At 45.8% G+C, this 576,716-nt stretch overlaps 9 protein-coding genes, 3 non-coding genes and 6 pseudogenes across 40 annotated transcripts in view; 11 read left to right on the plus strand and 7 right to left on the minus strand.

The window, feature by feature from the left end:
- Positions 1-3,786: 3,786 nt before the first annotated feature.
- Positions 3,787-8,231, plus strand: EIF4E1B (eukaryotic translation initiation factor 4E family member 1B). Its single transcript, XM_024995366.2, is given in 7 exon segments — positions 3,787-5,562; positions 5,863-5,958; positions 6,566-6,629; positions 7,333-7,446; positions 7,590-7,707; positions 7,710-7,728; positions 8,084-8,231. Coding segments are annotated over 7 exon segments (594 nt in total). The 5' UTR covers positions 3,787-5,494; the 3' UTR covers positions 8,199-8,231.
- Positions 8,232-10,038: 1,807 nt separating this feature from the next.
- Positions 10,039-20,308, plus strand: TSPAN17 (tetraspanin 17). 7 transcript variants are annotated; one of them, XM_005209133.5, is made up of 9 exons: positions 10,039-10,261; positions 13,568-13,618; positions 13,710-13,856; positions 14,865-15,035; positions 17,119-17,244; positions 17,514-17,570; positions 18,075-18,191; positions 18,280-18,341; positions 18,790-20,308. In XM_005209133.5, exons 1-9 carry the CDS (start codon positions 10,175-10,177, stop codon positions 18,824-18,826), a joined length of 855 nt encoding a protein of 284 aa, XP_005209190.1. In that variant the 5' UTR covers positions 10,039-10,174; the 3' UTR covers positions 18,827-20,308. The 7 variants fall into 7 exon arrangements, with proteins under 7 accessions (XP_005209190.1, XP_010805427.1, XP_005209191.1 ...); XM_010807125.4 differs by having other exon boundaries at positions 18,997-20,308; XM_005209134.5 differs by having other exon boundaries at positions 17,514-17,561.
- A 142,105-nt stretch (positions 20,309-162,413) lies between these two features.
- UNC5A (unc-5 netrin receptor A) lies at positions 162,414-226,864 on the plus strand. Of its 2 annotated transcripts, XM_005209161.5 has the most exons (16): positions 162,568-162,744; positions 210,941-211,174; positions 216,866-217,009; positions 217,259-217,362; positions 217,541-217,721; positions 218,371-218,538; positions 219,120-219,284; positions 220,357-220,545; positions 220,667-220,969; positions 223,268-223,355; positions 223,594-223,762; positions 223,944-224,177; positions 224,287-224,436; positions 224,522-224,686; positions 225,277-225,455; positions 225,696-226,864. In XM_005209161.5, exons 1-16 carry the CDS (start codon positions 162,675-162,677, stop codon positions 225,859-225,861), a joined length of 2,709 nt encoding a protein of 902 aa, XP_005209218.1. In that variant the 5' UTR covers positions 162,568-162,674; the 3' UTR covers positions 225,862-226,864. The 2 variants fall into 2 exon arrangements, with proteins under 2 accessions (XP_002689058.2, XP_005209218.1); XM_002689012.6 differs by lacking the exon at positions 218,371-218,538 and having other exon boundaries at positions 162,414-162,744.
- On the minus strand, positions 226,835-246,297 carry HK3 (hexokinase 3). The gene is made up of 19 exons (NM_001372117.1): positions 245,942-246,297; positions 242,603-242,727; positions 238,847-239,009; positions 238,479-238,633; positions 238,273-238,392; positions 238,090-238,185; positions 236,771-236,870; positions 236,505-236,688; positions 235,883-236,038; positions 235,494-235,727; positions 234,848-235,143; positions 234,597-234,736; positions 234,398-234,517; positions 230,337-230,432; positions 230,069-230,168; positions 227,915-228,098; positions 227,639-227,794; positions 227,252-227,485; positions 226,835-227,163 (listed from the first exon to the last, which is right to left on the minus strand). Exons 2-19 carry the CDS (start codon positions 242,696-242,698, stop codon positions 227,019-227,021), a joined length of 2,775 nt encoding a protein of 924 aa, NP_001359046.1. The 5' UTR covers positions 242,699-242,727; positions 245,942-246,297; the 3' UTR covers positions 226,835-227,018.
- A 6,003-nt stretch (positions 246,298-252,300) lies between these two features.
- On the minus strand, positions 252,301-390,113 carry UIMC1 (ubiquitin interaction motif containing 1). 8 transcript variants are annotated; one of them, NM_001113222.2, is given in 15 exon segments: positions 252,301-252,774; positions 253,292-253,334; positions 254,347-254,410; positions 256,823-256,994; positions 259,091-259,169; positions 294,284-294,446; positions 302,850-302,950; positions 311,092-311,168; positions 315,181-315,245; positions 321,333-322,069; positions 322,381-322,486; positions 323,211-323,335; positions 354,214-354,298; positions 361,841-361,995; positions 389,982-390,113. In NM_001113222.2, coding segments are annotated over 14 exon segments (2,175 nt in total). In that variant the 5' UTR covers positions 361,988-361,995; positions 389,982-390,113; the 3' UTR covers positions 252,301-252,563.
- LOC510252 (lactamase beta pseudogene) lies at positions 299,003-301,008 on the minus strand (annotated as a pseudogene).
- On the minus strand, positions 323,343-351,355 carry LOC132345729 (selenide, water dikinase 1-like; annotated as a pseudogene).
- Positions 365,814-368,540, minus strand: LOC101905975 (tubulin--tyrosine ligase-like; annotated as a pseudogene).
- Positions 390,114-400,096: 9,983 nt separating the features above from the next.
- Positions 400,097-402,602, plus strand: LOC784341 (small ribosomal subunit protein uS17-like; annotated as a pseudogene).
- A 5,962-nt stretch (positions 402,603-408,564) lies between these two features.
- Positions 408,565-409,810, minus strand: LOC533921 (SWI/SNF-related matrix-associated actin-dependent regulator of chromatin subfamily E member 1-related). The gene has a single exon (XM_010807139.4). It carries the CDS (start codon positions 409,738-409,740, stop codon positions 408,799-408,801), a length of 942 nt encoding a protein of 313 aa, XP_010805441.1. The 5' UTR covers positions 409,741-409,810; the 3' UTR covers positions 408,565-408,798.
- A 15,764-nt stretch (positions 409,811-425,574) lies between these two features.
- Positions 425,575-426,130, plus strand: LOC782447 (peptidyl-prolyl cis-trans isomerase H-like; annotated as a pseudogene).
- An 827-nt stretch (positions 426,131-426,957) lies between these two features.
- TRNAR-CCU (transfer RNA arginine (anticodon CCU)) lies at positions 426,958-427,030 on the minus strand. Its single transcript has one exon. It is a non-coding gene; the product is annotated as a tRNA-Arg (tRNA).
- Positions 427,031-428,227: 1,197 nt separating this feature from the next.
- On the plus strand, positions 428,228-453,216 carry ZNF346 (zinc finger protein 346). Of its 4 annotated transcripts, none has more exons than XM_005209150.5 (7): positions 428,228-428,446; positions 435,857-435,960; positions 436,534-436,626; positions 438,391-438,535; positions 442,635-442,817; positions 449,285-449,378; positions 451,721-453,216. In XM_005209150.5, the coding sequence occupies exons 1-7, from the start codon at positions 428,272-428,274 to the stop codon at positions 451,806-451,808; spliced, it is 882 nt and encodes a 293-aa protein (XP_005209207.1). In that variant the 5' UTR covers positions 428,228-428,271; the 3' UTR covers positions 451,809-453,216.
- LOC112447660 (U6 spliceosomal RNA) lies at positions 431,530-431,636 on the plus strand. Its single transcript, XR_003035839.1, has one exon. It is a non-coding gene; the product is annotated as a U6 spliceosomal RNA (small nuclear RNA).
- Positions 453,217-469,525: 16,309 nt separating the features above from the next.
- Positions 469,526-480,274, plus strand: FGFR4 (fibroblast growth factor receptor 4). 2 transcript variants are annotated; one of them, NM_001192584.2, is made up of 18 exons: positions 469,528-469,638; positions 472,217-472,359; positions 473,015-473,275; positions 473,363-473,443; positions 473,554-473,720; positions 474,234-474,357; positions 474,882-475,072; positions 475,199-475,337; positions 475,883-476,076; positions 476,186-476,331; positions 476,417-476,538; positions 477,736-477,846; positions 477,935-478,125; positions 478,468-478,590; positions 478,673-478,743; positions 478,955-479,092; positions 479,343-479,448; positions 479,555-480,274. In NM_001192584.2, the coding sequence occupies exons 2-18, from the start codon at positions 472,269-472,271 to the stop codon at positions 479,699-479,701; spliced, it is 2,403 nt and encodes an 800-aa protein (NP_001179513.1). In that variant the 5' UTR covers positions 469,528-469,638; positions 472,217-472,268; the 3' UTR covers positions 479,702-480,274. The 2 variants fall into 2 exon arrangements, with proteins under 2 accessions (XP_059743924.1, NP_001179513.1); XM_059887941.1 differs by lacking the exons at positions 478,468-478,590; positions 478,673-478,743; positions 479,343-479,448; positions 479,555-480,274 and having other exon boundaries at positions 469,526-469,638; positions 478,955-479,336.
- Positions 480,275-498,837: 18,563 nt separating this feature from the next.
- LOC112447545 (methyltransferase N6AMT1-like) lies at positions 498,838-499,535 on the plus strand (annotated as a pseudogene).
- A 7,047-nt stretch (positions 499,536-506,582) lies between these two features.
- Positions 506,583-506,689, plus strand: LOC112447586 (U6 spliceosomal RNA). The gene has a single exon (XR_003035786.1). It is a non-coding gene; the product is annotated as a U6 spliceosomal RNA (small nuclear RNA).
- Positions 506,690-512,694: 6,005 nt separating this feature from the next.
- NSD1 (nuclear receptor binding SET domain protein 1) overlaps positions 512,695-576,716 on the plus strand; it is a 153,508-nt gene continuing 89,486 nt past the window's right edge. Inside the window, exons 1-3 of one of the 11 annotated variants that reach the window (XM_024995070.2) lie at positions 513,042-513,310; positions 515,229-515,342; positions 516,083-516,172. In XM_024995070.2, coding sequence (XP_024850838.1) covers positions 515,313-515,342; positions 516,083-516,172 — 120 coding nt within the window. In that variant the 5' untranslated portion in view covers positions 513,042-513,310; positions 515,229-515,312. The other 10 variants (XM_024995069.2, XM_059888707.1, XM_024995067.2 and 7 more) reach the window with 10 other exon arrangements.

Here is a 576,716-nt window from a genome sequence, read left to right on the forward strand (position 1 = left end):
AAGACGCATGAAGTTCTTGCTCTCCTAGAGCTTACCATTCAAGAAGGAGAAGGCAGATAATTAACAAATGACTAGTGACCAAATGAGATCCCTTAGACTGTGTTGTTGCTGCTGCTGCTGCTGCTAAGTCACTTTAGTCGTGTCCGACTCTGTGTGACCCCATAGACGGCAGCCCACCAGGCTCCCCCGTCCCTGGGATTCTCCAGGCAAGAACACTGGAGTGGGTTGCCATTTCCTTCTCCAATGCATGAAAGTGAAAAGTGAAAGTGAAGTCGCTTAGTTAGACTGTGTTACTTTTGTCAAAATCAGTGACACTTACCTCGCTAAGTCTAGTGTTAGTTCTCCCTTGTTGCTCTGACTTCTGAGTACTTGCCATGAGCCAGGCCCTGCCCTAGGAACTGCAGAACAGAGTCGTGAGTAAAAGAGGCCCTGGGGACCTGATGTTCTAGCACCAGAAGGCAGATGATGAGTAAAATAAATAAGTAAAATATAGGGTGTGTCAGGAGGTGGAAGTGCTTGGAGAGAAAGCAAAGAAGATAAAGAGCATGGGAGTGCTGCAGTGGGGGATGAGCGCTTGACCAGTTATATGCATTGGGCAGGGAAGGACTGGCTTGAGGTAGGAATTGAGAAAGCAGCCAGTGTAAAGTCCTAGGGCAGGTGTGGGTCTGGCATGTTTGAAGACCTGCAAGGCAGCCAGTGTGGCTGTAGGGGTGGAGAGTCATGGGGAGGGGGTGCTGAGAGCTGGTGGGGCCTTACAGACCTTTGGACTGTGAGCACAGGAGTGATGTAATTTCACTTTCCTTTTTAAGGTTTGCTGTGTAGACAGTCGCTCAGTCATGTCTGACTCTTTGCAACCCCATGGACATCTCCAGGCCAGAATACTGAAGTGGGCAGTCTTTTCCTTCTCCAGGGGATCTTCCCAACCCAGGGATCGAACTCAGGTCTCCTGCATTGCAGGCAGATTCTTTACCAGCTGAACCACAGGGGAAGCCCAGGAATACTGGAGTGGGTAGCCTATCCCTTCTCCAGCGGATCTTCCCAACCCAGGACTTGAACCAGGGTCTCCTGTATTGCAGGTGGATTCTTTACCAACTGAACTATCAGGGAAGCTGGGAGAAATATCAATAACCCCAGGTATGCAGATGACACCACCCTTATGGCAGAAAGCGAAGAAGAACTAAAGAGCCTCTTGATGAAAGTAAAAGAGGAGAGTGAAGAAGCTGGCTTAAAATTCAACATTCATAAAACTAAGATCATGGCATCTGGTCCCATCACTTCATGGCAAATAGATGGGGAAACAGTGAAACAGTGAGAGACTTTATTTTTCTGGGCTCCAAAATCACTGCAGATGGTGACTGCAGCCATGAAATTAAAAGACGCTTGCTCCTTGGAAGAAAAGCTATGACCAACCTAGACAGCATATTAAAAAGCAGAGACATTGCCAACAAAGGTCCATCTAGTCAAAGCTATGGTATTTCCAGTAGTCATGTATGGATGTGAGAGTTGGACTATAAAGAAAGCTGAGCGCCGAAGAATTGATACTTTTGAACTGTGGAGTTGGAGAAGACTCTTGAGAGTCCCTTGGACAGCAGAGAGATCCAACCAGTCAATCCTAAAGGAAATCAGTCCTGAATATTCATTGGAAGGACTGATGCTGAAACTGAAACTCCAATACTTTGGCCACCTGATGCGAAGAACTGACTCATTGGAAAAGAACCTGATGCTGGGAAAAATTGAAGGCAGGAGAAGAAGGGGATGATAGAGGATGAGGTGGTTGGATGGCATCACTGACTCAATGGACATGAGTTTGAGTAAACTCCGGTGATGGTCAGGGAGGCCTGGTGTGCTATAGTCCATGGTGTCGCAGAGTCGGACACAACTGAGTGACTGAACTGAACTGAACTGTGTAGACAGTAGATTGTTCTTGGGCCACGGTGGAAGCTGGGGCCAGTATGCATACCATTGCCATAGTACAGGGAAGATGACAGTCCATTTGGACTAGGGTGTGGCAATGGAGATGGAGAGAAGTGGCTGGATCCTGGATATTTTGTAGGTAGAGCTGAATATGGAATGTGCTGATGGGTTAGAAAGAGACGAGTCAGGACCAATCCAGGATTTTTGGCTGAGCATGTGGAAGGATGAAGATTATGGGAGGAGAAGTTTGGGGGACAGGGGAAAGCCAGGAATTCAGCTTTGAATGCCATAGGTGTGAGACAGGTGCATGTAAGATATCCAGGTGGAGCTGTGAGCAGGCAGTTGGATGCGCTCTTCAGGATTTCATGCCAGGCCACAGGTGTTCTGTACATGTGACATTCATGCCCATGACTGAATGGGATCATGAAATGGCAAGCGTTGACAGAGCAGAGCTGAGGTCCAAGGGCTCAGTCCTGGGAACTTCCAAGGCAAAGAGAAATTTTGTTCACACCTGTGTTCTTCAGTGCCTAAAACAGTGCCTTGGACATGGACCCTGGGACGCTAACAGATTACAGTGGTGGTGAAGCTGTGCCAGGTTTCAGGCTGGTGCCTTAAGAAACAGGCAGCTTCTGCCTCTCATCTCTTGGGACACTCATCCTGGGAACCCAGCCATTGTGCCACGAGGAAGCCAAGTGGTCACGTGGAGAGGCCACAGAGAGCTATCCCGGTTGACACCCCAGCTGAGGTTCCATCTGAGAGCCAGCGAAGACTGCCCCGCTAGAGTGAGCAGACAGCCCCAGTCCCACCTGTGAGCCACTCCAGTTGACAGGGCTTTGGAGTAGAGATGGACCATCCCTATCAAGTGCCACCCAAATTGCAGATCTGTGAGCAAAATAAGTGATTATTGTGGTTTTAAGTCACTGGATTTGGGGTAGTTTATTATACAGCAACAGGAAGCCGGGCTCCATGCCCACCTCTCCAGAGCCTGTGTGTTTGTGTGTGTTAGTTGCTCAGTCATGTCTGACTCTTTGTGACACATGGACTGTAGCCTGCCGGGCCCCTCTATCCATGGAGCTCTCCAGACAAGAAAACTGGAGTGGGTTGCCATGCCCTCCTTCAGGGGATCTTCCCTACCCAGGGATCAAACCTGGATCTCCTGCACTGCAGGCATATTCTTTACCATCTGAGCCACCAGGGAAGGCCCTCCTGAGCCTATCAACCACCAAACACCACTGAGTCTTCCTTCTAAATACCTCTGAAATCCATATTCCCTCATCTTCCCAGCTGCCTCATTTGTCACCTGGACAACCGTGTTTGCATCCAGATAGATCTCCTTCCATTCACTCTTAATTGAGCAAGGTCTGTTTCCTACACAGCAGCCAGAGAACTTGCTAGAAAGCCCATCTGATTACCTCCCCAGACCTTGAAGCACCTGATGGCTCTCCACTCTCCTAACATCAAGACTCACCATCTTTTCCCCTTTAGGGGTCAGCTGCAGTGGTCTTTATTCTCTTCCTCCAGTACCTCATGTTCCCTTTGCCCCAGAGCCTCTGCACATGCCACTTCCACTCCCAGAGATACCCTTCTCCACCAGGCTCATTAACTCTTGCTCAAACATCACCTCTTCTGTGAACTGCCTCTGAGTTGGTAGTTCTCAAAATGAGGTTCCTGACCAGCTCATCCAGGAACTTGTTAGAAATGCCAGTTCTCAAGCCAAGCCAGGTATTCATTTGTTTGTGCTAAGTCACTTCAGTCCTGTCTGACTCTTTGCGACCCCATGGACTGTAGCCCATCAGGCTCCTCTGTCCATGGGATTCTCCACGCAAGAATGCTGGAGTTGCCATGCCCTCCTCCAGATCTTCCTGACCCAGGGATCGAACTCACATCTCTTACATATCCTGCATTGGCAGGCAGGTTCTTTACCACTAGCGCCACCTCAGAGGCAGAGTGCAGCGGTCACTATTTAGCAAGCCTTGCAGGTGATTCTGATCCATGCTCTTGAGAAGTGCTGCTCTAAGCCCCCAGTTCAGGTCATGGACTTGGTCTTCTCCCATCTGTGAATCCGTTTCCTTCAGAGGCTTGCGTTTGCTGTGACACAGGTCTTTGTGAGATGACCTGGTGTCTGCCCCCCGATAGACCAGAGCACAAGGGCCACTCATCTTCTGCTCCTCAGTGCCTCCCAGCACCCAGCCCCTCACAGGCCTGGCAGAACCAGCTGGAGCTTAGAGATGTGGGTTGAACAGATATTAACTGTCACCCATGGCTCTCCTGTGTGTGGCAGAGGGGAAGACACTGGTCTCTTACAGAGCTGGGCCAAGGGGAGTGTGAGAAACCTTGAGAAACTTGGGGAGGTTTCAGCCCCTGCAGAAAAGGCTGCTGTTCAGAAGGCGGGGAAACGATATCCAGCTTTCCCTCCTTCACTTCCCCGGTCCCTCCTCCACCCTGGGGAGGCCCTCAGCTGACTGCTATTGACCACTGAGCAGGCCTTGTTTTGTGGACTTGTTTTATATCACTTAATACAGTAAGCTTCTGAGTTGTGTTTCATTAATGTTCCAATTTTACAGAGAGGAAGACTGAGACTCAATGAGGTTCGTGTACTTGGCTGAGGTGGGGGCAAGGAGGACTTGACTCCAGCTGTGGACAGGTGCACTGGCCCTTGCCAACCATGGCCAGGTGGAGAATGCTCAGGTGGACGGGAGGGAAGGAACATGAGTGCAGTGGGTACAGGGGCCATGTGGATCTGCATTTGCTCTTCCAAAAGGCAGCACTGGCTGCAACAGATTGGGAGAAGGAGGCCCCGGTGTTGCCAAACCTAAATGTGGATTTCTAATATACAAGCTTCTTGTTTCTAAATAATCACATAAAAAAGAAAACCCACAGATGTTTCCAGAGACTAGATACATGCCTGTGTCAAATGACATTGCTGGCAAAAATTGAGGGGTGAATGACAGCAGAGCCCAAAGGGAGACCACAATGTCTGTATTGTCTCTGACCTGGCCCAGCCCTGCTCCCCTCCACCTTCTGCCATTTCTGGGTCAATCTGCTTTAAATTCAGGGTCTACCCTTGGTGGGATGTGGTTTCACTAAGGGCAAACCCCTAATACTGACCCTTGCCATCCTGTCTCAGCCCCCAAATGACCAGTGCCATATGGGCTGAGGCTAGGTCTGCCTGGTCACAGCTGTGTCCCCAGACCCCAGCCTGCATGCAAAAGGTGCTCACTAAATGCTTGCTGATGGAAATAATAGTATAAGCCCTTCCTCCTCGGAACACCCCACGCCCCACCCCCACGCTGGCTCCTCCCAGTCGCCTGCCCTGGGTGAGCGGGGCGGGGCGATGGTGGGTTTAAGGCTGGCAGCTGGAGGCCCCCTCGGATGGCTGGGTGCCCGTGGAGCCCAGGCTACAGCATGGCTGCCGCCCGCCCTGTAAGTCCACCCATCTGCCCCCTTGGGCAGCGAGGGCCGGGGCTCACCGCCCAGCTTGACTCCTCTCCTTGGTCAGGCTGAAGAGGCTGAGGATGGGATCCAAAAGTGGAAGAAAGAGGATGAGAAAGAGGAGGAGGAGGCAGGCGCGGGGCCGTGCATGGGAGAGGAGGCTCTGAGGAAGACCCCGGAGGAGGGCAAGCCGGACTTACACCCGCTGCTCAACAGGTAGGGCAGGCCCTACCTTTGGCTTTGACCTCACTTCCTCGTCTGGGAAAGGCCAGAGCTGCCCTAAGACTTGGGCCCTGCTGGCCCTTTCAGCCTTAATCCAGCTGAGATTCCGAGTTAAAGGCTCCACCAGCAGGATCACTGTCCCCATCACCTTGTGGGGCAGGTGCTACAAACCCTACCTCCCTGTTGGCTCGGGAAGGAGCAGGACTTCCGGGCCAACCTACTGCTGTGGAGGTAGGGTGTGGCGGACAGATGGATGCACTCTTGCTTCCTCCTGCCCCCTCCCCAACTCTCCAGGTGGGCTCTGTGGTTCTTCAAGAATGACCGCAGCCGAGCCTGGCAGAACAACCTGCATCGGGTCACCAAGTTCAACACCGTGGAGGACTTCTGGGCGTGAGTGTTTGTCCCTCATGGAGGAGGCTGAGGTCAGGGGGCCTTAGCTGCGGATCCTTCCCAGACCCCACCCCTCCAGGGAGCTGCTGCCTACATCACTTTCCCAGCCCTTCCTGGGGTCTTGCAGCATCTCCTGAGGGCTGGAGCTTGGTGGGCTCTGCAGGGAAGTGGCGGGGAGTTTGGGCTGGGTCACAGCCCCTGCCCCCAAGCCTTCCTGGGACTCAGGGAGAAAACCTGGGAAGTGGGAGAAGCAAGAAGTTGACCATGACTCTGCTGCCTTATGCCTTATGACCCTAGGCGAGTTCCTTCCCCTCTCTGAGCTTGTCTCAGCTACTGAATGAGTTTCAGACTGTTTCATCTGTGGTGATGCAGTGAGGGGGTCTGCAAGGTGCTTCACAAACCCTAGGGGTGGGTGAGAAGGTGGGATTTGAGTGTCTGGGTAGATGGGGATGGAAGTTTTTGGCAAGGGGCACCAGTATGAACTAAGGCTTGGAGGCTGGAAGGTGGGTGGAAAGCAGTGGGGTAAGAAGTTGAGGGATCTGAGGCCAGTTGAAACCAGGCCCTAAAAAGCTTGGCCTTTCAGCCTGGGGTGGGGATCTCTCTCCAGGATATATAATAATATCCAGCTGGCCAGTAAGCTCTCTTCCGGCTGTGACTACGCCCTGTTCAAGGTAAGCTCGGCTTCCCCCACTCCCTGGGACACAGTGGGGCTGATTTCTTCCAAGCTTCCTCCCTCACAGAGGGTTTGACAGTGCGGTACTGAGGACAGCCTTCCTTGGAGCCAAATATAACTTCCAGTTGGAGGACTGTTGTCCAAAAGCTGGGGCAGAGTGTCAGACCTGAGTCCCATCTTGAAGAACAGGGGAGGGGGGAACAAGGGGGAGCAACGAAGAGGGTCTAGGTTTCTGGCCTGGCTCTTTAACTTGGGGACTGCATCAGGATTGCCTGAGGACACTCGTCAATGTCCAGGCCTGTCCTTGGAGGGGCTGGGCAGTGGGGCCCTGACATCCACGTTTGCAGATTTTCCTAGGTGACTCATGCCCAGCGAGCCTGGGATGTCTGTCCCTGGCCACACTGGGGTTGCCCCAGACACTCCCTTTAATCACCCCCATCTGAACTCTCATCTCAAGGATCTTGGTTCAGCAAAGGAGACAAACACACATCTATGCAAGGCTATGTGAGGTGACCTATATTGAGGCTTAGGGGCCCATGGGAGCTCACAGGAGGGTCTGCAGGGCTGACCCTGCTTGTACTGAAGGGTGAAGACAGAAGATCTAGTCTGTGGAGGGGCTGGAGCAGGGCCTGGGGAGGTGGCCAGGCACTCCCTTCCCTTCGAACAAAGGGAGGTTGTTGATTCACCAACCTGCCTCCCAGGATGGCATTAAGCCCATGTGGGAAGACAGCAGGAATAAGCGGGGTGGCCGCTGGCTGGTCAGCCTCACAAAGCAGCAGCGCCACATTGAGCTGGACCACCTGTGGCTGGAGACAGTGAGTGGGGGGTTGGGCGGGAGGCTGGGTGGGGAGGGTTCCCAAGGGAAGAGGCTGGGCTGGTGTGGTAGCAGTGGTCTCAAGGATGGTGGGGGCAGTCTGTGCCCACCAGGAGGCCTCATCCCCCTCCTTCTTGGGTCCAGCTGCTGTGTCTCATCGGGGAGAGCTTTGGGGAGCACAGCCAGGAAGTATGTGGGGCCGTCATCAACATCCGAGCCAAGGGGGACAAGATTGCTGTGTGGACACGGGAGGCAGAGAACCAGAAGGCGTGCTACACATTGGGTGAGGGGTATCTCTGGCACAGGGTGGGGGCTGAGCCTCTTCTAGGGGAGAAGGTGGAAGGGGAATGGCTTGGCCTGCAAGGGAGACCTCTAGAAAACTCCATGCTGTCTCTCCCTTCTTTCTTCCACAACTTGTGCAAAGGGTGTGGAGTCTAGATTTCCAACTATTTCTTGCAGATATCTTTTCTTTTGCATTAGTCACATTTCGTGTTTCCACTCAGGTAAGACACATACAACAGGAGTTACTGTGGCTGGAACCAGGGTAGGGGCTCTGGGCACAGGACCCATGGTCCCATGTTAACTGCAGGACCCGCTGCTGACTGCCTGTCTCCTTTCCTCTCCCACTTACCTCCCAGGCGTGTCTACAAAGAGCGCCTGGGCCTCTCCACAAAGACCATCATTGGGTACCAGGCCCACGCAGACACAGCCACCAAGAGCAACTCCTTAGCCAAGAACAAATTTGTGGTGTGAGAGGACCCTGAGCCTCCCATTGCTGTGTGTATTTATTTCTCAAGGGGGCTGGGCTGGGCTGAGGGCAGGTGGCATGTTTCTCCCCTATCCTGGGGCTCAGGCCTAGGGGTGAGTAACCAACTTGAGGGCCCAGGGCAGTGGAAAGGTGGAGAAAACCTGGGCTTTTTAACCCTGGGGGGCTGGGTTGGGTACAGTGTGGTGAGGTGAGTCATTGGTAGAGGAGGTGGGATGGCAAGTGAAAAGAGAACAGGAGAGAATCCTAGGATTCAGGACTAACTCCACGCCCCCCACCTTGGGGAAAGAAGTTAGGTGTTCTGAAGGCCAGTCTCTTCCATTTGGGGGGGTGGGTTCAAGGCTGCTGACAGAGCTGGAGCTCAGGGACAGGAGTGGGGGCTCTGAGTGATCACTCTGCTTTAAAAACTTTTATGGGTTGCCTCTCACTAGATTTGTAGCCGTGGAGCCTATGTTTATCAGTCAGCTGTGTGTGGGTCCCTAGAGTAGAGGGGTGGGGTTGATGAGGGCCTGGCCCAGGAGAGGTGATCAGGCCTTACTGTGGCTCTGCCAGAGGTGGATTAACCAGAAGGTGAAGCTTAAGCCCTTTTCTCTTCCTGTTCTAAACAAATACTTTAAACAAGATTTTTTTAAAATTCAGTTTTTGTTTAAAGTAATTTATTTTGGCTGTGCTGGATCTTTGTTGCTGTGTGGGTTTTTCTCTGAGAGTAGAGGGGGCTACTCTCTGGTTGCAGGGTACAGGCTTCTCACTGTGGTGGCTTCCTTGTGGAGTATGGGCTCCAGGCGCGCCAGCCTCAGCAGTTGCAGCTCTGGGGCTCTAGAGCACAGGCTCAATAGTTGTGGTGCGCAAACTTAGTTGCTCCGTGGCATGTAGGATCTTCCCAGATCAGGGATCGAACCTGGGTCTCCTGAATTGGCAGGAGGATTCTTTATCACTGAGCCAGCAAGGAAGCCCAAAATTGGAATTATTTTTAAAGAGGACTCTAAAACTCGACCCCCTAAACCTTGGTCTGCTCCAGTCTTGCCTTGAGAGGGCTCATGTGAGACCCCTTCGGTAACAAGGAGCCTGATCAAGGCAGACGCTGGTATGGGGAAGAGAGGTTAGACGGTGCGGGGCGGTGTTTCAACCACCAAAGGGGTTTGAACTGGGGGCTGCGATATATGGCCTCCCGGCAAAACTGAAGGGGCAGGGAGCAGCAGGCGCAGCCCTCACAAGACCCAGGTGTCATCCAGTCAGAGTTTGAACCAGTAGAGACAGAACTGAATTTCCGAGTGAGAAGCACTTCTGATTCGACTCCCCTGTAATAAAACGTCCTGCACGTGTATATGCACCATCCATATAACTATTCTCTGTTCGCTCACCAACACGGTCGTTACTCCTCTTCAGGGATGGGCACCGACTGCAAGGCCGGGGGTTGGGGTGGCGCTGGTACTGATCCTTGTGGTGTGGGGGGAACTAGGGGTCTCCCGTGCCTGCGACTTGCGGAGCTTTCCGCAAGCATCTGAGGTGGGTCCGAGGGACGCTGCAGCAGCAAGTGTAAGGGGCGGAGTCAGGCCTAGAGGCGGGGCTCCGAGGGGGCTGAGTCGGGCAGTGGGGAGGGGCCTGGACTTGGGGTGGTGTGCCTCTATGGGGGCGAGGCCCAGAGGGGAACAGTCGGGAGGGGGCGGAGACAGACCCAGAGGCGGGGCTCCAAAGGGGACTGAGCGGGGGCTAGGGGCGGAGCCTCGGGCGGGGCGGAATCAGGCATAGAGGAGGGGCTCTGAGTGGACGGAGCGGGGGCTGTTCGGGAGCCGGGGGCGGTCCCTGCGGGGCGGGGCGGGGCCCGACGGGCTCTCTGTGTGGCCGCGGCCATGAAGCCGCAGCCGCCGGGCTAGGCCCCGGGCGGCTCTAGCCCAGGGCGGCCCGCTGAGGGCTGGGCCCAGCCTCCGGGCCCGGTTCCCGGGCCGGCGTGCGGCCACTCACCATGCCCGGCAAGCACCAGCACTTCCAGGAACCCGAGGTCGGCTGCTGCGGGAAATACTTCCTGTTTGGCTTCAACATCGTCTTCTGGGTGAGCGCGGGGTGGGTTCTGGGCCCTGTGCAGGGGCTGGCGAAAGGAGGAGGCTCAGTCTCCTACTAGGGGGAGACACTCTGCTACAAGGCCTTGGGACTGTCCCCTAACTTCTTCCTCCGCTTCCCACCTCCACGCCCACCCTCTGGAGCACCTGAGGGAATTAGAGAGGCCCGGATTCCAGGGGGCGGGTCCGAGCCACTGCGGTTGTAGGATGGGGAGGGGTAGTCTTCCGGGGTCTTTTCAGGGGTCAGCGGAGAAATGGGAGATGTTTCGGTGAAGACCCCGCGGCCCTGCTTGGTGCGGGTCGCCCTCTCTGCCTCCCTTACCCTGCGGTGTAAGGGGTCCGCGGAGCCCCACCTCTGGTTTTGCCGATGTCCCTATGGAAAGCCTCCGCGAAGGGCTGGATTCCCTCTCCAGCCCTTTTACCGCTCCAGTACCTGGGCCTACCGCTTCGCCTTAAGCCCCTATAAAGAGGTGGGGGGCGAGGCGGGGGGGCGGGAATAGGTCAAACTCCCACCCCCAAACTAAGAGGCCTGCAGGCAAGGAGGGCCAGTCGCCCTAGTTCTCGGCCAAGGACAGGGGGATATTCCCTAATGAAAGGCCGGGAGAACTGGCCTTGGGGAACAGAATTCAGCATTCCACAGCTGAGCAAATCGAGGTGTCAGGGCCAGGCTGTCTCTGTGTGGAGAAGGGAACTGCTGGTGCCCCTCCCAGGGTGGAATCCTTATCCCTGGGGTTGCCAAGTCATCTTTCCCTTCTCCCTCCCCCATCCTCTCTCTCCAAGGCTACTTGCTGACTCTTCAGTCTCTACTCCTGACGCCTTGGTCAGAATGTCAGGCCCACTCAGTTTTGTTTAGCAGGAATCAGTGGCACTGCCCTCTGCCCACAAGCTGCTCCGGCAGTGTGGGTGTCCTTTGGCCCCTGCAGTGCCACAGCCTCAAGAGTGTGGGCCATGTGCAGAGAGCTGGTCTGGTGGGAAAGTCTGGGGCTCTGGTTGTCTCCAGCCCATCTGTGAGACAGTGGGCAAGTCACTTCTCTCTGGGCTTCAGCTTCCCTAACAGGGAGTGGGGGATGATGAAGCCTGCTCCTCAGGGCTGTTAGGCAGATGACATGAATTATAACTTACTGTATTCTCACAGTTACTTTAATTATAATCTACATTTTATAGGTGAAGGAACAGGCACAGAGAGGTTAAGTCATTTAACCCAGAGTCACACAGCCAGTAAGTGCAGAGCCAAGGTGACAGCTCAGTGGGCAGTAGGTGGAAGTGAGGCAGAGCACTGAGCAGAGGGAGCTGCCAAATGTCAGCGGGGGAGAAGCATGAGAGATCCAGGCTTGTTCCAGGGTTCCCCAGGATGGGACTCCAAGTGTGAAAGGCCCCAGGGTGGGGCAGTTTGAGTTTCATGTTGAGGGCAGTGGGGATGGATTTGTTTTGGCTTCTGTATTAGAGGCAGATCTGCCTGACTGCCATGGGCAAGGAGACCAGGGAGGCGGGCTAGGGCAAAGGAGGGGTGATGGCGGGTGGACAAGGTGAGGAAGGTTTCAGGGGAAGTTATCAGGCTGAATTGACAGGACTGGCCCAGAGCACCCTGCGGTGTCTGGCTTCATGTCTTCAGTTTGTCCCTTGCCCCACCAACCATGATCTTACCACTAGGCCTTTGCCAGTACTTCCGCCTGGAATTCAGTACTTCCGCCTGGAATTCAGTACTTCCGCCTGGAATTCAGTACTTCCGCCTGGAATTCAGTACTTCCGCCTGGAATTCAGTACTTCTACCTGGAATTCAGTACTGCCTGGAATTGTTTTCTCTTCAATGCCCCGTTTCATCATTCAGGCCTCAGCTAAAATGTCACCATGCTCCCTAACTGAAACATGCTCCCATCACTTCCCGTCACATCACTTCCCATCACATCACCCTGTTTGATTTTCTGTAAAGGCTCTGTTGGTATCTGAAACTACCTTGTTTGCTCACTATGGGTTTCCCCCACTGGAGTGTAAACTCCATGAAGGCTGAGAGCTCATGTGCCCTTTTCACTGATGTATTTTCAGTGCATGAGATGGAGCCTGGAACTCGGAGGCTTTTGCAGCAGGCAGGTGGGCTAAGGGCTCTAGAGCCAGCGAGAGGTTTGGGTGGAGATTGGGAGATTGCCAGTGTCATGATGAGGTGAAAGATGAGTTTGAGAAGAAGAAGGGTAGGTTGGAGGTTGAGGTTGGAACCTGGTGGAGGAGGGGGTGGCCTTGTGCATGGCACCAGTGAAGCAAAGACTTGTAGGAGGGAGGCTGAGAAAGGGCTGGAGGAGGAATGGCATTGCGTTAACCATGGGGAGGTTTAAAAAAGAGAAAGTAGTAATCATTCACCTGTCTAAAGGCCATGGGCAGGTCAGATGGGATGAGGCAGGAGAAGTGAGGTTTGGTTTCACATCCCAGATCTAGTGTAGGGGAGGGAAGGAAAAATATTTCTAGAAAAAGAGTACAGCAGTGAGAGGAGCCTGGGGTCAGAAAGGGGTGGGTGCTAAAGGTGGCTGGCCAGGGGTGGAGTTGACTGAGGCTCTGCGCTGAGGCAGGGAGGGAGCCTGTAGAGAAAGCAGGTGGGAGACAGAGGTCTGAAGAGGTAGGGTCATGGCCTCGCTTGGGCAGGAGGGGCGCTCTCCTTCTGAGACTAGATGTCCTGCTCGGGTTCAGGCAGCTGCCCTGAACATCCCGGGCTCATCCTAGCATGGAGATGAGGTGGGATGGTGGGTGGTGGTTAGGAGGCCTAGCCCAGGGCCCCTCTGCTGATCTAGCTCTTCACTGGGATTCCTGCTCATTCAGAGATCTTTGGCTATGAGCTGCCAAGATGTACTCTGGCAGATGGAGGTGGGAAAGGTGGGACGGGAGTAGAGTGGCAGTCACAGAATTGCAGGGAAGCAGGAGGACCAGACTTGGGAGGATACTGGAGAGGATGCCAGGAGCCTGGAATCCTACCATAGGCCTGAGGTGAGGGAAGAGGCTCAGGAACCAGTCGCTGCTGCTTGGTGGGACTGTTTTGGCCCTCCTCTGCTCCAATTCTGAAGTTCCAAGAAGGGATCCCTTCTTAGGGCTGGGGAGGGTTCAGTGTTCAAGCTGTGCCCTGTGGGAAGAAACACTGAGATGCAGTCTTAGAAAGATGGAGAAGACCCTGGATCCCATTTACAGCACTTTCCCCTCTTTCTCTCTTTCCCTGTGGCTTCCTGAAGAGCCTGAGCACCAGCAGGGAGGGGGCTCTGCTGGGGATGGGAAAGAATGTTGGTGCCTCAGCCTTCAGCTTTTTGCTGCTGCTCTTGCAGGTGCTGGGGGCCCTGTTCCTGGCCATCGGTCTCTGGGCCTGGAGTGAGAAGGTAAGGCAGTGGGATATGGTGCAGGGCTGCTATGGGCTGAGATGGTGGGAGGGCCAGTCCCCCTCTACTTGCCTCTGCTCCCCCTGCACAGGGCGTTCTCTCCAACATCTCGGCACTGACAGATCTGGGAGGCCTTGACCCTGTGTGGCTGTTTGTGGTGGTTGGAGGCGTCATGTCCGTGCTGGGCTTTGCCGGCTGCATTGGGGCCCTCCGGGAGAACACCTTCCTGCTCAAATTTGTGAGTGCCCACCCACCTAGATTCACTGGGGACCCCAACCTCCTTCCATGCACTTCTTACATATAGTTCATGCTTAATAATGGTAGTTTTATTATTGTGTAATTTTAACAGTGGTCACCAGATTTGTATTATTAATACATTTATAGGATCCTCTGTTGTAAGTGGGGCTTCCCTGGTGGCTCAGCGGTAAAGAAGCCCTGGGTTCAATCCCTGGGTAGGGAAGATCCCCTGGAGGAGGGCATGGCAACCCACTCCAGTATTCTTGCCTGGAGAATCCCATGGACAGAGGAGCCTGGAAGGCTACAGTCCCTAAGGGTTGCAGAGTCGAACATGACTGAAGTGACTAAGCAGCAGCAGCAGCTGTTTTAAGTGACCGAAACCTAGTGGCCTGGGCCCTAAGTGAAAATGGGCATTAAGAAAACCCAGGGATGTGTTAGCTGCCAGTGCCTTTGGATCCAGGGGCCACCACAGTGTCACTTGGCCTAGCCTCTCTGTTTCTCAGCTCTGTGCCTCTGAGTTGGCTCCGACCCCTTGGGGTGGAAAATGTCCAGGAATCGGGCGCGGGGGCGGGCGGAGGTATTGGCTTCAAGCCGCCCTCCCAGGAACTCTGCTGGAGGCTGAGTGAGTCTCTCCTTTCCCAGCCATTCTGCCAAAGTTCTTTAATTGCATCTCCTTAATCCTAATTGGCCGCCTCTGGACCAATCCCTGTGGCCCCAGGGGAGGTAGTGCTCTGATTGGTGGGCTCTTGATGCGTGCCTAGTGCTCAATATGGAAGTGGCTCCTCCTGAACCAAAGAAACTGGAGTTGTGTGTAGACGGTGGCTTCTCAAAGACAATAGAGCAGTTAAGAACAGCGGTATCTTTTTTCATCATAAATCAATACTAATATGGTAGAAGGTGGAGACTCTGGGCTGCCTTGAGTCAGGATGAGGGAGGTTGAAACCCCACTCAGTGGCAACCCCAGGCCCTGTATCTCTGACCCCCTCTGTCTGTCTGCCCCCCATGCCAGTTCTCTGTGTTCCTTGGCCTCATCTTCTTCCTGGAGCTGGCAACAGGGATCCTGGCCTTCGTCTTCAAGGACTGGATTCGAGACCAGCTCAACCTCTTCATCAACAACAATGTCAAGGCCTATCGGGATGACATTGACCTCCAGAACCTCATTGACTTTGCTCAGGAATACGTAAGTCCGGCATCCAGCTCCAGTTACATAAAGGAGGCACCTGCCAGGCAGATGAACGAAGGAGCAAGTTCCCTGTGTGCTGGGACCATTCTCTTGCCTACCAGGCCAGGCAGGCCCCAAGGAAGAGAGCCAGGTGTCCCCCTATCTGAAAGGAAGCCAGCCCTTGGTGATCTCCATGTGCCTAACCCTGCATGGACGCAGGGTTGGGGAGCAGAGGCCGGAGGCTTCAAACTGGCAGCTCCTAGGCCAGGCTTAGGACACGCTTAAAGGAAGAAATGTGGCATGAAAATACAGATTTCTTCTCCCACTAAGCTGGGCCCACAGTATCGGCCGGGGCTACATTGCCACTGCCCCTTTGCTGGTATAGAGGCTCTCTGCTACCATCCCCATCACTCTATTTTATTATACCTGTTGGCCCTCTTCTCTCATTTATATTATTTGTTTGGCCTCTGAACTTAGTCAGGTTTGAGACCTGCCCCACCGCCCAGAAGCTCTGCTCTTAAGCTTGCATACCTAACCCCTGTGAAGAAGCAGTCAGTGAACAGTTCAAGAAATCCTAGACACCTTCTGCCTGCACATTCTCACCCACTCACGCACTTAGTCACACACACTCATAGTTGCACCCACTTAAACAGTCATGCTCTTTTGATGCCATCCATCCCAAGAACTGCTCTGGGATCCAGAGGTGAACCAGAGCTGGTGCCTGTTTTGAGGAGCTCTCAACCCAGGGCAGAAGTAAACGAAGAGCCAGGTGGTTAGGATGTGATTTATTTGTTCATTTAACGCAGAATCGTGATGGACCAACTATGTGCTGGGTCGTGAGCTAGGTGCTGGGGATTCAGGGGTGAAAAAGAGCTGCTGCTGCTGCTAAGTCGCTTCAGTTGTGTCCAACTCTGCGCGACCCCATAGACGGCAGCCCACCAGGCTCCGCCGTGCCTGGGATTCTCCAGGCAAGAACACTGAAGTGGGTTGCCATTTCCTGCTCCAGTGCATGAAAGTAAAAAGTGAAAGTGAAGTCACTCAGTTGTGTCTGACTCTTCGCGACCCCATGGACTGCAGCCTACCAGGCTTCTCCATCCATGGGGTTTTCCAGGCAAGAGTACTAGAATGGGTTGCCATTGCCTTCTCCAAAAAAAGAGCTAGGACCTGACTTTGTGCAGATGGAGATTTGGGGGAAGAGACAGATGATAAACAAGCAAAAGAAACGTGTGTGTGTGTGTAGCATTATAAATTGTGGTAAAGGCTGAAATGGGGAAGCACGGAGAAGGAGAAGGCCTCTAGGGGCTGGCCCTGGGGGAGGAGAAGGAGCAGGCATGTGATGAGAGGAACCAGTGGTTTCCAGCGGGAGCAGGGGTGCTGAGCAGAGAGGAGGGAGGCAGAGCTGCGTGGCTGTGCCTCACTCCCTCTGTTCAGTCCACAGGACCTACCTGTGTCTGCCACCGAGCTGGTCCCTCGAGGGCCAGCTATTTGGCAGCCTGTGCTGTGTCAGTGAGTTAAGGCTGCCTGTCTCCCCACTGGATTGTGAGCTGCTTGCTTCACAGCCCCACCTAAGGAAGCAGCCCACTGTCTTGGGTAGCAGTCATGAGGATACAGATGCCCACGGCAGCATCCATGAAGTGGGATGGGGCATGGTCATGAGGGTGGCAGGATTGCTCTCCTGGCCCTGGAAAGAGGAAAAGAGATGATCTTTCGTAAAAATTGTTGGACAAGTATGGGGAGACCAGGCACAGATAGGGGCCTTCAGCCTCTCTGCAGGGTTTATTGAAACTCCCAACCCTCAAGGTGGCCTAGAGGAAGCCACAGTCCTTGGGCCACCATCCTCGCCCACTCCCTTTGCTCAGCCTCTCTTGGGTTAGGGGGACAAGCTCAGGAGCCCCTTCCCACTATCCCTAGCCTCCATCAACCTGGTCAGGAGCCTCGAGCTGCTCTGATGGCCCTGGGCCCAGGCTCGACCTGTCTGTGGGGAGGTTCCCACTTGACTGGCTGTCTCCAGGCCACTGCCAGCCAGCCTGGGCCTGTCCCCAAACAGGATGGGGCTCCTGGGGTGGGCCTGGCTCACCCGGGCTCTCCTCCCACCCCCTAGTGGTCTTGCTGCGGAGCCCGAGGGCCCAACGACTGGAACCTCAATATCTACTTCAACTGCACTGACTTGAACCCCAGCCGGGAGCGCTGCGGGGTGCCCTTCTCCTGCTGTGTCAGGGACCCAGCGGTGAGTGTGCCTTGGTGAGGGGCGGGGCCTCGTGAGGAGGGGTTAGGTGTCTTCCCATTCTTACAACACATGGGCAGGCAGGGCTCCTAAAAAGGAAGCAGTTCAAGCTGGCGTTGGGCCATGCGCCTTGGCAACAGGGAGAGGCGCTGGGGTCCTAGCCGGCTTCCCTTGAGGAGCGGTGGCCGCGGCGGAATCCATGGTTCCATCCGATTCCCCTGAGGCCTCATGGGTGCCCCTACCGAGTTGCTCCCTGGCGTGTTTCTCCTCAGGAGGATGTCCTCAACACTCAGTGTGGCTACGACGTCCGGCTCAAACTGGTGAGAGAGGTGGGGACAGGGCTGGGGGCAACGAGGGGCACTAGAATAAGAAGGGGGGCCCTCATAAGAAGGCGCCTCATAAGAAGGCGCCAAAACGCCTCAAGGATTCCTGGGGCGGGGGTGGGGGGGTGGTGGGGAGGGAGTGCTGAGTCCCAGGAGGCGCAGAGGTCTTGATACTGCTGAACCCAAGGTGGTGGGCTCCTGTAGAGAAAGAAAACAGGAAGACAGGGATAATGAAATATGAGCAGCAGTGTGACAATTTCACCTAAGTACTAGGAAGAAGCTAAAAGCAGGGAGGTAATGGGGTTGGGGCAGGGCAGTCAGGGAAGGCCTCACAGGAGAAGCCGTCTGTGCTGAGACCCCAGGGAGGAGAAGGCCCTTTGGTGGGGCTCCAGGTGGCAGGCGCTAAGGTATAAGGCCCTGGGCCTGGCTGAGCTTGATATGCTGGACTGAGGTGGGGCCCCTGGTGGCTGTGGGTGGGCCGAGCTGAGCCTGGTGCCCATTTGTCCCCAGGAGCTGGAGCAGCAGGGCTTCATCCACACCAAAGGCTGCGTGGGCCAGTTTGAAAAGTGGCTGCAGGACAACCTGATTGTTGTGGCAGGGGTCTTCGTGGGCATCGCCCTTCTCCAGGTACCACTATGGCCCTGCACAGCCTCACTCTGTCCCGGGCAGTCTGCCCTCCCAGTGGCCCCTCCCTCACCTGCCCTCTGTCTTCCAGATCTTTGGCATCTGCCTGGCCCAGAACCTCGTCAGCGACATCAAGGCAGTGAAGGCCAACTGGTGAGGCTGCCACGCTGGCCATGGCCATTCGCCTGGCTGACCCAGGGACCCTCCACTCTGCCCATAATGGGCAAGGCTGCAGGAGGTGTTTCTGCTTGGACCTGAAGCCCACATGGGGCTCGCAGGCCACTGCACTGTGCGCCCATGGAGAGCCGCATGGCTCTGTCCGGCTGCCTGTCCTGGAGCTGTGTGTACGGAGGGTGGGTGTCACAGGGAGCCGCCGTCTGGGCTGCTGTTGGGTGGTTGGCTCTCCAGGGGACTAGGAAGGGCCCAGCTAGGAGGGAGCAGGCCAGGTGGGGTGGGCTTGGGGACTGCTGTTGCCTGGGACTCAGTCTCACGTATCTCAGAATTCTCTTCACTAGTGATCCCTCCAGGAGCCCACTTCAGCCTCAGTGTCTCAGACTCTAAAATGGGTCCAAGAATCTTCTCTCCCTTGCTTGCCTCTCAGGATCAAATATGATGACGGCTACAAACTACTCAAATAAACAAATCCTTGAAAACCCGTGGCTTCAGCCCAGCGTCCTGAAGGTTCTGTCAGCTGCAGAGCTCTCCACCTTGGGCCCTGGCCAGACCCACTCCGCCAGTGCATTTTCTTGGTCTGGGTAGTATATACATTTGAACCAACCTTTAAAACGTGGTATGTTTCATGTAAAAGTCCAGATCCCAAGCTTCTCGTGAAGATTGGCCATCCGGCCCCCGCTGCTCTTGGGACGTCATCATCTCCCGCGTGCTTCCTGTTCTCTGAGAGACCCACCTGGCCGGTGCTGCTCACCCTGTAGGCTGGGGTTGACCTCCCCTCTGCTGTAGGGTTTTCCCCTGAAAACACCTGGAGGCTGCCATGGGCCAAGCCTGGAGTGAGGCACAGGGATGTGAAAAATGAAGAGGCCACACAACTTGGGTGGGGTCCAACCCCACTGGAGACTGAGATGGGTGCCCAGGAGAGTGGCTGAGGTGTGGAATGGAGATCAGGAAAGTTTGGGGAAGGAAATAATTGGAAGTCAAAAACTTGGCACCCATAGGGTTGGCGGGGAGCCTGCTTTGGGGCCCATGGTGGTTGATGCCGGGTCTCACTTGAAATCAAATGGTGGCCCGCAGAGCTGCCTCATGACCACCAGAGGGCGCTCCAGCACAGCTTTGCTTGGGTCTGGCGACTTAACACTGCAACCTCTTGTACAGCCAAGTGGCTGGTGTGTCCACCCTGCTTACCAGTGCTTCTGATTCAGGGAACTTGAGATCTTTGAAAAGAGTTCAGACTTGGGAAGTCTGACTGTTGCTCTCAGCTCTGCCTCTTAGCTGCATGAAGGGGTGTGTGGCAAGTAAATGGTGCACCCATCCACCCAGGGGGTGCTCTTTGTGGATCAAAGGGATTTGTGGGTAGTTCATAGATCTCCAACTCAGATGCTCTTAAGGTCACGTAGGTCATATAAATGAATGAAGTAGGCCTTTGACTTGTGAGGCCTTTGCAGTGCAACTGACTTTCCTACTGTCCCTGAAGACCACACAAAGAGACATTGCTTTGTGACCAGAGAAATATTTGGGCCATTGAGTTGATGATGTACCTTGAGATACAATAGAGTATGGTGGGGACTGACAGAGCATAGATCCCCATCTGAACTTTGTGACTGTCATTTAGTTGTGGCTAATTGCTATAAAGTGGGAATGCAGGTCTAATGTCAGAAATCCAGAGAAGCCAGGAATTCAGGATTTTATGTGAAATAGACCTATTTTTAAGTTGTTAACTAATGAAAAAAATTTAAATGCTGCAAGCCCAATGAAAGGTACAGCTTTGGTGCCTGTGACACTGCAGATCCCTCTGGGATAGTCGTCTGCTGGAGTCCTGGCTGCTCTGCCATCCAGGGATGCTGAGAGCTGCTGCTGGGAGGGCAGGGTATCGGGTATGCAGCCAGCATTGTGGCTCCCAGATGCCAGCTGGACAGTGTGTACCACAATAAATGCAACTCACAGTATTGTGCGTGTCTTGTTTTTTGTTTTTTGTTTTTTTTTAATTTCAAAAGCTTTCACTTTTCATTTTCCCCTTAAACCTCAACAGTGCCCCTTGTGAGGTAGAGAGTCTTTTCCTGATGAAGAAACTGGGGCTGGGTGGGGGGGAGTCACCCAGCCCTGAGCCCTCTCACGGGAGGTCTGCACCAGACTGTCCTGCTTTTCTGATGCACACGAGTGACACCTGCGCTCATAGGAGGGGCAGCAAGGCATCATTCCCCAAGCTTGAGTTAAGCTTCCGTGCACGTGCTGGGGATGCAGAGGAGAAAGAAGGGTGAAGCCCTAGCCCTTGGGCTCCATTCTTGTGGGGGAGACACGAATAAGCATTTTCTTCATACAAGCTATGAAGAAAATAAGAGTGATGGTCAGACAGGAGTAGCTAGAGGGCCTGGGAGAAGGGACCTTCTGATGAGGTGGTGGAAGGGATCCCATCTCTGGGAAGCTCCAGGGGAACAGTTGCCCTAGGGGCCCTGAAGCTGGTGGGTTTGGCATAAGGGAGCTTGGTGTGCTAGAGAGGGGAGTGTGGGTGAAGGTCAGAGGGCACAGACAGAGGGAAATGGTGGGACCAGGATGTATTTGGAAATAGGACCAATGAGATGCACAGGAGTGACTGGAAGGGGTGGGCGTGACCTTGGCTGGGGACCCAGAGTTCCCCAAAGCTCAGTTCTGCTACAGGACATCCATCCATCCACTCAGGCTGGAGGCCAGAGTCACTGGAGCATCTTGCCCTTGCCCTCCTGGAGCCCACGGTCTCTTGGCAGGGACAGATGGAACAGTTGCTAGTGGGGTACCATGTATGTGATGATGAGCACATGAGGATCACTCCACATGGCATTTCAGGCTCACGAGAGATGAATTTCCTGTCCCCAAAATAGAACTTGGAACAGTTCTTTTCCTTGTACTAAGGAGCCCTTACCCAGATGGGACCTCTCTTGGTGTGTAGAAAACACAAGGAAGCTTTATAAGCAGCCCAGTTCCCATCACTTTAGATGGGTCCCTGAGACATGACCAAGGTCACCCTCTCCCTATCAGGGACACTCGTGGTGACAGGGTTGGGCGTTGACTGGCAACCTGGGAGTCCCTCAGGAGCCCTTGGCCTGCCTGGTCTAACCAGAGGAGAGGCTGCCAGCAGCTCATCCAGCAACTCAGCAGGAGGACGTCCTGTGATATCAGGCTACCTTGTCTGTGGAGAAAGGGGGAGTACTGGAAGGGACAGATTGAGCCCAGACCAATGAGACCTTGAATCTGTACAAGGAGGTCAGATGGGCTAGGAAGTCCGGGAACAGGGTTCCCTTCCAGAGGGCGGCCGGCGCTTGCTTTGGAAGGATACACTCCAGTCAACCACCAGAAGGCGCCAAAGTGCAGCCCACGCAGGCAGCCGAGTCTGCTGCGGGTCACTGGAGGGAGGTCTGCGTGTCTAAGCAAACCCAAGCCCCGTTCCAGACACCCGGCAGCCCACCCTGCAGGTGCCAAGTCCGGACCTTGTCACCCTCTGTCCTTTCTTCTCCGAGGACTTAGAGCCAGAGACACCTCCTTCTCCACAGATGCCTCTCGCAGTGCAGTGGTCGCTCAGGGAGACCTTAGCCCACCTTCCGGTCTCCACAGGCGGTGATGTCCGCTAGGCAGGGCTGGGAAGAGGGTCACTTTCTCCAGGACATCGAAGTGACATGCTCCAATACATATACCTCCATTATTCATTCAGCCAGATTTACTGAGCACTTACTGTGTGCCAGACACTGTGGTGGGTGCACCTTGGGATCAACAGTGTTTGTCTGCAAAGGGCCAAATGGTAAATATTTTAGGTTTCCAGGTCATACAATAACTCAACTCTGCCTTTATAGCAGAAAGCAGCTTTTGCCAAGACAAACAAATGAGCAAGGGCATGTTCAAATAACATATTCTGGACACTGAAATTTGAATTTCATATAATTTTCATGTGTCACAAAATACTATCCCTCTTTTGATTTTCAACAATTAAAAACCATAAAACTATTCTTTTATATATAACTCTGGAGCTATGTAAAAACAGGCAGTGGACTGGATTGGCTGCACGCACAGGCTGGTGTGTCCCCCCTCCCCGCCCCAAGGGAGACCCTGCCCAGGAAGGGAGAGCCCACCCAGGAAGAGAGAAGACCACAGAGCATGAGCCTGGTGGTGAGTCCCTCACTCAGGAGAGGATGTAAGTGTTGAAGGAAATATGAGTGAGCAAGGGGCCCTGAGAGTGTGGGGGTGGGTCAGGACTCGGCAATAAATGGGATGGTCAGAGGGAGCCTCAATGAGACAGGAAGTTGGAGCAATGACTTTTTATATTACTTTTAAATCATTTTGATAGGACAGGTAAATTAGGAACCCATCCTACTTAAAACTCATTAGAAAAGACCCTGATGCTGGGAAAGATTGAAGGCAGGAGGAGAGGGGACAACAGAGAATGAGATGGTTGGATGGCATCACTGACTCAATGGACATGAGTTTGAGCAAGCTCCGGGAGATGGTGAAGCACAGGGAAACCTGATGTGCTGCAGTCCACAGGGTCGAAAAGAGTCGGACACGACTGAGTGACTGAACAACTACTTAAAATGTGGATAACACTAAGGTCTTCTTAGTGCCCCATCCTGTTCCCCACTCCTCTTCCAGTGACATTGAAGCTGTGAGCTATAGATCTCTCTGGATCACTTGCCTTTTAAAAATTTTGTCCTCATATTATGTATTTGTAGAAAATGTTCAGCATGGTTGTGAGTGTGTGTAAGTGGCAGGATACTGTCCCCATCTTGCTGGGTTACCCGCACCGTGATGTGTTTTGAACACAGAGTCACATTTTGTGCATGTAAAGCTGCTACCTTTCTCAACTGCAGGGATGTCCCCTGCAGGAATAAGTCATGTATTGCCTCTCCCTCCCTTTCCGTGACTGTCCATGGATAGTGGACAGTCAAGCTGTTGCTGCTCTGGGGTGCTTTGCACCTCGAGGCTCTGGCTGCTGGGCCCTCTCCGCCTGAGTTTCCAGCTGGAGCAGCCGCCATTCGCTAAACAGGAGGATGAGGGCAACAGCAGAGGGTGGCCCTAAGTCAGGTCTGATTGCAGAGGTGGCCCCAGCAAGTCCCTTCCTGTGCCCAGGGGCCTCATTCTTCCTGTTGGCCCAGGCACTGGCTGGGCAGGCTGCATTACCACAGATCTAGGGCCTGGAACTTGGCCCATCAGAGGTGTGAAAGGCCCACAGCTAGCCCCTTGGCTCTGTGAAGGCTGTTACCACCGTAATGCCTTCCTGGTCCCCTGTGCAGCCACGCAGACAGATGGGAGTATCAGCCTCCTGCAGACAAAGGGGCCTGCTCTGTGGCCCAAGAAAGAGCGCAGTCCTTGATGAAGGCTGCTGCTTTAGGCTCCTGGAGGCCTGGCCACGCACCTGCCCACTTGGATCCTGCTTCCAGAAATGATCTACTGGGAATTAGCTCTTCAGCCCTGACTCCTGCTGAGGCCAGACCCTCCCCAGGCCCCAATCTGTTGGTGTCTCCTGGGAATCATACCTTGTGGTGGTGGTGGAGGAGTGGTTCCCAGCAGATGGGCTATGTGGAATTACAGCCAGCTCACCCACCAGCCAACACTGGCCAAGCTCACCCATCAGCCAATGTTAGCCAGGCCAGGAATTCTGCAGCGGCTCCAACACAGTTTTTGCCCTCAGGGGGCTCATGGTCTGGTGGGAGACACAGACAGGTGAATCACCAGTCTTTACGGGTGGTTTATTTGTTTGAATAGGTGGTGCAGGCATGTGGTTAGAAACTGCAAACTGCGTGGAAGGCTCTGTGCAAATCTCTTTCTTGTCCCTGTCTCCTGCTCTCCTGCCCCTCCCTGGAGAGCAGCACTGTCAGCCCGGACCACTCCTCCGGAGACGGTCTATGCATTAAAAAGCAGATCTCCTCTAGAAACAAAGCAGAACTTAAGCTGTGTCCTGCACCGCCAGCAGCCTCTGTCTGCATTTTTCACTGACCAGCATTTCTGGGAGATAATTACATAGCAGTATGTACAGATCCACCCAATGCTTTTCAACAACAGCAAACCCATAATAATAGCAAGAACTTATACTTACTCTGTGCTGGACGCTCCTCTAAGCACTTTATTTATATTAACTGATTGACTCCCCCGAATATTGGAGATGGACGCTCTGCTTATCTCCCTCCGCAGGCAGACCAGGGATGCCTATTGTGTGGTATGGCCTGAGTGACTCTCACCACCCCTCCTGATGGACACGGAGGACATTTCCGGGCAGTGAGCACTTTTATCTTTGGGCACTTGTGTGTCAGAGGATGAATGCTTGGAAGTGAAAGGCTAGGTCAAAGGGCAGGTACATTTGGAATTTACATAACTATTGTCCAATTACCCTTGAAGAGGTCACACTCCATGGGTTGCTAAGGTGGGACCTGCCCCTCCCACTGCAGTAGTCAGAGCCTGCGCTGCCTTTATCCGCCTTTGCTACCTTCGCCAATCTGATAGAAGAGAACCATTTCCTTTCATGGTTTTCCTTCAAGTTACTCTTAGGACCGAGGTTGAATGTCTTTTCACACAAATCAGAACAATCTGATGTGCTGTGTGCTCGATCGTTTCAGTCGTGTCCGACTCTTCGAGACCCCATGGACTGCAGCCTTCCAGGCTCCTCTGTCTGTGGGATTCTCCAGGCAAGGACACTGGAGGGGGAGTTGCCACGCCCTTCTCCAGGGGATCTTCCCCGGCCAGGGGTCAAACCTGCGTCTTTTATGTCTCCTGCATTGGCGGGTTCTTTACCACTAATGCCACCTGGGAAGCCCAGATTCTGGTAGAGTCAGAATTACACAGAGCGAGGTCCAGAGGGACCGGGGGCCATGAGGCTGGAGTGGTTTTTCAGTCAGCGGTGAGGGTAGAGGTGCTCCAGGAGCATTGCCAGGGTCATGTGAGCTGGCCCCTGGGCTATGGGGCAGACACAGGGAGGGTATTCTTGGTAGAGGGGAGGGTCTGAGCAAAGGCTCTAAAGAATGGGAGGCCAAGCCCGAGGAGCCCCTCTTCTCATCAATGTCACCTCTACTCCCCGAGGCCCGAATCTCCAGCCAGGCTGTTTGCTATGCTCCCACACACAGCTTGAGCTAAGCCTTGGTCCCTGGGGTCTCTGCCCAAGCATCTCCCAGGGTCCTTAGAGGGGAACCCCTGCTCAAGACCTTAGTGGGTAGCCTCCCTTGTCCCTCTCTGCCCCTGCCTTCTCTGCCCCTCCCACCCATCCCCGCCACCAGCCGAGTGAGTGTACATCCTCATTAACACGGTTCAGTGGCCAGCACTGGTAATTGATCTCCCACCAGCCCAGTATGGACAGCGGCTAATGGGGATGGATGGCGCAGGAGGTGCCTCTGAGGGACGCTCACCAGGAGGCCCCGGCGGGGCGCAGAGGCGGGCAGGAGATGGAGATGCACTGAGGAGGCCTTCGAGTCAGCTGGGCAGTCTACGGTTGCCTCTGCCTACTCCTCCGGACTGCCATCCAGCCCTCAATCTGACCCTGGGTCCAGATGAGCACACCGGTGGGCAGAGGGGCTCTGGAATTCAGCTGCCTGCTGGTGTGGAGGCAGAGGCCAGTCTCAGAGGAGGGACTGGAGTTCTGGGATGGCATCCCAGGAAGGATATGAATGCTGGGGCCCAAGTAAGGCAGGTCCCCAGTTAGTCTTGTGTGGAGGAGGGACCAAGACACCCCAAAGCCAAATCTGCCAGCCACGGATTCCATCGCCCAGTCAGTCAACAAGTATTTATTAAGTGGTTACCATGAGCCAGGCACTGGGTAGTTGCTAGGTGACCCAAATAGTCAAGATCTTCTTTATGGTCAGGGGGATGAACAGTAACTAGGAAAATACATACTTAATATGGTAATAAATGGTGATAAATGCTCAGATGAAAATAAACGGGGTTACGTGGTCGGAATGCCTGAATGGAGTGCTGCCTTAGGAAGAGACTGGGGGAGGTAACATGAGAGTTGAAACCTGAATGGTGACAAGGAAAAAGTACTCTGGGAAAGGGAATGTGCAGAGCAAAGGTCCTGAGGCCGACATGAGCTTTGGGTGTTGGAGAAAGAAGAAGGGACCAGTGTGGCTGGAGCATGGCCTGTGAGGAGGAGATGAGCTGAGAAATTGGCGGCAATAAGGTAAGGATGATCATGGTCACGGCCAGAAGCCCAGTCGCCAGGCTTGTGGGGTCATGGTGGATGGGTCCCCTTTCCAGGTGGTGTTAGCCACATGCAAAGTCAAAGAGAAAGGTCTGACCTGGGTCAGCTGGGCCAGAGTCAGGCTTGGAAAGATCCCTGTCACTCTCTGGTCATATGCCTACAGATTAGGGAGGGGCAGACTTTCGGGGTGTCAGGCCGACCTCAACCTGGCTGAGAGGAAACACAGAGGCCTTGCTAGTCATTCTGGGGGAAGGTATCCAGTCTCTGCTCTGAGTACAGCGCAATGACATCCTGCATCATCTAGCTTCTGGTTGACCTGAGATGCATTTCAAGTACCCTCCCAGCAACTAACAAATATACTGGGGCTTCCCCAGTGGTCCAGTGGCTAAGACTCTTTGCTCCCAATGCGGGAGGACTAGGTTTGATCCCTGGCCAGGAAATCCTACAGGCTGCAGCTGAGAGTTTGCATGCCACAGCTAAAGGATCCTGCATGCTGCAACAAAGATCAAAGATCTTGAATGCCACAGCTAAGACTCAGCACAGCCAAATAAATAAATATTTTAAAAAGAACCAAATATATTAATGAGCATAAACATTGAAGGGTAAAGCTTAATACAGCTCCCAGAAGGAGGTTGGAGTGAGCCTGGCAGGCAAGCAGGAGCACTCCAGAATTCTTATAGAGTTTTAGACATAAAACCCATATATGTTTTTTATGGGCAGTTTAAGTAATTTTCTTGGAAAATCTCGACTGTTCTTTTGATTTTTGCCGTATGTGCAGACTTCACTGTAGAATGTCCAAGTTACTGTTACTGTGGGCAGATATCTGCAAACCAGAGGAGGGACTCTCATTTGAAAGAACCACTCAGATGAGAAGCCATTCTCTGAAGGTGTGTTCACACTCACATCACCTTGCCAGATTGTCCTCCCAGTGCACAGTGTCATTCCCCTCACTGAGGCTGGTGAGTTTGTCACATCCTTGAAGGACCTACTCAAATGTTTCTTTATCCCCTGCCTCCCCTCTACTAGAGCTCAGTGTAGTATACCTTTTTAATTACAGATTCCAGAAAATATGATATAGAAAAAGCATCTGATAAATTTAAACATTGATTTATCATTGTTTTTTAAAATCACAACTTCTTAGCAACTAGAAATAAAAGGGAATTTCTTTAACTTGTTAAAGAGCATCTACCAGTTATACTTAATGTTGAAACAATAGTAACAGGAATCTGACAAGGATACCAAGTATTGACATCATAGTGGAGTCCTATCCAATGCAATAACACAAGAAAATCAATAAGTGTAAAGATTAAAAAAGAAGAAACAAGGGCAGAGACCATCTCATTCATCTTGCTTCCAATTAAACAGATACTTAATACATGTTTGTTAAACTGAAGAAAACTCAGTATGTCCTCAAAGAAATTTCTTGAAGAAGGTGGAGGCAAAACTGATCTGCGAATAGCAAGAGTCTGAGAAAATTCACCGATGCTCGAGAAGTTCCATCGTTACGTGTGTGTCAGTCACTCAGCCATGTCCGACTCTTTGCGACCCCATGGACTGCAGCCCACCAGGCTCATCTGTCCTTGGGATTCTCCAGGCAAGAATACTGGAGTGGGTTGCCATTCTCTTCTCCACGGTCCATCATCATGGTCCTGCCAAAAAGATAGACGTATGATATTTCCCTGAGATCAGAACCGAGCGAGCAAGCTCTTGCTGTGCCAGGAAGAGAGATTTCAAAAATGATTCATGTCGACCCCAAAACACGGGCAAGATACTTGAGTCAGTGGAATCTCTGTAGCAAGAGGAGTAAGTGGCACCTGGATTCTGCATTTAAGGCAAACAGCTGGGAAGCAGAGTCAGACTGTGTCTTCTGGCCTGTGAGAACTGTGGGATTAGAGGCATAGGCCCCAGGAAATCTCTCTGCTGTTTCTTGAGACACATAGTCAGAATAATCCACTGTTTTCTGTGGGGTTCTAGAATACTGATTTTAATTCCCACGTGCCATTCATTCCCTGCCAGGTTCAGTTCTTGATGTGTCCATATGTTCAGGAAAGGCAGCTCTGGCTCAAGGCAATTTGCTTGTTGGGTACCTACTGTCTCTGCCTGGTCACCTTCTCTTCTCCCATATTCTGGGAACAGCACCTGAGTTATCTTTTAGAGAGAAATCTCCCCCACCTTTAGTCCACGTTCTTTAAGGGGAGTAGGAACAGGACCCAGGCCTAACCCGTCAATGTGCTCTACCCTCCTTGGCTGTGGAGGGCTGGGCAAAGGACGCCTACTCCCAGGTGTTTGATAACAGAGAAGCTCCCTCTCTTTGGCATTCTGGGGCAACTGGCGACCACCTTCCTGCCAATGGTCCCAGAGTGAAGCTCACACAGAGGAATGAAGTCAGGAGAGCCTGGTGACCAAACTTGAACCCTAGATCTAGTCATGTCTGATGGCAAAGCTTTCCTGCTCTTCCCAATGACATGAGCAAATAACATCTCTTTTTTATTTTCCAGTCTTTAAAACAGTTTTATTGTGGTAATATTGACTTGCAATTAAGTACATATTTAAAGTGTACAATGTGACCAATTTTAACAAGTATACACTTATGAAATCATCATCATGATCAATCAATGAAAACCCCAAAATCATCATCCCTAAACTTTTCTCAGGATTATTTGGAGTTATTTTCCTCTGCCACTCTTTTTACCTCATTGATCTACTTTCCTCATTATAGATTTTACATATTCTAAAACTTCATAGTCAAGGCTATGGTTTTTCCAGTGGTCATGTATGGATGTGAGAGTTGGACTGTGAAGAAGGCTGAGCGCCAAAGAATTGATGCTTTTGAACTGTGGTGTTGGAGAAGACTCTTGAGAGTCCCTTGGACTGCAAGGAGATCCAACCAGTCCATTCTGAAGGAGATCAGCCCTGGGATTTCTTTGGAAGGAATGATGCTAAAGCTGAAACTCCAGTACTTTGGCCACCTCATGAGAAGAGTTGACTCATTGGAAAAGACTCTGATGTTGGGAGGGATTGGGGGCAGGAGGAGAAGGGGATGACAGAGGATGAGATGGCTGGATGGCATCACTGACTCGATGGATGTGAGTCTGAGTGAACTCCGGGAGTTTGTGATGGACAGGGAGGCCTGGCGTGCTGCGATTCATGGGGTTGCAGAGAGTTGGACACAACTGAGAGACTGAACTGAACTGAAAACTTCATATAAATAAAATCACTATGTACTTTTTTGGTCTGGCTTCTTTCATCTAGACTAATTATTTTGAAATTTATCCATATTGTTACGTGTATCAAAAATTTATTCACTTTATTGCTAAATAATATTTCATAGTATGGATATACTATAATTTGCTGTTCATTCACCAGTTTCCAGTTTTTTATTTGAGGGCTACCTCATATAAAGCTGCTACAAAAATTTGTATATAAGTCTGTTTTTATTGAAGTATAGTTGTTTTATAATGTTTTAGGTGTACAGCAAAGTGATTCAGTTATATATATGTACCTACATATGTATATTTTGGAGAAGGCAATGGCAACCCACTCCAGTGTTCTTGCCTGGAGAATCCCAGGGACGGGGGAGCCTCATGGGCTGCCGTCTATGGGGTTGCACAGAGTCGGACATGACTGAAGTGACTTAGCACATATGTATATTAATATCTTCTTTTTCAGATTCTTTGCCATATAGGTTGTTACAAGATGTTGGGTATAGCTCCCTGTGCTGTCCTTGTTGCTTATCTACTTTATATATTATATGCATATCTGTTAAACCCAAATTCATCATCCATCCCCCTCCTCCTTCTCCTCTTTGGTAACTGAAGTTTGTTTTCTATGTCCCACTCACCGCCCTCTCCGCCCCACTTTCTTTTTCTAAGCTGATTTGAGTTGAGTTTCTGTCTACCTGCGACCAAACAAGTTCTGATAGACCTAGTGGAAATGAGAGTGTCTGAGTTAGAGAAGCTGAAGTTCTGAGTCATACATGCTCTCTCTCATACAGGGCCAGGGCTGGGAGGGCAGTGCAAACAGCTTCCAAATGGAGCCTGAGTCAGCACTCCCTGCCTCTTTCTTTATTCTGTGCTGACTCTTTCAAGGGGGCTGGCCGCTGAGATCCCAAGAGGCATGGAAAAACAATCTGATATCCCTTTTCTAAATCATTTTTGTAAACTCAACTTCCTGGAGGTATAATTTACAAACAATAGAATGTACCCATTTTTAGTGTATATTTCAATGAGTTTTACAAATATATTTCCCTGTGTAACCTCCACCACGATCAAGATAAAGAACATTGCCATCACCAGAAGGTGCCCCGTGGTCCTTCCTGGCTAGTCTCTGCTCACACCCTCCCCCACCTCCAGTCCAATCACTGCCTTGCAGCTTAGATTTTTTCTTACGCAATCAGTCCTCAGTATTTGCAGATCCCATGTTTGAGAACTCACCTATTTGCTAAAATTTCTTTGTAACCTTGAAATTAACTCTCACAGTGCTTTTGTGGTCATTTTGTGGACACATTAAGAGCAGTAAAAAATTTAATTCCCCAGCTGAGACTGAACAAGGCAAGGCTCTCCTTTTTGCTTCAGTTCCTATTGTAAACAAGTTTTCTCTTTGCAGTCTTTCTAGTGCTGCATTTTTTGCATTTAATCTTTTTTTTTTTTGGTCGGTGGTGGTTTTGCTGAACCCAAAGTGTAGGGCTTCCCTGGTGGTTCAGGTGGTAAAGAAGCTACCTGCAATGTAGGAGACCCAGGTTTGATCCCTGGGTCAGGAAGATTCCCCTGGAGAAGAACTGGCAACCCGCTCCAATATTCTTGCCTGGAGAATCCCACGGACAGAGGAGACTGGCAGCTACAGTCCATGGGGTCACAAAGAGTCAGACAGCACTGAGTGACTAACACACACAGAGTGTAGTGCCGAAGTGCTGTCTAACATTCCTCAGCGCGAGAAGGCTGTGATGTGCCCGGCGCAGAGAATACTCGAATTAGAACAGCTTTGCTCAGACAGGAGTTAGCGCCGCTGGCTGTGAGTTCAATGTTAATGACTCAACTACATATATATTAAAGTGTCTTTCTTTAAACAGAAACACACACACAACAAAGTTCTGTATTGATTGGCTGACACAGATGTGACCAAAGGCTTGCTGTAACCTAACCCTGTGCGTATTCCCCGAGGAGCGATGGTTCAGATTCACAAATTCAGTGTCTGCAGTGACTTTATAGGAGGATGATCCTCTGTGTATGAGATCACAGGGTAGCCGCCTGCCTTCAGAGTCTGGCTCTGCCTCTTAACATAATATTCCTGAGATGCATCAGTGTTGCCATGCCCATACGAGGCTGGGCCCTTTTACTGCTGAGTAGTATTCCATCCTGCGGACACTCACTTGTCAGTTGATGGGGCATCTGAATTGTGTCCAGTTTTTGGCAATTATCAATAAATCTGCTAGGAACTTTCATGTACGAGTGTTTGTGTGGACTTGTGTTTTTACTTGCATTCCAAGTATTTTCATAGGAGCACATAAACTTCATATTTGTCTAATCCTGACAAAAATCCTGAGAAGCAGCCTCCTTTTATACATGAGGAGATGGGAACTCAGATCTCAGTGGCCTGCCATGGGTCACACAGCTCACCTGTCCTGCCCTCATACATGCTGCCTCATCCCTGGTGGAGCGTGGAGGGTCCTTAGTCAGGGTTGGCCCCGTGCTGGAGTGGGAAGGATCTGGGCTCTGTCACTGTCTCTCCACAGGTCTTGGGTTCCTTGGTACAGAACGTACAGTGTCAGTCCCCTCCAAGGAGCCCTCGATCTCCAAGTCTGTGACCTTAACCCTGTGGGGATTCTGAACAACTGGGTGGGTCCCGAAACAGCCCTTGGGAGGCTAAGCCAGGCAGAAACCAGAAATTCAGTCTGGAGAGAGATGCCAAGGACTACGCCGACTCCATCCATGCAGTCTTTGTAGAGACAAGTGCAAAGAATACGATAAACATAAATGAACTCTTTATAGAAATTAGTCGAAGAATTCCATCCACTGACGCTAGCCCACCTTCTGGCGGAAAGGGCTTCAAACTCCGCAGACAGCCTTCGGAGCCAAAGCGGAGCTGCTGCTGACCGGGCCTCGGCCCCCCGGGCTTCCCGATGAAGTAGGTGGTCCTGACAGGTCTCGGGAGGGCTGGGCCCCGCCTCCGGGGGTCACCTGCCAGTCTTGGATCTTCTTCAGGCAACAAGGATTCACAGGAATTGACCGGTTTTGTCTCCTCTTTGGAGACTGCAGCAATAATACGTCAGTCTGTGGACTTCCGTCCTGTAAAGAATCTCTGTGTACACAGGGACCGCATCGTTGGCTCCTGATCTTGCTGAGAAGGAATGTACAGTTGTGTGGATGGTAGGATAAGATCATTGAGTAGCTTTGTAGTCAAGATTCTATGTCACATTTGTAAAGGGAAAATTAGCACTTTCGTGGTTCTTGAGGAAAAAAAAAATAGCCTTGTGGAGACATTCCTTCCCTTGGTTTCCCGTTGCCACTGTTAGAGGGAATGGTAGCATTTAGAATGTGTGCACTTACCACCGTGGAGAGATGGCAGTTACGATCGTCTGAAGCTGACGTGGGTTGTTTCTGGGGCTGATGGAGAAGCACCCACCCCTGCCGTCTCTGACGCACTTTCCATTGGGTGCAGCAGCCCAGGACCCTGTCGCATGCGTGTCCCCAGGCACGTCACTGGCACCTTTTAAGGTAAGCTCTGATGATTGAGATGGTGGTGGTAGAGAGGCTGCCTGGAACATGTTGAATTGCAGATTCAGTTTAAACGGACTAGCCATGTTTTCCAAAAGAAGAGAGGAAGCCCAGAAAGTGGAGTAAATGCTGTCCGTTTACAGGGCAGCCTGGCTTATGGGCTGTGGGACTTAGGTTGCCTGAGTTCACTCCTCTTGTTGGGGAATAACAGCTCTCTTTTCCTCTTGGGGCTTCTCCTTCAACACAAGTAGCCCAGTGGGGACTGTCCATCAGAGCCTTACCTTGGCCATAGGAGGATCATCTGCCTGTCTCTGCCAGGGCTTTGAAACCCGAGCAGAGAGAGGCCTGACACAGGGACTGAGAGGTGGCCTGAGCGGGCTCCGCGCTGCTGTGGCTTCAGGAAGCTGTCTGGCAACCTCCCAGGGCAACCCTGGAGCTTCCTGATTCTTGCAATCAGTTAACCCTGCATACCACGCTTGCTCTTCCCTCCCCTTTGTGGGCCCATGGCTTCAGTGCGGGGTTGGATTCCCCTTGGCTTGAGGAAACCCAGGAGAGGGAATATCTGGTATTTGGGAGAAACCAGAAGAGGGAGGGGTCCCAGGCTTGGGGAGAAAAGACACAAACTTGGGTCCTGACTTGTTGCTCTCCCTCTGGGGTGCATTGTCCTTATCTCTGCAAAGGGCATCCCTGCCATCGGTTCATTCTTGGTCATTGATATGGACAGGCGCTGTCCATGGTGCTGGGGAGACAACGTGAGGAGACGACTCAGACAGACCCCTGCCCTAAGAGTGGACAGACAATGAGATGTCACATTTGGGAGAGGTGATGGACTAAGTCTCAGTGCCCTGGAGGTCACCTTGGGGCATTGTCCAGACTTCTGTGAATCTGTGGACCAGAAACTGACCTTGGCACAGGGATTTGGAAGGAAAGGACAGGAGTCAGAGCAACACCCAGGATCTCAGGACTGAGACCTTCAAGTACAGGCTCGAGGGAAGCTTTCAGAATGAAAAGTTCTGCTGAAGAGTCAGCATCACAGGGAGGGGCCTGCCGAGCCTCACAGGCTTGTACCCACCAGCGTCCAAGTTCTCATGATTGACAGCCACCAGGACAGCCTGTGGTGGAGGTTCCTCATGTGCTGCTCACAAGAAGTGTGGGAAACACAGGGAAGGCAAAAGCCCCCAGTGTCCCTGGTTGTCAGGCAAGGACTCACAGGAGGCCCCACAAGTAGCCAGGGAAACTGACCCATCAGCACATAAGGCTTTGGTGTGTCTAGGCTCAGAAGGGGAGGTAGACTCTGGGGCAGGGCTTCCCATCTGAACCCAGGAGGGCTCCAGGCATGCTTGGTAAATGCAGGTGGAATGAATGAAACTCTGTGCACGTGTCTAGGTCAAGAGGGCACTGCAAAGCCAGTCCCACGTGGCCCTGCCATCAGGATTGAGCCCAGCAGTGGTGACAGATGTCCCCCAGACTAGAGACAGAACAAGACATCATCACTGAGGCATGTGGCAAGCGCCACAGGATTGCTCGGGACCGGTGCGCAGACTAGACAGGAGGTCAGGACCTCTCCCAGGAGGTCTGGGTGGGAAGGCTGAGGGGCGGTGAAAGGCTGTGGCAGCAAGGGAGCGCGTGCCCTGGGGGACCCTACTGTTTTATTCTGGGGCTAGTTCTGCCTTCTGGCCTTCGAAGGGAGCTGGGAGCTGGGGGGATGAGCTGCTGGGGGGTGGGGCAGGGCATGGGAAGCAGGAGGGGCTGGGAGTAGGGGAAACCCCGGGTTAGGGGCGAGGGGAGGGGATGGGGGCTGCAGTCCCCTGCTGGTTGCAGAGGACACCCCAAGGTTACCTTGGCCTGTGGCTCTGTGGCTCGAGCTGCTGCCAGCAATGACAACAGCGAACCAGCAGCCTCTCCGAGTTTTATTATCATTCAAATGAGGACGTGGAGAGGTATTTCATTTGATTGGTAGAATAATAGGAGCCATTTATCTACCTTCTCTCAACCTTTCATATCTGTTTCACTATTTTATGGGATCGCATACATCATGGTAAAGGCAAAAATGTATTTTTTTTCCCTCTGACTTGGGGCTGAGTGAGGGGGGGCGGCCACAGTGGGGATGGGAAGGCGGCTCTCGAGTGGCTGGCAGGAGCTGAAGGAAATGAAATCGAAAAAGACTATTATTGGTGACAGACAGTTACATCTGAAAGGGAATAAGAAACTCCCCAGTGCGGGCGGTGTGGATGAGGAGTTTTAAATGGAAGATCTAACAGCCTTCAGCTCTGGGTCCAGCAAGAAGGGTGAGGATACAGGAAAGTCCAAGGGGCAGGGGTGGGTGGGGAGCCAGGAGCGAGGCTGGCCCAGGGGGGCATGTGGCTCAGCTGTTGGAATTCTTTGTCTCTCTTCAGATATGATAAATTACATGTGTCATACAAGGATCTATTCTCCTTTTGAAAAAAATTAGAACATCCCTGGTAAAATCCACTGTCCCAGCCCCGCCCCTTTCTCCCCTTCCCCAGAGGCATCTACGAAGGATTTTTCTCCTCTTGATTTTACAAATATACCAAGATGCCTTAAAAGAGGTAGCAGTCCTCTGTGGATTTTTTTTTCCCTTTCTTAAGTGGTATCATACTGCATAAGCAGCTTCTTGTGTTTTGCACTCAATATGTTTTCAAGCTCCGTGTGAGTAGACCCACGTGGGTCTGGATCCTTCCTGGACTGGCAGGTGGTTCTCCTTTCCATGACTAGCCTGCCTTTGAGCCCTGCAGCGTCCCCTTGACGAACACTTGGGCGGTTTCCAGGTTTTCACAATTATGAAACCACACTGCAAGGCTCCTGGCACCTGGGCCAGTTTGCTGAGGCAGGTGAGCAGAGAACTCACTGGAAGGGGAGGCCCGTGCAGGTGGAGGAGACACCGATGGATCGCTGCCCAAAGGGTCCCCACTGCGGGCTCCAGCCAACTGCGCCCAGCAGCCCCCACTGCTGGCAGTCACCGCCCCTGTGACCGTGAGTGAAAGTGCACAGAGGGTCACATCCTGGGCTGGAGGTGGTGGCAGAGAGGGGAGCAGCAAAGAGCTGGGTGGACAGGGCATCAGGGTGGAAGTGGGGAGGCTGACCCCAGAGCTCCAGGCGTGACCCCACAAGATGGGAGGGGGAGTCCAGGAAGGCAAGCAAAGGGCCATCAGGCATGATCCTGGACAAGACGGTGGGGCCACAAGCAAGAGCTGGAGGGTGTGTAAGGGTGGGGATCAGAGAGTGCTGTTTGGCCGGCAGGGCCAAAGAAGACAGCTAAAGCAAAGCTGGAGTTTGTGGATGGTACCAACACAGGGTGGGTGGGGGCAGCACAGACATGGAGGGGGTCCTCCAGAGGCCCTGGCTCCCCTGTATGGACATGAGGGTCCAGGGGAGTGTAGGAGACTTAACTCGGGTCCCATGCATGGGCCAGCATTTGGGGCCCCACACTCAGGGATGTGGGAGGGGCAGTTAGAGTAATGGGAGTGATGGTCCCATGAAGACTAGGCTCTCTATCCTGGGAGAAAAACACAGATTCCAGATTGCAAAGATCACAAGAAAGAGTTTCTTAAAAAAACAACAACCGCAAAAAACAGCTTTATTGACATATAATTCACACATCATATACTTTACCGATTTAAAAGTATACCATTCCATGGTTTTTAGTATATTCACAGATACATGCAACTATCATCACAATCAATTTTCATCATCTCCAAAAGCTATTAGCTGTTGTTCTGTCACTCAGTTGTGTCTGACTCTTTGCAGCCTCATGGACTGCAGCACTCCAGGCTTCCCTGTCCCTCACCATCTCCCAGAGCGTGCTCAAACTCACGTCCATTGAATCAGTGATGTCATCCAACCATCTCATCCTCTGTCTTCCCTTTCTCCTCCTTCCTTCAATCGTGCCCAGCATCAGGGTCTTTTCCAATGAATTGGCTCTTCTCATCAGGTGACCAAAGTATCGGAGCTTCAGCTTCAGCATCCGTTCTTCCAATGAATATTCAGGACTGATTTCCTTTAGGATGGACTGGTTGGATCTCCTTGCAGTCCAAGGGACTCTCAAGAGTCTTTTCCAACACCACAGTTTAAAACCATCTTTTCTTTGGTGCTCAGCCTTCTTTATGGTCCAACTCTCACATCCATACATGACTACTGGAAAAACCATAGCTTTGATTGTACGGACCTTTGTGAGCAAAATAATGACTTTGCTTTTTAATATGCTGTCTAGCTATTAGCTATTATCCCCTTGTCCCCCCAACCCTAGGCAACATCTAATCTACTATCCGTCTCTATAGATCTTCCTATTCTGGACATTTCACATGAATGGAACCATACACTATGTGGCTTTTTGTGTCTGACTTAATTCACTTAGCATAATGGCTCATCCATGGGATAACATGTGTCAGAACTTCATTCTTTTTATGGCTGATTAATATTTAATTGCATAGATAGAGCATATTTGGTTTACCCATTTATCAGTTGATGGACACTGGACATTCAGAGTAATGTTTGATTGCCCAGTCAAGTCGGTGTAAAATTAACTTTCACAGAGGCTTCAAGTGGCCAGCTCGCCATCTCTTAACTTTTAATTATGAGTCAGTGTGTTTCCTCTTGCAACTGACCATCACAGTAGGGCTTTAGTGCCTTGGAACTGAAACATCCTTAACTGAGGTCATCAGAACTTTCAAAGGGTTCAGAGTCCAGGAACCCTCCAGGGCCAGGAAATGTTCCCAGATGTGACCAAACAAACGGGCCCAGTATCTGGAGTCTGCAATCCTTCCACTGAAGTTGGAGGTCCTACAAAGAGCTCCTGCTCCCATGACTTAAACCTACACCACTGCTTCTTCAATTTCCCTCTCTCCCTGGGGGTCTCTCCCTCTGATTCCCACTCACTCCTCAGGGGTCCACGGCAAGTGCTCCCCCTTTTATGTCCTGGCTCCTCTGTGAATAACCTTTTTCTTTGCATCCCCTGTGCACAGCTTTGTTACAGCGGGATTTAACAAAGGTATACACGCAGAGAAGTCACGAGCCGTGGGCGGGGCCCAGCCCGATGGGTTCCTCCAGCTCCCATAGCAGCCCCTGGGCCTTGGTCACCAACTGCGGCTGGTACTCTCGCATTTCTGGTCCACTTGCCTCTAGGTGGCAGGCGGGGCAGCTTTCCCGGCCCCTGCCAGGTGCTCCTCACCAAGTGTCTGGCTGCCCTGATAGGCCTGCCCCACAAGGAAGGCCCCACCTCTGCAGTTGCCCTCACTTTTGCAGAGTGTCACACCAGAGACGGCCTTGTCTCCCCCAGGGTTGTGGCTTCACCCCTGCCAGCCTGGGTGGGTGACGCTGGATGTTTTCCCCCATGTGGGCTGGTGATGCCAGCAATTCCCTTGTCACCGTGTCATACTCCCCACCACCCAGAGCAGCCAGACCCCGCCTGCAGGCTACAGGCTCTGCAGAGAGGGAGAGAGAAACAGAAGGAGCTAAATCTTAGCTCTTGAGCTCCCAAAGGCCCAGGTACCATCATAAACAGTAAATTCAGAATACTGTCTCTGCCCGGTGCATTTTTGGCCTTCGCCACAGATAGATGAGGTTAAAAATTCTGTCTGGCTGGGAAAGAAAGAGGATGTATAGAATGAAATGAGTGAGCTGGGCTCTGCTGAGTGGGGAGAGGAGGGAATCCCTGAGTGGGGGCAGCTGCGGAGGATCAGCCTTTTAGCGGAGTTGACTGCAGGGGCACCTGAGCCTTGTTTCCTGGCTGGGTGACACCCCCAGGTCCCCTGCGCCCTGACAAGGTGTGCTGACCGTACACAGGAGGTGAGCGGTGGCCCACAGCGAGGGCCCTGAGACAGCCCAGTGAGCTTCCCAGCCCGGGAGAAACCCGGGCAGCAGCCAAGTCCCCCAGGAGGGCTCGGAGGGGCTTCCTAGTCATGACAAGGAAAGGCCACTGCCAAAACCATCTTGGCCTTTACAAGCAAGGACCAGATGGGGACACAGACACCTCATTGGCAGCCAGCACTGAAGGGAGATGACAGCCAAGAGCCAGATGTCCCCGCATATGTCTTGGGGGTGTCAGCAGGGCAGATGCTAACCTATGACCCATCTGCCACCTCCCACCTAGGTTGAGAAACCACCCACATTTGCTAGAATCTAGGGACTGGGAGATGGGGGAGGGAGAACCCCGGAACAACTGAGTATAAACCCTAATTGCTTAACTGACCCAGACTTTTTTCTGCCTCTGGGCAAGAAATGGGGGTTTGAAACAAAGAAGAATATAGATAATAGGAACATAAGGTTTCAGCTTTGGCACCTTTGGGTTAGTGGCCTGAATAGTCATACCAACAACAAACGGCTTAACTCAGGACTGGGGTCACGACAGGAGCCCATGATGAGTGAGGAGGAAGGAAGGAGGCAGGCAGGGAAGCTGGGTGAGCTGCTGGTCTGAGAGGAGAGGCCTGGAGTCTCCTGGACAGAGGGAGGCACCCTTGTGTAGGCACCGGGAGGGGTGAAGGGAAGAGGAGCAGGGAAAGGCGGTGGATCAGCTCCAGGGTCCTCGGCAAGTCTCTGAGCCCCCAGTGTGTGTGTGTTCTAGTCACTCAGTCACGTCTCACTCTTTGCGACCCCATGGACTGTAGCCACCAGGCTCATCTGTCCTTGGGATTCTCTAGGCAAGAATGCTGGAGTGGGTAGCCTTTCCCTTCTCCAGGGGATTGTCCCAAACCCAGGGATCGAACCTATGTCTCTTATGTCTTCTGCATTGGCAGGCAGATTCTCTACCACCAGCATCACCTGGGAAGCCCCTGAGGACCCAAAACAGGGTGAGCTCTGCAGATCCTGCCTGACACACATCTTTCCCCTGCATGACTCTCATTTGGGAAAACCTCATCTCCTTGGTATGGTAAGGAATCTGCCAGCAATGCAGGAGACTTGAGTTGGACCCCTAGGTTGGGGAGATCCCTGGAGAAGGAAATGGCAGTCCACTCCAGTATTCTTGCCTGGGAAATCCCATGGACAGAGGACCCTGGCAGGCTACAGTCCATAGGGTTTCAAAGAGTCAGACACGACTGAGCAACTAACACACACACACACACACACACACACACACACACACACACACACCTCTCCCAGTAGTTCAGGCAGGGCTGACCCTGGCCTCTAACTTCAGGCATGGGTATGTATGTGATCTGACATTGGTTGACAACACTATATTCTTATCAGCCAGAATATAGTTTTGGCTATATTCTGTTGGAGCTATTTGCTTTGTTAGAACTTTATTGACAAAGAGAAGCTGGCCCCAGGTGGTGAGCAGTGAATTTGCAGCTTGCAACTGCTGGGGCACCTCCATGAAGAGGTAGGTTTGTCTGAGAATGATTCCAATTTAGAGGAAAGCAGAGCTGAAAGATGAGAGAAATGGAATCTGTCTCAGTCAGCTCAGCTGCTATAACAAAATACCATAGACTGTGGCTTGAACAACAGACATTTATTTCTCACAGCACTGGAGGCTGAGAATCCACCATCAAGGTGTTGACAAAGAGGAGACAGAGAGAGGGACAGCCAGCATTCTTGTGCTTCTTCTTACAAGGATTTAAGCCTATGGGATCATCTTTATGGCCTCACTTAACCTTGATTACTTCCATTAAGTCCCTATCTTTAAATACAGTGACATTAGGGTTTGGGGTTTCAAGATGTAAATTATGGGGGACACAAACATCCAGGAGAAGACTCTTGAGAGTCCCTTGGACTGCAAGGAGATCCAACCAGTCCATTCTGAAGGAGATCAGCCCTGGGATTTCTTTGGAAGAAATGATGCTAAAGCTGAAACTCCAATATTTTGGCCACCTCATGCGAAGAGTTGACTCATTGGAAAAGACTCTGATGCTGGGAGGGATTGGGGGCAGGAGGAGAAGGGGATGACAGAGGATAAGATGGCTGGATGGCATTACTGACTCGATGGACGTGAGTCTGGGTGAACTCCGGGAGTTTGTGATGGACAGGGAGGCCTGGCGTGCTGCGATTCATGGGGTCGCAAAGAGTTGGACACGACTGAGCGACTGATCTGATCTGAAACATCCAGTCCCTAACAAAGTTCTAAAAACATGGTTTGTACTACCCCTGGATCCAGCTATGCCTTCCCACTGACTTTTCAGCTACATAAGTCATTCCATTCTAGACTGGTGTGGTTTGGGTTTCTGTAACTTGCAAATGAGAGTTCTGTGACAACTGTCATATTTATTAGACACGTCTGTGCTCAGCACCTGACATATGTGGAGGAAGCATTCATTTGGTCCTAGGGAAAAGGTGAAAATATTTAACATGGGGAGGGGAAGCAGTCAGGAGAGAAAGAGTAGACGAGGAAAGGCATGGCATGGGAGGGAAGGAAGGATTTAGAATGGCGAAGGGACAAAAGAAGTGTTATTTGGGGGAAGTCAAGAAGAGAGAAAACAAACCAAGACTTATTGTTGGAAATGTCTGGTTCCCAGCAAACTGAGTTCTTGTTTGCTGTGTGGTATTAAAGGATGGAGACTTTGTGGATGCGAGCCCCTAGAGTGGGCTAGGGGCTGCAGGCAGGCTGGCGAGTCCACAAGGCTGGCAGGCATGCTGAGCTGGAGTGAGAGCTTCCCATGGGCTGCTTCCCCCTCCCCATGTAAACATTCTCACCTTTTCTCTGGGGACCAAATGAACACTTCTTTCACATATGTCGTGCGCTAGGCACAGACATGTCTAATAAGGATGACAGCTGTCACAGAACTCTAATTTGCAACCTTCAGAAACCCAAACTATGTTGGTCTAGAATGGAATGGCTTATGCAGCTAGAAAGTCCATGGGAAGATGGACTTTCCATCCAAGAGGGTCAGGGTGAGATGGCAGGGTGGCGGGCACTGCAAGCTGCCCTGTGCTTCACTGCAGATTGCCCCTGTTTCTGAGACATCCTTAATACATATTTTTAATAATTTTATTTACTTATTTGTGATTGCGCTGAGTCATCATTGAGGTGTGTGGGCTAATTATGACGCATGGGTTTAGCTGCCGTACTTAGCATGTGGGTCTTCCTGGACTAGGGATTGAACCTGGTGCAGGTGGGTTCTTAACCACTGGGCCACCAGTGAAGTCCCAAGACATCCTTTGAAACAAGCAGATCAGATTGGTTCCCTTTCCTGCTTCAGCTCCTCTCACCCCTCACTTCCCACCACACAGACTGAAGGGCAGACACGGCCATTCTCCATGCCTTCCCGAGCCCACTGCCCCTGCACACACCACACTGCAGCCCGCTGGGCCCCTTCACTGTGTTCTCGGGAGTCATCCCACCTCCAGCCCCTTCACCTGAAAAGCCTTCTCCACTGACTTTTGCCTCCAACGCCTTCTCCTCATTTGAGACTCAGTCCCATGTCTCCTCCTCAGAGAAGCCTTCCTGGATTGCCACCCCAGCAGCCCTGAGGCTCCACACGGGGTTCTGTGCTATAGTTCTTACCAGCACTCACTGCCATCGCGTTCCTGCCCCGTTTGTAGTGTCTGCGCCTGTGGGCTGGGGCCTCGCCTCAGCTGAGCTCACTGCTGCACCCTGTCCCAGGACAGAGCCCAGCACAGACAGGCTCTCAGTAGAGGTCATGCCCGGACAGCACCACCTTCGAGAGCTCTGTGCCAAGCACCAGGTAGAGTCTCCAGGTTACAAACCCAGATGTGTAAAGATGGTCTCAGGTTTTTAAAAACTGAACTTAATCTTAAAAAACAAAATTTTTTTTCTTTTGTATTGGAACATAGATGATTACCAATGTTGTGTTAGTTTCACGTGTGCAGCAAAGTAATTCAGTTACACATTTACATGTATATATTCTGCTTCAAATTCTTTTCCCATTGAAGTTATTACAGAATATTGAACAGAGCTCCCTGTGCTATACAGTAGGTCCTTGTTGGTTATCTATTATTTTTTTAATTAATTAATTTATTTTGGGTTGTGCTGGGTCTTTGTTGCTGCATGCGGGCTCCTCCTAGCTGCAGCGCATGGGCTTTTCATTGGGGTGACTTCTCTTACTGGAGAGCATGGGCTCTGGGGCATGTGGGCTCAGAAGTTGCGGGGCATGGGCTTAGCTGCCCCTTAGCATGTGACATCTTAGCTCCTGGATCAGGAATGGAACCTGTGTCCCCTGCACTGGCAGACAGACTCTTAACCCCTGGACCACTAGGGAAGCTCCTCTATTTTAAATATAGTAGAATATACGTGTAAAACTGAACTTCATTGTGTCTTAGTCTCCACTACAGTAAACTCAGGATAGACGTAGTCATTTCGAGGTGTTCTTGGTCCATTCTGGGTCTCCTGTGTCACTTGTCAGTCCCTCCTTTTCACCAGTGTGCTCAGTCAGTCATGTCTGACTCTTTGTGACCCCCATGGGCTGTAGCCCACCAGGCTCCTCTGCCCTTGGGCTTTTCCTGGCAAGAATATTGGAGCAGGTGGCCACTTCCTACTCCAGGAGTTTTTCCTGACCCAGGGATGAAACCTGTATGCATTTTCTTCATTGCAGACAGATTCTTTACTGATGAGCCATGGGGAAGCCCCTTTTCAAACCTATGGTGGGTTTGAGTCAAACCTGTGGTGGAGGAGGGACCCACCAAGGGTGGAGGCCCTGACTGGGGCTGAGCTCTCCCCATCCAGGCGGTGTCTACCTTTCCGAGTTCTCCACCTCCGCACTGGCTCTCACTGAGGTCCGCAGTCCTGCCTGGCCCTGGGTCCACCCCCTGCCACGGGCCCCTTCCTGGCTACTGAGGTCCCCCCATCATGATCAGGGCCACTCTGGTGACTGTCTCACACCAAAACAAGCATTCTGCCTCCAGGGGCACATGGGGACCTTCTGCCCTGCTGTAAGCCTGACTGTACCGACTCCTGCAAAAGGAGTTTCTTATGTCTTGCTGGCTGGGGGCCAAGTAGGTGGAAGGGGTCTCTGTGGGCCTTGATGCTCCCCAGGTCTCATCTCAGAAGTGAGGTTCAGTCCCACTGCCCTGGGATCCCCGAATGCCACACCAGGCCAGCTTTGCCTTCCCTGCTCCTCCATCTCACTCTGGGGCTCTCCCCAGCCTGGGGTCTTTGTCATGTTGCTTGTGGCATACATGTTAGTCTTGGGCCCTCCAGGAGTCCCTGAGGTCCTCAGAGTAGGGAAATGCAGAGAGGAAGGGAGGGCAAGGAAGAACGCCACCCCGCCTCCCCCACCCCGTGGAGAACCATCACTCCTACTGGTCAGGATGGACTCCTGGGGGAGCAGTCTGAGGGGTCCTGGTGCCAGTCCTGAGGGAACCAGGCTCCTACTGTCAGAGATGTGTTGAGGGGTGAGAGGCCCAACAGTGGGCTTCATTTTGCTTTAAGCAGCTGCAGGACCAAACCGGGTTCCAGGTTTGGATGAGATGGAGGCTGCAATGCAGCTCTGCTCCAGGTCTAAGCCCCCGGGATGAGGTGGCAAAGAGCAAAACCCCGAGCACCCGTGCAGTTGCGGGTGGAGTCTCAGTACCCACCCAGCCATCCCGTTTCACTTCATTGACTCCTCATCAGATTTCCCATCTCAGCCTCCAGCTTCCACAGTGCATTGCTCAATTCCCCTCTCTCTTCTGCAATTTATTATTTAAGTCTGCAGAATGACTGGGGTGAAGCGGCACTTCCTGGGAGACACTTCAGTGGAGGAAAGAGACCTGCCTTGCTGGGAGGGGACTGGCACCTGGCCTGGAACCAGGGTGTCTCAGGGAGACAGCTGAGCCCAGATGCAGGCCCAGGGACGTGAACTCAGTCCCAGGGCAGGCTCTCTGGTCAGGCAGCACCCATCCAGGGTGGCCTTTGCAGGGGGGACATTCTACCTTTGCCCCACTCAGTCCACCCTTCAGGGCCTGCCAGTCAGACTCCAAGAGTGATAGGGACAAAGTAACGATTTGATTAAAGGTGGTTAAATAGTTAATCCCACTAGGGGACTGTAAGTAGAAAAAAATATGGGAGACCCCTGTAAATTACTCAACAAAGTAGGTTTGCTTAACCCCCAAACCAAGCAGGCTTGCTTAGCAACAAAACCATGTAACAGAAGCAGGAGACATGCCCCAAACAATAAAACAATGGTGGCAGGAGACCCACATCCTGTCCAGTGAGCTCAGTGAGTTAATGACGTGCTCTCTGCACACATAAAAAACAATAATTTGTGGACCTGACTTGACTGTGTAGGGACAAGAGAATGCCCCTGCCATACCTGGAAGAGGAGCTCATGATGGAAGCATGACATCCACTTGAGAAAGATACAGAAGGTCTTCTCCCCCTCCCCACTTTTCATTTGATTATGAAATTGTGGCCCAGTAAGTTCTTGGGGCATGGTATTTCTCGCCTGCCCACTTGTAAACCTCACAAGCATCCTATTTTAATAAATCACATCTTATCTATCCCTTTGCCTCTCACTGAATTCTTTTCTGTGTTGAGACATAAAGAACTGTGGTACCGGAGCTCTTCGGAGCTCCCCTGAAATGACACCAAATGGTTTCAAGATGATCTGAGATGCAGAGGCCCACCTGCCAGACAGCCAGCAGGCAGGTAGGCCTGTGTTGTGTGGTTCCCAGGGATGAAGGATTTAAAGAAAACCAATTGGGCTTCCCTGGTGGCTCAGCTGGTAAAGAATCCGCCTGCAATGCAGGAGAACTGGGTTCGATCCCTGGGTTGGGAAGATCCCCTGGAGAAGGGAAAGGCTACCCACTCCAGTTTTCTGGCCTGGAGAATTCCATGGACTGTATAGTCAATGGGGTCACAAAGAGTCAGACACAGCTGAGCGACTTTCACTTTCCTCAAGCTGCTTTTAGAAACCAGGAGATTTAATATACATACCTGGATTTACCTTCTCCTGCAAAACTGGTCAACACTGAGCTGCTCTCCACAGTGTGGTTGCAGCAAGGTTTGGAAGGTGCCTGTGTGGGCCTTAGCCATAGTCCTGCCTCTGCTCTCCTGGGGTCTGTCCCACTCCCGAGGAGTCTGGCTTTGAGACCCCTGCTTAGTGTCAGCTCCCTCCCTCCCTCTCAGCTGTACTGTGTGTTTCTAGCAGACAAGAACTCTCTCTTCCCCCACTTTCCCTGTACATTACTCATTGCAATGCCCAGCCCAATGCCTGGCATATAGAGGGACTGAATAAATACATTTTCAATGAGCAGTTGAATAAATGAGTGAAAAAGTGCGGGTGACCCCTGCCCAGTGTTAGGAGGTTGAATGCCATTTGAAAAGGTGAGTCTGAACTGCAGGCTAAGGAAGCAGAGGGACAGAGGTGGGGGCGCCCAGAGGACTCTGGGGCACCTGGGGTGAGGTGGGGATGAGGCAAGGCAATCTCCCGGGGGTGGCTAGAAGGCCATGCTGAAGAGCTGAGATTTATTGTCCAATCACCTGAGCTTAAAAAACTACCATCCAGGGACCACTGCAGACCCAGTGAATCAGACTCTTGAAGGCGGGAAGCAACCTCTGTTTTAAAAAATGTTTTCCTCCACTGGGGGTCACGGAGCCTCAACAGGCCTGGGACCTGGGCCATGTGACCGGGGGGGTGGTGATCTATGCCATAGTCTGGTGCTATGTCGAATTCCCCCCCCAACCCCCCCAACCCCCCACCGCCGCCCCAGGGCTGGGGGAGTCTCTAAAGCTGCCCGTCACCCTTCCAAGTGGTGATCTGGCCCTCTGTCCATCATAGCCACTCACCACATTTTTGGTGAGTTTTAGAAGGAGGTATGAAATGACTGTGTTTGTTTTGCCCAAGCAAAATCCATTTATAAAGTGTGCACTTGTTTAAGAAAAAAAACAACAGCTATTGACAAAATATAAAAAAAAATAAATTAAAGCAGCAGCTCCTTAAAAGGACCCTGTCCAATAATTTGATTTTTTCCCCCTTCTTCCCTCAAAGGCCAGAATGACACAATCAATCTTGCCATTCCATAGGCTGCCTCGTTACAGCTTTTGCTTAAGTGGAGGAAAATAACATGGAAAGAAAAAGAGGTACCATCTGCACCCCCATCACCTCCCGCCCCACGATGGGTCCCACTGGTTTTCCACCCTGGCCTTCTTGTCTAGCTGTCAGTCCAGTGCTGGCCTGCTCACCTACTCCAGCTGTGCTCTCCAGATGAGACCAGCGTGCCTGGTTAACTTAGGGCTTCTCCTGCCAATCCCCACACCCCTCAGGCCCTGTGGGGACCCTGTTCTGTCCCCCAGCCCACGAGGAGGTTTTCTGATTTCTCATCATGATGCCTCATCCAAGTCACTGATGTTTTTCGTGAGAAAAGCACAGAGCAGGACATGTGTGTGTTGAGAGGAGACACACTTTGCACACACAAGGGAACCCACACAGCAGGTAGTACCTTGGCTCCAGGGTATACAGATGAAGGGGCTCCTCTACCCCCAGTTCAAGACCCCCTTCCCTGAATGTGCTCCCTTTTTGGCTGCCACCCATTCCCTGGGGGCCTGTCCCACCCTGGGTGGCACCACCCCCACTTCACAACAGGTATGATTCAAACCAGTTTAGAAGGCCACCTGCATCCTCGACCAAACCACCGCACCTCTCTGTTTCTCCACCTGGAGAGTCAGGTCAGTAACACACAGAGGTTGTTGTGAGGATTGAAGGAGCAGCCACATGTAGTAGTAATAATAATATTTTATAACTGAGCACTAGCACAGTGCCTAATCCTGACTTAATATTTTCTGACATTATTGAATGAAATCTTCAGTTTATATGATTTCTAGCCTTATTTCACAGCTGAGAAAATAGGTATAGAGAGGTTAGGTTGATTGCCTGTGGTCTCATTTCTAGTAAAAGGGAAGCGGTTTGGAGGGGGGAGGTTAAGGAGAGCTTTCCAGAGTCCACCCTTCTTGCCTGTGAGTTCCTGTTTCCCTCTGGAAGGGTCCTCAGTGAGCACCGTCTTCATGGGGAGGGCAGTGATGGCACCTGCCTCCCACAGTGGGAGCCCAAGGGCTGTGTGTCCTATGCTATGGGGCCAGGAGTGAACTCAACTGTGAACCTCAACCCAGCCCGCAGTGGCTGGTGCTCCTAGACCCGATGCCCATCACCTCCTGTGGATTCTGGGAGCCCCAAATATACCTTCCCTTTTGCTTAACATAGGCTGTCCCTCTCTATAACTTGCAATCCCAGGTGGTAATAACACCAAGAGTTGCCATTAGTGTCTTGGGCACTTACTATATGCTGAATCCTGAAATAAAGAGCTTTATAGACATTATTGCATCATTCTCACAAACCCCATGGCTGTCTATATTTTACAGATGAGGAACCCAAGGATCATATACATTTAGATTCTTGGCCAGCATTACACAGCTAGAAAGAAGGACAGCTGGGTTCAAACCCCAAGTTGCACAAACATAAAGCTCTGTCATGTGCTTACTAAACATTGGCTTTAGCACCACACCACCTCTGTATACATGCATGCTTTATGTCCTTTAAAAAATTGGGAGTTTCCAGTTCCGTGTGAGATGAGGCAAACTCACTCATCCTGTGTCTCCCACTGAATACAGCATAAAACCTTGACAGAGCGTGGATTTGAAGTCTCTTCTGCCTGCAACCAAGTATGTGGTAATAATAAAATCAACAATAGCTGCCATTTTTGAGCACTTACTAAGCACTGGGTCCCACGATAGAGGGCTTACAGGCATTATGGTGCCTCAGAGAAGACCAGATATCAAAGTAACACAAATCAGTAGTAAATTTATTATTTTTACCCCCTCCAATATCTCCTGGGCTGAATCCAATGCAGTGCAAAATCTTGAAGTGGGTATTGGCATCTACAAAGAGAGTTCCAGGAAAAGCCCTCTGATTCTGTCTGGAGGACCAAGAAAAGGGTGAGAGACAAAAGAGAAGGCATCTGTTTTTCTTTCTCTGCCTTTTTTTTTTTTGTTCTCTTGCACCCCAGCCTCCAATAAATCATGTGGTGGTAGCAGCTGCAATAGCAGTGTGGGCTGGGGGCAACCCAGAGCTCCAGTGGGAGGAGCCATGGCCCACCAGGGCGGGCAAGCCCCTTGGGTTCCACACTAGCAGTCACAGGAAAGACATGGCATGCAAAGTAAGCAGAGCCCCAGCCTCTGGCCTGGGGACTGGCAAAGAGAAACCTCAGTAAACTGGAGAGCCCAGGGGAGATCACAGAAAGGGAAGGGCTGGGAAAAACAGTCCCTTAAAGTTGTTTATGAAATTGAACTGCATGGCCTGACCTTAACATGAAGAGACTAGAGAACAGAACACCTGAGGACGGACCATGTCCCAATCTCAGATTGGCTATGGGGAGGCGCACGGAGGGGACAGATCCAAACAGCACTGCAAACGCTTTGGAAATTGCACTGACATTGGAACCACAACCCACAGGAAGCTGGTGGGAACTTGTGATCTGAACACAATTGGGTCAACTGTCTGCTAAAAGAAAAATAGAAAACTACTCTGCATGGGAAGAACCAGGGAAATCACAACTTTCTTGGGAAAAGACAATCAACAGTAGCCAATGCTGAGATGACTTTACTGAGATAATAGCAACTATTATAAAAATAGTCCAATATATAAGGGCAAACACTCTTGAAATTAATGGAAAGACAAAAAAGCATCAGCCTAAAAACAAAAGATATCTAGGAGAATCAAATGGAAGTTTAGAAGTGGAAAATACAATAACCAAAAATTTAAAAACTCACTGCATGGGCTCAATAGCAAAATGGAGATGATGGAGGAAACAGTAAACTTGAAGATAGACTAATAGAAGTTATCTAATATGAATAACACAGAGAAAGAAGATTGGAAAAAAATGAAGAGAGCCTCAGAGACCTGCGGGACAATACCCAAAGGTCTAACATTCATGTCTCAGAAGGAGAAGACACAGGGAGATCCAGGGGAAAAATTTGAAGAAATAGTGATGCGTATCTGATGAAACATATAAACACACAAATTTAAGCTCAGTGAATCCAAAATAGAATAAATACATAGAAATCTATGCCCAGACACATCATAATTAAACGTTTGAAAACTTAAGACAAAGAAAAAACATCTTGAAAACAACCAGAGAAAACCTATAGGGGAACAATGATTCACATGACTGTGGATTTCTCAGTGGAAACCACAAAGGCCAGAAGGAAGTGAGCAACATTTTTAAAATTCGTCAAGAAAAGAACTCTCAGCTCAGAATTCCTCACAGGAAATGTGCTTTAGGAATGTGGGTAAAACAAAGACGTTTTCAGACGAAGGAAAGCTAGGAGAATTTGTTGCCAGGAGACCTGGACTAAAAGATTGCTAAAGAACTCTTCAGCAGAAGGGGAATAACAGCAGAAGGAAACTTGGAACAGGAGTAAGGAAGAGTAGCGGAAATGACAAGAATTTGGGTATTATAGACTATTTTTCTTCTGTTGACTTTCCTGTTGAGCTCTTTAAAATATGTCTGATGGTTCAAAACAAAATATAACATTGCCTGATGGGATTTCAATGAATGTACATGTCATACAGAAGACAAATACAACATAAAAGGAAGAGGGTAAAATTACATATACAGTGGTAAGGTTTCTTCATTCCACATGAAGTGGTAAAATATTAATTCTAAGTGGACTGGAAAAGTTAAATATGTCTATTACTAAAGCTACTATTTTAAAAAATCTTAAGTCTTATATACTTTCTCCAAAATTTAATTCTAAATAGATTATAGATAAAACTCTTGGAAGATAACATAAGAGAAAGTCTTCATGACCTGGGAGTAGGCAGAGTTATCACATTAAAAGCGCAATCCATAAAAGAATAAATTGAGCATCATCAAAATCAACCTTTCTGCTCTTGTGAAGGACACTGTTAAGAGAATGAAAAAGCAAGCTACAAACTTGGAGAGAATGTTTGCAAACCACATGTCCGGCAAAAGATTTCTGTTCAAAGTATATGAAGAACCCTCAAAAGTCAACAAAAAGACAACAAGCAACCCAATTAAAAGCTGGACAAAAGATTTCAACAGAAATTTTATTCAAGAGGACATAAAGATGGCCAATAAGCATACATGAAGATGTTCGACATTATCAGCCATTATGGCAATGCTTTTACTACACTTTTACAAACGGACAAAGCACAGAACAAACTGACAAAAGCAAGTGCTGGTGAGGACGCCGAGCAACTGGAATGCTCACGGACGGCTGGTGGGAACGCAAAATGGTGTAGTTTGGCAATTTCTTATAAAGTTAAACACGTAATTACCATATGACCCAGCAATCCCACTCCAGAGTGTTCACCCTAGAGAAATGAAAACTTATGTTCACGTGAAAACTGGAACACAAATGATCATAGCAGTTGGCAATTGCCCTAACTGGAAGCAATTCAAATGTCCCCCATTAGGTGAATGGAGACACTTCAGTACATCCATTCAATGGAATAATACTCTGCAATAAAAAGGACTTATTGATTCACACAATGACTTAAAGGAATCTCAGAGGCATTATGCTGAGTGAAAGAAGCCGGTCTCAAAGGTGACATACAGTGTCATTCCTTTTATGCGAACTGTTCAAAAAAACAAAGTGATAGTGTTGGAGAACAGGCCAGTGATGGTTATGGGGTAGGGGTGTGGAACATGTGTGATGATAAAGGGAGTGTGTACAGGAGTTTCATGGGGGTGATGGACCTCTATCCTATTGAGGTAGTTGCATGAATCTATAAATGTGTTAAAATCCGTAGATCATACACATACATACACAAAAGACAGTTTTACTGAATTGTTAAACAGAACAAAATGAAAATGCTGTGAAAGAAAAAATTCCTGAGGAATTTGGCCCTGCTGGGTCTCCAGCAAGTGGTGGGTTTACAAAGCAGAATCAGGCAAAGTTCACATTTTTGAGGTTCTTAGAAACAAAGCCAGTAACAATGTGACAAAAGATTTCAACTTGTTTCCTTCTCAGAGAGGCCTTCCCTGACTACCCTCAACCCTTGATACATACAAAGTAATACCCCTGTATTAATTCACCACTGCTGCTGAAACAAATGACCACAAACTGAGAGACTTAAAACAACATTGCTTTGTTATTCTACTGTCCCAGAGATCAGAAATCCAAACTAGGTCTTACTGAGCTAAAATCAAGGTGTCAGCAGGTCTGCATACCTTCTGCAGGCTGGAGCAGGTAATCTGTTTTCTTGCCTTTTCCACTTTCTAGAGGCTGCCCTCTTTCCTCCACCCTCTCAGCCCCTTCCTCCATCCACAAAGCCAGCAATGTTGTGTTGAGTCACTCTCATGATACTATCTCTAGTTCTCGCTCTTCTGCCTCCCTCTTCCCTTCTAAGGGCCCTTGTTATCAGGCCCTCTGGATAATTCAGGATATGAGCATACCACGTTTTATTTGGCTTCTCAAATATTGTATGCCTTACAAATCAAAGATTTGTTGCAACCCTGGATCAAGCAAATCTATAGGTGCTTTGTTTGTTCCAACAGCATTTGCTCACTTCATATCTTTGCATCATGTTTTGGTAATTCTCAAAATACTTCAAACTCTTTCGTTATATTTATTATGGTGATCTGTGATTAGTGATCTTTGATGTTACTATTGTAATAGCTTTGGAGCATCATGAACCATGCCATATAAGATGGCAAACTTAATTGTTGAAATGACAAAAGAGCATTGAGAATATTACATAAATTTAATTGATAAAGCAGTGGCAGGACTCAGGAGGTTTGAGAGGATTGACTCCAATTTTGAGGGAATTTCCACCATGGGTAAAAGGACGTCAGAAAGCACTGTATGCTATAAATAATTTGTGAAAGAAGTCAATAGATGCTGCAAACTTCACTGGCATCTTATTTTAAGCTACTGCCACAACCACCCCAACCTTTAGCAATCACTGCCTCAACCAGTGAGCAACCATCAACATCAAGGCAAGACCCTCCACCAGCAGAGAGATTATGACTCACTGAAGGCTCAGATGATGGTTAGCATTTTTCAGCAATATAGTATTTTTAAATGAAGGTATGTACATTTCTGGAGCTCCCCTGGTGGCTCAGACAGTAAAGATTCTGCCTGCAATGCAGGTGACCCAGGTTCAATCCCTGGGTTGGGAATATTCCCTGGGGAAGAGAATGGCTACCCACTCCAATATTCTTGCCTGGGAAAACCTATAGACAGAGAAGCCTGGCAGGCTACAGTCCATGGGGTCGCAAAGAGTCAGACACGACCGCGCAACTAACACTCATACTTCTCATGTACATTTTCAAAGACATAATGCCATTGCACACTAACAGACTACAGCATAGTGTAAATGCAACTTTCATGTATACTGGGAAACCAAAACATTCATGGGACTCACTTTATTGCAATGTTGGCTTTATGTGGTGGTTTGGAATGGAAACTGCAATATCTCCAAGGCACACCTGTCATTTCCCAACTCAGGGTCAGCTGGTGAGCAACCCCCAGTGACACCAGCCACCTGGAATTAGGCCAACTTCACAAGTTAATGTTGCAGATCTCCACAGATACCAGACGCAAGTTCAGGGGCCCCCAGGTTGCCCTCACGTCTAACCAAGTCAGGGATTCACACTACCCCCTTAGTTGTTACAATTTGCTGGAATGGCTCAGAGAACTCAGGAAAATATTATATTTCTGATTACAAAAGGATATAATTCAGAGCAAATCAAGGGGAGAGATACAGGGGATGAGGTCTAGGGGCCCCAAATGTTAAACTTCCGTGGTCTCTCCCCATATTGTCAAGAATGCTTTACCCTCCCAGCACGACAACATGCAACAGCACAGAGTATCGCCAGCCAGGAAGCCCCCTAGAGTTTCAGTGTGAAGAGTTCTTATTGAGGTTTCATTGCATAGGCATGACTGACCGACTTGACTGAATCATCGGTCATGTGACTGAACTCAGTGTCCAGCTTCCTTCTCCTTGTGGGGCTCAAAGTTACAACTTTCCTAATCCCATGGCTGGTCTTTCTGGCACCATCAGCCTCCGTTTTGAGTCACCTCATTAGCATAAACTATCAGGTGTGGTCTAAGGTGCCGCCATGAATAACAAATACAGTCCTATCCCTCCAGAATTTTTGAGGATATAGAGGTTACTGAGGATAGAGGTTATATAGGACATAGAGGTCCCCAGAAACAAGGGACCGAGGTCAGCCGAGTCTTTATTGCACACAACCTTAATTTCATCCACAACCTTAATTTCCCTCTGCCATGTAAACTACCATATTCACAGGTTCCAAGAACTAGGACATAAACATCTTGGGGCCACTATTCCATCTACCACAGCTTCCCAGTTGCTCTCTAACATGTCACCCTGTTTTGTTTTCCCCATTGCACCTATCCTTCTATAAAACAGTCTTATTTATTTTGTTTGTTTGCTTACTGTCTGTCTTTCTCTCTGCTGTGAGTCTTTGGCACGTGACTAAGCAAGAAAGCAGAAGAATTAGAGGAGGTTACACTCCAGCTGGGTTTGAAGGATGAGCAGAGTGGTTTATGGGTAGCTGGGGCTCTGAGCATCTTTGCAAAGGGACAGAGGAGGGAAGGTCAGGTGAATCTAGGAGCCCTGAATGGATCATTGTAGGTGGGGCACTGGGGAGTGTTGTGGGAGGGAGAGGAGGTATTGGGATGGAAAAAGGCCAGGTAACACAGAACAACATGTGCTAGGCTACAGACCTGATGGCACTTCTGGGATCTGCTCTAGCCTCTTTGCTCTCTCACCCAGAGGCCAGGAGAGAAGCACCAGGGTGTGGTAAATAGGGCAGGGACTCTGGGGTCAGACTATGTGGGCTCAGATCCCAGTTCTACTGTTCATAGGCCACCTCTTCATGGTCATCACTGAAGATGGCTCACTCAGCACTCCTGTACAACCCACTTCTATTCTGCCCTCCTCTATTTGGAGCCCAGGGAGTTTCCCAGTATCTCTTGTAGTGAGTGACACAGATCCAGCCAATGCTGGAAGCAGAATCCTGGTGAGGGGTGTTCTGGGAATGGAAAAGGTCCAATAAAAAGGAGAATATATTCAACTAGATCAGAATTTTGCCTTCTCCTCTCCTTCCTGCTTTGAATGTCAAGTTGCATCAGGAACAGGAGCAGCCACTTTGTGACCATGAGAAGCAAGCTAAAAGTAAAGGCCTAAGAAAAACTGGGCAGAATGATGGAAAGTTCCTCAGTTTATCAGGTCATCACTGAGCAACTGGATCCGTGTCAATCATCACCCACCTCTGTGTCTTAGTTGGATATTCTGTTACTTTTGGTCAAACATAGTCCTAATTGGTACACGCGTGAAGCCTCCATTTCCTCTACTATTAACTAGAAGGAACAATAATTGTCAATATTCATTACACTTAAGTCATGTGCCAGGAACTCCTCTAGGTGCTGGTGGCAAAGCAGGGAACAAGAGATAAGGTTCCTATTCTTCTTGCATTTACATTTTGGCAGGCAAGACAGATGATGAACTCATAAGTAGGCAAGAATATATATGAGAGTGAGAAGTGCTATGAGGAAAAGAAAATAACATGATGTGTCGGAGAGACTGGTGTGGACATAACATGGGAATATGTGAGAAGGTGATACCTAAGCTGAGACCTGAATGTGAAGATAATGGCAGGACAGAGCACAGGGAACAGCATTCCAGGAGAGGGAACAGCAAGAGCAAAGGGCAAAGACCTGGAGGCAGGGCCACGCTTGATGTGTGGGCAGACCAGGAGGAAGGCCAGATGACTGGGCGGCCGTGAATGACGAAGGCAAAGAATGGAGGTGAGACCAGAGAGGTAGGTGGGGTCTGATGACATATGCTCCAATAGGCAGAATGGATTTATTTTAATCACAAAAAGGAAGCCATCAGAGGGCTTTCAGACAAGTGTGGGACAATGACTTGACCACCTTGCACTCTGTAGGTGCTTAATAAATGTCTACGGCCTAGAGTAGGTGCATCACTTGGTGGGATTCCTGTCCCTTCTCAGGCTCAACCAGCCCCATCCCCAGGCTGGTTGTCTCATACCCCCAGCTCCTGAGCTGGACCCCCTCTGACTGCCTTCTGAGTTATCCCAGCCCTGTCTTGTCCTCCCCCGGGGCCGTTTGCTCCCTCCAGAGCGGGCGAGCATAATTGCCACTTTCCACAATGACATAAAAATCTAAGAGGCACAATCAATACAGCTCGCACACACATCATCGTCTTTCATTGCAAACGATAAAAGTGTAAACAGCAGGGGTGGCAGCAGCTCTGGAGGCTGCAGTGGGGGCAGGGCAGGCTGCCACTGCCTCCCTGCCCATCACTTTCCTTTTGGGGCCCCTTCTCCACGCTGGGAGGTGAGGCCCCTCATTAAAGCCCATTCTCTTTCCAAATGCAGCAACCCAAGCCTCTTTAACCTGGCTGGAGAAATCCAATTTTTCTTCCCTTTCACTATTTTAAACGCTCTTTTTTTTTTTTTTTTGCTTCCTTGAACTTTCTATGTCTCCCAAAATACAGAGCTAAGAGTGCCTTCCTGGAGGCAGAAGGACTTGCCTGGGTCTTGCTTGTCACAAACCCACGAACTGACCTCAGTGGGGGGACCAGCTCTCAATGGCCGGCTTCTTTCACTCCGCATTCAGCCTGCCACCCACAGCTTGTCTTGGAATGTGCACAGAAATCATTACATTCCCAGCTCTCACAGACTCCCGGCAACGACTTCTTCAAACTAGTTACTTAATGAACGTCATCCAATTCCGTTTCAGCCTGCCATACTCTCATTTGTGAAAGCCAATCCGCTTTACGATTCTAACCTCTGGCTAGAAACTGCTCCCAATTTCATGTCATCCATAAACTTGATGAACGATTAGCTTGCTTCTCTGCAGTCATTCATTTATTTATTCAACCAGCATTTAGTAAGCACCTACTGGGTGCTGGGCACTGGATACACAGTGAGAGGACATGCAGGTCCTGTCCTGGAGAGACCCCCATGCTTGTGGCGGAGCTAACGTGGAAATGTTCATTCAGTATGATCCACCCTCACCTATCGAGGGGCCTGAGAGCTGGCCTCCTTGCGGAACAGGCAGCTTTCGCTGGTCTTTGAGATGCAGCAGGGGGAGTTGGTTAGCACGAGAAGAAATGGTGTTTCAAATGGACCAGAATTTGCACAGGCAAGTGGTTCTGGGTGGTGATGGGGGAAGAAACGTATTGGTAACTACAAATGTGAGGGGTGGTGAACGTTGGGCTGGGATCCAACTAGGACCTGGATGCCTCTCTGCTTCTCGGCTCTGCCAATTCCTGCTGTATCCGGAGGCTCCATGTGATAGCAAAGGTGCTGCCAGCAGCCCGAGGGTTACAACCTCTCAGGATAAAACCAGGGGGGAAAAGGCTTACTCTTCTGGCAACACTCTTTTGGGTCACATGCTCATCCCTGACCAATCAGGGTGGTTGGGGGAATACAGACATTCTGATTGGCCAGGCCTGAGTCACATGATACCTGGAGTGGCGTCAGCTCTATTTGAAGCCTGCCGACTGAAAGAGAAGAGTAGGGATTGCTAAGGGAAAACTGGCTGCTGTTAGCACTGAAAACAATGAACAGGTGCCAGGCTGCTGGGTCATAGATGGCCACTATGCAACCACCCGTGGGTTATGGCACTCTGTCCTCCCAGAAGATGAAAAGGGGAACCACAAGGATCTTTTCTGTGTGGTGGGCACAGGGACTGGCTCACCAGCCACTCTAGGGGTGGGGAGAGAGGGGGTCTGGCATCTGAGGCTGTCATTTTACCGTTTGCAGGCTGGTTAAAAACACACTTTCTTTTTTTCCCAGATTCCGAATCTGAGCCAACCAGCAAGTAATTTGCCCTTCTGTCCTCAGCATCCCTATTCTTCAAGCTGTTTTCCTGCCCTTCTCAAAAACCGACTCTCCAGCCATTCTGGAAAGCCTGTGGGCTGGCCACCGGCAACTTCGAGCTGGAATTCAGTATTGGAGGGTGAGCTGGAGCCAGGGCCCACATTCTAGTGGACCGCTTATTGACACATGCTGAGCAGTACCCACCCAGTGTGAGCACTATAGCCTTCCATAGGATTTATGATGGAGCGGTGGGTCTGGTGGTGGGTGGTCCCCTGGGGTTGGGGGGCAGATTGGTCTAGGTTCTAGACTGTAGGGGCTAGAGTAGGTTCAGCTGTGAGTGACGAACACCATCCCAAAGAGAAAAACAGGGTCAAAATTATAGAAATACATCTGTCTCTTAATCAAGAGCCTAGAGTCTGGAAGAGAGGTTTCTCAAAGTCGGCATCAATCATTGTTTACATTCAGGCCTCTTCTTCCAGTGACTTCCATTTCATGGTCCAAGATGGCTGCTTGGATCCCAGAAGGAGAAAGGGACAAAGAAGCACAGGTCCTCCCTTTATGGACATTCTGCAGAACTGCACACCCTACGTGTGTCTACAGTGTTAGAGTCAGAATTTATTAATAGTCAGATGGGCAAGATGGTGGCAAGGGAGGTTGAGAAGAGAGTCTCATTCCAGGTAGCCGTGTAAGTGTTAGTCACTCAGTTGTGTCCAGTTCTTTGCAAACTCATGGACTGTGTAGCCCACCAGGCTCTTTTGTTCATGGAATTCTCCAGGCAAGAATACTGAAGTGGGTTGCCATTCCCTTCTCCAGGATATCTTCCCGACCCAGGGATTGAGCCCAGGTCTTCTGCATTGCAGGAAGATTCTTTACCATGTGAGCCACCAGGGAAGCCCTGCATGTCAGGTAGCTATGGGCCCAGCTAAAGATCAGAGGGAGGGGACCATGGATATTGAAGGATAACTAATGGTCTGTAGCTTGGACTCCGTAAATGTGTTCATGGTTTCACCAACCATCCTGGGAGAGGGAACTTGTATTTCTCATGTTATCCAGATGAGGAGGTCGAGGCAGAAAGAGATGGAAAGATTTACCCAGCATGCTTTGTGTTCTCTTTCTTTTCATCCTTTGTTAACTACCTTGCTTCTGCTCTGGACTGGAACATAGCTCTCAGTTTCTCTTGATTTTCAAGGAGCAGGGCCTTTTCTGACTGATCCACGTTTGCTCACCAGAAATCTGGGCCACCTTGGGTCTGCAGTACCTGTTCCCAGCAGAGGGAACAGTGTGGTCCAAACCTGCACACTTGCCTCCAGATGAGGCTTGCAAGTCTTCCCCTAACTGTGCCCATTTGGTATTGATGCTAGTTTAGGCTCCAACAAACATGGGCTCTGTCACTCTGGGCTCTTGAAAAATGTGTATCCCTTTCCGTTTGTAGAGCCCATCTGTAAACTAGGATTAAGTGACATCCTTCAGCTCTCTCAAGGGTTTCTTGACAGGTATTGAGTGAAAAATAATGCGGGTAATGTGTTCTGAGAAACTCAGGGAACGCTACTGCCTGAGCCCTCGGTGCCACTAAATGATAATTGCCTTGGGCTCTGAGCAGGGGTTTCAGTCCCAGCAAGGTGAGCCCTTCACATTGACTATTCAGTCTGGCGGGGGAGTGGGGGCAGTGCTGTGGTCTGGAGTGATGCCTGCTCACTTAGGGGGCAGGAGGAACTGGGGGTAGGGCTGGGAGCCCCCTGAGAAGCTCAAGCACAGAGAGCAAGAATGTCCCCTTGCAGATGGGGTGTCCAGGGGCAACAAGGATTCAGGCACTGGTCTTAGGCTAGAGGTCACCTCCAGCCTGGTGAAGGGATGGGGGAATGACATATTCAGGCCAGAGTCTGGTCCTAGGCAGAGAGAGGAGAGAGGCAGGTTTGCAAATGGAAGATTCACCTACAGAGAACACGGGGAGCTCCAGGTGCCAGCATCTCCTACTTTGGCAACTGAGATGGTCCCACCTTTGCTTTCCCTGAGTAGGGGTACCTTTAGCTACAGGTAACCATCCAACTCGAAATGGATAAGGCCCTTTCTTATCTCAGGTTGCAAGAGGTCTAGAGAAGGAGTGGCTCCAGGCAGGGGACTCAGAGGGCCAGTGACATCATAGGGAGCTCAGCTCTTTCCCTTCCTCTTCATTGCCTTTGTTGGTATGTCAGCCCCAGCCGCAGTCTCTCACCTTTCAGGGTCACAATATGGCTGCTGAAGCTCCAGGATTCACCTCCAGATGCCATAAGGCTTGGAGATGAAAGAGAATATCTTTTACTGTAGTGATTCTTTCACAGGATTAAAGAAATCTCCGACCTTCCTTTATGTGTCGTTGACTGTAACTGAACTACACTCCCGTCCCCCCTAACAAATCAGAGCCTTGGGATATGGAATCGTCAACAGTCAACCTGAATGCCATCAGGTGAGAAGGAAGTGGACACTGGCAGATGACCAATGGTGTCTGCCTAACACACTTTCTATTTTCACACTAGGAGAGGGTTGTTGAGAGGCCACAGCACCAGCTTCAGGGACTGGGCTTTGGTAGGAACTGACAGCGAGGTCTTGAAAAGAGTGTCTTAGTTGTTGATCCAGGAGGAGACCCTGTTCCCTGGCAGATGGTTCCCTGGCCCCCTCACGTTTCTGGTTCTCCCAGCAGCCTCAGAGGCAAGCCTGGGGCAGGAGGAGTTTTGAGACGCTGGTGGGGGAACTTCCACTCCCCTTCAGCGGGTTTGCATTTTCTTTGGCAATTAATTACCTAGGATGGGTGATTCTAACTCAAATGGGAGCCCCCTCCTCCTCTCATCTCCCTCTAGCTGGGACAGAACAGGTGGTAGAAGGAGCAGGGGGCTCCAGCCTGCGACACGTGGGACCATTCATCACTGGGTGTGTTTATACTCCGCCTGGGACTGAACTGGGCAGAACAGGTGATGCACTGAGAGGGGGTAGGAGGTGATGGGGAACTAACTCTTCTAACACTGTCTCCAGAAGGGAGCCTGGTCTCATGACGGGTGCTGTCATAAGGAAGAGGTGCTGGGGCTTGCCAGCGGATGACTCAAAGTGTAGAGTGCTCATGCACCAGGGGAAAGAGAATGAAGGAATAAAATGCAGCAGGCGTGTCAACTTTTCCTTTATTTGGAAGATCTGAAGGTTAAGAAAGATTAACCCAGCTAAAGAAGCTTGGTTATAGGTGTTTTGCTGGGGGTAGGGGTGGAATATGGAAAACAACTCTGGTTTATAATATTAGCTTGTTGCTGAGGTGTAAATACTCTCACTGAGGCTGATTTCAAGCTACCAGTTTTTAAATAACCAGCTCAGGAATCTTGAATATTTAACGATTGGTTCCTAAGAGCCGGTAGGAGCCAGCCCTAGAATGCCCTGTGTTTTAAGATGTTCACGTACAGGATTGAATTTATTTATTCATTGTTCATAAGAAATCACATGGTACCCTCTCTGTGTCTGGATCCATGTTCTGGAAACACCAGGCTGACCCAGCGCCTGCTTCTGAGAGCACACAGGTACAGGACAGGAGCCTCTCAGAGAGGGATGGAGTGACTGTGACAGCAACGTAACAGGGTGTTGGAAGGTGGGGGGCGTGGCCTCCAGGCCTCAGTAGGTCATCTCTCTGATGTCTGGACTGTGAGTCTAGGAAGGAGATCTGAACGCGCCTCTGCCCTGCCTGGGTATCTCCTCATGACCTTGGACAGCTCATCCCTTTCTGCCTGGAGTGAACAGAGAGGAGAGAGAGTGCTTGGGCTTGACTGCTTCTGTCGTTCTGCAACTCTCTACTCCGTATCACATTTTCCACTTTTATCCCTTGCCTCTTCTCTCCCAGTCACCTGAGCCCTCCACCTGGGCAAACCCTTCATGGCCACTGCTAAGGCTCCAGGGTTTCCCTTGGAGGGAGTAATAAGCCCTGCTCTGTCTTATTTCTGATGGTCAATGTGACGGAAGGGTTGAGGCATGGGCACTGGGGCTCTCCAGGAGCCGTCATATGCTTCTCCTGGGGACTGTCAGCTCCTGGGCCAGCTGTTCCCCAGCAGCAAATCCTCCCAGATTCCAGGAGCATGCAGGGTTGGCTTTAATGATCAAGGGTGGCATTTTACTTGGGCATCAGGGCTCAGACTTCTGCTGTCACCAAACTCTGGTACTTAATTAAGGCAACGTGGGGGTACTTTGTGAGCCTCAGAGTTCTGCAGATAGCTTTAGACACAAGGTTTTAAAGATATCCTATGAGTCAGCTGATTTAACCACTTCCCAAGTTCCCACCTGGAGGAGCCCCCAGGGCCCCCCAGGAGCCAAGCCGTCCTGCGGCCCTCAGGGGGCTTCTCTGCGGGGTGGGCAGAGTGGGGGTGACACCTTTGCAGGCCGAGCTTCACAGCACTCACTGGGCTTTCTGTTATTTTCTCTTACACCTGAATCTTTAAATCATCCGTGTCTCTTGGCGAGCTGGGGCTGTGGCGGGAAGCTGTTAATAATAGATACAACTGACTGTCTGGTAACGAACTGCTGAAGACAGTAATTAGCATTTTAATTTAGGCATTTTCTTCATACTCACCTCTGGAGACCTGGGTTCGAATCTGGAATTGGGGTCACCAGTGAGGCTTGCCTCTGTCCTCCCCCAAGCCCCCATGGGTGTTTGTCTTTGTCACGCGGGTCGCTGCAGCCCAGCGCTGAGTGTGGCCTGAGGGGGGCACTGTCTGTCCAGGCTGGGGAGCGGCTCAGCGGGCGGAGCACCAGTGTGAAGCGGGGAGAAGAAGGCAAGGGAGGGCAGGACGGGAGAGGGCCAGCCTGGCTCTGGGAGGGCTGGGTTGTGCAGAGGCCGGCAGGGAGGAGTTGGGCGGGGAATGGGGGGAGGACTGGGAGAAGAAGGAGCACTGAACGTTTAGGGTGAGCAGAGAGCCGGCTTCAGGGAGCGGCTGAGTGGGGTGAAGGGGGCCTGAGGATCCCCAGCTATGGCTGCCCCAGCCCAGGGCTGTCGCTCTTTCCCTTTCACAAGCACGAATTTTCTTGATTTTTCTTCAAGCACCAGAAGCCTGTTCTGGCTAGAGTGTTAGGAATAAATGGCTTAATGGACTTGCCGTTTTTCTTCCTCTCGTTCACAAAACAAGATTGAAAAAGAACAACAATAACAAAGAAAGTTCTTTCTTCCTTCAGTGGCTAAGGGCTGGGGACAATGTGTTGAGGTCCAGAGAGACAGGAGCTCCGGCTGGGAGTGGTTAAGGGGCAGGAACGAACCTCAAAGCTCCTTCCCCAGATGCCCCCGCCCCCACCCCCACCCACCTGAGTGGGAGAGCAGGCAGGTGTAGGCGGCTCCTTCTGAGACAAATCCCATTTATCTAGCCCTGCCTCGCAGCCCCACTTCTGGCATTCAGGGTTGCCTGAAGATAGCCACATGCATTGAAAAATGACCTACATTTTTCCCTCCATGCAAAAGCGTCTTTGATATATGAGGCAGCAGCTCCAGACTCCCAGGGCTTTGGGGCCAGCCAGAGACTCGAGGTCACATCAAGAAAGTGAGCATGTCTGGATGAGGAGGGTGATTTGAGGGGCACTGAAGGCCCATGGTGGGTGCAGCGAGGTACCTGGGGACAAAGGGGCTCTGAATGGTCCAAGCAGAGCTGACCAAATCCTGTGATGTTCTTAGGCCTAGTGTTTCAGGCTTGTGCCATAGGGGCCTGACAATAGCTAGAGATTTCCTATTTCCAATTCATTTCCTATTTCCTCTCTAATACTATCTCTAATCACTCAGGAATCTTTGGGTTTGAAATGATAAAAGATAAAACTCGAACTGGCTTAAACAAAAATGGGAAGGTATTTGCTCTTCTAAGTGCAAAGTCAAGCTGTAGGTCAGGTTTCAGGTAATGCTTGATCCAGCTGAATTATATTCCCCCTAAAATTTGATTTATTCCTGGATCTCTGCACTCTTCTCCACAGCTTCATCCTAAGCCTCGGTCCCCTCAGGATCACAAGTTGGCTGCCAGAAGTTTTGATTCCATGTTTCTTTATTCTTTCCAGAGAGGAAAGGAAGCACTTTCTGGATTCTTTTCTGGGATTCAGCATTGCTCAGTGGCCTGAATTAAGTCACAGGGATTCAGCATTGCTCAATGGCCTGAATTAAGTCACATGACCATCCTTGACTCAATGACTGTGGGCATGGGACAGGCTGTCAGATTGTCTTGAACCAGTCCAGGTCCACCTCTAGAGCTGGTAGTGGGGGTCAGTCTCACTTTAACCACAAACAAGTCTGTACCAAACAGGGTGGGATGAATCTCCCCTAAGGAAAGTGATCTTGAGGGCAGTGACCAATGTAAACCCACTTCATCCTGTTTGTAACCATCCCCTCCCTGGGATGTAATTGTATAGCTATACCCTCTGTCATGTGGTTTATTATTTTAATTATTGCTTTGCTGTTTATTTAACATAGAGGCTGAGATCTGGGGATGCTTTGTGACTTAGCATCCCACTCACGCCTTTGATGTTGGGCTTGGCCATGTGACCACTTTGGCCAGTGGAACTAGTTAGGGGATGAGGTGTGAGCAGAGGCTTTAAATCTGTTTGTGTTGTTTAGATTGGCCTCTTGCCACCATGAAAAGAACATGCCCAGCCACTGGTCTCAGAACTTGAGGCATGTGGAGCAGAGCGGAACCCAACCTGTGGCCCAAAACAGAACCATTCAGCTGACCTTCAGACTATGGACAAGAAAAATTGTGGATTTAAGCCACTGAGATTTCAGGGTTGTTTGTTACACAGCATTATTGCAGCAATAGCTGACCAATGCCAATACAAAGAAGATGCTAGGTTAATTAGAGCCTTGACGTTCTGGATGTGCATATTGAGAGTGTCAGTTTCAGAGAGGATATTGCTGTATTCCACCCTACCCCAAAGTCCCTTTTGCTCTCTGGAATTTAGAAGGATGTCTGACCATCCTTTTTGTAGGGATGTATCATGCCTTTTCTTGCCAGGGGGCCTGGGAAAAAAGAGGTTTCTTTTGAGGGGGGAAGATACCAGAATATGACCCAAGAGAACAATGAGACCCCAAAGTCCCGCCCACACCAACCGAGCTCTGCTGCCTGTTCTCTGGTGATGGGTGAAGGCAGAACAGAAAACACAGAGCAGAAGAGCCAAGGAGATGTCCTGGGAGCATGTCCTCACAGCTAGCCTGGGGCAGCCACTGGTCCGGGCTGGTTTTGTCCCTAACATAGCTGCTTGGCTCTAAGTCTCCGGGTGCAGTTGGCACATTCCTAGCAAACAGCATGTAGATTAAAGTTTTATAGTTTAATCTCCACTGGAAATGCCTTTTAGAGCATCCAGTTGGAGGTAAGAAGAGAGGAAGCTTCACAGTGTAAGTATCGACTCTAGTGTGCCTGATTTCCTAACAGTGGGCTCACCTATGCCGTAGCAGCCATCTTCACCCTGCCAGGTTAGGAAGCACTGTCACATCCAGCTTTGATGAGTCTGAGTGGAAGGAGGGGAGTTATTCCATAGGTCTGACAAGGAAAGCTGGGCTCAGAGAAGGTAAGAGCTTTGCCCTGGCAAGCAGTGATAGGTGCTGTCTTCCCCCAGGCTGTGCTACCACGGCACCTTGCTGCCCAGCAGGATGTCAGGTGTGGGGAGGTTGTCCAGCATCCTCCGAGTCCTCCCCAGGCCCAGGGCTTTGAAAAAAGGGGTCGTTGCCTTTCCTTGAGCCTTGGGATTAACCAAGATGGTACAGATACCAGCAGCCCCTCCTGCAGCCCAGGGTGGCCAGACTGGAGGGTCTTCTCTGGCCTTGGAGGTCAGGTCCAGGCCTTCACTGATGTTGGAAAATGAACTTGGACTCTGAACAAGAATGCACATCCAAACTCTTCCACTTGGTGAGTGACTTATCCCTGCAATCCTCAATTACCCAGTTTGAAATAACAGGCTTACACACTGAGCAGGATGCCTGGCCACAGTAACCATTCAACAGGGAGGAGTTACTTCATTTGTTTGTGTTCACACTTGCCAAGAAGACAGTGTAGTTAAGACCTTGAACTCTGGATTTGGATTTCCTGGGTTAAAATCCTAGAACTACCTTTTACTAGGGGGCAGTTCCCCAGAATGTCATGTAACCTCTCTGAGCCTTAGTTTTCTCGTCTGTGAAATGAAGATCAGAATGACAAGGGCTGTGTGAGGGTTCAGTCTGTTACTTCACGGGTCTGATGAGCCATAGCATGTTTCCATTGAAGTCCCGTGTTCAGCATGGCTATGGTGAGTGCTCCATGCATGCGTATCGTCATACATCATTTACCACTTCTGCCATTGCCACCCTGTTGGCACAGAAGCCTGGGATGACCTTGCCATGACCCCTGGCCTCCTTCTGCTCCTCACTTCCCTCTCACAACTCCCGGGTGAGTGCTCTGGCCCTAGATGGGAGCAGGCTGAGGAGTGTGAAACCAGCACTGGAAGGATAGAAGAGGAGTTCACAAGATAGCTGAGGACAGTTGGGGGTGACCCAAAGTCCTTCCCTGCCCACAGCCAGGGCCCCGCAGCTGCTGGTCAATACTTCATCGACTCTGCAATCGCTTCATATCTCCATATCTCTAACTTTCAGGGGAGTCTCTGCTGCACAGTGAGGCGTTCCCATGGCAACCTCCTGGTGACACAAAGCAGCTCTTCCTCCCAGAATGGGCAGCCTTCTTCCTCGTCTCCTGGAGAAGCCACAGCAGTGGTGCACCAGAGCTGTCAGCACCCTGGACAGAGGACTACAGTTTGGCTAGCAGCCCCCTCTCTTAACTCACTTAGTCGTCGGGCTGCCTCTGGAGGATGCAGCTGGAGGATTCTGACATACAGTCATCCCTCAATATCCGTGGGGATTGGTTCGAGAACCCCAGTGGATACCAAAATCTGCAGAGCTCAAGTTCCTTATATAAAAGGGTGCTGTGTAGTCCATCCTCTCTATGGATCCAACCCATCCATGGATCCAACCCATCGGATTCGTAATTGCTTGAATCCAAGGATGCGGAACCTGTGGATACAAAGAGCCTCCAATATCCAGAAATGCACCAAGTGTGGCTGGAGACACAGCTATGGAGAAGACAGAGTCCTGCCCTCAGGGACTAGAATTCTAGTTGTCACCTATTTAAGAAAAAGGAAAAAGAGCAAGACAATTTCAGCCAGTGTTAAGTGCTGTGAAGGGAATGAAACAGGGCCATATGGCAGAGAGACTGAGCGGAGTGGCGGGAAAGGCCCTTCAGGAGATGCTGTCTGTGCTAAGCCCTGAATGCAGAGGGTAACCCAGCAACCACAAGACCCTGGGGGGAGTGTGTCCAGGTAGTGAGTGCAAAGGTCCTGAGGCAGGAGTGAGCTTGAGTGTTTGAACAGGTAGAGGCTGAAGGCACTGGAGTGTGGTGGGCAAGGTGGGTAGAGGGCTTTGTCGAGGATGGCTTTGTGAGCTGGGGTCAGGAGTTGGGATTTTATTTTAACTTTAATGGGCAACCATTTGGAGGGTTTTAAGCTGGGTAGGGACAGGATCTGATGCAAGTTTATAAAGATACTTTGGATTGCCTTGGGCTCCTTACTTTCTAGAGTTCCCCTGCCTAGGAAGCCCCACAGTTACTGAGCAAACCGTGAGTTTGGCTGCAGCTTCCTGGAGCTGGTCTTCCTCTTACCCCTGTCGGCTCAGACTGTCTTCCCAGGTACCTAGGGGTATTATCCTCACCCAGTCTCACCACTGTTGCCACCACCCTCCTCTCCATGCCTTTGATATTTCTGGTTGCTGATAGCAAAGACCTCACCCCCAGGCCCAGTCAATCATATCCCACCCCACTCCCAAAGCCATTGAGATATATCCCTGATGAATGGGCAGCCTCAGATCCATGAATCCTTCAGCCAGCCCAGGTCTGAGTGCTCAATTTCTCATAACTCTGTGTTAAGGATGCAAAGTGACACCTGAGACAGCTGGATAAAGGATGAAATAAGGGGCCTGATAAGTGGGATGGATGGCTGTCCTTGCCTAGCCTGGGCTGGGGGAAAGGTAGAAGAGGAGCCAGGGTGAGTTATTACCTCTGCCAGAGAGTCTGGGGCTCAGGCTGGCTCCAGCCCACATGGCATCAGGCTTCCACTGACCCCTGGCCCCTTCAGGAATCTCAGTTTCAAGGACCCAGAGAGACACCTGCCTTCTGGTGGTCTGAGAAATTGGGAGAAACAAGATACTTTCCTGGAGGCTACAAGGTGCAAACTGGGAGAATGGAGCACCACATGCTAGCATAGGTCTCGGGGGTGGGGGCTGGATAACATGAACTGGGAGCCCCACCTAGAGTCCTGTTGAAGGTAGACAGGATTCTTTTTACTCATGACAGGCAGAAAACTGACCAAACTGGCTTAAGCCTGAAGGGACTTCATTGGCTCATGTAGTTGAATAGTTCATGGGTAGTTCCCTCTGCAGGTGTGGTTTGATCCAACAACCCAACCGTGTACTCCTATATTTTGGATCTGCCTTGAAATAGGCTCCATTCTCTCAAGCAGGCTCTCCCCTCATAGTTGCAAGATGACCATCCAGAAGTTTCCAAGGCCACCTGCTTGTTTATTTTAGTGGGAAAGAGTCCCAGAATTGAATCTCGTTGGCTCTGGGGTCATGTGCTCCTTTATTAATTAACCTGTCATAGTGCAAAGAGAAATGCTGGTTGGCTAAGTTAACCTGGGCTTATCCTTGAAGCTGAATGTGGAGCAAGTCTACCTAAATGCATGGCTGGGAAATTTGGGATTCTCTGAGGAAGGCGGAAGGGAGGAAATGAATGCTGCAGAAGCAACAGACCACTTGATCTCATTTCTTACCATTCTTCAATATATATCCTCATGTGTGTGCCAAGTCGCTTCAGTCGTGTCTGACTCTTTGTGACCCTATGGACTGTAGTTTGTCAGGCTCCTCTGTCCATGGGATTCTCCAGGCAAGAATACAGGAGTGGGTTGCCATGCCCTCCTCCAGGGGATCTTCCCAACCCAGGGATCAAACCAGCGTCTCTTATGTCTCCTGCATTGTCATATGAGTTCTTTACCACTGAGCCACCTGGAAGCCCATACATACCCCGTCTCTCCCTAGTTATTGATCCAAAACTATTCATGCTATCTCCAGCTCTATCTCTCCATATAAAACCTTCTGTATCAGTCAGGACTCTGGTCGCAAGTGACAGAAACCCAATTAAAATTGGCAGGAACCAAAAGGGAATTGTCTCACATAATTGTAAAGTGTACTGATAGCGCTGCTGGCATTAGGCCCGGGAGGTTCCCGGACTCTGTCATCGGTATTTGGTCTCTCCATCTTTCCGCTCTTTCTCTGCAACTCCTTCAGAGGACTGCCCCTCCTGTAACCCTTATTACCGGGTGTGGCAGAATGGACTCAACAATCCAGGCCCTCAGCCCATTGGTTTGCCGGTGTTCGCCAAAGTCCCAAGGCGATTCTCATTGGTCTATCCCTGACCAATCACTGAGGTGGGGCGGTGCGGCCCCAGTCGACTGGCCAGGCCAGGTTCCCTGCGTCCCCCGCAGCTGGGGTAGGGAAGTCTCACCTGAGCCGCAGGGCCTGATGGAAAGTCGGAGTGCTGTTTTCAGAAGAGAAGTCCTGGGAAGCTGGTTAGACAAGACAATAGCCTGCAGCGACCCTGCAGTGTCTTTGCCGGCACTGCATTACTTCGCATTGTTTTCCAGAAAACCCACGTCTTCGTCTGGAGAACTCCAGGATAGAAATCACAACATCTTCCCCTCTCCGGTAGTAGGTGCTTAATAAACCCTATAGAACAAACATGGAGTGCAGCTTGAAATTTTGATGTTGCGATCAGAGCTGCTGTGGCTGGAACAGCTGCCTATGTCATTGCTTCACAAATATCATTTTCAGGAATTACATTTAAACAGCAAGATGGGGTGAGGCGATGGAGGCCCAGAGATGTGGGGCGATTTTCCCAGGCCACACAGCTGGGATCCTTGTCCCTGTTTGGCTTTACCTCTGTCCCTGCGGACCTCCCCTGCAGCGCCTCCCACCCCACTGCACACGGGAGCTCTAGAGGCCTGCAAATATCAGGCTCCTTCCCTTTGGTATGGTCTCTTTCCTCACCCGCTTTCCTTAGTGTATGGAATAAACCCCATTTGGCACTTGGGCTTGTTCTGGGGAAAAGGGACAGAGTCTGTGCCCCCTCCTCTGCGTGTACCAACAACCCACCCCACCCCTCCCCCAGTGCTGCAAAGAGGGCTCGGTTTCCTTGCTGTCAAGATCTTCACATTTGCTATTCGCTTTGCCTGGAACGCTCTTCCTGCAGGTCTCTCAGCTTCTCTGAGAGGCCTTCCTTAAGTAGCTCCCACCATAAATATCACTGTGTTACAGCACTATACTTACAATCCAAAATATTCCTATGTATTCACTAGCTTCATATTATTGTCTCATCCCACGAAAGTGGTAAGGTCCAGGGCAGTTAGGCACCTTGTCCATCTTGTCCTGGTATGCAGGGCCCCCCAGGGCCTAGAACAGTCTCCAGCACATAGCAAGTGTTCAGGAAATACTTGGATGATGAAAAGAGAATGGCCTCACAGAGTTCCAGTTTGATTTCTGAGTTCATCAAGCCCTTCTCCCATGGGTCTGCCTTCTGGGCTGGGACCTCTGCTTGGTGATCTGACTTGTCTGATCATGCAAGGAGGCAGGGAGGCAGGTCCTAGCCCAGTGCCCACCAGCCTGCCAGCCCAGTGTCCACCAGCCTGTGAGCTGAGCTGTTGGAATACCAACCAGGTAGGAGGCTTATTTTTTGTTGTTGTTTTTTACAAACAGTGCTGACCCACATGCTGAGGGAGGCCCTGTGTACTGACTTGTGGGAGAAACGCCCCTGTGGGTCCCTAAGAGGTCACTGTGTGTCCCTCCCTGGGTTGCACAAGGCTCATGTAGCCTGTGAGGTGGCCTCTGATGGGTTTGGTAGTAGCCACACACTGTGCTGCCCTCCACGTGGTCTCCACAGCAGAAGAGGGGGTGGGGTTAGGTGCTTGGCACCCACATCTCCAGCATCCATCCTGGCTCTGGGGACTCTCGAGGGAGAAAATGAAGCACTGGATCTCTCATTACTTACTCCTCAGCCCCCACCTGTGTCCCCACTCCTGCTGCTGTGGCTTTTCTTGGGCCCTCCCAGACTTTATTTCAGCTGTCACCATTTTGTCATCTCCTTTTTTTAGGAATAGCAGACTCTCCTCCATCCCTCTCTGCCATCTAGACTGGAGGAAAGAAATGATCAGGCAACTCTTCTAGACACAGGATCAAACCTGCAAACTCCTGAGAGGTGGGCCAGTTCCTGGCCTTTCCCCAGAGAAGTAGATCCAGAGCGTTTACATCAGACCAGGTAGAAAGGGGGAGAGGCCAGGAGAAAGGGGAGAGGTTGGCAGTGTTTTAGGAAGTCCCTCAAAGCCACTGCCTGCCACTGTCCAGTGTCACCTCTGGTGTCTTGCGCTCTAGCTCACTGGCCTCATGGCTCTGCTCTCCCTCAGATAGGCCTCTTCCTGGCACCCCAGGCTCACGGCTTCTCATCACTCAGCTCTTAGCTCACACTGCACTCAAGTGTGCATCAGATGACGGGAAGGCTGTTGAGCCCACATCACTGATGCCCCCCAAGAGGTCCTGATCCAGCAGGTCTTGGGGAGCGGGTGCAGGAATTTGCATTAGTAGCTCAGTTGGTGAAGAATTTGCCTGCAATGCAGGAGACCCCAGTTCAATATCTGGATCAGGAAGTTCCCCTCAAGAAGGTATAGGCAACCCATTCCAGTATTCCTGGGCCTTCCTGGTGGCTCAGATGGTAAAGAATCTTCCTGCAATGTGGGAGACCTGGGTTCGATCCCTGGGTTGGGAAGATCCCCTGGAGGTGAGCATGGCAACCCACTCCAGTATTCTTGTTTGGAGAATCCCCATGGACAGAGGAGCCTGGCAGGCTACAGTCCATGGGTCACAAAGAGCCAGACATGACTGAGCAACTAAGCACAGCACACAGCAAATTCTCAGGGATGTAGAAGCTCCTGGCCCAGATGGCCTTTGACTCAGTGAGGCCTGCTCTGACCCCACCTGTTAAAGTCACCTGATGCCTGCCTCCCTGTCTTTCTCCATGACAACCCTCTGCTGAGCTTTCTTTTTTTTTTTCCACAGCAGTTATCTGTAATTTTCTTTGGGTTTTTGTTTGTTTGCTTGTTGTGTCTTTCCACTGTAGTAGCAGGCGAAACTCCAAAAAGTCAGGGATGTGGTGTCTTCCATCTCCTGAGAACTTGCAGCACTGAGAACAGTGCCAGGCACATAGTAGGAGCTTGAGCAATCCATGTTGATAAATGAACAGTGAGCTTTCTGAGCTGTCAAGGGCTCCCCTCATCCTTTGGAGAAATGTCTCAGGAAATCTGCCTGAATTCAAAACGACTGTGGAGTGGTTTCGGTGATAAAAGTTCTAGAGTTGAATGAACGTTCCCTGCCCTCGGGCACATGCCCCACTAATGAGCCAAAGAAGGCTGTTTTCAAGCAGCCAAATGTTGCTTTTTCACCAGCCAGTCTATAATTGTGCTTCTGACACCTCCTTAGACAATACGGAAGATGTAGGCCAAATTATTATTATTATTGTTGTTGTTGTTATCTAATATTTATTATACACATTGTGTAGGATGAGCCATTTCACTCCTGATTTCTAATCAGTTTCCTGTTCCCTGAAGACAGTCTTGTGAGCAGCCTGTAAAAACCCACAGTGAGCTGGAGCCTTCCAGCACAACTGTTGGGAGGCTGAGATTCAGGGTGGTTTCCAGGCCCTGTTTGAGCAGTGGAGAGCCCTTGAAGGCCTGGGAATGGTGTGGAGGCTGAGAGCACCCATGTGCTGTTTTAAAAGCTCTCATCAAATGTTAAAGTGTGGAAGGATTGAACTTTAAGAGCATTTCCTAAGTGATTTCCAACTCTCCCTGTTTTACAAATGCCTCTGCTCTAATGTCTTCTTAAAACCTAGCAGCAAATCCCTCTTTAAAACCTCCCAGCAGTCAATCCTAAAGGAAATCAACCCTAAATATTCATTGGAATGATGCCGGAGCTGAAGCTCCAATACTTTGGCCACCTGACGTTGGAAAAGACCCTGATGCTGGGAAAGGTTGAAGGCAGGAAGGGAAGGGGACGACAGAGGGTGAGATGGCTGGATGGCATCACCGACTCAATGGCTATAAGTTTGAGCAAGCTCTGAGAGATAGTGAAGGACAGGGAAGCCTGATGTGCTGCAGTCCATGGGGTCGCAAAGAGTCGGACACGACTGAGTGACTGAACAACAACAAAACAAGTCCCCCCCTACAGCCTGTAGACAGAGGTGGGACCCCAAACCATGCTGGAAGCCAGGGCACCTGTGTGTGCCTTCCAGCTGGGAGTGGTGGGGTTGGGGTGGGGAGGTGTGAGGGTTCAGAGCAGGAAGCTGCAGCCCAGCAGGGTGCCCCACCCTCTCACCCTGTGGACAGCCACCACTCCCCACCCCCACCCAGGAGAGATGGGGAGTGGCCTGGAGTCTGGGAGAGCTTTGGCAGGAAAGACACATTTGCTGCCTAATAGGCACTGGTTGGGTGGTAATGAGCATTCTTGTTAATTTGGAGGAAGGGTTTAGCACCAGGAGGCACCTGGGAAAACATCTTCTGAATAGGGAGAGCAGGCAGACCCCCACCCCCACCCCCAGGCAGATGCTCCGGGAACCATTCTCCAGCAAGGGCTTTTGGATCTGTTTACACAGGGAGGAACCCTCTGCACAGGGAGGGAGTGAGAACTTTGGTTGCTGCCTCCTTTGGAAGGAAGGTGGGGAGGCAGATACCAGCCCAGTGTCAAGAGCTAAAAAAGGGAGGGAAGCACAAAGCACTGGGTATCCAACCCCCCCCGCCCAACAGCGGGTGGGCTTGAGGCCCGCCTGGTATGGCGGACCCAATAATTCAGCCTGTGGGTCAGGCCCAGCCACCTAGCCAGCGGGACACCACCTCGGGGTCTCATCATCTCCTTTGGCTGCAGGGACTAAAAGGGACAACAGGCAGGCAATGCTGCACCCATCTGTTCATCCGTTCAGGTATGTATGAAGCACCTACTACATGCTAGGTGTCACTTGGGCGCTGGTGGACACATAGGCTGTGGTCCCTATTCAGGTTTCAGTGGGGAAGGAGGAAGACAACAGCAGGTAAGCAAATGCGTGATAGCGTCAGGTAACCACAGTCTAGAACATAAAACAGAGAGATGTGATGGAGAACGCCCTGGGCCGCAGAAGTAGGTGACACTTCAGCTGTGACCTGAGGGATGGAGAGAATCTGAGAAAAGAGCAAGCCCTAGACGGAATGGCAGGGACAAAGGCCCCCAGGTGGGAACCAGGGTAGAACATTGGTGGGGGAGGGGAGGGATGGAAAGAAGGGAAATGACTGAAGCTGGGAGGGAGCAAGGGTGTGAGGGAAAGGACACTGCCGCCCTGCAAAGGAGTTTGTGTTTCATTCCAAGTGTGCAGGGTGGTCACCAGAGAGCTTCAAATGGAGAGTTCCGGGTTCTGATTTACATTATTAAAAAAAACCTCCCAGGGTGCTTTTGGGAATGGAGAGAATGGGTAGGAAGTGACCCAAAACTCTGGAGGCTATAGTGAGAGAGGACGGGGCTGAATGGGGAGGGAGTGGCCTTGGGCAGATATGGGATTGATCTGGGGGTGGAGCCAGCAGCATCCGCTGAGGGATTGCGTGTGGGAGGGGGCTCCGGAGAAGGGTGGATATGAAATCTGATCCAGTCCTGGGGCCAGGAGATACACGGGTGGGAAGGCAGGGAGCTCTGTTGGACTCCTGATTCAGGGGAGGGGCCCTTTTAACAAGCTGACCCCAAAGTGATGCTGACGTAGCTCTGGGCTCTCAGATACCAACTCCAGAGGCTGAATTCTGTGTGTATAAAACACATAGCCTGGTGGGCGTGGGGGTCCTGTTGCTTGGTAAGAGATCAGGATACAAAAGCTTAAAGAGAAAATCATTTGTCAGTTCACTCATTACTTCACTCTCCCCCTGAAGCCATGGGCCCCTGAGTCCCCTCCCTCAGCAAGAATTGGGGTGCCCTTTCTGAGGAGCCCTTTTCTCCCCAAAGGTTCCTTCTCACATTCTGAGATTCAGGGGTAGTAGGAATCTATGCTTCCTACTAGTGATAGAGATAGTGATATCACTATAGGTGATAGATATATCACCTACTGGCGCTAGTGATAAAGAACCTGCCTGCCAATGCAGGAGACATAAGAGATACTGCTTCAATCTCTGGGTCAGGAAGATCCCTTGGAGGAGGGTATGGCAACCCACTCCAGTATTCTTGCTTGGAGAATCCCATGGACAGAGGAGCTTGGCAGGCTGCAGTTCATAGGGCTGCACAGTTAGACATGCCACACAGCAGCAATCTTTGAGGGATCTGCTGCCCAAGTGTGAATGGGAAACATGGGCAGGCAAGAGGCCAACACCTCCAAACCATCAGTGATTCCAGGGGTCCTGAGCAAGAAAGGATTCTTAGGAATCAAGGTGAGCTGAAAGATAGCAGCCTGCACTCTCAAGGGTTCATTTTCTCACATAAAATAGCCTGGAGTTTGGCAGTGTTGGTAATTTGAGGTCTTTTACTGGGGGCCAGTCAGATTTCTTAGAGGAACCCTTCCAGTCTCCTGCCTGGAGGAGGGGTCTGGCTTCATGGCTTCTGGAGCTGAGTAAGGAAAGGGAGCCGGGTGGAGGTTGCAGCATTCTGTATTGCATTTTCAGTATAGTATCTAAGCTCTTAGCTGTGCCTTGCTTCCTCCAGGCCAGAGAAAAAACCTGGGCTTTTGCTGGGGAGACAAGGGGTGGTTACCCAACAGCTTGGACTGAGCTGAGGATCCACATTCCCGCAAATATGCAAAAGCTTTTGCTTGGCTCACTCTTGTTTTAACTCTCACTCTGTTGGGTCACAGAAAAAGCAAGAGAGTTAAAAAAAAAAATCTACTTCTGCTTTGTTGACTATGCTAAAGTCTTTGATTGAGTGGATCACAACAAACTGGAAAATTCTTAGAGTTGGTAATACCAGACCACCTTGCCTGTCTCCTGAGAAACCTATATGTAGGTCAAAAATCAACAGTTAGAACCAGACATGGAAAAACTGGTTCAAAATTGGGAAAGGCGTATGTCAAGGCTGTATATTGTCACCCTGTTTATTTAACTTATATGCAGAGTGCATCATGTGAAATGCTGGGCTGGATGAATCACAAGTAGGCATCGAGATTGCTGGGAGAAATATCAATAATCTCAGATAGGCAGAAGATACCACCCTAATGGCAGAAAGTGAAGAGGAACTAAAGAGCCTCTTGGTGAAGGTGAAAGAAGAGAGTGAAAAAGCTGGCTTAAAACTCAACATTCAAAAAACTAAGATACGGCACTTAGTCCCATCATGTCATGGAAAGTAGATGGGGAAAAGTAGAAACAGTGGCAGATTTTATTTTCTTGGGCTCCAAAATCACTGTAGACAGTGACTGAGTGCAGTCATGAATTTAAAAGACCCTTGCTCCTTGGAAGACAAGCTATGACAAACCAAGACAGGGTATTAAAAAGCAAAGACATACTTTGCTGACAAAGGTCCCCATAGTCAAAGCTATGGTTTTTCCAGTAGTCATGTATGGATGTGAGAGTTGGACCATAAAGAAGGCTGAATACCAAAGAATTGATGCTTTTGAACTGTGCTGTTGGAGAAGACTCTTGAGAGTCCCTTGGACTGCAAGGAGATCAAAGTAGTCAGTCCTAAATGAAATTGACCCTGAATATTCATTGGAAGGACTGATGCTGAAGCTGAAGCTCCAATACTTTGGCCACCTGATTCGAACATCCAACTCATTGGAGAAGACCTTGATTCTGGGAAAGATCAAGGGCAGGAGGAGAAGAGGATGAGATGGTTGGATGGCATCATTGACTGAGTGGATATGAGTTTGAGCCAATTCTGGGAGATGGTGAATGACAGGGAAGCCTGGCGAGCTGCAGTCCATGGGGTTGCAAAGAGTCAGACACAACTGAGCGACCAAAAAAGCAACAACAACATCCCCTCTCCTGGGGCTGCATGCTCCCGAGGCTTTGATGGCTCTGGGATGAGAACAGATTTGAGTGTCCTCTAGAGAAGCCAGCAGCCTGGTGTTCTGTCTACCTGGGACCTCGAGGTCAGGATTACTCCTCCTGTTTCCAGCTTCCAAAATCTTGTTGCAAAATCCATTATCCTTCCTATGAAGTTGTTGTCTTTTAATGGGGGCTGGAAAGGAGCACAGTTAGTGTGAGTGTTCAGTCTTTCATCTTGTCCCTTCGTCTTACAAATGAGGGGATTTGGGTGAGAGTTCAGGGCTTCCTAGCTGCCCATCTGAACATCGTCCTGTGTTGATGGAGATCCTCACTTTATAAGGTTAACTTTGCATCGTAGAAACTGAAAACGTCAGACACACACTTTCCTGTAGTCTCTGGCAGGTAGGTAGGCTATGAGTCTATGCCCCAAACCTACCAGTAAGATGTTTCTCACTGGAGACCTGGTTCAGGAGGTAAGAGCCAAGAAGCAAGATCAGGGGAGAAACTTCTGGATGAGGTAGCAGCAGGGGCTGTGCTATGTCCCTACCAGCTGTGGTGGCCATGGTCAGGGTGCTGGCAACAGTGTCATCACTGGCCAGATTCTTGGCAGGATTTCAAGCACAATCAGCAAAGAACTGGAGTGATACCCACGGCCGGTTATTGGTAGGCTTGGGGTCAGGGCAGAAGTGTCTAATGTGGCACCGCATCCTCCCCATGCTGTCAGGTCCTACTCAGCCCTTTGAAACTGCATCTGAAACCTCCCCAAAACGGGCTTTCCCCACCTGCAAACTTTTAACAGCCTTGGTATGGCTCTGCTTCTCCGACCTCTTCGCCTCTTCCCAATCCTTGACCCTTGACCTCCTGTCTCTTATTCAAACGCAGGCCCCACTCTGTGGCTGTCAGCAATCTTCTCAGCCAAATTCACACTGTCTGACTGCATATCTTCACCTGCTCTGCCCGTGTTTGCCCTCCCCTGTTTCAGCCCAGTCCTTGCTCCCTGACACCTATAGAGCAGTGCTCCAGCCCTGGACATCATTACTTAAATATTAAAAAAACCCAAACCATTTACTAGTTCATGTGTTTATAACTTGTTCTTCCCACTAGAAAGAAGAACTCATCCCTTCACTGCAGAGCACAGGGCCAGGCAATGTGCAAAATGTTCAATAAATATTTTCCTACTTCCCCACTCTATTGAGGAAATAAAGTACTTATGAACTCATATATGATTTACAGACACGAATGTTGGGAGCAAAAATTATTCTCCCTTATCTGAGCTGCGTTTTCTACTAGCTTTTATTGTAAAAACAATATAACATGAAAGAGACTTTGGGAAAAAAAGAGGGAGAAAAATCACCCACAATTCTCCTTGGTGTAACTGTTTTTGTTTTTTGCAAATGCATTGCCTTCAAGCCTTTTCCTTTAAGTGTCCACATGTTTATATAGCTCCAATCCTAGTGCTCACTGCCGTTAAAATTCCAGCTCAAAGACCACTTCCCAGGGCAGCTTCCTTGGACCCCAAGAAACTCCCTCCCACTATGTCGCTGCATTTCTCACCCCCTGAGTGTCATGATTTGTTTTCACATCATCGCCGGGGACCAAACTTTCTGGGGGCAGGAGTTGCATCCCCTGAGTGTCTGTGGCCCAAGCACAGGGCAGGGCGCGTGCCAGACACTTCTCGTGGTCTCACTTTCGCATTCTGTGCTGTCACTGTGCATTGGAACAGACGCCTTGTCCCCTGTCGCTCAGTAGTTTTCATAACGATCATTTTTAACGGCTCCAGAATATTTCATCAAGTGGATGTTTCATAATTTAGTTAACCAGTCCCCTACTGGGGAACATTTGGGTTGTTTCCATTTCTTTTTCTATCACAAATAATGCCGCAACCACTGTTCTTGTGCAATATAGTTTATTTCTTCTTTTGAGAAAATTTACAGAATCCTTGAATCAAGCAGATAGCCAGCTTTCTAAGTCCATTGCAGCCTGGCAACAACTGACTCACCTGGACCCATCTCGTGGCGGGGACACAGGTACCCTCATAGTCTTGTCTTCCTTCAGCTTAAATGCTCCCTATGATCCTGTGAACCTGTCTTCCTTGCTTTGCTGAGAGATCATGGATTGAGTTGCCCTGGTGGCTCAGACGGTAAAAGCATCTGCCTGCAATGTAGGAGGCCCAGGTTCGATCCCCGGGTTGGGAAGATCCCCTGGAGAAGGAAATGACAACAATTTTCTAGTACTCTTGCCTAGAAAATTCCATGGGTGGAGGAGCCTGGTGGGCTACAGTCCATGGGGTACCAAAGAGTTGGACACGACTGAGCGAATTCAGTTTCTTTCTTTTCAAATGTTTATCAAACTAGTACTTATCTTAGCTTTCTGGAGCCTTGTACAAAACCTGGTATGCCTTAGGGTTTTTTTTTTCCCCCCATCCCTCTTTCAGTGTATTTTCAGTGGTACTGATGCTGTTTTTGGTCCCAGGGATTGGCCTGGGCTTCAGGCTTGACCAGTCAAAGCACTGTATATCTGCTTTCACTGATTGGCTCAGGGAAAGTCTCATGACTTAGGGCCAATGAATTGCAACCCTGGGAATTTGGGGAGAGAAGCCCCTTTCTCTGGCTGAACTTGGCACTTCTGTAAGATGCGTTGATGATGTCATATCGTTGATATAGTATAGACCACAAGGTGATATTGATGGGGGCACACTGGAGCTGCCTGCAGCCATTTTACTGTTGTACAAGGAAGACCCACCTACGCAAGGACAGCAAGACTAAGAGAGGCGGAGGGAGCGTTTCTTTACTCATTCCTTCTACGCTGTATGCCAGGCCTGATACTGGCTCTAAGGAAAGAACCGTGAACAAGACAAGGTCCCTGTTCTCATGGAGCTCATGTGTGTTTTAGTGGGAGCAGCAGTCTCTACAACAAATAAGCATATAAGTAAGCAGGTGAATAAACAGGATAATTGTGGAAATGGCAAGTGCTTCGAAGGGTGAGAGTGAGTGGCTGGAGGAGGATAGCTGCTTTTACCGGCCTGCAGGGGGTCTCTCTGAGGAGCTGACACTGGAGCAGGAACCTGAATGATGGAAGGAGATTGCATTCCAGGTGGAAGTAGCCACCTGAAGGCCCTGCAAGAGGTGGGACAGGGCATAGGGCACAAGTATTCTGTTTTGTTAAAAAAATCTTTTTGTAATTGTGATGAAATACACATAACATACCCGGAGAAGGGCATGGCAACCCACTCCAGTATTCTTGCCTGGAGAATCCCCATGGACAGAAGAGCCTGGCAGGGTATAGTCCATAGGGTGGCAAAGAGTTGGACACAACTGAACAACTTAGCACACACACATTCACACATAACATAAAATTTACCACCTTAACCATTTTAATGTGTACAGTTGAGCAAAGGCACAGCTTTAGAAGACATTTTTGAACCTCTGGATTCAGCAGTAACTGAAGTCATTACTTCATTACTCCCTGACTTTTCAGTCGTGGAGCCAATAGTTGCCCCATCTAGACCAAGTTTGAGCTGGATTCTCTGCCACTGGCTCCCAGAGACCCAGTACAACCAGTGTTGTTGAGTGAGCAAATACATAAGCAAATGAATAGAAGCCGGAAGTCTTCAGAAACATACGTTACCCCTAGCAACCCATCAGCAGCCCTGGTCTCTGGCAGCTTCGTCAGTGCCAGGTATTATCATCAACAACTTTCAAGTCTAGAATATGAGACATGGGGAGGGAACAAGCCTTGCCTCTCTTCCTGCAAGTTCTCAGCACTCATCCATGCACAGCTGGGCTGAGGCCCGCTTTGTTCTCTGCTCTGATGGCAGGTTGTGACATTTCCACCTGGAGGTGTCTTGCTTACTGCTCTTGGGACGTTTTTATTTTTTTATTTAAAGAGAATTTCCATGGCAGTCTGTGCCACCAAGGGCCGTCGGGAGCCCCTGGCAATATGATTCCGTCTGAAGAACAAAGAGGCAAATTTGCTGAAGATCAAATGCAAAAGCATCGTGAGAGGAGAGGGCTGGGAGTTACAGATGAAAACAGTGCCGGTTCCAGCCCAGATCTGAGAGCTATGAATAATGGAGGATCCACACACAGCCTGGGGTGCGTGGCTATTGGGGGTGTGAAAGGAGACGGGGATCCCCCAACCTGGCTGAAGACATTTTGCTAGGAAGAAGTCAGGCCAGGCACAGCCCTCCAGGCAGGGTCAGTACATATGAAAAGCAAAGCAGAGAGAAGGATGATGGAGTCCAGGGGTGGGAGAGCTGAAGCACCTGCAGTTGCAGGGATAGAGTGTCGCCGCCTGGCGACCTGTGTGTGATGGGAGCTCAGGCATAGGAAAACACAGTCCCATGTGCCCCGGGGGGGGGGGGGCAGGTATCCCTGGGGACTTGGAGACGTGTGGAGAACAGAGAACTCTCCTGCTGGATCCTACTAGCGCCTCTTCTGTCAGATTCCGGAAGGCACCTGCAACCTCCTCTGGGGGTGTGCCCTCTGTGGCCCTCCTCCTGAGTCTGCCTGTCTGGGAACCTACTCTGTGCTCCATCACCCTCTGCTTATTCCCTTTGATGCTTCAGGCCCAGCTCAGTGCCTCTCTCTATGCATACTGTGTGCTAAGTTGCTTCACTGTGTGTCCAACTCTTTGCAACCCTAGGGACTGTAGGCTCATCTGTCCATGCGATTCTCCAGGCAAGAATACTGGAGTGGGTTCCCATGCCCTCCTCCAGGGGATCTTCCCCACCTGGGGATTGAACTGGCATCTCCTATGTATCCTGCATTGGCAGATGGGTTCTTTACCACTAGCGCTGCCTGGGAAGCCCCCTCTCTCTAAGCAGTCTTGCCCTACTCTCAAGCCCAATCCTGAGACTCAATCCACCCTCCTCAAGGTCCTTCCAGCCTCCCCATCACACCACCTGACCCAGGCCCTCTTCCCCCACTCTCCCCCCTCCTGGAGCTTGCAGACCTCTGCGTTGGCCTCAGATACTTCCCTCTGTGCAGCTCTGACACATCTTGTCCCTTGGTCTTGCCCCGTGCAGCACTGTGCCTCTGGGGACATGGTCTGTCCTTCTGTGAGTACATGCTCATCATTCTTTTCGGCCACCCTGTACCAGAACTCTCTTTCTGACTATAGAGTGATCTTCCCTTCATCTAAGCTGAGATGCCAGACATTCACCCTCTAGGCCTTCTGTAACAGGAAGATTGCCCATCAGTCAAATGCGCTCCAGCTAGTCGGGGTCACAAAGCATCAGGGACCACCCAGCTTCCCAGAATCTGTCTGTGAAGGGGAAATGGAGCGCTGGCTGCAGGAGCAGCCTCATCTGGCTTCCAGAGACAGCAGGGACAGGACTCAGGGCCCAGCTGGGCAGGTTGTGATGTCAAAGACAAGGGAAAGGGCAATGGTGTCCTTGTGACTTCTTCCTGAATGACCAGCCTCTTAGCATGATGCCGGGGCCTCCTCGAGGATCTCTGGGGTCCAAATATCCTTTAATAAAGACGCTTTCTGTTTACATCAGCCAAAATATGTTGCTATTACATTGAATCACACTCCATTTGTATTAAAAGACCCTGATTTGTCCATCACTTTTTTCAATTTCTAGTTTTTTTTTCTTTATTCTAGTATCCCTTAAAAAATACATACTTATTGGGAGTTCTCTGGCAGTTCTGTGGTTAAGACTCCGAGCTTCCACTGCAGGGGGTGTGTGGATTCCATCCCTTGTTAGGGAAGTAAGACCCTGCATACTGCAAAGTGCAGCCAAAAAAAGTAGAATAAAGAAACTATTACAAATACAACTAATTAAGTTTAAAAAATAAATCGATGTAAAACAAGATATTAAGTAAATGAAAAGGTCTTTCAAATTAAGACTTAGAAATCCATAAGCCACAGAAGTTTTGATGATATCATAATTACAATCCTGAATATGCATTGGAGGGACTGATGCCTAGGCTGAAGCTCCAATACTTTGGCCACCTGATTTGAAGAACTGACTCATTAGAAAACATCCTGATGCTGGGAAAGATTGAAGGCAGGAGAAGAAGGGGACAGTAGAGGATGAGATGGTTGGATGGCATCACTGACTCAATGGACGAGTTTGAGCAAACTCTGAGAGATGGTGAAGGACAGGGAAGCCTGGTATGCTGCAGTCCATGGGATCGCAGAGTTGGACATGGCTGAGCAACTGAACAACAAATAATAATAATAATAATTAAAAATGCATATATCCTTTGACCCACCAATCCTACTTTTGGGAATTTATCCTACTCCTATCCTATTCAATTAATATAGCCTAGAGATTAGAGATCTTTCCTAATTAGAACATCTTCCTCATCTTCCCCCACCTCCTTTAAAATTTTTTTTTGCAGAAGAGTGTTCCATTGTAGACAAGCTGTAGCTCATTGAGCCTAACACCTTTTGATGGACCCTGAGTTGCTTTCCATCTTTGGCTGCTATAGTGCAGTGAATACCCTTATACATATGCTGTCTCATGTGTATAAAGTGGAACATCTGTGCAATGTATCAAGTGAGAAAACAAAAAGCAGAACAGTCTATGGGATGTGTTATGTTTTGCACAAGAAAGAGGGAAAATAAGAATATATCTTCATATGGGTTATGCTTCCATGAAGATACTCTGAAAGGATAGAAAAATGCTAATAGTAAACATACTGTCTTTTGTGGTTGGTGGAGGAGGTGGGGAACTGGGTGGCAGGGCCAGAGGTGGGAGAGAGACTTCCCTCCACCTTTAGCCTGGCTTTGTGTTTGGAACCAGGGGCAATGTATTACCTGTTGTTAAAAAAAAAAAAACAAAAAACACGAACAACATAAATGAGTGTATAAGTGGTACACAGACATTACCTAAATCCTGAAGATGGCCATCGGTGGTTGAATTTGGGAACTGCTCCATACTGTAGCTTTGGGCCATCACCGAGACTACTCCTCCACCCACAGGAATCAACAGGAAGCCGAGGAGAAAAGAGAGGGGGCACCTACAGAGGCAGACCCTGCCCCCCTGTGTGCACGTGCCTGCCTGCAGCTCGCACAACAGCCCAGAGCATCCTGTTTCTGGTTAACTTGTTTTGGGGGTTGATGAGGGAACCTCTTTCTGAAACTGGACACCGTCAATGCTTCCCTCCCCAGGAGAGAAGACTCCAAAGGGGCCTGCTGGGTGAGGGAACTGTCTGATGACAGGCCACACTGGCCAGTTCCCATACTCACGTAGATGTCACTTGTTCCCCCCAGTGCAGCTTTATGAGCTGACCTGCGCGTGGGAACCCAGCGGGGCAGCCCACACCTTGTCCCCGGATGCCAGGCCTTTGCAGAAGCTGAGCTGGATACACACCTTCAAGTCTCCCCTCTGCAGCGCGAATGACGGCTCAGCTTCGGGGAGACAGCCAGAGCAGGCTGCGAAGGGAGGGCCCTGTGCCCGGTTCGTCTCCAACAGCCTTTGTTCGAGAATAAACACCCCATCCCCACCCTACCTGAAAGCCGCAGCCTCTGCTGGGAAGAAAAACCGTATACAATCTCTGCTTTAGATGTACAAAAAGTCTGAAATTGCTTGGAGACTAGGGGGAGGGAGCCTGGACGAGACTGGGGGGATCCGGGCGGGTAATTGTGGGTCATCTATCTGCCTCTGTCAGCACACGTCTGCTCAGCAAGCGTTTGCAGAAAGGACTCTGTGAATTTGCTTTTTCCCCCCATCTTGCATTACTTACTCTTTTCTCAGCAGCTGTAAAACCTTTTTCCTAAAACTGCCCTCAGGCATAATGAATAGGAGACATTGAGAGCTGGGAAGAAAGACAGGCCCGAAATGACACACCCGGCCTTTCTCAGGGTCCCTGAGAGGGTTACCCACAGGCTGCAGTGTGCTCTGAGGGGGAGTTGGAGGGCTTCCACTGGGACCCAGGGCAGTCAAGAAGGACACCCACAGCACAGAGAGGGTCCCAGTCTCTTTCTCCCCCACCCACTCAGAGCAATGGCCTCAGAAGAGAGGTCTGAGCCTCTTCCAAATGGACATTAGGGCTTAGAACCCATCAGAACTCACTCAGCCCCATGGGGGGCATCCTCAGGGTATCCTCAGCACCCCTGGAGTTGGGGTCCACCTGGTCTGAAGCTAGCCCACTCCCTGAAATGAAGCAAGGGCTTGGGGACGGGAGGCTGGGGTGGTTGGTAATGCCTTGCAGCAGATGGGACATGGGGATGACCAGCCCAGCTCCTGGGGATGCAGTAGCACCAGGGACCACTGTGCAGCCCCAAACGTGGCTTATTAGAACCAGAGCTTGGGGCCAGAGTGGGGAGGGGAGAGGCTGATCCTGGTGGGAAGGGGGGACATGGAAGCCCTGTGGGGTGATAGTTCTGCCACTCGCTCACTGAGTGGCTAGGGTCGCCCGCAGAACTAATCCAGGGAGACTTTCACCCCCAGAGCCCCTGGCTCCTCTGGTCTCAGCTTCTTACCTGCAGCATCACCATAATAAGGGGAGAGTGTGTGGCTCTCATGAACTGTGCCAGTCAGGGCTTGAACACTATCCAGAGGGGCCATCTCTTCCCAGTCAGGCCTCCCACAGGGTCATGATGTGGGGCTGTGTATAAACACCCCTGTGAGTATAAAGGTACCTGTTCTAGAAGGAGATGGAGACTTTCAGAGTCAGAAGATTCCCTAGAGACCACCCCAAAGTGGCCTGGGAGGTTAAGGGAGTCCTGGCTTGTTCCCTGAAACCACCTGCTAGAGAGAGAGTACTGAGGTGTCCCCACCTCACCTCGACATGCTGGATCCTTCTGTGTGCAAGACACTCCCACCCAGTTCTGGCCTCCTCTCTGCCGAGGAGGGCAGGATGGAATGGAGGGGGCAAACCCCAGACATGGCCAGCCCACCCCAACCCTGCCTTCCTCAATGCGCCAGCCTCAGGTCTCCATCAGGGCAGGGCTTCCTGGCCCTCTGGATCTTTCCTCTCTCCCGTAATCATTCCCTAGGTGTCTGACTGTTTTTTTCGTCTTGCCCTCCCCACAGGGCACCTGCAGGGGCCTCGGCAGGATTCCCAAAGTGGGAGACATGCTCTCAGGGCCCAGGAACCTCATCTAAGCCATTTCCTAGCCTGTAAAATGGGCAAGAATCCATACGTGAGGGTGCCCTAGGGATCAGCATCTTCTCTGACAGGGAAGGAAGGAGGTCGCAGGAGGCAGTGGCCTGGACCTCAAGTTAACAAGCCTCAGGTTCAGCCTCCAGACAGGTGATACACAGATGGAGAGACACTCTGACAGGATGGGGAAGAAAAGACACTCCCCACTCAGCGCTCTTGTCATCTTTGAGTGCTCTTTCTCTCGCGCTCCCTGGGGATGCACTGTCAGCTCAGGATCCGTCCAGAACCCGGCTTCTCCCCCTCCTCTAGAATCCCCCTCCCCCACCAAGCACCAAGTCTCAGCTGCTCCCTTCCCCCCACTGCTCTGCTCCAGCTTCTATCTCCTTTCAGGCAAGCTCCCACTTCCAGACCTCTGGCATTTCTGTTCTGTTTATCTGGAAGGTTCTCCCCACAGACCTCCCTGTGCTCACTCCCTCTCTTCCTGGATCTCTGTTCAAAAGTCATCAAAGAAGCCTCCTTGAACCTCCCTCCCTTCCCCTGGGCACAGGAAAGCAGAGGTCCTCCTCCCTGTCTCAGTACCCTCTGGGCCCTTGTCGCCACTTGACACTTTATATGCTTTTTTTTCTCTACTGCACCTTGAATGTAGGTGGCTATGGAAACAGAATCTTTAGTTTTGTTCCCTGAAGTCTCCACAGCTCTTAGAACAGTACCTGACACATAGTAGGAGCTCTGCAAACATGTGCTGGATACATGAGTATAAATGAAGGAATTATTAAAAGTAAGTATTGAAATTATCCCAGTTTCTGTAACGCTTTGGGAGCATTTCTTGCATTTTTAACATACAAGGACTCAGAAAAGAGTGTTTACTTGAAAAGAGCGTTTATTGAGACTTCTCTTTCTGCCCTCTGAAAGCCTCCGGGGATGAGCATGGCTGTGAGTGGTTAAGGCCAGGGCTCCTGCTCACCCTCAGGAAGGGGAAAGACTGGGCTGTGGCGAGTCCCAGGGGCCAAGAATGTCCCCCTTCCAGGGATGAGGGAGTGGAGGCCCCTTGAGCCACACAGAGGAGGCGGCTCGGTCTGTTTCCCTGGGGGTCAGAGCTCTGTTGTATATAAATCCCAGTCCTGAGCATCCCAACTCAGAACTAATTATTCATAGACCATGAGGGGCATCCTCAGAAAGGGCATTTGCAGGATGAGTAGGAGCCGCTAAGCTGACTGAAGGAAAGGTTGTATGAGGATGAGGTGTATGATGTATGAGGTGCAGACACAAATATATGGGCAGAGTGTATTGGGCAAATAGTCTTCCTCATGGGACATCAGGGGTTCTGTGCGAGAAGAGGGCACAGACTGGCAACACTGGATTAAACAAAGTGAAACTTGACATACAGGACTTGTCAGAGTCTTTAATACACAGTGTCCACTGTGGCACTCTGAGATAGGCTATGGCATGCCCCATTTGCTTCATGGAGCACCCAAGAAGACCCATCTAACTTACCCCCAGGAATTACTGACAAAAGCATACGGACACTTTGCAGCTGGAGAGGAGTCTGAGGTAGGGGTGAGGCAGAAGGGGAAGGGATGCTGGAGTAAGTGAAGCTGAGGGCCATTTGTTAATTCTCTGAATGACTTGCAAAGGAGTTTGGACTCTATCCTACAGGAAACTGATACTGATGTGCAATTTGCATTTAATTTGTATCCACTTATTGACTCTAAGACAAGGCATGCAACTGGAATGCTATAGGGACTTCAGTAAAGAGATTGGCCTGGTGCTGAAGCAAACTGGAACACCTGTGTCCTTGTGAGGCGGGAAAGGCTGCCACAGACTGCACATCCGCAGGGAGCAGCAATCCCCAAAACTACCACATGAATGGCGCCTCCTGGAACTGTGCATTGCACATCCTGAGCTCCCACCCAGGACAACCCTGAGACGGGGAATGCTCACTCAGCTCCAGTGGATTGCTACCAGATGAGAAAAAGTGGTAGACTAGTGTTGACCAGGACCAGTGAAACCAGTGTTCACAGAAGGCTGTACATCTCAGCCTCCTTGGAGTGTGGATGGGCAACATGACTACATCCAGTCAACGACAAGTGGGCAAAAGTCAGACATGGGTTAGCATGCTGAGGCTGTGCCACATCCATGTACCCTCCTCCTATTTCTTTGCCACCCTGAAGCAGCAAGTGACAAAGCCAAGCTTCTCAGATGCCACTAAATTATGGTGGTGCCTCTCTCAGCCCGGCTCCCTAACTGATTACATGCGGCAAAGCCCCTGGAATGCTTATGCAGGACATTCCATGTGAGAAAGAAATAGGCATCTGTGTGGTAAGCTCCTGAGACTTGAAGATGCTTGTTAACGCAGCAGAGCCCAGACTGTCCTGACTGCAGAGTGAATGTTGTCCTGACTTCTGATTAGGAAGAGAAATATTCTGGTGTTAAATGTTGCTGCTAAGTCACTTCAGTCGTGTCCGACTCTATGCGACCCCATAGACGGCAGCCCACCAGGCTTCCCTGTCCCTGGGATTCTCCAGGCAAGAACACTGGAATGGGTTGCCATTTCCTTCTCCAATGCATGAAAGTGAAATGTGAAAGTGAAGTCGCTCAGTCGTGCCCGACTCTTAGCGACCTCATGGACTGCAGCCTACCAGGCTCCTCCGCCCATGGGATTTTCCAGGCAAGAGTACTGGAGTGGGTTGCCATTGCCTTCTCCATGTTAAATGTTGGACTTCTGTTAAAAATAATACCTGATATAGCGCAGGCCAAGCAGAGTTTCTCCACAGGTCAGGCATGCACTGGCCACTGATTTGCAATCCATAATCTCTGGCTATGCTATGGGGTCTTAGGGAACTGTGCATAAGACATGAGCTAACTTTTTTTTTACTTTCCTGGGCAATCTCATATCCTCGTGGGTGTACTGGGACAGAGTGAGACTCTCGGGTCTGTGATTAACTTGAAGAGAATGTCTGGTTACAGACAGAGAGGAAGAAGGCAATACTAGGGCTCTCTTAAAAGCTGCTGGAGAATAGCATCGGGCCGTTTGAATGGCTGTGACAGCAGCTATGAGACTCTGGCTGAATCAGCCTGGAGTGAGGCAGGAAATGGTGTTTGATTGGTGTGTGACCTTGGGCAAGTCATCTCACCTCTCTGAGCTTCTGCTTCCTGGTGGAGCAGTTGGGGATTACATGCAAACTCCTTCACAGGGATGTTGATGGGAGGAAGTTAGGGGTGCGTACGGCACTCGGCTCACATGAAGGGCTCAGTAAACACCAACTCTGGTGGCTCTCATTCTCTTTCTGGCAAAATAGCCAGTGGCACCAAGCTGTCCCAGCCGGAGGCTCCTCCCTGGGACGTGGGCAGGATTGGCCTTCCTGAGACACACGCCAGCTCCATGTCCCCCGGACTGCCCAGCTACAGGCTGGCTGAATTCATTTCCCATAGCTGCTGTCACAAATCACCACAAACTTGGTGACTTTGAGAAAAAACATATAATTCGAAAGTGATCATTTTAACCATTATAAAATGTACAGTCCGGTTGTGAAAAGTATATTCACATTGTTGTGAAACTGATCCCGTGAAGTCATTCATCTTGGTAATCTGAAACTGCATTTTGGTGACTTTTGAAATGACACAAATTTATTCTTACATAATTCTGGAGGCTAGAAATCTGAAATCAGCCTCAAAGTTAAGGAAAGGAGTGGGCAGGGCTGACTCCTGTGGAGGCTTCAGGGGAGAATCCGTTGGCTTGCCTCTTCTCGCTTCTGGGGTGCCTGCCTCCTCGGCTTATGGCCCCTTCCTCCCATCACTCCAACTTCTTCTGTTGTTACATCTCCTACTTCTGTGTCTAATCCCCCTCTTCCTCCCTCTTATGAGGTCACTTGTGATTGCATTCAAGGTCCACCTGGATAATCCAAGACATCCTCCCCATCTCAAGGTCCAGAACTTAATCACACCTGCAAAATCCCTTTTGCTATGCAAGGTCATATTTTCACAGGTTCCAGGAATTAGGACTTGGCTATCTTTGGTGACCACTGTTCAGCTACCACACGGGGCAGGTGGTAATTTCGGGGCCTGGGCTCCTCCCACCAGTGGCCAGGAGGAGCAGAGTTCGGGAAATTGCTGGAGATGGAGGCGCGGCGGTGCAGCCAGACTCGGGGACAGCTCAGTTCTGGCCCTGCCCTGGCCCTCACCCTCTCTGAGACCATGGCGAGCTCCTTCCTCTCATTCTTAGCTCCCTCAGGACTACTCATTGAAACAACAGAGCACTGGGACACAGACAAAAATTGCCTCTCACATGAAGATGCTGTTCTAGGCAGGGAGACACAGAGAATGTAGACAAGCACATGATATGAGGGGCGGGGGCAGCGCTAAGGAAGAAGAGGAAGCAGGGACAAGAGAGGATGGAGCAGGGCCCGCTCTGGGCTGGGAAGTTGTAGTCTACATGCACTGATCAGGCATCTATTATGCACCAGGTGCCATTCTACCATCTGGGACCCAGCCAAGAACAAGACAGCCTTGGCCCCTGTCCTGGAGGACTTCCTGTTTCAGTGGAGGACAAGCCAGGGAGTACATGGACAGAATGAGTTCAGATAGCGATGAGGCTATGACGGAGCTGAAACCGTGTCCCAGGTGAGAGCATGATGGGGCCACTTCAGATAGGCTGGTCAGGGAGGGCCTCTGGGAGGAGGTGACTGCTGAGGAAGAGTCAGAGTGTGGGGACCCTGGGAGAAAGAGTTGAGTGGACAGAAAGGCAGCATAGAGGGGATGCACCTAGATTGCCTGGTATGGTGTCTGAGTAGCATGTGCTCAACAAATAGTGTGGCCAGCAAGTAGGAGTTGGAGAGGTGGGGGCTTTCCTTGGATGGGACACCAGGTCAAGGGCTTCACAGCCCACATGTTGTGATCAGTGCTTCTGAGTCAGACGACCCAGGCCGCGAGCAGCCCTCACCAGCAGAGAGTCTGCCTTGGGTGCCCCCGCTCCAGCGTGGAGCCCTGCTCCCTCATGCGGGCTGGTTTCTTTAACGAGACCATCTGTCTGACTCTCCTCACTCTGCTGAGCTGATGGGGCCATCCATCTCCCCCGTCCCCGTCCTCGTCTGTCACCACCCGGGTCCACATTATTCCCGCCCGACTCTGCAAGGGGGCTGTGGCGGGTTTGGCCTCCAGCAGTCGTGTTTATTCTTCTCATCTGGCCGCATCTGGCCTCCGTGCTGAGTCATTCGCTCCATCTGCCTACCTCACTGTGGGACACAGTCGGCTCTTCCTGGCTCTCCCTGTGCCACGTGGCAGCCCACGCGTGTGGCAGGTGCCAGGGTATGCATGCGTGGGGACAGGACCATGAGCAGTTCCATGCCTGCCTGCATGCTGGAAGCGGGGGCTCCACTTCAGGGCCAGCCTCCCCTGGAGGATCTCCCCAGGGTCATGTGGTCCACATGCTGAGTCCCCGAGAGGGTGGGCCACAGCCAGACCCAGCAGGAACTAAAAGGCCTGTGTGAGCCCAGCTGTGTTTCATGCCAGAGCCCTTCCATTTCTGCATCTGAGCTTAGACGTGAGGGGAGGGTGGGCATTGCCATCTGCAATTCAGATCCCAGCAGGGCTATTCCCAGGACCTAGAGCTCTGAATGTGAGCAGGGCTTTCCAAGTCTAACTTTCTTCGTATTTTTTGAAAAACGAACAAGGTGAGCTGAGGCAGTGTAATACCATCAGGTATCCCATAGTCTCAGCACCTAGTCCCCCTTTCCTCCAGCTACGGCACCCCAACTTCTCCTTAAAGCCCTGGCCACAGTTCCTGGGATTTGAGCTGGGTTGACATCAGGCTTGGCCCCAGGAGAGGCCACATGACCAAAAATTAGCCAATCAGAGCACTGCAAACAGCCTCTGCCTTCTCATACCAGTGATAGGTTTCAGCACCATGTGGGCACCAAGCTGGGCCAATCAGGGTCAGAACACTTGCTAGAACTTTTCTCCTGGGTCTGCGATTGAGCAGGATGTGGGAGTGAGTGATGGGCAGCTGCCAAGCAGTAAGAGCCAGCCTTCTAGAGAAAACAACACCAAGGGGAGCAGAGTCAAGGATGGAGAATGAAAGAAGTCCTGACAAGCTTCTAGATCCAGCTGGACCTGACGCCAGCCCTCCCTTTGGGCTTTTCCCTTCCTGATACCAGTACATTCTCTTTTACAATTTGAGGTGGCTTATGTCACTTTCAACCAGAAGACTCCCGTGTGATATATATTCCTAAAGGGGTAACACCTGCCTGCTAGGTAGTAGGTACTCAATAAATACTTATTTTAAAATAAGGCCCTTGTGAGTGAAGAACGCTATTCTCAAGAGCCAGCATAGCCTATGACTTCATTTACATAACATTCTTGATGTGGCAGTCGTGGAGATGGCAAACAGATTCGCGGTTGCCAAGAGCTGGGGATGGTAGAGGTGGATGTGACAGTGAAGGGTAGCACAAGGGACATCGTTGTGGTGATGGAACAGTTGTGGAGGTTGATTGCTGCGATTTCTTGAATCTCCACAGGTGATGAAATGACAGAATGATATGCACACACTGTGCCAGTGCCAGTTTCCTGGTCTGGGTGTTGCACTGGAGCTTTGTAGGAGGTAACCACTGGGGGAACGAGAGAAGGCACATGAGACCTCTATATTATTTCTGCAACTTCCTATGAATCTGTAATAATTCAGAAATAAAAAGTTTAAAAGTTTTTTTGTAGGCTGTCACAATCTGGGTGTTATTGGGCCCAAAATAGCAGAGCTCGTGGATGTTGGAATCAGATGGACACAAGTTTGAATCCCAGCATGGCCATTGATGAGCTGAGCAATCTGAGGTCAGTAACATCTCTTCTCTCACTCTAGTGTCCTTGTCTATGAAACGGGACCCATGGGCTTAACTTGTAGGGTGGTTATGAAGAGAAAATAAAATGGACTGTAACCTGCTTCACACCATGCCTGGCATATGGGAGGCAATTAACAACAGCCGACAGATGCCGCAGGATGTAAATACAGGACTTAACCGGAAGGAGTATGGTGTGGAGGTCAAGGCTTTGGGGTCTGGAGCCAGCCTCCCTGGGTTTGAATCCTGGCTATATGTCTCTCTGGTTGGGTGACCTTGGCCAGGCTACTTGACCTCTCTGGTTTCACCTTACCTATCTGTAAAATGGAGATTAAAATAGTACCAATTTCATAGGCTAGTTTTGAGGATTAAAAGAGATAATGCACCTGAGACCATTAGGGAGTGCCTAGCACTCAGCACGGAGAAGGCAATGGCACCCCACTCCAGTACTCTTGCCTGGAAAATCCCATGGACCGAGGAGCCTGGAAGGCTGCAGTCCATGGGGTCACTGAGGGTCGGACACGACTGAGCGACTTCACTTTCACTTTTCACTTTCACGCATTGGAGAAGGAAATGGCAACCCACTCCAATGTTCTTGCCTGGAGAATCCCAGGGACGGGGGAGCCTGGTAGGCTGCGGTCTATGGGGTCGCACAGAGTCGGACATGACTGAAGTGACTTAGCTAGCTAGCTAGCACTCAGCAAGGATGGTAAACTAAGCTTTGAGTGCCCACTGGGTGGGGAGGCTGGCTCCCAAGGTGGAGACCGGGGTAGTGGTGGTGGGGAGGCTCCTGACCATGCAATGGGGTTGTAGAAACCTCACCCTAGGAAAGCCCCAACTTCCTGGGAACCAGCCTCTCCCCCCGGAGGTCCTCCTTCAAAGTCCAGCAGCCAATGATGAATGCCACCCGTGGCCAAGCAGAAAATCTGATCACAGGCACCAAGGCACCCCTGCCCTCAAGATCCAAGCTTCCCTGTTCCTGCTTCTGTCCTCCCTGAGAAGGGCGCATACAAACCCGACCTGGACTCTACACGGAATGAACTCTGAGGCACAGTCTCCCAGGGAGAAGGGAAAGGAAGTAAGGTTCATGGTCAGAGAAAGAAATCATGGGGACAGCGGGGGCTGGGTGGTGGGGATCTAGGAGGCTATAGAAATTCCTCCATCCCCAGTCATGATTCAGTTGTGATTTTAAGATGTCTAAAACGCCATCATCACCGAACCCATCCTTTAGGTTAAACACTGCCCACTCCTGTGTGCTGTTCCTCTCTGAAATCTAGAGGAGTAACACATTAAGCCACTACAGTGTGAATTAATTTCTGACGGGATATGGGGCAAAGTCCGCTAAAAGTAGACAGAGGAGGGATGCAGGAACGAGGGGAGGATGATCTGAAGGCAAACTTTGCCTGCCCTGGCTGACTCTTGGTGATAATCTATTTAAAGGCATGCCCTCGCTGTCCTCGTTGATGTAGATCCATTTGAACAGTTTCAGGGCTGCAGTCTTTATTTAATGCAGCTCTGAGCCCGGCTGCATCAGGGCCCAGAGCTAAGAGGAGGCTGGCTCCTGGCAATACTTAATAGCAAGGTGAATGTGTGCAGCTTCTCGGTAGATGGAGCAGCAGAGCCGGGCCACACGTGACAACCCAGTGCCTGCTGCTGCTGGGGTGATGGAGCTTGCTAGAGATGGAAATTCCTACCCTGGAGCCAGGCGGGGGCACTTATGAGAAGGGACTCTCAATTTTAAATGAGCTGGTGATTGGGTGGGATGGAAGAGGCTTTATTTCGTAGCGACTGAGAAAAAGCTAGGCTTCTCTCAAGTTGGCTTCAGCAAACAAGGGAATATGTTGGCTCATGTGGCAGTCTATCTTCAGGAATAGGGGGATCCAGGACTCCCTGTGAGAACATTCAGTAGTTCCTGAGACCATAAGCTTCCTGTTTTGAATATGGGGTGGGGGGAAAGCTTGTTTGTGGCCAGGCATTTGGCTGAGATGGTAAAGAATCTGCCTGCAATTCAGGAGACCCGGCTTAGATCACTGGGTCAGGAAGATCCCCCGGAGAAGGGAATGGCAATCTACTCTAGTATTCTTGCCTGGAGAATCCCAGGGACAGAGGAGTCTGGTGGGTTAGAGTCCATGGGATCACAAAGAGTCAGAAAGGACCAAGCAACTCACACTTATTCCCACAAAAGTCCTGAGATTCTTTGACTGGTCTGGCTCAGGTCACCTGCCCTCTCCCTAAACCAATCACTGTGACTAGAAGGATGGGACATGCTGATTGTCTTGGCCCACCCCAAGGAACCAAGGGAAGTGGGGAAGGTGTCAATCATATCCAAGTCTCACAGAGAGCAGGGAGCCCAGAACAGGGCTGATCTGGCTAGGAAGCAAGCAGAACACTAGCTCATAAGCCTGCATTCACATGCTTCACCCAACTTACCCCTCTCAACAGTTTCTGCAGAAATTCTTCTCGTTTGACACTAAGGTAGAGGCACTTGCCCAAGGTCACATACCCAGAGAGGGATTCCAGCCTTGTTCTATTTTATTCCCAATTCCCACCTCTCCTGGTCCAGCCTGTCTTCTCTCCGTTACTCTTAATATTCCACAGCACTTAGCCTCCTCGTAAGTAAGACTCCTAAGGACCTGGAAAGAATATCAGAGTTCATCCAGTCTCCTTCAGTGACATACTCAAGGCCATGCAGCCAGTGAATGTAGCATGGATCGGTCAGCTCAGTTCTGTCTCTAGAATCATATCCAGTTGTCACTTACCTCCCCTTTGCCCCGCTGCTTATGATCTGGTCTCAGCTGTGTGGCCCTCATTTGCTCACCGGCCTCGTTTTCTCACTTCCCGGTTGCCTCATACAGCTCCCCAGGCCCCAGAGGCTCAGGTGTCTTGACCGATGGGTTGTGTTCTCCTGGGTCCCAATGCTACAGCTATTTGCATGCATCTTCCTTTCCCTGTGTACCATTTCCTTTCTAGCTAATTGCTTTGTTCTGATACTTTAGAGATAATTTTCCTCTGTTACTTTATTTTTACAGTTAACACCCTCCAATTAATTTCATAGCTCTTAAAAGTTCTCACATAAGATGCCCTTAGAACCCTCACAGTTTAACTGTTGCATGTGATAACGATGTTTCCCTCACACAGCCTGGTCATCCAGTCACTTGTACCACATCCAAGGCGCTTGGGTGTGTTTGTCACATTTAATGTTCATAATAGCCTTTTGAGAGTAGCCTCATTTTACAGAGAAGCTTCCCTGTAAAAGTGGCTCAGATGGTAAAGAATCTGCCTGCAATGAGGGCGACCTGGGTTTGATCCCTGGGTTGGGAAGATCCCAAGGGAAGGGAATGGCAACCTACTCCAGTGTTCTTGCCTGGAGAATCCTGTGGACATAGGAGCCTGATGGGCCACAGTCCATGGGGTCGCAAAGAGTCGGATACGACCGAGCGACTAAGCACAGCACAGAGCCCTAGCATGGGCAGAGCTGGGGTTTGAACCGCCACCTCTTCCTCTGTCCTGAGCTCCTGGACTCTCTCACAGGGAGTGCTAGCAGTGAGCCCTGACTCCTGGGTACCCTTCTGACCTTTTTGGGTGGCCCCAGAGGGAATTCAGTGGTTATGCCGCCCCTCATCTCCACCACCTGGTGATTCTCTGCTCATCCCTGGATCCTGCTCTGAGAAACTCCCCAAGCAGGTGGGAGGACATAAAACTCAAGGGACAGGGTCTCAGCATCCGTGCGTGGATGAGAAAAAGACAGGGGCAGCTCCAGCCTCTTGGGGGGGGTGGGGAAATACCAGCATCAACGACATTTGCCAAGAAATAAGAAAATGACTTCACATTCTATTTTCCTGTCTCTCTCAGCACATCCCCCAGCACTATTTTATCTAGTAAATAGGAGGCCTACTTGTTATTCTCAATTATGACATTAATTCTCCAGGTGACCCTTGGCTGCTTACCTCCCTACTTGGAGCCGGTTTCTCCATCTATCACCACCCGCTCAAGGACAAAAAGATATTCTCACAGGAAGGGATCGCCCTGCGTCTGAAACAGACCTGGGCCCTCATTACCCAGCAGGTGCTGCAGGTAGGGGCACGGGGTGGCCAGCGAGGGGTGGACAGCATCTCTGCTCGAGGCGGTGGCTCTCACTCTCCATCTCTCTCTCCTCTTGCCTCCTCACAGACTTCCTCCCTGCTGACTGTTTTTTTTTTTTTTTTGTACTTGTTAGCTTCACAGTCTCTCCTGCCAACCTCCCTGTCCTGTTGGATTGTGGAATTTTCTCTCACCCCTTGCCCCCGTTCCCTCGGAGTTCAGGGAGGGGTGGCAGCAAGTTCCCAGCTGGGTACCGGCTTTCACCATCTTGTGGTTGGGTCGATATTATCTTCTTATTTTTCCAGCCATCTCCCCTCCTTGGGGGGCAAGGTTGCCACGGGTAATTGGCCTTGAATTTGTTTACCTCAGTTCTCAAACGCTCCCTCTCCCCCGTCTCTCCCTGCCTCTCCCCCTGTCTCCTCCATCCCACCAGTGGCTCCTGAAGCCATCTGGAATCTCAGCTCCCCTCCCCCCTCACTTGGGAGCCAGAGAAGGCCAGTTTGAGCATCGTGTGGGAGGCCCAAGCTTCCTTCGAACACGGGCAACTGGATTCAGGAAACAGCTCGTCAGCAGCAAAGGAAAAACACAAATAATGAACTGTGGAGACCCGAGCCCGGGGATTGGCAAATATAGATGAAAGCAAGTCCCTGATGATAAATTCGAATGATTTTTGCTCTTGTTCAGAACCACAGACTAATTTTGAAGTATCAGTCATTAGGAGATAAAGGGTTCAAGAGGGGGCGGGAGCTGAGTCCACGCCTACAGGAGGGGGAGAACTTCGTGGCCTGGGAGGCTCTGAGCGCTCCCAGCGAAGCCGCCACTTCCCCAGCTAAATTACATTGAGGATCCTCTGTGAGGCAGGCAGAAAGCATCACCCCTTTGTTGTTGTTTCTAATAAAGAAAGAAACTGAGGCTGAGAGAGAGGATTGGTTCTGTCTGGGATGGGCTTGGGCTCCTGTCTGGGTCTTTCTGTTGAACTAGGAGGGCCACCCTCCATGGGGAGACAGAGATTTCCTTAGCTTACAGAAGACTTCAGGTCAGATTTGTGACAAATCCTCTCTGAGACCAAGGTGACAGCCAAGATAATGAATAACCCCAAAGACCAGGCACTGATGCTTCAGAGCTGCGGCCAGAGCAGGTCCAGAGTGTCCTGGAGGCCCAAGGAGGCCAGAGCAGCCAGGACAGAGGAGCCAGGGGCCTTGGGGACCCGCAGCAGCTGCATGCTGTCTGGGGTGGAAGCAAGCGGCTCGCACAGCCAGGTGTCCCAGCTGGCTCTCAGCGCTGCTCCAACCAGTACCCGATGTGGAGCCGGCACGTGGCTCTTCCATAGAACCCAAGCCTGCAGTGTGCAGCTTCCTGTCCTCACTCTCACCAGCCCGGGAGGTGGGAAGGAGTGTGACTCGGGTTCTAGGTCATCCAGCTTGGTGGCCTCTCTGTTTCTGTGTCTGTGAGTTGGGGACAGTTCTAGAAACTGTTGCTCTAGAACTTTGGGCAGAGCAGACAAGCCTGTCCAGCACTTGACCTAGAGCCTGGCCCGAGGCTACTGCTTCTCAGTTCCAAACACCCCAGCTCGGGTCTTGCGAGAAATGTGACCCCTGGGCAGTAAGATGAGTTATATCGTACCATGTAGACAAGTGTCTATACTTCTGGATGGAGCGGGGTGGCTGCAGCCACAACTGCCCTCCCCACCGCAGGCCCTTCTCCAGAAACAGCCTTGGGGCCACACAGAACACAGCATTCTTTCCTGGGGTCATGACAGCAAAGACGGAACTGCCTGGCTTATTCACCTGCTGGGCCCACCTCACACCACCTTGGCTGGAACAGGGCATGGAGGCAAAAGGGCCAGAGGTTGCCTTCCTCACAGAGACCTCAGGGGTCCTTGGGGTCAGCACACTGCCTCCTGAGGGGCCCCTCTCCCTTGAGCCCAGCCCAAGGGAGACAGCCCTGTCCCTTGATGCCAGGTTGCCCCTTTGCCTCTGGGCATGTCCCTGTTGATGGAGCCCATGTCACCCAGGTGGACTTGGGGTTGGGCCAGGCACAGGAATGAGGGAGAAGGAAAGGATCCAGAGCCTTCCCTTCCCTTCCTCTGGCCAACTCCCCCATGCATCTCACAGGAAGCTAGCTACACGCCTGACTTTCAGATCCATCAGCTGACAGCAGCAAGGCTGCCATGGCATCGATCAGGCCTCATAGTCTCATTTTGGAGAGGATGCGGGGGTGGGGGTTTGGGACCAGGCAGGGGAGAGGGGAGGAGATGGTAGTTTTGCAGGGACCATCACAGTGGTGGTTCCTCTGGTCTCTGGCCAGGACACTCTCCCATCAAAGGGTGGAAGTCCCTGTGCTGCCTGTATCAGTTACCTGGGAGTGGCTTGTTCAACATGCAGGTTCCCAGGGCTCCACCTCAGTCCTGCCGAGTGAGAATCACTAGGGCAGTGCTATCAAACTGACCTTTCAAGCGACAGCTCCAGAGATTGTCTTGATTCAAAATATTTGAGAGTCACCCACTACCCTAGACTGAAATGTCATGCTTCTGGGTTCAGGACTCCTTCTTAACTCCCTCCTCCCCACCCTAGACTGCCTGGGTTTGAGCCCCGTCTTTGCTACTTAAAAGCCATGGGGATTTGGCCAAGAATTTCACACCCCTGCTCCAGTTGCCCCATCCGTGAAATGGCAGAGAAGCAGAACCCACCTTCTCTTCAGCCTCCCCAAGCCCTGGTTCCAAAGGGATGGACAGCATCTTGCCTTGTGGCTTCCCGAGAGCAACTCAGATGGGAGCCATCACAGATGAGAGCCTGTCCCTGGCTTGTCCCCATCCCCAGGTCCTGGGGGTGGGATTTGTCAGGAGTGGGAATGGTTCTGAGTCAGACACACACGAACCTTCCAGTCTCCTTGTCAGCACTTCCAGCTGTGTGATCCCGGGCAAGTCCATTCTCAGTGCGGGCTCAGTGCTCTCCCAGACAGGCAAGCCCCTGTTTGCACACAGTAAGGATGTAGGTGATCAGCTTACGAATAAATCAATGAAACTAAGTGACTGAAAATACCGATAACCATTGTGAAGGCAAGAAAAAGGTGCTGATAAAGAGGGACAGTCTGGAGGTTGGGGGTTGCCTCCCTGGAAGCCCAGCATTTGTGTGGAGACCTGAATGCCAAGTTACTGGCCTGGTATAAATGGTGGCTGAGCCTCCCAGGCAGAGAGCACGGCAATTGCAAAGGCGGGAGGGCAGGAATGGGCATGGCGAGCTAAGGCAACAAAGATGGCTGATGGGGCAGGAGCATCTGAGGGAGGGGCAGCGGGGGAGGGGTTAGAGAGGTCTGCAGCAGGCAGACCTTGCAGGGTCGATGAGATTATTCCAAGGGCTGTGGGAAGCTCATCCTCGCCAGGAGACGTGAATGGGGTAAGGGCACGCTCCAGCCAGCATGGTGCTAGAGGGGTGCTCTCTGTGCCCTTACTCTGTGACAGCCCATATGGCAGCTTGTGGCCTCAGATCCTATAAGGGAGTTAAAACTGTTCCCAAGTCCGGGCACTGGGATCCCATTAGAAGACATCAGGATGTGTTTGTTTGGATCACTGGCTTCTCCTGCTTTCCTGCCATGGACTGACAGTAGAGAATATCCCTCCTCTCCTCTGTTTTCTCAAACCTTACATTCAGCCAGAGCTTTTAAGAGCGGCTCTTTTCAGAGATCCTTGAATCCATGTGGTGCCCCGGGGAAGAACAGAGCCTGGTCATTTTGGGAGTTTGGCCTCGGTGGGGCTTGGTGTCTGCACTCGTGAAAGCCTGGTCGCCCCTCCTTGGAGGATGGATGGACTGGCCATCTGCCCAAGGGGTGTGCCAACCCCCCTCTGGGGGCCTGGCTCTGGGGACGGGAGTGGGCTGCAGGGAGAAGGAGCAGGAAGGAAGGAGGCAGAGGCAGCATGGGGAGGGAGGGTGACTGTTGCCATGGAAGGAGCTGCAAGGTATTCTGGGATCAGAATTCTCAGTGCAGAGAAGGGGGGGATGGGGGGGAGGGCGGAGGGGGGGTTGGGGAAGGTGATGGGGAAGCCAGTGTCTTTCCTTTGTCCTTGGCATGTTCCTGCATCCCCACAGATGGAGAGGTCCCCTCACACCCCCAGAGCTGGTCCCCAGCAGTCTCCTCCCTGTCCTGCCTGTCCGCCTTGTGTACAGAAGGCAGAGTGGCCCCTTCCAGGAGGCCTGTTTACCAGCACGACAACGGCAAATTAGTGCTCTTAAAAGGCATTCAGCGTTTATCCCAGCAAACAAGCTCACTGCAATGGGGGCCTGTGATGCCTTCTCCCTGGAATCTGCTGAAACGGGGTTTGCTGTTCTTCTTAATCGACTTCCTTCCACCCACCACATTAAATGCGTTTAATCTACTCTTTGCAAATGGCTAATTTTGAAAATCCGCTTATCAGAATTAGGTCCTCAACATCCATATTTATTTACTTTTCATTTTCATAACCTTTTTTTCCCATGTGTGTGACTGAATTCCATTTTCCATGGTCTGGCTCTATCTCACAGGTCTGGGGGGCAGGGGTGGGGTGGGCGAGGACCAGCATAGGAGCAAATTGGAAACGGGCACAGGGAGGGACAGAAGGGGTGGGTTTAGGAGTTCACTTCCGGGATCAGAAGGCTGCAGTCTCCTGTGTGGGGCACCCTCTCTGGGAAATTACAAAAAGCCGAGACTTGAGTAGAACCAAGTTGAAAAGATGAGAACATCTTGACAGGTCCTAGGCACTTGAAGCATGCCTCTGTTCTACCGAGGGAACCAGCAGCCATGGCAGAAATATACAAGAGAGGGATTCTGACCAACCACTGTTCCCCAGTGCCTGCTGAGTGCCAGGATCCATGTCAAGTGTTTTACATATATCGTGCCCAGTGCTCTCGGCAACGCTGCTGGTGAGGGGGAGCCCAGTTTACAGAGGAGAAAATATGCCATGACTCAAACCCAGGTTCGTGTCCAGACTGCACTCTCTTCCCCTTTACATCATATTGTCAAGTGTGCCAGGGATGGTTTATTCACTTCAGTGAGTAGGAAGCGCATGTGTGTTGGTGTAAGATAGATGCGAGAAACACAGACTCAGGGGAGAGCTTCTTTGGGACAACATCTAGAGCAAAAACCTGAATTTTGTTTTATTTCATTTCCTTTGGACATTGACTGGGCAACTCCTATGTGCCAAGTGATGTTATGGATGGAAGGATCCCTAGATGGAAGGATGAATCAGATATATTTCTAGCCACAGGAAGCTCACATTTAGTGGGCTAAAAGAAAGGCTCAGAACAACAGAGTATTAACACATACATAGGAGATAATTTTATTCACTCAGAGAACAGCTAAGTTATTTTGTAGCCACCTGCTCTGGCAAAATAATTGGAGATTTTCAGATCTGACAGGAAGTTCCGAAGCATCAGGTATTATACCTTGGTGGTTGAGGTTAGAACTGAATTGTCAGCAGACTTGAGCTCAAGCTGCCATTCTGAGACCTTCACCATGACCTTGGGCAAGTCCTAGCCTCAGTATCCTCATCTGTGGACTAAGGGGTTATGGTACATGACATAACATCTACCCAGACAGTTGTGCCGATTTAAATGAATGCTGCCTGTGGCGTTTCAGTGCAGTATCCAACAAGGGCATATACCTAATAACTAAATAGTAAACATTATTACATATAATAATTTTTCTCATTTAAACTCAGGAAATAAAATGTGAAGGTGGGGAATTAAACATTGATCAACGGTTTCCCAACATCGCAAGTGTGTTTACAAAGTGCCTGGGAAGCGAATTAAATTGTCAGGGGCTCTGCAGACCCTGGGGCCAGGAACTGGGTGAAGGGTGAGGTGGATCAGTGGTTCATCCGTGGTCGTGACCCTCCCTTGTTACTCTCCCGCTTCTTTCCCCTCCCTGCTTCCTGCCTCTCTCTGGAATTGAACATTGCTGGTAGGATACGCCAAAGGAAGTTCCTTCGCACTTCTGAGTAGCCTGCACTTGATCACCCCAGTTCACCCATCTAAGGGTAGGAACTACCTACTCTTAATGAAGATGAAGTCCCCTCAAGCCCGGTGTTAGGGCACATCTGCAAGAAGGGAAAGAGCGGGAGTGTGTGTGTGTCGAGGCAGGTAGACAGCACAAGGTTGTGTTTGCAAGGAGACACCTGTGGGTGTGGGTGTGCAGAATTGTGGATGAACCAGTGCGTGTGTGCACAGGAATGGGGCTTGTGGAAGGGGCAATGACCTGAAAGGAGGGCAACATTCAGTAAAACTAATTCTTCAAACACCCACCATGGACCAGAAGCCCTCCCACCTGAGAGTGCCCGGTACTCACCGAGTACCATGAGTGGAAGCAAGCTCATGCAGATATGCTATGGTTCTCCATGGTGTGGCTTAAAGACAGAAACTGCAGGACCAAAGGCTGGAGACAGGAGAAGGTGGAAGGCTGGACCATCAGGCCATGACGAGGTATGCAGGGAGGATGGCAGCACATCGTCTGCAGAAACAAGAAGCTGGTATTTGGGGTGTGAACTGGCTCCAGAGGTGGGCAGGGAGATAGAAGGTGGGGAGCAGAGGGCTGTGTGGACACCAGACCAGACGACCCAGCTCAAGCGATCTGGAGAGCAGTGTTGGGTTGCCCTTGCCATGGCTCCGACCCATCAGGGTGAGTGGACAGTGGCCGGAGGCTGCAGAGGGAGAGCAAGTTGCCAGCCCAGAAAGAAGATGACAGCTCTGCCCTGCCGCTGAGGAGGCGGGTGGGACTCAGGAAGGGGCGGGGTGGAGGGAGGGCGAGGATCTGCAGTGACAGAGCTGCACAAATACCAGGTATTTATAGTATTATCTGTTGATTTTGAAAGCTGAGTCAAGCTGCATTTAAAATATGAGATTACACACTGGAGGAAAGAATCAGGTCCCTTATTAAAAGAAAACAGAAAAGCTGCAGAAGGAAGGTCTCCAAGTGGGGGATGCACAGCCAGGGACAAAACTCTCCGGCTGGGACCCCTCTTCCCAAATTTCACATTCCCCCTTGAGAAGTAGTTAGCAATTCTGTCCCTATGATCATGGGGATCTCCTGAGATAAGACTTCTTGCTCTAAACCCCTGGCTTATGCAGAACAAAATCCTACCTTAGGTTACTTTAGCACAGATGAGCAAGGCGGAAATTTTAAAAAAAAAATTTTATGCACATGCACACTCCTGCCTCTCGCTTGAGGCTTCAGGAGCACTGAGGACATATCTCCCTGATTCATTCCACTCCTCTCTCTTTCTTGCTGAGGTCACTTGTTGATTGTGATGGGTAGAAAACCCAACCCAATCTGGTTTATGCAAAAAAGGAAATATTTTGGCTCTCATAACTGTACAGTTGACTGCAGGCTTCAGGTATAGCTGGATCAAGGACTCAATAGGGTTTTGAGGACCCAGTTTCTCTCTCTCTCTACTGAGGGTCTGGCTTCAATCTCCCACTCTGCCTGGGGCCCTCAGGAGACCTGGACTTCCCTCTGTGGCAGCAAGATGGCTGTTGTACCTCATGTTCCCATACTTTTAGGGACACTTCAGAAGGAAGATCTAGTTGGTCTTAAATGTCATTGGCTAGAATTAGACCAAATATCACACACCCCCCCCGCAACCTTTTTAAGGACGAGGTATCCTTTTGCAGGCCAACCACCACGCCTGGTATATGGAATGAACTTTGGCTGGGGTCCCGACACTGCTCACCCTTGAAGCTCATGTGAGTGGAATGAACCGTCACTGCCCAGTCAAACCTCACAAGTCCTCTATGGTCATCCCAGGGTGCTGGACATAGGAAGGGCCACCGTCCCACAGCCCAGGGCATGTAGCCTCTCTCTTCATCCTCTTCTCTCCTCTCCACTGCAGCTGGCAAATTAGGTGGGGTTTTGGGAACCCAGTTTGCATGCTACAATCCACATGCACTAAAGGGAAACTGGGAGCAGAGCAAAGAAAACACAAGAGATGGGAAAGCAGCCTTCTGCCTGTGGGGACCATTTGTCATTTCTTGGAGGCTCAGAACCCACCCTCTTCATGGATTTCATCCCAGATTCCCCTCTGTGTCTGGGTAACTCAAGCACTCTCCTCTCATGGCAGAAGCAAAGGTACCAGGGCCTCCTCCCCAACTCCAGATGCAGCTTTCCCATCAGACATCTGCTCCTGGGACCCTGATTCTGGATCAGGTGTCTCGGGGATCGTGAGGACAACAGGAGGGCCTGTCCTGCCTCCTTTGTGGCTCCGGCATTTCTGGCAGCCAAGACATAGCCCTGACATTTCAAGTTGTCTGCTGGGTTTCCTGCTTCTCATCTCACCTTTTGCTCATCCCCAGGCCTGGTCCCCCCCCCACCCCCACCTCCTCCTGACTTGGGGAGGCCCTGACAGCCATCTAATAATTCCCTTTGATGTGCATGGGCCTCGGCACCCTCCTGATGCAGTCCCAGGCTTCAAGTTTCTGTTGAGCCAGGGCGCCAGACCTGGTCTAAGGGGAGACCACCCCCAGCCCCAGAGGGCAGAGGATTTCACAAATGACTTGCTCATTCACTGGCTCTGGCTCCCAGCCAGACTCCTGTGGAAGCGGCCTTCACAGCCAGGGTTGGAAGAGCCCCTGCCAAGGGGCTTCCCCTCTCTGGAACTTCCTGGTAGACCTTGGTTCTCCTTGGAGCGGTGCACTCATCCCTGAGTCATTGGTGGGACCCTGGCACGTTGCTCAGTGAATGAGCTCACACACATTGAAGTTTTGATCAGTGTGTTTACCTCCCACTCACCCACCTCTGCACTACCCGGATCTCTTCTCCTTGCCCTGAGGGTGTCTTTCCTCTCTCAGCCTCCACAGCCAAGCATGAGTCACTTGCTGCAGAACCAGACATTCAGGCTGCAGAGGCTCAAAGCCACTGGCTCAGGTATGGTGGAGGAAGATGTTGCTGGATATAGAGTTTCGTGTTGGCTGAGGCTGGGGGAGAAGGGAGATGGGAGTGGTTGAGATCCCATGCTGCAGGAGCCACATGTGTCTTCCTTTCATCCCGGCATCCCCTTCCTTTTCTGTTTTCCTTCAGGAGGACTACCAGGTGGCCAAATGGCAGCTGAATCACCCTGAGGGGTCTTGTAGTTGCCAATGGTCACGCATGGCCAGTGGTCAGTTCATCTCCCATCAGTGCTCTGGATAAGAATGACACTTGTCTGGGCCCCAGGTGTTATAACCCATTCTGTGACTGTGGCCCTCCCCTCAAAATGGAGTGCGGGACACACTGAGGGGGAACAGAGGCAGAAAGACATCTCCTGCCCCAGGCCACATGGGAACATGTCTGCAGTCACCCACAGAGCTGGCCTGCCTCTGTAGGATGTGGCACCTTGTCAGGGGCTGAAAGCCTGCCCCATGCATCTAGGGAAACAAGTGGGCTCCCTTTGGGGCCAATGCTCAATTCTGAACTTTAGTGTCTGTACCCTGCAGGAGGAAATGACAACCCACTCCAGTATTCTTGCCTGAAGAATCTCACAGACAGAGGAGCCTGGAGGGTTGCAGTCCATGGGGTTGCAAAGAGTCAGACACAGATGAGCAACTGAGCATGCACACATGCACCAGAATTACACAGCCAGAAAAGGAGGGATGGTGCAGTCATGCATAGAACTCAGTTAATTCACATTCACATGGATCAGAAGTTCCTGGTGGTAAGGCTGTGCCTGTCCATCCCCTGAGGGGGCTGGAGCGCCGCTGACTGCATGGCCAGGATGCTCACCAGGGGAGAAAAAGGTTCTGAAACATTCAGCGCAGAGCACGGAGCCCTGTGGTCCATCAGAAATTTCCAGGGAACTCCAGGCCAGAAGTCTTCAAATCTGCCCCCCCGTAGTATCCCAAAGTTTCTCCCAGAAACCTCACGGGATGACTTCACCTTGTTCACCAGGCACTGACCTCCCTGTGGACGACAGTGGGGCTCACCACCAGAAACCCAGTGCCTGGTAGAAAACCAAACTTCTGTAGATCTTTATTAATATTTGCTGAGGAAGTGGATATCTGCTCCAAAATAGACAAGAAACAGTCAGTTAATTACTGTTGGCCCAGAGATGGTACGGCTGCTCAAATGTATGAGTTGCACTGGTCATGTCAAAAATCAGAATAAAATCTATTCAGATGCCACAGTTAAAAAGACCCAATGATATATTGGTCTGGCAGTTTCTTTTATGAAAACAGCTCTAAAGCGTTACCTATTTTTCACTCGGAGCTCACTTGAAGTGCATTCCATTTTGGACTTTATAATTTATTTTAGGGCTCCTGCTGTATCTTTGCTCTCAGAGTCTTGCGATGGCTCTGGGCTAAAAGCAATAACCGACCTCAGAAGAAGAAAGAGAAAGGCTCTGCGTTGGAAAAGCACAGCCTCTGAAAGGAAAAAAATTTTCTGGAGACCTCAGGTGGTAGCTGTGGTAAGTTGCCTTCTGTCTAGGGGACCGTCTTAGGCCACCTTTCATCACAGGCTGCAAACACTTGAGCACAAAAACAACTCTCAGCCACAAAGCAGGAAGGGCTCTGCTTCTGTGTGCTGGGATCATTGGAAATACCCTGGTAATAATGAGTAACGTTTGAATGATGCCTGGGTGAAGCTACCCAGATAGTGGGTGGAGGCTCTGGGTGTTCTGGCCGCACAAGGCATGCTTGACCACCAGACCAGAGACCCTAGCCTGGGGGAAGCTTGAGAACAATCCAGGGGAAATGCCAAAAACACTTAAAATTATAATTGTTATTTATTTGTCTTAATCTATATCAAAAAATTATCCTTGTACAGCAAACCTGTGATTTCACACACATTATTTTCAAGACAAGGAAGGCTAAAGATATTTAGATTAAAAACAAGCGAATTGAAGGGCTTCCCTGGTGGTCCAATGGTTAAGAATCCGCCTGTCAATGCAGGGGAAACGGGTTCAATCCCTAGTCCGGGAAGATTCCACCTGCCACGAGGCAACTAAGCCTGTGTACCACACCTACTGAGCCTGCAAACGCTAGAGCTGTGTTCTGCAACAAGAGAAGCCACCTCAATGAGATGCCTGTGCGCTGCAACTAGAGAGAGCCCTCATGCAGCAACAAGGGCCTAGTGCGGCCAAAAATAACAATAAATAAACTAAAAAACAGGTGAATCAATTTACTGGAAACATATATGCAAATAATAGTGCGTATAGTACATGGATATAGCAAAAATGAGAATGACTAGATAGGAATGGAGAAGGCAATTGCACCCCATTCCAGTACTCTTGCCTGGAAAATCCCATGGATGGAGGAGCCTGGTAGGCTACAGTCTGTGGGGGCGCGAAGAGTCGGACACAACTGAGTGACTTCACTTTCACGTTTCACTTTCATGCATTGGAGAAGGAAATGGAAACCCACTCCAGTGTTCTTGCCTGGAGAATCCCAGGGACAGGGGAACCTGGTGGGCTGCCGTCTATGGGGTCGCAAAGAGTCGGACATGACTGAAGTGACTTAGCAGCAGCAGCAGCAGCAGAGTTAGGAAAGTGTGGCTTTGTGCTTCATTTCCGTGGTCTTAGGTATAAAAGCATGAACATTCCCACCTCTTGTTACAGTAATGGGTGTTTCTGAAACCACAGAGTAGCATACCATACACACTTACAGTAGAATGAGGAGTTAGGATGTAGGAAGGACTTTTTTGTCTTAATACCTACCCCTCCCACTCAGTTTTTGTCTCATCTACACAGAAGGAGGTAATCAAGCCAGGGATGCTGGATCAAAAGGAAACAGAGACCACATGGTGGAAGTCCAGCCTTCTCACCCATTTCACATATGAAGAAGCTAAACACCAGAGGAGAAAGTGACTTGATGACACATAAGTTAGAACTGGCCTTAGAAAACTCTGGCTCAAAGGCAAAAGCCCAAATTCTCTGACACGTAACAAATGCCTATAAATCAACGAGGAGAAACACCAGTAGGAAGATGTGAAAGGATTTCAAGGAAAACATGAACAACATTTAAATATTAGAAAAGATGCTCAACCTCATGCATAATAAGAGAGATGTAAATTAAAGTATATTGACACATCTGCTTCTGGCTATGATGGACTAGCTTGTACTGGGAATAATTAGGAAAACTGGATGGAATTTTACAAAAACAACTGTTTGAAGATACTGGAGAGCTACCAAGGCTCCAAGATTTCAGAGAGAAGGGAGGTTCAGAGAGTGGAGCCTGACATCTCTCTGTCTGTGCCCTACCTCTGGAAGCATATTCTAGTTCTAAAACAGGGACAGAGAGGCTGAGAAGAGTGTTTGGCAATTTCATGAGGCTGAGGAGGAAAAAAATTGGAGTTCAGGGTCTCTTGAGAACTATGGATCCTATTTGCACACCCATGTTCAGAGCAGCATTATTCACAGTAGCTCAAAGGTGGAACCAACCCAAGTGTCCATCAACAGATGAATGGATAAAGGAAATGTGGTGTAGACATACAATGGAATATCACTCAGACTTAAAAAGAAAGGATGTTTTGACACATGGCTGAAACTTGAGGACTTTATGCTAAGTGAAATAAGTCAGTCACAAAAGATGAATACTCTATGATTCCACTTACACGAGGTACCTGTTGCTGTTCAGTGGCCAAGTCGTGTCCAACTCCTCGCCACCCCATGGACTGCAGTACGCCAGGCTTCCTCGTCCCTCACCATCTCCTGGAGTTTGTCCAATTTCATGTTCACTGAATCAGTGATGCCATCTCATCCTCTGTCATCGTCTTCTTCTGCCCTCAATCTTTCCCAGGATCAGGGTCGTTTTCAATGAGTCAGTTCTTCGCATTAGGCCAATGTTTGCCAAAGTATCGGAGCTTCAGGTTCAACATCAGTCCTTCCAATGAATATTCAGAGTTGATTTCCTTTAAGATCGACTGGTTTAATCTCCTTGCTGTCCAATGGACTCTCAAGAGTCTTCTCCAGCACCACAGTTCGAAAGCATCAATTCTTCAGTGCTCTGCCTAGGTGCCCAGAGTAAGCAAATTCATAGAGACAGAAAGTGGAATGGTGGTTGCCACAGGCTGGGAGTGGGGGAAATGGGGGAGTTATTGTTTAATAGGGACAGAGTTTCAGTTTTGCAAATTGGAAATTTTGGAGATGGATGGAGGATATGACTATATAACAAAGTGAATGAGCTTAATGCCACTGAACTGTACATGTAAAAATAATTAAGATGGTAAGATGGTAATTAAGATGGTAAATTATGTTATGTGTATTTCGCCACAATTTTTTTTTTAAAGGAGTAAGGACGCTGGTAAGCAACCTAGACTTTCACTTGAGACCCCAGAGGGCTATACGATAGGAGTAAGTGACCCAGAACTAAATTCTCTTGGGGGTGGCAGGTCTGTTTCAAATCTGATTGGATAAATGCAAACTGAGATGGCTGGTGCTCCTAGCTTAGACAGAAGTAAAAGCAAATTCTCCTTGGAGGAAGATAATAACATCCAGATCTTCAAATTATGTTTTCCATGTTCCTCTGCTACATCTGATATTCAGTGAAAAACAGAAATGGAGAAATACAAGAAGGAGATAAAAATCAAGAAAAAATAACATGTTTAGAAACATATCCACAGAGACCCAGGTATTTGAGGTATCAAAGATGGAATTTTTTAAAAGTGTAATATAGTCCAGAAATTAGATGATAGGAAGGAAAATTTCAGTAAAGAACTGGAAACTATCCAAAATAATCAAATAAAAATTCTAAAAATGAAAAAAGAGGATAATAAATTTGACAAAAGATGCGCAAGATCAGCACATGTAAAACTCAAGACATTGCTGAGAGACATAAACAAACAGAGAAATACATTGTGTTCATGGATCAGAAGACACAGTGTAGTTAAGATGTCAGTTCTTCCCAAAGTGATCTATAAATTTAATGCAAGGGTTTGGGGATTTTTTTTTTTTTTTTTTTGGTAGAACTTGAAAAGTTGATTCTAAAATTCATATGGAAACACAAGGAATCTAGAACAGCCAAACATTTGAGAAAGAAAAGTAAGTTGGACAATTTATACGTCCTTATTTTAAGACTTATTAGAGGACTTGCCTCGTGGTACAGTGGATAAGAATCCACCTGCCAATGCAGGAGACTTGAGTTGGATCCCTGGTCTGGGAAGATTCCACATGCTACGGAGCAACTAAGCCAGCGAGCCAGAGCTCCTGAGCCCGTGTGCTGCAACTACCGAAGCCTGTGCCCCTGGAGCCCGCGCTCAGAGAAGCCACCGCAAGAAGAAGCCCATGCGCTGCAACAAAGAGTAGCCCCCGCTCGCCGCAACCAGAGAAAGCCTGTGCGCAGCAACAGAGACCCAGTGCAATCAAAAACAAATTAGTAAATACAAGACATTATAAAGCCACAGTAGTTAAAACAGCTTGCCACAATAGTACTGGTGTAAAGATAGACCAATGGTGCAAAATGTGAGTCCAGAGGTAGAACATTCCAGTTAATTTTGACAAAGATACCAACTCAGTTAATGAAGAAAGAATATTATTTTCAACAAATGGTGCTGGAGCACTTATCATATGCAAAAAAAAAAAAAAAGAACCTTGACCCTTACCTCATACCATATTTTAAAATTAACTTGAAATGGATCATAGGTGTAAATGTAAAATCTAAAACTATAAAGATTCTAGAGAAAAATATTAGTGATCTGGGTTTGGTGATGATTTCTTAAATATGTCCCCCAAATCATGAACTATTAAAAAAAATCAATAAATTGGATTTCTTAAGATTAAATATGTTTAGTCTTCAAAAGACACTATTCTTTTGGCAACATCTCAAAAAGTTAAATATACACTTGCCACACGACACAGCAACTCTACTCTTAAAGAAGAAGACATATGTCTGCATGAAGATTTTCATTTTGAACAATCATAGCAACATTATTCATAATAGCAAAAAGCTGGAAACAACCCAAGTGTCCGTCAAAGGATGAATTCATATAATGGAATACTACTCAGCAATAAAAAGAAATGAGCTACTAATAAATGCAATAGAATAGATGAATCTCAAAAACATTTTACCAAGTAAAAGAAGCCTGACAGAGAAGACTATATATTGGGTGATTTTATTTATATGAAATTTATAGAAAAGTCAAAACTGTGGATGTAGTAAACATTTCAGGGACTGACAGAGGCCCATGTTGGGAGTGAGGAAAGACCACAAACAGGCACAAGGGAACTTGCAGGGCTGATGGAAGTGTTCTAAAACTGGATTGTGGTGATAGCGTAGCAACTGTACTACTTACCAAAAAGCATTGGCCTGTGCACCTTTAATGGGTGAATTGTATGATATGTAGTTTACATTTTAATAAAGTTGTTAAAAGTGGAAGGAAAGGCTTCTGTTAAGAATATTAAAGGGCAATCCACAGATCAGGAGAAAATATTTCCAAAATACTTATCTCTCAAAAGACTTGTAGCTAGAGTATATTAAAATCTATTACCACTCAATAATAACAACCCAATTTGTAAAATAAGCAAAATATTTATTCAGACAGTTCATCATAGAAGATACATGGTTGTCCAATAAGCACATGAAAAGATGCTCAACAATATTAGTCATTAGGGAAATGCAAATTAAAACCACAATGAAATTCCACCTCAGACCCACTAGAATGACTAAAATTAAAAACACTGACCATACCAAGTGTTGGTGAGGATTAGAATAACTGGGACTTTGAGACACTGTTGGTGGATATATTGTATATATAAGTGTATATATTGGTACACTTATTTTTGGATAATTATCTGTCAGTTTCTTCTTAAAAACTTTAAACACATGACTACCATAAAATTCAGCCATTCTACTACAAAGTATTTCTTGAGAAAAATGAAAACAAGCATCTGCCCAAAGACATGTATTGTGAATTTTCATAATAAATTTATTTGTATAAATAAATATTTATTATAGCCAGAAACTGTAAAAATCAAAGCCCCATAAGGAGTCAATGGACTAATATACTATAGCAAATCCATACGATAGGATATTTCTCAGTTTTAAAAAAGAATGAACTATTGATACAATGTGGTTGATACATGTTGATGCAACAATATGGATGAATCTCAAAATAATTGTGTTGAGTTAAAAACAACCTGTACCAAAAATAAATTCACACTGTATGATTCTACTTATATAAAATTCTACAAAATACAAATAAATCCATAGTGATGGGGAGCAGATCATCTAATGCTTAGGGAAAAAGGCTGTAGAAGAACAGATTTGGGGCATGAGGAAACTTTTGGGATGATGGATATGCTCGCTATATCCATTATGGTGATGGTTTCACAGGTGCATACATATGTCAAACTTGATCAGGTACATACTTTAAACATGTGCAATTCTTTATACATCAATTGGGATACAGTAAAGCTCTAAAAATTGAAAAAAGAATTTTTAAAAAACAATAAGTAAAAGTAAGAACTAAATAATTGAATTTAGATACTGCTGAAGGAAGATTGTGGGACTGTAAGATAGATTATTGTTGTTCAGTCACTCACTTGTGTCTGACTCTTTGTGACTCCACAGACTACGGCATGCCAGGCTTCCCTGTCCTTCACCATCTTCCGGAGCTTGCTCAAACTCATGTCTGTTGAATTGGTGGTGCCATCCAGTCATCTCATTCTCTATCGCCTGAACAACAACAAAGATAGATTAGAATGAAATATCCCAAACTGAAGCATGAAAAAAAAAAACACCACAGAATTGAAAATACATAAAAGAACATAGGAGACATATAGATCATGGTGAAAGAGCCAATGTAATAAGTATTTGAAATCCAAGAAGAAGAATCCAGGAAGAAGAAAGAAAAGAAAAGAAGGAGAGGCAGAAGCAATACTTGAAAGGCATTTTTTGAAAAAAACATTGAAAGACAATATGTCATAGGTTCAAGCAGAGCTAGGAAAATCACACCTAGGTACATCACTGTAAAACTGAAAATCAAAGACAAAGAGAAAATCCCAAAAGCAGCCAGAGATAAAAGCCAATTACTCTCAAGGGACAGCAATAAGACTGATACCTGACTTCTCAACCGAAATAACGAAATCCAGAAGACATTGGACTGATAACTTAAAAGTGCTGGGAGCAAATAACTGCCAACCTCAATCCCCACTGAAAATATTCTTTAAATAATAAAAAGACATTTTCAGCAGACAAAACCTGAGATAATTCAATACCAGCAGGTGCACGCTAAAGCAAAACTTGAAGGAGTTTTTTAGGTAGAAGAAAACAATCCCAGGTGAAAGCATTGAGATACCATAAGGAGAGAAGAATAACAGAAGATGGAAATATGAAGGCAAATTCATTTATTATTGACTACATTAAAAAAAATGTATTTTTAGGATTTAACATAGAAAATTAAAAGAGGAACATGACAACCTAAAAGATGAGAGAGGAGTAAATTGAATGAAGTGTTCTGTTGTTCATAATTCTGAGAAATGATACAATTATTTATTTATACTAGATTTTAATAAGTAAGGGTCCCTGGTGGCTCAGATGGTTTCCTGCACTGCAGGAGACCCAAGTTCGATCCCTGGGTCATAAAGATTCCCTGGAGAAGTAAATGACAACCCACTCTAGTATTCTGGCCTGGGAAATTCCCATGGACAGAGGGGACTGGCAGGCTACAGTCCATGGGGCCACAAAGAGTCAGACACGACTTAATGACTAAACCACCACCAAATAAGGAATTGCATTAAAAACAAATGAACTAAATATTTCAATTAAAACATGACAAATATTGTTGGATTCAATTTTTTATGTGTTATTTACGAGAGATAAACTTTAAATATAAAAACATTAAAAGGTGAAGAGTGGAAGTATATACCAGGAAAGTTCTGACAGCAACAAAATGTTCAGGTGGTTACATTAGTGTCGGAAAAAATAGACTTTGAAGAAGGTACTTAACTATAAGGAGAGATATTTCTTTATGATAAATGTTAAATCCAATAGAGAAATACAGTAACTCCCTATATTTTCATGCACATTATTATATAGCCTTCAAATATATAAAACAAAAATGAGTAGAACTAAATAGGGAAATAGCTGAATCCACAGTCATCATTAAGCCATTTCAACGTTTTGATATACCCCTTCTTAAGGTTTAAAACAAGCAGACCAAAAAAATCAGTGAGGACATAGAGTATTTGAATAATGCATTTAACAAATTTGACTTAACTGACATATACAACATACTGAACCTTACAACTTCAGAATACATGTTTTTTATGTGCACATGGAACATTCATCAAAATGAACCATATGTCGTGCCTTAAAGCAAATCTCAACAAATTTCATAAGACTGAAATTTCAACCATATTGGAATTAAGCTGAAAACCAATAAAAAAAAACTAGAAAATTCCCAAGTGTTTGAAAGAAGTATTATTACAACATAAAATATTCTTCTAAACAGCCTCAGCTTAAAATTTTAAAAATGATGAAAATTTAAAACATCTACATAGAATGATAAAGAAGACACAATATATCAAAACTTTTGTGGGTACAGCTATAGCCATAATTAGAGGAAACAGTCTTAACTGAGGAAAAGTTAAGAAGCAAGAAAGATTGAATATATTAATTGAAGATTAAAAAGAACAGCATCATCATATTTTAAAAGATATTTAAAAGTAAATAAATAGCAGAATCAATGAAAATGGAAAAGAATTTAGAAACAACCAATAAAGTCAATTTTTTAAAGGACTAATAAAAATGATGTGAATGGGTGAATTTAACTCAGATGACCATTATATCTACTACTGTGGGCAGGAACCCCTCAGAAGAAATGGAGTAGCCATTATAGTCAACAAAAGAGTCGAAAATGCAGTACTTGGATGCAATCTCAAAAACGACAGAATGATCCCTGTTCATTTCCAAAGGCAAACCATTCAATTTCATGGTAATTCAAGTCCATGCCCCGACCTGTAACGCTGAAGAAGCTGAAGTTGAACAGCTCTATGAAGAACTATAAGACCTTCTAGAACTAACACCCCAAAAAATGTCCTTTTCATTATAGGGAACTGGAATGCAAAAGTAGGAAGTCAAGAAACACCTGGAGTAACAGGCAAATGTGGCCTTGGAGTACAGAATGAAGCAGAGCAAAGGCTAACAGAGTTCTGCCAAGAGAACACACTGGTCATAGCAAACACCATCATCCAACAACAAGAGAAGACTCTACACATGGACATCACCAGATGGTTGACACCAAAATCAGACTGATTATATTCTTTGCAGCCAAAGATGGAGAAGCTCTATACAGTCAGCAAAAACAAGACTGGGAGCTGACTGTGGCTTGGATCATGAACTCCTTATTGCCAAATTCAGACTGAAATTGAAGAAAGTGGAGAAAACCACTATACCATTCAGGTATGACCCAAATCAAATCCCTTATGACTATACAGTGAAAGTAAAAAATAGATTTAAGGGACTAGGTCTGATAGACAGAGTGCCTGATGAACTATGGACTGAGGTTCATGACATTGTACAGGAGATAGGAATCAAGACCATCCCCAAGAAAAAGAAATGCAGAAAAGCAAAATGGCTGTCTGAGGATGCCTTACAAATAGCTATGAAAAGAAGGGAAGCGAAAAGTAAAGGAAAAAAGGAAAGATATACCTATTTGAATGCAGAGTCCCAAAGAATAGCAAGGAGAGATAAGAAAGTCTTCCTCAGTGATCAATACAAAGAAATAGAGGAAAACAATAGAATGGGAAAGACTAGAGTTCTTTTCAAGAAAATTAGAGATACCAAGGGAACATTTCATGCAAAGATGGGCTCGATAAAGGACAGAAATGGTATGAACCTAACAGAAGCAGAAGATATTAAGAAGAGGTGGCAAGTGTACACAGAAGAACTGTACAAAAAAGATCTTCACGACCCAGATAATCATGATGGTGTGATCACTGACCTAGAGCCAGACATCCTGGAATGGGAAGTCAAGTGGGCCTTAGGAAGCATCACTACGAACAAAGCTAGTAGAGGTGATGGAATTCCAGCTGAGCTATTTCAAATCCTGAAAGATGATGCTGTGAAAGTGCTGCACTCAACATGGCAGCAAATATGGAAAAGTCAGCAGTGGCCACAGGACTGGAAAAGGTCAGTTTTCATCCCAATCCCAAAGAAAGCCAATGCCAAAGAACGCTCAAACCTACCGCACAATTGCACTCATCTCACATGCTAGTAAAGTAATGCTTAAAATTCTCCAAGCCAGGCTTCAGCAATATGTGAACCGTGAACTTCCAGATGTTCAAGCTGGTTTTAGAAAAGGCAGAGGAACCAGAGATCAAGTTGACAACATCTGCTAGATCATCAAAAAAGCAAGAGAGTTCCAGAAAAACATCTATTTCTGCTTTATTGACTATGCCAAAGCCTTTGACTATGTGGATCACAATAAACTGTGGAAAATTCTGAAAGAGATGGGCATACCAGACCACCTGACCTGCCTGTTGAGAAATCTGTTTGCAGGTCAGGAAGCAACAGTTAGAACTGGACATGGAACAACAGACTGGTTCCAAATAGGAAAAGAAGTACGTCAAGGCTGTATATTGTCACCCTGCTTATTTAACTTATATGCAGAGTACATCATGAGAAACGCTGGGCTGGAAGAAGCACAAGCTGGAATCAAGATTGCCGGGAGAAATATCAATAACCTCAGATATGCAGATGACACCACCCTTATGGCAGAATGAAGAGTAACTAAGGGCCTCTTGATGAAAGTGAAAGAGGAGAGTGAAAAAAGTTGGCTTAAAGCTCAACATTCAGAAAACTAAGATCATGGCATTCAGTCCCATCACTTCAGGGCAGATAGATGGGGAAACAGTGGAAACAGTGGCTGACTTTATTTTTCTGGGCTCCAAAATCACTGCAGATGGTGACTGCAGCCATGATATTAAAAGATGCTTACTCCTTGGAAGGAAAGTTATGACCAACCTAGACAGCATATTCAAAAGCAGAGACATTACTTTGCCAAAAAAGGTCCGTCTAGTCAAGGCTATGGTTTTTCTAGTAGTCATGTATGGATGTGAGAGTTGGACTATAAAGAAAGCTGAGTGCCTAGGAATTGATGCTTTTGAACTGTGGTGTTGGAGAAGACTCTTGAGAGTCCCTTGGACTGCAAGGAGATCCAACCAGTCCATCCTAAGGGAGATCCTAAGGGAGTCCTGGGCGTTCATTGGAAGGACTGATGTTGAAGCTGAAACTCCAATACTTTGGCCACCTGATGCGAAGAGCTGACTCATTTGAAAAGACCCTGATGCCGGGAAAGATTGAGGGCAGGAGGAGAAGGGGAAGACAGAGGATGAGATGGTTGGATGGCATCATCAACTTAATGGACATGGGTTTGGGTGGACTCCAGGAGTTGGTGATGGACAGGGAAGCCTGGCGTGCTGCAGTTCATGGGGTCACAAAGAGTCAGAGACGACTGAGCAGCTGAACTGAACTGAACTGAACTAACATCAGAAGTGAAAAGGGGAGTCATCATTACAGATTCTATAGATGTTAAAAGATAAGAGGATATCATATACAACTAAATATGATAGATTTGAAAATTTAGATGAATTGGAATAGTTACTAGATAAAACAACTTATTCAATAGTGTGGCTTACATGACACCCCACTCCAGTATTCTTGCCTAGAAAATCCCATGGACAGTGGAACCTGGTAGGCTACAGTCCATGGGGTCTCAAAGAGTCGGACACAACTGAGCAACTTCACTTTCACTAAGACACAAGAAGAGATAGAAAATCTAAAACTTCCCATATTCAATAAAGAAACTGCATCCATAACTAATACATTTCCCACAAAGAAAACTCCTGGCCAGTATGTCTTCACTGAAAAATTCTTCTTCCCAAAGGATTCTTATATTGACCCATGTAATAAGAGAGAAGTATCACCAATCTTGCATAAAGGCTATTAGAGAATAAAAGAAAGGAAAACAATCCTCAATTTGTTTTTATAAAGCCAACATAAACTTCATACAAAAACCTGATTAGGAAAGCATAAGAAAGGAAAATGTTTCTTATGAACATGTCAGACTCTTTCATGGACATATACCTCCAAGTAAATTATTAACTGATCAAATCCAGAAATACAGAATGACTTATCACCACCAAGTTGGATTTATTCAAGAAAGGAAAGGTTGGCTTAAAAAAAAAAAAGAAACCAATGCAATTTCCTCCACTAATAGAAAAGAGGACAAAAATCATATGATTATTTCAAGAAATGCTGAAGAAACAACTGATGAAACAACTATTTATAATTTTAAAAAGCTCTTAGAAAACCAAGAATAGATGGAAATGTCCTTGATGTGATAAAAGGCATATGCAAGAAACACTGAAAACATCATGCTGCTGCTGCTGCTGCTGCTGCTGCTAAGTTGCTTCAGTCGTGTCCGACTCTGTGCAACCCCACAGACGGCAGTCCACCAGGCTCTGCTATCCCTGGGATTCTCCAGGCAAGAACACCGGAGTGGGTTGCCATTTCCTTCTCCAACGTATGAAAGTGAAAAGTGAAAGTGAAGGCGCTCAGTCGTGTCCGACTCTTAGCAACCCCATGGACTGCAGCCTACCAGGCTCCTCCATTATACTTGATCAATATTTTTAAATTTTTTTGCCTTAGATTATAGATGAGACAAGGATATCCATCATCTCTATTTCTTTTCAACATTATCCTGGAGGTCTACTTAGTACAGCAAGGGCAGAAATGAAATAAAAAGTATAAAGATTGGAAAGGATGAAATAAATCTGTCATTATTCATGGCTAACATGATTGTGTATGTAGAAAATCCACAAGAATCTACAGATAAACCATAGAAATGAATAATTGAATTTAGCAAGGCATTTGATGCAAGGTCAACATTTTCATATACCACTAAGAATTTTTAAATAAATCAAAGTTTAAAAAATGACGTTTATAAAACCATAAATAGTAAGTGTCTAAGGATAAATTTAACAATAGGTGAATAAAACTTCTATGATGAAATCTATTAATATTATTGAAATTAAAGACCTAAGTAAATGGAGAGATACCATGCTTACAGAGCTAAAGACTCAGTATTATAAAGGTATCAATTTCCCCAGAGTTGACCTATAGATTCATTGAAATCTCTATTAAATCTCAGTAGGTTTTTTTGTGGAAATTGATAAGCTAGATCTACATATAGGAATACAAAGGTGAAAAACAGTCAATACAATCTTGCAGAAGAAAAACAAAGTGGAAAGACTTACACTGTCAGATGTTAAAACTGAATATAAAGCTACAGCCATTAAGAAAATGTAACACAGGCACACAGGTATACAAATAGGACAGTGGGACAGAATAAAGCCAAGAAACAGATATACACATGTGCATTGGGATTTGATTTTTTTTTTAAGTTGACATTACAGAGCAGTGAGATATAGCGTTTTCTGTAAATGGTGCAGTAGCAATCAGATACCTATATGGAAAAAATTGATCTTACTTTTTACCTCACACCATATGAAAAGTAAAATAAAGCTTCCAGAAGACAACATTAGAGAATATCTTTGTGCCTTTGAGTGAGTGAGTGAGTGAGTGAACATTGCTCAGTCGTGTCCAATTCTTTATGACCCTATGGACTACACAGTCCATGGAATTCTCCAGGCAGAATACTGGAGTGGGTAGCCTTTCCCTTCTCCAGGGGACTTTCCAAACCCAGGGATTGAACCCAGGTCTCCCACATTGCAGGTGGATTCTTTACCAGCTGAACCACAAGGGAAGCCCTTGTGCTTTGGGGAAGGCAAATTTTGCTGAACAGGACATGGCACTAACATTAAGGAAAATATTGAAAATCAGAGTATACTAAAGTCAAGTACTTCTTTGAATGAAAAGACACTGGTAAAACTGTGGAAAGTCAAGTTACAGAGGGGAAGAAGATATTTTCTGACATATTACTGCAAAAGACTTCTGCCTACTACATAGGAAGAATTCCAAAAAATCCAAAATGTATTGTCTAAAGAAGACAATACAAGAATGGGCAGAAGACTCGAACAGGCATGTCACCAAAGGGGCCATCTGACTGGTCTACAAACACATGAAAGCATGTTCACCTTCTTTAGTCATCTTGGAAATACAAATTAAAACCATGAGATAACTATTACAAGAATTTAAAGGACTGACATTACCAAGGGTTCATAAGAATAAGGATCTGCTGGAATCCAGAGTGTAAATTAGAAAATTCACTTTGGAAGACTGTATGGTGTTATCTACTAAAACTGAAATATTCATATCCTATGACCCAGAAATTCCACTTCTAGACATATGCCCAACAGTCATGAATGCATTTTGGACCAAGTGATGTGTAAAAGAATGTTCACTGCATCACTATTTATCAGTTCAGTTCAGTCGCTCTGCTGCTGCTGCTAAGTCACTTCAGTCGTGTCCGATTCTGTGTGACCCCATAGATGGCAACCCACCAGGCTCCCCCGTCCCTGGGATTCTCCAGGCAAGAACACTGGAGTGGGTTGCCATTTCCTTCTCCAATGCATGAAAGTGAAAAGTGAGAGGGAAGTCGCTCAGTCCTGTCCCACTCTCTGCGACCCCATGGACTGCAGCCTACCAGGCTCCTCCATCCATGGGATTTTCCAGGCAAGAGTACTGGAGTGGAGTGCCATTGCCTTCTCTGTTCAGTCGCTCAGTCATGTCCAACTCTTTGTGACCCCATGGACTGTATCACACAGGCTCCCCTGTCCATCACCAACTCCTGTAGCTTGCTCAAACTCATGTCCATCGAGTCAGTGATGCCATCCAACCCTCTCATCCTCTGTCGTCCCCTTCTCCTCCTGCCTTCAATCTATTCATAATAGCTCCAAATAGGAAACAGTGCAAATGACCTTCAATAGTAGAATGGAGAAATAAGTTGCAGTAGAGCCATTAAGTGGAATGTTACACAGGAATGAAAATGATTGAACTACAGCTCCACACAGCATGGATGAATCTCAGAGATGCTGAGTGAAAGAAGCCTGACATAGGAGTATATTCTGTAAGATTTTCTTCATATAAATGGCAATAATAGGCAAACTAATCTATGGTGACAGCAGTCAAGTCAAGTGTTACCATGGTGAAGGGGAGACAGTGGCTGGGACAGGACACGGAGGAGGGCTTCTGGACTGATAATGTCTATATCTTGATCTTGAGTTGTTAGTACTATGTTTCACTTTCTGAAAACTCATCAGACTTTAGACTTATGATATGTGCTTTTTTCTGTAGGTATGTCAGACTAAAACAAAAAAATTCATTCCTAAAAAATTATACCTAGACACCAAAAACTGGCAGAGTCCCAAGAGTCTGATGGTACACTCTGCTGGTGAATGTAAACAGGCACTCTCCTACACGGCAGGCGTGTACAACTCCTATGGAGGATGATCTGACAATGTATCTAGTTTACATTTGCACATATATTTTTAAAAATAGACTTTAATTTTCAGAGCAGTTTTAGGTTTACAGCAATATGTAATAGAAAATACAAAGGGTTCCTACGTACCCCGCCCCTCACACTCCCCCACCAGCAACAGTCCTTGTTAGTGGGTACATTGGTCAATGAATCCAGCATCACCATCATCCAAAGTCCATAGTTTACCTGAGAGTCCACTCTCGTCTTGTTCATTCAGTGGATTTTGACAAATGTGTAATGATACATATCCACCATTATAGTATCATACAGAATAGTTTCCCAGCTCTAAAAACTGCGTGCACTCCATCTATTCATCCCTCCCTGGCCCTGGGAACTCTGGCAACCACTGATCTTTTTTTTTTTAAGTTGTGGCAAAATACACAAACAACATAAAATTTACCATCTTAACCATTTGTAAATGTACAGGTCAGTGGCATTAAGTACATTCATATTGTTGTGCAACCACCATCATCACCATTCTCCAGAATCCATTTCATCTTGCAAAACCGACGCTCTAGCCAATGAAGAATAACTCCCCATTCCCCACTCTCTAGCCCCTGGCATCCACCACTCTACTTTCTGTCTCTGTGAATTTGGCTATTCTAGGGACCTCTTTTAAATGGAATCATACAGTATTTAACCTTTTGTGATTGGCTTATTTCACTTAACATTATGTCCTCAAGGTTCATCCGCGTTGTATCATGTGTCAAATTTTCCTTCCCTTTTAAGACTGAATAATAAGGCATCACCAGTAAATTCTACATTTTGTGTCTATCAAGGAACATTTTGGTTGCTTTTACTTTTGGGCTATTGTGAATAATGCTGCTATGAACATCGGTGTACAAATATCTCTTTGAGTCCCCGATTTTCAATTTTATTGAGAATATATCTACGTACTGCTCTGAAAGTGAAAGTCACTCAGTCGTGCCCGACTCTTTGTGACTCCATGGACTCTACAGTCCATAATACTGTAGTGGGTAGCCTTTCCTTCTCCAGGGGATCTTCCCAACCCAGGGATTGAACATATTGCTCTATCATATGATAATTCTATTTTTAATTGTTTGAGGAACTACCATTCTGTTTTCTATTTTATGTTTCCACCAACAGTGCACAAGGGTTCCGATTTCTCCACATCCTCACCAAGAATTGTTATTTTCTGTTTCTTTTTTTAATAGTAGTCATCTTTATGGATATAAGGTGATATCTCATTGTGGCTTTGATTTGCATTTCATTAATGATAAGTAATGTTGAGCATGTATTTATGGATATTTTTATATCTTCTTTGGAGAAATGTCTATTCAAGTCCAAATGAAAACTGTTTCTCTGTTCACAATATTTTTGACACCAAATGTGTGGGTGTTTTTCCCCCACATCAACCAATTTCTCAGTTCTCAGGACACAGACTGGGTGTCACGTCAAAAAATCATTTAACTATATATGTGATGGTTTATTTCTGGTCTCTCTTTTCATTTCATTGGTCCATATGCCTGTCTTTATGCCATGACTACACTATTTTGGTTATTGTAGCTTTGTAGTAATTTTTGAAATCAGAAAGTTTGAGTTCCAATTTGTTTCTCTGCTCTCTTAGCATATCAATTAGCATTTCTCTATTTTCTCTCCACTCTTAGCATATCAATTATACTTTTTGGCTTTATTTTTTAACTTTTTTTTTTTTTACTTTTTTCAGTAGTTGCCCTAGAGTTTGCAATACACATTTACAACTGATCCAAGTCTGCTTTCAAATAACATTATACCATTTGACAGGTAGTGCAAATACCAAGTTCTTTTTTCCCATCCTTCCTCACGTTTCTGTCCTTCATTTCATTTATCCACAAGCAATAATCATCAAATACATTGTCACTATTATTATTTTGAAAAACTTATCTGTTAGATCAATTATAAATTTCAAAAATATTTTTCATTTTACCTCCATTTATCCCTTCTCTAAAACAGTTCCCCCCACCCCCCCCCTTTTTTTTTTTTGATGTAGTTTTAAGTTTCTGACCTATATCATTTTCCTGCTCTCTGAAGATCTCTTTTAACGTTTCTTACTAAGGTATTGTAGGTTTAATGATGGCAATTTTCTTCAATTTTTGTTTGTCTCAAAAATCCTTATTTCCCCTTCACTTCTGAAGGATAATTTCACATGATACATAATTTTAAGTTGGTGTTTGTTTTTTTTCTCTCTCTCTCATCACTGGAATTATTTCACTCTCTTCTTGCTTGAAAGATTTCTGAGAAGTTAGATGTACTTCATATCTTTGCCCCGATATAGGTAAGATGCTTTTTACCTCTGGCTTCCTTCAATATTTATCTTTAATGTAATATGTCTACTTGTCATTTTAGGGATATTTTGGTTTATTTGTTTTTGGTATTTATCCTGCTTGTTGTTCTCTGGATCTGTGGCTTGGTGTCTGACATTAATTTGAGGACATTCTCAGTCATTATTGCTTCAAATATTTCTTCTGCTCCTCTCTCTCTCGTTCTCCTCCTTCTGGAATTCACATTACATATTACATCTTTTATCCCCAAATTCTTAGTTATTCTGTTCTGGGTTTTTTGGTCTTTTTTTCTCTTTTCATTTCAGTTTTTCTAAGTTTCTGTAGATAAATCTTCACTGATAAGTAGTTCACTGATTCTTTCCTTAGCTGTGTCCAGTCTGGTGAAAAACCCATCATCAAAGGCATCCTTCATTTTTGTTATAGAATTTTACATTTCTTTTTGATTATTTCTTAGAATTTCCATCTCTCTGCTTACATTACTGACTCGTTCTTGAATGTTGTCTACTTTTCCCGCTAGAGCCTTTAGCCAGTTAATCATAGTTATTTTATATTCTCAGTGTGATTATTCCAACATCTCTGCTCCATCTGAGTCTGGTCTGATGCTTGCTCTGTCTCTTCAGATGTGTTCTTCAACTTTTAATATGCCTCGCATGATGTACCGAATAAAAGGAACCATATCCCTATGCTTTTAGTGATCTGGTGGTGAGGTATGGGGTGAGGGGAAGTGTTTTAGTTCTACAATTAGTTCTCTCTTTTTGTGAGCCTTTGCTCCTGGCCTGAGACCCTCATGAGTTTTTCTTAGTCCTCTGCTACCCTTTCCATCCCACTTTAGATGGGACAAAAAAGGCTAGATGGGATTGCAATTGAATATTTCTCTCCCCCAACACGGAAAGCTAAATGCAACTGGAGTTGGATATTTCTCTTCTACCAGATCAGTTAAGAAACTGGTTAAACAGTTTCTCCTGAAGGCAGACAGGTCCTTGTTAGGAGGAACAGAATGCTCTGATCTATTTCAAAATGCCTTCTTCCCCACTCCTTCTGCTGGAGACAAGAGGGAAATTTCTTCTGATGTTCTCTCTGAGATTCTAGTGAAGCTCATGGAGGTAATATGTCATCCCTTGGTATACCCAGGGGTTAAAGGACCCCCTGCAGAAACCAAAATCCACAGATGCTCAAGTCCCAGAGTTGGTTCTGCATCCCTGGATTCAACCAACCTTGGATCCCAAACATAGTACACACGGTATTGAAAAAAATCCGAATATGTAAGTGGACCTGTGTTCTTGCCTGGAGAATCCCAGGGACGGGGGGAGCCTGGTGGGCTGCCATCTATGAGGTCACACAGAGTCGGACACAACTGAAGCGACTTAGCAGCAGCAGCAGTGGGCTTCTCTTGTGGCTCAGCTGGTAAAGAATCTGCCTGCAATGAGGGAGACCTGGATTCAATCCCTGGGTTGGGAAGATCCCTGGAGAAGGGAAAGGCTACCTACTCCAGTATTCTGGCCTGGAGAATTCCATGGACTCTATAGTCCTTGGGGTCGCAAAGAGTCAGATACGACTGAGTGACTTTCACACACACACAAGTGGACCTGCACAATTCAGAAATGCACTCGCAACTGTGGAGAGCTCGCTGACACTGGGCCCTCCCTGGAGCTTTGTTTTATTTGTATTTTATTTATTTATTTTTGCCTGTGCTGGGCTTTTCTCTAGTTGCAGTGAGTGGGGACTACTCTAGTTGCGGTGCACCAGCTTCTTATTGCGGCGGCTTCCCTTGTTGTGGAGCACGGGCTCTAGGGTGCATGGACTTCAGCAGCTGTGGTTCCTGGGCTCTAAAGCACAGGCTCAGTACTTGTGGCACACAGGCTTAGTTGCTCTGCAGCATCTAGAATCTTCCTGGACCAGGGATCGAACCTATGTCTCCTGCATTGGCAGGTGGATTTTTTACTGCTGAGACACCAGGGAAACCCCCTGGAGTTCTTAACTCTGAAATTTGTCTGCAGTCAGCAATTCATCAATTACAGTCTGGGTTTCCCTACCTCAGGCTGGTTCTCCCAGCAGTTTCTTCCCATAGGTTTCTGCTCTGGTAAGTTGCAATCCTCTGTATATGCCTGTTTGTCTCTCGTTTGGGGAACAGAAATTTGCCCTGTGACCTCAGTTAAGAAGAGTTGTTATTTTCAGTTCGTTCAGCTCTTTTATTGTGTGAATGGGAGACATGACTTCCAAGCTCCTTACTTGAAGCTATGGGGCTTCAGTCCATATCTACAGTCTGTTTATTTACAGAGTTTTATTATGGACATCTTCAAGCGTGCATAAGAGTAGAAAGAACCGCATGATGAACTCCTATGTACTCATAAGCTTCAACTTTTACATTCTGCAGTTTCTGTTTCATCCATTCCATCTTTCAAATGTTTTTTTTTTTCCCTCTAACAAAAATAGTCTGTTTCCTCTGACCAGCAATATCACTTCTAGAAATTTGTTTTAGAGATATATTGTGGGTCAGCTGGTAAAGAATCTGCCTGCAATGAGGGAGACCTGGTTCAATCCCTAGGTTGGGAAAATTCCCTGGAGAAAGGAAAGGCTACCCACTCTAGTATTCCGGCCTGGAGAATTCCATGGACTCTATAGTCCTTGGGGTTGCAAAGAGTTGGACACAACTGAGCAACTTTCACTTTCATTTTCATGCATTTGGGCAAAATTTGACTTATCCAAAGTTATTTATTACAGACTTGTTTGGACAGGAAGAGGCAGAAACAATGCAAATGTCCATCAAAAGGGGACTGGTTAAATCCACCATGGAACATCACACAATGGAGGGCTAGCCAGATGTAGAAATAGGCCTTGGAACCATAATATGCATCAATACAGAATATTCTCCAAAGTATATTGCTAAGTGAGGAAAAAAAATAAAATGTAACAATTGGCAAAATGATGCATCTAGTATACTGCCACCATGTAATGAAAAGGGGCGGAGTGATGTGACCATATTTTCTTGTATGGTGCATAAAATATCTCTAGAAGGTTAAATAAGATGCAGACGACACTGGTTGCCCTTGCAGAGAGGAGCTGGTACCCTGGGAACAGTGGGAACAGTGATATGAGGGGGATTTTCACTGTACACCCTTTTCTACCTTCTGATTTGTAAATCATGGGCATGTATTGAAGGCAGGAGGAGAAGGGGATGACAGAGGATGAGATGGTTGGGTGGCATCACTGACTCAATGGACATGAGTTTAAGCAAGCTCTGGGAGAAGGACAGGGAAGACTGGCGTGCTGCTGTCCGTGGGATCACAAAAAGTCAGACACGGCTGAGCAGCAGCAGCATCCTGGTGAATGAATGAATGAACAAAATTTAAAAGAAAGGAAGGAAACTCCTTCTCCTGTACTCTAGAGGATGCGGAGGTGATGGACGGGGAGACCGACACATTTATTGAATATTTAGGCCATGGGGCTGTGCTCCTTATCCTATAAAGCTCCCTACACCCTGGGAGGCAGGTGGTTTATACCCATTTCTCAGATGAGGAAGCTGGACTCAGCTCTCTGAAGCAACTTACCCAAGATGAATTATGACCTAAGTTAACCAGCAGAGCCAGCCGGGAGCCCAGGTCTGACTCTGTCTAATCCAGCTCACTCCCCCATGGGGAGTGTACAAGGAGCTTGACTTCCTGCGCTACTGGCACAAGAGCAGATCAGAATCTCTGGGTCTCCAGCATGGACTCAAATTCTCCCCAGGGAGCAGCTGCACTTTCAAATTCATCCACTCCCAAGGCAGAATTACCTGATTCCTTCCCCAGGGATTCTTTTCAGCTGCTGGATTAATCACAGCATCTCACTTCCCCCACCTCTGAAAACAAGATCCAATTTAATTTAGGGAGAAAAAGCACAAAAGCCATAAGACTCAGTTTATCCCTTGAAATACAGTCAGACTGAAGGAAAGAATTAATTTTTAATTCCATCTTAATTACTCAGAGAAATAATCTATTGGCACAGCCTGGCCCTGGGGTGCCCCTGGCTGATCTCTGCCTGCCACAGCCAGCACCTGAGGCTCACTCCAGGCACTGACCAGAATGGGGAGAGGAGGGGCCTGGGCTCTCACACAGGTACCCTTGCTGAGGAGAATCAGAAACTGTAGAAAGTAATCCCTAATCTTTCCTTTAGCCCAATCTCAGATTTCTTTAATAAAGTGAGATTTATTCCTCGGTGATGCATAGTGTGTGTGTGTGTGTGTGTGTGTGTGTGTGCTGTGGGTGTGGGTGTGTGTGTATAGTGGGGGGGGGGGTGTTGGTCCACAGGACATGCCAGATCACTTGTGACCCTAGGCTGAGGGGACAGGGACCATGTCTTCCTCATCATTTACCACTTGTTAAGCAACCCTCACTGAGCACCTACTATGTGCCAGGCATCTTGTGGGAACCAGGGACCCAGCAGAGCCTGTCCTCCCCCACAACACAGATGACATTCTAGGAGGAGGTGGGGGACATAGACAATAAACCGTCAGCAAATAAATATAAGTTCATGTCGTGATAAGTGCTATGTGGTAAATACAATAGGGCAATGGGCTGGAGAGTGATGGGCGAAGGTTTTCAAGAGTAAATAGGGAGGCTCTCTCCAGAAAAGGGTGATGTGGGGCTGAGGTTTGGGAAGAGTACATCAAGCAGGGGGCAAGGCAGGTGAAAAGGCCCTGAGGCAGGGACTGGGCAACTTGTCTGCAGAGGAGAAAGGTGGGTGTAGCTGGAGTGGCTAAGCCAGGCACAGGGTGGGAGTTGATGACTTTGCATTGCATCTGGTGCCGAGGAAGGCACTGTGTGTGCGTGAGGACACACAGTAGGTGCTCAATAAGGGCTGGCTGCACAAACTGCACCCTCTGAACTGCTAGCATCTGGGAATCTGTTTGCTGCCATTTTGTCCCTTCCCTGCTGCCAGGGAAATTCAGACAATTGCTAATGTCCAGGAAACCGCCCTCTGCCAGCCCTCACCAACACTGTTTTGATGTGCTAACAACTCTTAATGAGGATCCTAATGAGTCACTAAAAATGGCATCATTAGGTTGAGAACAGAACAGTCTACACAAGCGAATGTCCAAAACAACCAGGCGATTAGCCAGGGAGCAGACACTGCCCCCCCTTCCAGCCTCTGCCGGGCAGGCCGCTCCTTTCACCCAAATGCAGGGGCCAGTGTGTCTGCCTGTATCTCCTTGGGCTGTGATTCCCCATCCCAGCACACTATCAGACTGGGTTCTTACTACCACATAAAGCTGTTAGTCTAAGAACTGAGAAAAATGAAATGTATATGCTGTGCTTAGTTGCTCCGTCATGTCCGACTCTGTGACCCCCTGGACTGTAGCCCACCAGGCTCCTCTGTCCATGGAATTCTCCAGGCAAGAATACTGGAGTGGCTTGCCACGCCCTCCTCCAGGGGATCTTCCTAACCCAGGATCAAACCCAGGTCTCCCACATTACAGGTAGATTCTTTACCATTTGCGCCACCAGGGAAGCTCAAGAGTGCTAGAGTGGGTAGCCTATCCATTCTCCAGGGGATCTTCTGGACCCAGGAATCGAACCAAGGTCTCCTGCATTGTAGGTAGATTCTTTACCAGCTGAGCTACCAGTGAAGCTCAAATATATCTATATATATATGAATTTGCTTAAATGTAAAAGTGGAAGTGAAGACATAGCTCGAGGCTGGTCAGAACTTAAAGTGCGAATGCATTAGGACAGAGTTCTGAAGGGAGGATGTTTTATTCGGCCTATTCAGAAGTTACAAAAAACAAATGTTTCCTGCATTAAATAACAGCAAGACTTTACGTAAAAACGTGGGTGAAAAGCCAGAAGCCTGGCCTCCCTGGCCCCACACCCCACTCTCTGTCCTCTTTGTTACAGCCCCCACCATGCCCCAAGTTCTCCCCCACCCCCGAGACCAGTGTTAGTGCCATTTATCATCCTGTTTGCCCAGTTGATTTTCTCTTTGGGGATTTAAAGGAAAAAGGCACATATTTCTCAAAGTCCCTTGATCAAAAGTACACAAACAAAACACAGATCAAGAGAGAGGAATGGTGGGGGAGAGACTAATTTCTTGAGGACGTGGAGACAATTCCTACGTGTTCAATGTGCAAGTAAAGTGTGTATGCTTCCAGAGAATCCACTAAAATGCCATGGAAAGCAATCCCCTTCTCATCCCACTGTCGCACAGCCTGGGCCCCACGGCGTTGAAGCGGCCTTTGCCCCTGCTTGAGGGACTGTCATTTCTGCACTGGGATTATTGCTATGGCAGGGGCAGCCCTGGAAGCAAAGTGTTCACTGTTGGGAATCTGAGTGTGTGACTTGCTTTGAGCATGCTGCAATATTATGAGTATCTTGAGTTATATTCTTGGTGAACCTGAGCATTACCGTGTTTTCATTTCAAATCCCATAAGCTGATCTCACCTGATTGACTTCTGTGAGTCCAGCCATGGAACCCAGCAAAGATGAGTAGGGCCAACCCCTGCCCTGGGGAGCTGGCTACTCTGGGCAGGGGCATGCATAAGGGCAGTCAGCATCCTGATGATGGTGTGTGAAAAAGACCATTTTAAAGTGCTCAAAATGTTGACTAACTGTATTACTCCTTACTGTTTGAAGTTTGTAAAAATATGGTCATGGGAAAGAAGTCAAACCCTTCAAGAAGTTGTCATGAAAAGCAAGTCTCTGCTCACCCAGACCCCCGGTCTATGGGTTTCCCTTCTTCCACTTTCCCATAGAGCTGAATCAAATGGTGGTCCCCAGAGAGGTATGCCCATGCCTAATCCCTAGTATCTATGAGTATGACCTTATTTAGGAGAAAAGGGACCTTTGTAGATGTAATAAAGTAAGAATCTGGAGGTAAAAAAGTTATCCAGGATTGTCTACTTGGCCTTAAATCCAATGAAAGTGTCCTTAAAAATAGACACAGCACAGAGGAGGAGCCAGTGCCAACTCAGAGGCAGAAACTGAAGGGATGCAGCCATGAGCCGAGGGATACAACAGCTGCTGGAGCACGGCGGGGAGGCCTTGGGAGGGAGCACGGCCCTGCTGACACGTAGATTTCAGACACATGGTGACTGAATTAATTTCTTTTGTTTTAAGCCACAGTGTTTGTGATAATTTGTCATGGCGGCCACAGGGAACTAGAATTCCTCTCTTTCTTTCTCTAGCCTTCCTCCCCCTCATTTTCTAAATACAAGGAGAATATCATAATCAGTGTATTTCTTGCCTTTTTCATTTAAGCATTGCTTGAAAATCTCTCTCACAGACAGCTGCCGATGGTCTTATTTATGCTTGTATGGTATTCCATCGTATGGATGGATACACTGTTGATTGGCCTACCCCATCTCTTACTAATGAACTGAGATTGTTCCCCATCTTTTACTCACACACACAACACTGCAAAGATGGCTTTTCCTGCACAGGTGGGTATGCGAGGGAAACACCTGCAAGATCAATTCCCACAAGTAGAATTGCCGTATCCAAGAGTGTGAGCGTTTCCCATTTTCCTCGGTATTGCCAAATTGCCCTCCAAGGAGGTTATACAACAGATTCCTTTTTAAAAGTACATTTTTTTCTCATTACAAAAGTAATCTTTTAGTAGAATTCTTAAGGGTGATTTGATTACACCTTGTAACCAAAATCTTTTCTAGCAGAACATAGTCAATAGGAAAAATAGCATCAATTACCTGAAATTTTCTTGCCAGCCTGGCTCGATTGGCCCTCATCTGCTAAACAGGAGTTCCCGTGTTACATGTCTGTTTTTCCTCCAAGTGGCCTCTGTTGGGGGCTCTGAGGCAGAGCGCCAGGATGAGGCTCTTTGAGCCTGGAAGGCCATCAGAAAGGCCCCCTCTTCTGCCATCAGTGAATAATTCCAACCTTCCCTATCTCCCAACCCAGGTTCCTTTTATGAGACAAGGAGAAGGGGAAACAAGAGAGGCACGCTCCCATCTGGACAGTCCTGCACAAAGCTAAATGTCCAGGTTGTCCTTGTTCTTCATGTTCCTGGACCAGACTTTGGCTCAGAGGAAATTCCCCTGCTCCTCACCAAGGTGGAGAAGGAGGTACTGGTTCCCTGAGGTGTTACCCAAGCTCCATTCTGCAGGCAAAGGGAGCCTTCTCTCCTCTACTTCTGGCCTGGATCAGCTGCCAGGATGGGTGGTCTCTGCTGTAGTGTGCCCACTCCCCATCAGTCCCCCACAATGGTTTTGGATTTAAAGAGATCCCCAAAGACCATCTTGCCCTGTTCTTCATTTTAGGGATGGACAAACCCAGGCCAAGGGAATGAGTCAATTGATCCAAGACCACACCCGCAGGGGCCCCCCATCACCTGCTCGTGAAGGTTTGAGCTCCTTCCATGGGATACAGGGCCTGGCTGGATGTGGACCCTACCTTCATTTCCAAACCCATCTCCTGCCACTCTCTGCCTCACCTGAAGTGGTTTGAATAGCCAAAGGAATTTGCAGTTCACCTGCTGCAGCCGTCTACCACCACCCCTACCTGCCAGCCCCAGTCTATATCTCACCTCCAGCCCACGCTCATCCAAACCCTTTCTTTCATTGTCTTTGCCTCATCAATTCCTTCTAATTTTTATGACTCAGCTCAGACACACCCCTTTCTCCAGGAAGCCTGCCCTGATTGTTTCCTAGTCAGGTTGGGTACCTCTTCCTGTCTCCTGAGCACATTTCTATGACCCCACTCACTCTGGTTATCATGATCTGTCTGGGGTCTTTCTCCTTACTGCCACCACATAGAGCTCTTGGAGTACTAAGAAAAAACCCAAGTCATCTATGTTGGCTCACATCACCCAAGTAAACATGTTTATTGAATGAGCAAATGAACAAACCAGAAGATAGGTGACAGTCACTGCAATAGATTAGAAAGAAGGAATCTTGGGCAAGGTATCAGGAGACCTTTGCTACTTATTATTTGCACACCACTGGGCAAGTTTCTAACCTTCTCGAGGCCTCAGTTTCTTCCCCTGTAAAATGGTGTGATCTGACTATACACCAGTCAGCTGCTGCTACATAACAAACAGCCATAGGCTGTGAGTGACTTAACGGCAATAAGCACCATGCAGTTCATGCAGTCATGGTTGTCCAGGTGTTGGCTGATTCAGCCTGGGCCCCCTGAGGTGGCTTGCCAGGTCTGGCTCTGCTCAGTGAATCTCTTGTCTTCTGTGGGATGGTGGGGTAGCTGGATCATATCCTCAAATGGTGATGACAGAGGCACAAGAGAACCCATGCAAGTGTGGAGAGGCTCAGAATGGATACTCTGTCCATTCCATTGACCAAAGCTTGTCATATGGCTGAACCCAAAGGTAATGAGGGAGGGGACACACTCAACTCTGGGGGTGGAGAGAGGAACTGCTAACTCACATGGGAAAAGGATACAGAGAGGGTGAACAAAACCAGGGCCCACAAACCAGCCTGCTGCAAGTTATGCGGTGAGTGCAGATCCCGCGGGGCTGGCAGGCTTCCACCCTCTGAGATGATCCACCCGATTCCTCCTCTGCTCTGGGTCCCCTCTTGTCCTCCCGCTTGGTGAACTCCCCCTGTTTCTTTCTGCCAACTGGGCCCAGGTCGCTTCTGGTGGAAATGCTGTGTGAACAATTCTTCTTCTCCCCATTTCTCACCCTGTACAGAACCTCAGCCCAAATCATCTGCTCCCTCCTTCAGCAAGAGCACAACTGATCATGTGGTCTCTTGAACCTGGAACCTGACATTGGCCTCCCTCTCTGCCCCTCCAGGGTCTCACCAAGCCCATGAATTTCACCTCTCAGCTCCCTACTGACCCTGCCGCCTGCTCCTAGGACCACCTGCTCAACCCTGTCCTGGGTGGCCTCATATTCCCTAAACTGAGTCCATGCCTCCTCCAAAAACATGCTCCATGCTGTCACCTATGAGATCTTTGTAACAGGCAGATCTGCTTGGGTCTTCACTGCTAACAGCAGGGGCAGCCAGGCAGAATACATAATTAAGACCATGAGGGGACAGGGTGGACGGGTAGAGCTGTGTCTCCTCCCCACAAATATGTTGGGGTCCTAATCCCCAGTGCCTCGTGATGTTAGCTGATTTGAAAGCAGGGTTATTACAGAGGTAATCATGTTGCGATGAGGTCATTAGGGTGGGCCCCAATCCGACTGTGTCCTTATGAAAAGCAGAAATTTGGACACAGACACCCATGCAGGGCAGACAATGTGAAGACACAGGTAGAACACCATCTACAAGAATACCGGAGGCCTCCAGAAGCCAGGGGAGGGGCGTGAAACAGAGGGTCTCCATAGCCCTCAGAAGGAACCAGCCGTGCTACACCTTGATCTTGGACGTGCGGCCTCTGGACTGTGAGACCATAAATTCCTGTTGTTTAAGTCACCTGGTTTGACATACTTTGCTACTGAGCAGCCCTAGGAAACTAACACAGTGCAGGGGAGTAGGGACAAATATATTAGCACACTTGAAAGGAAATGGTAACTGAGAAGCACACTGGGTTCCTGTGGGGGAGAGACAGGCAGAGAGTCAGCCAGAGAGATGGCCACGTGAAGCTGGACAGGCTGTTTCCGGCTCTGAAGATGCAGGAAGGGACCACAAGCCAAAGAGTGCAGGCAGCTTCCGGAAGCTGGAAAAAGCAGAGAAAGAGATTTTCCCTTACAGCCCAGAAAGGAATGCAATGCTGCTGACACCGAGATTTTAGCAGGTGAGACTCATCTTCACTTCTGACCTTCAGAACTGTAAGGGAGAAAGGTGTGTTGCTCTGAGACACAAAGTTGGTGGTGATTTCTTAACAGCAGCAATCAGAAACCAATACGGGACCCTCCCACCCACCCCCCAGCCCTCTGCTCTTCCCCGTACCCATCTCTCTCAGCTTTGAGCCTGGGAGGCTGAGCCACGAATGACCACACAGTCAGGCTCCCTAGTTCTCTGGCTAACAGGTGGGTGCAGCCAATGAGCCGCCCCCATGGCAGACAGGAGGGTGGGCAGAGAGAGAGGCCAGGGTATTTCTTCCTTCTCCCTGCCTGCCTGGGAGGTGGTCCTGTCAGTGGCTGCATCCTGGGCTCCTGTGGATGGCCCTTCCAGCTCTGGTCACACTGTTCTCTCCCGTGTCTGGCGCTGCCACTCCCACTGTGGCTTCTCTCATCACCCCACCTGCATAGACCCTCACTAAAGTCTCCTCAGAGTTCCAGCCTTTAGTCCTATATGACTGAAGTGGCCTTCTGTCTCCTGCCAGAAACCTGCCCAAAGTCAAGGGGTGTGACCCTCAAAGATGATCCCGCCCATTTCCTCAGGACGCTCGGAGGGGCACTTCCCGAAGGAGAGTATTTAGTGTGACCCTTGCAGTGATTCCACAAGTGGGATCAGGAACAGGGATCCCAGAACTGGGAAAGGGGTCCAGGATTGGATTCTCCACCCTTTTCCCATAAATCTGTGGGCTCAGACGGATCTTCTGGACTCTCAGAAAGCTTGTTTGCTGTTGCAGAACAGATGGAGGTGTGTCCGCTTCCCAGGCTGACCAGGGAGTGAAGTGGCCTCATGTGTAGGAGCACAGTCAAGCCGATGGGGGCATTCCAGGAGCAGAGCAGCGTGAGCTCAACAAGCAATCACGGCCATGCCTGGTGGGCAGCGAGCAGCCAGAGTGCCTGGAAGAGTAAGACCTATTTCTGGAAAGGTGTGTGGGGAGCAGGGCCCAGAAGGCATTTAGAATCAGCGCAAAAACCTGGATTCAATTCAGTTGGCAGTGGGCTGCTGGGTGGGTTTTTGAGTAGGGGAGTGACACATGGTCCGAATGATTCAGGACCGAGAGAGAGAGAACGGGAACTTAGGAGGTTAAAGATCTTTGGCAACTTCCTTCAGAGAATTTTGCAAAGCCATCTGTGTCTTGTTTTCTTTGTGTGAAAAGGGGAAATAGAGGTAAATAGAATTCCAGAAGCAACTTATTGACAGTGAGTCCCTGAGAGCAATTCTTTTCCTGGGTAACATGTCTTCCGGCTTGAAGTGTTTGCCAAGCTTGTGTTCAGGAGCCTCCAGGAACAGGAGGGCCTCCACGTGAAGGGCTCTTGTGGGCTGGAGGGTGGGAGTACACTCTCATCATGGTCTATGGGCTGGTTGTACGTTCCTGGTCATACGTAGGAAAGGGAGGAAAAACTGAGTCACTGAACAAAGTTATACAGAGCCACCAGGTAAATGAGGTTGGTGGAAGCCATCCCGTCCCTGAAGAGTCACACATATACCAAAAGGCACAAGATAAAAGCACTCACCTGGCTACACAGAGCCTGGTCGGCACAGAGGGGCCAATCTGCTCTCATAGTGCATCACTCCTGTTGTTAATAGTCTCTACTGTAACAGTCATATACGACTTTGGCATCTTGTAAAATGTCATTGTTATTTCCTTAAAATGACTAGTTTGGAACACTTCTCTGTATTAGTCAGTACTTTTTGGCTTGCAAAAGTCAGAAACGCAGCTCAAACTGGCTCAAGAAAATAAGCCAACTGAGAAGTCCAAGGGTATGAGCTGCAGCATCAGGCATGGCTGGATCTAGGTATAAAAACACTGTCGTCAGGACTCTGCTCCCTCTTCCCCACCCAGGTCTGCTTCTTCTGCACTGGCTTCATTCTTTGGCAGCTTCTTTCTCCACGGTGGTCCCAGCAGCTCCAGACTTTTATTCTACAGGCCAAGTACCCCAGAGGAAAAAGAGGACTTTATTCTTCATGGAATGGAACCCTCTTGGCTTGTGCAGGGTGGTGTGTTCACTCTGACATTGCTGTGTCAGGGATGGCAGGCTCTGGGTGTCTGTCCTAAGTGTCCACTCCCTGAGAGGGGTGGGTGGTTCCAGAGGGCACGTATCTGGGCGCAGAGAGTGAGGTGAGGGGTGGATGCTGGACTCATCAGTAGAGCAGGGGCCACCATGTGTTCATTCCTTAATTTCTCCTTCACTCTCAATAACCCAGTGTACATTCTAATCCAAAAATGTGTTTGCTAACAAATCTACATGTATGATAATCCATCACAGAAAATATAAAACTCTAGACCTGGCTTGATTCTTGCTCACCTTCTTGGGAGCCAGTTTCCGGGAAGAAGTGATGTCATGGGCCTTCAGAAGTCTGGATGGGAACAGCTGGACCCCTCTGCTTAATGCAGATATCCCCAGAGTGACGAACAGCAGAGACTTTCCCTGAAGAAGGAGTAAAATAATGCAGCCTAGAGCTCAGGCTCAGGCAGGTCCTGAGGTTACTCTATGGGAAGGACCTGAGAAGAGACCATTAACACTGTTAGCTGGGTCCCTAAACAGGGGTCTTTCCACATTACTTAGAATTTTTGGGTTGCAAGTAACAGAAACTAAATTCAGACTGACTAAGGCAAAATAGTAATTATAAAATTATTATTCACAATATAAAAATCATCACAATAAGCATTATTAACATATATTTATGTGATTAATCACATAAATGTAAAATTGGATATAATAGAATAATTATGAGTATTATAATAAATATTATTTCCTGACTCATATAACTTCAAGCATGGCTGGATCCAGGTGCTCGACAAGTCATCAGGAAGCTGTAAGTCCTTATCTCGGGTTTCTCTTCTCTGCATGGGCTTTATTCTCAAGTCCTCTGCAGCATTGGGCTTATACTCTCAGCTCAGAAGTCCCAGCAGAAAGAGAGAACCCCTTCCCACCATCCCAGGATTCACCTGGATTAGATTTCAGATTCCCTGTCCATCTCCAAACTACCCTCAGTAACCAGGGTGATGAGATATGATGATGGGCCAGGCCTGTGGAATGCACCACCCTAACTCCCACCCCTCCCGAGTGATCAGATCCTTTCAAACTGAATGAGGGGGAGGGGTGGTCCCACAGATGGGGGCCGCTGCCTGCAGGAAAAAAACAACAGCTGTCCCTCACTCGGGGAGGGGGCTGGTGGGGGAGTGCTAAAGTACAGAAGGCAGCCACATGCCAAGCAGGAGAGAAAGGCTGTTCCTGGCGGAGAAGTCTGAGTGAGGACTGGGCAATGAGGTGGGGGAGGGGAGTGCTGGGGAGCAGGTGTAGGGTCACATATGGCGGGAGTCTTCCGCAGCATGGCCGATGGGCAGCCCTGAAGGCAGAGCAGAGGAGAGAGAAGCTGGGGTCAAAGGCCCACAGAGCAGTTTGGTGCAGCTGGGAAGTAAAGCCTGTCCTCTTGTCTCAGTTATGAGTCTGATGCCTGCCGCCCCCCACACCCCCACTGTTGGCAGTCGTGCCCTGGCTCCGGGGCTCTTTGCTGCTGAAAAGCTTCTAGCTGGCTGCCCGTCTTCCTGGAGTTGCCCAGATGGCCAGGGCACGAGGAAGATGCTTGTCTTCCTGCAGGGGTTCAGGGCTGCCGCTCTGAAGTCCCACTAGAGGGATTCCTGTGAGTCTGGCCTTGCTCTGGGGGGCCGGGACACATGCGAAGGGGCCAGACGTGGCCCTGGGGTGCAGAGCTCACTTTCTGATTGGAGCCAGGACAGCCCCTGGGCTTTTCCCTGGGCTCTAGCACAGAGTATGGCTCACCAATGGGCTTCGGGAAATGTTTGTAGAATGAAGGGCAGTGATTGGTGGAAATGGCTTACTGCCCATCAGGGAGAGGAACTGCTTTTAGTCTGTTCCACCTTTAACTGGCTGGGTGACCTTCACTTAGTCACAAAACCTCTCTGGGTGTCCAGGTTCCTCGTCTGTCAAATGTGGGGGTTGGAATAGCCGGTCCCAGGGCACTGGGTCAGCTCTAACACTCACTAGCTCTCTGGCTGATCCTCCTGCTGCGGGGCCCCTGGCCCTGGCAGCCACGCTGGCTTCCAGCCTTTTCCCCTTGGTACCCTGCGCAGAGCCGGCCCGGGCCAGCCGGGGCAGGGGAAAGAGGCATTCAAGGCGCTGTAATTATTGTAAAGAGGAGAGTTTAAGTGTTTAGTTTTATGAGGTAGCCGGCCCTCTCTGTCAGCAGAAAGCCGCGTGGTTCCCTGGGTGCGAGTTAATTTCCTCCGTGGCTCGTTTCCTCGCCCGCTGTCATTTTTTCTCAGCTGCTTTATGGCTTTCGGAGCCGTTCGGAGCAGTGTGTGGTGGTGGCGGTGGCTTTGCGCACTGGAGCAGAAAGCCCCAAACCCCCCACCCGCGTGCCGGAGCCCACCGTGGCCGGGTCCTGTGGAGGGCAGCAGGGCCGGTGACCTCTGTGCTGGATGAGACAGGTAGGCTGGAAGGGCGGGAGGAGAAATAAGGCTGGGCCAGGCTGTCTCCAACCAGGCCATGGCCCCTGGCACCTCCCTGACAACTTGTAAGGAGCAAATCTAAATTAAGTGATGGTCAGGCCAGCCTTGCAGCTGTCCCAAGTCCCTCAGTGAAACAGTGGAAGTTTTTGCTCTCTTGTTTACAGTGAACAAGGCGGGAGAGAAGGCACCAGTTAGCTCTAGCTTCAGACAGACCTGGGTTCAATTCCCAGCCCCATCACCGCTGTGTCACTTGGGCCAAGAGACCTCACCCCCTGAGCTACCATTTCCTTGCCTGTGGAGTGGGAAGGTCAGTGGTGCCTGCCAAGTGGCGCTAAAGGGACAGAGAGTAGGGACAGAGTCTGTAGGAAAAGCACCTAGAAGACAGACTCTGCTCCCCAAATGTTAGCTTGGTTCCTCTGCTTCCTCTGTGGGGAAGTCATTGCCACCCAGGGGAGAGCAGGAGTCCTGGGAGCCAGCAGATGACCTCTAAAAGACACTGCAGGTCCACCAAGCCCGCACGCCTCAGGCCTGGCCGTGCATGTAGCATTGTCACAAGGGGGACCTGTGGGGATTTGATGAACCCACTTGAACCTACTATGTGTAACTGTGAGCACATCATGGGTTCTCTTACTCACACGATGTGACAGCAACTACTTCTAAGGACACATATAGAGGATTACATTAAATGAGATGAGGCATGTGGACCGACACAGTGAAAACTTCACGGTGATACCCAACCCAGGCACGTGGAGGCAGGGAGCTGGGGGACGCAGATTCTCTTCTGGATTGTGCCTCCAGCTCTTGTTCAAACTTGAACGTAGCCGCCCCTCTTAGGGAAGCTCGTTCAGGCTACAGGCCCCTCTGAGACTCATTAAGTTGTGACTCCTCTGCCCAGAAAAGTGAACACACAGGGCCCCACGGATCGGGCAAGTGACTTCAGAAGTTTCTGAACCTCCTGAAATCTGGCTGCAGATCCCATGTTAAGGACTCTGAGCCAGGCTTCCTTAGTGGTCTTGCGGTTAAGAATCCACCTTACAATACAAGCAACACCGGTTTGACCCCTGGTTTGGGAAGATTCCCCATGCCACAGAGCAACTAAGCCCATGCTCCACGGCCACTGAGCCCACACTCTAGAGCCTGTGCTCTGCAGCAAGGGAAGCCACAGCAATGAGAAGCCTTTGCCCTGCAAGGAAGAATGTCTGCACTGGCCACAACTAGAGAAAGCCTGTGTGTAGCAACAAAGATCCAGTGTAGCTAAAAATAAATATTAAAAAAAAAAAAAAAGAACTCTGAGCCAGTGGTTGCTCCGTGTGCTCACTGTCTGTGTCTTTGTGAGGGGACTGGAGGTAGGTTCCACATGGTTTATTTGTGTCCTTCTCAGACCCAACAGCACCTGGATTCAGGGATTGGTCCCAGCCAACAGTCCCCTGTCCTGCAGAGGAAGAAGCCCTACAGTGGCTGGCTCCCTCGGCTCACCTCCCCTACAGCTCAGTACATCCATGGTTTAACCCAAGTATCCATCCCTTCCTCCTTCAAGAATCAGTCCTCCAATATTCCCCTTGGGAGTATGTAGGCCATGTCTCAGCCTGTGATTGGTGAGCTGACTCCACACCCACCTTCAGGAACAGACCCTGATTGGCTGCTCAGCATATCCCTTCTTCCTGGCTATGTCTATTGATTCAGAGATGGTCAGGTCACCCAATCAGAGCCAATGAGACATGAGAATAGACCTAGACCTTCTGGGAAAGAAAGGTCTGCCTTGTCTTACATGGAAGCCTGGGAGAGGTCTTCATTGTTCCCCTGAAGGATGTGGTATAAGACTGGGATGACTGCAGCTATTTTGCTACTAGGAAGGGATAGCCAGGAGCTGCCCAAGGTAGGGTGTGGGGAGGAGCTCCATGCAGAGCCTCAGGGTGAAACAAGGAAGTCGGACAAGAGAGATGGAGAGGAATGAGGTCTCTGTGAACATCTTTGGAGCTGCTGGACCAAGCCTCACCTGATACTAACCCTACCTCCAGACTTTAAAACTCTCTAGTTCAATAAACTCCTCCCTGATACAACCATTAATGTGAGTTTTTCCTGTCTCTTGCAACATAAAGCATCTTAGCTGAACCTCCCTGCCAGCTGGGCCAGGCAGATCAGGAAGAAGAGCTCAGGGATCAGGAAAACAAATTTCTTCCAAAGGATACAGGAGATCGGAATCTCCATCTACCCACCTGGTCCTGGGGAAACTTCAGAAAAAAAGCCAGGGCTGAGAGCGTAGATGAATCTTTGATACTATCTGACTGGACAGGAAGAAATATTGGCTCTTTGGCGTTTGATTAATCACCAATTCCATTCAAGTCCACAAATGTTTCCGGAAAGCCAGTCATATGCAGGACACTCTGCCAAGTGATGGAAGAGGCGCACATGAACCGGGCAGTCCCCACGGGGGGGAGCTCCCAGTCAGGTGAGGAAGACAGGCTCAAACAAAGCTCATCTGATACAAGCAGGACTGGGATAAGTGCTAAGACAGAGATACGGACTGACTGGCCCTGGGAATCCAGTAGAACAAGGCTGCGGGGAAGGCAGAGCCAGGGAATAGGGTGATGTTCCCTGCCCACCGGGTTTCCCAGGTGGTGCTAGTGGTAAAGAACCCGCCTGTCAATGTAGGAGACTCAAGAGACACGGGTTCGATCCCTGGGTCGGGTAGATCCCCTGGAGGAGGTAATAGCAACCCACTCAGTATTATTGCCTGGAAAATCCCACAGACAGAAGAGCCCGGAGGGCTACAGACCATGGGGTCACAAAGAGTCGGACACGACTGAATCATCTTAGCATGCACGCACACACCCTGCCCACCAGGACATGCCATCCCCTCTACCCCAAGAGAACGCCTCTCCCCACCCCCACGGAGACACTTCAGGGGCTAGAATGGGCCCAAATGCCAGGTGCATTTGTGGAGCAGTCCCTCGATCCCTAACCTTACCGAGGGGTCCAGATTCTGTGCTCCCCAAAGTGTGGGATGAGGACCATGGCCAGGGTTGGCTTTTAGGAGGTACCGAGAGTGGAATCAAGTCACACTGTCTTGCTCAGATGGTGAGAAAGCTGCTCCCTGTGTAGTTCTCTCTAAAACCTTCCATCAAGGACAAAATCGGGTTGGCGCTAGCCCATCTCTAACACCTCTCCAGCACTCCCTGAGTCCTCCCTCTAGCAGAGAGAGGGAGAGAGAAAGAGAGAGCAGACCTCTGCCTATTGCCTTCTGCAGGCAACAGGCTTTTGCTCAAATTTCTTCACACTATTTTGTTTTTGTGGCATTTATTTTAACAGTTGTCTTCTATTTATGGCAAGTGATATTGGCTTTCCATTTATGGCAGTGATAAAAAAGTTTCCTTACATTTCATTTCTTTAAGTTTTTTTTTTTTTTTTTTTACGGGGGCTGTTGGAAGGAAAAATATGAGATAATACAAGGGGGACACAGATACGATCAAAAGTGTGAAGGTGGGGTGTGAGTGACGAAAGTTGGGGGAATATTCATTACACAAACACGGGCTACCTGCCTACTGTGTGCCAGGTGCTGGGAACACAGAAGGGAACCAAGGCAGCAAAACCCTGTCCTCACTGAGCTTACAGTCTCATAGGGGAGAAGTAGGTAAAATGCAGCCGTGTTAGATGATGCTGGGTGATCTGGCATGAATCCTAAGCAGGGAACAGGGTGGCCGTGCCTGCAAACCCACCAGGTCCAGCTTCACTGAAAACCTGGCCATGGGGGCAGACTTGGAGGAGGTAAGTGGAACCTTCGCAGATGCCCTGGGAAAGGGACACAGCAGGAAGGAGAAACAGAAGCACCCATCGTGTTGCTGTCCCCTCCTCACTGAGGCTAGGCTTGGAGACTCCCGCTGGTTGCTATGACACCCTGAAGAAAAGTCCACATCAGTGCACTGTTCTCTTCCTTTCGTATAAACAAGCAAAGGGTGACCTGCAGAGCTGAGACAGTGTAGCCTGCAAAGCAGCCCCCGGGTCCCTGCAGCTGTACCTGGCCCACACTGCGCACAGGTGCGGCACCACGTGTGAGATGGGGACCCTGCAGGACAGGGTGCCCCTGGGGCTTTGAAATCATCCCCTTCTGAGTCATCCAAGTGCCATTGACTTACGATCGATAACTGTAGGGGTACTGAGTGCACTTTACTACTCCCTTTATTGAAAATTGGCCATCTATCTGTGGTCCATCTGCAGCATGGTAGGTAGGAAAGCTGAGATTCCCAGCTGTGGCTCCCCTGCTTCTGAGCGGATTCTTTCATTCCTTTGAGCTTTCATTTTCTTGTGTATAGGAGAGGGTAACATATTGAATAAGGTCGCTTGCACTGGTCTTGGTATGTGTGACCAGTCAGTCATGTTGTCCTGTCCTCCATATACCTAAGTCCGTGTTGTCTGGGACACCCCATCTTTCTTCTACAAATGGGAGCTGGCAGAACCAGGAGATGGCAGGAAACCCATTCATTCATTCAATAAGTACTTGTGACTCCACTCCAGGCACTGCTCCAGTCACTAGAGGCACAGCAGCAAACCAAAGATGGATAAGATCTTGCTCCCATGGGATCATGTCATCAAAACAACACATGAGATTTCAGCATGAGTCTCAAGGACTGTTTACAGGCACCAACTCAGATTGAGTGTCCAGAGGAGGCTTTGCCAGAAGATGGGACATTGGTGTAAGAAGGGGAGAGTTTTGCAAAGGTTTGAGGGGACAGCAGTCCAAGTAGACAGAAAAGCAAAGTCCCTGGGAGCTGTCTGAGCCATAAAAAAGCCCAACTGCTGGAGGAAGTGAGCACTGGGGAATTTAGTATAAGAGGAAGGGAGACGTCACTCCCTGTGGCCTTGGGAAAGGGAGAAGCCTTGGGGGAAGACTGTGTGGACTGGGCAGTATGAAGAAGGCTGCAGTTCTCATCCCCTGCCAGGATCCCTTTGACAGCTTCTCTAGAAACTCCCAGCATGAGGGAGACCCTGGATTCCTACCCACCTGGCCAGCCCCACACACACAGCCTCTGGGGTCAGTTCCATCTTTGACCAGACGCATGGGGCATCCACATGCTGGCTAAATTTCCCTTCCTGAAGCCTCTGCAGGTTGGAAGAAATCTCTGTGGTTTGGATGAAGGCAGGGATGAGGTGGAGGGGGAGAGAGCAAAGTGTGTTTGTTGGCGCCAGAATTATAGCAGAAGCCAATGCTGGAAACCGTCCCAAGTATTTAGAAATTAAAATAATAAAAGAAAACTGAGCATATGGAGTTTGTAAAGTGCCGTCCATCTTTAAGAAGGGACACGACTTGCTCAGGATGCACGAGAGATCTGGGGTCCGGGGGACCTATCCATGGGGTAAGGATAGATACTCGCCTGGTAGGTGGGGACCAGCGACAGGGGCACATACTGCCCCAGGCCATGCAGAGCACGGGAATCCCCTTTGGGTTCCACTTTTAGAAGAGGAGAAAGAATTCCCCTATGTCCCCTCCCTAATCCTGTAGGAGTCCCCAGTCCTCCCCTACCCTGGGAATGTCCCCTTCCCCTAACTCAACTCCAAACCTGTCTTTAATTCTTCTATATCCAACTCCAGAGTGGTCCTATAGGCTCAGCTTCAAAAACACACCCCGATCCAGCTGCTTCTTTCCTCCTCCCCACCTCCACTCCAGTTTGCCCGCCCCACCCCCCATCTCTACAGCAACTGCCTCTGCCTGCTCTCCCAGTGCCTTTCTCCTCACCTCAACCTGGTCCAATCTGTCCTCCCCACAGCAAATAGGTGGATCTTTTCTGCATCAGCTCACTTAGGACAAAAGCTGAGTTCCTGCCCATGGCCTTCAGGTCCTGTATGATCCAGGTCCTAACTGTTCCCTCCATCACTGGTCTTCCTTCTATTCCTCAACTTGTCAAGGTTGTTTTGCCTCAGGGCCTTTGCACACAGAGCTCCCTCTGCCAGGAACACTTCCTCAGCCCCTTCTATGATTGACTCCTCATTCAGGTCTCAGCTCAAATGCCACCCCCTCAGAGAAGCCCTTCCTGGCTACCCCATCTAGAAGGCCACTTCTCCAGTTCCTTTTGACACTGATATATTTCTACATATACCTGACACTATCTGAAATTGCCATGTTTGCTGGTTTGACTTATCCCTCCATCATGCAAGTGCCATGAGCCCTGGACTTTGTCTACCCTGTTCCCTGCTGTGTCCAGCACACCTGGAATAGCACTTGACCCAGAGGAGAGCCTTCACAGCTATCTCCTGAATGGGGCCAACTGAATGCAGGACCGCCTGGTTTATTTGGGCATCAGTCAAGTGTGTCGGTAGCATCACACACAGTCTTGCAACTGCTGAGAGGCAAGCATGGCCTTGCTAAGGCAGAGTTCGTGAGATGTTGGTGGAGCTCTGGGGTCAGGAGTTAGGGCACCACAGGGTAGAGCCCATTCCCAGCCAACTCACCAGATGCTTCTGCATATGTTGGGCCGCCCACCCCATCCTGACAGAGCAGAAACCAAGCAAAAAAGCTTGACTTGCAGCTCCTGGAGTTGGGAGCCCACCTGGGAGGCCCAGGTGCCTCTTTCCTCAGCAGGTGCTCAGGTGTCCCCAGTGCCAGACAACCCAACTGGCAAACATCTACTCCCACAGCTGCCTGGGAGGTGTGGGCAGTGGGGCGAAAGGGGAAGGTAGATGCCCTATGTGAGCCTTTGAGGAGGAGACCTGGTCAGCCCGTGAGCCCTCAGGGTCCGTGAGGGCTCTTGAGTGCCTTGGCCTGGGTGTGTAGAGGTGGCTGCATGGGGACATGTGGACACCTGGGGGGCAGGGGGGCAGAGAGGATCTGCCCCCGGGGGGGCCGGGCTTGTGGAAGGGAGTAGAGGGTCTCCTCCCCACAGCCCCTCCCCCCCGTCCCCCGCGTCTGGCTGCTCCTCTCCTGCTCTGCTGCACGCTGGCCTCCGCAAGATGGATTTTCCTGGCTCTGCCAATCTTGCTGCCACCTGTTCGCGCTGTGCTGGAGCCAGCAAAGTGGCTCAGCTTCAAACCCAGAGCAGCTGGGGGAGCGGTTGCCAAGGCTCATCGTCCCCCCTCGCGCCCCTCCTTTGATGCAGCGGCAGCAGCTTGGGCTCTGAGTCATCCTGTCACCTGCTGTCATCCGGGCAGCCCCTTCTTTCCCTGTGCCCCTGCCAGACCCCTCCAGACCCCTCCAGCCCTCCCCAGGCCTCAGGCCCTCTTGACCAGGCTGCAGAGTCGGGAGAGGCAGGGGCGTTCACCACCCCTTGCTGCCCCCACCCTCAGCCCAGAGTCTCAATCTCCATCTCCCTTTCCATGGGATTTCCCACTTTACTGCTCCCCAGGGCTCCAGACAGAAGGACTGAGGCTTGTACTAGGGCCCGGACAAGCCAGGAGCACCTGGCTTTACCCACTGAACCTGTGACAGAGCAGGTGGCCAGTAACACCCCTGGGCAGTGCAAGCTCCAAACCTCCAGGAAAAGGAGGCCTCTGGAAACTTCCTGCAAGAGCAATCCAACCCAAGCTCTAGGCTCAGGTCCCCACTCTGGCCTGAGCGCTCGCTCCATGACCTTGACGAAACTTGACAAGCCCCTCTGGACCTCTGTGTCCTTGCCTACCTCGCCCATGCCACTGCGAAGAACAGAGGACTATCGCCTTGAACTCCTTTGGGAACAAGGCAAGGATATAATTAAACATACGCGTGGGACAGAGACATGCAAACTGTAAAGTACTGCGCAGCCTGAGGAGCTGTTTTTACTCTTTCTCACGGGGCGTGGACCAGCTCCCCATGGCCAGAACGCGTGCGTGCCCGGCCCCCGGGGGGAAAGGCGCGGGCTGTGCCTGACTTCAGAAACACTGACTCCAGCTGAGGGGCCTCTGAAGACTGAGAGACAGACACATCAGAAGATAGAGCAAGACACAGGCAGACAGACAAATAAACACAGATGAAATAGCCGGCAAGGCCGATGGCTCTCCTGATGGGAACAGACAAGTGATGGTGGCTGGGTTCCCATAGCCTGGGGCCTCGCTCCTCTCCACCAGGATCCTTGCCTGCCTCCTGCCCTCAGTCATCAGCTCTCACACACGTGGTCCTGAGGGCACACCCTGCTGCTCACATGGCTGCCTCCTGCAGCCACAGATGCCAGGGTGAGGGGTGGGGATGGGGAAGGGGGTTGGCCGCTCCAAATCCTGAGATGCTACTGAGAAGGGAAATAGTCTCTGGCATTAGAAGGAAGGGATCTTCCTTTGGCGCAAATTACCTGGGAGGAAGTGTGTCTTTATCAGTGATGCTGCTGCTGCTTAGTCGCTTCAGTTGTGTCCAACTCTGTAGGCTGCCAGGCTCCTCTGTCCATGGAGATTCTGCAGGCAAGAATACTGGAGTGGGTTGCCATGCCCTGCTCCAGGGGATCTTCCCGATCCAGGGTTCGAACCCAGGTCTCCAACATTACAAGAGGCTTCTTTAGTAATAGGAAACTCCGGACCATTTCCCACATGAGGGCAGGTGGAGGTGGGGCTGGTGGTGCTAATCCCTGGGGATGAGTCATCAAAGAGAAGCTGAGGACATTGGTGGAGAAACCATAGTGTCTGCTTGAGTTTATCAAAGTGCATCTTTCTCTGGGTGCCCAGCACTAGCCACAAGGATCTGCAGGTGAGCAGAGAGCACTAGGGGCTCCCAACACCAAAAGGGTCTGGATGAAACAGGGGCTCAAGACAGGGCTCAGCCCTGCTTGCTCTTTGCCCCTGCCAAGCAACCCCTTAGACCTGCCATATCACTCCTCCTAGAATGAGTGTAGGATCCGTCCCTCACCTGCCTATATCCCCTACATGGCTTCCCATCGCACATGTAATAAAGCTCCAATCCTGTTCACAGTTTACAAAGGCCCCAGAGTCTATCCTATCTACCTCTCCAACTTCATGGGCCACCTTTTCCTCACTCAGTTCTCCATCCACGCCAGCCTACTGTTCCTCCAATTGGGCCTACCTCAGGGCCTTTGCACTTGCTGTGCTCTCTGCCTGGGATGCTCAAACCATCAGTTCTTGTTTTCTTTATTTTTTTTATTTTTATTATTATTATTTTGTTGTTGTTGTTGTTGTATACTTTCAAACTATCGGTTCTTGCCTTGGTTGCTTTCTTCTCATCATTTAGGTCTCAGTGGCTAAGTCTCCTCACCCCACTTAGTGCCCACCTCCTTCCTCTGAGCATGGTCGCATCTCCTTGGGTTTTGCTTATTTGTCTTCTGTGGAGCACCTATATGAAGCTATTTCCCTTATGTGGTTGTAGTCAGTCCCTGTTCTATAGAATGCAAGCTCTTGTCTTGTTCCCTGCTGTTTCCCACCTTTGGGAGCAGAGCCTGGAATGCAATAGGCATTGAATAAATAAATAGGCCCTCAGTGAAGGAGTGGATCCTGGAGGAGGAGACCAAGTGTCCCCAGAAAGGGAAGCCCACATTCCAGAAACTGCACAGGGCAGAGGGGAATGCAGCTGAAGAAATGGGCGTGACTTTGTTTATCACCTGAAACTGGTATATTACTAGGTCCACTCACAGACGAGGCAGTTGAGAGCTTAAATCACATGTGTAAAGTCACACTGCTTATGAGAAGAGTAGGACTGGGACTCTACATCCCACTTCTCCTCTGTGGCTTGTGGCTTCCCAGCAGGTTGGAGAAAGGTCTTAGAGGCCTTGTCTGTCTCCCTAGAGTCACTCACATTCCTAAAAGGGCTTTGCTTGCTTAAAATGTCAGTGGAGGTGAGCCACAGGCACCAGGCTTACAAGGACTGCAGGCTGGTGGGGACAGTGACCAGGAAAGAGAAGCCAGGAAAGTGGGGCCTACTACTGGGTAGGCAAAGGGTGAACAGAGGGCTTACTTGTGATCAAACAGGGATGCTTGGAGGAGAGCTGTACAAAGAGATTGCACTCATCCTCCAAGATGAGAATAACTAAAGTCTTGGATCTGAGCCCCAGCCCTGCGCCTGGAAACACATCTTAACTTTTGGCCGAGCTGGCCTCCTCTGTGGAATGGAGATAATAATGCCTACCTCCCAGAGCCGCTGTAAGAATGAACCCAGCTTTGTGTGTGACTGTGCTTTTATAAATCTTCAAGGGTTGTGCAAGTGTGCATTGGTGAGGACCCATTTGGCTTGAAGGGTCAGAAATCATATCTCAAAGTTGCTCAAGCACAAAAGGGAATTCATGGGTTCTTGTAATTGAAAAGTTAGGAAGAGGATGTTGCCTTCAGGTATGGCTGGATCAGGGCACTTTAATAGAATGAGTCTCTCTCCTTGTCTCTTTGTTAGCTCTCTGTGGGAGCAGGATCTTGCCAATAAATGGCCATCACCCACTCATGTCAGGTATGCTGACAGATGAACAACCCCAACTGAAAGGAAACATCTCCCATTAAGCTTAAGTCCTGGTTTAAGTCCCAGGATTGATTCTCACTGGCACAAACTGGGAGCCTAACCTGAACCAACCACCAGGATAATGGGAAGCCAGGATAGTGGGATCTCTGACTGATCACTCCTGGAGCCAGGGAGAGGTAGTGGCTCTACCTGAACCACAAAGACTGTGAGTGGTGGTGGAGGAGGTTCTCCAAAAGGACAAGGTACTGCTGCTACCAGAAGAGAGTGTTTGGGGGCCCAGCCATAAATAACAGACATTCACAGCAAGACCAACAGCGGCATTCCCATCCTTCCAGCAGGCATTGTAGAGCAGCGCTCTTTAGGGCTTCAGGTTGGGAGGCTCCGATCTGGGGCTGCCCTGCAGGCACTCGGAGGAGGTCACTTCCTTGATACTGAACGGAGCTACTGTGAGAGTTACACAGAATCGTTCCACAAATGTGAATTGTAAATGGTGAAAACACCCTTCAGATGTTAGAGATCATCTTTCACGTTGTTTTAGAATTGAAGAGAAGTGAGGAACTGCAGGATTTTGAAATGGAAAGGGACTTAGGAATCACTGGCCACCACCCTCCTCCCCGCCTTGTTTTATAGCCATCACTTTAAGGCATCAAGAAGATTGAGTTTCAGAAGCAGATCACATCATATCACCCCTCTTTCTAAACTCTCCACCGGCTTCCCTTTGTTCTTGGATGAGTCCAGTTCCTCTTCCTTCCCCCTCAAGTGTCCTTGGGATCTGGGTCCCTGCCACCTCTCAGACCCAACCCCCTGTCTGCCAGCTCCTTGCACCCCAGGCACACCGCTTTTCCTGTGGTGGCACAAGTACCCCAAGTTAATTTCCTTCTCAGATGTTTTGTGCTTGCTGTTCCCTCTGCTGGAAACACTCTTCCCCCAGATCTTCAAGCAGCTGTCACTTTCTCCTCACTCAGGTCTCAGCTGAAACATCACTTTCTCAGAGTTTCCTTGCCTTCCATGCCTTCTCCCCTCCACTCTCTCTCACTTTACCATTTTATATTTTTTCACCATCTTGTTGGTTTATTTATTGCCAGTCTCTGTCCTGCCTGACAGCCCCCTCTGGAATAATGAGATCCAAGAAAACAAGATCCATACGCAGTGCAGGGCTTGGCATAAAGTTAGGGGTCAAAAAATGCTTGCTAAATGAATGAGTTCATGGTTGGAGAGATGGTTCGTGGATGGTGGATGGGTAGGTAGGAAGAGGAGTGAGTAGGTGGGTGAGTAGATGGAATGGGTGGGTTTGTGGATGGGTGGGTGTATGGGTTTGTGGGTAGATGAGTGGATGGGTGGATAGGTCACTGAGGAAATGGGTAAGTACGTAGCTGGATAGATGGGTGGATGGGTGAGTAGATGAGTTTGTGGATGAGTAGATAGATAGGTAGGTTGGTAGATGGGTGAGTATATGAGTTAGTGGATGAGTAGACAGATGGATAGGTTGGTAGATGGGTGGATGGGTAGATTGGTGAGTGGATGGGTGGGTGGATGAGTAAATGCGTGGCTGGATGGTGGATGAATGGGTAGGCTGAGCCCATGCCCTGTCTAGCCCTACCTTCACTCTCTAACCTGTTTCTTGCCCTTTAAAAAGTGTCCTGTTAACCCCTTTAGATTAGAAGCTGACTTGGGGCTCTAGTAGCTAAAGCCCCTTCAGACCCCCTACTTTACATCAGCTCAGGCACTACAGCCTCAGTGCCACCTGCTCCAGTTGTTGAATTCACCTGACTTCAACAACTATTAAACCGATCACTAGGAGGTTAATAAAGCCCCTTACTCCCCTTGCCTGCTGCCTTCTGCCAATCAGTTGGGCCTGCCTGTCACTGTTGCCAGGAGCTGGCAGAGAGCTCAGCGGCTCCTCTCCCTGGCAATACATACAGGTGAGCTGAGCTCTTTTGTCCTCAAGGAAACCCCCAGGGAGGGCGTCACTCAGTCCCCCAGGGTGGTTCTCTGAGGTGGGAAGCAGGAGGCAGCCGGTTGCTTTGAGAACCCCCTGCCTGAGCTAGGGGGCCTGTGAGGTTGATGGGGGTGGCTGCTGCAGTGGGCCATGGCAGCCTCACACACACATAGCCTAGTGTGAGCAGTCCCGGTGTCTCAGCAACAGAGGCTGGAGGAGGGAGGGGGCACTGCTGTGATCCCAATTCACTCAAATCACTGAAGAGTAACAGGGTCCAGGGGAGCACTCAGGCAGATGGGATTGGGCTAGGAGTCTGGGGAGCACAGGCTTGGACCCACTGGGCTGAGAGTCCATAGTCAGAGAATGCCCTGATGCAGGTCCCAGGCCATTCTTAGCATGAGGTCCTGAGAGTGAGGAAGACTCCTCTCCTTACCTGGAAACTTCCATCTTTGTGAAATCTGGTTGAAGAAAACATCAATTCTGCACATTGAATGGGAAAAACACACACACACAGCTGGATGAGAGATACAGTAAGATGCTATGTTACCAAAAAAAATCTAACATCAAGCAAAACTTCACCTCCTTATCTCAACATGTTATACCCGCGTACAAGCAGAGAAAGGCCCCAAAGGTGACCCACCAGACTTTCATCAGTGGTCCCTTCCCTGGCAAAACCTGAGATTTGGGAGGAGGGATGGCATTTGTAGTCTTTTTTTTTTTTTTTTAAGAAAAATAAGGTATTCATGTTTTATACATGAAATTACAATTTAATTGTTATAGATATTCACCAAGGATGTTATTTAGAGTAGAATGGTCAGACTTATCCCCGGAAGGGAGTGACATGAAGAGTCACAGGAAGGCACGAGGGTCCCAGTTGGCACTGGAGCCTCCTCCCAACCCATGACAGGCTGGGCTGGTGGCTGGCAAACGCGTGAGTGCTGCCTTTCCACCTTGGGGCAGCCCCAGGACAGGGTACCCTGGCTGCCTCCCTACACCTGACCTTCCTCACAGCTCCCTCCAAGATCCCACCCCAAGGTGACAGAGGCAGACCCAGGAATTGGTTTTAGGACTCGGGGAGCAGAGAGGGCGGGAGGACAGTGCCCAAGGGAGCAGGGAGCATTCCACTCCACTGATCCCATAACACCAGGGCTGCAGCCTCTCTGCTTCCGCCCAGCCAAGCAACTGCATGCACGTGCTCGTACAAGGGGGTTATTTTATTAACCGGGTAGATTAAGCATCTCTCCTTCTAATTACCAGTTTAATTAACCTTGGCACACAGTATGTACCAACCCCCAAGGGACTGAGTCAGAATTGCCTCGCTGGGTGAGCATCGCCCATCTGCTCTGCCTACTCCAGGGACTGGGACCACAGGCTGTGAGGGCCAGGGGTCTGGTGGTACCAGGGAGGAGCAGAGGGAAAAGTGGAGGGGGGTTGTCAGGAACCTCTCAGGAAGATGTTGGGTTCCAACACGGCCACCTCTTCAGCAGCCCTTTTGGAAGTGATTCTGGGCCAGCCTACTTGGATCTCCCTAGGGCCTGTAGGGTAGCAATGGGCACTGAGTAAAGCCTGGGAAGCAGAAGACTTGTAATAAACTACCACTTACTTAACAGTGATGGTGCAGCATGCTGCCTTCAATGCCCCGGGCTCAGTTTTCTCATCTGTAAAATGGGCATGGTGAGACCAAGGACATGGGGCAACTTATGAAGTTTAATTCAGAGGCCAGAGCTCAAGATGCTTTGTAATTACATTCATTTATTCACTCACTTATTCAGCACATGGTTATGGAGCGCACACTGTGCATTGACAAAAGTAAGCAAAACAATGATGAACAGAGAGAATTTGGAGCCCAGGCTCCAAGAAAATTGGCCAGTGTCTGGCTAAGAACCCCAGAGTCACCCCCAAGTGTACACACACACACTCCTTTCTAACCTGTTGCTCACAACACTCTGCCCCAGCACACACCTCACAAACACCTGTACACAACACCCAGTCACAGGCAAGCTCCTTCACAGCCATGCGCAGAACACACAGCACCTCAGAAACACGCCCACACATGGAGACAACTCTGTTCTCAAGAAGCGTGAGGCCAAGGATGTCACATTAATAAGAAGCACAGAGGCCCCGGTAAAGGGGGTTTATATATTTATTTATTTAAGGGCTTATTAAAATCCTAACCTAGTCTCCTCTTCACTAATGCAGTGTTATTGGAGCTCCTGGTGTCTGTGTGGGAGGGTGAGGATGCGAGCGTGTGTATCTGCATATGTGTGAGCAGAAGCCTCTGGATGCGTTCTGTGCAGAGTGTGCTGACGTACGCAAATCTGAGTGTGTGTGTGTATGTGCAACCAGCTGTGTGTATGCTTGTGTCCCCGTACGGAGGGTCAGTTTTGTGTCATGCTCTCATGCTTCTTAGGACCTTTCAGTAGTAAACAGTGTTTCTCAACCTATTTTTCACTCTCACCCCCATAAGGAGCCTCTACATTTTTTTTCCTAATCGCCCCCTCTCTGAAATTGTAATACCATGATACCCTGTCTATCTGTTGATGTACTGTATATAGATCTGTGCTTTATATAGAGAAAGAGTCAGATTTTTTCACCCACCTCCACCCCCAAAGAACCAATTCTTTGAGTATCACCCCTGGAGTGATACTGCCCCTGATGAGAATCCATGATCTAGAGCGAGTGTTTCTGGCTCCAGAGGCCTACAACCCCTGACATCACGTGCCATGGTTCTCAGTCTAGTGGGCCCAGATGGAAATCTCTTAAAATGCAGATCCCTGGCCCCTCCCCCTCACTGAGAACCCATAGTAAGCCACGGAGGGAGTCCAGAAATCTGGGTTTTAGCAAGCTCCCAGGGTGCCTCCCGATGCCCTGAAAAAGGGAGGGCTCTGAGGTGGAAGGGAAATAGAACTACCAGAGATCACCTGAGCTGAGAGGACAGGATCTGTCTGGAGCCCCTACCTAGTCCTAGAGAACTTGGAATCTTAACTCACAAAGGCTGGGCCCTGGCTGGCAGGGCCTCACTATGGCAGAGCTGCCCCAAGGAACTTCAAAGAGACTCAGGGGAGTCTGGTCACTGGACCAGGACCCCTCCAACTGACCAGGACTTGGAGAAGTCACAATGAGGAGTGTGATCCCAACACAAGAAGTGTGTAATTGGAGGCTGAAACAAACACTAACCTAAGTGTCTGGAGCCCCCTTTTCCATCTGTGCACTAGAGCCACACTGACCTGGGTCTCTCTCCAAGGACCCTCCCAACCTCCTCCCAGTCCCAAGGAGGAGGCAGAAAGTTACTCCAGCCCTGCACACCCACCAGCCCCGGGATTGTAATGGGAGCTCCAAGTTGTCATTGATGTAACCTCCTCTGGGGATTGCCAAAGAGCTGGTAGCAAAATCTGCAGGAAAAAAAAAAACAGAGACTTTCTACCTGACCCTGCCTTTTGTGGGTGCCAAAGGAAAGCTCTTTGCAAGACTGGAAAAGTGCCAAGCATCAGCCCTCGGTGTCTGAGTGATCAGAACACAGGGGACCAATTGATGCTCTGTGGGCAGTGGTCCAACGTGGGGCTGCCAAGGGGCAGATGGGAGCCTAGAAGAGGGAGGGAAGGGCCATCGTGGTGGCTGAGGAGCAGGGAGGGGTGGTGGGGAGTATAAGTGATTCCGTGATGGCAGGAGAGGGGAAGGTGGAGTGAGAGTGGATGGGAGATGAAGATGGAGATGGAGGGAGCCACAGCAAAAATACGGGGAGGGAGGGACACTGCGGTCAGATGGGGAAGCCAGAAAGGCATCCTTCTCCCTCTCTTAAGCTTTTAAAGGCATCAGAGCATCTTGCTAATTGTTCATCTCCCAGAGACGCTAATGAAATTAACTCTGCAAAATGCTCATCAGGTCATCTGCAGAGGGCATGGTGCCAGGTTTCCACTTGGTCCAATCCCGTCCTCCTCCTCCTCAGCTCCCCCTGCCCCTTCCTGATGATTCCCCCATCCCCTCCTTTTCACCCTGGCCCCTCATCAGGGAACACCTCACCTTCAAACCTGCCTGAGAGCGCCCAGTGGGGAACATTAGAGATGGGGGCCATGTAGCCAGGGAAATGTCTGAGTTGCAGATGCCATAGAGTTCATGGAGCTGGAAAGGTTATCTCTGGTTGTGTGTTTCTGATTGTGTGTGTGTGTGTGTGTGTGTGTGTGTGTGTGGTAGCACATATATCATAGGAGCATGTGTCTAATAAAACCGTTTGTTAGACTGAACATTCTTTCAGTCACTCAACAAACATTTTTAGAGCAGAGTCTGAGTTTAAATCATTGTCCCATCCCTTACAAGCTGAGTGGCTTTAGGCAAGTACATCCCTTCTCTGTGCCTTAGTTTTTGTGTCCACACAGTGGGGGTTATAACACCATCTGTGTCCTAAGGGGCTGTGAGAATCCATAAAGTTAATCAGGTAAGGAGCTTAGTCCTGTGCTGGGCAAAGGGTATCTCAAGAAATGTCAGGCGCTGGCCTTGGTCCTGAAGACTTCATGGTGAGAAGGCCTCACTTCTTGAGCAGAGGCATAGGAGGGGCCCAGGCACAAAATTCTCAGTAGCATGGGACTGCATGGAGCCTGGACACAAAAAATAGTCTGTGCATGAAAGAAGTGGAGATATCTGGCAGTATTTTTACATATGTAAATACACAGAGATAATATGTGTTTTTTATTGATTGTTCTCAATATTGATTCAGTATTGATTGATTATATTATTGATTGTGTGCATCTGTGTGGGTAGCATGTGGAAAGTCCATTTGTGTTAGAAGCAGAGATTGAGTGGATATTGTATGGTGTTTTGTTATGTGCTGTGCTGTGCTAAGTCACTTCAGTCATGTCTGACTCTGTGCGACCCTATGGATGCAGCCCACCAGGCTCCTCTGTCCATGGGATTCTCCAGGTAAGAATACTGGGGTGGGTTGCCATGCCCTCCTCCAGGGGATCTTCCCAACCCAGGGATCAAACTCAGGTCTCCTGAATTGCAGGCAGATTCTTTACTATCTGAGCCACCAAGGATAATGATGTTATAATGACCTGAGAGAATTAAGACAGAATTCTAAAAGAAAATCTGCTTAGTGAAGAACCAGGAAGATACCTTTGTTAAATTGCACAGTGCTCTGTACCAATGAGCAGGAAAGTGCAGGGATGAATTGGTTTACTTGAGCAGATATAAACTGAAACACTCTAAAAGGGTATGCTGTGTGTGTGTGTGTGTGTGTGTGTGTGTGTGTGTGTTCTGGGCTCAGGGAATGGGTGGATGTTGGGATTCTATGTGCAGAAGGGACTGGTCCAGTTATTGCTGGGGGTCCTGTGAAGAGGTTTGTTTCTAGTCTCTCTACACTCTTAACCCCAACACATTCATTTGTCTTATAGCTGAGCTCTCACTACAGCCTAATGCTATGTCTTCTCCCACAGGCTGCAGTTTCCCCCAATGGGTAACACTGAGCCATGCAAACACTAGGCACTAATAAATACTTTCCCTATCCTAGGCAAGGCTCTAGAACAGATTTTTATAAAGGATGATTCTGTGTCATTCTTCCAAATAAAAAAATGATAGAAACCCAAGTGGGCTTTAGCAACAACAACAACAACAACAAAACCCGGAAAAACAAGTGTGTGTCTGGTAGCTTCAGGAGCAGCTGGGTCTGGGGGATTTGAATGAAGAACCAGGCTTCAGCCCTTCTCTCTTCTCCAGGCTCTGCTCTTCTTTGCCCAAGCTTTAGTCTCGGGCACGTGCTCCTCACAGGATGGAAGCCCTAAGATCACCTCTTTCCTTCTTCAAGTCCAGCAAGAAGAAATTCTTTCTCTCCTTAGTCCCAACAAAAGTCCTAGAAATGAGCCTTAGAGGCTTGACTTGGGTCACATGTTCATCCTCGAATGAATCACATAGTTTAGGGAATAGTGGATGCTGTGCATCCTGAAACATGTGCCATCCTCTGGAAATGGGGTAGGGTACCCCCACATGAATCTCATGCACTGACGGTAGGGAGGCGTGCTCCCTTAAAGGAAAGAGAGGAAGATACTGCTTCCAGAAGACAGAAACTAAATGCTGAGCAGTGGGCAGATATGAATGCTGGAATCATGGCAGGGACCATCAAGAGCCAATCTGGGGCCACCAAGAACAAGTCCTTCCTGCCAAACTAATTTCCTGTTTGATTGGGTTATTGGCCTAGTAGATCAGAGCAAAGCAGGGGGCTCACGAGTCTTTGGCTATGCAGGGTATTTCCATTTATTCTGTGGCTGTGGCAGTTATATGTGAGCTAAAGGATGCAGTGATCAGAAGTTTCCCAAGTGGATGAAAAAGAAGCTAACTTATTGTCCCACTGCAACTTGTAGGCAGCATATAGAGAGCCACTGAGCTGTCCTTGGTCCTGCTCTGAGCCACCTGTTTAGTTACAACTTGATTGAAAGCATATACAACTTCCCAGACTCATCTGGTGATGACAGGAAGCTGAAGAAAACAGCAGGCCCCCTGCCCTACATCCTCCATATCCTGAGAGGGCTCCATGTGGGAGAGAGGGATTAGATGTAATACAGTGGAATAGGACTGGGATGAATTGAAGTTTCTGAATTTAAATTCAGAAAACCAGCAACCCAGGGTAGATGGGTAACAACCTGTTGTTGGCAGCACCCATGGCAAAGACCTAGGGCAGTGTTCCTCAAAGAGAGGTTTTCAGACCACTGGCACCAGTAAGAAAAAAAAAACTGGTAGGGGATGGTGGGGGCTTGGTAAAAGTGTGGATTCCTAGACATCTCCCCTGAGTCAGGATGGGGAAGGAGCAGGGATTGGAGATTTCCATTTTAATCCCCATCACAGGAGCTTCTGGCACATCTTCAAGTCAGCAATGGTCTCGCCATGAACTCTGAGGTCCCTCAGTCTGGTGGGCATTAACAGTAGGATGTCACTGATCAAAGCTGACTGGGACCCTACTCATGCATGCACAAGGCCATGTGGCCAGGAGATATGCCATCTCACTTCAGGAGATGGCTTCAGAGAAGTGTTCCCACTGGAGAACTCCAGCAAGGGGCGGGGTAGGGGGGCAATGTGTTAAGGGTGCCTGTAACAGCAGAACTGGAGAGAGAGAATCCAGGGTAGACCCAGACTTTGTGCTCCAAAGTCAAAGAAGTAAGTCTTCTGAAGAAAAGAAGTGGCAGACATGCTTGACATGGCCCCAGAAGATGAACCCAATGAGGGGCAGATTCCTGCTCCCTTGAGAAGAGACATTTCTGTCTAGCAGAGCAGTTGCCCTGTCAGTGGGATATTGCAAGGGGCTACAGACACTTGCAGGAGGGTCCCCCCAGGAAGGATCTAGCTCCTCCTTCTCTTGGAGTCTGATGCTCAAGAGTAAATCAGGTTGGAGGTATCAGGTGCCCTCTTATCTGGCCATCAAGCTTTGGGTCTGAGATGAGCCCTTCCTGGCAGCCCTCCAAACTAGATTCTTACATAGAATTCAGGTGAGATGTCTACTCGCCCGTCTCCACAAGGGTATTCCTACTCCTTTTCCTGACATGGCCCTGAGTACCACTTGGAAGAGGACAGCTGACCTGAGTGACTAAAAGGAACTATGCATGTGAAGATCTGGGCACAGGAAAGCAAACAGGAAGGGATGGAGGTGGTATGAGCCTGGATGCTGGAGAAACAGAAGGGAGGCCACCATGGCCAGGGCCCACACAGAGTTGCAGAGTAGGCAAGGGGAGGGTTATGCTGGGGCTGGAGGCTGTGGCCATCGCCACTGCTGCTGTGCATGTATTTCAGTAACTGCCTTCCAGGCGTGTGGTAGGTATGCACTTTCTTATCCTCTTGAGTGGGGCCATAGTTCTGGCCATTGAATATTGAGTGGAAGTGACGTCCTTTCTAGACTGAGCCACTGATTGGGAGAAGGGTGTACCTCCAGAGCTCTCATTTCCTCTTCCTCATGGGAGAGTGGCTGCTTTTTCAGCCCCAGTCCTTGAGTGAAGAAGATCTGGAGCAATGGACCCATGAGAAATAAATCTTTGTTGACTTAAGCCACAGAAACTTGGGGATGGTTACTACAACACAACCTAGTCTACACAGTCTACCTAGACTGCTACACACACCATCTTATTCCAGCTGAAGAGAGGGGGCCAGAGAAATGACCAGAACAACTAAACTGAATAGAGAAAGAGACCCTTTCCTAAGTTCTCATCCCAAAGCAAAAACTGCAGGATGAAATTTAAGGGGCATGGACATTGAAATCAAACCTTGCACAGAGTCATCTCAGCTAACCTCACAATCATTGAATAAGATTGGCCCTGGGCATAGGGTTCTTTCCTCCCCCAAGCCTCAATGGCCTCATCTATAAAATAGGTATAATAATGTTTATTTAATAGGATTCCTTGTGAGGATCAAACCAAATGTAATAGACATAGCAGTCTAGCACACACCATTAGAACATCATCTTAAAAAAAAAAAAAAAAAGAACATCATCTTATACCCTAGCCCCAATCCCAGTCTTTCATCCTCAACTACTTCCCTCCAGTACCCAAATCCTAGTCCCCAATTATCTTCCCATAATGGGGGCTGAAAATGAAGATTCTGCTATTGTTTCACCTCTCTCACCCATTTCTTCCCTGAAAGTGGGATGAGGTATAGTGTCAGAGGGAGCAGCCTGGGCACACTGCTCCCCACAACTCACACACACAGTCCTGTTGGGTAGATCAGGGCCACCTGACACAGTCTATGCACAAGCAAACCCCAAAGCAGAGTTCAAAACCCAGAGCTGGTGGATATTTGTGGACATTTTCATCTGGGGTCACATGAAATCAAATTTTTTTAATTTTTAGTTAAAATTTTTTAATAAAAAAAACTTCATATACAATGGCTTGTACTGAAAATTTGGAAGATGTGGCCCCTTTGGGCCCCACCCTCTCAACCTGGCACCTGGAAAAGAACCAGCTGTGCCTGGAGATGGGACCCTGTGCCCAGTCCCCAGCGCTGCCCTGGCCTCCTTGGCACTGAAGCCCAGCATCTACAGATACCTAACTGGACACTGTCTGTGTTTTTCACAGCAGAGGTAAGAGGAAAGCAAAACATTTCTCACAACCCTTCTCTCTCAAAAGTGGGAAACAAAAGACAGACCGAGAGAGGGCCTCGTGTTTCAAGAAATATAGGAGAGCTCGTATCTCTTTGTGGAAGCGAAGACCATTCTTATGTCGCCCAGCGTGCAGCATCAATCGAGTATGTATCATCGACTAGCCTTTTAGAATGCCCATCGACTATAGGCATTTTAGTTTGCGACCCTGCCCTTACCCTTCTCATTCTCCTCCCGACACAGAGTAGGATCTTCTTTTTCTAACCACTCTCCTTGTGCACATGGTGCGCGTCTGTCATTTCCTTTCTCCTTCAAGGCAACCCTCTGTTTATTTAAACCCGATTAGGGTATGGGGGTGGGGAACAGGAGGCTCCAGCGGCGGTCGTTGCTGGAGGCTCCGGGAGACACCGTGACTTGCCCAAGGTCACAGAGCTAGAAGACGGAGGCCCCTAGACTCTACCCCAGATCTCTCTAGCTCCCAAAACCCAGTGGTTCCTTCACGCCCACGTCTCCTGCGAGGTGCGCGCTGCGGGCGCAAACACTGCACGTCTTGTTGATTGCGCTGCGTCCTAGCGTTGTTTTCTTTAGGTAAACGGTGCCGTGGGGTTAGAGAAACCTAGGATCACTCTGAGGCCCACCTGGTTCTGTGGCTGGGACTGCGGGTGGCCCCTAGTCTGTCCTACCCGTGTACCTCTGCGCACGGGCCAGGGTCCGGGAGCTTCCCGCAGTCCCCTGTCCGAGCCGCGGGCTGGGTGGCGTACAGCAACACGCTGAAAGCCTCGGAGCGCGACCGGGAGGTGCGGAGTAGGGTGAGGTGGGGGTAGAGGGCTGCGCGGAACCGCCGCCGGGCACCGCTGTCCCTGGCCGCTGTCTGCAGCCTGGCGCCGCGCCGGGATCGCTGCAGCCTTGGGCCCCTCCCGGGCCACCTGTGCGCTGGCTGGTGGGCCCGGGAGAACCCGGATCCGGAGAATCGATCCACTCCGGGTTTCAGACTTTTGGCCGGTCCCTGGAGATCGCACAGGGAGGTGGGAGGCCTCCCGCCCACCACCCCAGCCCCTCCCTGGGGGAGCCTCGGGCAACGCCGAGAGGGATCCCCAGAGCTGGGGGTGGCCCGTTCGCGCGGCGCGGGGCTTCTGGGCCCCTCCTTCCTTCCCCCGCCCCGCCCTGACACCGCCCAGTTCCGTTGCTCCAGTCCGGGTTTTGCGGCGCCCGCCGGCCCGCTCCCCGGCTGCGGGCTCCGCGCGGCGGCTGGCTCTGTGCGCGGCGCGGCTGGCGCTGCGCTCCGCCCCGGCTGCATTGCTGCGCTCCCGGTGCCCAAGGGAGGCACGCGCCGCGTGCGCCCCGCAGCCGGCCGCCGGGAGGCAGCGCAGTCCGCTGGCATGGGCCCCGGGGGTGCCCGGGGCCGGGGCTCTGGGCTGAGGCGCTGAAAGGCGTCCTCCTGTCCGCGGGGCCCCGCGCCCGGCCCGCCCTCCTGACCGCGGCCATGGCCGTCCTGTCCGGCCTGTGGCCAGCGCTCCTGGGCATAGTCCTCGCCGCCTGGCTCCGCGGTTCGGGTGAGTCACGCGCGCGCTCTGGGGAGGTTTGCGGGGGACCGTGCGCGCGAATGCTCATTGCTCTAGGGGTCCCTAACCCGCGCTGCCGGACCGGTTTGGGAGCCCCCCGAGGCCAAACTTTGCGAGGCGGGACGCGGGGGCCGCCTGTCGCTGCTGCGCAGCTTCCCCGCGCGCTTCCCCGGAAGCCTGGGTTCTGCCAAGTCCAGGAGCAGCTGTCAGCGCGTGGGGCTGGCGAGTGTAGACGCCCCACGCCTCTAGGCGGGGGAAGTTTGCTGGTTGCCCGGCCCCAGCGCAGGGCTGGGGGTTTAGGTCAAAGCCCCGTGGAGTCTGGCTTGGCCGGTTAGCCGGTGAGAGGGTTTTGACCACATCCCAAGTGCCCAGGAAATTGAGGACGGGGTTTAAGATACCGTTTCCCGGCAGCGTCTGCCCCAAACAGCTACTCACAATTCCCAGCTTGGCACCTGGAAGCTGCCCACGTCCGGAACACAGTGTCCTCCTCTGTCCCCGCCACACACTCTCGCACACGCGCACACTCAGGCGTGGAGGCGCATACACCAGCCCCCGAGCCCTTGCAGTCCCGCACAGTGGAAGCACCAGGGCCCCGGGCCCCGGGCCCCGGCACTGTGGCTCCTGGCCCTCCTGGTGCATAGGGTCCAGAGTTGTGTGCGTGGAAGCTCTACCGCTCTCCCCACTCTGTTTCTCTGGCACAAGCCTTCTCCCTCCCCTCGTGTCCCTTTGGCCACCCTCACCTGCCCCATAACTCAGCCCTCAGCCCACTCCTGGGGGTGGGAGGAGTTCCCCTGCATCCTTTGTCTGCTCTCCCCAAGCTTCCTTCCACCTAGGCTGAGTTGTTGGGGCCTCCTGATGGCTGCCTGCCCCCCTGCACTTAGCAGAGCTGAGCACCTATGTGGACGGGAGGGAGTCATTTGTGTGATCAGGGGGGCATGGAGCTTGCCATAGCAAATCTTGATTCTTGCAGCCCTGAGACCCTGGGGGCTGCCTCTGAGCCTGGCCAGGCCATTGTCAATCCCAGGGGTGTCAGAAGGGAACACTGGGGTTCCTGAGAAAGGAAGCCAGACTGACTGAAGAGGAATGAGTGAAAGCTCGGAAAGCAGCCTGATGATTGAGGCCGATGTCCGTTTCCTTCAAGGGTCTCTGTGTAGTGCATCCTGCATCCACTGGCTAGCCGCCCTCCCCACCCTGCCCCCACAGTCTTCCCTCCCTCACCCATCCACTCTCCTTTTCCATCCCCCAGCATCCCCCCACTGAATCCTCACTTTAACAAACCCCTCTGCCCATGACCTCCCCTCCGCATCTGGGAGATTGCACTGCCACTGGGTGTGTGTTCCTGTTGCACACACGTGCGTGTTAGGCGTATGTGTGCATCGCTCAGGGGGCACGGGTTGAGCCACTGACCGTGGTGAGCTGGGGGGTGTTCATGCCCCGCGCATGGGGGAGGTGTTGCTAGATACCCAGTAGGGGCCCAGGGCTTGTTTACTGAGTCTGATGCATGCGGGAAGGTTGCGTGGTCATATCTGCATGTCGCCCCCGTGAGCACGTGTGAGGGCTCTGGGCTGGCATGTGTGGCCTGGCGATGACGGGGGCTGGCGATGTGTGCAGCCCGGGTATGTGTGTGGCCAGATGAGCGTGTGTGGTGGCAGGCCCGCTGCACGTGTGTGACGGTTGTGAGCAGTGGCACAGGTGAGCATATGTAGACGAGAGGGTGATGGGTACTGGTGAGTCCGGGTGCCGCAGCCCCAGGGGGTGCTGCGTGGATCCCTCAGGACACAGAGTCCAGGTACCGCATCCCAGGGCCGTGGGGCACCTGTTGGGACCTCATGCAAGGTTGCCCAGGGCGCTGGCGGGTGGGCACCAGTGCCGCAGGGCTGCCCTGGAGCAGAGCCTGCCTCCGGCATCAGCCCTCAGGCCTGTGTGAGGGGCTGCTGAAGGGCATGGGGTCCTTCTTGTCATTTGGGGCCCCTTTACTGCTGGCCCCCGCAGGTTCTGGGCACATGTGCCCAGCAGGCTGGCCCTGCGCTGACCCTGGCTCCTCCCGCATCGCCCATTCAGCTCCTTGGCAACAGCAGCCAGTGAAAAATGGGTCTGAGGGAGGGACAGCCAGCCAGGCTGCAGGGGGCGCCGGGGGGCCAGCAGGATCGGAGCCTCCTGCTCCCCAGGCCAGGTGCCCACCCTCTGTCTAAAGCCTGTCCCTTGGCACTCACCCAGGCAGGTCCTCTCTGTGCCCCCACATGCAGAAACCACCTGTCTCACAGGCTTTTCCCATTCATACCCGCTCACACAGCTGGTACCTGCCTCCCCGCCCCTGTGGGCTGCACACACCTGCCGGCCTTCTGGTCTCAGATCTCTGAACTCCTGAGGGGAGGGGCCCACAGGGAACTGGACCTCCTGAAAGGGGGGGCTGGGGGCATCCCAGAGCTGTGGTCACCTCCTCAGCCCCTCTCCCACCTACAGGGTTGATCCGGACCCACTTTCCACCCCCCATCAGCTGGGGTCATTGGTTGCTGGGAGGGGGTCTTCATTCTTCAGGGCTAAGAGATACCCTGCTGTCACTCACCATGCCTTGGGAGGGGGGGGTCTGCTCTTTGGCAGCCCACCAGGCACCCATAGGAGAGGGCTGGTCCTCTGGCCCTCCTGCTTTTCCTGCCCTGTTCTGGGAGGAACTTCCTTTAGGAGCCTGGGGACTGGCACTGATACAGGTACCAGACCCCCAACCTAGAGGCACTGACGGACCTGGTTCCTAGGAGCAGCCAACTTTGGCCTCAGCCAGGGGCCAGGGGACTTCCCAGGTAGCGCTAGTGGTAAAGAACTCACCTGCCAGTGCAGGAGATATGAGAAACACAGGTTTGATTCCTGGGTGGGGAAGATCCCCTGGAGAAGGGCATGGCAACCCACTCCAGTATTCTTGCCTGGAGAATACCCATGGACAGAGGAGCCTGGTGGGCTACAGTCCATGGGATCACAAAGAGTTGGATGTGACTGAAGTGACTTAGCATGCATGCACAGGGGCCCGGACTCCCCTGTCTTACAACCCTTTCTCTTGTCTTGCGCTGCTCTGGGCCCCAGACCTGCAGACTGAAGCCATGAAGTCTGAGGCAGAAGCTGCCCTGAGCCAGGTATGAGGGATTTCTCCAGGCAAGGGCCCTAGTGCTGGGCTTGGCTGCCTCCTGAGAACAAGTGTACAGGCACACACACACACACACGTGCACACGCACACGCATGCATGCACACACATGCACATGCATGTGCGCACACATGCGCACGCGCGCGCACACACACACACACACACATATTGTTTCGTGCACATGCCAGACCTGCTCTTTCCAGGCCAGCCCTCTCCTGCAGTCCGTCCTCCCAGGCCCCCTCCCCCTTTCCCCCAGCCTGGGGCAGGAAACCTTCGAGTCTCTCTTGGCTCTAACCTTCTCCTTCATGCTTCATGTCTAATCTATCACCAGGTCCTCCAGCTCAGCCCTACTTGTGACTTTGCTCATGTCCCTCTCCTCCTTTGTCCCTCCCCACCCAGCCCTTCCCCCTCACCTTTCTCACCTGGGCTGGTGCCGTGGCCACCCCTCACTCCCTCCCTCTTCTGCATCCTCCACCTAGACTGATGCGGCTGGTGCCCAGGCTCGAATGCACGAGAACGCCTTCTGTGGCACCCCAGTGGCAGCAGGGAAAGTCTGAACCCCGAGCCCAGGAGCCCTTAGGGAAACACCTGCAGCACACACATCCCTGGGCGGACATGTTGGCAGGTTAGGTGTCCTCCCTGACTCTGGCCATCCACACTCCCAGACAAGCTCTGGCTTCCACCCACTGTACTTCCCATGCCTTGCAAAACGTGGTGCCCCCTCCCCCAGCCAGCCAGCCACGATCCCCATCCTATACCCCAACATCCTCAAATTCTGGTCAGGGCCAGGCCAAGCCTTCGCTGCTGCTGCCAGTCCCCACTGTGCTGTGATCATCTCAGCCTCCAGGTTCAATCCAGCCCTGCCTCCTCATACCCATGAGGGGGCCACGGCCCACTGGTAAGCTCCAAGTGGGCTCCAGGACAGAGGTTCTGACTCTTCAGCCCTGGAGTGGCCTGGGGCAGCATCTGGGGCAGGGGGGCACCTCCTCACTCGTGCCAGGGCTTCCCACAAGTATTGCCGTTGTCAATGGCGCTATGACCCTGTTCTCAGCCCCCAACATGCTCCGAGTCACAGCCAGTCAAATGCTTATTTCTCTTTTTATTTCCTCTGCTTGAGTTTGAGTTCTCTGGCTAGACAAGGGGACGGTGGGGTGGGCGCTGTGGCTGGGGAGTGGGGAGAAGTTTGCTCTGTTCCTTCGCAGCTCTCCTCATCCGCCCCGCCCCCCACATCAATCCTTGTGCCTAAACACAGACTGCCCTGCTCCAGGGAGGCCGGCAATGGCTCCTGTCCAGGGCCAGGACCAGCTAGCTGACGCCCCCACACAGATGGCAAACCAGCTCCCTGGAGCCTCTGTGTTGTGGGTCCCTCACACAGGTGCACCAGTGTCTGTGGAACAGGAACCTTGCCTGCCCCAGCCCTCCCAGGCACAGATGTTCCCAGGTGGGTGTCTTCTCTTGCGAATAATGTAATTCTGGACCCCAGACCTGCAGACTCTAGCCCCTGGAAGGTGGGGCTGAGGGGCACCCCCCTCTGATAGTACCCATCCTGACCCTGACCATCTGTCTGAGTGGCCTCTTCCTCAGGCCCCACTCCGATGCTCAGGGCTGGCGTTGACACCAAGACTGGAGGTTCATTGAGCACCAAGCAGGGCTCCCAATTCCCAGACCCAGCAGAGCCCAACCCCTGGGCCCCAACCCTCCTCACCACCCAGATGGGCACCCAGCTTCCTGCAGTCAATTCTGCTGACCCAGCTCTCCATTCCCTTTGTCTGCTCCCAAGAGAGTGGCATTGAAGGGTCCTCCTGTGATTCCATGGTGGCTCAGATGGTAAAGAGTCTGCCTGCAATGTGGGAGACCCGAGTTCCATCCCTGGGTCAGGAAGATCCCCTGGAGAAGGAAATGGCAACCCACTCAGTATTCTTGCCTGGAAAATCCCATGGATGGAGGAGCCTGACATGCTACAGTCCATAGGTTTGCAAAGAGTCACACACGGCTGAACGACTTTACTTTTACTTCCTTTCCTGCCTCTGGGGAGCCTGTAAGGTAGAATGGAAAAGGCAGGGCTTTGGAGGCAGACAGGACAGGCCAGGTTTCAGTCTAAGCCACCTGACCTTGGATGAGAAAAAAATTTTTCCCCAGCCTGTTCCCACCTTTGGAGAATAGGGTCACCTCTGCTCTCTGGGGTTAGAGTAACGAGTTGATGGGCGACACTGAGTGCCCAGGTGGACCCCAACATGGAGCAGGTACCTGTGTGCCTCCTTCCTCCATTTTCCCTAGCATTTGAAGGGAAGTGAGTTAGGACAGGGTGGGGTCTTAAGCTGTGTCAGGCTCCAACATCATATATAAGGGAGAAGACCATCTCTATAAACTGTTTCACTTCTTGCTGCCCCTAGGAGAAGTCATTGCTTCTAGTTGGAAGAAGCCTCCTACCCACCCCACCTCATCTATACTCATACCACCCCTCGCAGGGCACCTGCTTCAGACACTTGATTCAAACACCAGTCCCCCCAGGGTGAAAAGAACTTTGGAGATTCTGTGAAGATGATCATTTGGGCCCAGTTTGTCCTGGATCTGTGGTGACCAGCTCTGACACACAGAACATGGCAGCAAAGCAGGGGTGGGCACCCGAGATGCAATTCAATTCTGGTTCAGACTCTGCCATTGGATTACTGTGTGACCCTGAACAAACCACTTAACCTCTCTGGGCTGTCTTCCTCTGTATGCTAATGGGCTGGGCTGGATAACTACTGGGGGCTATGCCCAGAGAGGCTGCCTCGTGAGCCTGAGATAGACTGTACACTCAGCAGCAGGTTCCCCCAGGAACTGTTCACATCTGCCCAGCACCTGCCAAAGCCACCAACCACGCTGGCAGCAGCTGCCTCTGTTGCCTTGGAACCAGGTGGCTGTTGCAGCAGGGCCGAAGGTGACTGTGACATAGAGGTGGGAGCTGGGAGTTCCAGTGCCCTGGCAAGGAAGCCAGGTCCTGTTTGGCTGGTTGAACACCCCCCAGTGGCAAAAACAGGCCTTCGCAGGATCCCCAGAAGGTCAGCGTGCCAGCGCCTGAGGCCTACCCACTTCCTGGGGACTGATAGAAGATGCTGCAGACAGCCTTTGACCCCCTGGGAGCCAGAACCCCAGGCATGCGTAGGAGGTGGTAGGGTGGTTGAGTTGGCAGGCTCTGGGGTCTGGGTTTGGACCAGGGCTCCAACGAGGGTGAGGCAAGGGAGGGGCCTAGGGTGCAAGATTTATGTCATGCAAGTGCAGGGCTGATCCTGAGAGCAAAGACTTCCTTACATCTGTTCTCTCGACACCCTCTGCCTCACCCTAGTCCTGGCCGTGGATGTAGCTCCTCCCTGTACTCCTTCATTTCATGTCTCTAAAATATCATGTGTGCATGCGTGCTAAGCTGCTTCAGTCGTGGTCCAACTCTGTGTGACCTCGAGGACTGCAGCCCGCCAGGCTCCTCTGTCCATGAGATTCTCCAGGCTGAGTGGGCTGCCATTTCCTCCTCCAGGGGATCTTCCCCATCCAGGGATCGAACCCGCGTCTCTTATGTCTCTTGCATTAGCAGGCGGGTTCTTCACCACTAGCGCCACCTGGGAATCAGCCAAAATATTATAAAAGGACCTAATTCACAGGGTCCTTGTGTGGATTAGGCAGATCGATGCATGTCCATCCTGGCATACAGGAGGTGCTCAAAAAATGTGAGCAATCGAGGTGACGGATATGGCAAAGGGCACTGTTCCTTCCTCTCCTCTCCTACAGAGTGGGGGAGCCCTCCCACTTTGTGGGAGAGGATGCAGCTAGGGGTCCAGAAAGAGGTCAAAGGCCTGGGGATGGGGGGCTGGCCTGGTGTCTTTTCTCTGCCCCCTTTGAGGGATGACAGGGGTAGGTCGGTGATCAGAAGTCCCCTGCCTCTCCCTCTCTCCAGAGGGAGACTGGTCATTGGCTGGGCCATCCCAGCCCTGTTTGAGATGGAGGAGACAGGGAGATTCATGGCCATCAGGAGAGGCCTAAGTGGCAGCTGCTCCCCAGAGTAGGCCACAAAGGGCATATTTGAGGTCCCACTTAGATGGGGGAGGGGACTCAACTCCCTGCCTGTCCACAGTGAGAGCACCAAGGGCCAGTGTCCTGATGGGTGAGTCCCCCAGATTCAGGCCCCTCCCCACGCCAAGATGTCAGAGCTGTGTCCCTCTGGAAGGCTCGGGGTCACCTTGAGCTCCTGGCGAATGCCTGGCTGAGGTCTGGGGAGGGGCAGTCATTCTAGACTGATCCTTGGAGAGGGAGCTCTGGCCCCTGTAACCCACCCCTACCGTAGACCTCTCCAGCCAGGATGGCAGATGTGACTCTCCGTGCCCCACCCCAGCAGATCCAGCCCAGAGCCTGCAGGGAGATACACCCCGATTTAGACCCTACCCCCTCCTTACTGGAGCACAGACCAGATGGAGTTGAGGGGCTGTTGGTTTTTCCCATATCCGCATCTTTCCAGCCCTTCTCTCCCCTTCCCCCACCAAAATAAAAAAGGGGGATGACGGGCACTGTCAGGTAGGAATGATTCCGTATCGTCCCAGCGTGACCGGAGCCTTCCCCTCTTTCCAAACAACCCCCACCACGTTGTCCGGGATAGCTCGGCGGGCGGGGGTCCGGGACTAGCGGCAAGCCTCCGGCTGGGCGGGCGAGCTGCGGGGCACGTGAGCGGCCGGGGGCGGCAGGTGCCCGAGCCAATGGGAACCCGAGCCCAGGGATTAGCAATTAGCCGCGGCGCCGGCACGGGCCCTGGGGAGGGGCGCGCCCCCGGGCCATTCTGGGAGAAGGGGCACCACGCGTTCAGCTCCACCGCCTGGGCCCCGGTCGCCGCCTCCGCCCGGCGCGGGGTAATGAGTGCGCGGTAAACTCGGCGGCCGCGCGGGGAAGGGGCGGGATCCCTCCGCCCGCCAGCCCGCCCGCGGCCGCCCGCCGGATTAGCGGCTCTTTGTTCGGGGCCTGTTAACAAGTTCCTGGCTGAGCGCTCGGCTGCCGCCCGGGGAGCAGGCGTCCAGCCTCCGGGCACGGCAGCAAGGCGGCCTCTGCGGCTCCTCGGTTCACGCGCTCGCCCGGCTGTAGCTCTCACCCCTGCCGCCTGCCCCCGGATCCCCGGAGACGTGGCCGGGCGGTGGGCCCCTCTGGCGGTCTGGTGCGGGTAGCGCTTCCAGAGCCCCCTCGGCTGACCTCGCGGCGGAGAGGAGGAGATTGTTGGAGCACCTCCCGTAGGCGTGCGCCGCTGGGGTTCGTCTCATTTTCCAGATGTGGGAGGGCACGGCTTCCCGAGGTCCCGCGTTGCCTTACTAGACAGGCCTGGGGTTTCAGGATGGGGTTGGGATACCTCCTCCTTCTGCTAAGAGGATTTGAAGCCTGGGGCGGGAATAGGAGGAGGCTTCGGTACCTGAAACTGTCACATCTATGGTCATAATTACCTTGGTGATGGTGGGACCCGTGTCCAGTGTTGGACTCTACCGGCATCTTGTGATCAGAACCGCAGGACAACCCAGGAGGTAGGTGAGGTTAGTCCCATTTGTTAGATGAGAACATTGAGCCTTAGAGAAATGGCAGAGCTGGGACTTTGTTACTGCTTGGCCGCACCTCCCCCACCCACACCAGCAGGGAACAGAACAGAATCCCATATGTCCATTTACTGTCAGGGCCTTGTCTGGTGTCCCATGGACTTAAAAGCCCACTGGAGAGTCACAGGACCTTGCTTCTTTGCATGATCTTGGGCTAATCTGAAGTCTGCGTGTGTGCTATGTCTCTTCAGTCCTGTCTGACTTTTTGTGATCCTATAAACTGTAGCCAGCCAGGCTCCTCTGTCCATGGTATTCTCCAGGCCAAGAATACTTACGTGGATAGCCACGCCCTCCTCCAGGGGATCTTCCCAGCCCAAGGATCAAACCTGCCTCTCTTAGGTCTCCTGTATTGGCAGGCAGGTTCTTTACCACTTGCTCCACCTGGGAAGCCCTAATCCCCTGTCTCCCAGAGCCCATTTTCCCCCTACATCCTGCCTCTTCATACCACCCTGCCACCAGGGTACAGGCTCTTTCTAAACCTGGGCTGGGATGTCCAGGCCACAGGATTTTAATTATAAAAATCCCTGAGGGTCAGCTTTCCAACTTAGCCGGGGCCACACACACACAGGGTGGCTGGGACTGTTCAAAACAACTTTCTTACATAAGATGGAATCTTTTGTGGGAAGCTCCCCCACATAGTTCTTGACTTTTTCTTCTGGGGCCACAGTGGGTGGATTCTCCCTTTTCATTTACTTAATACAAGGCCCCATCTGCCCTTTCTCAGGTCAGGCACCTCCTTTCCACTCAGCTGTTCCTCATGTAGCAGGTTCCAAGTCCCCTTCTCTATCCCCAACGTCTTTGTTAGCTTCTCTGGATATCAGTCCCAGGAGGGCATCGCACTGTGACACAATGCCCTAGCACAGACTGTCATAGGATACTAAGTGTGTCTGTTGCAAATATTGGAAAATCCAACCGAAATGGCTTAAGAAAAAAAGGGAGCAGGGAAGGATTTTTTTGCCACGTTTAACTGAAAGGCCAGGGGTAGTTCTGGCTTCAGGCATGGTTGGATCCAGGGAAAATGTGTGACCAGGATTCACCCCTCATCTCTGCTCTGGCAGGAGAGGGAAGTGTTGCTGCCACTCTCCAAAAACCTTTCCTCTCACAGTCCCAAGGTAGTTGCCAGGAATTACCAGAGCTACATCCTTGCAGGCCTAATCCAGGAAAAAATAGGGAATCTCTCTTCCCTTAGCCATCCAACAAACGTCCTGGTCTCTCATTGTTCCAACTCAAATGCTCTCAGAATGAGCCAGTCCCCACAGCCAGTGGTTATGGTCGTGCAGGTTAGCTTGGGCCCAAGCCACCTATGTCGCTGTCCTCTTACCAAGGCTGTTTGCCACCACTCGCAGCTTCTTGTTCAGGGAGAAGGGATGGGCACACAATCCTCAGATATGCTATCAGTGCCTTTTATCCAAGTATTTAATAGAAATCCTGACTAGCTCAAAGGGCACAGCCTGAGGCTCAAAGGTAAAGACCCAACTGTGGAGCAACATTAGTCATTTAATCGGCTGTGTTAGAAAACAATGCTGGCCATTCCAAAGATTCTGCGTTCCCTTTAATGTGTGGCTCAGATGGTAAAGCATCTGCCTGCAATGCAGGAGACCCAGGTTTGATTCCTGGGTCGGGAAGATCCCCTGGAGAAGGAAATGGCAATCTGCTCCAACACTCTTGCCTGGAAAATCCCATGGACGGAGGAGCCTGATAGGCTACAGTCCATGGGGTCGCAAAGAGTTGGACACGACTGAGCGATGTCACTTTCACTTAATGTGTTATTACCTGGTTTGTGCATCTACATTTGCTGATCTTGAGATATTTTATCAGGTACCTGGCTGAAGTCCGGGCACACTGTCTCCAGTCTGAGCCTAACCTATCAGAGTAGTAACTCTATGATAAGGGAAGCTGGTCTGGTGTGACAGGTCTTTGGGGGTCCCACCTTGTTTCCCAGTGTCCTTGGTCATGTGAAGCTGGCTCAGATGCACTACCAGAACCGTGCCTGGGGTCTGCATCGGGTCCACCAGGATGGGGCCATTGCAGTGGACAATTGTTGTTGGGTTTGTATCTGTCCAGCTTCCATTCCTAGCCCCATCGGGACCCTCTGACCTCTCCCTTGGTACACGCATGGTCAGTATTCAACAGGCCCCTTCATCTTGAAAGCAGGGCCCAGGTAAGGCAGGTTGGTAATTTCCCTATCCTGGTTCCTTTCCTGCTTCAGAGCCTTCTTTTTTAAGCCTCTTTCCCCTTCTCTCGGCAACCTAGTTTTTCACTAGAACTTCCCCCTTTTTGCTTAAATTTGTAAGAAGCGATTTCTGTTGCTTGCAGTCAAAGAACATAACTGACGGATCCACCAAATACAGCTTTCTTGTTTCTTCGGCCACAGTCAACTCATCTGCCCCATGACTGCCCCAGGCCTGTGCCTGGACCTGGGGTGTGGTTTATTAGGACCTAGAGACCTGAGCTCCTTCACAGCAGTCACTAAGCCTGTCCTGATCTCACCTCTTGCCTTCAGTGCTTTCTTACTAGTGTTTATCCTGCCTCTCCACTTCAGTGTCCTCAGATGGGGTGGAGAGGCAGGCCTTCCAGCACCTCCCAACCAGTCAGAAGGCCCACCCTTTCTTGGGCCTCCTCCTCCAAGCCCCTCCTGCCCCAAGTTGTGTTGGCACTTCCCACAAACCTCTGAGGGACCTGAGCTTAGGCTTCCCAGCTTGGTTCTCCATTCCATGCCTCTCATCAGTGGCACTGTCCTTAGTTGGTGGCCAGCTTTCCATGTTGGGCATGTTTGGTTAGAATATACCACTTTCTGAGAGTGCTTTCCTTCAGATCTTTTGGGATAACACAGCCAGAGGCCCATCTTTGAGACCCACCCAGTCCTCTCAAGACCCCATGCTTTTAAGACTCCTGGCTCCACTGAGGGGGCTTGTCTTTGGGGTGAGTTGCCTGAAGCCTGGCACCCATAGGCTAGGATGCCCTTCGGAGGGTGGTCAGCCTCCCCTCCCCAGCAGTAATGTGCCGATGAATGTTTAACAGTTGGCTCTCTGGGAAAGTGCAGGACAGAGCTGCCAATTTCTATGGTGTAAATACTCCCACGATGGCCTATTTCAAGCTACCAATGTGATGTTGACCAGCTTGCAAAATTCCAGAAATTTTAACAACAGGCTCTCCTAAGCCAGGATGAGCTGGCTTCAGCACAGTGCTTTCCCCTGGTCACCCCAGCCCTCTGAAGAAGTGGTCACAAAAAGAGAGTGACAGTGGCTCTTTGGGCCCCTCCCTGCTGGATCCATTGACCTCCCCAGCTCTTCAGTGGACTGTGGGATGGGATGTCAGGCACTAGACGGTTAAGAGTCAGGGCTCTGAAACAGAATCCTAAACTGGGTGACCTTAGATAGGTGATTTCAGCTCTCTGTGCCTCGATTTTCTCATCTAGAAACTCTGGATAATGAAAGGCTTCTACTTCGTAAGGTTGTGAGGATTAAATGAGTTATTCTGTTTGAAACACTTAGCCCAATGCCAGACCCAGGCTAAATGCTCTATAAATGGGAGCTGCTGCCGATGCTCTGTGGACAGCGATGGGGATACTCACTCTTGGCCCCCTCTGTGACACCCACTTAAGTGGTGGGGGGAGCAGGTTCTTGGTTGACAACAGTGACAGGGAGCATCAGGGCAGGACCCTGCAGATCTAGAATCTTGGAAAGGTGCTCATTGAGGGGTGATGGGCATTCATGAGGGGGCCTGAGAAGGAAGGTTGATGTAGTGAGAGATGTCTCATCCAGAGGGCTTGACCAGGTATGACTCCTGAACAGCCTGGAAGCCAGGGTGGGTTCCCAGGACATGCAGAGCAGAGAGGTGGTGGGGGTTACAGCAACATTCAAGAGCCCAGCCAGGCCAGGCAAGGACAACCCATCTGCTGACCTGCAGACTAGATTGTGGCTTCAGGGCTGGCCCTGGCCACACCACTTCCTCTGTTCCCAACTGTGGGTGTCCCAAGGCCAGAGGAGGAGAGGGACTCTGCCTGAGACCTTAGTGTTGGTAGCGCTGGCCAGACAGGGAAGGGAGGGGAAAGAGCACACAGGCGTTCCCTGGTGACAGCGTGTGTACAGGGGAGCCAGGAGGCGCAGCCTGGCTGAAGCAGACGGTGCCTGTGGGGGACCAGTGAGCGACAGGGCCGGCTACATCGTTGAGCTGGGGAGTGACAGGCAGTGAGCAGTGTTTAAGGAAGATTAATCTGGCAGCACATGGAGGATGGATGAGAGCAGAGAGAGGCTGGAGGCAAGGAGACCAGCCAGGAGGCTGCAGCGGTCATCCAGGCAAGAAATGACGAGGCCTCCCTTCTCAGGGATCAGGCAGTGGGGATGGAGTCAGAGAGATGGATGTGGGAGACATTTGAAGGGAGGAGCCTCTGGATGTTGCATGTAGGGGGTGAGGGATGGGAATGAGGCAAACATGATTCAGAGCTTTCAAGCCTGGGAAAGTGATGTCAGAAGCAGAACCAGGACGGGGAGCCTCAACAGGGGAGAAGCTGCAAGAGGCTTTACAGAGCTATGAGCTTCACCCTGCCAGGCCCTGCCTAGAGCGTGGACATCACTCAGGGACTTTGGCCACAAGTAACAGAAACTGGTTCTAGTCAGGTGAAGCAAAGAAAGTGTAACCGGGGTGGTCAGGGCTGGCAGATCCAATGGATAACCGAGGGACAGACAAAATCATGTCCTGGGAGAGAGGTCTTCAAAAGGTCAGGGCAATGATGGGGCGGTCCTGTGTAATTCAAGGCACTGAAGGCAGGAGGGGAAAGTGGATTTGCTTTGTTCTGTATAGCCTTAGAGGGTAGGGTCAAGACCCGCAGGTCAGACATGAGAGGCTGAGAAAGACCTTCCTAATGAGCAGTGACAACTGTGGCCTTGGCAGGCAGGGGGCTCCCCATTGGTGGGGCTATTGAAACAGACTCTGTTGGAACTGTCAGGGAGACTGTGGAATGGTTGCAGGTGGCCCTGGTGAGGTCCCATGGTAAAGGGGAAAGGGTGGACTTTGGAACTGACTTGGCCTCCACCCTCAGCCCCACTCTTACTGGTTGGCCTTGAGAAGCGCCTTACCTTTGGGAACTGGGCTCTCTGGAGGGATGACCTCACCTCGTGGAATTTTGTTGTTTCTTTGGTGCTCATTGTTTTGACTATTCAACACACGTCACTGGCATAGCACTCTTCTCTAGGTGACCTCCAACACCTTGGAGGGGTCCTGGTGGGACTGTCAATCAGGGGGGCCCACCCTCCTCCTAGAAAACACCTGACCAGGCTGGCAAATCCTAGTGGAGATCTTAGGCACGGTGATTGGTCCATAGCGGCCCTGGGACCTGGCCTAAGCCAATCAGGTTCTTTCCCGTGGTTTTTCCTACCTGGCAGTGGAGGAGCCCTCCTTTTTCCCTCTGGGATCAGCAGCTGTGAAGATGCAGACAGAGGTGTTGGACCAGTGGCAGCCATTTCCCCCTTATAGGGAGAGAGTCTGGCTGCAGAGGGAACTATGGCCAACACAGAGAGACAGGCAGGAGAGGGAGCTGTCTGGTGGCCCCAGAGACTCAGGAGCCCACACCTTTTCCCTCAGTCCTGTAAGCTCCCCACCTCAGCCTTCCCAGCACTTGAGCCAAAAGCTTCCTGCTTTAGGCTTATGCCAGCTTGGCTGGATTTCAATGCCCTGTACCTGAAAGGGACCCTAGCACCAGGTCTCGGGAGGAAGATATGACAATTGGGGACAAAGTACCCACCCAAAGATGGCTGGGTGGCAGTGTGCAGGGCATGGCAACCTCACATGGCAGACAGAACATTCTAGACAATAGTAAGTTCATATACAAGTCCAGATTTGGGGATCCCCTTGAAAAGTTGGATCTGGGCACTGAGCCCATTTTCCTGGGTGGGCAGGGGCTGGGACCTGGCTACCTCCTTGACTGGTGTACACCCCTGTCTTATGCAGCCCCACTTGCAGGCACCCTGAGACTGCATTCTCACCCCAGCACAACACCAAGAAGATGTGCGGAAGCCTTCCTCCTCTCCCTTCCGACTCTAGAGCCTGTTTTGGGGGCTTAGATTTCACCTGTTCAATAGAGGTGGCAGCAGCTAGTCAGGTGGAAGAGGCTAAAAGCTTATGGAAAACCTGGGATGGGCGCTTTGAGGGGCATGGATGGCAGGAAGTGGAGATGCAAGGCCCATTCAGAAGGAGCTGGTCACTATGAGCTTGAGTCCTGTTGTAAGGGGTGATTGGGGAATGGCTGCAGCTGAGATGGAAATGGAGGATTGGCAGAGTGATTCTGAGAAAGCCGAAGGAGGCCACTAAGAGAGCCCAGGAGTCCAGGGAGGAGTTTTGAGGACAGGGTGGCAGCCGCGAGGAGGGCTGCAGGGAAAGCCCCTGTAGACGAGGCCTGGAAGGCGTGCATGCGCATGCTCATGAGCAAGTGGCACCAGAAATTGGTGCCTGAGTTCCTGTGCCCAGAAGCATGAACCAGCCTTAGAGAAAGGGACAAGTCTGGTGGGCAGGGAATAATGGCCACTTGGAATCTGAAGAGCTTCAAGAGAAGGACATTAGAAGCCAGAAAGGGATCCTTGAGGGCTTCAGTGCAGGAGCCTGGGCACAGGGAGCAGGGGCTGGCTGGATGGTTGAGATTGCTCAATGCTTGCAAGGTTCTTGCACACAGCTTTCTGCAGGCAGCCTCAGAGGGGAAGTGACTGCCTGAGTCACACGCAGCCACCGCAGGCCAGGTCCCAGCACCAGCCCCTCTGAGCACAGATCTGTGCCAGGGGTTGGGCAGAAGGCTGAGGGCCCCAGGGAGCTTTTGAGGAAAGCTGAGAGGATGGACTGGGGACAGGGCTGAGTGAAGATGCGAACACATCAGTCCTTAAGGAAGCAGTGATGTGGACCTACTGCGGACCTACAGATACCGACTGAGCAAGGCGAGTTCCATCACCACGCTCATAAAAAGTAGACAGACTCAGATAATGCGGAATGCTTTCCAGGATTCGGAAGGCAGGCAGAGAGGGCCATGTGACCCATGACCCTGGGTGAGCTAGATGCAGGTGTGTTGGCTGGCATATTAGCCTGGATGGTCAGGCCTCTCCAAGGAGGTGATCTGTGAGCTGAGACCCTAATGACAAGAAAGAGCCAGCCATGTGGGCAGCGCCCCAAAGCTGGGAAGAGCATGATTTGTGGAGGTGCACTGTGGTCCAGGCACAGGGAAGTGTGGAGCTGGGTGGAGAGGAAGTGGGACTTGTCTCTGTGCTCATTTATGCCATGTGCCCCCTCAGCTTCCCAAAAGGTGCAGTCAGAGGAACTGAGTGATTAAAGTCCCTCTGAAGGCAGATCAAGAGAGCCCAGGCCTGGGCTGATTGCACATCACCCTGGACTGGGAGTCAGGAGACCTGAGTCCCAGGCTGCTCTTAGTTCAGAGGGCCCACCCTCTGCCTCATTTGAGAAATAGGGAAGATGACCTGGGCCTGGGCTGCATTGGTGCTAGACCCAAGGCCTTAGAATAGAGAGCAGGAGCCGGGTGAGGGTGGGGAGGACGGAGGATGTGGGGAGAAAGTAGGACAGGTCCCTTCACAGCGCCTTGCTGTCTCAAGGCCTGCAGTCCCCACTGCCGCCCAGTATCAGATATGACTCTCTAAAATGAGCTAGGGAAGTCCAATGCGGTCGAGAATCACACCCTTCTTGAGTACTTTATTATATAGAGAATCGAGGTAAAATTCATATAACGTAAAATTAGGCATTTTAAAGTGCACAATTTAGTACGTTCACAATGTTATGCAGCCGTCACTTCTATCTAATTCCAAAACATTTGTGTCAGCCCCAGGGGAGACCCCATTAGCTGTCACTCCCCGTTCCCCCCCTCCCCAGCCCCTAGCGAACCCCAGCTTGCTTTCTGTCACTACAGATTAGTCTATTCTGGGTATTTCATGAGAATGGAATCATACGACATGTGTCCTTTACTATCTGGCTTCTCTGACTTAGCATGATTTTGAGGTTCATGCAGGTTGTAGCATGTATTAGTGCTTCATTTCTTTTTATGACTAATTAATGTTCCATTGTATGGAGAGATGGCATTTCGTTTATCCATTATCATTGGCTGATGGACATTTGGGTTGTTTCCAGTGTTGGGGCTCTTGTGAATAATGCTGCTCTGAACATTTGTGTGCAAGTATTTGTTTAAACACCCGCTTTTAGTTCTCTTGGGTATATACCCAGGAGTGGAATTTGCTGGGTCATATGGTAATTCTAGGTCTAATTTCTTGAGGAATCACCAGACTGTTTTCTCAGCAACTGCACCATTTTGTGTTTCTACCAGCAGTGCATGAGGGTTCCAGTTTTCCACATACTTATGCTTATTTTTGAAATCATTAAATTCTTGCAAAAATTGTTTTTCTCCTCTCCTGGTGCCCAGCTTTGCCAGTAGCCTGAATTCATGTTTATGTTCATCAGGCTGCCTCCAGGCCAGCCAACCCTGCCTGGTGTGGGTTACATGGCCCAGGACTGGCCTCAAAGGGCAAGGCGGGGGTTGGGACAGCTGGGGGGGGGCGGGCACTTGGCCCTGCAGCGGGTCAGGCGGGCTGCCGGGGAAGGGCCAGGCCTCTCACTGCCCTCCCGTGCTCCATCTCCCCCCACCCCTCCCTTCTTCCTCTACACACGCCCCCAGTGGGGAGCTGCCCTTGCCGCCCTGTGCTCCGTTTTGTGTGTGTGTCTCGTCACGGGGATAAATGTAGCTACAAACAATGCGGCGGGCTGGGTGCTAATTTGTCAGACGCAGTGCGTGGCTGTGATTCCGAATACATTAACATTTTCACATGAAATCATTTCAATTTTTAGTGATTAAGAAGTATTTGTTTTAAAGCATTAGGGTGTTGACTGCAGGCCTAGGGGGCTGTTGTGGGGGGAGGGTGGGGGAGCCCCCAGGTGTGACGTCATTCATAGATACAAGCAGAGATCACACCAGTCATGTCCCACACCCACCCACACCCACCTTGGGTTTCCTGGGTATGAGGCTGGTGGTGGCAAGGAAGGGGCAAGTCTCAGGACCTAACCTCAAGTAGCAGCCTGCCACCGGCTTAGCTTTTTGCGGCACTTATCCGCATTGGAGGACCCTCTTTATTGGCTTGTGTACTTCTTTTCTACTTCCACCCTTATGTTAGGACATAAGATTTTCCAGGGACTGTGGCCCGCCTGCTGCTCACTGTGTCCCGTAAGCCTGGAGTGATGCTGGCACTAAGTAGAAGGTCAGTATGTGTCAGATGGACAGACAGACAGGCAGGAGAGAGGACAGATGGGTGGACAAATGAAGGGCTGGGTAAATGGGTGGGTGGACGGATGGAAGGATGGGAAGGTGGAGGATAGAGAGTTCAGGGGGCACAAAAGACCCCTCACTGTACTGTGCACCTGTTACCCTTGAGTCAAGCTCTCTATGGGACTTGAAAGACACCAGCCCTCTCAGGCAAGTCACCTCTGCTGTGCCGGGCTTCCAGGCAACTGGGAGGTACAAGTTCATCAGCACTAGGGCTGGTAACCATGAGCCTCTGACCCCCGACTTCCTCATCATCCCCACTCTTGAGAGCCTGTCCGTGCCTCCCTCTCTGAGGGAATGGGAGCCACTGAGGGTTCCCTAGGGCTATGGACAGACCAGCTCCTCCAGGGACCCAGCTTCTGCCTGTCTTCTTGACCAGGGATGCTTTCCTTCCCTCCCAGGGGCTTCCAAGCAGGGTGGCATTCTCCAGAGCAACTCCCGGGGCAGCTGGGTCTGGGCATGAACACTGGCCTGTGTGTGTGACAGGACATGCTCAGAGCCTGGCCAAGTGGAAATCAGACTCCTGCAGGCTTCACTCCGGGGGTCACACAGGGGACCCTTCATCCCCCTTGTGCACCTCCCAAACTTCTGTGGCCCTGCACCCCACCTCCATACCCCTAGATCAGCAGACCCCTCCCCCACCCACCCCAGTGAAAGGAAAATAACTGGAAGCTTTTATCGTTCAGCAGAAGCAACATCAGAAAACAATTATTGTTTTAATTACCTGCTGTCGCCGTACAAGACAGGGAGGTTGTAAAATGCGATAAAATCTTTCATGTTAATGGACTGCCAGCCTGGGCCAGGGTGCGATTTATGGGACTGCAGCTGGCAACTCCAGTCAGCTGGTATGGAGTCCCCCTGAGGCCCCTTCTCCCCATCCCTGGGGCTGGGTCTCCAATGCCAGGGTGTTGTCCATCACCTTCTACTGAGACACAGCAGGGGTCCTTGCATCAAAGCCCAGGAGTGCTCAAGAGTGTCCTGGGGGCTGCATCCCCTGGAGGGCGAACCTTGGGTCGGCCTCTCTTTCCACTTCCTGGAAGCCATGCCAGTGATGGGCCAGGGTGGGCACATGGGCCTGTCTCCCTAAAATATCTTCCAGCCACGTGAGATCAGTGCCCTGGGTACCATCTTGGACTCCTGTGCTGCCCAGAACTAGCCCTCCCCACAACCCTGAAATCTTGCACCTTTTCCTCCTCCGCCCCCCAAGACCCCCAGAGGCTGACTGCCACCTCCTGGCAGAGGTCCTCCCCGATCCTGCCCTCACCCAGCCCAGCCCCACTGCTGTGCCTGCATCTTCCCAAAGCACGCTGTGGCACAGCACTGCTCAGAAACCAGCCTGTTTTGTGCTAAACATCTTCACATATTGTCTCATCGAAGCTTCACAACAGACCTCTGAGGGGGTACTGTCATGATGCTCCCCATTTCACAGCCGTGGAAACCGAGGCATGGACAAGTCAAGTGTTTGGCTGGCAGTCTGATTTCAGAGGGCTGGTCTGAAAACTATGTGGAGTAGCAGTTGTGGAATGCTTGGAACAGCGCCAGGAATAGAGTTCAGGCTCCAGACGTTTTAGCTCTAATAATAATTCTTGTTGTAACATTGCCATTCAACCTGGAGCAAGTCACTTGGCTGCTTTCGTTACACCTCACTTTCCCATCTGTACAATGGGGACAGCAATCGCCTATCCTATATGATGCTATCGTGAGAGGGTCAAATGCCATGTGTGCAGCTCAGGGCAGAGTGTGTGATGAGAGCTTGGACCTGTTAGCTGCTGGCCTGGCTGTTGCCATGGTGATAGTGGCAGAAGTTGAGGTTGTGAAGAGGAGTTGAGTCCACATTATGCAAGGCCCCCCATGCTACACTGAGGAGTCTCCTCCAGCCATCCCAGAGATAGTGGGGAAGCTGCTGGAGACTTTAAATCCAGGAAACCACGTGATCAGGCTTTAGAAGGATCATGGTGGCCCGGTGGCAGATCAGTGGGTGAGGGAGCAAAGCCCAGTACCAAGACAGTCCAGATGAGGGCTGACCAGCCCTGCACCCCAGACTCGGCAGAGAGTTCCAGCCACAGTGAAGGTAGACGGGCAGGGCTTGTCACTGCCTGGACAGAGGAGGGGTGAGAGGAGCAGTAAGGAGCAGCAAAGTCTCTCTGCGGAGACTCATGCTTCTGTAGATCTTCTCTTCTCTGCCTGGCGCCAAGCACGGGATGGCACAAGCGGTGACCACTCCCGCCTGGAGGACACGTAGTTGGTTAAGGCCCAGGGAGCAGCAGGGACAGCTGAGTAGGAGGGAGCCCAACTCGAGAGAGTTTTCAGGTCTTTCCCGTGGACTTGAGTGGGGCTTACTCTGGGCAATCAGGGGCCTGGCTTCGTCTCCAGATAGGTTCAGGTGCAGGCTGAGTGCAAATCTGCCCTGGGTGAATTTGCTCATTGATTCGTCCACTCACCCACTCATTTGTTCATTTCTCAACTCATGTCTTCAATGAATGATTGTTGAGCATCACCTCCACTAGGGGGTGGGGGCAGGTCTGATCCAGACCCCGGAGATGCTGGGAAGTAGGGTGGAGCCGTACCCACACCCTCCCAGAGCCAATGTTCTGGTGGAGGGGATGGGCCACGAGCCAGTGAACAAATGAAGAAATGAAATAATTGCACGTTGTTGGGAGTGCAGAGGAGAACAAAGAAGGAGCTGGGATAATGGGTACCCCCCCTCCTTCTCTCAGGCCCTGTCCTGACTGCCTATGAGAAGTGACCCACAGCTCCCCAGCCCTGCCGAGATGCATGGCTGGCACTAGCAGGCCATCCTGCCCGATATGTCTCCCTGTCTTCCCTGGATTACTTCCCCCGTTTTGGCCATCTCTTCAGAACTCTAATATATTCCCCAGAGCCCAGGAGGGGCCATTCATTTAAAGATCTTTCTATGGAGCCTTCTCCTCAGAGGACCCTGAGGGGAAGAAAAATGCCAGGAAAGGACGAAAAGGAGAGCAAGAGGGATTTGACTTCAGAACTCCCAAGCAGCAGCACAGAGGCAGAGGGGAACAGGGCTCTGCCCACTTAGAGACATATCTATCCCAGCATGTGAGTGCCTCCCAGCCTCTTGCCCTCTGCCTACACCCCTGCAGGAGTCTGAGCTCCCGCACCCTCCCCTCCGCAGGAGAAGCTGTCCCCAGGTGCTGGGAGATGGTTCTCTAAATATAATTCAATTTGCCAGTGTCCCTCCCAGTTCTCTGAGGAGCCACATGGGCACTATGAGGGCCCCAGTGGGGACCACCTCGGTGTGCTCCATTCCTGTAGTGGGGCCAGAGTGGCTGGCAGGCTGGGCCCACCCTGTGACAGGCTACAGTTCCAAGACAGTGCAGTGTGGGAGGTCGATGGAGGTGCTCTGGGCCCTGGTTGGTGCTCACATGACTCTCTAGGCTGGGAATTATCACCCGTTGGGGATTTCAAGTGGCAGCCACTTCTCATGGAAACATTGAGTAGTTCCAAGTCCCCGCCTGGTACTGTGGGCTACGCTTGCACTCTTCAGGCACTGTGACCAGGGAGAGAGGTGATCTCAGGGTGGCTTGGTTAGAGTGACAGATGTTCTTGTGCCTCATGTGAGCCTGGGAATGGTGCCTGTGGCCAGGGTTGGTTTGCATACCTGGACATCAGCATTGATGTGATTGAACAAGTGTGTACCCATGGGTGAAGGTGCCTTCATGCATGCTTGGAATGCAGGGAGGCCTGTTCCACAAGGCCAATTCAGGGGCTGCCTGCTCTTCTCAGTGTGAACGGTGGCTGCCTGCCTGGTCCACTGCATGCTCAGTGTATGAGACTCACAAGACCGCTCCCAGGTGGAGGCAGCTGGGTGCCCTGCCTGTGGCTGAAAGAGGTCTTCATCCAGGATTCTCTAAGCACCCTGGTCCAAATTTCAGGAAATTCCCTGATCCCCTCCCAACATTTCCAGATGCTCCAGGGCCTCTGATCCATTTCTCTTCTGTGCTGGCATTTCCCTGCCTGGCTCCATCCCCTTCCCTCCTGTCAAACATATGAAATCACTGGGTTTCTCAAAGAGCAGCGCCAAGTTCCTCCTCAATGTGCAGGTGTGCTCGTGAGTGTGCAGGGAAGTATGTGGGGGCAGGGTAGATACTTTTGAGCCTGAGCCTAGGTGTAGAGGCACCAGCATCAGTGTAAATAGGTGCCATGATAAACAGTGTGTGTGTGTGTGTGTGTGTGTTCTCCAGTTGCATGTATCCTAAGTGTTCTGGAGTGTGAGATCCACAATAAGTGTGTCTAAAAACCGGATTCATCTGGAATTTGAAGCAACTGTTTTATCACTGATAAAAAGCTGACAAAGAAGGGAAACAAAAGGTCCGAATGAAAAAACAGTCTTCTGGATAGAAAAGTGTAACATGCAGCTCGGCCAAGAATTGGAGCTAATCTTTTTTTTTAACATTTAAATAAAAGATCTGGAAGAGAATGTGTACAGTGAAATCACCAAGTTTGCAGTTAAATCTAAACTCTCCTGGGTAGAAGTAACATGCCAGGCTGATGAGGGATAAGCTTTAGGAAACTCATCTTGACAGGCAACAGGCTGGGCAGAGAATGGCCAGCAAATTTCTGTTTGGGGAAAATGATGTGGATGGTGTCTAGTGGAGGGTATTTGAAGCATCTTTCCTAAAGAGGGACCCAAAAGGGCAATAGAAGCCTGGATATGGTTGGGAAGGGAATTTGAAGTGAGCCAAAAATATTCTCTACTCCCAACACATGAGTGAGGTATATGTGCATCCAGCACTCTGTGTACTTGTGGTCCTGTCTTCTTAGGGGAGCACCAGCCCAAGACTGAGGTTTTAGTACAGACTCACATAGTCTGGGAAATTTATTTCTTTCCTTGACCCTCAGTTTGTACACCTGTGAAATGCAGGTAATGACCCCTGGGGGCCTCCTTCACAGAGTGGGAGAGACTGAGATCTCACCCAGTTGATGATGTGTAGGTAACTGTAAGTTCAGTGCAACTGTGAGTGGTTGTTATTGAGAGAGTTGTGATGAGAAGGAAACTGTCATATAAAATCATTCTAGCCCACCCGGGACACCTTCAGTGTACAGAGAGAGGCTAAGAGGGAATATGGTCGAAATCTATAAAATCAGAAAGGGCATAGAGGAGGGAATACAGCTCCTTCAGTAAATCCCAGCCTGAAAGAATGAACCCCTCTCCATTCCTCACCCCCCACCAAAACGCAAGAGAGGGAAGTTTAAAACTGATAACAGGAAATCCTGCTGCACTCAGCAGGGAATAAACTTTGAAAATCATTTTCCCTAGAGGTGATACAGGCTGGAAATACAAATTGCTTCCAGAAGGGTTTAGATAGGTTCATGGATAGCAGAATCAGTGTAGTTCTTGGGCAAAATTAGAATGTTAGGAGGTCTCTGCACTGTGGGGATGATGTCAGAGAGAAAGTCCCCAGCAGAGCCAAATGCCTGGGCCAGATCTAACAATACTGTCCCTGTATGTATGAGAGAGAAGGAGGGAGAGAGTCTGTGTTTAGGACTAGCTTGTTCCTCTCTCACCAGTCCACCTCTGTTCTGAAACTCCCTTTACTTCCTCCTCAGTCCAACACCCCCATTACTGTTCCACACCCCCTATAAACTCCATCCCATGAGTTCCTTAGCCCCACTCCCAGAATTTCATTCTCAGTGCTGACCTGTGTCTCTAGCTTGTCCCTGCCATCTCACCTGTCATCACACAGTACCCACCATCCTCCTCTGTGTACTGTCTCCTAGCACAGGTGCCTTGCCTGGCAGTGCCCATGAGCCAGTGAGGACTAGAGTCTCCTGCCAGACCTTCCAGTTAATGCTGTTGGCATTGCAGCTTCTCTCCCCGGCTGCCTTCCCAGAGTCCGTCTCTGCCTGGCTTCCTCTCCCTGGGTCCCCAGCAGAGGCTGGCTGAATAGAGGCTGATGTTCAAACCCTTCAGGGACCCACATCCCTGGAGAGCTTGGGCACATTAGGATGGACTGATATCTGCACTGTGGACAGGGTCACCATCAAGGAACAGGCCTTCTTGGGTCTGTGCCAGGTTATCTATCTTGTGCAGAAGGTCTTGGGGGACTATGATTAGCATGGGGAGGCAAGATTATGGAGTCTTCTTCCTCACTGTGGTTCCTAAGATTCTTTGAGCTCTTTCCAAGTCACTATGGATGGACCAAGTAAGCTAGCTGTGAGCTCTGTTTTAGCACCACGGATAGCGGTCCTGGGTGCAGCAAGGATTTCAGCACCATGGACAGTCCCGTGCGGTTTCTTGGCTGGCTTTCGGAGCCTGCCTCTCCAGCCTCTGCTACCCTCCTCTGCCATCTCCAAAGAAATCATTGATCCATTTGCCAAGATTCATTGGGCACCTACCTACTGTGTGCCAGTTTTATATGCTGGCAACACATTAGAGGATGAAGCAAACATTTTCCCTGTGGATCCTCCATTCTCCCAGGTGAGGACTCCCCACACCATAGGCTTCCACTGACGTCCCCAGAGCTTGTTCCAGGAAAGGTGGCTGTGGAGGATGAACAGATTATGCTTCTTACAAACCTGATTCTGCGGCTTAACTATGGTGGAAGGGGGCTGGAGAGGTAGGAAATAGGGATTTGTGAGGCCAATTCAGAGGGTACTTTAGGACCTGGGAACCCAGTGTGATCTACTTGGGCCCCATGAGTCTCCAGTGCCTATGGAAATAAACCTGTCATTCAATCCATTGGTAAAATGTTCCTGATCCATCTTGCCAGTTCTATCGTTTACTCTCTTTTTATGCTTCCTATACTCCAACCAAACTGGAGTCTCAGTTAAGAATCTTTTGATTATAACATGACAGAAAACTCAACTCAAGACCTAAACAGTCAGTGGATGTTACTGACTCTTGTAACTGGAAAACCCAGAAGTATGGCTGACCTCGGGCAAGGTTTGGTCCGTTGACTCAAGCAATGTCACTTTGGAACTACTCTCTCCGTTTCTCTGCTCTGCCTTCTCTGGTGTTGGCGACATCCTTGGCCTCCTCAGGGCAGTCCCCAACAACTCCATACTCTCCCTATCTGGTAACAGAATGGGTGCAGCAGCCCAGCCCCTGCATCCTTGCCCCACACCATTTAGGAAAAAACTTCATTGACCAGCTCCCATGCCTCTCCCAAATCATTCCCCAGCCAGGGAAGAAAAGACAATCGGTTTAAGCCAATCAAGGCCTACTTCCACAACTGTGAAGGGGGAGTCATTTCCCCAAAAACCACATGACTGAATATGGGTCAGCAGGAGATCCTCAAAGAAATGGAGCTGCTATTGGGGAAACGGGGAAGATGGAAGCTGGAAGGGCAGGTAATAGGTGTCCAGTTATTGAGCATGCTATTTTTTCTGCTTTTGTGATTTTGCACCTATTTAATCCATCTACCGATAGATACTCTGTGCCACCTTCAAGGACCTTCTCAAGTGCCCCTGCCTTCCCAACACCACTCTTGTCTCTTCCTTTGGGGAGTCACGTCTACCTCTTCTGATCCCTCCCAGCACTGTGCTTACCTCTCCCTTCTATCTGCTTACCATTCCCTGATCTGCAGGTACTGAGGGGAATGGACATGCTTCCTAGGGCACGTCTGCTGGAGCTGGGTGATGGATGGCTGCTGTCACATTGGCTCAGTGGGGTGAGATAACAGCATTGCTGAGCTTCCAGCTGGCTGGGGAGGGCCGGCTGGTTGGACAGCATGGGCTGTCCCAGGTGCCACAGCTTGGGCTGTCCCATGTCTTCACCCCCAGCAAAAATTTGGACTTGCCCAGTCTGCAAGTAGTCTACTCTTAGCCCCTGAACTGCCCTGGCAGGGCCAGTCCAAATGTGACAAGAAAGCAGGGGACATGCATGAGGAAGGCAGACTTGCCTGAGAGTAGTGGCACTTGGGGGATGGCCAGTGGGGTCCCAAGAGAGCAGACACTAGGAGGCAGGCAGCACCCTGGGTTCCTTTTCCCACGATGGCTTCACTGCCTCCTCTTTGAAGTGTTAACCTTCTTCAGGTGTCTCTGGCCTTGCGGGGGTGAGAGAGTTGTTGAGGGAGAGGAAGCGCTTGTAAAGAGCTTGCTGGTTTAAAACAGAGGAGACCAGAGCTGAGTGTCAGAGAGGGAAGACACTCAGAGGCATAGGGTGGGATGGGTAAGTGTGAGCGGGTGTAGTGACAAGGGCTGGGCTGTGAGTCTGGAGAGGGGACAGAGCCATTATTCATTCACCACTGAGCCTTGCAGCTTCCCTCAGTGGGGTAACACATCAGCAGTTTTCCCTTCCGTGTTCCTGTTTTAATGAAAAGTTGGGCTCAGCAGCGGGGTAGCCACATCTCCTGATCTCTTTCTCTGTTTGACAGGGATCCTCACCCTGCCCAGAAGCTGATGGTCTGGAGCAGAGCTCAGGGTGGCTGAGGGCTCATGTGAGGGACTAGTGGGGATTCTCTGTCCCCTGTGAGCACTCCCTAGAGACAGCTAGTGGGCAGAACAAGAGGGAGGCTTCGTGTCCCAGGCCTGCCTGATGATCATCTTCTAAATCACTGACCCTGGGAATATACTAGGGCTTTCTTGGTGTCTCCGATGGTAAAGAATCTACCTGCAATGCAGGAGACCCCAGTTTGATCCCCTGGGTTGGGAAGATCCCCTGGAGAAGGAAAGGGCAGCCCACTCCAGTATTCTTGCCTGGAGAATCCCATGGACAGAAGAGCCTAGTGGGCTACCATCTTTGGGATTGCAAAGAGACACAACTGAGTGACTAATGCTTTCAGGGGATGCATTACATCCAAGCCAACTTCAGAGAAATCTCATTCTTCAGTGAGACAAATGGAACCAGATGATGGAGAGACCTGCCCAGGTGACCCCACATTGACAACCTTGCAAGGCAGGTGGGGGTGGGACTGGGGAGAGCTTCCTGTGTCTCCATTTTTGCCCTCTTCTTGGGTGCCCCCACTGCCCTTGAGGACTGAGGAAGGGATAGCTGCTGCCCTCTGGTTTCCTCACTCTGGCTTTGGTTTCCTCACTGGAAATCTCTGTCCACCAGACAGAGGGCATCTCAGTCCGTTTGGGCTGCTGTAACAAAATACCAAACCATGGATGGCTTGTCAACAGAAGTTTATTTCTCACAGTTCTGGAGGCTGGGCCGTCCAAGATCAAGGCACTGGCAGATTTGGTGCCTGGTAGCTTCCCTGGTGGCTCGGCTGGTAAAGAATCTGCCTGCAATGCAGGAGACCTGGCTTCGATCCCTGGGCTGGGAAGATTCCCTGAAGGAAGGCGTGGCAACCCACTCCAGTATTCTTGCCTGGAGAATCCCCATGGATGGAGGAGCCTGGCGAGCTACATTCCATGGGGTCACAAAGAGTCAGACACGACTGAGTGAGCACAGCACAACACAAGAGCTTGTTTCCTGGTTCACAGACAGCATCTTCTTTCTGTGTCCTCACATGGTGGAAGGGGCTAGGGAATAATATTCTGAAGTCTCTTTTATAAGGACATTAATCCCATTCATGAGGCCTCCACCCTCATGACCTAATCACCTCAAAAGGCCCACCTACTAATATCATCACACTGGGGGTTAGGATTTCAACACATAAATTTTGAGAGATCACTTTCAGTCTATAGCAGAGGAAGATGAACAACTAGGCATTGGATGGACGCAGTGTGACTTGGTCACGTGTTGAAGTCATGGCAGGCAGTGGGTATGTCAGGAACCATTCTTGTCCCTTCTGCTAAACTTGGAATGTTCTGGGTCAGGACAGCATGGTCATTATCACAGACCTGGAGCTGTAGGGGGCGCCAAATGTCTGCTCCAGCTTATTTCCTTCGAACCACAGAGCTCTCAGTGACGCAGGCAACCGTGGGTGCCACTTGTAGACATGGATCAGCCAGGGTCAGAGCGACTTGTGTGGGCACTCTACTAGCCAGAGAGGGAGCTGGGACTCAGATTCTGGCCTTCAGTTCCCAGGTCAGAGATCTGCCCACCATCCCAGACCTTGCCCAGGGCTGAGCCCAGGAAAGCTCTGAGCGGCAGTATAGCCAGTGCCTTAGGGCACAGACTCTAGAGCCAGACTTCTGGTTCTGCCATCAACGTTGTCATCTGAATCGGTGGTTGGTTCCCTTTGATTGCCGAGCACTATTCCATGGTACAGATGGACTGCAACTTGTTTATCCGTTCACCAGAGCTGTTTCTAGATTTTGGGAATGACAAAGCTGCCTTTGATGGACACATCTTCACTTCTCATGGGAGTGGGACTGCAAAGGCAAATGGAAAGCATGCCCTTGGCAAGTTACTTCACCTCTCTGAGCTTCAGGTTTTCACCTCTGAAATGAGTATAATGATAATACCTAACTCAAAAGTTGTTGAGAAAATTGAGATGTTATATCTAAACATGTAGAATGTATGTAACAAAAAGAATTTCTTATCAAGTTAAACACACACTTTCCATTTGCCTTTGTAATCCCACTCCTGTGAGAAGTGAAGACGTGTCTGCCAAAGGCAGCTTTGTCATCCCTGAAATCTAGAAACAGCTCCAGTGAATGGATAAACAAGCCACAGTCCATTCATACAATGGAATACTGCTCAGCAATCAAAAGGAACCAACCCGTGATTCAGATAACAATGTCGATGAACCTCAAAGGCATTATTCTAAGGGAAAGAAACCGACACAAAAGCCTACATACTGTATGATTCCATTTCTATGAGATTCTAGAAAAGGCAGAACTCTTGCGACAGAAAGCAGATCAGTGGTTACTGAGGTTGGTAGAGGGATTGATAGCAGAGGGGCTCGGGGGACGTTTGGGGGACGACGCTGTTCTCTCTTGATTGTGGTGTTGGATACATTTGTCAGAAGCCACCAGACTGTAGATTTAAAGGGGGTGCATTTTACTTTGTGTGTCAAAATAAAAAGACATCACTGCTCTTTAAAAGCAGAGCCGGGGGCATAATAAACACTATACAACTGTGAGCTGCTATTATTATGATTACTGTTACAATTAGGATCACCCAGGGGAGAGTGTCCGGATCGGTCATCCATGTTCCGGATCCACCCTGGCCGTGCCCCGGCACCCACCTGCCTGCTTAGGTTGGCAGAGGATGAGCCAGGTCTTTCCTGCAGACCTGGCTCCTGTGGGTGTGGACAGCCGAGCGGGGAGCTCGGAGCCGGCACTCAGCTGTTTCCTGAGTCTGGTTTCCCTCCTGCTGATCCTGCGAGGTACTCAGTGACACGTTAGCAAGAAAGATGCCACAAGAAATAAAGTTTGTTATGAATTATTCTACTTGGGGCTAATTATAGGCACAGAGGAGAGGATTATTTACAGAGGCAGGAGACAGCGGGGAGGGAGAGGGGCCCGGAGGCGTGGAAACAAGGTGGAGAGCTGGAGAGCGAAGCCAGTGGGGAGGTGTTTGGGGGAGTAAAAGCACCTTTTAAATAAAGGTGTAACTAAATGAAGGTCCAAGCTGAAGGCAGTGTCTCAGCAGAGACATCAGAGCCCTCAGGCCTTATTATGTCCTGGAGACACATTGGGGTCCCTCAGGCCACCGGGCTTTGCTGGGTGAGGTGTGTGTGAGGGGGTAGCAGTGTCCAGACTGAGCTAGGCGGGAGGCTGGGGATGACCTGAGCCAAACGTGGACACCCCCTAGTTCTAGCAGGCCAGGGTAGTGCATGGATGGGCCTACAGGGGGCTGTGGTGAGCTGTGCCATGCTTGAAGAGTGTTGCCAGTGGTGGCTCCTGGACACGAAGGCCTTGTGTGGCCCTGGCTTCCGATCAATGGGGATAGATACCTGTGTTGGTGTGAAAATCCCTAATCTCCAAAAGTTGATTTCAACCTATAGGACACACCTAGCGGCCCGCGGACCTGCGGTCTGCAGCCTCAGAAAGCCAGCCTGGCCTCCTGTTGTTCCATTTGGGAGACAGAGGCCCAGCAGCCCAGCCCCAGGCGGCCCTGCTCATGGGGAGTCACAGGGCCAGCTCAGTCCAGCCATGGACCCCCACCCCAGGGCCCCAGCAGCCAGCCGTCATCACACACTTGTGTCTGCACAGGGTGGGCCTGTGGCTCTCTCAGCTTGTGGGAGGAGCCCCACCTTTCCAGAGGGCACCGATCTTGCCTCCCCCCCAACCCCACCCCCAAGTGTGAGTAGCAGGCCAAGGCTTCTCTAGTTGTGTATGCCTGGCTGCATCACCATCTACCCACTCAACCAGGCAGGAAATGACAGACTCGTCTCTGCTCCCCACCCGCCTCCCTCCCAGCCAGGATGGTGACTCTTCTTACCCTGGTCCCCCACCCCCCAGAGGCTTTTCACATCCACTGCTGCGCTCCAGCAACCTGTTCCAAGGCAGACAGCTCCCTGCCCCCTGGTGACGGCCTTCACTCCCCTCCCTCTCCCCAACAGAGCCATCTCTCTCCTCGTCTCTGATCCCATCAGCCCTGCTCCAGAACCTTCCTGGCTTTCCCAAGTTCAGGGTCCTGGTGTAGATTCACACCCTTTCTCATCCCATCCATGCTGTCACCAGATACGTCCTGCCTCAAACTCCTTACTCCTGTTGCTCCCCCAGCCAGGTGCCCAGCCAGGGCAGTGACAGTGCTGTTTGTGAGGGGAGCGGGCCGTTGGTGAGGCCACACAGGATGGCTGGGAGGAAGCATCCTGCAGAGACAAGCCTGAAGGTCCTGCCATGGGATTTCAGAGTCTTCTGCTCCGACATCCTTGTTGAAGCCTGCTGTTCTCCAGGAACAAGGAGCACACAGATGAGAGGAACAGGAGGGAGGGAGGAGCCTGGGCCGAGCCCTCAAGGTGGAGGCCAAGAGGAGCTCTTGACTCAGAGGGGTTCCTTGGCAGAGGGGAGAAGTGAGGTGAGAGCCCGACTGTAGGGCTGAGTTAGGAATAAGCAGGAGGGAGAGCAGAATGAGGGCCCCAAGGAGGGGGAAAGTGAAGGGACCTAGGCTGCAAGGGGGCAGAAGAGTTAAACAAATGGTTTTCTTGGCTTTGATAGAGAGGAGCAAGCATCCTTGGCCACCCTCGGGTCTTCAAGGCATTTTACATAGCTCAGTGACACCACCTCTGGGAAGTCCTCTTGGACACCTCGGATCAGCACTCCCCCACCAAGTTATGTGCTCTCTTGCCACCAGTGTTTCTCTGACTACTGGTTGTAACCTTGGACTTGTGCCCCTGATATCAGGCCAGCGCCTGTCTCCCATGGGTAAGCTTATGAGAGAGGGACCTGGGTTTTGCCCTTCGTGGAAAATTCAGGTTGCTACTCAGGGCCTGGCAGGAGAGGCTGAGGATGGGCAGCGAGAGCAGCACAGCCCTGGAGGGAAGTCCTGGAGGGAGCCAAGGCTGCTGGGTGGTGAACTGGCCCAGAAAGAGGTTGCACTGACCTTGAAGTGAGCTGGCGTATCAAAAGGGGGCGGATGTGTTCCGGAGCAGGGTGGACACAGATGCTACCCAAATGCCCTGCCTGCCGAGCTTCCACGAGGCACCCGCAGCCCCACCCAGACTCGCATTCCCTCTTGGCCTCCCAGCCCCTCACCATCCGTTTGTGGTGCTCTGACGGCGATGCCTGCCTTCTGGTTTGGGCGGAGATGAAGGTCGGCCTCATCCACGGCTCGCTGAAGTCAGGCCCCATCTGAATCTCCACATCCAACAGCCAGGATCAGGCCCTGGAGGGGTCTTGTTGGAAGAAAGGCTGCCCGGGTGAAACTACCCCATCGCCAGCCTCAGAGACTGACTGGCTGTCCCCGCTGGTCCCGGCAGGAAAGCAAGTGTCTGTGACCTGGCCTGCTAACCCAAGAGCCCTCCCTCCAGGGCTTCCCTTGTGGGGAGGACCCCCCGCCCAAAAACAGGCCAGTGGGGGTCCCAGAGAGAGCACTGCATGGGGGCGGAAATGTGGGGGCCCTTGGCACCCACTCGTTTCCTTCAATTCATTAAGACCTGTAAATTTTCTCATTAATATACTTAAAGTTCGTTTTAAGGGGAACGAGCGCAGAGATAATTGATAATAAACCCTCAGTTAATGCCCTCGGTTTACTGTATGTAATTTATATCCGCTGATAGCGTCTCTCACTCCCAATTACCCGTTTAGCTGTGGCGATAACAGCAGTTCAGTCAGACCAATACCAACTTTTATATATTCCAGGCTGATAGCAATAAATACCCACACAGGGAAACTCACTGGGCCTACTGTATTTTTTTTTTAAGATTTAAATATTCATGCAATTATTAGTGATTTATTAAGAGCTAATGACCCCTTCAAGAGGCTCTAAATATTCACCCAAAGAAGCCCTGGCCCTCCTCTCCCCCTTCACCCTCATCTCTCCTTGCTGTCCGCCCCCCACATCAGAGAAATGAGTGGTTCTTTCACAGCCCGGATGACATCAGAGCATCACCCATGTTGCCATGACAGTGGCAGGTAGGTGAGGCAGAGGCCAAGGATGGAGGTTAGGGCCCGGAGGGGCTGGATTTCTTGAAGGTAGACGCCCCTGTTCCCCCCGCCATCAGAGCTGGGGGACGCAGGGGTAAGGAGGCCACACACCAGCCCCTCTGCTCCCCCACCGGCCAGTGGCCCTCCACACGGCAGCCTCCTCCAGGCTGGTCTCCAGGAGTACCCACTGCCCACTTCGTTCTGTCTGTAGTGTCCCCTCACTGCCCCCTCCCTTGTCCGTGCCCCTCCAAGCCTCCGGCTTGTCTGAGTCTCTGCCCATCCTGTAGGGCTCCCTTGGGAGGAAGTACACTTGCTTCTCTCCTGCTGCCCTCTCCCTCCTTTCTTTCATTTTCAAATGTTCCACCCTGGTTACATCAAGGAGAGGAGGGCGTGCAGGGGTCTGTGATTCTGGGACTCAAGGCCCAGAGAGGGCAGTAGCTCACGTCAGGCTGCACAGCAAGGCCCAGGGCACCTCTTCTTCCTCCACCCCACTTCCTCCAGCCCCCTCTCCTCCAGTGGCAAGACTTCCAAGCCCATTAAAGGGGCAGGAAAGATAATGAACAAACCAGGAAAACATGAAATCAATATCAGGAGAAAAAAAGTCCGGCTGCCATTAAGTGAAATAAACAAGCTGGTAATTATTTGGACAGCGGGTAATTAAAATGGGGTGAGGGCTCATTACTGTCTTGTTGGGGTTTGATGGGTGCGATCTAAACCCTCTTCCTAGTTCTAAGGCCATAACCGGGCCTGAGTTCCTGCCAGCCTAGATCTGGGGGATCGTAGCAGAGATTTTCTCTATGGAGTGCCCACCCCTGACCTGCCTGTGACCTCATCTCCAGCAAACTTCTCTCAGTTCCTCTCTCAGGATCTGAGGCCCAGAGCAAAGGCAGGCAAGGTGGGGTAGCCCCTAACCCACCACCATCCCTACCAGGAAGCAGCTTCCTGCTGGTTCTCAGACCCCCAGGCTCTGGGAGAGAGCAGAGCCTTCAGGCCTTAGCTGAGGGTGACCCTTGTGATAACCCTAGGGTGATAAATGAATGACCCCTCCAGCCTCTACCAGGCCCCAGAGAAACCTCCTTCGGGAGACCTTGATGAAGAGGGGTCCCAAGGCGAAGACAGAATGATAGGATGGGTGCTGGCAAAGGTGGGAAGAGCAGGAGAGGGAAGGAAGCCAGGCAGGCAGAGTGGGGACAGAGAGGGGGCTCCCCCTGACCCTGCTGTGACCCCAGTTCTTAGCTCTGTACAGTCAAAGGAGACCTTGGGCATTGTCCAATCTGGCTTTGGCCTGCCAACTTGTTTGGCCCACACAGTGTCTAAATGTTTAAATTAGTTGTCAACATTTTAAAACAGGAAATTTCACATAAAAATGATTTCTAGCTTCTCTTGAAAGAAAAAAAAAAACCTGCAGCACCTCCTGGGCTGGTCTACCATGTGGCAGCGGTTGGCTGAGCTGAGCTGACCCCTGGGACAGGCATCTTCACTTTCCACTTCTCCTGGGCTTCATCAGCCCCTGAAGCACTGAGTTTGCCACCCCTGATGCCGTCCCATTCCTTCTGGGGCCCAGAGAGGGCAGTGACTTACCCAGGGCCACACAGCCAGGTAAAGGCAGAGTGGGGACTGGCCCTGCTCCTGCCCTCAGGGAGCCCATACCCTGGGCCCATCGCTGGTAGATACACTCCTGAGCTTGCAAGTGACAAGGGAGGTAGGCTGTGGGTTGGTGCCAGAGTTGAGGCTGCTACACTGGGTGTACAGGGGGAATGGGGGGCTGTTTGGGGAACCCACCTTTACCCTGTGATCAGTGGGAGCTGTTGCAGGGGCTTGAAGGGCAGGATCAGATTTTCTTTCTAGAAATAGTGCTGTGTTGGCATTGTTGACAAAGCCAGGAGATGGTCACCTAAAGACAGGTTTCAGGGGCTGGGGGTGGGGGTAGCCCCAAAGTGCAAGAAAGGAGGGAGTGGGTAGTAGAGAGGTTGGGGGAAGCTAGAATGGTGGACTATGAAGGCACAAGAAGGCCTGGCAGCCCCGCTGTGTCCCTGCCAGCTGAGCACAGTCTCTGCGAGCAGGTTTGGGGGACCCACCAAACCCAGCTAGGGACATGCCCAGTGTGAGGTTGAGGAGGCATCCAGAGGCAGGGGAGATGTCAGCATGCAGCTCGGCTGTGAGGAGGAGTGAGGGGCCCCATTGGAGAGCAGGAGGTTGTGGGGGTGGGGAGCTATGGAGAAAGGGGGCCCCGGGAGAGGGCAGAGCACAGCCAAGCGGCTGCATGGACAAGGGTCAGAGGAGGAGCTGGGCTTGCGTCCACCTACCACCCCTGCCAATAGGAGCTGGATCTGGCACGGGTTTTCGGGTCCCTGCTGAGAATGGGGTCACAGGATGGCCTGGCCACTGGGTCACCATCCTAGCAAGGGCATCAGCCACCTGGCTAGATTTAAGCCAGAGGACAGTGGGCAGTGCTTGTGTGCTCTATGCCCAGGACTTCCCAGGCGGGGCTGTGGCTGCTGGCTGCCCCACAGGGCAGGGGCAGGAGTCTGCCTGGGGCACTGCTGTAAGGCTCGAGTCCGATGCACTTGCTGAATCAGTGTGGCCTGGTCGAGGGCGTGGGGCACTGTATGGGAATCCATCACTCAGCGTGTGCTTCCCTTGTCCCTGCCTCAGTTTTCTCGCCTGGAAATTAGAGCTTTAGAATAGTTTGGCTCCTAGAATTGTCATGAGAACTAAATAAGAAAATCCATGTGAAGTTCACCACTGCTACTACGGTGTGACCGTGTAAGGTGTGTGTGAGAGTGAACGTGTGTGCACGTGTGTGTGTATGTGTAAGAGCCTGCGTGCGTGTGCTGGTGCTGGCTGTGGTTGTGGGCGGTGTGTCCCACCAGCCTAGGGCAGATCACTGGGTGGTGCCCTGTCTCATCTCTGAGCTCCATCTGGGGGTGCACTGTCCCACCCTGGGCACCCTGAGCTGAGCCCTGGATGCCCTCCTGGCCCCCACTCAGGCGGGGCTCACATTAAACCAGTGAGATATGAAACCCCACCATATCCAGGACAGGGTCTTTAATTAAATTAATTGCCGGCAACATTGTAAAAATGCTGATAGGGTCATAAACGGAGGCTCGGCCATGCCGTTCATCATCTCCTCGGATTTGAGGGGGCTATTCCTGGGCTGGGGGCAGAGGTAGCAGTGTCCCACTGAGTACCCGGGGAGCTCGGGTGGGCAGGCCAGCCACAGGAGAGGGAAATGGGAGCAGGGGGCACAGTTTGTCTTAAGGGTGCACTTGAGACGCAGTCACATCCTCTTTACTTAGCCCGTGTGTTTCCTTGGTGAAGGACACGGATGGAGGTGGGGTGCCTAGGGAGCCGGTAGGGGCTGCAGGGAGAGGGGAGCACCTTCCAGCCTCCTGGCCAGTCGGAATCACTCTTGATCCAACCTGAAAATCTGGTCCAGCTCAGCCGCTGATGGCTGTGTGACCTTGAGCAAGTTCTTGCCCTATCTGAGCCCCAGTTTTCTCACTAGGAAGACAGGCAGACCCTCTCCCCACCTGCCTGCCTCCCTCATGTTCCCCGTGCCCTCCTGGCCACCCTCCCATGGCCTCCCACCTCGCAGGAAGCACTTGCCAGGGAGCCTTTTATGTCTCTTCCAGCTGGAGCTGCAACGGGCCCTGAGGGGGCTCAGATGACTATCTCCCGCCGCCAAGCACTGGTGAGGGCCTGGGCATGCACCCACCTGCCCACCTCTGCCAGGTGAAAGGTAGAGGAGGCCTGCCTTGCACACACACACCCCGCCACAATCACCATCGCCAGAAGCACACCCACAGCCACACACATGGCACTGGCAGAAGATTCCAAAGCAGGGAAAAGCCTTCCTTCCCTGGTTCTCTCTGGGCTGTGCAACCACATAATTACCCTGGATTCCATTCTATTTAATTGCAGCTTATTAAATTCTAACCAGCCAATTATCAGCCACAATTACAGCTTAATTCAGGGACACAATAGCTATTTTATCGTTTGTTAATCAAATGCTTATTTAGGCCTCAGCTTTATTAACTATTTCTCTGGTCCAAAGCAAGACCCTGCGGCCAGAAGGGGCCCTGGGAGGGGCTCCCTGGAGGTCTATCCCCCCTTCAAGCACTCTTTCCCCAGGCACCTGATAGTTTCTAAGTCCCCTCATGGGTGGGTTTAGGGGCTCTTAGCAATGCTCTGGACCAAAGTTGGAAGACAGAGTTTTTTCATTCGTGCATTCAGCATGTGTTCATCAAACGCCACCTGTGTGCCAGGCCTGGGACCGTAGCTGTGAACAAGACAAGTGTGGTCTCCGTTGTCATGACACCTTTCAGGGGAAGGAGACCTAGACAAAAAGCAGCAAGCAAGTACACTATTTCAGATAGTGGTGGGTGCTATGAGGAAAATAGACCGGGGAAGGGCCGAGGGGCTGGTCTAGAGGGCCTACCTGAAGGACTTCCCTGGCGATCCAGTGGTTAATACGCCACACTTCCATTACAGGAGGTGTGGGTTCAATCCCTGATCAGGGAACTAAGAGTCTTCAAGCTGCATGGTGCAGCCAAAAATAACAAAGGGCCTACCACAGACATGAAATTAAAAGACACTTGTTCCTTGGAAGGAAAGCTGTGACAAACCTATACAGCATATTTAAAAGCAGAAACATCACTTTGCCAACAAATGTCTGTCTAGTCAAAGCTCTGTTTTTCCAGCAGTCATGTTCGGATGTGAAAGTTGGACCATAAAGAAGGCTTAATGCCAAAGGAATTGATGCTTTTGAGTTGTGGTGCTGGAGAAGACTCTTGAGAGTCCCTTGGACTACAAGGAGATCAAACTAGTGAATCCTAAAAGAAACCAACCCTGAATATTCATTGGAAGGATTGATGCTGAAGCTGAAGCTCCAATACTTTGGCCACCTGATGCAAAGAGCCAACTCATTAGAAAAGACCCAGATGCTGGGAAAGATTGAAGGCAGAAAGAGAAGGGAATGACAGGATGAAATAGTTGGATAGCATCACCAACTCAATGGACATCAGTTTGAGTAAATTCTGGGTGTTGGTGATGGACGGGGAAGCCTGGTATGCTGCAGTCCATGGGGTTGCAAAGAGTCGGAAGCGACTGAGTGTCTGAAAAACAACCATCTCAGATGCAGCAGTCAAGGATGGCCTCCTAGAGGAAGTAAAGTTGAAGATGAGACCTGAGGGATTAGAGGAGGGCCCTGTGGTAGAGCAGGGGGCAGTGTGTTGCAGGCAGAGGAAAGAGCTATGCAAAGGCCCTGGGGAGGGGTGAGCTTGGAGGGTTTAGGAAGCAGAGAAGGGTCAGTGTGTCAGCCAACTGAGCAAGGGGTGGTGTGATGGGGGGGCCAGGTCTGGCTCCAAGAAAGGTCCATAACTCTTTCCCTAGGCCTGGCCTGGGTCAGTGGGTGTGAAGAGCAGGCCCTCCTTCTGTGGCTATGTGACCTTAGACAAGTCCTGAGCTTCACGTTTCTTGTCTATGAAACAAGGAGGGGCTGGAAGGCACCTGAGGGCAGCTGCCAGAGGTTCAAGCCTGGTCCGCGACAGCTGGTGGGCAGAATGATCCAGTCACCCACCCCACGTGGGGTGACTGTCCTCTGAGCCATGACATGGCACCATGCCTAGCCCCAACTGCCTTGTTCTTTGCAGTTCAGCCTGTCTGCCCGTCCTCCCCATGATGCCTGTGTCTGTCCTTGTGATCAGGCCCCTGGAGCCCGCTGGGAAGCTGAGTGACTTTCCTCCAGTCTTGGCAAGGTGGCTGCTGTCTCTGTGACACTTTCACACATGCATTACCATAGAAACCACAGTGCCACTCACACATATGTGAGAGCAAGGGTTAGGGGATCAGCCCTTCCTTCTGAGGGACACGGCGAGGGGCTGTCGCTCCAGTCTGCCACCTCCGGCATGCTCTCTGACAAGAGGGCCTGCAGTCGTGCGTCCCCTCGTTCACTGACCACACGCCGGGGCAGAAGAGCCTGAGCTCAGGACCGTCCCTGCCATCCGGGAAGTCCTGTGATGTTTGGAGCCACAGCCAGGGAGACAGAAGATTGAAGGAAAGACCACAGGGCCGGGAAGGGAAAGAAGAACAGCCCTGGGGCACGCCCGGAGGCCCCAGGGGTGGTGTTCCTGACCCACCTTGTCCTGGGGCCAGGTCAGCACTATTTGCCCCAAATGAGGAAACCGAAGCTCAAGAAGCAGGGGACGGCACAGGGGTCTGCAGCAGGCAGTGAGCCCTGGAAGCAGCTGGTAGACAGAGCAAGGTTTTTGCATGTTGGATTTAGAAAAATACCAGGGCGCAGCCCCACCTTGCTTGGCCTCATGGCACCCCATCGTCACCTCCAGGCAGGTCCAAGGCTCTGAGTTGCCACCTGGAAGCTCAGAGTCCTTCATGAAGCCCCCAGATCTGTCTCTTCATGGCCTCCCACCCACCATCCCTCCACCCCGCCGCTGTGTGTGTTTCTTCAACAGCAAATGCTAACTTCACCCCTGCTTATCAGAGCCTCTGAGTGAAGCTCCCTCATCATAAAATTGCCCACATTTAAAAAATAATAACTCGCGAGGGCGTCCCTGGCTGCAGGGGTGCAGATGGGCAGGAGAGCACAAATCCCTGTTCCCGTGTGTGTCTGCACCCCCTCTGCACGCTCCCCACCACTGTGGCCATGGCTCCCGCCCCTCTGTCTCCTCTGGACCCTGAACTACAGCTTCTCCACTGTCCCCTGGCCCACCTCCCCACAGTCCACCACAGGGGGATTCTAGAATTGACTGTTTGGAAAGTAAGCAGAGCTAGCTTCCAGACAAAGCTGAGTGCGTGTCCCCCTCTTTCAGCCCTCCTTTCTGGGCTGTGCTCCCTGTCAAGGGAATCATAGTCAACACTCATTTAACAAGCGCTCACCGGACACTTGGTGTGTGTCGGTCCCTGGCCAGGCTCTGGGGGATGCTTAAGGGTTAGGGCAATGTCACCATTCAGTCCCTGCCCTCAAGGCACCTACAGTCTGAGTAGGGAGACAGATTCATAAAGGGTGACCACATGGTGTGGGAGGTACCAAGGTGAGTTCAACCAGGGCCTGTGGGAGCCCGGGGGAGGTGCGGCCAGCTCTGTCTAGGGGTCAGGGAAGGCTTCCTGGAGGAGGGGGTATTTGAGCAGATCTAGAAGGACAAGTAGAAGTCACCCAGGCAGAGAGCAGGTGGGGACTGGATCAAAGCAATGAAAGGATCCTCACTCCAACTGGCCTCAGGCAGAGAAAGGAATCCAGGCTCTGCCTTCCGGCTTCTTGAGACCCCAGGCTTCCCACAGAGTGAGGAGTCGATCTCCTTTCTTCCCTCCATTCTCCAAGCCTCTGCTTCAGACCCATGGACGGCCTCCCATTCACTTGGCCTCCTATGGCCTGCAGGACCAGCGGGACTGGTCCAGCAGAGAGATTCTCTCTTCCCAGCATCCCAAACCAAATCCCAAAGTCCCATCTTTTGCAGTGGGGTGACCTGCCCATCTGGGCACCAGTTGGTGCCACATACCTACCTCTGGGACCAGAGGTGATGTCAGCCCACCCAGACCGAATGGCCATATGGATGGAGTTGGGGGAGGGCCAGGCATTCCCTGCAGAAAATCAGACACTATCAGCCGGACAGGGGAGGGAGACAAGGCCCCAGCCAGGATATGCGCCTGCATTGGGAAGATTCCCCTGGAGATGGGAACAGCTCCCCACTCTAGTATTCTTGCCTGGAGAATTCCATGGACAGAGAAGCCTGGCAGGCTACAGTCCATGCGGTTCCAAAGAGTCAGACATGACTGAGCAACTAACACTTTGCACAACTGCAAAGGGTCAAGATGCCAACCTACACACTTGAAGAGAGGCCCTGGAGGCGAGGCCAGGTGGCAGCTCAGGCCCTGGGCCAGTAGAGCCTTGAATGCCAGGCAAAGTGTGTGGCGCACCATCCTGTGGACTCTCCTCTCCCCACCTGGGCCTGTGGAGCAGGACAGCCAGGCCCCCAGCGGACCTACCAAATGCATATCTCCAGGCTAGAGAGACTGGGAGCACAGTTGGGGTGGGGGAGGGGGGTACAGTGCTGGGTGGACAGCCAGGAAGAGAAAGACAGAGGCTGCCAGGCCCCTAGCCCCCTCTCCTTCCTCCACCCATCTCCACACCCAGGACATTTCTCAGGGAAGTGGCAAAAGCAGGGGCTTGCTGCCCCTCCCCCTCACCATTGACGCAGGCCTGGCTGTTGGGAGGTTAAACAGGAGCAAGTTGTGGACCAAGACTGGACCATCCACAGCTCCCAGCTGAGTGAGGCCAGATGACACCCTGCCCCCAGCCCTCCCACCCTGCTCCATGGGACTGAGTCCTTGCTCAGTAAATACGAGTTCATTAATAGCTTGATTAATCACACCTCATAGTTTCGTGGTGCTTTTAAAAATAAAACACTTGAAAGCACTTTCACACACACCCTGGGCCTCAGAGTTACACGAGTAGGTCTTATCATCCCAGGCTGCTGGTGAGAAAAGGGAGGCTCAGCGTCAGAGCAGCAGGATGTTGGGGTGTGGCGGGGGCAGGTTGGAGTGCAGAGCCATCTCCCTACCCACATCTCTGCCTGTGGGCCACTCTGAGCTCTCTCTGGGTCTCCCTGCAGAACAAGAGTTAAGGGGGCCATCCTTAGGCAAATCTGAAGTTCAAGGGGGAAAAGGGGGGCAGTCATTCAGTCACTCAACAAACACTCCAGAAATAAAGGATTCTGTAAGTTGCTGAGGGTTCTGAAGCAGGTAATTGTTCAATCTCTTAAGTCATGTCTGACTCTGCAACCCCATGGACTACAGCATGCAAGGCTCCTCTGTCCTTCACTATCTCCAAGTTTGCTCAAGTTTATGTCCACTGAGTCAGTTCAGTCACTCAGTCGTGTCTGACTCTTTGCGACCCCATGGTCTGCAGCACACCAGGCCTCCCTGTCCATCACCAACTCCTGGAGTTCACTCAAACTCATGTCCATTGAGTCGGTGATGCCATCCAGCCATCTCATCGTCTGTCGTCCCCTTCTCCTTCTGCTTTCAATCTTTCCTGGCATCAGGGTCTTTTTCAATGAGTCGGCTCTTTGTATCAGGTAGCCAAAGTACTGGAGCTTCAACTTCAGCATCAGTCCTTCCAATGAATATTCAGGGTTGATTTCTTTTAGGATTCACTAGTTTGATCTCCTTGCAGTCCAAGGGACTCTCAAGAGTCTTCTCCAGAACCACATTTCAAAAGCGTCAATTCCTTGGCAGTCAGCCTTCTTTATGGTCCAACTCTCACATTCATACATGACTACTGAAAAACCATAGCTTTGACTAGATGGCTCTTTGTCGGCAAAGTGTTGTCTCTTATTAATACACTATTTAGGTTTGTCACAGCTTTCCAAGGAGCAAGCATCTTTTAATTTCATGGCTGCAGTCACCATCCCCAGTGATTTTGGAGCCCAAGAAAATAAAGTCTGTCACTGTTTCCATTCTTTCCCCATCTATCTGTCATAAAGTGATGGGACCAGATGCCATGATCTTAGTTTTTTGAATGTTGAGTTTCAAGCCACCTTTTTCACTCTCCTCTTTCACCCTCATCAACAGACTTTAGTTCCTCTTCTCTTTCTGCCATTAGGTGGTGTGATCTACATATCTGAGGTTATTCATATTTCTCCCAGCAATCTTGATTTCAGCTTGTGATTCATCCAGCCTGGCATTTTGCATGATGTACCATGCACGAACTCTGCATATAAGTTAAATAATCAGGGTGACAGTACACAGCCTTGTCATACTCCTTTCCCAATTTGGAACCAGTCCATTGTTCCATGTCCAGTTCTAACAGTTACTTCTTGACCTGCATACAGGTTTCTTGGGAGACAGGTAAGGTGGTCTGGTCCTCCCATCTGTTTCAGAATTTTCCACAGTTTGTTGGGATTCACATAGTCAAAGGCTCTAACATAGTCAATGAAGCAGAAATAGATGTTTTTCTGGAATTTCCATCCTTTCTCCATGATCCAATGAATGTTGACAATTTGATCTCTGGTTCCTCTGCCTTTTCTAAGTCCGAGAACATCTGGAAGTTCTCGGTTCATATACTGTTGAAGCCTAAATTGAAGGATTTTGAGCATAACCTTGTTAGTATGTGAAATGAGCACAACCGTGTGGTAGTTCGAACAGTTTTGGGATTGCCCTTCTTTGGGATTGTCATGAAAACTGCCCTCAGTCCTGTGGCCACTGCTGAGTTTTCCAAATTTACTGACATATGTAGTGCAGCACTTTAACAGCATCATCTTTTAGGAGCTTAAGTAGCTCAACTGGAGTTCCATCAGCTCCACTAGCTTTGTTCATAGTGATGCTTCCTAAGGCCTACTTGACTTCACACTCCAGGATGTCTGGCTCTGGGTGAATGACCACACCACTGTGGTTATGAGGTCTTTAAGACCTTTTCCTGATATAGTTCTTCTGTGTATTCTTGTCACCTCTTGTTAATCTCTTCTGCTTTTTTTAGGTCTTCACTGTTTTTGTCCTTTATCATGCCCATCTTTGCGTGAAATGTTCCCTTGATATCTCCAATTTTCTTAAAGAGATCTCTAGTCTTTCCCATTCTATTGTTTTCCTCTATTTCTTTGCATTGTTCATGTGAAAGGCCTTCTTATCTCTCCTTGCTATTCTTTGCAACTCTGCATTCAGATGGGTACATCTTTGCCTTTCTCCCTTGCCTTTCACTTCTCTTCTTTCCTCACCTATTTATAAAACTTCCTGAGACACCACTTTACCTTCTTGCATTTTGTTTTCTTTGGGATGTTTTTGGTCACTGCCTCCTATACAACGTTAAAAGAACACATTGGTCATAGCAAACACTCTTTTCCAAAACCCAAGAAATGGCTCTACACATGGACATCACCAGATGGTCAGTACCAAAATCAGACTGACTATGTTCTTTGCAGCCAAAGATGGAGAAATTCTATACAGTCAACAAAAACAAGACCTGGGGCTGACTGTGGCTCAGATCATGAGCATCTTTTTGTAAAATTCAGACTTAAATTGAAGAAAGTAGAGATATCCACTTGGCCATTCAGGTACAACTTAAATCCCTTATGATTATGCAGTGGAGGTGATGAATAGATTAACGGGATTAGATCTGGTAGACAGAGTGCCTGAAAAACTATGGATGGAAGTTTGTAACACTGTACAGGAGGCAGTGATCAAGACAATCCCAAAGAAGCAGGTTATAGGGGTGCTAATTCAGAAAGTGTGGGTGTAAGGGCACCGAGGGAAGAGCACTTGGGGCAGTTCCTCTGTGAAGGTCTGAGCAGAGCCCAGAGTGCCCGGGCCAGGAGGAGAAGGATTTTAGGAGAAGGAGACAGCAGAAACTGTCAGGCAAGACACAGCTGGGCTTGTGTGAGGACCGGGAGCCCGGCAGCATGGCCAGAGCAGAGGGAGTGCAGGGAAGACTAGTAGGAGGTGAGTCAGAGAGGGGACAGGCGTATGTCCTTGGAGTTTGTTGGGAGGGCAGTGGGAAGCCTCTGGGGTGCTGTGTGCAGGGCAATGCAGAGATCTCCCCCCTGAGGAATGTGTGGTGGGAGGCAGGATGGCTGTAGAGGGTTGGATGGGGAGGCCTTCAGTGGAATGGGCCGTAGTGGGCCGGCCCTATGAGGTCCATCTGGGAACTCCCCCACCCAGACGTCAAGTCACAGCCAAAAAGCCACCTCCTCCAGGATGCCTTCTTGGCTCCATACTCTTCATCGACTTGCTCCTGTGACCACACTGTCCCCTGAGCCTCACACCAGGGTAGGTGCCACATTCAGGACTGGGCATGCTGCCTCCTCCACTGGACCGTGAACTCGCTCAGACAGGAGCCCAGGTCTTGCCTGGCCAATGACAGGTAGCCCTCCTGAGTTGCGTGGGGGCCAGCCGGCCAGCCCCAGGGCTCACTGGAAGCCGGGTGCCTACTTCAAGGCCTGATCATCGGTAAAGCCCCATTTGCAGTTCTCAGCAACCAAGAGCCCATCAGGAATCCACTAGTAAAAGAAGTCTTCCAACTGAACTCTGAGAGGGTGGTTGGGCAAATAGGAGAGGCCTGGCCAGGGTGTGGCAGGTGGAGTTCCTGGAGAGCTGCAGGGTGAGGCTGGCGGGCCCTGCCCCTGCCTGCTGTCCCACAGCCCCAGCATCTGCATTGGGAAAGCCTTCCTCCCATGCTCACAGCCAGAAGGGAGCAGAAGTGGGTACCCAAATCCTAATCCCCACTCGCCCTCCCTGGCAGTAGGCAGGCTGAGCTGGGCGACAGGGACCAGAGAAGGACAGGCTGGGAGTGGGGACAGAGGCCTCGGCCACACACTTGCTTCTCCTGGGATAACAGCTCCAGTGAGGATGGGTCCTAGAGGCGAAGCAGGGAAGTCGGCCAGGTCGGGGAGTCCTCTTTCAGAAGAAGTGAATTGAATTGGCCCTGAGGAAAAGGTAGGAGAGTGCCAGCAAAGGAGGAAGGCTGCAGTAGGGAGTGGAGTCATGTCTTTTTTTGTGTATTTTTTAACACCAAAACATACATTTTATTCTGGGGTATAGCCGGTTAACAATGTTGTGATGGTTTCGGGTGAACAGTGAAGGGACTCAGCCGCACATATACATGTAGCCATTCTCCCCCAAACTCTGCTCCCATCCAGGCTGGCACGTGAAACCATGCCCTTTTGAAGGCATCATATAGCATATGACCCTGAGCAAATACAGGGTTTCATGTCAAAGGCAAAGATCACTCGTGCTGGTGGCCTGCAATGTGGAGAGGGAGAGACCCAAGGCTCTTACCCGGCTTTAGTCCAGGAGAGAGACCTAACTGGGACGGTGAGGGGGGAAGGCAGATCACAAGTGCTGACCACAAGGGTGGAGGTCACGTAGTGCACTCTGGGGCCACACAGAGGGGAAACCAGCTCTGACCACCCAGGAAGCTTCCAGCAGCCCCAAGAGGGCTGAATTTAACCCCACCCATGGCCTTACAGTGTCCTTGCCAGAGGGCATAATGCAGCCTAGAGGGGGCCCCTGGGTCCACCTAATAAATGCCCCACCAGGGGGTGGGGAGGGGAGACCGTGCCCACATGGCGTGGCAGAGGCCCGGGAGAAGTGAGCTATGTCCCTTATTGGTCACAGTACATTTATTTTTCATTAGCAGTTAAATGCAGACATGAGGGATTGTGCTGGGTTCAGCGGGCGGCTGACGTGAGTAGTGCTTGGTGCAGTGATCGATAGGGAAGCTGGGGGGCCATGCGCCTTCCCCAGCCAGGACCCTTGCCCACCCAGCTCTGAGCCAGTAGGCAGACCTGGGCCATCACATCGAGCCTGTGCAAGGCGGGGCATGGGCAGGCCCAGAAGCTGCTGCTCAGGTCTCTTCTGGAGCCTGTGGTCCCTGCCCCCCACCTCCATGGGCTCTGCTCTGTGTGGCCTGGGGGTCTGCAGAGATACTCTGGCTTCCCCAGTAGGCATCTAGAGAGGCTCCTGACCCACAGCACCCCTCCTCGGGGTCCCTCCTCCTATTCACCCTCCAGACCTTGGGAAACCAGAGCGCAACTCAGCCTCACCCTGGCTGAGCCTGCCGCCTGGGTCAGGGCTGCTGAGTGACAAATGAATGTTACATCAAAGGGTCAGGATGTGGCCCCCCAGAGCCCAAGGCTGAACCTGGGGGACAGGGTAAGTGACTTCTCCCTCAGGCCTCAGACTCCACATCTGTAAAGTATCTGGAGGGCTCCTCCCATTTGCCAGCATCCCCCACCTCCCTCACCCTAAAACACACCTGCAGACTGGCCAAGCCCCATGGAGGTTTTTCAGGAGTGGGTGGGGGCAGGACCAAAGGAGCGTGTCTTCCCAGCTGCAACTGTGGTTTCAGGCGGCTTAGCCTTCACTGCAGTGTAGCACAAAGTGCACGAAGGCATGGGGACAGGCTGGGGATAGAGGTGGATGAGCCCACTGCTGCAGACACTGGGGGCAAGCTCTGTGCCTCAGTTTCCTCGTCAGCCCTCATCCCTGAAGAGATTGCTGGGAGGGAGCTGGAGCCCTTTGCCACTGTCGTGTAAAAGCTCTGGGTGCGGATAGCAACTGACATCGACCAAGCACTGTGCCTTTGTCCTTTTCCCCCTCACGAGCCCAAAGAACTGGGTACCGTACCCTGCTTTGCTGGTGGCTCCGACAGTAAACAATCAGTCTGCAGTGCAGGAGATCCAGGTTCGATCCCTGGGTCAGGAAGATCCCCCAGAGGAAGGTATGGCAACCCACTCTAGTGTTCTTGCCTGAAGAATCCCATGGACAAAGGAGTCTGGTAGGCTATAGTCCATGGGGTTGCAGAGTCGGACATGACTGAGTGACTAACACACACACAAACCCCAGTTTGCAGGCAGAGAAACAGCCTGGGGTTGGGGGAGTGGGGGTTACCTGCAGTCACAGCAGGTTTCTCAGCCTCTGCAGACTTTCCCAGCTCACCCCCTTGACGCCTACAGACCAGGCACAGATCCCCTCCCCAAAATCACAGTCTTGAGTGGAGGGGATCCCTCCTCGGAAAGAGAGGGTCCCTGTTCCAGCAAGAAAGAAAAAGCAGTGTGGATGCCCCCTGGGCCCAAAGAGCCAGGCCACCCATTAGAAGCCCTCCACGGGTTTTGGGCTGCAGGTGAGGAGGGTAGTGGAGCTGGGAAGCCACTGCGGGAGGCACCTCCCGACCTGCGTTGGGCAGTCAGGACCTCCACAGAAGGGGTAACTCACCCAAGGTCACCCTAGCAGGGTCTCTGAAGCATTTCCTTCCATATGCCCAGAGGCCCCTGTTGGTTGGGAGTGTATGTTGGGGGAAGTGACTGCAACCCCGAGAGGCCCGGCCGTCAGGGGGCTTGTCTGGTGGGTGTGGAGGCCGAGGCTACTCTGCCCCCGACCCCTCCCCACCCTCCCCGGGTCCTGTTGTGGGAGCAGACTGCTGAGGGTTTTACTTCCACCAAAGCCTCAGAGCCAATTACCTGTGTAATTAGCAACAAATGACTTGTGGGATAGCTGTGGTTTTCAGTTAAAATTAGAAGGAAACCCATGTTCAGTTCTCCTTAAAGAGTGAGACTTTAGGCTCAGGCTCCCAGACACGCCTTCCTGGCTCCCACCCTGCCTGAGACCCACCCACCCAGCAGCCCAGGCTCACCCAGATTCGCCCCTCCCCACTACAGGGGCCTCACCTGTCGCACAGCCACCAGCAGCCCCTTCACATCCAAACCTGCCACAGCCTCTCCCCGCTTCATTCACGTGCTATTTTCTCAGCTCCTACTAAGTGCAGGGGCCAGGAATGGGGAGCAAGCCAGAAGCAGCCCCCCAGGCAGCCCGGCACCAGAGGAAGGGACTCCTGACCCCTAAGCCCTGGCTGCCGGGGCCCTCTGCCTCCTCCAGCTCTACCCTGGCACCTCCCCAGATCCCTGAACTTCTACCAGAGGAGTAATGAGCCCTGACAATCGCCACAGGCTGGCATTTTTGCCTTTGTCTCGTTTCAGGTCTCCACAGGTCTTCATAAGTCGGGGGTGGGTGTGGGTTGGAGAGGTGGGGAGGGCTGCTGCTCCTCCCGTTTTACACTGAGGGTTGGTGAGGGGCCCATTTAAGCAGCCCAGGTCACTGGACTGGAAGCGGCAGAGCCTGGCCCCACAGGTGTCTCCTCGTGGCCTGGCCCTGGCCCCTGAGCAGGCAGGTGGCACCAGGAGGGCCCCCAAGTCCAGCAGACCCCACCCCCCGACTCACCGGCCCTGTTTGCTCCTACCACAGGTGCCCAGCAGAGTGCCACAGTGGCCAACCCGGTGCCCAACCCGGTGCCCGGCTCCAACCCAGACCTGCTTCCCCACTTCCTGGTGGAGCCCGAGGATGTGTACATAGTCAAGAACAAGCCGGTGCTGCTGGTGTGCAAGGCCACGCCCGCCACGCAGATCTTCTTCAAGTGCAACGGGGAGTGGGTACGCCAGGTGGACCACGTGATTGAGCGCAGCACGGATGGGAGCAGCGGTAAGGCCAGGAAGGGGCAAGGGAAGAGGGACGTGGTGGGGGAGGGGGCTTGCGGGGGGCATCTCAGCCCCCGAGGCAGTGGAGGCTCAGAGATGGGGCCCTGCTGCCCACCAAAGAGCAGAGGCCAGGGTGAAACTAACCAGCTCTGTGTGGGCAGGACCCCTGTGTACACACCAAGGCCTTCTCTGGGAGGCCTACCTTCACCAGACTTCATCACTTGGTGGGTAAAAGGGAGGCCTCACCACCAAAATATCCCAGGGAGCTGTGGATGGTGGGGCAGGTCCTGGCCGCTCCACCTGAGGGGTTGGTTGCCTGGTGAGTGGTGCCAGCAGAGAAAGGCTTGGAAAGAGTGGGTCCCAGATGACAGAAGAGCTCACAGACCTCAATTCCATGATGGTTTGTTGGTGCACTCACTCCCTAAGCAACCACTCCCCAGCTGGAGATACAACCCCGCAGAGAGGGTGGGCGGCACAGTGACCTCTCTATGAGTCCTGGGAGCTAGGGCTGCCCGGGGTGGGCTCTTCGGGGCAGAGACGTGTAACCCTGGTCAGGGCAAGAAGAGGGAAAGGGTGTCCCAGGCGACCTAGGAAAGGATACAGCGCCAACAAAGGCCTGGAGGCAGATAGGCATGTCAGGGCTCAGCGGGAAGGGGATGGAGTGGGCGCCGGGGGCACTGGGGCCACCCAGGAGCCTCCCCCATTCAGCTCTGAAGTGAGGTCACAGTGCTGTGGGATTTCAAGCTACCGAGTGACATGACCAGTGCTGTGGGTGACGCTCGGGGCCCATGTGGAAGGCTGACAGGAGAGGCAGACCCAAGAAGTGCTCCTTCTGTGGGCCCCTTCATTTCCCTCCTCCAGCCCTGGGGATGGGGCCAGAAAGCCATTGTTTGGGAACCTGTGCTCTGAGAACAGGCCCAGTGAAGCTGACAACAGCCTCTCCTCCTCACTAACTGGACTCCAGTTAAGCTCATTTCTGGCCCCCTTCCCTGGTGGCTCAGACAGTAAAGAATCTGTCTGCAATGCGGGAGACCTGGGTTCGATCTCTGGGTCCGGAAGATCCCCTGGAGAAGGGAACAGCTACCCACTCCAGTATTCTTGCCTGGAGAATTCCATGGACAGAGGAGCCTGGCGGGCTATAGTCCATGGAGTTGCAAAGAGTTGGACACAACTGAGTGACTTCACTTCGCCTTGATGCTCCATGGAGCCGCCCACACATGCTGAGTCCTCAGGTTAAGCCCGGAGCCCCTTCCCACCTAGGCTCAGCCAGCCTGAGACACACAGCACACGGACCCTGTGCTGGATTTGGCTACTTGAGTGAGGTCTGAGTCATAGGGCCAGCAGAGGGCACCCAGAACAACTCACAGTGATGCCAAGAGTAGGCAGGAGACCAAGGCCCAGGGCGGTGGCCCATGCTCCAGGCAGAAGAAACCAGGCAGCCCAGGACGGACTTCTGGAGTGAGGGCTGCCATCCATCCCCAGTCTTAAAACCACCTGGAATGCCTAGCAGGTCAAAGGACAAATGCAGGGCACAGCAGGCTGGCCAGAAGCCCAGGCCTGGGGCAGCAGAAGTTGGGGTGGAGGGGGTGGTCAGCGGGACAAGGAAGCTGCAGCCACATTGCACTGTGGGAGGTAGGGTTGGGCAGAGGGAGGCCAGGGGATGGGGCCCTGCCCTGGTAAACACGGAAGCTTGCACAAGAATGCAGGTGTGAGCAGACAAGCCCTGAGTCTAGGCAGCGTGTGATTTAGTCCTCAGAGCCAGTCTGTCGTGTTACAGATGCTCTGACTCATCCAGGACTCCAAACAGGTCTTTTGGTCCATAGAGGTCACATGCCATCCTACCCTAGCAGGGTCAGCGGGGCTGGTCTTCAGCATGAGCCCCTAGCCAAGTCCCTGAGCCTACCTTGTCCTGGCCTTACACACACCTGCTGCTGGCAGCAGCCTTCTTGCAGTCCTCAGGTGTCAACGGAGTACCTGCCATGTGCCAGGTCTGGGTGAGGGGCTAAGAATTTAGCCCGCAAGTCTCTTGGTGCCAGTGATCCAGATCTGCTTCCCACCCTCGGGAAGGGAATGGATAGGGTACATGGCCTCTTTGGCAGGTCGGTCCCCTTCCCCCATGGGCCTCAGTTTCTGTTGCTGGGGGCAGCTGTGAGATTTCTCATACCCAATTAGAGCCCAGCTCCAGGTCTTCCCTATCTTCCTGCCCCATGCCCAGGGCCCAGCCTCACTTTGCAGCATCAAGAGTCCTCCTGCTGCTGAGGTAGGTCCCCCAGGGAAGGAACAGGCGAGGAAGAGGAAATCACCATAGCCTGTCTCCCTGCAGCCTTGAGGGCCTGTCCTGGAACCTCTTGGGATGTCTCCAGGCCAGCCCCCAACTGCTCACAACCTGCCCTTCCAGGCTTCCCACATATACCCCTCCTTGTCTCCTGCCATCATGAGGTCTGGTATCCACAGCTTGGGCGAGACCCAGGCTCTTGCCTGCAAAGCAGTGAGGCTCTGCTGGCCTTGCTCCCTTCAAGCCAGGCGGAGAGCAGAGCTCACAGAGATACATCCCACCCATGGCCACCAGGGTCCCCTCCTGCTCTGAGCCTCCAACCTCAGGCCTCCCATGGCCAGGCCACTTGAATTTTCTTTGATCTTATTGACTTCTTAACCCAAAGCCGCTGAGTGCTCTGAGGCAAAGAGATAGGTTTCCCTCACCCACAAATGGATGCCCAGGCAGTGGGTGGCACCCATGGTACACACAAACCCAATACCCTGACCCAGGCATGCTGTGGTCAGGCAGACATGACAGAGGCAGAGATCAGCCCAAATCTGGAGCCCTGCATGGGGGTGGGGATGGCTGAGTGGACACCCCAGGAGAGAGTATCTGGTCTCCCCTTTGCTTGCCCCCATTCCCCATCCAGGGACCAGGGAGAAGGGACCAAAGCCTGAAAACTCTTAAACCCAAACCCACTGATAGTGTAAAAGTTGGAAATTTACCAAGTACTGGACTCTGGTCTGGGAGTATAATATAATTTTTTGTGTGTTAAACAAACCAACTGATTATGAAAAGCAGTTTGGTAAGAAGGTATCCTACGCACTCGCTTGGCCTCAGAGGCCCCCCCCCCCACCCCTCCACCTTCCAGAAACACTCAGCATGCACATACCAGGGCCTCCCCACATACCCAAGCCCTCACATGCCTGCACATACCCGACATGATCCCGGGCCTGAGCCAGCAGGGACCCCCACCTTCCTGCCGCCCTCCCCCAGGCTGGCATCTGTTCCCATTTACCAGGCAGGTGCAGACACAGCCGTGCCCAGAAACTGCTCCTGGGAGCCCGGCTGCTCGGCAACCTGCAGCTGGGAGGGCACAGCCCCTCACTTCAAGGCCCAGCCAGCTCGGGTCTCCCCCACCCCCAGAGCTTGTGGGGCTCAAGGGCGCTGCCTGGATCTAGAGCTCGTGGACAAACTTGGCCCTCATTTGTGGCAGCAAGAAGGAGAGGAGGAGGTGGCAGGACAGAAGAGGGAGGAGACAGGGAGGAAGAAATAGGAGCACTTTAAATTTAGTGCTGTTCTCCCTGAGCTAAGCTGCCTGGGTGGCGCGTGAGCTCCCCCCACCTCCCTGGGAGACTGAGCAGTGCTTCCATAGACCTGTCCACCCAAGAGAGGAAAAGCACCCGGTTCAGAATGTTCTGCAAGTCTCCCACCACTAACCCGAGGCTGAGAGGGAGGACCCTGTCTCTGCCCCCAAGTAGGTGCACAGCTCCTTCTCAGATGCTTGACAGATAGCTGGTGCCCAGGGCCCCTGTCCTATACACAGACCCTGTGAGGGACCCTTTCTCAGTTCAGCCCTCACCCCACCCCTAAGGACGTTCACATCCATCGCCTTAGTGTGGGGCAGGCGGTGCCCAGAATGGAGGGATCTCCAATGATAGTGACCTCAGCCAGAGGTGACCCACCCATCTCCTGTGAGAATTCACGGTGTAAGGGGACAAAGGTGACTGATAGAAAAATCTGGGACCTGTATGGGAGCTGGAGAGACTCATGAGGAGGGGTCTGGGCAAGGGTCAGGGAAAGACACGTTAGAGAAATTAAGACAGAAAACAGCCTCCTGGCTTGCCTGCTCAGCTGGGCTGCTGCTCCTCCTGCAAGGCAGCCCTAATTGAATTTCTCTGTTAACAATGGAAGCACCAGCCTCTCTCCCTCTTTCTGATAAGCCAGTGACCCGAGGGAAATTGGGGTCAGGAGGAGGAGGAATTGGAAACAAACAGTCTTTTCTCACTCCTGGGGACACTAGTTTCAGCTAAGGGCCAGGGGACTGGAGGAAGGCTGGGGTCCCCCCTCCCTTCTGGGTCCTCAGAGGCCTGGACACTCCCAAGACATCCCACAGCTGGTTCTGGGTGTGGCAGGTGTGTGGAGGCTGGGTACTGTGTCCACCCTTGAGAAGGGATCCTTCGGGCCCAGTCCATACAGGATAAAGAAGGTCCCAGACACCCATCACAGGCCAGCTTCCCCTCTGTGGGCTGTCTCTCCCCATCACCAGCGTTTGTCCCGGTACGAGGGGCACCCCTAGCACCCCACCCCCCCACTCCCATGAACCCTGAACACATTCTGGACTCACACAGCAGGCAGCCCTGGGCACCTCTGGCAAGTCACTGCCTCTATGAGCCTCTGTTTCCTCATCCACAGAATGGGAGCAAATACCTCCAAGGGAGCAGACTGGAGAAGATAAGCCAGCACTCTGGAAAGAGTCTAAGCCCCAGGGGTCTATTATCATACTACATAATCACTGTCATTATCTTGTTAATAGCTGTTATTATATCATCACACATCAGGATCTACCTACTAACCCCAGGAGGCCAGCCAGATAACTCCGTGAAAGTGAAAGTGTTAGTCACTCAGTCGTGTCCGACTCTCTGTGACTCCATGAATTGGAGAAGGCAATGGCACCCCACTCCAGTACTCTTGCCTAGAATATCCCTTGGACGGAGGAGCCTGGTAGGCTGCAGTCCATGGGGTCTCGAAGAGTCGGACACGACTGAGCGACTTCTTTTACTTTTCACTTTCATGCATTGGAGAAGGAAATGGCAACCTACTCCTGGACAGGGAAGCCTAGTGGGCTGCCGTCTATGGGGTCACCCAGAGTCGCACGACTGAAGAGACTTAGCAGCAGCAGGCTCCTCTGCCCATTCTCCAGGCAAGAAAACTGGAGTGGGTAGCCATTTCCTTCTCCAGAGGATCTTCCTGACCCAGGAATCGAACCCAGATCTCCAGCATTGCATGCAGATCCTTTACCATCTGAGTCACCAGAGAAACCCTAGATCCCTCCTTACCTTTTGTTTTTACCCACAAAGGCCCCCAGGGCTGGACTGTGTGCCTCACCCCTTCTGCCTGGTGTCCTTTAGAGGTCACCCTCCATTGCCCCAGGTTCCTCTGTGACTTTGTCTCTGAAATAGCAGGAAACCCCCTTCCTGACTTTTTTGACTCCAGGGAGATAGGCCTTGGGTGACCAAGTACCCACTCCTGACTTTCAGGAGATACAAAGGGACTTCCCCGGGAGCCCCTTCTTCAGGCAGAGGACTGCCCGCAGTGTCTGCCAGCTCCCCTGCTCAGCAGAGGGAGTGTCTGTGGTGGCGCCGGGACCCTGCAGGGGACTGGACCATGAGGACGATGCGCGAGACACGCCCTTGCTCCCCACCCCTCCCCTCTCAGGACTGCCCTCCATGGAGGTCCGCATCAATGTGTCGAGGCAGCAGGTGGAGAAGGTGTTCGGGCTGGAGGAGTTCTGGTGCCAGTGCGTGGCGTGGAGCTCCTCGGGCACCACCAAGAGTCAGAAGGCCTATATCCGCATTGCCTGTGAGTCCGGGGCGGAGGGGCCTCAGGGTGTCACCCGGGAGGAGGTCCCATAAGAAATCCTCAGGTCCTGCCTTGACAGCTGGAGGGAGTGCTTACAGATGCCGCCCAGCCACCCACTACGTTCCCCTCGGGCACTGGACGCTTCTTCCTGGCCTGTGCCATGGTCTCTGCAGGACCAGCGGACAGGGTCAGCCAGGCTGACCCAGTGTGAGGCACTCAGCCAGGGAGACGCTTCTGTTCTGCCCCCAGATTTGCGGAAGAACTTTGAGCAGGAACCATTGGCCAAGGAGGTGTCGCTGGAGCAGGGCATCGTGCTGCCCTGCCGCCCACCGGAGGGCATCCCCCCAGCTGAGGTGAGCGGGGCTGCAGTGCCACTCCAGGTGGGCAGTACCACTCCAGGTGGGCAGTGCTCCCAGGTCTCAGCCTGCCCTGCCCAGCCCTCCAGGCTGATCCCCCCCACCCAGGGGCCACGCTCGCTCCAGGCAGGGCCAGCACAGTCAGGCGGTGCAGTGGCATGGCTCCCTCCCCCAGGTGGAGTGGCTCCGGAACGAGGACCTTGTGGACCCATCCATGGACCCCAATGTGTACATCACGCGGGAGCACAGTCTGGTGGTGCGACAGGCCCGCCTGGCTGACACGGCCAACTACACCTGCGTGGCCAAGAACATCGTGGCTCGTCGCCGCAGCGCCTCCGCTGCTGTCATCGTCTATGGTGGGCCCCGGTGCTGGCAGGGTGGAAGGGCTCCGGGCATAGGCAAGGCGCTGGGGTGCCTTTGTGGCAACCACACGTGGCTGGCTCCCTGAAGAGCCAGGACCGGGCCGACCGAGCTGTGGCCTGATGGGGAAGGATGGGGAAAGGGCTGGCTGTGGCTGTTCAGGAGTGGAAGGGCCTGTCTGGACAGAGGTGTTATTGGTGGCCGGACCATCCCTTGGCTTACCTGTGGTCAGGGGACATGGTGCAGGAGGAGATGAAGGGACAAGATGGAAGTCTAAAAATGCGACAGACCCCAGGGTGGAAGCAGAGTGACCCGGGCACCCCCAGGAGGAGACAGAAGGAAGGGTGCGGGAGTCACCCCATAAAAGGCTGGGGTTTGGGTTGGAGGAGCATGTGGGAGCTGCAGCTAGGGTTGGCTCTCCTGAGTGCCTGCAGTGCCCACCGGGAAAGGGGCTGTGGAGCAAGCGCTGCCAGGCCCCAGGGGGCAGAAGGGCAGAAGCGTGGCCTCCCCTCCAGGGCTTTTCTCTCAGCCCAGCTGCAGCCTGCCCACTTCCAGCTCACAGCCCCTCTGTCCTGCTCTGGCCCCTGGGCCAGCATGTCCAAGGAAGCCCCCGCTCCCTGACCCAGTCCTTCTCTGTCCGGCCAGTGAACGGTGGGTGGTCGACGTGGACTGAGTGGTCTGTCTGCAGCGCCAGCTGTGGGCGCGGCTGGCAGAAAAGGAGCCGGAGCTGCACCAACCCGGCGCCTCTCAACGGGGGTGCCTTCTGTGAGGGGCAGAATGTCCAGAAAACAGCCTGCGCCACCCTGTGCCCAGGTACCAGCGGCCGCCACCTCCCGCATCGCTCTTCACCACGCCATCTCCGTGCCCTGGCTCCATCGTGCCCACCAGCCTGCTCCCCATTGGCTCCATCCCACCCACCCACACGCAGGGCCAGGTTCAGTCCAAGGCCAGGATGGGGTTCAGTGTGATCAGAGGCAGGGCTCAGTCTGTGTGCAGACTCAGCCTCAGCGGAGGGGCCGAGTCACAGAGTCCGAGGTACTGTCGGGACAGGGACAGTCCATGTGGGGCAGGGCCCAGCCTGGTACTGTAGAGCCACCCGCGCCTGGGATCAAGGGGTCATCGTGCGACCGAGGGCCCTCACTGCCCCAGGGCCAGGACGGCCCCTGGTGTGGGAGAGCCAAACAGGCCCAGCGTCATTGTGCCTCCTGTCATTAGCATGCGTCATCCAGGCCCGCTGGACACCAGAGGGCTTGCAGACTGGCAGGCTTGGCCCTGGCCCTGGCGTTGCACCAGGTCTGGCTGCCCAGCAGGGCCACGCTGGCAGACAGCCTGGGCTATAGCTCCCTGGGCTGACCGTGCCATCTCCTCTCTGTCCGTGTCTGTCTCATATCTAGTGGATGGCAGCTGGAGCCCATGGAGCAAATGGTCGGCCTGTGGGCTCGACTGTACCCACTGGCGGAGCCGTGAGTGCTCAGACCCCGCGCCCCGCAATGGAGGCGAGGAGTGCCAAGGCACTGACCTGGATACCCGCAATTGTACCAGCGACCTCTGTGTGCACAGTGAGTCCTTTCCACCCAGGAGCCCTCTTGAGTTTGCCAGGATTGGCCCTGCCCGCCCTGGGGCAGTGATGGCTCAGGGAGTCAGTCCCCTGCCACAGGCTGCACCTCCTATTCAAAGCTCAGGACCTCTGGGGGACACCCCCATCCCTTAACACACCCAACATGTGCCCACATACACCCCAATACTTCCCACACCTGCCCTGAAACTTGCATACGTCGGTGGTTTTACCATGCACACCGAGCCTCTGGGATTGTCTCCCAAACCCCTTCCCATCCTCTCCTACAGTTTTACCTCTGCCCCGTCCCCCAAGTGCACATACAAGTCCTGTGGGGACACCAGGCTTGTGAGGCCTGTTAATTACAAGGCCATAACTAACAATTAAAGATCTCTGTTGGATTTTTTTTCTCTAGAACACACCCTCCCCCATTCTTTCAATTAAAAACCTAATTATCTGTGTCAATTCCTTTCTGATGGACATTTCTTTCATTATGCAAAACCCTTCTAAAATCAATATCGCCTCCTCCGGGCAGTCAATCACTCTCTCCTTAGCCCTGCCCCAGGCCGGGGTGGCGGGGTGGAGGGTGGGGAGGGGATGGGGGAGGTGGGGAGCAGGCAGAAGAGAAGAGCCCAGCATCCCTGCTCCAGGTCCAGGGGTTGGCCCGGAATCAGATTGGCAGAATCCCCCACCCCCACCCCCTGCCCCAGAAAGCAGATTCCCTGCTTGAGGGATCCTAGGCGCTCACCCTCAGTCTCAGCTGCCCCTGGCCCCATGGCCCCAGAAGAACCGGTTTAGCCGGGAAAGTGGCTCTTCCCCACCTCCATTCTCTGTCAGCAGCAGCTTCACTATGAATTGAGCCGGTGAGGCATGCCGCCTGCCCAGAGTGACACAGTGAGGTGGTGGCAGATGCAGGACTGGAATGCATGCGCGCTGATATTTCATGCCGCTTGCTGCTACCCCCGGCGCTGATGCCCAAGGAGCGGAGGCCCCATCCCCCTGCAGTGTAGACTGCTCGCCTCTCCTTTCTGGCCTCCTGCCCTCTACCCCTCTCAAGGCTGCACTCTCTCCCACAGCTGCTTCCGGCCCAGAGGACGTGGCCCTCTATGTGGGCCTCATAGCTGTGGCGGTATGCCTCCTCTTGCTGCTGCTCGTCCTCATTCTTGTGTACTGCCGCAAGAAGGAGGGATTGGACTCGGACGTGGCCGACTCGTCCATCCTCACCTCAGGCTTCCAGCCCGTCAGCATCAAGCCCAGCAAAGCAGGTGGGGTGCCCCCGCCCCCCGCACTCATGCCGGGGCCTCCACGCCAAGAGTCGCCCACACTGGGCTGCCCCCACCACCCCCCAGCCCCTGTGCCACTCTGAGTCCACCTTGATCCTTGCAGACAGTCCCCATCTGCTCACCATCCAGCCAGACCTCAGCACCACCACCACCACCTACCAGGGCAGTCTGTGTCCCCGGCAAGATGGGCCCAGCCCCAAGTTCCAGCTCACCAACGGGCACCTGCTCAGCCCACTGGGCAGCGGCCGCCACACGCTGCACCACAGCTCGCCCACCTCGGAGGCGGAGGACTTCGTCTCCCGCCTCTCCACCCAGAACTACTTCCGCTCCCTGCCCCGCGGCACCAGCAACATGGCCTATGGGACCTTCAACTTCCTCGGGGGCCGGCTGATGATCCCTAATACAGGTGGGTAACACCCGTGGGTTGCCCCCAGGGAGCTCTAGGAGGCAAGACTAACATGAGTCCCTCCTGGAGGAGGGTGGGACAGCCTTGACGTTCCTCCAGTGCCTCTCAGCCTCACCGTGAGAGCTGGGCCAGCCCAGCAAGGAAAGAGGACAGAGTACTGGTAAGGATCCAGTCTCTGGGATTGGCACTGAGACGGAGGCCAGGGCTGTCTCCCGTCTGTTGCCCAAGGACACAGTATTACTGTCCATTCATCTGCATAGCCAGCCAGCCTGTGTGTGCTGGGCCCTAGGCCCCAGGGAGCTGGGGGAACTAGTGGAGAGAGAGCAGAGGAAAAACATCCGGACAGGGGCTTTTCCACCCAGCACCTCACAGAAACCCCTAGGACATCTGAGAAAGAGCCACAGTGCCTGGTGTGACTGCCCGCTCCCACCCTGACATCTTTTATTTCCTCAGTTTCAGTGACCCTGCATGGCCCAGACCTCCTCGTCCCCCTGCAGCTGCTTCTGGAGCCTGCTCCCTAAATGCAGGTGTTTCCCAGCGCCCCCTCCCGGGGCCCTCTCCGCAGATCTCACCCTCTCCACGGCCTCAGTCGCCGTGTCTGTGTAGATCACTCCCACTCCCCCATCCCCAGCCGCGGTTCTCCTGGGTGACGGAACCGCACACCCAGCTGCCTCCTGGGCAGCTCCATCTGTATGTCTCACAGCACCTCAGGTTCCTCGTGCCTAAAACAGCACCGTCTCCCACCCTCCCCCAGAACCTCCTCCCTCCCCGTGTTCCCTACCTCAGGGACAGCACAGTCGAGTTGCTCAAGACAGAAACTGGGAGTCACCTTGACCTCCTGCTCTTCCTCACTTTTCCCCCTTCACCTCCACCCCAGCTTCATTCATGTACTGATCGCATCCTTCTTTCTTCTCCACTGTGCCTGCCTCCTTCTGCCTGTCTTTCCTGCGGCCTCTCCTGGCCTAGGCCACCACACCTGCCTCTCGTCTGGTTCACAGCTGCAAGCATTTACTCATAGGAGCCAGACTTGATCATGTCCCTTTCTGGAGTTTCCACTCAAAGCCCGAATGACAGAAGCACAAGGACTCGTCCCTTGGGGCCTCCCCTCCCCTACACGCTTCTCCTGCACTTGGTAGCCTCGTTGTCCTTTCATGAACCCAAATACACTGGGCTGCCCTTCGCACACACGGCCTCTCTGCCCCCATCCACTGGCCTAACTGCTACTTCCCCTTCTGGTCTGGCAGCTCTCCCTCTCTCTCTCTGCTTCATGGTCTCCTTCAGCGGGGCTGCTAGGGGATGGTCCTTGTCAAGATCTTAGAAAAGGGCAGGCACCCAGTGGGTGCTCAGTGACCATCTGCCCCTCACTTCCCAGCAGGGTGGTGGCCGGGGGGCTCTGCGCCTCTCTGCTCTCACCCAACACCCAGCACCCTTTGCTGCCATCCACTTACCTGTTTCCCTGTGGGCTGAGTGCTCCGTGAGAGCAGGGCTCATGGTTTTCCCTCAGCGTTTGCATTCGCTGAATAAGTACCTGCCTGAGCATACCCTGCCACAGAGCACTCACACGTGGGTCACTCAGACTGTCTGTCACCACCCTGGCAGCTGCACCAGGAGGCAGCACAGGAGCATGAAGTGGGCAGGAGCCACAAATCCACCACTTCTGGCTTCACTCTCCCTCCTGGGCCCCAGCAGATGCTTTCAGATGCTGCCCCTTTAGACACTGGGACAAAGGTGAATCAGCCAGACAGGACGTATGTGCAATGGGATCCAAACTAGGGAGGGCTGCCAAAGCAGGCACAGTTGTTAAAGGGCCCAGCCCCACCCACAGGGGGCCACTGCCCAGCACAGACCAACAGAGCTGAGGTACCTGCCCAGAAGTGGTCGAGCTGAGGGGGAGGAGAGGAGCTCGGGGAGACCAGGAGGATGGAGCGCCCAGAGGCACAGCTATGGGGGTGGCTTCAGAACAGCAAGTGTGCAGGGCAGGCTAGGCCCAGGGCCAAGGGCCTTAACTATCAGGAGCTGGGCTTATCCTGGAGGCAGGGCAGGTTTTAAGTGGGTGATGAGGGTGGGAGGTACAGCATCCAGAAGTTTCTGTACCCAGGCTAACTAGGCATGCATTGCCCACATGAGTTCCCTCAGCTTTGTGCCCACTGGCCAGCCTGGCAGTCCCAGTGGCACCTCTGTTCCCAGGCCAGGCTGGCACCAGTCAGTCCTCAGAGGGAGGCTTAGGGCGGGGCTGGCAGAGTGGGGCGTTTGGTGGCTCTGCAGCCCTAATAAGCTCTGGCCCCTCCTCTGTCACAGGCATCAGCCTCCTCATCCCCCCGGACGCCATACCCCGAGGAAAGATCTACGAGATCTACCTCACACTGCACAAGCCAGAAGACGTGAGGTGTGGGCATGGGCCCTGCTGATGGGGCTGGGTGGGTCCAAGCCCTGCCTGCTGTCACCCTGGTGCCCCTGCCCTCTCCCCCATCTAAGGTGGGGTCTGCTCTGGCCTGGCCCAAGGGAGGGCAGGGTAAGGGGTGGGGGCGTCCCTAAGTGCCACTCAATTCCACAGCCCTCTCCTCAGGCTCCCAAGATTGTCCCCCTGACGCCTTTCCCTTCCCACCCATATTTCCCCACTTGAGGTTGCCCCTAGCTGGCTGTCAGACCCTGCTGAGTCCCATCGTTAGCTGTGGGCCCCCTGGAGTCCTGCTCACGCGGCCCGTCATCCTCACCATGGACCACTGTGGGGAGCCCAGCCCCGAGAGCTGGAGCCTGCGCCTCAAAAAGCAGTCCTGCGAAGGCAGCTGGGAGGTGAGCCGGAAGCCTCCCCCATCCCCCCAGGCTCGGTGGAGTCCACCTTCCTGCCTGGCCCCTGGGCCCTGCGCCCTCCCCAGTCTCTGGCCACTCCTTAGAGGCAGCTGGCCGGGAGGTTACCCACCGGGTCCTCAGGCTGCAGCTGGCCACGACCTGACCCGTCGGGCCCTGCCCACAGGACGTGCTGCACCTGGGTGAGGAGGCACCCTGTCACCTCTACTACTGCCAGCTAGAGGCCGGCGCCTGCTACGTCTTCACGGAGCAGCTGGGCCGCTTCGCCCTGGTGGGAGAGGCCCTCAGCGTGGCTGCCGCCAAGCGCCTCAAGCTGCTTCTGTTCGCCCCAGTGGCCTGCACCTCACTCGAGTACAACATCCGAGTCTACTGCCTACACGACACCCACGACGCACTCAAGGTACCTGCCACACAGAGGCTGGGCCGGAGGGCTGACCGCCCCTGGCCCTGGGAGGGGGGCAGTAGAGAGGGTGCCCCTGTGGGCTTGGCTGACACCTGGGGCACTGCAGGAGGTGGTACAGCTGGAGAAACAACTGGGAGGACAGCTGATCCAGGAGCCCCGCGTCCTGCACTTCAAGGATAGCTACCACAACCTGCGCTTGTCCATCCACGATGTGCCCAGCTCCCTGTGGAAGAGCAAGCTCCTCGTCAGCTACCAGGTGAGGACGCTCGGGGTGCTGGGAGCCGGGCTTGGCCAAGCCCGGCTCCCCTGACACCACCTTTCTGTAACCCCCCTGCCCCCAGGAGATCCCCTTTTATCACATCTGGAATGGCACACAGCAGTACCTGCACTGCACTTTCACCCTGGAGCGTGTCAGCCCCAGCACCAGCGACCTGGCCTGCAAGGTGTGGGTGTGGCAGGTGGAGGGCGATGGGCAGAGCTTCAATGTCAACTTCAACATCACCAAGGTGGGCCGCACTGCATAACCTGCTCCCCACTCTGGGCCTACCCGGCCCCCCAAGCCCACCTCCTAGAAACCACGTGGCACTTCCTCCAAGTGTCCCGAGGAGGGAGGTGTAGATGCACATGTAGTCAGAGGTAGACAGAGACTGTGGGGCTTGGGGAGGGGGTGGAAGAGGGTAGGGAGCCACAGGACGGGAGGGGGAGGCAGAGCTGGTCTGGGGGCCCTGGAGGACTTCCGTGAGAGGAGGGGCTTGTTTGGGGCTCAGAAGGATGAGTGCGAGGTGGATGAGGCAACAGTGAGGAAGCAGAGTGGTGGGTAGAGACAAAGCGAGGAGAGCAGAATTCAGTGGTCAGCAGAGGCTGGCAGGGGTGACTAGGGAGGGGTGGAGGGGGAAGGAGAATGGGGTCAGAGGCTCCTCCCCTCACTGGCTGTGTGACTGTGAGCAGATCGCTGCACCTCCACACTCCAGGAGCAGGAACCTGGCCCATGGTAGGTACCCATGTGTGCCCTGGGATGGTCCAAGCGTCTCCCACCCAGCACGTGGGCTGGGCTGGGCAAGTTCTAACAGGTACCTCCATCCTTCCCCATCTCCAGGACACGAGATTCTCTGAGCTGCTGGTCCTGGAGAGTGAAGGGGGGGTCCCAGCCCTAGTGGGCCCCAGTGCCTTCAAGATCCCCTTCCTCATTCGGCAGAAGATCATTACCAGCCTGGACCCGCCCTGCAGTCGGGGTGCCGACTGGCGGACTCTGGCCCAGAAACTCCACCTGGACAGGTGGGTGGGAGGTGGGCAGGGAGGGGATATGAAGGCCACCTGCAGCCCAGCTTGGGCGGGGATGAGGAGCAGCGGGGGTGGGTGGACAAGACACATGGTGGGGCCTGTGGTCCAGCCCCAGCAGCTGGGGCTTCCCCTTGGCTGACCGAAGGGAGGCCCTGTCCTCAGGTGGTCTAGGAGGGTGGAGGCGGCAGCCCCTGGTGAGGCCAGGCTGCTGAAGCACTCCTCTCCCTTCTGCAGCCATCTCAGCTTCTTTGCCTCCAAGCCCAGCCCCACAGCCATGATCCTCAACCTGTGGGAGGCACGGCACTTCCCCAACGGCAACCTCAGCCAGCTGGCAGCAGCAGTGGCCGGACTGGGCCAGCCAGATGCCGGTCTCTTCACAGTGTCAGAGGCCGAGTGCTGAGGCCGGCGAGGCCCACAATGCCTACACTCTCACCAGCTTTGGCGCCCACCAGGAACAGGCAGAAGCCAAGACAAGGCCCTTCCCCACCACCGGGGAGAGCTGCGCGGACAGGCCCCCTCCTGGCGGACGCTGTCCCCTATCACTGGCCCTTTCAGACCCTGCCCGCACTCCCTCCCCTCCATGGCCTGCCCGGCCAGGCTGGCACTGCCACCTGCTCTCACTCTGCCCAGGCCTCCAGGTCCCAGGGTGGATGGCGCCTGGAGCCCAGGCTGGGCCCAGCCCACTGGTGTGTGTGTCTGTGTGTGTGATGTTACCTCTCCTCCTGCCCCGGCCAGGGGGCCGCATACACACGGGCAGGCACGCATGCCATGGGCTCGGGACGTGGTCCCAGAGCTCCTGCCTGAGCTGGATCTTATGCAAACATTTCCGTGCCTGCTGGGTAGGGGCACATCTGAGGGGCTCGGCTCCAAGCCTTCGGGACTGAAGGCCACAGCTGAACAGGGGGCGGCCCCTGCATTCAGGCACACAACCACCACACGGCCATGTGCCCACGCATGTCCTGTGTGCTATCACCTGTGTCCCCCTGACACGCATCTCATGCCGTACACCCAGAGGCTGCTCACGTCTCTCATGCCCGGTGTCAATCCACACCTGCCTCTCACATGCTGCCCTTCTCCCACCTACCCAGGGACACCCAACGGCTCCTCCCTGTTCTCCCTCTCCTGCCCCCAGCCACGAGGAGCCCTGCCCAACAGGGCATGTGAATATGCAATGGGAGTCCCGGGCTGGACAATGGCAAGTGTGTGTGCCGTGGCGTGCCCTTTCCTGGGGCTGGCAGGTGCCCCATGTGGGGCCTGTGGTGTGAAGTTTGTGCCCTGACTCTGTTTTAAGTGCATTCGTGCACTTACACTTGGCCTTATGTACACAGCCTTGCCCGGCCGCCAGGGCACGTAGGGATTTTAGCGGACGTGAATGTAAATAAATTATATATATATATTGCTAACCCAAGTGCTACTTCTCTCGGGGAAAGCTAAGGGTCTCCCCAGCAGGGGTCGACCACACATGACTATTCCGGAAAGTCCTGGGTGTCTGGGCCTGGCTTGGGGACAGACAGGGTCCCAGCCCTGGACCAACAGAGCTGGTTGCTGGAGACTTCTTCAGATACGGGTCCTCTGGGCAAGGCGGCAGGCAACAGCAGTGACCAGGGCTGCACCTTTGCCAGACCCATCCTCTGACTGCAGGAAGGTGACCACACAGCGAGGGGCCAGCTCCCGCACCGTGGCTGCCACCAGGCTGGAGAAGCTGTGAGGGGGAGAGGCCAACGTGAGCCTAGGTCAGGCCAGTCCCACTTGGCCGTGGCTCCCGTGCCCAGCCCACCACCCAGACTCACTGAGGGTGCAGCTTGTAGAGGGTCCCATCCACCCCCACGGATATGGTCAGCTCTTCCAGGCCCCGGTTCTCACGAATCTTCTCCACCACGGCAGCCACGCCTGCCCCACAAAGCTGGGCAGCCCTCTGGGACACAGCCTGGCACACCTCCAGGACCATCAGAGCATCGTCTGAGGTCAGAGGCAGCCCCAGATCCTCCAGGATGGCTCGGACCTGCCTCAGGGCCAGGCTATCACTGGGAACAGGAGAGAACAGAGGGGCAGGGTCCTGCATGAGTACCCCCTCTCATGACTTTTCCATCCTCTGGGGTGGACCTCCCTCCAACCAGCATTCCACCTCAGGAAAGAGTCCTTTGGGAGGTGGAGGGACATAATATAGGCCTCAGCACCTTTCAATCTCAGAGAGAAACTTGGTCTTGAAGATGTCCCTGGTCTGAAGGCGCTGGGTCTGCTGGCCCCGGAAGAGAACTCCAAGGCTAGTCAGATGCAAGAGGATGTGGCGGACGATCTCTCCCAGGTACATGCCACTGATCATCTTCTCAAACCTGCATGAACATGTGTGTGTGCCCACAGGGCTAAGGCCCCAGCCCCAGCCACCACCAGCCACCAGCCATATCAACCAGTGCCGGCCACCACCAGTCACACCTGCCTGGCCCAACCCATACCTCTGCTTGCCGGGATTGATGGATGCCTGGTCCACACTGGCATCAAAACGGGTGCTGAGCATGCTGAGAGAGCCGTCATCCCCAAAGGCGCCCCACTCCGTGTTGATGCACATCTGGCCTGAGTCCCCATCCACACTTGCCACATTCCGGAGCTCCTCCATGTAGCAGACATTGGTTCCTGTTCCTGCAGAGGAGCCAGATGGGGTGTCTGCATTGACTGATGCCCACAGGATCCCTCTGAGCCCCTCCCACCGAGATGGCAACATTTGCACTCATTTCCTACCTCTCCATCTCCACATGCTCATTGGCCTGTTCCAGGGCCAGGTCAGTCCTCTTTCCTCCCTTTCTCACATCCCTTCTGCAGACCCTGCCACCACCAAGCCCCCTGGGCCTCCACTACTTCCCCTACCAGCACCACCATCAGTCCAACTCCCATGCTGCCTCAGGGTGCTCCCCAAATGCCTGTCATGTCATCTCCTGGGAGATGTGTGACAGCCCCGCAGTCACACAGGTGAGAGGCCCACACCTTCTTGGACTGGCCTTCCAGGTCTTTAGTCAAATAGCAGGTGCTGGGCCAGGAGCCAGGGACATAAAAATGAGATATGAGGAGGAGCCCCATAGTGGCCAGAGCCTGGGCAATGAGCAGCCAGCTGTGATGCTGCCCAAACAGAGGTGCAAAGAACAGCATCATGGGATGCCCAAGCACAGGTGAGTCTTCCTGCCTCAAAAGTTAGGAAAAACCACAGAGGGAACATGACATTTAGATGTGAACTTGACGCCAAGAAGCTTACAGAGAGAGGGCATACGCTGGGTAAAGGTATTTCCTTCCTCTCCCCAACACACGGTCAACTCTAAGCAGGTATGTTGGCCCCTGGAACTCCTCCATCCAGTTACTTATCCACACAGCAATCTGGGCCACCTCTCTCTGGCACCTCCCAGTGCCAGGCACTATGATCAAGAAGCTCCCAGTCTCCTGCGAGGCTGCCACATACCCCCCGCGCTAAGACGGATGTCCAAGGAACTATGAGAGCTCTCCTCCTCCATCTAGTCAATCCCTCTTTTCAAGGCTTTCTTTTCAAGTCTCGCTCATGTTGGGACCGCTTCTTTTCTGATCTTGGCTTCATTGCCCTGGCACTTAGAGTTGGGTTCAGCTCTCTCTGATGTCCAGGTGCTCTTCTGGACTCAATCCCCACTAAACAGTCAGTTCTGAGAAGGCAGATATTTTCCCCTTCTTAATGTCTTTCTGTCCCTATATCCAGCTTCCAACTGGCCAGAGGAGAGGAGCTTAATAAAGACTTTAGAATCTTGGACTTCTCAAAGGACCATCTCAACTCATTCTCTGTACACCCCCACCCCTGGGGTCCACTGCATTCCAAATACTGTGTGTGTCTTGCTACACTTTGTCCCCTGTCATTTCATCCTCATCATGCCTTCAGACAGGCATTGTTACGTTATCATCTCCACCTTAGAGATCCAACTGAGGCTTTGGCGATTTGCCCAAAGTCATACAGGGGTAAGTGACAGAGCTAGTATGCTGTGCTGTGCTTAGTCGCTCAGTCATGTCTGACTTTGTGACACCATGGACTATAGTCAGCCAGGCTCCTCTGCCCATGGGGATTCTCCACGCAAGAATACTGGAGTAGGTTGCCATGCCCTCCTCCAGGGGATCTTCCCAACCCAGGGATCGAACCCTTGTCTCCTGTATTGCAGGTGGATTCTTTACCGTCTGAGCCACCAGGGAAGCCCAAGAATACTGGACTGGGTAGCCTATCCCTTCTCCAGGGGAACTTCCTGACCTAGGAATCAAACTGGGGTCTCCTGCATTGCAGAAGGATTCTTTACCAGCTGAGCTACCCAGGAAGCCTGACAGAGCTAGTGTTTCTACTCAAATCTGTAACATTCCAAAGCTCACATTCATTTAACAGATAAACAAACTGAGATTCAGAGAGCTTAAATGACTATGAGTCAGCAGTTGAGCTGGACTAGACACCCAAGCTCCAGTCTCTCAACCCAATAGTGTTCCAGGGTCCCATGGGCTCAGGTTGGAATGATGCCACATCCCCAAGGTGAGGGGAACGTCCGACCTGAGGAATCAACAGGAGGCAGTAAATTAGCATCAGGCAGTAGAGGCACAAAAGGCAGGGCCCTCCTCACCGACGATGAGGCCGACCTCGCAATGGGGGTCCTCGTAGCCACAGGACATCATGGTCCCCACCGTGTCATTGACAATGGCAACCACATTCAGCTCCACTGCCTGCACAAAAAAAGGATGCCTCTAGTTGCTGGGCAACGCGGTTGTCACAGCAACCAGCACCAGACCCAGAGGTCTCTACTGCAGAGGGCCCCCCAGCAGGCAGACGGAGACCCCTCGCTCCCTTCAAGGCCTGTTGCACCAAAGCAGCCCTGGAGACAGACTCCTTACCTGTCGGCGCCTGATGGCTTCCCGCAGCAGACACACAACGTCTTGGCCCTCGCAGTCAGATGCATTGAAACCCTTTGTCCAGTTCAGGAGGATGCCCTGGGATGGAACCAAGGGGAGGCAGGAAGCTGGAGGCCCCTTGGAATCTCACTTTGCCTCCCCAAAGCCTGTATCCCATCAGAATACAGTGTATAGGATTCCCTCCCCAGTGGGAGGCTGTCCTACTCTACCCATATGGCTAAGGGCCTTGCCCTCTGCCCCCTCTCAACTCTCCAGTGTGAAGAAGCCTATTAATAACCATCCAACCTACACCTTCTATTTTTAGTGCCAGAATGCTGAGATGGTCTGAAGGTCTGGCCATTTTAAGACATCTGCTCAGAAGGAATGGTCCTTTGTAATCGGGTTAGGAATGAACAGAATGAGTGCTATGTGTTGAGAAAGGGAAGGACAGAGAGAGGTCTAAATGACAGCAGAGTCTGCTCCTACAGAAACAACTAGCAAGAGCCACTTGAGAGGGAGAAATTCTGAGCTGGGACAGAGCTGAGTCAATGGGAGGTTCACACGCATGTTTCAGCTACAAATGAGGGGTGAATGGAAGAGCCAAAAACAGACACCTGAGCAGGACAGGAGGGGACACAGCAATTCCCCGTGAGAAACTGGCCTTAAACTGTGGACTTAGTAATGGTGGCCTGGCTGTACTTGGAACTGTTCTTTTCCTATTGTGCTTCCTCTGGGTGGGATGGGGACGGGGGAACTATTCTAATACCATTAGGAGAAATGACTGCTCTGCCCAAGTAGAAGCATGAAGAGCAGATCTGGGAATCTTTGGGGCAGGAGATTTTAGAAATATTAACTGACATTTCTCCCAGTAGTTTCCTTTTATTCCTTTTCCTATAGAACCACAGCTAGAGTGGTCTGTGCTCATTGTCTCAAAAACAGAAACCAGAGAGAAAGAGTAGGTGAGAGGGAGAGCCAGCTGGTGAGTAACAGCAAAGTTTCCCTGCTCCCAGATATAAGAAAGACCCCCTGGTCTGGGGAAGGTGAGGTGGGCAGGAGTCAGAGCCAGGTTCCGGATGGCTTTCTGAGAAAGATGTCCTAAGCCCTCCACCCTGGGCCTGCCGCTGTAGGGGAGGGGAGGAAACAGAAGGGATTTGGATAATGGCCTCTGACCTCCTTCCATGGAGGGGAAGGTAAGGTGTCAAGGGAGATGTCAAGACCCAAGACAGCAAGAGGGGGAGTCCAAATAGCTGGCACCTAGATGTCTCCCCAAACTCCCAGCTTGTTTTCACATTCTATACAGCAAAGGAGGGGCCCCTGCCTGGATAAGGGGGTCCCTGAATTGATTAAGTTTTCACTCCTGAAAAGAATGTTGGCTTAACATAGAAATTGAGTTCTGTTATAGAAAACTAATAGGACCGCGTTTCCTGCATGCCTGACTTTGCACACAGAGTCCACCTGCTTCTCACACCTTTTGTTATTGTTGTTGTTAAGTTGTGTCCGACTGTTTTGAGACCCCATGGACTATAGCCCAGGCTCCTCTCCAGGCAAGAATGGGATTCTCTAGGCAAGAATACTGGAGTGGCTGCTATTTCCTTCTCCAGGGGATCTTCCCAACCCAGGGATCAAACCCTTGTCTCTGGCATTGTAGGCAGATTGTTTACCACTAGGCCACCTGGAAAGCCGTTCTCTCTCACCTTACAAGGAATAATAAAAAGGTGCCAGGATGCTTAGACTGGAGGGAGACACTGCAGAGAGACAGACAGACCAGCAGAGAGACACTGCCCGCTGCATGATCCAAAGGAAATTGGAGTACAGAGGTCCATGTCTGAGAGGTCAGAGCGGGAGCAGAGAGCAAGTGAAAACCACAGGAAGGCTGGTTGGAGTAGAGGAGGCAGAACTTTCCAGAGAGCACAGGTGTAGAAGAACCTGGTGGGCACCTTCAGGGCCAGCAAGCTCCTCATCAGAGGAGATTTTTCGCAGAAGTTGGGGGTGTTGAGAAGAAGACTCCTAGGAACTTGGATCAGAGGTCTGGGAGGAGCTGTCTCCATGGCAGTCCTTAGGGTATGCATGAGAAGCCTAGCATTCCTGATGAAGGATGTGGAGGTATTGCGTCTAAACCTGTGCCTGCCCCTCTGCCAACCCCAGCCAGGCACCTCACCCTGAGCCAGGCTAACATCAGCAAGGCTGGGAATGGGATCAGTTCAGTTCAGTCACTCAGTCATGTCCGACTCTTTGTGACCCCATGAGTCACAGCACGCCAGGCCTCCTTGTCTATCACCAGCTCCAGGAGTTTGCTCAAACTCATGTCCATCGAGTCGGTGATGCCATCCAGCCATCTCATCTCCTGTCGTCCCCTTCTCCTCCTGCCCCCAATCCCTCCCAGCGTCAGGGTCTTTTCCAATGAGTCAACTCTTCACATGAGGTGGCCAAAGTACTGGAGTTTCAGCTTTAGCATCAGTCCTTCCAATGAACACCCAGGACTGATTTCCTTTAGAATGGTCTGGTTGGATCTCCTTGCAGTCCAAGGGACTCTCAAGAGTCTTCTCCAACACCACAGTTCAAAACCATCAATTCTTCAGAGCTCAGCTTTCTTTATAGTCCAACTCTCACATCCATACATGACCACTGGAAAAACCATAGCCTTGACTAGATGGACCTTGTTGGCAAAGTAATGTCTCTGCTTTTCAATATGCTCTCTAGGTTGGTCATAACTTTTCTTTCAAGGAGTAAGCGTCTTTTAATTTCATGGCTGCAATCACCATCTGCAGTGATTTTGGAGCCCAAAAAAATAAAGTCTGACACTGTTTCCCCATCTATTTCCCATGAAGTGATGGGACCAGATACCATGATCTTCGTTTTCTGAATGTTGAGCTTTAAGTCAACTTTTTCACTCTCCTCTTTCACTTTCATCAAGAGGCTTTTTAGTTCCTCTTCACTTTCTGCCATAAGGGTGGTGTCATCTGCATATCTGAGGTTATTGATATTTCTCCCGGCAATCTTGATTCCAGCTTGTGCTTCTTCCAGCCCAGCGTTTCTCATGATGTACTCTGTATATAAGTTAAATAAGCAGGGTGACAATATACAGCCTTGACATACTCCTTTTCCTATTTGGAACCAGTCTGTTTTTCCATGTCCAGTTCTAACTATTGCTTCCTGACCTGCATATAGGTTTCTCAAGAGGCAGGTCAGGTGGCCTGGTATTCCCATCTCTTTCAGAATTTTCCACAGTTTATTGTGATCCACACAGTCAAAGGCTTTGGCATAGTCAATAAAGCAGAAATAGATGTTTTTCTGGAACTCTCTTGCTTTTTCCATGATCCAGTGGATGTTGGAAATTTTATCTCTGGTTCCTCTGCCTTTTCTAAAACCAGCTTGAACATCTGGAAGTTCACAGTTCATGTATTGCTGAAGCCTGGCTTGGAGAATTTTGAGCATTACTTTACTAGTATGTGAGATGAGTGCAATTATGCAGTAGTTTGAGCATTCTTTGGCATTGGCTTTCTTTGGGATTGGGATGAAAACTGACCTTTTCCAGTCCTGTGGCCACTGCTGAGTTTTCCAAATTTGCTGGCATATTGAGTGCAGCACTTTCACAGCATCATTTTTCAGGATTTGAAATAGCTCATTTTTCAGGATTTGAAATAGCTCAACTGGAATTCCATCACCTCCACTAGCTTTGTTTGTATAAACCATGCAACCACAAGCCACTTTGAGAGACAGAACAAACTCTGCCTTCAGCCTGGGGGCCTACACTGCTCCCAGGTGCTCAGACCTAACACTGACTCCACTCTCCTGCCCACTAGCAGCCTCTAGGATAACTATGTCCTTCTCCATCCCATGTCTTTCCATGGCCCTGTATTCCAGGCCATTTTACCATATCCCTTCCACCTGAGCATGCCACATCTGGGAAAACTGAGGCTAGGTTCAAGGCACAGCCCTGCAGTGCCTCCAGCTGGTCCTCTCCCCAGCCCAGAAAGCCCCCTCTGGACCTCCTGCCCACTCCATGAAAAGCATGTTAGCGGAAAGCCCCTGAGGATGGCTTCCTCAGACCCCACCTTTCTCACCTGGTCCAGGCCCATCTGCCTGCACGGGAAGGAGAAGGTGAAACCCAGGGGGAGACTCTGCCCACTCAGGCCCTGCTTCTGCTGGAAGTCCACAATGCAGTCCACAATATGGTCAAAGAGCTGCGGGGTAGGAGCAAGTCAGGGAGCAGGCCACTAGGCCCATCCCTGGCCCCTGACATCAGCTCCAGGCTGTAGGTACCTGCTGTCCAGAGCCCTGGGCCACGCACTCCGGGATGGAATAGATCTGGCTGGAGATCTGCACACCTCCCGTGGTCACACGCACCAGGAGGACTCGAAAGTTGGTGCCCCCCAGGTCCAGGGCCAGGAAGTCCCCACGCTCTGTGAGGCAGAGACCCTCAGCACTAGGATGGAGCTGGAGGCTCCAGCCCCACACATGTTGTGACCCCCGGGAGCCCGTGTCCCTGCTCCACATTCAGGCTGGGTCCTTACCGCTGCCATCAGGCGTGGCCCGCACATAAGTGGGCAGCATGCGGAGGGAGGAGGCTTCCCCTTGGAGCCCCTTGGCCATGGCCTCTCGCATCTGTGCCTGAACTTCTGCCAGCTGCTCCCGGGTCAACCGGAATGGTGCCAAGGTCTCCTCCAACAGGCGCCGGTGGGCAGCCAGGCGGGCAGCAACAGCAGTCACCATTGCCACGCCCCGGCCACCCCCGTCCACAGAGGGGATGAAGGAGACATCGCAGTTGGGGGCCAGAAGCATCACTGTCTCCCGTAGGACACTGAGAAACCTACAGAGACACACAGCAGGTGCGCCCTGGCTTGGCACCTGGCCCTGAACCCCGCAGCATGCTGAAGCCCTGGGCTCCCTCATTTCAAATCAGTTCAGTTCTAAACCCATCTGTGCACCAGCCATGCACCCAGTGCACCTGTGATCCCCTCCCTTGCACACCCAAGAGAACCCTCTTTCTCTCCTTTGACCTCTTCTGGCCTCCCTTAACCCTCCGTCCATCTTTATTCTGCTAGGGAGCCATTCACACCCACTGCCTTGCACCTGTGGTACCAGAGTGCCCTCTGGTATCACACACACACGCATGCTCTGGTGACCTGTTCACACAGGTTCATGCTGTATTCCAAGTACCTGGGGTGTCGCTCAAACACTCGGCCTCCGGTGGCCACAGCAATCTGAAGAGCCTGCTGCTCCCGGCTGTGCTGGAGGCGGGAGAGGACAGCGGCCAGAGCAGCAGCGCAGAGCTGGGCGGCCCGCGTGCACACAGCCATGCACACACACTGCACCCACTCAGCATCTGAGGCCTTCGGGTTCAGGCCCAAGTCCTGCAGGACAGCGTGCACACGGGCTGCCCCAGCAGAGGGACTAGTGGGGACAGGGTGTTGCTTTGGGGCTCAAGGAGGCCAGAAACTCCCTGCCCCCACCAAAGCTCCATGCACAGCTCCCTCAGGGGAAAACCACCCCCGCAACTCCCAAGCCAGGAGTCCCTTTGTCACAGCCCCCTTGCCTGCCGCACTTACTCCTCCATCTCAGCCACGTGTTCCAGGAGGATGCTGCCTTGGCTTCGCAGGACGGGGGAGGTGTGGCCACCAAAGAGGACCCCACGCTGGGCCAGGTGAACCAGCACCAGCCGCACCAGCTCACCCAGGTACAGCCCCCCAATCATCTTCTCAAACCTATAGGCAGGAAGGATGGCTGGCCAGAGCCTTTCCTAAGCCCTCAGCCCTCCTACCCCCACCTCCAAGAACTCCCAAAGAGAGCTCATTTTCTTTGGGGTCCTTGACTGAAGGGTCCAGAAGCAAATGGCCTCCTCAGAGATAGTTGGGTGTTTACCCAGACCACACTACCCCGTCTGGCTTAGATGAAGTTCAAGGGGGCTCCTGGAAGGACCCAAGGAAGGTAGGAGTCCCTTTGCTTGACTACTCCCAACCCTTGACCCCTGTCGGAGCTGGCCAGAGTCAGGAATAAGAGTTAAAAACTCTGCATTGTAGAACCTTGAGCCATTCCTTCGTTGAGACTGGCCAAGGCCCCCTAGGATGCAAGTGGGGAACAGGAGGCGCGGGCCTAAAGACTAGAGTACAGGAACAGCAGAGCGGGAGTGGAGCAAAGCAGTTGTAGGACCGAGAGAGAAGGTTAGGCCACCTCTGGGCACCCGGGTTCAGTGACTCATGGTCCAGGGTGTGGTCGAAGATGGTCTGCACTGGCCCCAGGGCCCCCTCATCACTGAAGGAGCCCCACTCGATGCTGATGCAGACGCGGCCCCGGTCTTCGTCCAGCACTGCCACGTGCCTTGCCTCCTCCATGTAACACGCATTGGTGCCGGTGTCTGGCAGGGACAGCCCCATCAGGACCTGCCCACCAGGCATCCAGGCCCTCCATCCACTATCACAAACGCCCGCGTGACTTACCTACGACCAGCCCAACTTCACACGGCCCGACCCCTGGCTCACAGCCCATCATGGTGCCCACGGTGTCATTCACCACAGCAACAACATCAATGCTGTAGGCCTGGGCAACACAGAGGACAGAGGTTGGGGAGCCCGGGGGATGGGTGGGGCTGGGGCCCCGGATTTGATGGAGACATGCAGGGTCCCCCAAAGGTGTGTCTACCTGCCCCACCCGTTTGTGCCATGTATGCTGGAGACCCTCCCACCCTATAAAGGATTTTCTTCTCTCTTACCCCTGCTGCTTGGCTCCTCTGCCCCTGTCTCAGGCCCTGGAGGCCCCAGAGGCTATCAGCCTCAGCCACTACTTCTGGAACCCCAGTGCTCCTCACAAGACCAGGACAAGGGTAAGCAAGTATGTCACCTTGAAGGCTGTGCTGTACACACCTCACTTGCTCGCCCTGGTCCCAGCCTATCTTCCCAAGCCTGCTCCTCTCAGTCCTGACTTCTAGCTACTCACATAGCACCCATGGTGGCGAGTCCAGTGGATCCAGAACAGCCTTTCTTAGCCACTCAGACTTCTGAAAATGCCCTTCACTGAAATTAGAGCTTCCTCCCCAGCCACAGCTTATGCACCTGGCAAACTTCTCCTTCAGGCCTCTGCTCAGGCCACAGTGCGCCCTTCCCCATGCTCCCAGAGTCATCAGAACCACCTTCTCAACAGGGACAATTGTTTATTGGGATGCTGTCCCCACTAGGCTTGCAAGGTCCTTGAGGACAGGGTCAAGTCTTTTCATCTGTTTCTCCTATAGTCCTCAATGTTTATTTGACCCTTCTTAGTCTCAGTCTCCTCACCTATAAAATGAGAATGTGTTGTGTGCTTAGTCACTCAGTTGTGTCGACTCTTTGCAACCCCATGGACTGTATAGCTCACCAGCCAGCTTCCTCTGTCCATGGGGATTCTCCAGGCAAGAATACTGGAGTGGGTTATTGTACCCTCCTTCAGGGGATCTTCCCAACCCAGGGATCGAACCCTGGTCTCCCACATTGCAGCAGATTCTTTACCATCTGAGCCATCAGAGAAGCCCAAGAATACTGGAGTAGGTAGCCTATCCCTTCTCCAGCAGATCTTCCCCACCCAGGAATCGAACTGGGGTCTCCTGGATTCTCCTGGGTTTAGAATCCCAGCTGAGCTACCAGGGAAGCCCATAAAATAAGAATGGTAGCAGTATTTACCCCAGGGTTAAGTGGATAAAGGATACCAACAGGATATCCTTTTAACAGAAAGCAGGCCCCCCCAGAACCCAAGACACAGCCCTATTTGCTCCCCTGCCTCTACTCACTCCCTGCCTCTGGATGGCGTCTCGTAGTAACTGGACCACATCCTGGCCTTCCACATCACTGCACTTAAAACCTTTGGTCCAGGAAATGAGGGTGCTCTGGAGGCAGGAAAGTCAGGTCAATCCAATGACCTTCACGGCCCTGCAGCCCCTCCACCCACTGTCCCTGTAGCCACTCTGCCTCACCTTGTCCAGGCCTGTCTGGTGACAAGGGAAGGAGAAGCTGAACCCAAGCTGCAGACCCTGATTGTCCACGGGCAGCACATCCAGGAACTCAGACAGGCAGCGGGCGGCAAAGTCAAAGAGCTGTGGGATGGGGTTGGGGGCTTAACTCTGCCCACTAGAGCCCCAGCTGCCCAGCCAGGCCCGGAGCCTATGCACTGAGTGCTCACCTGCTGACCAGGACCCAGCATCACTTCCTGGGGGATCACAAACTCCTGGCTCCGGGGCTCCACCTTGTGCCCCTCGATGCCCGTTAGGGTCACCCATAGAACACGCAGTGAGGCGCCTGTGGCCCCCAGCTCCAGCACCACGAAGTCCCCTTTCTCTGTGGGCAAGCAGGTCACAGAAAGGCATGCAGCTGGTGAGACCAAGCCCTCCACCTCCCAGAAACATTCCTAAGGCCTGTGTAGGCTCATCAAGGGACCTTAGAGATGGAGCAAGGGGTAAGGAAAACACCCCACCTCCCTCCACCCACCTCTCTCCCAGATCAGAACCCTCTCTGCAGTCCTGGCCACCCATCTTAGTCTGTGCCACCCACCAGTGCCATGTGGGGTAGACCCCACATATGTGGGCAGCATCCGGACAGCAGGGGCAGGGCCTACTTGCCCCCTCAGTGCCTGCTCCATGGAGCCCAGGAGGCTGGTTTGAATCTGTCGCAGCTGCGCCCCTGTCACCTTGAACTGCTGTAGGCACTCCTGTACCTGAGGAGAAACATGCAGACATCTGGACAGGTGGCCTGTTGGCCTAGCCATATCCCCCAACTCCAACCAAGACAGAGGCCAGCCTGGCCCAGCTCACACCTCCCTTCCCTAACTCAGACCAGCTTTCCTAGGGGCTGACCTGAGCCCTGCTTGAGCCCCGTGAGCCTTGCTGCTCTCCCAGCAACTGTCCAGTCCCCCTCCTCACCTCTTCACACACCTGTGGCTTTCCCACTGTTCACAGCCTGCACCAGCTCCTACATTCTCGGCTCCTCTCTGGAGGGAAGACCCACACACTTCCTCCTGCTCTATTCCCACATGGCTCCTTGTCAGCTCTCTCTCCACTTCTTTGAATTCAGGGATGGTGAGGCTTCTCCCCTATCACCCCACTACTGATTGGCTCTGGTTCCCCAGTACCCAGAGCCAAGCTGCTCAGTGCATTGTTGTTGGATGAACAAATGTGTGAGTGCACTTCAGGTTCAGGGGCTTCCCTCTTCTGATACACTCCATTGTGGCACCTGGGCAAGACCGGCCCAGGAGAGTTTGGGGGCCACACCGTGGAGGACAGTCCGCCCACAGTTTGGCCATCCTTCCCACAGACATTGACTGAGCCCCTAATACGTACCCAGCACTATTCTAAGCACCATATATTGCACAACCGGCTGAGCCTGCTCTTGTGGAACTCAGATTCGTGTAGGGGGCAGAAAATAAGCACAGAAACACATAACACAGTTCTGGTAGTAATGGTAGAAAAGAAAGGCAGAAACAGAAGTTCAGGGGTGACCAGGGGAGGAAGAGGTATTTTTGGATATTGGTCAGGAAAGGTTTCCCTGTGGAAGTGACCTAAATGAAGGAAAGGAATGAGCCATTTGAAGATTTGGAGGAAGAACACAAAGGGATTTTCTTTAGAGTAAAGGGGATGGATGTGGGGGAAGCCTGGGCCAGGAGTAGATCAGAGTGAAGGGAGGGGCAGGCAGGCAGGGAAAGCAGAGGATGGGACACCAGGTTCTTCTCCACAGAAGCTCAGTGGAGCTTAAGAAAAGCTCCAGTACCTCAAGTCTGTGTGGGAACCTCCCCTGGATAACCCTCTGGACTGTCATTCCAAGAGGCCTCAGCAGTCTCCTTGAGTTTTTCGGAGGGCCCCAGGCCCTGATTCCACTCTCCTAGACCCCCACCACCCATCTCATAGGAATAGAATTCTTATGACCTGCTGCCCCACACTGGGCCTATATCTGAAAAGTACCACTCAGGCACCTGGATAAGAAGGCAGGGAGAGCCAGGGAGGGGGAGGCTGCCCAATGAGGGAGATAGAAGCAACTCAGTCCCACCCCTGCTTTAGGAAGAGAATGGGAAACAGACCCCTACAGAAGCAAAGGATTCTAACTGGAGTGCCAGATGTTCAGTTTCGTATTCATGTTATTGCTTCCAGCAGCCAGGCGTGCTAGGAGAGTCTATTACTATGTCACAAATGAGGAAACTGAGGTTCAGAGAAGGCCAGTCATCTGCCTAATCCAAGTAGTAAGGGAAAGAGTGGGACTTGAATCCAGACCTCTCTGACTACAGAGATGTTTCCAAATAAATGTGAAGCCTTGTAAAAAACACTGAAAAGAACCCAAAGCTGATGAAGAAACTCCATCATCAAGAACTTGGGGTGAGAAAGCTTACATCTGAGTCCTTGCCCTGCCACTTCCTAGCAATGTGAAAGTGTTAGTCACTCAGTCATGTCCAACTCTTTGAGACCCCATGGGGTTGCAGTGTAGCACACCAGGCTGCTCTGCCCATGGAATTCTCCAAGCAAGGATAATAGAGTGGGTAGCTATTTCCTTCTCTAGGGGATCTTCCCAACCCAGGGATCAAACCCGGTTCTCCCGCAATGCAGGCAGATTCTTTAACTTCTGAGCTACCAGGCAAGTCCTGGCAATGTGGCCCTGGGGAAGTCAAACTTCTCTCTGACATAATTAGACTTACCTCTTATGCAACATCAGGAGAATAATAATACTCCCTGGCCAGTGCTGGTGGGCATGCAGCAGCCAGGAGAAGCTACTGGAGTCTCCCCCCTCAACCTCCCCCAAGAAGAGTGGGGAGAGCCTCAGCCAGAAGAGTGAAGGTGGATTTTATGTGACTTCAATGCTGGACTCTTTGACCAACTTGCTGTGTTGGTCAGTCTGGGTCCATCACCTCACCTCTCCTCTGTCAAGCAGGAATAAAAATAGCACCCCCTTCTCAGTAATGTGAGAGAACTGAGAAGACAGTAGATGTGAAGAGGTGAGACAGTAGCTGGTCTACAGGACATGCTCAACGTGGTTCCCTTTTCTCAGAGTACAAGTTACAACCAGCCTGAGGAGCCTGACTCCATGTCCCTTCTGGAGACAGAGTCCTGAGGGAACGGACACGGAAGGGACACAGGTGGCGCTGGGCTCCAACACCATATGGTTCTTAGATCACTATGGGAAGGGGAGCTGAGACTGAGGCCTATGGTGCTGAGTGGGGACCCAAGGCCACAGGATGTTTGGCTGCATGTGAAGTTCCCCCAAAGCCAAAGAGAACTGTCTTTAAACTGCAGGTGTGCTCAGTTGAGCAGGATTGGTGTAGGACCAGTGTACAAGTCTCAAGAGAGTGGTATAAAGTAAGAGAGGAAGCGGTGGTAGGCCCTAGAGCAAGCCCAGCAGGGCAGACTCTGCAGCAGAGTCCCTGCTCCCTTCTAGGGTCCAGTTACGGGCTGTGCATAGAGGAACTGTTAACAGCAGGGTCTGGGGCAGAGGTTGGACAAGGGTGAAGTGGGGGCATGAAATGCAGTGTGTTACCCTCACAGTGTGGGCAATAAGCCAAATCCAGCAGATGTCAGAATGGGCTGGGAAACTAAAGGAACTGCAGGGAACAATTCAAGAACCCCTTCATGAATGTCTCCTCTGTGCAGTTCCTTTATCTCCAACAGCTCACTGAATCCACCAGGGTTGGGGGATTAGACTTTATTTTCCTCCATTGCACTGATGAAGAAACAAAGATGAAGAGATATGAAATGACTTACCCAAGTGTTTCCTGCTCAAGGGTGTGGTAGGGAAGGGCTTCTAAATCTTGGTCAAGATAACAGGAAAAAGAGAAACTCACTCTGAGCTAACCTAAGGTATATGGACCACAATAACCTCCAAATTGAGTTCAGCACTGAAATCATCTCTGTGTGCCTGACTGCAGTGGCCATGTTGAGGGGAAAGAGATGTACAGAAATGACTAGAGAAGTGAGGAAAGAAAGGGCCTTAAGCTTTCTACCAGAAAAACCCTGGAGGGTCCTTTCTAGACTGAGACAACCCAAGGTGCCAAAAGTGATATATTTGGAGCTGAAACACCTCAGCTCAAGCTCCTGTCATGCCTTAAACTCAAAAGCACGTCACCTCTCTAAGCCCCTTCATCCTTATCTGTTAGAGGAAAAGATAACCCCCACCTCTCAATGGTGAGGGGTCTTGAAAGAGGAAGTTACTAGATCAGATATGAAAGGCTCAGTACACTGGAAAGGGCTGCATGGGTGTGAGTGCATGGCTCCGTGGTGGGGCCGCTCCTGTTTGAAGAGGCATGAGACAGGGACCTAGTGTTGAACTTACCATCTCAGAGCTGTTTGAGGGGCAAGGCAAGCCTTCTTGGGGGCAGCTGGGGGCTCCTTCCCCTTGCTGCAACCCTAGAGACCCAATGGAGTCCATGTGGTTCCACAATGGTGAGGGGTGGCCTCCTATGGGAGAAAAGGGATAGTCCAGATGAACCACATACTCCACCGTCTGTGATGAGCCTCAGAGGCTGTGATGAAGACCCTTAACTTTCTTCCTTTTGAAAGGGACCAGGAAGGAAGATGTGGGCAGAGCTCAGAATCTCTGACCATCAAAGATCCTTTAGTAAATCAACCAGAAGGCCCTCATTTTCCAGAGCATGTACAGCGAGAGAGCACTGGCAAGGCTGATTCTCATCCCAATGCCATTCATTCATTCTGTCATTTATTCACATTTACCAGTCCCTAATGTCTACCGTGGCTTCCCTGGTGGCTTAGTGGTGAAGAATCTGCCTGCAAATGCAGGAGACACAAGTTTGATCCCTGGGTTGGAAAGATCCCCTGGAGAAGGAAAAGGCAACCCATTCTAGTATTCTTGCCTGGGAAATCCCATGGACACAGGAGCCTGGTGGGCTACAGTCCATGGAGCACAGAGTCAGATACAACTTAGTGACTAAACAACAACAATGTCTACTGTGCCACATGCTGATGTACAGATGAAGCAGACCTAGGCCACACCCTCAGGGACTTCACAGCTTTACCAATAATCACAGTATGATCGACACAGGCAGTGACAGAGGTGGACTTGCTGCTGCACTGGGGAGTTCAGGGATGTGCTAGAGGTTTGGAACAAAGGGTGTGAGTTAAGTGGGGAGCGGGTTAAGATCTGCTGCAGAAGCAAGCAGGCTGGCTTGGCATCTTCATGCCAAGTTGAGTGAATTTCATGCCGTAGAGAGATGGGGACAGGGACGGATCTACACTTCAGAAAAGGGTTCCACTAGTGCTATGACTTTGGGCATGTATGACTTTGCATTTCAGTTTCTTTATGTGTAAAAACAGGAGACGATAGTATCACCTTTGCAAGGTTGTCACCAGAGTTAAATAGAGTGACAACAGGGAAAATGCTTTGGGAACTGTGATGTACAACACAAACAACATGGTGGGCTTCAGAAGGTGGGATGATGCTGACCTGAAAGAGCCCTGTGCTCAAAGTTGAGGACACAGCTCTCCACAGAGCAGCCGCACCAGGTCTCTCCATCTCATGCGTGCATGCTAAGTTGCCTCAGTCGTGTCTGACTCTAGCCTGCCAGGCTCCTCTGTCCATGGGATTCTCCTGGCAAGAAAACTGGAGTGGGTTGCCACACCCTCCTCCAGGGGATCTTCTTGACCCAGGGATTAATATCTCTTGCACTGACAGGGGTGTTCTTTACCACTAGCGCCACCTGGGAAGACCCTCTCCATCTCAAGGCCCTTTTTTTTTTCATCTGGATATGAATTAAAAGGGGACCAGGAAGTTTCCAAAGAAGACTTCAATGATCCAAGTGCCATTTGGGGTGGTGCAGTGGAGGGCCCGAGATGGGCAGAAGGCATCTGGCCCTCTCCTATAACAGGTAAACTTTGGGAAAGTTGCCTTCCCACCATCGCAACCTCTACCCACCTGCCACTCCCAACACATCCATGAATTTGCCCTTCCTATTGTCACCCATGATCTCCTGACTGCCCAATTCCAGCCTTTTCCTCAGTTCCCACCCTTTTGTCCTCTCAGGCACGCAAAGCCATGAGAATTCTCTTCACTGCAAAGTTCTCTTCTCCCTTGGCTGTGCCCATCAGTCTTTCCTGGCCTCCTTCCTGAGTCTCTCAAAGTCTTCATCAGTAACTCCTCTTAAACAATGGAGCTCTCAAGTTTTTGGCCATAGCCTGCTTCTCCAATGCTTCCTCTTTTTCTCACTCATCCCCAAGGTTTGATTAAAACCTCTGTGTGAAGGTTCTCAAATCTACCCCTGTTCTGAGCCAAATTCCAATGGTCTGTTAGCATCTCTGGATGCTGGAGAAGGCTCCTCAAACTCAATGGTCAAAGTCACATTAATTTTCTTCTTCACTTTTCCCCATGAAATTCTTCTCCTGTCCTTCACCTTGGCTAGAGGCATGCATGTTGCCTCTATACATCCCTGACCTTCAATTCCTCCATGCAATCATTTCTCAGGCTGAAAAAGCTGAGAGTGGAAAGAGCTCTCTTGTGCGTCCCCATCTCCCAGTTCCCACACTGTCCTAGACCTACTCATCTGACTATTCCAAGTCTCCTAATTGATAACTCTTGCTCCTGTGTGTCTTCCTCCCCACCCTACCCACAACAAACATGTCACCCAGAGTGACTGCAAAAATAGACTTTATCATGTGATCCCCCAGTTCCATCACCCCTAAGAAAGGAAGATGACCTTTACACTGTGGTTTCTACTGCAGAAAAAACAAGTCCCCAACGCTTTATTGTGGCATTGCAGGCCCCTGACATTGTCCTCAACCCAAGCTTCCTCTCTTGCTCCTCCCCTTCATATTCCAGACACACTATGAGCTTTGTCCTATCTCTGGCTGTTCAGCTTTTGTTCACAGCCTTCCCTGGAATTGCTGTGTCTGAGTCATTATTTCTTCAGTGCCCAGCACAGAGCTTGGCCTAAGCAGCTGCCAGTAAAACTTGCATAGCAGCTAGAAAAATTGAGAGATGGGGAGTTTTTTCTTATTCACAGAACCAAGAAATCAGTTTCCAACAAATCTCCCCAAAGTTACATATACCTATACTCTCTCAAATCTGTCAAACGTATGTTCCACATATGTTAGAGGTCTCTTTTGAGGATAAAATGGGGTAAATAAGGCAATTATCTTTGGGAGAGGAAGGCCTAGGGATACAGACATGGTGAGATTTCACTCTCCTTTTGAGGCCCAGCTAGATCATTCATTCATTCATTTATTCACTCTCTTATTCATTCCTTCTTCTATTCAATATTTATTCAGCACTTCTACACGTCAGAGACTATAAAGCTTCCCTCAAGTAACCCGTGTTTACACTTCTGGTAAATGCATTCATTTGTGTCCCTTCTAGCTGAGAGTCCCTATGGTGAGGGACATGCCTCTCACATCACTAGATCCCTGAACCCAGCCTAGGGTCTCATGTTTGAATAACTAGGGGCCTGTTGGCATTATTCAGCTGAATCAGCTACATCAAACGGGCCTTCCTTCTGAAAGGTATGCCAAGGACCTCTACCAAGGATGGGAACCACCACTGGTTCCCATCAAAGAAGAGCCAACTTAGTCTTTCCAGCCTCCACTCATCCAGGATGGCCTAAGTAGGAGAGATGAGGGCAAGGGGCTGGAACTGAGGTTGGCAGTAATTACAGGAGAATCTTACCTGGGAGAAGCAGCAGTTGGTCACTCTCCTTAGATCTGAGCTCTTCTTTCTCATTGACATCCACTGGCCTGGTTTGCACTCCAAAGTGAAACTCACCAGTGATATGAGTTAGTTACCAAGCCCCACCCTCTCATTAAACACCAGCTAATTTAGGAAGGTGCACTTCCCTCTGAATCTGTCTTAAGCGGAGGCTGGGTTAGGCAGGACCATGGTGCAAATTTAAGCAAGATCACCACAGGAAGTTGAGAGTTCTGAACTGAGTCAAGAGCCCTAGGATATCCCCTCTGCAATGCTGGGAAGCTCCATCCATTTTACAGGCACTCCAAGTCTGAGTTCTGAGGTGGTGGCTCACCCCTGGAAAGGAACTAGAGGAAACTAGCCTGGGAAATACGCAATTCAATGGACAATTTTCCAAAACATGGAAGGACGTACTAAATGAACACGAGGCAATGTGGGAGTACAAGAGGAAGAGACTAACCCTGCCCCAGAGTGGGCAGAGGTTGAGGAAGCTGAGCCCTGAAGGAAGAGTGGGAGTGTGTCCTTGACAAAGAGAACATGTACAAAATCACGGAGCACAAGGCAACTTCATGGAATTGGGGTGCAGCTCCAAGGACCTCAAGATGACACATGTAGGTGAGGATATATGGTGGGATGAGAGGCAGCCAGACTGGAGTTTAGCCTTTAGTCTATAGGCCAAGAGGTTAACAGTAGGTTCACACTGTAGGGCTTCTCTACCAGAAGGGGAAGAGGAATCTCAAGCTGCAGTGGAGCTGTGGGCCAGCCAGCTGGTTTTCCCTGAACTAGTCTTCTGGAATGTGCAGAAAGCTGGGATATCACTGTGCCCAGTGTTGTGGTCTAAATAGTTTTGTCCCCCACCCCCACCAACCTAATGCTTATGTTGAAAGCCTCATGCTGAAGGTGATGGTATTAGGAAGTGGGGTCTTTGGGCAGTGATTAGGTCCTAAGGGTGAAACCCTAATGAATGGGACCAGTCTTCTCATCATAAGTCACTGAGAGCTCCCTTGCCTCTTCTGCCATGTGAGGATACAAGAAGTGGGTGGTCTGCAACCTGGAAGAGGGCCTTCATCTGACCATGTAGGCACATTGATCTTAGACGTCTAGCTGCCAGAACTGTGAGAAATACATTTCCATTGTTTATAAGCCACTCAGTCTGTGGTACTATTTAATAGCAAGCCAAATGGACTGAGATACCCACCATGGTTAACTAGACGTATTGCACCAATTTCCCTCAAAATTGGTGAGCAGATACTTTAAAACTTCCAGCTACCTCATCAGCAGTAACCTTAATATTAACCATAAACAGTACTCGGCCTACACATGACACCAGGATGGAGACCATGGATGATACCTGTTCTATCAGTCTGGGGCATGACTGGACCTGGAAACATGCCAGACATCAGCCCCTCTGCACAGTTCAGTGGGCAGCAATCAGGCAGATAAGCTCTAAAGGCAGGAAAATTGGGAATGGGGGTGGGGAGGACAGAGTGGCCATCATTCACAACATAGCAGCCTGCCTAGCCTGGGGCTCGTCTCTCTCAACTTTGTTTAGTTAGGAGAGAACATAGAACTGAATGCCAAAGGCCCAGCTGTGATTCATGCTGACAGTTTGCTGTCTCCTGAACCTGAGTGATACACCCCTGACAAGCAATGCCAGGGCTCTTTGTCTATGTTTCTGGAAGTCCCATGTCTATTTCCCCAGCAGCAGGGGTCCCAGTACCCTAGGCAGAGTGTCAAAGAAGGCCTATGTCAGAGCCTATGCAGGGAGGAAGCAGCCTGGGCTTGGGGTCTATGAACTACTATGACAGCCCTGACTGTAGCAGAGGCATAGCAGGGATCAGCAGTTCTCTTCAGACACCAGATGACCATTGAACAACGAGGGGAAGGACAAGTCCTGACAAGACTCCTCACAGACCCTAAGCGCCAATCTCCAGCTGTTCAGGAGGAACTAAGGAAAGAGGAGAGGCAGTTAGCTGGGGTAAAGGTGGGCTGTAGCCCAGGTACCATAGCTGGGATGAGAGCCAGGCCATCCCTGTTCTGAGCTGCTCCCAGGCTTGCTTCTCACAGCTGACAGTGCGCCATGGCCAGGCACACAGGCCCTCAGGCCCAAACAAGCTTCCTGCCTTTCCCCCCATGCCCTTTTACTCCAGCTCTCCTATACCCATCAAGCTGCTCTTTACTGTTAAGTGTTTTGTTCATGTTGATCTGTCTGGATTGACTCCCTCTTTGCCCCATCCAGCTTTCCCACTTAACTTTTCCTCATTCTTTAAATTACACCTTCAGTTCAGTTTAGATCAGTTCAGTCGCTCAGTCATGTCGAACTCTGCGACCCCATGAATCGCAGCATGCCAGGCCTCCCTGTCCATCACCAACTCCCAGGGTTCACTCAGACTCAACGTCCATTGAGTCAGTGATGCCATCCAGCCGTCTCATCCTCTGTCGTCCCCTTCTCCTCCTGCCCCCAATCCCTCCAGCATCAGTGTCTTTTCCAGTGAGTCAACTCTCCGCATGAGGTGGCCAAAGTACTGGAGTTTCAGCTTTAGCATCATTCCTTCCAAAGAAATCCCAGGGCTGATCTCCTTTAGAATGGACTGGTTGGATCTCCTTGCAGTCCAAGGGACTCTCAAGAGTCTTCTCCAACACCATAGTTCAAAAGCATCAATTCTTCGGTGCTCAGCCTTCACAGTCCAACTCTCACATCCATACATGACAACAACAATGCTGGGAGCCTTCCTAGAAAAGCTCCTCCTGGCCCTGATCCCAGCTGAGTAGCAGCCTATTGATCCCATAGTGTCTTGATCTCCCTGTATCATTGCATTGACTACAATCTATCAATAGAATCTGTTTGCCTTCCCCCACTGCACTGTGGACTCACAAAGAATAATTCTTATCTTTGGAGCCCCTGTTCTAGATCTAACATGAGATGAAAACTGAAGGTGAAGTTGCCCAATTGTATCTGACTCTTTGCAACCTCATGGACTGTAGCCCACCAGGCTCCTCTGCCCATGGGATTTCCAAGGCAAGAACACTAGAGTGGGTTGCCATTTCCTTCTCCAGGGGATCTTCCCAACCCAGGGATTGAACCTGGGTCTCCTGCATTGCAGGTGAATTCTTTACCATCTGAGCCACCAGGGAAGAGCTATCAGTTAATTTTTCTTAAATTGAAGAACTCTCCCACAACCTCAATAGTACAGGGCTTTTGAAACTGAGAGGAAATAAGTAACCTCTTCTTGCCTTCCAGGTACAGATGGCTTCAGCAGCCTTCCCACTCAGGGTTTATACATTCTTCCATCTTCCCACTGGTACTACCATCTACTTACTACCTGCCTTTCCCTCACCCCAATTCCCATCTTCTAGATCAACTTAGGGCCAAAGCTGCTCTGCCTCACAGGTGAGAATGGGCCCATCCAAGCTTAAAATTCCCATTGAATTTTGTGACTCAAGTGGGGTTAGGAAGTAGTATGGAATAGTAGAGAGAATCAGCACTGGTGTCAGACAGACCTGGGTTTGAATCCCATCTCATTTACCAGTTGTATAACAAAGTGAGTTTTTGCACTTCGCTGAGCCTGTTTTCTATGTATAAAACATAAAGACTAATAATAATGCCTTAGGATAGGTTCCTCCAGAAGTGGACCTAATTTGAGTGTAGTTTAATTGGGAAGCAATCCAGGCCAGGGTTAGGATTAGGGCAATGCATGTGAAGTGCCTAGCTACAAAATGTGGAGAAACCCTTTCAAGTTCATACTAGTGTCAACTCTTCCTTTACATGAACTAAAGAGTGCAGGTCCCTCACCTTAGTCCCAGCCCTGATCCAGGAAGCACTGACAGGGGAGCTGGAAATGAGATAGGAAGGGAAGGAAGTCAACAGAGCATACATAATTAAGCTACTGCTGAGCTGAGAGCTCCTGAGGTTCAAGCCCTGAGGGAACTCTGGGAGACGTGTAGAATGAACCTAAGTGAGGTGAGGAAGCTGGGGAATTTATCCTCCAAATTCCATTTTCACTGGTTGAGGGCTGCCTCAGAGGCCCTCACTTTCTGGCACTCCCAGCTCTGCCGCACACTTGTCTAGAGAAGTGCTAAGGCAGAGAGTTGCAGGTCCTTGCAATAGGACCCTGTGGGTATGCAGTAGAACAATGAGTGCCCAGGGATAATGGGCAAGGCACAGCCTCGGCTAGAGGGCTGTTATAAGGATGAAGTGAAATAACACAACCACCGTGCCTAATAGAAAAGTTACCTTCTCCTTCCCCATTCATCACAATGCCTTGTGAAGTTCATGGAGTTTCCCAGCTCCTAGAGTTGGCAACACTAGCAGAACAGCTGCTTCCCATCTTTAAGAAGTAAAAGAAAAACAAGAAACAAAACCCCAAAACCTGATGGCCTGAGGCAAGCTCTAGACACCTGAGTTTGCTGTGGAAGGCTGGTACTTGATGGAACTAAGGTCATCAAACTGTATCCTCTCACATCTGCACATCACCTCTCTGGCTTTTCCACCTCTCACCATGACACTACTTAAGACATACAAAACTAGCATCACATTGAAATAACAACTACTGCCATTCACTCACCTTCTAAGAGATAGATACTGTGCTTTTATATACATTATCTTACTCTTTAGAACCCTGTAAGCTTTCCCCCAATTTATAGAAAAGGAAACTAGGTCTCATAGATGTTAACTTGTATCAGAAGCAGAGGTTCAGATTCAGTTCAGTTCAGTTGCTCAGTGGTGTTCGACTCTTTGTGACCCCATGAACTGCACCATGCCAGGCTTCCCTGTCTATCACCAACTCCCAGACTACTCAAACTCATGTCCATTGAGTCAGTGATGGCATCCACCCATCTCATCTTCTGTTGTCCCCTTCTCCTCCCACCTTCAATCTTTCCCAGCATCAGGGTCTTTTCAAATAAGTCAGTTCTTCGCATCAGGTGGCCAAAGTTTCAAGTTGATGTCATACTCTTTCCACTGACTTTGTCTCTTCACTAAGGTCCCTCACACAGGACCACCAGTATTGGGAGAATAAGACAAATGAGCAAGCAGCCTTTACCAAAGATAGAGGTGGGAGGGCCTAGGGAGATGGTTGTTTTCTCCTGATTCCACATTAGTTAACAAATAAGCCTATCAGTAGTAGTCCTGCTGATCTATACCCTCCTCCAACAATTTGCCACTGATCCATGTTCTAGGGAGACTGTTCAACTATAAGTTAAATAATTCCCTTTCCAGAATCAGCCCTTTCCCTATTCTTATCTCCAGGCAGAGAGATAAACATATTACCCCATTTATAGAACTTTACCTCCAATAAACTGCCATTTACTGAGAAAGAAAACTAGTGAAAGTTAAAGTGATGGGACGTAACTGATAAACTACTTCTCATTAGAAGGCAAATGGGAAAATAATCAATACTAGCATTTTTGTTAGGACTGAAGAGGCAGAGCACTGTAGTCTCACTGCCAAGGACAAAAAGTATTTTTTGATTTTTTAATATAAGCCTTTGTTTCCTCATCCAAAAATTGGGGGGGATAATACCTACCTTATAATGTTGCTGTGAGGATTAAACGAAGGCACACACGTTGCCTGAACCATAGCAAATGTCAAAAAATAACAGCAATTATGTGACGCTGGCCACAATGTCAGTGCCATCCAACACCACGGCATGGAAGAAACAGAGTGAGCCTGCCATCCTGCCTTCTTCTAACTCTAAGAGCTTATATGCAAACGCAGCTAGGCAGGAAACAGTGCATTAAAAGCCTGTGCACTGAGGACAGACCACAGCTCTGTTCTTCACTGGAAGATCCTGAGCAACGAGGTTGAGAACATGCATTCCTCTACTGATGTACTGAAATAGAAGTTACTTCCTGTTGCTGCTATGACCTCTGATGGCAACAGAAGCAATCTCAGCTTTAGCAGATGAATATGCACAGCATCCCCACGGGTTAATCCAGGAAAAAAAAATAATTGTATAGAAATTAATAACTTGAGAGTTCATTTACAAATTCCTGGAAAGAATGACTGGACATATTCCTTCAAAGGTGCTATGCTCTGGCTGAGAATTCTTAACTGGGTGAGGCAGCAAGATGAAGTGACAAGTCACTGAACAGTAAGGACAGCAGAACAAAAGTAGCATTCAATCCCTTGGCATCTTCCAGAATGATGTCAGAGAAGGTCCAAACAGTAAAACTTTACACTACATATTCAGTGAATATAGGCAGTATGTCAGAGACCAGTAATGGAATTCCAAAACATGCAATTTATGAGTCTGAGAACTAGCTCCATAATTAAAACACCCCTCCCCAAGCCCTGCAACACAGAGACAAAAAGGAAACTCTCCATCTTATTGAAATAAGACTTCATACAAACATAGATAAATATATTTAAGTTTTCTTTTTAACTATACTTGAATTCAAACAGATTGTTATAAAACAAAACACTACACACACAGTTGTCTGTATAGCTCATAGAAAACATAAAAACCAGAATGCTGAGTAGATGCTGGTAGTAGAAACTGTAGGGGCAAAACTTCCTTAACAATGAACTGCAGGCCACTAAGGCTTAATAAACATGGCAGACTTCTATTGCTAATGATTTGATCAACCTTCAGACCCTAGAAATTCAGGATTTCCTCCTTCTTCCTCTACCTGCTTTGGTTTGTGTCTGGCTATGTGGCCGGACAGTAAGCTGCTTTTTAAAGTCCACTAAGCAATCTGTGGCTTCTGAAACAGAAACAAAAGACTTGATGGGAGACTCATTTGAATCGAGATGTGTAAGGGAACTCTGCATCTCTCTGCTGCAGCCTGCTTCTTCTAGCCCTGGTGAAGACACCCTAAAGAGGAGAAAAAAACGTCAGAATTCACGATACACCTACTAATAAGCAATAAGTATGTGTTTCAGGGGTATTTACATATACTACTAGCTCACATAATCTTTGGAATACTTCAATCAGATAAGTACTGTCATTTCGCTTTCACAGACAAGGACACTGGGTAAATCATACACCCAAAGCCACACAGTCGGGCAGTGAGGAAATCAGGATTCAGACCCAAATTCCCAAATTGTTTGACTTCTAAGTCAAAAGATGAGGGCTGGGTGGGGATAGACAGGCAAAAAAGAGTAAGACGGCTTTTGCTGTGCTTATATTAACACCATGAATGAACGGAGATAGTCATCCAATTCTTAGCCTAGACATATGAGGGTCACAGAGTTATATCAAGAATGGTCACACAGCTCCACAGCTCTCTACTTCAACTGTTTGAATACCACATTATACACAGAATACAGGACCAGGCCTATACTCTTCTAGAACTGCTGACAGCCACACTTCAATGCACACCCCAATTCACCTGAAGGCTCCTGTTTCTGAAAACTTGGTCTTTATCTCTGCATCTGTGATAGGAGAGAAAAAGTAATAATTTTTTTAGCAGTGTTACAATCATAATACTTTTCACTGTTCCTGTGCTTCATATGTTCTGGGCACTGTTCTTCATCAGGTTTATCCAGGTAGCTAGATCTCCAATACCCAGACCAATGGAATGTGAGCATTAGCATCCAATAGGCTTAGCTGCAGAAGTACAGAGGTGAACACTTTTGAATGAATAACCACTGACCAAACCTACTTCAAATCTGGACTTGAGCAACAACGAGTTGCCAATGAAAATATGCTACCTGCAGATCTATAATCTGCTAACCTAAAGGCAGTAGGCTATGGGGCTCAGAGAGGCAGTCTTTTTATAGTCATCAGAAGACACAACAGATTTACTTGGTAGGAATGAACTATCAGAACTAGATGGCAAGCAAATCTCATCAGACCTAAGCAAAAGTTCCTCTTTCATCTACGTCTAGTAAATTTTAACAAAAGCAACTATCAACAACAAGAACAATAATAATAATAGCAGCTAACATTTATCAAGAGCCTATTTACACCAGGGAATATATGTGGACCTTTACTAGATATAATCCTTTCAATCTATGAAGTTGGTATTACTAACTCTATGCAATGCTACAGACTCTCAGGAGGATAGGTTGAGACACTAGGCTAAGGGTAACATGAATAATGCACAAAACATTAGGAGAAGACAGTAATGTCTGGTTTTCAGTGTAAAAGGTGTTTAGGGCTTGTGCCATTGCCCTATGATTTGGAAATGTTTTTTCCCCAGTTCAACAGGCAGTAGGAAGCTCAAGCTTTATAAAAGCTGAAATAAAACACATGATAAATAAGACAGAGTATTTAATCTTCCTTAGGGAGAGATGATCTAGATCAAGTCTCAAAGGCCAGCTGATTAGGTCAAATGTGCACCCTCATAACTCTAGTAAAAACTGTAGTAAAAGAGTTGGTAGTGGCTATGTTTACTGGAAGGCCATAGGCAGAAGCTCACAAAACTGGTCCTGAGGGCCTCACCTGTAGTCTTGTACTCAGACTGTTCCAAGAGACGGAGGAGACGGCCTTCATTTTGGCCTTTATCCTGTGTCAGAGAAAAAGAGATGCAAAGGTTACACAGAGAGCCTAAAATACAACTTCCTTAGCCTAGATCATAGATATCTCCAGGAGAGAAGAGGTGTGGGGACACAGCTGAATGGAAGTCTTTTGCTTTCTAATAAAGGAGGGTACACAATTAAAAAAAAAAACAAAAGGGCTTCCCTGCTGGCTCAGGTGGTAAAGAATCTGCCTGAATGCAGGAGACCTGGGTTCGAACTCTGGGTCAGGAAGATCCCCTGGAGAAAGAAATGGCAACCCACGCCAGAATTCTTGCCTGGAGGATTTCATGGACAGAGCAGCCTGGCAGGCTACAGTCCATGCTGTCTCAAAGAGTCCAACACGACTGAGTGACTTATCACTTTTACACAGTAAAAAAGCAAACATGATTAATAGATGCATCTTTATGCCAAGAATATCCAGGAATGGATACCAGACTCAGGGCAAATTATTCTCAGTTCAGTTTAGTTCAGTCACTCAGTTGTGTTTGACTCTTTGTGACCCCATGGACTGTAGCCTGCCAGGCTTCCCTGTCCATCACCAACTCCTGGAGCTTGCTCAAACTCATGTCCATTGAATTGGTGATATCATCCAACCATCCCATCCTCTGTCAACCCCTTCTCCTGCCTTCAATCTTTCCCAGCATCAGGGTCTTTTCCAATGAGTCAGTTCTTCACATCAGGTAGCCAAAGTATTGAAGTTTCAGCTTCAGCATCAGTCGTTCCAATGAATATTCAGGACTGATTTCCTTTAGGATTGACTGGCTTGATCTCCTTTGCAGTCAAGGGACTCTCAAGAGTCTTTTCCAACATCACAGTTCAAAAGTATCAATTCTTTGGCACTCAGCTTTCTTTATAGTCCAACTCTCACATCTATACATGACTACTGGAAAAACCACAGCTTTGACTAGATGGACTTTTGTTGGCAAAATGTCTCTGCTTTTTAATATGCTGTCTAAGTCGATCATGGCTTTTCTTCCAAGGAGAGTGCTCTTTACAGCATTGGACTTTACTTCCATCACCAGTAACATCCACAACTGAGCGTTTTCACTTTGGCTCCATCTCTTCACTCTTTCTGGAGTTATTTCTCCACTCTTCTCCAGTAGCATATGGGGTACCTACCAACCTGGGGAGTGCATATTTCAGTGTCATACCTTTTTGCCTTTTCATACTGTTCATGGCAAAAATACTGAAGTGGTTTGCCATTCCCCTCTCCAGTGGACCACATTTTCTCAGAACTCTCCACCATGACCCATCCATCTTGGGTGGCCCTACATGGCATGGCTCATAGTTTCATTGAGTTAGACATGGCTGTGGTCCATGTGATGAGTTTGATTAGTTTTCTGTGATTGTGGTTTATTCTATAGTAACCTTTGACCTATGATAGATTTGGAGAGATTTAAAACAGAAAATAACAAGTTTCAAGTTAGCTTTTAGAGACAGTGATGCCAGAGAAAACACATACCCATAAGCCTCAATTCCAAATTACAACCTCAAAAATCACCCCATTCATACAGGGGTCCCTTTTTCCCTTCATGACATATGGCTTCTCCATCTTGGTGTGCAATGATTGCTATGTCAGTAAGTCTAGAATATGGAGCTGCTGCTTTATCTTTAATTTCAAAGCCAAGACTTGTTCTTCCAGTTTTCTAATCAAAGGCCAGAAAGCACATCTTCCCAGTGACCAGGGCCAGATTCCACAACTTCCTAATAAGGCTAGGTACAATGAGGCGTTCAGCAGAGTTGATCGTGAATATGTTCCTGGCAGTGGGGGTATGACTAGAATATACTTTCTGGAAAGTCATTTGGCAATACGTTTCAAGAGATTTTAAAATGTTTAGATTCATTGCCCTAAAAGCTCCACTTCAGGAAATCTATACTAAGGAAATAATGCAAAGACTAATTAATGCTTTAAACATAGCGTATAATACAAAAGAACTGGAAACAATTTGAATGTCCAATAATATGAGAATGGTTAACTGACTGTGTGATACAAACATTAAGAGTAATTTCAGAAACAGTTTAAAAATATACTTAGGAAGTTTGTTATGCTACAATAACTGTGTATGTACATATACAATTAATTAAAAATGCATAGGAAAAAAAAGACTGGAAAAAAAATAGGCCAAAATACTAAAAGATGTCATCTTTGAGTAACTAAATTATGGGTGATAATTCCCCCTGATTCTTCGTATTTTTTTAACTTCCTGTATTTTCTATATTAAGTGTATACTACTTGAGTATATATTACTTTTTAATTAAAAGAAAAAATAATTTTAAAAAGCACAAATCTAGTTTCAAGATAAACAGAAGAAAAGGAAAGAGGGAGGAAGGGGAGAAAGAAAGGCCCAAACAGAAATGTGAAGAACTAGGGAACCTTTCCTAAAACACTCTATACATACCTTTAGGTTCCTCAGCCACTGTGGACGCTTCCTCCCCACAGCTGTGCATACTCTCTCACTCTCTTCAGGCTCATCTCCTTGGTCACCTCTTGCAAGCTGGAGACAGGACTCTACATGACACTGGTACTCTCTGAGTGGAACAAGGGATTTACAGAGGTAACACTTCTCATCCCTAGCCAATCAGAAAAAAATGGAGAAAAAGTGGTTAAAAAAAAAAAAAAAAGATTTGCTTTTGCCTCTATGCTCCTAGATACATCTTAAATTGTGTTTTTACATCTTAAAGTTATTCTATGGAGGAGAAATGTCAACCAAAGCAGAATCGCTGCTCTCAGCAGGATCATCAATAAAATGAACCCAATGCCAATCCAAAGGACTGAGTGATTAGTGGTTTTCCCTGGCTGTTTCTTTGTATCCTGCTGTTGCAGTAGTAGGATGATAATGAAATAAGCTCTTCTAACTAACTCAAACAATGCTGATTGCTCTCCAGACATAAAATATTCTGTCAAACTCTTCTCAAATTAAGTGTAATAGTTTTTTCAAAGGGAAGTTAAAAATTTAGACAGAAAAGGGAACACCAAGAGCATTAAATCAAAAATGACATTTCTACCAGGGAGGGTGAACCTGTCTGATTAGTAAATCAAGTCTGTCTATATGCTGCCTTCCTCAATTCTAGAGCTAGGAAGTTACTAAAACCATGTGGCTCTGCCAGAGGCTTTTGCATAACTTCATATATATAGCTATTTTTATCTTTTTATAACGACTTTGTGTAAAGAGAGGAAATTATGTCTTGAGGTAAAGTTTATTGGGCATCAGTGAAAATGGAATCACTGGAGACAAAGGAAGAAAATGAACATTCATGAAGTATTTTCTCTGTGGTGAGAACTGGTGCATGGTCCTTTAAACACAATTTCTCAATTAATTCCTTGGCCTGGTTAGGAAGGTACTAATCTCCCCAATGTCCTATAGCTAGTAATTGTCAGAAGCCAGGTCTGCCTGACTCATAAGATCATCTTAGTTTTACGAAGCTAAAGAAAACCTTCCAAAACTTCTTGCTGTTGCTACTCAGTTACTATAGAAAGATTTAGACTGCCTTTAAGAAAAGTTTCTCTGAGAGGTCTTTAAAATAAGAGGAATAAGTCTCTCAAGTAATTAATCATCAGAGAGACTACAAGTGAAACTCTGCTTTATGAGAAAAGTTAGACTAGTGTACCTTTCAAGGTTTATCCATTAATGTAAAAAGCATTATTAATACCCTACGTTCATGAGAGAAGCAGCACTGTAAAAGCAGCGTAAGTTTTTGAGTCAGGTAGACTTTGCCAGTTCTGGCCACATAATCTTAACCAGTTACCTATAATTTCCCTTCAGTTTCTATATCTATTAAAAAAAATACTACCATATCAACAACTGTGATAGTTATAAAGTAAATAAAGCACTCAGCACAGTGGCCAGCACATAATATTAAAAGCTCAACAAAGAGGTATTACTGTTATTGCTGTCTCACACACATTCTATTAGATGCTGGGGATATAAACATGAATGAAGGCAAGTATCTGTCTTCAAATATTATAACTCACAGCCTAGCCAGGGAGACAGAAATGTCAAAAATCAAAGAAAAAAAATTAGTGCAATAGTGTGATGAATACAGTCCTAGAATATCTGCATGATGGTAGGATTCTAAAAAAAGGAAGTGGATCAGCTCTGCTCAATTGGATTAAGGAAGGCAGCTATGAAATTTAGAGTCTAAGACAGGATCTGTGTTTCAAAGAAAAATGTTTCTAGTTACTAACTGCTCTAATGTATTGTTGGTGATATTTTTACTTTTAGGAGGTAGCACTTATACCTGACCTCCCCTTGCCTCTGCCTCCACTGGGAACGAATGTGCATTCTTAGTCAAGCTGCAACCCACAACCCAAGGAAGTCTTCAATATTGCCCAACTTCTTGCAACTCAACTTCTGCACCATTACATTGCAAAATAGCTCACTGCTTCCCCAAAGCACCAAACACCAAAACGCAAATTCAAAGAAAACAGAAAGCTCAGAGCAATGTGGAAGTGGAGTGGGTGGCAGGGTCTTTTCAGAGTAACAAAAAGGGTCACAAGAGGCCACCAATACTGACACAAACTGAGAATACTAAGAAATTCAGGCGTTAGAGCAACGATTTGATTGCCTGGTCAAAGAAACCCAGGGTAAGAGAGGAACTGGTCTCTCATTTGGTCTAAGCAATGGTTTGTTAAGCAAGAGCTCTGTAAACACAATGCACCTACTTACTTGTCAATGTCTAGGGAAGTCTGAGCAGTTGTCACACTGTCACGTCTGTTCAAGGCCTCTCTTTGACTCCGAGTCAACACTTTCAACAAAAAAAGAAAGACAAGAAATAAAACAACAACAAAAAAAAGAAGAAAATCTGTTAGCTGGCAGTAGACTGTAAATATAAAATGTATTGGAAGTAGAAAAGTTTAAAATTCTGTTCCAAATGGGAGAGGTGACTAGGAAACCTCTGCCTTTCTTCTATAGAGAATATTACTTACATAACATGGACTGAAACTGCCAGCTGCAAGGTATTACCATCTTTGCAATGAGATCTATTTTCCCTCTATTTGCCATTAGAAAAGTTTCTGTGTACTACCCCAACTTGCAGCACTCAGGGGAAGGATTTATACTTTCCCAATGAAAATTCTGTCTGGTGTGATATATGCTCCAATAAGATGCTTTTTGATACATAGCAATGACAGCTACATCTGAGTACCCACATTAGCTCCAATCTTTATCAAACACTGGAAAGGGTTCCATTTACCAGTGAGAAAAGCAGAGCTCAGGACAGTTAACACAAGTCTTTTCCACTACACTAGGACCACCACATCCTCCTAATTCTAGTGAATATAAACAGCTTTAGCCCAGGTGGCATACAAATTCTTTTCTCATACCAAAAGGTATGTTTACAAAAGCACATTCTCTTAAAGGGTTTTGGAAGTTAATTAACCAACTGTTTTTCAGTCTTCATTCCTTGCAGTTAACAAGAATTATGAACATCTCACTCCAAACCTTGCCTTTGTCCCTCTTGACACCTGAAATTCCCATGATAGAAGATTTAGAAAGGTTATCAGTTCACAAAATAATTTAGGTTGTGGAAGCATTTACCTAAACCAGAGGTTAGCAAATTTTTTCTGTACAGGATCAGACAGTAAGTAGTTTAGGTTTGGAAGGCCATATGGTCTCTGTTACAACTACTCAACTGGGCATGAGCGTTCCTATAGTAGGAAGGCAGCCATAGACAACATTATAATGGGGTGTGGTGTGTGCTAAGTAACTGCAGTCATGTCCGACTCTTTTGGAACGCTATGGACTATAGGCTTCCCATCAGGCTTCTCTGTCCATGGGATTCTCCAGGCAAGAATACTGGACTGGGTTGCCATGTCCTTCTCCAGGGGATCTTCCCAACTCAGAATCAAACCCAGGTCTCTGGCATTGCAGTCAGATTCTTCACCATTTTAAAACTTCATTTACAAAAACAGATGTCTGACTGTATTTGGCTCGGGCTGGCCATAGTTTACCTACCCTTCTAGTCCAACCTACCACTCATAAAAATGCCTCTAAAAGTATCCCTGATAAGTGATTATACAGTCTCAACCTGACTATGTCCAATTACTGAGGAGAATTCACTTCCTCCTAGAGAAACCCATTCTACTGCTACACAACATTTCTAGCTCAATCTGCATTTACAGGCTGTATGGATACGTTTACCCCCTTTTCCACAAGTCAGTTCTTTGAACACGGAACAAGCTGCATTACTTGTAACCTTTAAAACAGGTACTATATCTAGTCATTAAGCCAATCTGTAATAAGACTTGGAATACAGATCCTTTTGAGGGCCTAGGGTAGCTCTAATCCTTTTAATGATCCTCCAGACGGGTATTATTATTCTGTCCTATTTTAAAGGTACAAAAATAAACTCAGAGGAATTGACTTTGCCAAGCTATCACAACTAGGAAGAACAACCCAGGACATAGTCTAGATCTGTCTGATTCTTATAGCCATGTTTTATCTTTCGAGTTAACCTCTACATATACCCCAATCTGTTAAGTCTTCCATATGTGTGGCACCCCAAAACAGATCCAATATTCCAACAAGCAATCTGACCAGTAAAGAGAACACAAGAACCACAAGCTACCTCATCCAGACTAATTCAGCCAAGGCTGTGACAATCCTGATATTCTACTGGCTTAAACTGAACATAAAGGCAATTACGATATATCCCCCTTCCTCCCAAGTCATCTTCAAAATGCCATCAAGACAGGTCTCCTAATTCTATGTTTGGGTAACTAAACTGTTGGGTATTTTTCCCCTTCAACAGGGCTTTATATTTATCCCTGTTCTTTTCAGTTGCACATTGCAGTCTGTTGAGATCATCTGAAGTCTTGATTCTGTCATCTGATGTTATACTAGCTCTCTGTTCCAGCTCTGCTTCATCTGCATATATGACAAGCATGCTTTCTACATCTTCATCCAAGTCACTGGGGGAAAATGGTTGTAAATGATTAGGCCAAGGACACGGAAAACTGTGGCATGTTACCAGAGGAGCCTATCTTCTCCTAGTCCAAATTTCCTTTAAATACTTAATCAAGCAAATGTTTATTGAGAATCTTTAATGTGTGAGTAACTTGGGGAGATAACAGGGAATTATGAGGCATGGTCCTTTCTCTTAAGGAGCTCACAATTTACTAAGGGAGACAGCACATACACTAAAATCACTGTAATACGTTAAAGAGATATGTATAATAAAACATGATCATATACAGAAGCAACTATTAATAATATCTTGTCTCTGGGGAGGATGACAGGGAGACCAGGGGACTAGAATAGGCAGTAGGCATATTTTTCACTATACAGTTTTCTATACTACTGAATTAAAAATTTTAAAAAGTATGCATTTACCTGAAAAAAATGAAAACTCTAATTCAAAAATATATGTATCCCTATGGTCACTGCAGCATTATTTACAATAACCAAGATATGGAAGCAACGTAAGTGTAACAGATGAATGGATAGAGAAGAGGTGATATGTGTGTCAACAGAATATTATTCAGACATTTAAAAAAAAAAAAAGCCCTTGCCATTTGCAACAACATGGATGGACCTAGAGTGTATTATGCTAAGTGACGTAAGTCAGACAGAGAAAGACAAGCACTACATGATTTCACCTATATGTAGAATCTAAAAAGTAAAACAAACAAATACAACAAAACAGAAACTGAGTCACGGAAACAAAGAACAAATAGGGAGTTGCCAGGGGTGGGCAGCAGGGGGCAGGGGGCATGGACGGGGGAATTAGGCGAGGGTGATTAAGAAGTACAAACTTCCAGTTAGAAAATTAAAAGAAATTTTTTAAGTTTCTCCCTTTTCTCTTCAAAGGGAGAAAAAGAGACCATCTTATAGTGAGGACTTAGGCACAAATTAGACTAGATGATCTATTTCTAAGTTCCCTCCAACTCAGAGATTTTATAAGTAAAAATAAAGTACTGCAGGAGAAAAACATCCTAGACATAGTTGTATAACCACCTACAAAACCCACCTCCTATTCTATCAGCTAACCCACATTTCTCCAACTTATGTACAAGGACTTTGAGAGATTTTATCAAGTGCCTTGCTGAAATCAATTCTTAGAAGATTGGCATTTCAGACTACATAAACCTATAAGTGTTTGCCACCCCTTCTCTATTTGTTCCCCATCTTGACTGTCAAGTATTTTTCCAAAAGAAATACTTAGAAATCACTTCAAAAACATGGCTAGGAAAGAAACTAATTGTCTACAGAACTTTATATTAATATGAAGGTGAAGGTGTTAAGTCACTCAGTCATGTCCGACTCTTTGCAAACCCATGGACTGTAATCCGCCAGGCTCCTCTGTCCATGGAATTCTCCAAGGAAGAACACTGGAGTGGGTTGCAATTCCCTTCTCCAGGGGATTTTCCCAATGCAGGGATTGAACTCAGGTTTTATGCGTTGCAGGCATATTCTTTACTGCCTGAGCCACCAGAGAAGCTCTCTGTATATTAATTTATACCTCTGTAAATAGCATGTTTCTGTTATTTGTCAGTCGTTTTTCTATATCACAAGAACTTCTGAATCCAGAGATTCCAGATTTTGATTTGATCTCTTTACCATCTGCAACACAGTCTAGCAAAGATTACATGCTAATAAATATTAGTCAATTTAAGTCATAGCAAGGGATTCATGGGGAAAAAGGACTCTTATTTTATGAGAACCTTTTCTGTACCAGGGACTTAATAAACATAATTGTTAATCTTTACAACAGTCCTGCAAGGCACATATCACTATTTGTATTTTATATATGATGAAATAAACTGACCAAGATCACAAAGCTAAAAACAACAAAGAAACATGGCACCAAGAATAAAATATGAGTCTGACTTTAAAGAAATATATGTTTTTCTCTAAGAGCAGGCTGCCTCTCCTGGGAAATAAGATGGCAAAGGATGGGAAGACAAAAAATGATAAATGGGCAGGTGGAAAAGAGATTTGGCAGATGGCTGAGAATTATATGCTAATTCTATATTAAATGTTACGATCAGAGAAGACTTGGACCGGGCCTTGCAGCTACATTTTTCCTTTGAAAACTACCACCCCTACAAAGGAGCAGAAAGGTGGTAAGTTGCTCTAAAATAATCTCCTACTCTGGTTTATGAGTGCTGAGAGAGCCATTTCAACTAGCTGCAGGATGAGAATTCAATATGAAACTTAAATCCAAAAACTCAGTTGCTGGTGACAATAGCCAAAAATTTCAAAAGGGAACAATGGAGTCTGAGGACAACTCCAGGAGAACAACTACCTAGGCAAGGTAAGCAAAACAGAAAGGAGGAATATCACTGAGAGCTGAGAGAGCCACCCATAAACCTACAACCATTAACTCAGGTCTTTATAAACCACTGGATGGAAAACACCCTAGAAAACTGTACTTGGGACTTGACTTGGCACTGTCAAGATACAAAGAAGCAGTGACACACAATGAAATAACATGCATCAACTTTATAGTTGGATAAATCCATCCCCAAGTTTGGATTCTACTAGTTGTGTTGCCTTCCGTAAGTTACCTAAGCTCTCCGAGTATCAGCTGACTTACCCACAAAGTGACATGATAATAAGCATCTATCCCCTTGGGTTTTGGTAAGGCTCACATCAAATAATCCAAATAAGTTTAAGAGTGTTTGCGCACAGAAAGCACTCAGGTGATGTTCAGTTCAGTTCAGTCACTCAGTTGTGTCCGACTCTTTGCGACCCCATGAATTGCAGCACACCAGGCCTCCCTGTCCATCACCAACTCCCGGAGTTCACTCAGACTCACGTCCATCAAGTCAGTGATGCCATCCAGCCATCTCATCCTCTGTCGTCCCCTTCTCCTCCTGCCCCCAATCCCTCCCAGCATCAGAGTCTTTTCCAATGAGTCAACTCTTTGCATGAGGTGGCCAAAGTACTGGAGTTTCAGCTTTAGCATCAGTCCTTCCAAAGAAATCCCAGGGCTGATCTCCTTCAGAATGGACTGGTTGGATCTCCTTGCAGTCCAAGGGACTCTTAAGAGTCTTCTCCAACACCACAGTTCAAAACCATCAATTCTTCAGCGCTCAGCTTTCTTCAGAGTCCAACTCTCACATCCATACATGACCACTGGAAAAACCATAGCTTTGACTAGACGAACCTTTGTTGGCAAAGTAATGTCTCTGCTTTTCAACATGCTATCTAGGTTGGTCATAACTTTCCTTCCAAGAAGTAAGCGTCTTTTAATTTTATGGCTGTAATCACCATCTGCAGTGACTTTGGAGCCCAAAAAAATAAAGTCTGACACTGTTTCCACTGGTTCCCCATCTATTTCCCATGAAGTGATGGGACCAGATGCCATGATCTTAGTTTTCTGAATGTTGAGCTTTAAGCCAACTTTTTCACTCTCCTCTTTCACTTTCATCAAGAGGCTTTTTAGTTCCTCTTTACTTTCTGCCAATGTGGTGTCATCTGCATATCTGAGTTTATTAATATTTCTCCCGGCAATCTTGATTCCAGCTTGTGCTTCTTCCAGCCCAGTGTTTCTCATGATCTACTCTGCATATAGTTGTTTATTACTATGTAATTCTTGTTATTAGTCTTCCATATTTATTTCTTAGTTGTATCCAAAGATGTAAGCCCATCTTTAAATCAACACCTACCAGCCTACTGGATTAGGTTTTACTCTTAAGTGTTTCCCATTCTAATTTGTACAAATAAAATGAAATAACCAAAGCATCACAGAACAATTACCAATACTATGTAAGCATCAGATCAGATCAGATCAGTCGCTCAGTCGTGTCCGACTCTTTGCGACCATGAATTGCAGCACGCCAGGCCTCCCTGTCCATCACCAATTCCCGGAGTTCACTCAGACTCACGTCCATCGAGTCAGTGATGCCATCCAGCCATCTCATCCTCTGTCGTCATCTTCTCCTCTTGCCCCCAATCCCTCCCAGCATCAGAGTCTTTTCCAATGAGTCAACTCTTCGCATGAGGTGGCCAAAGTACTGGAATTTCAGGTTTAGCATCAGTCCTTCCAAAGAAATCCCAGGACTGATCTCCTTCAGAATGGACTGGTTGGATCTCCTTGCAGTCCAAGGGACTCTAAGAGTCTTCTCCAACACCACAGTTCAAAACCATCAGTTCTTCGGCGCTCAGCCTTCTTCACAGTCCAACTCTCACATCCATACATGACCACAGGAAAAACCATAGCCTTGACTAGACGAACCTTTGTTGGCAAAGTAATGTCTCTGCTTTTCAATATGCTATCTAGGTTGGTCATAACTTTCCTTCCAAGGAGTAAGCGTCTTTTAATTTCATGGCTGCAGTCACCATCTGCAGTGATTTTGGAGCCCAAAAAAATAAAAACTATTTCCACTGTTTCCCCATCTATTTCCCATGAAGTGATGGGACCGGATGCCATGATCTTCGTTTTCTGAATGTTGAGCTTTAAGCCAACTTTTTCACTCTCCACTTTCACTTTCATCAAGAGGCTTTTGAGTTCCTCTTCACTTTCTGCCATAAGGGTGCTGTCATCTGCATATCTGAGGTTATTGATATATGTAAGCATCAGCACATTTATTTTCAAAATCCAAAGCAGACAAGCAATCAAAAATAAAAACATAAGACCTTGAACTGTAAACAATGAAGACAATGGCTCCTTGAGTTAAACGTATATACGTACAAAGAAGAGAGATTTGACAGAATGACAGAAGTTAGTCTCAGTTTATCTCCCTCAGCCTCAAAACCACATCAGCAGAAAATAATGGGAGGCCACAGAATTGTTTATGTTCCTGTTACGGCTAACTGTCCTCCAACTTAGCACTTTCTTAGTGAAATGTTAGAGGAAAAAGGAAAGGCCTGTTCCACTTGCATGTTGCCTGCTTCACTGCCGGCAGCCTTTCCTAAGAGACTAGACCCAACACAAAGGCTATCAAAAGAACTGACCATTATCTACCATTTTGAGACATGTGGCTATTTAAATTTAAATCTCAATTAGAATTAAATGTAATTTAAAATTTAGCTAATCAATCACATGAGTTAAATTTCAAGTGTTCAATAACCACATGCGACTTATGGCTACCGTGTTTGGTCCTACTGTTACAGAACATTTCTGTCACTACAGACAGTTCCACTGGCTAGCACTTCTCCTTTAAGAGATAACCAGGACTAACCCTTTATTGCCTCAAACTTGCTTACCTTGGACACCCTGAGAAATTCAAGCTTCCCGTGGCTTCTCTCATCACTTAGATTCTCATTCCCACATGACTCTAATCTGTCATCTGGGCACACTTTTCTAATATGACTCAGTCTCCCACTACTGCTCTCACAATAACTGCCCTCTGGAATTTGGGTCAGTAATCAAAAAAAAATTCCTTGATGTTCTTAACCTTCTTTGTGAAAGTACTCTTCATCTTCTTGCTGTAACTAAGAGATGGCTGTCCTCTGAAGGTACTGTTTCTCCCTGTACCCTCTAAAGTACTGGCTGTTTCTTCTTCCTTACAACTCAGTACCACTGACCCGGAGGTGGAGTAGATACCCTCTTACTCCTCACTGTTGCTTCCAGACTACTGGAAAAACCTCTTTTGAAGCACAAACCATTCTGCTGCCCTTGCTACTCCACCTTGAAGAAGTCATCTACTATCTCCCTCATCACCCACCCCACCCACTTTCCTGGCCATTCACTGAACATTTTAACAGATGACTTACTTTGTTTTTGCCCCTCTTGCCATCATTCTTGATGATTTTAATGCCTATATATTAGCTGAAGAATATGCAAGTTGCAGTTTTTTGTAGTTCAACCTTAGGTTAGCTATGGTTCAATTCAGTATCTGTCCTCTCACTTCCTTGACCTTTTTGCTATCAGCTCCCATGGATGAGATTTTAGCTTTGCTCAAGTGGGACTGGGAGAGAGAAGTAAGCATAATGCCTTCAGGCATCCATTGCATGTAATGCATTAACCTCTGTCCTCTGCATTTAGAATAGTACCAATCAGTTATGTACCATCCTTGGGAGAAGTAAGGAAAACATTCCATTCATTTTCTGTATTCTGTGGTTCCAGTGAGGAACTCTGATTGAGCCTGTCAATAATGATCACGCCAGTTTCAAGACCACCACCACCTATCTTTTCCAGCTCACTCCTTCTAATACTCTAATTCTAATAATCCTTCAGCCCCACTAGAACATCTAATTCCAGGCTATCACCTTTTCGTTGTCCATCATCCTGTCACATCCTCACTTTCCTTCTTACCTAACTTAGATCTCATGGTGATCATACCAACTATCCCTCTGAATATTTTCTCAACTTATTTCTACTGTACTGCCTCGCAAAACCCAATTCTGGTTAATTCTAATTCACCACCTATTATGTGTCCCTACCTAAGCAGCACAACTGTGCTGACTATGCTTATGTTATATTTAAGACCCAAAACCTCAAGCAGCACCTCATTGTGGCTAGCACCTCAGTGTGGTTCTACATATTCTACATGTTCTACTGTCAGAAATTATTTCACAACTTCTATGCTATCCTCAAACTTTCAATATTCATCCTGACTCTGCTGTCACTATTCTATTCTGTTTCAATGTTGTTGTCATTGTTGTTCAATAGATATGTTATGTCCAACTCTTTGCAACCCCATGGACTACAGTATGCCAGGCTTCCCTGTCCTTCACTATCTCCCAGAGTTTGCTCAACTTCATGTCCATTGAGTAGCTGATGCTAACCATCTCATCATCTGCTACCCTCTTCTCCTTTTGCCTTCAATCTTTCCCAGCATCAGGGTCTCTTCTAGTGGGTTGGTTCTTCACATCAGGTGGCCAAAGTATTAGAGTTTCAGCTTCAGCATCAGTCCTTCCAATGAATATTCAGGATTGATTTCTTTTAGGATTGACTGGTTGGATCTCCTTGCAGTCCAAGGGACTCTCAAGAGTCTTCTCCAGCAATTACATAAATATGAAACAATTATATTTGTTTCAACGTAACACCTTTATTGGGATAAAATTACATAGTATATTCTGAGTATATTCACAGAGTTGTATAATTATCATCACTACCTATTTTAATATTTTCATTAACTAAAAAAGAAACTAGCTCCCATTAGCAGCCATTCTCCTTTCCCCCCAAACTCCCAGCCCTAGGCAACCATGAATGTGCTTTCTGTCTCTATGGATTTGCCTATTCTGGGCATGTCTGATAAACGGAATCATACAATATGTGGGCTTTTGTGACTGACTTCTTTCACTTAACATATGTTTTCAAGGTTTATCCATATTGTGGCATGTGACAGTACTTCATTCCTTTCTTTCCCCACAGCAGTTGCACCATTTTACACTCCCAACAGTGTACTGGGGTTCCAATTTCTCCATATTTTTACCAACATTTGCTATTTTCATTTTTTTAAATAGCCATTCTAGTGAGGATGAAGTGGTATCTCATGGTTTTGACTCACATTTTCTTAATGACTAATAAGGTTGATCATCTTTTCAAGTGTTTGCTAGCCATTTGTATATATTTTTAGGAGACAATGTCTTTTAATTGAGTCCTTTTTGATGTTGAGTGGTAAGAATGCTGTATATATTCTGAAATCTAGACTCTTTATCAGATATATGATTCACAAATATTTTCTCCCATTCTGTAAATTTCCTTTTCACTTTCTTGATAGTGTTCTTTGATGCAAAATAGTTTATATTTTGAAAATTTAATCTATTTTTTCTTTTGTTGCTTGTGCTTTTGGTGTCATATCTAAAAATCCACTGCCAAAATCTAAGATCATGAAATTTACCCTTAAGAGAGTTTTATAATTTCAACCCTTACATTTAGGTCTTCAATCCATATTTTATAGATGGTGTGAGGTTCAACTTCTTTTTTCACATGCAGATATTAAGTTGTCCCAGTGCCATTTCTTTTTTTAATTTTTTATTTTGTATTGAAGCATAGCTGATTAACAATGTTGTGACAGTTTCAGGTGGACATCAAAGGGATTCAGTCATACAGGTCCTTGCTGGTTATCCATTTTAAATATAGCAATGTGTACCCCTCTATCCCGAACTCCTTAACTATCCCATCCCCCTATTCTTACCTTCAGCAACTATAAGTTCTTTTTCTAAGTCCGTGAGTCTGCCTTCTAAATAAGTTTATTTGTATCATGTCTTTTTAGACTCTGCATATATAAGATGTCATATGATGTTTCCACTTCCTTGTCTGACTTCATTCAGAATAACAATCTTTAGGTCCATCCATGTTCCTGCAAATGACATTGTTTTTGACGGCTGAGTAATATTCCATTGTGTCTCTGTACTATATCTTCTTTATTCAAATATTCCTCTGTCAATGGACATTTAGGTTGTTTCTATGTCTTGGCTCACAGAACAGTGCTTCAAGGAACACTGCAGAGTGCATGTATCCTTTCAGACCATATAGACCCACAAGTGGGATTGCAGGGTCATATGGTAGCTCTATTTTCAGTTTTTTAAGGAATCTCCATATTGTTCTCCATAGTGGCTATGTCAATTTGCATTCCTACCAATAGTGCAGGGGGGACAGGATAGTTAGGGAGTTTAGGATGGATGGGTACACACTGCTGTATTTAAAATGGATAACCAGCAAGGACCTACTGTATAGTACAGGTAACTGCTCAATGTCATGTAGCAGCCTGGATAGGAGGGGAATTTGGGGGGAGAATGGATACATGTATATGTATGACTGAATCCCTTTGGTGTACACCTGAAACTGTCACTTCTCTCTACACCCTCTCTAGTATTTGTTTGTGGATTTTTTTATGATAGCCATTTTCACTGGTATAAGGTTGTATTTGATTGTAGTTTTGATTTACATGTCTCTAATAATTAGTGATGCTAAATATCTTTTCATGTGTCTTTTGGCCATCCTGGTCTTCTTTGGAAAAATGTCTATTTAGGTCTTCTGCCTATTTTTTGATTGGGTTGTTTGTTTTGATGATGTTCAGCTTCACAAATTTTGTGTAGACTTGAGACTAACCCCTTGTCAGTCAAATCATTTGCAAATATTTTCTCTCAGTCTGTGAGTTGGATTTTTGTTTTATCATTTCCTTTGCTGCACAAAAGCTTTTGAGTTTAAGGAGATCCCATTTGTTTATTTTTATTTCCACTATTCTGGGAGTTGGATCAAACAAGATACTGCTGTGATGTATGTCAGACAGTGTTTTGCCTATGTTTTCCTCTAGGACTTTCATAGTGTCCAGTTTCACATTTAGGTTTCTAATTCATTTGAGCTTACATTCATTTGACCTTAATTCGTTTTGTGTATGGCAGCACCATTTCTTGAAAAGACTTTTTCTCCCATTGAATTGGCTAAGTAGGCTTAGCCAAAAACCTAAGTCAAAGCTGCCTTCATTCATCCTGACCCTCAGTCACAAAGTTTGACTGATTATCTCACCAAGAGATTCTCAAATCTGTCCGTTCCCATGACACTGCTTCATTACTTGTCTCCTTATCTCTAATCTCAATTCCTCTAGTCTGTCTTCCAAAAATACTATTCCAAGAATAATTTAGGCCCCGGATTGCCAGTTGGCAGTACCCAGGAAGCCCTTCCCTAACCCAAGAATGCCACAATCTCCACACTTGAACAGAACTCTATGGGCATGTATCACAGCATTTTCCACACAACATTCTAATTATTGCTTTACCTATTTATTTCCTCCAGTCAACTCTCAATCACTTCAGTATTCCATATTCTTGGCATAAAATTGACACAAGATATAAATGTATATTTAATGAATCAATTAGTTTCTTATTCTCAAGTTCAGTGGAATCTTTTCTTGGCTTTAAAAACAACAGAATATTTCTGTAACTTAGATGAAAATGTCTCTAGAGTTTGATGTGAAATAAATACTCTTGAAATAAAAAGACCCTATCTGCCTCATTCCATTCAATACGCAAATTCATGTTCTCTCAGATACTAGGCTTAATAGTCTTATTCTACTAGTGATAGTTCATAACTAAAAAATCCTAATGACTATGTTGATACTTCCTAAATAAAGCAACACTAAAAAAAAAAGGCAGGCATCACTGGGTACAAGGAACAAATGAACAAATAAAGGCTCAGAGGCTTTAATTTGGCAAATACCTGGATACGATTCCAAGTCTGTTAAGAGTCCAAAGCCAGCACCACAATACCAAACTGCCCTCTTTGTTGTGGAGAAGGCACATAGGCATTCTGTCCCTACTCAAGTTGTAGCACTTTTCATTTAAGAGATAAGCTTGCCTTTCTCAAAAAAGTACACTTGAATGTTAAGCAAATGACCTTAATCTTCAGTGCTGCTGTAGCTGACCCCTGCATCGTTTCAACATTTTTCCATATAAGACAAAAATACTCATATAAAAATATGCTTGGCAGTGCCCCCACCACCCTGAGACTTAAAGGAAAGAATTAATTCTCAGAACAGAATTAATTCTGTGTCTTAAACCACACAATTCCTACTTAGAATATAGAAATAAAGGGTCTACACCATTATATTTTTATGAATAAAATTCTTCAATCTATGAGGTATTAAATAATTTGGAGGTCTTAGAAAAGCAATCACTTGTGTAATCCCTACTAGTATATGTGTATATTTATAGGACAATCTTTTTCTTTAATAGTTGGCATTTTTATTTAAGCAATTTAACAATATGTAAAGATTCTGCCTGCAATGCAGGAGAACCAGGTTCAATCTCTGGGTCAGGAAGAGACCCTGGAGAAAAGAATGGCTACCCACTCTAGGACTCCTGGCATACTATAGTCCATAGGGTCGCAAAGAATTAGACATGACTGAGCCACTAACACTTTCACTTTCATAAGGAATTTAATCATAATTCACATGTTCTGATCCATGAATTAAAATGTGGGAATCTACTCTGAGGAAATCACTTGAATTTAGACAAAATCATAAGACAAAGATGTTCTGTCAAAGCATTTCTATAACAATGAAAAATTTAAACAACCCAGTGTTCAAATACAGAATGAAATACTATGCAGAAATCTAAAAATAAAGGCTGAAAGGAAATAAGCCAAAATATTAACTGTAATTGCAGCAAAGAGATTAGGGGATGATTAGTTTTGGATGATTATCCTTCTATGTTGTCAATTTTTTTCAATGAGCATATATTCCTTTTATAATTTAAAAAATTATTTAAATATTGAGAGATACCCTTAATGAAATAATGGATCTGGGCAATGATCATCAGTGACTCTTAGTTGAATACGCTTTCAAATGGATGGATTAGGCTGATCCCACTGATCAATCTTAACATTATAAAAGAAAGATAACCAGACAGTACGTATCTCACAATGATATAATACACCACCTATGAAATACTCTTGTTAAAAAAAAAAATCTAGGAACTTTCCTGGTGGTCCAGTGGTTAAGAATCCACCTTGCAATGCAGCGGACACCTGCCGGATCCCTGGTCGAGGAACTAAGATTTGACATGTCCCACTCCAGTGTTCTTGCCTGGAGAATCCAAGGGACGGGGAAGCCTGGTGGGCTGCCGTCTATGGGGTCGCACAGAGTCGGACACGACTGAAGCAACTTAGCAGCAGCAGCAGAGCAAGTAAGCCCCAGGCCCAACTACTGGGCCTAAGCACCGCAACTAGAGAGTCTCAGAATTGCAATGAAAGATCCACATGACGAAATGTGCTGCAACTACTGTAGCCCATGTGCTTAGAGCCTGTGCTTCGCAACAAGAGAAGCCACCAACACTGCAAAAGAATGAAGCCCCTGCTCACAGCCAACTAGAGAAAGTCTGCACGTAGCAACGAAGAGCGAGGCTGACAACAACAAAAAAATTTTTTAAATCTAAATGGAATCTGATCAAGCCTCAAATCAAAATAGAAGCTTCCAGAAAATATAGTTCAGAACAGAAGACCATGTTAAAGGTGACAATAAGCATACAATCAGCAAAATTTAGGAGGGAAATTCTGAAAGACAAAAAGCCAATCTCTTTAACAAACTATAAAGAAAACAAAGAGAAGAGGATACAGAGACTAAAAGAAAATTGAAAGACACTGGGACTTCTCCAGTGGTTCAGCAGCTAGGACTCGGTGCTCCCAATGCAAGGCCCAGGTTGATCCCTGGTCAGGAATCCCACATGCTGCAGCTAAAGATCCCACATGCCATAACTAAGACCCAGCACAGCCAAATGAATTAATAATAATAAAAAGGAAAGAAAGAAACTTGCAAGACATCAACCAAATGTAATACATGAACCTTGTTTGGACCCTGATTTGAACAAACCATTAAAAAAAAATTATAAGACTGAGGAAAGGGAGATGTTGACTGGTATGAAAATGGTGCTGTGGCTGTATTTTCTTTAAAAATAGTCTTTATCTTTTAGTATTACAATATTTATAGATAATCTGTCTGAAAATTGCTTCAAAAAATCTAGTGGGAGGTGGATGGGAGGAATGTTATATATAAAAAAAAGACTGGTCATATGTTGATAACTGTTGAAGCTAGAAAATGAGTTCATAGGGATTCATAATACTGCTAAACAATAAAAATTTTTAAATGGTCTCAAAATAAACCTGCTGTTCAAAGCTAATTACCGGCATACATCGGAGATATTGTAGGTTCAGTTCCAGACAAGTGCAAAGCAGCAAATACTGCAATAAAGCAAGTTGCATATATTTTCTGATTTCCCAATGCATATGAAAATTATATCTATACTATACTATAATCTTTTTTAATTTTTAAAAATAATTTTATTTTTGGCTGTGCTGGGTCTTGGTTACTGTGCAGGCTTTTCTCTAGTTACAGAGAGTTTGATCAGGGATCGAACCCATGTCTCCTACATTGGCAGGTGGATTCTTTACCACTGAGCCACCAACAAAGCACTCTCTTTTTTTAAATTTTATTGGAATATAGTCGATTTACAATGTTGTGTTAGTTTCAGGTGTTGAGCAAAGTGAATCAGATATATATATATCTCCATTCTTTTTTTAGATTCTTTTCCCATATAGGCCATCACAGAGTACTGAGTAGAGTTCCCTGTGCTATACAGCAGATTCTTATATTGTAGCATTTTAAGCATATAATAGCATCATGTCTAAAAAAAATAATGTACATACCTTAATTAAAAATACTTTATTGCCGGGTATATATGTATACATATGGCTGATTCACTTCACTGTACAACAGAAACTGACACAGTAGTGTAAAGCAACTATACTATTAAAAAAAAAAAACTTTATTGCTGAAAAGTGCTAATCATTTTCTGAGCCTTCAGTGAGTTACAGTAGTAACATTAAATATCACTGATCACAGATCACCATAACAAACAGAAGAACGAAAAAATTTGAAATATTGTAAGAACTACCAATATGTGACACAGAGACATGAAGTGAGCAAAAGCTGTTGGAGAAATGGTGCTGACAGTCTTGGTTGGCAAAGGACTACCACAAATATTTTATTTGTAAACACACACACACACACACACACACACACACACTAAAAGACAGTGCAGTAAAACAAGGTATGCCTGTAAATAAAAACAAAAAAGGAAAAGATACACATCAAACTTAACAATGGCTTCGGTCAATTCAGTTCAGTTGCTCAGTCATGTCCGACTCTTTGCAACCCCACAGACTGCAGCACGCCAGGCTACCCTGTCCATAATCAGCTCCCAGAGCTTGCTCAGACGCATGTCCATCAAGTTGGTGATGCCACCCAACCATCTCATCCTCTGTCATCTTGGACTGAGCCAAATCATGGATGAGATTTATCTGAGTAAAATTTTCCAGTGTTATAAACCAACATCACTTCAATTAAAAAATTTTTTTCCACTTAAATCTTCTATAATGAAGATGTATTGCTTAAAAAAAATTGTTAGGAGGCAAAATAGCATAATGACTAAGAGTGGAACTCCTGGATAAATGGCAAATTCCACAGCTGACATAGGAAAAGTCAAAACAACATTGTAACTTCTTTTAGTAGAAAGTAAAACTGATGGGCACATGACAAAAGGTTATACAAGGCACCTGAAAGGACTTTCACTGGTCAAATCTGGAACAATTTGAAAAGCTGCTAGAAAGAATTATGACACATTAAGTTTTAAAAAATGAATTCATATTTTTTAAAAATTAATGGGGCTTCCCTGCTGGCTCAGCTGGTAAAGAATCTGCCTGTGTGCAGGAGGCCCAGGTTTGATTCCTAGGTCAGGAGGATCCCCTGGAGAACGAGATGGCAACCCACTTCAGAATTCTTGCCTTGTCCATTCTTCCATGGACAGAGGAGCCTGGCAGGTTACAGTCCATAGAGTCAGAGTCAGACACAACTGAGCAACTAATACTTTCACTTTCAATGGGAAAGGGGAAAGTTTCTCTTATAGAAGAATGGCAGGAATACAAAAAAAAAAAAAACCCCACTTACTATTATAGCAACAATTAATTTAAGCAAGATTCACCATTGGATGCTAAAACCATGGGTGAATGTCTGTTTGGGAATAGGCTATTTATACAGCCTCAGAATATATTATCCCACAGATGACATACTGATTACAAAATAAAAAGATACTTTGTGGAAGGAGATCTGGCAGACACTACCTTAGAAAGAGGATCAAATTTAACAACTCCAGTAACAAAACTGATATCATTTGCTCCCTGATGTAATATGTTACAGAGTGAACATTTGTGTTCCCCTAGTACTCACGTCGGAGAAGGCAATGGCACCCCACTCCAGTACTCTTGCCTGGAAAATCCCATGGACGGAGGAGCCTGGTAGGCTGAAGTCCATGGGGTCACTGAAAGTTGGACAGAACTGAGCAACTTCACTTTCACTTTTCACTTTCAAGCATTGGAGAAGGAAATGGCAATCCACTCCAGTGTTCTTGCCTGGAGAATCCCAGGGACAGGGGAACCTGGTGGGCTGCCGTCCATGGGGTCGCACAGAGTCGGACAAGACTGAAGCAACTTAGCAGCAGCAGCAGCAATACTCATATATTGAAATCCTAATGCCCAATGTGATGGTATTAGAATATGGGACCTTCGGGTAGTGATTAGGTTGAGAGGGTGAGCCTGTGTGAATAGAATTAGTGCTACTATAAGGCACTGAAGAGACCAGAGCTCTCTCCTTCCGCCACCTGAGGACACAGCAAGACGCAGATGTCTGCAACCCATAAGAGGGCTCTCACCAGAACCCAAGCATTCTGGCACAATGATCACAGACTTCCAACCTCCAGAACTGTGAGAAATAAATTTTGGTTGTATCTGTCAGTTCAGTTCAGTCGCTCAGTCGTGTCTGACTCTTTGCAACCCCATGAATTGCAGCCCGCCAGGCTTCCCTGTCCATCACCAACTCCCAGAGCCGGCCCAAAATCATGTCCATTGAGTCAGTGATGCCATCCAACCATTGTTGTTGCCATCCAACAACCAGTTGTATATAAATCACTCAATCTATGGTACTTTGTTGGAGCAGTCCAAGCTGAAAAAGACATGATGCACTTAGAGGAATATAACATTCTCTTTGTTATCATTCCTGCCCAAAAGATTTTAACATAAATTTAATCATAAGAAAACATGAGACAAATCCAAAGTGAGTAATATCCTAGAAGGAAAAGCCAGAGAGGACAAATTCCGTATTCTGTGAAGAAGCTCTGCCCAGGTCTCTGGCTGACTCTAGAACCATTCATGAAATAAACAGACTGCAGTTAAGGATAAATAACCAAACTGAGATTTGAACTGCTTCTCCACACAAGAGTGTGTAGTTGATTCTAATCCAGTGAACTGTCTAATGAAACAAAATACTTTTCTGAGATACAAAACACATGCTAGAATACCCACAATGTAAATTCACAAGTTCCAGGATACAATCCCTATTTGACATACAAGGAGAATCAGGAAAATGTGACTTGTTTTCAATTTAGAGGGGTACAACCATTTGAATGACTTCTTATCAGACGCTATGGAAGCTAGAAGATAGTGGAACAAAACCTTTAGTTGCTAAAAGGGAAAAACCTATCAACCCCAAATTCTATATTCAGTGAAGACTTCCTTCATGAATGATGACAAGGCCCTCAAACATATTTGTTGGATTGAGTGTTTTGGAGTTAAATCATATAGAACTCAATTGATGATATTTGAACAGAACAGTGCCCTATGAACAGGATTTCAGAAATGCAGATGAATCCTAAATGGATGTCAGAGATGTAGTACTTGAAAAAAAAAATGGCAGCATTTGATAATTCAAAAGATATTGATCATAAGAAGTTGAACTCCAATGACTGAAAAAACTAATATAATATTAATAGAACTAAGAAAATCAGAAAGAAGAGCTAGATATGGAGTTAAAAGATGAATTCTGATCTGACTGGTTCTCTTTGAAAACCAAGCTCAACATTAACTTTTGGAAAAAAGTCACATTTTAAATTTCATACTAGTTATATTAATAAAATAGCATTTGCTTATTAATTTATCTTAACAATGCAATGGTTAAGGCAAAGATTAAAAAATAAGTAAAAGAGTTAAAAGTCAGACAAACAGAATTTTAAAATATATAAACTTAAAAAAAAAAGAATGATGGTGAAATCAATACATTTTCCAGATAAATAAATTATTAAGCAATTATTATGGAAGTTTGTTGCCAGCAGGCCCACACTGTAAGAAATACTAAAGGCAATTCTTCAGACTGAAAGGGATCATCAAGAACTGAAGAATATAAAAAATGGTAAATATCTAGAAAAGATCATTTTCCTCTTAATTTCTTTACAATCCACAGCAAAAAACTGTAACATTGTTTTACAGGATTTATAATATATGTAGATATATGACAACTACAGCATAAGAGAAAGGGTAAGGTAGTAAATGGACTTTTATAGTTATAAGATTTCTATACTCTTCATAAAGTGGTATTAACTCTAAGCAGACTGTGGAAGACTACCTTCCGCCAAGAGTAGCCACTAAAAATAGTTATAGCTTTAAAAAATAAAAGTGAAAAAAAGTAATTTTATAATTCCAATAATCAAAAGAAGATAGAAAATAAGAAAAAAAACAAGAGACAAAAATTTAAAAACAAAATGGTAGACCTAAATCTAATCACATAATTAAACAATTAATTTTCCAATTAAAAATTAGTGTCAGAATGGGTAAAAAGCATGACTCAACGATACAGTGTCTACAAGACACATACTTTAAAAATATATGTATATATATTTTTTCATGTTAAAAGTGAGCTTTCCTGGTGGCTCAACTGGTAAAGAATCCACTGCGATGTGGGAGACCTGGGTTTGATCCCTGGGTTGGGAAGATCCCTTGGAGAAGGGAATGGCTACCCGCTCCAGTATTCTGGCTTGGAGAATTCCATGGACTATACATATACAGTTCACGGGGTAGCAAAGAGTTGGACACGACTGAGCAACTTTCACTTTCACATTAAAAGTAAACGTCCAGAAAAACATACACTAGGCAAGCAGCAGGCATAAAAGAGCTGAAATGGCTAGAATTGTCTAGTTGTTCTATCAGATAAAATACACTTCAAGAAACAGAACATTACCAGAAACAGTTGTTCTGTCAGATAAAATACACTTCAAGAAACAGAACATTACCAGAAACAAAGCTGGAAACGAAGTAACTTAGCGCCACTCAGCAGTGGCCACAGGACTGGAAAAGGTCCAGTCCAATCCCGAAGAAAGGCAATGCCAAAGAATGCTCAAACTACCACACAATTGCATTCATCTCACACACTAGCAAAGTAACGCTCAAAATTCTCCAAGTCAAGCTTCAACAGTACGTGAACCATGAAATTCCACATGTTCAAGCTGGTTTTAGAAAAGGTAGAGGAACCAGAGATCAAATTGCCAACATCCGCAAGATCATGGAAAAAGCAAGAGAGTTCCAGAAAAACATCTATTTCTGCTTTATTGACTATGCCAAAGCCTTTGACTGTGTGGATCATAATAAACTGTGGACAATTCTGAAAGAGATGGGAATACCAGACCATCTGACCTGCCTCTTGAGAAACCTATATGAAGGTCAGGAAGCAACAGTTAGAACTGGACATGGAACAACAGACTGGTTCCAAATAGGAAAAGGAGTACATCAAGGCTGTAAATTGTCACCCTGCTTATTTAACTTCTATGCAGAGTACATCACGAGAAACGCTGGGCTGGATGAAGCACAAGCTGGAATCAAGACTGCTGGGAGAAATATCAGTAACCTCAGATATACAGATGACACCACCCTTATGGGAGAAAGTGAAGAAGAACTAAAGAGCCTCTTGATGAAGGTGAAAGAGGAGAGTGAAAAAGTTGGCTTAAAGCTCAACGTTCAGAAAACGAAGATCATGGCATCTGGTCCCATCACTTCATGGCAAATACATGGAGAAATGGTGAAAACGGTGTCAGACTTCATTTTCTTGGGCTCCAAAATCACTGCAGATGGTGACTGCAGCCATGAAATTAAAAGATGCTTACTCCTTGGAAGGAAAGTTACGACCAACCTAGACAGCATATTAAAAAGCAGAGACATTACTTTGCCAACAAAGGTCTGTCTAGTCAAGTGTTTTTCCAGTAGTTATGTATGGATGTGAGAGTTGGACTATAAGGAAAGCTGAGCGCCAAAGAATTGATGCTTTTGAACTGTGGTGTTGGAAAAGACTCTTGAGAGTCTCTGGGACCGCAAGGAGATCAAACCAGTCCATCCTAAAGGAAATCAGCCCTGAATGTTCACTAGAAGGACTGATGTTGAAGCTGAAACTCCAGTATTTTGGCCACCTGATGCAAAGAGCTGACTCATTTGAAAAGACCCTGATGCTGGGAAAGATTGAAGGCAGGAGGAGAAGGGGATAACAGAGGATGAGATGGTTGGATGGCATCACCGACTCAATGGACATGACTTTGAGTAAACTCCGGGAGTTGGTGGTGGACAGGGAGGCCTGGCGTACTGCAGTCCATGGGGTCGCAAAGAGTCAGACACAACTGAGCAATTGAACTTAACTGAACTAAAGTAATGTATAAATTGGCTTTTAAATCTCTATGGAAATGCAAAAGCCTAGAATGTCCACAGTAGTCTTTAAAAAGAACAAAGCAAACTTTTGCTAGCTGATGTCAAGACTTTCTATGAAACTATTATAATCAGGATATCTGGGGTACTACAAATATAACAGAACCCAAACACAAGCCTTACTTACTTAGTCATTTGATCATCTACAAAAGCACCAAGGTAATCCAATGAGAAAGGGAAGTCTTTTCAACAAAAAGGTCTGGAATAACTAGATATGCATATGTAATAAATAAACCTCAACCCTTACTGCAACCATACACAAAAATCAATTCAAGACATATCATAAGCCTGAACAGAATAACCATAAAAGAAAAAAAATTAATAAATTAGACTCCATCTTAAAAGTTCCACTCATCAAGACACCTATAAGAAAATGAATAGGCAAGTCAGACTAGAAGAAAATATCTGTACAACATACTATTTACAAATGACTGGAATTTAGGACATATAGAAAATCCCATCTGGATAATAAAAAGTCAAACAATCCAACTTACTAGTTCAGTAAATTTTGACAGTTACTTACTTCTCCCTGGGGGTGATACAATGTAATTTGCAAGGTTGCTGCAAAGATCAGGTGAGATAAAGATAAGCACGCAAGTTCACAGTGCCTAGCACAAAGCAGTAGTAATAGTAGGTGTCATTATAAAGACCAGGAATATGTTATATACCCATGAATTTCAACATTTTTTTCTAAACAAGAGAATCCTGTTTCCAAATAAAACCTCATTCCAGACCCTATAAATAAAATACATGAAAGTAGAGCTCTGGATGAATGGGTAGTGAAGGTGGACTATAACAACAATATTAGCGCTGGCCTACCCGCTGTTACCCCAAATCCCCAGAACTCTAATGATCTACAAAACACACTGAGAAAAGCCAATGCGGAAGAACAGGGACATTCCAATTATGGTCTGATTACCTATTTTTATAAATAAACTTTAATTGGAACAAAGCCATCTTGTGCGTGCATGCTAAGTTGCTTCAGTCATGTCCAACTCTGTGTGACCCTATGGACAATATCCCATCAGGCTCCTTTGTCCAAGGGATTTTTCCAGGCAAGAATACTGGAGTGGGTTGCCATGCCCCCCTCCAGGGGATTTTCCCAACCCAGGGATCAAACCCACATCTTTATGTCTCCTGCTCTGGCAGGTTGGTTCTTTACCACTACTGCTACCTGGGAAGCCCATTCACTTACATATTGTCTATGGTTGCTTTCATACTATAACGGCAGAGCTGAGAAGCTGTGACAGAGCCCATAAGGCGTGTGAAATCTAAAATATTTTCTACGTGTCTCTTTAAGAAAAGTCTGTCAGATGAAACAGTGACCATGAGTTGATGACTGGGCAGCGCATGGGGGTTTCAAGGCACTAATATTCCTTCCATTTTTATGTCTGAAATGTTCTTGTAATTAATATAAACATGCACACACAAAGTCCTTTTGCAAGACAATAATCAAAGTTAAACTGGCCATTGTCTTTTTAAGAAACTGGTATGAAAGACATGTGGCACCAATAAAAGAACCTGGAAAAAACCCAAAGAGGTGGTTAAAAACTATTAATGACAACCTAACCCAGTGGCTAAATTATAATTTAATTATAAATTATATATTTATATATACTTATATAAATTATAATTAATTATAATTAGATTATAAATCTAATCCAGAGCCTAAATTAAGATAATACTCAATGAGCTTCGTATGGAGAAAAACCTCCCTATGAAATAAATTTCTCTGAATTTTACTAGTGGCTAGCTTTATCAAGGTTCCTACAAAAGTGAAATGGATGACAATGGAGCATAATAAAAACATACAAGCTCTTTAAAATGTTTTCATAGTATGTACAAAAGAATATATATGCAAATTAATCACCCAACTTAAGAAATACACTGTTATCAACACTGATTAGCTAACTGTGCTTCTTCCTGATTCCATCGTCTGTCTCTACCCACTCCTAGTAGCAAGAAGACTTTAGTCTCAAAATTGTTATTATTACTTTGTTATTCTATAAAACCACAGTTTTACTATAAATTCTTAAAACAAAATGTTGACTATCATACTGTATTCAGTAATCTTAAATTTTTTTAAAAATCTGAATATTTCTGGATGATTCTCTGGAGTACAAGCTTTTGAATTAAAGCTGGTTGCATATCTGAGTTCTTGACACTTATCATGGATGTGACCTTGGGGAAATTATTTTCCCATCAAGCCTTCATTTCCTACTACAAAAGATTGTTGTGAGAATTAAAACAGAATATACGAAAAGGGCAGTTTCTGGTATATAGCAGATGCTCATAAATGGAAGCTGTACTGGGTATGATTTATAAAGACTTGACAAATTAAACCCTTTTACTTAATGGGAAAACAAATCTATCTTGCTATCAAGTGCTCCCTTTATATTAGGCCATTAGAAAATTCCTTAGTAACAAGTCTGTGAATGGTCAATCTCCATAGCCACCACCAGAAGTAATTCTGATAGTTCATCTGTTCCTTTGACTTTGCACACATGTTTTCAGAGATGACCTATGTCATATCAACTCTGTTCACCAGAAAATAGTCTGAATCCATCAAGCAGTTTCTTCTAGGTAACTGAAAAGCTGACAAGGTCAATTCTGATGAGATCAGATTTCATGCTTGCATTCAAGGGTGAAGGATTGCACTCTGCCTTCCTAAAACTGAGGCTTATATGCTCTCCTCGATACTTTCCCCGACTGTGTGTCTCCATCTCTACACACAGAAAGGCAGAGAGAAAATAGCAGTGCAGTGAAGGAAAATGCTAGCTCCGGAGTCAGGCAGACTTGGGTTTGGACTCTGACTCTGTTGCTTAACTATCTGATGCTGGACAAGAACTAAACCTCTCTAATACCAGATTCCTCATGGATAAAATGGAAATAACAAAAATAGTTAACCTCTAAGAGTCCCTTGGACTGCAAGGAGATCCAACCAGTCCATTCTAAAGGAGATTAGTCCTGGGTGTTCATTGGAAGGACTGATGCTAAAGCTGAAACTCCAATACTTTGGCCACCTCATGCGAAGAGCTGACTCATTGGAAAAGACTCTGATGCTGGGAGGGATTAGGGGCAGGAGGAGAAGGGGACGACAGAGGATGAGATGGCTTGATGGCATCACCGACTCAATGGACATGAGTCTGAGTGAACTCCGGGAGTTGGTGATGGACAGGGAGGCCTGGCGTGCTGCAGTTCATGGGGTCGCAAAGAGTCGGACACAACTGAGAGACTGAACTGAACTGAACTGAAGATAATTATAGTCCTGACTGTGGTTCTATGAAAATTATAATGGAGATAACTCACCTAATATTAATTTCTTGAACTTTCTTCTTTCTTAAAATGCTCTAGATGCCTGAATTAAAATGTGTGACTAAATCATGAAGTCAGAGAACTTCTCTCAAGTAGTTTTTAGCTGTTAATATTCCTTCAACACATAGTGCTTTGGGTATTATTCAGGTGTTAATAAGAGCTATTTTATTTTTTCAAGGAAGGAATAAGCACATCTAGAAGAAAAAAACATGCTAAAAGAAATCCTGATGTCTGGCTCTTTAGCAGCAAGTCACAATGAGTAGGGATAACTAAAACAAAGACAAAGTCAAGGTTTAGAGGAACAAAATGGGAAGAGTGAAGACACTGAAGACTAAAGCAGACATGGATTGCAGTGACACTGCCATTTCACATGCCACATCATACAAGGAAATGTTCTACAGAAAGGGGGAACAAAAATTATCAGAAGACAATTCAGATGACAAGCATGGAGGAATGCGACAGGACCACACAGTTTTGTTACATTATTCATACAAGAGGAGAGAGTTGCATAAGAGAGAGTTACAAGCAATGGAACATCACAAGTCTGGAATGGAGGTACTTGGTCTAAGGGTTCATCCAGTGGCTAAAAGTTATGATGTATTTCTATGTCAGTAGGTGTTCAAATAAGATGATGGCCTCTACAGAAACACTTAACAGTCTGGAGTCAAGTCTATCAAAGACAAATCTACTTTAGATGTATTACTTCCAGCTCGTACTGACCTCTGTACTAGACCACCATCTCTTCCTACCTCTCAGGTTCCTTCTCCCACTATCAGCAGCAATGCATTTTTTACAATTTCTCCTTGAAGCCCTCTCCCTAATTGCATGGATTCCAATACTCTTTTCTCCATACCAGTGCCAAAGATTAGGGATCTTTCTACAGGATCAGCCCTGCCTCTGCTGGGATGGTACGGGGAGGGAGGTGGGACGGGGATTCAGGATGGGGAACACATGTATACCTGTGGCAGATTCATGTTGATGTATGGCAAAACCAATACGATATTGTAAAGTAATTAACCTCCAATTTAAATAAATTTATATTAAAAAAAAAGAAATAAAAGCTCTGACTGTTTAAACACAAGAAGGGGGTGCTGTGCCAGGCTGCACAAATTTGTAAACTTGGTAAGAACTGATGGGTGGGTGGTAAAAACCTGGAAAGCACCTTTGAAGCAAAAGACAAATACCATTCTAAAGAACTTACATAAATTGATAAGAAAAATATTAAGAACCCAATAGATACTTGGGAAAGTTCAGATAACAATTTTTCAAAGAATATAAGTTGGCTTTTTAAAAAAAGAAACAAATTCAACAGTACTAATCAAAGAAATATAAAATATAATGAAATATCACTGATTATCTAATGAATATACCATGCTTTAAGAAATAAAAAAAGAAAACGTAACATTTCTCAGTATTTGTAATGGTGTGGTGAAAGGAAAATTGTTATTTGCTGCCAATGAGAATTTAAACTAGTAGAATCTTCTGAAAACAGTCTTAAAACTTTATACATATAATCCAGTAATTTTACTTTTTGTAGTGTGGTTTAAAGAAAAAATCAGAAACTCAGACAATTTACACCTAACAAGGCTTATTGCTATTTTAGATGCACATTTTCAATAAAGGGGGGGGTGGTTAAAAACACACACCTGATATTAGTGCCTCTATTTTAGCATTTCAACTAATTTGTATCATATTTAGTCATGTCCAAGCCTGTCTGCCTCACTGGACTGTGAATTTCCTGAATACAAATTTAAGGTTCAATCAGCTCTGTGAGCACTTATCACCTTATCACCTGTGAACACTCCCAGCACCTAACACAAAACTTCATTAACAGCAAATTAATCAATGACTAACTTCAAAGACACATAAACACAGATAAAGGACATGAACAAACACTAAATTTATAACTGACCTAATTTTTCCACAATTTGGAATAAACTCAATTCCATGAGATTATTATAGGAATGAGTTAATAGACCGCAGTAATTACAACCTACAGTCATGCTCCTTTATCCTTTCTTCTTACCTGGAACATAGATTTAAGGTCTAGAGATAGAACAGCCATCTTGAAACCGTAAGTCAAGAACCTACAAGTCAAGGACTGTAGAGCTGAAACAGAAAAGCTTTGGTCCTCATTATGTCACTGGGCCACTACCTCACTCCAGATATCTTGTTATGTAAGAAAAAGAAAACTTACATGTTAAACTCACTTAATTACATTAATTAATATGGTGTTTTCTGTTATCAGAATTGATAAAATTTTCTGATGGATACTAACAGGGTTTTCCGTTACTTGTTCTGACATATTAATAAATGATACATAACCATTCACTTGATAATAGTAACTAAACCAGGGGTGGTTACTTAAATAAAGACCATCAGAGTCTTTCTTAGATTGATTTATGGCCTCAGGAGAAAGAACTCCTTTTTTCCCATTAAAGGCTAAAACTCTATGGCTACTGGCAGACACTTTGCCTGTCCCTTAACAACAACAAAGTCTATCTGTTGAATAGAGAAAAGTAGAGTCAAAAGACAGAGAAACATCATCTCAGCTCCCAGATCTGGCTCAGCCCGAAGCCTATCCCAGGTTTCCCAATTATTATGCAAACTAAATTCTCTTTTTTGCTTAAGATTACCAGGGCTTCCCTGGTGGCTCATATGCTAATGAATTTGTCTGCAATGAAGGAGACTTGGGTTTGATTCCTGCGTTGGGAAGATCCTCTGAAAGAAGGGAATGGCTACCGACTCAAGTATTCTTGCCTGGAGAATTCCATGGACAGAGGAGAGCCTAGCAGGCTACCGTTCATGGGGTTGCAAAGAGTCAGACATAACCGAGTGACCAACACTTTCACTTTTCACTTGAATTGTATTTCCAACACTCGCACCCAAAAGAGTCCTATATACTACACTGGAGTAAACACATTAATAATTTTTTACAGGTTGAAAAAAAACTCTTGTCCTATATTAACTCATATAATTCAAGTTACATTTGTCATTCTCCAACTGCTTACTATTTATTTTCATTATGTCCATATTACAACCACACTGAATTGTGTGCTCTTTTGTACACCTTTCATGTTTTCCTATTTATATGATTTGATTTTTGCCTGCTATTTTACATTAATGCCTTTCTTCTAAATCTCTAATCACATTTCTTCTGAAACACCACAGAATTTATCTTTATGCCCCTTAGTAGTTTTGATCTTGCATTACAGTTATTCATGTGTATGTCTTATCTACCCAACAGTACTATAATCTCACTTTGGATATGTATATCTCCCCACAGGTCAGTGTGTTTCCATAATTCATGCTATTTCTACTAAACTTAAGCTACTTCCTAACAATACACCTAACTACTGACATGTATTATTAACACCTCTATAGTTAGTTGTCAACTAACTATAGTCAACTAGTGATATACTTAATCCTCCTAGATACTACAAAAGCCACATTAATACAAGTGAGAAGACTGAATGGGAGTACAAATTACATTCAGGTAGGCAAATACACATATATAAAACTGAAAAAGTCAACTCTGTTCAATTTAAGAAATGTTTTACCTAGAGACGTTCAGGTCTTCTGATTTTTGCTGAGTCACCCACATCAAACCTATTCTGCTGCTGCTGCTGCTAAGTCGCTTCAGTCGTGTCCGACTCTGTGGGACCCCAGAGACGGCAGCCCACCAGGCTCTCCCGCCCCTGGGATTCTCCAGGCAAGAACACTGGAGTGGGCTGCCATCTCCTCCAATGCATGAAAGTGAAAGTGAAAGTGAAGTCGCTCAGTCGTGTCCAACTCGTAGCGACCCCATGGACTGCAGCCTACCAGGCTCCTCTGTCCATGGGATTTTCCAGGCAAGAGTACTGGAGTGGGGTGCCATTGCCTTCTCCGAAACCTATTCTAGGTCTCAGTATTTCTCTGATAGTTCTCAGGCAAATCTCCATTAAGGATTCTTACCTCCACCCGTATAGTCAAAGCTATGGTTTTTCTAGTACTCATGTATGGATGTGAGAGTTGGACTATAAAGAAAGCTGAGCACTGAAGAATTGCTTTTGAACTGTGGTGTTGGAGAAGATTCTTGAGAGTCCTCTGGACTGCAAGGAGATCAAACCAGTAGGAAATCAATCCTGAATATTCGATTGGAAGGACTGATGCTGAAGCTGAAGATCCAATACTTTGGCCACCTGATGCAAAGAGCTGATTCATTAGAAAAGACCCCGATGCTGGGAAAGACTGAAGGCAGGAGAAGGGGATGACCCAGGACAAGATGGCTGGATGGCATCACCAACTCAATGGACATGAGTTTGAGCAAGTTCTTGCAGACGGTGAAGGACAGAGAAGCCTGGCGTGCTGCAGTCCATGGGATCACAAAGAATCAGACATGACGGAGCAACTGAACAACAACCCATGCACTTACCCACCATTATGTTTCCATGAAATATCCATGAAGAGAAAATTCACTCCTAGCAGTATTCACATCTCTGTATCTAGGCCCAAAGAGTATAGTTAATGCCTTCAGCTTTCCTAACTCCACTAGGATCTATTTCTCACTAACTTATTCTTAGCACTTTGGCCCTAATGCATTTCCCTGTCTTTCATCCTTCTTTTAGCTCTAGCTGAAATATTGAACAATAATAGCAGCTACCATTTATTGAATATCTAAAACAATCCAGACACAGTGCTGGGTACTTTATAAGTATTTCTGATTCTCATGACAATACTAATGATGCTAGACTAATTTTACAAATAAGGAACCTGATCCTCAAAGAGTAAGGTAATTTGACAAATATTACCCAGCTGACCAGTATTACAGCTGCAATTTAAGTTCAGATCTACCTAGTTCCAAGCCTATGTTTCTCTCACTATATCATATTACCAAAAATAAAACACTGGCTGTTCTCATAGCTTCTACCCTTGTCAATCAACAATCTATTCATACAGCATCCAGAGTGAACCTTTGTTCAAATATTAATTCATTTTTTTTTTTTTGCTCAAATCCCTCCAATGTTTCCTTATTTAAAAGTTCAAGTTCCTCACTAATGACCTACGAGTTCTACGTGATCTGTTCACTTGTCCCCTCCCCAGTTATCTCTCTGGTTTTGTTAATCTCTCCTTCACTCTACTCCAGCCACACTGGCTTCTCTGTCATTCCCCATACACACCAAGGCTGTTCACACCTCAGGGTCTCTGAACTTACTGTTCCCACTGCCTGTACTGTTCCCACTCTCTCCTCTCCACTTAAAATTCTCCTACCTCATTCCCTCACTCGGGCCTCTGTTCAAATGTCACCTTCCCAACATAAACTTCTACACCACCTATTTTAAACTGCCACCTCCTGTCCTCAGTACTCTCTATTCCTCTCTTCTTTTGATTTCTTTCTCTAAAATACTTATCAACATGACATATTATAGGGGGCTTCTTGGGTAGCTCAAACATTAAAGAATCTGCCTGCAATGCAGGAGACCTGAGTTCAATCTCTGGGTTGGGAAGATCCCCTGGAGAAGGTAATAGCAACCCACTCCAGTATTCTTGCCTGGAGAATTCCATGGATAGAGAGCCTGGACAGCTACTCTCCAGGGGGTCACAGAGTCAGACACAACTGAATGACTAACACTTTCACTTTCTTTCTCTCAGACATATTATATGTTTGTTCACTGAAGTAGTCTACTACTAGAATACATCTCTGACAACATGGACTTTGTATATTCTGTTGACTATACCTGCCATGTATTAATAGTAGGCATTTAATAAGTATTTATTGGATGAGTAAATGAATACCTTTTTTTCCCTACATGTTTAATAAAACAAGCCAATGATGGCTCAGTGGTTAAAAAAAAAAAAAAAAAAAAATCTGCCTGCCAATGCAGGAGACACAGGTTCAATCCCTGATTCAGGAAGATTCTACATGGTGGGGTGCAACTAAGTCCATATGCCACAACTACTGAGCCTGTGCTCTAGAGCCTTGGAGCCACAACTACTGAGCCCATGTACCACAACTACTGAACCCTGCATACCCTAAAGCTCATGCTCTGCAACAAGAAAAGCCACTGCAATGAAAAGCCTGCACACCGTAACTAGAGAGTAGCCCCCGCACTCTGTAGCTAGAGAAAAGCTTGCACAGCAACAAAGACCCAGCACAGCCAAAAATAAAATAAATAAAATTACAAAAAGGAAAAAATTATCTCAAAGACATTCTCCAGAAAGCAAATGTAAAGGCAACCTGCTTCTGTCACAGTTTAGACTGATTTAACAAATCGTCTCTCTTCAAACAATGCCTTTAAAGAACACTCTCTAATTTTTCCACAGTTGTGAATAGACAGCCATGTCATTGAGCAACAAACTGAGCAGACTGAGCCAACTCAACCAGAGTGTAGTATTATAATCAAATAAAACTTACAGCAAAGTTAATCAGACACATATTTAATGATATGCATAATTGTTATTGTGCTGCACGGTAACAGGCATAAATGGTAGATACTTCATGTAAATGACTCTAATTACTATTTCTTTTACACAGCCAAACCAAGCATGTCTAGGATCAGATTCAGGGAAAAACAGGAAGAAGAGGAAAGCTGGATCCTTAGCTCTGGAAAAAAAGTCCTCTCTTATTCCATACCCTTAGGCATTTGGCTAATGGTCTCTCATCCTGAGGTAATGTGTAAAACTCTTTCCCCTCCATTGTAGGAGAGGCTTCCGTTCACCAAAGATTAAAATATTAGGCTGAGGACAGCCCTCTCTCTTCAGTCATAAGGCTGAGAGGAACCAGAACAAACACTACAGTACATGGCAAGGAAGACAGGACAGGCAAGCTGGCAGAGAACCAAATGACAGCAAATTCACTTAAGACCTACTATATGCCAGTCACACTAGTACATGTTTCACATAATTCATCTAATGTACTTCCCGTACCCCACCTTAGAGCTGGCAAGCTCAGTCCCCAGGAAAGCAGAGGAATAAGCAGCGAGAGCGACATTTTTTGTGAGGACTCCTTGATCCAAATTTTCCTGTAAGGCCTAAATAATGTCACCAGAAAGGGTAATTTAGGTAAGCTAACATTACTAGGAAGATTAAGAGGAAGCTGCTATTTAGTGGCCGTTTCCCTTGCTTCCTACCTTATCTAACCCATAGGAGGATAAAGGGCCCCCTGCTCTCCTATGGGTTTGTCCAAACCTATCCAGCTGAGGCTAAGCCCACTATTCTCTGGCAATATCATCCTTGTTCATTGCAGCTCTCCTTTTTCCTGGTGCACTTACTGTCAGGGTACACATATTCACTTTGTGCCATCTTATAATTAATTTCTTAGGTTAATGCTTATCTCCCCAATGACACTGCTGCTGCTAAGTTGATTCAGTCATGTCTGACTCTGTGCAACCCCATAGATGGCAGCCTACCAGGCTCCCCCGTCCCTGGGATTGTCCAGGCAAGAATACTGGAGTGGGTTGCCATTTCCTTCTCCAATGCATGAAAGTGAAAAGTGAAAGGGAAGTCACTCAGTCGTGTCCAACTCTTAGCGACCCCACGGACTGCAGCCCACCAGGCTCCTCCATCCATGGGATTTTCCAGGCAAGAAATGGAGTGGGGTGCCACTGCCTTCTCCACCCCAATGACACTATAAGCTCCTTACTGACAGAAACCTTGTCTTAAACTTCTTTAGTAACCCACACAAGGTCGAGCATCATTTTAAAAAAAGGTGTTTCTATTAAGTATTTGGATGAATTATAGTAGGTAGGCAATAGGTAGTATAATAAAAATAAATTTCTGGTTCTAGGTAAACAAGCTGGTGTTGAAAAGAAGTTTGCGGTATTCTAACATGTCTTCATCATACTTTTGGATTTTTCCTTTGGGGAGGCAGGGAGCCTGTGCAATGTGACATGCAGGATCCCTGACCCAGGATTGAGCCTGTGCCCCCTGCTGTGGAACCACAGTCTTTTAACCACTGGATCACCAAGGAAGTCCCTGAACTAATTTTTAAAATGAATTTCCTCAAAAAAAGTATGACTGTCATTTGAGATACTGCAGACATCTTTGGATGGAGGTCTGAGACATTTGGATTAGAGCTACAAGACATACAGTGTCAAGAGTATAAGAGCTTCCAAATATATTGGAAAATACACTTAAATCTATAATGTTTGAAAAAATCCTCAAGACCCAGAGTGTAAATCCAACTGAGCAGCAATACACAGGATCACTGGCCCAGTGGATTTGAGAACTTGAAAGACTTCCTGAACGGATAACAATCCAAGTCTCAGTCTACTTTGCCTACCTGATGGTGTCAGCTTCTCAACAAGTTCAATGAGAATAACCTGATTCTGGTGGTATACATCTGCATTAGGTTTGAGAAAACTCATAAACAAGCCTGAATCAAGTATCTGGTGTTATGAGTTGCCCCACCACACCCCATAAGGAAGAAAAAGATTAAAAGCAAGTATCATAAAGCTGAAAGATATCTGACAAAGATGAGTACCAAAGCTTCCTGTTTAAGCACAAACTATCAGTGTTCTGTCTAGGAGATGTCACTAAAGTCTACTCAATACTACTTTTTACCTTTTAATTATGACTGGAAGAAATTCATCTATTCGTAGAGCTCAACGGAGATTCAGTTTCTCAAACTCGTTTATTTCTGAACCTCAGTGCTGAGTGGGGTGTTGACTCAGTAACTAATACCAGTTGGGTAAGCATGTTCAGTGAGATAGACAAAACAGTCTCTCCCTTCTCTGGTCACCAAAGGTCCAGCCTTAGAACTCTTTCAGTCACTAAAACTCTCTACTAAAAATCAAACTAAAGAGTTATATCAAAGTAAAACTGCATCTAAAATCCTAATCCTACAGTGCTCTTCAATTAAAGGAGTTGACCAGATTTAGGTCTTCAACTTTCAGAGTATTTAAAAGACTACAGTGTTATTCATAAAAATCCTTAAAAATCATGACAAAATATCTGACCTAGTAATTCCACTACTGGGAACAATAATAGCAGCTCAAAGTTCTTAAGCACTTACTATGTGTTAGGCACTGTACTGAACACTTTACTTAAAATACCTCATTTAACCTCATAAAAACCAAGTAAGGTCATTTCTATTGGTTGACAGATGCATGAATAGAAACTAGCACAGGGTCACAGAGTAGTAAGTGACAGAGGTAGGACTCTGTTTCAGACTGACTGGACTGTGGAGCCCATCTTTTTCTCATTACCAATCAAACTAAAAATATATCCTTAAAAAATAACCCCAAAATATAGCAACAATTTTTGACATAAAAAGTTCAGTGTCATGTAAGTATAACATGGCAACATGAAGCTTTCTAAATATACGACAAGTAAATTAAGGCACTTTGCATTACAGAATATTATATTAAATATTTTAATATAATATTAAAAATATTTTTACACCTAACTTTTAGTGACATGGGAAAACTTTAATGCTATAAGTAGAAAAAACAAAATAGAATTTTACATACAGTCAGATCTCAACTATGTAAAAAATATATCTGTACACAGAAAGATCTAAATTTACTGCTAAATAAAAAAAAGCAAACTGCAGAATTATATATGGCATGGTCCCATTTATGTAAATAGTGCTTGACTCATTTCAAGTACTCAATGAATGTATACTATTATTATTATTTGTACTAAAAATGAACAGGTACTACTTTATAATTAGAAAAATCAACAAATCTATTTAAATTATAAGTTTAGGTACTTCCTTATTTAATTAATGAGAAGTGTATAACATCAGAAAAGTTAAATAACATGTGTCTTTCTTTCCCATACCTCACAATTATACAATTTCAGATTAAACATCTCCAAGTGATGGGAACCAAGTAGAACTGAGAAAACTGTTGCAACATTTCTAATCTTCTAATGGATGGTAACATTCAACATGTTAGACCACAGAGAGGTATGCAGATTCTATTATACTTAGACCACAGAGAGCTGTGCAGATTCTATCATATTTAGAGTTTAGAAAGGCAAGATCAGGGGTGGTTATTTCAAGGGCTGTGATGAACAAACAGATTCTCTTGGCCAATATCTCATGCTGTACCCAAACCAAGGCCTCTGGTGTACTCTTTGAGAGATAACCAAAAGCTCCAGGGTGATGCATCAGAGACATATAGGAGAGGAACAGAATCTAGGGATATTTTTCAGCTGTTACTGTCTTTAGGTAAAATTTACACACACACACACACACACCCCCGACAAGAGACTTATTTTGAATGAAAAACAGGCAACTCTAGAACTTATTTCCTCAAGTTTCATAGGAGTTTCAGTATTTGTATACCACGTGAAATTCAAGGTCCATGAGATCACCTTGATCTTTGGCCTGCCTAATGTAAAATGGACGGCCTAAAACAAAGAGTAAGTTTGAAACATTAAAAGATGAAAGATTTTTTTCCATCCCCTTGTCCTGAGGTATGTGCAACAAAATAGCATGCCAGCCAATGTAGACTTAGCTACATGTAGACATGCCAGCACTAGAGACTTAGCTAAATAGAAAAAATCAACAACTTAAATACTGAAGAAGAGTTGTCTGTTGCACGGTACTGTATAGGATTACAAAATTACCATGTAGTCAAAGAAAAGAGTGGCTTTACCTGTATCTTGCCCCATCAGCCCATTGCAATACATGGCATGTCGCTCAATCTTTGTGGGTGGGAAGCGTTGGTCACAGAGTGGGCAGGATACCTGGGCACTAGATGAGAAGATAGAAGTAGATATTTCTTTCTCAGCATCTTTCTTGTTATCAACTTGAAGAACCTAAAGAACATGACAAATAGCAATTGTATTAGCTTTACAAAGTATCTTTTCCCAAAAAGAACTTCAAGAGGCTCCATCCCGTTTTTTAAATTACTTTCAATGATACCAATCATTTTGCCAAATTCTGGACAGTAGATTGGGAGATACACTAACATAGTTAATACTCATTCAGTGTCTGCCTACTGTGTGCTAAGCATTCTGCATGTAATAATGCTCGTTTAAAACTCATGGTAATCTTGTAAAGATTACAACATTCTTTTTACACTTAAGAAAAGTATTATCTAAAACAGTAAAGCAACTTGCCCAAAGTTACAGAACAAAGTGGCAGAGCTGAAATTCAAACCAGAAATTACTGGGCTCCAAAATCTGACAGCATTCCTCTCTATCCCACTGCAAGGTGCTATCCTCATTAAGTCAGTATGCTATGTTTCAATTTGTATTAGCAACAGCATCTTAAAGATAGTTTTTCAATCTCACAAAAGAATTATGAAGGCAGTCAAAAGGTATAAACTCCTAATTGTAAGATTAAGTATTTAGGGTGTAATTTACAATGTAATAATATAATTAACATTGCTGTATGTTATATATTGGAAAGTTGCTAGAGTAAATCCTAAGAGTTCTCATCACAAGGAAAAAAATTTTCTATTTCTTTAATTTTATATCTATATGAGATTACAGGTGTTCACTAAACTTATTGTGATAATCATTTAACTATGCATGTAAGTTAAATCATTATACTGTACTCCTTAAACAGCGCTATGCTGCTGCTGCTAAGTCACTTCAGTCGTGTCCGACTCTGTGAGACCCCATAGATGGCAGCCCACCAGGCTCCTCTGTCCCTGGGATTCTCCAGGCAAGAATACTGGAGTGGGTTTCCATTTCCTTCTTCAATGCATGCATGCATGCTAAGTCGTTTCAGTCGTGTCTGACTCTGTGCAACCCTATGGACAGCAGCCCACCAGGCTCCTCTGTCCACAGATCCTCAAGGCAAGAATACTGGAGTGGGTTGCCATTTCCTTCTCCAAAACGGAGCTATATATTAATCATATCTCAATGAAACTGAAAGAAAAAAAAAAGAATTAATTCCACAAACACACAAAAAGAGCTGTGATCATTGTAAGTAACTTCGGACATCAGGCATGAGGGAAAAAAAAAAAGAGCTCAAGCAACACAACTAAAATTTAAATTAAGAATCTAGGCCTCAGCTTATACCATTAAGACAAACCATCTCTTATGTTTTATTTGTTTCTTTTGCGTTGAAAGAGGAAACACAACTAACACCCAAACATTTAAGGCCTGAAGGCAATCATTAAAACAATTCTGACAAAGCCATTCTTACTCCCTTTTCAATGTTTTGTAGTCATCATTTTTCCTACAGTTCCCAGTATCTCTGAGACAGTTTTATTTTACCTTTACAGGTCAGAGCCAAGAACTCTGCAGTGATTAATTCAACAGTATGCGTGAGCACTGCAGCACTACTGCCTAACACTTGCTTCAAAGGACAGCATGTCCTATCCAATCAATGTGAAACTATCCTGCATAGACACTGCTTCCATTTAAAAGCAAGGAGCAACTAGGCCATCATTATGCTTTACTATAGGAAACAAAATAAACCCTTTTCTGATACAAGAACAAAATGAGATCAAAACTGCAGTGGATAGATAATTTGAGCTCTGAGAAAACTGGGTGTTTTTTTTTTTTTTTCCTTTTTAGTCTCTTAAGTTTAGGCCATCCCTAAAATTTACCACCCGTGAATGTAACCCAGCAGAGAGGGAAACAGGCCATCTAAATAAATACCAAGTAAAACAATTTCTACAACTTTCAGAAAATGTTATTTTCAACACATACCTGCTTTTTACTTAGAAAGTTGGCAGGGAGGGGGGGAAGGTGGGGGACGGGGAGAAGAAAGATAAGAAAGGAACCAAGAGTGGTTGAGTTCCTGTACTATGCCAGGCTTGGCCAACCATTTTCCATATCCATACCTCACAACAACCTAATTGTCAGAAGTATCACTCACTCCAGTATTATACAAGAGGAAATTAAGGCTTGAAAAGGCAAAGTAATCTGCTGATCACAAAATGACTAAGTGGACAATGTGGACTCAAACCCAGGCCTATGGTAACATCCAAACTCTCAGTATTTCACCATAGTATGACAAAAACAAAAAGCACTCCCCACCCACTTTGTTTCTGGAAGCTGACTCTGCCAGGTATTGGGAGACACTCTGGTTCTAAAATTATTCTTCTCTAGGATGTGGGGTAAGTCAAGTGGGTCTAAAAGTGCTGCTGCTGCTGCTGCTGCTGCTAAGTTGCTTCAGTCGTGTCCGACTCTGTGCGACCCCAGAGATGGCAGCCCACCAGGCTCCCCCGTCCCTGGGATTCTCCAGGCAAGAACACTGGAGTGGGTTGCCATTTCCTTCTCCAATGCATGAAAGTGAAAAGTGAAAGTGAAGTTGCTCAGTTGTGTCCGACTCTTAGCGACCCCATGGACTCCAGCCTACCAGGCTCCTCCGCCCATGGGATTTTCCAGGCAAGAGTACTGGAGTAGGTTCCCACTGCCTTCTCTAAAAGTTCTAGGTGCTTTTTATTCCTATCTTAGTCACTGAGATTCTCACAAACACAGGTTCCTTTGTATAAGGAAAAGTTGTCCTGTAAGTGCAAAGCCATTTGAGCAGAAGGAAGAAAAATCAATATACCCTATAATTTGCAAATAGTCTTGAAAATTAAGTGGCAGTTGAGCAGTTACTTGGCATTCTAAAGTTCACTAAGCACAGAAACTGAAGAAGGAAATGGCAACCCACTCCAGTATTCTTGCCTGGAGAATTCCATGGATAGAAGACCCTGGAGGGCTGCAAAGTGTCGGACACAACTAAGCGACTAACACACATACGCATAGAAAAGTTATATGACATGAATGATACTTGTATTCACATCCAGTACTATACTCCTTTGTATTCTATCACCAGCTCTATAAACTGCAGAAAAGGTACCTTCAACTATTATTATAGTATTCAAGAGGGAGAAGCTGATCTATTATTGTTTTATTGTGAATACAAGACCACTTCCAATCACATTTATAGGCAATCCAGAAGGTTTCTAAACATTTTTATGTTTACCTAAGTTTTTTCCCAGCACCATTAGAAATGTCTATTTAAATATTAGCTACAATGGAGGAGCCTCAAAAGGAAAAAAAAATACAAGCCAAGAAGCTTTTGTGAGAACTATGCAATCAGGGACTGGGTCTCTGCAGAGCTGCTTCTGCTGCGTTTAAAATACTATATGTGTATTTTCTCAAAACAGGTACTTGTATACCAAATCATGATCTATTAAAGGCTGGCCTGAAAAGAAACTTCATCTCAAGAAATGGATCCAATGAAAATGAGAGTATGTCCTACAGTCACCAACTCCCTTATCCATTCCCCATAAGATTTATACATAGTTTAGGAAAGTGTTTATCGCCCCTTTTATCTTAGACACAGTCTATTTAACACAGTTTACTTAACCAACTGACTAAACTGACTACAGTTGTGCAGGTCCACTAATATACAAGTATTTTTCAACAGTAAATACTACAGTTCTAAGACTGCGGTTGGCTGTGTTAGGGAGAAAATTCAGACACCAAGGGCCCACTACAAGTTGTACACAGGTTTTCAACTGCACGAAAAGTCAGCACCCCTAACCCCCTTGTTGTTTAAGGGTCAACAGTATCTGAGTCTGAATAAAGCCTACAGTTAACAGACTTCTGAGTACAAATATCTGAGACCCCCACTCAAGCAAGATATTCCAAAAATATCATTTCCAAAACAACCTTACCACTGCAGGAAATCAAATCAAGAGGGACTACAGTTCTGGCAAGGGTATTCTAAATACCTCAAATACTGTCAAGCAATTCTCTGTCATTTGTAAGCTAATATCACTGAGCAGCCACAATGTATTACAAAGCAGTTCCACATGCATACTTCTACTTGTGCCAAATCCCTGCTATGTTTCATATTCTTTATCTAATTTCATCATCAGAGCAACCCAATAAAATAGGCTATTTCTGTCTACATTTTATAAATGAAAAACTGAAATTCAGAAAAGCATTCCTCTCCATTAGGGCATTCCTCTAATGCCCTCCCCTAATGCCCCAGGCATTTTCTAACATTACATTTGTCAGACATTATAATTATCTGTTTGTGTGTCCCTTTGAGGGCAGGAGTTGTTTTTTTTTATTTACCTATATTTCACGACTCCAAAACAGTGACTGGCACACAGTACACAAACTATAATATCTGCCAAATAAATGAACAAAGCAATTAATTTGACCAAGGTGATAGGGTTGGAATTCAAAGTCATGTCTTCTAGTTCCAATACTCAAGCTCCTTGCACAATAAACAAGAAATTTTGGGGTAAATGACCCTATACACAGATTCCAAGGGCAAGAGTCCACACCCTTTGTAATACTATCACTGTACACACAAAATGCCCAGATTCTATCTTTCTAGTGACTTGCAGCTAGTGATTGTGCAATAACTTAAAAACTACAGCATCTCCAACTTTTTTTTTTTTTGAAAGTACACTTTTATCAGAATATTTTATTTCAAGAGTTAACACTTTTTTCAAAAAGTAAAAATATAGTTACTTCCCTGAGTATAAAGAACTCATCCTCCAATAAAAGACAATTACAAAAGTAAGCAATTAGAGGTACATAATTCTCTGCATTCAGTTATACTCTATTACAAATTTATTCTTTAAAATTGCATGTATTTTGGGACTTCAATGTTTCAAAACAAAACAAAAACCAACAAACAAAAACAAAACCATAACAGCTTGTTTTGCACCTGTGATGTTAAGGTACGTCTGATCTGTCTTTATCAAATTCCAGAGCAATCTTTAAAACAGTGCTGTTGAGGCCAACAGACTGCATGTTACATATGATAGAAACAACTATTCCTCTTGGGGGGACCTTGTTATTTAGCGCTTCTGCGTCCAGTTCTTCAGGAAGGACCAGCAGGACACTACTGGCACCCACTGCGCCTCCAGTGTATGAGGCATAATGCCGCTGCTTCCTGCAAGAACCGTATGTCTGCTTCTTTTCCACCACGCCCCAGGCCATTGCATATTTACCCTCTTTATCCCAAGACATCTCTGTGTTAGGGACTGGTGTCCAAATCATCAGCATTGTTTCCGGTTTAAGATATCCAGGTAAAAGATTTTCATTTGCGTTCTTAAACAGCCCGACTTGGTAACCATACAGCATCGCATTCCCAAATTTCAGAAGGTCACCCACTGTAGACAGAAATCCACCACCAGCCCATTTATAGGAGTTATCCACGTAAGGTGTGTTGACAAGGCGTTTCTTTTTATTGTAAACATAAAATCTTGCTCTATTGTAAATCACTGGCTCATTTTCCTCCTGCACAGTTGTCAGCATATCCAAGTCATGGAATATTTTCTGCATATAGTCCAAATATTTATATCCTGAAGCTCTTTCTACTATGGCTGCCAGTAGGGTATAGCCAAAAGTTGAATACAAAAACTGACTACCAGGTTTGAAGAACAAAGGGTCATTTTTAAATAATCTTAGAGATTCAATTGAATTTTCAAATTTTTCTTTCAAATATAATTCACCTTGTTCAAAATCATTCTTTTTCTTGCAAGGTTTTGAATTTCGGCCTTTGGTTTCATTATCTTGCTCTACCTTAGCTTTAGCAAAGTCATTCTTTTCGTTACTTTTGCCTCCTTTTTCTTCTAACTCTTTTCCTTGGTCAGATTCCATCATCCCTTTCATCATCTTTAAGGCTTTATAAGCTTTCTCTTCTTTCACCTTTTTCATGTCCTTTTCATAATGACGAATTCCTCTTAAATGGGAAATCAATAATCTTGTTGTGACAGACACCTTTTCACCTTCATATTCTTTTTCTGGGAATTCAGGAACATAATGTTGTACTGGAATATCAAGATCCAGTTTCCCTGCTTCCCACAGTTTGGCAATAGCAACCATGGTGAGGCTTTTGCTGATACTGGCAATTCTCATAACTGTCTCTGGCTTGCATGGTACACGGTTCTCAACGTCAGCATAACCTAAACCTTCTGACCAGACTTCTTTTCCATCTACAGAGACTCCAACTACGATGTCCGGTGCGCCCACCTCATCCTTGATCCTGTGCAGGAGGTCGCGGCTGCTGTCGATGGCTCTGGCGAAGTGCCTGGCTTGCGGCGGCGCCGGGGTCTGCGGAGACCACGGGGCGAGGGGCTGTTCCTGTGCCTGCAGCGGCTCGGCCTGAGGCAGCGCCTCAGGGTCGGGGGCCGCGGCAGGTGGCGCGGGGGATGCGCCCCTCAGCCCGCCGGCCAGCTTAACCCCAAGTGCCAGCCCCAGCCCCAGTCCGAGGCCCCCGACCCACCCGGGGCCGAGTGGCGGCAGCCCGGCGCGCTGATGAGCCGCACGCCACCCACAGCCCCAGGCGCAGCCCCCGGTGGTCGCGGCTCTGGCCATCACGGCTGACAGAAGCCGGTACATGGTGTCTCTGGTGAGCCGGCGGCTTCAGAGATCCCACAGGCCGGGCTGGCGGCTGAGGCTCTCCAACTTCTTTTAATGTTAACTTCTAAGACTATTTAGAACATCCACAGATATTAGCAAACAGCAACACCAAAAAGAGGACATTAGATGTGAAAAAGACCATACAATTCCATCCACTTGATGTGTAGTGCTGCAGACATACCTAACTTTTAAATAGGGTTCTTGGTCTTCGCCCAAAGACTTGTTTCCTCCACAGTCATGGATGCTTAAGAAATCAGCCTTGATTAGCTAAAGGCTTGCAGAGCTTCTTCTGCATGTTAAGATAACTATGTTAACAACACTCTGTTCCCCCATCCCTATTGAGAAGGTTATAGTTTCTCCCTAGGAAAAGAACCTGAGGCCATTTTGACACTATGTAGCAGGATCCAACTTCAGCAGCTCTTAGGCAGGGAGCTCCTCACCAAAAGGTGTTAGGAAACTAACACTACAGGCATGAGGGAATCTCGGTCTATCAGTTGTGACAGATCAGGTTCCAGGGAACCAAAAGTGTGCACAAGTCATGAAAGCAGGATTTCCAGTCAGTTACCTGCAGTACAGAAACTAGGAAGGGGATCTATTAATAACTTCTAAGGCAAAAATTGTTTTCCAAAAAATGTAGAGTATAAAAAGGAATAAGAGAATGAAGCTCAGAATAAGAGAATTGCTCACAATAAAACGTATGCACATGTGTAACCAAAAAATTTATTTTCATGAAAAACTAGTTTAAGTCTCAGGCTATTTTTCACAACAGATTTTAAAGGTCTGAATTTTTTAAAAGAGTTATTGATATTTAAATTTGTTTTGTCAGACTCAACATGAAAAAATATGCACTGAATCTTAATCAGGCGTATGAACTTGTATCAATAGCCTTATGGTTAATGTCAGATATGTGAACTTAAGAAAGGTACTAGTATAAATACAAATTGACTTATTTTATCATGCTGCTATCCAGATTTTGCATTTCTGATCACATCTCAAAATTAGAGCTGAAAGTTCAGTCAGTTCGGTCGCTCAGTTGTGTCCAACTCTTTGCAACCCCATGAATTGCAGCACGCCAGGCCTTCCTGGCTGAAAGTTAGGTCATAATATAAAGGTGGCAACTTTTTCCAAGACTGTTCATCTCTGTTACTTACATAATGGAAAATGCTCCAGGTCTTTGAAGACAAATCTATGTTCAAATTCTGGTACTATCATTATTAGCAGTTTGAATTTGAGCAAATTACTATGAAATGGAGTATTTCCTGTCACATCAATAAACAAGAATGTCATAGCCATCAGGGATTCTGGCCCTCCAAATGTGAATTTATGAGCCCAGGAAGAACAATGCCTGCTATCAGGAGCTCATCCCACGGTGAGCACTGGCCCCAGACAGCTAAGATGCATATGAAAGGAATGATTTCAGTAAGCCCAGACTCTTGCATCTTCCCACACTAAGAAAAGCATTATTAAATTCCTTAACTTGAGACATTTGGTTTTCCTTAATTAACAATAATCTTTTGATGTTTAGATTACCTGCTCCTTGTTAAGAGCTTCTATATAACCTGACTCCTCCCCTCTAAAAATTCCCACCAAATAAAACATAACTCTCAGCTTCTAGGTTGTGACTATTTTTTAGGTCAACATTACTCAAACATCCTAAATCTCCATTTTCCCATCTGTACTAGACATAATAAAGCATATTAAAATACTGAAGAAATGGAACTACTGTTATATTTAGAAATAGTGCTGAACTCACTTTTAAGAATCTAAGATAAAAACCTAACCCACTGTCACTTAAATCTCTTCATCCAAGGTCAACACTGCATCAGAGAGAGGACGACCAGTAGAAAGAAAACACTGAGAAAAATTAAAAGTAATATTCACCTCCTTATCTGCCATTATTCTTACTTCATCCAGGGTCTCTCTGCCATCTGGAAAGCCTTCTTTTTCAAGGTCAAAAGTTTCAGGAGAACTTAGCTGTGTCTCTGCAATTTAAAAAATCAAAACTTCATTAATTTTCATTTTGTATTTTCATAGTTAAAAGAAAACACTTATTTCCTTAAGCTTAGAGTATGATAATACTGCAGTGGCAATATAAATCAAGCTTGTTTCTTCTTAAAACTTTACTGAGGGCTTCCCTGGTGGCTCAGTGGTAAAGAATCCAGATGCTAAAGCAGTAGACATGGGTTGGATCCCTGGTCTGGGAAGATTCCACACACCACGGAACAACTAAGTCCAGATGCCACAATTATAGAGCCTGTGCTCTAGACCCCGGGAGCTGCAACTACTGAGCCCACATGCCACAGCTGCTGAAGCCCTGCACTCTATAGATCCTGTGCTCCACAACAAGAGCAGCCAGAGCAATGAGAAACCCACACAACTAGAGAGTAGCCCCCACTCACCACAATACAGAAAAAGCCCACACAGCAACGAAAACTCAGCACAGTCAAAACTAAATAAATTTAAAAAAATTTTTAACAGTGGTCTCCATTTTTAAAAAAAGAACTTTACTGAGGCATAATTTATATACAACAGAATTCACCAATTTTCAGTATATAGTAAGTTTTGACAAATGCATACAATGTATACATGGTATCTTTATTTCACATAACCACAATCAAGATATAAAATATTTCAAGCACCCTCAAAAGTTCTTATGTACCCCTTTGCAGTCAATCCCCCTCCCACTTGGCTCCTTGCAATGATCAATCTATTTTATGTTCCTACAGTTTTGCCTTTTCTAGAAAGTCATATAAATGAAATAACACGGTGTGTCATGTTCTGTGTCTGATTTCTTTCTTTTAGCATGTGTTTGAGAAGCATTCATGTTGTTACATATATCAGTAGTTCATTCCTTTTTACTGCCTAATAGTATTCCACTGTATGGCTATAACACAATTTGTTTATTCATTCATCTGTTAATCCATTTGTCTTCTTTTCCAGCACAGTTCTGGCTTTAAAGTATATTTACACATTTAAAAAAAAAAATTGCCAATGCTAATTATGAGGCTAAAGGGATGATTAGAGAAGATATAAAAACTGGGAGCAGAAATACAAATACACTTTCAAAGATATGCCTTTCTTTAATTATTCTTTAAGCAGCATCTATTAATTCAACATTAATGCAATACATATTTATGAAAGAAGTTCCAGGCACTGTATAGGCTACTAGCAATAAGAAGTATTGGGTTGGCCAAAAGGTTTCTCTTTTTTTCCATACAATGGCTCTAATAGCACTTGGTTGTCTTTAACTTCATTTGAAACAATTTTATTAGATTGTATTGTGACAGCTGTTATATCAGCATGCATTTTTTAAAAAACCTATCAAAACTGGTGGATTTTGTGTAGCCATTTTAGTACTGTAGATGGAAAGAAAAAAACAACATTATCGGCATATCATGCTTTATCACTTCAAGAAAGGTAAAAATGCACCTGAAACAAAAAAAGATTTGTGCAGTATATGGTGAAGGTGCTGTGACTGATCGAATGTGTCAAAAGCAGTTTGCAAAATTTTGTGCAGAAGATTTCTCGCTGGACAATGCTCCACAGTCAGGTCAACCAGTTAAAGTTGACAGCAATCAAATCAAGACATTAACTGAGAATAATCAACATTAACCACACAGGAGAAAGCCGATATACTCAAAATATCCAAATCAAGTGTTGAAAAAAATTTGCACCAGTTTGGTTATGTTAATAGCTTTGATGTTTGGGTGCCACATAAATTAAGCAGAAAAAGCATTCTTGACCATACTTCCATATGCAATTCTCTACTTAAATGCAACAAAAACATTCTGTTTTTTAAAGCAAGTTGTGACAGGCAGTGAAAAGTGCATACTGTACAATGATGTGGAATGGAAGAGATCATAGGGCAAGTGAGAAGAACCATCAACAACCACACCAAAGGCTGATCATCCAATGAAGGTGATGCTGTATATATAATGGGATTGGAAGGGAGCCGTCTTTTATAAGGTCCTTCTGGAAAGCTAAATGATTAATTCCAACAAGTACTACTCCCAATTAGACCAACTGAAAGCAGCACTCAATGAAAAGGATCCAGAATTAGTCAAAAGAAAATACATAATCTTCCATCAAGATAATGCATGATGCATGTTTCTTTGATGACCAGGCAAAACCTGCTATATCCTGGCTAGGAAGTTCATTCTGCTGTATTTGCCAAAAGCTGTATCTTCAGATGTACGTTTATTTTGGTCTCTACAAAATTCTCTTAATGGAAAAAATTTCTTTTCTCTGGAAGACTGTAAAAGGCACCTGGAGCAGTTCTTTGCTAAAAAATAAAATAATAAGTTTTGGGAAAATGGAATTATGAAGTTGCCTGGAAAATGGCAGAAGGTAGTGGAACGAAACAATGAATACACTGTTCTATAAAGTTCTTGGTGAAAATAAAAAATGTGTCTTTTATTTTTACTTTTAAAACTGAAGGAACTTTTTGGCCAAGCCAGTAAGATGGGGACCCCTCACGCTCTGGTTCAAGGATCTGCAACTAGTTCATGGGTCAAGTAGAGCCAGTTGCCTGTTTTTGAAAATAAAGTTTTAATGGGACACAGCCACATTCATTCTTCTTTATACTGTTTGAATGCTTTCAAGTTAAAATAGCAGAGTAATTTCAAGTACTTTGTATGGCCCACAAAGCCTAAAATATTTATTATCTAGTCTTTTTATATTCGGTTGGTGCAAAAGTAATTTTGGTTTTGTACTGTTGAAATTTGCTGTTTGTTATTAGAATACATTCTTAAATAAATGCAGCTATGTTATACATCATGGTATTGGAGAAGACTCTTGAGAGTCCCTTGGACTGCAAGGAGATCCAACCAGTCCATTCTGAAGGAAATCAGTCCTGTTCATTGGAAGGACTGATGCTGAAGCTGAAACTCCAACACTTTGGCCACCTCATGCGAAGAGTTGACTCATCGGAAAAGACCCTGATGCTGGGAGAGACTGGGGGCAGGAGGAGAAGGGGACGACAGAGGATGAGATGGCTGGATGGCATCACTGACTCGATGGACATTAGTTTGGTAAACTCCGGGAGTTGGTGATGGACAGGGAGGCCTGGCGTGCTGCAATTCATGGGGTCACAAAGACTTGGACACAACTGAGCGACTGAACTGAATGTGCATTTCTCATTTTATGTTTTTTTGCTAATGACTTATTACTTGCTGTTTATTTTGTATTTATTTTAGACTAGGGAAATGATGTTAGACAAAAAGCAAATTTGAGCAATTTTCTTATTCAAGTTCAAAATGGGTAGTAAAGCAGCAGAGACAACTTGCAACATCAGCAACACATTTGGCCCAGGAACTGCTAATGAACGTAGAGTGCAGTGGCTGTTCAAGAAGATTTGCAAAGAAGACAAGAGCCTTGAAGACAAGCATAGTGGCCAGCCAACAGAAGGTGACCATGACCAACTGAGAGCAATCACTGAAGCCCATCCTCTTTCAACTCCACGAGAAGTTGCCAAAGAAAATGTCGACCGTTCTATGATCAATTGGCATTTGAAGCAAATTGGAAAGGTGAAAAAGCTCAGAAAGTGGGTGCCTCTTGAGCTGACCACAAGTCAAAACAATCGTCATTTTGAAGTGTCATCTTCTCTTATTCTATGTAACAAAAATGAACCATTTTTTAGATCAGCTTGTGACATGTGACCAAAAGTGGATTTTATATGACAACTGGAGACAACCAGCTCAGAGGCTGGACCGAGAAGATCCAAAGCATTTCCCTAAGTCAAACCTGCACCAATAAAGGTCATGGTCACTGGTGGTCTGCTGCCTGTCTGATTCACTACAACTTTCTGAATCCCAGCCAAACCATTACATCTGAGAAGTATGCTCAGCATATCAATGAGATGCACCAAAAACAGCAATGCCCACAGCCAGCATTGGTCAAAAGAAAGGGCTTTTTTTCTGTACAACACCCAATTGCACATCGCACAACCAATGCTTCAAAAGTTGAACAAATTGGGGTACAAAGTTTTCCCTCATCTATATTCACCTGATTTTTTTTTTTCGCCAATGACTACGACTTCTTCAACCATCTCGATACCTTTTTACAGGGAAAGTGCTTTCACAACCAGCAGGAGGCAGAAAACGCTAAGAGTTCATCGAATCCCAAAACACAGATTTTTATGCTACAGGAATAAACAAACTTATTTCTAGTTGGCAAAATGTGTTGATTGTAACAGTTCCTATTTTGATTAATAAAGATGTGTTTGAGCCTAGTGATAATGATTTAAAATTCACAGTCTGAAACCACAATTACATTTGTACCAACTTAATAGAAAAAGTTTGTCAACCTCTGGTCTAGACATCTATCACTTGATATAAGAACAGAAACAATATTTCAAAAGATGACAGTAAGTCCAGAAAGGAAACTTATCAGAGGAACACAATCAAATAAGTTTTCTGTTATCTACACTACACACACTATACATCTAACTGGTATTTCTGTGCTTCACAAATACAGTAAGTGGCCAATGCTGGACTAATAGTATACTTAAAAGGTACTGAGGTAGTTTCTCAATCATCAAAGAATGATTATATACATTTCTAGCGTTAATCATATTTTAATACATCATAACTTTTTGGAAACTGGTTACACACACAGATTTCACCACCTTGTTGGAAAAAGACTTATAGTATATAAACTTCAAAATCTTCTCTATCAAGCTTTCCTGAGAGATATTTTCAAAAATGACATTTAATCTGTTAGAAAATAAAAGAGCTGCTCACTGCTTGCACTACTGTAACAATAAAAGTCCTTCATTAAGCTTTCTGTAAATGGTTGAAACATTTAACTATGTATTCAATGACAGTGACAAATTAAGAGGACATTAGCTTCATAGAAATAAATAATGTTAGCATCATGCACAATGTGGGCATGATGTTCTAATCCTGCTTCTTCACTAACATGACGTTATAATTTGAGTATCAGACCCCAGGAACTGTAAGCAATATGAGACAAAACAAAATAGGTAAGATGGACTACTATACTCAATCTGTGTTTCACTCATTTAGGACAAATTTTTATACATAGCTTCTAAATTATATATCTTATTTTTATTGAAGTATAGTTGATTTGTGCGACCCCATAGACGGCAGCCCACCAGGCTCCCATCCCTGGGATTCTCCAGGCAACAATACTGGAGTGGGTGCCATTTTCTTCTCCAGTGCATGAAAGTGAAAAGTGAAAGTGAAGTCGCTCAGTTGTGTCTGACTCTTTGCGACCCCATAGACTGCAGCCCACCAGGCTCCTCTGTCCATGGAATTTCCCAGGCAAGAGTACTGGAGTGGAGTGCCATTGCCTTCTCCTATACATAATATACATGTCTTTTTACATTCTTTTCCATTATGGTTTATCACAGGAAATGAAATATAGTTCTATGTGCTATACAGAAGAACCTTATTGTTTATCCATTCTGTATATAACAGTTTGCATTTGTTAACCCAAGACTCCTACTCTTCCTTCTCCCACTCCCTCTTGGCAACCAAAAGTTTGTTCTCTAGGTCTGTGAGTCTGTTTCTATTTCATAGGTAGGTTTATTTGTGTCATATTTTAGATCCACATATAAGTGATACCATACAGTATTTATCTTTCTTTCTAACTCAGACATCACTTACTATGATAATCTCTACTTTCATCTATGTTGCTGCAAATGGCATTATGTCATTCTTTTTTTTTGTGGCTGAGTAATATTCCATTGTGTGTATGTGTGTGCATGTATGTATACACATATACACCACATCTTCTTTCTCTATTCATCTGCTGATAGACATTTAGGGTGCTTCCATGTCTTGGCTATTGCAAATAGTGCTGCTATGAACAGTGCTGTGTTTTTTTTTAATTATATCAATAATTTTGTCTGAATATATGCCCAGGAATGGGACTGCTGAATCATATGGTAATTATTAGTTTTTTGAGGAAACTCCATACTGTTTTCCATTATGGTTGTACTAACTTACATTCCCACCAACAGTGTAGGAGGGTTCCCTTTTCTCTGAACCCTCTCCGGCATTTTGTTATTTGTAGACTTTTTAATGATGGCCATTCTGACCAGTGTGAGGTCAATGGTACCTCACTGCAGTTTTGATTTGCATTTCTCTAATAATTAGCAATGTTGAGTATGTTTTCATGTGCCTGTTGGCCATCTGTATTTCATCTTTGGAAAAATGTCTATTTAGGTCTCCTGCCCATTTTTTGATTAGGGTGTTTGTTTTTTGTTGTTGAGGTATATGAACTGTTTGTCTATTTTGGAAATTAAATCCTTGTCAGTTGTATCGTTTGCAAATATTTTCTCCCACTCAATTGGTTATCTTTTGCTTTGTTTATGGTTTTCTTTACTATGTAAGAGCTTGTAAGTTTTATTAGGTCCCATTTGTTTATTTTTGTTTTTATTTCTATTGCCTTGGAGGGCTGACCTAAGAAAGCATTAATATATTTTATATCAGAGAATACTTTGCCTATGATCTCTTCTAGGAGTTTTATGGTGTCTTACGTTTTAAGTCTTTAAGTCACTAAATTATAGAGACTCAGGAGTCTAGCTCCATGGAGAAGTAGTTATACTTTCTTAGCAAAAAGAACAATAATGTTAGGGAAACCTTTTACCTAACTCATTTAGAAGTGGCTTATATCAACAAACAGTTGGAGTTAATTAGCAGGTTAATGACAGCAAATCATGATCACAAAAGTTATATAACCACAGTGATGAAGGGCTTGCTTTTTCCTCATTAACTTTCCTCTCATTAGGGATTTCAATATTATTGTATTTGCAGGTTCCTCTTGCAAGATCCCAGGGTGATGTCACATGCCATCATCCTTAACTTACTGCGTCCCTCTGGATGACATAGGTCAACAGGCCTACATGGAGAGGGAGTAATGCTATTTTTCCACAAAAATGACACCATATTCCTGAGAGCTTCTGCCAAAATCATGGCACTTGGTAGTGCCATCATTAGACAATAATCCACATAAACTTCAAATAATAAAGAAACCACTTTCAACAAAAATGACCACAGTTAAACTTTAAAAATAAGTAAAGAAAGACTTTTACAATATGCTGCCAAATGTTTAAACTTTGGCAGGACTTTCCTAGACTAATGTGTAAATTAAGTATGAGTCTCTGTGGGAAAAAACTTGAAAGGAACCAAAAAGAAAACTACGAGTCTCTCTGACACTAACAGGTTATATGCAACCTCAGGAAAAACTAAATATGACTTAAGGTAACATTTGTCCAATTCTCGCTGTCCAAAGAGTTTAAACGTTAAGAGGAAGTTACTCACGTGAATGAGGCTACTGATAATGTATATATTAGCCCTCATTTTTAAGAAAAGCCAAATATACTATATATATATATATATATATATATATATATTTAAGCTAAAACAAATTCCTTAGAAAGTAGTGATTCATATCACAAAATAATTCTTCACATAATACAATGATTCAACTGAAGAGTTCACTTAGATAATGGATATCTTAGTTCATTTTAAATTATTTTGTATATCAAAACCTTTTCATATGCAACTTTCAATTAACATCTTCTCAAACCTTAAACAAAGTACATGTGTATTTTCATCATTATTATTAACAAAAGCAAAGTATACTTAACCAGGTTAAGTATCTATTTGGAGATTAAAAATAAGTCAATGACAGAACTGTGCACAAAATTCAATTTCTGAACTCCCTATGCAATGGACTCCATGAATGGCAATGTAAAACTAACCAGTAAAAGCCTCAGTGAGAAAAACTGCTTAATGACATGCAAATTTGAGGACAACCCACTTTGAGAAGCCATAAACCAAACCAAAGTCCTCTTGGCTCTGAATGTAGAGTTAAACGCTCCGAAGGCTTTGCTGCCATCTCTGATGACACCAGTAAGTAAACAAGCAGACAAAAGAGCCATGTTAATTTCAAACTATCTCTAAGAAGAGAAAATGTGAGATGCAGAGCCAATGTCCATCAAAATAAGTGTATGTATATATATATGTGTTGTATGAACACATACACACATCAATCACACATAAACCTCCTAAGAGTGGGTTGGAAAAGTCAGAAAAATTAACAGACACAAAAAGGTAGGGACCAGAAACTAGTAAAAACACAGTGGGGTACTTACCAGGACACACAGTGATTTCCTCCACAGAACTCTTTGGCATAAAGGCTGAACTTCTCTTACTGGTCAAAGCAGCAATGCTGAAAAAAGAATCAAACCCCAAGTGAATTCCCAGTAAAATAAATCAGAACACAGGACCAAAAGCAATGGTTAGTCTTTCACAAAGCCACAGGTAATCTGATACCTGCTGTCCAATACCACAAAAGCACAACAGGGAAGCAAGGAATCAGCAGTGAAAACTCCACATCCAAAATAGGGAAAATAAATATGCTTACAACTTTGGTTTCAGTGAAATCACTGAATGAAAAGAATCCCCTTTTGGAGTCTTCACAAAGGAAGGTTGAAGGGTAAGGACTCTCCATGGAACCACAGAAGACCAAAAAAAAAGTCTACTCCAATATAAGGATGTCAAAAGTGTTTTACAGTCTCCATCTCAGCGTTCTGAAAGCTAGAGTTTTGTAAACTCATAAGAGAAGATATGAAGATTCTTCTGACACAATAGCTTTTCCCTCACCTTGCAGTTAAATTTCCTATTTATCTCAAGATGTGGCTCTACATGCAACAAAAACAAGATACAATTCCAAACTGCCTACAGCAAAAATCTGTCCAACCAAGTTGAGTATCTCTTCTGAGGAAAACATAATTATGAAAGTCTACCCTCTTCCAATATTTTGGTTTAGCCTGACTGCTCATGGAGTGCAATCTCTTCCTGACATAGGAGCACATGGCTAAGAGATCTGAGCATCTGAGCTAGCCCCCTTATGCTTCACAGAGCTTTACAATTAGTTTAATCAAGTATGCAAGAGAATGCTTAAAAAAACAAATCCTCACAACAACCAAGAACCACAGAGGAGAGAGAATAACCACCACTGATTCATGATAAATAACTAAATCCTGATAAGAAACCACAAGTGATTACTCCCTCTAAATAAAACATCTCAGAGCATTTGTTATAAACCTAAGCCAGATACAGTTTATTCTGTATGTAATATTAGAGCTCTATTCAAAGGGTCCATCACAAAACAATTTGCTGACATTTATTAAATGGGCTAATCAATTTGAAGTCAAACCACATTGCCTGTAATTCCAACTCTCTCCTGGTGACAAAGCGTATAATCATTTATTAAAACCTACATCTGCTCTGCAGAAGGCTCACCACAACAAAGCAGAGAGGCCTGCAGGAAGCAGAAGGCCTACTCCGGTTAAAACCACTTCCAAAACTGTCTTAACAGCAGGAGAATCAAACCAAAGCACATTCTTTAGCTCAGAAAGAAACACCCAGTACTATCAACTTAACCAAAAGCCTAAGAACATCAACTTAAGTAATAGCAAATGACAGCTGGGCCTCAACTATTGTTTGGGAGATGACAGTCAGTTAACACAAAATTAAATTCTTGAATAATCCCTAAAGGTCAACTAATGATAAAAGAGAAAAGTAACTGGATGTCTGACCTAATTAATGCAGTTTATAACCAATCAACCTTTCAGTTCAGTTCAGTTCAGTTGCTCAGTCGTGTCTGACTCTTTTGCGACCCCATGAACCACAGCACACCAGGCCTCCCTGTCCATCACCAACTCCCGGAGTCCACCCATGTGCATTGCGTCGGTGATGCCATCCAGCCATCTCATCCTCTGTCATCCCCTTCTCCTCCTGCCCACAATCTTTCCCAGCATCAGAGTCTTTTCAAATGAGTCAGCTCTCCGCATCAGGTGGCGGAAACTCCAAGTATTGGAGTTTCAGCTTCAACATCAGTCCCTCCAATGAACACCCAGGACTGATCTCCTTTAGGATGGACTGGTTGGATCTCCTTGCAGTCCAAGGGACTCTCAAGAGTCTTCTCCAACACCACAGTTCAAAAGCATCAATTCTTCAGAGCTCAGCTTTCTTTATAGTCCAACTCTCACATCCATACATGACCACTGGAAAAACCATAGCCTTGACTACTGCTTTTGCTAAGTCACTTCAGTTGTGTCCAACTCTGTGCGACCCCACAGACGGCAGCCCAACAGGCTCCTCTGTCCCTGGGATTCTCCAGGCAAGAATACTGAAGTGGGTTGCCATTTCCTTCTCCAATGCAGGAAAGTGAAAAGTGAAAGTGAATTCGCTCAGTCATGCCCGACTTAGCCACCCCATGGAATGCAGCCTACCAGGCTCCTCCATCCATGGGATTTTCCAGGCAAGAGTACTGGAGAGGGATGCCACTGCCTTCTCCGATAGCCTTGACTAGACGAACCTTTGTTGGCAAAGTAATGTCTCTGCTTTTTAATATGCTGTCTAGGTTGGTCATAACTTTCCTTCCAAAGAGCAAGTGTCTTTTAATTTCATGGCTCTAATCACCATCCGCAGTGATTTTGGAGCCCAGAAAAATAAAGTCAGCCGCTGTTTCCCCATCTATTTGCCATGAAGTGATGGGACCAGATGCCATGATCTTCGTTTTCTGAATGTTGAGCTTTAAGCCAACTTTTTCACTCTCCTCTTTCACTTTCATCAAGAGGCTCTTTAGTTCTTCTTCACTTTCTGCCATAAGGGTGGTGTCATCTGCATATCTGAGGTTACTGATATTTCTCCCGGCAATCTTGATTCCAGCTTGTGCTTCCTCCAGCCCAGCATTTCTCATGATGTACTCTGCATGTAAGTTAAATAAGCAGGGTGACAATATACAGCCTTGACGTACTCCTTTCCAGATTTGGAACCAGTCTGTTGTTCCATGTCCAGTTCTAACTGTTGCCTCCTGACCTGCATATAGGTTTCTCAAAAGGCAGATCAGGTGGTCTGGTATTCCCATCTCTTTCAGAATTTTCCAGTTTATTGTGATCCACACAGTCAAAGGCTTTGGCATAGTCAATAAAGCAGAAGTAGATGTTTTTCTGGAACTCTCTTGCTTTTTCCATGATCCAACTGATGTTGGCAATTTGATCTCTGGTTCCTCTGCCTTTTCTAAAACCAGCTTGAACATCTGGAAGTTCACGGTTCACATATTGCTGAAGCCTGGCTTGGAGAATTTTGAGCATTACTTTGCTAGCGTGTGAGATGAGTGCAACTGTGCAGTAGTTTGAGCATTCTTTGGCATTGCCTTTGTTTGGGATTGGAATAAAAACTGACCTTTTCCAGTCCTGTGGCCACTGCTGAGTTTTCAAAATTTGCTGACATATTGAGTGCAGCACTTTCACAGCATCATCTTTTAGGATTTGAAATAACTCAACCGGAATTCCATCACCTCCACCAGCTTTGTTCGTCATAGTGATGCTTCCTAAGGCCTACCTGACTTCACATTCCAGGATGTCCGGCTCTAGATGAGTGTGAGTGATCACACCTTCATGATTATCTGGGTTGTGAAGATCTTTTTTGTACAGTTCTTCTGTGTATTCTTGCTACCTCTTCTTAATATCTTCTGCTTCTGTTAGGTCCATACCATTTCTGTCCTTTATTGAGCCCATCTTTGCATGAAATAAACCTTTACATATTATTAAAGTAGGAAGATTTAAGAAGGTAACCCCATCAATCAATCCATCCATCAAGAATAACTGAGAAGGTAATACAAATACAGCCATTTAAGGAAAGATGAGATAAAATCATATTAAAAGTGACACTGGACATGGAGTGAGGGTGATACTGATTCTGGGTGGCCTGAATAATATAAAGGCTTCAAAGAGGATGTAAATCTTAAGTCTTTTTAAAAGATGTATATGGTTCAGATATGTGGATAAATAAGCATAAGCATAAGGAACAAAGGGAGAAAGGACAAGGACCGTAAAGAAATCATTACAGAGCCTTGTTACTGGCATAGGAAGCGAGTGTCGTTAAGACAGTAGCAGGATGTGACTGCTTTTCAGGAATAGTGTAAATGGAATTTGTGCCAAGATAGTCATGTTAGACAAGTAAACCTCTAAGATCTCTTCCACCCTAATTCACTAGGCTTCTATGAGATGCATATTTGAGAACTGGAAGATAACGATTTCTCTTTGGCTGTGTGTATAAAAGAGCTAAAAGGTCCCTGGGAAAGCTGTTCCTATACAGTCTCACTCATGTGGCTATCTTTTCTTCTGGTACTATCAGAGGAGAATTCAGATCCACAATAATATTTATCTTACCTTTGTGAGGCAGGTACAGAAGTTCCTTCTTCAGAAGTTTCTTCAACAAAGAGTCCTTGGGAAGACTGTAAAGAAAGATGTAAAATCCTAATTATATAGGCACAGATGAACTGGTTTTTCTTCCTTTAAAAAGAAATAGTAATTGTTCAACATTAACACTTAGCACATAGTAATAAGAATAAAACATTTTACAAAAGTCAGTGATTTTAAGTAAAAAGAACATATTCTGTGGAATCAGAACACTGTAGAATTTAAATCACAGGTGAATCACCTATTAACTTTTAATCCTGGATAAGTAACATTTCAACCTGTTTCCTCATCTTAAAATAGTATTAAAACCTGCTTCACACTTACTGTGAGAATTAAACAAGATAATATATACAATGCACTGTGTAAAACACAAGGCATATAAATATTAGCGAGTGAAATGAATTATGATTTCAGAAAAGCAATTATGAAGCTTTTGTTGTGGAAGGAAGAAATACAGAGAAAAGTTCAGCTCTCAGTGGAAAGAAGTATCTCTTGGTAGAACCAAGACATAACATAGGCTATCCAAAAGAAAAGGTTTTAAAGATTCCTTTTGCTATGAATTTGCCACTATGGTTAATATTTAGCTACAAAAGATATCTTTTAAGAAACACAACAAATAGGGATCGGATAAGGAAAAACTTATTTTCTTTGACTATTAATAGAGTTGGTGCAAATGTTAACTCGTTAAATGTAGGTGCATGGAAAAGTGTGGGAAAAGCAGCTACTGCTGACTTAGGGGTACTTCTGAGGAAGTACCTGGACTGTGAAGCTTCTTCCAACAGATATAATGCTGAAATTTTCAGGGCCTTCTAACAGAATATAAATAACCTAAACAAGTTAGGCACCTCTCTATCTCTCAAGTAAATGATGAAATATACTAACAAACAAGAACAGCCTAGATGAGTCCTCAGTCAAAGAGAAGATAAAGCTGTACAATGATTGGGAATGTAGTCATCATGAAAAAGGAGGGTTGAACAAAACCGTCCAAAGGACTAAAATACAACAGTAATAAATACTTTATCTATTTGTTTGAACTCAGTGGTGACAAAACACTGTTTTGTTCCTGTTATCTAAAAAAAAAAACACCAAAAGGTAAATACTGACACCTGGTGTCCATTCAATAGAATTTTACTTTATTAGAATGACTAGCCAATCAAGACTCAGGCTTCAGAAACAAATAAGGCACTAACCAACAAGTTATGAGATACTGCCACCTCTACGTTAGGCTAAAGCACATCTCGACCTTTGCCAGTGTAATTTTTTTTTTAATTATTGTTACACCTATTATGTGTCAGGCCTATGCTAATCACTTTACATGTGTTATCCTTTAATCCTCACAAGAACCTTCTGAAGTAGAAGCTATTAAATTATTTTTAAAATGAGGAACGTGAAACTTCAACAGGTTAAATTATCTTCCCAAAATCACGGAGTTGTTCAAAGTGTTCAAAGTTGTTCAAAGCTTGGACCTTTCTGACTCCAAATGATCTTCTTCCTAACCATGTCAATACAGAATCTCAAAACTGTCTTTATTTCAATAAATCATTTTTAATTTCTAAACTTATACCTCAAAGGCAGTGATATAAACACAGAGGCAAAGTAAGGTTCTTCCAGAATATGAAAATAAGACAGCAAAACAAGCAAACAAAATTTGATTAGACTATTCACGGCTAATCAAAATGAACAGAGAAACATGACAGGAATGTAACTTTCACTAAGGAAGCTGTGGCCTAATCAAGACATTGTACTCCGCATGAACAAATACGCTAATGGAAATGGATAGTTTGCAACAAATAAAAAAGAAAAATCCAAAGACCCAGAATCAAGCAGTGGCTTCAAAACCGTGATCTGCAAGTGAAAGCAAATAGACATACACATCATCTGATCACCATAGAAATGTCCTCTGCTGTCAGGCACCAGTAGCTTATTAGGTCTTTCCATAGCCTAGGTAAACTACACCTTAAAATTTCCATTTTCTGATGATTATTTCAGCCTTCCAGATCCTTCATCCTTGAAAAAGGTATGATGGTGTATTTGTATTCTGGTCAATGAAAATGTCTCTCTTCCACAATAAAGTAACAGAGATTTGGTATACATACCAACTTGATACTTGGTTAGTCAAAGTTAGTTCTCACATTCTCACACAACCTAGGAAAGAAATCCCAGTACCTGGACTAAAAATCAAAGATCAGACCCTGAAAAGTAGTGACCACATCAATATACTACCCTTCTCCCTGCTGTAAAGCCATTTAGATGACCCCTCCATCTTCATTAAAATCTTCTCTATAATTGCAGTGATGCCAGAAACCAGTTATCATCTGATTCAAATTGCTTAGTCTATACAAAGTTTTTGCAACCTTCGTATAGACTAAATAATTTGCCCCAAGATGAATGTTTCTCTGAGTCCTTATTTCTGGGACTCCTGCTATCTCTATTAACCAAGGAGTCTCAAATATGGGCAGTTCCAGCAAAGTCATGCTGTTGTTCAGTCACCAAGTCACATCCAACTCTTTGCAACATCATGGGCTGCAGCACACTAGGCTTCCCTGTCCTTCACTATCTCCCAGAGTTTGCCCAAACTCATGTGCGTTCAGTCGGTGATACAAAGCCATTGAAAATGTTTAACAGGCACATAAACTCTTTCTACCCAGTTCCTGAAAGCAAAAGACCAAGATGTGAAATTACAATTGCAAGATTTTCATTGTTTGCTGATAGAATTAGGATATTAATTTCTCTTTGTTTTTTAAAGATACTATTCTACATTGGCAAGACTGCAGTGAACTAGGCATTTTCTTTTTTTGTTTTTTTTTTTTCTTTTTTTTGAACTAGGCATTTTCATACACTGCTGGAAGGAAACAGTACAAATTTGAACAACCTTTCTTAAAAGCAATTTAGCAGTAAACAGTAGGTCTTCTTTTCTACATTCATAACTCTTTAACCCAGTATCTTTCTGGTTCCCTATCCCTAAAGACACAAATTAGTGTAATTAAATAAATAAAAGTTTTACTTAGATGTTTGCCACAACTGAAATATCCATCAATAGGAAAATAATTTAAATATTATGGTAAACTCATAAGCAGCCATTAAAAATGAGATCTTAAGTAATTTTAAGAAATTACATACATCAGAAAATGTTTGTATGTTAAGTTAATATATAAAAATATAGTAATATGATCTAAACTATAGAAAAAATAGGTATAGAAAAAAGATGAAGGAATACATCACTGGATCGTAAGACTGTGGATACTTTCAACTTTGTTCTTTACACTTTTGGGCATTTTTCAAGTTCTAAGTGATTTCTAAAATTAATGTTAATGACTAAACTGAGTATTTACTAGGTTGTCTACCTGATCTCCTTTTACTGAGGACTGTTCCTCACCCCCCTTGAATGGTAGTATAGCAGTGGGCTCATAGCCATTTGTACAATTTGGATCACAGCCCCTTTGGGCCACAGACAACTGGGCTGGGGAGGATTACTAACTCCATATGAGCTGTAAGTCATTTCCTAGAAGTTTGAAGTTGAAATTTGGAGAGAATAAATCTCCTGTAACTTGTATTTACCTTTGGGAACTATGGGATCAATGTCTTCCATCTACCATGTATAGCAGAGAAGCAAAGGAAGCCAGTTTGCAGGGAGAAAAATGAAGCAGATATAACTATGAGCCAGGGATGAATTTTCTAAACCTAGTACCTTATCTAGGCTTGGTTTACCATTCTGTTTGAGAATTTATGAGAACCTATCTTTTTTATGATCGAGTCCTCTTTTTAATTAAGCTAGCTTGATTTGGTTTCTTGTAGCCAAATAGTACCAAATAATAATACTACGTGTAGTATTTGGTGGCCTGTTCATGAAGTTTGAGAACTTCAACTAAAAAGCCAGCTATTAGGTTCTAATCACTTCCAGCCTATTCTAAAGGCACTGGTTTAAAACCTCAGAACCTGACACAAGTCTATGTTCTAAAACTCCAGCCCCTGGGATCTTTCAAGCTAACAACTTGAATTACAGTAAAATATTAAATATTCACTCTGTGGACTTAATTATTCTTTTAAGAAGCATCTCTGAATCACAATGGATAAACAAAATGTTATCATAAGCATAACTTAACTTTCCTTTGGAAGAGAGGCAAATCACTGGAAGAACTGTTAAGAAAAATGCTTTATCTTTCCACACAGCTATCTTTCTAGAACATGGATGAAGAAGGCTGCTAGGTAAGAAAAATTCCCATATATATTTTCAATCAATAACCTTCTGATCCCTTAGAGAAAACTACCATTTATTGAGTGGCTATTATCTCCTAAGTATTATAACTAGACATTTTACATAATTCACTTTATTCATTAAAACTATTGAAAGATACGAATAACTAATTTCGTTTTATAGATATTTTAAAACTGAGATTCAGAAGTTAAATGGCCTTCTCAAAGGCAGTTACTAAAACACTAAAATAAAAATTCAAACTCCAAATCCATGCTCTCTACACAATGCAATTTCTTATCACTACCATTTCTTGAACCCTTAAAAGAGACCAAAAAAAAAAAAATAGCATAACTGTAAAACAAAACCAAAAACTCAGAGTCCAATAACAGCAACACAAAGTAGTACAGTAATAAAATATTCTATACCCTTGAAAATTATAGTTTATAAAGAATTTGTAATTATATGATTGTTAATACTCAGAGAAAAAACAGAATATAAGTTTAACCTACCATATATACAAATATATATCTATATAATATAATCTAGGTATCTCAGAAAAAGACTTAAAAGGCAAATGTGCCCAAATAGGGAATCATTTTCAGTAAATTACTGAAAATCTCAAGCAAAAATCAGAAACACATGATTATGTGAGGTAAAAAAGTCAACTGGAAAACTACCTGCACTTCCTATCACAGAGGACCACTTCCCCTAATACATAAAGGATGTCTATAAACCACTAAGAAAAAGACTGATACAAAAGAAAAATGCCCATAAGAGGTAAACAGACAAAAAAGGAAATACAAATGGGTCTCAAGCACACATGAGGAAAGTGAAAATTAAGACTGTACTGTGATACTAGTGTGTTTTATCCTCAGACTGGCAAAGATCAAGAAGTCCTGACAATACGGTACTGGTATGGGTATGGGGAACAGCTGCTACTCATACAACCTCTACAGAAGGCAATTTAGAAACAGCTATCAAAATTGTAAACACATATATACTTTGATCTACCAATTACATCAACAAGTTACCCTATAAAATCTCCAATGTAGATGAAACATCTTATGCACAAAAGTAATAATCCTCTTCCAATTAAAAAAAAATTAATAATCACTGCAGTAGTGTTTGTAATAGTAATATTTTGGAAACAACCTAAATGTCCACCAATAGGAACATTAGATACAATAAACTCATTCATACATAGTGTATTACACATTCTCCCTCCAAAAGAAAAGAAATTCTTTATGTACTGTTATGGAATGATCCCATAGAGACAGTAAATGAAAAAAGCAAGGTACAGAATAATGAAGAGTATGCTATCAGCTGTATAAAAGGTGGGGAAAAGTATCTATACACATTGTTTGCACCACATGAAATCCTCAGAAGGATGCACTAGCAAACAGCAATAAATGCTGACTCAAGGAAGGGGAACTGGTTGGCTGGGGATGGGGATAGAAGACAAACTTTATTTATATCTTTTTGAATTTTGAGTCAGTTGAACATTACTACCTATTCAAAAACTTAACTTTTTAGAAATACATATTTTAAAACAAAAAATAAACTGATACATACATCTGATACAATAATGTTTTCACGAATGCATAAGGAATAGGAAAAGATCTAAGATAAGCTATTAAGTAGGAGAAAGGAACAAAGTTTATACAGAAAAGTCTTCATTTTGTTGAAAAATTTAAAAGAAAAAATAACTATATGCATAAAAATAATAATGATTGCCTCTTGGTGCTGGTATTATGATCAATTTTTTTCTTCTTTACACTCTTCTGTACTTTCCTAACTTTTCAGAGTGAGCATATATGTGTTACTTTAAAAGTCAAGAGGAGAGGGCAACACACAAAAAAACAGCTAAAATAATCCTTGTTTAATCTGTGAATAAATCATCCTTAATCACAGCATCACTGACCCTTACCTGACCATGACTGGTTGTTGGTTCTTCCTCCAACAAAAGTTTCTCTTTCAAGCTTTTAATTGGACTTTCTTGGAAATCCTTGGTTTTTGAGTGCCAGACAGATGCCCTAGACTCCTGCCTCTCCTCTTTGTCTTCATCTCCCACATCTTCTGAGATGCCTTCATTTTTTTCACTAGCCTGATCTCCTTGGCCACATTCATTCTGGATCAGAGAAGGAGGTCTAGGTAACACTGGTTCCCCAAAACCTTTTTTTTTTAAGAGCTGCCTCTGAGTCATTTTCAGGCTCTTTTGATAAACCTCCAACTGGCAGAGAATGACCTTGGTATATTGGTTAGGGTCTACTCCATCAGGGCAGAATGGAATACCCCAGAAGTAGTACACAGTGCCCCCAATGTCCTGGAGACCTTTGGCATCTGCTGGGGTAGGCAGACAGTGCCTAGATGTGTCCCCCCTACCCTGGGCAGCTTTGTGAAAAGCACAACCCCTCCCAGTACTTTCCTGTGGCTTCCCACACTGTGTGTGCTCAGCCAAGTGGCCAGTACATCTGTCAAAACATTTAACGTTCTCATTCTCAAACACTGGCTGGCTTGATTGGTCCCAGCTTCCTGAGCTGCCAGAGACCGGCTCCTCTTCAGTGTTTTCAGTGTGGTCCCAAGGCTCCTCTCTTTCCTCAGACTCGTTTCCCTGACTGATATGTGAGCCTTTAAACAGTGATGGAGGTACCAGCTGCCATATGCCTGTAGGTATTTGAGAAAAAGTAGGGCTAAGGACAAACCATTTTTTATTAAGAGGGTTTGGTAAGTTATCACTTATCAAGAATTGCATAATGTGGGTAAAAAAGGCTCTTCTTTGGGTTTAACCAAAAGTTGGCTTCTCCTGGGAGATAAAAGTATGCTGGATATTAGTTAGATCTCAACTACTATCTGACTTAACCTCTCTAATACCACCAAAGGGATTCTGGACATTTCTGTATATCTACTCTCAGCATGATATCCCTCTGATATGGTTATGCTTGATGAGAAGAAGGAGCCAGAACAGGGAGACATGCCTTCAGTGGTCCCAGAGTCTGTGGTTTTCTGTTGGTGGGACTGTGAAGATGGTCCAGTGGCCAGAGGTCGAGATCTGGTAGCAGAAGCATCAGAAGGCCGGCAACTCTGAAACAAGTGATCCCACACCAGACCAGGTTTATTATTAAGATAGCTATACATGAAGGGTCATAGGAAGAACAAAAAAGAGGAGTCCACTGTCCCTAAGCGATTCTCCTCTCCAAAAAAGTAGATGCCCAATTCAAATAAATTCCACAATGTGTACTGCATGCCTACTATGTACAAAGCACTGTATTAGATCACTATACTAGACCTTTTTCTAATATAGAAAAGTGAATGGCATAAAGGATGGCTCAGGATCTGCCACTGGCAAATATCTTTCACATTTAAAATAACTTCAATTACACATATTCAAATCACAATGTAATATTATTTGAAAATTTTTAATACTGCTCATTCTGTCCCTTCATAACCCACCTCTAGTTCTCATTCCCTTTGTTCTCCCCACAATACAGGGAAAGTAACACCTTATCTTGCTCTCTTCTGGATTCTTGTTACTCAGTAACTCTTTTCAGAAGCTGCCAAATACTATGGTTCTCTTAAGACATGGACTGAAAATTTGTGATGTAGAAAACTCTTCCATATAGAATTAACAAAACACTAAATTGAGTTCACAATTTGACACAGATTTTAAAAATGATAATGGGAAATATTTGTCAACTGAAAACCCTATGAACTACTTACTACAGCTAGTTCCTAATTAGCCATGACACTGCAGAAATAAAATATTGCTGATCAATCCTCACAAATTTTTTCAACATAGCATATTTACATTCAGACTCTCCGCAATGGCTTTCCTCAAGAGCTCTTCTTCTTCCGCCTCCTGGCTGTTCACCTCCCTAGCTTCCTGTTCACTCATTTTGAGAGCCAGAGCAAACTGTTCTTCTTCTGTCATTTCTGTAAGAAGACAGGGAAAAGAGAGACAGTGACACTACAAACATTAAATAAGTGTGTACACAAGAAACAGAATTATTAAACTTTTCAAGAGAAGACACTAAAGACCACTTAGTACAATTTTGCGAATAAGGAAAGCTCCAAAAGGTAAGGTACAGGTAAAAATCAGTAGCAGCAGCTATAAGAGTCCAGGATTAACGAAACTGTGAGCTCCTATGAAGGCAGAGTTTCTGCCTACTTTTCTTCACTGTTGTATCTTCAGCACAAGAGAAGAGTACCTGGCTCCTGACAGGTAATATCTGGTGAATGAATAAGAGGAACTAACTCCCAATCCAGGGTTTTTCAATACCTATCACTTCATACTGACACATATTTGCTTTATGCTCAACATCAAGCCAGAGTAATTTTACTTTTCAGAATCTTCTGATTTATCCAATAGAAAAGAACATCTCTAAAGACCAGAGTGTCATCTGCAAACAGCATTTCCCATTAAAAGCAACTGGGGTACCCTGGAGAGGAATAGTTGACTGCAAGTCTGGAGAATGAAACATATTAATAGAAGATGAATTAGAATATCTGTCATATTTATGAGCAAAGAATCTACCAGATACTACTCGGGTCATATCAAAAGAACTTAAGACCCAACTTAAAAAGGTTCTCAATGGCCAAAAATGAGACCACTGAACATCAACAAGGATAATGAATACAATGAATTAAAACATACTAAATAAGTTTAACTGGAGAAGGGAATTGGCAACCCACTCCAGTATTCTTCCCTGGAGAAGTCCACGGACAGAGGAGCTTGGAAGGCTACAGTCTATGGGGTCACAAAGAGTTAGACACAACTGAGTGACTAACACACAAATAAGTTTAAATCTATAAGTTCATAATAGTACTTAAAAAAAACTAGTCACTGTTGAAGAATGTTAACAATATGTTATTCAATCAACAATGAATCAATTATTTTGAAAACTGGAAAAAAAAAAGGATAGAGAATCAAGCTTTTGTCCTATTCTTCCAATATAAGCTATACTACTAGATAACCAAATAGATGAAAAGAAGCTTTTCTTTAAAGAGTTGTAAGATGGTGTGGAGAAAAGGGAACCCTCTTGCACTGTTGGTGGGAATGTAAATTGATACAGCCACTACGAAGAACAGTATGGAGATTCCCCAATAAACTAGAAATAAAACTACCATACTACCCAGCAATCCCACAACTGGGCATATACCCTGAGAAAAATCATTCTAAAAGGCACATGTACCCCAATGTTCATTGCAACACTATTTGCAATAGCCAGGACACAAAAGCAACCTAGATGTCCATCGACAGATGAATGGATAAAGTTGTGGTATATATGTGTGTGTGGTATATATATATATAACGGGCTTCCCTTGTGACTCAGCTGGTAAAGAATCTGCCTGCAATGCGGGAGACATGGGTTTGATCCCTGGATTGGGAAGATCCCCTGGAGAAGGAAATGGTTAACCACTCCAGTTTTCTGGCCTGGAGAATCCCATGGACTTTATAGTCCATGGAGTCACAAAGAGTTGGACACAACTGAGTGACTTTCACTCTCACCTATATATAATTGAGTATTATTCAGCCATAAAAAGGAACAAAGTCAGTTGTAGTGAGGTGGATGAACCTAGAGCCTGTTATGCAGGATGAAGTATGTCAGCAAAATAAAAACAAATATTCTATATTAACACATACATATGGAATCTAGAAAAATGGTACTGATTAACCTATTTGTAGACCAGCAATAGAGATGCAGACATAGAGAAAAGACTTGTTAGACACAGTGAGGGAAGGAGAGGGTAGAACGAATTGAGAGTAGCATTGAAACATACACATTACCATATGTAAAACAGATAACCATTGGGAATATGCTATATGATGCAGGGAGCTCGACCCAGTGCTCTGTGACAACCTAGAGAGGTGGGATGCCGGGGGGTGTGGCGGGGTGGGTAGTGGAGGGAGATGGGAGGGAGGTTCCAAAGGGAGAGGACATATGCATACCTGTGGCTGATTCATGCTGATGTATGGCAAAACCAATACAACATTGTAAAGCAATTATCCTCCAATTAAAAATAAATAAATTAAAAAAAAATACTTCAAAAGAAAATTATTCTAGCCAATAAATATAAAAAAGAATATTGCCATTTTGTATAATGCTTATGGACAAGATTCTGGCAGTGACTAACAAACTACACATATGACCCAGCAATCCCAATTCGAGCAATGTACTCTAACGATGTATTTTCAATTAAAAAAAAAATAAATATACACAAGACAGCATATTTAAAAAACAAAGACATCACTGTGCTGACAAAGGTCTGCAGTCAAAGCTATGGTTTTTCCAGTAGTGAGAGGGTAACAGGCAGGAAGGCCAAGGGTCTCCAAATGGAGGAAATAGGCTGCAAGTCTTAGACATTTTTTATCTCTTTTTTAAGCAGCAGGAGGAAACAAACCACAAGTGTCAGATTTTTTACCCTTCTCTATACAAATTTAAAAGGTTTTCCTTAAAATTCTGTGTTGCCATGACGACACCTGGTTCCACTTGAACTTAACTTTTCTCAAACCTTAAGCTAACCAATGCGTTTTTCTTATGGAAATGGTTTTCTTAAGCTATGTTAATGAACTATGTATTTACACTAGACTCTGTCTCTCTTGAAGTCTGTTCTGCTTAAGACTCAGATCACACTAGGACCACAGCCTTGTCTAACTCAATGAAACTAAGCCATGCCTGTGGGGCCACCCAAGACAGGCGGGTCATGGTGGAGAGGTCTGACAGAATGTGGTCCACTGGAGAAGGGAATGGCAAACCACTTCAGTATTCTTGCCTTGAGAACCCCATGTTATATCTACTACTGTATGCAGGAATCCCTCAGAAGAAATGGAGTAGCCATCATGGTCAACAAAAGAGTACGAAATGCAGTACTTGGATGCAATCTCAAAAATGACAGAATGATCTCTGTTCGTTTCCAAGGCAAACCATTCAGTATCACAGTAATCCAAGTCTATGTCCCAACCAATAATGCTGAAGTTGAACAGTTCTATGAAGACCTACAAGACCTTTATGAAGACCTACAACACCCAAAAAAGATGTCAAATTTGGAAAACTCAGCAGTGGCCACAGGACTGGAAAAGGTCAGTTTTCATTCCAATCCCAAACAAAGGCAATGCCAAAGAATGCTCAAACTACCACACAATTGCACTCATCTCACACGGTAGTAAAGTAATGCTCAAAATTGTCCAGGTCAGGCTTCAGCAATACGTGAACCGTGAACTTCCTGATGTTCAAGCTGGTTTTAGAAAAGGCAGAGGAACCAGAGATCAAATTGCCAACATCCGCTGGATCATCAAAAAAGCAAGAGAGTTCCAGAAAAACATCTATTTCTGCTTTATTGACTATGCCAAAGCCTTTGACTGTGTGGATCACAATAAACTGTGGACAATTCTGAAAGAGATGGGAATGCCAGACCACCTGACCTGCCTCTTGAGAAACCTATATGCAGGTCAGGAAGCAACAGTTAGTACTGGACATGGAACAACACACTGGTTCCAGATCTGGAAAGGAGTACGTCAAGGCTGTATATTGTCACCCTGCTTATTTAACTTATATGCAGAGTACATCATGAGAAATGCTGGGCTGGAAGAAGCACAAGCTGGAATCAAGACTGCCGGGAGAAATATCAATAACCTCAGATATGCAGATGACACCACCCTTATGGCAGAAAGTGAAGAGGAACTAAAGAGCCTCTTGATGAAGGTGAAAGAGGAGAGTGAAAAAGTTGGCTTAAAACTCAACATTCAGAAAACGAAGATCATGGCATCTGGTCCCATCACTTCATGGCAAATAGATGGGGAAACAGTGGCAACAGTGTCAGACTTTATTTTTGGGGGCTCCAAAATCACTGCAGATGGTTGACTGCAGCCATGAAATTAAAAGATGCTTGCTCCTTGGAAGAAAAGTTATGACCAACCTAGACAGCATATTGAAAAGCAGAGACATTACTTTGCCAACAAGGTCCATCTAGTCAAGGCTATGGTTTTTCCAGTGGTCATGTATGGATGTGAGAGTTGGACTGTGAAGAAAGCTGAGCGCTGAAGAACTGATGCTTTTGAACTGTGGTGTTGGAGAAGACTCTTAGAGTCCCTTGGACTGCAAGGAGATCCAACCAGTCCATTCTGAAGGAGACCAGCCCTGGGATTTCTTTGGAAGGAATGATGCTAAACCTGAAATTCCAGTACTTTGGCCACCTCACGCGAAGAGTTGACTCATTGGAAAAGACTCTGATGCTGGGAGGGATTGGGGGCAGGAGGAGAAGGGGACGACAGAGGATGAGATGGCTGGATGGCATCACTGACTTGATGGACGTGAGTCTGAGTGAACTCCAGGAGTTGGTGATGGACAGGGAGGCCTGGCGTGCTGCGATTCATGGGGTCGCAAAGAGTTGGACACGACTGAGCAACTGAACTGAACTGAACTGAAGGGCTTAACAAACCTGTATGTTTTACTCATACACTATTTTCTTAATCTATGTTAATGAAACTATATATTTATGTGCAAACCTGCCTTTCTTCAAGATTCATGTCAATCGTTTTATGGCCCAGGATGACTCACCTGGTGCCAATATTATCTCAACATGCATGTTGTGGGTGAGAGGGCTAGTACCACTCTGAGACATCTCCTTTCTCTAATTAACAGCTGGCTGATAGGTATATAACATACTGCTAAAGGCTAGCAGGGGGGCACTCTTTCTGCCCCCTTCTGATGTCTATGTCAGAAGCTTTATCCATCTCTTTCATACTTTAATAAAACTTTATCACGCAAAAGTTCTGAGTGATCAAGCTTTGTCACTGGCCCCAGATTGAATTCCTCTCCTCTGGAGGCCAAGAATCCCGACGTCTTCCATGGCCTAGCAACAACCTTTCATCTTGGGGCTCGTCTGGGACCCCTCATGCCAGAGGCAAGAACCGTAACCTGTAGAGCAACCAGCCTGCTTCAGCAGTCATGTACAGATGTGAGAGTTGGACCATAAAGAAGGCTGAGCACCGAAGAACTGATGCTTTCAAATTTTGGTGCTGGAGAAGACTCTTGAGAGTCCTTTGAACTGCAAAGAGGCCAAACCAGTCAATCCTAAAGGAAATCAACCCTGAATATTCATGGAAGGACTGATGCTAAAGCTGAAGCTCCAATATTTTGGCCACCTGATGTGAAGAGCCAACTCATTGAAAAAGACTTTGATGCTGGGAAAGATTGAAGGCAAAAGCAGAAGAGGGTGACAGAGGATGAGACGGTTAGATAGCATCACCAGTTCAATGGACATGAATTTGAGCAAACTCCAGGAGACAGTGAAGGACACAGGAGCCTGGCATGCTGTAGTCTATAGGGCTGCAAATAGTTGGACACAACTTAGCGACTGAACAATGACAACAAAACCAAATATGTACTACATTTTTCACTGCAGCATTGTTTGAATTTGCAAAACAATGGAATCCACGTAATGACCATCACAGGACACTGCTTGAATAAATTTTGGTATTCATACATAAAACTGTAAAAAGAATAAGGAAGGTATCTATGCTCTAGGAATAGAATGATTGTAAAGATACAGTATCAAGCTAAAAAAAAGAAGCAAAACACAAAAGATTATATAGTATGCTAATTTTTGCCAAGAGTGACACAAGAAAGATGAATTAGAAACTAATTCAAATGGTTATATACAGGTAGTTGGGTACAAAGTGGGAGGGATAAGGGAGGGAGTGACATTTCTTGGACTATACCTTTTGGTATATCTTTGACTTAATCGGGTAAATGTTAAACCTGTTTTTAAAGTGTAAAATAAAATCAGTAAGGATAAGGGACCCCTAAGATTAAATTCCCAAAATAAAAAAATGCACCCAAATAAATTTAAAGTGATCTTAATGAGAATGAAAACAGATCAGAATTAACCAGTGAATGAATGTCAGATGGCCTTAGATTTTCTTTATAGAGAGGTTTTTTAACTATAAATTCAAATTCTTTAATAGATATACGGCTATTCAGATGTTCTCTGTTTTCTGTGTCAGTTTTCATAAATTATGTTTTTCAGTGATTTTTTTAATTTGTTCAATTAAGTCAGTATTTCTCAGTCCTTTTTTCATTACTATTCCCTGAAGAATACTTTCCAGACTTTTTTTTCCTAATCAAAATCTATGGAAGTACATAATGCAATGTTTACAGGGATATGAATAGCTTTACATGATCATATAAAAAAGAAGAAAAATTTAAAATCAGAGATCTAAGCTTTTCTTTAATAAGCTAAACAATGAAGAGCAAAATTAACCCAAAGTAAGAAGAAAGTAATATAAAGAGCAGATATCAATGAAATAGAAGATTGAATACAACACAGAAAATAAAAATTAATAACAAAACTTGGTTCCATGAAAAGGTCAATAAAATTTATAAATCTCTGATTAGACTGATCAAGAAGAAAAAGAAAACATGTAAGTTAACAATACAGGAATAAGAGGGGATATATCACTACAGATTCTACAATCATGAAAAGAACAACAGAATACCATGGACAATTTTATGCCAATAAATTTGACAAACAAACATGCATTCTCAACTGGCATGATATCATCTCCAAGTGGACAAAAATTGGTTCTTGGAAGTCCAAGAAATCTTAACTTTCTTTATATATAAAACACAGGTGTATAAGTTGGTACATAAATAGGATATATAGCATTATCTAAGACGCTTACTCCTTGGAAGGAAAGTTATGACCAACCTAGATAGCATATTCAAAAGCAGAGACATTACTTTGCCAACAAAGGTTCGTCTAGTCAAGGCTATGGTTTTTCCTGTGGTCATGTATGGATGTGAGAGTTGGACTGTGAAGAAGGCTGAGCGCTGAAGAACTGATGGTTTTGAACTGTGGTGTTGGAGAAGACTCTTAGAGTCCCTTGGACTGCAAGGAGATCCAACCAGTCCATTCTGAAGGAGATCAGCCCTGGGATTTCTTTGGAAGGACTGATGCTAAACCTGAAATTCCAGTACTTTGGCCACCTCATGCGAAGAGTTGACTCATTGGAAAAGACTCTGATGCTGGGAGGGATTGGGGGCAGGAGGAGAAGGGGACGACAGAGGATGAGATGGCTGGATGGCATCACTGACTCGATGGACGTGAGTCTGAGTGAACTCCAGGAGTTGGTGATGGACAGGGAGGCCTGGCATGCTGTGATTCATGGGGTCGCAAAGAGTCGGACACGACTGAGCAACTGAACTGAACTGAACTGATGGCATTAAAATTTCACGGGGACAGTGGTGGCTAGGAAAAAAAAAGCCTAAAAAGGATCCTTCAGGGAACAGTAATGAAAAAAGGACTGAGAAACACTGACTTAACTGAAACAAAACAAACAAAAAAAAAATCACTGAAAAACATAAATTACGAAAACTGACACAGAAGAAAAAGAGTATCTGAACAGCCTTATACCTACTAAAGAATATGAATCTGTAACTAAAAACCTCTCCATAAAGAAAATCCAAAGCCATCTGACATTCATCACTGGTGAATTCTAACAAAAACTAAAGAAAAAATAATAGCAACATAATTCAGAAAATAAGATATCAAGTCTCCCCAAATTGATTCAACACAATCCCAACGAAAATCCAAACAAGTTCATTAAACGTAATGTAATAAAAAATTCAGAAATAGATGCACAAATTTTTTTCAATTGATTTCTACCAACAAGCCTTTTCAACAAATGGTACCAGAACAACAGGATATCCATAAGGAAAAAAAAATGAAACCTTAACCCTTATCTCACACTATAGACAAAAATTAACTCAAAATGGAATACATATCTAGATATAAAAGCTAAAACTATAAAAATCCTAGAAGAAAACACAGGTGAAAATCTTTGTAACTGAGGGATAGTCAAATTTTGTTTACATATGACACAGAAAGAAAAAAGTAAATATAAAACTTCTCTTTGTTACAAAAATAAAAAGTACAAAAATAGTTTTTAATTTAAAAAAATTTTAAGTAAAAAAGAAAGAAAAGAAAAAGGTAAGTCACAAAATGGGAGAACATATTCACAATATATATAATCTGACAAAAGACTTGTATCCAAAGTATATGAAATACCTATACTTCATAGTAAGAAAACAAGCCATCTAATTTTATCAATAATGAACAACAGATCTGAAAATTTTGGAATAATCATTAAGCATAAGAAAAGATCATTAATCATGAGGAAAAGGCAAGTTAAAATGAGCTACCACTATATATCAATAGAATGGATAAAATGGAAAAGACTGACATTCTTACAACATGATTATTCATTCTTAATGAAGTCACTAAGTCATCAAGAAAATATTGATGTTGATCATATCCTCTGTGTTCAATTTAAGAGAAGGAAAACCATGTAATAATGCAAAATGAGTTCTTTGTAATATTCAGTCTTTTAAAATATCTTGTATTCCCTAATTAAGAGTCCCTTGGACAGCAAGGAGATCAAACCAGTTAATCTTAAAGGAAATCAACCCTGAGTACTCATTAGAAGGACTAATGCTGAAGTTGAAGCTCCAGTATTTTGGTCACCTGATGCAAATAGAAGACTCATTGGAAAAGTCCCAGATGCTGGGAAAGACAGAGGGCAGAAGAAGAAGGAGTCAGATAATGAGATGGCTGGATGTCATCACTGATACAATGGACATGAACTTGGGCAAACTTCAGGAGATGGTGAGGGACAGGGAAGTATGGTGTGCTGCAGTCCATGAGGTCACAAAGAGTCAAACACGACTAAAGGACTGAACAACATATTTCCTAAAGATTCTGGAGAGATGCAGGCTTTGCTATTACATTAACATGAAAATAAGAACTTAGTAAGGATTCTGTTCTCAACTACATAGACAGGAAACTCCACAGCCAGACTGAGGAAGGAAATGAAAGTCCCTCAGTCACGTCTGACTCTTTGCGACCCCAAGGACTGTATGTAGCCTGCCAGGCTCCTCTATCCATGGAATTCTCCAGGCAATTCTATTGGAGTGGGTTGCCGTTCTCTTCTCCAGGGGATCTTCCCAACCCAGGGATCAAACCCAGGTCTCCCACATTGCAGGCACATTCCTTACCATCTGAGCCACCAGGGAAGCCCCCACAGCCAGACTACCTGGGTTTAATTCTTGATTTCATGCTTTTTTAATTGTAAAATTTCGAGCAGGTTATTTATCCTCTAAACCTGGATACTGGTGCTAGTCTGTGATAATCTCCCTCCCTTTTTTTTCTTTGTGTCTTTTAATCCGCATGACCATATATCTAGAGTAAATATAAACATACTCTTAACATTAGAATTCTCATATAAATACTATGATTTAATAATACTTGTTTTACTTCACACACAAGAAAAACAGAGGTAATAGTATTTAAGTCTGTTACGATGGTTAAATAATACATGAAAAATATTTAGAATAGTACCTGGCACATAACAAGTGTCTAATAACTGTTTATTATTACTCTCAATTAACAAATTATTTACTGTTATTACATTTTATTTAAAGAAATCCAAAACTTCAGATTATTGTTTTTCACTAACAATAACACCTGTCTTCCCAGGTGGCTCAGTGGTAAAGAATCCTCCTGCCAATGCAGGAAATGCAGGTTTGATTCCTGGGTCAAGAAGATGCCCTAGAGAAGGAAATAGCAACCCACTCCAGGATTCTTGCCTGGAAGATCCCAAGGACACAGGAGCCTGTCGGGCTACAGTCCATGGGGTCACAAAAGAGTCAGATACAACTAGCAAGTGAACAACAAACAATAACATACAAGCACATAATCTGACAAAGCCACCACTACATATTTACTCTAACCACAATCAGAATTAAAAGGACATTCTTATTCACTAGTTACTGACTCTTAGTTTTTATATAACCATGATCTGAGACTAAAGTCTAATAAACATCACTACTGACTAGGACATATTTTACCTAACCTCTCTACAATATAAGAACCCAACCATTAGAAGAAAGGGAGAAACAAACTGGAATTCCAGCCAGGAGGAAATGTCAGCAAGTGTCAACATTAGAATCTCTAACTGAATTGGCTCAACTAGCTTATCAAATGATTCTGATTATGTTCTTCAAAATTTATGATCTCCCAACATTCAGGTTCAGAGAAGGCAACGGCACCTCACTCCAGTACTCTTGCCTGGAAAATCCCATGGGTGGAGGAGCCTGGAAGGCTGCAGTCCAGGGGTTGCTAAGAATTGGACACGACTGAGCGACTTCACTTTCACTTTTCACTTTCATGCATTGGAGAAGGAAATGGCAACCCACTCCAGTGTTCTTGCCTGGAGAATCCCAGGGACTGCGGAGCCTGGTGGGCTGCTGTCTATGGGGTCGCACAGAGTCAGACACAACTAAAACGACTTAGCAGCAGCAACAGCAACATTGAGGTTGGCCCACTGAGATGTGTAAACAGGCTGTTAACAATCCAAACAATCCAGAACACAAAAATAGATATAACCTGTAAAAGTTGTGGTTATTTAAAAAGGTTGAGGGGCTTCCTGTGGTCCAATGGTTAAGAATTCACCTTCCAATGCAGGAAATGGGGGTTTGATCCCTGGTTGGGGAAGTAAGATCCCACACGCCACAGGGCAACAACTCCATGTGCCACAACCACTGAGCCTGCGTGCTCTAGAGTCCATACAACAAAATTACAGAAGCCCACGCACTGCAATGAAGACCCAGCACAGCCTAAATAAGTAAGTAAACCGAGAGAACAGAACAAATGTTCTGACATAGCACATTTCATGCAACAACAAAAGATAAATTATCTTCCTGCCCAAATCTTTTCCTAAGAACTTTTTTTTGCAAAACAGACATAGCTCTGCAACTGTGATAAACTTAATATATCTACATGTTGCCAGTTACAAGTTTATAAAACACTTTTGAAAGCATCAAGACACTGTGTAGGCACCTGTATACATGTACATTCTCAAACAAAGTGATACCACTTCTGGGAGTTTATCCTGAACAATCACTGAAAAGAAAAACTGTGTTATACACAAAAAGATGTTCATTACACTAGAACCTGGGCTTCCTTGGTGGCTCAGTGGTATAAGAATGCAATGCAGGAGATCTGGGTTCAATCCCTGGGTTGGGACGATCCTGTGGAGAAATAAATAGCAACCCACTCCAGTATTCTTGCCTAGAGAATCCCATGGACAGAGGAGCACAGCAGGCTACAGTCCACAGGGTCACAAAGAGTTGGACAGGACTGAGCGGGTAATACACAAACACACACACACACACACACACACACACACTATAACCTACAAGGTGACTGACTTAAGTTTCCCAAAAACAAAGCCACTGTTAAGTTATATAAGGCATGTTAACTCAAGAGACTCATATGTTATCAAAATACTAATCATGAAGATATATAAAAATGATAAAAGTCTATAAAAGCCATATGAAAATATAATGGAAATTATAGAACCAACTTCTGATTCCACATGTAAGAAACCTGGAAGTAAGTCACCGCTTTGTCCTAAAGAGTAAAAAGCTATTAATAAAGCAACTGAAAAAATCAACAACTCTTCCTGGATCTGTGAGAAAGGAGGGCACAAGGCACATTGCTGCCCCCAAGACAGAGAGAGAAACAAGGGAATACAGGGGGTCATGGCTTATCAGAGCAGAGATTCAAGAGTAAAAACAACACAGAAATCAGTGCCAAGAAAACCTGAACTGTAAGGGACAAATTGCTGGAGGCTTGGTGTGGACAAGTCTGGGAGTTAAAAATTCCAGGGAAAAGGGGGCCCACCAGGTTCTCACAATAAATATAAGAGAAACTTCCTCTTAAATGTCCCAAAGACAGTAGAGGGGAGGAGCTATTTTGAAATTTATCAGGGCACTCTGTTCTTTCCAGCAAGGCTTGCCCTAGGAGAAACTAAGTAATCAGTCTAGGCTAACAGTATAACTGATGTGTGAGAAGGGACATACCAAACTCCAAGGTACTCTAGCCATCCTCTCCCACCTAAAGAGGGAGGAAAAAATTAGAAACACTTGTGAAGTTCACAGACTGAAATAGTGAGAACTAATTAGGGAACTTCCCTGGTGGCTCAGATAGTAAGGAATCTGCCTCCAAGACAGGAGACCCGGGATGGATCCCTGAATCAGGAAGATCCCCTGGAGAAGGAAATGGCAACCCACTCCAGTATTCTTGCCTGGGAAATCCCATGGACAGAGTCGGACACAACTGAGAGACTTTCACTTCACAATCAGGGAACTACAGATACTTCCCTTATTAGCCACACCTAATACCACATTACTAAAGGCCTATTTAGAGTAGTTTCTTTTACCTGATACATCGTGTCTAGCTATCAAAAAAACATTACAAGTCACACTAAAAGGCAAAAACTACGATTTGAAAAGATAGACTATGCATCAGAATCAGACATGGTGCTAATGCTGGAATTATCAGGCTAGAATTTAAAACAATTATGATTAATATAAGGGCTTTAAAGGATAAATTAGAGCACAAACAAGGTCAGATGGGAAATGTAAATAGAGAGATGGAAATCCTAAGAAAGAAACAAAAAGAAATACTAAAGATTAAAAACACTGTAACAGAAATGAAGAATGCTTTGGATGGGTTTATCAGTAGACTGTACACACCTTTAAAAAAGAACCTGAGCTTGAAGACATGTTAATTGAAACCACCAAAACTAAAACATAAAGAGAACAAAGACTGAAAAGGATAAGACAATATTCAAGGACTGTGGAAACAACTACAAAAAGAGTAATAAAAACATAATGCAACTGCCAGAAGGATGAGAAAAATAGAAGCGAAAGAATTATGTGAAATAATAATGACTCAGAATTTCCCCAAATTAAGGTCAGATACTAAACTACAGATCCAGGAAGCTTAAGGAACACTAAACCAGGAGATCCCGCAAGACAAAAGAGTAAAATAAGGAGGGCACCTTCCTCCCCACAAATACGTCAAAAACATATCTGTGTATGGAACAGCTCCTACAGAACACCTTCTGAAAGCTGGCAAGACCCCAGACTTCCAAAAAGGCAAACCAATCTCCACAGAATGAGGTAGGAGAAAAGTTGTAAGAGAAAAAAGAGACAAAGGATTTGGGATGGAGACCTACACCTTGGGGAGGGAGCCATGAAGAAGAAAAAGTTTCTGCACACTTGGAAACCCCCTCACTGCAGAGTTGGAGAAGAGCTTTGGAACCCCAGAGGGGAATGCAGCAACATGTGCTCAGAAGGCAAAATGGAAAGAAATCACCACAGAGATTGTTGCTGACCAGCACTTACCAGCCAAGATGCTGTTGGCATGCCCTGCTGCAGCCAGTATGGGCTGGGTAGAGGGCTTTGGGGGCTGGACCCTAGGTAGAGGACTGGGATTGACTGCTGTGAAGATACTCTGAAGTGGCTAGTATAACACAACTGATGGAGTCCAGGGAGTTAGGCCTGACAGAGAGACAGGAGATCATTGCTGTGGGGATCCCCAAAAACTGTGCACTCACTGACAACAGGACCCAGCCTTCAAGAGTGCCATAGGTGCGACAAGCCCCAGCTATGGACTGAGACCCCAGAGGCAGATACGCTGGCCAGCCACCACCAAAGCCGGCACAAGTGCCAGAGGTGGCACGAGCTGCAAATGCAACTTATGATCCCAGAGAGAGGCACTCAGGCCAACTGGCCACTGTCAAAGCCAGGGCAAGTGCAATAGGCAGGGAACAAACTGCGGCTGCGGTCCCAACCCCAAGGTAGCAGCTGCGACCAAGCTGTCAGCAGGCAGAGGTCACAGTCCACACTTTCCTGTGGGCTTATGTGGCTTGGCTCTAACAAGGGACACACAACCAGGGACCAACTATCCTTCAGTTCAGTTCAGTTAAGTTCAGTCACTCAGTCGTGTCCGATTCTTTGCAACCGCATGAACCGCAGCACACCAGGCCTCTCTGTCCATCACCAACTTCCAGATTCCACCCAAGCTCATGTCCATCAAGTCGGTGATGTCATCTAATCATTTCATCCTCTGTCGTCCCGTTCTCCTCCTGCCTTCAATCTTTCCCAGAATCAGGGTCTTTTCAAGTGAGTCAGCTCTTCGCATCAGGTGGCCGAAGTATTGGAGTTTCAGCTTCAACATCAGTCCTTCCAATGAACACCCAGGACTGATCTCCTTTAGGATAGACTGATTGGATCTCCTTGCAGTCCAAGGGACTCTCAATAGTCTTCTCCAACACCACAATTCAAAAGCATCAATTCTTTGGCACTCAGCTTTCTTTATAGTCCAACTCCTACATCCATACATGACCACTGGAAAAACCATAGCCTTGACTAGACGGACCTTTGTTGACAAAGTAATGTCTCTGCCTTTCAACATGCTGTCTAGGTTGGTCATAACTTTCCTTCCAAGGAGTAAGCGTCTTTTAATTTCATGGCTGCAATCACCACCCACAGTGATTTTGGAGCCCAGAAAAATAAAGTCAGCCACTGTTTCCACTGTTTCCCCAATCTATTTCCCATGAAGTGATGGGACCAGATGCCATGATCTTTGTTTTCTGAATGTTGAGCTTTAAGCCAACTTTTTCACTCTCCTCTTTCACTTTCATCAAGAGGCTCTTTAGTTTCTCTTCACTTTCTGCCATGAGGGTGGTGTCATCTGCATATCTGAGGTTATTGATATTTCTCCCGGCAATCTTGATTCCAGCTTGTGCTTCTTCCAGTCCAGTGTTTCTCATGATGTACTCTGCATATAATTTAAATAAGCAGGGTGACAATATACAGCCTTGACGTACTCCTTTCCAGATCTGGAACCAGTCTGTTGTTCCATGTCCAGTTCTAACTGTTGCTTCCTGACCTGCATACAGGTTTCTCAAGAGGCAGGTCAGGTGGTCTGGCATTCCCATCTCTTTCAGAATTGTCCACAGTTTATTGTGATCCACACAGTCAAAGGCTTTGGAATAGTCAATAAAGCAGAAATAGATGTTTTTCTGGAACTCTCTTGCTTTTTTGATGATCCAGCGGATGTTGGCAATTTGATCTCTGGTTCCTCTGCCTTTTCTAAAACCAGCTTGAACATCAGGAAGTTCACGGTTCACGTATTGCTGAAGCCTGGCTTGGAGAATTTTAAGCATTGCTTTACTAGTATGTGAGATGAGTGCAACTGTGCGGTAGTTTGAGCATTCTTTGGCATTACCTTTCTTTGGGACTGGAATGAAAACTGACCTTTTCCAGTCCTGTGGCCACTGCTGAGTTTTCCAAATTTGCTGGCATGTTGAGTGCAGCACTTTCACAGCATCATCTTTCAGGATTTGAAATAGCTCAACTGGAATTCCATCACCTCCACTAGCTTTGTTTGTAGTGATGCTTCCTAAGGCCCACTTGGCTTCACATTCTAGGATGTCTGGCCCTAGGGGAGTGTATGAACCACCTCAGACTATAGCAACTTCTCACAGGCCTCTGCTGAAGCAGGTACTCCCCACACACCCCAATAGTGTCTGCCATACCCCTCCATCTCCCCAGCCTGACTGAGAGATGAGCCATAATAAGATGCTATTTTCACCCCCTCTTGTCTTGGCAGGGAACAGACACCAGAGGGTTGCCTACAAGCAGCTGTTACTGGTATTCAGTCACTAAGTTGTGTCTGACTCTTTGTGAATCCATGGACTGTAGCATGCCAGGCTCCTCTGTCCTCCACTATATCCTGGAGTTTGCTCAAATTCATGTCCATTGAGTCAGTGATGTTATCTAACCATCTCATACTCTGTTGCCCCTTCTCCTCTTGCCTTCAATCTTTCCCAGCACCAAGTCTTTTCCAATGGATTGTTTCTTCTCATCAGGTGGCCAAAGTATTGAAGCTTCAACAGAGGTGGGACCAAAACCAAAGCTAAGCTCCAGGGACTATGTGAACAAAGAGGAAGGGAAGGCACTCTTGCAGCTACAGGTGCAGCAGATTAAATATCTGCTATCAGCCTGAGACTGTAGACTTTGGAGCAATGTATGTCAATAAAATGGACAATCTGGAAGAAATGGACAAATTCTTAGAAAAGTATAACCTTCCAAGACTGAACCAGGAAGAAACAGGAAATATGAACAGACCAATCACAGGCACTGAAATCAAAACTACAATCAAAAATCTTCCAACAAACAAAAGCCCAGGACCAGACCAGATGGCTTCACAGGTGAATTCTACTGAACATTTAGAGAAGAGTTAACATCTATCCTCCTCAAATTCTTCCAGAACACTGTAGAGGAAGAGAAACTCCCAAACTCATTCTATAAGGCCACCATCACCCTGATACCAAAACCAGATGAAGACATTACAAAAAAAGACAATTACAGGCCAATATCACTGACGAACACAGATGAAAAAATTCAAAACAAAATTTTAGCAAACAGAACCCAACAACATATTAAAAGGATCATACACCATGATCAAGTGGGGTTTATCCCGGGGCTTCTCCAATATACACAAGTCAATGTGATACACCATATTAACAAACTGAAAGATAAAAAGTATACCATCATCTCAATAGATACAGAGAAAGCTTTTGACAAAATTCAACACTCATTTATAATTAAAAACTCTCCAGAAAGTAGGCACAGAAGGAACCTACCTAAACATAATAAAGGCCATATACAACAAACCCACAGAAAACATTCTCACTGTTCAAAAACTAAAAGTATTTTCACTAAAATCAGGAACAAGACAAGGGTAATCACTCTCACCATTATTATTCAATATAGTTTTGGAAGTCCCAGTAACAACAATCAGAAAAATAAATAAAAAACATCTAGATTGGAGAAGTTAAAGTAAAACTCTCACTATTTGCAGATGACATGATATTATACATAGAAAACCCTAAAGACGCCACCAGAAAATTACTAGAGCTAATCAATGAATATAGTAAAGTCACAAGATATCAAACACACAGAAATCCCTTGCATTCCTATACACTAACAATAAAAAATAAGAAAGAGAAATTAAACAATTCCATTAACTATTGCAACAAAAAGAATAAAATACCTAAGAGTAAACTTACCTAAAGAGACAAAAGACCTCTATGCATAAAACTATAAGACATGATGAAAGAAATCAAAGATGACACAAACAAATAGAGAGATATAACATGTTCTTGGATTGGAAGAATTAATATTACGATAACACTACCCAAAGCAATCTACAGATTCAATGCAATCCCTATCCAACTACCAATGACATTTTTCACAGAACTAGAACAGAAAATTTCACAATCTGTATGGAAACACAAAAGACCCCAAACAGCCAAAGCAGTCTTGAGAAAAACATACCTGGAGAAATCAACTTTCCTGCCTTCAGACTATACTACAAAGCTACAGTCATCAATACAGTATGCTATTGGCACAAAAGCAGAAATATAGACCAATGGAACAAGATAAAAAGCCCAGAGATAAACCCACACACCTATGGGCACCTTATCTTTAACAAAGGAAGCAGGAATATATACAATGGAGAAAAGACAGTCTCTTCAATAAGTGGTGCTGGGAAAACTGGACAGCTACATGTAAAAGAATGAAACTAGAACACTTCCTAATATCATACACAAAATAAACTCAAAATGGATCAAAGATTTAAATGTAAGGCCAGAAACTATAAAGTTCTCAGAGGAAAACATAGGCAGTATAGTCTTCAACACAAATTATAGCAAGATCCTATTTGACCTACCTCCTAGAGTAATGGAAATAAAAACAAAAATAACCAATGAGACCTAATTAAAATTAAAAGCTTTTGCACAAGAAAGGAAAGATTAAACAATTTTAAAAGACAACCCTCAGAATGGGAGAAAATAACTGCAAATGAAGCAACTGACAAAGGATTAATCTCCAAAATATATATGCAACTCATACAGCTCAATATCAAAAAATGAACAGCCCAATCAAAAAATGAGCAGCAGAAACAGATATTTCTTCAAAGAAGACATACAGATAGCTAATAAACACATGAAAAAATTGCTCAACATCACTTAGAGAAATGCAAATCAAAACTACAATGAGGTATCACTTCATACCAGTCAGAATGACCATCAACAAAAAAACTACAAAAATAAATGCTGGAGAGGATGTGGATAAAAGGGAACCCTACTGCCCTCTTGGTGGGAATGTAAATTGATACAGCCACTATGGAGAACAGTATGGAGATTCCTTAACAAACTAGTAATAAAACTACTATATGACCCAGCGATCCCACTACTGGGCAAATACTCTGAGAAAACCACAATTCAAAATGACACAAGCACCCCAGTCTTCACTGCAGCACTACTGACAATAGCCAGGACAGGGAAGCAACCTAGATGTCCATCAACAGATGAATGGATAAATAAGTTGTGGCATATATATACAATGGCATAATACTCAGCCATAAGAAGTAATGAATTTGAGTCAGGTGTAATGAGGTGGACGAACCTAGAGCGTGTTACACAGAGTGAAGTAAGTCAGAAAGAGAAAAACTAATACTGTATATTATTAACACATATATAAGGAATCTAAAAAATAGTACTGATGAACCTTTTTATTTATTCTCTATGCAGACACAGAGAATAGTCTGGTAGACACAGAGGGGGACAGAGAGGGTAGGACAAATTGAGAAAGTATCACTGACATATATACACTATGCTTATTCACACAGTCCTGTCCAACTCTTTGCAACCCCATGGACTATAGACTGCCCAGCTCCTCTGTCCATGGGGATTCTCCAGGTGAGAATACTGGAGTGGGTTGCCATGCCCTCCTCCAAGGGATCTTCCCAACCCAGGAATGGAACCCTGGCCTCACACATTGCAGGCAGATTCTTTACCGTGTGAGCCACCAGGGAAGCCCATGAATACAGGAGTGGGTAGCCTACCCCTTTATACAATATCAAGTGTAAACAGGTACTAGCAGGAAGCAGCTCTATAACACAGGGAGCCCAGCCTAGTGCTCTGTGATAACCTATTGCGGTGGAATGGTAGGGAGAGACTCAAGACTTTTTATCAAGTCATAAAAATATGACCGATTCATGTTGATGTACGGTAGAGACCAGCACAACACTGTAAAGCCATTATCCTTCAATTAAAAAAAAAAAAAAAAACCAACCAGCAAAAATGCACCCCCAAAACTATACCAAGGCATATAGTTTTCAAACTGCTGAAAATCTAAGATAAAGTGCTGACAAAAGCCATAGGGAAAAAACATCTTACCTATACAGCACCAAAGATAAGAGTTACATCCGACTTCTCAGAAACCATTCAAGCAATAGGAAAGTAGAGTAAAATATTGTTGAAAGATGTTCTTTAGACAGAAGGAATATTATCTAGGTCAGACTCAGATCTACATTAACAAAGGAAGAATACCAAAGAAGGACTAATTGAAGACAAAGTAAAAACTTTTATTTTTCTTATTCTTTCTTTGTTCATAGTCTTTAATTGAAATGACAATAAAAGAAATAGCTATTTAAAACAAAATCACATAGCTGCTTCAGCCTAGATTAAGAAGTGGCACTGGGTGTGGGGTTCACATTCTGGGTGGGCAACTGCAACGCAACCTCAATGATCTGGGGTTTGTCTATGATCCTGGCTGTGTGGTTGCCCTTCTCCATAATCTCAATGCATACCTGTTGGCCTTCACCGTATTTCAGATCAGATCAGATCAGATCGGTCACTCAGTCGTGTCAGACTCCTTGTGACCCCATGAATCGCAGCATGCCAGGCCTCCCTGTTCATCACCAACTCCGGGAGTTCACTGAGACTCATATCCATCGAGTCAGGGATGCCATCCAGCTGTCTCATCCTCTGCCATCCCCTTCTCCTCCTGCCCCCAATCCCTACCAGCATCAGAGTCTTTTCAATGAGTCAACTCTTCACCTGAGGTGGCCAAAGTACTGGAGTTGCAGCTTTAGCATCATTCCTTCCAAAGAAATCCCAGGGCTGATCTCCTTCAGAACGGACTGGTTGGATCTCCTTGCAGTCCAAGGGACTCTCAAGAGTCTTCTCCAACACCACAGTTCAAAAGCATCAATTCTTTGGCGTTCAGCCTTCTTCACAGTCCAACTCTCACATCCATACATGACCACAGGAAAAACCATAGCCTTGACTAGACGGACCTTTGTTGACAAAAGTAATGTCTCTGCTTTTGAATATGCTATCTAGGTTGGTCATAACTTTCCTTCCAAGGAGTAAGCGTCTTTTAATTTCATGGCTGCAGTCAACCATCTGCAGCGATTCTGGAGCCCCCCAAAATAAAGTCTGACACTGTTTCCACTGTTTCCCCATCTATTTCCCATGAAGTGATGGGACCAGATGCCATGATCTTCGTTTTCTGAATGTTGAGCTTTAAGCCAACTTTTTCACTCTCCACTTTCACTTTCATCAAGAGGTTTTTTAGTTCCTCTTCGCTTTCTGCCATAAGGGTGGTGTCATCTGCATATCTGAGGTTATTGATATTCCTCCCGGCAATCTTGATTTCAGCTTGTGTTTCTTCCAGTCCAGCATTTCTCATGATGTACTCTGCATATAAGTTAAATAAGCAGGGTGACAATATACAGCCTTGACGTACTCCTTTCCAGATTTGGAACCAGTCTGTTGTTCCATGTCCAGTTCTAACTGTTGCTTCCTGACCTGCATATAGGTTTCTCAAGAGGCAGGTCAGGTGGTCTGGCATTCCCATCTCTTTCAGAATTTTCCACAGTTTATTGTGATCCACACAGTCAAAGGCTTTGGCATAGTCAATAAGGCAGAAATACATGTTTTTCTGGAACTCTCTTGCTTTTTCCATGATTCAGCGGATGTTGGCAATTTGATCTCTGGTTCCTCTGCCTTTTCTAAAACCAGCTTGAACATCTGGAAGTTCACAGTTCATGTATTGCTGAAGCCTGGCTTGGAGAATTTTGAGCATTACTTTACTACCATGTGAGATGAGTGCAATTGTGTGGTAGTTTGAGCATTCTTTGGCATTGCCTTTCTTTGGGACTGGAATGAAAACTGACCTTTTCCAGTCCTGTGGCCACTGCTGAGTTTTCCAAATTTGCTGGCATATTGAGTGCAGCACTTTCACAGCATTATCTTTCAGGATTTGGAATAGCTCAACTGGAATTCTATCACCTCCACTAGCTTTGTTCATAGTGATGCTTTCTAAGGCCCACTTGACTTCACATTCCAGGACGTCTGGCTCTAGGCCAGTGGTCACACCATCGTGATTATCTGGGTCGTGAAGATCTTTTTTGTACAGTTTTTCTGTGTATTCTTGCCACCTCTTCTTAATATCTTCTGCTTCTGTTAGATCCATACCATTTCTGTCCTTTATCGAGCCCATCTTTGCATGAAATATTCCTTTGGTATCTCTGATTTTCTTGAAGAGATCTCTAGTCTTTCCCATTCTGTTGTTTTCCTCTATTTCTTTGCATTGATTGCTGAAAAGGTTTTCTTATCTCTTCTTGCTATTCTTTGGAACTCTGCATTCAGATGTTTATATCTTTCCTTTTCTCCTTTGCTTTTCACTTCTCTTCTTTTCACAGCTATTTGTAAAGCCTCCCCAGACAGCCATTTTGCTTTTTTGCATTTCTTTTCCATTGGGATGGTCTTGATCTCTGTCTCCTGTAGAATGTCACAAACCTCATTCCATAGTTCATCAGGCACTCTATCTATCAGATCTAGTCCCTTAAATCTATTTCTCACTTCCACTGTATAATCATAAGGGATTTGATTCAGGTCATACCTGAATGGTCTAGTGGTGTTCCCTACTTTCTTCAATTTAAGTCTGAATTTGGCAATAAGGAATTCATGGTCTGAGCCACAGTCAGCTCCTGGTCTTGTTTTTGCTGACTGTATAGAGCTTCTCCGTATTTGGGGGACTTTATCTCTGCACAGAACTGAGCTACTTGCTCACAAAGTAAACAGATCAGGAGGCCTCTTGACATCTCCGGACAGGTCCCACGCATAAGGCCAAACACATTTCCACAGGCCTTGCTCACAGCTGCCATCTTGGCCAGGATAGGAAGCTTATGAATCACAAAGGACACCTTGTTTCTCTGCTGTTTGGCCAGGTTCTGTGCGTGGCCCAGAATCCCAAAGCCTGTGATGTTGGTGGCCGCATGGGCATTTAATGTACACATGAGTCCTGACACTGTCCTGTTGAGCCTGGCCATGTTCATCATTGCCTCCTGGTACTCCAGCTCCACATCCTCCTAGGGAATCACTAGCTTGATTTTATTCCATTTCTCAGGAATGTCCAGCCACTGGTGCATGGCCATGATCACTTGCATCCCCAAACGTTTTGTCAGCACAAGCACACCCAGCACTGCATTATCTGGCATGATAAATCCGTTGGGATGGCAGACAGTTGTATCCACAACAACCCATGGGTTTAGCAATCCAGAGGTTTAGCTCTGTTTGGCCACCCATTATAGACGTTCCCACCTCCTCTGCTGCATCTTTAAAACCCTGTATATTTAGGTGCATTACTTTATCCCTTTCCCTGTTGGTCATTTTATGACTGATTCCAAGAAGCATCAGCATGTTGTCACATTCTGTGCCCCACATGACACAGAGGTCACTAAGGACATTGGCACAGGCTATCCTGCCCATCATATAAGGGTCAGCGACCATGGGCTAAATGTAATCTGCAGTTTGAACCAAGGGAAGACTGCCATGCCTCAGAGGAAAGACACAAGTGTCCATCCCAATGCTAAGTCTTGGCATATCTGCTACAAGAAACTGTTCTTCTTGGAAATGGTTCTCCTGTAAGGACTCCAGCAATTTCTGCAGGACATCTTAGAGGCCTTTGAAGCCAGAGCCCTTCAGTTAAGTGAACCTAGTTAACCAGAAGCTGTTTTCCAATTCATAACTTTTCCGATTAAAGTACTCCCGCTCAGACATGCTTCTTGAGCCCACACACCTCACTGTTGGGCTCCTCCCGTCCCTCTCCTATGAGGCTGGTTTCTTTATAGATTCACCGGTTTGTTTTGCGTCCTCCGCCTCCTCCCACAAACAGGACTCTGTCACTCCCACAACGTACCAGGCATGGTACCTTAACAAATTTAAAGCAAGAGAAATCATGCAATGTCTGCTCTCAGACCACAATGAAGTTAAACTAGAAATCAATTAGAAAAATAACAGGAAAATCTCAAAATAAATGGAGATTAAGCAACATACCTTAAATAACTCATGGCTCAAGGAAGAAATCTCAAGAGAAATATAAAAATACTTTGAATCAAATGAAAATGAAAACACAACTTATCAAAATTTCTGGGATGCAGCAAAAGCAATGCTTAGAGGGGATTTATAGCATTGAGTGCATACACTGGGAAAAAAGATCTAAAATCAATCATCTAACCTTAGGGAACCAGAAAAAAAAAATAAAACGAGAGAGAGCAAATTAAATACAAAGTAAGCAGAAGAAAAAATAATAAAAACTACAGCAGAAATCAATGAAATGGAAATTGAGAAGTGAATAGAGAAAATGAACCAAAACAAAAACTGATGTATTTTTTTTTAATCAATAACATTGATGAACCACTAGCTAGGCTGACTAAACAAAGAGAGGACATAAATTTCTAGTATCAGAAATGAAAGAGGGGACATCACTACAGACCTCTTGGAGATTAAAAGAATAATAAAGGAATACTATGAACAACTTTCGGAGAAGGCAATGGCAACCCACTCCAGTACTCTTGTCTGGCAAATCCCATGGATGGAGGAGCCTAGTAGGCTGCAGTCCATGGGGTCACTAGGAGTTGGACACAACTGAGCAACTTCACTTCCACTTTTCACTTTCATGCATTGGAGAAGGAAATGGCAACCCACTCCAGTGTTCTTCCCTGGAGAATCCCAGGAACAGGGGAGCCTCGTGGGCTGCCATCTCTGGGGTCACACAGAGTCGGACACAACTGAAGCGACCTAGCAGCAGCAGCAGCATGAACAACTTTATGTCCACAAATTGATAACCTCAACGGAACAGATCAATTTTCTTGAAAGACACAATCTGCCAACACTCACATTAAAAAAAAAAAAAAGACAGTCTGACTATACCTATTAAAGAAATAGAATTCATAATTAACCTTGCACAACAAAAAGCAACAGGCCCAGGTGGATTCACTAATAAATTCTACCAAACATTTAAGGAAGAAATTATACAAATTCTCTACAATCTGTTTCAGAGTATAGAAGCAGAGGGAATACTACGTAAGTTATTCCATGTGACCACATTAACCCTAACACTAAAACTAGACAAAAATGTTACAAGAAAAGTACAGACCAATATATCTCATGAACACAGATGCAAAACTTAACAAAATATTAGCAAATTGAACCTAACAATACATAAAAAGAATTATACACCATGACCAAATGGAATTTATCCCAGATGTGCACGCTAGTTCAACATTCAAAAATTAATCAACATAATGCAATGCATAAACAGAATGAAAAAGAAAAATCACATGATCATATTCAATAGATTCAGAAAAAGCAGCGAATAAAATCACTCATCCATGATAAAACCTCTCGATAAATTAGGAATAGAGAATTTTCTCAATTTGATGGAGAATAATGGTTTTAGACAAGGCAGAGGAACCAGAGATCAAATTAACAACATCTGCTGGATCATGGAAAAAGCAAGAGAGTTCCAGAAAAATATCTATTTCTGCTTTATTGACTATGCCAAAGCCTTTGACTGTGTGGATCACAATAAACTGTGGAAAATTCTGAAAGAGATGGGAATACCAGACCACCTGACCTGCCTCTTGAGAAACCTGTATGCAGGTCAGGAAGCAACAGTTAGAACTGGACATGGAACAACAGACTGGTTCCAAATAGGAAAAGGAGTACGTCAAGGCTGTATATTGTCACCCTGCTTATTTAACTTATATGCAGAGTACATCATGAGAAATGCTGGACTGGAAGAAACACAAGCTGGAATCAAGATTGCCGGGAGAAATATCAATAACCTCAGATATGCAGATGACACCACCCTTATGGCAGAAAGTGAAGAGGAACTCAAAAGCCTCTTGATGAAGGTGAAAGTGGAGAGTGAAAAAGTTGGCTTAAAGCTCAACGTTCAGAAAACGAAGATCAGGGCATCTGGTCGCATCACTTCATGGGAAATAGATGGGGAAACAGTGGCAACAGTGTCAGACTTTATTTTTGGGGGCTCCAAAATCACTGCAGATGGTGACTGCAGCCATGAAATTAAAAGACACTTACTCCTTGGAAGGAAAGTTATGACCAACCTAGATAGCATATTCAAAAGCAGAGACATTACTTTGCCAACAAGGTCCATCTAGTCAAGGCTATGGTTTTTCCTGTGGTCATGTATGGATGTGAGAGCTGGACTGTGAAGAAGGCTGAACGCCAAAGAACTGATGCTTTTGAACTGTGGTGTTGGAAAAGACTCTTGAGAGTCCCTTGGACTGCAAGGAGATCCAACCAGTCCATTCTGAAGGAGATCAGCCTTGGGATTTCTTTGGAAGGAATGATGCTAAAGCTGCAACTCCAGTACTTTGGCCACCTCAGGTGAAGAGTTGACTCATTGGAAAAGACTCTGATGCTGGGAGGGATTGGGGGCAGTAGGACAAGGGGACGGCAGAAGATAAGATGGCTGGATGGCATCCCTGACTTGATGGATGTGAGTCTCAGTGAACTCCGGGAGTTGGTGATGGACAGAGAGGCCTGGCGTGCTGCAATTCATGGGGTTGCAAAGAGTCGGACACGACTGAGCAACTGAACTGAACTGAACTGAATCTATAAAGAAAAACATATAGCTAACATCATACTAAAAGGAAAAAACTCAAAGCATTCCCATTATAAATAGGAAAAAGGCTACGATGGCCCTCTCATCACTCCTTTTCAACATTGTACTGGACATACCAGCTAACGTGATAAGACAAGAAAAGGAAATAAAAGGCATACAGACAAGGAAGGGAAAAAGTAAAACTGTCTTTGTTCACAAATCACACTATCATCTAAGTAGAAAATCCAACAGAATCAACAAAATTCCTAGAAGTAATTATACTAAGGTTATGATATACAAGAATAGTAGTCAATCACATTCCGTATACCAGAAATGAACAAGTGTAATTTGAAATCTGATGCTTTCCAGGTGGTGCAATGGTAAAGAATACATCTGCCACTGCAGCAGATGCAATAGACACAGGTTCAATCTCTGAGTCAGAAAGATCCCCTGGAATAGGAAATGGCAACCCATTCTAATATTCTTGCCTAGAAAATTCCATTGACAGAGGAGCCTGGTGGGCTATAGTCCAGGGGTTGCAAAGAGTCAGGCACTACATGCACACATGAATTTGAAATTTAAAACAATACCATTTACACTGGTAATAAAATAACATACAAGATCTATATGAGGAAAGCTATAAAACTCTGATTAACAAAATCAAGTAAAAATTAACTAACTAAAGGGATTCCATGTCATGGAATAGAAAGACTTATATAATGTCAAGATACCAATTTTACAAACCTGATCTGTAGATTCAATATAATCGAAATAAAAATTCCAGTAATTTTGTAGATACAAAAAAACTCATTCTAAAGTTTATATGGAGAGAAAGAAATGGCAACCCACTCCAGTGCTCATGCCTGGGTAATCCATGGACAGAGAAGCCTGACGGGCTACAGTCCATGGGGTCACAAAAAGTCAGATACAACAGAACAACTAATCAACAACAACAAAAGCAAACCACCTACTCCAACCAGTGCAGCCCCACACCCCCAACCCACCAAACTAAACATTGGACTGAAATGAAAATACTGCTTTTGCTAAGACATCAATGAAACGATTGGATTAAGTTGAGCAATTACGTCAGAAGAAGGTATGGTCATCTGGAGAGCTGGCCGGTCCTGGTACATGCTCTCTGGAGTTTGTCTCCCAAGAGAAATGTGGTCTCAGACAAAGGCACTGACCACTGCTCTGCCTACATCAGGTCCACACACACATACATGTCAGCTTGAGATAAACTCATATCAAATACTTACTTTCATTCACTGAACCTGAGTATGATGATTAATAGTCCTTGTTTGAATAAAGACTCACCCACTTAGTGGTTGGCTAATCTTACAAAAGTCACTTAATTGGTCTCAGCCTGTTTCTTCTTCTCTAAAATGGGGGATAATCTTAAATAGAGCTACCAGTTCTTAATGTTCAATAAATATTTATAAAGCCCCCACTATATGCCAAGTATATGGTTGAATTTTTTTTTTAAGATTTTGCATGTAAAAAGAAGCTGATTCCAGTCTGGCCCAGAGTAAACCTCATTTTCACTACTAAGAATGTGTCTCTTCCACATTCCATAGGCAATGTTCATTTGTCAGCCAACGGAAAACCATCAGCAGCAACTTTTGCCCCCAGAATTGTGATATTCTGTTTAAAAAGTGTGGTCTATTTTTTTTTCCCCTTCTATACTTAATAGAGCCTCATATAATATCAGAGCTGGAAAGAATCTTAAAAGTCATCCAGGCCAGCTTTCTGCCTACCTGGCCAAGTGGCCCACCCTATCTTTGGACAGCTCAGCTAGTAGACAATTCTTTCTTAAAACAAAATCATCTTCCTGTGGTCTGTGTCCTAGTTCTGCCCTCTAAATCATCTCAGGAAAAAAGCTGCATTTTCTGTCTCCCTTATCACAGTTCTTTTTGTGTATGTGGAGACCTCTCTCACTCCTTTGTCAGAAATAAATCTTTTATCCAGGCTCAGATAAAAAGTAATAACAACTATTTCAATCTAATTTCTTTTCCAAAGGAAACATCTTTATTAAGATGATGGGAATTGTCTGCCCACTTAAATCTTTACATATTTTATTGACTAATATAAATTAAGACATTCAAAATGAAAAAAACAAAAGTTTATATTGAAGGGCAAAAGATCTGGAATAGTCAACACAATATTGAAGGAAAGGAACAAAGCAGGAGGACTGATGCTACCTGACTTTAAAACCTACTACACATAAAGCTTCTTTACTGTCTGAGCTACTAGGTAACACCAGTGGTAAAGAACTCACCTGTCAAGGCAGATTTAAGAGACCTGCGTTCGACCCCTGGAGAAAGGCATGGCAATCCACTCCAGTATTCCTGCCTGGAGAATCCCATGGACAGAGGAGCCTGGTGGGCTACAGTCCATGAGATCACAAAGTGTCAGACACAACTGAGTGACTAATACACAATCATAGTTGAGGCAGGAGATAGATGAGCCCCAGGTCAGCAATCTACAACTGGCCTCCTGTTCATATCTCCTAGGGCCGGTCATTCATTACCAGCCCCTATTTACATTTCTTGAAGTAAGAGACAAATGGGCTCCAGGACTACGTATTTATGACTGGACTCCTATTTATATTTCAAGATCTATACCTCAATATAAAAACCAATAAGAACAGGGTAAATAACTGGACATTGGGCAGTTTTAGGGCAGGGACAGAGTGGGACTAAAACCTGTTAAAAGATTAAGAGGTCACACACTCCCCCATCTTTAGGGCAAAAATCCTTCATGAGGTCAAAAGGGCAGGGGACGCCAGACCAAAGTAAGCCTTGCCACCCCCTTCCATAAGCCTTTTCGGTGGGATCCATTTTAACTGAAAGGTCTGTACACACCCAGGGGAGGGTTAGGACAGGTCAGGTGTGGAAAAAGAAACTAGATAATTGGCTAAAGAAGACTAGGAAGAACTGTCCTATATAAATGACTTAACAGCCTATTTTCTGTGCTCCTCACTATGGGGGACACCCACACCCCTTCTCTCCAGATGCATCTCTGCCTTGCTTCTATCTTAACAAACTGTTTCTCTGTGTGCTCCTCCCACTTGTTCTTATGCTATGTCTCTAATAATAAACTTTATACCTGGATTTAAAAAAACAGTCTTTGTCTCCATGATAAATGCATCTTTCACTGGGGACAAAGATCCAGGAAAAAAAATAGCCTCTAGCCTTTGCTGGTCTGGACTCCTGGTTTTTATCCATGTTGCCCAGGTTCAGTTCCTCGGCAGGGAATTAAGATCTTACTTCACGCCACTGCTCACTGCTGCCTCATGGAGATCACAGTGACAGCCACCTCTAGATATACCACAGTGATTTAGCAACAACAACAATTATGGTTAATTTTATAAGGCTGAGAATTATACTTTAAATCACCTAAATTCAAATTAATAGTGAAAAAAATTCTGCTTTATCTTCAATGTTTTATAATAATCTCAGCTAGTTAACATACTTTTTAACAAGTTCACTGAAATACGTAAACATCTCACATGATATTAAAATGAAAAAATACAGTCATTATTAAATAACTTCACAATTGAGTAACAAAGTCAGAAGAGAAAAAACTTACAATAAATAATTTTTGTGATATTGTGATTTATAATAATATATACTGAATCTGGGCACCTGACACAGAGCTTCTAATAATCCTGGAATTTCCTAACAACTCCTAACAGCTCCTAACAACTGGAATTTCCTAAATGAAAATAAATTAATTGTTATTAATAACAATTCCCTTTTAGGCACACCGGAGATTCTATTAATGAACTTACTTTTGGAAAGCCCCTAAGGATGGGGGCTGGTTGCCAGGGAAACCAACCAAGCTACTAGAGGATTAGAACTTTTATTCCAACTCCCCAACCTCCAGGGAAGGAAGAGCGACTGGCTGGAAGTTGGACCAATCACCAATGAACAATGATTTAATCAATCATACCTGTATAATGAAGCCTTCATAAAAAACCTGAACTATAATGTTTGGTGAGCCTCCAGGTTGGTGAACATGTACAGGGACCGAGAAGGTGACATACCTGGGTAGGTCAAGGAGGTCCCAGGTCTCCTATATCTTGCCCTATATCTTCAATCTTGCTGTTACTGAGTTACATCCTTTATAATAAAAGTGAAAGTGAAGTTGCTCAGTCATGTCCAACTCTTTGCGATCCCATGGATTGTAGACTACCAGGCTCTTTAGTCCATAGGATTCTCCAGGCAAGAATACTGGAGTGGGTTGCCATTTCCTTCTCCAGTGGATCTTCCCGACCCAGGGATTGAACCAGGGTCTCCTGCATTGTAGGCAGACACTTTACAGTCTGAGCCACAAAGGAAGTCAACCTGGCTGTTACTGAGTTATATCCTTTATAATAAACCAGTCATCTAATAAGTAAACTGTTTCCCTAAATTCTGAGAGCCATTTTGGCAAATTAATTGAACACAAAAAAGGGGTCACAAGAACCTCTGATTTATAGCCAGTGGATCAGAAGCATAGGTAACAACCTGGACTTGCAATTGTCATCTAAAAGAAGGGGAACTCACACAGAACTAAGCCTTTAGCTTGTGGGATCTGACAGTGTCATATTTCCATAAACTGTAGGGTACCCAGTGTCCAAAGAGTTGGAGAAGTACTTTGTAAAGGGGAGAAAAAAAAAACCTTACACATCTGATGACCAGAATAAAGTGCTGAGAGTAGAGCAGACACTTAGAATTTTAGTGATCAAAACAGTAACACCATTATTGGAGCCACTAAGTGATTTTCTTTTTTTTTTTTTTTTTTCACTAAGTGATTTTCTACGTGTTATCTTCATTTTATTGATGAGGTAACAGCAGTAGGCTGTAGTGGCTTGCCTAAAGTCCACACAGTAAGTGGAAGGAAGGGTTCAAAACCAAGTGTGCCTAACTCTGAAATGGCACATTCTTAATTTCAACACGCTGCCTTTAATAATCAATTGTATACACTCTAGGTAACTGTGATCCCACAAATTTTAATGGAATCCTGAATTACCAAGAACCACACACATTCTTATTCAGAGAAACCTTTTCTTAATGAAGAAACTAGTGTCAATTCTATGACTGCTGAAACTTCCAAACCATTCTCAACACAAAAATGAAAACATACGTGCAATTTTTCTTTTAGCCAAACACTTTGCTCTATTTGACTGTTTTGCCTTCGTTTTCTGCAATCCATTTTCCTCCTTTGGCTCCTGTTGCAAAACAAGAAACATGAACAGGTTGATTGGCATTAAAAGTAGTACTCTTTCTACCTTCCTCTACAGCTAACAGAGGCCACTAAACCTCTAAAGAATCAGTGTTTTTGTAAATGTTTTGTAACATTCTTTGTAAATGTTCAAAGAAAACATCAGAAAAAGATCTTTACGGTAGAAAAAGAAAAATGTAGATTCAGAACCAATAAAAATAAAAAACTGTAATATACAGATATAATTATGTCATATTCAAGCTCATACAAAAACTGACCCATCTGTAAAATACCAGCAAGTATGCACCCAAGTTCAGAGAAAGCTCGATTCAATGTTTCAAAGTCAGTAATAAAGTTTAAGCCCAGTGCATACTCACTTCTTTTAAATCAGTACTTTAAAAAGCAACAGAACAATCAGGGAAAAGTATGTAACATATTTATTAGATAAAGGTCTAATTTTCCTTATATATAAAGAGCTCTTACAAATCAACACAAAGCACCTCCCACAGGCAAAAAATATGTTAAGACACTTCACAGAAAAACATACCACAAAGAGCTTGTATGTATATGGAAATGCAATTCACAACAATTATATAGGTATCTTTTTTTAATCTATACCAATGGTAAAAATGAAAACATTTCATAAAATATTTATTGTGAGGAAACAAGTACCATAGGTTGGATAAAATGGATGCAAATCACTATTCTGTGCATCTGGAACTAATATAGTGTTGTGGGTAAATTATACTTCAATTACAGTGTGTGTGGGGTGGGACGAGGAGAAAATGCATCAAAATGCTAATGGTGGTCATCTCTACAGGGTGGGGATTGTGGGTGGTTGTGATTTTTTAGTTTAGGCTTTTACGTGTTTCTAACTGTCCACAATCAACAGGTATTGCTTGTAAAATTAAGATAAAAACAATAAATGTCATTAAAAATGAAAAAAAAAAAGAATACAGGCAAAGATGATCCCATAAATATATAACTGGGATCTCTGAAGAAGAAAACAAACAATGAAACAAACTGACATTAAGATTATAATAAATAAAATTTACAAGGGAAAAAAGGCAGAGGATGAGATGGTTCGATGGCATCACTGACTCAATGGACATGAGTTTGAGCAAGCTCTGGGAGTTGGTGATGGAAAGGGAAGCTTGGCAAGCTACAGTCCATGGGGTTTTCAAAGAGTCGGACATGACGGAGCAATTGAACTGAACTGACATATTGAAAGTTCACTCTGACCAATCAGTTTCCTAACACATACACATAAGATACCTATCTCACCTTGAAGAAAAATTTTTAGCATTCAGACTAACAAAAAGGACTAGTCACTTAACAAAAAAAGGAAAATAAATCAGACTTACCAAACATAACATACAAAGCAAAAATCAAGAAGGCAGCATTTTAAAGAAACTCAAGGGAAAAAAGAAAATTTTAAACCAAGGACGTTGGATCCTATTAAGCAGTCTTTCAGATATCAAGACTACAGAAAAACAGTATCAAAAACATAACTTAGGAAATAATATAGTCACAAGACCTACTTGACAAATCTAGTAAAAATCAAGCACTATTCAACTAAAAAATGATTAGAAAAAACCAAAAGAATTGATAGTAAATATTTAACATATTTAATTTTAGAACTAAGACTAAAACAAAAGTAGAGATAAGAATAGAAGAAAACATGTAAATGTTATATGCAGAAATGACACACCTAATAAATGAGAGAAATCAGAAATGGAAAGTAAAATAAGTTCATTTTCTACTGCATGCACTATAAGTGAAAGTCAAAGGATACTATTTACAACCGACAAACCAGACTACAGAAAGCTAAATTAAAAAAAAAAGGAAGGAACTATGAAAAGCATTTATATAAACTCTAAAAAAAGACATACCAAAATATATGCCAAAAGCAGAGTCAAAAATCAAAGAATATAGAAAAAGAAATAAAATTAATATAACAAAAAATTAAACTCAACGCTATGAGACTGGGTTATAACAAAGTGATCCAGAATGGCCGAAAATGAAAGATCTAGAAGATAACAGTAATTGTGTGTGCATGCTCAGTCACTTAGCTGTGTCTGACTCTTTGTGACCCTGTGGACTGTAGCCAGCCAGGCTCCTCTGTCTATGAGATTTTCCAGACAAGAATACCGGAGTGAGTTGCCATTTCCTCTTTCAGGAGATCTTCCCAACCCAGGAATCTACCCTGCATCTCCTGCACTGGATTCTTTACCACTGAGCCACCTACCTAAATTGACTCTCTCCATATATCTTCCCAGAAAAAAACACAAAACCAACAGGGCTTCCCAGGTGGCACTAGTGGTAAAGAACCTGCCTGCCAATGCAGGAGGCGCAGGAGACCTGGATTCCATCCCTGGGTCAGGAAGATTCCCTGGAAGAGGAAATGGCAACCCACTCCAGTATTCTTGCCTGGAAAATCCCATGGACGGAGAAGCCTGATGGACTACAATCCATGGGGTTACAAAGAGTTGGACACGACTGAAGCAACTTAGCATGCAATAAGGACCAGAAATAACACCACCTATGACCAATGCCTTCAACATTATTAGGAGACAAAACATACCACAGAATTCAAATAACCAGTGAGCAGAGAAACAGCAAATTCTAACAGTGCTATTGCAAGTCTATGAATAAACAGAACAAAGAAAGAGAAGGCTTAAGAGACTATATGAAAAATAAGAAAAAGAAATGAAAAACTTAAGAACACAGACAAAACCACCTTCAAAATTAGAATGTCTGACACTAAGACCAAACAATGGTCCAAGACCTGGTATTTCACATAATCAGCTATATCTTAAAGGGCTTGAAAGTGAGAGGAACAAAAGTGGCAACCTCAAAGACGTACTACCAATGGAAAAGAGGAAGATACACAAAAAAGAGATGGTACCCCCTCAGATTTCATAAAAGAAAAAGAAAGGAGGAAAAAAATGACAGGTCCTGAAGAAAAAAAATAAACATGCCAACCTCTCTTCTAATATCAACAATACCATCCATAAAAAAAACTAAAATGAAGTACACTAAAAAGACAAAAGGGAAGCTTTTGTCCAGTAAATATAAGAATAAAAAAAGAAATTTCAAACCAAGCAACTATAAAACAGAAAGAGAAAATGTAAATAAAACATTTAAGTTTATCCCAGAAAAGGAAATTAACACATCCCAAACAAATTTTAAAGAATCATCTACAGATTAAGAAAAGCCTAGAATCAGAAAACTCAAACCATAAACCAACAAGAAAAGGAACAAATAAATTGAAACTTGATAAAACCAAAACTGAAAATAGATAAAACCACCTCAAAAAAGAAAAATGGGGACTTCCCCAGTGGTCCAGGAGCTAGGACTCTGAGCTCCCAATGCAGGGGGCCCAGGTTTGATCCCTGGTGCATGCCTCAACTAAGACTCTGCATGCTGCTGCTGATCTGGAATGCTCCACACTGTTCTCCATAGTAGTTGTATCCATTTACATTCCCACCAACAATGCAAGAGGGTTCCCTTTAAAAAAAAGGTGGGGGAGGGGGTCTCCAAAGGAAAACAGATTCAAGTAAAAATCTGAAACAGCCACTAAAGAAATACAAGAAAACAATGAGAAAATGAAAGGAATAAGCTACAAGATACACTGTTCTGAGAAAAGAACAAGATGCAAATAGATATGCAACATTTCACATAAAAAGAAGCAGAATTAAGAAAACATGAATGGGGACTTCCCTGGAGTCCAGTGGCTAAGACTCTGTGCTCCCAGTACCGGGGGCCTGGGTTTGATCCCTGGTCAGGGAACTAGATCCCTCAAGTCACAACAAAGGTCGAAAATCCCATGTGCCACAACTAAGATGCAGTACAACATTCATAAAACTAAGATCAAGCCATCCGGTCCCATCACTTCATGGGAAATAGATGGGGAAACAGTGAAAACAGTGTCAGACTTTATTTTGGGGGGCTCCAAAATCACTGCAGATGGTGACTGCAGCCATGAAATTAAAAGACACTTACTCCTTGGAAGGAAAGTTATGACCAACGTAGAGAGCATATTCAAAAGCAGAGACATTACTTTGTCAACAAAGGTCCATCTAGTCAAGGCTATGGTTTTTCCAGTGGTCATGTATGGATGTGAGAGTTGGACTGTGAAGAAAGCTGAGCACCGAAGAATTGATTTGAACTGTGGTGTTGGAGAAGACTCTTTAGTCCCTTGGACTGCAAGGAGATCCAACCAGTCCATTCTAAAGGAGATCAGTCCTGGGTGTTCATTGGAAGGACTGATGCTAAAGCTGCAACTCCAATACTTTGGCCACCTCATGCAAAGAGTTGACTCACTGGAAAAGACCCTGATGCAGGGAGGGATTGAGGGCAGGAAGAGAAGGGGATGACAGAGGATGAGATGGCTGGATGGCATCACCGGCTCGACAGTCATGAGTCTAAGTGAACTCTGGGAATTGGTGATGGACAGGGAGGCCTGGTGTGCTGTGATTCATGGGGTCGCAAAGAGTCGGTCACGACTGAGCGACTGAACTGAACTGCCAAATAAATAAATATTTAAAGAGAGAGAGAAAAAACATGAATGGGCTTATTTTTGCTTTAAAGCAATGCTGTAAGAATAAAAAAAAAAAATTAATGAAATTGGTTATCAGTGGTGTAAAGGATGTGGAATAATAGGGTGTATAGAATGGAGAAGCAAGATAACTTGAGTGTATATCTTTCTCTATACATTTAATTTATTCAATAAAGCAATTTTCTATATAATGCAAAAATAAAATTAAATCAACAAGAATGGGAAGAAAACAAAGAACCAATGCAAAAACAATCAGTTGGATGGTACCTTTTAAAGTACCTCAGTAACTTTATTACAGATAAATAATCTAACCACATCTATTTAAAAAAGAGATTCTCAGACTGTATAAAATTAGAAACCTCAAACCGTGTGCTACCTACAAGAAATCCAAATAAAATATAAACAAATACCTAGGTTAAAAGTTAAAATACCAACAAATGGTGCTGGAAAAACTGGATATGCACAAGCAAAAAAGAAGTCAGATCCCTATTTTATACCATACACGAAAGCTAATAACGCAAAATCAATCAAAGACCTAAATATAACACTTAAAATTTTAAAACTCTTAGAAGAAAATATGGGGAAGGAAATGGGAACCCACTCCAGTATTCTTGCCTGAAAAATTCCATGGACAGCAGAGCCTGGCAGCCATAATGCATGGAATCACAAAGAGTTGGACATGACTGAGCACACACAGAAGAAAACATTGGGGAAAAGCTTCATGACATGGAAGATTTCACATGACTTTTTGGATGTGACGCCAAAGCACACGCAGTAATACAAAAACCAGATAAACTGGACTAAATTTAAAACTACTCTGCATAAAAAAACTATCAACAGAGTACAAAGGCAACCTATGGAATGGGAGAAAATATGTGCAAATCATATATCTGACAAGGCGCTAACTGTCCACAATATATAAAGAACCCCTACAATTCAACGGGCATTTCTGTAGTGTAGCGATTATCACATTCACCTTATACACAAAAGGTCCCCGGTTTGAAAACAGGCAGAAACATGTTTAGGGCTTCTCTGATAGCTCAGTTGGTAAAAAATCTGCTTGCAATGTGGGAGACCTGGGTTCGGAAGATCCCCAGGCTACCCACTCTGGTATTCTGGCCTGGTGAATTCCATGGACTGTAGAGTCAATGGGGTCGCAAAGAGTTGGACACGACTGAGCAACTTTCACCATTCAACAACAATATGTATGTGAATATATATAATCTAAAAATGGTTAAAATCCTAAATTATGTTATGTATATTTTACCACTACATATACACACACACACACGCCATCTCATACCATACACAAAAATTATTTCAAAATGGAACAAAGACCAAACTGTAAGAGCTAAAATTAGAAAACTCTTAGGGATCAACTTCATGACTTTAGATTTGGTAATAATTCTTTAGCTACAACACCAAAAGCATTAAATAACCAAAGGGAGAAAAAAAAGGTAACTTGGACTTTTTCAATATTTAAAACTGTTGTGCATCAAAGAACATTATCAAGAAAGTGAAAAGACATCTGCTAGCATGGAAGAATATATTTGCAAATAATGTATCTGATAAGAGGTTTAATATGCAAAATAGAAAAAGAAAACTTAACCACTCAACAACAAAAAGTGCAAGGTATAAATGGACAGAGAACTTGAACAGACATCTCTTCAAAGAAGCTATACAAATGGCTAATAAGTACAAAAAAGATGCACAAGTTCATTAGCCATTAAGGAAAGGCAAGTCAAAACCACAATGAGAAACCACTACACATTCACTAGGGTGATATAAAAATTAAACATTTAAAAATAACAAGTGTTACCAAGAATGTAGAGAAACTGGAATCCCAGGATATTGCTGATGGGAATGTAAAATGGTGCAGTCACTGTAGGGGGAAAAGGCATGAAGAGGACTTCCCTGGTAGTCCAGAGGTTGAGAATCTGCCTGCTATCACAGAGGACACAGGTTCAATCCTTGATCTGGGAAGATTTCACATGCAGTAGGGCAACTAATCCCCTGCCCACAACTACTGAGCCTGCACGCCCTAAAGCCTGTGTGCTCTGCAACAAGAGAAGGTACAGCAATAAGAAGCCCTGCACTACAACTAGAAAGTAGCCCCTACTCACCTCAACTAGAGAAAGCCCGTGTGCAGCAAGACCCAGCTCAGCCAAAAATAAATACATAAAAATTTTGTAACAGGGATTAAGTACTGTTATATGCTACAGTATGGATGAACCTTGAAAACATACATCAAGTGAAAGAAGGCAGCCACAAATGCAATTCAATTTAAAAGGAAGAGTCAGAGACAATTCTGAGCTTTATAACCTGAGGCAAATGAGTGGTTCTACCATCAAATGAGATAGAAGATAAGAAGAGTGAGAGGTAAACTTAGGTGAAAACACAGTGACTTACTACACTGCCTTACTGGATGTGACCTACAAACAGGCAGAAACTTCCAATAAAAAATGGAAACACAGATCAAAGGAAAGATTTAAAATCTATTACAGCTCTATCCAACAAAGCTTTCTATAATGAAGGGAAATGTTCTATACTTGCGCTAACACAGCAGACACTAGATGTGACTAGTCCAAGAGATGAACTGATTTTTCCTTTTATTTAATTTTAATTAATTTAAATTTAAATAGCTACAGGTGGCTAGCTGCTACCACACTGGACAGAGTATATCTAGAAACTTATAAAGCTGTCTTTCTCTCACTTTATAGACATATGAAAATTTTCCCATTTGATTTATTCAAATGGTTTTAAAATATCACCGTCAGTTAATACATTATAAAACTCAGGAGCTATGATCCATCCTCAGCCAAATTGTATGACTACTTTCTTCTAAGTAATTTTTAATTCCATTTACGAAGCTGAGTAAAAGCTGCATGGTCTGGCAAGATGTCATTAAAATTCAGTCTCACAAACAAACCAGTCACAGATAAGGAGGCCTAGTTTGAGACCTAGAGCTCTACTCTTTAGAATACTAACCTCTCCATCACTATCAGATATCACAATGTATGCATCCTCAAGTCTACGCTTCTTCTTCACATTGACAGAACCGGTAGTTTCTACATCTTTCTTCTCCAGGTTCTGAGCTTCAGAGGCTTCTTTAACTTTTTTCTTTCTCCGTGGCATCCTTTTGTCTGAAATAGAAGGAAAAAAAAAATTGGAGAAGGAAATGGCAACCCACTCCAGAATTCTTGCCTAGAGAATCCCATGGACAAAGGAGCCTGATGGGCTGCTGTCCATAGGGTCGCACAGAGTCGGACATGACTGAAGCGACTTAGCATGCATGCATGCATTGGAGAAGGAAATGGCAACCCACTCCAGTATTCTTACCTGGAGAATCCCAGGGACTGGGGAGCCTGGTGGGCTTCCGTCTATGGGGTCGCACAGAGTCAGACACAACTGAAGCAACTTAGCAGCAGCAGCAGCAAAAGGAAAAATAATTTGCTTAAAGTATAAGTTTTCTAGATGCTATTTATCTTTTGGTCATATAAAAGAAAAAGATATCTATCTAACAGAAGTAAAATTGGATTTCTGAACTCTTCTACTAATTAAAATTTGTATTTTTCCTATAAAGGAAAAAATATATATATAAATCTCATTTTTTAATGACTTTTCAATAGGAATAATATAATAATTTATCATAGTTCCTTAAACATTAACTTAAATAACTGGTTCTCTAACTGCATATTATTATTCATCTAAAAGCTTTTTTCTTTTTTAATATCAATGCCTCAACCCAATAAAGGACATCTTTTTTAAAAAATCCACTGCAAATAATCATCAGATCAGATCAGTCGCTCAGTCGTGTCCAACTCTTTGCGACCCCATGAATCGCAGCACGCCAGGCCTCCCTGTCCATCACCAACTCCCGGAGTTCACTCAGACTCACGTCCATCGAGTCAGTGATGCCATCCAGCCATCTCATCCTCTGCCGTCCCCTTCTCCTCCTGCCCCCAATCCCTCCCAGCATCAGAGTCTTTTCCAGTGAGTCAACTCTTAGCATGAGGTGGCCAAAGTACTGGAGTTGCAGCTTTAGCATCATTCCTTCCAAAGAAATCCCAGGGCTGATCTCCTTCAGAATGGACTGGTTGGATCTCCTTGCAGTCCAAGGGACTCTCAAGAGTCTTCTCCAACACCACAGTTCAAAAGCATCAATTCTTCGGCGCTCAGCTTTCTTCACAGTCCAACTCTCACATCCATACATGACCACAGGAAAAACCATAGCCTTGACTAGACGAACCTTTGTTGGCAAAGTAATGTCTCTGCTTTTGAATATGCTATCTAGGTTGGTCATAACTACTTAAAGGTAAAAGACTGAATACTTTCCTCTTAGGATAGGAATAAAACAAGCATGTCTGCATTCATCATTTCTACTGAACATTATACTACAGGTTCTAAACAGGTCGATTATGGAATAAGAAGAAATAAAAAATCCAAATGGGAAAAGAAGAAGTAAAACTACTGCCTTTTGTAGATGACATGATCTTGAATTTAAAAATAACCTAAGAAATCCACTAAAAAACCATTACAACTAATGAACAAGTTCAGTAAGATTGCTGGATACAAGGTTAATATACAGAAATCAACTGAACAGCTATCTATACGCAATAAATAATCCAAAAATTAAATTTTCAAATTCTATTTTAATAGCACCAAAAATAAAAAAAATTCTTAACAAAATTTAACAAAAGTGCAAGGTTTGCAACCAAAAACTACTGCTGGAAGATACAAAAGATAAATGCAAAGACATCCCATGTTCATGAATTAGAAGACTTGACACTGTTAAGACAGCAATATTTCCCAAACTGCTCTAGAGATACAACATAATTCCTAATAAAATTCCTACTGGCTTTTCTGTTGACATAGACAAGTTGATCCTAAAATTCACAGAGGAAATGCAAAACAGAGGAAAAACAGAGGTCCCAGAACAGCCAAAACAATCTTGAAAAAAAGAACAAAGCTGAAGGACTCACACATCTCAATTTCAAAACTTGCTACAAAGCTATATTATCAAGACGGTGTGGCACTGGCACAAGAATAAAAATAAAGATCAATGGAACAGAAGACCAGGCAGTTCAGAAAACATCCACACATTTACTGTCAATTGCTTTCAACAAAATAAGTCTTTCCAATAAACGGTACTCTAACAACTAGATATCCAAATGCAAAAAGAATGAAATTGGACCTCGACCTCACATAATAAAGGATTGCATGAAACAGATCAAAGACCTGAATGCAAGAGCAAAATCTATAAAATTCTAAGGCAGAACATAAGCATAAAGCTTTGTAATCTTGGATAGGTGAGTTTATTAAATATATTATCAAAAGCATAAGCAACGAAAGAAAAAATAAATAAACAGGGCTTCATCTTATTAAAAACCTTGTGCTCCAAACCACAATATTAAGGCAAGTTTAAAAAAAAATAAAGAATGAGAAAAGTAACTGTAAAGCATCTATGTAATAAAGAAATTGTATACAGAATAAAGAACTCTTGCAAGTCAATAGCAAAAGGGTTTCTTGGGTTTTTGTTAATAATGCTGTAATTAACACTGGTATGCATATATCTTTTCAAATCAGTGTTTTGTTTCCTTTGAGTAAATACTCAGAGGTAAAACTGCTGAATCATACAGCAGTTCTATTTCTTCATTTCAATTGTATGCTTTAAGTGGATGGATTATATGATAAGTGAATTATATCTCAATAAAGTTGCATTTTTTTCTTAGAGAAAACAGCAAACATTGGCAAGGATGCAAAGAAATTAAAACTTTCATTCATTCATAGTGTGAATATAAAATTCTGCAGCTGCTGTGGAAAACAGCTTGGCAATTCTTCAAGAAATTAAAATACATCTAGTAATTCTACTTCCAAGTAAACATCCAAGAAAGTTAAAAACAAGTATTCAAACAAAGACTTGCATTTAAATGTTCTTAACATCATTAATCATAATAGCCAAAAACAGAAATAATCCAAATGATGAATGGATACACAAAATGTGGTACATCCATCCATACAATGGAATGTTGGTCAGCCTTAAAAAGAAACCAAGTACTAATACATGCTACAAAATGGATAAACCTTGAAAACACATTAAGTGAAAGCAGCCAGACACAAAAGCCTACAAATTGTATGATTCTGTCTATATGAAACATCCTGAATGGACTAATCTACAGAGACAGAAAGCAGATTAAGATAACTAGAGGTTTGAGGAGACAGAAATACAGAGTAACTACTTAATGGCCTTGGGTTTCTTTTTGGGGTGATGAAAATGTCCAGAATTAGAAAGTGGAATTCCCTGGTGGTCCAGGGAATTCACCTGCTAATGCAGGGGACACAGTTTCAATCCCTGGCCTGGGAAGATTCCACAGGTTCTGGGGCAACTAAGCCTGTGCACCACAACTACTGAGCCAGTACTCTAGAGCCTGCAAACCACCACTACTGAGCCCACGCACCTAGAGCACGTGCTCTACTACAAAAGAAGCCACCACAATGAGAAGACCGCGCACCACAATGAAGAATAACCCCTGCTTGCCACAGCTAGAGAAAGCCTGCACACAGCAACAAAGACCTAGCAAAGCCAAAAATAAAAAAAAAAAAAAAAAAGAACATAGTGGTAGTTGCACAACATTTTGAATGTACAAAAAGCCATTATACACTTTAAACAGATGACTGCTGGATTTTACATTCTATGAAATCTACCTGCCTGGAAAATCCCATGGACAGAGGAGCCTGGTGGGCTGCAGTCCGTGGGGTCGCTGAGAGTCGGACATGACTGAGCGACTTCACTTTCACTTTTCACTTTCATGCACTGGAGAAGGAAATGGCAACCCACTCCAGTGTTCTTGCCTGGAGAATCCCAGGGACGGGGAGCCTGGTGGGCTGCCGTCTGGGGTCGCACAGTGTCGGACACGACTAAAGCGACTTAGCAGCAGCAGCAGCAGCAATCTACCTAAATTAAAAAAAAAAAAAAACTTTCCAGATGATTTTCTATTATAACCAAAGCAGAGACTCACTGACTTAAATACTGATTTTAAAAGAACGTGTTACAAACTTCTCAAATTGTTTAATCATTCAATTACTCCTAAGAGAAGTGTCACATCTCATTGTCAAAAAACATCTGGACAACCTTAGTAAGGGAGGGTAGTAATAAAGGACACACTCAAACTCTTCCAATCTAGTCACTCATAATATCATTCCCTATCTTAAGAATAGAAGCTAAACACAAATTTCTTTTCTATTCTTAATGTTTATTTTTAAATGACTTAAGTCTTGAAGAAATAGAAGAAATCACACAGAATGATGAAAATATTAAACTACACATAAATTTTTTATTGTAGTATAGATGACCTACAATACTGTGTTGGTTCTAGGCATACAGCAAAGTGATTCAGTTATTTTTTCAGATTATTTTCCCTTACAGGTTATTACAAGATATCAAATATTGTTGTTCCCTGTGATATACAGTAAATCTTTGCTGCTTCTCTATTTTATGTATAGCAGTTCATATCTGTTAATCCCCTACCCCTAATTTATCCTTTCCCCTTTGGTAACCATAAGTTTGTTTACTATGTCTGTGAGTCTGTTTCTGTTTTATATATAGATTCACTTGTATTATTTTCTAGACTCCATATATGTGTTATTATATAATATTTTGTCTTTATCTGACTTCACTTAGCATGATAATCTCTAAGTCCATTCATGTTGCTGAAAATGGCATTATTTCATTTATTCTTATGGGTAATACTCCATTTTATTTATACACAGACACACACACATGCATGCATGCTCACCCCCTCCCCCAGCTCCCACTCCTCCACCAGCACATCTTCTTCTTAAACCAACCAACCAGATTGGCACCCGGGTTGTTTCCACGTCTTGGCTACTGTAAATAGTGCTGTTATGAACACTAGGGTATCTGTATCTTCTCAAATTAAGAGTTTTCATCTTTTCTGGATATATGCCTAAGAGTGGGGTTACTGGATCATATGGCAGGCCTACTTTTATTTAAGGAACTTCCATACTGTTTTCCATAGTGGCTGCACCAATTTACACTCCCACTGACAGAGTAGAAGGGTTCCCTTTCCTCCACACCCTCTCCAGCATTTGTTATATGTAGACTTTTCGCTAGTCATTCTGACCGGTATGAAGTAATACCTCATCATGGTTCTGATTTACATTTCTCTAACAATTTAAGCTACATATAAACTTTTTTTTTCCACAAGGGAAACTAGAAAGTATTTTAATAAAATGAAAACAAAAACACAAAAGCAAAATCTGTGGGATGCAGCTAAGAAGTTCTTATAGAAAAGCTGAAGGCCTTAAATGCTTGTATTTTTTTCAAAAACTAAATATCTCAAATCAGTGACCTGACCTTATACTTTAAGGAAACTAGAAAAAGAAAAGAAAAGCAAGCCCCTCAAAAGGAGAAGAATAAAAATAATAAAGAACATGAAGAAATTGAAAACAATAATGACAGAGAAAATCTATAAAGCCAAAAGCTGACCTTTAGAAGAGATTAATAAAACTGATAAGCCTCTAACCAATCTGCCCAAGTGAAAGAGAGAAGATATAAATTACCAATATAAGGTAACAGAAGGATTAAGCATAAGGATTTTAAAAAGTTTCATCATTACAGATTATATAGATATTAAAAGGATAATACAGGGATATAACAAATAATTTTTGTCCTTAAACTCGACAACTGAAATGGAACAATTCCTTGAAAGGCACAAACTCCCAAAGCTCCATCAAGACACATTTAACAGAAAGAGAAAGGACTGGGTAACTCTATGATACCTTTGATTTGTAGTAAGATACTACTTTCCAGGGTGATGTTCAAAGCACTTGTTAGGTACTGATTGAATTCCTCAAAGAACATTGCGTTCCCCTTCTTCATACTTCCCATAGTTCTCTGAGTACTCCTTTTGAATGCAGTGATTAGTCAAGTGGCTGGTTTTATCTTGGAAATAATCCACCTGATACGGTTCTGAAGCAGTCTGCAGGACACCCTCACTATAGAGGTAGATATTAAACTGACAGTCCACCAAGACCCAGCCTCAGATGTCAAACTTGCGATGACCAGGCTTCCAGGAACAACGGGAGCTCCAGGTATTTCTGGATCACGTGCATCTGGCCTTGGTTGTCTATGAAATCCAACAGTTCTGTAGCTTCTGAGAAGATGAGTATGCCTTCACCTTTGGCTCCGGCTGATGACTTTGCAATCCAAGCGTTGCCCTCTCCCTCCTCTTTCTTTCTGTTATATTAAGTCAGAAAAAATTCTCTGTCGTCTGTCCTTGAACTACGGAGCAGTGGATGGATTCCATTCTGAGCTGGAGCAACTAGGGTCTTAAGGTTGGTTGGATAAATCACATAGGACTCGCGGAACCATGTGCAGGACTCAGCCTGTTCTGGGCTGGTTTTGATGAGCTTCACTAAAGATGCTTTGCGACACAGTTTGTCGGCCCCTCTGTAGTAATTCACCAAGTGCATCAGCCAGGCTCACGATCCAGTCTCCTGAAGGGCAGCCGGTTTCTTTCTTCCAGCATCAGGCTGAACCTGGGGTTATCCCATTGCAGCCGCTTCCAGTGGCCTGTGGCGAGCAGCAGCCAGAACACCTCATTGGCATAGACGCTGCTGTTCCCATCGCGCACCACAAAGGTGTACATGGTGAAAGGCCGCACGCCTGGCACCCCCACCCCCCACCCCGCCAGCCGCCTCAGGGACCAGCCAGCCGGGCGGTGGCTCAGCTAGGGACCAGTCCAGGCGCCCACCACCTAAACTTTTGAGTCTATATATATTTAAATACATATAGCAACAATAAAATTAGAGAAATATTTATAGCATACATGAAAAAAGCTATTGATTATATTTAAAAAGTACAAACTGACACAAAATATTAACATCCCATTAGATAACGAGACATGAACTGTCAATTTGCAAGGAAAAAAATTTAACAAACATGAATATGTGGAAGGATTTAACCTATAACACTATTTAGACAAATTTTTAGACACATTTTTACTTCCTAAAGTAAAATGAATTAATTTTAATGATAATCCTGCAGTTGGGGGAGCAATTCTTCAAACACCAAACTGTAACAGATATTTAAAAAAACACACACACAACAAAACTTTGTATAAATGGTGCCATATTCTAATATAAATTACTAAAATCACTAAAGTTTTCAGTTTTAACCACTCGCTCTATCCCTCCTTTTAGACTTAGGTCTGTTACCGCCATAATGAAAACTACCCAAAGAAAAACAAAACAAATATTTTTGGAGACCAAGAAAGAAACAGCTAAGACATCTGAGGGGAAAGTATAATGGAATCTGGCAAATTAAAGAGATAAATCTTAGATAAATACTTAAAGAAAAGAACTGCTCACTAAGGGTTCTTAACCAATCCACAAGCCCTTAAAGGACCTATGGTTAGGCTTCAAGAGATTGACAATCTCCTGAAACTGTGTGTAAAACTGTCTTGTTTTTGTCTGCTCCCTGGGAAAAATTCTTATAGCTTTCATCCAACTCTCAGAGGAGCTCAAAATCCAGAAGAGTTTAGAACTACCAATGATCTAGCTAAACCCCTTCATTTTCAGAAACAACCTGAAGATTTAAATTGATGTGCATAACCAGTCTCCTAGTATTTCTGTGTTTAAGAATTATGACTTGGTACGGGGAGGGAGGAGGGAGGAGGCTTCAGGATGGGGAACATGTGTATACCTGTGGCAGATTCATGTTGATATATGGCAAAACCAATACAATATTGTAAAGTTAAAAATAAAATAAAATATATATATAAAAAAAAGAATTATGACTATTTCACCTTTTTACATTTTGGGGTTTTTTTTATGTCTGCATGCCGTCTAATACTGAAAGGTAAAATTTTTGTGACCTGAGTAACAAAGATTTCTCAGGATACAAAGAGTAAAAGACACAGAATTTTTAAAAACTGACAAACTAGGCTTCAATGAAACTTAAAACTTATGTTCTTCAAAAGACACCAATAAGAAAACAAAAAGACAAGTCATAAAATGGGAGAAAATATTTGCAATGCATATATCTTGCAAAAGACTCATAGTCACAATATATAAAGAACTCTTATGGTGGTGATGGTTTAGTTGCTAAGTCGTGTCCAACCTTGCAACCCCATTAACTGTAGCTCACCAGGCCCCTCCGTACATGGGATTTCTCAGGCAAGAATACTGGAGTGGGTTGCCATTTCCTTCTCCAGGGTATTTTCCCAACCCAGGGATCAAACCCAGGTCTCCTGCATTACAGGGGGTCTCCTGCACTGCAGGCGGATTCTTTACCAACTGGAGCCACCAGGGAAGCCCAAATAACTCTCATAATGCAATAATAAAAAGACAAACCAATTTTTTAAATGAGCAAGATATGGACACAAAAGCAAATGCACTCATAGCCAATAAGCAAAACAAACAGAAAAAGATGCTCTGCATCATTAGTTATCAAAATAGAAATTAAAGCCACAATGACATAACACTACACATCCATTATAATGGTTACAATTAAAAATACTAAAAACACTAATGTGGGCAGAAATAAGGAATACATGGATCTCTCATACACTGCCAATGGAAATGTACAATGTTATAAGCCACTTTGGAAAACTATCTGGCAGTTTCTTAAAATTTAATGTATACGACTATACAGGCCAGTCATTCTGCTCACTACTATTTGCTCAACAGAAACAAAAACATATCACCACATAAAGACTTGTAATGTTCACAGAAGCTTTTCATACAGTGTCAAGCACTAAGAAGTGAAGTTGCTCAGTCGTGTGCGACTCTGCGATTCCATGGACTGAAGCTCCTCCGTCCATGGAATTTTCCAGGCAAGAGTACAGGAGTGGGTTGCCATTTCCTTCTCCAGGGGATCTTCCCAACCCAGGGATTGAACCCAGGTCTCCCACGTTGCAGGCAGGCACTTTACCCTCTGAGCTACCAGGGAAGCCCATGAGATGACCCAAATGTCCAACAACAGATGAATAAACAAATTGTGATTTATTCATACAACAGAACATTACTCAGCAATAAAAAGGACACAGGCAAAAATACAAGTGAACCTCAAAATCATTTTGCTGAATGAAAAATTTCCCTGGTGGTCCAGTGGTTAAGACTCCACGCTCCCAAAGGAGGGGACCCGGGTTCAATCCCTGGTCAGAGAACTAGGTCCCACATCCTGCAACTAAGTTCAAACACAGCAAGTAAGACCCAGCACAGCCAAAGAAATAAGCCAGTCACAAAGAGTAAAGGTTGTATTATTCCATTTATATAAAATGTAACCTAACCTATAGTGACAAAAAGTAAATCACTGGTTACTAAGGTTCAGGAATGTAAGAAGAGAAGGACAGAAGAGAGCATGAGGAAGCTTTTGAGGGTGATGGGAACCTACTGTATCATGATTTTGGCAGCAGTTTCACAAGTGTATACAACTTGAAAATTTCATCAAACTATACGCTTCAAATAGATGCAGTTTATTACACATAAATCATTTTGCAATAAAATTGATAAGGAAAAAATAAAATGAGACACCACTATACATCCACTAGCATGGCTAAAATTTAAAAGACTAAAAAGATCAGGCATTGATAAGAATACAGGAGCAGCTAGAACTCTAATACATTGCTGTTAGGAATATAAAGTGGTACAACCACTCTGAAAAGACAGTTTGGCACTTTCTTAAAAAGTAAAACATACACCTACTATATGACCTAGCCATTTCAAGTATTTACCCAAAAGAAATAGTCACGTTCATAGTAACCCTATTCATAATAGACGAAATCTCTGAACAGCCCAAATAGCCACCAATAGGGGAATGGATAAACAAATTGTGGTCTATCCATACCATAGAAAACTACTTCACCAATTAAACTACATAAAACATTATGGTGAGCAAAGGAAGCAAGACACAAATAAGTACATACTATATGATTCCATTTACAGGCATACCTCATTTTTTGCACTTTGCAGATACTGCATTTTTTAACAAACTGAATGTTTGTGGCAATCGTGTGTGGAGCAAGACTCCCAACAGCATTTTCCTCACTTTGTATCTCTGTGTCACATTTTGGTAATTCTTGCAACATTTCAAACTTTTTCTTTATATTTATCAAGGTGACCCACTTTCAATGATTTTTTTTCATTTTTCTTTTTATTTTTTTTGATCAGTGATTTTTTTATGTTACTACTATAACTCAATGAAGATTCAGATGACAGCAATTTTTATCAAGTTTTCTTTTTCATTTTCATTATAGTCAATTTATAAATTTTGTTATTAATAGCTTCAAGTGTACAGCAAAATTAATCAGTTATACATATATCCACTCTTAAGATTCCTTTTCCATATAAGCCGTTACAGAGTATTGGGTAAAGTTCCCCGTTAATTAAATATATACATTATATCGATGTGAGAGTTGGACCATAAAGAAGGCTAAGAGCCAAAGAATTGATGCTTTTGAACTGTGGTGCTAGAGAAGACTCTTGAGAGTTCCTTGGACAGCAAGGAAATCAAACCAATCAATCCTAAAGGAAGTCAACCCATAATATTCACTGGAAGGACTGATACTGAAGCTGAAGCTCTAATACTCTGGCCACCTGATATAAAGAGCTCACTGGAAAAGACCCTGATGCTGGGAAAGATTGAGGGCAGAAAGAGAAGGGGACAACAGAGGATGAGATGGTTGAATGGCATCACCAATTGGTGATGGATCCAATGGACATGAGCTTGAGCAAACTCCAGATGATAGTGAAGGACAGAGAAGCCTGGTGTGCTGCAGTCCATGGGGTCGCAAAGAGTCAGACACGACTAAGCAATTGAACAACAACAAATTATTTTTTTAGACTCTGCAAGCTTAACAGACTACAGTAGAGTGTAAACATAACTTTTATATGCACTGGGAAACAAAAAAAATCACGTGACTCACTTTATTTTGATTTACTGCAGTGGTCTGGAACTGAACCACAGTATTTGAGGTATAACTGTGTTTGAAATTCTAGAAAAGACTAATAAATCAACAGTGAAAAAAAAAAAAAACCCAGACAAGTAACTGCCTCAGGCCAGAATGGGGGAGGGAGAAAAATGGCTGGTAAAAGGCATAAAGGTACCTCTTGAAATAAGTGTGCTGTATCTTGATTAAGGAGGTGGTTACACAGGTAGATACTCTGACCAAAATTCAATCACAGACTTGATTCATCATAATCAAAATTCAATCATCATTCCCTCCAAAGAAATCCCATGACTACTTGTCATGACAATAAAGAGGTTAATAAATCTTTTCTCAAAAAGAAACTTAAAAAGCTGACAAATTTCAGCTTGGAAACTAACTGAATATAACAAAATTAAAAATATTTATTCATGAAAACTACTTAACTTTCAGTAAGAACACCATGAATCTCTGCAATTCATACCAAGAGCTTGATATGTCCCATATATCCCCCGCCCTTAGATTCACCAACCAAGGAAAGGAAGGACATGAATATCAACAATTTCACTTTCACAGCTGGTGGGGACTCACTAGGTAGGAACATTTTTAGTCTATCTTAGTGGCTAATACCCTGTGGTTGGGTCCTATATGAGGCAAGCAACAAACCAGAGAACGAATCAAAGATTTATCAGGAAATTCCAAGAAGACAGACAGCCATAAGAGGATTCATAAAGTCTCCAAATATCCCAGACTGATGAAAGGTTGTGTTCAGTTCAGTTCAGTTCAGTCGCTCAGTCGTGTCCGACTCTTTGCAACCCATGAATTGCAGCACGCCAGGCCTCCCTGTCCATCACCAACGCCCAGAATTCACTCAGACTCATGTCCATCAAGTCGGTGATGCCATCCAGCCATCTCATCCTCTGTCGTCCCCTTCTCCTCCTGCCCCCAATCCCTCCCAGCATCAGAGTCTTTTCCAATGAGTCAACTCTTCGCATGAGGTGGCCAAACTACTGGAGTTTCAGCTTCAGCATCATTCCCTCCAAAGAAATCCCAGGGCTGATCTCCTTCAGAATGGACTGGTTGTGTACATACACGCAAACACCACAGCAGACCCAAGTGTCCTCCATAAACCTGGCAGCAGGACGCTGTGCATACACAGCAGAATCTGAGAGCCCCTGAGGACAGTAAACGCTGGGGCAAGCTTGAAAGCCAGTACTCAGGTTCCATCCCATGCAGAACTAAGACATCATCTTTGATTCTCTTTCACTCATTTTTCACATCCAATTAATCCTCATGCCTTACTGATTTCATCTCCTATATTTCTCTTTAACTTATCCATGTCTGTCCATTTCCAATTCAGTCACTCAGTTGTGTCTGACTCTTTGCGACCCCATGGACTGCAGCACACCAGGCTTCCCTGTTCATCACCAACTCCTGGAGCTTGCTCAAATTCATGTCCACAAGTCAGTGATGCCATCCAACCATCTCATCTTCTGTCGTCTCATCCTCCCACCTTTAATCTTTCCCAGCATCAGGGTCTTTTCCAATGAGTCAGCTCTTCACATCAGGTAGCCAAAGTACAGGAGCTTCAGCTTCAGCATCAGTCCTTCCAATGAATATTCAGGACTGATCTCCTTTAGGATGGACTGGTTGGATCTCCTTGCAGTCCAAGGGACTCTCAAGAGTCTTCTCCAACACCACAGTTCAAAAGTATCATTCTTCGGTGCTCAGCTTTCTTTATAGTCCAACTCTCACATCCATATATGACTCCTGGAAAAACCATAGCTTTGACTAAGTGGACCTTTACGGGCAAAGTAATGTCTCTGCTTTTTAATATGCTGTCTAGGTTTGTCATAGCTTTTCTTCTGAGAAAAAAGCATCTTTTAATTTCATGGCTGTAATTACCATCTGCAGTGATTTTGGAGACCAAAAAGTACAGTCTCTCATTGTTTCCCCATCTATTTGCCATGAAGTGATGGAACCGGATACCATGGTCTTAGTTTTTTGAATGTTGAGTTTAAAGCCAACTTTTTCACTCTCCTCTTTCACTTTCATCAAGAGGTTCTTTAGTTCTTCTTTGCTTTCTGCCATAAGGGTGGTGTCACCTGCATATCTGAGGTTATTGATATTTCTCCCAGCAATCTTGATTCTAGCTTGTGCTTCATCCAGCCCAGCATTTTGCATTAAGTACTCTGCATGTAAGTTAATTAAGCAGGGTAACAATATACAGTCTTTCCCAATATACATACTCAATATACATAACATACATAACTCAATATACATACATACATAACATATACATACTCCTTTCCCAATTTGGAACCAGTCTGTTGTTCCACGTCCAGTTCTAACTGTTGCTTCTTGACCTGAATACAAATTTCTCTGGAGGCAGGGAAGATGGTCTGGTATTCTCATCTCTTTAAGGATTTTCCATAGTATGTTGTGATCCACACAGTCAAAGGCTTTGGTGTAGTCAATAAAGCAGAAGTAGATGTTTTTCTGGAACTCTCTTACTTTTTCAATGAGCCAATGGATGTTGGCAATTTGATCTCTGGTTCCTCTGCCTTTTCTAAATCCAACTTGAAAATCTGGAAGTTCATGGTCCATTTTCACTACAACCCTAGTTCCAAAGTACCAGCAACTTGCATGTGGACAATATCTTAACTAGGTCCCTTACTTTCACTCTTGCTCCACCCCCTGTCCAATTTGCTCTACACACTGAAGCTTTCACCTTTTAAAATTGCAAATACTAAATTATTCCACAATTTAGGAATTCCTTGGCAGTCTAGTAGGGTTAGGACTCCACACTTTCACTGCTGAAGGGGAAGGTTCAATCCCTGGACAGGGAAATAAGGTCCCACAATCCACATGGCAAGGTCAAAACAAACAAAATAAAAAATATTCCACTATTTAAAACTTCATTATCTCACTGTTTCATATTTAAGACATTTTTCTCTTAATATGGTCTACATGGTATTCCCTGTATTATCTGACCTCCTGCCAGATTTCTCTTGCTCTAACCACTCCCTCAGTTCTTAAGCTACATCCATACTACTTTTCTGCCACAAAGCCTTCCCACACACTTCTTCTGCATGAAAGATTCCCTCCAACACTAGGTTCACCCAGTTTACTCCTTCTCATCCTTGAGATCTCAGCTGAACTATGATCTCAGAGAAGTCTTCCTTGACCGCCAAACTTGATCAAATCTCTTACCACATATGCTCAACGCATCAGCTTTCCCTCAAAGTAATCACAGCTGTAACTATATATTTATGTTTGCGATTTTTTAAGGCAATACCTGTCTTTTCCAATAGATTTGTAGGTTTCAGACAGACAAGGATAGGTCTAGCTCTAGGACTTAGCACATTCTCTGTAAATAATAGATGATCATCAAATACTTATTAAATAAATCACTTATACAAAATTTAGAACAATTTAGTGGTGAAATTATACTTTTCTCTTTATCCAAACTTTCTAGTCTTAAAATTTTTAAATATTAAAAAAAAAAAAACTAGTTGTGTTTTATAGTTTTCAGCTTGTAAGTCCTGTACATATTTTGTTAGATTTATGCCTAAATATTTGAGATGACTGGATGGCATCACCAACTCAATGGACCTGAGTTCGAGTTAACTCCGCGAGTTGGTGATGGACAGGGAGGCCTGGTGTGCTGCAGTCCATGGGGTTGCAAAGAGTCAGACACAACTGAGCGACTAAACTGAACTGAACTTCTCTTAGTAATTAATGAAACCAATCAAGATCTAAATCAGTGGAACATACATGCTCATTGATTGTAAGACTCAACATAATAATGCTGTCAATTCATCCCAAATTCATCTTAGTGCAGTCTCTCAGCCATGTCCAAGTCTTTGCAATCCCATGGACTACAGCCCACCAGGCTCCTCTGTCCGTGGAATTCTCCAGGCAAGAATACTGGAGTGGGTAGCCATTCCCTTCTCCAGGGGATCTTCCCAACCCAAGGATCGAACCCGGGTCTCCCACACTGCAGGCAGATTCTTCACCATCTAAGCCCCAATTCATCTTAGATTTAACATAATTCCTATAAAAATCCTTGCAGTATCTTTTTGTAGACTTAGACAAGTTTATTCTAAAATTTACATGGAAAAGCACAGGCCCTAGAAAGACTTAAACAATCCTGACAAAAAGGAATAAAGTGAGAGGAATCACACTACTCCATATTAAGGGTTATTATATGAATACAGTAATCAAAATAGTGTGGAATTGGTAGAATAACAGACATATATCAATGAAGAAAAAAGAACTCAGAAACCATCACAACATACTCAAACCTAATTTAGTAGGGAAAGTCTTTTCAATAAATGGTGTTACAGCAAGTAGAAATCCATTGGCAAAAAGAAAAAAGAAAACCTCAAGCTAACACTTTATACAAAATCAACTCAAAATGAATCCATTAAAACCACAAGATAATACTATTGAATACACACCCATCAAAATGAATAAAATTTAAAAAGTCACACCACCAAAGTCAGGCAAATATTCAGGGAAACTGGATCACTCATACAAAGCTGGTGGGAATGTAAAATGGTACAACTCTGAAAAGAGTTCTGCAGTTTCTTAACTATCACATAACCCAATAACTGTACTCCTGGGTATTTATCCCAGAGAAACAAAATTTTATATTCACATGAAAACCTTGTACACAAATGTCCACAGCAGCTTTATTTGTAATAGCAAATCGAGGAAACAGTTCAAAGTCCTTCAGTAGGTGAGTGGCTAAACAAACTAGTATATATATATAGTATGGAACATATTCAGCAATGAAAAAGAAAAATGAATAACTTCCCTGGTGGTCCATGGAAGCTAAGACTCCATGCTTCCAATGGGAACTACTAGGTTGGTGCAAATGTAATTGCAGTTCTGCATTGCTGAATTTGCTGTTTGATATTGGAATACATTTTTAAATAAATGTAGTTATGTAAAACATCATTTTAATGCACATTTTTCACTTTAGTTTTTTTGCTAATGACATTATTACCTGCTGTTTATTTTAGACTGTTGAAATGATGTTAGACAAAAAGTAAATTTAAGCAACTTTCTTATTCGAGTTCAAAATGGGTCATAAAGCAGTGAAGACAACTCACAACATCAACAACACTTTTGGCCCAGGAAATGCTAACAAACATACAGTGCAGTGGTGGTTCAAGAAGTCTTGCAAAGGAAATAAGAGCCTTGAGGATAAGGAGCACGGTGGCTGGCCCTCAGAAGTTGACAACGACCAGTTAAGAGGATCATCAAAGTTGATCCTCTTATAATTCCACAATAAACTGCTAAACAATTCAACCTCACAAATTGGAAAGGTGAAAAAGCTCGATAAGTGGGTGTCTTGTGAATTGACCACACATCAAAAATATTATCATTTTAAAGTGTTGTCTTCTCTTATCCTGTGCAACAACAATGAATCATTTCTCGATCAGATTGCGACGAAAAGTGGATTTTATGCAACGACCAGCTCAGTGCCTGGATCAAGAAGCTCCAAAGCACCTCCCAAAGCCAAACTTGCACCAAAAAAGAGGTCATGGTCACTGTCTGGTGGTCTGCTGCCTGTCTAATCCACTACAGCTTTCTGAATCCTGGTGAAACCATTACATCTGAGAAGTATGCTCAGCAAATCGATGAGATGCACCGAAAACTTCAAGGCTTGCAGATGGCATTGGTCAACAGAATAGGCCCAATTCTTCTCCACAACAACGTCTCATCGCACTTCCCACAACCAACACTTCAAAAGTTGAACAAATTAGGCTACGAAATTTTGTGTCATCTGCCATATTCATCTGACCTCTCACCAACCAACGATCACTTCTTTAAGCTTCTCAACAACTTTTTGAAGGGAAAATGTTTCCATAACCAGCTGCTGCTGCCACTGCTAAATAACTTCAGTCGTGGCCGACTCTGTGTGACCCCATAGACGGAAGCCCACCAGGCTCTCCTGTCCCTGGGATTCTCCAGGCAAGAATACTGGAGTGGGTTCCCATTTCCTTCTCCAATGCATGAAAGTGAAAAGTGAAAGTTAAGTCACTCAGTTGTGTCCCACTCCCAGTGATCCCATGGACTGCAGCCTACCAGGCTCCGCCGTCCATGGGATTTTCCAGGCAAGAGTACTGGAGTGGGGTGCCATTGCCTTCTCCGCCATAACCAGCAGGAGGCAGAAAATGCTTTCCAAGAGTTCATCAAATCCCAAAGCAAGGATTTTTATGCTAAAGGAATAAAAAACTTATTTCTCACTGGTAAAAATGTGTTGACGGTAATGGTTTCTATTTTGATTAATAAAGATGTGTTTGAGCCTAGTTATAAGGACGTAAAATTCACGATCTAAAACTGCACCTATTTTATATAAATTTATTTATTTTTAATTGAAGGATAATTATTTCACAGTATTGTGTTAGTTTCTGTCAAACATCAACATGAATCAGTCATAGGTACATATATCCCCTCCCTCTTGGAACTCCCTGCCACCTCCCTTCCCATCCCACCCCTCTAGGTTGTTACAGAGCCCCAGTTTTTCTCTGAGTTATACAGCAAATTCCTACTGGCTACCATATCTATTTTACACATGGTAATGTATGTTTCCATGTTACTCTCTCCATACAACCCATCCTCTCCTTCCTTCCCCCCTGCTCCATGTCCATAAGTCTATTCTCTATGTCTGTTGTCTCCACTGCTGGAGAGTGGAGACTTATCTCCACTCCTTCAAATAATTTCATCAGTACCATCTTTCTAGATTCCATTTATATGTATTAGTATACGATATCTGTTTTCCTCTTTCTGACTTACCTCACTCTGTATAATAAACTCTATGTTCATCCATCTCATTAGAACTGACTCAAATGTGATCCTTTTTATCACTAATAGTCCATTGTATATATGTATCACAGCTGCTTTATCCATTCATCTATCAGTGGACATCTAGGTTGCCTCCACGTCCTAGCTATTGCAGGCAATGAACATTGGGGTACATGTGTCTTTTTCAACTTTGGTTTCCTCAGGGTATATGCCTAGTAGTGGGATTACTGAGTCATACGCTAGTTTTATTCCTAGTTTTTTAAGGAATCTCCATACTGTCTTTCTTTGTGGCTGTATCAATTTACATTCCTACCAACAGTGCAAGAGAGTTCCCTTTTCTCCACACTCTCTCCAGAATTTATTGTTTGTAGACTTTTTGATGATAGCCATTCTGACCAGTGTGAAGTGATATCTCACTGTAGTTTTGACTTGCATCTCTCTAATAATGAGTGATATAGAGCATCTTTTATCTGTGTTTATTAGCCATCTGTATGTCTTTGGAGGGAGAAAGAAATAGCAACCCACTCCAGTATTCTTGCCTAGAGAATCCTGTGGACAGAGGAGCCTGGTGGGCTGCCGTCCACAGGGTTGCACAGAGTCGGACATGACTGAAGCGACTTCGCATGCATGCATGCGTGGGAGAAGGAAACGGCAACCCACTCCAGTATTCTTGCCTGGAGAATTCCAGGGACAGAGGAGCCTGGTGGGCTGCCGTCTATGGGGTAGCACAGAGTTGGACACAACTGAAGCGACTTAGCAGCAGCAGCATGTCTTTGGAGATATGTCTGCTTAGGTCTTTTTCCCACTTTTTGATTGGGTTGTGAAACCACAATTACTTTTTCACCATCTTAATAGATACTACATGCTGCAACTAAGAGTTCACATGTCACAATAAAGATCGAAGATCCCACATGCAACAACTAAGACCCAGCACAGCCAAAAAGGCAAACAAGTTAAAAAGAAAGAAAAAGAATGAACTACTGATACATGCAACAACTTGGTTGACTCTTAAGGGAATTGTGTTGAGCAAAAAAAGTCCATCCTAAAAGACTGAAGGCAAAAGGAGAAGGGGGTAACAGAGGATAAGATGGTTAGATAGCATCATTAACTCAATGGATGTAAATTTGAGCAAACTCCAGGAGATAGTGGAGGACAAGGAAGCTTGGCATGCTCCAGTTTATGGGGTCATAGTCAGACATGACTTACTGACTGAACAACAAAAATGTTATACAGGGCTTCCCTTGTGGTCCAGGAGTTAAGAATCCACCTTGCAATGTGAGGGACACCAGTTGGATTCTTGGTTCAGGAAGATCCCACATGCTGCACAGCAACTAAGCCTGTGTGCCACAACTACTGAGCCAGCCCTCTAGAACCCATATGCTGCAACTACTGAAGCCGAAGCACCTAGAGCCTGTGCTCCAGAATAAAGAAGCCACCTCAGTGAGAAGTCCACACACGACAATGAAGAGTAGCCCCTGCTCACCACAACTAGAGAAAGCCTGCATGCAACAACAAAGACCCTACCACAGCCAAAAAATGAAATAAATAAATATATAAATCTTTTTTATTTTCTATATTATTCCATTTATAAAAATGAGTGAAATGACAAAATTTTAGAAAACAAGCATATTGTTGTCAAGGGTTAGGGACAGGAGAGGGCAGGAAGGACATGGGTTTGGTTAGAAAAGGGGTTCCTGTGGTGTTGGAACTGTTTAATTTCTCGATTGTTATGGATAATACAGGAACTTACACACAAATGATAAAATTGTAGTAGTTAACACACATACACAGAAACGCATAAATGAATATAAGTAAAATGGGGGAAATCTATCAGTGGGTTATACCAATGTCAGTATCAAGGTTGTGTTATTAAAGGATAATTTGGAATTCCAGTTCAAGATGGTGATGTTGCAGAATCTTGAACTCGCTTCCTCCCACAAATCTACAGCTATATACAGAACAATTTCCTGCAGGGAAGAAATAAAAAATTATACATATACACACATAACCCCATAGCTGAGCAAATCCTACACATCAGACAAACAAGAGAAAATTTACTTCAAAGTAAATCCCACACCCTCATGTAGTGACCCACAATCAGGAAGGAACTCAAAATCCCAATCTTCTCCCTGAGGAGTGAAGGGTTTGAACCCTGTATCTGGCAGCCCAACTTTTAAGACGCACCTGAGAGATGACCCCCAATACATCCAACTTTAAACCTGATAGCACTTGCATTCATGAAACCCACAAGGCTACAGTAAACTGAGAAACAGTTCTCAAAGGGCTCACACACACAGAAAACCACCAAGAGCCCAGCACAGAAGCCAACTGAAAAACACCCAAACTTTCTGTGAAAAATGTTCATTTGCTTATCATAAAGAACTGGCCTGACGAGCAGGCATCTAACTTAACACACATCTAAGCACCTGCTGAAATATTATTCAGAGACAAAGGCTGGTGGGTGACATCTTTGCACTCTTCCTCCGATTTGCTCCAGCTTGTCAGTATCTCGCAGAATAGAGCTTGTACCCTCATCTGATGCCTTGATTTTTGCAGTTGCCACCAGAAGACACTTCTAGATTGCCAAATTCTAGTGGTCAACAAGGCTTACGTTCAGAATCCCACAGGACTGTAGCTATCTGCATATTTTTTTAACATTTATTTGGCTGTGTCAGTTCTTAGTTATGGCACATGGGATCTTCATTGCAACATATAGGATCTTTCGTTGTGGTGTGCAGGTTCTTCATTGAGACACATGGACTTCTCTCTAGTTGTAGCAGGGGCTTCTCTTGTTTTAATGCAGAGGCTCAGTAGTTGTGGTACACAGGCTTAGTTGTCCTGCAGCATATGAGATCTTGGTTCCCTGACCAAGGATCAAATCAATGTCCCCTACATTGGAAGTCAGATTCTTAACCACTGGACCACCAGGGAAGTCCCTATCTGCATAATTTAAAGGCAGCTGCCTAAGAGTCTGGCTTCCAATCAGCCTTTATCTAGGAGCAGAGTTCTTCCACTTTGGGATACTGACAGGTCTTGGCACATCTTAAACTACTGGGGGCCAGTGAAAATAAAGTAGGCTGCTTGGACATTCACAAAGGTTTGAGAGACAACCAAGAGCTAAGGCAAAGTTGAATGATAAGATTCATCCCCTACACAGGGTCACTCTTTAAAAACTAAACAGTGGCTATTTCATCTAATGCATAACCAACTAATGCATATCTAACCAACACAGAGTCAGGGAAAATGAAAAAACAGACAAATATGTTTCAGGTGAAAGAACAAGGTAACACCTCAAAAAAAGACCTTAATGAAACAGAGATAAGTGATTTAACCTGATGAAAGTACAAAAGAATGGTTATAAAGATATTCACCAAGCTCAAGAGAAAAATGGAGGGACAAAGTGAGAATCTCAAAACAGAGGCAGAAAATAAAAGGAAGCACCAAATAGAAGTCACAGAGCTGAAGAATACAATGACTGAAATGGAAAATATAACGTGAAGGTTCAACAGCAGACCAGATGAAGCAAGAAAAAAAAAGGATCACTGCACTTAACGACAGGGCACTGGAACTCACCCAATCACAACAGCAAACAGAAAGAAAAAGAGTGAAGACAGCCTAGGAAACAAATGTTGTTGTTCAGTCGTTGTGTTCAACTCTTTGAGAATCTATGGACTGCAACATGCCAGGCTTTCCTGTCCTTTACTATCTTCCAGAGTTTGCTCAAACTCACATCCATTGAGTCGATGATGCCACTCAACCATCTCATCCTGTCACCCTCTTCTCTTCCTGCCCTCAATCTTTCCCAGCATCAAAGTCTTTTCCAAAGAGTAGGCTCTTTGCATCAGGCAGCAAAAATACTGGAGCTTCAATTTCAGCCATCAGTCCTTCCAATGAATAACCAGGATTAATTTCCTTTAGGATTGACTGGTTTGATATCCTTGCTGTGGGTATCAAGAGTCTTCTCCAGCACCACAATTCAAAAGCATCAGTTCTTCAGTGTTCAGCCTTCTTTATGGTCCAACTCTCACATCCATATATGACTACTGGAAAAACCAATGCTTTGACTAGACGGACTTTTGTCAGCAAAGTGATATTTCTGCTTTTTAATACACTGTCTAGATTTGTCACAGCTTTTCTTCTATGGAGCAAGCGTCTTTTAATTTTGTGGCTGCAGTCACCGTCTGTAGTGTTTTGGGAGGCCAAGAAAATAAAATCTGTCATTGTTTCCACTTTTTCCCCATCTAATTGCTATGAAGTGATGGGACCAGATACCATGGTCTTAGTCTTTTGAATGTTGAGTTTTAAGCCAGCTTTTCACTCTCCTCTTTCACTCTCATCAAAAGGCTCTTTAGTTCCTCTCCACTTTCTGCCATTAGAGTAGTAGTATCTGCATATCTGAGGTTATTGATATTTCTCCCAGAAATCTTGATTCCAGCTTGTGATTCATCCAGCCCAACATTTCACATGGTGTACTCTGCATAGAAGTTAAATAAAAAGGGTGACAATATACAGTCTTGATGTACTCCTCTCTAAATTTTGAACCAGTCTGTTGTTCTATGTCCAGTTCTAACTGTTGCTTCTTGACCCGTATACAGGTTTCGCAGGAGGCAGGAAGGTAGTCTGGTATTCCCATCTCTTTAAGAATTTTCCACAGTTTGTTGCAATCCACATAAAGGCTTTAACATAGTCAACGAAGCAGAAGTAGATGTTTTTCTGGAATTCTCTTGCTCTCTCTATGATACAGCGGGTATCCCTGGAAGTTCTCAGCTCCCGTACTGTTAAAGCCTGGCTTGAAGAATTTTGAGCATTACCTTGCTAGCATGTGAAATAAGCACAACTCTACAGCAGTTTGAACATACTTTGGCATGGCTTTCTTTGGGATTGGAATGAAAACTTTTCCAGGACTGTGGCCATTGCTTAGTTTTCCAAATTTGCTGGTATAAGGAGTGTAGCATTTTAACAGCATCACTTTTTAGGATTTGAAACAGCTGAGCTGGAATTCCATCACCTCCACTAGCTCAGACAATCGGAGGAGGCACTGGCAACCCACTCCAGAACTCTTGCCTGGAAAATCCCATGGACGGAGGAGCCTGGTAGGCTGCAGTCCATGGAGTTGCTGGGAGTCGGACACAACTGAGTGACTTCACTTTCGCGCATTGGAGAAGGAAATGGCAACCCACTCCAGTATTCTTACCTGGAGAATCCCAGGGACGGGGGAGCCTGGTGGTCTGCCGTCTATGGGGTCGCACAGTGTCAGACACGACTGAAGCAACTTAGCAGTGCTCACTTCGGCAGCACATATACTGAAGTGACTTAGCAGCAGCAGCAGCAGCTCAGACAATACTAACATGGCAATACTTCCCAAATTGACATACACAGTCAGTGCAATCCCTAATAAAATCCTAGTTGATTTTTTTGGTGAAAACTGACAAGTTGATCCTAAAATTGGCACGGAAATTCAAAATAATAATTGAAACAAAACTATCTTGGGAAAAAAAAAGTTGATGGACTAACACATTCTGATTTCAAAATCTAGTACAAAGGTACAGTAATCAAGACAGTGTGGCACTGGAGCTAAGAATGAATGCACAAATCAATGGAACAGAACTGACAGTCTGGAAATATATGGTCATGTTTACAGTCAACTTATTTTCAACAAGAGTGCCAAGACCATTCAATAGGGAAAAGAATCATCTTTCTAATATGTGGTGCTGGAAAAACTGTACAGTCGGATGCAAAAGAATGAAATTGATCCCTACCCTCACACCATACAAAAATTAACTCAAAACAGATCAAATACTTAAATGCAGAAGCCAGAATTATAAAACTCATAGAAGAAAACAGACACATTTTTACAAGCTTGAATTCAATAATGGTTTCTTATATATGACATCAAAAGCACAAGCAACAAAAGAAAAACTAGATAAACTGGACACCAAAAATCAAGAAATTCTGTGCTTCAAAGACACTATCAAGAAAGCAAAGGGACAGTCCACAGAACTGGAGACAATTCTTACAAATCACATATATGTTAAGGAGTTGTACTTAGAATATATATACATAGATAGTCTTATAACTCAAAAATAAAACAGCAAATAACCCAATAAAAATTAGTCACAGAATCTAAGTACACATTTCTTTAATGATTATTTACAGACAGCAAATAAATGGGTAAAAAGATGCTCAACATGATTAGCCATTAGGGAAATGCAAATCAAAATCACAATGAGATACCACTTTACACCCAGCAGAATGGGTGTATAATCAAAAAGATAAACAGTGACAAGTGTAGGCCAGGATGTGGAGAAATTAAACCTGCATACACTACTGATAGATATGTAAAACAGAGAAGACTCTCTGGAAAACAGTCTAGCAGCTCCTCAAAATGTTGAAAATAGAATTACCATGCAACCCAGCAATTCCACTCCTACATAAACAGCCGAAAGAAATTACAGTTTATGTCCACACAAAAACCTGTACGTAAATATTCACAAAGCAGCATTACTCATGACAGCCCCAAAATGGAAACCACCCAAATATCCATCAACAGATGAAGGAATAAATAAAATGTATATCAGATCCATACAATGGAAAATTATCCAGCAATAAAAAGAAATGAAGCACTGATACATGCAACAACACAGATGAAGTTTGAAAACATTATGATAAGTAAAAAGAAGTCAGAAGGACCACATACTGTCTGATTCCATTTACATGAAATACCCATACCGGTAAATCTAAACAGACAGACAGTAGATCAGTGATTGCTTACAGCTCAGGGGGATTGGTACTGATGAATTAGGGGTGTGGAATTTCTCTTTAGGGTGAAGAAATGTTCTAAAATTGATTGTTGTGATGGTTATACAACTGTGAAAATACTAAAAGCCACTGAATTGTACATTTTAGTGGGTAAATTTTATGGTATATGAATTATATCTCAATAAAGCTGTTTAAAAAAATTAAGTTATGGTGACCAAGTCAGAATACTAGTTACCTTTGGATTTAGTTACCTTTGGAGGGTACTAAATGAAAAGGGGCACAGGGGATCCTTTTGAGGTGTCAGAAATGTTTCATATCTTGATTTGGGTGGCAGTTACATGGATGTACATATGAGCTATACAATTAAGATTGGTTCACTTCACTATATGCAAACAATACTTTTTTAATAATAAATGTGACTGAATGACTATTTTACTTAATCCTTATAAAAACCTAAGAAGTAAATATAATTATTATGAGGAAACATAGGTTCAAAACACTAACCTACCCAAAGTCACAAGGCAGGCACTTGCATTTCTATCTCTCAACTCTAAATCCTAACTCCAATATTCCATGACTTAATCTTTGGATTTCTGATGTAAGGTATGACATATAAATATTAGATGAATTGGTGGCACTAGTGGTAAAGAACCCGCCTGCCAATGCAGGAGATTTAAGAGACACGAGTTCGATCCCTGGGTCAGGAAGATCCCCTGGAGGAGGAAATAGCAACCCACTCCAGTATTCTTACCTGGAGAATCCCATGGACAGAGGAGCCTGGTGAGTTCCAGTCCATAGGATCGCAAAGAGTCAGACACAAATGAAGTGACTTAGCATACTTTATGCTATATATTTAAATTATAAAATATAATTCAATAAAATGTTTAAATTATATATATTTAACTTATTGAATGCTATATAAGGGCACAAAAGGCTAAATTACAGGTCAAAGGAAACTATTGCTATATGGAGAATAGTAAGACTTGAGGTGATACTTGAATCTAAGAGAACAGCTTGAACAGGACTTGGAAGTAGGGATAAGTATGGGGTCAGACAGGAGGAATCATAGTGCCCTAGGAAAACATCTTGTTAGATTTGAACATATTGGTTTCAATAATTAAATGTACAGGAAACACATCTTTTCCTGTACATTTAATTATTGAAACCAATATGTTCAAATCTGATAGCAATGGTGCTACACCATCAAATACATCTAATTTCTTAAAGACATGTAAAGAAATAAAAACTGTTCTCCTTAGCACAGAACCATCTACAGGCTCAAAGTGTGTTTTCAAAGAATCATAGTAAATAAGGGATCAATAAGCATTAAGTTAGAGGCAGCCCACAGCCAGATTCCAAAATTCCAGTGCTTCATGACATTTAGCCACACTTTTTCCATGGAAATTCTAAGAGTAAAAAAGGTCATGTGCATGTGTGCTAAGTTGCTTCAGTTGTGTCTAACTCTTTACAACCCCATGGACTATAACCTGACAGACTCTTCTGTCCATGGGATTCTCCAGGCAAGAATACTGGAGTGGGTTGCCATTTCCTCCTCTAAGGGATCTTCCCCACCCAGGGATTGAACCCTTGTCTTCTGCGGCTCCTGAACTGCAGGCGGATTCTTTACCGCTGAGCCACCAGGGAAGTCCCTAAAGAAGTCACTGTTCAGCTAATTTAAACAAGCAATCTAACATAATTCAACTCCTATTTAAGTTGCCATCTTTCAAAATGAAGAAAAAAAAATCACTAAAATAATGGCTTATCTTCAATTACTTGAATAGAGGCTACAGAAGGAATTATCACTAAGTGTCTACAAAGAAGAAATAGAGTCTAGATACCAACACTCTCTTCTCAATCGTTAACAGAAACAAAACGTCTCTAAAAGAATGCAAAGGCAGGAAAGGTGACCCAAAAATGAGACTCGTTACATTACAGTTGGTAGTGTCCTTGAAAATCTCCAATTTGTAAGATATTATTTGTCATTTTTGTTCAACACATCCATCATCTTGATCTATGCAAAGAACAATCACTGACAAGAAAATTTAAAATCTTGACATTCTACCTACCAAACCTGTCAAAATTGCTCTGAAAGCCTGGAGGCACTGGGACCTTAACCGTACTCTCTGATTGATTGACTCTTACTTCTAAATAAGCGACTATTCAAGAAATCTGGTACCAAACTCTTCATCAACTGATCACATGAGCTTTACTGTTTCTCCAATTTAAAAAAAAGTAAATGCACACCTACACACACACACTGATGCTCTATATGCCTACACACACACACACCCCGATGCTCTATTTCCCAGTTTATACTCAGCCTCAGTTTAAGACAAGTGTGTAGAAACAGAATCCAAACACAATGAGTAACAGTTATTTACTGGGTCCCAGGGAGGCCTGGCGTGCTGCAATTCATGGGGTTGCAAAGAGTCGGACACGACTGAGCCACTGAACTGAACTGGATACTATTTTAGGTACCTCAAATGCATTATAGAGGTTATTCCTCCCCAAAACTCTATGTGCTAGGTTTCATGATTTTAGGACACTTTTATCATGATTTTTACACGTTAGGAAACTCAAAATCAAACATCTGGTAATTTCTTAAATTCAAAATGGGAATGCTGATAATTGAAGCACAATGTATCTGATTTCAAAAAGACATTTTTTACTTCAACTAAAAGGCACTATCTTTGACAGGAAAAAATAAAGACAGTAGACTTTCACTTATTCATATTCAGTGACTATATACAACAACACTGGAGTCACGCTGGCTGGATTCAAAACCAGCTCAACCGCGTACACCATGTGTGTCTTTGATCCTCAGTTATCTAACACATAAGTTAAAGACGGTAAGAGTACCTATGGCGTAAGACTGTCGTGAACGTTCAACAAATGTGTATGTGTACGAGGCTTGAAACACTGTCTATCATCCTACAGAACGGAAACACACTACTTCTGTGCCAGGGGGAAGTGGTACACGACGATCAGGATTCCCAAGGAAAATCTTAATTTCTGGGCAAAATAACCTAGACCACTAACCAACAGAAAACAGTAGCCTGGAGGAGATAGGGAGTGTGAAGAGAAAGTGGGTGGGGGACCCAGTCGACCTGACTCCGAGAGGTCCCGGCTGTGAGGCCCCACGAAAGAAGGCGGCATAGACGGAGCCCCCTCCCTGGGTGCTCAGCGTGAGGAAGACGCCTTCGGGGGTGGGCGGGGACCGGAGCCGGTGGCAGGAGACCCAGAAGGGCCGAAAAGGGACCCGAGGAGGATGAAGGCCGCACCCTCGGTTTGAGGGGAGCGGGCCCGGCAGTCGAGGGAGGAAGACCATCCGGGGTCCCCAGAGGCCCCACCGGCGTCCCGAGGCGCCCAGTATCCTGAGGGGCCATCCTCGGTGTCCTAACGGCCTACCCTGGCGTCCCGAAGGGCCGTCCTGTCAGCAGGCGCCCACCTTGGCGTCCGAAGAGACCCGCCGCAGCATCGAGCGGGTCCTAACCCCAAGTCAGAGGCTCCGCTCGGGAGAAGAGTGGGCCGCGCCCCCACTGAGGAAGAAGAGGAGGCTGGAAGAAGGCGGCTGGAGGTGTGCCGAAGCGGCTGGTACTCACCGACCGTCCGCGCCGCGCGGATGAGCCCCTCCTCTCAAGTCCTGTTGGTCGCGAGCGGCCGCAGCACGTCAGGAATCTGAGGCGGGCGAGCGCGCGCGAACCTGAAACACCGCGGGGTTGCGACGGGCTCTCGGGGCGGGCGCATGCGCGAGCGTCCAAGGGCGGAACCAACCCGTACTGAGCGGGGGAGGCTGCCACAGGACATACCAACTGTGTGAGGTGGGGGGTCGCCATCAACGGGAGGCAGATTTCATCTCCAAGAGTCGACTGGGCACCTCCCAGTGGTCTCGCAGTTTGTTCGTTTGCTTTACCATTTGCTAGTACTTTGAGGGAAACCAAAGAGCAGTAGTAACAGAGTCCGCGAAACCCTACCGTGGAACCTTAAAAGTCTTCTCTGCCACATCAAGCGTCGTCTGGCCCTGTTTTTGCGTGTAACTTAAGTTACACTGAAATTATCTGTTCATAAGATAATGAAAACAATCTCCGGATGGTAAATGTTATTAAAGTCTGACCATTTCAGGAGAAGAACGGACTCTGGGAAGTGGAGACTCTTAAAGATGCAAGGTAGAAGCATAAAATAAGAACAGCCACCTGTGGTGAAATTTAAAATCTGCATTTTTATGACCCAGCAATTTCACGTCTACAAGTGTGCAGAAGATGTGTTCATGTTCAGGCCCGATTCCTTGTGAAAAATATAAACAAAGGAAATGTACAATAAGATGTGAATGAATAAAATGGTATGCTCTATAATAAAATATTACATATAAGACTCATAAATGAGTACTATATATATCGACATTTGACAGCTCGTAAGAGTTGTTGAATAGTAATGTGTCAATAAATATGTTACTGAAAATTTGGTCCTTGTCACCACACCAAATGAGAGTGATGGGGACAAGGTTTTGAGGATAAAGGAAGAAGAAATGTATTGTTCCTGCTGCTGCTAAGTCACGTCAGTCGTGTCCGACTCTGTATGACCCCATAGATGGCAGCCCACAGGCTCCCCCGTCCCTGGGATTCTCCAGGCAAGAACACTGGAGTGGGTTGCCATTTCCTTCTCCAATGCGTGAAAGTGAAAAGTGAAAGTGAAGTCGCTCAGTCGTGTCCGACTCTTAGCGACCCCATGGACTGCAGCCTACCAGGCTCCTCCCATGGGATTTTCCAGGCAAGAGTACTGGAGTGGGTTGCCATTGCCTTCTCCAGAAATGTATTGATTTGCCACCAAATGAGGAGGGTGGCAGACTAGAGACTGGGAAACTATGACCTGCCTTCTGGGGAGAAAGCAGGTGTATTTAAAGAAAAGTCTTGAAGCTGGGGTTAAGGTAAGAGGAACAAGCAGAGATGAATATGTATATACACACCATGACAATATGACTTGTGGACTTTCTGAAGATATGGTCCATATAACCCTAGCAAGTAGTAAAGAGCCTGGCCAAAAATAAACACCCAAAACTTGTTGATTGAATTGAATTGGGAAATGGGGAGATCAGAAAAGGTTTCAGCATAGGGCCAGAAATGCCCTTTTGAAGCATCTTACTTCAGAGAAAAATGTTTATCAATTGTTGTTAACAGCCATCTTGCAAGCCTAAAGAGAGCCAGCCTATGGCGTGCAGCCTCTAAGATGGCCCCCAAACATCCTGCCTCCTGGCAATCACATTCTTATGGAATTCCTCCTTCCCTTTGAGTGTGGGCTACACTTAATGACTCTCTTTCAAAAAACAGATAATATGAGAGAAATGCTGGGATGTCATTTCCAAAATTAGGTTATAAAAAGACTTGAGCGGGCTTCCCTTGTGGCTCAGTGGTAAAGAATCCACCTGCCAATGCAGCAGACACATTTTGATCCCTGATCGGGGAAGATCTCACATGCTGGGGAGCAGCTAAGCCCACAACTACTTAGCCTGTGCTCTAGAGCCCAGGAGCCACAACTATTGAGCCTGCATGCTGCAACTACTAAAGCCCATGCACCTAGAGCCTGTGCTCTGCAATAAAAGAAGCCACATCTATGAGAAGACTGCATACGACAAGAAGAGTACCCCCCACTTGTTGCAACTAGAGAAAGTCAGAGCAAAGCCACAAAGACCTAGAGCAGCCAAAAATAACATAAATAAATAAATAATTTTTTAAAATATGTTCGTAGGCCTGGGAGGGTGGGTGGATACATAATAAGCCAAAAATAGAGACTACTTCTGGAAAGGGAGCTAGAAGTCCAAATATGTGTTCAGACAAAGAGAACCTTAATTTATCTGTAATGTTCTCATTTTATTTTTACAACTTCTATATAATTTTAAATAAATAAACCATATATTTATAAAACAAACAATCACTCAGTTCAGTTCAGTTCAGTCGCTCAGTCACGTCTGAATCTTTGCAAACCCATGGACTAGCACGCCAGCCTCTGCTGGGGCTGGACCCCGGCAGGATCCAGGGGTACCCTCAGGATGACGGCTTAGGCAATAAGGATAGCAAAGCGGAGAGCAGGGCTTGATCTTCCTTGATTAACATAGAAAACCAATAAAGCTCCTGTGTTCCAAGGAGTCATCCTGAAAGAACAACAGAGAGAGAAAAGAAGGGAAAAGGAAAAAAGAACGACACGGGGAGACCAAGCTTCGGTGAGCGAGGTCCATAACTTTATTTTCAAAAGGAACTTTTATACCTTGACTTGTACATAGAGGGAAATGAAAGATGCAAAGTCATACAGAGTCAGCCCGAACATTACATCTGTTTTGTCTTTATCAAAACCAGGATTTTTTCTGTACACCTTTCCCATAAAAAATGTTGTGTACATTATCTTCTGGCCTTGGAGGCCTGTGGACATTTTATGACCCTTTTTTGATAAAGGCTGATCAGCCAGAAAACTTATTTTCCCTTGAAGTGTTTTTTCTTTATTTCTCCCAGCCTCAGAAAATACTAAATAAAGTTACATTCTCACAGAGCAAAGGTGCAGTGGGTCACAACAAAGAAAGAACCAATTAGCTCAAAGGTCTGATGTGGTTAATTCCAAGGCTGCTACTTGTTTTTCTTACATTCCAACTATGTTAACCAATGCACTCCCGGGTACACAATGGATAAGGGATATGGGCACTTGGCAGCAAGCATTGGCCCAATAATGAAGCCCCTTACCAATACTATCTATTCTAATAATTTTTCATCCCTTAAAGGACTCTATGCTCATTAGGACTTTTAGAGTGTTTTGGCTTCCCGTGTCTTTCAAGGTTGGGGAGTTGTGAACAATCATGTGTGTTAATTGCAAGAGTATGGATAAACCTGTCAGGCAAACTAGAAAGCCAACAGAGGGGTTAAAATAGAAATATTCCTTTCATGTTCAGGAGACTTATTAACTAAAGCCCTAAGTTGATTTTTTCCAGAGAAAGGTGGTTGGGGATAGCCCCCTGTTAATGTCAGAAGAGTTGGTGAAAGGCACAAGATAGTAAGACAGACAGATTTTGGTTTTGGGGTAGATGCTCGAGCAGATTCAGGGGGTCCCTTGAGGCCTGATCCACCTTTTCCTGTCAGATCTCTTCCGCATGACCTTTGTCATGGGTGGGATCTCCCTTGGTGGCTCCCGGCACCTCCCTGTCCATCACCAACTCCCAGAGCCTACCCAAACTCATGTACATTGAGTTGGTGATGTCATCCAACCATCTCATCCTCTGTCATCCCTTTCTCCTCCTCCTGCTGCTGCTGCTGCTGCTGCTAAGTTGGTTCAGTCGTGTCTGATTCTGTGCGACACCACAGACGGCAGCCCACCAGGCTCTGCCATCCCTGGGATTCTCCAGACAAGAACACTGGAGTGGATTGCCATTTCCTTCTCCAGAAATGTATTGATTTGCCACCAAATGAAGAGGGTGGCAGACTAGAGTCTGGGAAACTATGACCTGCCTTCTGGGGAGAAAGCAGGTGTATTTAAATCTTTCCCAGCATCCAGGTCTTTTCAAATGAGTAAGCTCTTCACATCAGATGGCCAAAGTACTGGAGTTTCAGCTTCAACATCAGTCCTTCCAATGAACACTCAGGACTGATCTCCTTTAGGATGGACAGGTTTGATCTCTTTGCAGTCCAAGGGACTCTCAAGAGTCTTCTCCAACACCACAGTTCAAAAGCATCAATTCTTCGGTGCTCAGCTTTCTTTATAAGCAATCACTAGAGACCGTTTAATGATTGCTGCATCAAGGGATCTAATCTTTCTGTGTTGATCTTTTTTTTCCCAAAGTTTTTCATGCCATTTCTTGTCATTTATAAAGTGGGTTATTTATTAACATTAGGAAAATCATTTGTTTACAACTCCTCATGTTCCACGTGGAAATACTACAGTTAGTGTAAAAAGCCTGGCCCCTCTCTATCTCCTTCCTCACACCTCCCAGAGTAGGACAGACTTATATGACTGATAGGTTTCAGAGAAGGAACCACACTTGCTTTTCCCAGTCCTTTCCTCACTCTCTCTCAGATCTGCCCACCTGCATGAAGCACATTTTTTTTGCTCTTCTCTGCTATAACTTTTCAGCACATCACACCATCCCTCACCTCTACTGTATACACCAAGAAAAGCTGAGACTGTTTAGATGTACCATAACATGGCAAGGGCTTCCCAGGTGGCACTAGTGGTAAAGAATCTGCCTGCAAATGCAGAAGAGATGTAGGTTTGATCCTTGGGTCAGGAAGATCCCCTGGAGGAGGGCATGGCAACCCACTCCCGTATTCTTGCCTGGTGAATTCCATCAACAGGGGAGCCTGGTGGCTTGCAGTCCATAGGGTTGCACAAAGAGTCAGACATGACTGAAGCAACTTAGCACATACACACATATGACATGGCAAGCCCATCCATTTCAGGATTGAAATATAAGCAAGCTCACTTGGTTAACACACTAATCTTTCAATCCATTCCAATCTTGGCCAAAGAACAGAAATGTTATTTATTGACCTCCTCAAACCACAATAATTAGGAAGCTGATAATTCTTTACTTTTCTTTAAAAAAGAAAATTGTAGGGCTATATAATTATCTACTCCTGTAAAACTATAGCAAAAGAGAACAGTACCAAAGCACATGTGCACAGCATCCAAGAAAATGCTGGAAAAGTCTCAAGTATATGCATACAGCACTTGGTTAGTCATTATGTAATCTTCTCTTTTTTCTTTTCATTTCTCTTTTTTTCATTTTTTGGCCTCAGCATTTATTATACCATTGGGCTCTTTCAAATCTATATTTCTATTTATTTATAAATAGAAATATTTGTATTTATAGGGAATACACACCATTAGATAGTGTTCTTGATTCCATTTAGAAATAAAATTTTCCTTCTCTTTTTTAAAGCTTCCATTTCAGTTTAACTGAAGAACAGCTTGAAATTGCAAGCAAGCTATTTTTTTCGACAAATATATATAATTAACAAATACTCATCTATTTGAATCTTAATTTTTTTAGATATTATAAATCAGATTAAAGAAACATCTGCCTTCAGGCATACAAAAATACATATACATAAGTTTATCCATTGGTGATTTTGTTTTATTTTGGGGGGTTTTCTTTTGGCTGTGTCACATGGCTTGCAGCATCTTAATTCCCTGACCAGGGATTGAACCTGTGCCCCCTGCAATGGAAGCATTGAGTCCTAACCACTGGACTGCCAGGGAACTCCCTCATTGGTAATTTTAAAATACTGAAAATAAATGTTCAGTCATAGGAGAATGAAACATCCAGTTACAAGACTATTGGGACTTAGTATAGCCACTATGGAGAACAGTTTGAAAGTTCCTTAAAAAACTAAAATTAGACCTACTATATGATCCACCAATCCTGCTCCTAGGCATGTATCTAGAGAAAACCATAATTTGAAAAGATAAAGCACCCCAATGTTCGTTGCAGCACCATTTATAATAGCCAGGACATGGAAGCAACCTAAATGTCCATCAACAGAGGAGTGAATAAAAAAGATGTGGTACATATATACAATGGAATATTACTTGGCCATAAAAAGTGAAATAATGCTGTTTGCAGCAACATGGATGGACCTAGAGTGAAGTCAGACAGAGAAAGACATATCATATGATATTGCTTATATGTGGAATATTTTTTAAAAGAGTATATAGGAACATATTTATAAAACAGAAATAGAGTTACAGAGGTAGAAAACAAACTTAGAGTCACCAGAGAGTAAGGGGAGAAAGGATAAATTAGGAGATTGGGATTGATACATACTACCTTGGAAAAACAGAAAGTCACCTTGGAAAAAGCCTGAAGTTAACTCTTATCATGTCCTTTAAATACACAGCTCACTCTACTTGAAACTTCAGACTTGGGCAAATTAGTAGAACTTTAAGCCAAGAAAAAAAAAAAGGCAAAGGGACATTTAAAATCTCAAACATGAGATCTCTGTCTGTCTGTCTGGATATGTAGGTATCAGTGTGTGTCCTTGTCTTTTGATAATATTGCTACAATTAATTTGTAAATAAGCTCTAATTTAATTGGCTTAAAGAAAAGTAAGTGCTTACAAAACAAACAATTCAAGATAAATTAAACTGAATGAATTTCAGGTTCACATGAACTGGGAAATATTCAATATTAAATTAATACCTGGTATCAATATTAATGTTTGTTTGTTAATCTAATTATTATGGACATATCTAAGAATCATCAACATTAAGTATAATACTTTTATTATGCCTAGATTTAATATAAACTAAATAAGATCTTAGTATATCTATTGCAAATTTGTCAACAAGGAAAGTCTTGATATAAAAAAACTTTTAAGGAAAGAAAATGCAAATGAGATAAGAGCTTTAGGTGATTTATGTTTACTGATCTATAGAGTGGTGAAATAAAGGACAGTTCATGGTTGCTTAAGGAAAGTAGGACATGTGCTTTTATTAAAAAGGTATAAGTAGTGGAATTACATTTTACTAAGACAAAAGGAAGTAAGTCTGACTTACAGGTGGCTGTTCTCTGAATGGACAAATAAAGTGATAAATACAGAAAGTGAAAAAAAGTTTTATGAAAAGTGGATCCTGAAAAAAGAGTTTTGTGGATAGTACAAGTTTTCCTGAGATGTTGAACTGCCTCTGAAATCTTTTATTTCTGCTTTATTGACTATGCCAAAACCTTTGACTGTGTGAATCACAAAAATCTGTGGAAAATTTTGAAAGAGATGGGAATACCAGACCACCTGACCTGCTTCTTGAGAAACCTATATGCAGTCAGGAAGCAACAGCTAGAACTGGACATGGAACAACAGACTGGTTCCAAATAGGAAAAGGAGTACATCAAGGCTGTATATTGTCACCCTGCTTATTTAACTTATATGCAGAGTACATCATGAGAAACGCTGGGCTGGAAGAAGCACAAGCTGGAATCAAGATTGCCAGGAGAAATATTGATAACCTCAGATTAGCAGCAGCAATAGCAGATGACACCACCCTTATGGCAGAAAGTGAAAAACTAAAAAGCCTCCTGATAAAAGTGAGAGAGGAGAGTGAAAAAGTTGGCTTAAAGCTCAACACTCAGAAAACGAAGATCATGGCATCTGGTCCCATCACTTCATGGGAAATAGATGGGGAAACAGTGGAAACAGTGTCAGACTTTATTTTTGGGGGCTCCAAAATCACTGCAGATGGTGATTGCAGCCATGAAATTAAAAGACGTTTACTCCTTGGAAGGAAAGTTATAACCAACCTAGACAGCGTATTAAAAAGCAGAGACATTACTTTGTCAACAAAGGTCTGTCTAGTCAAGGCTATGGTTTTTCCAGTAGTCATGTGTGGATGTGAGAGTTGGACTATAAAGAAAGCTAAGCGCTGAAGAATTGATGCTTTTGAACTGTTGGAGAAGTTGGAGAAGACTCTTGAGAGTCCCTTGGACTGCAAGGAGATCCAACCAGTCCATCCTAAAGGAAATCAGTCCTGGGTGTTCATTGGAAGGACTGATGTTGAAGCTGAAACTCCAATACTTTGGTCACCTGACTCATCTGAAAAGACCCTGATGCTGGGAAAGATTGGGGGCAGGAGTGGAAGGGGATGACAAAGGATGAGATGGTTGGATGGCATCAAAGACTCAATGGACATGAGTTTGGGTGGACTCCAGGAGTTGGTGATGGACAGGGAGGCCTGGCGTGCTGCGGTTCATGGGGTTGCAAAGAGTTGGACACGATTGAGTGACTGAACTGAACTGAACTGATTGTTACTTTGGCTAAGTGAATAACTATTGTTTCACAGTGAATATAAGCTGGTACCAAACTGGAATTTATTTGGTTTTCTCTTTTTTATTAAGAGAACACAGTTTTTTTGGAATGAATGTGACTTTTGATAACAAGACTGTGTGAATTTCTTTGCCTTTAAATGATTTATATTTGTTTTTAAAACCTTTTGTTACTTTGATAAAAATGAATAAATATTATTTCAAAATGATCTATGAAGATAAATTTCATTCTGCTTCTACAAAAAATTAACCCCTCATTGTCAGACTTTTACCATCTTGATGTCCTTGTAACATGGCAACAGCCTACTTGTAAATCAGGGAATTTAAAATGGGTAAACAATAGTTGTAATAAAACAGTCAGGGCTCTGGGAAATCCAAGACAGCCGCTTGGCTTTCTGGCTCCCAGACAAACTTCATTTTTTATTTGATGGGTTAAAGCCTTTCCTTGCTGCAGGGTTAACGCCTTCACAAAGGAAAAAAAAAGTTAAAAGTGTGTCTTTCACTTAGAGTATACTTTCTACCATCTCCAGTGATCAAGGCACCCACTTCATGGGACAATCATACAAGCCTTAACAAAAACTTCACAAACTTCTTAAAACTATCACTGTTACAATCAACCTCAATCATCAGGCAAGGACAATAGAATGAAGATTAATTACAAGGGATTAAATAAACTGCCACATATGATTAAAATTTTCATGAATTTTTGTCTGATACAGTATTGGCTTCTGATCTTCATTTTCAGATATAAAGAAGCTCTTCTCCTCAAGCTACTTATGGTTTAAAACAATTTGGTAATTTATACCTGTGGGCAAAATTAAAACATTTTTCTTTTCTCTATTTTCTTTTCTCTAACTTGTCCCTCCAGAAATTGGAGACACTTGGGTTCTGAATAGTCTTATGAGGTAAATAAAAGACTGTCTCCTGAAATATACAGAAGTCTCAAAACCTCTAGAGGGTTTTGGGAAACTCTAGAGGGAAAAAAATTCACCTAGGTCTATGGCATCTGTAGTCAATGGACCAAATTTATTTTAAAAGCAAATTAGTCTTGTCTGTGTTTAATAAAAATGGGGAAAATTTTAGAAAAAATATGTTTCACTAAATATTAAATTCTAGTTTTATTAATTAAGATATGTGTTTCCAAAAACTCACTTCTGAGATAATTCCTTGCTGTTATGTTGTATCATTACAATATTTAACTGAGTTAATAAAGGACATTATAAGTTTTTTTCTGAAACCTAGCTTCATAATCAGTCTTTGCATAATGATCAGATGCTCCATGATCTACAACCAGAAGATTAACAACAGGCGATAGTCATTTAACAGACAAAGTCAGGAATCTAAGTATACACTGGGCTGTGCCTAGTAAAAGTTCTTCAAGTCTTACTTGTGACCTTACTATTACTACTAGCTATATTGTTTGTTTTCTATATTGCCTGTTTCAGAAAGTTGTTGTGTCTTACACTACTAAATGGGTGACTGAGCCTCTGATAAAATGATGATGTATAGTTGCATATAAGATCAATGATTCTAAAGATATAATTTTAGAATATAGGAATAAGCAACAAGAGGGAATATTTTCCTGTACTGTAAGAGACTACAAGGCAGGTATGGTCCAGAATTGCCTAGTCCAGGAACAGCACATTAAGTGGCCAATCAGAAAAATCTTCTCCAGACCTGGGAATGAGTATTTCTAAACAGTTATAAAATGGTTGTAAAATGCCCCTAAATAATGGTCAAATTTATGGCCATAGGGGCTTTGCCAACCAGAAACTGGCACTTGCCATCTGCCTCTACAAAGATTAAATCAGGGCTGCTACAGTTGCCAACCTTCAATACCCCTTGAAAGGAGTTCAAGATAAAGATCAGGAATGAGGCACTCTGTGCTCTGGGGAAAATGGGCAGGACAGGACTTCAGATAGTTAGATGTTTTCAGGTAAGTATTTTCATGAGCCCCAGTTCTTGCATCTTCTCATACCTAAAGAAACACTAACATCATAGATGAATGTATGGTCCTGGTCTCTTGGCTAGCCCCTCTTCTGGGCCCCTTGGCAGCTTTTCTACCTCTATTAATCTTCAGGTCATCTTTAACCTTCTTGTTAAGTTTATTTCTTTCAAAAAACAACAAATGAATTTCCAGATGCTGTTACGATAAGGATATCAGCCAGTTGACACATGCTAGAACAAACTGCTATGTCATTTTGTGGACTTTCATCTCCCTCCATAAATGCACCCTGAAAGAGAGTGGGCATTGAGACCCAGGACCCACAATGCCCCTGGGAACCAAGACCCCACAGTGCCCCTGTCCAGTCTAACGAAGCCAGAGAGCAGTCTTTGCCCCTTTCCCCAATGACCTGGGTCCTCATGACCCAAGATGGGGATAGTCAGTCAGTTAGACATGAGCAGGGTACTAAAGGGCCAAAGATTTGATCCATAGATAAAGAGGTGGGGGGAATGTAGAGTCCTGCCCCAAGGTCAGAGCTGTGACACCTTGCACCAAGGCCACAGACACAGAGCCCAGAACCAAGGCCACCTCCAGAACTGACTAAACCCAATTGTAACCATTGCCAAAGTCCCCCCCTCCCCCGATCATCACCAACAGGCTTCCTGACTCCAAATGAAGTAAAAATGCCCACCCCAGTAGCCACCCTATACTGCCCTAACCAATCACCTAATGCCTCTTGTTCAAAGTGAAAGAAGAGAGTGAAAAAGTTGGCTTAAAGCTTAACATTCAAAAAACTAAGATCATGGTACCAGGTTCCATCACTTCATGGCAGACACATGGGGAAACAGTGGAAACAGTGGCTGACTTTATTTTGGGGGGCTCCAAAATCACTGCAGATGGTGACTGCAGCCATGAAATTAAAAGATGCTTGCTTGTTGGAAGAAAAGCTATGACCAACCTAGACATCATGTTAAAAAGCAGAGACATTACTTTGCCAACAAAGGTCCGTCTAGTCAAAACTATGGTTTTTCCAGTGGTCATGTATGGATGTGAGAGTTGGACTATAAAGAAAGCTGAGCGACGAAGAATTGATGCTTTTGAACTGCCGTGTTGGAGAAGACTCTTGAGAGTCCCTTGGACTGCAAGGAGATCCAACCAGTCCATCCTAAAGGAAATCAGTCGTGAATATTCATTGGAAGGACTGATGCTGAAGCTGAAACTCCAATACTTTGGTCATCTGATGCAAAGAGCCAACTCATTGGAAAAGACCCTGATGCTGGTAAAGATTGAAGGCAGGAGGAGAAGGAGACGACAGAGGATGAGATGGTTGGATAGCAACCACAACAAGAAAAGCCACTGCAATGAGAAGCTCACACACTGGAACTAGAAAAAAAGACCATGCAGCAACGAAGACCCAGCACAGCCAAAAATAATAAAAATAATTTTTTTTAAAAAGAAAGACAGAATGGCTTGATACCAAGGGCCAGGCAACCAAGCAGAGTTATGAAATCTATTTAAATGGGGAAGCAGTACTGTGTATTTGGCATGCCACTACTAAAGATCCCGAGTGCCACAACTAGAGAACTCACATGCCACAACAAAGATCGAAAATCCCACATGATGCAACTAAGACCTGGTGCAGCCAAATAAATAAATATTTTTAAAAAATAGATTTCCAACTGTCTATATTTTTTTAAAGGGGTAGGAAGGAGTTCCCAGGTGACAGAGTGGTAAAGAATCTGCCTGCCAACGCAGGAGACACAAGAGACACAGTTGGATCCCTAGGTTGGGAAGATTCCCTGGAGAAGGAAATGGCCACCCATTCCAGCACTCCAATATTCTTGCCTGGAAAATTCCACGGACAGAGGAGCCTGGCAGGTTACAGTCCATGGGGTCGCAGACAGAGGGACACGACTGAGCAACTGAGGGCATTTAGAAAAACAGGGCCTTTTTTCAGGCAACTTGGAAGATGAACGTGGGAACCAAAAGCAACCGACCATCTTTCAAATAAGAAGAGGGTCCTGCCTGGGGAAACTGGCCAAGAAAAGCTCCCTCCATACTACAAGAACATTGGACTGGGCTTCAAGACTCCAAATGAGGCCATCGAGGCACCTACATTGACAAACAATGCCCTTTTACTGGTAATGTCTCCATTGGAGGGCAGATCCTGTCTGGTGCGGTGACAGAAATGAAGATGCAGAGGACAACTGTCATCTGCCGAGACTACCTTCACTACAACCACTTTGAGAAGCACCATAAGAACATGTCCGTGCACCTTTCCCCCTGCTTCAGGGACGTCCAGATCAGCAACATTGTCACAGTGGGTGAGTGCTGAGCAAGACTGTGTGCTTCAACATGCTCAAGGCCACCAAGGCTGCTGGAACTATGAAGTGGTTCCAGAAGTTCTGAGACTGGTCCCTTGCCCACTGCCTCAAACAAAATAAAGTTATTTTCCCAGTCAAAAAAAAAAAACAAAACAAAAACCCAGCAACCACAAGAAAGTTGAAATGGCTATAATATTAATAATATCATACAAAACAGACCTTAAAACAAAAAGAGTTTACTAGAGACACAGAAGGATATAGCATCATGATAAAAATATCAGCACATCAGAAGATAACAGTTACAAACATAAATGCATCTAAGAGCAGATCATCAAAATACATGAAGCAAAAAACGGACAGAAATGAAAGAAGAAATACACAACTCAACAATCAAATTTGGAGAATCCAATACACCACTTTCAATTACAGATAAAACAAACCCTCATTTAATGAGATAAAATAAAGCTTGAACAACAACACTAAAATTAGACCTTACAAACAACTATAAAACCCTCCAACAACAGAATATATACTCTTCTCAAGGAACAGGGAACAGTCTCCAGGATAGATATTATACTAGGCCTTTAAAAAAAAAACCTCAGTAAATCTAAAAGGCTAGAAATAACTCAAGATATATTTTCCACTATAATAAAAAGAAATTAGAAATCAACTGCAGGAAAAAAAAAAAAAAAGGGAAATTCACAAATACATGGAAATTAAACATTGAACTCCCAGACAATAATGGGTCTAAGAAGAAATCAAAAGGGAAATCAGGAAGTTATTTGAGATGAATGAAAATCAAGACACAACATACCAAAACTTGTTAAATGCAATTAAAGCAGTGCTTAGAAGGAAATTTACAACTGTAATGGAGTTATTAAGAAAGGAGAGAGGACTTCCCTAGTGGTCCATTGCTAAAGAATTGATCTCCCAGTGTAGGGGACACAGGTTCTATCCCTGATCCGGGAAGATTCCACATGCCTCTGGGCAACTAAGCCTGTGCCCCACAACTACTGAGCCCCTGCTCTAGACTCTGTGAGCCGTGGCTACTGAAGCCTGTGTGCCTTTGCGCCCGTCCTTTGCAAAAAAGGAAGCCACCACAATGAGAGGTTTGCACACAGCAACTGGAGAATATGTCTCTGTTCACGCAACTAGAAAAAGCCCACACGTAGCAACAAAGACCTAGCGTGGCCAAAAATAAATAAATGAATAAAAAGAGAGAGATCACAAATCAGTAACCTAAACTTCTACCTCAACACACTGGAAGAAGAGTACTCTAAACCTAAAGCAAGCAAAAAAGGAAATAATAAAGAATACAGCAGACATTATGAAAATAGTGACTAAAAAAAACACTGAAAATCAGTGAAACCAAATGCTGATCCTTCAAAAAGATCTACACAATTGATATACATTTAGCAATATTAACCAAGATAAAAACAAAGATGACTTAAATTACCAGTATCAGAAATGAAAGGACATTACCATTTACCTTAGAGAAATTTAAAAAATCATAAAAGAATTCTATGAATTGTAGGCCAAAAATCTATAAATTAGATGAAATGGACAAATTCCCAGAAAGACACAAACTACCAAAACTGGCTCAAGAAGAAATAGACAATCTGAGTTTATCTAAGTCAGTGAAGAGGTTGAAATAGTAATTTAAAAACTTCCCACAGAGAAAAGCCCAGGCTCAGATGGCTTCATCACTGAATTCTACCAAACATATAAAGAATTCATAACAATTCTTCAAAAACTATTCTAAAAAACAGAACACAAAAAAAGGAGAAGGAATTCTCTAGCAGTTCAGTGGTTAGGGCTCTATGCTTCCACTGAAGAGAGCACAAGTTCAATTCTGGGTCAGGGAACTAAGATCCTTCATGCCACATAGCATGACCAAAATAAAATAATTTTTAAAAAGTTTTAAACAAAAAATAGAAGTTGAGAGAATATTTCCCAAGTCATTTCATGGGACCAATATAACTCTTATGCCAAAAACAAAGACATCATAAGAAAAGAAAATTACTGATCAATATCTCTTATGAATATGGTTACAATAATCCTTGAAGAAGGAAATGGCAACCCACTCCAGTATTCTTGCCTCGAGAATCCCATGGAGAGAGGAGTTTGCGGGCCATGGTCCACGGGGTCGCAGAGAGTAGGACAGGACTGAAGTGACTAAGCAAGCATGCACGCACAATAATCCTCAACAAAATTTAGCATTTTATAAAAAGATTTGTTCAGGCTTCCCTGGTGGTCTGGTAGTTAAGAATCTGCCTGCCAGTGCAGGGGACACAGGTTCCATCCCTGAATGGGGAAGGTCCCACATGCTGCAGGGCAACTAAGCCTGTGAGCCACAACTACTGAGACTGCACAATGCAACTACTGAACAGTTGCACCGAGAGCCTGTGCTCTGCAATGAGAGCAGCCACCACAATGACAAGTGTGGGCATCACAACTAGAGAGGGGCCCACACTTGCCACAACCAGAGAAAGCCCATGCACAGCCAAACATAAATAAATAAAATAATTAAGTAATAAAAAGAGATTTGCTCACTATGATCAACTGGGATTTATTCTACTAATGCAAGGTTGGTTTTATATCTGAAAACCAATTAATATGGTACATCACATCAGTAATATAAGACATCACATCCAATACTTTTTTATGATTAAAAAACTCAACAAACTTGGAATATAAAGGAATTAACCTCATAATGGACTTTTATGAAAAAGACCACAGTTAACATCACACTTAACAGTAAAAAATTAGATGCTTTCCCACTAAGATTTAGAACAAGACAAGAATGTTCACTCTTGCTACCTCTAATCAACATTATCTTAGAGGTTCTAGCCAAGACAATTAGAAAGAAATAAAAGATATCTAGATTGAAAAGAAAGGAGTAAAATGATCTCCATTTTCAGATGGAATGAACTTGTATATAGGAATTCCTAAGGTATCCACTAAAAAAAATATTAGAATTAATAAATAAGTTCTGCAAAGTTGTAAAAGATCAATAAAAATAAATTATACTTCTATACATTTGCAATGAACAATCTAAATATGAAATTAAAAATAGCATTAAGATACCATCATAAGGAATAAAATACTTAGGCAAAATTTTAACAAAAGACATATAGAACTTATACCCTGAGAACTACAAAATGCTGTTGAAAAAAAAGTTAAACTAGATCTAAATAACTGGAAAAAACATCCCATGTTCTGATCAGAACTAACGGTTAATATACAATACTCCCAAACTGATCTACAGATTCAATACCATCTCTATCTACTTAGTAGAAATTGATGAGCTAACACTAAGATTCGCACAGAAAACCAAGAATAGCCAAAACAACACACTTTCCCATTTCAAATTTATTACAAAGCAATGATAATAAAGACAATTTGGTACTAGGAAAAAAGCAAACACACAGATCAATGGAATAGAATTGAGTGACCAAAAATAAAACCATGTATCTAGCATCAATTGATTTGAACCCAAAGTTCAACCTTGGGACCAAAGTTGGATGGTCCAAAGACCATCAATGGGAAAAGAACAGTATTTTCAATAAATGGTGTAGGAACAATTAGAATTAGACACTTATCTCACACAATATACAAAAATTAACTCAAAATTGATCAAAGATCTAAACTTAAGAGGTAAAACTATAAAACTCTTGGAAGACAACACAGAGGGAATTTTCATGTTCCTATATTTGGCAATGATACTTTAATAAGACATCAAAAGCACAGGCAACAAAAATTAAACTGACAATCAAAATTAAAAAATTTTGTGCATGAAAGGACACCATCAAGAGAGTGAAAAGACAACCCATGAAATAGGGGAAAAATTTTGAAATCTGGTAAAGAATTAATGTCTAAAATTTTAAACTCACATCTCAAGGACAAAAGCACATGGAAACAATACCAATCCAAAACCAGCAAAAGTCTTGAATAGGCATTTCACCAAAGATATACAGATGTCTAATAACCTCAGATATGCAGAAGACACCACCTTTATGGCAGAAAGTGAAGAAGAACTAAAAAGCCTCTTGATGAAAGTGAAAGAGGAGAGTGAAAAAGTTGGCTTAAAGCTCAACGTTCAGAAAACGAAGATCATGGCATCCGGTCCCATCACTTCATGGCCAATAGATGGGGAAACAATGGAAACAGTGAGAGACTATTTTGGGGGGCTCTAAAATCACTGCAGATGGTGACTGAAGCCATGAAATTAAAAGACGCTTACTCCTTGGAAGGAAAGTTATGACCAACCTAGACAACACATTAAAAAGCAGAGACATTACTTTGCCAACAAAGGTCTGTCTAGTCAAGGCTATGGTTTTTCCAGTGGTCATGTATGGATGCGAGAGAGTTGGACTATAAAGAAAGCTGAGCGCCGAAGAATTGATGCTTTTGAACTGTGGTGTTGGAGAAGACTCTTGAGAGTCCCTTGGACTGCAAGGAGATCCAACCAGTCCATCTTAAAGGAGATCAGCCCTGGGAGCTCTTTGGAAGGACTGATGTTGAAGCTGAAACTCCCATACTTCGGCCATCTGATGCGAAGAGCTGACTCACTTAAAAAGACCCTGATGCTGGGGAAGATTGAGGGTAGGAGGAGAAGGGGACGACAGAGGATGAGATGGTTGGATGGCATCATCAACTCGATGGACATGGGTTTGGGTGGACTCTGGGAGTTGGTAATGGACAGGGAGGCCTGGCGTGCTGCAATTCATCCATACAGTGAAACATTATCCACTCTTAAAAAGGAAGGAAATCCTGACATATGCCACAACACAGATGAACCTTGAAGAATTCTGCTGAGTGAAATAAGCCAGATACTAAAAGACAAATACTGGGACATCCATGGTGGTCCAGTGGCTAAGAATCTGAGTTCCCAATGCAGAGAGCCTGGGTTCAATCCCTGGTCAGGGAACTAGATCCCACATGCCGCAACTGAAGTTCAAATGACACAACTAAAGATCTAGCATACCCCAACAAAGACCTAGTGAAGCCAAAAAAACCCAAAATGACAAATACTGTATGATCCCGCTTACATGAGGTACTTAAAGTAGTCAAAATCATAAAGAAGAAAGTATAATGGTGGTTTCCAGGAGTTAGGGGAAGGGGAAAATGGGAGGTTATTGTTTAGTGTATTTTCATTTTACAAAGTGAAAAAAGATCTAGAAATGATGGTGGTAATGATTACACAGTATGAATGTACGCAATGCCACTGAACTGGACACTTAAAAATGGTTAAGGGAACTTCCCTGGTAGTCCAGTGGTTAAGAATCCACCTTCCGTTGCAGGGGACTTAGGTTTAATTCTTGGTCAGGGAACTAAGATCCCACATACGGCAGGGGGACTAAGACTATGAACCTCAACTACTGAGCCTCTGCACACATTCTAGCATCCCTGCGCCACAACAAGGAGCCTGCATGCCAGAACAAAGTTTCCACGTGCCACAACTGAGACCCTATGTTAGCTGCTCAGTTGTGTCCAACTCTTTGCTACGCTCTGGACTATAGCCCGCCAGGCTCCTCAGTCCACGGGATTCTCCAGGCAAGAATACTGGAGTGGGTTGCCATTGCCTTCTTCAGGGGATCTTCCCAACCCAGGAATTGAACCCAGGTCTCCCACACTGTATGCAGGTTCTTTCCCTCTGACCCTATGCAGTCAAATAAATAATCAAATATATATATATATATTTTTGAAATTCAATTCCACCTTTTTTTTTATTATTATTATTATTTAAGAAGTCCAGAGCGAGTGGTGGCAAAACAACTGCCTCCACGGTGGTTCCTCAGCTAAACGAGCATGCGAGGGTGACAGATAGATGGCTCTGCCAGGAGTGTGAGTGTGTCCCTGTAAGGTGCCTGCCCGTGTGGGTACTTAGGGTGACGCCTGCCAGGCAGGAGTCCCCGTGTATTGGATGTGGGTTTTCTCTGCCCTGGGTCTGGGAGCTGGTCCCGGGGAGTGGGTGTAGGGTGTGTAACTCTCCCCACACCAGCTGTGAGCGGCTGTGGGTTTCCTCCTGTCCCGGGTTACATTGCCCCTCGTGTGTTCCCACGTCTGTGTAGTGTGATGTGACCTGTGAGGCCAACAGGCCTGGCTGGGCCCTGGGAGTCTGCACAGTGCATGGGGGGTGGGTTTTCTGGGATGGGGACCTGGGGAGATTCAAAGCTAGAGGGATGCTGTAGAAATTTAATTTTAGGGGGGCTAGAGCCCCCAAGGTGCAGGATCAGGCCTGGCCCCAGAGGATGGAACCCCCCACCCCTCCTCCAGGGGGTGCAACTGGGGGAGGGGCCATGACCAGAGCTTGGTCTTCTCTGGATCTGTGGGGCGGCCGACACCCTCATAGATGCTCACTGGCGACCTGGGCCAGGATCTCCTTGATGCGGACGATGAGCTTCTCGTGCTAAGGCAGGGTCGCTCTCCATGGAGCCGTGCAGCCGGGCCATGTAGAAGTCCAGGGTGCTCAGCGTGGGCGTTTCGCCGGTGCCAGGCACTGGCAGCGAAGCGAAGTTGGCGGTGAGCGCTTGGCGCACCGCCTGGAGCTGCTGCTGCAGCGCCAGCGTCCGCCGCTCCTCCAGCGCCAGCTCCTGCTCCAGACGCTCGCGCGCGCTGCTCATGCTCTGCGTGTGCTTTTGCAGCACAGCGTTCTGCTCCTGGAAGGCCACGCTCATCTTCCGCAGGCGCCGCAGCTCCGCCTCCCGCGCTTTGTTTTGGTCCAAGAACTCTTCAGTGAAGATGGGGACGTCGAAAGTCGAGAAGCCGTCACAGTCCCCACCCTTGTGTCCATTCAAAAGGGTATTCATGAGCCCAGAGCTGGAATCCTCTTTCTTGATCTTTTCCTGGATCTTCTCCGCACACATCTTGTAGGCTTCCGACTGCTGGTAGGCCCTCAGCTCCTTCATGTACTGCTGCTTCTCCCGTTCAGCCTCGTCCAAGTACCGCTGTTTCTCCGCCGGCTGCAGCTTGCTCCACTCGGCGCCCAGCATCTTGGTGATCTCGGGAAAGGGCAGGTCCGGGTGGCGCGTCCGGATCTGCTCGCGCCGCTCGTTCAGGAAACGCACGTAGCCGGTGACAGGTGCCTTGGGCCCATTCGGCAGGATCTTCTTCCGCTTCTTGCCCTTGGGCCAGCCGCGCTTCTTCATCGGCTCCTCTTCGTGGGACCCCTTCTCTCCGGCCCGCGGGCCCTCGCCGCGCTCTTGCTTGACAGCCACCACGAAGCCCCCATGCTGTCCTGGAGCCTTGCCGCTCGCGGGCGCGGAGGCCGCGCCGGGCTGCTTGGGGCCGTGGGACATGGCCACTCCCGGCCGCACCTCCAAAGAAACTTTCCCGGACCTCTCGGCTGCTACGACGCTCCAACCAACCGCCGGGAGCCCGCCCCTGCTCTCAAATATTTTTTTAAAAGGTTAAGATAGGGGAATTCTCTGGCAGTCTAGTGGTTAGGACTCCATGTTTTACTGCCAAGGGCCTGGGTTTGATCCCCAGTTGGGAAACTAAGATCCCCCAAGCCTCACAGAGCTGCCAAAATAAACAAATAAAAATATATTATTTAATGGTTACAGTAGGAAATTTTATGTTCTGTGTATTTTACCACAATAAAAAAGTTGGAAGAAAAACAAAAATTCCTTGTCTTTGCCTCTGAACATGCACACCTAATATATTCCTTATCTCTGTTAGTGGGTTTACATACTATCTATTGCGCATATTCCCTCAAGCTAGAAGCCTCTTGGACCAACCTCCTGGGCACATTCTATGGGTCATGGACTCTTGAATTCAGAAAGACACTTTGATCCACCCCCTCCTTTGCCTCTGCCTTGGTTCAGGTCCCTCTCATGTCATGCTGTTGTTCAGTCACTAAGTCATGTCCGACTCTTTGCGACCCCATGAGCTGCAGCATGTCAAGCTCCCCTGTCCTTCATTATCTCTGAAGTTTGCTCAGATTCATGTTCATTTAATCGGTGATGCTAAATGATGGGGTTGCAAAGAGTTTTGAATGATGGTTCAAAACATCATTCAACCATCTCATTTTCTGTCACTCCTTTCTCCTTCTGCCCTTAATCTTTGCCTACATAAGGGTCTTTTCCAGTAAGTTGGCCCTTCACATCAGGTGGCCAAACTATTGGAGCTTCAGCTTCAGCATCAGTTCTTCCAATGAATATTCAGAACTGATTTCCTTTAGGACTAACTGTTTTGATCTCCTTGCTATCCAAGGGACTTTCAAGAGTCTTCTCCAACACCACAGTTAGAAAGCATTAATTCTTTGGTGCTCAGCCTTCTTTACGGTCCAGCTCTCACATCTGTACATGACTACTGGAAAAACCATAGCTTTGACTATACAGACCTTGGTTGGCAAAGTGATGTCTCTGCTTTTTAATACGATGTCTAGGTTTATCACAGCTTTCCAAGGAGTAAGTGTCTTAATTTCATGACTGCAGTCACTGTTCACTGTGATTTGGGAGCCCAAGAAAATAAAATCTTTCGCTGCTTCCACTTTTTCCCCTTCTATTTGCCATGAAGTGATGGGACCAGGTACCATATTGCAATAGCTTATGCATTATCACCAGCTTTATGTTTAAAACACTAATCCAATCCTATCATTTTTCTGCATAAAAATATTTAATAACTCATCACTGCCCACAGAACAAGCATAGCTCTCAAAGTATTCTCAGCATAACTTTCTACGTCTTGCTCCTATCAGTCTCCACACTAGGCTCCAGCTCCCATTCCCTAGGGTCACACATACATGCCTTAACTTACCTTCTGTTATACATAGTTTTCCCATTATCTAAAACTAACTTTCTCTCCTTCATGTAGAGAATTTGTAATCACCCTCCAAAGCTCAGAATCAACATCTCCTCCCTGATTCTCCATTCAAGACACTTGGTTGCTTCTTTCATCAGCCAGTCAATAAAAACTGAAAGCCAACTATGTGCCCTAGTACTCCTCTGTCCATGGAATTCTCCAGGCAAGAATACTGGAGTGTGTAGCCATTCCCTTCTCCAGGGGATCTTCCTGACCCAGGGATCAAACCCAGGTCTCCTGCATTGCAGGCAGATTCTTTACCCTCTGAACCACCAGGGAAGAATAATACAAGGTACTAAGGCCATAGTAAACAAGAGTCTGTCTGACCCAGACTCTAATAGTCTGCTGCCATGCTGTTGCTTCAGTCATGTAAAACTCTTTGCGACCCCATCGACTGTAGCCCACCAGGCTCCCAGGCAAGAATACTGGAGTGGGTTGCCATTTCTTTCTCCAAAATAAATAGACAAACTTTTTTCAAAAAAAGAACTAATTGTTGGCAGCTCAATAATTATATATATTTTTGAAACATATAGGACTTCCCTGGTCATCCAGTGGTTAAGACTCCACATTTTCCATGCAGGGGCACAGATTGGATCCCTGGTCAAGGAAGTTCCCCATGATGTGGGGTGTAACCAAAAATTAATTAATTAATTGTAAAACAATAGCATAGAAAGCAAAAATTGTTAGAATCAAATTATTTCAAGTCTCTAGCATTATTCAAGAAGTGTGAAAAATACTAAGGCACTGGCACCCCACTCTAGTACTCTTGCCTGGAAAATCCCATGGACGGAGGAGCCTGGTAGGCTGCAGTCCATGGGGTCGATAAGAGTTGGACAAGACTGAGCAACTTCACTTTCACTTTCCACTTTCATGCATTGGAGAAGGAAATGGCAACCCACACCAGTATTCTTGCCTGGAGAATCCCAGGAATGGGGGAGCCTGGTGGGCTGCCATCTACGGGGTCGCACAGAGTCGGACACGACTGAAGCAACTTAGCAGCAGCAGCAGCAGCATGGTGAGTTAAGAATGCTTATTATAATCCCTAGATGTTGTTGTTCAGTCATTAAGTCATGTCCAACTCTTTGCTACCCCATGGACTGCAGTATGCCAGGCTTCTCTGTCCTTCACTATCTCTCAGAGTTTGCTCAAACTCATGTCTATTGAGTCAGCAATGTCATCCAAACTCTGTCATCCCCTCCTTCTTTTGCCTTCAATCTTTCCCAGCATCAAGGTCTTTTCTAATGAGTCCACTCTTCGCATCAGGTGGCCCAAGTATTGGAGCTTCAGCTTCAGCATCAGTCCTTCCAATGAATAGTCTGAGTTGATTTCTTTCAGGATTGACCAATTTGATCTCCTTGATGTCCCAGAGACTCTCAAGAGTCTTCTCCAGCACCACAGTTCACGCCACTAAAAGAGTAATCAAATAATAATCAAATATCTAAATAGTTAAATATTAATGAAAATAAAGACTAAAAAGTGGAATGATAAAAATCATTGTTCAGGGCTTCCCTGGTGGCTCAAAGGTAAAGAATCTGCCTGCCAATGCAGGTGACACAGACTCTATCCCTGGTCCAGGAAGAATCCACATGCCTGGGGCAACTGGGCCAGTGTACCACAACTACTGAGCCCACGTGCCCTGGAGCTTGTGCTCGTCAACGAGAGAAACCACCGCAATGAGAAGCTCGTGCACGGCAACTAGAGTAGCTCCCGCTCACTGCAACTAGAGAAGAGCCCACGCAGCAGCGAAGACACAGCACAGCCAAAAATAAATATATTAAAAAATTTTAAGTCATTGTTCAATACAAAAGAAGGCCAGAAAAGAGAAAGAATGAAGGAACAAAGAACAGATAGAACAAAATAAACAGCAAAATAGTAGAAATAAACACACTATATCATAACAAAATTAAATGGAAATGAAGTAAAACACTCTAAATAAAAAATAAAGATTATCAGACCGGATTTTAAAAATATAACTATATGCTATTTACAAGTGACACACTTTAAATATAAGCTCATCAAGGTTAAAAGAACACAATAGAACAGGATCAAAAAAGATGCGCCATACAAATACAAACAGAAAAAAGCTGGCTTAGCTAAATTATTATTGGGCAAAATAGACTTTAAGATAAGTTCACACTGATAAAAGTGTTTGTATAGCTGAAAATACAAGCTTTTAATTGCATCTTTAGAAATAAAATATATGAAACAAAAAATACCAGAATGAAAAAGTAAACAAACCCACAATCATTGTTGGAGACACACGTCTCAATAATTGACAGAACTAGTAAAGTATCAGTAGGGATACAGAAGATCTGAACCTACCATCAACTATATTGACAAAATTGAATATTTACACAACACTATACCCATCAACCGGAGAAGGCAATGGCAGCCCACTCCAGTACTTTTGCCTGGAGAACCCCATGGATGGAAAAGCCTGGTAGGCTGCAGTCCATGGGGTCGCACAGGGTCAGACACGACTCAGCGACTTCACTTTCACTTTTCACTTTCATCCATTGGAGAAGGAAATGGCAACCCACTCCAGTATTCTTGCCTGGAGAATCCCAGGGATGGGGGAGCCTGGTGGGCTGCTGTCTCTGGGATTGCACGGAGTCAGACATGACTGAAGCGACTTAGCAGCAGCATACCCATCAACTGCAAAATACATTCTTTTTAAATACAAGTGAAATGTTCACCAAATAGACCAATATGCTGGCCCATAAAACAGATCTCAAGAGACTTCAAAAGACTGAAGTCTGACACGGTATGTTCTCTGATCACAATAAATTAAATAATAAATTAACAAGAAATCAAAAGAAGCCCTAAATATATGGAAATTAAGCAACTCATTTATACAAAGTTCAAGATCAGGCGAAACTAATCCACAGAAATAGAGTTGAAGATAATTTCTTTTGGGTAAGATGAGACAGTGAGCATTCTGAGACTCTGAATGTTCTATATCTTAATATAGGCAGTGGTTATACAGGTGTATTTACATATAAAATTCATTCAAGATTTGTATTTATACACTTTAAGTAAGTTGTATATAAAAATGTAAATTAGAGGGACTTCCCTGCTGGTTCAGTGGTTAGGAATCCACCTGCCAATGCAGGGGACACAGGTTGGATCCCTGATCTGAGAAGATTCCACGTGCTGCAGGGCAACTAAGCACGTGAGCCACAACTACTGAGCCTCTGTGCCACAGCTACTAAAGCTTAAAGCTTACATGCCCCACAGCCTGTGCTTCTCAGCAAGAGAAGCCTCCACCATGAGAAGTCCATGCACCTCAACTAGAGGGTAGCCTCCACTTAAGGCAACTAGAGAAAGCCCGTGCACAGCAGCAAAGACCCAGTGCAACCAAAAAGGAATTAATTAATTAATTAATTTAAAAGAAAATAAACCAATTGCTGCTAATTTTTTAAATGTAAATTAGAATAAAAGACATTGGGAATTCCCTGAAAGTCCAGTGGTTAGAACTCAGCCTTCTTACTGCCAGGGCCCAGGGTTCAATCCTTGGTCAGGGAGCTAAGATCCCATAAACTATGTGGTGCAGCCAAAAAAAAAGCATATAAAGAAAAAAGACATTAAATTCCCTAGTACCTAAAAAGTATCTAGTTTATGGTTGCATTCTAAGTCACTTCAGTTGTGTCTAACTCTTTGTGATCCCATAAACTGTGGCCCACCAGGTTCCTCTGGCCAAGGGATTCTCCAGGCAAGAATACTGGAGTGGGTTGCCATGCCCTCCTCCAAGGGAATCTTCCTGACCCAAGGATCAAACCTGCATTTCTTTATGTCTCCTGCATTGGCAGATGGGCTCTTAACCCCTGGGAAGCCATCTAGTTCATGGAGGATGCTAAATAAATGTTTAATGAATTTAAAAAGGAGAGAGAAATAAAGAATAGAATGAAAAGGTCTAACATACTTTTAATACCATTTACACCAATTAGATTGGCAAGAGATAAAGAAGTCGGCTAGTACCAAGTGCTGTAGAGAATGAAAATCAATGGAAACCCTTATACTTTGCTGATGAGAATATACATTGATTCACTTTAGAAAGCAATTAGGTGTTGGCTTATAAAGTATATCATTCACATACTCTCAGTTCAGTTCAGTTCAGTCACTCAGTCATGTCCGACTCTTTGCAACCCCATGAATCACAGCACACCAGGCCTCCCTGTCCATCACCAACGCCCGGAGTTTACTCATGTCCATCGAGTCAATGATGCCATCCAGCCATCTCATCCTCTGTCGTCCCCTTCTCCTCCTGTCCCCAACCCCTCCCAGCATCAGGGTCTTTTCCAATGAGTCAACTCTTCACATGAGGTGGCCAAAATATTGGAGTTTCAGCTTTAGCATCGGTCCTTCCAATGAACACCCATGACTGATCTCCTTTAGGATGGACTGGTTGGATCTCCTTGCAGTCCAAGGGACTCTCATGAGTCTTCTCTAACACCACAGTTGAAAAGCATCAATTCTTTGGCACTCAGCTTTCTTCACAGTCCAACTCCTACATCCATACATGACCACTGGAAAAACCATAGCCTTGACCAGATGGACCTTTGTTGGCAAAGTAATGTCTCTGCTTTTTAATGTGCTATCTAGGTTGGTCATAACTTTCCTTCCAAGGAGTAAGCATCTTTTAATTTCATGGCTGCAATTACCATCCGCAGTGATTTTGAGGCCAAAAAAATAAAGTCTGACACTATTTCCCCATCTATTTCCCATGAAGTGATGCGACCAGATGCCCTGATCTTAGTTTTCTGATTGAGCTTTAAGCCAACTTTTTCACTCTCCTATTTCACTTTCATCAAGAGGCTTTTTAGTTCCTCTTCACTTTCTGCCATAAAGGTGGTGTCATCTGCATATCTGAGGTTATCAATATTTCTCCTGGCAATCTTGATTCCAGCTTGTGCTTCTTCAGCCCAGTGTTTCTCATGATGTACTCTATATATAAGTTAAATAAGCAGGGTGAAAATATATACAGCCTTAACATACTCCTTTTCCTATTTGGAACCAGTCTGTTGTTCCATGTCCAGTTGTAACAGTTGCTTCCTGACATGCATACACATTTCTCAAGAGGCAGGGCAGATGGTCTGGTATTCCCACCTCTTTCAGAATTTTCCACAGTTTGTTGTGATCCGCACAGTCAAAGGCTTTGGTATAGTAAATTAAGCAGAAATAGATGTTTTTTCTGGAACTCTCTTGCTTTTTTAATGATACAACAGATGTTGGCAATTTAATCTCTGGTTCCTCTGCCTTTTCTAAAACCAGCTTGAACATCTGGAAGTTCACATTTCATGTACTGCTGAAGCCTGGCTTGGAGAATTTTGAGCATTACTTTACTAGCATGTGAGATGAGCACAACTGTGCGGTAGTTTGAGCATTCTTTGGCATTGCCTTTCTTTGGGATTGGAATGAAAGCTGACCTTTTCCAGTCCTGTGGCCATTGCTGAGTTTTCCAAATTTGCTGGCATATTGAGTGCAACACTTTCACAGCATTATCTTTCAGGATTTGGAATAGCTCAACTGGAATTCTATCACCTCCATTAGCTTTGTTCATAGTGATGCTTTCTAAGGCCCACTTGACTTCACATTCCAGGATGTCTGACTCTAGGTGAGTGATCACACCATCGTGATTATCTGGGTCATGAAGATCTTTTTTGTACAGTTTTTCTGTGTATTCTTGCCACCTGGTCTTAATATCTTCTGCTTCTGTTAGGTCCATACCATTTCTGTCCTTTATCGAGCCCATCTTTGCATGAAATGTTCCCTTGGTATCTCTAATTTTCTTGAAGAGATCTCTAGTCTTTCCCATTCTGTTGTTTTCCTCTATTTCTTTGCATTGATCACTGAGGAAGGCTTTCTTATCTCTTCTTGCTATTCTTTGAAACTCTATGTTCAAATGGGAATATCTTTCCGTTTCTCCTTTGCTTTCGCTTCTCTTCTTTTCACAGCTATTTGTAAGGTCTCTTCAGACAGCCATTTTGCTTTTTTGCATTTCTTTTCCATGGGAATGGTCTTGATCTCTGTTTCCTGGACAATGTCATGAACCTCCATCCATAGTTCATCAGGTACTCTGTCTGTCAGATCTAGTCCCTTAAATCTATTTCTCACTTCAACTGTATAATCATAAAGGATTTGATTTAGGTCATACCTGAATGGTCTAGTGGTTTTCCCTACTTTCTTCAATTTAAGTCTGAATTTGGCAATAAGGAGTTCAATGTCTGAGCCACAGTCAGCTCCTGGTCTTGTTTTTGCTGACTGTATAGAGCTTCTCCATCTTTGGCTGCAAAGAATATAATCAATCTGATTTGGGTGTTTGTTGACCATCTGATGATGTCCGTGTGTAGAGTCTTCCACCACCTGACAATTCAGCTCCTAGGTGTGGATCCTAAGATGCTCCTGCCCAAGTGCCCCAAGCATTAATTATAAGAATGTTAGTAGTAGCTCTGCTGAAAAGCAAAAACTGGAAACATCTCAAATGTCCATCAATAGTAGAACAGATAAAGCAATTATGGTATATCCACACAATAAAATATTGTCCCCCAGTGACTATGAATGAAACATAGTTGCTTGCAACAACATAGATATCAGAAATTTAATGTTGAATGAAAAAGGACAATCACAGAAAAAAATACAAACTGTATGATACCATGCTTATGAAGCTCAAATGCAAACAAAATTGAACATTATGTTTTCTAAGCATATATGCAATTTTTTTAAAGCAAGGAAATTATAAATACAAAATTCAAAATAACAGCTAGGAGGAGGTGGGGAGACAAGATAACATCCTAGTTCAGATTGGATGGTGACTTCGTGAGTGTCCATTATATTTTCATTCTTTATAATTTATATGTAATATTTTATATGTATTAAATATGATAACAAAATATTGTAAATAAAGAAAAAGGCAGTAGAAAGTGTTATAGGAGTATGCAGAAAATGAGTTGTGTACTTCTTCCTGGAAGAGAGGAGACATTAAGAATTTCATCTAGTAGGTGTGTCAGGAGTCCCCAGGTTCAGTGATTCACTAGAAGGCCTCAGAGGACTCAGTATATAACTGTACTCATAGCTATGATATATTATAGCCAAAAGACAAAAATAATCAACAAAGGGAAAGGGAGCATGGGGAAAAGTCCAAAGGAAACCAAGCATAAACATCCAAGAGTCCCTTCCCAGTAGAGTCACACAGGACATAATCAGTTCCTCCAGAATGAAACTATAACCCCACTTGTGAGGTGCTGTCTACCAGAGAAACTTGCCTGAGCCTAGACATCCATGGCTTTTATCAGAGGTTAGTAGTGTAGGCACTCTGCCGAGCATGTACGAAAATTTCAGACTCCCAAAAGGAAAGCAGGTGTTTAGCATAAACCATATTGCTAGCACGGTTTAGGCTCAGTGATCCATTGCTATATGTTAGGGTAGTTAGAAACTCTCCTAAAATCCAAATTCCCAGATGCTAGCCAAAGGCCAACCTTGAAAGCAGGACTTTCAGAGAACAACAGTCTCAGGCTTGCTACATTAACTTTTTTCTGCATCGTTAGTAATACTGAGGCTGATATTTTAGGTAAAACTTCAAGAAACATGTCGAATGGATAAAGTAATGTGGTGAAAGGGCATTAAAGCCAGTAGGAACAGTATGTGCTAAGGTAAATAAGTATGAAAAGATGCCCTAATTGGGTAAAAAACCACAGTGGGGAAGTCCTTTCAATACGGGTGGAACACAAGGTACTTAGGGTTATGGTTAGACTTAAACTGAAGAAAGTAGGGAAAACCACTAGATCATTCAGTTCAGTTCAGTTCAGTCACTCAGTCGTGTCCAACTCTTTGCAACCCCATGAATCACAGCACACCAAGCCTCCCTGTCCATGACCTAAATCAAATCCCTTACGATTATATAGTGGAAGTGACAAATAGATTCAAGGGATTAGATCTGATAGACAGTGTGCCTGAAGAACTATGTATGGAGTTTCGTGACATTGTACAGGAGACAAGGATCAAGACCATGCCAAAGAAAAAGAAATGCAAAAAAGCAAAATGGCTGTCTGAGAAGGCCTTACAAATAGCTGTGAAAAGAAGAGAAGTGAAAAGCAAAGGAGAAAAGGAAAGATATACCCATTTGAATGCAGAGTTCCAAAGAATAGCAAAGAGAGATAAGAAAGCCTTCCTCAGTGATCAGTGAAAAGAAATAGAGGAAAACAATAGAATAGGAAAGACTAGAGATTTCTTCAAGAACATTAGAGATACCAAGAGAACATTTCATGCAAAAGATGGGCTTAATAAAGGACAGAAATGGTGTGGACCTAACAGAAGAGGTGCCAAGAATACACAGAAGAATTCATGATCTTCATGACCCAGATAATCATGATGGTGTGATCACTCACCTAGAGTCAGACATTCTGGAATGCAAAGTCAAGTGGGCCTCCTCAGGAAGCATCATTATGAACAAAGCTGGTGGAGGTGATGGAATTCCAGTTGAGCTATTCCAAATCCTGAAAGATGATGCTGTGAAAGTGCTGCACTCAATATGCCAGCAAATTTGGAAAACTCAGCAATGGCCACAGGACTGGAAAAGGTCAGCCTTCATTCCAATCCCAAATAAAGGCAATGCCAAAGAATGCTCAAACTACCACACAGTTGTACTCATCTCACACACTAATGAAGTAATCCTCAAAATTCTCCAAGCCAGGCTTCAACAGTATGTAACCATAAAACTCCAGATGTTCAAGTTGGTTTTACAAAAGGCAGAGGATCCAGAGATCAAATTGCTAACATCCGCTGGATCATCAAAAAAGCAAAAGAGTTCCAGAAAAACATCTATTTCTGCTTTATTGACTATGCCAAAGCCTTTGACTGTGTGGATCACAACAAACTGTGGAAAATTCTGAAAGAGATGGGAATACCAGACCATCTGCCCTGCCTCTTGAGAAATTTGTATGCAGGTCAGGAAGCAACAGTTAAAACTGGACATGGAACAACAGACTGGTTCCAAATAGGAAACGGAGTACATCAAGGCTGTATATTGTCATCCTGCTTACTTAACTTCTATGCAGAGTACATCATGAGAAACACTGGGCTGGAGGAAGCACAAGCTGGAATCAAGATTGCCGGGAGAAATATCAATAACCTCAGATATGCAGGTGACACCACCCTTATGGCAGAAAGCGAAGAAGAACTAAAGAGTTTCTTAATGAAAGTGAAAGAGGAGAGTGAAAAAGTTGGCTTAAAACTCAACAGTCAGAAAACCTGAAAACCTCCTTCACATATACAGACATACATGCATACAGTTACAGATCTACAAATCATTGATGATGTACATACATCGTGGTCATACAGATTCACAGGAGATTGGATACAAATCTGAAGGCATGATGGGACTCATATTTGTGCATTTTTTGATTCAGGCCTATTAATGTTTGAATACAGACATACACAAGTAGGGGTTCTACTGTAATTCATGCCAGAATAAGACATTAGGTCCTTTCTGACCAGCTTACTGAAAATGTGAATTGAATATAAGTAAGAAAAGCAAAAGGCAAAATTTTATATACTCCATGGAGATGATTGTAGACTTCCCTGGTGGCTCAGACAGTTAAGCGTCTGCCTACAATGTGGGAGACCCGGGTTCAATCCCTGGGTGGGAAAGATCCTCTGGAGAAGGAAATGGCAACCCACTCCAGTACTCTTGCCTGGAAAATCCCATGGGAAGAGCCTGGTAGGTTACAGTCCGTGGGGTTGCAAAGAGTCGGACACGACTGAGCAACTTAGATGATTGCAAATTTTTATTAAAATGTCAATCAGTTTTTCAAAAAAAAAAAAAAAAAGAACCTCAACAGTCAAAAAACTAAGATCATGACATCCAGTCCCATCACTTCATGGCAAATATACGAGGAAACAGTGACAGACTTTATTTTTGGGGCTCCAAAATCACTGCAGATGGTGACCACAGCCATGAAATTAAAAGACACTTGCTCCTTGGAAGAAAAGCGATGACCAACCTAGACAGAATATTAAAAAGCAGAGACATTACTTTGCCAACAAAGATCCGTCTAGTCGAAGCTATGGTTTTTCCAATAGTCATATATGGATGTGAAAGTTGGACTATAAAGAAAGCTGAGCGCCAAAGAATTGATGCTTTTAAACTGTCGTGTTGGAGAAGACTCTTGAGAGTCTCTTGGACTGCAAGGAGATCCAACCAGTCCATCCTAAAGGAAATCAGTCCTGAATATACATTGGAAGGACTGATGCTGAGGCTGAAGCTCCAATACTTAGGCTGCCTGATGCAAAGAACTGACTCATTGGAAAAGACCCTCCCTGATGCTGGGAAAGAGTGAAGGCATGAAGAGAAGGGGATGACAGAGGATGAGATGGTTGGATGGCATCACCAACTTAATGGACATGAGTTTGAGTATGCTCTGGGTGTTGGTGATGGACAGGGAGGTCTGAAATGCTGTAGTCCTTGGGTTCACAAAGAATTGGATACAACTGAGTGACTGAAATGAACAAGGTGCTTGAGAAAATACCAGAATAAGGAAGTGGAGAGGGAAAGAGTCAGACTATAATGGACCTCTTACACCACAGTGGGCCATTTTAACTCTGTCCTGAAAGCAATGGGGAGTCAAAAGTTTTGTCAGTGAGGGGGTATAGTACAATGCCTGGCTGAAACAGACTGTATATGTCCTTACAAAATTATGATGTTGAAATCCTAATATCTCTGTTATGGTACTTGGAGGTGGGCCCTTTGGGAGGTGAATAGGTGATGAGGATGGTACCCTTATTAATGGGATTAGTGCCCTTATAAAAGAGATCCTAGAGAGCTCCCTCACCCTGTCTTCCGTGTGAGGACAGACTATCTATGAACCAGGAAAAAGGCCCCCACCTGACACCAGCTCTGCCAGCACTTCAGTCTTGGACATTCCAGCCTCAAGAACTATAAGAAATAAATGTTTGTCATTTAAGCTGCTCAATCTATCGTAGTTTGTTATAACAGCCCAAATGGACTAAGACACTGGCACATAGTGTAGTAGGCTCTAAATAAAGCCTGCTTACCTGATGTGACTAAAACTACTATGCCAGTTCAAGATCCATACTGATTTCTTGGAAATCCTTTGGTAGAGATGACAGAACTTCATTGATCATTTTAAGCCTTTCTAGATTTCATTAGATACATTAACTAGACTATATCACTCTGACTCACAATCAAATGTACAGACTATTAGCTGAAACTGGTTCTCAGAATTATAGGATCTAAAACTGGCTCTAGAAAAGCAGGATTGAAGTGATATAGTCTTACCGAGATGGAGACTACAGTGTAGTATCAATTTGTTAAATTACAGGAAAATGTGGGTCTTGGAATAAACCGGTAACAACTACCATGTATTATGTGCCAGGCAATGTGCAGGGTAGTTTGAGATTATTTTCGTTAATCTTCACAACCACCACCATTTAAAATGATTATCATTTTTTCATTTACAGATGAAGAAGCCGATTTACAAATGTGAAACAATTTACTTAAGGTCACATAAGTCATGGGAGCAGAATGGAGCAGTTGATGTCAAGCTGAGAACCTCACAGCTTTAAATGACTGCCTGTTTGTTTGTTTTTTTCCTCAGAGATTATTGAGGTTAATACCCAGCTGCTTGCCTCCAATATCATCTAGGTCCAAAACATCATGACCATCCACTGCCCCTCATATGGCTCTGACTATCCACCTCTTCTTCCCAAAGGGTGACTTGGTAGAGCTTAAAATGGTTAGAATCCCTAGACTGCCATGAGGGTGATGAGAAGCAGCAGTCTTAGCTGTTTACGCTAACTTGCCATACAGACATGCTCATTTTCTAAGTGGGTTATGACACTGAAAAAGTTGAGCAGCTCTACTTGAAACCTAATCTTCCTAATCTTCCTCCTCTCAAAATCGTCCGGAAATCCCAATCTAGGATCAGCAAACTCCACTATACCCTCAATCTATCCTTTGAAAGCCACTGAATTAAAATTTGGCATCTGCTGAAGACACTGCTTCCCAGAAGACACTAATAAAAATGACCCAGCCTGAGAAATAGATTAGGATTGTGGCAAAGATCATTCCCAGAGTGTGATTTTTCCACCATTTCCCTCAGGAACACCCACGCTGTTTTTTAGATTAATTTTTCAGGTTTGAGATAACACTTGTTAATATCCTGTTTAAAAAAAAAAATTAATCTATGGCCACTTCTAACAGCTAGAGATGTGTCTGCCTTATATAGGGTAACCCAGAAACCATCATGATCCCCACAACTGTGGCTTCATTGTTCCACCCTATCCACACTAGACATGTTTGTTTGTTTGTTTTCTGTTTTATTTTATTGATGCTTTGACGTCTTGGGCATTGTAGACCAGGATGAAACTGTCCCTCTCAGGGTTTGCTAATTTATAGAGACAGAAAACAACTTGCCTTCAATCACACTTTTTTGTGCAAACCAACCAATCCAAACCAGTATGCCTAACCACCTCCTTTATGGACTCTCATGCACCAAACCAATATTCTCACTGCCCTAAATCACCCAGGCCAGGTACCAGAAAACTAGGGATCACAACTAGGGATCACCTGTATGACCCAGAGCCCTGTTGAGATTATTCAAACTGGGACTTTCCTGATGGTCCAATGGTTAAGAATCCACCTGCCAATGCAGGAGACATGGGTTCAATCCCTGGTGGGAGAGGATCACACGTGCCACAGGGCAACTAAGCCCGTGTGCTACAGCTACTGAGCTCATGCACCATAACTACTGAAGCCTGTGTGCCCTAAGAGCCCGTGCTCTGCCACAAGAGAAGCCACCACTATGAGAAGCCCACACACCACAAGTAAAGAGTAGCCCCCGATCACCACAGCTAGAGGAAGCCCACACACAACTAAGACCCAGCACAGCCAAAAATAAAAATAAATAAATATTTTAAAATAACAAAATTCTTTTTAAAAAAAAGAAAAATAAATTATTCAAAAGTAGCCAACTCAACCTCTTTCCTTGCCTCACCCATTCCTTCTTGTGGAAACTGTAATAAAGTCTTTGGCCAAAGCTTTCTCCACACACCTTCTGCCTCCTGGCCAACTTTCGGTCTTAGGCCCCTGTATGTGCCTCTTGGGAACTCTGCATAATAAAACTTTCAATGGCATTGAACTCCTGTGTCACAACTCAGTCACCTCTATAAATTAAGTACTGGGCACAACCAAAACATCTGTCACTTCCGTTATAGCAGTTAACATATACTCTCAGATATTATGTATATAGTAGATACTTTCATCTCCAGAGTCTAACCTTCCTGAGAGCAGGAACCATATTTTACTAAAAAGCTCTGTAGTGTGGGTTTACATGCCTGAGAATGTACACAATCAGTGTTTATCCAACTGATTTGCTGAACCGTGGTCAATTCCTATCTCTTGGCAAAGCCATTTCCTTGCGACTGTTCTTCTCCCATAGCAACAGTACACCGTAGGATATGCAGAGAAGTGGTTCTCATTTTCCACAGGGAAGAAATAAAAAAGCCAGCCCCACAAACACAAGGCATTACCTAGACTGCTGGGTCCCAATAAGGAGTCCAGGCCTAGACCAACATTAGAGGCATTTACACGGAGACAAAGCAGAAAACTGGTAACACGGCTGTTTAGATACTCAGTGCTGTGGCTCAGGACTCTGCGTCAGTAACGACACAGGAGACAAATCATGACAGCATTCATTGGAGAATAAATGGAAATTATTTTGAGTATCTAACTGGATTGACAGTGAGGAACTGGGGATTGTTTTTCAAAAACCTAAAGCATCTTAACTATCTCATTCTCAAGATTTGTTCCATTGTGTTTTTTAAATTACATATGCTTGAGTTCTGGGACTTAAACAGAGATGCTCTCTATCCCTTGGTATTTCTAACTGAATAATTCAGATCCCCTGGAGATGGAGATGGCAAACCACTCTAGTATTCTTGCCTGGAAAATCCCATGGACAGAGGAGCCTGGTGGGCTACAGTCCACAGGGTTGCAGAGTCAGACATGACTAAAGCAACTTAGCAAGCAGCAAAATGCAAATATAAATATCTAGAAATCCTCTTTAAGATAAATAAGTAACATGCAGTCATTGGTTTTTAGGTCATCTGGTATTGGCAAAAAGCCATGGATTTGCAGTTTGAGGACTGGTATGTTCAAGTACAAGAGTGACTAGGCTCTGTCACTAATCAGCTGTGTGACCCTGATAAAACCTTTACCTCTCTGCCTTTATTGACAAATAAGAATCTATCATAAGAGAACTACCCTGACGATTAAATGTTAAAGGTGCTTCATCTGCTTCTGGGTGAGAGCCATGGCAGTGGCAAATTCAAGCCCTGTCAATCCCATGGTATTCTTTGATGACAGCATTGGCGGCCAGGAAGTTGGCCACATGAAGACTGAACTCTTTGCAGACATTGTGCCTAAGACTGCCGAGAATTTTAGGCAGTTCTACACAGAATTCAGAAAAGATGGGGTTCCAATAAGCTACAAAGGGAGCACCTTCCACAGGGTCATAAAAGATTTCATGATTCAGGGTGGAGATTTTGTTAATGGAGATGGTACTTGAGTCACCAGTATCTACTGGGGGCCATTCGCAGATGATAATTTTAAGCTTAGATACTCAGCTCCAGGCCTGCTTTCCATGACAAACAGCGGTCCCAGTACAAATGGCTGCCAGCTTTTCATCACCTGCTCTGAGTGTGATTGGCTAGATGGGAAGCTCATGGTGTTTGGAAAAATCATTGATGGACTTTTGGTGATGAGAAAGATTGAGAATGTTCCCACAGGCCCCAACAATAAGACCAAGCTGCCTCTGGTGATCTCACAGTGTGGGGAGATTTAGTCCAGAGGGAGACTGAATCTCAGACCCTCTTCCTCTGCCACTGCAGGCCTTCCCTTGTTTGATGTGATACTTTGAGTAAGATAACTTGGATCGGCCCCTCTGGAGGCTTCCCTGATGGCTGCTGCCCCATTTGATCAAGAGACCTTGGAGGCATCACAGATTCAGAACCCAAGATTTTATGTGTAAGTCAACTGTAAATAAAATCATTTTAATGTTAAAGGTGCTTCATAAACTATAAAGCACTGCACAAACATCAGTCATCTCTTGCACTGGAAGCTCCAGAGCCTAGCATGAGACCTGACACAGAGCTAGAATTCAAAATTCATAGAGCTAAATGAGTAACTGATGAGTTCTGTGATCTCAGGCAACAAAAATCTCTTCTCTACGTCCTCCTCCTCCTCCTTTGATATCACTGTCACCCTTGTTCACTGGACTACAGTCATACTGTCCATTTTCTTGTCCTCCTAAATAGTGAGCTTACTCCTGCCTCAGGGCCTTTGTACCTACTCTTTCCTCTGCCTGGATCACGCTTCCTCAGCTCTTTGCACAGCCATTCCATTCTCCTCAGTCAGGTCTTAAGCCAACTGTCATTTCTTCAGAGGCTTTCTCTTACCACCCTAACTAATGTTCCTCTCCTATCATTCACTCAATATATACTCCTGTTTTATTTTCTCTACCTATTGACTTATTACACTCTCCTTCACGAGAATAAAAAACACTCTACTAGAGATTCCTTGTCTTTTTTTTTTAAATAATTTATTTGTTTGGCTGTACCAGGTCTTAGTTGTGGCATGTGGGATACTAGATATTCATTGCAGCATGGTGGTTCTTTAGTTGCAGCTAGGGATCTAGTTCCCTGACCAGGAATTGAACCTGAGCCCCCTGCATTAGGGGTGCAAAGTCTTAACCACTGAACCACCAGGGAAGTCCCTCCTATGTCTGTCTTGTTCACCACTGTATTCCAATGCCCCAAAACATGTAGCTTATAGAAAACTCTCAACAAACATTTGAATAAATAAGACTGAAATAACTTTATATCAAAAGTTTCATTTATTCAACAAATATTTTGTATGCATCTATGAGGATTCAGGCTTTATTTCAAAGTGGTGGAGATTCAACTGAGAACAAAACAGACAAAATTCCTGCTTTCTTGGGGCTTGCCTTCTAGTGGGGAAACAAACAACAAATAAGATAAAAAGTGAAGTACATGCTGTATCTGATAGTAAGTTTTAAGGAGAAAAAGAGAGCAGTAAAGGAGGATATGAAGTGTATGTGGAGGGGCACACAAAAATGAGACTGAGCCATGAGGATATGTGGGGGAAGTGCATTCCAGAACAGGGTAAGTGGGACAGGAATGAAGGGGTTGGAGGCTAACACAGTAGGTGATAAGGTCAGGAGGTTAAGAAAATTCATATTGTATAGTGCCCTATCGACTAAACCAAAGACTTTGACTTTTACAAAAGAATTATGAGAAGGTTTTGGAGAATTTAAGCATGGGGTATCATGATATGGTTTACTTTTAAGAGGATCTCTGGGTCTGCTGTTTGGGGAATACCTGAAAGGTAAGTGAAGGGATCAGTAAGGACATTACAAATACCATAGCAAGAGATCGGGGCTCCGAAAGACTAGGGAAGGAGGAGGTGTGGGGTTGGAAGATTACATTTTGACTTTTGACAGTTACTTTGGAGTGGAGTTTAGAGAGAGTTGTGACCTAGGCGTCAGCACCTGGAACTCAAATGGTACCTAATATAAAAGTAATCGAGTCCCAGCTCTGCCACTTACTAGTAGCAAACTCGTGAGTTAATCATTTCTAGGTTCTGAGCCTCTGCTGCACTACTAGTGAAATGAAAAGGATATTCCCATATAACAGGGCCTTCATGAGAACAAAATGAGAAGTGTCAAAGCTGGCCGTGAGCAAGGTGAGAACCCTGAGCCAAGGACCGCACGGCCCTGCCCCAGAGAAGGGGGCTGCCGTGGAACAACCGACTTTCGAATCCACCGCACGAGCTCCGCAGCGACAAGAAAGAAGCGCTCGTGCCAAAGTCGCAAAGGAGCCTTGCGGTGCCCAAACCTCGCGAGATTTCTTGGCAAAGTCATCTTCCCAGCCACATCTCGCGAGATCAAGATTCATGAGCAGCTATCGGCCGGTTAGAGCTTGCGGGGAAGATGGAGTATCCTGCATTGGGCACGGTGGAGAATGCGGACAGCGGCGGGGCCAGGTCGTACAACAATTCGGAGGAGCGGGAGGGCCGGGAACCGGATGGGCTGCGCTTCGACCGCGAGAGGGCGCGCCGCCTCTGGGAAGCAGTGTCCGGGTCGCAACCAGTGGGGAGGGAGGAAGGTGAGTCCGGGGGCTTCAGAGGCTGGAAGCCCCTCGCCCGCCTGCTAGTTTCGCGGGGAGTGGCGGAAGCGCGGGGCGGGGACATGGACCGGCCCCCAGGTCTACGGTCACACCCCCTGGCGCTCGGCCCGCCCCCTTGCGCGAGGCGCCAGGGGACTCCCTGACTCGTGCACCACGCTATGGCCCGGGCGCCGTGAGCCAGCTCCCCTGAAAAATCCAGGCTGCGGCACCCCAAGAATCGCGCGCAGATGGTCAGTGGCCTTCTCACGCTCGCCGTGGGCTTCTTTCCCCCGCCTTCGTCACGTACCAGAGCTCACCTCTTCCTGAATTCGAGGACTGGAATCTCTAGGCTTGCCGTCTAGGCCATCTCGGAGACCCCGAGAACCTTCCCTGCCAGCCTCGTAGCCCCTTCACCGTCCCAGTTTCCAGGTTCTCCCATCCCTAGTGTCTTTTGCCTCCTTTTTTCATGCCCTGCACTTCCGAGGGCTGTAGAAGGCCGCCTCCTTACCTCAGTGTTCCTTCTGGACTTGGTGACTGAGTCCTGGCTTACCTCTTTTGTTTTTTGGTGTCTTTTCTCTTGTCTCCACCAGCTGGGTCCTTTTTCTAATATGGGGGCCAGGAGCCTGAGAAGCTGGTCAGGGCATTCTTTGGCTCCAGCTTCTTGTTTGTATCCCACGCTTGACCCAAAGTTGAGAATGGAATACATAAGGCCACCTAGAAGGGCATTTCTGAGCTTCCCAGCTTGCTCTGCACTTGACCTGGCCCTGGATAAGATGGAGATAGAAAGAGGAGAATAGAAAGAGCTGCTGTGACCCCGTTTTGTGACCCACTTCACAGTTCTTAGCAGAGCTAGCTGCTTAACTCTAACCCAGAAGTACACAAACTGGGCTTTTGTGCTAATCCTGTCAGGTAATCTGCAGAGAAATCAGATTTCTCTAAAGATTTGTTTGCTTGCTGAGCAGACTAATCTTGGAAGTTAATATATTGCTTGTGAACTGATTGCCATGGGATAAAATGAAATTTTTGACCACATCCAAGGAAGATATGTTTAAATTTGGGGTGGTACACATGACAGACCTATACCCTATATATACTCTACCAGTTAAACTAGTCTTGTGTGACTCTTAAATTAATATGAGGCTCCTATCTCCCTCATTCTTATACTTTCAAACTTGTTTGGCACACAGTTACAATTTTCCTTTCATTAATTTGACAAATACTCTCTTCCCAGGATTGGCTGGAAATCAAAGCTGCAGAGATGAAAATACTGTCCTTGCTCTGGAGGGGCTTGTGGTCTAGTCCCGGAAGCAGACGCCAAGACAGTTGCAGTATAATGTAGTGGGTGCAGTAAGAAAGTCTAAAAGTTGGGGGTACACAAAGAGGAAGTGACCTTTGTCCTCAGGGGACAGAGCAGGCATGCTCTGGACCTTGAAGCAGAGAACACAGCAGCTGTGCTCTGGAAAGTGAACTGTTTATGTGTGTATGAGGGCACACAATCACTTAAAGACCAATTCATTTCTCTGATCTCACTTTGTCCAAGGATTTGTTTGAGGTCTAGATAGATACCTATAACACCAAGTCCTACTCACTTTGGGTTTTTTGTTTTCTCTTAGTTATAATTTTTGTTTTCTCATTGAGTTGTAATTTATACACCATAAAATTCACCCATTATAACTGTACAATTCAATGATTTGTAGTAAAAGTATAGAGTTGTATAACCCTAGGCCAACTTAGAATATTTCCATCACTCCAATTAGTTCCTTTGTGCTTTTTTTTTTTTTTTTTTGGCTGTGCCAACTCTTAGTTGCGGTATGTGGGATCTAGTTCTCTGACCAGGGATCAAACTCGGGGCACCTGCATTGGGAGTGTGGAGTCTTAGCCACTGAACCACCGGGGAAGTCCCTCTTTTGTGCTCTTTTACATTAAATCCCCACTCTCACCTCCTGCCCTTGGCAACCACTAATCTGTTTTCTGTCTCTATAAATTTGCCCTCTCCGAACTTTTCACATAAATGGAACATATAGTACATAGTCTTTTGCATTTTGTTTCTCTCACTCAGCATGTTTTTGAGGTTTAGCCAAATTGTAGTGAGTATTAATACTTTATTCCTTTTTATTGTTAAATAAAATTCCATTGTATGATTCTTGCTTTTTTATCCTCTAATGATCTATGCCTTTCAAGTGGGCTGTTTAAACTATTGACATTTAATTTAGTTGTTGATATGACTAGATTTGCTGTCCCTCCTTCATGACCTTGTGAAAATCAGCCCTTTGTTTCACATTCTAGATCTCTCAGCCTCTGCCCCATACATCTTCTGATTATCTACAATATAGATACAAAATAAATCCTACCAATTAGGTGCTTTCTCATAAGATTTGGAAGGTAGAAATGTGGTGAAAATCACATTCCTGAGACTATTGGTACTATCAAGAAAAACTGTAAAACTATAAGGTCTTCCCACATCAGTGTTCCACCATCCATTCTCCAGCTTCATAGGTTAAGAGGTCTGTTCAGTGACATGGAGCTTCTTACTTCAGCAAGGCTGCGGTACAGGCCTCAGAGACTATCTCACATGTTGGAACAGTAATGCGTGCATTGTTCCTGGAGACATTTCCGGAAGGCTCAGCCTAGTACCTAAGTCTTTCCAATATTTTCTAAGCACCTAATTGCTTGTATCAAACCTGTCCCCTGTGGTAATTGTGGTAGATGGATTAGAGTTGTATCTGACCAACAGAGATGCACATTCAGGCCACCTTCTCAGAATTCTGATAACTCATGTAAGTCTTTTTCCCCTCTGTGGACCTTAGCTTCCTCCAGCCTCATGAACTTCTTGCAGATTTTTGTAAGTCAGGAATTCAGGAAAGGGTTGACTGGACAGTTCTGACTCAAGGTCCCTTTTGCAATTGTAATCAGATGGTGGCTAGAGCTGAAACAATAGTGGATGGAACTTCTGGAGGCTGACTAGGTATCTCTTTTTTTCATGTAGTCTTGGTCTCTCCATGTGATTTCATGATGGAATAGTTAGGACTTCCTCCAAGCTTGGAAGAAAACTGCTTATGTAGTGGCTTAAGACTTGAAGAACAGTGCTCGCTTCGGCAGCACATATACTAAAATTAGAACAATACAGAGAAGATTAGCATGGCCCCTGCTTAAGAATGACACACAAATTCGTGAAGCATTCCATATTTAAAAAAAAGACTTGAAGAGCAAATATTCCCACTTTGGTTCATTTTTATTATATGTCTTCCACATGTCTGTATGTTGCTTAGTGGTCAGACAGTGATTCAGTAACACCTGGAGTCAGTAAGGCCTTAGTCCTCTGCAGTTGGATCTGTGGGTATGTAGGAAAGGGCATTCAAAGTTCAGGCCATTTTAAAGTCAGCCCTAACTTTTATTTTCTGTCAGGCTCTTTTGCATCAGTTAGGTTCATGTGAACTACCAGAGTTGGCCAGGAGTATTTAGCCACCTTAGGCCCTTTTAGGTCCCCACTGCCACACAGTCTCAGCCACAGACATGACTAACCTCAGGTTATAGTAGAGCCTTTGGCCTTTCCTGCTCACCTGCCTCTGAGACCATCACTTGCACCGACATTATCAAAAGATCAGGGCATTGTGTACCACTCCAACTCAAGTAATTTCCTCTTTCATGGGGAAGCTGTTGCTTCTCACATCCTGCCTCTTCCTGGTAGAACCTCTGCTCTGACTGAGTGCGGGAGGTGATAAGAGCAGTCCCAGATCCCTGCTCTTCTCATCCAGAGTTCAGCAGTTGTGCAAGCATAACTGCTTCCCAGATTGTTAAGTACCTTTGATCAGTTTCCAGAGCACTGAAGGGATTGTTTCTGTCAACTTTGTCCAGTTTTAGTTGCTCTGGGTGAAGATGATTCCTCACTCTACTATAGCTGCAAGCTCTACCTTCTACTCATTTTATGTCCAATTTCACTTTCTCTGCCTGACTTCTAAATTTGGGGGGTTCAGGACTCAAAATCCCAGGGGCTTCCCTGGGATTGGTAAAGAATCCAGTCCACTCAGAGGTAAAGAATCCACCTGCCAGTGCCGAAGACACTAGTTCAATCCCTGATCCAGGAAGATTCCACATGCTGCAGAGCAACTGTGCCTGTATGGCACAAGTAACGAGCTTGTGCTCTAGAGCCTGAGAACCACAACTACTGAGCCCACAAGATGCAGCTACTGAGGCCTGTGCACCCTAGAGCCTGTGCTCTGCAATAAGAGAAGCCACTGCAGTGAGAAGCCCACACCCTCCGCACCTGGAGAAAAAACCCACACAGCAACAGAGACCCAGCACAGTCAAAATAAATAAATAAATATTAAAATCCCAAGATCTCTTTCCTTTTCCATCTACATTAGGCATCCTCTTCTAGTCCACCGCTTTAAACATGATAAATACACTGATGATTCTCAATTTGTATCTCCAGCTCTGACCTTTCCCTTGAACTCCAGGCTTGCATCTCTAGGTGACTACTTGATATCTCTACCCATGTGTATGATAGACCACTCATGTTTAATATAGCTGAAGGAAAAGTCTTAATTTCCCCTCCAACACTGTCTTCCTCCACTTCTCATCTACTTGTTGCTCAAATTCAAAACCTAGGAGTTATCCCTGACTCCTGTCCTACTTCACCCCCTCCATCCAGTCAGAGAAAGTGGATGTCAGATCTACTTCCAGAACATAATTCCAAATCCATCCACTTTTCCTCGTCTCCACTGACAACCTACCTGGTCCAGATTTCTGTCATGTGCTGCCTAGAAGACTGCAGCAGCCTCCTCCCTGCTCTCCCTGCTTCTGTTCCTATTCCCATACAGTCTGCTGACACAATGAACAGACTAATCTTTTCAAAACGTAAGCCATATCTTACCACTTCTCATTGCACTATGAATAAAATCCATAGTTCAGATCATGGTTTATGAGGCCTATACTGGTTCAAGCATTATCTGGCAGGCCTCAAGCTGTTTTTCCCAACTTCATTTCCTACCACTATTCACTCATTCACCATACTGTATCCACAGTGTCCTTCTCTTCATTTCTTGCATATGCCAGACATTCGTGCCTCAGAGACTTCATTAATTTATTTGTTGAAGTGTAACTGATTTATAATATTGAATACGTTTCTGCTGTACAGCAAAGTGATATTTTTTTCATATTATTTTCCATTATGGTTTATCATGGGATATTAAATATAGTTCCCTGTGCTATACAGTAGGACCTTTTTGTTTAATTCATTCGACATACAGTGGTTTGCATCTCCTAATCCCAAACTCCCAATACATCCCTCTCCCACTCCCTCCCCTTGGTAATGACAAGTCTGTTCTCTATGTCCGTGAGTCTGTCTCTGTTTCATAGATAGGTTCATTTGTGTCGTATTTTGAGATTCTGCATGTAAGTGATATATGTTATTTGTCTTTCTCTGTCTGACTTCACTCAGTATGATAATCTCTAAGTGCATCCATATTGCTGCATATGACATTATTTCATTCTTTTTTATGGCTGAGTAATACTCTATTGTGTGTAGGTATCACATTTTCTTTATCTGTTCATCTGTTGATGGACATATAGGTTGTTCCATGTCTTGGCTATTGTGAATAGTGCTGCTATGAACATAGAGGTACATGTATCTTTTTGAATTATAGTTTTGTCTGGATATACACCCAGGAGTGGGATTGCTGGATCATATGGCAACTCTATTTTTTTCAATTTTTAAAGAACCTCCATGGTGTTTTCCGTAGTGATTGTACCAATTTACGTTCCCACCAGCAGTGTAAGAGAGTCCCTAGAGAGTCACCCTCATTCAGCATGTGTTATTTGTAGACTTTTTAATGATGACCATTCTGGGTCATGCATTTTATTAGATATTGGGGATACAAAGTCATAAATGACATGGTCCTTACCTGTTTAGTCTCTGGGAATCAGATTCTGAATATTCTTGAGAGGAAACCCCATCTCCTTTAATAAAATAATCCAACATCTCCAGGCAAGGAGAGGATGCCTGGACCCTGGGTAACATTTTCCTCTTGTGGGCTTTGCATTCTGAGGAGCCTCTCACCCTCCCTTTAAAAAGCTCTCAGGGGCTTCCCTGGTGGTTTAGTGGTAAAGAATCCACCTGCCAATGCAGGAGACACGGGTTCAATCCCTGATCCAGGAAGATCCCACATGCCACACAGCAACTGAGCCCATGTGCCACAACTATTGAGCCTGTGCTCTAGAGTCTGGGAGCCACAACTACTGAGCCCATGTGCTGCCACTGCTGAAGCCCATGCACCCTAGAGCCTGTGCTCTGCAACAAGAGAAGCCACTGCAATAAGAAGCCTTCACACTGCAACAAGTAGCCCCTGCTTGCTGTGACTAGAGAAAGCCCGCGCACAGCAGTGAAGACCCAGCACAGCCAAAGATAAATAAATAAAAATTAAAAAGCTCTGTCCCAGATCTATTCACGCAACCACTTCCTTTTGTTTCTCTGAGAATGGCTGAGGCAGCCAAAGTCTTTCAGAAAAATTTACCAAACACTGTAGGAGAAAAATGGGGAAATAAACAAGGGACTCCAAGGAGCAGAAATATAGCCAGACAACACCCCTTCTTCCCAAAAGGGCTGTTATAAATAAGCTTTCGTTCTTGCAGGAGAAGAACCTTAAAAGTTCCCCACCCAAAAGTTCCCTCCAGGAAATCTTGTCCACTTTTTGATCCAGAGTAGAAGATAAAAAACATGGATTTGCCATCTCATCATGGTTTTCTAGACTTATCCCTGCCTCAGATTATCAATGCCATGGTGATAGAAATGTCTGGAGTGAGATTTTACTCCCTCTTCAAAAAGTAAGGCCTTGTTTTCCAGGTGCAACAATTAAGTACAGGTTAATACTGTGGTTTCCTACAGTGTGGAACTTACATGACATATTGAGTAATTTTAGATATTTCAAAATCTTGATTTCAGATCAAGAACAGTAGGAGAATTATTTCCTTTTCAAGTCTTTCAGTCCTTCCAGTTCTACCTGAGAAGACGTGTCAGTTGGTTGCTACCATGTCTTAACACGTCTCCTCACAGTTGCCACTCTCTTGATGTTCCTTTTAGGAAGCTCTGCAAGCTTCTCACACCAGTATCTAGCTAGAATTGTTTCTTTTTTAATGTATTCATTTTTATTGGTTTTTACTTAAGTTTGTAATTTAAAGACTCCTTTTTAAAAGAATTTAGTGAAGAAAGTTAGCCTACATAAAATTATAAAGTAAGTTATAGGTTTGGTGGCACAAGAATATAGCCTGAGTCATGAAAGCCCTTAGGGGAGGGGTGGCAGATTTAATAGCATGGCATTCCATTATTCAGTGCCTGCATTTGAGGCAGTGTTCAAAGACAGTGCTATTGAGGCAGGTTTTTAACTCACAGAGTGTTTATTTTTCTCTCTGTAGTGGAACACATGATCCAGAAGAACCAGTGTCTCTTCACCAACACCCAGTGTAAGGTTTGCTGCGCCTTGCTCATTTCTGAGTCCCAGAAGCTGGCACACTATCAGGTATGCCCTTGGACCTTAGTACTTTCTAGACCCAGTGCCACGTCCCCTCTTCTCTCTGGCTTGCACAGTGAATTCCTTCTTAGCCACCCAGATGTTGCCTCCATGCATGTTGGCTTAATTTTTGACTGAGTCTTAATTTGACTGATTGTCTTAATTTGACTGATTTACTTAATTTTTCTGAGTCTCATTTCTCCATCCAAATCAAGATCATTGTACTTATATCTTCCCTTACAGCTTGGTGTAGTAGAAAGTCTATGCTTTAAATAAACCTGTAGTTGAATCACAACTCTGCTACTCCTCTTGGTCAAGAAACCTCATTATCTTCAGCCTCAGTTTCCTCATCTATAAGATTGAGATGATGATAATTTTCTCATAAATTTTTATGATTAGATTGGACAGCATCTAAGTACGTTATTCAAAGTAGGAATTCAATAAACTATATTTTCCCCCTACCCTCTCCTCCTCAAAAGTTTCTGTGAGGATGAACCACTGAAAATCTAGTAGATATTTTTGAGTGCCTTAGGTATGAAATGGCATTTGGGTATCTTTGATCTTTTTCCTGGGTTCTTACAGAGCAAAAAACATGCCAACAAAGTGAAGAGATACCTAGCAATCCATGGAATGGAGACACTAAAGGGGGAAATGAAGAGGCTAGACTCAGATCAGGTAATCCAGCTGCCATGTTGAGACCACTCACTTCCTGATGAAGCCAGCAGGCAGGTTGGTGTGGTGGAAAGGGCGTGGGCTTTGAGTCAGACTGACTGGGCTTCAAATCCTGGCCCTGTTGTGTGACCTGGGCAAGTCTTGATCCTTTCTGAGGCTTGATTTCTTCCTCTGTAATAATGAGGATGCTAATATCAACTACCTTTCAGGATTTTTCCAAACAAAAATGAAGGAAGGTTTATTAAAGCACCCAACACAGAGCCTGGCACATAGTAGGGGCTCAGTAAATGGAGCCATTGTTATATATTACGTTGAATGGTTTGTCAGAGTAGGACCACTGTCCATGCCCTACTAAGGAAGAGAGAGGAAGGAAACCAGAATGCTTACGTTCTTGAGATCCAATGGAAAGAACTGAGTTTAGCACTTGAATATTGAGAATAAACAAGTGGAAGGAACACTTTTCCAAATTCTTGCTCTGATCAAGATGTAAACATGTTTGCTTTTGCCTTAGCAATACTGTGAGAATTATGCTGAAACAACCCCAGTCCCTCAGGTATACCATTATTTTTGTTCCATAGCAGGCTGTGCAAATATCATGGGATGATAAGTCAGCAGACTAGGGCCAAATACTAGCTCTAGAACTTACTGGTTGGGTGACCTTGGACAAGTCACTTAACCTCTCTGTAGAGATAATAGTTGCTACCTTGTAAGGGTATTGTAAAGTCAAATTACAATTCTAGTGGATGTTCAGTGAGTTAGACTGTACACTACAAACTGTGCCTCCCTATCACAGGGGCCACAGGTTTGGAAGGGCGTTGCTTATCCTTTCTCCACATTCACTGGACTAACCCCCTAGTTGCCTTCCTTATGATGTGGAATTCAGAAAGACAGTATCAACTCTGTGGCCCTGGGCAAGTCACTTTACCTCTTTATATCTCCAATCCCTCAACTCTCGGGGTGGTCCAGTAGTTCAAATGAGATCACAGACTCCTCCACATCCAACAAAGAATTATTCAGCCCCAAGTGTTAATAGTACCAAAATTGAAAAATCCTATCTTAGAATGAATATTTTATTCAGAGAGCAGACCTGAAAGAGATCCTGGAAGCCCTTAATATAGGCTTGAAATACATTGTTTTCTAGCCTAGTCATAATCATCAAATAAAATCCAATGGGCTTGTTCAATAAACCCTGAACATCTGCTGTGTGCCAGTCTCCCCCAGGGTGCTAAGGATAGGAAACATACGTGAGTCTAACGGTCTTTGCCCAAACGTTGAACTTGAGTCCACAGGAAAGTCTCCTAAGCTACAACACTGTCAGTTTAGGGTGGCACGTGGTATGATAGAGGTCTGTTTAATGTATTCCAGGAGTATAGAGGAAGAATAAAGCTAATTCTTCCTGGAATAATCACACAAAGCAGGTTGATAATTCTTTACTGAGTAATTTTCTTGAGTAAAAGTCTCTCAGAAGAGATGATATTTAATCGGGCCTTGAAGGCTAAGCAGACATATGCCAGGCAGGAAAGAAAGGAGGACCATTCTAGGCAGTAGGAATGGCCCAAGTAAAACGTGGAAGTAGCAGAGAACAAAACGGGGAGTGGTGAGTAGAGCATGAGATGAAGTAGCTCAGAAAGAATCCAGAAAGGTAGGTTGGGGTCAGTGTGTGAAGAGGGCCTTGAAGGCCCATTCTCCTATGGGCAGTGGGGAACCAGTGAAGATTTTCTGGCCGGGCAGTGGCGTGATCAGACCTGTGTTCTTTCTCCTAACCAGAAGAGCAGCAGAAGCAAAGACAAGAACCAGTGCTGCCCCATCTGTAACATGACCTTTTCCTCCCCTGTCGTGGCCCAGTCGCACTACCTGGGGAAGACCCACGCAAAGAACTTAAAGCTGAAGCAGCAATCCACTAAGGTGGAAGGTACTGGTTTTCCTGAGTGGTGCTATATCGGGACCCCTCCCGTCCTCAAGGCACCAATGCCAGGTGCTCCCAGAAATGCTCACTGGGGCCGCAGACTTGAAGAGGTTGAACTGCTTTTGAGAGCCCTTAAAAATATCAGAGTAGACACAGCTTCATTGAAATGCAGCCTCAGAGTCCTACTCACCTAACCTTCCTTTCTTTGGTTATATCAGTCTTTCTCTGTAGAAGCTTCTTAGCCCTGAGCTTTTGTCCTGACAAATAATTATAACTCGGGAGTGCCTAAGTCCTCCAGGCTATGCACACCAGGAGAGCATTCTGTCTCCTGCCTCTCTCACTTAGATTTTTCCCTCCTAGCATCCACCTGCCCTTATTACCATGTATTCCAAGTTAAAAGTTAGATTTTTGTCTTTTTTGTGTGCTCAGGTTATGCCCTGTTCACTTTAATCCTCTAAGCTGCCTGTTCTCCTCAGGACAAGGACCTGCCTTTCAAAGCTGAAGACTTCAGCACTGCCAGTACTGCCCAACAAACAGTGTTTGCAGCTGCCATGAATCCATTCCCAGGGCAGTGACTTCTAAAATAACCCCCTTTATCTTGTCACCACTGGGGCTCAGCCTTCATTTTCATCTCATTAACTACTGACTTTTTAGGATTTTACATCTCTGCTAACTGCAGTTAGTTAGCAGTTGGTTAGCAGACTGAAGGTTCTTTGACTTTTTAGGATTTTACATCTCTCCTAACTGCAGTTAGTTAGCAGTTAATTAGCAGACTGAAGGTTCTTTGATCTTTATATCATTTTTTTCTCAGTAATTTTTCTTCTCTATTTTGGACCAAGAGGTAGACTATACTATCTGTAATACTTGTCCTTTTTTGAATTGCTGTATTATGAAAACAAGACAATTATGTTTTAGAAGACTTTGAAGAATAGGGTAAAAAAAAAAAATCACTCATAATTATACTGTCTTACCACACCCAAATCTAGTATTCTAGCAATAAAACAGCAGATGAAGTCATGGATGCCCAAGTTTAAATCCTGGCACTGCTATTTACCATCTGTATGACTGAACTTAATGCATGAATTTTCTCACCTATAAAATGTTGATAATATCATCTACTTCAAATGTTATGAGGATGAAATAATGCATATAAGGGCCCTGAGACATAATAGATGTTCAGTAAATGACATTTTAGGATTTTTTTGTTTTGTTTTGTCTTTGGGCCGTGCTGCACGGCTTGCAGGGATTCAATCCCAAGTAGGGATTGAATCTGGGCCCCAGCAGTGAGAGCGCCAAGTCCTAACCACTGGACTGCCAGAGAGTACCCAGCAGATTCTATTGTCGGTATTAGCAGCACAACCACGATAGTGAGTGGAATCCCCACATAAAATGCAGCGGTTGGTCAGGCATTCACCACCCAGAGCATGTCATTGGCCTTGCTTCCAATTTGTTCGTCATTAAGTTATACTAGTACTAGTTGTTTTTTTTGTGAAGTCACTGTTGGTACCATTTATGGTACCAAAACATTAGGCCAAAGGAAACTAGCTTAAGAACAGAACTTTGTAAGATCACTTATCTTTAGATTTATATGAACTTGTCTTTACATAAATGGGAAAATTCCCTGGAATATTCCTGGACCAAAGATTCCATATCGAAGAGTTTATTTTTCATATTTACTTTTGGCCCTTGCCACATAACAGATGTGTTTTTATATAATTATAATCATAGTTCATGTACCATTTGTATCTTGCATTAACTTTTAATTTTGTAGTTAGAGCACATTTCCATGCTATTACATGAGTTTATAACTATATTTCTGAAAGTAAACGTTTCTCTAATGTAAAAGTAATACAAGCATATTGTAGAAAGTATGGAAAATATAGATAAATGGAAAGAAAATACCCATAATTTTACCATTCAAAGACAACCACTGTTAACATTTTGGAGTACTATTTCTCCTATAATCTTTTGTTATGTGTATGTGTGTATATCTGTGTCTATATTTGTTTTATGTATGTCTAGCTTATGTATATAAATGTAAATACTTTAACTTTATTGTTTTTATAAAAACAATGCATACTCATCATTGTTACTTCTAGTTCAAACAATGCAAAAGGTTCAAAGAGAAGAGTAAATACCACTCAAATCCTACCACCAAGAGAGAAACACTGTTAATGTGTTGGCAGCATTTCAGAATACCAGTACACACATACAGATTGCACTTATGTCTTTTAGTAATGATATGATCATATTGTGTGTATAATTTTATTTTATACTCTTTTCACTAGTAGAACATTTGTATTTCTCCATGTTATTAAAAAGTTTTTCATAAACATTGTTAATGACAATGTCCCATTGCACCACATTCATTTAACCATCCTCTAATGATGAATATTTACGTTTTCTCCCTCTCTTTTGTTGGTATTTATAAATAACACTACAGTGAACAGTCCTGTAGAATTCTCTTTCTATATTTCAAGTTGTTTCCTGAAAGAAGACTCCCATAGCTCTCATTTTTATTGGATGTCCATTAAATGGTTCCTCCAACTTTAATGAACCATTCACCTCTGATGTTTCTCTTTAGTGTCTTTTAAAGATTGGCCTTTACATTTTAATGACTATGATTATCTCTTCTGATATCAAAAATCTACACTCACTGTAGAAAAGGTGGAAAATACTGAAAAGTATCCTTTTACTCAATGCTTTTGGTCTTTCTCTACACATTACCAGTTGTTTTACAGAACTAAGGACAAAAGAAATAGTTTGCTATATAACCTGCCTTTTTTTTTTTCACTCAACACCACATACTGAATATTTTCTCATATTATTGAATATTCTGCAACATGTACATTACTTTTCCAGTGACTTGTTGAAATAATGACTAAGGAAAATTAATAGCCAGGAGAATCAAGAGTCTCTCTACTGGAAAACCATGTAGGAAAAGCCAGCAACTTTCTTCTGGCTTGTTGAAAATCCTCAAAACTTCCCCCATTGAAGTGGAAGGGATGAAAGAGCATCTGTGTGTGAGTGCTGCTGAACCCCACCCCTCCTCCACCGTTGGTGGGAGTTCTAGGCCACATTCTTAAAGCAGTGGTTACTGGATTGATACCATTCCAGCCACGTGGGCTCATGAGTGAGCCATGGCATCCACCTTTTAAAGCAGCAGTGCAGCCTATAGTCAGGACATTTGTTGGCCCACAGGAGGTTTACACATATGCCCATACCAGGCTCTGATTAGCTGAATTCATAGTTCCGAGCCAGGGATGCTTTCTGTAGGTAAACGCATGGGCTGTAGCCTTCTTGTCTCCCTGCCACACTCTGGCAGCCTGGCATAGCAAAGAGGGCATGGACTCTAGGGTCACACAGACCTGGATTCACTCATTAACTGAGTGATCTTTGGTAAGTCATTTCACCCATCTGAGCCTTGGTTTTTCTCTGTATCATGGCAAGATGATACCTACTGCAGAGCATAATTCAGAAGACCAGAAGAGAAAATGTATATACAAAGCTGGTAACTAAATGTCAGTGTCATTCTCCTCTCCCAACTCAGCGTAGAGGGCAGTGCAGCTCAAAAGGCCCCCTTAGTGTGGCGCCTTTTCTAAATGACCCTCTAGACCCTCAGGCTGTGCATCTGTGCATTGGCTTCCAGATCTATAACGGGTACTTTAAGGATGGGAATAAAACACCCACATTTCTTGTTCTATGTGCTGTAACATTCTGGGGAGTTCTGAGGGATGAAAAGACTGCAAGCATGTACATCTCTCATCTATTGTAATTTGGCAGATGGGTAGCAGAAGTGCAGAACCTCCTCGGAATATGAGAAAATAGGGATTCACGTGCCTAAAGTAGTTTAAGCTGCCAAACAAAGGAGCCGGTCTTTGGGTTCCCCCATATCTTCTCAATTAGAGAAGGCTTTCACTGTGTGATTCATACAGGCAATGCCCCATATGCAAGTATGATTAACTAGTGACCCAGCCTTTCTTTGCATTCAGCATACATAAAAGCCTCGCACCTTCTGGGTTTTTTCATTGTTTCTGTTTGAATTTTCTCACCACAGCTCTGTCGAAACGCCTTACAAACCCTTTCCTTATGGCCTCCACCTTAGCCTTGCACCAGAATAGAGAGATGATAGACCCAGACAAGTTCTGCAGCCTCTGCCACGCGACTTTCAATGACCCTGTCATGGCTCAGCAACATTATGTGGGCAAGAAACACAGGAAACAGGAGACCAAACTCAAACTTATGGCACACTACGGACGGCTGGCCGACCCTGCTGTCACTGACTCAGGTAAGGGGCCTAGCTCACACCCAGAGCTGGATCAGGGCTTGACTGCTAGAGCTCCCTGGACCATCAAGGGTATGCCTTTCCTCTTTAGGTCTTCTGAAGCAAGCATTGCAAATTCAAATGCTTGCAAACGCTAGATGGGAAATTTTGATAAGTGAAAAAGCCAGAAAGGGATGTAGTCAGCTGAGGAGTACGTGCCTCTCCTAGGCAGTGCTAAACATTTGTTACCGTATCTTTCAGTTTTTTGAAAGACTCTGGAAGCCAGATTTACAGCTGACCCTCTTTTGCTCTAGTCCCTGCCCCTGCTTTACTTGGTCCTGCCTGGCCATTCCCTCATTGTCTCTTTTTTATTGGCAGGATTCAGGCACTGCAGTGTTTCAGCCCGCTTATCTTAACTTGTATCCATTCTTTTCTTGTATCTCAAGCCAAAGCCTTCTCCTTGTATTCACCCTCCTCCATTTAAGGCTGAATTACCATATTTAATCCTAGAACTGTCTCCTAGATACTTTTTTCTTGCTTAAATCATCTGATTTCTTTACAGATCAACTAAATTCCTTCATGAAAACCTAGGTGGGGGGAAAAGGTATCACATCCCACTTTGATATTAATGTATACAGCATAATTTGATCCCCACAGCATTCCTATAAAATAGTTTGTGATTTTCCCAATTTACAAGTAAAGAAGATGAAACTCAGAGTGACATGCTAAGGTCATACAGCTGATATGACCTGATGTTAATAAATGACAGCATCAGTCGGGGTCTCTGGCTCTGTCTGATTCCAAAACTTACACTCCTTCCCCCTGCCTCCAGCTTTAAGTGTACTTGGCTGGAGGTGCTCCAGGTACAGGGTGTCAGCAGAAATATCGAACTGACTCTGACCCCCTTCCTACAGAGGTGGGGTGTTGACCTGGGATGTGCAAGCAGGGACTTCCACTGACAGGACTTCTGCCTTCCCAAACGATTTAGGTTGTTCGCAGCTTGGCTTTTTTTCCCTGCTGGCTTCAGTCCACCCTTGTTCATTCATTCTTTCAGACAGTCATCCTGCACTTACCAATAGCTGCCATAGTCCAGGCCTTAGGCTAGATACTCTCACGTGTAATTACCTGATTTAATCCTCACAGCAACTCTGTTGTGCACAGTTGATTATTCCCATTTTACAAATGAGGACATTAGCATCAGAAAGATGAAATGGTTTGTTCTGGATCCCATGCTAGACTGTGGCAGCCAACACTGAAATCCAGGTAAGGTTCTGTGGTAGGTCCACAGAATAGTTTCCATGGGGCTTCTGGCATGTATCATGACAAGTATGAGTCAAATGAGAGATGGATGACCCAGAGTGTCCAGATGTCTCCCACAAGGGTGAGATGTAGCCTCTACCAAGCAGATTAAACAAGACTTGGAGTTTGCTTTGTACTCCAGGCCCACATTTCTCTCATTTATTCAAGAATGCCAAACTAAGCCCTGCATATCATTCAGGTAGCCGAATGCTTTCAGTCGCTGGAGCTCTCGACATCCCTCCTGGGTTACTGGAATCCTCTTTCTGTACCCCCTATCACCTTCGCTCCTCCTTCCTTAGGGCCTTGCCTCCTGCACAGAGCAGGTCTGCTTTCTCTGCCCTGTTCTGATCCCCTAGTTTCTTCAACCTCTGTACATGGGACAGGCTTTCAGGTCTATTCATTTCATACAAAGTCAAGAAATGTTTGTTGAGCTCTTTCCTAATATACGCCAGGCATTGTGTATATAACATATTAATTACATGTCCATGTTCTTATGGAGCTTAGAGTCTAGCAGAGCAGACAGGCATTGAGCAATTAACTACAAGTGTGGCAAGCTTTAGAAAGAGAAACAAATGGTATGCTATGAAGATAACTTAAGATGGAGGAGCAAGGATCAAAGGCTCCCAGAAGCAAAAGGGATAGTGTGGGGCAACATGATGCTGGGGCGATGAGCAGGTATCCTATCATGGCACTGTAGGTCATGTTTGAGATTTGAGCCTTTATCCTAAGAGCACTGGGAAGCCATTCACATCTTCAGCATTATTAGTTAGAGCATTCTAGTTACAAAGTGGAGAATGGTTTAGAATGAGGAGGAAGGGTAGTGGAGAGAGACCAACAATGAGGCTGTTGCAGTAATTCGTAGTGGGGAATATGGGAGCTTGGACTAAGGTGGCATTGGTAGAGATAGACAGGAGTAAATGGATTCAGGAGGTAGATAGGAAATAGAATTGGCCATCCAGTGTGGCAGCTGAAGGAAAGCGAGCAGTCAGGGTTTAGCCTTAAGCCACAAGGTGAATAACCAGGTTTTGGCCGCCTGAGTTTAAGACACCCATGAGATATCCAAGTAGGAATGTTCAAGAGGCAGTTGGATACATAGGTGTAGACCTAAAAGAAAGGTCTTGGTTAGAGATTGGTTCTAACCACCCATTTTGGTGGTTAGAAACTGCTAAATATTGATAGTTTCATATGTTTGAAGCTAATAAGTGGTACTTGAAATCAGGGAAACGAATGAGATCCCTTAGAGAATTTGGAGAGAGAGGAGTGAAGGGCCTAAGGTTGAGCCCTCTGAAAATTCTGATGTGCTATAAACATGGATGAACCTTGAGGATATTATACACAGTGAAATAAATCAGTCACAAAAAGAAAATTCCTATATGATTTCACTTGTACGAAATATCTAGAGTAGTCAAACTCATAGAAACAGAAAGTAGAATGTGGTTGCCAGGGATTAGGAGAAGGGAGAAATGGAGAGTTTAACGGGTATGGATTGGCAGTTTCACAAAAATGACAAAAGTTCTGCACAGTAACGTGAAGATACTTAACATGATGAAAACACAAATTTCTCTAACCCAGAACTGTCCTTTAACATTAACGGAATTGGACACTTAAAATAGATTAGATGGTAAACTTTCTGTTATTTGTATTTTACCACAATTTAAAATAGTAAAAAAGGAAAGAAAGAAAACCAAGATTGAAACCTCTGAAACTGGCAATAGTAAATGGTAAAGGTCAAACAAGAGACAGCAAAAGAAACTAAGAAGGAACCATCAGCGAAGAAAAATCAAGAGTGTGGCATGCTGAAAGCAAGAGCAAGAGACTGAAGGAGGAAGGAATCAGCCGTGCTGTCAGGCAGTGTTGAGAAGCCAAATACAAAAGTGTTGCATAAGCATCCATTTGTCCATTAAGTTTAGATACAGGGAAGCCTCCATTGGCCTCAGAAAGAGCGTGTGTGCGTGTAGAGGGATAGGTTGCAGAATAATTGAGAGACAAGGAAATGGAGAAGCAGTTGTAAACAGGGCTTTCAAAGTCTTGGCAGTAAAGGGAGGAGATACAGGTGCTTTTCCAAATAAATCAGATGTTTTAAAATGAGCTCTAGTGACTTATTTTTCATAAGATCACAGGGGGAAACCAGAATATCAAACATGTCAAATGAAAACCAGATAAAAATGGATGAGTGTGGGTACTGAACAAAGCTGTTTTTTAGAAGCACCAATGAATTCTTCACTTACCCCAAGTGACGATTTGAATCTAGCTTACAGATCAGTATACTCTGCACTGAGATGTACTTTGCATAGAAGAGTCCAGAGACCTGTGGTGCAGAAGAAAGGATGAGAGCTTCACAAACCAGAGGGCAAATCCAGCTGTGACCCCAGGTCACTTAACCTCCCTGAGCTTGCTTCCTGCTCTGATAAATGGAGAAAACCACCTACCTATCTTCCAGTATTGTTATAAGAATCCAAGGGCATATGTATCTAAAATTTTGTCATGGTGCTTGGTGTTTAATAGATGATGAGTGAGCTGTTGTAATCTGGGCATCAGTGACTCTTAACCATTGGTGGTTGTTACCCCCACACCAGCCGCGGGTTCTACCCTGGACCTTGCAGGGATGGTGGTTCTGCTAGTCCATTATGAGTCTTTTGCCTGTTTGTGTTGAACCATGAATTCTGGCCTTCAGTGTCTAAAAAAGACCTGAAATCTAATTGCAATAATTTTCCCCTTAAATACTTTAAAAGGATATGTCTTCCAGGAAATACCTGAAGATACAAGAGAAACAAAGGTAGCTGGGAACATTGGCTAGCTTATTGAATTAGAGGAGATTGTTGGTGTTCCCAGCTGCCATGGAAGGCTGGTTAAAAGATACTCTCCACTTTTTTGCCAGCATCACTCATGGAACCTATAAGAGTGAAATACAAATAAGCCAGAACCTCATATTTACTGGACACTTACTATGTGTCAGTTACTTTTATTTGAATGATTACAATAACCTTATAAGGTTGATACTAATATTAACTGCATTTTATAGGTATGGAACCTAAGTCTCAGGGAAGCCCCACTTTTACACATATCAGAGAGGTTAAGTACCTAGCATGTGGTCCTACAGGTAAGAAATGATGGAGCTGGGGTTTGAACCTAGGTGATCTCACTCCAGAGCCGTGAGGTTTTAGGATGGCAGATGACTCAAAAGGTGTGTCAGAGGGCTCTTGAAGTCATGTATACAGTGGCCTGCCTTGCTCAGCTGGCATCAGGCATGCTGGGTAAGTAGAACCTCATAGTCAGCCACTCCTGTTTGCCATTCACTAACTCTGTGTTTGTGGACATGTGACCATGCCTTATTTTCTTCCTCTGTAAGAGAAGGATGGTTTTCATGGGATCCTTATGAGCATCAATCAAAATAATATAAAGTGCATGACTATATCAGGCACTTGGTAAATAATAACTGCTTTTTATTTATTTTTTTAATTTTTGTATATACTGCAATTTTATTTCAATCGCACAAACGAAGTTAGCGTGTAGGAAATTTAAATGGAACAGTATGGTAAAAATAGCAGAGAAACAAAAATTCTACAAAGGAAGTACACCTAGAGCATGAGGATTCAACATTCATTAGTGTTTCATCTTCAGTTCTGATTGACAGTTGATGCTTGCAAATTCTGAAACAAACTTTGAGATCATGATGACTATTCTGAAGAGATTTCAGTATCAGCACTAAGGTTGTACATTCAGTTGGTTTGCAGTTGACTTGTTAGCCATTTACATAGTGTGTAGTACAGATTTGTCACAGGTCAGATCACAGTGTTAAAGGAAAGAAGTACCTTCCTGTAATTAGAAAGGATCCCCTAAACTGCACTCAGCTTAAGACATCCAGTGTACAAGAGCACGAAAACCATCATAATAACGTGGCTCCAAGGAACATAGTTTTGATAAGGAAAATAACCTAAGCTTCTGTTTCCCGTTTTAATTACTGAAATCTCTAACAGTGACAAAACTGTCACACAGGACAGTAAATGTGTACAGTAATTCAATCAAACTTCTTGGAAAGAACACATTTAGCAGTCTGGGATAAAGCAGAACGACAGGAAATAAAATGTGATTCAACACTGGTTCTTTTTGTCATTTTACATAGACATGTTAATATTTAGACCAAGGCACAAAACGTTTAGTGCATAAACCAGTTTCTTCTTCAAGATCTAGCATTTTTAGCGTAGTCTTTTATCTTACTTTGGACCACTTATACCCAGTACTCTATCCTACTGTTTAACTTAATCAACAAAATCAAAAATGATTTCTGACCAGATTTATGGGGGACATAAACATTTATATCTCCAAAGTGTTTGCATAACCAAAAGTACGGTAATAAAGATGGGAATGCCTCCTATTTCTTTAAGAAAGTAGTACTTTATAAGCTTGCTGCATCTTTAATGTCTTTACTGGTGGATGACAATATCTGATAGAAAAAGAACCGCATATTAGAATTATGATAGCTCATCCATCACAGATTAATTGTAATTGTAATCTATTGCTTTTTATTGTAAATATTATGGGTATGGTATAATTGGTTTATAGTTGAGAAAAGCTGAGGATCAGAAAGGCAAAGGGATTTAGCCAAGGTCATGCGAATGCAGAGCCAGGAGTCCAGCCCCATTTCTTGGCTCCCAACCCATGCTCTCTCTGCTAGACCATGTGAAGAAAGGCCACTTTGTCATTGGAGCAGCCCTGTTAGTGAAAAAGGGTGTCTGTGAGCCCCACAGTAGAGAGAGAGATTAATTTTCCTTATAGGCCTTCTCGTTAATTACTGTTATTGCAAGCCCAAGGAGAGGGCTGCCTTCCCAGAGATCTCTCATCTAAGGGCACAGTCCAGTTGGAAAAGAGTGACACCAAATGTCACTTCTTTGTTCTATCAATCATTTATTTCCTCAGCAGACAGCTACTCTGGACCAGGCTCCATGTTGGGACTAAGGCTACAGGGCAGTGGGGAACAAGGAGGTTCCCAGCTCCAGGGAACACACAGGCATACATGTGCCCCTGATCATTGAGTCATTGAGGCCTCTGGGATTCTTACCAGGGCCAACGACCTAACCTCACTCCACTCGTCCATCTTCAGAAGGGCATTTGCACATGCTGTGAGAAGCACAGAGTCCCCAGGTCCCTTCTTATTGGATTACTAAGCATCTTGACTTTTACGTGTGTTTCAGCCGGGAAGGGCTACCCCTGCAAGACATGCAAGATAGTGCTGAACTCCATAGAACAGTACCAAGCTCATGTCAGCGGCTTCAAACACAAGAACCAGTAAGTAATCACACTTTGAAATTCATGGGTCTGCAGCAGGAGTTCAGGGCTTCGGAATCAGAACAAAGCCAGGTATTCCTTGGCTAAAAAGGAATCCTGGTGGTCTTTTCTTTTTAGTTAGCAGAAGCTCGGTCAGTCAACAGAAGTATCCCCTATGTGAGTTCTCCTGTCAGCTTCTCCCCAGTCTTTAGACCTGTTGGGCTGAAGGTTTTAGTAGAAAAACAGAAATGATTCTCTTAGTGGTCTCCTAAATTTTTTGGCAACATGTTATCAGTCTAACTGGGGACACTCCCCAACCCCAACCCACCACTGGCTTGAAGACCCTAGTCTTCACTGCCATTGGTTCTGTGGCAAGAGCTCCCTCTACAGGTTATTACCAAATATGACCAGGTTCTTTGATTAATCAAATACTGAACACCTCTGAGTGGTAGCCCAGACAGACCCAGTCTGACAGACTCAGTCCCTGCTCTGATAACCTAACATTCTGATGGGAGGAGACAAAAACGACGACCATGCAAACCACCAATAATTACAAATGGTGGTAAGTGCTTTAAAGGGAAGAGACTAACAGAGTTGTCTGTAATAATCTTGAAAATGACTCACATTCTTTGGTTGAGCTCCTGGTCTGTTGCAGGCCATATGCCAAGCAGATTCTCTCAGGTAATCCTCACAATAGTCCTGGGAGGAAAGGGTTATTCTAATTTACAGACATAGGCGACCAGCAGAGCTACAATTCACACTGAGGCTTGGCAGGCTCACAGCATGCTCCTCCAGGGCAATGCTGACTAGGGGGTTGTGGTGCCATGTGATATGAACAGGCCACATCTGGCTGGGAGGGCTCAGATGGTTCAGTCCCTGCTTTTCAGGAGGGTAGTGTGGACGGTGTGCCACAGCATAACCTTCGGAGATAGGAATTATCCCTGTTTTACAGATGAAGAAACAGTTTCAGGCAGATCTGTTGAGATGACTGCTTTGACTTTGAGGATTGGTTCTGCATTGCTTACAGAGCGAGTGAATTAAGGTGGTAGAAGTGCAGAGTGTTAGGCTCAAAACGTTCTTGGTCCTCTCTGCTCTGCCTGAAGTCTCTTCTCCCACACTGGCTTTATTGATAGATGCATCTTTAACTGGGAGAACTCGTGAGGCTCCCCTTAGATATGATTTGAGACAAGCCCTCGCAACTTGGCTTGCATCTCGCTTTTAGCATTGCAGCTTGGCTGGTGGCAATTTTGGCAAACAGCTCGGAACCAGTCAGAACCCTACCGTGGGGCTACCCAGACCTGAAAGTGCTAGTGTTGTTTATTATTTTCTTCTTACACTTTCCAGCTGTGTGACCTTAAGTGAGTCAATAAACCTCTTTGAGCCTCCGATTTGTTCTCTGTAAGATTATGGTACAAAAAAGCAAAACAAAGACTATAGTATAATTTGTTGAACACGTAATTCAGTCTCATTTAATTTGCAACAGCGTCTCTGAACTAGGACTCCCCCAACCCTTTACAACCCAAGGAAACCTAATATCAGATAGATTAAGTAACTTGCCATAGATCCCATGGTTACTTGGAGTTAGACCCAGTATTCAAACCTCTGACTCCAAAGCCCATTCATTTTGCTCTGCTGTTTCCAAATGGAGCTCTTCTTCCTCACCTTATGGGAAGAAGTAAGTGTTAGAGATAATATATGTGAAGTCCTAGTCCTGATAAGAGGAGCTATTAGAGATAAGCTTTCATTCACTCACCAACGATTTATTGTTCACCTATTATGTGTCAAACCCTGTTTTGAGCACCAGGGCTATGGTAGGAACCAAGACCAATGCTTTTCTCTTTTCCATTTGATCCCCCTCTGATGGTAGAAAGAGATCCTAAACAAATCCAAAACAAATCAGACAGTATCAGGTGATACTAGTGAGGTCATGACTGGAGAGCCACTTGATTCCATGTGCTGAGGAGAATGGTCTTTCTATCCTATCCAGGTCATGTAGAGCCCCACAGGCAGAAAAAGTGGTTCAGTATAGAGGAAACGCATGGGCTTCAGTCCTGAATCTACCACACTTTAAAACAGCTTACTGTGGGCAGGTCACTTATACTTTCTGAACTTTAGTTTCCTTGTATATAAGATGGGGGTGCTGGTCCCCCCGGCCTGCAAAATTAGCAGAGAATGAAACAGTATACTGAAAGCAGAACACCCGGCCTTGTGCCTGGCATGCAGTGGTCCTCAGTAAAGGAGAGCTGCCCTGCTTATTACTCCACACCCTGAAAGAGCTGTACTATCATTAGAATAAGCTACCTGGGATACCATCACAACCACCACAGACTAATCCTATGCCTTTGTTCCCTCTCAAATTACAGGTCACCAAAAACCGTGGCATCACCTCTGGGCCAGATTCCCACGCAAAGGCAATCCATTCAGAAAGACTCAACCACCTTGGAAAACTAGAGGTGTTTCTGTCCAGCAACCCAAGTTGAACCAGCCATGAGCCAGCTTCCTGTTACTGTGGTCAGCCCTTGGCTCCCTCTTCTTCCTTTCTTACACCTGGAGAGTACACAGGCCTGAGGCAGGAGTAGACCATAGACAGCCTCAGATTGGCCCAGGCAAATCTACTTCTTCTCCTCCCCTTTGGAATCGGCCCTGTAGGTCAGGGTAAGGGAAGCAGAGATGTTGACAGGACTCGGTATTTCCCAGGGTGGTAATTTGGAGGATGGCCTTTCCCTTTCATCAGCCCTTCTGGGCCATATGTCATGAGACCCCAGGCCTGTCTTTCCACTAGAGGTCACTTATGGACCACTCCTTGCAGCTAAAGAACAGAGGTCTCCCTAAGCTCTAGGCATCTCCAGTGAAACCCGGAATTTTCACTCTAAGCCTTGGCCTAGGTAGGAAAGGGCAGATGGAAGTGGCTGCCACATGGAGGCTTGGAGTTCATGTGACACTTCCCGCCCCCCAAAGAGTGTGAGCTTTCCTGAGCCTGGTATCTGATGCTGGCCAGTTGTCCAGTTTTCTGCCCACTGTGAAGTCTCCTCCTGGAGCGGTGACACAGTCCTGGCAGAGCACTGCTCTCCCGCTTTCCCCTTCTCCACAGTCCTGAATGGTGCTAAGGACCTGCAGCAACTGGGGACAAGCTAGAGCCGAAGGAGGCCTCAGCGCCCAGTGGGATCACAGAAAATGCCAACAGAGGCCTTTCCTCTCCTCCATCAGAGGTGCTCTGGCACAGGGTCATGTGGGAAGGTCCCCACGTAAAAATTTCCTGGACGGCTCTCTCCCTTTAAAGGGAAACTGCCCTCACACCAGCCAGCTCCGAGATTGGCCGCTGTCCTTCGGCCCTACTGGTCCTCTTGTTCCCCTTGCGAGCAGACCATCCACCCAGGCTGCTGTGGTGCTAGTCCTCCCCCATCACCCACTAGGAGACTCTGAGACCAAGGAGCAAGACGGACCCTTAAGGGAATAGAAAAGAGAGCTGGCGTAAGCTTTTGCAGTGAGGAAACAGCTATGTCCCCAGCCCCAAATGTAGATTTCTACAACACTGCTGTGCTTTATGGCCTGGGACTTCACTGGGAGTGGACTTTACCTCATAGCTTTCAAACAGGAATTCCATGGAGGGTCACCCTCTGAGGTCCCTCCTCACTGGGTCAGAGAAGTCCACATCTGCTCTCGTGGGCTCCTCCCTCCACTCCCTGTCCCTTCGCCTGTAAATGCCTTTGTGTATTTGTGTGTGTGTGTGTGTGTGTGTGTGTGTGCGTGCGCGCGCACGCTCGTGCGCACTTATGCTCTATCTTTTGGTCACTGAAGCATCTAAATAAAGAATTTCTCCCATGAGCCAGACTGCAACTCAACAGATCTGGGATTTGAATCATCTAGTATGTGTATCTTTACCCTTTGCCCTCACCCTGCTCAGACTTCCAGCACCCTAAGCAGTAATTTTAGGAGCGGGGACAGAAACAGGAATCCAAATTGCTTGGCAGCTCTGTAGAAGTCCTACAGAGTCCAGGTGCCCTAAATTCAATACAAGCTTATCTGCTCATGTACCTCCCGCTATCTTGGAGGGCCTCACAGAGGTCTTTAGAAGCTTTAAGCTGGGAATCTACTTTGTTTGAGATGATCGTGTGGCTGCTGTGTGAGAAGGAATTCAGGGGATCAGGAAAGGAGATGTACAGGGAGGCCAAAAGGGAAGCGGTGTCCAATTTGACTCTCTCCAGACTAACTCCTTCAGGGCAGAGACCTAGCGTCATTCATCTCCATTCCTCTGGTGGACAGAGTGGTTTGTCGTGCAGTGTTTGTTGAATGAAAGAATGAATGAATGAGGATGCATAAGAAGGGATGGGCTTCTCCTGCTCAGCTAATACGTAGCAGTAGGCTGGTGCCATGGGACTTGTCATTCTTGGAAAACCTTTTCCATGACCCAGAAATGAGCTGGGAAAGGAGTGCATGCGATGACTTCAGCAGCCTTCTTTGCTTCAGACAGCCAGATCTGAGGAAGGTGCCCAGGCGGCCTGAACTCCCATTCTTCACTCAGCAAATTATTCTTGGGAACCTGCTCTTCACCAACTGGGAAAGGTCCTACACAGCTCTCAGCTTCCAAAGCCTAACTGCCTTAGCAGTTTCCCCAGAGTCCTTCTACCCCAACCAAGATGTCATGATCAGCCCCACCTGCCAGGCAAGGAAGCAAAAGGCAGAGAGATGAGTGAGCTGCCAGAGTATGAGCCCTTGACCTGCAGGATCCCTTAGTCAGGATTCAAGAGTCCTACCAGCTGTGTGCCCAGCCCTGTTGGCCTGGGGATGCAGGAATGAACATTCTCTTAGAGCCCTTGGGTAGCTCATACAGTCAAAGATCATTATGGTGATAGAGGGTTATACAGGATGCTCTGGGAATGCACAAAGTTAGTAGGCACTAACTCAGCCAAGGGTATGAAGACACTGAAGAAATTGGGAAACTAGCATTTGATCTCTATAACAACCTTTTGAGCTAGGAGATGATACTCCATTTTATAGAAAAAGAACAAGGTTCAAAAAGGTATAGTGATTTGCCTAAGGTCTCACTGCTAAGAGCAAAATGGAGCATAGAATCTGGTTCTCTAGATTCCTTGTCTTTACAAACAAGGACCAGAGTGCTTCCCCCATGACCCCTGGGCCTGTCTCACTCATCTGGCAGGGCCACGGTCTCACAGAGTGAGTAGCCACTAGGCAGGGGCGGCAGCGGCACCATCAAAATGAGATTGGACGAGGCTCTGTGGTTATTTTATATTCCCATCCCCCTTCCCCTCTCATAATTTTACCCAAAATTCCTGGTGTATTAGACTCTAGTTGTAACTGTAAGAAACTTAAAGTGATTATCTAAAAAAGGAAATTTATTGAGTCTCCAAATGAAACAGCCTTGTACGGGGATGGCTAGATTCAGGTTCTGACACAGTTGTCTCACTCTGGTTTGCTCTGTGTGGCCTCTTGCCCTGGGCAGACTTTCTCCAGAAGGTGGACACAGCCTCTGGCAGCTTCAGGTTTATATCCTAATAGATTGGTAACTGCAGTGGAAAGAACATCTTTTTCTTGGTACCAGTAAAAAATGCTGGGATTGACTCATTAGCCTATCTGGATCTGTTCCCATCCCTAAACCAGTCGCTGCAGCTAGGGGAAATGGTCGTCTGGGCACCTGGAAAGGAGTGAGTCCCACCTACAATGCACTGACAGAAAGAGAGAAAGATGTGCTTGCGTCAAAGAAGAAAGTGCAGACCTCCCTCTGTCCCAAGGGAGAATAGTGGATGTGGAGGGCAAAAATAACTGTTGTCAGCCATATTCAAAGATTATCTTTACTTGATCATTGCTTTTCTAATGTTTTGAGATACAGCATACATTCAATAATGTGAGCCAAATTTTTTAGAGTACAATTTGATGAGGATGGTTGTATCCATATGGTCAGTCAGCCTCCAGATCAAGACAGAAAACATCACCAGTCCCCGGAGGCTGGCCTGGTTTCCCTTCCTAGTCAGTATCCCACAGAAGCAAACACTATCTTGACCTGCCTTACCATAGATTCATTTTGCTTGCCCTTCAATTTTATAAAAAGGGACTCGTCCGTGCATCCCTTGTGTTCAATATTATGTCTGTGAGATTCATCCATGTTATTGTGTGGATCAGAAGTTCATTAAAACAAAAAATTTATTTCATGCTGGATAGTAGTCCATTCTATGAATATACTGTAGTTTACCCATTCTACTGCTAATGGACAGTTGGGTTGGTTCTAGTTTTGAACTATTATAAATAAAGCCACTATAAAAAATTTTTCTGTGTCATTTGGTGTGCACATGCACGCATACATTCAGGAATAGAATTGCTGCATCGTGGGGTAGGTGCATGTTTAGCTGGACTAGACGATGCCAAATGCTTTCCAAAGTGGTTCTACCATCTTACATTCCCACCTGCAGTGTAGAGTTCCTGCTCCACATCCTTGTCAGCACTTGGTATTGTTCATCTTTCTAATTTTGACCATTCTGGTGGCACCCAGGAACTTGAACCCAAGAGTCTTATCTTTTCATCAATGATCCTTTTACTCTGAGCATCCCTGAAATCAGGTTTGAATTTCTGTAGCCTGGAATATTCTCCAGTGTGGCCCAGGACCTACCATACACAACCCAGCAGATAAACATTAGAGGGAACCCCTGCCCATGACTCCACTGGCCAAGGAAGCTCTCATGGAAGAAGGGTATCAGCCCTGGAGAGGCAGCCTAGTGAAGCAGCAAAGAACTCGGGCTCTGAGACTTCCCTGGGGGTCCCGTGGTTAAGACTTCGCTTCCACTGCAGAGGGCACAGATTTGATCCCTGGTTAGGTAAGATCCTGCCTGCCACATAACGTGGCCAAGGGGAAACAAAAAAACAAAAGTACCTATTAAGAGCTCAGGCTCCGGAATGGGTAAAATGTTAGTACTCACTTACCTTATAGGGTTATTTAAAGAATATATGTGTGCTAAGTCACTTCAGTCATGTATGACTCTTTGTGACCCTATGGATTGTAGCCTGCCAGGCTCTTCTGTACATGGGGTTCTCCAGGCAAGTATAATACTGGAGTGGGTTGTCATTCCCTTTTCCAAGGGATCTTCCCAACCCAGGGATTGAACCTGAGTCTCTTGAGTCTCCCGCATTGGCAGGCAGGTTCTTTACTACAAGTGCCACCTGGAAAGCCCAGAAGAATAGATACGTATGAAAAAATTACAGTGACTGACACATGATAGAAACTATGTGAATGATGACTACTGTTTCTACCATTGGCCAGAATTAAGCTCTGGGTCTCTCTGGGGAGGGAAGTCTATAGGCAGATGGCATCTGGCTCAGCCCCCTGTATTAAAACTCAGTGATTTATGAAATGTCAGAAACCTATTTCAATCTGATTGAGGGAGGAAGAAAAGGCAACATGCTGGCCAAAGATGATTCTCCCCTGGGTTCTAGCAAGAAGTCATCTTCCACTGATATGGGACCTCAACCTATCGCTGCACCCCAAGCCCTACAGCCAATGACATCTGAAGAGAAGGTGAAATGGAATCGTGCAGGTAAAGCTCTTAGCTCAGAACTGGATGCACCAACCACTCAATGCAGACACAAAATTGTGTATGTGCCAGGAGCTATATGATTCTGGATCCCTGGGTATTGGTCTGAACCCTGCCACCAGCTTCATGTGTCCTGAGGCCTTGATATTTTCTTGTGAAGTAGAAATTAGAAGAAATCAGAGTTCTCAACCAGAGTTTTAAAGAGGTCGTGATGGGCAGGGATGCTTCCAAGAAATAGTGAAAAAGAAAGCCCTTCCCTCACAACAGCCCCTGTCCGATGAGCTGTTCCAACCCCTAACCAGGCCTTCTGATGGGCACTCAATAGTGTCAAATAGGTAAAACAACTCCCTCTCACCATCTCTCCACCTAATGACCTGACCTACTCTGCCTTGTGTCAAGCCCACATTACAGACAGGGCAGACACAGCCCTGCTCTAGCACTCCCAAGCTTGCTGTTCTCCACAAATGCTGCTTCTATCCATCCAGGAGCTTCAAAACTGGGAAGAAATCTTACAGTTCTGTGAAAAGGTCAACTCTGTAGTGCAATGACCCCATTGGCCACTAGGTGGAGAAAGCTCCCTTTTTTGCTGGACAAAGTAGACCAGTCTCAGGACCTTTCAGTTCAGTTCAGTTCAGTCGCTCAGTCGGGTCCGACTCTTTGCGACCCCATGAATCGCAGCACGCCAGGCCTCCCTGTCCATCACCAACTCCCGGAATTCACTCAGACTCATGTCCATCGAGTCAGTGATGCCATCCAGCCATCTCATCCTCTGTCGTCCCCTTCTCCTCCTGCCCCCAATCCCTCCCAGCATCGGAGTCTTTTTCAGTGAGTCAACTCTTCGCATGAGGTGGCCAAAGTACTGTTTGATTTAATGCCAGAGAGAACAGAATGACTTTTTCTGAGCCCCTGTATTTGATATTTCATTTAGCCCTCAAAACAATTTGAAAAGTTTCATTTTAACAGGAGAAATACAGAGGCAAACTCTTGCAAAGCTTACACAACTAAGACATAGTGTGCAGAGATATGACCCCCATGATCCCAAGTTTTAGCACACCTTACCAGGTGTCCCCTGGGGGAGAACTCTCAGGGCTCTAATTTAGTCACTTGCCCGGGAGTACACCTGATGTCTAGCCTGCTCATCAGCCTTTTTTTAAAACTCTTCACTTGCGTGATGTCTCTGCTCCGTTCTTTAGACCCTGTGGTTCTGAGAGACTGACCCCACCCACTCCCTGGTTCCAGGGGTGAACCTGTGATCTAAACATGGGCAATCAGAATCATAAGTCTGGAGCTGTTAGTAGCCATCTTTGCCAATATATAAGGATAGTCTGCCTGATAATTAAGCCAACATAGGGTTTCCCTGGTGGCTCAGATGGTAAAGCATCTGCAATACGGGAGACCCAGTTTCAATCCCTGGGTCAGGAAGATCCCCTGGAGAAGGAAATGGCAACGCACTCCAGTACTCTTGCCTGGAAAATTCCATGGAGGGAGGAGCCTGGTAGGCTACAGTCCATGGGGTCACAAAGAGTCAGACATGACTGAGCGACTTTGCTTTCAGAGGAAAACAGAGCTGAGAGATAAGACGAGACTGATTTCTAATGAGCACCTGGATCCAACCATGCCTGAAGCTAATACTCTCAGGACTTTTTAGTTCTGAATCAATACATTCCTTTTCCCTTAAGTCAGTTTAAGTTGACTTTCTATCACTTCAACCAAGAGTGCCCCCTAATACATTTCTACTCATCCTGAGAAGATCACTGACCCTCAAGGCTAAGTTGCCTGCCTTTCTTTGCTCCCAGATGCCCTGTGCCTCCTCTAGTATTACTATTAATATTCTCTATTATGGTCAACTTCCCTGGTGGCTCAGACAGTAAAGAAACTGCCTGCAATGCTCGGAGACCCATGCTCAATCCCTGGATTGGGAAGATTCCCTGGAAAAGAGAATTACGACCCACTCCAGTATTCTTGCCCGGAGAATCCCATGGCCAGAGGAGCCTGACAGGCTACAGTCCATGGGGTGGCAAAGAGTTGGACATGACTGAGCGACTAACACTTTCATTTAAACTAGAAACTCTTTGAGGTCAGGAACTGGACCTTATGCATTACCCTGAGTCCCCAGTGCTTAGCATAGGACTGTGATTATCTTAATAACTGTTTTGTGATGAGTAAATTAATGGGTAAGTGAATATGGGCTCGTAGGGACCATTGCTGGAATTTTACACAAAGACTTCTTGAAGGAGCAGAGCCTCTAGTGATTATCAAGGTCAAAGGAACCAGGTTGCTGGGTGGGAAGAGAGTGAAAGGACATAGAAGTTATAGGGTGTAGTAGATTGTTACAATAATGACCTCTCAGGATTTTTTGGCCTCCTGGGTCTGAGCCCTTTTGCAAAGTGACTTTGTCACTCTAGGCATCAAGATGCATGCGTGCATGCTAAGCTGCTTCAGTTGTGTCCAACTCTTTGCGAGTCAATGGACTGTCGCCCACCAGGCTTCTCTGTCCATGGGATTGTCCAGGCAAAAATACTGAGTGGGTTGTCATGTCCTCCTTTAGGGGATCTTCCTGACCCAGGGATTGAACTTCAGTCTCTTACATCTCCTGCATTCGCAGGCAGGTTCTTTACCATTAGTGCTACCTGGAAAACCCAGGCATCAAGATAGGAAGTCCATTTCACAATCCCTTGAATCTAGACTGACTTCGAGATTTGCTTTGCTCAGAGAATGTAGGAATGTGATATTGTGCAACTTTCAAGGCTAGGGCATAGGCCTTGAAGCTTCCACTCCCACCATGTTGAAAAGAAGTCTGGACTAGACCACATGGAAACAAAAGCCAGTAGCCAGTTTCACATGCATGAAGGAGAACATCTTCGACTTCAATAGAATCACAAGGAATAATAATAATGTTTTAAATCACTATGTTTGGGGATGATTCATTGCACAGTAAAGGATCACAGAATCACCAAGTACAGTATCTATCCCTTGTTTTGGCTTCCTTGTATCTATTTACCGTTCTTCCTATGATAAGATTTTCCTGGAAAAGCCCCACCCTCAGCTCCTGTGGTCTGGGTGGGTCTGACTCTACCCTCCTGGATTCTGCTAGAAGCTTTGGGAAGGTCTTGAGCCCAGAGTTGTTGGTGACCTTCTTTGTTACTTCTTGGGGAGCATCTGCTGGAGAAAGGAGCCTTTGGGAAGAAAACAGGAAAGAGAATGAGTCCTGATCCAGCTGTTCCTGGAGACTGTCTGCCCCTGAACTTTAAAACACAAAGGCCAATCAATTCACTATTTTGTATAAACCAATTCAGTTCAGTCGCTCAGTCGTGTACAACTCTCTGCGACCCCATAGATTGCAGCACGCCAGGCTTCCCTCTCCATCACCAACTCCCAGAGCTTATGCAAACTCATTCATCAAGTTGGTGATGCCATCCAACCATCTCAACCTCTGTCCTCCCCTTCTCCTCCCACCTTCAATCTCAATAAGCTGATTAGAGTTGGGAAATCTGTTACTTGCACCTGAGGGCCAGGAAGTTGGCTAGGAGCTGAGCAGTTTCTGGCAGAGGGCTGTTAGTGTAGGAGAGAGCTCCCTGGAGTGTATTGGACAGTGAACTTATTTTTCCACAGGGCATCCTGTATGCCAGGATCCTGGAATGAGACACGATCTCTGTCTCAGAGGACCCAATGGGTACAAGTTACTCATTACAGTTGTGATAAAGTGCTGGGAAGGAAAACGACTGCAGCTAAAGCGTATAACTGGGGGACTGAGCCCAGGCTGGGGGAGGGGCAGGAAGGGCCTCCCTGAGGAAGCAAGCATCAAACTAAGACTGGGAGGTTGGATAGGAACTAGGCTGGGGTGATGGGTAACAGGTGCAGGGGAGGGGGAGGAGATATTCCAGGCAGAGGGAACAGTGTGTGCCAAGGCCTTGAGGCAAGCATATGCTTGTCATCTGGAAGGAGGGAGACTATGTCACCATGTAAGGGGAGAGACTAGCAGGGCCAAGTCCCTCGGGGTGAGTCAAGATTTTCAGCAGAAAGCAGCAGAAATAAATTCCAGCTAGTTCAAATTCAAGAAACTACCAAGAGCGCTGAAGAGCTGGGCTTGAGGTATATACCCCTCTCACATCACAGAACGGGTGCAGAAAGGACACGGCTCTCCCCGCCTACGCTAAGCTCTGGACGCTGCTGCCTGTGCCAGCAGCCCAGCCCGTCCTGACGCTGTGCCCAGGACCTCAGTCTTGTCACCACAGCCCCCACCAGAGAAAACTGCTCCTGGGCCTCCCCAACCCAACTTGTGGGCATCACTGGCTCTCTGGAGGAGATGGTGTGAACTGGAAGAGCCTGGGCCTTAGCTAGAAGAGAAACCTGGAGAGCAGCTAACATTTTTGGCAGAAAATGGGGGCATTTCCCAAACCTTAGAAAAGGGTTCAGACGACAAACACCAGAGTAGGATCTGGTCTTATAGTGGTTTTATTATAATCTTATAGTGATCTTATATAGCCATGCATGTTTTAAACTATTCCTCTCTTCAGGAATTCAAGTTTTAATTTCCTCTCCCCCACCCTACTCCCTTGGAGAAGGCAATGGCACCCCACTGCAGTACTCTTGCCTGGAGAATCCCATGGACTGAGGAGCCTGGTGGGCTACAATCCATCGGGTCGCTAAGAGTCAGACACGACTGTGAGACTTCACTTTCACTTTTCACTTTCACACATTGGAGAAGGAAATGGCAACCCACTCCAGTGTTCTTGCCAGGAGAATCCCAGGGACGGGGAAGCCTGGTGGGCTGCCGTCTCTGGGGTTGCACAGAGTTGGACACGACTGATATGACTTAGCAGCAGCAGCAGCAACCCCACTCCCTACCTTGAGTGGCCTCTACTGAGTGATTCAGTTCTGACAACTAGAATAATGTAGAAATGACCGAGTATGACTCTCGAGTAAATCATAAAAGACATGCAGTCAGTCTTTCTTGGATCACCAGCTATGAAGGAAACCAGCTAACATGTCCTGAGGACACTCAAGCAGCCCTGTGGAAAGGCTTGTGTGGAGAGAAGTGAAGGGCTCCTGTCAACAGCCAGCCAAATGTTTGTTATTTTAAGCCATTAGGTTTGGGAGTAATTTGTTATACAGTCATAGATAACTAATACAGGTCTTTATTCTAAAAGCAATGCGAAGCCACTGAATGGTTTTAAACAAATGGAAGCAGAGACACGATGAATTCGCTGACATGTGAACAGATGAACAGTATGATCTAAGAGCGGACAGAGGGTGGGGGGACACAAAGGAAGGAGGAATAATTTCTCCTGGGGAATATATCTATTAAGAGCCTTTCGTATAAAGAGTTTGGGAGAAAACAAAAGTCAAATTAACTTAAGAAAAAAAGTATTTGGCTCATATAAATGGAAGGTTCGAAGAGGTAATGGCTGCAGGCATGGCTGGATCCAAGCACACTCCATCTCTTGGCCCTCTTGTTTCCTGTGTTGGCTTCACTAACAGGCAAATTTACTCAAGCAGCTCTAGACTTCCATATTCATACCTCAGAAACCTCTGAGAGTGTTAGCTTCCCATTAGTTCCAATAAAAGGCCGAGCCAGCCTCTCACTGGCCCAGCTAGAGCCGTATGCTCATCCCTAGCCTGGTCATAGTAGGCTGAAGATGGAATATCTTCATTGTCCGGGTGAAGGGACACATGCCCACCACAGGACCAGGGAGAGGTGTTGGCCCTACCCAAACCTCGCATGAATTCAGAGTAAGAGAGGGCCAGGACCTCAGAGAAGAGGTCCTGTTTCCACAGAGAGGGAAAGGATTTAAATGTCCAGATCGGGGTGGTCAGGAAGGGTCTCAGAGAAGATGGAATGCTTGAGAGGAATCCAGAAACCCAAATGGCAGGCATCTGGTGGGATAACTGGAGGGAGAGAGGGAAGGAGGGACACGAAGGAAGGATAATCGCAACAAGAAGAACAGCAAGTACAAAGGCATCAGATGTGAAAAATCAAGTCTGTTCAGGAGAAAGTTCAGTGCAGCTGGAAATCAGAGAGGGGAAATTGGACAGGAGAGAGCAGTAGACACCAGTCTTGAAGGGTCCTGAGTGCTAGGCTAAAGAGCTGGGGATACCAGTGGGTGGTGGGCAGAGAGTAGTTGAAGCTGAGGAGTGACTGGGTTAGGTTTGTGTTTTAAACAAGTCACTGCAGGGCCGATGAGACTAGTGATACAGAGACTGTATCACCATTAGGCATTTGCCCAATGCTCAGCCACCCCTTCTTTTTAATGGATCCAGGTTTTGTTAGGGAAGACAATGTGTCCACCAGAATTAATATATGTACTTCCCAGCCTCCTTTGCAGCTAGGCATGGCCATGTGTCACAGTTTGGTCAAAGAAATAAAATCAGAAGTTGCTGGGTACAGATTCAACTCTTTGTGGCTTCTTCCTTCTTCCTGCCTGAACACAGATGTGATGGCAGGAGTTGAAGCTACCATTTTGCAACCATGAGGTAAAAGTCTAGTGACCAGAAGAGACTACAATCCTGATGACTTCAAGATGACCTTCACCTACCTCCAGACTTGGGGCTAAGGGAGGCCTGAGGCTGGCAAACCACAAAAGCCCCCAGACACCTCTGGTCCTAATATGCCAAGACACAGGCTAACAGTATCTGAGACCAGGCATGAGGGGACCAAGAATGCTGCTGAGACTCTGGGAGGTAGCAGGATTGACCCAGAGGGATCCTCATATCCCTTGTAGTCCATTCTTATCCATCATTCTTGGTTCAGGGGGCCTCCCTGAGAACTCTCCCAGACTACAAACATCAGCACCAGGCTCCCTGCCTCTGCTACCAAGGTCCTGGGCAGCCTGTAATTCCTGGCTTTGTTGTCCCCAGAGTAGAAACTGGATGTAGATGTGCCCAATGGGTGGCTTATGAGGAGATATGAGGACTGGAGAAGAGAAGACCCTCAGAGTCCCTCCCTTCTGGTCTTAGGAGTATATTTCCCACACCTTGGACCAGGTCCTACCTAGGCCCATAGTTGTGAGTATCAGTATTGGCTATTCTTTCCTGAATATGAGCTGTGTGCATCATATTTTAGACACATCATTATCACATTGCGCCCTCACAGAAGAGTTGTTGTTCCCATTTTATGGAAAATGAAACTGAAGCTTAACTTAAGTGACTTATCTAAGGTCACAAAGCTTTCAGCATTCAAATAACTTATCTGTCTGACTCTAACACCCAGCCTTTCACCACTCAATAGCTGTGTCACCTCCATTTTGCAAGCCAAGCCAGACCTCCAGAAGAGGTCAGAGAAACCAGAAAAGGTTTGGGAAAAAATGGTAAAGTGATACTAATTGTCAATTCTGAGTAGCAACTGTTAATCTATTACCCTGGGTACTTTTTCCATATTCTAAAACTTCTTCAAAACGAAAATTGTTTTAAAAGAAAAACCAAAAGAAAGAAGAACAGAAAGCACAAGACTGGGTCAGAGGATGGGGCCAGGCCTGTGCTGGAGTGGGGCCTGGGCAGGGGCTTACGGCAGCCCTTCTGCACAAGAGCCCCAGTGTTCCCTGGGCCCGGCTGCCATCCAAGAACAACATGGTCGGCACCAGGCAATGTCTACCCCCTCCCCCTAACTCTGCTCCCAGGCAGGTGGGGGGTGGGGCCTGGCCTCAGGAGTCCCTCTTGGCCCAGCCTTGCAATCCAGGATCCCAGAGCCTGCCAACCCCTGCCTTGGGCCTGGCACTTCATAAGTACCCCATCAATCCTGGCCAAATGGGCAGAGAGAGCAATGCCCAGCCCCAGCTCCCATACATACTCACCTTAGGTGAATTGCCGCTTTTCCAGGCCACAGAGAGAGAGAGAGATGCAGACAGAAAGTGGGCTGATGTATTAGCACCAGCCATCCCAGCTCTGTAGACAGTCACCCTGAGCTCTCCCTCCCCTTTTTGGCCCAAGAGAGTAGAGTTCACTGCTCACTTCCATTCAAGTTCACTTGCTATGTGACTTTGAACAAGTCATTCTGTCTGCCTGAGTGCCTGCTCTGTCACCACCAAAAGGGAGCTAAGGACTCCTCCCCTATTTGGCTGGAGGGAAGAATCAAAGGATATAATGGATGGATAATACCTTACCTAGCACGGTGCCTGGCATACAGTGGGAACTCAGTCAACATGAGGAATTCTTCTCGACTTCCTGTTCTGGTGAAACCCATTCTCTTAACTTATTCAATTCCTCCAACACCCCTAGGAAAAGGAAGTAGGGTGAACCCATTTTGGGGCTAAAGAAATTGAGGCTGAGACAACTAAAGACAAAATCACAGGATGGCAGGCTCCTGAGCCCGTTAGGAGTGTGGGGTATGTGTGTGTGTGTGTGTGTGTGTCCATGCATGTTTGACCATCTTTGAGAAAGGTTGCAGATGTGACTGGTGAAAGATTATTAGCAACAGAGCAAGACCGTGAAGGGAAGACAGGCTTGGGTGCCTCTCCCAGACTTCCCCCGCATGTCTCCTTCTGTGCTCTGTTTACTTATCTATCTTTCTCTATTACTGTGTCAGCAGCTTTAACCCCAGGACTTAGAACAGTATATGCTACATAATGAACCTTCCATACACGCTTGGTGAATGAGTGAATGAATGAGAGACCTTGTGAGAGAGTGTCAAACTCTGCACAGGCTCAGTGTGAGAAACTGTGCGTGTGGGAGGAGGGCTGGACACACGTGTGCCGATGCAGGGAGTGGGGGCAGGGTTGTTAGGCTGAAGGACTTGGGCATCTCAGGGGACAGGGAGGTTGCACAACCTGGACTATGAAAGCCTTATTCTGCTTTTGGCTCAGGTAAACCGGGGAAGTGCCTGGAAGTTGAATGAAAGCTATGTGGGGTCCAGCTCCTGCTGGCAGCTCACCCCACTCCCCCCACCAACCACATCCACGGAGCAGCCAGCAGAGGACCAGCGGTGGGGAGCTGAATCCGGGAGGTCTGAGGCCCTGTCTGAGCGGGAGGCTCCCATTTGCTTGGCTTCCCCAGTGCCCGGAGCCTCATCTTTCCAGGGTGCTCCACAAGGAAGGACCCTCATGGGGGAATCAGGACAAACAGTTTTTAAAAGCTAACCAACTCTTTTCTGGGAACTCTGCTCAATATTCTGTAATAACCTGAATGAAAAGAATTTGGAAAAAAAAAAGATACATGTACACATATCACTGAATCACTTTGAATGAAAAGAATTTGGAAAAAAAAAAAAGATACATGTACACATATCACTGAATCACTTTGCTATACACCTAAAATTAACACAAATTGTTAATCAACTGTGTTCCAACATAAAATAAAATATTTTTTTTAAAAAGATAACCAACTATTTTCTGACTTATCTTTGGGAAGAGACCCTTCTTTTGTTTGAGAGGGAAAAGGGAAAAATCACTTTGATGGCTTTTTAGGACTTCCCTGGTGGCTCAGATGGTAAAAAGTCTGCCTACAATGCAGGAGACCTGGGTTCGATTCCTGGGTCGGGAAGATCCTCTGGAGAAGGAAACGGCAACCCACTCTTACTCTTGCCTGGGAAATCCCAAGGACGGAGGAGCCTGGTAGGCTACAGTTCAGGAGGTCACAAAGAGTCGGATATGACTGAGCAACTTCAGTTTCTTTCACTTTAGTTATGCACAGGAAAAGCCTGTAGTTCTTTGGGAGTCAGGGTGGAGAAAGCTGGACTCCTCTGCGTAACAAAGGGAAAGGAAGCTACTTCTCAAGGGCAGGGTCTCCACCAGCCTGGGGGTTGACTGGGAGGCAGGACTGAGACTCCACAGCAGGGTTTCCTTTCTCCTGCAGAAATCTTAAGAGGAGCACAGGGCTTGGACTTAAGGTGAAGACTGGATAGAAATCAAAGGTCAGCAGACCTATGACACCATATTTTCAAGAGAAGTGCTCCCAGTTGAGGCAGACCTGAGCCGGAAGGGGCATGGTGGAACTATTCAGAGTCCACCTGTTGTGTACCAGGCAACTGAGATGTAATGGTATGGCCTACGGGCCGTTCCTGCCTTCTATTTACAGAATTAGCTGTTACATTTTTTGAACATGTGGTGAGGGAATAACAAGTCCTAAATAATCACAGCTTACATGATAAAGCTAATGCTATATGTCAGGCAGAATTCTGAAGGCTTGGGTTCAGCGGTAAAGAATTTGCCCACAATGCAGGAGACACAGGTTCGATCCCTGAGCCGGGAAGATCCCCTGGAGGAGGGCGTGGTAATACACTCCAACATCCCCTTGGACAGGGTAACCTGGTGGGCTATGGTCACAAAGAGTCAGACTCGACTGAGGAGCAGCAGCACCAGCATTCTGAAGGCTTACTCATAATATGCCTACTTATTTTTCCTTCTTATCGAGGTATAGTTGCTATACAATCGTTCTAAGTTACAGACATACAACAAGATGATTCTCAATTTTTAAAGGTTGTACTCCATTTATAGTTATTGTGAAATATTGGCTATACTCCCTCTGTTGTACAATATATCCTTGTTATACGTATTAGTTTAGACTTCTTACTCCCCTCCGTTTTGCCCCTCCCCACTTCCCTCTCCCCACAGGTAACCACTAGTTTGTCCTCTTTATCTGTGAGTCTGTTTCATTTTGTTATATTCATTAGGTTGTTTTAACTTTTAGATTCCACATACAAGTAATATCTTACATTATCTGTCTTTTTCTCTCTGACTTACTTCACTTAGCATAATACCATCCAAGTCCATTCATGTTGTTGCAAATGGCAAAGTTTTATCCTTTTTATGGCTGAGTAGTATTCCATTATATATACAGTAGTATTCTAATATATATATATATATATATATACACATATATAATATCTTCTTCATTCATTTATCTGTTGATGGATACTTAGGTCACTTCCATATCTTGGCAACTGTAAATAATGCTGCTATGAACATTGGGGTGCATGTATTTTTTCAAATTAATGTTTTCATTTTTTTCCATATATACTCAGGAATGGAACTGCTGGGTCACATGGTGGTTCTTTTTTTCATTTTTTGAGAAACCACCATACTGTTTTCCACAGGGACCCCACGAATTTATATTCCTACTGTTGTGTGTGAGAAGAACATGTCTACTTTTTGCAACCACTTCTTGAAAATGATACTGTCATATCATATACGATATGATATCATCATATCATATCACTGGTTTACTGATGAGAAAATGTAGACACAGGGATGGAGTAACTTGACAAGGCCATGTGTCATGGTGCTAAATTTGAGTTCTGCAGTCTGTGCTCTAAATCACTTCGCTACCTGCTTCTTTCCCATGCTTACAGGAGAAAAGACATGGAAGAACCTGGCAAGTTCAGAGGGCTTCTCTGGGGACCTGAGCTCAGACGTAAAGTATATGCCTGCCAATAGGAGGCATGGTTTGATCTCTGGATCGGGAAGATACCCTGGAAAAGGAAATGTCAACCCACTCCAGTATTCTTACCCCGCAATGATTTTAGAGCCTAAGAAAGTAAAGTCTGTCATTGTTTCCATTGTTTCCCCATCTATATGCCATGAAGTGATGGGACCAGATACTGTGATCTTCGTTTTATGAATGTTGAGTTTTAAGCCAAGTTTGCGACTTAATGACTAAACAACAGCAAATCAGACCTAGAGCAGAAAGATTGTTTCAGGAAGCGGTACCATTTGTGCAAGGTCCAGAGGTAGGGTGGGAGCAGGGAAGAAGTAAGGAAGGCTTCCTCTGGACATGTGGGCGGGGCCAGGTCAGGCCAATGATCTCTACAGGAAGCTATCGGAACGTTTTAAAGAGATGTTTGTGGTTGATTCCCTGGTGGCGGAGAAGGCAATGGCACCCCACTCCAGTACTCTTGCCTGGAAAATCCCATGGATGGAGGCTGCGGTCCATGGGGTCGCACAGAGTCGGACACGACTGAAGTGACTTAGCAGCAGCCCTGGTGGCTCAGACGGTAAAGTGTCTATCCGCAATGTGGGAGACCACGGTTCGATCCCTGAGTCAGGAAGATCCCCTGGAGAAGGAAATGGCAACCCACTCCAGTACTCTCGCCTAGAAAATTCCATGGATGGAGGAGCCTGGTGGCCTACAGTCCATGGGTCGCAAAGATTCGGACACGACTGAGCGACTTCACTTTACTTGTGGTTGGCACAGTCAGATTTGTATTTTAAACACCACTAAAAGTTGTGCAGAGAAGGATGAGGGTTAGGGCAGAGAGTATGATGATTGTACAGAAGACAGAGGAGCCAGGCTATGCCAAGTTCTGAGGAGGTGGCAGGTCTGAACTGCTGAGTCTTGTTCCCTGAGGTGTAAGAACCAAGGGACGGAGCGATGGTCAAGAACTTGGAAGCCTGGCCCAGGTGGGGCAAAAGGGGCGGACTCTGAAGGGGTGTGCCAGCTAGCATTGGGCCGACCCCTTAGGCTACGAGGCGCAGTTGAGTTCGAGGAGTCTCCAGGTACGCGAGACGCTGTACCACCCACCAGCTGTCAGGAGCTGGTCCCGGCTGGGCGGGACCCGAGATGGGCGGGGCGCTGGGCTTTTCCCCGCCAAGCCGCTGTTAAGGACAGAGTTGGTCCAGGAGGGGCGGAGCCCGAAGTAGGTGAAACCCGAGGTGGGCGGGGCGCTGGGCTACCCGTGGCCACGCCGCTGTCTCGGGTGCATTCCTGGCTCTGCGGCCGGGGGCTGCGCAACTCCCGAGCAGTCTTCTGTCTCCGCTGGGCGTGGGGGTCCGGGCTGGCGGGAGCTGAGAGCGAGGCCGCGGAGGACCCAGGTAAGTCGGGACGTTGTGCCAGTCGCGGGACCACTGAGGTTCGAGGTGAGCCGGGATCCCGTGCAGGCCCGTGCTGCGCTCCCAGCCGCCAGGGGGCGAGCGGCAGCGGGGCTCCGGGAGCTGACCCCTCCCAGCACTAGGGACCTGGGCGTCCGCTCGGCGTGGGGGTGAAGGAGAAGGTAAATCAGTAACCCGTATCGCACACAGGGCCTTTTGTCCCGCTCCGTCCAAAGAGCACCCTGGCCGCGGAGCTGGTTACTCATTGCCCACCGGGGCGGGGGCGGGCGGACTGTCCCTGCAGCTCCTTTCGAGACCCGCCGACTGGCACTGCTCCCCAGGGTGGCCCGATAGGGGCGGAGGAAGGACGCGCTGGTCCCTCGGCTGCTGGACGGTCTGCTTGCCCCAAATAGAGAGATGAGGAAGCTGAGGCTCCGAGAGGTGCAGTTACTTGCCCAGGCTCTCCCAGCGCTTGAGTGCGGGAGACTGGAGAACCCAGAACTACCTGATGTCAGAATCAGACCCTTCGACCCCAGGTGCAGGGCAGTCTGTCCCGTCAGCCGCCCGGGTGACCCGACTAAGTGAGGTCAGGGTAGCCCCGGAATGAGAATAGAATCCCTGGGCCTCCCACTCCATTCCCAACCCAGAGAGCTACATCCTTGAAGAGCAGAGCAGGGTGAGGGGATTTCACAGAGGAGGGCAATGGAAAACGAAGGTGGGCACAGACAGAGCACAGATTGTGGCACCTGAGCCAGGTAGAGAAGTGGGGTCACAGAGGTATGGGCAAGAGAGAAGACATACCCAGTTCTGAAAGCCAATGACTTCTCAGTGCTGAAGAAGCAGACTGTGTGGCCAATGAGAATGACCGGGGCAAGGAGGGAGGCCTTGGGCGCTGGATAAACAGTGTGGACTGGATGCTGCTGCACACAGGCAGCCATTATGGGCTTGTAAGCTGGTGGGTGTTGAGCAGGGGGGACATGACAGGCTCATAAATTTCTAAAACCCTGCTGGAGAATTAAGGGAGATGTTTGCAAAGGCCCAAGCTAGAGATGCCCGTCGCCTGCTCTGGGTTCAGGCAGGGAAGGTGAGATGGGCTGGAGAGGGACTGGACAAGTGATGCCCCAGCTGTGGGGGCAGCCCAAAGAAGAAACCGTTTGAAGGGGGAGATGATGGCTTTGGCCAGGACAAGCTAAGCGCCCCCCGCCTCAGAACTCAGGATAGGGGGAGCAGTGGCTGAGGAGGAGTGCAGTGAGATACCTGAGTGAGGTGGATGCAGAGACCTCAGTGACACCTGTTACTCAGCCCCACGTGATAGCCAGCAGGCCCCTGGAACTATACTAGTCACCCTCTTCCCCTGCCAGCTGAGCCTCAGGTTTGAGTGTTCCTTTTGGTGGATGGAGACATGGTTGATAGTGTTTGGAGGAGAGTACCTAGATGGGGTGGAAGTGTACATCACACCTGCTAGGAACAGCACTGGAATTGGAGGTGACTGGCTGAGGGCAGACGCAGGATGACCGTCATGGAGAGGGGAAAGGGAAGAAAACACTGCCGCATCCTGTGCGCCTGGCCCTACATATGTTCTCTTTTATCCTCAAAGCAGTCCTGTAAGGACAGCAGCCCAGAGAGGGACAGTGATTTGCACTTGGTAAGAGTCAGGATTTGAAGTTGGCTCTGTCAGACACTAGAGTCTACCTGCTTGACAAGAGCTTGTGTCACCTCTGATGGAGTTGCAGGGGCACAAAAAAACAGAAGTATCCCCAGAATGCAATTCTGGCTCAGAATTTTTCCTGGCCATGGGATATATGGCCTTGTTAGCAGTGAGCACCCTGCCACTGCAGGGCTTCTTGGGTGGCTCAGATGGTAAAGAATCCACCCGCAATGTGGGAGACCTGGGTTTGATCCCTGGGTCAGGAAGATCCCCTGGAGAAGGCAATGGCAACCCACTCCAGTATTCTTGCCTGGAGAATCCCCGTGGACTGAGGAGCCTGGCAGGCTACAGTCCATGGGGTCGCAAAGAGTCAAACACGACTGAGCGACTAAGCACACACCCACCCTGCCACTATAGGTCTCCGAAGCTGGTCATGGAAATGTAAGCAATGCTCTAAGGAGTGGGGGTCAGATCAGATAACATCCAAATGCTGAAGCTTGGCCTTGTATTATATTTCAGATTTTTTTTTTTTTTTTTTTGGCTCTTCAGTAATACATTTATTCAGCAAAAAATAAATTATGTGTGCTGAGAGGGAGAAGATGTGTCTCCATTCTCTGTTTCCCTCCAAGCAAAGAATTCCAAAACTGCCCTTTCTGTGAATTTGTGCCAAGGAAGGTCTCAGCAGGACCCAAGAAGGGCAGGAAGCCCAGCCCCCTTCCAGCAACCCCCCCACCCCACCCCCAACCTACCATGGGGAAGCCTTGAGCTCTGGTTAACGGCAGAGCTGGTTCTAGTCTTTGCTCTGACGCTGCCTGTCGGGCTTGGACAAGTCAGCCAGCCATTTCTTGTCTCAGTTTCCTCATCTGCAAAATAGGAGCAGAGAGGCAGCCAAGGTGTGGGTCTAGTAGGAGTTCTTCACCCTCTCTGTTTCAGAAAGGCAGTCATAGGAGGCCCAGCCTGGGTCCTCGAGAGCGGCAGGAAGGAGATGCGGCTGCTGTTGGTCCTCCTGGGGGTCCTGCTGGGGGCACCTGGGGCTCCAGCTTTGTCCTTTGAGGCCTCTGAGGAAACGGAGCTGGGTATGGCCTCTAAGAAGGGAGAGGGTGGCCAGGGTGGGAAGAGTGGGCCTCAGGAGGGGGCTGCTGGCTGAGCAAGGCTGGAGAGGATCCTGGCCTAGGCCCTGAGGAGGTGGCAGCAGGGCAGGACTCAGCCGTGGAGACTTGGTGTCTGGCTCCCAGCAAGCGTCCACCTATCTGTGTGTCCCCAAGAGAGGACTGGCCTTGCAGGGTGCAAGGCCCCGAGCTGGGCCGCAGAGCTGGTGGTGAGCCCCTTGGTTGTGTGCGTGTGTGTATGTGCGCGCGTGTGTTCTGTGCACTGGGTGTGTGGGACTTGGGGGGCCCCACCGGCATGTGTAGTGTATGCACTGTGAGTGTGATGTGCCCCGGAGGTGTGGTGTGTGGCCTGTGCGTGGCACGTATAGCATGTGCCTTGTGCGTGTGTTCCTTCGACGGTGGCATGTGCAGTGCAGCATGTCTGCTATGTGCCGTGTGTGTGCTCTGCACCAGAGGGGCGGCATTTGCCCTGCACATAGCGTCTGCAGCATGTGGGTTGTGTGTCCGTGAAGGGGCAGCAGGTGTTTAGCATGTGTCGAGCGTGCTCGTGTCTTGTGTGTGCAGCATGTTCTCTGTAGGCAGGGGGCTGCGGGGCTCACGGACCTCTGCCCTCGACCCGCAGAGCCCTGCCTGGCCCCCAGCCCGGAGCAGCAAGAGCAGGAGTTGACGGTGGCCCTTGGGCAGCCTGTGCGGTTATGCTGCGGGCGGGCTGAGCGCAGTGGCCACTGGTACAAGGAGGGCAGTCGCCTGACACCTGCTGGCCGGGTACGAGGCTGGAGAGGCCGCTTGGAGATTGCCAGCTTCCTACCCGAGGATGCTGGCCAGTACCTCTGCCTATCACGAGGCTCCTTGCTTCTGCACAACGTCACCTTGGTTGTGGACGGTAAGGGGGATCAGCAGAGGCTAAGGGATGCCTGGGGAGAGACTCTCTGTCCTGGGCCTTAAACGCCTCCTTCTGTCCCGGACATAGACTCCATGACCTCCAGCAATGGCGACGAGGACCCCAAGATCCACAGGGGCCCCTTGAATGGGCACGTTTACCCCCAGCAAGGTCAGTGTGAGTCCTCAAAGACCCTGCCTCCCTGCTGGCCACTGAGAACAGATCTGTGTGTGAACAGGTCTTCTAGTGGACACTGAATTCTCCCATCTCCTCCTCTTCAGCACCCTACTGGACGCACCCCCAGCGCATGGAGAAGAAACTGCATGCTGTGCCTGCCGGGAACACCGTCAAGTTCCGCTGTCCAGCTGCAGGCAACCCCATGCCCACCATCCGCTGGCTCAAGGATGGACAGGACTTCCACGGGGAGCATCGCATTGGAGGCATTCGGGTGAGTCTCTGGGTTCCCTCATCGGTGCCCTCAAGTCAAACCCACAGCTCTTTTTCTAATGAGAAAGGCAGCCGAGGGCCCCAGAAGGGGCATGAGACCCTGGACATGGACAGCTCTGGGTCAAGTTCCCACTCTGCTGCTCCTTGGCAAGTGACTTAACCTGCCGACCTTAGCAACTCCATGTGTACAGTGGGAAGGATCACTGACCAGCAGGTATCAGTGTTTTAGCAGCCCATTTTCAGGATGAGACCACAACAGGGTCAGTTCCAAGCTGTTGTCTCAGAGGAAGCTGAGACTCAGAAAGGGCAAAAACTGGTTCAAGGTGGCCCAGCTTGGAAGAAGTAGAGCTAAAACTCAAAAGACTCAAACCCACGGTTTGGATATTTGGGGAGCCTTCTCCTTTGTCCCAAAGTCCCTACCCTTGGCATTGGTCTCCCCGGGGCTCAGAGAGCTTGAGAAGACCCCTGTGGGCACGGTTCGGTGGCCTCTCATGGACGCTTGCCTGCCCCCTAGCTGCGCCACCAGCACTGGAGCCTGGTGATGGAAAGCGTGGTGCCCTCTGACCGTGGCACTTACACCTGCCTCGTGGAGAATTCTTTGGGCAGCATTCGCTATAGCTACCTGCTGGACGTGCTGGGTGAGTGGGTGGGCAGGCGGGTGAGGTGGCGTGGGGGTGGGAGCCCTGTCCCTGTCTTCAGGTGGGACCCAGTCTGACAAGCCAGATGGACTTAGTCTTAGGCAACTCACTCAAGCTACTCAAAGTGTCCAGGTGGGTCCGAGGGAAGCACAGGGAATAACGTGGGCTTGGAGAAGCAGGGCCCAGCTGAGGTGGGGAAATGGGAAAGACATCCAGGCAGAGGACACAGGTGGAGCCAAGGCCCTAGGCATGAAGAATACAATGCTTCTGTGGGGAGGTATATGCCTGGGTTGTGGGATTTAAGCAGAGAGCCAGACCTGGAGGGTTTTTGAGTGCTTGGCTGAGAAGTTCTCCTTGTCCCCAAAGGCAATGGGGAGCCACGGAAGGTTTGAATGGTATAAGGAGGGGATGAACAAGGTCTGAGCTGAGTATCAGGAAGGTTCCTCCCTTGAGCTGGGGGGTAGGCTGGAGGCAGGTAGGTGCCACCGATCAGGGCTGACAGCCTGGCCCGGCCTCACCCCCAGAGCGGTCCCCGCACCGGCCCATCCTTCAGGCAGGGCTCCCAGCCAACACCACGGCTGTGGTGGGCAGTGACGTGGAACTGCTCTGCAAGGTGTACAGCGACGCCCAGCCCCACATCCAGTGGCTGAAGCACATCGTCATCAACGGCAGCAGCTTCGGTGCCGACGGCTTCCCCTATGTGCAAGTCTTAAAGGTCTAGTCCCTGCTGGCACCTGATTCCACCATCCTCCCACGGGGGTGGGGAGTCCCCAGCTCGCTTCCTGGCCACAGCAGGACCCCAGGCCCTGCTGTGACCCCTGAGTGTATCCCCCATCCCCAGACAGCGGACATCAATAGCTCAGAGGTGGAGGTCTTGTACCTTCGGAATGTATCTGCTGAGGATGCAGGCGAGTACACCTGCCTGGCGGGCAACTCCATCGGCCTTTCCTACCAGTCGGCCTGGCTCACGGTGCTGCCAGGTGAGCTTCTGCAGTGGTCCAGCCATGGACTGTGACCTGCTGGGTAGAGAGAGTCTTCCTTGGTCTGTGAGATATGGATTTGGGATGTGGCGTGTGGATTTGGGATTCTGCATGCATGTCCTGCTATGCATGTCCACATACGACTGTCTGTGCAACCCTCTGGGACATGGGTATGCAGTGCTGTGCTGTGCTTAGTCTCTCAGTCATGTCCGACTCTTTGTGACCCCATGGACTGTAGCCCATCGGCTCCTCTGTCCATGGGGATTCTCCAGGCTAGAATACTGGAGTGGGTTGCCACGCCCTCCTCCAGGTGACCTTCCCAACCCAGGGATCGAAGCCAGGTCTCCCACATTGCAAGTGGATTCTATATTGTCTAAGCCATCAGGGAAGTCCGTGGGTATGCAGGACGGGGTATCAATGCAGTTTTACTGCTGTGTGTCTCTCTGTGTGAGGAGCTACAAGGGCCTCAGTGAGAAGGGGTGGGGCCAGCCATCTGACCGCTGACTGACCAATCAGTTTCTGTCCATGTGTCCATCTGCGGGCAGAGGAGGATCTCACGTGGACAGCGACCGCACCCGAAGGCAGGTACACGGACATCATCCTGTACTCGTCAGGCTCTCTGGCTTTGATCGTGTTCCTGCTGCTGGTCGGGCTATATCGCAGGCAGACGCTCCTCACCCGACACCACCGACAGCCCGCCACCGTGCAGAAGTTGTCTCGCTTTCCTCTGGCCCGACAGGTATCCAGCGTGCTGTCCCCCACCTCCGTGTTCTCATAGCAAAGGCTCAGGGCCTACGTTCCCACCCCAGCTCAGCTTCAGCAGACCGACCAAGTCTCTCCCTTTGCAGTTCTCGCTGGAGTCAGGCTCCTCAGCCAAGTCAAGCTTGTCCCTGGTGCGGGGTGTCCGTCTCTCCTCCAGCGGCCCCCCCTTGCTCGCTGGCCTCGTGAGTCTCGACCTGCCTCTTGACCCACTGTGGGAGTTCCCCCGGGACAGGTATGCCATGCCGAGTGAGCGTGGGGATCAGACCCTGTGCGGGAGTGATGCCTGGTGGCTGAGGCCTCGTCTCTCTCATCTCCAGGCTGGTGCTGGGAAAGCCCCTGGGCGAGGGCTGCTTTGGGCAGGTGGTGTGCGCAGAGGCCTTCGGCATGGACCCCACCCGGCCAGACCAAGCCAGCACCGTGGCTGTCAAGATGCTTAAGGGTGAGTGTGGCAGCTTGTGGGAGACCCTATGACCTTGGCAGTAACAGACAGGGCTCAGGGTGCTAGTGGGTGAGGACCAGGAAAGGTTGTTACTGCCCCCACTCCTTGGGCCCAGTGCCCAAATGTGCCACCAACCCTGGCAGGTCATTTATGAGCTTCGATTTCCTCACAGGTCACATGGGATAAATAATAGTCCCCACCTCCCAGCCTGAGGTTGGTGGAAAATGACACCTAAAATCTTCACTGCGGGGATGATGGTGACCACAGAGTTTAGGGTGATGGGTCTGCTACCCTGTGTCAGCTTTGACCTCAAATAACCTTGTTAGCCTTGAAGGCCTCCACCTCAACCCCATGATTCCCCCCCAGATTGCACCCTTGGTCTCCCCCAGGCCCTTCCCAGATCTCCCCCTGTGTCCACCACTCTCTCAAAGAACAGCCCAAGCAGCAGCCCCAGGAGGCTCAGGACACCCGGGCGGGACCCACCATCGAGGCCTCTCACTGCTATTCCCCAGCCCCCTCTACAAAAGTGGCCCAAACTGCTGTTCCACTCCCGCCAGCCCCTCCTTTCTGCACAGCTGGGGCCACCTGGCACTTTCTGGGAGGCAGGGATTGAGAAATGTGCATTGTGAGGTCTGGCGGGGAGGGTATGTCATTGGCCCAGGGCCACAGGTCAGCCCCAGGGGCTCAGCCCCTGGTCCTTAGCTTTCTCAAGAGAAACTAGAGCAGCTTCTTCCTGGCCTCCCCTGGCTGCACCCTACCAGCAGCTCCCTGAACTCCCAGGCCAGATGGACGCCAGGCCCTGGTTGGACAGACCTCAGGGCGCCAGCCTACTTCCCGCCTCCAGGAGCTGTCACCCCATTCGGGGACTAATGCCAAGTCCTCCAGACGGAGCTTCCTTCCTGTTCAGAGCTCTTTCCCCTCCCTCCTTTTTCCTGGTTGCACTCACTGGTGGGCCTAACACTTTTAGATCCTGATCTTGTCGCATCCTTGCAACTGCTATGAGAGTAGGGCATAATCCATCGTCCCATTTCATACAAGAGGATCCTGAGGTTCAGAGAAGTTAAGAGACTGTTTCAAGGCCACACAGCCTAGCAGAGATTCAGGCCCAGACCTTCCTGGCATGGAATTTAGGGCTCCATGTCCTGTCCCCAACCCAAAGCCTCCCTTATGTAATCACCCTGGCTGTCATCCTCGCAGACAACGCCTCCGACAAGGACTTGGCAGACCTGGTCTCTGAGATGGAGGTGATGAAGCTGATTGGCCGACACAAGAACATTATCAACCTGCTGGGTGTCTGCACCCAGGAAGGTGGGAGCGGGGCGGGGTGAGGGACAGGGACAGTGGGGGCATGGAGCCACAGCCTTGTCAGCTTCCCTGTCGCCCCTCTCCTCTGCAGGGCCCTTGTACGTGATCGTGGAGTGTGCTGCCAAGGGCAACCTGCGGGAGTTCCTGCGGGCCCGCCGCCCCCCAGGCCCTGACCTCAGCCCTGACGGGCCTCGGAGCAGCGAGGGGCCGCTCTCCTTCCCTGCCCTGGTCTCCTGCGCCTACCAGGTGGCCCGGGGCATGCAGTACCTGGAGTCCCGGAAGGTAATGACCCATCCCCGCACTTCCATGCCTTGTGTTAAATGCCACCAACTTCTCCCTCTCTCCTCTTTTTCCTTACTCTAAGCGTCCTTGAGTCCTTCTGTACTGCCTCATCTATATGCAGTTAACACTGCATGTTCCCATTCCTTCCTATCCCACAGGCAGGAGCGGTGGTGCAAGAGACAAGGTGTGGGCCCTGAAGTTAGTTGGCTTACGTTTCCCCTCTCTCAACTTCCCCATCTGTAAAATGGGTGGATGATTCCCACTGATCGGGTTGCTGTGAGGTCCCCTGTGCCCATTTCCCAGTCATGTGTCCTCAATCTAAGACCCCTGCCCCGCCCCCAGTGCATCCACCGGGACCTGGCTGCCCGCAATGTACTGGTGACCGAGGACAATGTGATGAAGATTGCAGACTTCGGGCTGGCCCGTGGCATCCACCACATTGACTACTACAAGAAAACTAGCAACGTAAGGGAGGCGGGGTGCAGCTGATTGGGGCCAGGCACTGGGACCCGTGGCCCTTGGCAGCAGTGTGCCCTCTTCCCTCCAGGGCCGCCTGCCTGTCAAGTGGATGGCACCAGAGGCCTTGTTTGACAGAGTCTACACACACCAGAGTGATGTGTGAGTCCTGGAAGCTGGGCTCTGGGATATATCCACAGGCAACCTTTGTCCTTCTAAAGCCCTTGCCCTGGGTCTGAGTGGGACCAGACCTCTAAAAGAAGCCCGTATTCCTACCCACATGGTGGATCATAGTTGTGGGGTCCCCTATCCTAGCCGCAGGGTTAGTGGGTGAAGCTGTACCCTGCTGAGCCTGGGTTCTGCCTCCATCCAGGTGGTCGTTTGGAATCCTGCTGTGGGAGATCTTCACCCTCGGGGGCTCCCCATACCCTGGCATCCCCGTGGAGGAGCTGTTCTCGCTGCTACGAGAGGGGCATCGGATGGACCGGCCCCCACACTGCCCCCCAGAGCTGTGAGGCCTCACCCCACTCTCCCTCACTTTCTAGTCCTCATTCTCTGTCCTAACCTTGACCTCACGGTCCAGTCATACAGAGTGGTCAGCTCTCACTCATGGTCACCCCCTCTTCAGCCTGGCAGGGAAGGCCTGGCAGGGTACTCGTTTGCTGAATGGCCTCACCTTGTGTCAAACCCTCCTACCCCCTCACCACACCCCCTCACCCAGGCCCTAGGCTCCTTCTGACCCTCCCCCGCCCCTCCCCCAGATACGGGCTGATGCGCGAGTGCTGGCACGCAGCACCCTCTCAGAGGCCCACTTTCAAGCAACTGGTAGAGGCACTGGACAAGGTCCTGCTGGCCGTCTCTGAGGAGGTACTGTGCCCCTATGGTCCCAAGACCGCCCCCCGCCCCCATGCCCACTGCCCTCTGGGCCTCATCCCACCTGACCACCAGGGCTGACCAACACTGTTCCCCACAGTACCTCGACCTCCGCCTAACCTTTGGACCCTACTCCCCTGCCGGCGGGGACGCCAGCAGCACCTGCTCCTCTAGCGACTCTGTCTTCAGCCACGACCCCCTACCACTGAGGCCCAGCTCCTTCTCCTTCCCTGGGGTGCAGACGTGAGCAGAGGCACAGGCTGTATGGGCAGGGTCAGCTGCCAGCCTTGGGCCTCCTGGCTCAACTGAAACCAGGTGGCACTCGTCCTTGGCAGCCCCAGGCCCTGACCTAAGGGTACTATCCCAGATCTCTGGTTCTGTTTGGGGGAGGTCTGTCCTTGGTCCTGGGGTCCCTAGTCTCGAGACTTCCTTCTCTGGCCTCTGGGTCTCAAGCCAGAGTTCAATCCCAGCCTCAAGGCCCTGTTCTTTGGAGTCGTGGCCCCAGTGTTCTAATGGCTTGTTAAGGTTCTGCTTGGACTTCTGGGCCTTGGTAGAAGTCCTTGTTCCAGGGCTTTGGTTGGACCTGGCTGCAGGGCTGTCTTAAACCTCCCCGCTTCCCCATACCAAGAGAGGTCTTAGACCTCTGAACCCCACTTCCCCAGGCCTCCCCTGCCTCCCTCTGCTGCTTGTCCCAGCATCTTGATGGAAGGAGCGCTTGTGCCCACCCCATCCCCACACCGCCCCGTGCTGGCTGAGAGGCTGGGAGCCTACCAAAACACAGAAGCAAATGACCTTTTATAAATTATTTTTTTGAAATGAACTTCCGTGTGCCTGCCTGGTGTCTTCCCCACAGCGGATGGAGGGGGAATAGGGTGGAGAGATCCCTGAGCTGGGAGTTTTGCTGGGGATGACACAGATGGAGGGCTCCACGCCAGGCCCTGGGTGAATATCCACCTCCAGCTGCCTTGGGGTGGACCCAGGAGACTTTGTGCCCCTCTGTCTTGGTTTGTCTGTCTCAGCAGCCTCGTCGGATATACGATAGTGTGAAAGCGTGCTAACTGGCAGGTGAGTCCACATGGCACCATCCACTTGGCGGAACTCCTGTACCCTCTGCACATGTGTTATGTGCATACGTGCCCAGGACTGTCCCCAAGGGAGTTGGCAGCACCCCGCCCCCATCTGCTCAGCATTAACCAAGCTGACCGTTAACACAGCGTGAAAGCCTGAAACTCAGCTTCGAGGCTGCTGCCCGCTCCCACGCTCTGCCGCTCAGGGTGGGGGCTCTGCCCACCCCGCCCCACCCTGGCCAGTCTCCCAGGCAGCAGCTGGTTGCCGCCTGGCTGGGCTGCAGCTGTCTCTGCCTGCCTGGTCCTCCCCTGGGGAGGCCGTCATGGCCCTGTTCTCAAACACCCTCTGGGGGAGGGTGGAGAGATCAGCTTCTCAGGGCTCTAAGCCTGGAACTTCTCCGGCTCCATCCCAGCAGTCACTGCTGCTCTTCAGCCCCCCAATCCACAGAAGAGGTTCCTGACCCAGTGCCTGGCACTCTCTGTGGCCCTGCTCGGCCCTGCTGAATCAGGAGCTCCCATCCAGGACAGACCCTTGGTGGAAGCTCCTGGGTTGCCCCCAGAACCTCTAGGGGATGGTGGCTGAAAGTACAAACAGGGTCAGAAGGGGCTAGGAATACGGATTTGGGACTAGGGCCATCCTGGAAGACGGAGCAGCAGCCACACTTCTCTTCCTAGTCCAGGTTTCCTCTTTGTCTCCTCTTCCTATTCCTCTTTGCCTCACTATGTCCCATCTTCCTGCACAAAACTGTACCTCCTCCAGGAGCCCCCATCTTGGAGAAAGCACCAGAGAAAAACCCAGGGAGTCTTCCCTGACCACTTCTTTTCCCTCAGGAGCCCTGTTCCCCAACGGAATGAGAGAAAACTGGACTTGGAGCTAGGAAGTTCAGAGTTGCCACTTCCATAGTCCCATGGCCACTGTTCTCACTTATTGATCATCACTCTTCACCCACACGAGTGGTGTAATCCTGCTTGCTTACCTCCAGGGGTTAGGGTTTAGGATGAAATGAGTCTCAGATGAGCACATGCTTGGGGAAGGACGCCCTGCAGAGTTCACATGGGTTATGCTGAGTGTTTCCCTAAGAATTGGTGAAATTCGCCTTTGCCGCATCCCTGAGTCTCAGGGCTGCCTCAAAGGGTCTCCTTCCTGCCCAAGGTCTCCTCCATCCCCTCCCCTCCTATTCCCTTGCAGGTGGCTCCACAGACAGCTTCCAAAAGCAGCTCTTGGCTTACGTTTCTCCTCCACTCAAGAACCCCCTCTGGCTCCCAGGAGTCCTCCAAACTTTCTGACTGAGCCCCTATCTCCCACTGAGGTCATTGACTAGTGACTGCCTTCATTAACCTAGTCAAACACAGGACAGGCAGATCCCTCAAAGCCCACCCAGGGAAGAAAAGGGCTGGGAGGCTAGAGCAGTGCGTAAGGACAAGGGAGTGGCAAATGAGAACCCCCATTTTCCACTTTCCCACCGTGAGCCCACTGCTGTGCTAGGCTCAGCACAGTGGAGGGAGAGGCCCACCACTGTCCCTCATCGCAGCCTTGCCAGATATTGAGACCCTAAGGACTGCAACCTGCCAGGCTCCTCTGTCCACAGGATTCTCCAGGCAAGAAAACTGGAGTGAGTGGCAATGTCCTCCTCCAGGGGATCTTCCCAACCCAGGGATCGAAGCCAAGTCCCTTATGTCTCCTGCATTGGCAGACGGGTTTTTTACCACTAGCACCACCTGGGAAGCCCAGATAAAGATTGGTTTTCCCAATTTAATGGTAGAGAAACTGAGGATATGACGGGCCCCAGGGTCATAAGGATTAGGGTCTAAGGAAGGAGCCCAGTTGATCCCCCACACCAGGTTCCCAGCAGGTCCTATGTACATGGGAGACTCATCAGAGTGATGGAGGCAGCTGCTGCCTGGTAGGTCCTGGGGTCCCAGAGGGGTTCAGCTGCCCCTCCCTGTGCCCCCTCCCTGCTAGCCTCTCTGGCAGGCACGTGCTTACTGGGCCTTTCCACATTCCTCACGTCCCATGTCAGAATGAGACAGATGCTACTAATTCCCCCATGCGAGCTTTGCTGCTCCATCCCCCCTCCCCCAAACTCGCTCTGGGCAGCGTGGCAGCATCTGGAGCTGACACCCTTGGTCTGCCTGGGTTCCAAGCAGCTTCTCAGCTAGTGCCCACCCACCACCACCAACTGCGAGAGCCTGTCCGAAAAGCACTGGGTCACCTCCGGACTCTGCCACTCGCTCGCTGCTTGGGTCAGCCAAAGGTTCTGGTAGGAGCAACAGACAGACGGCCACTCAGATCTCAGAAGCCAGAGCCAAGAGGCAGGAGGCTGCTGGGAGGGAATCAGTGCTTGGGAGGGAGGGGTAAGCTGGCCCTGGTAAGGGGGTTGGGAGGAGGTTGAGCTATGAGCTATGACTGAAGTTACCCTCTCTGAGCCTGAAGCACAGGAATGACAACATGCCTTGGAGAGTGGTAGGAAATGCTTGGTCAAAAATGGCTGTTGTTACATGGATTAGGAGGGCATGGCCCCCAGGTCTGGGTTGCCATGATCTCATGCCTTCTTTATGGCATCTCTTCCCTGGAAGGCATGCTTATCCCCATTGCCCAGATGAGGACACTGAGGCTCAGAACGAGGAAGTGACTGGCCTGAAGTTATTAGTCACTCAGTTGTGTCTGACTCTTGTGCGACCCCATGGACTGCAGCCCACCTGGCTCTATCCATGGAATTCTCCAGGCAAGAATACTGGAGTGGGTTGCCATTTCCTCCTCCTCCCAAGGTCGCATGGGGGCAGTGAGAGAATCAGTGCTCAGGAACGGGTGCCTTTCCCACTGCAGGGGTTGTTCCCAAAGCCCTGGTGGCCCAGTCATTCCGAGGACCAGGAGAGGCTCTGGATTTCCACGAAGTAGAAATGGAATGTCCACACAAATGGATGGTCATTCATGACACCTAAGCACAGAGGTGCTGGGCCCAGCACTTTGAGCTCCAGCCCTGTGACCTTCATCTCTGCCACCTCTGGGCCTCACATGGGCTATTCCTTCTTCTCCCCTACTTAACTGGCCAAGCCCCTCATGCCCTTTAGATCTCACTTAAACCTCATTTTTGGGGGCAGCCTCCCCAAGGCCTCCTTCCAAGTTGCGCCCCACTTCATGCTTTCATTGCTATACAGCAGGATGCTCACAAGAATCTCCTTTCCCCAGTAGTGATCCCCAGGAAGCAAGCACTGCCTTGGTAGATTTTTAACCAGTAGTTCTAAAATTTTAGCATATATCAGAATTACCTGAAGAGTTTAGATTGCTGGGTCCTACCCCAGAATTTTGTATCTAGTAGGTTTGAGTATTCTTGCCTGGAGAATCCCCATGGACAGAGGAGCCTGGCAGGCTACAGTCCACAGGGTCACAAAAAGTGAGACCTGACTGAGCTACTAAGCACACACACACACACACAGAGGTTTGAGGTAAATCCTGGAAATCTGCATTTCTAACAAGTTCCCAGGGGATGCTGCTGGTCTGAGGCCACACTTTGAGAATCACATTTTAGAGAGGGATTCTGTGCTCATGGTTTAAATAACTGAAACAAAAACTTGAATGGCACAAAATGTTTTCCATGAAAAACTACCCCCTTGTCCCACCCTCTTTGCTCCCAAGAAAAACTGCCCACATTTTCTAAGTCTTCTTGCATTGCTCCCCCCGTGTTCATGCAGCCCTTGATCCAGGGCAGCAGTTACTGTCCTTGCCCCCCAACTCCCATCCAGGGCAGCACCAAGCAGAACGGAGGACAGGTGGAGGAGACTCACCCCCCAGAACAGATACACTCAGGTGCGTACCACCACCGTCTGCCCCTTCCCACACTCTAGGACCCTAACTGGGAGCCCCCTCCCATCCCTCCACCTGCTGTTGGATTTAGCCTAATCCCAGAGTATGTGTGTGAGGCAGCTGCAGTTCTCTCTGCAGGGAGAGGGCCCCCCTCCGGAGGAAATCTCCTTTTATTCTCTTGCTACCGAAATCTGACCTTCATCAGCACCTGGGCCCCTAGGCTGGGGCCTGTCCCCAAGAAGTGGCTGAGGAGATGGCGTGAAATTGCCAACAGCTGAACTCACCCAGCATTTTCCCGCATCCTCTCCTACTCAGTCGCCACTCACATTCCACAGCGCCAGTCCCTTCCAGGCCTCTGGTGCCAGCCTCTAGTTCTTGTGCTGCTGCTTGGGGCCTAGCCTGACCTGGCCCTACCAATTGCACCCACTGGCCCTGTGTCCTATGGCTGTGGGCGCCTCCCAACTCTCAATCTCCAGACCACTCTTATTCCCTTCAGGGCGTGGTTCGGCGTTCACCTCCTCCAAGAAGCCCACACTGATCTCACAGCACAGCCTAGGCATTGCGCTTCTATATACAACTAGAGTGACCCATTTATGGCCCTCTCTGTCTCACTCAGGACAGGATCCTCATGGGCTCCCTCTTGAAGTCAGGTCCAGTGCAGGGCAGGCCCACAAAGGTTTGTGAAATGACTGAATGACCTGGTAAGGACGATGATGAGGCTCCTGGTCAGGGAGGTATAGGCCCTTTCCTTTCACAGCCGAGGACCCTAGGAAACCAGGTTCCAGGAGAGGAGGGTTGGCTTGGAAGACTGAGACAGCCAGACCCATATTGGACAGCACAGCTCTACAACCTTGCCAACGGGCTAGCCCTCAGATCCTGGGGGAATGAGGTTATTATAATTGCTGGGGGACTTACTGCATGCGCTAAGTATGGCTTCACTCACACAACTGAGCTTCTGCCTAGATGACCGTGGCCCCTTCCAAGTCACTGCTGAAAACGGACATGGACTATAGCCTGCCAGGCTCTTCTGTCCATGGAACTCTCCAGGCAAGAATGCTGGAGTGGGTAGTCACTTCCTTCTCCAGGGGATCTTCCTGAGATTGAACCTGGGTCTCCTGCATTACAGGCAGATTCTTTACTGTCTGAGCTACCAGGGAAGCTCTGAAGCAGACAGGCTAGAGATAAATGATGGATGGCATAGAATTCTCTAAAGCAGCACTGGCAGGAGGACCTCTTGCAATGATGGAAATTATCCGTTTTGTCCAATACAGTAGCCACTGGCCATACATGGCTACTGAGCACTTGAAACGCAGCTCATGCGACTAAGGGATTGATTATTTTAGTTCATTTAAACACAAGTTTAAAGAGCTGTGCATTGACAAGACAGCTTCAGAGCCTTCACAAAGGGGCTCTTAAGTGTCCTGATAGGGAATTCTCTCCACCTGACAATGCTGAGGGGAAATTTTGAAATGAAGTGGTGTGCCCCTGTCCCCGTGAAGCACTTTCTCCAGTTGTGGGGATGCAATCACTTGTGAAGAGTGGGCACGCAGTCACTACGGCTGCTTCCGGGGAGAGGAACTCGGTGGATGGGGCACGGAGGGAGGGGACCTTTGTTTCTTTTGATTTTTAAACTTTATACGTGCATTGTTACTTACCAAAATTGAAATTTTTTAAAAAAATATATAAAGGCAGCAGATGTATCAATACTATTCTTATATTTACTGTGTTTACTTAATATTGTGTAATAAAAATTTTGCATATTAAAAACAAGAAAAGAGGGAATTCTCTAGCTGTCCAGTGGGCAGGACACTGCACTTTCACTGCCATGGTTCAGTTCAGTTCATTTCAGTTGCTCAGTCGTGTCCAACTCTTTGTGACCCCATGGACTGCAGCACGCCAGGCTTCCCTGTCCATCACCAACTCCCGGAGCTTGCTCAAATTCATGTCCATCGAGTTGGTGATGCCATCCAACCATCTCGTCCTCTGTTCTCCCCTTCTCCTTCTGCCTTTAGTCTTTCCCAGCATCAGGGTCTTTTCAAATGAGTCAGTTCTTCACAACAGGTGGCCAAAGTATCGGAGCTTCAGCTTCAGCATCAGTCCTTCCATATTCAATCCCCAGTTGGGGAACTAACACCCTGCAAGTCATGCAGCATGGCCACAAATAATAATAATAATTCATTAAAAGAAAATAAAATATACTAGAGATGAAAAGTATCCCCTCTGAGTACACATCAGCTTCCACAGCGGCCTGGCACAAAGCTCAGGCTGTCCCAGGAGAGAGCCGCAGAGCTTCCCGGGGCCATCGCCCTCCTATATAGCCCCTCTGTCCTCCTGTTGCTTCACATGCCAGCCCAGGATGAACCCAGTCCCATTGGACAAAGCTTGAACTGACCCCTGCCCACTCCCCGAACTCCCTGCACACCCGTCCCTCATCAAGTCTCTAGACCCAGTCACCTTCTTTCTGTTTCTCTGCCACCCCAAGTTCATGAGAACTTCAGGGCTTTTGACTTGCAGGTCTCTGCAGGGAATACCAGTCCCCCGATGCTTCTGGGTTGGCTGTCAGAACAAAGGTCGTCTCCTAAGAGTGGCCTCTCCTGACCACTCTGGCCAAAGTCCCCCCTTCATTATTCCATATTTTAGCCTCTTGTTTGTTTTCTTTTACCATTATCTTATTTGCTCACTCTTTACTGACTGCCACCTCCCTAGAAGGCAAGCTCTGAGAAGCCAAGGGACCATTCTGTTCACAGTTGTACTTATCAAGAACAGGATCTGGGGGCCTTGTGGATAAGTGCTCCCTAGATATTCACGGAATGAATATGTGTTGAATGAATTTCCCAGATTCAAAATTCAAACTCCAGATTGTCAAGCCGGGAGCTAAGACAGTCTCCTCAGAACACACACATAGCCTCCTGAGGGGATCACAGTGATGAGCCCCATAGTGTCCGCCAAGGGATGGTCAACCCTCCTCCCCTCTCTGAGTGGGGCTGGGAACCCCGAGAAGGCTCAGGACCATCAGTACCCTTGCCACACCTAGGCTCAGGGTCTCTGCCTGTAAGCCAGTCAGCCTGTGTCAGGACAGCATGAAGCATCCAAGGGGGGACCTGCAAATCCACAAGGAAAAGACACTTCAAAACACTACAGGGACTTTCCTGCCAGTCCAGTGGTTAAGACTCCACACTTTGACTGCAGGGGGCACAGGTTCAATCCCGGGTTGGAGAATCAAGATTCTGCATGCTGCAAAGTGCAGCCAAAATTTAACAACAGCGGCAAAAAATCACTAAAGAGAGAGTATGATGAGGTGATTAAACAAGGAAACCAGAGGTCAGCAAGCTTATGAAGAGATCCTGAAACTCAAGAATAATGCAAGAGATGCTCTCAAGAGATGTCACTTATCACACTGCCAAAAGTTAGTGAGCTGGAGAATGCCAGCAGGGACAGGGAGTGGGAGTGGGCGGGTACCCACCTGGACTGTGGGTGCAGCTATCGCAGAGAGCTGCCTGGGAGCTTTCAACTAATTATATAAATGCATGCCCTATGATCTAGCAATTTGGCCTGAATATATACCACCCTTTCTTCCCAAACCCTCACACATAGGGGCCCACATGGGGAAGCTTGGAGGAGGGCTTGGAAGCAGTCGGGAGTCCATCCTGGGAGGTGGATGGACTACATGTACAGGGGACCCAGTGGATGCACAGCCATGTGGAAGGACCTCAGAAGCCTAGTGCTGAGTAGAAAGGGTAAGAAATGAAATGGGCTCTAAAGCATAAAGCCATTTGCACAAAAGAAATGATGATGACACAGAGAACACACATGTTATAAGTACACACACAAAGCCATTAGCACTGATGCCCGGGGCACGGGCTGATAAGAGGAGAATGAGGCTCAAAGGGAACTGAAAACCAAACAAAGGAATAAAGCCCAGGAGCTGTGTGCACCCCAGGCAGGGTTCAGTGATGCTTTCCGGAGGAGGTGACGTGGGGGCCCAAGCTGAAGAAGAAATCGGACAGATGAGGACAGGAAGGCACAGTAAATCAACAAATGTTTACTGAGCACCTACTGTATACCAGGTGCCATTCTAGTCAGTGGTTATACCCTACCCTAAAGAGCTGGAAATCTAGAGGAGAGGACAGCCATTAAATAAACACCCAGGGAAACACTGACTATAATTAACACAGACTCTGAAGATCAATCGACTGCAGCTGTGAGTGTCTACACTGGGGACCGATCCTGATCCGACGCAGGGAAGAGCTCCAAGAGGAAGTGATATTTAGTAGAAGGAGGACAGCGCTTAGCCTTGTGATGAGTGGGAGGAAAAGCATTCCAGGCAGAGGGAACAGTCTCACAGTAGTCCGGAGGCAGGCAGGAGTGGGGAGAATCCGAGCTGCTCCAGTAGAGAGGGCACATACAGAATGAGGGAGTGCATGGTCCCAGGTGAGGCCACACCATAGAGGGCTTTGCAGGCCTCGGATTTCATTCCCAGAGGAATGAAGAGATCACTGAGTGCAGGGCTGCTAATACGGAGGTGGGGAGATGGGTGAGGGGCCACTACAGTGTCTGAGTAGAGCTGGAAACTGGGACAGCACCCCCAAAGGACACATGGAGTCTCCCAGGGTGATGGAAGCAATGAGCGTTAATGCATCTAAGGAGGGACCATCCAGTTATCCTCCCATCTTCTCACTAGGGACCAACACCATCCTTCATAGCCCCATTGCAGGCTCCTATGGTAGCCAGGCGAAGGACAGAAGTGGAAATCAAAGGATGTCTTTAGAATGAGAGGGCTTGTTAATGCAGGCCGGAAGGAAACGAAGGTGGTTTTTGACAATGGCTAAGAACTGGGTGAACAGGTGGGGTCCTTGTGACTGTTTCAGGGGCCTGAGGAGGGGCTGCATGGAGGAGGGCGGGGAACACAATGGTGAATGAAAATCTAGGGACTTCCCTGGTGGTCCAGTGACTAAGACTCCATGCTCCCAATGCAGGGGGGCCGGGTTCAGTCCCTGGTCAGGGAACTACATCCCACATGCCACAACTAAGATTGAATATCCTGCCTGCTGCAACTAAGAACCAGCACAGTCAGATCAGATCAGATCAGATCAGTCGCTCAGTCGTGTCCAACTCTTTGCAACCCCATGAATCGCAGCATGCCAGGCCTCCCTGTCCATCACCAACTCCCGGAGTTCACTCAGACTCACGTCCATTGAGTCAGTGATGCCATCCAGCCATCTCATCCTCTGTCGTCCCCTTCTCCTCCTGCCCCCAATCCCTCCCAGCATCAGAGTCTTTTCCATTGAGTCAACTCTTCGCATGAGGTGGCCAAACTACTGGAGTTGCAGCTTTAGCATCATTCCTTCCAAAGAAATCCCAGGGCTGATCTCCTTCAGAACGGACTGGTTGGATCTCCTTGCAGTCCAAGGGACTCTCAAGAGTCTTCTCCAACACCACAGTTCAAAAGCATCAATTCTTTGGCGCTCAGCCTTCTTCACAGTCCAACTCTCACATCCATACATGACCACAGGAAAAACCATAGCCTTGACTAGACGAACCTTTGTTGGCAAAGTAATGTCTCTACTTTTGAATATGCTATCTAGGTTGGTCATAACTTTCCTTCCAAGGAGTAAGCGTCTTTTAATTTCATGGCTGCAGTCACCATCTGTAGTGATTTTGGAGCCCAGAAAAATAAAGTCTGACACTGTTTCCATTGTTTCCCCATCTATTTTCCATGAAGTGACGGGACCGGATGCCATGATCTTTGTTTTCTGAATGTTGAGCTTTAAGAACCAGCACAGTCAAATAAATATTTTTTTTTTCAAATAAATATTTTTTTAAAAAAACATTTGAGTCAGACTGACATACTGCGCTTGATCCTGAAAAAAATCAAAAGGGAGCCAGTACAGCCCAACTCCCCTTGTCCTGTGCCTTGCATCCCAACCACCCCTTGGACCCATGGCCTCCTTTCCTCTCTGGGTTTTTGTCCTATAATTACACCCTGGGAGGGGCCTCCAGCGCAGGGAGCAGAGTAGAGGGGATACGCTGGGGTGACGGTGCCACCTCCTGGAGGCCACAAGTAGTGTAGCATCCTGCTTCAGCCTCATGTCGGGTGGGGATGGGGCCTTGGGCCATATCCATAGAGCTTTCATGTTGGTGATGATCAGGTCGTTCTTGGAGGACTGTTCAGGCCTGGGCACTCCATTTGTTACTGAGGTGCTGACATCTGAGGTGCTCTCCACCCTACCCAAGGGAACCACTGTAGCTGCCCCTGATAAAAACCCTCCCACTGCCCTCGGCACTGGAGCCAAGCTGTTTGGCATAGCAACTATGGATTTGGCCCTGGCCTTAGGGAGGCCTCATTCCTGTTAGTCTCCATCCCTACCTGTCCCCCACCCCACCCTGCCACACGTGCACCTCCATCCCTTTGCACAGGTTGTTCTCTCTTCCTGGAACCAGTTTTCTCTTCCCCTCCAACCAGTTTTCCCAAACACTCTTGCAGGTTCCAAATTCTCCATTCCAGGGCTTCCCTGGTGGCTCAGTGGTAAAGAATCCCCCTGCCAACGCAGGAGACACGAGTTCGATCCCTGATCTGGGAGGATCCCACATGCCTTGGAGCAACTAAGCCCCCCTGTGTGCCACAACTACTGAGCCTGTGCTCTAGAGCCCAGGAACCACAACTAGTGAAGCCCATGCACCCCAGAGCCCGTGCTCCAATGAGAGAAGCCACTGCAATGAGAAGCCGGCACACGGAAACTAGAAACTAAGCCCTCATTTGTGGCAACTAGAGAAAAGCCCCCACAGAAATGAAGCCCTAGCACAGCCAAAAACAAATAGAACAATAATTTTTTTAAAATTCTCAAGAAGCTTCATAGTTTTAAAATACAAACAAAAATTCTCCACTCCCTTCCCCACCCTCTACCCCTTCCAGCACCTCCACATCAATTAGGTGAAGAGAAGAGGGAAGAGTGTGTCAGTCCATGGGAACAGCATGTGCAAAAGTCAAAGGTGGCTTCAAGGAGCTGGGAAGAGCCAGAGACCCAAGAATGTGGCAGAGCGGACAGGGCTACAGCAATTAATCCATAGAATCACAGGCTCCAGTGAGGGGCTGAGACCCCAGCGTGCAGTGAAAGGACAAGCTTTTCAGTAGCAAAGGACATGATCGGCAGTGTGTTTGGAAAGGCCAACACAAGGCTACAAAGTGGGAAAGGCACTGGAGAAGCTAGAGTGGGTGTGGGCAGAACAGGTCCCAGGGGTTGCACAGGTGAGAGCTGATGGGAGCCTGGACACCTGAACCCCTACTTTCTGTGGGCTGGGTCCTGAGCCGGGGCTCCCAGTCATTGACTGCAGCTTCCTTGACAGAACCTTGACTTACCTCAGTGTGTTCCATACCAGCTCCGACTGCCAACTGTGATACCCTCCCCACTTCTCAGCCCTGGTGTCATGTCCCCAGACACTACCTGCCCCATGGAGTCAGCGCCTTTGCTTGTGGGAGCTGTCATCTCATTTTAGAGGAAGATAGGCTACTTGGGCTCAAAGTTGGGAAGTCAGTAGTGAACAACAGAGATAGAATTTGAACTGAGGTCTGCCTGCCTCCTCCACCACACCAGGTGTCACAGAAGTTGTAAGCAGGCTTCTGTCCCCTGATGGCAATGTGACTTTGGGTGGGTCTCTTTACCTTTCTCTGCCTCAGTATCCTTGTCTACAAAATAGGGACAATGGTAGCAGCCTGCCCTGCAGGATTTGTGAAGAGTATATGTACTAAATGCCCATAAGAAGCCCAACACAGCACCAGACACATAGTAGGTGATCAATAAATGGTTGCTGTTCACGTGAACACTGTCCCAGGAACTTAACACGTTCATTGGGAAAATGTACTTCGGTGTTGTGAATTATGAGGAAGACAAAGTGAGCTCAGGAGGGATGGGAAGGAAGGAGAAAACAGCGAGCATCTTGAGGCAGGTCTGGAGCTAGGTGGCCCTAGGATTCAAGCACACAGCAGGTGTCAAGGCTACTAGCTCTGAAAAGGTTTGAATGACACAGTGAGGAACCACTGAAAGTTCTATAGTTAGAGAAGGCACAACCAGAGCCCTGCACCTAGGGCTGGAATGATTTCTCCTCCACAGGTGACAGCACTGACACTGGAGGCCAGAGGGAGCCCAGACAGCAGAGCACTGGCAGCAAGGAGCCAAGTTCTCAGGTTTCAGAAAACCCAAGTCTAGGGCTTCCCTGGTGGTTCAGTGGTTAAGAATCCACCTTGTAATGCAGGGGACACCAGTTCAAACCCTGGCCTTGGAAGATCCCACATGCTGCAAGGCAACTAAGCCCCTGTGCCTCAACTGCTGAGCCCATGCACCCTGGAGTCCATGCCCCACAACAGAAGAAATCACCACAGTGAGAAGCTCATGCACTATGAATAGACAGTAGCCCCCACTCACTGCAACTAGAGAAAGCCACGGTGCAGCAATGAAGACCCAGTACAGCTAAACAAATAAATAAATATTTTAAAAGAAAAGAAAACCCAAGTCTAGGTAGGCCTTTTCAGGCCAAAGAACCTCCCTTATGTAATTTCCCATCTTGACACACGGTGGCGATAGTGTGCCACCAGGAAAATCCTCTTTACCTGTCTTTCAGCCAAAACAACAGCCACGTACCAATACTTGTCAGCTTCCTCAAAGGCTCTAGGGAGAATCCTTACAAATCTGTATGACGTAGAGTCTCTTTATATCTCTAACTTACAGGTGGAAACGTGGGCTCACAGAAGTCCAGGAGGACCCATAAGATAATCCAACCAGGATTTGAGCCCTGGTCTGTCTGTCTCCCAGTCTGCCTGCAGCAGCTTCCTGTGCTGGGGTGACAGCTTCTGGCTGTCTCTTCTGCCCCATCACTGGGCGGTGCTACCTTTGTGGAGCAGACAGATTAGACAGGGAGTAGAATATTATACAGGACAAGAAGGACTTTCACTTCTGCTTTTTCTCTCTTGTTTACCTCCCTTATGCAGCTTTTGCATTGAAGGTGAGGTGATGGGACAGTTCCCATCCCTGGGGTAGAGAGAAGCTGGGCTGAGGGATGAGGTAACTAATTTTGAGCACCTTCTCTGTGCCAGGCATTATGCCAACCAACATTCATTCCTACATTAATTCAGGACACAGTAATGAAGCACCCACTGCTGGCTGGTCACAGGTGACACAGTACTTCCAAGCTTTTGCCACACAGCAATGAACACTTATATATTTACTTTATATGTAAAGAAAGAAAGAAAGAAAATGAAGTCACTCAGTCCTGCCCTACTGTTTGTGACCCTGTGGACTGTAGCCTGCCAGGCTCCTCTGTCCATGGGATTCTCCAGGCAAGAATACTGGAGTGGGTTGCTATTTCCTTCTCCAGGGGATCTTCCCGACCTAGAGATCAACCCAGGTCTCCCAGATGGCAGGCAGACTCTTTACCGTCTGAGCCACCAGGGAAGCTTTAGGTGTAGAGATACGTTTTAAAATATTCATACTGTAAATGAGCCCTCAGCTTAAAAAATATTTATTGACTAAAACACCTACTTTCAGCCTTAGGTACCCGTGAGACATGCAGGTATGAAGTCTGGAACTCTGGGACAAATCTAAGCTAGAGATTGAGGCTCAGAAATTACTGGCATTTAGGACATGCTAGTGACCAGACGGGATTCCTCAGGAAATCTGGGTAAACAATCAGCAAGGTGAACCTCTGTTTGCCAAACGGGAAAAAAGGGAGGCATACCCATGACAGAATGGTGCAGAGAAGGGCTTGATAAAGAGGTAGGAAGGGACCAGACTAGAGCGGGAGCTTCTGGAAACCTTGTTAGTTCCCAGGGGTCAAGAGAGTCAAATGCTGCAAAGCAGAGCGGCAAAGATTATGAAATACCACCGGTCCTAGCCAGAGCAGGACTGCTGGTGACCTGAAGCCAGACTAAAGTGGGATGAGAAAGGGAGGCCAGAGTCAGCGGGGGAGAAAAGAGAGAGAGCCTCGCTGTAGACGCAAGGAGATCTTTCTCTTACCAGGAGGAAAGACTCCATGGCTTGCGGGCTGCCGAGAAAGAGCGAGAAAGACAGGAAGGCTTGGAGATCCAGGGGAGCGAAAGGAGAAAGATGCACAAAAAAGGGCTGAAGCATTAGGGCGGGACCCAGAGCCCAGGAGGAAGGCCAGCCTAGCCCAGTCCTCTTTTCTATCTCAAAACGACGGAGCAGGGCGCAATCCCTGGCTGGATTTGCGGCATGCCGGACATTACTAGATACTGCCGGCCCTTTCCGAGCGCGCCCCACTGCGTAAGATCACCTTTCCCCAGGCTACACCACCCTCTGCTCCAGAGGGCAGAGAGGATCGAGCGGCCCACGGTCTGGCCGCTGTTGATTGGCCCACGGGAGCCACCTGACCGAGCCGGCCAATCAGAGGCTCTCTCACAAGGACTGGGGGCCCCATGTGTGGCCCCTGGTGCAAGGCTGAGCTGCTGTGAGGCCCGGCGGCTATACGGACAGCGAGGTTAGAACAGTTCTCAGCCGCTAAGTAACTCAAGAGGAGGCCCGGCCTCCCCCAACCCCGCCGGATTCCTGCCTATCCGGCTACTACAACCCCCAAACCCTTTTGCTAAATTTCCTCTCTTGGCCGCTTCTGTGACTCAGCGGAGGTGTGTTCATCCTTGTCCCTCTGCCTTGACTGGTCCAAAGTGGTGATTTGGAGGAAGACAGACCTAAGTTCCAGTCATCATGTGACCGATGGCAACTGTTTAACATTGTCGAGCTTGATCTATAAAACGGGACTCCTAATACCTACTGTGGTGTTTTTGTGAGGATTGTAAAGCCCAGCGCCTGGTACATGGTGAGCTCCCCAAAACATTGATTATATATATATTTTTACTATTGTCTGTATTTCTACCTATCAGGAATTCACAGTCCTCATTATACAGGGTCTTGTGTTAAGCTATTTGTTATTCCTGTTCTCTTATTAGAATGGAAACTGTCCACGGGAATGTGCCTGTATACCTTTTTAGTCTTCCAGCTCCATGGTCCCTTCACTTGGTCTGACAAGGGTAAATTTAACTTACATAAACAGTAGCAGGATAGAGTATACAAAATCAAGGAATTTATAGCACGGAGAATCTCAGCAGTTAGGTGGGGCTATTTATAATGTAACATTAATGTACTAGGGAAAAAAAAGTCTTAGAAGACTACCAGGTACCACCTCCGTGAGCTCAGGCAGATCTTGACCTCTCTGAGCCTCTCATCATGAGAAGAATAATCATGACTGTAACAACTGCAGGACTAACCAGCTGCTAAATACTATGTGAAGCTTATATTAGCTGTCCACAATCCCACTTGACAGGACACACAGGCACAGAGAGGTTCTGTAACTTGCCTGAGATCACACAGCTATTAAGTGGTAGAGTTGGGGGTTCAAACAAGGTCTTTTGGGTCTGAGTCTACACCCATAACTGCACTGTGTGCTACCTCTCAGGCACCAGCACAGGCAGTTGGCACACAGTACAAAACTATGGAGAGGGCTGGGCTAACAGGGCAAAGTCTTCTGCATCTACAAACCAAAGGAGGCCAGTGTAGCTGAAGGGCGGAGAGGGAGGGGAACAAGGTAGATGACGAGCCTGGACTTGCAGGCAGGTCCACATCTTTAAGATGTCTAGGCCACAGTGAGGAGCTGGTGTTAGCATGGCAGAAGCATATGACTAGGCGTTCCAAGGGCATTTTTTTGGGGGGGCCACACTGCGAGGCTTGTGGGATCTTAGTTCCCCAACCAGGGATTGAACTTTCACCCCTCGAATTGGAAACACGGAGTCTTAACCACTAGACCACCAGGGAAGTCCCTCCGCAGGCATTTCTGACCCTTTTGTTGCTTCAGACCTGGGATGCAGAAGGCAGCAGTGATCTTTCTTCTATGGTTTAGCATCAGGATTGGAGATCCAGGGCCTATCATAGCCCTAAGTACCCTGGCTGTCCCCCAGGGTCCCCTCCCTGGGCAGGACTAGAGATATCACCACCTTGCCCACCCCCCACCCCCGCCACCCCAACTCCTCCTTTCTGGTCTCATAATTGTCTTAGGCTCATTAATATGACTAATTAGGTAGGCCTGAGGTCAACTGCATCCTCCTATCCTCCCACTATGTAAACCCTGAGATGCCTCATTATTTAAAGCCTCTGCATGTCTCCCTGGGGCTTATTATGAACTCTAGACACATCAACTGACTCTCCAGGCAAGGGGCCCAGAATTCAGGGGAGCAGGGCTGGGTTCCTGTTGACCATTGAGCCTCAGTTGTTCATTTCATCGGTCTTGTCTTATCACTGACTTCTCTGGAAACTCCCTGGCAGTCTTCTCATACTCCCTGGGTTTTCTCACCGCCTGTCCTGACCCTATCAAAGGCTTCTGGTCCCACCTCCTCTATGATGACTCTTGAGATATTCTCTCTCACCTGGTTCTTCCTCTAGGTCTTCAAACCAAATGTATTTCCAGCCACTAGCATGACATGTGCTCCTGATGTCCTTCAGGCTCTCCAAACCTAACATGCCTGAACACCAACACCTGCCTTACTTCAAAGCATTCTTGTAAAAACATTAACCCAAGTGTAATCAAGCCTCTGCCCTTATATCCAGTTTACAGGAAATACAGGGGGCATATGAACAGGTAATGAAGAAGCATCAGCTGAATGCAGAACATGGGGCCAGATAACTGGCCCAGTCCCTGCAAAAGTCAATATTTCAGAAAAACAGGAGGTGGAGCATTCAAGGTTGTAAGAAACTTAAGAGTTACGAGGACAAATGTAGTATATGAAATTTGATTCGATTAATTCAGAAAAACCATCTATCAGAAACATTTGGCAGAAATGTGAATATGGAAAGAACATTAGATATTAGGGAACCATACAATTGCACTCATCTCACACGCTAGTAAAGTAATGCTCAAAATTCTCCAAGCCAGGCTTCAGCAATATGTGAACCGTGAACTTCCTGATGTTCAAGCTGGTTTTAGAAAAGGCAGAGGAACCAGAGATCAAATTGCTAACATCCGCTGGATCATGGAAAAAGCAAGAGAGTTCCAGAAAAACATCTATTTCTGCTTTATTGACTATGCCAAAGCCTTTGACTGTGTGGATCACAATAAACTGTGGAAAATTCTGAAAGAGATGGGAATACCAAACCACCTGACCTGCCTCTTGAGAAATTTGTATGCAGGTCAGGAAGCAACAGTTAGAACTGGACATGGAACAACAGACTGGTTCCAAATAGGAAAAGGAGTACATCAAGGCTGTAGATTGTCACCCTGCTTATTTACCTTATATGCAGAGTACATCATGAGAAACGCTGGACTGGAAGAAACACAAGCTGGAATCAAGATTGCCAGGAGAAATATCAATAACCTCAGATATGCAGATGACACCACCCTTATGGCAGAAAGTGAAGAGGAACTCAAAAGCCTCTTGATGAAAGTGAAAGTGGAGAGTGAAAAAGTTGGCTTAAAGCTCAACATTCAGAAAACGAAGATCATGGCATCCGGTCCCGTCACTTCATGGGAAATAGATGGGGAAACAGTGGAAACAGTGTCAGACTTTATTTTTCTGGGCTCCAAAATCACTGCCGATGGTGACTGCAGCCATGAAATTAAAAGATGCTTACTCCTTGGAAGGAAAGTTATGACCAACCTAGATAGCATATTCAAAAGCAGAGCTATTACTTTGCCAACAAAGGTCCATCTAGTCAAGGCTATGGTTTTTCCTGTGGTCATGTATGGATGTGAGAGTTGGACTGTGAAGAAGGCTGAGCGCCAAAGAATTGATGCTTTTGAACTGTGGTGTTGGAGAAGACTCTTGAGAGTCCCTTGGACTGCAAGGAGATCCAACCAGTCCGTTCTGAAGGAGATCAGCCCTGGGATTTCTTTGGAAGGAATGATGCTAAAGCTGCAACTCCAGTAGTTTGGCCACCTTATGCGAAGAGTTGACTCAATGGAAAAGACTCTGATGCTGGGAGGGATTGGGGGCAAGAGGAGAAGGGGACGACAGAGGATGAGATGGCTGGATGGCATCACTGACTCGATGGACGTGAGTCTCAGTGAACTCCGGGAGTTGGTGTTGGACAGGGAGGCCTGGTGTGCTGCGATTCATGGGGTCGCAAAGAGTCAGACACGACTGAGCGACTGATCTGGTCTGATAGGTGGTACTGTGGTTATATAGGAGAACACCCTCATACGTTGGAGAAGTTTGCACAGTCTTTAGGTGAGAAGTATCAGAATGTCTGTAACTCACTTTGAAATTGTACAGAAAAGAAGTATCTTTATCTCTGGGACTTCCCTGACCGTCCAGTGGTTAAGACTTAGCGCTTCCACTGCAGGGGGAATTTAATCCTGGTCATTGCATGTAGGGGAAAAAAAATCTTTATCTCTGAAGCAAATATAACAAAATGTTAACAGACACTCTAGGTGTATTGATTATATCTTTTTGTTTTGTATGTTTGAAAAATATCACAATAAAATGTATATTTGAAAAATTAACATAGGGAGAAAAAGATGGTAGCACCCAGCTTCCTAATGCTGTTGCACAAGCCTATGGGCCGCAGGCCCTTCAGTGTGGAAGCCTTCAGAGGACATGTTTCTGCTGCTGGACACACTCCAAGCAGCGGTGGTATCTGCATTCCTAGCCACTATGATCCGTCTTCAAGCTCTGTACATCTGCACTGATGTCAACCCCAAGGCAGCAGCGTGTACCCTGGAGAGAGCACACTGTAACAGAGTCCATGTTCAACCAATTATTACAGATTTGGTTCCAAGCTTGCTACCAAGATTGAAGGAAAAAGTTGATCTTCTGGTCTTTAATCCAAGGAGTCACGGGATTGATAGAGGCAGCTTGGGCTGGTGGCAGAAACGGCAGTGAAGTAATGGACAGATGCTTACCACTGGCCCCAGATCGCCTTTTACCAAGAGGATTGTTCTATTTGGTCACCGTTAGAGAAAACAATCCATAAGAAATTTTGAAAATAATGAAAACAAAAGATTTACAAGGCATCACTGCACTTTCCAAGTAAGCAGGCCGGGAAAACCTGTCAGTCCACAAGTTCACCGAGTCCTAGTCTACAGTGTGTGCTACTTAAAGCCGAGTGCATTTGGCATATTTTGAAACTGAAGTCATCTCTTAGTAAGTAAAATTGTCAAAAATTTGTCATCCAGAAAAAGGCAGGCAAGTAAGAGTATTTCCTTTTACCCAAGAATCAGGCCTATAGAAATATTTGCACAAATGCAAGTAAGTATATATATATATATTATATATATAATTTGAATTTTACATATTATATATATATAGAGAGAATATATAATGTAAAAGTTACACTTAATTATATGTGAAGAGGATATTCATTTCAGCATTACTTGTAATGGCAAAACAATGAAGTTACGTGTCCATCAGTAAAGGAATGGTAAAATAAATTACAGTATATTCATGTTACTGAATATGAGTGACACATCCAACCATTAAACATGAGTCAGGTCTGTATATACTTAACCAGAAAGGGTTCGTGGTGTACTTTTGAGACGTGAATGAAAGCAAGTTACAAAACAGTGTTAACCTATGTATATATATATACACATATTTTGAAAAACTAACGAAGGTTTATGTGTATGTGTATATGAGAAATTATCAAAAGGTCCATAACAGGTGGGAATAGAGGAATTTTAATTTTTTTGTGCTGACATGTGTACAATGATAATGTATTCTATAATTAAACAAATTTTTTTATTTAAAAAAAAACTAACATATATTTCCCCTCCTTGTCCCAGCTGTATTCCTTATGTCTGCCATCTTAGTGGCTGATGCAGCCATCTCTCTAGCCTGGAAGTCTGCACCCCTGCTCTGGCTCTTCATACTCCCTGATGCTCCCATATAGTCTCCATGTCCTGCCCTTTCTACTTTCTGAAGCCATTCTTAGTCCTTTTTTTTTTTTTTATATTGAGGTATACCTGATATATAACATGTGTTAGTTTCAAGTATACAATGTAATAACTCAATATTTGTACATGTTATGAAATGATCACTACATCAGCCTAGTTAATATCCGTCACCATATACAATTACAAAAAATTTTTTTCTTGGATGAGGATTTTAAAATCTACTCTCTCAGCAACTTTCAAATATGCAAAACAGTATTATTAACTATAGTCATCATGCTATATATAACATCCCCCAGATTTAGTCCATCCTTTATCCCCATTTCCCTGCCATTGCTCTGGTAAAGACCACAGCTACCTTTTGACTCATGGTCCCAGCATCTTCCCAGGTATCTCTGCCTTCACACTCATCTTCCACATAGTCCCAAGTTCATGTTTTTCAATGTTGTATCTGATTGTGGCACTCCCCATGCCAGTGGAATTAAATTCCAGTCCTCAGAGCTCTTCATAGTCTGCTCCTGATGACTTCTTAAAGTTCTCTCTCCCTTTCAGCCACTCAACCAGACCCCTTTACATTTCCTTTATACCCTTCAAAAATATCTTCTGAAAAGAAAAGAAAAAAAGATACAAAAGTATCTTCTAAGAACTGAGTCTTGAAACAAAAGTAACTAGAAAGCTATAAATTCAATCTGAGACACTGTTAAAAAACAGAAAAATCTAATTCTTAAAAGCATGTTTGAAGGCCTTGCTGTTAAAAAAAAAAAAAAAAAATCCATCCTATTAAACTGAGGTATTTAATTGAGAAAAACCTAATTTATGAGCTTCATCAAATGGGAAAGTATCCACATAAGAGAATGGGTATCAATGGTTTGAAGTATCCTGGGGACAATAATGGAGCCCTTTTTAATTTTTTAAAATATTTGTTTCTTCATTTATTTCTTTTTGGCTGCACTGGGTCTTTGTTGCGGCATGCAGGCTTTCTCTAGTTGCGAGTGGAGGCTACTCTCTTATTGCAGTGCACAGGCTTCTCATTGAGGTGACTCCTCTTGTTGTGGAGCACGGGCTCTAGGGCATGTGTGCTTCAGTAGTTGAGGCTCCTGGCTCTAGAGTGTGGGCTCAGAGTTGTGGCACCCGGGCTTAGTTGCCCTGAGGCATGTGAGATCCTCCTGAACCGGGGATCAAACTTGTGTCCCCTGCATTGTCAGGCAGATTCTTAACCACTAGACCACCAAGGAAGTTCCATGGAGCACCCTTAAGAAAGGCCATGTCACAAATGATCTAATAACACAAAGGATAATTGAGCAAATTAACATGAACATCAACAATTCTGAACCAAAAAAAGTGATTCAGGAGTCGACATTCAAATGTAAAGAAGTTTTAAAAATAATTAATTTATTGTACTTTTATTTTTCTGTTTATGAATGCACAAAAATGATATGAGTTTTTAAAACTATGAGTAAATCTAAAGGAGCTCCTTATATAAGTTTAAAATTAAGAATATAAGGAATTAAGAAAAAAATCTTCTAAGATCTCCCAAAGATTTAAGAATATTACAAATCTACAGATGAAAATATGTAGCCAGCAAGTCCAGAGATCAGCCAAACTCACTGAGGGAGGCAGGGTTCATTTCATTCACTTCCACTCTCAAACTGGCTTCATGGCTTGCCTTTGCTCCTACCCCAACCATGTTGGCCTGTGATCTGCCTCAGGTCACTTTAGCCTTGAGAAGTCTCCCACAGGAGGTAACGCTCCACACTAACCAATGTGTGTCCAGCGGTGGCTGGTATGTAGGGTTTAGGAAATGTTGCCTGAGGTCAGGGGCCCTGTGCTATGGCTTCTCCCCTGCTTCAGCCATCCTGGGCCCCAAGGCCTTGACTTCACATGCATCCTCTCTAGCCCATCACCCCTTGACCTTTCATCTGGTAACCATTTCCCCCTAGAACCCTGGAGGGGATCCAATCATGAGTGGAGAGTGCCTACTTGTTAGGTCCAAGCCTGGGCTCTGGCCCCAAGGTCACTCAGCTGTCCTCTGCTTCCTTGAGCCTGCAAGCCCCTCCCTTCCCACTCACTTCCTATCTCTGGAGAACACAGAGGTACTGGGTGGGACCTCTCTCAATTTCCTTCCCTTCCCACTTAAAACATAACTGAGGCCCCTTGCCTTTCCCTGCACATCTCAAATATTAAGGGGTTTCTCATCTGCTCTCTCGGAGAAGGCAATGGCACCCCACTCCAGTACTCTTGCCTGGAAAATCCCATGGATGGAGGAGCCTGGTGGGCTGCCGTCCGAGGGGTTGCTAAGAGTCGGACACGACTGAGCGACTTCACTTTCTCTTTTCACTTTCATGCATTGGAGAAGGAAATGGCAACCCACTCCAGTGTTCTTGCCTGGAGAATCCCAGGGATGGGGGAGCCTGATGGGCTGCCATCTATGGGGTCGCACAGAGTCAGACACGACTGAAGTGACTTAGCAGCAGCAGCAGCATCTGCTCTCTGGGCCACCCATCCCGCTATGGCCCCATTCAAACACCCTGTACCTCCTTGACCTCAGTGACCTCTCATCATTATTGTACCCTCAACTTTCCCCTCCCAATTGACTTCTTCCCAAAACACTGTACTTATTCAATGTTATTCATTCAATAAGACATTGAATAAGTTTCAATTGATTTACTCATTCAGTCCACAATTATCTGTCAAGCATCTACTCTGCACCAAGGCACTGGGAACACAGCTGTGAACGAGTCCTAACTTCTTGGTATGTCTATTGTAGACAATGAGAAAGATGGAGGTATGGGACCAAAAAAAAAAAAAAAAAAAATCAGGCAATTTAGACTATAATTTATAAGGCTGGGAAGGAGAGGGAGGGATAGATTGGGAGTTTGAGATTGACATGTACACACTGCTATAGTTAAAATAACATGCTTTTCCATAAAAAAAGAAAAAGAAAAGACTTTGTACTATTGGCATAAAGATAGGTCTATTGAGTCAGTGATAGTGAGGTGGATGAACCTAGAGCCTGTTACACAGAGTGAAATAAGTCAGACAAATATCATATATTAACACATAAATATGGAATCTAGAAAAATGGTACTGACTGACGTGTTTGCAGGGAAGGAATGGAGATGCACATGTAGAGAAGGGACTTGTAGACACAGCGGGGAAGGAGAAGGTAGAACGAATGGAGAAAGTAGCGTTGATATGTATACACTATTGTGTAAAATAGACAGCTGGTGTGAAGTTGCTATATATACAAAGGGAGCCCAGCCTGGTGCTCTGTGATGACCTAGAAGGGTGAGGGGAAGGAGGGAATATATGTATAAGTATGGATGATTCGAGTTATTGTATGGCAGAAACCAATACAACATTGTAAAGCAATTTTCCTCCAACTAAAAATAAATTTTATAAAAGATCTATTGGTCAATGGAATAGATTGAGAATTCAAGAAGAAACCCATGTTTTTATGGTCAACTGATTTTTTCTTTATTTTTAATTAATTAATTTTTATTTAATTAATTTGTTGAAATTAATTTAATTAATTTAAATTAATTAAAATTTTTGGCCACACTGTGCTGCATGTGGGATCTTAGTTCCCCAACCAAGGACTGAACCCACACCCCTTGCATTGGAAACATGGACCCTTAAGCACTGGACCATCAGGGAAGTCCCTGATTTTTTGCCAAGGGTGTCAAGACCATTATTGAAGAGGAAAAGTCAGTTTGTTTAAAAAAATGCTGTTGGAACAACTAGCTATCCACATGCAAAAGAAGGAAGTTGGATCCCTACCTCACACTATAGTAAATTAACTCAAAAGTCCTAAATGTAAGGGCTAAAACTATTTCATGGGATTAAACAATGGTTTCTAAGATATTACAAAAAACACAGCAACAAAGGAAATAAAAACCAGATAAACTGGACTTCATCAAAATTAAAAGCCTTTGTATTTCAAAGGATATTACCAAGAAAGTGAAAACTTAAGTCACAGAATGGGATAAAATATTTGTAAATCTTATAACCAAAAATGACTTGTATCCAGAATACATAAAGGATCCTTATAACTCAACAACAAAAAAAGATATTACCCAATTAAAAAATGTGCAAAGAATCTAGACATGTCTTGAAAGAAGATATACAAATGGTCCCCACAAACACAAGAAAACGAGCTTAACATCACTAGTTGTTCGGAAAATGCACAAAGGGATACGATTTTGTACCCCCTAAGATACTTATACTCAAAAAGGCAGATAATAAAAAACATTGGTGAACATGTGGAGAAATTGGAACCCTCACACATTGCTGGTGGAAATGTAAAATGGTACAGACACTTTGGTAACATTCTTCAAAGAGTTCCTGATAATTCCTGAAAAGATTATACGTGGAGTTACCATATGATCAACAATTCCACAATTCCACTCCTAGTATATATTACAAATAAATGAATTCACATGTCCATGCAAAATTTTGTACATGAATGTTCACAGCAACATTGTCCATAATAGCCCCAAAGTGAAAGCATCATTGAAAAACAAAATAGCAACTGATAAATGAAATGTGGTATATGTATATAATTGAGTATTATTCAGCCATAAAAAGGAATGTAATACTGCTACAAACCACAACATGGATGAGTCTGGAATACATCATGCTCAGTGAAAGAAACCAGACATAAAAGACCATGTACTGTTTGATTCCATTTATATGACATGTCCAAAACAGGCAAATCCACAGAGATAGAGAGTAGATGCGGAGAAGGCAATGGCACCCCACTCCAGTCCTCTTGCCTGGAGAATCCCATGGACCGAGGAGCCTCGTGGGCTGCAGTCCATGTGGTCGCGAAGAAAGAGTCGGACACGACTGAGCGACTTCACTTTCACTTTTCACTTTCTTGCATTGGAGAAGGAAATGGCAACCCACTCCAATGTTCTTGCCTGGAGAATCCCAGGGACGGGGGAGCCTGGTGGGCTTCTGTCTATGGGGTCGCACAGAGTCCGACACCATTGAAGCGACTTAGCAGCAGCAGAGAGTAGATGAGTGGTTGTTAGGGCCTAGGGGAAGGGAGGAAGTAGGGTGTGACAGACTGCTGAAGAGTACAAAGTTTCTCTTTAAGTGATGAAAGTGCTCTGGGATTAGATAGTGGTGATGGCTGCACAACTTTACCAGTGTATTAGAAACCACTGGGGAATTCCCTGGCAGTCCAGTGGGTAGGACTCTGTGCTTCCACTGCAGGGGACCCAGTTTGATTCCTGGTCAGGGAACTAAGATCCCACAAACTTCAAGGTGCAGCCAAAAACAATTTTTAAAAATTAATTTTAAAAAAGAGATCACTGGATTGCACATTTTACTTATTTATTATGTATTATTTTATATATTTTTCTATTTTTTGGCTGCACCACATGGCTTGCAGGATCTTAGTTGCCTGACCAGGGATTGAACCTATGCCCCCTGCAGTAGAAGACCAGAGGCCTAACCATTGGACCACTAGGGAACTCCTAGATTGTACATTTTAGAAGGGCAGATTTTAAGGTATGTGAATTATATCTCAATAAAAAGAAAATAAATAAGTAGGGGAAAATCAGATAATTTCAGGGAATGGTAATTGCTGTAAGTTACCTCAACAGGAAGATGTAACAGAGTGACCTGGTGTCAATTGGAAGTCCTCAAGTTGAGGGAGGAGCCAGGGAAGCCTGTCTGAAGAGAGACTCTTGAACTCATAGATAGAAAGAGTCCTGGCAGAGGTGGGAATGGAATCTTCCAGACACAGGAACACAGACCCTGAGGTGGAATAGTTTACACAAGACTGAGTCTCTTCTGCCTTTAGAAAAAGTCTTCCCTCCTAGTCGCTCTCCAACATCCTCCTGTCCTACATGGCCACCTGTTTTCCATGGTTTTGGCCTAAGGTCTTTACCTGAGGGCTGTGAAGATTTTCCAGATTATTTGGAGCATAGTTGTTTTTCCAATCATGGTTTTTGCCTAAGGTTGTCACCTGGGGCATGTGAAGACTTTCCAGATTTTTCCGAGCTTAGTTGGAGTTAAGGGTCCAAATTCTCAGACCTTTAACTTCCATTTGAACTCCTTGATCTGCCTCAGAAAACACCTCTCTTCAGTCCCTTCAGATGGCTTCCTGCTCATGAGAGATGAGCCACATCCCAGCCAGATGAATCTCTGTGGGTCAAGCACTCCAAAGAGAGGGTGCTGGAGAGCCCTCAGAGCTTCCTAAGGACTTACTTCATCCAGTAAACTCAGGGCAGGGCTTTAGCCTTGTCTGTCAGTCCTAGAATTAGAACCCAGCAAGGGCATGGTTGTCATGGGGACGCATACTATAACACGCTGGTTTTAATTGAGAATGGAGTCAAATCTTTTCTGATGGAAAATCAGTGTGAGTGCTTGCTTCAGCAGCACGTATACTAAAATTGGAATGCTACGGAGAAGATTTGCATGGCCTTAGTGGAAGGATGATACGCAAATTCATAGAGCACTCCATATTCTTATATTAAAGTCAGTCTCAGTTGGCTGAGGCATTTGATGATGGGGCCCGGTTTTGCCATTTTAGACACATGAGAGACATTTTCTATAAATTGATAGAGCTGAATCTACAGCCCCAGGGCTTTATGATGTATTTAAAGCACATATATAATATGAGTGAGTGAGTGTTGCTCAGTAGTGTCCGACTCTTTGTGACCCTATCCTACTGGGCTCCTCTGTCCATGGAATTTTTTCCAGGCAAGACCACTGGAGTGGGTTGCCCTTTCCTTCTCCAGGGGATCTTCCTGAACCCGGGATCGAAATTGTGTTTCCTGCAGCTCCTGCATTACAGGAGAATTCTCTATTGGTGAGCCATTAAGTGACTACTGGGTGTAAACTCTGAGCCTTCGACCACTTCCCAGAACAAGACACTGCTTCTTTCTCAGCCTCTGTTTTCATATGTAAAATAGGACAATATCCTCTTTTTGCAGGGAGATGAAGGGTGGGTGGGTGTAAAATGGTGACCCGTAGGCAGGCAGAAGGTACAGCGCTGTCCCGGCCACCAGCTGCAGACCTCCTCCTTCCTCTGACTTCATCCCCCTCCCCCCTTCCCAGAGCACTTCGTTCTTCCACATCCCCCTTTCTCCCCTGGCAATTAGTACCTTCAGAAGTGCTTGTCTGGAAACTAAGGGTGCCTCTGAAAAATCAAGTGCTCAGAGGACAGGTTTGGAATGGAGCGAAGACTGACCTGTTGGGCTGGGGAGCCTGGTGGCATCTGAAGCAGGTGTCTCATGGGCAGCCCATGAGACCTCCTACCATGTCCTGCCTACATTGACATATTCAGTCTGCCCAATGACCTCATTTGTGAGGCTCAGGAAAGGGAAAGATTTGCTGGTAAGTGGCCCCACTGCAGTTTGAACCCACATCTGTCTGACTCCAAATACTATAGGCTCTCATACTTTCTGAAAGTCTCATCTGGCACAGAGGCCTGAGTGTTCCCCAAACATCCCTGAATCCTTTGAGGGATGGTTTGACATGACCAGGTGGTTCATGTGAAAGTGGAAGTCACTCAGTTGTGTCCCCCTGGACTGTAGCCCGCCAGGCTCCTCTGTCTATGGGGTTCTCCAGGCAAGAATACTGGAGTGGGTTGCCATACCTGCCTCCAGAGATCTTCCCAACCCAGGGATCAAACCCAGGTCTCCCACGTTGCAAGCCGATTCTTTACCGTCTGAGCCACGAGCCATAATTCTTCTGTCATTTGAAGACACAGACTAGAAAAGAGGTGATCATTAGGAAATGTTTCCCAAGCACTTACTCTGATCCTCATAGTCCTGGGCTTGGTCACTGGCGGTCATAGGGGGCTCACCAACTGGCTTGGACTAGATATGTAAAGCCAATAGTTACTGCAAGGGCTCATACAGGGGGAAAAAATGACTGCCTGCAAGGGAGGAAACAGGGAAGGCTTCCAGGAGGAGAAATCTTCTAAACTGGGCTCTGAAGCAAGTTTGCATGACAGGGGAAAAGGCAGAAGGGTGGGCCTGAGCACAGGATGGATGGGATGTGGCCTGTCCTGGCACAGTGATATACTGGGCAGCCAGGAAATTGAGGAGGGCAGGAGGGCAGAGATTAGAGGCCACTACACTCAGGGCTTTCCAAAGAGAACATTTGAAAAACAGAACACTTGAAGGTGAAAACTTGAATCCTTGGGGCTAGGGCTACAGGGTCAGGTTAGCTGACAGAAACCTGGTATTTTGGGCAGGAAGGAAATTGCTGGAGGGCTGTATGGCTCCAAATGCCAAACCTTCCTCAATCTTAAGTGGAAGCCTGATCCAGTTCTGGAGAAACCACTCGGTGGGACAGAAAGTCTTAGACCCATCACAAGGAGTGGTTGTAGTATTCACCAGCAGTGTTTGGGACTAATCACCACAGGCCTCCAAACCTCCCTACAAAGCCTGGCTATTTCATCAGAAAGCATATGCTGCTCTTGTCCAGCATTGATGAAGAGCTTGAACTGGGAGTTGGGGTGGGAGCTCAGCTCTGAATAAGTCACACTTCCTCACTTCCTCCCTGGAAGATGGAGATAACAAGAGTGCCCATCTCAGGAGTAGATGAGAAGTGTCTTGCAGAGTAGCCAGCACAGAAGAGAAGCCACAACTGTTACTGTAACAAAACAGTCCTAGCATACCATACCCCAAGGCAAAGCCCTCTTGTTTCTAGAGGAGGTATCCATCTCTTCTGGGCACTGCTGGCAGAGTGAGGTTTCAGCTGCACAGATGAGATTCTTAATCTGCTTCTCAACCTTCCGTGGCTTCCTACTGCCTTTCCATTTAGAAGCTGAATTCTTTAGCTTAAAAAAGAAAGTCCTGAATTGTCAGGTCCCTGTGGCTTTCCCCATCTTCGTCTGAGGCCTCTTAACTGCACTCGTCACCCCTACCGCTCCTGCCTTGCACTAGCCTCTGACAACACTGAACTGTGGTCAGTCCCTCTAAAGCCCGGTTTCTGCTGGAATCTCTAATTTATCCCCTCCTTTCTCAGTTATTCCTGTATATCCTTCTGAGTTCCCTGTGAATGTTACTTCCATGGAAGGCCTTCTCTGACTGTCTCTGAGCTCTCCTCAGCTCCCCCAGCACCTCTGGGTTCTCTCTCAGTGTTCAGCTCTCTACCTTATTACTACTTCTCTGCCTTTCCCACAAGACTCTGAGGGGGAACACAATGAGTATCTGCTGAATCAATGCATAGCCTTTTTTTTTTCTTTTCCTAATTACATAGCTTACAACCCTATGGACTATAGCTTGCCAGGCTCCTCTGAGGGGAATTTTCCAGACAAGAATACTGGAGTGTGTTGCCATTTTCTACTTCAGGGGGTCTTCCTGACCCAGGGATCAAACCTGTTTCTCCTGCACTGGCAGGCAGATTCTTTGTACCACGTGGGAAGCTATATCTGCTGAATTCATGAATGAAAGGGGAGGGCAGTTCTAAGAAAAAAGGAGTACACTGGCAGAATGTCTCTACAGGTATCTCTTTCAGCAAGTTACCAGTATCGGTAATTTACAGATGAGGAAACTGAGGCTAAGGTAATCTCACTCTGCCCACCACTCAAATTCCAGAGTCCTTATGCGCAAGGCACTGTACCGGGTCTTCTCACCTACTGTACCTGGAAGGTGTATTTGCCAGGAGCAGAAGACGTGAACTGACAAGACTCTGAGACCTTGCAGAAGGGCTTAATCTTTCAGGCCTCATTTTTGCATAGGGCTAAAGGTTTAAAGGAACTCATGCATGTCAAGTACCCAGCATGGTGTCCAGTATGCTGCATAGACTCAGCAAGTATTTACTGATTCTAATCTCTGTCTTAAGGATGAGAGGCACAGGCCCAGTTCCTTGTGCTGAGACAAGGAGGGCAGGCCACAGCCCTATCCTTTCTTCCCCTACTTCGGGAGCCAGTGTCCTTTGAGAATATAGGGTCCTGTGTGTTCCCTCAACAAAATGCTGGCACCCAACAGGTGCTTAGCCTTCTGAATGGGAGTCACCAAAGGAAGCTGCTGTGGGTGAGACCTCTGTAGCCAAATTCTATTCTGAGAGGCAGAAAGGGACCCTTGAGTCATTCCAGGAAAGTCCAGGAGGTTTTCTCTGGGATTCAGTCTTTTCCCTAAGACCATCATCAAGCTTCATCCCCAGCTGCCTGTCCTCCTTTAGCTCCTACGCTATTCTGTGTGGGGCAGTGGGAAAGAATCCACCTTCCAATGCAGGAGACGCACCGGGGACTTGGGTTCGAACTCTGGGTCGAGACGATCCCCTGGAGGAGGAACTGGCAATCCACTCCAGTATTCTTGCCCGGAAAATAACCTATGGACAGAGGAGCCTGGCGGGCTACAGTCCATGGGGTTGCAAAGAGTTGGGCACAACTGAGCACATAGGCACTAGACCTATTCCATGGGGCCTGTGAAGTTGGAGAGAGAGGTTTGTTTAGGTCAGTGATGTCTAGAGATCAGCTCTGGAGGAAGCATTGTGCTTGTCCCTTTTCACACCTTTGCACCTTTATTTAAGTGTTTTTTCCTAAGGCTGGGGGCTTCCTAAGGTAGGGATCTCATCCTTTGTTTCCCCAGCATCCTGCAAAACTGCCTGGAATACAAAAAAATGGTTGCTGAAAGAAGCAGTGAAACATCTCAGCATTTATCAAGTATGTAGTCTGTATAGGCTCCAAACACCTTTGCCTTGCAAGAGCCTCAGAGCCACCCTGTGCATTGGAAACCACAGGTGAGTAAACTGAGGCTTGTGGCTTTTTAACTGAGTGGCTCAAGGCCATTCATTGAGTGGCACCTCACAGGCCCTCAGGATGGTCATGGGAGAATAAAGGGTTACAAGTAATCTGAATTGGGGCAGTTGATAGGAGGTAACTGTCAGTCGGAAATGACTAGTTCAAAAGATTAGGTGCGAGGGAGTCCCAGGTGGCGCTAGTGGTAAAGAACCCGCCTGCAAAGGCAGGAGACATGAGACGCTGGTTCGATCCTTGGATTGGGAAGATTCTCTGGAGGAGGGCAGCCCACTCCAGTATTCTTGCCTGGAGAATCCCATGGACACAGGAGCCGGGCAGGTTACAATCCATATCGTGACATAAAATCGGACACGACTAAAACAATTTAGCATGCAAGAAGGAAGAAGGAGCCAGTCAGAGCTCCCCCATTGAATTGACTAGAAAGGATTAGCAGGAGTCACTCCTTAGCAGAACAAAGGACGGGTCCTTGTAGGGCGGGACCCTGGAGTGTAGACCCGGCTCTTCTTCAACTCACTGCCAACCTGACTATGCACTTGGGAACAGTCAGGATACCTCATTCTCTTCAACAGGAGGCCACCTGAGGTCACAGTGCTCCCCTCATCACACTGGTTCCAGGGGACACCTTCCTTCCAAGACAGCTTGCTTGCTTTCTTGGCAGGGATGCATCCCAGCACTCAGGTGTGGTAAGGACCTGTTGTCTATCTCCTTGGCTGGTCTGTGGGACTTGGAGGGAAGGAAGCTACGGGCATCCTGAGCTCCAAGTCTACTGGGGCCAGTTTCGGGGTGAAGGCTGAAGGACGGAATTTAGGGAGCAGCAAGCGAAAGCCAATACCGCGGAAGACAACGCCAAAAGTGCCTTTCTCCCAGGTGGGCTCGCCATTAACAGATAGAAGGATGGCGGGTAAACACTCCACTGAGGCAATAATTATGCACATTTACTAAGCCCTAGGAGGAATGGTAGTCACGTGGCTCTCGAGGGCGGCGCCCTCAGCTTTGAGATGGAGTTAACACTAATCACAGAAGGCTTTCTGGAGGAGGCGGAATTTTTTATGGCGGTCGTTTGTGATTTTTCTCTGAACATATAGGATGAACTTAGCACTCTAGGGACCAAATAGGTACCCAGGTGAGCATTTTGTCGGGGATCAAGCCGGGAGGAGGAGGGAGGGTCAGAGTTGGATCGGGTTAGGCGAAGGGCCTGGGGGAGGTCGGCGTCGCGGGGTCGTTATTTGGGTTTCCCCACCTGCCCTCGCGGTGTCTTTGGTGATTGGACGCAGTAGGCCAGTGCTGCGCGGCCCCGGGTACTGGGTGCAGGCCTCGATGTGCCAGACGCCCGAGGGCAGAGCGCCCCAGACCAGGAATGAGGCGAGCAGTCTTGGCGGGGCCAGCCCGGCGGTCCGCCCTCCCAGCCCTGTTCCGCCGGGGTCCCGATGTCCGGCCCGCAGGGGCGAGGCGCGCGCTCCCCGGGGAGCAGGGTTGCGGAGCAGGCGGCCTGCGCGGGGCGGAGGTGGCACGAGAGGGCCATCTGCCTGGGTGCAGAGAACTGCAGCGTCCGCGGTGCGAGGCTCGGCCCCTCCGGGCCCCCAGCTCGCGTCCACTGCCCCGCGCGCACACACCTACTGACGCCCGCCCGCGCCCCCGGCCCGAGTCCCAGTGCCAGGCCTAGACCCGGACTAGGCGCGGGAGGCGGTGCAGGGATTAGTGGACCCCTCCCCCAGCGCTCCCCTAGCCCCGCCCGGGGCTGCGAGGACCCCTGGGCCCGGGGGTGACGAGGGAGCTTCGTCCCGGCGGTGCCCGGGCTCGGGACTCGGCCTCACTGGGCGGGGGCCGCACCGCGGCAGGCCGAGGTGCGGGCGTGCTGTTAGATTGCTGCCCGGCTCGGGTGCGGGGGGTGGGCTCAGCGCGGGGGTCGCCTGGCCTCATCCCCCCACGGAGGCCAAGGCTGGGCGGGCAGTGCCCGGGCGGGTAACCCGACCCGACCCAGCTCCCGGGAGCCGCTCACCCCGCACGGCCGGGCAGGGGGAGGAAGAGGAATGGAGGGAGGGGGAAGGGAAGGGATGGTGGGTGAGGGGCTGTGGGGACTGCAGGGCTGAGTCCCCGGCCTGTCTGCGCTGCTCTAGGGCGGCTGCCTTTGGTGCCTGGGACGAGCCAGCCTCCGGCCTCGCAGGCGTCGGGCCTGCGGCAGAAGGGAGCCCTGGGGCTGCACAGGCTTGGCTCGGGGAGGCAGACCCGAGCTGCTGCCTCCATTTTGTTTCCTGCTCTGCTTGGTCTGTGGTGGTGGTGATGTGGGCTTGGGGTGCGGCCCGGCAGGGGGTTCACCTGCGGCCGCGCCTGCTCGGGGTTTGAGGCCTCGAAGACCCCAGCCCAAGCCCCCAGGTGAGCCCCGCGGTAGGAGGGGGGTTGCCTTGGTCTCGAGCCCGAGCCGAGCGGGCTGAAGGCAGGTGCCCAGTGGATAGGGAACCCGGGCTGTAACCTAAGATGGAGGCCGGGACTGACGCGGGCCCGAGCGGGGCTGGCGGGGCGGTCGGACAGGCCTCAGCCCAGCCAGGTGCCGCCGGGGCTGGGGCTCCAGACCGGTAGGGTTCTGGAAACGTGTGCAGCCCGGGGCCGGCGCAGCTCCCCGAGGTAGGTGAGGGGATCGGAGTGCCACCCACGACGCCCGCAGGCCCCGACACTCCGGGGAGGCGCGCGAGGCCCCTGGGGAGCCCGCCTCAGGCCCCGCCCGGGCAGTCGGGCCGGCCCGTAGGCCCGGGCCGCGAGCGGGCGCGCAGGGGGAGGGGAGGGGGCGGCAGCGGCGGCTCCGCTGATTGGGTGGCGCGCTCGCGAGCCCGACTTCACCCGCCCTGAACCCCGAAGAGTGAGGCAAAGGAGCGCGCGCCTTGGGGGAAGGGGTGCGCGCGCACTCGGGGCCCCAGCCGCACGCGGGCCGGCGCGAGGCGCTCGGTCGCACGCGCCACCGCGGGGGCGCGCGCGGTGGGGGTGTGAGGAGGAGGAGGCGGCGGCGGAATAGGCCGGGGCAGGTCGCGCTTGCTACCTTCTCTCCTGAAGAGAGACGCGGGGGGAGGGGGGTGCGGCGAGCGGCTCCACGCTCTCCCCACCGCTCCGCTCGCGCCCCAGTGTAATGAGGGTCACCCCCTCCCCCCAGCCGGCCCGGGAGGGGGCGCGGGGCACGGTAACTAGTGCGCTGGGGTGGGCGGCGGGCTGGCGCGAGCGGATGGGGGAGGCGGCCGGGCGGGGAAGATGGTGGTGGCCGTGAGGTGAGGGGCGCGGGGGAGGGCCGGGCGCGGCGCAGGGTTGGTGGCCCGCGGCGTTGCAGCCGCAGGCCCCCTCCCCCTACATCACTACCAGCCGGGCTCAGGCCTAGCCGGCCGGGCCTCCGCGAACTTCCTCCCCGCGCGGCCCGTGCCCCGCCGGCCTCCCGCGCGCACCTCGGCCTCCGCCTCCCTTCAGGTAGCCGGCTGGGGGGCACGGGGCTGGCTGCCCTTCTGCAGCAAACTTTGCTTGGTGCTGAATATTGATGAGTGCGATCGGCTCGGCCAGAAGGTGCTACCGGCGCTGCGGGAAGGAACGCGGCCCGGGCAGGCGGCGGCGGCGTCGGCAGCAGCCATGTTTGTCAAGCTGTAGCAGCTGCTGCTGCTGCCCTGACTCGGCTTCACCGACTGCCTCCGTTTCTCCCCCTGCCGCGTTCCGGCCTCTGGGCCTGCAGCTGTGGACCAAGCAGGCCTGCAATCAGAAAGGAGAACTTCGGGGTGCACCCGCTTCGCCGACTTGCTTGCGGCCTGAGCACGGCCACTGCAAAGGCTCGGGCGCCAGTTGGGGCGCAGGGTGCAGCGCTATTGTGACCGCTGCGCCCGAGAGAGCCAGGAAGGATGGGGGGGGGTAACCTTTTTGTGCAGCGTCCCGGAGCCCCCCTCGAACCCTACAGCCCCCTGCTTTTGGGAGATCCGGCCGCTGGACTCCTAGCGGGGGAGGGGAAAGACAATCCTGTTTGAGATTTGGAAATTTCTACTGCCAACGGGATTTTAATTTTAGATCAGCCCAACTGCCCACCAGTCTGCAGGAAAAAGGGACGGGCTGTTTCCATGTGGCAAGATCTACCCGTCTCCGGGAAGATGGAGTTCGCGGAGGCTCACCGAGGCTGTTTTTCCATCGTCAGCTGGGGAACTTTTTCCACCCATGGAAGTGCAGCAGAAAAGCATCGAGGCCACTAGGCCTTGAGAAGTGGCTGCCATTTTGAAGATAAGAGTCAAATGGCCCATTAACTCAGATTAATTGACGTGTTTTTGGATTCCAGGTTGATGCTGGCCCAGGATGGATCAGACCTGTGAACTACCTAGAAGAAATTGTCTGCTGCCCTTTTCCAATCCAGTGAATTTAGATGCCCCTGAAGACAAGGACAGCCCTTTCGGTAATGGTCAATCCAATTTTTCTGAGCCACTTAATGGGTGTACTATGCAGTTATCGACTGCCAGTGGAACATCCCAAAATGCTTATGGACAAGATTCTCCATCTTGTTACATTCCACTGCGGAAACTACAGGATTTGGCCTCCATGATCAATGTAGAGTATTTAAATGGGTCTGCTGATGGATCAGAATCCTTTCAAGACCCTGAAAAAAGTGATTCAAGAGCTCAGTCGCCAGTTGTTTGCACTTCCTTGAATCCTGGTGGTCCAACAGCACTTGCTATGAAACAGGAACCCTCTTGTAATAACTCCCCTGAACTCCAGGTAAAAGTAACAAAGACTGTCAAGAATGGCTTTCTGCACTTTGAGAATTTTACTTGTGTGGACGATGCAGATGTAGATTCTGAAATGGACCCAGAACAGCCAGTCACAGAGGATGAGAGTATAGAGGAGATCTTTGAGGAAACTCAAACCAATGCCACCTGCAATTATGAGCCTAAATCAGAGAATGGTGTAGACGTGGCCATGGGAGATGAACAAGACAGCACACCAGACAGTAGACACGGTGCAGGCAAACCGCCATTCTTGCCATTAGCTCCTCAGACCGAAACGCAGAGAAATAAGCAAAGAAGTGACGTGGACGGCAGCCATGAAAAAGCAGCCCTTCTCCCAGCCCCCCTTTCGCTAGGAGATACAAACGTTACCATAGAAGAGCAATTAAACTCAATAAATTTATCTTTTCAGGATGATCCAGACTCCAGTACCAGTACATTAGGAAACATGCTAGAATTACCTGGAACTTCATCATCATCTACTTCACAGGAATTGCCATTTGTAAGCAGTTTTTGGTACAACTTAAATATATACATTAATGTATATATACAGGCAACTTAAAGGGAAACTATAAAAACCGGTTATAACTAATTGGTTTTTGGTTGTTTACCAGTTCACAGATGAAAGCTTATTGCTAATAATAAGCTCTTTGGGAAAATTTTACTTTGATCTAAAATTTTTTTCTGTCTTATATGAGTTTGATTCTTTTCTGATTTTCCAAGTCAACTCTCCATTGAGGATTGGTTAAGAGTTAAGCTTTTAAGGGCATTTGATTGAGTTCAGAATTAAGTTTCCAAGATAGAGGTATACATTTGTTTAGCTTTTTTTCTAAAAGTGTCCTTGGCTTTGGCTTGCTTGTGTCATGAGTACAGGAATCAGTGAATTACCTGGAGTCCTATTTTTGCATAAGGCATGGCTTATATTTTTCGTTGATGGGATGACTTTCAGGTTGAAGTACATTTTGGGTTCACATTCAGGGTAGCTCAGATGAAAAGGCCTTTTTGGACATCAGTCAAAACTTAAATTAGGCTATTTTTTCTGAAGTACGTGTTGTACAGCATCCTATGGTAACAGCCACTATCAGAGTACACTCTTAAACCTTTTCTGCTTTAAAATTTTGAAGTGTAGTTATGTGTGTGGTATGGGTGTATGTGTATAGAAATGGGAAAAAATGTACTTTGAGTTACTCAGTAGCGCTACCTACTATTGTTAGATTGTGGTAAATGATACTTGCTTTTTAAAAATCAGGTCTTCACCCAGAATTTTTGACTGTCCCTAGTTAGCTAAATGACCAGTTGACTTCACTTACCCTGTTTCATCACTTTAAAAATCTGAACCAGCTTGATTGTTAAAAGATTCCTTTCAATTTTAAGTATTTGATTCTGATTTTGTTTCTGCCCAGACACACTTGTCATGGTCATCTGTTACGTCACCAAAGAGGATCCCATTCCCTTCTCAAGATGCCTCTGAAATACTCTGTTAAGATTTAGATAGGAAAAACTTTTTGGTGTGTGGTGATAGTTTTGAGTGCATTAAACGTTCATTTTACTATATAGCCCTGCTGTTCTTTAAAATTAAGAGTGAGAATGTGGGTGTGTCGCTTTTGTTTCTGTTGATTCATATCTTAAATATGCGTTAGTACTACTCCTTGATTTCTTAGTTTGGCAGTTGCAGATTTAAAAAATTTGTTTCGGTAGTTATCTTGAGTCTGTTTTGTCCTAGATATTTTTTAGGGTGGATAGGCTGTGTTGGCAGCCTATCAGTAGCTCAGACAAATTCTTCTTGTTACATTGAAATGTATTTTACATGTATATAGTTTTGTCCCTACATAAAAACTTAGATCAGAAGGTGGAGATCCATGTTTCTCTAGAAGTGTAAGTGTAAATCTGTGTGGTTCTTATCAAAGAGGTGTCATTATTGGTTCTAAAATACTAGAGCCTTTAGAAAAAACATAATGCATCTAAAATGAGAGTTAACAAACTTGTTGTATAAGTGTAGAAAAATTTTTTTCATGTAGAAAATAAAATTACTCAAAGACTGTGGACTTGAAGAAACCAGTATCTATTCTTTTTTTTGACTGTCCTGCATGTGGCTTTTTGGATCTTAGTTCCCCTGACCAGAGACTGAACAGTACAGTAGTTCAATCTTAGTTCCAGGCCATGGCAGTGAAAGTCCTAACCACTGAACGCCAGCGAATTCGAATCTTTATTCTTTAAGTCTTTCTCACAGATTGTGGATAAATCTGAAGAGCTTCATCCAAAATCTATTGCTTTCATTTTCGCCTTTGATATTTTCTGAGAATTTAAAGTGAAGTCAGTCTCAAAATGCAAATTTAGTTGAACAGTAAGCTTGAGCAAGGTGTAATTAAAAGAAATTCTATGTAGCTACTTGATGTATTCAGACTATTCACAGTGACTGGTTGAAGCAGCAGGTATGGAGAGCACTTTGTATTAGAGCGTGTGCTTAGGGCTAGAAGTTTTAGAAAATCTTTTGCACGTGCTATTGTCTGATACTGTGATAGAATAAGAGTCTCCTGGCAAGAGTAACGAGTACTTATTAGGATTTTAAACTCTGTCTGGAACTAGAAATGACAACATGATTCAACGTTGTATTGCCAGTTGTTTTTGTACAACTAGCTATCAGCAGACTGTCTCCTGTCATAAAGGAGCAGCCTCTTCAGTTTACCTTCATACTCTTCAGTTACTTTTTCTGCATACAGTGATGTGAAATGGTTCTCACTATAGTTAATAATCCTGACCTGGTATTTTTGTATTTAATTGGGTTGATACTGTCTAATTTCTGCCAGTGTACATATATAGTATACAGTGCTTTGTATATTGTAGGTGTTTGGAAAAAATCTTCAAGGAAGGTTGGTTCCCAGAGCTCCAAGTTATAACAGGCAATAACTTAGTTTTAAGTGCTTTGGTCTGTATTGTCTCATTGGGTCTTCATAGCTTTGTAGTAAAAAACAAATGTCATGGAAGGTCTAGGTCTACCTTAAAGGTACTTAAGATTATTGGGGATAAGACTGAAAACTATTGAAACCATAGAATTATTTGAGTATTCTTGGTTTTCTTTAGGGACTTTTGAAGGTCCCTGACACTCTTGCCTGGGCCTGAAGTATCTCCTGGTTTTCTTACTAGATTGCAGCAATTCTTTGTTTGATATTCTTCCTCATTTAGATATTTTATGGAGGTAAAATTGAGTTAATTTATGCTGTGGCAGTATTCATGAATTTGGGGAATCGTCAAAGTTCTTAGGATGTAGGCAGCCTCCAGAGTAGTCTAAAGTATATATTAGTGATTCTCTTTATTTGAAGAAGACCACTAAAAATGAACACAATTAAAATTGAGGACTAAAATTTCATAAGTAAATAGGGAGGAACAGGTTTATTTAGATTTTATATTGAAATGTAAAATTGAGAATTAAAAAAGTCAGTTTTAAACCTTTATCAAAATTTTGATTTTGATGGCAACTATTTTTTTATAATAAGGCAAGAATCAAATAGATTTTTATTTTTGGCTATGATGGGTCTCCATTGCTGCACACTGGCGTTCTGTAGTCAACGGTGAGCATAGGCTGCTCTTCATTGTGGTGCTCAGGCTTCTCGTGGCAATGGCTTCTCTTGTGGAGCATGGGCTCTAGGCGCCCGGGCTTCAGTAGTTGCAGACCTTGGGCTCTAGAGTGCTGGCTCAGTAGTTGTGGCACGGGGGCTTAGTTGCTCAGTGACATGTGGAATCCTCCTGGACGAGGGATCGAACCAGTGTCCCTTGAATTGCAAGTCTTAACCACTGGACTACCAGAGAAGCCCTCAAGTAGGTTTTAAAAAATTTTGTCCAGCAAAATTGTACAATAGGTAGATGGCATACTTTGTTTTACTTCATTTTCTTACCATGATCATAAGGATAAATTTTTATAAAATATTTAAGGACTTAGTCTTTTTTTTTAAAGACTTAGTCTTAACTAAGGTATTCTTTAAAAAAAAAAATCCACTATACACAGTTTCAGTTATATACCAAAGAAGAGAAAATGGTTGAATTTCCATGTACTCCTCACCAAGCTTTAAGAATTACTGATATTTTGCCAATCTTGTTTTATCCTCCCTCCACTATGTCATTTCACTAACTTTTCTTAATCCTTTGATGTTCATCATCTCTCTCTTTGAAGCTCTTGTCCTGTTCTCCTTGTCAGTTGTCACTTGTTTATTGGTTGACCTAGATCACCTTTTTCTTGCCTTTAATTGGAGTAGTTCTTTATTATTTGCATTGACTTTAAGAAACACAGCATCTTTGTGCCAGATTTGTTTGCAGTTTTACCTTGTTATTGATTTACACTGTAATACTAGCTTGTGTTTCATTAGGTAGAGACAGACACTATATTGTACGTGGGATGGATGTTAAATAGAGACTTTTTTGGGAGCCATTTCAAGATAGATATCTTGATGTTGTGACAGTATACCCCTGTACAGTCTTGGAGATGGAGGAAATACAAACCACTCTCTGTACTAAGTTCTGTGCTGTGGATGTTCAGCTGGTTACGGAGATCAATGGAGACATGAATGAAACCTAGAGCGATCAAGGCTCCAGTGAAGAGTGGGACTTCAGTTCATTGACTGGGTTGGGTTTGGTTAGGTTTAGAAAGGTACTTTGGATAAAAAGAATTAAATAAACAGTATTTTCACAGGGTTGGGTAGGATAGTTTAGTTGCTCAGTTATGTCTGACTCTGTGACCCCACGGACTGTAGCCTGCCAGTCTCCTCTGTCCATGGGATTTCTCAGGCAGTAATCCTCGAGTGGATTGCCATTTCCTCTTCCAGGGGATCTTCCTGATCCAGGGATCAAACTCCTGTCTCCTAGATTGTAGGCAGATTCTTGACCAATGAGTCACCAGGGAAGCCCGTTCTTGCGAAATAGGGCCTAGAAATTCGGATTGGCGTTTGATGTTGATGTGATAGAAACTGGGATCCAGTGAGGAATTTTAGCTGAGAAGTGATGATGAAATCTGTGTTTGGGAAATTTTGGCTGGGAGAGAGTAGAGGCAATGTTAGGTTGTGGAGTCTTGCAGTAGTAATTAAAAATTAGAATTGAGCAGAGTCAGTAGTAGAAAGGGGATAAATCTGAGAGATTATTTCAGAGAGAAAATTGGCAGCCCTTTTAGGGTTGCCTGGACTGGAAATAAAGTTGGAGCCTGGATTTGAGGAATGAAAGAGATAAGTACAGACTATGTTCAAGGCTTGTTGTGTTGGTGCCTGAGACAGAAATGGGGTTCACTCTTCCCTTCTCATCATTTCAGCATTTCTCTGCTTCCTCCTTTCCTGTCTCCACACTTCTCAGTTTCTGCTTTTTCTCTGACTCTGTCCCTGCTGGAGGTCCTGGTTCTCGTCACTACTTTCTCCTTTCTGCTAGGATCTTTATTCTCAACCTTCACTGCATCACTTTTTCTGCCTAAAAACAGAATGCCATCTTTCTATTCTAAAGAATCTTCCTCTATCCTCTAACCCCTGTGATTACTTTCCTGTTTCCTGGGGAATTTCTTGAGAGTTGTCTACTTTGTTTACCCCCCCTTAAAGCCCTGTGGATTGGCTTCTCTACTCTGTTGGAACTGTTCTTTTCAGTTACAAATGACACCTCCAGACTTATCCTACTAGATGTGCAGTGTTTTGACCACTGCTCCTTTAAACAGTCCTTTTTGGAGTGCTTGTTCTCTTTTCTTCCTCTTCTCTGTCATTCTCTGCAGTCTTATCTGCTTTTATTAATTCACTTCTCTGCTGTGTGAAAACTCTTGATCTGACTTCTGAGCTTCAGACCAAGAAACAAATTTCCAGCTGAGTTTCTCTTCCACCTGTAGCATACTTGGCTACTTTTGACCATCTCTTTTTGCCAAACATGCTTTTCCTTCTGTCTTTTTAAAAAAATACTTATTTTTACTTATTTGTTTGCCCATGCCAGATCTTAGTCGTAACATGAGGCATGTTTGATCTTCACTGCAGCATTCATGGTCTTTTAATTGCAGCCTGGGGGGGTCTTTTAGTTGCAGCATGCAAACTTGCTGCATGTGGGATCTAGTTCCCTGACCAGGGATCAAACCCAGGCTCCTTGCACTGGAATCAGGGAGACTTAGCCACTGGACTGCTAGGGAAATCCCCTCCTGTCTTAATGATGGCATCATCCTCCAGTTCTTTTCAAGGTTGGAAACCTTGGAATCACTTGTTTATATGATCAAAATGAACTTGAGTGCCTTCTCGATGCCAGGCATTGCTAGTATAAAAGGAAAGATACAGTCTGCTTTTAAGGAACTTTACCATCCAAGGAAGACTGGTGTAAACAATGACAGTACAGAATACCACACGGCCTGGTAGAAGTTACAGAGCAGGACTGTGGGAGTTTGGAAAAAGTCATGCCTGGAGTAATGTGGAAGAATTTCATAGAAGGTTATATATATTTAAGCAGAGACCTGCCAGTAAGTAAGGAGGAATAGCATATGAAAGTGGCAAGAAATTCTTTGAATAGGAATCTGAGAGGAGCAGGGTTGTCAGGAGATAAGTATAAATATAGGCTTTGTAATCCATGTTACAGGGTTGAATTTTTATGCTGTTTCCATTCTATTATGTAACCTTTATTACTGGTCTTCATATTGTTTTTCTTTCCAGTCTTTCTGGAGAGACAGAATTACCTTTGACCTTCAAAAAGAGAAATACTAGGTGAGGTCTCTGATGGGGCTTCCCTGGTAGCTCAGATGGTAAAGAATCTGCCTGCAATATGGGAGACCTGGGTTCGATTCCTGGATTGGGAAGATCTCCTGGAGGAGGGCATGGCAGTCCACTCCAGTATTCTAGAATGGAACCCCATGGACAGAGGAGCCTGGTGAGCTACAGTCCATGGGGTCACAAAGTGTCAGGACTGATCGACTATAAGCACACAAAACACAGGTCTCTGATGAAAGCTTTACCTTCAATGCCTAACTCTTCTCCCCATTTGCCTAACAAATAAAGCCCAAATTCAGTGTCTTTGATAAGACCTCATCTTGACTTTCCCAAATCTCATCTGCTGAGATATCCTGGCTGGCCTGAGTTCAGCCAAACTGAACTATTAGTGGTGCCTTACTTCACCATCCCCTGGCTTATGCCTTTCTCTTCCTGGTCTAATTTCAGCATTTAGTATCTTAACAGTGTGTAGTGTGATGCTTTCTTTGTAGCAGACACTCAATGTACTTATGGAGTAGAAGAATGAATGGTACTATTACAGAGATACAAGTTGGGAAGGGGAGTAAATTTTAGGTAGGAAGGTGATCAGATCAATGTACCAAATTTCAAAACTTCAGAGATTTTTTTCTGACTTCATTCCCTCATGCCTTCAGTTTCTAAGGGCTTTGAATTTGTGCTCCTTATATCTCAAGGTTTCATTTTCGTATTCTTATGTATAAGCTCTTAAGGATATTAAGTCATAATAGTTTCGTAGCACAGATGCTACTAGTAGAAGTCCCTCATCTCTTTGAGCCCATTCCTCATTTCTAAATGGGGCATATACTGTGCAGCCTTGCACATTTGAGAGGATGCAGCAAAATAATTTATCTGAAGCAGCTAGCACAGTGCTGTTTTTGAAGTAGGTGCTCAGTAAGTGATGCATGTTATTCTATGCCAAAAGCCAAATGCACATTTGAAAGAATTGTGAATTTTGAGAAACATATCTTTACAGTTTTGCTTTTTTCTGTTTATCCAAACTCTTCTTGCTTAATTGGTAAGATAAGGGCATTGGACTATTTGACAGTTTCAGTTTTTGTTTAATATCAGGAGAATTGGATCCATTTTTTGATTGGTAATCAGGAGAATTTAATTTGGGCCATAAATTCAGTATCTTTCCACACTCCAGCTGTGAAGTGGTATAACTTATTACATTGTTGCTCTTTGCTGGGTGTTCTTTGTCCTGGATATAAATGTTTCATTTCCACCCCCTGGTTTGTAGGAGAGCCCACCTCTTTTCTGGTGGTGGACTTGATTTTCATTGAATGATCATTTCTGAAACTTTAAAATGATCTCAAATGAAGAAATTGCTAGGAATCTTTTTAGTTAGAAAAGTAACATAAATTCATAGTAAAAGTGAAAGATAGAATGTTAATAAAAAAGGATCTTTATTTCTGTCATCTTCACATGCTCCCTCTTTTTTCCTTTTTTTGGGTCAAACTGCCACTTGTGGGATCTTATTTCCCTAACCAGTCCTAACCCTTGAACTGCCAGGGAATTCCCAATGCTCCCTCATTTTCACTCTTAATATTTTATTAGAATTTTCTTTGTGTTTGTAGACCTTTTTTTTTTTAATCTTTTGGACACACAAGTGGCCTCATATACATATTATTGATACTTTGTTTAATATATTAAGGACATGCATTCAAATGAACATGTAGGTAGATTTTTTTTTTAATTTATTGAAATTAGTATAAGTGCACATGCAGTTAGTTGTAAGAAATAGTACAGAGATCTCATGTGTGTTTTGCTTGATTTTGCAGTGGCATGTTTTGTGAAAGCATCTAATACCACAACCAGATTATTGACATTGGTATAATCCACCAAACCTACTCAGATGACCCAGTTTTTGTTTTTCGTATTATTTTTTAAAGAAAATTCTTTATTTCTATAAGGACATATTCCAGATGTCCCTGGTTTTACTTCTGTTTGTTTGTGTGTACTCTGTTCTTTGCATTTTTGTCACCTGTATGGATTTGTATACTCAGTACCACAGTTAAGATGTTTAACAGTTTCAGTGCCACAAGGGTCTCTCCTGTGGCCCTTTTGTATCACATCCGTCTTCTTCCTGGCAATTCCTCCTCCATCTTTGGCCAACTACTAACCTGTCCTTTGTTTCTAAAATTTTGTCATTTAAAAAGTGCCTGTAAATGGAGTCATGCAGTATATATATATGTATTGGGTGTTTTCACTTAAAATTACCTGGAGAGTCATCCAAGTTACTGAGTATATCGATACTTTATTTCTTTTTGTTACTAAGTAGAAGGCAATGGCACCCCACTCCAGTACTCTTGCCTGGAAAATCCCATGGACGGAGGAGCCTGGTAGGCTGCAGTCCATGGGGTCTCGAAGAATCCGACGCGACTGAGCGACTTCCCTTTCACTTTTCCCTTTCATGCATTGGAGAAGGAAATGGCAACCCACTCCAGTGTTCTTGCCTGGAGAATCCCAGGGACAGTGGAGCCTGGTGGGCTGCCGTCTATGGGGTCTCACAGAGTCGGACACGACTGAAGCGACTTAGCAGCAGCAGCATTCTATTACACACACACACACACCAGTTTGTTTAACCGTTCACCTGTTGAAGGACATCTGGGTTTATTCTAGCTTTTGGCTATTAGAAGTAAAAGTGCTGTGACCATTCATATATAGCTTTTGTGTGAACATAAGTTTTCATTTTTCTGGGAATAATACCCAAGAGTACAATTGCTGAATCATATGTTACTGGCATGTTTGCTTTTATAAGAAACTGCCAAGCTGATTTCTAGAGTGACCAGTAGTGTATTAGTGATCCACTTTCTGTTCATCCTCACCATCATTGTGTTGTCACTATTTTTGTTTTAACCATTTTGATAGTTATGTAATAATATCTCATTATGGTTTTAATTTGCATTTCCCTGATAGCTAATGGTGTTGAGCATCTTTTTGTGTGCTTATTTGCCATTTGTATATCCTCTTTGGTGAAATATACTCATGTTTTTTGTCCATTTTCTAATTAATTTGTTTGATTTTAATTGTTGAGTTTTGAGAGTTCTTTATGTATTCTAGATGATCTGCATTCTTTATTATGCCTGTATACAAATCCTAATTTTTAACTATTACGTCTTTTAGATGACTTATTAAAGAAACTATATAATCATACAAACTTGTGGTTTCCCCTTAACAAATTGGAACAGATTTTAGTGTTTGTTACTGTTATTAGGTAAAATTACTTTATTAAGTCCTCTAAAATTCTTTTCACATGTCTAGTGAACTTACAGGAAATACCATAATACTGTGTTTAAGATTGCTGGGAGGATAAAATCCATTTTGGATGATGAACAATTATATTTACACATTAAATTAAAAATAATTATTGGTTATATGATATCCCCTCATATACCAAGAAGAATCTGAAGGTAACCTTTCTCTGTAAATTATGAGGGTATATTCCCCTTGTCATTTCTATAATTTCTCGTGACGCAGTAGTTGGAGCTGTTGGGGATCCCTGATGACGTCGGCAGTGTGCATGGTGCAAGTTCTGTCTATACCCAGTAAAAATAATAGACATTAGTGCCATGCTAATTGTTACTGAAATTTTATGTCTAAAGGCATCTCTTTAATGTTGCAGATGGTTCAGTTGACAGTGTATTGACTCTATTTTTCTTATTAACATATGAAGAAAAAGCACTTCTGCCATGCCATAATCTATAAAGAATTGCAGAGCAGTAGTTGAGAGGTAACAAAGTGCTACATTTGAAATGCTTTTTTAATGTAGTAGAGCTTTGGGGCAGAAGTTTTACAGTGTCGGTAATTATACCACTGTAATTAGTTACTTGGTGGAGTAGATACTGGAGTTTTAAGTAAAGCCTTGATAGGTACCTTAATAATTTCATAGTAATGCCTGTGCAGTTGTTCCTAAGGATAAACTGGTGATGGTGGAATTATCAGGGCAATGGGTTAATTTTCTTTGTGTCTCAGATGTGCCTACTTCTGTATGGTTTTCCAAAAGGATTGTATGATTTTACACAGTTCTCAATAGTGTATGAGTCTGACGTTTTCCTCCCTTTGATAACAAAACAACTTTGATAACATTTTTTTAAGTTTTTTACATAATTAAATAGATGCATACTGCTACTGAAAGATTGATTTAATTAATACAATTTTATTGTTGAAAGTGATTTGTTTATGTTTGTATTTCTTCTGTGGCCTTTGCTGTCTGTATCCTTCGCTGACTTATCTAGATTGTAGTGTTTTGTAGCTATTATCCTTTTATTTTATGGACATGACTATTTCCTCTCAATCTGTTTTTCATTTTAGTTAATAATTTTGTATAGTTGTAGAGCTGAAGTTTCATTTTTCATACAGCCAAATTGGTGTTTTGGAGTAATTTCTTCTACCGATTAGAAGCTTACTGAAGCAACTTAGCAGCAGCAGCAGCAGTGCTTCTATATATTCGATAAACAAACTTTACATGCTTGTAAAAATTTGAAGAAATCCTGTCTGCTACAGTCTTACTGATTTAATAGAGATTTTATTTTAATATCCAGCACTATACAGATAATTTTTATTGTGTCTTTAGTATTCTTTTTGGAAACAAATTCTTTTAGCTAATTCCCTTTGTATTAGGGAAGCAAATTACCCTCAAATTACCCACAAATTGAGTAGTCTAAAACAATAAACATTTCTGTCATACGAAGTTAGGAATAAGGGTGTGGCTTAGCTGGATGGTTCTGCCTTTCTGTCTTGAGATTACAAGCACGATGTCCTTCACTGCTGCAGTCATTGGAAGGCTATTGCAGGATCCTTGTCCAGGATGACACACTCATATGGCTGTTGGGGAAAAAAAATAACATATGGCTGTTGACAGTAGGAGACCTCAGTTCCTTACCTTGTGGGCTTCTCCATAGGGCTGCTCACAGTGAGTAGCAGGCTTTCCCCAGAGTGAGTGGTTCAAAAGAGGAGAAGCCTAACAAGGAGATCCAAAGAGATATACAGTGTGGGAGGGGAGTACTTTGAGATGTGGATCACTGGGGGCCACTAGGGCAACTAGTTACCAGCCCACCCAGGAAGAAATAAACAGTTTTAATTAAAGGAGAAAGCATAAGTATACATAGTAGTGATACTTAAAACTTTTAAGCTGAGCTAATGGACCTTGGATTTTTGAATTAGGTGTATGATTGAAAAATATAATATAGAAAGATAACTAATGAAGTACCCTAAAGTACTCTTCTACCTTGCCTGCTTAATTAACACTTTCAGTTCCTATGGGCCTTCCTACCTTTTTGTATGACAAAGGTAGCAGATTATGCACACTTACTCTTTCTTTTTCACTTAATTTGTTGTCTAAATCTTTACATTTTTGAGCAATATTTTCTCATTCATTTATATACTTAGATAGTATTTTATTGTATGAATGTATGAACATTTTCATTCCACATATTCTTTTGCTGAAAGGGAACAACTGTGCACATAAGTCATTGTGAATGTATGCAAATAAATCTGTAGGATAAATCTCCAGGACCGAATTCTGGATCAAAGTTAAATGTTTATGATTTTGAAAATATTGCCAAATTGCCCACTAAAAGAGTATATGTACTTATACTCTCAGCCAGCAGTATATGTATTTGCCTGTTTCAATGGGTATTCTTTATTTCATTTGTCATAGTATAAAATTTAGCATCCTAGCTTTTTTTTTTTTGCCACACTGTGTGGCTTGCAGGATCTCAGTTTCCCAACCAGGAATCGAACCTGGGGCCACCTCAGTGAAAGCCTAGAATCTTAACCATTAGACTACCAGGGAACTCCCCATCCTAACCATTTTGAAATGTACAGTTTGATAGCATTAAGTGTATTTACATTTTGTACAGCCATTCTCCAGCACTCTTACGATCTTAGAAAACTCTCCCGTTAAACAGCTGTGCACTTTCCCTTCCTGCCAGCTCCTGTCGACTACCATTCTGCTTTCTGTTTCTGAATTTGACTGCTCTCGAAACCTCTTGTAAATGGAATTATACAGTGTTTATCTTTTTGTGATTACCTTATTTTGCTTAGTGTAATGTCCTCAAGAGTTTACCCATGTTGTAGGCTGTTAGAGTTTTCTTTCTTTTTAAAGATATTCTGTAGTATACCACGTTTTCTTTATCTATTTATCAGTTGATGGCCACCTTTTGGCTATTGTGAATAATGCTGATATGAACATAGGTGTACAGATATGTCTTCTAGATTCAGTGGTGTTCCCTTTTTTTTTTTGGTCACACCATGCAGCTTGTGGTCAGCTTAGTCCCCTGACCAGGAATTGAACCCACGCATTGAGCCATGAAAGCACATAGTCTTAACCAGTGGACTGCCAGGGAATTCCTTATGGGGATTTTTTAAAGCTTTTTTTTTTTTTTTTAATTTGGCTCCACTGAGTCTTAGTTGTGGCACTTGGGATCTAGTTCCCTGACCAAGGTTTAAGCCCTGGCCCCCTTCATTGGGAGCACAGAGTAGAGTCGTAGCCACTGGACAACCAGCAAAGTCCTCCTGTGGGGATTCTTACGATACTTCTTATACCCAAGGGAGAAGAAGGAATAATAAATGTTTATTTGATACCTAAATGACTTGTAATTTGGATAGTCTTTTTTTTCCCCCCTTTTTCTCCCTCCCTCCCTCTCTTCCTTTTCTAAGGTATTTTTTGTTGTTTAAAGCATGGACCTGTAAAAATCAAACATCCTTTATGTTATGTATAATTTTTTTCAACATTTCAATTCTGAGTATATGTCTTACAAATTAAAAAAGCATAGTAACTGCGTTTTAAAAAATTAAGATAAAATTAACATATTGTAAAATTCACCTTTTTAAAGGATACAACTCAGTGTGGCTGTAGTGTATTTACAGAGTTGAGCAACCAAAACCACTGTCTAATTCCAGAACATTTTATCACCCAAAATGAAACCCATAGCCAGCAGTCACTCTTCATTTTCCCCTCTCCTAGTCCCTGTCAACCACTGATTTACTTTGTCTCTATGACAAAGTATTTTATCTGTTCTGGATATAAATTTCATGTAAGTGGAATTATACAACCTTTGGCCTTTTGTGTCTTTCATTTAGCATGTTTTCAGATTTATCCATATTGTAGTCTTACTATAACTACTTAATTCTATTTTATTGCCAAATAATATTGCATTATATTGATAATCGTATTATGTTTACCCATTCATCATTTGATGGACATTTTGTTTGTTTTCACTTTTTTTGGCTGTTAGGCATAATGCTGGGCTTCCCAGGTGGCACTAGTGATAAAGAACCCTCCTGCCAGTGCAGGTATTTGTAAGAGACACAGGTTCGATCCCTGGGTCAGGAAGATCCCCTAGAGGAAGGCACAGCAACCCACTCATGTTCTTGCTTGGAGAATTCCATGGACAGAGGAGCCTGGCAGGCTGCAGTCCATAGGGTCCCAGAGTCAGACACAACTGAAGCAACTTAGCATGCATGCAGGCACGATGCTGTTAGAAACACTTGTGTATAGGTTTTTTTAATGGATATATGTTTTCAGTTCTGTTGGGTATCTTCCTATGAGTGGTGTCGCTGGGTCACATGGTGACTGTTTAATATTTTGAGGAAATGACAGACTGCACCATTTTATCATCCTTTTAATGATGTATGAGAGTTGTAATTTCTTCATATCCTTGCCAACACTTGCTTTCTTTTTTTAAATTTTAGCCACCCTGGTGAGTGTTAACGAGTTATCTCGTTGTGATTTTGATTTACATTTCTCTGATGACTGATGTTGAGACTCCTTTTATGTGCTTTTTGGCCATTTGTATAGCTACTTTGGAGAGTCTGTGTTGTAAATTCTTTGTGTATTTTTTAAAAATAGGGATTTTTTTTAAATTGTTGAGTTATAGTTCCTTGTATATTATGGATTAAGTTTCTTATCAGATAGGATTTGCAAATATTTTCTCCCATTCTATGGCTTTTTTCATTTTTTTTGATGGTATCCTTGAAGCACAAAGGTCTTTATTTTCTTAATTTGGCCATGCTGAGTAGCCAACCATGGATTAAATCAGGGCCCTTGGCAGTGAAAGCATGGAATCCTAACTTCTGGACTGCCAGGGAAATCCCAAAGGTTTTTAATCTTTTTTTTTTGGCTGTGCTAGGTCTTAGTTGTGGCACTCGGGATCTTTAATCTTTGTTACAGCATGTGGGATCTTGAGTTGTGGCATGTGAACTGTTAGTTGCTGCATGCAGGATCTAGTTCCTTGACTGGGGATCAAACCCAGGACCCCTGCAGTGGGAGACCATTGGACCAACAGGGAAGTCCATGCCACAGACACACACATATATATAAATATATAATTAAGTAACTTATTTATTTGGCTGTGTCTAGTCTTAGTTGCTGTACAGATCTTAGTTGCTGATGAATCTTTGTTCTATCATGCAGAATCTTTCACTGGAGTGTTTGGACTGCAGAGCACACAGGCTCAGTAGTTGTGGTGCGTAGTTAGTTCCCCGAGCAGGGATCGAACCCGTCTCCCCTGCTTTGGCAGTTGGATTCTGTACCCCTGGAACACCAGGGAAGCCCTCCCGGCTGCCTCCTCCTGCCCTCCGTCTTTTTTTTGTTTTTTGTATTGGCTGCTTTGAGTCTTCACTGCAGCAAGCGGGTAACTTAAGAGTTGTGGTGCTTGGACTTCTCTTATTGTGGAGCACGGGCGCTAGAGCTTGCACGCTCAGTAGCTGTATTGCACAGGCTTCTTGAGTTCCGTTTAGTTGCCCTGTAGCATGTGGGATCTTAGTATCTTAGTTTCCTGAAAAGGGATCAAACCCTTGCCCCTTACATTGGAAGGCAGATTCTTAACTACTGGACCACCAGGGAAGTCCTTCCCTTCCTTCTTTAGTACAGTATATTACATTAATTGATTCTTTTGTATGTTGAAGCAGCCTTGTGTTCCTAGGATAAATTTCACTTGTTCGTGATATTAATATTTTTTATTTGTTGCTATATTTGGATTGTTAGAGTTTTTGCATCTTTATGCATAAGGGATGCTAGTCTGTAGTTCTCTTGTAATGTCTTTCTGATTTTGGTATCAGGGTTCAGTTCAGTTCAGTCGCTCAGTCGTGTCCGACTCTTTGCGACCCCATGAATCACAGCACGCCAGGCCTCCCTGTCTATCACCAACTCCTGGAGTTCACCCAGACTCAACGTCCATCAAGTCAGTGATGCCATCCAGCCATCTCATCCTCCGTCGTCCCCTTTTCCTCCTGCCTCCAATCCCTCCCAGCATCAGAGTCTTTTCCATTGAGTCAACTCTTCACATGAGGTGGTCAAAGTACTGGAGTTTCAGCTTTAGCATCATTCCTTCCAAAGAAATCCCAGGACTGATCTCTTTTAGGATGGACTGGTTGGATCTCCTTGCAGTCCAAGGGGACTCTCAAGAGTCTTCTCCAACACCACAGTTCAAAAGCATCAATTCTTTGGCGCTCAGCCTTCTTCACAGTCCAACTCTCACATCCATACATGACCACAGGAAAAACCATAACCTTGACTAGACGGACCTTTGTTGGCAAAGTAATGTCTCTGCTTTTGAATATGCTATCTAGGTTGGTCATAACTTTCCTTCCAAGGAGTAAGCGTCTTTTAATTTCATGGCTGCAGTCACCATCTGCAGTGATTTTGGAGCCCCCAAAATAAAGTCTGACACTGTTTCCCCATCTATTTCCCATGAAGTGATGGGACCAGATGCCATAATCTTAGTTTTCTGAATGTTGAGCTTTAAGCCAGCTTTTTCACTCTCCCCTTTCACTTTCATCAAGAGGCTTTTGAGTTCCTCTTCACTTTCTGCCATAAGGGTGGTGTCATCTGCATATCTGAGGTTATTGATATTTCTCCTGGTAATCTTGATTCCAGCTTTTGTTTCTTCCAGTCCAGCGTTTCTCATGATGTACTCTGCATAGAAGTTAAATAAACAGGGTGACAATATACAGCCTTGACGTACTCCTTTTCCTGTTTGGAACCAGTCTGTTGTTCCATGTCCAGTTCTAACTATTGCTTCCTGACCTGCATACAAATTTCTCAAGAGGCAGGTCAGGTGGTCTGGTATTCCCATCTCTTTCAAAATTTCCCACAGTTTATTGTGATCCACACAGTCAAAGGCTTTGATACTATTCTAATAGAATGAATTTCATTTTTTAACATGATTATTTTTAATAGTAAGAGTTACATTCTAAGTTTTCAGTTAGGCGTAATTTTACCAGGTACATTTTATTCTAACTTTGCATTTTGAAAATTGCTAACATTGAGACAATACATTCTTCATTCATTACTCAATACTTTTTTTATGTGCCAGGAATGCCTAAGATGGGAATATGGTGGAAGCTGAGGCAGGCAACTGCTAGGCTGAGGGGAGTGTGATTTAGGATTCTAAGGATTGAAATAGCTGCTGCTTTGGGAGGATAAGAAGTTGAATATGGCGTGATTAGTTTGGGAAGATGGGGTAGGAAGGGATGATATTGAAGGGAGAAGTTAGGGTCCAGGTCTTTCCTTGAATTCTCCTATTTCTTTTGTTCGTTTGTTTACATGACTGAAGTGACATTTTATGTGCTTGTGGCTGTGTCGGCTCTCCTTTGCAGCTTGCGGGCTTCGCTCTAGTTGTGTTGTGCAGGTTTAGTTGCCTTGGAGCGTGTGGATCTGAGTTCCCTGACCAGAGTTTGGACTCATGTCCTCTGCATTGGAAGGCAGATTCTTAACTACTGGACCACCAGGGAAATCCCCTGTTGAAGTGATTTTTTTTTTTTCTATGTGTATTTGACATCTGTATCTATTGTTAACCTGTTTCTCTTTATTAAATTTTGATTGCTGCTCACTAGGAAAAACCATAGATTAAATCCCATTAAAAGAAATCATAAGACTCTTACCTTATTAGAAAGGCAGTTTATGATTGTAGAAAAAATGTGGGAGGCGCAGACCCTTAGAGTTATTTGGCAAGCTGTGTCTTGGGCTTAAGTGCTCAGTTATGTCAACCAAATAAAACATAACTCTCAAAAAAACAATTGTGGGCTTTGGAGTTGGACATGTCTCCATTTGAGACCAAGACTTGATTCTTTTGTTTTCCTTGGACAAGTGACTTTTCACCCTTAGTTTCTTAATCTATAAACTGTTTTGAAAATTAACTCATAGAACATGGTGAGTATTTGCTGCTATTGTTAATTAACATAGTTAACATATATTGCCCTATGGTAGGCAGCTAGGCTGTGTACTAAACACCTAACAAGTATTAGCTCATTTAAACCTCAGAACAAGCCCACGTAAGTTGCTGGGCACAAATGTTACTTCAGGTTCACACATTAAGAAATGGAACCCTGGTGATGGTGTTGGTGTTTCAGCTAAAGCCATCTGGCTTCAGAGCATTTTCTCTGCTCTACTGCAAGGGTGCTGTTCATTAATAATGTATTTTTAGTGGACTCTTGTCTTGTTGGGAGTGGGAGATTAAAATGAGAGGTAGAAATTTGACAATAAGTTTTTCTCAAGTTTACATGTCAATTTGGCCTGAAAACATGAATAGAAAGATATGTCATTAACTAATCTGTCCTGTCCTGTACTTCAAAGTCAAATGTAACTTCTGTCCAGCATGAGGATTTATTTCTGTCTGAATTCTGAGTTATTTCTATGAATAAATAACTGAATAAATAACCACAGTGTAAGTGTAGCTATGTGGTAATAAAATGTTCTTTCAGTTTATCATAACTAGATGTGAATGTTCCACTTGAAAAATAGTTACCTTAGAAAGCTAGGACTTTTTTAAGAATTGAAATAAGATTTAAATTAGTTAAAATTTACCATTTAAACAGCTTTAAACTGTATAATTCAGTGGCATTTTTTATATTTACATTGTTATATTACCATTACTGCTAATTCCAGACCACTCTTACCACTCCAGAAGGAAAGCACTTAATCATTAGAACAATTACCCCTCTTTTCTTCAGTCCTTGGCAACCACTGGTCTTTTTCTCTTTATGAATATGCCTATTTTAGACATTTTATGTAAATGGAATCAAAGTATGTGACCTTTTGTGTCTGGTTCCTTTGCTTTAACCGTCATGTTTCAAGGTTTATCCGTATTGTAACATGTGCCAACACTTTGTTCCTGTTTATGGCTGAATAATATTCCATGGTTTGAATATACCACATTTTGTTTATCGTTCGTCAGTTGATGGGCATTTGAATTATTTCCACTTTTCAGTTATGATGAATTATGCTGCTATTAATAGTCGTGTACAGGCTTTTGATTGACTACCAGTTTTTAAATCTCAGATGTATACCCACCAGTGGAATTTCTGGGTCATATGCTAATTTTGTTTAATCTTTTGTCCCCTTTTATTTTTTTTTATTGAGGCATGATTGACATACAAAAAAGCTATACATACTTAGTATATTTATCTTAATTTGAAGATAAGTATGCATCTGTGAAACTCACCATATATGATGCCATATATAATACCATACAATTAATTTAACCATAAGATCTACTCAACAAATTGTAAGTATATAATACAGTATTATTTATTATATGCACTATACAGTACCTCTCTCAGTCTTGCTTGTCTTGCGTAAGGGGAACTATGTACCCTTTGATTCGCATATCCCCGGTTCCCCCTCTTGCCAGTCCTGATAACCTTCCAATCCCTGATACACCCCTGAAAATCACCCTTCACCTTTAGCTCCTACGAATTTGACTGTGATGAATTCTGTATAAGTGGGATCATATAGAATTTGTTCTTCTGCATCTGGCTTATTTCCCTCCACATAGTGTCCTCCATGTTCATATAATAGCTAGTGGCAAAATTTCCTTCTTAAGAAAATTCATAATACTCTATTGTACATATATATCACATTTTCTTTATATGCTTATCTGTTGGACACAGTTGCTTCGGTGTCTTTGCTGTTGCAAATAAAATGCTACAGTGAGCATGGGTGTGCAGATATCTACTTGAGATCCTGATTTCAATTCTTTTGGGTATATATGGCAGAAGTGGGATTTCTGATCATATTTTAAATTTTTTGAGGAACTTTTTTTCCCTTTTGTTGCTTGTGCTTTTGGGGTCCTTACTATGACTCCATTGCCAAATCCTAGGTTGTAAAGATGTACTGCTGTGTTTTCTCTTAAAATTTTTATAGTTTTAGCTTCTACGTTTAGATCTTTGATACATTTGAATTAATTTTTGTGTATGGTGGGAGGTAAGGGTCTAACTTCATGTTTTAAATTAAAAAAAAATTGAATGGCTTTATTATATAATTACCACACAAATATATCCATTTAAAATATATAATTAGTGATTTTTAGTATATCCATTGAGTTACACGTCCATCATCACAATCTAACTATAAGTTTTTTTGAAAAAAATTATTTATTTGGCTGTGTTGGGTCTTAGTTATGGCCTAGGAATCTTCATTGTGTCATGGAGATCATTTGTTGGATACACAGACTCTGTAGTTGTGTTGCTCAGGCTCAGTTGGGGCATGCAGCCTTAGTTGCTCCGAGGCATATGGGATCTTAGTTTCTTGATCAGGGATCAAACCTGCATTGCAGGGTGTATTCTTAACCACTGGACCACCAGAGAAGTTCCTGTAAGACTTTCTTTATTATTCTATTAGCAATCATCATTCTCAGCCTGAGGTAACCAGCAGTTTTATGTTCTTTCTTTATGGATTTTCCTATTCTGGACATTTCATATAAGTAAAATCATATAATGTATGGTCTTTTATGATGAGTTCTTTAACTTAGTGTAATAATTTCAAGTTTATCCATGTCATAGCATGTATCAGTACCTCAATTTTTTGTGTGTGGTTGAATAATATTCTATTGCATAGATACATACCACATTTTGCTATCCATTCATCAGTTGATGGATCTTTGGTTTATTTCCACAGTTTGGCTATTGGAATGCTAATATGAAGGTTCAAGTAAAAGTTTTTGTGTGGACGCTTATGTTTTTTTTTTCTCTCGAGTATATTCTGAGCTTGAATTTACATTTAATGTTTTTCAAAATTTTTAAATTAAATGTCACAACTAAGAAAATTATTATTTATGAAAATTATAGCTGCTTCCTTGCATACTCCCAGTAGTCTCTCCCTACTTTTTATAAAAATTGATATAAATTAGCATAAAATTAATTATTTTAAAGTTCATCTGTCATTGGCATTTAGTATAGATATTCACAGCATTGTAGAACTACTACCTCTATCTAGTTCCCATAGCATTTTCATCAACTCAAATGAAATGAAAATCCCATGACCATTAAAGTCATTTCCTATACACCTCTCATCTTGGTTCCCAGCAGTCTGTCTTTGTGTATTCTGCTTATTCTGGATATTTTATATAAATGAAGTCACATATGTGTGACTTTTTTGTTTCTGGCTTCTTTTCCTTAGCATAATGTTTTCATAGTTTATCCATATTGCATGTACACCAGAACTTCATTCTTGTTTATGGCTGAAGAATCCTCTGCTGTATTTATATACCACATTTTTTCATTCTCCATTGATGGACATTGGTTTCTTCCCACATTTTGGCTATTTTGATTAACGCTGCTATAAACATGTGTGTACTAGTCTCTTTGTGGACATAACTTTTCATTTATATTCACTATATACCTAGGAGTAGAATTTCTGGGCTATGTGGTAATTTTACATTTTAACTTCTTGAGGCACTGATAAACTTTTTCAGTGGTTGCACCGTTTTTACATTTGCACCAGCACTGTACTAGAGTTCTTATTTGTTGATATTCTTGCCTATCCAGTGCTTTATTTTCCTTTTCTTTTAAAGTTAGGGCCATCCTAATGAGTGTGAAGTGGTATCTTATGTAGTATTGATTTGCTTTTCCTCACTCACTAGTAATGTTAACCATCTTTTCATGTGCTTCTTGGCCATTTGAATACCTTCATCATAGAAATATCTGTTCACATTCTTTGCCCATTTTAATATTAGGTTTACCTTTTTGTTGTTGAGTTTTAAGAGTTCTATATATAGAGAGGATATTAAGCTTTTACCATTTATGAATTGCAAATATTTTATCCCAGTTGGTAGGCTGTCTTCTCATATTCTTTAAAAAAATTTTTTTTATTTTTAATTGAAGGATATTTGCTTTACAATATTGTATTGCTTTCTGCCATACATCAACCTGAATCAGACACAGGTATACATAGGTCCCCTTCTTCTTGAACCCCCCTCTCACCTCGTCCCACCCCTCTAGGTTGTTACAGAACCCCGTTTTGAGTTCCCTGAGTCATACAGCAAATTCCCATTAGCTATCTGTTTTGCATAGGGTAGTGTATGTGTTTCCATGATAGTCTTTCCATTCATCCCACTCTCTCCTTTCTCCCTCCACCTCTGTGTCTGTAAGTCTGTTCTCTATGTCTGTGTCTCCATTCCTGCCTTGCGAATAAGTTCATCAGGACCATCATTATAGATTCCATGTATATGCATTAATATATGATACATATTTTTCTGACTTACTTCATTCTGTATAATAGGCTCTAGGTTCATCTACCTCATGAGAACTGACTCAGATGCATTTCATCTTTCAAATGGACATCTAGGTTCTTCCATGGCCTAGCTATTGTACATAGTGCTGCAGTGAACACTGAGGTACATGTGTCTTTTTCAGTTATATTCTTGATAATGTTATTTGATTGGCTAAAGTTTTAAGTTTGATGAAGTGTAATTTATCTTTTTTTGTTGTTGCTTATCCTTTTGATATCAAATCTAAGAATCCTTTGCCCAGTTGGAGGTCTTAAAGACAACTCTTTGATTTATATCAGTTCTTAAATAGGCTTCCTTGGTGGCTCAGTGGTAGAGAATCTGCCTGCCAGTGCAGGTAACATGAGTTTGATCTCTGGGTTGAGAAGATCCCCTGGAGAAGGAATTGGCAACCCATTCCAGAATTCTTGCCTAGAAAATCCCGTGAACATGGGAGCCTTGCAGGCTACAGTCCATGGGGTTGCAAAGATCAGACATGATTTGGCGTCTAAATAGCAGCAGATAGTCTATGATCCACTTTGAGTAATTTTTGTATATGGAATGAGGAAGGAGTCCAACTTTATTCTTTTGAATGTGGTGATCAGGTTGTTGCAGGACCATTGTTGCATACAGAAGAGACTGTTCCTTCTCCATTTAATGGTGTTGGAGCCACTGTCAAGTCTACTGAAGATGTTTGTGAGAGTTTATTTCTGGACTCTAAATATTATTCCTTTGATCTATATTTCTGCTTTTATGCTGGAATCATGCTGTTTTGATTGCTTTAGCTTTGTAGTAAGTTTTGAATTCAGGATGGTTGAGTCCTCTTGTTTCTTTATCTTTTCCAATATTATTTCGGCTATTTTGTTTACTTTCAGTTCCATGTGAATTAGAGAATTGGCTTGTCCATTTCTCCAAAAATGTCCTTTGGAATTTTCATAGGGAGTGAATAGAATATATGGATTACTTTGGAAAGTATTGCCATAGTAACAAAATTAAAAATTCTGATCAGTGAACATTGATGTCTTTTCATTTATTTAAGGTCTTTAATTTCTTTTCAGCAGTCTTTTGTAGTTTTCAGTGTACACGTCTTTCACTGTTATTCTTTGGATGCTATTGTAAAGTGAAATTTTTTCCAGTTTCTTACTTTAATGTTCATTGCTCCTGTATAGAAACAAAGGTAATAGTTGAGGTAATATTATATCCTGCAACTTTGCTGAATTTATTCTAGTATTCTATGTGCCTGTATGTGTGTTTGTGTTGTGTGTGTGAATTATAAGGGATTTTCTGTGTATAGGATTATGTCATCTGCAAATAGAGGTAGTTTTACTTCTGCCTTTCTAATTTAGATGCCCTTTTTTTCTTTCCTTGCTTTATTATTCTGGCCAGAACTTACAGTACACAGTGTTAAAAGGAGTTGTGAAAATATTTTGGTCTTGTTCTGATCTTAAGGGAAAAGCTTTTAGTCTTTGATTTGCCGTGGAATATGATGTTAACTGTGGGTTTCTCATAAATATCCTGAATTAAGTTAAGGAAATTCCCTTCTATTCTTAGTTCATTTTTTTTTTTTTAAATCATGAAAGGGTGTTGGATTTTGTTAGATGGTTTTTCTGTGTGTATATATAATGGTAACTGTGTGTTCTTTTCTTTGCTGTTTTTCTCTTTTGGCCACTCTTAGCAGCTTACGGGATCTTAGTTCCCTGATCAGGGATTGAACTTGGGACCTCAGCAGTGAAAGCGCTGAGTCCTGACCATTGGACTGCCAGGGAATTCTCTCCTTTGTTCTATTAACATGATGTGTTACATTGAATTGTTTTGGATGGTTACCCTTTTTTGTTGTTGTGGAAGTATTTATTATTTTGCAATAAATATGCAATTTGGTGTATGCAATTTGGTGGTGTAAATTACATCCATATTGCTATGTAACCATTACTGTTAACTGGAGTGAAAACTTTGATTATCCCCAACATCTCTACCCTTTAAATAATAACTAATTGCTTTCTCTCTAGGCCCTGGTAACTTCAGTTCTCTAATTGATCCTGCTAGTCTTGGAGGGTCTCTTTGGGAGGCAGGGGTGTGGGGGGGGGGTCATAAAAACTGGTGGCAGAAATATTGGGGAGTGCCCATCCACCTGAACTCATATTGAAGGCAGACATATTGCTTGGGCAGTTAGCATTATTGTGTTAATTTATACTGTACAACCAGGTGATTCAATTACATTTACACATGTATATACATTGTTTTTCATATTCTTTTCCATTATGGTTTATTACAGGATATTGAATATAGTTCCTTGTGCTGTACAATAGTACCTTGTTGTTTATCCATTCTCTATGTGATAGTTTGTGTCTGCTCATCCTAAATTCCCAGTCCATGCCCCCTCTTCCCCTGCAGCCACAAGTCTGTTTCTGTCTATGAGTCTGTTTCTCTTGCATAGATACGTTCATTTGTGTCATATTGTAGATTCCACATGTAGGTGATATCATATGGTATTTGCTGTTCTCTTTCCTGTCTATTTTACTTAGTATGATAATATCTAGGTCCATCCATATTGCTGTAAATGGCATTGTTTCTTTCTTTTTTACAGCTATGTATCCTGCACCTTTGTCCATTCTTCTATCAATGGACAGTTAGGTCACTTCCATGTGTTTGCTGTTGTAAATAGTGCTGCTATGAACATAGGGGTGCATATATGTTTTCTAATTGAAGTTTTCTCTGGATATATGCCCAGGAGTGCGAATGCTGGATCATATGGCAACTCTATTTTTAGTTTTTTGAGAAATCTCCATACTGTTTAACATAGTGGCTGTACCAGTTTATTTTCATACCAGCAGTATACAAGGGTTTGCTTTTCTCCACACCCTTTCTAGCATTTGTTGTTTGTAGACTTTAATGTTGGCCATTCTGACTGGTGTGAGGTGGTACCTCATTGTAGTTTTGATTTGCATTTCTCTGATAATTAGCAATGTTGAGCATCTTTTCATATGCCTGTTGACCATTTGTATGTGTTTGGAGAAATGACTATTTAGGTCTTCAGCCCATTTTTTGATTAGGTTGTTTTTGTTGTTGTTGTTGTTGTTCTTGAGTTGTATGAACTGTTTGTATATTTTGGAAATTAAGTCCTTGTCAGTCACATCATTTGCAAATAATTTCTCCCAGTTTGTGGGTTATCTTTTTGTTTTGTTTATGGTTTTCTTTGCTATACAAAAGCTTGTAAGTTTGATTAGGCCCCTTTTGTTTGTTTTTGCTTTTATTTTTATTGCTTTGGGAGACTGACCTAAGAAAACATTGATATGATTTATGTCAGAGAAAATGTTTTGCTTTTGTTTTCTTCTAAGAGTTTTATGGTGTCATGTCTTGTATTTAAGTCTTTAAGCTATTTTGAGTTTATTTTTGTGTATGGTGTGAGGATGTTTTCTGACTTCATTGATTTGCCTGGGGCTGTCCAACTTTTCCAATACCACTTGCTGGAAGAGACTCTTGTCTTTTACCATTGTGTAGTCTTGTCTCTTTGTTAAAGATTGATCGTAGGTATGTGGGTCTACTTCTGGGCTCTCTATTCTGTTCCATTAATCAGGATGTCTGTTTTTGTTCTAATACCATGCTGTTGATTAGCTTTATGGAGAAGGAAATAGCAACCCACTCAAGTATTCTTGCCTGGGAAATTCCATGGACAGAGAAGCCTGGTGGGCTACAGCCCATGGGGTGACAAAAGAGTCAGACACGACTGAGTGATTTCAGTTTATAGTATTATCATCTGAAGTCTGGGAGGGTAACGCCTCTTGCTTTATTCTTTTTCCTCAGGATTGCTTTGGCATTTCTGGGTCTTTAATAGTTCCATATAAATTTTAAGATTATTCTGTTTCCTTGAAAAATGTCATGGGTAATTTGATGGGGACCACATCAAATCTGTAGATACCTTTGGTATGGCCATTTTAACAGTGTTCTTCCAACCTAGTAGAATGGGATATCTTTCCATTTCTTTGAATTATCTTCAGTTTTATTAATATTTTATAGTTTTCAGTTACCTCCTTGGTTAGGTTTATTCCTAAGAATATTTTTGGATTCAATTTAAAAGGATTTTTTTTTTAAATTTTATTTTTAAACTTTACAATATTATATTGGTTTTGCCATATATCAACATGAATCTGCCACAGGTATACACGTGTTCCCCATCCTGAACCCTCCTCCCTCCTCCCTCCCCATACCATCCCTCTGGGTCGTCCCAGTGCACCAGCCCCAAGCATCCAGTATTGTGCATCCAACCTGGACTGGCGACTCGTTTCATATATGATATTATACATGTTTCAATGCCATTCTCCCAAATCATCCCACCCTCTCCCTCTCCCACAGAGTCCAAAAGACTGTTCTGTACATCAGTGTCTCTTTTGCTGTCTCGTATACAGGGTTATTGTTACCATCTTTCTAAATTCCATATATATGCGTTAGTATACTGTATTGGTGTTTTTCTTTCTGGCTTACTTCACTCTGTATAATAGGCTCCAGTTTCATCCACCTCATTAGAACGGATTCAAATGTATTCTTTTTAATGGCTGAGTAATACTCCATTGTGTATATGTACCACAGCTTTCTTATCCATTCATCTGGTGGACATCTAGGTTGCTTCCATTATTTTTATTTATTTTTTTTTACATTCCCTTTCTGATATTTCATTGATAGTGTAAAGAAATGCAACTGACCTTTATGTGTTAATCTTATAGCCTGCTACCGTGCTGAATTCGTTTATTAGTTCTAGTAGTTTTTGTGTTGAATCTTTCATGTTTTCTGTAATAGTATAGTATTATGTCATCTATATATAATGACAATTTTACCTCTTCCCTTCTAGTTTGCAAACTTTTTACTTCTTTTCCTTGTCTGATTGCTGTGGCTGGGACTTCCAACACTGTTGAATACAAGTGTTGAGAGTGGACATCCTTGTTTTGTTCCAAATTTTCACAGGAAGGCTTTCAGTTTTTCTGTGTTGAATATTGTCTTGGCTGTGGGTTTGGCATAAATGACTTTTATTTTGTTGATAAATAAAATGACTTATTAGTTTATTTTATTATGTTGAGATATTAGGTTGGTGAAAAAGTAATTGCGGTTTTGAACCATGAATTTTAAATCATGAAAACAACTGAAAGTGAAGTCGCTCAGTTGTGTCCGACTCTTTGTGACCCCATGGACTGTATAGCCTTACCTAGCCTACCAGGCTCCTCTGTTCATGGAATTTTCCAGGCAAGAGTACTGGAGTGGGTTGCCATTTCCTTCTCCAGTCATAACTAGGCTCAAACACATCTTTATTAATCAAAATAAGAACCATTACAATCAACACATTTTTGCCAACAAGAAATAAGTTTTTTTTTTAATTTTTGGTGTTTGGGAGTGATTTTTATTCATATTTGAAGATTTCCAAGGGAGAAATTTTGCCTTACAGTTTACAACTTTTCATTTTTCTTTTACATTTTTTTGTTGCAATTTTCAGTGTGAACTTACTGCTCCCCACTTTCTTAGCCCTTCTAAACAATTATTAGGTTTTGTTTTTTGAGCAATTTTAGGTTTACAGAAAAATTGAGTGGAAAAGACAAAGAATCCTCATGTACCTCATCATAAACTGTAAAATCCCACATAATGTACAATACAAAGAGTAAATTCTAGTATAAACCCTAATGTAACTATTTAATAATAATTCAGTATCGGCTCATCAATTGGCATAGGAAATGGCAGTCTACTCCAGTATTCTTGCCTGAAAATTCCATGGGCAGAGGAGCCTGGTGGGCTCCAGTCCATGGAACAAAGAGTTGAACAAGACTAAGCAACTGAGCACATAGACTCATCAGTTCTAATGTATGTGCTATATTAAGGTAAGATGTTAAGAGGAATACGTTTGTTTATTCCTGTAGCATAAAAATTTGTGCTTTGGGATTCAGAGAACTCTTGAAAGCATTTTCTGCTGCCTGATAGTTGTGGAAGCATTTTCCTTGCAAAAAGTTGTCGAGATACTTCAGGAAGTGGTAGTCGGTTGGCAAGAGGTCAGGTGAATATGGTGGATGAGACAAAACTTTGTAACCCAATTCATTCAACTTTGAAAGCGTTGATTATGTGATGTGCGGTCAGGCGTTTTTGTGAAGAGTTGGGCCCATATTGTTGACCAATGCCCACTGCGTGCGTGTCAGTTTTCGGTGCATCTCGATTTGCTGAGCGTACTTCTCAGATGTAATGTTTCTCCGGGATTTAGAAAGCTGTAGTGGTTCAGACAGGCAGCAGACCACCAAGCAATGACCATGACCTTTTTTTGGTGGAAGTTTTTGGCTTTGGGAAGGTCTTTGGAGCCTCTTCTCGGTCCAGCCACAAAGCTGGTCGTCTCCAAGTTGCATATAAAATCTACTTTTTGTCATATGTCACAACCTGGTTGAGAAATGAATGATTTGTTGTTGTATACAATAAGAGAAGATGACATTTCAAAATGACGATTTTATTTTCATTCAGCTCATGAGGCACTTATTTATTGAGGTTTTTCACCTTTCCAGTTTGCTTCAGATACTAAATGACCATAGAATGGTCAACATTGAGTTCTTTGTCAACTTCTTGTATAGTTGTAAGAGGATCAGCTTCGATGATTCTTTCAGCTAGTCGTTGTCAGCTTCCAGTGGTCAGCCCCTGCTCTCCTCCTCTTGAGGGCTCTTGTCTCCTTTGCAAAACTTCTTGAACCACCAGTGCATTGTATGTTGTTAGCACTTCCTGGGCCAGATGCATTGTTGATGCTGCGAGTTGTCTCAGCTGCTTTCCGGCCCATTTTAAACTTGAATAAGAAAATTGCTTGAATTTGCTTTATGTCTAACATCGTTTGCCTAGTCTAAAATAAATAGCAAGTAATAAGCCATTAGCAAAAAAAATAAGGCGAGAAATGCACATTAAAGTGATATATAACACAACCACATTTATTTGAGTGTATTCCAATATCAAACAGCTAAGTTCAGCAATACAAAACTGCAGTTACTTTTGCACCAACCTAATATGCCCTCTATTCCCACTTTGGTAAGAGTTTTTATCATGAATGAAAGTTGAGTTTTGTCAGATGCTTTCTTTGCATCTGCTGAAATGATGTTGAAATGGTTTTTGTTTTTTCTTTTGTTGATGTGAAGTGTAACAGTTACTGATTGGTATATGTTGAACCATCCTTGTGACCCTGAGATGAATCCAGCTTCATCATGGTGTATGGTCTTTTTTTTTTTGTAGCCTTTTATTTTTTTCTTTTAGTTGTTTTAAAATATATATTATTTTATTGAAGTATAATTGACTTACAGTGTTTCAGGTGCACAGCAGGGTGATTCAGTTATACACATATATTATTTTTGAAATTATTTTCTATTATAGGTTATTACAAGATACTGACTACAATTCCCTGTGCTATACAATACTTTGTTGCTTGTTGTATATCTGTTTTTTTAAATTAGAAATCTAGCATTCTATTCATACTAAGTCAAACAAGTGGAATCAAAATGTCAAACTTTTTAGGCAAAAATTAAGTTTTCTAAAATTTATATATTATACATATTATTTATGTATATTATACAAAAGCTTTGCTACTACGCCAATACAGGCTTGAGAAAGAATATCAAAAAAAGAAAGAGATGGAGAAATTGGAAAATATAAACTAAATGAAATGGAAACACTGAATATGAAATAGAGTGAAACAAACTAGATAAAAGTAATAAAAGATCATCATATAGTCCAGTTTTTTTATAATAATTTATTTTGCTTTAATGGTTTCTATTGCCTTATAAATGGCAAAAGTGTCAACAGTATTAGAACAGGTAAAAGAAATGAGCTAAGCTGCTGTAAAGGATCATGAAGACTATTTAAAGACCCACACATCAGAAAATCTGAAGTCACATCAGTCCCCATCACTGAAATAATTTAAGCTGTGACGACGAAATGTAATGCCATGAACTACTTACACAAATGAGTCCTACTTTATAGTAACCCTTTGTGTGTGCTAAGTCCCTTCAGCCATGTCCGACTCTGTGCAACCCCAAGGACTGTAGCCTGTCACCCTCCTCTGTCCATGGAATTCACCTTACTTGTACATTAACTGGATGATAACCCACCAATCTTGCACTTCCGAGTAAAAGTGGTTAATAGGTTAGAACTTCCCTGGTGGCTCAGAAGGTAAAGAATCCGTCCGCAATATAGGAGACCCAGGTTCAGTCTGTGGGCTGGGAAGATCCCTGGAAAAGGAAATGGCAACCCACAGTCCAGTTATTTTTAAACATGACTGCCCGTTAGAAGCATATCTGGACCTCTGGAGAGAATAAAGCAATACCTGGGCATTTGTATTTTTCAAAAATTGGAAGGTAATTCTGATAACGCATCTGGATTTTAAAAAGTGATTACAGGTTTTTCTATTAAATGGTAGTTTTGGTGATAGAGAATTCTATAATTTTTCTGTTGACCAATCATGATACACTATGTGGGGTCTGTAGTTCAGTTAGTAAAGAATCTCTGCAATGTAGGAGACCTGGATTCAACCCCTGGGTCAGGAAGATCCCCTGGAGAAGGAAATGGCAACCCACTCCAGTATTCTTGCCTGGAAAATCCTCTGGCCAGAGGAACCTGGTGGGCTCCAGTCCATGGGGTCGCAAGAGTCATACATGACACACACCAAACCAATCATGATACAATAGTATTGAGTAATAGTTACACAATCACAATAGTAAAAGATGTTCATCAGTTTTCTCAATCAATAGCCAGGCAAAAATAAAAGATAATTACAGTTGTAAGCCATAATGGGAACATTAACTTAACAATATAAAATAATTACATATAACTTGAGGGCAGGGGCGGGTGCCGGGGGGGGGGGGGGGGGGGGTGCGGAGGGGCCGGAGTCAAGCAGATGTGGTAAGTGGAAGTAAGTACATGCACATATTTTCATCTGCTCAGCCAGTCTGTGTCTTTTGATTGGTGCATTTAATCCATTTACATTTAAGTTAATTATTGATGTGTATGATCTGTTACTGTTTTCTTAATTGTTTTGGGTTTACTTTCTGTAGGTCTTTTCCTTCTCTTGTGTTTCCTGCCTAGAGAAGCTCTTTGAGTATTTGTTGTAAAGCTGGTTTGGTGGTGCTGAATTCTCTTAATTTTTGATTGTCTGAAAAGCTTTTGATTTTTCCCATTGAATCTGAATAAAAGTCTTGCTGGATAGAGTATTCTTGGTTTTATCTTTGTCTTTAATTTTTGTCAGTTTGAGTACTATGTGTCTCAGTGTGTTCCTCCTTGGGTTTATCCTTCCTGGGACTCTGTGCTTCCTGGACTTGGTTCACTGTTTCCTTTCCCATGTTAAGAAAGTTTTCAGCTCTTATCTCTTCAAATATTTTCTCAGGTCCTTTCTGTCTCTTTTCTCCTCCTGGGACCCCTATAATGCAAATGTTCATGCATGTAATGTTGTCCCAGAGGTTTCTTAGGTTGTCTTCATTTCTCTTCATTGTGTTTTCTATATTCTGTTCTTTGGCAGTTATTTCCACCATTCTGTCCTCTAGATCATTTATCGATTCTTCTGTCTCAGTTATTCTGCCATGGATTCCTTCTAGTGTATTATTCATCTCTGTTTGTTCTTTAGTTCTTCTAGGTCTTTAATAAGCATTTCTTCTCCATTGTTTTGCCAACATCCCGGATCATCTTCACTATCTTTATTCTGAATTCTTTTTCTGGAAGGTTGCCTATCTCCATTTAGTTGTTTTTCTGGAGTTTTATTTTGTCCCTTCATCTGGGACATAACTTTCTGTTTTTCATCGTGATTAGTTTTCTGTAGTCTAATTTTCTGTAACAAAAATAAAAATATTTTTTTTTCTGTAGGACTGTGCTTCTTCTTGCTTCTTCTGTCTGCCCTCTGATGGATAGGCTAAGAGAGTTGTGTAAGCTTCCTGATGGGAGGGATGGGTGATGGGAAAAACTGGTGCGCAGAACCTCACTCAGTAAAGCTTTAACATTATCTGCTGATGGGTGGATTGCTGATGGGTAGTTGTTTGGCCTGAGGCAACTCAGCCCTGGGCTCTATCAGATCAGATCAGATCAGTCGCTCAGTCGTGTCCGACTCTTTGCGACCCCGTGAATCGCAGCACGCCAGGCCTCCCTGTCCATCACCAACTCCCGGAGTTCACTCAGACTCACATCCATCAAGTCAGTGATGCCATCCAGCCATCTCATCCTCTGTCGTCCCCTTCTCCTCCTGCCCCCAATCCCTCCCAGCATCAGAATCTCTTCCAGTGAGTCAACTCTTCGCATGAGGTGGCCAAAGTACTGGAGTTTCAGCTTTAGCATCATTCCTTCCAAAGAAATCCCAGGGCTGATCTCCTTCAGAATGGACTGGTTGGATCTCCTTGCAGTCCAAGGGACTCTCAAGAGTCTTCTCCAACACCACAGTTCAAAAGCATCAATTGTTTGGTGCTCAGCCTTCTTCACAGTCCAACTCTCACATCCATACATGACCACAGGAAAAACCATAGCCTTGACTAGACAAACCTTTGTTGGCAAAGTAATGTCTCTGCTTTTGAATGCTGTCTAGGTTGATCATAACTTTCCTTCCAAGGAGTAAGCGTCTTTTAATTTCATGGCTGCAGTCACCATCTACAGTGATTTTGGAGCCAAGAAAAATAAAGTCTGACACTGTTTCCACTGTTTCCCCATCTATTTCCCATGAAGAGATGGGACCAGCTGCCATGATCTTCGTTTTCTGAATGTTGAGCTTTAAGCCAACTTTTTCACTCTCCACTTTCACTTTCATCAAGAGGCTTTTGAGTTCCTCTTCACTTTCTGCCATAAGGTTGGTGTCATCTGCTTATCTGAGGTTATTGATATTTCTCCCGGCAATCTTGATTCCAGCTTGTGTTTCTTCCAGTCCAGCGTTTCTCATGATGTACTCTGCATATAAGTTAAATAAACAGGGTGACAATCTACAGCCTTGACCTACTCCTTTTCCTATTTGGAACCAGTCTGTTGTTCCATGTCCAGTTCTAACTGTTGCTTCCTGACCTGCATACAAATCTCTCAAGAGGCAGGTCAGGTAGTTTGGTATTCCCATCTCTTTCAGAATTTTCCACAGTTTATTGTGATCCACACAGTCAAAGGCTTTGGCATAGTCAGTAAAGCAGAAATAGATGTTTTCCCGGAACTCTCTTGCTTTTTCCATGATCCAGCGGATGTTAGCAATTTGATCTCTGGTTCCTCTGCCTTTTCTAAAACCAGCTTGAACATCAGGAAGTTCACGGTTCACATATTGCTGAAGCCTGGCTTGGAGAATTTGAGCATTACTTTACTAGCGTGTGAGATGAGTGCAATTGTGCGGTAGAATTAACTGGTGAACTCCAAGAGGGTTTACGCCAAGGGGGACCTTCCTGGCCTAATGCTGCCAGTGTCTCCGTCCTGTGGTGAGCCCCCGCTGACCCGCACTTCACAGGAGATGCTCCAGCACTAGCAGGTATTTTTGGTTCAGTCTCCTGTGGGGTCACTGCTCCTTTCCTCTGGATCTTGGTGTGCAGAAGACCTTGTTGGTGTGCTCCAAGACTGGAGTCTCTGTTTCCCCCAGTCCTGTGGAAGTCCTATAATCAAATCCCACTGTCCTTCAAAGCCAGATTCCATGGGGGTTCCCAGTCCTTTTGTCGGATCTCCAGGTTGGGAAGTCTGATGTGAGGTTCAGAACCTTCACAGCAGTTGGATAACTTTGCTATTACTGTTCTCCTATTTGTTTGTCCCCCATCCGGTGGGTATGGGATTTGATTTTATCGTGATTGTGCCCCACCTACAATCTCACTGTGGCATCATCTTTGTCTTTGGACAAGGGGTATCTTTTTTTGGTGGTTCCAGCATCCTCCTGTGGAGGAGGAGCTAGTTGCAATTTTGCAATTTTGGTGTTTTCACAGGAGGAGATGAGCGCATGTCTTTCTACTCCGCCGTCTTGAATCTGAAGTCCATGGTGTATGATCATTTCAAGGTGTTGTTAGATTCAATTTGCTAGTATTTTACTGAGAATTGTGCATTAATATTCATCAAAGGTATTGGCCTGTGGATTTCTTTTTTGGTAGTGTCTTTGTCTAGTTTTAATATTAGGGTTATGGTGGCCTCATAGAATGTCTGGGAGTTTTCCCTCTTAAGTCTTTTGGAAGAGGTTTGAGAAGAATTGGTATAAGTTCTTTGTATGTTTGGTAGAATTGAACTGTGAAAGCCATCTGATTCTGTACTGTTTGTAGAGAGGTTTTCAGATTTTTTTAAAAATTACTGATTCTATTTCACTTCTAGTGATTGGTCTGTTTAAATTATGTATATCTTCTCGATTTGGTTTTGTGGGTTGTAAGTTTCTAGAAACTTAGAGGTTGTTGAATTTTTTTCACGTACAATTGTTCATAGTGTTGTCTTATGACCTTTTGCATTTCTTCAGTATCAATTGTTATTTTTCTTTTTTCATTTCTTATTTCATTTGGGTCCTTTCTCGGTGAGCCTGGCTAGAGGTTTGTCAATTTTGTTTACCCTTCAAAGAACTAGCTATTGGCTTCATTGATTTTTTTTTTTTCCCCCTATTGTTTTGAAAATCTCTTTCATTTCCTACCTGATCTTTATTATCTCTTTCTTTCTATTGACTTTTAGGTTTTGTTTGTTGGTTCTTTTTTCTGATTCTTTTAGACGGTAGCTTACGTTGTTTATTTGATATTTTTCTTGTTTTTTGAGGAAGGCCTGTATTACTGTGAACTTCTCTCTTAAGAACTGCTTTTCCTACATACCATAGATGTTGTGTTGCTTTGTTTTCATTTTCATTGATCTCAAAGTATTTTTTAAAATTTCTCTTTGATTTCATTGTTGACCCATTAGTTTTGTAGGAACATGTTGGTTAGTCTCCGTGTAATCTTTTTTTTCCTCTCTTTTTCTGTGATTGATTTGTACTTTTTATGCCGTTGTGGTCAGAAAAGATGCTTGAAATAATTTCTGTATTCTTAAATTTGTTGAGGCTTGTTTTGTGCTGTAGAGAATGTTCAATATGTACTTGAAAAGAACGTGTATTCTGGTGGGGGTTTTTTTTTTTTGGATGTAATTTCCTGAAAATATCAAGTAAGTTTTAACTGTTCTATTGTATCATTTAGGATCTCTTGCCTTATTGATTTTCTGTCCAGAAGATCCATCTGTTGATCTAAATGGGACATTAAAGTATCCTAATATTATATTCCCATCAGTTTCTCTCTGTCTGTTACTATTTGTTTAATGTGTTTGGGTGTTCCTGTATTGGCCGCATGCTGATGGGTGTAATACCCCCTCCTTGTGTTGATCCTTCTATCATTTTCTTTGTGGCCTTTGTTTTATCTGATATGAATATTGACAGCCTTGCTTTGTTGTCATGCATTCCATTTTTTTCCATCCCCTCTCTTTCAGTCTGTGTGTTTTCTTTGCCCTAAAGTGGGTCTCTCTCTCTCTCTCCTCTTTCTGGCTGCACTAGTGGCTTGTGGGACCTTAGTTTCCTGACCAGGGATCAAACTTGTGCCCATGGCAGAGTCCCAGCCACTGGACTGCTTTTCCCTACTCCATATCTTTTGATTGAAGCATTTAGTTCATTGACATTTAAAGTAATTATTGATAGATATGTTTTTATTGCCATCTTAATCCTTGTTTTACTTTTGAGTTCGTATTTCTTTTTTGTTCTTTCCTTTTTCCTTTTGTGGTTTGATGATTTTCTTTTGTGTTATGCTTGTGTTCTCTTTTTGTTTTTACTTTCATCCACATTTTCTGATTTTGATATCCTCTTTTCCATCTTTGTGTTTATTTTGCTGTTCTTTTTTGTTGTTGTTGTTCATATTGATTGTAACTTTCAGAAAATTTTATTTTTTCTTTTAATTTGTATACTGGCTTATTTAAATAATTTACTTGAGAATTGTGATTTTCTCTCTATTATAGCTGCTTGATTTTTTTTTCCTTTTTTATTTAGAGAAGACTTCAGTATTTCTTTTAGAATAGGTTTAGTATTGTATTCTTTCAGTTTTTGCTTGTGTGAGAAATTCTTTCTCTCTCCTTATATTCTAAATGATAATCTTGTTGGGTAGAGTATTCTAGGTTGCAAATTTCTCCCTATCAGTACCTTGATTGTATCTTGCCACTTCTGGCCTCTGCAGCATTTCTGTAGAGAATCAGCTGATAGCCTTACAGGGTTTCTCTTGTAGTTAACTTTTGTTTTCCTCTTGCTGCCTTGGAGAAGAATCCATACTCTCTTTAACTTTTGTTATTTTAATTATAATATGTCTTGGTATAGGTCTGTTTTGGATTCAACTTGTTTGGGACCCGTTAATGCTTCCTTACCTGGATTATCTGTTTCATTCGTGAGGTTTGGGAAATGTTTAGCTATAATTTCTTCAAATACATATTTGATTTGTTTCTTCTCTTTCTGGAATCCCTATTATGTGTAGATTGGCACACTATATTTTATATATATATATATATATATATCGCATAGGTTTCTTGTATTGCTTTCAGTTTTCTTTTTTCCATTTGGCTTTCTGCCTGATAGTCTGATTGGATAATTTCCATTATTCTGTCTTCCAGATCACATGTTCATTCTTCTGCATTATTTAACCTGCTATTTATTGCCTGTAGCTTGGGTTTTGTCTCAGCAAATGAGTTTCCTAATTTTTCTTGGCTTCCCTTTCTAGTTTCTAGTTTCTTTTTACAGTAGTCCACATTTCTATTGATCGCCTTTCTTAATTCCTTGATTACTTTCATTGCTTCCTTTTTGAACTTGGTGTCTGTTAAACTGAAGAGATTTGTTTCATGGTTTGTTCTTTCAGGGGAATTCTCTTGATCTTATAATTGGTAGTGGTAACTTTGCTTTTCTATTTTACTTATATTTCTTACTCTATGAGTTTATGAAAAACAGTTTTTTGCTGTGGTCTTCGAGGGGTCTTTTTATGTGGGAGCATCCCTTGTAGTCTCCAAGTTTTAACATTTTTGGTGTGAGGGCTGTTTTTAGTATGGATGCCTGCTACCTCTTTCCTCAGTGTGTGCTGACTTTTATCCCCTTGATAAAGGGGTGTACCTTGTGTTGTGACCAGAGCCTGCACTGGAAGTTGAGCGTGGCCACCTCTTTGCTCTGTGGTTGTCATAGCCCTGTTATGGGCAGAGTCTGCTCCTTAGTTGTAGGAGCGAAAGTGAAAGTCACTCGGTCGTGTCCGACTCTTTGTGACCACCTGGACTTTACAGTCCATGGAATTCTCCAGGCCAGAATACTGGAGTGGGTAGCCTTTCCTTTCTCCAGGGTATCTTCCCAACCCAGGGATCAAATCCAGGTCTCCCGCATTGCAGTCAGATTCTTTACCATCTGAGCCACAGGAAGCCCAGGAATACTGGAGTGGGTACCCTATCCCTTCTCCAGCAAATCTTCCCAACCCAGGAATTGACTGGGGTCTCCTGCGTTGCAGGCGGATTCTTTACCAACTGAGCTATCAGGGAAGCCCATAGTTGTAGGAGTAGAAGCCCTCAGTTTCTGAGCTGTGCTGTGAGGTAGATGGGATTGGAGCATTCCCATTGGTAGAGGAGCCACTGAGTATTCCTCTGCTGGAGCTGTCCACTGGGGAGTGTGCTTTGTGGTGTCACCTAAAACCTATTGTGTAAGCTCACAAAGTACACTGTTGCTGGCACTGTCCTCATCCCTGATTCAACTGTGGGAATGCTGATTGTAGGCCCTGGTGTCCCTCAGGCACTGCATTTACAAAACTACCGGTGTGTATCTACCAGCTCAGATCCAGTGAAGTCTGGTACCAGGACCAGAGTAATTGCAGTGTGGGAACTATGGAAGCAGCTCAGACCCTGGCCCAGCCTCCATGTGCATACTCCCACACAGCCCACATCTGCTAAGGCCAGACCTGTCCTAGCCTTGGGGGCACCCATTGTCTACTTGGGTGTCCCACAGGTACTGAGTATAAAAAGCTGGCAGCCTCGCCCCTTTTCTTGATTAATCTTTTGCTTGATTGTTGCAGGCCTTTTTAGTTGTTCAAGATGGTTGTGTAGTTGTTTGTGGTAGTTTTTCTTTCTCCTGTTGAGTTGTTATTTTTGTGGAGGGACTGGCCTTTAACGTTGCCATTCGAGACATATTTGACCGTTACAGCCTTTGTGCAGTTTTTTGGGAGTTTATTTTTTGTATTCATTGTTGGGCCTCGTTTTTCTCTTTTTGGCAACACCTTACGACATGTGGGATCCTAGTTCCCTGACCAGGGATCGAACCTGTACCCCCTGCAGTGGAAGAGGGGAGTCTTAACCACTGGACCACTGGAGAAGGTCCCCAGACCTTGCTTTTATTAGGGAAAATCAAGTAAGAATGGAATCTGGTGAAGAAGTTAAACTGATAGATAGTAGTTTAGGTTCTGCATGTAATTTGTAATTAATATGAAAGAGTTTTATCATGTGGTATGTAGAGTTGACTTGTTAGTAGTTTTTTACTACAGATAAATCTGTCTACCACCTGTCTTTGTAACAGCCCACCAGCCAAGAATAGTTTTTTTGTTTTTGAATGGGATCAAATCAAATCAAAAAGAAAATATTATGTACCGTGTTAAAATGATACAAAATTAAAATTTCAGTAACCAAAAAGTTCTGCTGAAACTTGGGTTTTTTATGTGTTGTCTGTGGCTACTTTTGTACTATAATGGAAGAATTGAGTAGTTGGGAAAAAGACTGTATGAAATATTTACTATTTGGACATTAACAGAAAAAGTTATCACTCTCCTGTGTAAGTTATCCTGAGAACTATTTTAAATGGTCTTGTAAGGACCATACTTGTTTACAAATTCTGGTGTGTTATGTCAAAATATTGTTCATAAACACATCTCATATTTTAAGTTTTAATGAATTAAAACTAATTCATTAGTTAAATTAACTACAGATACAACTTTGCTGGTTAATGGGAAAGATGTTTATAGGTAGTCTGATACTCATATTGTTACTTGGTTAGCATTTCTTCTTACTCTCTTAATACTCTTCCTTGGTTTTCAGAAAGGTGGATAAAAAGTTCTGTGTTCCCATAATACTGTTACAGCATTTTTCATATATGTTTTGATTATTGTTCTGTCCTGTATCCCCCCAGTAAACTTACAACTTCAAGCTTGGGATTGTGTTGTCTTTATTTTGTATCTTTGAGCCCTGCTACAGTTTCTCATAAGTAGGTAAGCAACAAATATTTTTAGGAGGAAAGAATGAATATTCTGTTAGAGAAATATCTAAGTCATTTCTCATTCTTGATCCTCAGAGAGGAAAGAGATTAAATCTAGATGTATATTTTAGAGATGTGAATTAAAATAAGTAGGGTCTTGTCAGAGACTGAATCAGTTGTAGGAAATTGTTATACATTCAAATACTACTGGCCAAAACTGTTACTATCTTTTAACTCACCAAAGTATAGATTGTACGTATTTATTACTTCATTGATTTTGTTTTGGGGCTGTGTCATCAACTATGTGATCACAAAAAACGAGGGTTAATTTTCTGTGGTCAGTAGAAAGATAATTTGAATTGCATTTACGTTATTGGAAACAGTATTTAAAGTCTTATTCAGAGGTTATTCTTGGAAGGGCAAATAGTGTTAAAGCTTTGTCTATGATACATAGTAGTATTTAAACCACATGGAAAAGGATATTTTGTATGTCACTTAAAATAATAATACACAAGGTAAAATTCTAAAAATATCTCTAGAATGGCAAGTGATACATCCTGTCTGCGTTTTACAGTAAAGCTTATTTGTGATGTGAACATTCAAATTAGAAAATTCTACTTTTTCTTCATTTTAGTTTCTTCAAACAGTGTTTCAAAATTGAAGTGTTAAAAACTAAATTGTTCTTTTAAATTTTATGATTGCAAATTCTGAATACTGTCTACATTTTATTTGATATGTTTAAAATAGGTTTTATCATTACTTTTCCTGATTAGTACAGTATAAATCTAAAAGGATTGTGTTGAAAGAGTTTATACTAACTTAGAAAAATTAAAAAAAAATTTGGTTTTCAAAAATCTGCCTCTGGTGATATGCTCAGGTTTTTCTTTTAACTCTAGATCTTAGTTCAGAGTCCAAGCCCAGACTTTTTGCAGAGAGCAAGATGGTAGATACCCAAACTTTGGGAATCAGTCAGAATTGAGCTCAACAATTAATGATGTCCCATTGGAAATTTTCTGTTTTGGGTTTCTCAGTAGTAAAATGGAGGTTAATACCCCACCTATTAGCATTTTTTATGATTCCATTATATTACATGTAAAAGGTCTTGCCACATGGTTGAAGGTTTTCAGAAATGTTTTTTCCTCTAAACCAAAGATTCACGTTGGTCCCAATTTCTAAAGGGTCAAAGTTTTTCTTTAAAGAGTCAAATACTGATCCACAAACATTGGGTTTTCAAGCTATGTGGGTCACCGATTAGCTCAGCATATTTACTTAACTTCAGTAGATTTAAGACCTGTGGGCTCTTCATCATTTGAGTTGGTGTTTGATCCTATTTGTTCACCAGAAACTTCAGATACATCATTTTCATAAATGCAACAGGTTTAGCATTGAGAATCTACATGGATAAACTGTGAAACTTGTTTTCTGGTTCCTTCCAGTTTGTATCAGGGTCCTCTTAGCACATGCTGTAGCTTTCTTTTCTCAACAGATCTTTGTATTTTTATTTCTGATTCTGTGTGGGAATCATACCATACACTACTGAAGGGGACTAGTTAAATTTCTGGAATATTCCAAGTAGACTACTGGCAGCCAAAGGAGAAAATGCCCATTGGCTGTGGTTTTTAAATGAGTGTGACACTTTAGCAGGTACTTTGCACCTCTGTGCATGCAGCTGTTGTTTTCCCACTTACATGTAAGTAGGACTTAAAGCTGCTTTATGTTGCAGGGAGTAAAATGAAAGATACAAACTTTTACAATATCTCATTAAGTTATTTTTTTATCTTTCATTTATTCATTCATTATTCAACAAATATTGAGCATTAACAATGTGCCAGACACTGTTTTAAGTACTGGGAATATAGTGACCCTCCTTTGAGTACTGTGTGGGAGGCTAACATTAAACTGGATACTCCACAATACCTATGTAACTACAGTTAAACTGAGGATTAGGAAGGGAAGTAGGGAATTCCCTAGCAGTCCAGTGGTTCGGACTCTGTCATTCCCAGGGGCCTGGGTTTGATCCTTAGTCCAGGAGCTAAGATCCTACAAGCCACACTGTGCGATCCCCACCTCCGCCCTCACAAAGAAAGAAAGGGGGAGGGGGAGAGGAAAAGTATAGGGAACTTGGAGCTTGCATCCCAGGAAGACTTGATATAGTTTGGTGCTTACTTAGGGAGTTTTCCCTGAGAATGTGTAGACTGGGAATCCAAAGATTAAATAAGAGTTAACTGGACATAAAAGAGATTGGGAGGGTAGTGGTGAGAGTGGGAGAAATGAATTTTCTTTTTCTTGAATGTGTATCTTTTTTCTTTTTAAATTTTTTATTGAAATATGGTTACACTGTTGTGTTAGTTTAATGTGTACAGCAGAGTGACTCAGTTATACATGTATTCTTTTTTTAGATACTTTTCCATTATAGATTATTACAACATGGTTCCATGTGCTGTACAACAGGTCCTTGTTGGTTATTTATTTTAGACATAGTAGTGTGTATATTTTAATTCCAAACTCCTACTTTATCTCCACTTCTCTTTCCCCTTTGGTAATCATAAATTTGTTTTCTGTGTCTGTGAGTCTATTTCTGTTTTGTAAATAAGTTCATTTGTATCAGTTTTTTAGATCCCACATGTATATGATAGGATTGTTTTTTTGGCTTCACTAGTAAGATAATCTCTGGGTCCTTTCATGTTGCTGCAGATAGCATTATTTCATTCTTTTTATAGGGGGGAAGGGAACTAAAAGACCATTTTAGGCAGAGGAACAAGCTTGAGTAAAGGCTAAAAGGAACTACAGTAATTTAGTAATTGTGCAAAGTCTGTGAGCTTATGATTGAATCCTGGGCATCCTGAGAATCTGCCTTTCAGATTTCCTTTCCTTTTTTAATTCAGAGATAGATTGTGTACTCACATTGACTATGGTGAGAGGAAACTCTTTATACCAATGCCCAGATTTTCCTCTCTCTCTCATGATGCCTTCTAAATAAATTATTTGTTTCAGTTAAGATTTTAGAGCCATTCTTTTTTGTTTCCTGCTTGAAAATGGCATTTTACAACCTTATATGCTATAAAAGATTTATAGTGAAAAGTATTTAAATCAGCCAGTTTCTGTCCCTGGTAAATCAGTTTATCAGTTCTTATGTGTTATCCTTTGAGATATTTTATACATATATAAGCAAATGCATATATTATTCACTCCATTTTGTTTTTGTTTTTAAATAATGGTGGTGCACACTATTACTTTTTTTAGTGTAAAAATATTTTAATAACTAGGTTTTTTTTAGAATTTTTATTTTATATTGAAGTACAGTTAGATTAACAATGTTGTGATTCAGCTCATTTAGACTATTACAGAGTACTGATCAGAATTCCTTGGGCTATACATCCTTGTTGGTTATCTATTTTCTTTCTTTTTTTTTTCTTGGCCACATCACACAGCTTGTGGGATCTTAGTTCCCACACCAGGGATTGAACCCTGGGCCCTCCACAATGAGAGCACGGAGTCCTAACCACTGGACAGCCAGAGAGTTCCCTGTTTATTTTAAATATAATAATGTTTACATGTGAATTCCAAAGTTCCAGTTGGTCTATTCCACAATCCCCATAACCATAAATTCGTTATGTAAGGCCCTGAGTCTGTTTGTAAATAAGTTAATTTATGTCGTTTAAAAAATTTTCCTCATATAATCAATATCATATGTTTGAAATGGAATCTCATCCAGAACATCAGTATAGAACAGAAAAAAGATGGCGCTGCTTTAATTTGGGATGGAGAAAAGGCATATTTTCTTCTTCCTCTCTTGGGCAGACCCTGAGGGACTCTTCAAGATACACTCTCTGAGGAACACAATTGAAACTACTTTTTGGATGGAGTTTCAGCACAAGGATTTTGAGAAGTCCAGAGGGAGAGATCACCTGAACCAGTAAATGTAAAATGTGTTGTTACAGGGGGAAACAGTTGGTGTCACATGTGGAGGAGGGCAAGGGGGAAGGAAGCCAGTTCACCTGTGTTTGGGCTGTCTATTTCTGTTCTTTAGAATAGTCTATTAATAGATAATAAATGTTAATTAAACGTTCCTTTAGAGATACATACTGAAGTATCATGAAGGAAAATATATCTGGGGATTTGCTTCAAAATAATCAAGACATGAGGTTTGTAGATCATCACAGCTTGTACCAAAATTCATGCATCCTGGGTCTCTCCATTGTATGAGAGGGCTGGTGTTGTAGGGTATTAAGACTGGAAAGACAGCATAGCCTTAGGGAAAAGACACTAGAATAGAAGGCCACATATTCTAGTCTTCTTGTTATCTTGAGGAAATCACTTAGGTATGGCAAAAAACATTGCTTTTTTTTTTTTTTTTTAAGGTACATGGGGACATATAAAGTTAGATTGGGTAAAATTTGCCTTTTATTTATTTATTTATGTTTTCTCCATGCCAGTTTTATTGCCCCTTTTTTTAAATTGCAGAAAGCTATACAAATTGTTTTACTGTGTTTTCTGAGGGCATCTTTGTTTTAAACTTGAGCTGACTCAAGTTTAGTACTATCCGTTAGTGACTTGTCTCCTTACAGTATTGATTAATTTCTCTTAACAGTATTGACTAATTTTGACTCAGATAAAGAAGTACAGTAAGGAGAACAGATGTCTTTTTTGAAGAGACTGAGGCATCTTCTGTTAGTTGAATTATGATGTAAAGGTGTTGTGAGGAACATTACTTGGTGAGAGTTTATGAGCAGAATCCCCTTATTGAATGAGAGAGTAAGGTCACTGATTGTGTTGAGGTTGAGTATAGTTACAGATACTAAAGGCTGATGTTTTTATTTGTTTTTCTGTGTTGTGATCTAGTGAAAAGAGTATGGGCAATTGAACAGAGCACAGACATGGCTCTGTTTGGCATTTACCAGCTCACTTCCCATTTCTGAGCCTCAGATTCTACACCTAAAACAGATAGTAATTGATATCTGCCTCATTGTCACTATGAGATTTAAAATAGAAAGAATATACATTTTCATTTTCTCCTGCTTGGAGTATCAGAAAAACACTTCCTTTTTCTTGTGTGACTTTACATTGGAATTGTATAGTCAGTTACCTCTTGCTGGTGTCAGAATACCTTTTTAAAAAATTTTTCTTACCTGTTCTCCCCCACCAAAACAAACTCACTCAGGCCTATAATTACAATAAAATACTAGCTAGCTATATGGTTTGTTTTCAACCTTGGCTGTTCATCAGATGCACAACTAGATGCCAAAAACCTCACTTTGTGTATATTGAATCAGAGTCTCCAGGCCTGTGGGTGGGTATGAGGGTCTGGCTAGGATTGAGAACCGTTGATCTGTTTCTTCTGAAGCAGAAGCAAATCCGTAAAAGGCATAGACTAAAGCAGAAGTCAGAGGGAAAATAAGCCCCAGGTCGTACCCAATAGTTACATGGTATAATGATGAATGGGAATCGTGGGGACATAATAGCTTCTCAAACAGTGAAAGAAAAATTTGTGGACAGAAAGACTGTGAAAAATGAAGTGATTTATGCTGTAATGTTTTGGCACTAAGTTTTCTATTGTAGCAAAAATGCTTCTTGTCAGTGTTACGAAATTCTCCAGATTAAGAGTTCAAGGATATCTCCAAACTAATGTTTAAATCATTCAGTTCCAGTATAACGTACAGACATAATGGCATACATGCCATTTTCTTTTCTTGCATCAGGCCAGAGAGTATAGCTCTCCTCTCTCGTTCTAGCCTTTTGGGGTTGTAGAGGGCTGCACCCTTTCAGGCCTGTCTTCTGTGCTGTTATCAAACCTGTTTTATTGTGGGTTTGAGAATTTTTATGGCATAAAGCCAAAGGTCTGGGCTAAGCAGGAATGCCTTGGCCTGCATGTTTCTGTTCTACCTTGTGAGCAGGCTGCCCTTTGTGAGCAGCTTCATGCTACATCCAGGCGGGGCTTCCACTGATAGTCTCCTAGCCTCAGCCTTAATTACTGTGTGGTCCTCAATACACCTGTTTCCATGACTAACCTAGCAGCTGCTCTACTTTCCAGCTTTCAGTGGACCAGTTCCCTGCTTTTCTGCTGTCCTTTTCCAAGACTTCAGTGATTTTCTTTGATCTATTGTCAATGACTTTCTCTTTGATCTTTTGTTTCTGATACTTAGCCAATAAACAAGAGGTCATTTCTTACTCATAACAATTAAGTTGTACACAATAATCTTTAGTCTTTTGCCTCAGCTTGCTGTAGGTTAAAATTGTAATGCTGCCAGAAATCGTTTATCTAACTACTCTTTGCTAGATTTTTTTTTGCTACATGGGTCCCAGATCCCCTTTTTTTCTCAGTGTAAGTTAATAGACGTAGCTCTGACTGCCATCTGCACTGTAGAGAGGATTGGTGAGAGGAGACTTAAGGACTCCAGTTCACTCCTTTGTTCTTTGATTGGTATGGTGAAGTAGGGATCAGACGATGCTGACTTCTAATCCCCACCTTTTGTTAAAGCTCTCTACACTTCTGACAGGATCACTCTTTGTCTCTCTTTCCTGGTCTGCTGTAAATATGGGATAATAAAAACTGTGCTGCCTACCTCACCTGGTTGTTTTTGAGATTCATATGATCAAATGGATGTTAAAAGAGCTTTGACAACTAGAATACACACAAACATTTATTTGACTATGTAGCTGTGAGCAAGGTGGGAGTAAAGCAGATGCTTAAAGTACTATTTTACTTTCTATTCTAGAGTTGAACATTTCCTTTACAGTTCTGGTTGATAATGGGAAAGGAAATCACAATTCTCATAAGGTAGAAGAATTGTAATCACTGACTAAAAATAGCTATAATTTATTTTTGATTTCTTGTACTGAATTAAAAATAGTATTAGAGTTGTTCAGCCTCCTACAAAATTGGAGGTATTATCCTACTTCACAGGCAGAGAAACAAACTGCCAACTAAGAGAGGTAGAGTAACTCTTCAGAGTCTCACAGGTGGTTTAAGAGCATAGCAGGAGTTAAGCCCGTACATTTCTGTTATGCTGACTGGCAGTGTATTTAATTCCTCATTTAATTATAAGCAAATGTATATGAAGGATTAAGACTTTAAATTTAGTCACTCTGAGTTCAGTTCAGTTCAGTCACTCAGTCGTGTCCAACTCTTTGTGACCCCGTGAACCGCAGCACACCAGGCCTCCTTGTCCATCACCGACTCCCGGAGTTCACCCAAATCCATGTCCACTGAGTTGGTGATGCCATCCAACCATCTCATCCTCTGTCGTCCCCTTCTCCTCCTGCCCTCAATCTTTCCCAGCATCAGGGTCTTTTCAAATGAGTCAGCTCTTCTCATCAGGTGGCCAAAGTATTAGTGAATTACATATGCACAGAATAGTATAGCTATTTATCTTGTTACCCTACTTATCTCATAGTCATGGACAAGTCATTTGGTCCCTCTGTCTTTCACAGTCTCTTTGGGAATAGTTTATCCCTCAGAGAGGACACTCATTTTTAATAAGTTCTAGAAAGTGAAAGGCAGTGGCACCCCACTCCAGTACTCTTGCCTGGAAAATCCCATGGACGGAGGAGCCTGGAAAGCTACAGTCCATGGGGTTGCTGAGGGTTGGATACGACTGAGCGATTTCACTTTCACTTTTCACTTTCATGCATTGGAGAAGGAAATGGCAACCCGCTCCAGTGTTCTTGCCTGGAGAATCCCAGGGACAGGGGAGCCTGGGGGGCTGCCGTCTATGGGGTCACACAGAGTCGGACACGACTGAAGTGACAGCAGCAGCAGCAGCAGAAAGTGAAAGTCGCTCAGTCATGTTCGACTCTTTACGACCGAATGGAATTCTCCAGGCCAGAATATTGGAGTGAGTAGCCTTTCCCTTCTCCAGGGGATCTTCCCAACCCAGGGATCAAACCCAGGTTTCCCACATTGCAGGCAGATTCTTTACCAGCTGAGCTACCAGGGAATCTTAATAAGTTAAAATACTATGTAAATTATATAATAGCATTGGAATTGTGTTTCTATTTAAATATTTTTAGGTCAGTTATTTTGAATTTGAAATATTTCTCTAAACATAGTGTTAAATGGAGGTTAAGTGCCTGTGCTGCCATATTAATTCTTAAAATAATTGAAATAATACCTTTGCAAAGAAACACAGTGAATAATAATATAGCAGCTGCTTTTGAGTTGTAACTTTGTGTTAGGCCCTTTATAACTTTGTAAGTTTGACTTCAGAGAGTCAGTGTTTTTTTAAATTTATTAATTAATTTTGGCTGTCCTGGGTCTTCCTTGCTACATAGGCTTTTCTCTAGATACGGAGAGTTACTCTTTAGTTGTGCTACACGGGCTCCTCGTTGTGATGGCTTCCTTGTTGTGAAACACAGGCCCTAGAGTGCCCGGGCTTCAGTAGTTGTGGTATATGGGCTTAGTTGCTCCATGGCATGTGGAATCTTCTCACATCAGGGATCGAACCCGTCTCTTGCATTGGCAGACGTATTCTTTACCACTGAGCCACCAGGGAAGCCCCAGAAAATTTCTGTATAGCATTCAAATGTATTTGTTGTTCTTCAGTCGCTCATTCATGTCCCGACTCTTTGCAACCCCATGGGCTGCAGCACGCCAGGCTTCCTTGTCCTTCACTATCTCCCGGAGTTTGCTCAAACTCATGTCCATTGAGTCAGTGATGCCATCCAGCCTCTCATCCTCTGTCGTCCCCTTCTCCTGCCTCCAATCCCTCCCAGCATCAGGGTCTTTTCCAATGAGTCAACTCTTCTCATGAGGTGGCCAAAGTACTGGAGTTGCAGCTTTAGCATCAGTCCTTCCAATGAACACCCAGGACTGGTATCCTTTAGAATGGACTGGTTGGATCTCCTTGCAGTCCAAGGGACTCTCAAGAGTCTTCTCCAACACCACAGTTCAAAAGCATCAATTCTTCAGCGCTCAGCTTTCTTCACAGTCCAACTCTCATTTCCATACATGACCACTGGAAAAACCATAGCCTTGACAAGACGGACCTTTGTTGGCAAAGTAATAGCTCTGCTTTTGAATATACTATCTAGGTTGGTCATAATTTTCCTTCCAAGGAGTAAGCGTCTTTTAATTTCATGGCTGCAGTCACCATCTGCAGTGATTTTGGAGCCCAAAAAAACAAAGTCTGACACTGTTTCCACTGTTGCCCCATCTATTTCCCATGAAGAGATGGGACCAGCTGCCATGATCTTCGTTTTCTGAATGTTGAGCTTTAAGCCAACTTTTTCACTCTCCACTTTCACTTTCATCAAGAGGCTTTTCTCCGAGGAATTCCCTAAAGTTATTGAGTTGGCCAAAGAGTTCCTATGGTTTTAAAGTAAAAATAAAAGACACATTTTCACCAAGAATTATTGAACAACACATTTACCGTTTTGTTCTACTTCGTTCTGACATTTTTCAGGCAACTTTATAATCCTACCTTACCAAACTTTTTATCTTTTTGAGCAAAGAACTGTACCAGGTACTTTTTACAGTCTTCCAGAGAATTGAAATTTTTTCCATTAGGAGAATTTTGTAAAGACTGAAATAAATAGAAATCCAAAGGTGCCTTGTCGGGTGAATACAGTGGATGAATCAGAACTTCCCAGCTAAGCTGTAACAGTTTTTGTCTGGTTATCAAAGAAACATGCAATGTAGTCTTGCTTTTATCCTGATGGAAGATAACGTGGTTTCTGTTGACTAGTTCTGGTCATTTTTTGTCAAGCGCTGCTTTCACTTGGTCCAACTGGGGGTAGTGCCTGTTGGAATTAATTGTTTTGTTTTCCAGAATTAGCTCATAGTAGAGGATCCCCTTCCAATAGCACAGTATACACAACATTACCTTCTTCGGATGAAGACTGGTCTTTGGTGTGGTTGGTGGGGGTTCATTTCACTTGTTCTATGATCTTTTCTATTCCACAGTATTATATATTATCCACTTTTCATCATGTCAGCTGTCTCCTGCATGGTCTAATGTTGACTGTTCTCTATATCTTGATTTAATTGCTATCCCCTTCAACTGGTCTGCTCAACTGTGGAGCATTGCCCAGTGAGAAATCTCCAGTGCAAAACTTAGAAATCCATTTTTTACACATTTGATTAGTCACATCACCTTCTCCACATACTGCACAAATCTTTGTTTGCATCTCAGTTGCATTTTTCAGTTCAGTTCAGTCGCTCAGTCGTGTCCGACTCTCTGCGACCCCATGAATCGCAGCACGCCAGGCATCCCTGTCCATCACCAAATCCCGGTTGGTTCACCCAGACTCACGTCCATCGAGTCAGTGATGCCATCCAGCCATCTCATCCTCTGTCGTCCCCTTCTCCTCCTGTCCCCAATCCCTCCCAGCATCAGAGTCTTTTCCAATGAGTCAACTCTTCGCATGAGGTGGCCAAAGTACTAGAGTTTCAGCTTTAGCAGCATTCCTTCCAAAGAAATCCCAGGGCTGATCTCCTTCAGAACGGACTGGTTGGATCTCCTTGCAGTCCAAGGGACTCTCAAGAGTCTTCTCCAACACCACAGTTCAAAAGCATCAATTCTTTGGCGCTCAGCCTTCTTCACAGTCCAACTCTCACATCCATACATGACCACTGGAAAAACCATAGCCTTGACTAGACGAACCTTTGTTGGCAAAGTAATGTCTCTGCTTTTGAATATGCTATCTAGGTTGGTCATAACTTTCCTTCCAAGGAGTAAGCGTCTTTTAATTTCATGGCTGCAGTCACCATCTGCAGTGATTTTGGAGCCCCCCAAAATAAAGCCTGACACTGTTTCCACTGTTTCCCCATCTATTTCCCATGAAGTGATGGGACTGGATGCCATGATCTTAGTTTTCTGAATGTTGAGCTTTAAGCCAACTTTTTCACTCTCCACTTTCACTTTCATCAAGAGGCTTTTGAGCTCCTCTTCACTTTCTGCCATAAGGGTGGTGTCATATGCATATCTGAGGTTGTTGATATTTCTCCCGGCAATCTTGATTCCAGCTTGTGTTTCTTTCCAGTCCAGCGTTTCTCATGATGTACCCTACATATAAGTTAAAGAAGCAGGGTGACAATCTACAGCCTTGACGTACTCCTTTTCCTATTTGGAACCAGTCTGTTGTTCCATGTCCAGTTCTAACTGTTGCTTCCTGACCTGCATACAAATTTCTCAAGAGGAAGAGTTGCATTTTACCTTTCTTTAATAAAACATAGTGTGCCAAAAGTGTTGCTTTTTTCTTTCCATCTTCAATATTAAAATTGCTACACAACAAGTCACCAATCTTGATAAGTTTTTTTTTTTTAATGCATGGTGATATGACAGCTATAACAATGCAGTGTAACAGAATTGTTTTGAAGGAAGTTAAAGACAACTAAGCACTACTAGAGCCATTTTATGGGAAAAACCGAATGAACCTTTTGGTCAACCCAATAGCTGTTCTAGATGGGGGAATATTTGGATTTCTAAAATGGTTAGGGGGTTACGATATATTTAAATAGTGTGGAAAATTTATTTGTAAAGTGTAAAATCTTATGTAAATAAAATTTTGGTTTATCTTCAGCAAATAGATGATGCAGTGTTAAAAGCATTTTTATTGGAGTTAGATTTGAATCCCTGCATTGATATTTTATTAATAGTTTTGTGAACCTGGGTAAATGAATTAATTTCTGCCTCAGTTTTTGCATGCATGCTATGGAGAAAAACAGCCTCCTACCCTGTTCTTGGAAGCTACTGTGACATCAGAAATAATTAAGCGTTCAGCAAAGTGTCTGATTTTTTATTGTGCCTAAATGTACCTGGCTAGATTGTTATACTTAGTATAGTTGTTTTCCTTAGCAGTTACTCGATGTATGATGTGGTTGGGATACACTTTAACCCTCTTAAAGTACATCTTTAGTTAGTGTGCAGGCTTCTCTTGTTGAGGAGCATGGGCTCTAGAGCTTACAGACTCAGTTGTGGCATGCAGGTTTAGTTGTCCCGAGGCATGTGGGACTCAAGTTCCCCAACCAGGGATCAAACCTGTGCCCTCTGCAGTGGAAGTGGGAAGTGGGGAGTCTTAACCACTGGACCTCCAGGGGAGTCCCATGGAGTTTTATACTTGTTCAAGACCAAATTCCAGATTGTATTTCCCCAAACCTGCTTTTCCTGTAGTCTTCTCCATTTTAATAAATGGGAACTCCATCTTTGCAGTATTTAAGGCATAAAGGAGTGATCCTTGAGTTCTCTGTTTTAGCATACACATCCAGTCTATCAGCAAGCCCCTGCCATCCCAGCTAGGTTCACATAACTGTTACATCACAAGCCCCTTTAAAAGCAAAAGATGGGGGAGGGGTGTGATTAGTTGTTTCAAACTTCTTGGTGCTAGATCTTTTGTTCTTGAGGTCAGGTGATGGTCAGGTAACAGGGTTCCTATAAATCTCTACCAAATGAATGTTATTCTCTGTCTTTACAAGAAAGGGCAAAGTACCAAGGCACTACTTGTACTCTCCAAGGTCTCAGTTCAGTTCAGTTGCTCAGTTGTGTCTGACTCTTTGTGACCCCATGGACTGCTGCACACCAGGCCTCCCTGTCCATCACCAGCTCCCAGAGCCTACTCAAACTCATGTCCATTGAGTCGGTGATGCCATCCAACCATCTTATCCTCTCTCGTCCCCTTCTCCTCCTGCCTTCAATCTTTCCCAGCATCAGGGTCTTTTCCAATGAGTCAGTTTTTCTCATCAGGTGGCCAAAGTATTGGAGTTTCAGCTTCAATGTCAGTCCTTCCAATGAATGTTCAGGACTATTTTCAGTCCTGACTAAGAGGAGGCAGAACTCAGTCGGCAGCTCCTTCAGGGCCAGGTTCCCACATCTTGCCCAGCTGTCATCACTGAGGGAGCCAGGCACCGAACCCAAATGGCCCTCAGTATCCTCAGGCCACCCAAATAGGGGAGACCAGGTCTCACTGACTGCAGCCTAGACAAATGACAAGGGTGGGGGAGAGGTTCACCACTTCCTCAAAGCCTGGGCCAAGGCTAGTGGAGGGCCTTAGTGAGGACTCTGAAGCCCTGAAGGACATAGTCCCCAGTCTGTTCCTTGGGGCCTCCAGCTCACCTGCTGGCTAGAAGCTAAGTTAGCTGGAGGCCTTTTAGGACAAGGCCTGAATCTGACTCTTACCTCACACTCTACCTGATGACCTCCACACACCACTGACCCTTGGCTGAATCATTTCCCTGATGGTTCCTCATTGATGGTTGCTTGTGGGCAGGGCCCACCGAAGCACCGACCAATGGCTGAGCAAGAACTGTTGCCTAGTAATAGGGTGCAGAATAATAAGGCACAGCACTGGCTGCCTGATAAGGGCTGTGCTCATACTGCTCTATTAACAATGTCTCTCGTGGAGCATGGGCTCTAGAGAGAGCTGGCTCAGTAGTTGTGATGCACGGGCTTAGTTGTCACTTGGCATGTGGAATCTTCCCAGGCCAGGGATCGAACCCGTGTCCTTTAAATGAGCAGGCGGAGTCTTAACCACTGAACCACAGCCCCTCAATGGTATTTCTTATAGGGCAGATTTGGTAAGGAAGTCCCTTGAAATTTGGGGCTCCCCCAGTGGCTCCATCTTAAAGAATCTGCCGGCAGTGCAGGAGAGTCAGGTGACAGGGGTTCTATCTCTGGGTCAGGAAGATCCCTTGGAGGAGAAAGTGGCAACTCATTTTGGTATTCTTGCTGGGAAATTCAGTAGACAGAGGGAGCCTCTTTTGCTACAGTTCGTGGGGTCACAAAGAATTGGACTTGACTGAGTGACTGAACAACAATAATAATATGCTTAAGTGTTTCTTCAATAATAAAGAATATCATGTTAGTTATTTTGGGGAATTAGCCAGACAGTAACTATTGAACACCCACTGTTTGCCAAGTACTGCTAGGGCTAAGTGTTGGACACAGATAGTGTGAGAGGTCTCCTTTTCGTTAAGGTGACTATAGTCTCTGAGGTCTACTACCTGTAGACTTAAAGATAAGCTTTGCTATTATCATGTTATAATGAAATCATATTGGAAAGTGCTTTATAAGCCACCCAACTTACAGAAATGTAAGATTATTTTTACTTTATTTACTCAAAAAATTCGTATCTTAAAGGAACAACAGTGTGAGTTTTATGTAATCTGTCACCTTAGGTGTCCTACTTGTAAAATACTGAAACTACCTACTTTCAGCATAAGAATAAAGGAACATGGAGAAGGAAATGGCAACCCACTCCAGTATTCTTGCCTGGAAAAGTCCATGGACAGAGGAGCCTAGCAGGCTGCAGTCCATGGGGTTACATGACTGAGCATGTGTGCATGAGGGTGGAGGGTCACGGGTTGGTAGCAATAAACTGGTAGAACTAAAAAAAAAAAAAAAGAATAAAGGAACAGGTAGGAAAAAGTTGAAATTCCAAAGGAAAATTCAGATAGCCCTGTATAATGTAATTCTTCAGAATAATACTTAAAATTTGGTATTTTGTAATATTTTTTTAGCTTTTTTTGGATTGTGTCCTGAGTCATGCGGGATTTTAGTTTTCAGGGATTGAACCCTTGCCCCTTGCAGTGGAAACACAGGATTTTAACCACTGGACCTCCAGGGAAGTCCCAAAACTTGGTATTTTAAATAAGTTACTAAACATATTTTTTTCTCCTTTTGGAATTGATAAAAGCAGTTGTTGTTATTGTTTAGTTGCTAAATCTTATCTGACTTTTTAGAGCCCCTTGGACTCTAGCACATCAGGCTCCTCTGTCCATGGATTTCCCAGTCAAGAATACTAGAGTGTATTACCATTTCTTTCTCTAGGGGATCTTCCTGACAGGGATTGAAACCCATGTCTCCTGCATTGGTAGGTGGATTCATTACCACTTAACCACCAGGGAAACCTGATAGAAGCAGTAGCAGACTGCTAACAGATCTTTGGTATATGATTTTTACTTGTTTATAAACCAGAGAGAGGATTATGTATGTATACTCTGTTTGAGTTGAAGTTGTTCTCAAAATGGATGGTTTGAACTGCTGCTAAGTTACTTCAGTCGTGTCCAACTCTGTGCGACCCCATAGACAGCAGCCCACCAGGCTTCCCCGTCCCTGGGATTCTCCAGGCAAGAACACTGGAGTGGGTTGCCATTTCCTTCTCCAATGCATGAAAGTGAAAAGTGAAAGTGAAGTCGCTCAGTCATGTCCGACTCTGTGTGACCCCATGGACTGCTGCCTACCAGGCTCCTCCGTCCATGGGATTTTCCAGGCAAGAGTACTGGAGTGGGGTGCCATTGCCTTCTCCGAAATCAGTTTTTAGATATCAAATAATCAAGCATCTAAAGAGATGCATTTTGTCTTACACATTGCTATTGTCTTCTAATGTGAGTTTAATTTTATGCAGTTATTGTTACCTAAAATGACAACTGAGTCCTCTGATAATTGTCATGACAGTGTTAGTTTCTCCCCACATTAAGACCTATATCCCTGTACATTCTTGTTTATTTCTCTAATTGTGGCAAGCGGGGGCTATTCTCTAGTTTGTGGTGCATGGACTTCTCACCACAGTGGCTTCTCTTGTTGCGGAGCTCGGGCTCTAGAGTGCGCAGGCTCAGTAGTTGTGGTGCACAGGCTTGGTTGCCCTGAGGCAGGTGCAATCGTAGTTCCTGGACCAGGGTTCAAGCCAGTGTCCTTTATTTTGGCAGGTTAAGCACACTGGACTAGCAAGGAAGTCCTCACTGTACACTCTTAAAAAGTTATTTTAGAAGATATTGTTTGATATACCAATATACAATACTAATGGGTTTTATATTTTAAATTTGTTAAGAGGATAATCTCAGTTAAGTTTTTCTTTTATTTTTTAATTAATTTACTTTTGGCTGTGCTGGATCTTCGTTGCTGTGTGGACTTTTCTCTAGTTGTGGCAAGTGGGGGCTACTTTCCAATTGTAGCTTTCTGGCTTCTCACTGCAGTACCCCTCACGTTGCAGAGCACAGGCTCTAGGGAAAACAGGCTTCCGTAGTTGCAGCCCGGGGGCTTCTGTAGTTGTGGTTCCTGGGCTCTAGAGCACAGGCTCAATAGTTGTGGTGAACAGGCTTAGTTTCTCCTCACCATGTGGGATTTTCCTGGATTGGGGATCAAATCCTTGTCCCCTGCATTGGCAGGCGGATTCTTTACCACTGAGTCACCAGAGAAGCCCAGTTATCCTTACTACAAAATTTTTTTTAATTAAAGGGAAGAAAGATACTATTGTAGTATGATTTGGTTGAAGAATAGTTTACTTCGTATGCCTGGGAAGAATCTGGTATCTAAGGGTTATCTACTCTGTGGTAGCATTCAGGTAGAACACAACTTAGCCTGTACCACCTGAGCTTGTTTCATCTTAGAAAACCATTATAGTTCTGGTTTGGATCTCTTGATGGAAATTCAAGGGAAAGTGAAAGTTTTGGAGTTTAGAAGTCCAGTAGTTGTTGGTAAGGGGTGGTTCCTTCTGAGGGTGGTGAGAATCTGTCCCATGCCTTTCTTAATGTCTGGTGGCCTCTGTCGAACCTTGGTTTGTAGAGAGCATTCTCCCTGTGCCTTCACATCACTTCCTTATATTTTAAGTTTTTGTTTAGCCACTAAAGTTGTGTCCAACTCTTTGAGAATCCATGGACTATAGCTGCTAGGCTCCTTTTCCATGGGATTTCCCAGGGAAGAATACTGGAGTGGGTTGCCATTTCCTTCTTCAGGGGATCTTCCCGACCCAGGGATCAAACCCATGACTGCTGCTTAGTATACAAATTCTTTACCATTGAGCCACTTGAGCTGTTCTGCAATAATGCCTGTCCTCCATTCTAAGCTTAGATGACACTTCTTCACTCTAGTCTTTGTTGCTATTGTCCAGGAATTTTGGAGTCAGGAATTCATGTTTGTGTTTCTTGTTTTGCTTTGTATGTAGGTTTTTAGTTGAATTATGGGCTTTTACAAGGAGTTGTTCCAGAGTCTTTCTATCTGAGGTATTTTTAAGCTTGTGAGGAGTCATATCCCTTCCCCCCTTTAATTTTCCTTTGTCCTTATTTTCTCTATTTTCATGCTTGGAAGCCTGTTTTTGGTCTGAAATTCTTGCCTGTTTCTAATTTTTTATATATTGACGTCACTTATAGGGATTTCCCTGACAATCCAGTGGTTAAGAATCTGCCTTCCAATTCAGGGGAATCATGTGCCATCCCAGTCTGGGAACTAAGATCCCATATTTCTTGGAGGGGCTAAGATCATGTGCTGTGATGAAGATATTGCAGCTAACCCAAAATAACTAAAAACAATTTTTTTTAATTTAAAAATATCACTAGTATTTGGGTGTTGTTGTTCATTACTAATATGTATTTGTATAGGCTTTTTTTCCCAGTAGGTTATCATATTGTTTTTTTTTTCTTGGTTGTCCTGGTAAATGAATTAAATAATGAGAAAATTAATGTTTCAAGTTTATGAAGATCTTCACCCATGATACCTTTAGTTTAATGAAACTTTTGTGTTTCTCAGCGACTTTTTTTTTCATCATTGTAGTTCAGGCATAATTTCTAAATAGTTGGTATAACTTATGTAAGGTTTGTATTACACTTTCAGTATCCCTTAACTTCATCTGCACTTTGCGTATTTCATTGTTTTCTGCCTAATTTGTTTAATAGGCCTCTTGTTGGTTGTTAACTTTTTTAAAAAATTGAAGTACATTTGATTTACAATATTGCGTTAGTTTCTGGCGTAAAGCAAAGTGATTCAGTTATACACATTCTCCTTTCAGATTCTTTTCCATTTTAGTTTGTTATAATGTATTGGATATAGTTCCCTTTGCTTTATACTGGGACCTTGTTTATCTACCTTATATATAGTAGTTTGTATTTGCTAATCCCAAACGCCCTAATTTATCAACCCCCCTTTTCCCCTTTCAGTTCAGTTCAGTCACTCAGTCATGTCCGACTCTTTGCGACCCCATGAATCACAGCACACCAGGCCTCCCTGTCCATCACCAGCTCCCGGAGTTCACCCAGACTCACGTCCATAGAGTCAGTGATGCCATCCAGCCATCTCATCCTCTGTCGTCCCCTTCTCCTCCTGCCCCCAATCCCTCCCAGCATCACAGTCTTTTCCAATGAGTCAGCTCTTCGCATGAGGTGGCCAAAGTACTGGAGTTTCAGCTTTAGCATCATTCCTTCCAAAGAAATCCCAGGGCTGATCTCCTTCAGAACGGACTGGTTGGATCTCCTTGCATCCAAGGGACGCTCAAGAGTCTTCTCCAACACCACAGTTCAAAAGCATCAATTCTGCAGCGCTCAGCTTTCTTCACAGTCCAACTCTCACATCCATACATGACCACAGGAAAAACCATAGCCTTGACTAGACGGACCTTTGTTGGCAAAGTAATGTCTCTGCTTTTGAATATGCTATCTAGGTTGGTCATAACTTTCCTTCCAAGGAGTAATAAGTGTCTTTTAATTTCATGGCTGCAGTCACCATCTGCAGTGATTTTGGAGCCCCCAAAAATAAAGTCTGACACTGTTTCCACTGTTTCCACATCTATTTCCCATGAAGTGATGGGACCAGATGCCATAATCATAGTTTTCTGAATGTTGAGCTTTAAGCCAACTTTTTCACTCTCCACTTTCACTTTCATCAAGAGGCTTTTGAGTTCCTCTTCACTTTCTGCCATAAAGGTGATGTCATCTGCATATCTGAGGTTATTGATATTTCTCCCAGCAATCTTGATTCCAGTTTATGCTTCTTCCAGCCCAGCGTTTCTCATGATGTACTCTGCATATAAGTTAAATAAGCAGGGTGACAATATACAGCCTTGACATACTCCTTTCCCCCTTTAGTAACCATAAATTCATACTCTGTTAAGTCTGATTCTGTTTTGTAAATAAGTTCATTTGTAACATTTTAGATTCCATATATAAGTGATATCATATGTTGTTTGTCTTTCTTAGCCCAGTTTACTTCACTTAGTGTTAAACTCTCTAGTTCTATCCATGTTCCAGCAAAGAGCATTACTTCATCCTTGTTATGACTGAGTAGAAATTCTATTGTGCTTCCGTGATGTCTCAGATGGTAAAGAATCTGCCGATCTGCCTGCAATTTGGGAGACTTGGCTTCAGTCCCTGCATTGGGAAGATCCCCTAGAGAAGGGAATAGCTACCCACTCAAGTACTCTTGCCTGGGAAATCCCATGGACAGAGGACCCTGACGAGCTACTGTCCATGGGGTCGCAAGGAGTCGGATACAACTGAGCGACTAACACTTTCACTTTCAGAATTACATTGTATATGAATACTGCATCTTTATCCATTCATCTGTTGATGGACATTCAGGTTGCTTTCATGTCTTGGCTATTGTAAATAGTGCTGCTGTGAACATGAGGTGCATATATCTTTCCAATTGGAATTTTCTCTGGATAATGCCCAGGAGGTGGATTGTTGGATCATATGGCAGCTCTACTTTTTAGTTTTTGAGAAACCTCCGAAGTGTTTTCCAGGTTTCACTTTTCTCCACACCTCTCCAGCATTTATTATTTGTAGATATATATATTTTTTCAATGATGGCCATTCTGATCAGCATTAGGTGGTACTTTGTTATAGCTTTGCATATTTGATTTGCATTCCTCTAACAACTAGCAGTGTTGAGCATATTTTCATGTGCCTATTGGCCTGCTGTATATCTTCTTTGGAGAAATATCTGTCCAGATCTTCTGTCTTCCTTTTAAACATTAATTTGGCTGTGTGGCATCTTTAGTTGCAGCATGTGGGATTTGTGAGCAGGGGCTGCTCCTCATTATGATGGGTTTCTCGTGGTGGCTTCTCTTGTTGTGGAGCACAGGCTCATGGTGCACAAGCTTCAGTAGTTATGGCGTGTGGGCCTTATGAATTGTGGTACTCTGGACTCTGGCTCAGTAGTTGGGGCTCGCAGGCTTAGTTGCTTCACGGCATGTGGAATCTTCCTGGCCTAGAGAGATCCAACCTATGTCCCCTGCATTCACAGGTGGGTTCTTAACCATGGGACCAGCAAGAAAGACCAGATTTGTTTTTCTGTCCCATCTTGGTATCATGGTTTTAAAGTTTTGAAGCCATTGCTAACTTTGAAGTAATTTTTTTTTCCCCTGATAACTTACAGAATGATAATAGGCAAAAATGGCGCCTTTGCATGGTGCTTTTGAAAAAGTTTTTTTAAAAAAACATTGTAGCTTCTGTCTGTGTTCCTAGTAACTGTATATACATGAAGAACTAATGACACTGTTTTTTAAAAATTTATTAAGCACCTACTATCTGACAGACACACTAGGCATTAGTATTATTTTTAACTATTTTACTTTTGGCTGTGCTGGGTTTTGATTGCTGTGCAGACTTTTCTCTAGTTGTGGTGAGCAGGAGCTACTCTGTAGTTGAAGTGTGTGGGCTTCTCATTGTGGTGGCTTCTCTCGTTGCAAAACACAAGCTTGATGAGTGGGCTTCAGTAGTTGTGACACATGGGCTCAGTAGTCAAGGCTCCTGAGCTCTGGAGCACAGGCTCAGTAGTTGTGGTGCACAGGCTTCAGTTGTTCCTTCTCATGTGGGATCTTCCTGGACCAAGTATTGAATGCATGTCTCCTGCCTTGGCAGGTGGATTCTTTGCCACTGAGCCACCAGGGATGCCTGAGACTATTTTTAGTAAGTGTATTCTGTGAGAATTACCTTTCTCTGAATGCAGTCTTACAGTTGAATGGTAACTTACAAATCATGGAATTGAGCCTAGTACTTTGGTATCCTTGAGCCCCAGATATTACTGATCATTATTTTATTTGAATGATTTCACTCTTTTCATTCACAAATATTTCATTTAATTCCTATTTATTTATTTGGTTGTGCTGGGTCTTAGTTGCAGCATCTGAACTCTTAGTTGTAGCACATGAGATCTAGTTCCCTGACCAGAGGTCAAACTCAGGCCCCTTGCATTGAGAGTGAGAGTCTTAGTTATTGGACCACCAGGGAAGACCCTATTCAGCATATTTTTATTGAACACTCAATATATTTCAGGTGGGTACTTCTGTGGGCAGTAAGCAGGGACAATCAGGTCTGAAACAGGAACTCATCAAGCCTCTTTTGAGACTTGGAATTTATGGAAAGTCATATTGTTTGTTTGCCTTCTTGGAGTAAATGTATAGATCCTTTGTCCAAGTATCTTAGGTGCTGTTTTTAGCTACCTAGAAACAGTTTGGCATATGTGCCACTCCTTTGTGTGGTTTATCAGGTGGGAAACTCAGTCCTAGTAAACACAAAGTCATCTTTCTCTCAGGGCAGGAGACCTGTACTGTTGATGGGATGTTAAAGATGTTGTTGTTGTTCATTCACCAAGTCGTGTCTGACTTCTTTGTGACCCTATGAACTGTAGCACTCCAGGCATCCCTGTCTTTCACTATCTCCCGGAGTTTGCTCAAACTCATGTGCATTGAGTCAGTGATGCCATCCAACCATCTTATCCTTTTTCAATCCTTTCTCTTCCTGACTCATTGGAAAAGACCTTGATGCTGGGAAAGATTAAGGGCTTTTCCAGTGAGTTGGTTCTTTGCATCAGATGGCCAAAGTGTTGGAGCTTTAGCATCTGTCCTTCCAGTGAATATTCAAGGTTGATTTCCTTTAGAGTTGATTGGTTTGATCTCTTTGCAGTCCAGGGGACTAAAGAGTCTTCTCAAGCACCACAATTTGAAAGCACTGATTTTTTT

Source organism: Bos taurus, chromosome 7 (genome assembly GCF_002263795.3).
Source record: "Bos taurus isolate L1 Dominette 01449 registration number 42190680 breed Hereford chromosome 7, ARS-UCD2.0, whole genome shotgun sequence".
Taxonomy (NCBI): Eukaryota; Metazoa; Chordata; class Mammalia; order Artiodactyla; family Bovidae; genus Bos; species Bos taurus.

Bases quoted from the DNA above. Each gene is read 5' to 3' on its own strand.
- TSPAN17 (XM_010807125.4), top strand. From the start codon at position 10,175: ATGCCCGGCAAGCACCAGCACTTCCAGGAACCCGAGGTCGGCTGCTGC. The intron at 15,036-17,118 runs GTAAGTCCGGCA...CCCACCCCCTAG, and splicing joins TTGACTTTGCTCAGGAATAC to TGGTCTTGCTGCGGAGCCCG. The intron at 17,245-17,513 runs GTGAGTGTGCCT...GTTTCTCCTCAG, and splicing joins GCTGTGTCAGGGACCCAGCG to GAGGATGTCCTCAACACTCA.
- UNC5A (XM_005209161.5), top strand. From the start codon at position 162,675: ATGGCCGTCCTGTCCGGCCTGTGGCCAGCGCTCCTGGGCATAGTCCTC. The intron at 217,010-217,258 runs GTGAGTCCGGGG...TTCTGCCCCCAG, and splicing joins GGCCTATATCCGCATTGCCT to ATTTGCGGAAGAACTTTGAG. The intron at 224,687-225,276 runs GTGGGCCGCACT...CCCCATCTCCAG, and splicing joins TCAACTTCAACATCACCAAG to GACACGAGATTCTCTGAGCT.
- HK3 (NM_001372117.1), bottom strand. From the start codon at position 242,698: ATGGACTCCATTGGGTCTCTAGGGTTGCAGCAAGGGGAAGGAGCCCCC. The intron at 238,186-238,272 runs GTGAGGCAGAGT...TCCTGCCTCCAG, and splicing joins ACCAGACAGGCCTGGACAAG to AGCACCCTCATTTCCTGGAC. The intron at 236,871-238,089 runs GTGAGTAGAGGC...TGTGTTGCCCAG, and splicing joins ACGCCATCCAGAGGCAGGGA to GCCTACAGCATTGATGTTGT.
- UIMC1 (XM_059888037.1), bottom strand. From the start codon at position 322,157: ATGCAATTCTTGATAAGTGATAACTTACCAAACCCTCTTAATAAAAAA. The intron at 254,411-256,822 runs GTATGTATAGAG...TCTCTGACACAG, and splicing joins AGTGGCTGAGGAACCTAAAG to GATAAAGGCCAAAATGAAGG. The intron at 252,775-253,291 runs GTGAATTGGGGT...TCTCCTCTTTAG, and splicing joins TCAGAAACAGGAGCCTTCAG to GGTGTCTTCACCAGGGCTAG.
- LOC533921 (XM_010807139.4), bottom strand. From the start codon at position 409,740: ATGTCCCACGGCCCCAAGCAGCCCGGCGCGGCCTCCGCGCCCGCGAGC.
- ZNF346 (XM_005209150.5), top strand. From the start codon at position 428,272: ATGGAGTATCCTGCATTGGGCACGGTGGAGAATGCGGACAGCGGCGGG. The intron at 428,447-435,856 runs GTGAGTCCGGGG...TTCTCTCTGTAG, and splicing joins ACCAGTGGGGAGGGAGGAAG to TGGAACACATGATCCAGAAG. The intron at 442,818-449,284 runs GTAAGGGGCCTA...CGTGTGTTTCAG, and splicing joins CCCTGCTGTCACTGACTCAG to CCGGGAAGGGCTACCCCTGC.
- FGFR4 (NM_001192584.2), top strand. From the start codon at position 472,269: ATGCGGCTGCTGTTGGTCCTCCTGGGGGTCCTGCTGGGGGCACCTGGG. The intron at 475,338-475,882 runs GTGAGCTTCTGC...ATCTGCGGGCAG, and splicing joins CTGGCTCACGGTGCTGCCAG to AGGAGGATCTCACGTGGACA. The intron at 476,077-476,185 runs GTATCCAGCGTG...CTCCCTTTGCAG, and splicing joins GCTTTCCTCTGGCCCGACAG to TTCTCGCTGGAGTCAGGCTC.